Here is a 510197-nt window from a genome sequence, read left to right as displayed (position 1 = left end):
CGATTTTAAGGTACTAAAATGCAACAAAAAAAAGAAAGAAAATGGCCATTATGAACAACCCACGCGAATAAAAACTTTGAACTCAATTTTATCATTTCACAAGTAAAAAAATATGGGTTCATATATACCTTTAGAATCAGAAAAATATTACGAATCCATTGTAAGCAAAATTGAAAAAAAAAGTTTACAATATAGTATATAAACTACAATAAAAGGAATTATATGAAAATATCATATTATATTGTACAGGCAACGTCTTAACTTTTGAATTGAGTATAAAAATGGGAAGGGGGTATAGAGGGGGTAAAGAGGGTGTAAAAAAGGGAAGACGATAGTGTTGCCAGAACAAAAAATACAATTGGCCATTTTTTAATTTTTTTATTTTTTTACTTTTTTTCAATTTTGCTTACAATGGATTCGTAATTTTTTTCTGATTCTAAAGGTATATATGAACCCATGTTTTTTATGTCTGTTTGAGAAAATATTTAAGTCTAAAGTTTTTATTAAACCGAGGTTAAAAAAATAGATTTTTTCAATAATTACTCAACAGAATTTTAAAAGTAAGGTGTCAAATTAAAGATCTTACTATTTTTGTTCTTACTGGCCATTTTCTTCTTTTATTTTGTTGCGTTTTAGTACCTTAAAACCGACTTATTTTTTTTAAAAACTTAAATTACTTAAAAAATAAGAGGTCTACAAAAAAACCGATTGCATATCTGAATTCTATGAAAAATTTTACATCTACTACTTACTAAAAGAACCGGCTAGCTATAAAAAAAAAGTTGATACACCTTCTTTATAATATAATAAATTTAAGAAAACTCTGTTTTCAAAGAATTCGATTGTGGCGACATTTTGTGTGTTCAAATATTAAACTAAAATTGTAATCATCATCATTAACCCTTTGGTGATGGTAATGTAAAGAAAAAAATATAATTTAAAAAATCTTTTTAAAATCATTTAAATTATTAAATATTTACTAGGAAAATAGATTTATTGAGAAATAGATATGCATATAGAAAACCAATAGGGAGATAGTTATATCGAGCCAACTCTAGTATTTAGATATTTAAGACCTTTTATTAACTAATTTTGCACATAATATTAACACTATGCTATTGTTCAAACTGCCTTAGGATTAAAACCATAACAAATTTGCTTAAATGAATAGCGTTGTTGCATAAAAAAAATCTATTGAAAATTGTCATTAAGTGGTATCCTTGCATTATATTATGGTTACGTTTAAATTATTTACTTTGTCATAAAATACAATACCATTAAAATCAACTTTTGCAATGAAAATTTTTCAATAATTGGTGATATATTTTATATAGGTTTTATTTGCAATTCAACACAATAGAATCATCCTCTATAAATGAATTCTCTATTTTATATAGGTTTTATTTACAATTCAACATAATAGAATGATCCTCTATAAATGAATTCTCTATTTTATATAGGTTTTATTTACAATTCAACATAATAGAATGATCCTCCATAAATGAATTCTTTATTGCTAAAATCATATAAGTATTACAAATCCTCTATTAATAGCTTCTCTATTGTAATACTATTATTTGATTTAAAAAATAGCTGTACTCTAAAAGTGGGGCTTTGTGGTACTCCAATCTATTAAACAATAATTGATTCTCTATAAGAGATTCCTCTATTGTTATAATCATAAATCTCATAGAGATCCTCTATTAACAGATTCTCTATTGTAATACTATTATTTGATTTTAAAAATAGCTGTACTCTAAAAGTGGGACCTTGTGGTGCTCCAATCTATTAAACAATAATTGATTCTCTATAAGAGATTTCTCTATTGTTATAATCATATATCTCATAGAGATCCTCTATTTACAGATTCTCTATTGTAATACTATTAGTTGATTTTAAAAATTGCTGTACTCCAAAAGTGGGACCTTGTGGTGCTCCAATTTATTTGAACCATAATTTTTCGTGCAGAAATTGGTCACACCAGATTACCTGTGACCAATTTGTAATAATTATGGCGGCAAAGGCACCATGTTCAGGCTTTTCATGAGTTGTAGAGTTAGCAAATATGTTATTTTAAAATGATTTTAACAATTAAAAAATACTAGATTTCCTTAAATTACCCTAAAATTATAAAAATAATACTGCATAAAATAATTATTGGGGGATAACAATTTTTAATCTCAAATATCCTCTTTATTGCTTTCCAGAAATACTCCACGCAAAGAGCATCAAAACTACCCCCCCCCCCCCGCATTATGAAAAATGGACTAAAACCCGCCCAAGAAAACTATGTTCTACCCAGTAGCTCTTTCAAAAATATTGTGCATTGCAAAAAATAAAACAATCTATCATAACTCTAATGGAAAGTAACCCCCATCAATTTTAATCTTTAGCTGCAATAAAAATAAAATTTAACAGATATCATTATGGGAAAATATTGTCATGAAATGATCGAGAAATTTTAAATTTAATGATAGGAATAAAAAGCATTTACCATTAAATAAAAAATTTTGACTTATAAAAATCAGGATGGTTAATGTTGTTTTAATTAAATTTTGAGAGTAATAAAAATAGAGATGCCAAGTCTATAACATTATACTTAATTTGTCCAATGAATCACCTTATTTAAATAAAATAATAGCAAAATTACATAATGTAAAAGCAAAAAATCATCATTATTCTCTTATCTAAAGCACTAAGGTTTTTCTCTGAAGATTTCAATAACTACTACAGGAAAGTTTCACAAAGTTTCTGGTATGGTTTTAGGCTATTTTAATTTTATATTTAATCCTTGGAATAGTTCTAGGCTATTTTTCTGCCCCATATCTACCTCTTTGAATACAGTCGACTAGATGCTAGGGGCGCTGCCGCTAGTTTAATTACAAGTAAATATGAAAGAGTTCCTATACTTTTCATATTATACCTAATCTTTAGAGGAATCATGTAACATATGATAAAACGAAAAAGCATTGAAATTTATTTTTGAATTGGTGGAAGAATCTAACACTGAATTCCTTTTTTAAAGAAATATATCTTTTTTTTAACAAACTTTTACTTACTGATTTAAAGACACTCTTTAAAGGAAGAAATGATTCTCTATTGCAAAAGTTTTATTTTACATTTTATTTATCCATTAGCTATTATTTATCTTACATATTAAAGTGTAATAAAATAGAATAGCATAATAAAATTAATTTGTTATAAATCTTGTGAACGCCATAATGCGGCATAATAACATCAAATTTATTTCTTTAATATATCAATTCCTAAGCTTTTTATATCATAATTTCAAGGTTATCTTTACATGTTTTATTTATAGAATTAATTTGTTCTTTATTGTTATAATAGAGATAATCTAGAGACATACTCTTTAAATCAGCCAATAGGATAACAGTTGAAGAGCAATCCGGCCCTGGAATTGGTTAAAATAGTGTAGTTAGTTTGCTTTCTAGCAATCATATCCAAGAAATATTTCGCCGCTTTGTATTACTTGACTGCAAAAAAAATAAACAAAGATGTTTGTCTTCTGAAATACCTACCTAAGTTTGACGAATTTTAGGGTCAGATGGACCATCTATATATATATATTATGTCTATAATTATTACTAGCGGCTACTCCCCCTAGGTGGCCTCAATGGGCACTTGAGTTAAATTCGTTAACCCAATTTTTTTGGGTGGGGGGGTAGTTTTTTTTCTAGGGGCGATTTATCTAAGCGGGTGGTGGTACCCTTACCAAAAAAAGTTATGAACCTTCCCAGGACCCATGAGAAGCTAACCTGTTAAGGAGAACCATATTGGTTCAGTAGTAAGCGAATCCTTCGTTAAAGACAGACATACATACATACAGACAGACAGAGATCCTGTTACTTTATTATAAGAATTTACATATTATTATTTAAAGCCATGTAGTATCTTCGCCCCCTGATAGAAAAACAATAATATACTTCCTTGAATTCCTATACCATATTAAAGATATCAAAATCAATCAAATACTTATGATAAAAATCTAAGGAATTTTCTTAAAACTCAAATTATAGGTTTTATAATGTTATCAAATCCTAAATAACACAGCAAAGCCTAAATTCAAAACATTTTATATAGAAATAGAATAAACTGTTATGTATTTACCATCCCATATAGATTTACTCTAAAAACAGAACCCAGGAGGGAGGGGACATTATGCTTTAAATTATACTAGTACACAGAGTTTTACGTACACGTTTACTCATTTATTTGCTTAAAACTTCCGGTTCTTTAATATTAGCTCTTGATTGCTTGATTTAAGCTAGCAGTGTCCTAACCTAATAATTAATCATTTTAATCTACAGTAGGGGATTTTTGTCATAATCATTGGGGATGTACATCAATTTATCGTTCATTGTCTTATCACTGACAAAATTCAGCTCTACTAAAACCAGACAACATTTTTACTAAGGCTTTTATTTCTTTAAAAAATGATTTTAAGGTCAAAGTTTTAAAAAGAATTTAAATCAATCAATCTTCCTTTTATTAATAACTTGGGTGATCAATAGTGTTTTAAATTATCAGTGTATAATGTACAGTTTTTAGAATGTAGAGTATTTTTGTTAATTTTATTATATATTAAGCTTTTTTGTCTGTAGCGAAGGATATTGTGAACCACTGAACCGATATGGTCCTTCTTTACAATGAAGCTTCTTATAGGTCACTTCGAACATAGAGCCCCTACACGCTCTGAATTATCTAATTAATTGTCTATAGAATTAACAAAATGTCTCTACATACATCAAATATGTTAATTTATGTCAAAAAATGATCGAATAATCATGCTTTTTCAAGATGTCAAGTTTCTTAAAAATTGTCTTTTTCTTTTTATGTCTTTACAAAACCACTAGGAATAAGAACAGCAATTTTTTACTTATAGAATTCACTTCTTAATTAAGAGGAGATGGTTCAAACAGTATTTCTAAAAACACAAACTAACCCATAATAAAACCTACCTATAAAATGAAAGAGTCGGACAAGAATATATTGAAACTTTGATATTTTCAAAAAACTTATATGTATAGGTCGGGTTAAAGGCAGGCATAAAATGTGTTACATTAATCCCCCATATAAATCTACATATTTACAGCAAGTTTCAAAGTTTAAAATATTTCAGTATTATGAAAACATAAATATTTGTCTTCTTCACACGATATTCATTTTTAAATTAACCACACTTCATAAAAATACAAATTAAAGTCAACAAGAAGGATGATATCCAATGTCATGTTAAATGTTTTTTTTAACAGTTTAAGTCTGAGATCTTAATGAAAAAACAATGACCAATAAATTTATTTACATCCCCAATGATAATACAAAAATACACATTCTGTTGATTACAATTAACGGTTGAAACGTTTGAACACTTAACTTAATTAACCAACCAATCAAAATTATATATAAGTCCCCAAAGTTAATAGGCCAACGATTAGGAAAACGGTATCATAAAACTTTGAGGACTAGTGTTGTAAGCTCAATATCTCCTCTCACCCTGAGTCTAAGTACATGTGTGAAAATTGTTAAAATATCTTTCTTTTAAATGTTATTTCTTACTTAATAAATACAAAATTTGGCTTTAATGTTATTTGTTGTTTTTTGTTATTGCTGCGTTACTTGTGAACAAAATTTTCCTTGTAAAAATAATTTATTTTAAACATTAAAAGTTAAAACATATTTTTGACCAAAAACAAAACCAAAGTATAATAGTCTAGTGCATGTGAGAATTTTTAAATATTGGTAATTTTTTAATTTTATCTATCGGTTGCGCCCCAAGCATTAAGGGGCTCTTTGTCAAAGAGGCAAAGAATACAAAATAGCTTAAAACCATCCCGAGTCTTATAAATAAAAATAGCCTAAAACCATCACAAAACCTGTACTAAGCTTTGTCAAACTAGAGAACACGTTCGGTTCAGTTGTAATTGAGATCTTTAGCCGCAGACAGAAAAAAGCAATATAAATCAGGATGTCTCTCTTTACTGAAGGATCTCGCTAACCGCTGAACCGATCGGGGGAAAAGCTACCCTTTACAGGGTAGCTTTTCATAGGTCCTTGGATGGTTTATAACTATTTTAGGGGAGGGTACCAACAACTCCCCCAAAAAAATTAAACTTATTCAAAACTAAAATTAAAAATAATAAAAAAAATTGTTTTACTTTTTCTTTTTAAATCTAAAATAAAAATTGGGGTATGGAATTCAACATCACCCCTCCTCAAGTGCCCATAGAGGCCTCTATGGGCGTAGCCGCTAGTCCTTTTATAAAGTAACTGGATATTTATAAGTCAGTCTATATATGTGCCTGTCCGTGTGTCTTGCTAACCACAGAACCGATATTGTTCTCCTTTTCAATATAGCTTCTCATTGGTCCTGGGAAGGATTACAACTAATTTGGATGGGGGGTATTACTACTTTTTAAAGATAAATCGCCACTAGAAAATAATTAAACACCCCTCGCCCCCCCCCCCCCCAAAAAAAAAATATCTACTTTTTCAAGCTAAAAAATAAGCCTCTAGGGGCGTAGCCAGTAGTATTTAATAAATAATTCAAGATGTATAAAGTTTATATGAGCTACTTTTTCTGATTATGTCTGATATTATCTACATCAGTTATGTTTAACAGTTTATTCCTCTTTTTTCTCTGCTCTTCGCTGCTCCTCATGGACTTAATTATCCGTATAGTTTTTTTTATTATTAAATATCTTGATATAAAGCTTTCTCGCCCCAAAAAGATTTCTAAAATTGGCAATACAAATGATTAATGATATTAAGAACTGTGTTTTTGTAAAGCAACTATATAATTCAAAAATTGTTTGTATGATCTTAGAAACCTCTAAAACAATTTGTTCTTTTGACCGATTAATATCCGCTAAATAAGAATCGGTTCTCAGGCATTCTGAAAAACCATGTAAAGTATTGTTTTACAGACAATTTTCCACGAATATTAAAATAACCATCATGAAGTTAATACCAGTTTTGTTAGACCGGGCCTTTAAATATCCGCGGAAAGCTGTCTATAATACAGTATAGTCAAAAAAATAATATTTTCCAGTATTGCTTAGAAACCGATTAATATCCGTATTACAGACAATTTTCCATGGATATTAAAATAACAATCATGAAGTTAATACCAGTTTTGTTAGACCGGACCTTTTAATATCCGCGGAAAGCTGTCTATAATACAATGCGATAAATATCTCTAGTCCATTTTTAACTGTTTTGTGACTAATATGTTTTTTTTGTGTGTATTTCTCTTGGTTATTTTGTATACACGCTCTAAATGAAGCTTATGTGTTATCAAGGCTCAAAAACTAAGTATTTTACAGTAATACAATATTGGTTTAAATTAAAACTTTTTAGAAATTGTTCTAAAATAATTTTTTTTAAATACACGTCCCTAATATATTTTTTTAACTTTCTTTCTAGATATTACTCTTTCTTCATTTCAATACCCCTTTGTATTACTATTGTATGGTATTACTATGTGCGCCCTTATTGGCACTGGGCCATTACTGAAGAGGTGATAAATAAATATACAACTCCAAAACAGCAAAAAAATTATATCTGCATGCAATTGGGTTGCACGAAGCGCACGAAATAATTTACATGAACGTAAAGGCGATTATATGTCAACTATGATACCTTTTTTTAAATGTCATTTAGTCGACATAACAATCAAAATTTAAATTAAATTTAAAATAAGTAATTTTAAGAAAATAGTCAAATACGTTTGGAAGAATATTTTTTATTTTGCTAATTTCTTTTTCTAGCTACATTACAAAAACATAGATAAATAAATGTATGGTATAGGAGATAATCTTTTTGATATATTTGGACAAACACGTCCTAAAATTAGAAAGTTTTTAAAATACGCAGCTTACTAATTAATGTGTCCGTCTGCAAGTTTCTTTAATAATGATTTTACAATCAATGATCAACTTTTAATACAAATAAATCCTTTTCCAGTATAAACCGGTTCTAAGTCATACGGATAATCATGTATTGTATCATACTATGTAAAGTTTATTACAAATCATAATTTTAATACCAGTTTGGTTAGACCAGATATTTTAATAACCGCGGAAAGCATCTTTAAATAAATGCCTAGTTTTTCTGTAAAGACTTGTAAAACCAATAAGCATCTATTCTAAAACTAACTTTTATTGTCTATCATTTTCTCAGCTGCTATTAAATATAAATGCATAGAAACTATTTTAAAAAGCCATGTGTGAGCTTTGCTACTTATGGATATTATCTTACTTGTTTTTTTTATTCATGTTGTAAATTATAATTCTTATTTATGATGCTTACTGGTATAAATAAAAGATTAGAAACATATGTTTTGATAACGAAGCAGATTTAAACCGATAATCATAAGTTAAAGAATATAATTTCAATATAAACAAGGCAAACTAAAATAATCTATAATAAATAGTAGAACGAAATCTGCCCGTCTGTCTGAAGCTTAAGATCTCGGTAACCGCTGAAACAATAGGGCTCTACTCTTCAGAGAATACAGCTACTGCTCCTGCGATAGTTTTTGGTATATATCTTTAGCTTTAAGAAAGATTCTGTATAGAAGGGGGACTTCCTATTAATAGGTAGGGGCGAAGCCGATAGCTTCAAATAAGGACGTAAGACCTTCAGTTAGAAACTGGCTAATAACTTAGTAAAAACTATTATTATAAATGTCATTAGATAATCAAAATCACAAGTATAACACCAATAGACCGATTCTTTCATTACAAAAGTTTTGATCCAAACAAACGTATTGATCTTTTGATATATATTTTACTGCCTACAGCAACCTTTTAAAAGCTAAGCATTTCTGTAATTTGGGTCGGTCCATCTGTCCGTCCGTAAAGGTGAGCCCATTTCGTTGATTAAGACATGTTAGAATTGTCCTGTACAGTTTAAACTTTTTATGATGATTCCTATAACAGTTATCTATTTTATTATTTTAAACTCCTAAAAACAACCTAAAAGTTACCACGTACAAACATACGGACGAAATATCCTTCAATGTAGAAAAGCTTCACTTGTAATTACATCACTTTGCAATATGACATTTTAAAATAAATATTGGTACTTGTCCTTATTTTTTTAGCATCATATATTTATCAAACTTGTTGTCATTATAAATTAAATAGTAATTTTTGTTCCCACAAATCAATGATTTGGTAAAAATGTTTAAGCATAATTGAAGATATTTTTATTTTTAAAAAAGCAAAAATGATAAGTGAGAGAAAATTTAGAATCTATAATATAAATAAGTAAGCGTTTTTTGTCTGTCCCGCAGGATCTCGCTAACTGCTGAACCGATATTGTTCTCCTTTACAGTGAAGCTTCTCATAGGTCCTGGGAAGGTTTTAAACTATTTTTGGGGAGGATGTCTTCACCCCCACCCCCCCCAAAAAAATGTTATTTACTCTTTTGAAACTCAAATTTAAGTGTCCCTAGAGGCTTTTAGGGGGCGTATCCGCTTGTATTAATTATAGTGTTAACAAAGTTGTAAATAATCAAAATTTAAGGTTGTTCCAAATTGTTTAAATACGGGACATTTTAGGCCTTGATTTTGATTGTACCTTGTTGTTCTATGAATAATTATTTCAGATATCAGATTAATAGTATTAATATACAAAAGTTGTTGTAAAAAAGTTATTTTACATGTTTAAAAAGAACATAAGGACTTTCTTCAAACGATTTTAGAATTGCTACACTTTCTAAATCGTACCTATATTGTGGAATCAAAATATGCTGAAATAAATTAACACCCCACATCAATGATTTATTTGCTATTAATCATTTTCATATCTTGGCGAGTTCCAAAAATAATATAAACTAATTTAAAACAATAGAATATTAAGCAGTGACTTCCTGCCACTGTAATGTCATCCTAATGTGATAGTATTAATGATTTTAAGAGTGGTTTCTTAAAGTAAAGAAGTTGAAATATGTTTTATCTCTTAAGAAATACCTAAGTATAGCTTATTTATCTCATTGGCCTCAGCAAATTTTCAGATTTCTCAAATTTATAGAAAATTTAAGTATGGTTAGTTTTTTAAGAATGTTCAATTATGAACAAAAAAGTTATAACAACTTCAAGAAACCCGTAATAATTTTCCTATAATAACCCCTTTTGACACATAATACTTTTTTTTCTATCGAACAACAGTGCAATGTTGGCACCTTTTCATCTCCCATATACGCTCTATATGAAATCCTTCTATCGTGTAACGTATGGACAAACAGCCATGCCTAATAATAGAGTAGCTACGCTACTAACATTTAAGTAAGGAGCAATCATCTAAACCGCGCAACTTTTGATCTTGATCTTTAATTTGTGGTTGAGGAATCAATATCAATAATTGCAATTAATTTCCTTCATTCTCAGGCATTTACGGATAAGACAATGGAATATAAATTAATTTGATTATGAAAGGATGGGAGGGGGTGGGGTTTTGTGGTGGAATGAATAAATCTAAACTTATCTAAAAACAAAATTAAAATTGGTTCAGTTTGCATTGGCCTATCAATATACGTGCATATGTCAATAGGGGAAAATTTTGCTGGCTAATATGGACTTCATTAATTGGTCAGTAGGTTTATACAGTAGGAGGAGAGGGATAGAACATTGTAATTTAATCTTGAGTGATGGAGTTTATTGGGGAGTTGCAAAGACAGAAATTAGTAATGTTTCAGTTTGCATTTGCCTATCCATATTCCCTGGGTACTTCTTAATATCATGATTTTCCTTCATTGAATCAATAAATTCTATGTCTAACAACATAAAATGGAAATAGGAAATACGTGATATATTTTGCTTGCTAATATAGACCTCATTTATTGGTTAGTTCTTTCATCCAGTGGATGATGTAAAGTGGGTGAACGGAGGGTTTTTGTTTTAGCCAGTTGTCAGCATCACATTATCAGAGAGTACATGAAAATCTGATGCAACATCCAAGCAATAATATATGGATTCAGCATAGTCAATATTGGCGAGGGAGTGGGGACAAAACACCTAATTTAAAAATGCCTAACTAAAAATGCCTAACTAAAAACACCTAAGTTTAAAAATACCTAATGTTAAAAACACCTACGTTAAAAACACCTAATTTAAAAATGCCTAATTTATAAATGCCTAATTTAAAAACACCTAACTAAAAATGCCTAACTAAAAATACCTAATTTTAAAAATGTCTAATTTTAAAAACGCCTAATTTAGAAATACCTAATTCTAAACTATCAAAACGCCTAATTTAACAATGCCTAATTCTAAAATATCTATTTTTTTCACTAAAATACTTAAAATTTTGATAACATTAATCCAATTGGCTGATTGTTCTTGCTGAAGGATCCAATATGGTTCATATTTACAATGAAGCTTCCCGTAGGTCATGGGAAGGTTTATAACGCTTTTAGGGAGGTTACCAACACCTTCCAATGAGAAATCGCCCTTTGAAAAAATCTCCCCCCCCCCCTACCCCCGTTTTTTTTTATATTTCTTCAATCTTTCTTTATAAAACTAGAACTAAAATGGGGGATGGTCAACTATCACCCCCCAAGAAAGCGACACTAAGGCTACTTAGGTTAGGGAAGAAACCAATAAAAAATAAAATTCATTTTCTTTGTCCTTCAACCTTTGATTTTACTAATTAATTTTTTTCTCATGTGAGGTGCCACAAATTAATCATAAAATTTTATTTTTAAAAGGGAAGCTTTTCTATAATTAGGGTCGGTCCGTTCGTACATCCGTCCAGTTTTCTATTTCAAACTATATTTTGATATTTCGGAGGGGGTCATAACCCGCCCTTCCCCCCCAGACTAATTGAATTCCCCTCCACACTGCAATCGCCCTAGAGGGCTCTAGGGGGCGTAGCCGCCGGTTTTATATATTCAACAACAGTTTTAAGATACGCTTAAAATTAGGTTTTTTTAAATTAGGTATTTTAAAATTAGGTATTTTTAAACTTAGGTATTTATAGTTAGGTGTTTATAAAATTAGGCATTTTTAAAATTAGGTGTTTTGTCACATTAGGCATTTTTAAAATTAGGTATTTTTAAATTAGACATTTTTAAATTAGGTATTTATAAATTAGGTGTTTTGTCACATTAGACATTTATAAAATTAGGCCTTTTTAAATTAGGTATTTTTAAATTAGGTGTTTTGTCCCCACTCCATTGGCGAGTAGTGCTGGGTTGTCAACAACATCTCCCTTAAAATTTTGCCGAAACACTTACCTAAAAGACAAAATAAATATATTAAACATTTTATTCATCAAACTATAATCATCTGAAAACTCAAAATAAAGGTTTTTTCTTGGGAAGAAATAGTTTAATATAAAATAGATTAATTAACACGTATTGGACACATCCTATTATGCAGTTTTAAAAAGAAAAAAAAACTTTTTTTATTATATTAAAACAAGGATAACAATATCCATAGGTAGTAAAACACAAAATAAATATGAATGGACAAACGAAAAAGTAATACAGCAGGTATTCAGTGCTCATAAAAATGAGGGAAAGAAAAAAAGCGAGATAAGAATTTCAAAAATAATAGAAAATTATGAAACCTTCAGACCGACGGACCAAGCAATATAATACTGGATGATCTTTGGTAAATGGTAATTAGCTCTGTAATTGAATGGAAGCCGAGAAAATTACATTTCCCCCATAGCATTACGGACTGACAGACGAACAGACAAACGGACAAAGTGAATTATATGCTAGAAATCACTTAATGTGATTGGAATTCTTTCTCACTTCTTTTTATGAATTTTAGTTAATCTAAAATGATAAAATGAGTGAGGAGGGAACATTTGTAAAATCAGCGTGATACAATATTCATCAAAAACTATTAGCTAACACATCATTTATTTTAAGTAGCGATACAAAATAACAATATTGTTTAAGGAGATACTTTTTTGTATATGGCTGTATCTCATATATAGGTTGTTATACCCCTCGAAATAACTTATAGCATGATAAGGATCAATATAAAGCTTTCATGATATTGTGTAGAGATGTCTTAAGAGGATAAATTTAAAAACTTTGGCCGAAGTATCCCGAATGACGACATATTAACATAATGGATTTTACAATATGACGGCATTCGGCCAAAATGTTTTAAATTCATCCCCTTTTTTATTGGCACTATAAAGAGCTTTAAATTTTGTACTTATTTTTTGTGGAACTATCTTCTTTTCAAACAAAACTGAAACGATCATACATGATATATCATTTGAATCTATCTATTAACTTCAACCTAATTTTATAGTTATTTTAATTGCAATATCACATAAGATTTACACTCAAAACAAGTCTAGTATTCTGAAGTGATTTAAAAAATGTATCGTCTTTAGAATTCGACTTTCTTACATTTTCGGCTTATGTAAATTCGTGATTCTTAGGTTTTACTATTATTGTGTTTGATTATGTGCGTGTTAGGAAACGTGTGCGTGTGTGTGTATGAATATGTGTATGTGTGTGTGTGTGTGTATATGAATATGTGTATGTGTGTGTGTGTGTGTATGTGTGTGTGTGTATGTGTGTGTATGTATGTGCGTGTCTCTGTGTATGTCTTTACTAACACTGGGACAAAGTGTCTCAAAGATCAGCCATGTGACGTCATAAAAATGAGTGAATATCCATCCTTTTTTAGGGGTTTTCTTTCCCACTTCTCCTCTCATCTCCCTCAATGCTAAGAACCGGTTCTAATCCAGAGGATATTAATCGGTTTCGAACTTCGAATCTATTAATTTTTTAATTTTTAATTTTAAAAAAATTGTAAAAAATTCACTTAAAAAAAAACTGCAATTAATTTTTAGATTATTTCAACAGTGTAGCATATGCCAGAAATTTTGATGATTCCTATAGTCACGAATATAAAAAGCAAAACATTTCTACGATTTATCGTATACGCCAGAACGTCTTAAAAGGCCATTAATATATGTAAACATGATAAATCTTTGATTATTGAATGAAGGGAGAGTTAGTTTTTAATTATGCTTAACCCCTTCGGAGGCTCTAACATGACCTAACCCTGCGGAGCTAACCTGTACTCAATAAAACCTAACATGATCTAAAGTAATTAACAAAACAGAAACTACCAACCATATTTTCAAATTATTTAAAAAGGGGATGGAGTTTCCCTTGCTCGACATGGCACTTTGAGGGTAATATCCGTTTTATTTGTTACCTCATCCCACAATATATATTTTTAAGTTTTCCTAGAAAGGTGATCCCGATCGGTCAAGCATTTCGTGAGATCTTTAATTACAGACAGATTTAAAATAGTATTTACAGCATGAAACCGATTAATATCAGCTGGATTAGAATCAGTTTTCATCCATAATGAAAAATCATATATAGAATCATATTAAAGACAAATTTCCAAATCTTCTTTACAAATATGAATTTTGTTTAACAATAAGACATAATAGGAAGTTACGATCTTCGCATGTATACATACATGCAAACACAAACATACACAAACACACACACAAAAGATTATGAAAAGGATAAGTTCTGTATTCCAAAATATCTTAAGGGATAAAACAATTTATATCCCCAATAGTATGACTACATCTGTAGACTAAATTATTGGTTGAAAAGTTTGGATACTGCTAATCTGTACCAACCAATCGAATTACAAAAGTTTTTAAGCAAACGAATGAGAGAAAACGTTTATAAAACTTATTGTACCAGTTTAATTAACAGTCTAATGTCTCCTTCTTGGCCTAATATGCTATAATCTCTTACTGCTTTTCATGTGGGGGTGTTATTGGAAATATCTAAAACATGGGACAACTGCATTTACTTACAGAAACATCGACACACATTAAAAAGATTTAAAGAGTAGCTGTGCAACTTTGAATTATGGCTTATGATTTAGTGACACTTTTGACGTAATTTGTTAATGGATTTATTATTAATTGGATCGTACGCCAGATTATCATGTACTCTAATAAAGTGAAACTTGTAGCTGTCAAAAATAACGTTCCCCCTATCCAGCCTTTTAACCTCATGCCCTCCCATACTATTGGATGAACGAACTGACCTATAAGTGATATCCAAATTGACGACAATTTTTCCCCTGTCATAATATCCATATATATTCTATATCCATTAATTTGTTGTTATGTTATTATTGAGAAACAACTCTTTTTTCACGGAGTCATAAATTGATAATTTCACCGCAGACTATAAATTTTATTTTTTTTTTAAAACGTTTTCTTTGTTTTGTGTTTGTAAGTTCGTCCGTAATATTAAGCATATTGGATTAGAATCAAATCCTAAACCTTAAATGATGATTCCTCAATCAATAAGGTATCATTCTGTGAGCGAAGCACCTCCATTACAATAATCATTAATAGGAAGTTTTTACGTCCTATTCAAAATGTTTTAGCACTTTTAATACTTCTGTTTAATTATAGACTTACATTTTTGCTTTTATGGAAGTCAACATTCTCGTTTTTATATCTATTTTGATGTAAAAACAAGAATGTCATTGTTTGTCGTGTCACTTATTATAGACTATAGTAGCTCATACAATTGAAGCACCTGTATTTTTATCAAGGTATTTCTTTAAATCTTTTTATTAACCCAATGAAAACGTTGGTTTTTTTTATGAAGTTAACTTGCATAACATGTTCTTAGAGTAAAAACCTAATTAATAACTCTACATTCAAAGATGTCACCTGATCCTTTGTACCCCACCCAGCCCCAACCCCCTCTCCCGCTGCTAAGTATCCCACCCAGGTCTCCTACAGATGTCAACAACAATCTACCGTATCAACTTTCATATTTATATTCATCTACTCAAGTGAAAAAGTGTAAACATTTGGGGTCCCAGAATCTCCCCAATTGCTCTTTCCTTTTTATGCTAACTCTCCATTTGTTTTATACATTTGGATTCTGAAGGCTTTATAGCTGGGCCTTTTTCATGCAATTGTATGAAGCTTTATAAATCTGCTACAAGATTCTTGCAGCTGACTGGCGGCTGCCTTAAAAAATGAAGTTTCATCATTTTTTTAAGTCCTCAACAATCCACAGAGACCTTGGACTGTGGCCCTCCAACACCCAACATTCTCAATCCTCCCCCCTGCTTACTATCTACTTATCAACTCATTAAAGCTTGCTTATAATAATATCATACAGTGAAAAGTGAAAAATATAAACCACCAAACAAGCTACCCAACTCTAACAAATGAACGTGCTTATAACTAAATACGGATATAACAAGCTATGTAATACTATCTTTAACTATTAATAATGTATTAATTTAAAATGTACTAACATAACCTAAACACTAACATTTTAACAAACAATAATCATAACCTTTTTACTTTGTATATTGTTTCATTTAATGAAATAAATATTTTAAATGTAAATGTAACTTGCATAAATATGTAATTAGACCTAATGTGACTAGACTATATCCATATTATGTCATCCTAGGATGTACAAGGGGGGGGGGGTAAAAGGATTAACCCCCCCCCCCACAAAAAAAAAATTTCGGAAGTTTGTTAGATCCCTTTGAAAGCCTTAATTTTACCCCACAAAACAAAACAAAATAATCAAAAGCTTTGACAAAAAACATTGAACTTCTACTGAATGTATTAATTTTCTTATCAACGTACTCATAGACGTAAATTGGTACTGTCACCCTTCTGACAACCAGTGGAGATATATGAACACATATTATAGAGAAGCTTTACTCCTTTTTAATAGGTGAAACTTTGTAAATGCTTATATTAATCATTTTTTATGGTAAAGGCGTAAAATTGAAAAGTTATTTTCTCAGTTTTCTCTAATTGATATGACATATAATTCAATTAAAGGACGTTCATACATTAACAAACGGATTATAGGGTTGAAACATAGCCAAATTAAATAATTTGTGACTTTAAAGTATTAAAAGAATCTGTGCATTGATAAAAAAAATTGAAGGGTATATGTTGACCACTGCATTAAATAAAATTGGTAATAACTCACAATTTTATTTTATTTTAGATGCAATTTCTCTTGAAAGGTTGGAGTAACGCTCGACTAAATAGTTAAAAACCATCCTGGAAATATAGCAAACTATACTGGAGATACCACGACATCGGTTAGAGAGATCCTTTGCTACAAAAACACAGAAAATCCTGTTATTTTTATATATTATGTTGATATCAATAACAGCAGAACAGCAGTATATGTTTTAACAAACTACCCTGTATAAAAATGTTACAGATTGCAAAAACATATGACACAATATTGATGTGAACTGTGTAATTGTATTTCACACATTTAGACATAAAGAAATATGTTAGGTGTGCATTCTCTGCCGCAGAAAATTCAAAATCCAATAAATGTATAATAGATAGATAACCCAGACAACTAACTGAATCTAGTGTTGGGTTGAGGACCTTTTTCGTCTACTAGCAAATTGCTTTCTGATCTTTTGTGGCGACTTGACTCAACTGTGTTAATATTTCCAATGATATTAGCTAAAAATTCAAAGACCCAATTGAAAGTCGGCATAGGGTCCCCATAGAGTTACATATAGCTTGTGCCCCCTCTATTATTTTACTTTAATCCACATCTGCACTATGTTTAATAATTGCAATTAGACATTATAATAAGGGACTAAAGAGAAAAGATAATAGCCTATAGATTCATGTATAAACCCAATGATTATATACAAAATTGCCCTTCTGTAAATTACAATTAGTAGTTGAAACGTTTGAACACTCAATAATTATATACAAAATTACCCCTCCTGTAGATTAAAATTAGAGTTTGAAAGTTTAAACACTAAAATTAATTAACCAACCAATTAAAATTCATAGAAGTCCTCAGTGTTGTTGAGCTAACGAATAAGAAAACGTTAGCAAAATACTTTGGGGACTTGTGTAATAAACAGCCCATTGTCCCCTTTCTTTCCGCATTAGAACAAATTAATAAAAGGGTCAATTAATGAGAGTAAAGCTTTGGGATGTTTGTCCTGTTGTAATAATATGCAAATCTGAGCTGGATCTTTAAATCATTTTAGTGGTGAGCCAGATCGGGGTGAGCCAACTTTCCACCAATGAGAGCACAGCATTTTATGAAATGATGCGCTGTGATTGGCTAAAATTCGGCTCACTCCGATCTGGCTCACCCTTAAAATGATTTAAAGATCCAGCTCAGATGATTTTCTACAGTTATAAATATGCGGAATTTAATGTACACCAACACATTGATTACATTATCACGTGTGCCAAATTTCTTTCTTCAATTATTTAAACAACAATTTAATATTTATTTAGATATTCAAATTTTTTGGTCAATATAGCTTTCTATTTGTTTTGGCCGCATCTAAACTCAAACAATAATGATCAACAGCGCTCTTTATATTGTAGAAAAGGAATGGGGTATTCCTGTCCAGTTTTTTGTTTAGGAATGAATATTTCTTACCCGAGGGAATAAATGATGGACCGATAGGTCATCATTTATTCACGAGGGTAAGAAATATTCATTCCTAAACAAAAAACTGGACAGGAATATCATTCTCATTTAAACAAAAAACTCATTTTTTATGCTAAAATGTGGTTTAATTTTGGTTTTTAATTTTCATTTATTTTATATAAATATGAAAAAAGGAGATTATTTTCTTTCTTTTAGTAATTAATAAAAATTATAAAATCTTCCAAAAAAAATTAAAAATCTTCTAAAATCATACCAGGGATATAAATGAGATACCAGGGAAATAAATGAATATTTACATCCACTATTTAAGGGGTTGTTTATATGGGAATGTTAATTTTTAGAAGACTTTTTACATATATATGAATTCTAAATTTAGAGATATGCTTTATTTTTTTACAAGGAAGAATTAAAAGTTATTAAAAATTAAAATGAATGAAAATATTTGTTGACCACGAGACATAGAGAGTTAGGGGGAATAGGGAGGGAGAAAGAGAGAGACAGAGAGAGAGAGAGAGAGAGAGAGAGAGAGATAGACAGAAGACAAAGCAAACTGCAGATTTAGATATAACAAGATAAAACTACCAACAGTTGAAAGGAAAGTCCTACTTTATGTTTTACTTGCGGGTACGCGCCCCTAGAGCTCTAATTTATACATTCATCGCGTGATTTGGTTGGATCAAAATAGTAAGGTTTACTATATGTCCTTTAAGATATCCCTAACACCGCTGAACAAATTGAGTTGTTCTATATAGGGAAGCTTAAATTTTTCAGCTAATTAATATAGAATACAGAGCTCCTAATTACTAGGGGCGAAGTAGTTTTTACAAAAGGTAATACTAATAGGGATTTAGTTTATAACACAACTTAGTTAACCTATTAAGGGAAGCTTTTGTGCCAATCTTTTATAAAAGATAAAGTACCTTATCATGAAAAGTTATAAATGATTGGAACCTAAAATAATTGTAATATTTAATTTTTTGTCCTTATTTGGACTTTTATATGAAATCATTTGAAATATAAAACAACTTTAAACTTTGAAGATGTCTCTTGTAAGGAAAAAGGGGGGATGAAAGGGAAGTGGAAGAGTTAGAATGTTTGGACCGTGATTAGAATAGTTTCAACGAACAGACGTGATCAGAAAATTTATCCGTTTAACAATAGAGCTAAGAAAATATTAGAGTGTTCATAAACTTCAAAACAACTCAAGTGATAATCTAATGATAGTTTGAGAGTTTGTGAAAATACTAGAAGATATTGGTCATAGATTTAATGCAAAACAAAACTGAAAGAAATCCCTTTTTAAAAAATCAATAGACTTAGAAAATAATTGAGCATTAGTTAACTTTCAAATCACAACCAAATTTCAGTCAATCTATCAAAGAATCTTATTTTACGAACATTTTTAAACGTAATTCAAACAATCTATTACATAAAGTGGTAAGCTTAAGATTCCAATAACTACTGTGCTGATTGCGTTCTCCATTTCGTGAAAGCTTTCCCTATGTGGTTAAAGGCTGTTTTATTTAAAAATTAAAGTCTTTTAATGCTTTGTTAAATATACTAAAAAAATTTTTTTTTAAGTTTTTCTTTTCCTAAAACAGGTCATAACATTTTTTCTGTAGATAATTTTTTCTGAATTGTTTGCGGTCAAAAATCTGCCAAAATTAGGTTTTCCTTCCTGAATTCTGTTGTATTATAATTGGCTATTTGTACATGCAGTTTGTTTATTCCTAAACATTAGTTAAATATCACTTTAACAATGTGAGTCTAAATAGTTTGTAAATCTGGCATCTAATTGAAATTTAACAAGAATGACAAAATCCATAAAAGCAAAGCTCTGAAATCAGAAGGAAGGACAAACGAACAATAACTTTTGTAGAGCATCAAAACTTAATAAGTTAACCTTTTTAACACTAAACAAAATTGTACATAAATTTGTTGCAAAATTGCAAAATGCAGAAAACAGTAAAAGGACATACTTTCATTTTTAGGATTTGACTATAGAGATGCTTCGCTTATAATATTGTATAATATTCGTTGGCTTCAATCCTAGTTTTTAAAGGCCCTTGTTTTGAAAGAAACAGGGGGGAGGGGGGAAAAAGGTAAAATGGTAAACAAAGCAATTAGCGAGATCTTAACAGACAAACTAAAAAAATACACATTTTTAAGATATGATGCCGAAGGCTTTATGTTTGATTAATGCTCTAATGATTCTCTAATCTCTATTATTTGTCTTGTCATCAAAAATATTTGTAACAATATGTCTAAAGATTGAGCTTAAACTGGAGGACATCAGAACAATAAAGTTATAAAATAGATGCACAAAACTGGATATAGGATACCTGGATATTGTGAGAGATTCACGCATTCCATTATGAATGTTTCCCCCAGCTGGCTAATACAACGACCCCCTCCCCAATTTTTTACGAATTTTCCCATTACCCGACCTACCGTGACCATTGGGAACGTATTGATCAATATCTGAGGACTATATTAGCAACCTAAATTGACCACAATAATTCCCCATTCACAATATCCACGTAATTTATATCAATTCTCAATATACATTAATCTGTAAGTTCTAACTGAATATTGTTATGTTAAAACATGCAAAAGGTCAAGGGATTCTTGAAATTTTTACTGTTGATGACCAATTAAATGTTGGTTCATCTAGTACCGTACATCTATTGGAAGCATAAGTGTGCAGAAGGGGGGTGTCAACACACCTCTTGAAATTGAAATTGGAAAGACCTGCCTTCCTATTTTTTACCTAATCAAAAAACAATCTCCTGTTAAAACTTTGTGCCCACCACTGATTATAAGGACATTATTTGATACACAGTTCCATTATTTATACATGTAGTTCCATACATCTATTGGAAAGGCCATTATTTATTACACAATTTCCATTAAATATACATCTAGTTTATTAAATCTATTGGAAGGGACATTATTTTATACCCACAGATAAAGTAGAAGGAAAATTGTCTTATTTATCAAATCTTATTTGGAACAAAATTACACAATTTAATATTTCAGGTCAAATAGGTGTTACCTCATTTCTGCATGCACAGTAATTAAATTGAAAGAAAAGTTATTTAGGGTTATTAAATGATTAAATGTTTTTATATTGATTTTACTGGATTGACTTTCTAGTAATTATAGTATGCAAAGTTATTATATTTCATAGAAAGAATTGATAAATCTAGATTTGTAATCATAGCTAATGTACTTAAAAAACATAAAAGATATTCACAAAGATGTCAAAACCCGAAACCTACTGTTCTTATTTTATCTTAAATTGATGGCTAATATTTCTACCCCGTTAATTTAATGATAAGCACGCCCTTGTTAATGATTAGCCAATGTCAAGAGTGCAGTCGTCGAAATATTGGAAAGCGAGCAATGTAACAAAGTAATGTCTTCATTTTCAAGGGAGTTGCAAAGAAGGTGTTAACACAAGATTTATTGTTCACAATAATAAAAAAATTAATGGGAAGGGGGAAGAAAATACGACCATTTTCATTAATTTAAAAGAAATCAAGAAATAAAATTCAACGCATTTTATTAAGTTCTTCTATCTTTTAAACATCTTCCATGCTGGTTCTTGTAACAAAGAGGTTTAATCTTGAAAGCATAGCAACTGTTAAAATATAATACTTATTCGACTGGTAAAAGATGGTTAAGCACATTTGTTTAAGCTTGGCCTATTCGCTAATATTCGCTGAAATATTCACACAAAAAAAGTTGGTTATATTGCCGAAACAGCATGAAACAATGTGAATACCGTATAGTAGGTGCCAAATTTTCGAGAGTGTGCTCAAAATATCTAATTAACCCAACGTCATTATTTAAGCCGTGCCAGGCCTGTAATATCACAACATTTTTTTGGCTCTTATTGACTTGAATTCTACTGTAACACACTCAAAAATAATTTCTATGTATATTCATGAAAAAAGGGTAATGTAAATAAGCAATTATATGATTTTGAAAGAAAAGTTGAATGCTACAAAAAAAAAATTTGGTTAGTCATTCAATCGGTTAATAATGGACTTATTAGTAGTGTTACTTTATGAATTACTAGCTGCTACGCCCCCAAAGGCCTCTGGGGGTACTTGTGGCCTTTTTATAGAAAAAATTCTAGTGGCGATTTATCTCAGGGGTGTGGTGATACCCTCCCCCCAGTAGTTATAAACCTTCCCAGGATCTACATTGTAAATTAAAACCATATCGGTTCTGCGGTTACCTAGATGCTTCGGTAGAGACCAATAGACACAGTTCCTGGTACTTTATTATAAGGATAAATTCACAAACTTACGTATGAAAACAAGGGCAAATGAGAAAGACAAGAAAGAAAATAAAGACTATTAATGGAGGGTCAAAAATGCTTTCAATTCTTAAATTATAATAATATATTCAATATACTTTGCTTTTTTGGCGTGGGGGAGGCGACACACCCTTACCCAAAGTATATAGAAACATAAATTTTAACATTGAAAACAAAAACACAAAGTTCCATATTATTAGCCCATTTCACTTTTACTTTATCCTTATAAATGAACCACTACGCCAAAAAATGTATGGAACGCCAAAAAATGCATAAAATAGATAATTTAATGACCTTAAAAATGGTCAACTTAACTTAACTACCCATTGTAAACCTAATTTTCTTTGCTTGTTTAGAACCATTATCATAATTTGATAATTATGGTGCAATATTTTTTTTTATTTTTCATAAACTTAAAATCAGTTTTAAACTCTATAATTAACGTTGTCTGTTTGTCAGTGAGTCCGTAACGCTATTATGGGAAAATGTGATTTTCTTAGCTGCTATTAAATATAGACAAACTAAATTTTAAGTAAAGATTCCTATGACATATGCGCATTATATTGTCGGTCTGTGTATATAGTTTTCAGCATATTTTCTCTCTCTCTCTCTCTCTTTTTTTTTGTTATGCCAACTGAACATCTGCTTTATAACTAACTTTGTTCATTTGTCTATCCATGATTTTCTGTGCGTTGCTACGTTATTTGTTTCAGTAAACAGGAATATAACAATGAAAAATTTATTGATTTGCAAAATGGGGCCAGTAAAATCCTAACAGGATAACTTAAGGGATAAGACAGTTGTAGAAAAGTTTATGTCTCAACGAATCAAAATTTACTAAAAGTACTCTTTCTGCATCCTATGGTTATTTTATCATTGCTTATTATTTCAGTTATTAATGTTAACAATCACCTTTCATACATCATCTCAGTTAACAAGGTGCAAATTAACAAATTAATCTTTAGGCTTATTATCAATCAAAATTATTGTAAGTAAGGTAGAATATTTAGAATCGAATATTTAGAATGAACGCATAAATCTAATGTAACTTTTTTAATTACAGTAATTGTAATTAACAGAGAGAGGGGACAATTGGCTATTTATTACACTAGTCCCCAAAGTTTCAAAATAAAGTTTTCTTGTTCGTTGACTTCACAACTTTAGGGATTTTCATTTTATTTAGATTGGTTGGTTCATTAAATTGAGTGTCTACTAAATATTATCTAAAGAAGGCTTAATTTTTTGTATCATCATTTGCACTGTGCATCCTTTTATAATTCCTTCTACTGACTATTTTTTTGTGATGACATGAGTTGCACAAATGTCCAAGGCTTTATTATCAAACTGAAACCTCAGCAACAGAACAACACATACTGTATATAAGCTGTTTAAGCCTTCATTTCAATTATTCTATTTTCAATTATTTTCAATTATGTACACAGGAATTTGACAAATACCACTTTGGTCAGTGAGGCACTTTATTCTTCCAATATTTTGCTTTAAACAGATGGATGCATGTATAAGGCTCAAAAACTTTCACAATTTTGTGGAAAAAAAAACAACACTTTTCTCTTTTAAATGTTGCAAATGTAAAAGCAACATTAAACACTTTTACTGGATAAGATTTTCCAATTTTAATAATATTAGATCAGGGATCGAGGGAGGGGACATCGGACTGAAAATTACACTTATACATAAAGTTTAATAAACATGTTTTTTCATTTGTTGGCTTAAAAACTTTGGGGACTTTCAATAAATCTTGATTTGGTGAACCAAAGTGCTCAAACTATTCCACCAATAAATCGAAGATACTTTTGTATTACATATCTAGGGGAGTACATGAATTTATCATTCATTGTCTTATCCCTTAAGATTGGATAAAAAAGTAACAATAAAAGAGGGGGATAACTTTTTACTTAACTGGTAAAATAATGGATTGAGCAAAGGATTTAAAACATGATGATTTTGGCTTAACCATACTGTTGTAGGAAACAACGCTGAACACAATGAAATATTCGCTAAGAAGTATGACTGGTACTTTTTACATTCAAATTAACTTCAAGACATACATTTAATGCATGTTTAATTTTTTGATGATAATTATCTTTATTTGGAAAACATCTATAGTAATTATAATTCCAAATTATGATAGTTTGTTTATAAGTTACTTTTAAGGCAGGGATCTAAAGGGATAAGATAAAGTCGATAAATTTATGTACATATAAACTCATCTGTAGATTACAATTAGTTGTTAAAACGTTTGGACCATTGGTTAATGAACCAACCAATCAAAATTCAATAAAAGTCCCCAAAGTTTTTAGGCCAACGAACAAGAAAACATTAATATTAAACTTTGGGGACTAGTTTAATAAACAACCCAATGTCCCCTCCCTCTCTGCTTTAAAGGACACACATGATTTTTCGGCTATAGAATGATACAGAAATTTGTCAGGGTCAATGAGCATTTACTTTATATTTAACTTTGTCTGCCCATTCTCATAAGCTGCATTAATCATCTAATACTTGAAACATGAAATATTATCTTATGAAATTTTGAGGAAAAGCAATTATTTGAGTATAATTTTATTCATGTAGTGTATATGGAAAATATTACCTAGTCCAAGAAACAAGGGTGAAAGCATCCATGAGTATAAACAATTGACTGAACAAAAAGAACATCCAAATAGATGAATAGATATCTTTCAGCAGACTACTTTCTACAGAATATTATACAGACAAAGAAAATCATCAAGTAGTTTCACTGCTAACAAGGATAACAAATTCCATAAAAGCAAAGCTCTAAAAAGGACAGTAGTTCAAATGGACATTACCACCTAATTTTAAAGTGTCAAAACTTAATAAGCAGAATACCTATTTATACGTCTAAACAAAAGTTTATATGAATTTGTACCTAACGGTTACAGGAATCAAAATGCAAAGTTTAAAATCAATAGGACAATTCTAACATGCCCAAATTAACAATAAAAGCTATCAATTACGTACGGATCTATCCTCATCATAGAAAAGCTTCGCTTTTAAAAAAGAAATATAGCAGAGAGAGAGTCCACAAATCTTCTAGATCTGGGACACTCAGTTTCTCAAATGAATCAAATAAAAATAATTCTCTCATATCTTTTTCATTTTTTTTTTTGCTTGAAACAGACAATATTTCAGTGATATGACAGCAGCAATAAATAAGGTGGAGACATTTCTCTGATAAGATGCACTTTGTCTAAATTGTCTTTGGAATTTGTAATAGTGAAGAAACTCTACATTTCTTATTATTGGTTTGTTTGTCATTTAGTTAACTACTCAACCCTTCAGACAGTTAAACAAACTTTATTTTTTTTATAATTATGATGTTATTCTAAACTCATAATAAGTGCCCGTTTTTACAAATTTTGAAAAAGTTTAAGGGAAGTTCCATAGCTTTCGAGCTAGGGAGTTTAATCTTATCCTACTTAATGTTAATAGATTTATTTATAAATTATACTTTTAAAGAATATCTTTTTGTAAAACATAAGCCAAATTTAATACAATTTCCTTGGATAGCCTACAAGTAAGGGTTTTCTATGGCAAACATAGTCTTTTATCTATATCTAAGGTTTTTATTCCTAACTTCTGTGCTAGCTTAGGGTTTGGTATAATACTATGATAATGTTAACATTGTATTAGTATTGTCTATAGTTTTACTTAAAAAGCTAATGTAAAGAAAAAGCAATTCAGTTGATAAATATTATGCCTATGCATTAGCAGTACTAGCTTCCAAATGCAATTCAGATAAGCCATAAACCACTACTTGTGCTTTATTAACTAGGGTAGCTTGGTGCTATATGAGGTACTAAATTGACAATAAAAAGCCAATGAGAATAGAGCTATATGTAACTGGCCAAAGGGAGGGGTCTTTGTAATCAGCTAATAGCGTCAGAAATATAAACACAGATGATTCCCATAAAAGTAATTTGCTAACATACAAAAAGGGTCTCCAATACTTGGGGAAGGTAGTTGTCTGAATTATACATCTATACTTATAGATTTATTAATGGAAAGAGTTTTTGTTTACCCCTTGTGGAAAATTTAACTAATTGTATTTTTATTTTTCTTAATATAAAAGTTTTTTTTACCTTTGAAAGGCTTTAAGACATAGCAACAATTAAATATTGATAAAATGGTTTTAAATTGAAAAGGAATCTTTCTTTCCGTATGATTATTTCTTACCCCCATTTACCCTTTCTCCTGTGGGTGTAATAATAATGATAATAGCCTTCTCTATAATCCACAGTAACTTACAAAAGTATTTGTGTACTTTTTTTATGATTTTTATCCTGAATATTGCATCCTATGGCTTATTATGTTTAATATAAAATACAGACTTCTTTAAGCATTTTACATAATGATAAGGCTAAAAAGGATTATATGAGACATTTAAGATTTTAAATATGTTCTTTTATTTAATATTTGTTTTATAGATAATACAGTAGTATTTTTTTGTTTTTCAGTTAATATCTAGCTTACTATCTAACCACTGAATCAATTGAGTTGTCCATTTTATTTACAAATCAAATAAAATAGTCGACTCAAAATTGCCTATTTTTTACTAGATACTTATTAAAGTAACTTTGGTTTGGTGTGACCAAGGAATAAAATTGCAATTTCTGGGATGCCAAACTTGTAGGTAAAAATAATGCTTTTTTATATTTTAATTCTTTTTTAAAAAGGGGACTGAACAACAAGAACAGATGCTACACATTTTTAGTTGAAAATATTAAATTTCTGTTAAATTGAATGTACAAAGAAAATTTAAGGTCAATCACAGTTTTACATTTTTTATTGAACTTGTTTTAAATTCAAGTGTATAAAAGTGTATATCAAAATTAAAATTCATAAAATATTTCCAGCTTAAATATAATCAAATGCTATAAATTGCAGAAGAAATTTTATTTTCAATATTTTTCACTAGACAAAGGTAAAGCTTTTAACTTAATTTATTTCAACTATATATTTTTAAAACTAGTATATCACCAAATTCTTCTCTTATATCTTCCTCCTCATTCTCAATTGTTGGTTGAATTCCAAAGGGGTCATTGAAAATAATATTGTTCCTTCCAAGCAGATTAGCATCTTCCCCAGCATGAACTTCAGATTAAACTTCAGCCTGTTGAGCAAATCTATACTGATGTTTGTGGCATTTCTAGTGTTTTTGCTCCTTCTTCAGCGCTTGATATATGTCTGATGGAGTTTTTGAATTTCAGAATAAAGTTTTGAAACACCAACTTCTTCCAATTATTTGTCCTTGGCATACTATTCACTCTCATTCTAGGGCCACCATGCCTCAACCTTTGAAGTACCATACTTGGTGTCCCATCTTTGTTCAGTGCTACAAGTCTAGTACAGTTTTCATTGTGTGATAGAATAGCCATAGCAACTTTGGCCCTCATTGTCAGCTTTCCAAAGAATATACGCTTTGGTGCATATTTGGCAATTGTTGAGTTGATAGGTCCTATATGTTTAAAATTAATACCTTTATTGATGTCCTTTTCAATACTAGATTTTCTAGCTCATACCTCAACTTTCTCAAACCTTATCATCAACATTTTGATAACTTTTGTCTTCAGGAGTATAATTTGGAGGATGAGGACACCTCTTCAGATGTTTGTTGGCGGGAAAACTGTGATAGTTTGACATGTGGAAGGGTGTTGAATCTAGATATTCTGTAAGGGTTTCCTTAGAACCTTTGGCTTTCTTGAAAAAAAAACCATAGAATATTCTGGATGGTTTCATCGCCAGTCACGGAGGGATTTTATTTCGCGTATTCTGATCATAAAACTTTGTAATGTCAAATTCATATTGGATTGGTATCCCACCAAGCTCTTTGTTCAATGCAGCAATCATACTTCTAATAGCTGTACTCCTTTTAGTTACAAACATTGAGGGTCTTTTTCCATTGTTTTAAAGATCCATCAGACATCTCTTTGCTGCTATTGGCTCCATTGACAAAGATCCTTTAGAAACCTGGTCATAATATCAAAGCAAATGACACGGGTAACATTAGGGTAACAACAATGAAATACACTAAAGCCAATGCTGTCAGAACGCCCATCTCCAGCCACCTCAATGGGTCTATTTGATGACTTGTCTTGTCTCTTATTTTTTTCTAATTCTCCATAAGAATCAATTACAGAGTTATAGAAGACGCGATTTTCAAAAGAACAGAAAGTGGTCCCATTTACATCTACTGGTGGTAATCATTCAACTGCAGTGTGGGTAGTCCATTTGTATTGGCTGCTAAAATGGACATCAAATCTTTTTCTGATACTCAACCTATAACTGGCTCCCTACTTTCCCAAACAAATGGTGGAGTTGGACAGGTACATTCAAGTAACCTTAAAGTAAAAACCATACTTAAATGGTAAAATAAGAATTTAAGAATTTAGTCTATAGTAATTATTGCTAAAATTTTTAATACCTTAAAAGTCTTTCTGTATACTTTAAATAATAAAAAAAAATGCAAAAGTCAAAATGTGTTGACACTCCTTATTTTTGGCTAAATGCACTTTTTTATCATAATTTACTAGCAGCATAGTAAAAAGTGTGTGCCAACAAAGCAGGAAAAATCCTTTATGATGTGTCTCATTGGGTAAAGTTTGGTAAGGGTTAGGTGAGTCGGCCGCGGGAATAGAGCCTTTCAAGATTGAAACTACCCAAAGCGGCTATAATGACGTTTTTTAAAGAGTTTACAATAAGGAGAGGGAGAAGCTTTAAGAGTTGGCTTGTGTTGCTACTATCAATTATTTGCAGTTTTGTATTACTTACTGGGTAGATAGTAAAAATAATAATAATAATAATAGCAGCACCAATAACAGAATAATAAATAGTATCAACAATGATTTTTTCAAAGATTTTATTCAATTCATAAAACACCAACTAAATTTATCAACATGAGCCAAACTTAGACAGGTAAAGTGAAAGTAGAAATTAAATCCTTTAATTTTGACAGGTTTTACCTCTACTTAATTCTAATAGAGAGGGGTAGGGTATTACAAGCCAGCAAATTTATCGTTGCTTTTCCTCAAAATCCCCCCCCCCCCCTCTTAAAATAAATGGAAAAAGATGAACATCGAGGCTACCCAGCAAGATATATAAGTTTTCCGGAATTTTAATGTTAGGGGGAGATTTGAAATCTGCATCAAATTTTAAGGATTTTTTATAAATGTCGTTTTTTGTATAATTCTTTATCTAAAAGCGGAAATGCATTTTAAGTTAATTAATTTTGACCAATAGGATAGGTGGATTTTAAACTACCTGTGCTCTAATTGGTTGAATGATGTACGCCATCCAAACAGAGCACAGATTTTTTAAATCCACCAATCACAGATGCCAAAATTAATTAACTTAAATTGCATTTCCGCTTTTAGATAAAGAATTATACAAAAAACGAATTTTATAAAAAATCCTCAAAATTTGAAGCAGATTTCAAATCTCCCCCTAACTTTAAAATTCCGGAAAACTTATATATCTTACTACCCAGTACCTAATATAATGTAACCTGTTCTAAATAATAATAAAACAAACAAAAAAAATGCCAGCCTCCCCCCCCCCCCCCCTCTTATTTACTAATAAAGGTACGGGATCCTATCCAAGACTAGAAACCACCCCGTGATCTACTCTGTAAAAATTGCTTTGAACTTTAACATTCTTGTTTTGAAATTGAATAGACGCTAATGCAATGAAATCTAATCAGACCAATCTTCAATTAAAATCTTGATATCAAATTCAATTAACTCATTAAGATAAAAAGATAACGTTTTGCCATCTTGTTTTCTGTCAGCCTGTCAGTCTAAAGCAAGGCTTTGCTGCCACATTAGCAGCTGCCTGTTTATTTTTTTCTATAATCTGCAGTCACAATCATTTTTTTTAGCAAGAGCTCATAATTGATAGATTTAGAATATACATATAAACCCCAAACAAACATATTATGCAAATCTGAATTTTCAAAATAGCAGCTTGATTATTCATTTAGGATGATTTTACAATAAATATGAAATGTAGATGCCTCTTTAGGTTACAAAATTCCACCGTTATTTTTTAATTAATCAGCACCAATAAAGCACAAGATCTCAAAAACAGCATTTGGGGGAAATACTGGTGAACAAACATATTATGCAAATCCAAAACAAAGCAACAAAAAAAAGGTTTTTTGGCACTTTTCTCCTCTTTTAAAGATTGATTATGATAAAATAATATTTTTTTAAGGGATTTATGCATTAATTATTATGAAATAATAATCGAGTACGCGCATCATTTGCCGTTTAACCCCAAGAGGAAGGAAGTCCCACAGGCCATCTTCAGGTTTCATTCCCGCGTCCACCTCCAAGCGGTAATGATATCCAAGCGCCCTGTCCTCGAGGAATACACAGCTAAGTTGAACCAGTACAAGACTGCCAGCCAGAGTGTGTCCCCTGCACCCTATTTTCCAGGTAGAATGATAAAAATGCAATACGACACAACACGTTTGAATAAAAACGTCCAGACATTTTTACATTCAACAAAGCTGATCTCCCGTACCAAAATAATGGGGGAAACTGTGGGTTTTCAGATCAAGACAGGAACCAGATGGCAAAAAGTTCTGAATCCATTTGCCGACACTTTAATCGGCATGACAAGACCAATACCTGGCACCGAGAACCTGTTCAGCACATCAATGGAGCCCCCCCTGATCAAATACAACAGCGTGCCCTATGCAGACAGAGGATCATTCTTCCCTAACTCCAAGTTCTGCAATCCCCTCATCACAGAGGATGATTTTGAGGATAACTTTGAACCTCCTCCCAACGCTGCCAACATGGACGAGTTCCCTCCCTTGGAGTCCGCAACCACCTCTGACACGGCAGCCGCCGATGTCCCTGAGGCCGAGGATGAGAACGCAGCCGAGCAGATGCCAGCTCCAACAACTGCACCCAGCGTAGCAGCAGCTCCAGCCCCTGCCACAACAGCAGCCCGCCCAGCAGCCAGAGAGCCAGAAGCGGATCCACCTAAACAGCAGCCGCTACCACAGCTGAAATCTATGCCTGCAAGAACTGCAAAGAAAACCAACGACAGTAAGATAAAATGATTAGATAGTACTTTCTTGCAGTTAACAAATACTTACTGTCCTTATTATGAATGATTATTGATTAATTACTAAAATTAATCCGTTTATTTTTCTTGTCATATTATGTCATGTCATCGTCTGTCAAAGATTAAAAAACGAAAACTAAAAACGAAAAGAATTTAACTCTATTTTACCTACCTACCCCCTATGCCAACTTTTAGATAAAAATATTGATTAAAAGATTTTTTTTATCTAGCTAATACCACGGGGGGGGGGGGGGAAAGAGTAAAGAGCGGAGGCACATCACCTCCTAACTAAATGTTTTATCTATCTCACTATTATTACTATTGTAAATATATTCATGTTTTATGTATGCTGATATATATTGTTTTTCAGTCGTTCCCACTGGTTGATATACGTGCTAATCCTCCTGCGATAAACTTAGACTCCACACCAGTACCCTACAAGCCTCCCTAATGGATTAAATGAACAGGTACCTGCTAATTTAAATCTTAACCCTACACTAGACCTCCTAAACCCTATATATGGCCAACATTTTGATGGACTTAACGAAGAATTTGGTATTAATTGTCAATACATGTCAGAAAATGAAGCAATAACAAAATTGAAATCTTTTAGAGAACAACTGATAATTTTATTTTCTTTAAACTGTCAATCGATAAATTCTAAATTTGATGAATTGGTGGCGTGTATAGATAAATTTAATTGCAAAGGAATACGGCCCAGCGTTCTTGCGTGTCAAGAACTCTGGGCAAATTCCAATGCAAATTTTGACGTGTATAATATTGAAGGCTACAACTGGCATGTCAACCTTAGGAAAACACAAAGGGGGGGAGGGGTGGGATTACTAGTGCAAAAACATTATAAAGTAGTAAGAATGTTTGACAATATCTCCTTCAAAGAACGTATATGTGAATCTATCTGTCTCAAATGTTCATTTAATGGATTTAAATTCTTAGTGTTGAATACCTATAGACCCCCTAATCAAAGTAGTGCTGAACTTGATGAATTTTTTGAAATGTACCTTGAATTATTGGATAGGATTATGTCACTCAACCTACCGTTCTTTATTGTTGGAGACATTAATCTTGACTTGTTCAGGATTAATGAAAACAACAGCCCTAGTATGCGTCTGCTAGATTCGCTAAATTTCAACGGCATTTTGAATACAATTACCAAAGCCACCAGGATCACAAAAAACACTTCAACATTGATTGACATTTTCGGCGTTGGTAATTTTATTCCAAATCTTATGTTGTCTTGTGTCTTAACATCACAAATAAGTGATCACTTGTTGCTGATAAATGCGTATAGAATTAATGCTAACAAAAAACCAAAAAAACCTGATACTTATGAAAAAAGATTGCTAGGCGATGATAACATTAATTCACTAAATGACGCACTTTTCAGTACCGATTGGTCAAATGTACTTAACCAAAATGACGTCAACGTTGCCTATAGTAATTTCATAGCTAAGTTTCTTGAGTTATATAACATCTCATGCCCCATTGTAAAAGTCAAAAAAAATTCTAGGGTCCAGCCCCAGCAGCCCTTCATGAACGAGTACCTCTTGAGAATGAGGGAACACAAACACACCCTCCACGACAATTTTCTTAGGGAAAGAACAAGGGAAAGTGAGCTGTTGTATAACTCTTATAGAAACTCTTATAATAGGAATGTACGTCGTGCAAAACTAGAATACTATAGGTCAAGTATAAGAAATTGCGGCAGAGATAGTAAAAAGTTATGGCGTTGTTTAAAAGATATGCTAGGATTTGATCAAAAGAGTGCTGAGTGTTCATATTTAGAGGTCGGGGATAGGAAAGTTGAGGGTGACCAAGCTATCGCTAACGAATTCAATTCCTATTTTAGTCAGATTGGAACCTCCCTTAAACCTGAGATCCCAACAACAGAAAAAAACTTTGCAGAATTTTTACCCCCCCCCCATTCAAGACTCAATCTTTTTTGAACCCCTTTACCCTTTTAAAGTAATAAATTTGATTAGGAACATCAGGCCCAAAAGGTCCACAGACATCAATGATGTCAGCATGTTTTTAATTTCTTGTTGTGCGGATGTTATCGCACACCCCCTTTGCCACGTCTATAACCTTTCCCTCCAATCTGGCGTCTTTCCTGACGGTATGAAAGTAAGCAAAATTCTTGTCCTCCACAAATCAGGTTCACTCAATCAAATGGATAACCACCGTGGTATTTCATTGATTGATAACCTAAGCAAGCCCCTGGAAAAGTACGTATGCGATAGCTTGGTAAATTTTTTGGATGAAAAAAACTTTTTTAACTGCAGACAGTTTGGATTTAGGAAAAACATCTCAACTTACCATAATGTCCTTGACCTCTCAAATATGATCACTCAGTGTCTAGGTCGAAACAATTCCTGTATGTCCATATTTTTGGACATACGGAAGTGTTTCGACATGATCCCTAGGAATTTGTTGTTTGAAAAGTTAAGGAATGCAGGGATAAGGGGATTACCATTACAATGGTTCCGTTCTTATTATAGCAATAGACGTCAAAAGGTGTATTTTAAGGGGTTGTTTTCATCTACGTTGGAAGAGATTATCATAGGCGTATTACAGGGGTCAGTCCTTGGCCCAATATTGTTTTTGATTTTCATAAATGACCTTGCAAATTGCAGCCCAGAAGTTTTTATTAATCTTTTTGCTGATGATGCCCTAACCTTCATGGAAAGGAACTCATTAGCAGAATTGATTGAACTCGCAAAAGTAACCATCCCCAAACTGACCGCCTGGTATAACGCAAATGAACTCTTAATCCATCCCCTCAAGACCAAAGTTATGGTCTTTACTTCCCCCAGAGAAAATCTTACCCCTGAAGAAATTCAATTAAAAACGGAATTTAATGTCTTCATAGACATGAACAACGTAGGTGAAAGCATCCCTGAAAAGATCACAAAATTAAACCTTGTAGATGATAATAATGAGGGTTTTGTAAAGCACTTAGGAATCAGCTTGGATACAAAATTAAAGTTTTCTTATCACCTTAAAAAAGTACATGCAAAAATTTCAAAGATTATTTACTCTATGCGTGTCATGCGCCATTTGCTTGATAAGAAACACTTAAAGATTTTATATACAAGCTATATTAAATCTAGTGTGGAATACTGCTGCCTTCTGTTCACAGCCTGTCCAGCCTATCTTTTAGATCCCATTTTGAAGATACAGAAGGCGGCAGTAAGAATAATAGAAAACTTACCTAGCAGAGCACACACAGCAGAATATTTTAAAAGTAATGGGATATTGCCCATTAATCTATTAATAAAATTTAACGTCTGTAAATTTATGTATAGGTACCTACATGGCTTACAGCCAGAAATTTTTAATAATACCTGGGAAATCTCCCGTGATCGCCACAGGTATAATACAAGAAATGTAAACAACTTTGCATATGCAAATGGAGTAAATAGAACTTTTTTACTAAATTCACCCCTTCATTCTTTTCCCACAATTTTTAACAGTCTTCCCAATAATATAAAGCAAATAGTAAATGAAAAAGAATTCAATAGAAAATGTTTTACTCACTTTCTTAACCAAATAGATTTTACATAGGTACCTATAACCAAACAAATTTAAAAATGGTAAGTGTTCTATCAATATTTTTTATTCATCCATGTCCTATACTCAAAAATCCAAAAATAGGATCTGTAAGATCCGAACTCTCACCCGGGTAGTTAAGGAGGGGGGGGAGGGGGGTATATAGTGCTTTCTACAAAACTTCACCAAATTCTTGCATTCTAACATTCTAACTTCAAATTTAATTATATTTTTCATACTCATTATATTCATCATACATCATTAATTTTCACCAAAATCTTTTTTTTCCATCATCCATAATTTCACCAATTTCATTGTCATCCATTTATAGTTTTTTGTTGAGGCCGGAAAGTCTTATATTTGAACGCACGGACACATCCTATTATAGAGCAGCGTTGGCGTTATTAGATTGTTAAGTCATTGAGTATTAAGCTTATGCGTGGGGTTGGGACACAGCTATACATGTTACTGACAACTGCAACAACAGTAAGGTTGTTGACATAAAAATTAATCCATTAAATTGGAGAGAATGTTTATTTCAACAATTATTACAAACAAATATAACTCAAGCACTTTTTATTTATTTATTTTATATGTTGCGGCAGTTACAGGTTAATAAGCGTTGAAGCCGGGTGGCTCTAGCAGACTCATCTAAATATATAAACGATAGGTTGATACATATTCTTCACGTGTACATTCATTCACTACAAAATTAGGCATCAATATCATAGGGTTCAACCAAAATTAAATCCATCACTCAGTCTTATAGTCTTTAGTCTGTTGCCCACTCTTCTCTTCTCACACTCCTCTCTATCTCTATTCACAATCAGCCATACCGTCGGTCAGTTCCTCCCCAAATCAGATCACTCAGTCATTCAATCCTCATTAGCGTCAACAATCTCTGGCAGGTAAGGTGACCGACGCCGCCCACTAAGAGTCTGAGCGCATCTTTCCGCGCACGCCATGAGCCGTTCCTCGATGATAGGAACGGCGGCTTGTGTGCGCCGCAAAGAGCGCAACCCGGACAGGCAGCCTGTCAAGCTACGGGGTTGTCTGACAAAGATAAATGAGCGCAGCTCATTAATCTCGTCATAAATCCTAAGCATTTCGAGGTAAACAACATCCTCAATTGAAATCTCCCAGAGGTAGAACTCTGCCAACAAGGAAGCGTTTGTTAAACGCTCAGATAAGTTATTCCAGGGACCGACTGCCGCGGTCAGAACTCTGGTGCGCAGCCACTCGGACACCAAACCTGCCATCTCTCTCTTTCTCTAATTCTTTTTACCTCTAGTCCAGTCCCTGTCGCCAAATCCTCACCTCAGTCAAAATCTTTCTCCTTAAGTCTTAACGTCTTAGCGTCTTAACGTCTTAACGTCTCATAAATCTTTACAAAAAAGAACCTTCACTTGAAGAACAATGCTAGTAAACTGATGTGTTTCTAAAAATGATTTTTAGCCTTTTTAAATTGAATCTAGCAAAAACAATTTCTTAATATCAAACTTAACAAGATTTTAACTTCAAAGCTGCAAAGCCACTCTACAACTAGCTTAGCCAATATTGAATACACGATCAACCTAGGATACCTAAGTACATCGCCACCTGTAACGTCTGACAAAAATTCAAATAAAATCAGTTTTTCTCTAAAATACTCATAAAATCTTAAATTTTTATATTTTGTTTAGTTTTTACCTTGGTTTTATTTAAGTTTTACCTAACGTACTAGGTACATATGCGCGCCTACCGCGCATATGTATTCCTTGTTATTGCAATGTTCAATGTTAAATGTTTAAATGTGGCTAAAATCCATCAAGCCCTCTAGTTTTTACCCAACAAAAAACTCAAATATGTAAATTTATTCTTATTTAATAAACGCCATCAGGGATGTAGGAATATGGTGACGGGTTGGGAAATAAATTACAGGTATCAAAGAAGTGTGGGATTGGAATCCCACAGGATTTTAAATTACTCAGTTCTTATAATCTTTTAATCCGGGAACGTTAGGGCGGTGGGAGTCGCGGTCTATAACGGGAAAAAAAACATGGCTAACTTCCATGGCACCGATAACATAATTGTATTGGTCTTATTTTTGGAAACCCCGTATGGATTCTAGTGGAATGATTGTTAGATGGTATATTCAGCATACCGTAGTATAGTAGTCTTATATATGTTTTATATATGTCAATATGTAACTAAAACAGTTTGTTACAACTATTTTCTAAAAGCTATGAAACGATTTGGTAAGCGCCGCGAAGAACTGCGGTTCAACAACCCCGGCCGGGGTTAAGCCATCCACTCGCTTCACAGCTTGCTCAGTGTTCAATTATATAATAAAATTGTATAGTAAAATGTAAAATGTAGGTGAACGGGGAAGGAGAAGTTCACTACAACCCTGAGCTAGGTACATAAATAGTAAATGTACTACAGGATCTTAAAATTGCTAATAAATACAATTTAATGGATTATTATTTGTATAATGTAATAATTTATTTATTATCTTGCCTGCAATCTCTTTCAGGAAGAAATCTAGTATCTTAATTAACATGCAATCTTTTTCAGGAAGAAACCTATAGTTAAAAAATTGTAAACTTTATTAGTAACTCGCCCTAATTATATGCACCTTAGAGGAAATAAAATCTTATCTTATCTTATCTTAAATATAGTATAAAGTAGAAATTAATGATTTTTCTAAATAAGAAATGTTTGAAAAAAATAAATTCGATCCCTATCACTTTAGAGGACAGCTGCTGACCCCCAGTCTTATGAATGAACCTAAATACATGTTAAAGATAAAAATTACCCTGAAAATTATACAAAAATATTTTTTGGTGTGTTGAAAAAATCTATTTTAAAATCTTGATTTTGAGGATGATGATCTTTAAGATGCCCCTATTGGTGGTGATGGTGAGCCAAATGTTATCAAAGTGCGTGTCCATGATGACAACTTATATATTAAACTATGATCCAATTTTTGTAGTTATAGCATCCTCCAGCCCAGCATTATTAAAAAAGAAAAGAATTGCAATTTTATTTACTTCAATTCATAAGGTGAATACTGTAGTTTTTAGAAGATGGTTATATTTCTTGTCGGAAGGCTCCATTGGAGGCTGCTATGACTACAAAAAATGGTACATAGCTTAATAGACAAGTTGTTGTAATGGGCATGTACTTAGATAACATTTGGCTCACCATCACCACCATCAGGAGCATCTGAAAGGTCATCATCCTCTAAATCAAGATTTTAAAATGAATTTTTTAACACATAAAAAAAAACATTTTTGTATACTTTTAGGGTAATTTTTATCTTTAACATGTATTTAGGTTCATCCATAAGACTGGGGGTCAGCAGCTGTCCTCTAAAGTGATAGGGATCAAATTTATTTTTTTCAGTCATTTCTTATTTAGAAAAATCATTAATTTCTACCTTATACTATATTTCATAATAATTAATGCATAAATCCCTTAAAAAAATATTATTTTATCATAATCAATCTTTAAAAGAGGAGAAAAGTACCAAAAAACCTTTTTTTTGTTGCTTTGTTTTGGATTTGCATAATATGTTTGTTCACTAGTATTTCCCCCAAATGCTGTTTTTAAGATCTTGTGCTTTATTGGTGCTGATTAATTAAAAAATAACAGTGGAATTTTGTAACCAAAAGAGGCATCTTCATTTCATATTTATTGTAAAATCATCCTAAATGAATAATAAAGCTGCTATTTTGAAAATTCAGATTTGCATAATATGTTTGTTTGGGGTTTAATTATATATGTATGTGTATATTATGACAGGGAAAAATATTCGCTAATTAAGGTGGATAACATGGATATCATTTATTGGATAGTTCGTTCGTACTGTAGGAGGGGAAGGGATGAGGTAAAGGGGTTGGATGAAGGTTATCATTATTTAAGCCAGCTACAAGTTTTATTTTATTAGAGTACATGATAATATTCCAAGTAGTAGCAAATCCATTGATAAACAATCCACCAAAGCAGCTAAGCAAAACTATTTTTAACTATCTACATCTATGCCGTATTTTCTTCTTAATCCGCAGCCTGCCCATTCCAAAAGGCTGAGACTTTATTTAATGTTCTATTTGCAGTGCCCCGAACATCTGGGGTATATGTAAGGTTAAGATGAGGCAGCAAAAGTAGGTTAAAACCACCTTAAAATTGTTTTAAAATTGAAATAGACTAAAACAATCTTAGGATCTATATGAAGCTTCTCTACAATGTAGAACTCAATTGGTTCAGTGGTTATTAAGATCGTAACAGAAAAACTTTTTTTTAACAAATACGTGATTCTTCAATTAACATACCTAAAATAAACAGAAAATTATAAAACTTTTCATAAAATCTTACAGTTATTAAAACACTTGTAACATATAATCCAGACAAAATTTTTAAGTGTTGGATTTTAATGTCCTTATTCCTGGACGCACTTTACATGATTAACTTCTCTTAATATCCTTGGAGTGAGGGGACATTGGACTGCTAATTATACAGGTACCAAAAGTTTTAAAATAATGTTTTCCTATTCCTTGGCTCAAAAATTGTAGGTACTTATATTTAATTGTGATTAGTTGGTTCCAATCAATAACTTTACTCTACATAAGGGGTAATTTTGTTTATCATCATTGGGGATGTTTATCAATTTATTGTTTATTGTCTTATCCCTTAAAATTGAATATCTATCTCTGTCATTTAAAGTTAGGCACATGTCTTGATGCAATGACGCAAAAATGCAGAAAATTGACGTCCACACAAAACGTTGTAATTTTTAGTTCCTTACAAATAGCAAAAAATAAGTATTTTGGTACTTTAGAATGTTTTTTTTCTAGTTATTGGAGACTACAAGATGCTTTGACTTTATTTTTGTCTTCTATATTTGTATGCTAAAATGTTTTTAAACATTCTTTTTTGTCCATTTTATAGTAAAAAGTTAATGAAAATTGGTGAGAAATAAATAATCTTGTAAATATTAAAGCTTCTAGAACAAATAATTGACACTAGTTTATATTTGTGTGTGTGGAATGGTGTGTGTGTGTCCATAAATATCAGGTGTGTTGATGTTTCTTTCTATTCTCTCGCTCTATGCAATGGTGTATGTGAGTGTGTTTGTTTACACTTACGTACTCTTGCTGATTGATATATATGCCCAATAAAAAATGAGTCAAACATTTGTTTAAAGTTGTTTTTAAAAAGAACATCCCAATTAATGTAGTAGCATTGATTTAAGATTTGCTATTTTGTAACATCATAAAATTTGCTAGAATACAGAAACATCCCTCCTTTTGATATTCAAATATAACTCTTATCATTTCCTGGTCTCTGATGGTCAAATAATGGTTGCCAACTCTCAACTATTAACTCTGATGGTCAAATAACTGATGCCAACTATCAACATTTAACTCATATGGTCAAATAACGGCTGCCAACCATTAACATTTAGCTCTAATGGTAAAATAATAGTTGCCAACTCTCAACTGTTGACTCATAAGGTCAAATAACAGTTGCCAACTCTCAGATGTTAACTTTGATGATTGAATAACAGGTGCCAAATTATAACATTTAACACTGATGTTCAAATATTGATTGCCAACCTTCAATAATTACGTACTTAACCTAACCTAAATTGAAGTTAAAAGGACACTGCATATTTTTATGCAAAAACGTGCATTTGGCAACCTATTGTTGTTTACAAGAGATTGGGCAGCAAGATTTTTATATATTTATACATGTATGACTGTTTATACAATAATGTAAAAAAATATTCCAATGAAAAGATAATCCTATTTTAAAAAGTGATAAAGTTTTTTTTCTGTAGATTAAGATTTCAATAACTGCTGGACCGATTGAGTTCTCCATTTTAGGGAAGCTTTACATAGGTCCCTTGATGGTTTTAGGCTATTTAGACAATGACAATGGCTAATAAATTGATACACATCCTTAATGATGATACACTAAATTACCCCTATTGTTGATTATATTAGTGACAGAAACGTTTAACACTTACCTTAATGAAAAGACAAATTAAAATTTTTAAAGATTCCCTAAAATTGTAAAGCCGACGAATAAGATAATGTTTTAATAAAAATTTGGGGACTGGCTTAATAAACAGTCCAATATCACCTCCCTCCTTGCTATAGACGCAACACAAACATTGATTTTACAATGTGGCGGTTTTTCAAAAACACCATTATACGTGCAAATACCGAATTTGAATACTTATTTGCAATACGTGGCGTTTTTGTAAAATAACCAATTTTCAAAATATTTTTAATAGAGTCGCTTTACTACAAGTTTTATGCGTTAAACGCTCTGCAACGTATTAACCAGTTACAAAACTTCATTATAAAATCTTTGGGGACGACTAATTTATTATTGATTTTATTTAAAATTTGTAATAATGTATATTAACTGCTTGGATGTAATAAAACATGATTATAATATATTTGTGAGTTAGGATTTTAAATTTGGGAATAATTTCTTGCTTGCAATATATCAGCTTCCAACCCCCCCCCCCCCCACCCCCATTCCTTTCTTCTAGAGGAACACCGTGCAGGAACAAACCGACCACATTATCGGTTAGAAAGTGTTTATAATTTCACATTAGCGAGGGGCTCTCACCCTGCGGGGCAATCAATAACATTTACCTAACCTTAAATAACCTATCAAAAGCTACTGTGAAAAAACTACGAAATCCGCTACTTCGTTTTCTTTCCAAGATCTGAAATTCCTATCTAATTGGACGTTAATTATTGTGTCGTATTGAACATCCAGATTAATAGATCTATTACTGCATTATACTGTGTACAGATAAACTTTTGTTTTAAAGTAGCTGTGCTATCGATAAAGTATTTTTTTATGGGGGGGGGGGGTTGGATTTGACAATATGAAACATAAAAATATTGCATAAATCTTTTTAGTCAACAATATTTTAGAAGATTTTTTATGTACTTTTTGAATATTACATTTTGACAATATTAGCAACTCATTTGAAGCGAAAATTTGATTAAGTAAAAATCAATTCTGGTATCCTAGAAATTAAGAAGTAAGGTTTTAAGTTTGTACAATATAATCTCGCTGACCACAAAACTATGTTATGGAAAGCTTTATCTCTAAAATTAAACTTAATAAAACACTTTTTGCGCGTATAAAAAAAGCAACTGGCTTTTACTTTAAATCTTGTTTTAAATCAATTAAAATAAAAATAAAACTTTATTTTCAATGAAACAAGAATTAACAAAAGAGATTTTTTTTCGGCAGTTTCCTAAATTCTGAAATTGGACCACTGTTTTTTTCTGCTATATTGTCACATGATTGGTTAGGTTAATAAGGTTTAGGGGAGCCAAATCGGAAAAGTACCCAGTAGGGTTAGAGCCCACAGGGTTTAAGCTAATTACTGGGATTAAAGAACAAAGAGGGGAATTTCTGAGAACCAGTATTCATTTGGAGGTATTATACTGATTTTTCCAATGCATTTTACCGAAAGGGTAAAGTCATTTCTTTCATGTTAAATGAATATATAATAACAAGTACAGTTATGATCAAAATTACCAAATAAAAATATTTATTTGAATATAACATTATAAGTATATAAAAATGTTTGATTTCAATACTTTGAACCATTACAACCAGGGATCTTAGCGGATAAGACAAAGAATGATAAATTGATAAACATTACCATTGATAAACAAATTATCCTTTCTGTAGATTAATTAGTTGAAAAGTTTGGACACTACTATTTTGGAACCAACCAATAAAAAAACCAAAGTTTTTAACCTAGCAAATTAAAACTTTGGGTACCAGGTTAATAAATTAAACTGTTTATATCTCTAAAATAAGTGTCTTTTATAGAAGACAGTAAGACCGATTGAATTTTAAAAAGCTACAAGCCTAACAATAAAGCATAGAAACAAGTTTGCTTTATTCACAAATAGCATTCAAGTGTTTATATTATAAATACAGTTTTGCAAATCCTACAGGTTTTAAATTCAATAAAACAATTGTAAATCGGTAGGTAGGTAAAGCATCTGAAAAGCACTGAATTGCTCGTCTTTAAGAATTATTAGGATGGGGATGGATGCTATTAGTGGCAAGTAAATATCAAGGAGGAAAAAAGGTTGTAGAATGTGGGACATTTTAAGAAAACATTACAACATTCTATAATTTAGGAATGTCCTAAAAACCAACCATTTTTAAAATGCGCGAGATCCAGCTCCTATGCTACCTAGCCTTTATAGGAATGCAAGGCTTAAGAAATCTTAACACCCTGGCAAGTCTAAGAAGTTTTCAACTAAATGGATATATTATTCGTCGCAGGTATGGTGGCTAAAACGTATTTTATTCAAGGTTTTGTATTCACATAAAAAATTGAATGTATTTATGTTTTGAAAGACATTCATGGGCGTTTTATTGCATATTTACATGCGCTATTGCCGAGCATAGTTGCTCTACAATTAGTATCTGTCCGTATGCACCTCCGTCCAAGTAAGTTTTAAGTTTTGAAAAGCTATTCCAAGTTGTAAGGTCTTTTGTTTAAAATTAAAGATCTCAAAAATTGCTGCTCCGACTATGAAAGACTTTTCATGGGAGCTTAACAATGTATTAGAAAGGTTTTAGATTTTTTTTCTGAACTTCCCTGGATGCTAGGGGCGTAGCAACTAGTATTATATAAGAAAATAAATTGTATGTATGTCCAAAAATATCTCATTAACGGCTGGACCGATTGCTCCCAAATTTGGGCCAAAGCTGGTTTTACAGTATTTCGTGAGGGTTTTTTTGTCAATCACCGTAAGAAAAATTACCCAAACCCCCCCAAGTAGGACAAGTCCAAGAAAATTTAACTATTTTCTAAAGGACCTTTACAGGACAACCAAGGGGAGGGGGAAGGGTGATTACCTCCCCCCCCCCCACTTAATTAAATTTTTCAAATTTTTATCCCCCAGAAATAAAAAAAGCTTAGACTTCCTTGTCTATATGAAATACAGATTATCCCCCCCCCCCGAAATAAAAAAGCTTGGACGTCCCTGGACCTTTACTATATATACCTAGCCTTTTATCCCCAAGTAAAATGTCAAAGTTTGCAAATTAATATTTCTTCAACATAACGTACACAATAAAATTAAAATTTTGACGTTCATACACGGAAACAAAAAAAAATACACTTTGAAGATAGAAACTCTCCTTAACTAAGAGAATAAAAAACAAGGATGACAACGTCATAAGTTCATAAAGAAAACAAATATCCTATGAAATAAAGTAGTACGGTTTTTTGTCTGAAGCTAAAGGTCCAAATTGGTTGTGCTTTCCAGAAAAGCTGCATAAACATCTTAGGGTGGTTTTAATCTATTTTTATGACCTAGCTAGCCCCAACTTCCTTGCTAGGCTAGGTGAGAAGCAACTAGTTTATATGAAGAAGAGCCAAAAATACGGACAGACAAAGTAAGAAAGTAGATTCCAAAGAAGATGTGCAATATTCACAAGAAATCAATGATATAATAGCGGCTCTGAAAATTAAAATGGTAGATAGACAAATTGAGTTTAGACTAGATGAAATGACCCTACTAAAGATTTAATCTAAAAAATCTACTTTAAGAATTAAAATGTTTAGGTATTTTTTTTTGAATTTACTTTTGTTAAATCCTTAATGCTTGTATTTGTGAGTATGCAAAATGCAAATGTACTTTATGCAGAGTAAGCATGTGTGTGTGTGTGTGTGGTGTGTGTGTGTTTCAGCAAAGGGGTGTGTTAAATTGCAAATAAGGGTCTATACAGTAAAGTTACTAAAATGGTTTATGTACATTTTCTTTCTCCCTGCAATAATTATAAGCTACTAAAAGCAGAATTTTACATTAAAATTAATTTATATTTCATTTTGCTTAAAAACTGGCTAATAATTTGATTTTTACCTAAGATTTTTTTCTTTTTGTTATTTGAACTTTAAAATTCTTATAATGAAAAATAAAAAGCTTCCCTAATAAGTGTAGGTCTGTTTGACATATCTTACTGGACAAACAAGATACAGATATATAAAAAATATGATTCTTGTGCTTTAAAAATATTCTTTAAAAGCAATTTTGTTGTGCAATATTTTCCACCGAAGTTTCTTAATCGCAGAGTTTTATATCAGCAAAAAGACATAAAAGCATATAAATTAGATGATGGATTTACTAATTTTGAGCTCTAGTAACATCTTGCGATTTCGATGATTTTGAAGGAATGAATTGATGTACATCCCAAATGTTAATACACCAAACTACCTCTTCTGTATATTAAGATTAGTGGTTGAAACGTTTGGACACTCAACTTATTGAATCAACCAATCAAACTTCACTAAAGTCCCCAAGGTTGTTAAGCCGACGAATAAGAAAACCTTATTATACAAATTTTGGGACTAGTGTAATAAAAAGCACTCTCTCTCTCTCTGATTTTTTTTATAGATTTTTTGTTAGTGATAGCACAGCATACATATAAAATATATCCTTAGGACATCTTCATATACCATCAAAATTAAATATATCATTTTCTTCAGATAATAAATCATTACTACTTGATTTATATTGCTTTTAAACCATCAATTTTATACAATATTATTGTTTTAGGATAAAAAACAAGAACGATAACGTTTATTAGTAATAAAAACAAAAAGGAAAAACTAAAATTGAAAATCATACCTCATCCAATACCCTGACACTTTAAGGTCAGATCCTTGCACGACCTTTGTCTGGAAGTCCTGACTGTTAATGGTAATGAGTTGCGCCTGTTTTGGGCCTAGACATTCCCCCTACTCTAACTATCACTGTTGCGCATCTGACATAGGAGCAGTAGGTACCACTTTTAACGCCATTAGTTATAACGTGGAATTGACCCATGATTCGAACTCCACGACGACTAGCGAATGCGTTACCCGTTAAGCGGCGGTCTAGGGTTCAATCGAGAAACATTTTATGGGGGGAAAAAACAAAAAACTTGATATGCATGTAATTAAAAACTTTTTTTAGAGGATGGTTTAATTAAATTCGTGAAAGGAGAAGTTAACAATTAAAAGATAAAACAACACACCCTTAAAAAAGGTGTCATAGAAATTAAGCAAAGCTACTTTTTGATTTATTAATATGTCTTATTTTAATACTTTGAGGAAGATTATTAATTGTCCACTGTCTCCTGTTTGTCTGACTTTAATTGCATGGATTTAACTGCTATATTGCAAAATATTCACTGCGCTCTTATTTATTTTTATTTTATCCTTGTTTTACGTACAACTAGCAAAATTCGTCTTCACAAAAACTATTAAACAATAGACTACGTAGTAGATTGATAATTTAAATGACATAACATAAATGTACCAATCATTAAGCTATTATGATTAAGATACAACAAGTCTAGACAGGTCAGAAAATGCGGTTTCTAGACTTTGTAAGGAATGTTAAGTCTAGATAAAGTTAATACTATATAGCCAAGCGTTAGTTAAAACTTCAAGTCTAGATTGCATTAAGAAGTTGATTTCTAGACAATAATAAGTAAATAGCTAGACTCTTAACAGTGGTAATAAAACTACAACAATAATTAAAAATGCTCTATCTTATTCTCTCTTAATATTGTTAAACAATAAACAAGGAAATGATTAAAGACGACTTCTAAAAACATAACACTACAATTGTATAACAGTACAGAAACAGGCTATTAAAGCTGATATTCTAATGTTACTCAATGGCTTGAAAAAATCCGGAAACTGACTTAAATGTTAAAAGAAATGCATGACACGATTTGTTTTTGCGATTCAACCAATGAAAATTTTTAACTAACCAAGAATAATTTTGTTCATGTTGAAGTGTCATTTTTCACCTAGCAAAGTTGGGAAAAAATATTTTTGGTAGTCAATAAAACGTTTATTAATATTCTGTTGTTTCTGTTAAGATAGTTTTGAAATGTAGATTCCTAGGACGATTAAGCTCAATTGCTTAATAAAAACATATTTATAATTAAGTCCTAAACTGTAAGCATTTTTAGCAACCTGTATGGATGCAATACACAAATTCTAATCGAATTTTTGTTCAGATCTAAGTAATATTGCGATTCTCAAATTTTGAAAGCGCGATTACTCTATTGATAATGTTCGTTTGTCCCAATTTCTGCTTTTGATGATGTTGTCATTCTTGTTTTTCTGATTTGCTGACATGTATGATAACCATATGACATGACACTTAAAAGAAAACACATTGGTTCCTTCATACGATCAATTGCTTATCATGTTGTGCAAAAAAATTCAACCTAAATTTCTTAAAGCAGGGACAGTTTTGGTAAAAATAGCACAGCAATAAAAAATAGAAAGCACCTATCAATTACCTCAAGCGGGTGAGGCTGCTGTCCATGACACACTAACAACCAAGGATAACCAAGGGGTATAAGTTTAAGTTAGGTTTAAAAGGGCTAAATAGAAAACACAATACATAATAGCAAACTAAATTAAAGAGAGTGTGTAATGACATGAGTGAAGCAAAGGATAAATTTACAGTGTGTGCTGTTATTCTATTATATAAGTAGTAAGGTTCTTATGTCTGTAGGTTAATATTTCAATAACTACTGAACCGATTGGGCTCTCTATTTTAGTGAAGCTTCAGATAGATCTTGGAATGGTTTTTATCTTCTTTATTTTTCAGATTAATGTCATAGGGTGGTTTTAGACTATTTTTCTCCCCTTTCTCTATCCCTTCTTATAAAATTCACTTAGAAGCTAGGGACGTATTCGCTAGTAATAATATAAAGCACTGATAAACTGTTATTATGTTAAATTTGCTTAAATTATTAAACACCCAAGACAACAAAAACAATAAAAGTAAGGAAATCAAGCTCGCAACCCACTTGACTTAAATGTAACACTAATTAACAACATACAAGTAATTACAACAGCTTTTTGGATTCTGTTAAACAACTTAAACTCTTCCTTATTCTTATATTGAAATGTTAAACGATGTTTTTTTGTAGAAAATGAGAATAGATGAATAAATATAGAATTGTTATTAATCGCATCGTATTATAGACAGCTTTCCGTGGATATTAAAATGAAACATTTTAAGATTAAAACCAGTTTTGTTAACCCCGAGGAGCCGAAGGCCAAGCTGACAAAACTGGTATTAATTTCATGATATTTATTATAATATTCGTGGAAAATTGATTGTAATATTGTTGCTACACACGATTTTTCAGTATGGCTGAGTACCGGTTCCAATCCATTAGATATTAATAACTGAAAAAGAAAATGTTGGCAGCGAAATAGTTTATCTTCAGTTACTACATCCCTAACTTGTTTCCCAGGAACTTGTTCACCTATTCATCACCTTTTCCCAGGGAGGGAGGGGACAATGTTAGTTTAATCAATTTACAACCCCTCTTTCCCCGATACTGTACTAGTTAACAAAGGCATAATATAGCCAAGAAGACTTTAGTGGGAGAATCCTTATACTAAAGTAACAGGATGTTTGTTTGTCTGTGTGTCTGTGTATCTGTGTATCTGTGTCTGTGTGTGCTGTACCGAACGATCTCGCTAACCGCTGAACCGATCAGGTTATCCTTAGCAGGGTAGCTTCTCATAGGTCCCGGGAAGGTTTATAACTATTTTCTTGGGGGTGGGACACCTCTAACCCCCCCAAAAAATGAAAAATCCCCCCCCAAAAAAAAATTTTAACTAAAATTAAAAATCTAAAATAAGAAATTGGGTTATTAAATTCGACTCTCTCCTCCTCAAGTGCCCCTAGAGGCCTCTAGGGGCGTAGCCGCTAGTATTTATATATAGCATTGTATTATGCACAGCTTTACGCGAATATTAAAATAAAATATAATGAGGTTAAAACGAGTTTTGACAGCCCCAAGGTGCTGAAGGTCCTGGCTAACAAAACTGGTATTAATTTTAGGACTTTTTATTATTTAATATTCGTGGAAAATTGTTTTTTTTCGATATTACTGAGAACCTGTTCTAAATCACCGGATGTAAATCATTTTCGCTGGAATATTTATCATATATTGTCATACACCTTAATCCCTGAAATTTTCATTATATACAATTAGCTAATGTTTATTTTTAAAATCATTTCCTTTAATTTGTCCCCTAACCTAGGGATGGGGAGTACAATGGATAATAAATTAATCATGACAATCAAGACTTAATAAAAGTCCTCAACATTTTTGAGCCAACACAATAAAACTTTGGGGACCATTCCAATCTATCCCCGGTTTCCAAAAGTCAAATAGACATACTTAACTTTTGGGTAAAATTATAGAGTATATGTATAATTGAGATACTGTAGAGTGGAAAAGATTCTCTGTTTTTAAAAGCAAAATTATCATTTACATCTAATATTCTAAAGAATTACGGATCAAATGCAGTTTAGAATAAATATGTAATAAAAATTACCCAGGGATCTAAAGGGATATGACAATGACTGATAAATTAATGTACATCCCCAATGATGATACACAAAATTATCTCTTCTGTAGATTAAAATTAGTGGTTGAAACGTTTGAACACTTATCTTAATCAATCAATCAAAGTCCCCAAAGTTGTTGAGCAAAAAAATAAGAAAATTATATTTTAGGACTTGGGGACTTGTGTAATAAACATCCCATTGTCCCCTTTTATCTGAATTGTACCTCATTATGACAGGAATCTACACACAAGGATGAAATCAATCAGACTTTTCTAACATTACTAGAAAAGTTACGGTTTGAAATACAATAAAAAATGAAGAAAGACTTCGCTTTTAAAAAAGTATTCATTAAGAATTAGTTTGAAAAAAAAACCGCCAAACCCCATAAACCGCACTTTTCCCGAAAGCATTGGGAAAAATGAAATGAGAATTTATTTTTGAATTTTCTACTTTTTAAGATTTTAAGGAAACATTAAAGGATCATTTAGATTTGTAATGGTTCGTTATTTATGTTAATACAAAAATGAAAAAAAAGTAAATTAATGATAAAACATTTTTAAAAGCGAAGCTTTTCTATAATTAGGGTCGGTCCGTATGTCCGTCTTGAACGGATAGCTTTTTTAGTTAATTAAGGCATATTAGAATTGTATTATCGATTTCAAACTTTACATGGTGATTCCTGTAGTAGTAAGGTAAGATTTAGAAAGTGTAGCAACTCTATACCAGAATGTTCTTACGTCTATTTTAAACATGTTGATTTTAACTATTTTAACAACAAATTTTTATGTGATATATTAATGCTAATTCCTAGGACAACAGGGTACAATATTATAAGCGAAGCGTCTCTATAAGCGATTCCCAAAAATGTAAGTATGTATTTAATCATTATCCTCCATTTAAGCAGTTATTAAGTTCTGACACTTCACAAGTGTTAATGTTCGCTTGCCCTACAGTTTCATAGTTTGCTTTTAAAACTTCCCTAGAACAATGTTAAACTTCCCTGGAAATTGTGTAACAACATATTAGCAGACACACACAAAGACATTTGTATAGGTTTCTATTATAATAAATAAGGATGGGTAGCCAAGCCAGTACACCCCCCCCCCCCCAAAAAAAAAAAGTACTTAGAGTAAAAAACTAAACATTTAAATCTATACTATTTTGATTTTTCAATCATCAGCAAGATTGTTAAGTCGTTGATTCAGACCCTAAAAAAACTATCATATGAAAGTAAACTTAATTGTGCTATTTTTTATTTCTATTCACAATGTATGTGCACTTGGTTATGGTTTTAACATAAATTCTTTACCACAATGAGAGCTAAATGCAAAATATTTTGGGAACATTCCTGGATTTTACATTTGTAGTTTCACCCACATACTTGCTTATAAGACCATTTTAAGTCATGCATTTTAAATATATGAAACTTAGAGGATTTCATGATTAATTAATTTGATTTTTATGGGCTTTTATAGAAGCTGATTATTTTTTTCAAACTAGCGATTTATCGTTTATTTTCATATCTCCTAAGATACCGGGATAATTGATGTATTCAAAATCTTCTCTTTTGTGGATTTAGTCAACCTTGTGCTAATTTTCTTTAGAGTAGGTTATTCCTCAGGAAGGAATGCGACAATGGGGTGTTTATTACATTAGTTCCCAAAGTTTTAATAACGTTTTATTATTCGTTGGCTTAACAACTTTGGGGACATTTAATGAATCTTAATCGGTTGAATCATTAAGTTGAGTGTTCAAACGTTCCAACCAATAATTGTAATCTACAGAAGAGGGAATTTTGTGAATCATCATTAGGGATGTACATCAATTTATCAGCCATTTCTTATTTTCCTGGTTATTCCTTGCAGTTCAAAGTTTAGGTTTACTAGGTTGGGATGGGGGTGTATTAATTCCCTATCATATAAATAAAGGATTTTGCCAATATTTTACTTTTTCATTATCTTTGAATGTCTATGGGAAAAAAGGGTTATTTCAGTCAGTTTAGGACATTATGAAAGTTTTTTATGCTTATTAGAACCGGCATGTAGATCAACCAGGACCACTTTTATCTATATAATCTATATTTATTCAATACCATTTGAGTATTTGAAAAAAGCCATGTCAATTATATGCAAGTCGTAGCCAATTTTACTCAATTGAAATTACATTGATTCAGGGCTAAGACAATGGACAATAAATAATCTTCCCCAAGATGTCCATTGGTAGTCGATAAAGTTTAGGAAAAAGAACAAATTAATTTTGTATTGTCCCCTCCCTCCTTGCATGGGAATCCTATACAAAATGGTGCTTTTAAATCAGAAAGTATTAGCATAGTCCGAAATATTGTAAACCCTTTATTATGAGAGACCAAATGCTGCCCTAATTCCGGTCACTGCACTGCACTTCTTGCCAATATACCATCACTGTTTCTGTGTGTGATTGTGTTGGTGTGTATGTTAGCGTGTGTGTGTGTGTGTGTGTGTGAGTGTGTGTGTGTATGTGCATGTTTGTGTATTTCTATTTAGATATTTGAAAGCTAATTCTTATTAATAATTTATTTTTTTTTAAATTGTATGTTTTGAAGAAGAAATATAAGTGTTCTTATTGTCTGGTGGTAATGAGAAGTGCCTGTTTACATTCCGAGGCATTCCTCTGTAACAAGTATCTACATATGATAATAGGTTTTATTTTTAATGTCTTAAGTTATGTTGAGATTTCTGCGGAGATTCGAACTAATAATCTCCCCGACTTTAAGTAAAGATGTATCTAATCTGGCCAATTTATTCAGCCATTTTGGGTATCTTAATGTAGCAATATATCAAGAATTTAAATAAACAAGTTTACAATTACAATAAAAAGAAAATACTTTCATATCAATTGACAATATCAAAACAAAAATAGGTGAAAAAGTGCAAAAGAAAAAATATTTCCTAAAAAATTAGGATAAATATTATATAATATAAAATATAGTGTTCCATATTAGCTAAGATTTTTTTGCACTTTTTGACACACATAAAAATGAGCAAGGGATGGGTATTATGACAAACAAACCAAATACATTGACAATTAAATTAAAAAAGGGAATATTTCCAAAAGAGTAAGCATAACAATAACAAGCTAACACGTTTCAGACTAAGAAAAATTAACAAGAATATATAGAAAAAAGGACCAACCATAATTGTAGTAAGCTTTGCTTTAAAAAAGAACAATTTAGTAAAATCTACGTGTCTGTGGACAACTGTGTGACTGCAAATTTCTTGATATGCAAAAAAAAACATGCCCTATACAAACAACTCGGAACTTTCCTAGTAGCTAAAAAATAACTTTTGATTTATTTATCATTCTATTTTTCATAAAACTTAATTGGTATTGCTATCTTAGAATGCTTAAATATATTTTGCCAAGAAAAATAAAATAAAAAGCGAGACAAAAAAAACTGACAATCTAATGATAATTGCATCTCCCCACACACACATACAGAATATTTATTTCAAGAGGAAAATATCTTTGCAATGTCCAAGGAAAACAAGATGCTGAAAATTGTAACATGATTGAAATGATAATAAACATTATATTAAGATATGAAAAAACATTATAGAAAAGGGTTAAACAATTTAAGTAACATTTATCATAATAGATGTATAATCCAGACAACTACCTGGCCCGGGTGGTGAAGACCCTTTTCGTATGCTAGCAAATTGCTTCGTGTTCTTTTGTAGGGACTCGGCTGTGTTTATATTTCCGACACTATTAGCTGATTTTTAAGATCCAATACAATAAGGGGACAGGTGTCTTAACCTCTTTTCGAGGAAGCTTTGTGTTTATCAAGTACGAAATTAATTCCTTATCATTAATCCTAAATTAAGCGCAAATGTCGTCTTTTTTGACTTTCCTTCAGTAATAGACGCGGCATGGATTGTTTATATGCGCCCACGTTTTTCACTTTTGAATGAGATATGAGAGTGTGAAGATTTCGGAGAACAAAATTGGGCCTATCATTGGTCTCATTGTGTGTGAACGACCCTAGTATATCAGGGATTTGAAACCATAAGAGCTTCAGGTAGAATTTGTTAATTTGATTAAGAAGAATGGTGTATAGGACGATTATATGTAGTTTTAAAAGGGCTTTAGCCAGCTAAGCATGAAACTTAATTATGATTAATATATGTTTTAGTAATTTTTATGTGCATTATTGTTGCATTTAACAATGATTTATTAAACCAAATAATTTTCCTTTAAAGCCAAAGTTTCCAAAGATTTTTTACCGTAGAGAAAAATGATTTTTAAAAAAGCAAATAAGATTACGTGGTTATAAATAACTGGAATTATGAACTAATTGATATTGTAATTTCAGGTCTTTGAAATAATTTCATCAATAAATCTATATTCAAACCTGCTGTTGAAACTTGATGGTTCCTGGTATTGGGGGTTTGTATGTTCGCCAACTGATCTCGTGAACTTCCCGCTAATTCGGAAGTCAAGCTCAACCAAAGTGTCATGGTTGAGACAATTTCAAACCTGCTGTTGAAACTTGATGGTTCCTGGTATTGGGGGTTTGTATGTTCGCCAACTGATCTCGTGAACTTCCCGCTAATTCGGAAGTCAAGCTCAACCAAAGTGTCATGGTTGAGACAATTTCAAACCTGCTGTTGAAACTTGATGGTTCCTGGTATTGGGGGTTTGTATGTTCGCCAACTGATCTCGTGAACTTCCCGCTAATTCGGAAGTCAAGCTCAACCAAAGTGTCATGGTTGAGACAATTTCAAAGGAATGGAGTTTGAAGGAGCTGCACAAGCGAATTTCAAATAACCTGATGGTTGAAGGCGCTGCACAAGCAATTTCAAATGGTTCTGAGGAATAGGCATTAGCATTCTTCAAAGAATCTGAAGAATAGGCGTTAGCATTCTTCAATAAATCAATAGCATATAGTGTATTGATGAAAAAAAAACATTGACAATTTTTCTGTGAAATAATTACCTAGTGAATCAATATGGTGCTCACTAAAAAGCAGAAAATTGAGCGAGCTATCGCTATTGGCAATGAAAGGCTAGAGGTGTTTGACGAACAGATAAAAGTGTTTTATGAAAATCTAAAAGCCTGCCAAAGTTTTAATTCATGTGAAAATGTGAATTTAAAATCAATTCGTGACATTTTTAGTGAGGTCAAGGACCAATCTGACCTAATAAAAAGTCTAAAACCTGCCGTGGATACTAGTGAGCTGCGCGAATTCAAGCGTGATTTGGATGAAGCTAGTGAGCAGAAAACTGTTGCAGATAAAGTTTATGCGTCGTTGGAGCAGTGTACAAAAATTCTGTACTGGCTTGACAATGATTCAGACGACGCGAGGTCAAGCACTGTCGCCAGGAACCTCGACGTCATTGAGAAGGTGAAGATGGACATGGGAGTGCTTAAAATTTCCATGGAGTTGCGCCAAGAAGTACGTGATATGTACCGAAGGCTTAGAGAGATGGAACGTCGTTCATCTAATTTGGATGAGAGTGGGACACCTGCCATTCTCTCCAGAAGTATGTCTGCCGTGGATATTCGGAGTTCCAACCCGCAGTATGGGCGCTGGGACAACAGTTTGTTGCCGTCGTTCGACGGTACTGACACGGATTACCCAAACTTTAAACAGGTCTTTAAGGATCTATGCTCTGGTTATGGATTTGCTGACCAGAGGTTAAGTCTGATGTTGTGTATGGAGAAGGTGATAACCAACCCGGAACTACGCAAGCAAGTGTCAGCGATTAGAGATCATAATGAACAATGGGCGTTTCTTGATCAGATGTTTTTATCAAACACTCGCCGGTTCATGAGGATTTTAACTAAGTTGAACAAGATGAAACCTGTGGATAAACCTGTGGACGTGGTTAGCGCAATTGCTACCTTCAAGAGCATGATGCAGGAGGTAGAAACCATCGTAGGTTCTGCAGCTAAGGATTACAATCACCTAACTCTTATTCATATTTTTAAAGACAAGTGCCCTGAAAATTTGAAAGACAAAATTATGATGGAGCTAGGTAGCATGAACCAACCAAACATCCAGAAGATTGTAGAACTGCTGGAGAGGACCAGGGGTGCCATGTTGGCCGGTGATATGTCCTATGACAATGGCGCCGGCAAGAGAAATCGTGATAGAGCTGCCGCCGCGCAAGTGTCTGGCCGCAGTGACAATGAGAATGGAAAGGCTGGAAAGGACAAGGCTTCCAAGTGGAACAGTGCATGTCCTGTTGAAAATTGCGAGGATAAACATCCTATTTTCCGTTGTCCCACATTTAAGAAGATGGATGTTGTTGACCGAAAAAAAGTTGTCCAGCAGAATAAGTTGTGTGAACTCTGCTTGTGTGATGGTCATGCTGCTGACAATTGTAATAAATCGGATAAGCTTGGTGTCTGTGGCACCAATAATTGCGACGGTTATCATAGTCGTATGTTGCATGAGGCTAGTGCTAGTGTGAATACAGTCTACAAATCAAGTTCTGCGCCTAGCACCTGTACCTTCCTGCTGCAAATAGTTCCAGTTGTAGCACCTGGCGGCGGCGCCTGCCATGCCGCCGTCATGTTTGATTCTGGTGCGAGTCTACCACTTATATCTGAGAAGATGTCCCACAAGTTGAAGCTGAAATCTACCGGCAGATATACAAACATTTCTGTTGCTGACGGTAGTGAATCATCCTGCCGCAATGTGGTGTTCTATCTGAAGGACAGGGATGGTAATCTGAGAGAATTTGAGGCAGCTGTTATGCCTAACCTCGGAGGTGGCAACGAGTTGCGCTCAGTCCATCCGGAAACCGCCGCCGAAATATTTAAGATGCCCCCAGAAAGATTTACATATATTAGTGGAGGCTTAGATATCATCATTGGAAATACACATCCTGACGTGTTTCCATCAACCTACCAGAAAGTGGGCCAGTCTATGTTGTGGCGAACCATTTTTGGTAGTGGTTTTATCTGTACAAGTGCTGACTATGGAGCTGGTCAGCAGAAATCTGCATATAAATCTGCCGTAGCTGTTGATGAGAGTGCGTGGCCGGTGGGTTCTGCCGTAGCTGTTGATAATGAGCCGGTTGGGTCTGCCGTAGCTGCTATTATTGAACCTGTTGGTTCTGCTTGTAACGCTGCTGATGAACCTTTTGGTTCTGCTAGTGCCGCAGCCGTTGACAACATGGCTACGGTGGGTGTTGCCGTGGCTAATATTGATAATGATGTTAGTTGTGCTGCAGTTATTCCTGATGATATTGGTAACGATACTGTAGCCGTTGAGAATATTGTTACGGCGGGTATTGAGCCGCTGAATGATTCGGTTCCAGCCGGACAAGAGCCGACGGGAGTTTCGGTTCCGGCTGGACAAGAGCCGATCAGAGTTTTGGTTCCAGCTGGACAAGAGCCGACGGGAGTTTCGGTTCCAGCTGGGCAAGAGCCAATAAGAAATTCGGTTCTGGCCGGACAAGAGCCGACGGGAGTTTCGGTTCCGGCCGGACAAAAGCCGGTAGATGATTCTAAATTTTATGACAGTCACACTTTTATTACTTGCCCTGGTGCTGTCATGAATCAAGAATCGACTTGGCTGCTGCCAACCTTGCCGCCCGACACAGGGTAAGAGGCCTGCAAATGGCGGGTGGAAATATGGCGGGTGTTGCCGCCAGAAAGTCATTGAAAAATTTCAAACCACACATATCTAATCTACAACATGAACTATTTATGTGAAAATGATCTTTAAAGAAAAAATATTACAAGTTATATATTAAGCTTGTGAAGGGAACCTAAAAAGGTTCTGCAAAGAATAAGTATTCATTATTCAACTAATTTTATTGTTCATATTTAAGCACAAAAATTCTACAAAATTGTTTAGACTTTTAAAGCAGATTTTAAAAGATTTTGTTTCTTTAAGTATGATTTTGAAAAGCAAAAGTCTGTGTGTATTAACTACAAAGTGATTTTTGCAGATTTTTTTAGATTGAGAAAAATAGATTTTTATAAGTATTTTTCGAGGTATTTTTTTCATGGTTCACGGTTGCTTAAATATGTTATTCTCAGAGTCTCATATGAGATAATGCATTAAAGTAAAGAACACAACATGTAAAATTATTATGATAATGTTTAAAATAATTTCTTATTATTATTTTTAAAAGATTATCGCGAAAAATCAAGATATTTGTTTTAAATTGTAAGCAAATAAAGGTTTTTCTTTCACTCCGGAGGCAAGGATTCCTAATAATCCACGCGTAAAGATTTTTTCTTCATTCCGAGAGCAGAGATTCGTAGTAGATATGTACCTAGCGACTTCGGACAATTTTAAACCTTGAGAAGTATTTATAGCAATTATTTTCCTAGGTACATATATTTTCGTTCATGTTTAAATATAAACTCTATTTTCTATGAGATAAGCATTTATAATAATGAACACGATGTATGATATTATTAAATTATTGATTATTATTTATATGAATATCACAGAATTAATTTAAGATAAACTATGCATATTTAAATTAACCTTTCCTTCATTTTTATCGCAGATATTAAAATAAAAGCGGTTATTAAAAATTATGATTAATAATTGATTCTTATTTTATGAAAACTAAGAACATTTTTTTTTTAGTAAAAAGCTACATTTTCATATGCCTATTTTTATGCCTAAAATAAGAATCAAATGAAATGCGATAAAATTTTATTCTATTTCATATGCTCAAATTTAATTTTATTGAGTTTAATTTCTTTTCAAAAGTACAATTCATTATAAAACTTACCTGAAAAGTTTAACAAAAAGGAATAAATGTGTCGAGGTTGCGTGATTCGATATTTATTCTAAGAAAAAATCAAGTATTTTTTTAGCAGATTTTTTTAAAATTATATATGAATTTCAATCAAGTAAAACATTTTTTATTCAGATCAAGGAATGATTGAAAATTCATATTTAAAGTCTCATATTTTTACAAAGAAAAAGTGGTATTTTTTCATAATTTCAATGAAAATTCTAACGAAGATATTATTATTTGCTATTCTTTAAGTATTAAAAAGTTTTATTGTTGATTAAGATATTACAGTTCTTATTCATTAGGTTTGAAAAACTTTCTGCCCAAGGATTTTGAAAAATTTTTTCTTACTACTCTTTTTGATGCTTAACAAATTTAGTTTTAAGTACCTATAAATCTTAATTTTCTTGTCTAAGATTTATTTCGTTTTATTTTACCATTATTTGTTTACATTTACATTTCAACCTGATTTCGTAGGTACTTATTGATTTATTAATAATGATTTATTACCTATTGATTATGAAATGATTATTATTTAGTATAGTTGTTATATTTACAACATCATGATTAATAGGATTGTCTATTTTAGGATTTGTGTATGTGATCTTGTGATTGTCATGTGCATGGAATGTTGTATGGTACAAACCAATCCCCATCCTTCTATCCTAAAATGTGAGGTATTATGAGTCCTAGTGAGGAGTATAATATTGTGTATGCATTTCACGGGGTTTCATTTAGTTAGGAGCTAAATTGTCACGTTTTCGGGATGTGGCCATTCTCATGTGATTATGGTGAGTTGAGTTTAGTGAGAAATGTTGCTAGTGCTCAGCGCAAAAAAAACCTTGAATCTCGTTAAGGAAGTTAATTTGACTTTCAAACGGGGGGTGTGTCTTAACCTCTTTTCGAGGAAGCTTTGTGTTTATCAAGTACGAAATTAATTCCTTATCATTAATCCTAAATTAAGCGCAAATGTCGTCTTTTTTGACTTTCCTTCAGTAATAGACGCGGCATGGATTGTTTATATGCGCCCACGTTTTTCACTTTTGAATGAGATATGAGAGTGTGAAGATTTCGGAGAACAAAATTGGGCCTATCATTGGTCTCATTGTGTGTGAACGACCCTAGTATATCAGGGATTTGAAACCATAAGAGCTTCAGGTAGAATTTGTTAATTTGATTAAGAAGAATGGTGTATAGGACGATTATATGTAGTTTTAAAAGGGCTTTAGCCAGCTAAGCATGAAACTTAATTATGATTAATATATGTTTTAGTAATTTTTATGTGCATTATTGTTGCATTTAACAATGATTTATTAAACCAAATAATTTTCCTTTAAAGCCAAAGTTTCCAAAGATTTTTTACCGTAGAGAAAAATGATTTTTAAAAAAGCAAATAAGATTACGTGGTTATAAATAACTGGAATTATGAACTAATTGATATTGTAATTTCAGGTCTTTGAAATAATTTCATCAATAAATCTATATTCAAACCTGCTGTTGAAACTTGATGGTTCCTGGTATTGGGGGTTTGTATGTTCGCCAACTGATCTCGTGAACTTCCCGCTAATTCGGAAGTCAAGCTCAACCAAAGTGTCATGGTTGAGACAACAGGGTCAACGCGCTGTAGGCATAGTTACATGTAGGTCATGTCCCCTGTATTCTATTACATAATGTTATCATTTTTAATCCAATTATTTTTAATCAATAATACCTTAGAGTATACTAGCGGCTGTGCTTCTAGCATCTAAGAGCTATTTAATTAAAAAGAAAGGGAAATCTTAACGGTCAAAAAAAAATTATATCCAGAAGTTTTGCAGCAATAAAAAGCTTATATATCTTTTTAAAGAAAAAAAATGCAATTTTCAGCATTTTTTAATAAATCACTGAATATGGACATAGAATCCTATTTCATGAATCAAGTTTTTTTTGTTTGACCGTTAAAATCTCGAGAACCACGAAACTGATCAAATTTTCGATTTTAAAGAAGCTTTATATAAGTTCTGGGATGATTTAGAATAAAGAACCTCTAGAAACTAGGGGTACAGCCTCTAGAAACTAGGGGCACAGCCTCTAGAAAGAACCCAAATTACGTATAAAATCAAAATCTTTATCCTTCATTAATCAATTCATTAAAAATTTAAATGTCTTATTTGAATGACTTAAAAAATGCTAAGAATACATTTTACATTCCAAAATGTTTTTATGTTTCGCATAAAATCCTTAATTAATGAACGTATTTAAATCCTATAAAAATTCCAAATATATAAATTAGCAAAAAAATACTATATCTTTTTTTAAAAATTTAAAATATATTCAAAGCATTAAAGTAAAAGAATAGAGGGGCTATATGATATGAGCTATATGTAACTCTGTCCACAAGGCGGGGATCCTGTCCCAATTTTGCATTGGGTCTTTGAAATCAGCTAATAGCGTCCAAATTATAAGCACAACCGAGTTCCTATAACAGAACAGAAAGCAGACGTAAAGGGTCTCCATCACTTGGGCCAGATAGTTGTCTGGATTATACATTTGCTAAAATATTATATTGCCTATTTTGTTTTAACAACATAGAGCTATAAAAGGGCGTCAATACTAGATGAAATCTTAGTTAAATTAGATAAAACTGTTTTCAAGCCAAATTCAACCTATTTCTTAATTATAATACTTCATACATTAGGGTTCTAAATTTATGTTAATTTGTTTTTAAATAATTAAATATTTTAATTAGGCTTTTCTGTAACTGAAGTTAATTTAATAGATTATGTACAGTTTAGTTTGCTTATACTTTTATGTTATTTTAATAAAATCAAGGATGACAAAAATGAAGACGTAGAAAGTCGCTCAATATGACCTCATAAAAATGAGGAATTATCCACCTATTTTTTAGGGATTTTCTTTCCCACTCCTTGTCCCTCCTTTTTATGACTTCAAAATTTTTTTTCGAGGGACTTTCTTCATCTTCACAACAATATTAAGTGGCAAAGCACAAAAAATACATGGTTGAACAAAAGTGAGTTATAGAGAAGATGTTTAGTTGTCATAAAAAAAATAGGAGATGAGAAAAATTATAGAAGATTACAAAACCTTTATATAAACATATGTTTATGGCTTTTGTAGCATGACCGACAGACCAAGTAAACTATATGTATACTGGATGCTCATTGGTACAGGGAATCTTCACAAAAAAAAACTTTCTGCGAACACACTAAATAAGAATACCGCTTCATAGCGCGGTGTTTTTTTTGCGGATTATCTTCCGATGATATTAATTTGGATTGAAATCCCTAATACAACTTATAGAGCTATATATTTATGAAAGCATATTTTTCTGGAATATTTATTTTTTATGTCTAATAAGAGATCAATACAATAACACCCTAACCTTTTTCTCAGGGGCTGTGATTCAGCCAATTAATTTCATTTGAAATTGCCGAAAATTAAATATTTTGTTGTTATAGAGTTAGCGTAAAACTTGTTTTTATGTAGCTGAAGGGGAGTGGGTAAGAAGGGGAGAAATTAGGGAAAAGGGTCTTAAGACATTTTCATTTAGAATTGTTTGTTTGAATCACATTCCCTCGTCTCTGCCATTTTATACAGTTAAATAAATTGGATCAAACTTTTATCTTTAAATATAAATTGAAGATTTAAGTTTATTTATAGCATACTTAAAAATTTTCCCTCAAAAATCGTTGAAACGCTTTGGGGCAATTTTACAGATTTTTTTCGTGAGCTTAGGTCAATTTTTGGATTAAAAAGATAGAGAGACATGCACATGTATGTTGATAAACAAAAATTTGAAATCATTTTTCAAAATCTGCACTTAGTAGATGCTTTTTTGGATTATTTATTTCAAGAGGACAAGCATAAAAAAATCCATGATGTAAAGCAGTCATTTTTTGGTCTGAAGATGATGATCTTGGAAAGAAGTAAGTCCGAATTAATTTTACTTCATAAATATCTTGTGGTGGTATTAAGCTATTGTCCTGACCTCCCTTGTCCAGCCTTAGAGGCTAGGGCCGAAGCACCTTCAAACAAAAAGTTGTAAAAATGATATTTTTACATAAAAAAAACATCTTCCTCCCCAATGAAGAGGATTTATTTTATGGGCGAGACTTTTCATGAACTCTACATTTTTTCTTATTTAGTAGCGCAGCTACTCTATAAATAACAATTTGTCCGTCTATAAAAGTAGCGTATCTAAATTAAAAGTGTATTACTGGCTTGTCAATAAATTGTAGTGGAAGTAAATGAGATATTTCCTTATTTTAAAACTTAAAACTATCTTTCATACATTTGCTTGTTCAATTCAATTAAAAAATAGTGTGAGCCGCCTTTTTATTGCTTTGATACTTCTGGACAAATGTGTACTTATTTTTACTTTGATTTAGGTATTTTTGTTTATTGCCTTATTTTAGTAATAGCAAATAAAGATATTTAGCAATTTTAATTGATTTGGATTGTACGGTATTTGTGTGAAATAAGTCAGGGATAAGACAAGAGACTATAAATGAAGCACAACAGCAACTATGATTAACAAAATTACCACTTTTGTATACAATTTTCAACTGAAAAATTTTAAACTAAAAGTCCGAACTAACAAATCAAGATATATATAAAGCACCCAAAGTTTTAATTAAAATGATAATTCCTTGGACATTAAGACATGTTTCCTTCGAATATCATAACTATGACTTAAATAGTACGTGTTGGGATTAAAGCAATTTAGTATAATATATTAAAAGCTGTTTCATCTTATAAGTTGAATATTCGTATGTCTGAACGTCTGATTTGATGAATTTCGCTTTTAGGGATGTTGTCATCCTTTATATACATTTATTTAAATATGACATCAATATTAAATGAAAACATATGTATGAAGTTTTATGTTTTAACTAAGCCATTACAAAATTAATACATATGTCATATTTTCCCCTAAATATAAATTCTTACCTTAAATTTAACGTTAGAAAGATAACCAAAATAACTTGTTTAAAATCACTTTGTATTTATATAATCACTTTTTTGTTTTGCTCAATATATTATTTTTGAGTCATAATTGAAAATAAACACAACCAGCCGCTCAACAAATAAACATGTTTTATAATTCAATTCATGACATTTTCACTATTTTATGCTTATTCTCAAGGAAATAAAAAAAAATTATATTATTTTTTTTAATATTTATAAATAATATCACAAATTAGTTAACGCTAAAGCTACATTCTAGCGTTAAAATCACTAGTTAAGAAAATCTGAAAAATTTTGACAGATGTTCTCTTGATGAACACCACTTGAATACTGAGCTGTAGTGGTTTGAGTTTTTCTTGTGTGTGCGTGTGTGTGTGTGTGAGTGAATAATAGACAAAATAACTAATAGACTGCCATCATTCGGACAATACATTGCACAATAAATTATACTGGTACCCAAGATTTTGATAAGCTGTGCTTAAAACTTTGGGTACTTTTATTAAATCTTTATTGAGTGAAAGAAACTAGCAATGTACAAAGTTTCCAATCAATAAACTTAATTTTAGAATTATTTTATGTATCATAATTGGGGATGCATGTTAATTTACGTCAATTGTCTTATCCCTTTAGATCCCTGGTAAAATTGTAACTCTAATCAAAAGTTTAAATGTTTTTTAAAGCAAAAGATAAAAAGTCAATAAGTCAAACTAAGGACAATTATGTTCAAATGCAGAATAAAGTGTTATCTTATTTTATTAAAAGGTTAGACAGCTTTGCTCAAAGGGTAGAAAATAATTCAAATTCATCACAAGTCATATAGCAAGTTTTTTAAAAATAATAAACAGCATTTTCTGAGATATCTTGATTTAAGAGAACTAATCTCTTCTTTCATCTTACATCTCTTCTTACACATTGAAGACTGGTTTGTTCTTCTAACATTACCTAATTAAAGAGTAGCCACTCTATAACTATGATATTCTTTATTGTATGTCTATTATTAAAGATAGCCAACTATATAAACCATATTCTTATTCTATAAAGTTGGATGTTTATACACTTTTACAAATTTAATTCAATAACATCTTAGCAAAGAAAAATCTCTTACTAGTTTTGATTAAAACGTCCATATGAGAGTTTATTAATATGTGCGATTTCTAAGCATTTGACAACCATAATAATAAAAAAAAAACTTTTTATATCTTTGCCTATAAAAGAAATATTAAGCAATTTGTTTATTGGTTTTGTACGAATACTTACGCTCTTCACTATTTGTGTGTGTGGGTATGTGTGTGTGCGTGCGTGTATTTATGTGTGTCTGTGTGCGTGCATCTTTCGCCGTGTCCTGAGGCTGCGCGCTCAACACCGTACGATGGTACATCCACACACACTAACCACTCCAATTCTACCTGCCTATTTTACCCCCAGGGTAAGTTACATCTTCAGGGATGCTTCCAATTAGTCAACCCCCCTTCTAAAATTTGTTTAATCACCCCAAAAATGAGAAATTTTTAAAATTTGAAAATTAGTATTTTTCAAAAGTTGTAAAAAAAATTGTCCCTTGAAAATTTTTGGGCACACGTTACTTGCCCTGTTTAAGGTCCAAAGCACTAAAAAATGCAAGATAAGGGTTCATTTAGGTCTACAATCAAAGGGGCCGGGGGGCTTTGAAAGGGGGGAGGGTGGGGGGGGGTGTATAATTTAGTGCAGGGGTAGGGGGATGACATTAAAAGGGGAATTGGAAAGGGCTTTGGGGTTAACAATTGGGTTTTCACCATCAATACCTCACGCAGGCAGGGAGATGACACTGGCGGATAAATTAATCCACAACCCTTTTATCCCCCTATCATCTATGAGTAATGTATCTAATGCACAAAAATTGGGAGAGGATTAATAAACTATCCATTGTTATATTCCTGTATTCTAGATTTTTTATTTAGCGACCCTTCCTCTCGCCGTATATAGAGTAATTATTCATAGAGCTGCTCACCTCCTTTATTTATAAAAGCAAGCAAAAGTAATCTAATCTAGTCTGTGTTCTACATATTTCTCAGTAGATTTATAATATCCTTTAGTTTAGAAAAATTATGTCTAACTGTCTGTGTATAGCAAAGAATCTTGCTAACCACGCTGAACCAATATGGTTCCCTTTTACTTCTTATACGTCCATGGAAGGTTTATAACTATTTTGGGGAAGGGGACCCCTGATCACCCAAATCGCCCCTACATTTTTTTTCTAACAGTAACTTAATTACATAAAAATGTTTTTTAACCTTTTTCCTTACATCCATCTGTAAAAATTACAAATGACAGAAAAATAATCATAAAAAATCATGGATCATTAATTGTTTAAAATACTTTTCTTTGCAGATATCAATGTCTTAAAGTTAACTGTATTTTTATTTATTTAAAATATAAGTAGCTAGTTATAGCTGCGCCTTTGATTGACGTATTTGTCCTTGTACATCTTTTATAATCTTTGCCCAGTAATATTTATTTATCGCATTGTTTTATAGACAGCTTTCTGCGGAGATTAAAACGGAAAAGATAAAAAGATTTAAAACAGTTTTAATTTCATTATTAATTTCATGTTTATTATTTTAATATTTGTGGAAAATAATCTGCAATAAGATGCTATACACGATTTTTTAGTAAGGCTGAGAAACGGTTCTAATCCAACGGATATTAATTGGTTTCGAAGCCATACTGGAATAGAGTTTCTCTATCTTATATTGTATGTTTTATAATAATGTCCTACATGGTTATTTCAGCGTAATTTAGAAGCATTTTTACACCCAGGGCATTTTTAGGTCCATACTCTTCTTTCAAAACAAGGAAAATTTAGATCATAACTAGCGCAGCAATAATAGCCTTAAATTTACCACGTTATTTGATTTTAATTATCTGCTTGTAATGGAACCATTAGAACGGTAAACTGTTGAACAGTAAGAATATCGAAATATGAAGATGATTAAAGTCCTTTAACAGATTATGACGTCATTAGATAAAATTACCAATGAGAGGCCAGCATAAATTTTACCATTGGTCAATTACAGTGTATACTGGCCTCTCATTGGCTATTCAATCGTATGACGTCATCTAATTAATTTCCGCTCGAAGAAAACTGGTTCTGAGCCGTTCATAAAAAATCATCTATAACGAATTTTCTATTAAAATGATAAATTATTGTTTTTTTTCCCGGGCCCTTGGTCCTTAAGAGCCAACAAAAAAATCCTATATTTCTTTCATTATTAACAAACTGACGGACGGCCCTAATCATAGAAAAGCCGATTTTTCTATAATTATAGGGTTTTAACTACGTACGTATTGTTCATTTTTTGGTTCTGGGTGTGCCATAACTTCAACCAAATCTTTTGCGTTTTCAAATACAAGAACTTCAAGTTATTACGGAAGCCAGGGAGGAAGTGGACAACTGGCTGTTTATTACACTAGACCCCAAAGTTTATATTAATTGATTATAGAGTTGCTTGAAAAAAGCTATCCGTTACAGACGAACGGACGGACCGACCCCCTAATTATAGAAAAATGATTCTTTTCCAATGTGGCCGGCCAATTTTAAAAGCGAAGCTTTTCTATAATTAGGGTCGGTCCGTCCGTCCGTCTGTCACAAACTCGTTAATTAAAACAGGTTTGAATTGTCCTATCGATGTCAAACTTTGCATGGTGATTCCTTAAGTAGTTGGGTACGATTTAGAAAGCGTAGCAACTCTGTAATCATTACCAAAATGTCCTAAGTCCATTTAAAACATGTTGATTTTTTTACTATTTTAACAACAAATTTTTAAGTGATCTAATCATCCGATAGATCTGAATTTTAGTATACTGATTCCTGTGACAACAAAGTATAATGTTATAAGCGAAGCAACTCCATAATCAAGTCCTAAAAATGTAAGTATGCCCATAAACATTATCCCATATCCAGCAGTTTTTCATCAAATTTACATACAATTTTGCTTTGACTCTTATACATTTATATGCTGATTATTCAGTTCTGACACTATACAAGTGTCAATGTCCGTTTGTCCTACTGTTTCAGTGCTTCGCTTTTATGGATGTTGTCATTCTTGTTAAATTAATAATTGTGTATTTAAATTAAGTATGGTGTAAAATAAAACAGGATTCTTCAATTTAAGTGAAAATGCAGTAAAATTAAAAATGACATTAAATTTTCAGATAGGTGTATTCTTGTTTCCCATATAAAGCAATATATAGTGTAAATGATTGATAATAAAGCAGTGTCTACTCTAGTCATGTATATTATATAACAGACTATAGAGACACTACCTTATCTTTAATTATATAGAATATATATAGTGTAGATGGTTGATAATAAAGCAGCGTCTACTCTAGTCATGTATATTATATAACCATGACTAAAGAGACACTACTTTATCTTTATTTATATAGAATATATAGTGTAGATGTATGATAATAAAGCAGTTTCTACTCTAGTCATGTATATTATATAACCATGACTATAGAGACACTACCTTATCTAAAGTTATATAGAATATATATAGTGTAGATGTATGATAATAAAGCAGTTTCTACTCTAGTCATGTATATTATAAAACCATGACTATAGAGACACTACCTTATCTAAAGTTATATAGAATATATATAGTGTAGATGTATGATAATAAAGCAGTTTCTACTCTAGTCATGTATATTATATAACCATGACTATAGAGACACTACCTTATCTAAAGTTATATAGAATATATATAGTGTAGATGTATGATAATAAAGCAGTTTCTACTCTAGTCATGTATATTATATAACCATGACTATAGAGACACTACCTTATCTAAAGTTATATAGAATATATATAGTGTAGATGTATGATAATAAAGCAGTTTCTACTCTAGTCATGTATATTATATAACCATGACTATAGAGACACTACCTTATCTAAAGTTATATAGAATATATATAGTGTAGATGTATGATAATAAAGCAGTTTCTACTCTAGTCATGTATATTATATAACCATGACTATAGAGACACTACCTTATCCATAGTTATATAGAATATATAGTGTAGATGTATGATAATAAAGCAGTTTCTACTCTAGTCATGTATATTATATATAACAAAGACTATAGAGAGACTACCTTATCTATAGTCATATAGAATATACTAGAGTTGGCTCGATATAACTATCTCCCTATTGGCTAGTTTTCTATATGCATATATATTTCTCAATAAATCTATTTTCCTCACCCGGCATTACTATTTAAACGGAAGTAAATATTTAATAATTTAAATGATCTTAAAAAGATCTTTTAAATTATATTTTTTTCTTTACATTACCATCACCAAAGGGTTTATTATATGATTACAATTTTAGTTCAATATTTGAACACACAAAGTGTCGCCGCAATCGAATTCTTTTAAAACAGAGTTTTCTTAAATTTATTATATCATAAATTTAAATTTTCTTTTTTATGATTAGAAATTAAATACTTCATTATAATGTAAATAGCAACATGAAATGAAAAAAATGAATTTGTTTTTAATAAAGTAAAATAATGGGTCTTATCGTTCTGGGCAATGAGAGTTTATTATGGATTATTGGAGCACTATGAGTTTTCAACGAATAGTCCTTGGAAAACTTGAGCTCGTTTATAGACATTTATTTCCTATATAGATCTGTCATGGATCTTGAAGCAATTAAGCAGGCCGTTTTGTACAGGTTAAAAATTGGAAGATTTCATTAAATAATAGTTATCGCAAATATACTTAGTAAATAATATAGATGGTTGATAATAAAGCAGTGTAGATGGTTGATAATAAAAATCTCTAATTTTTGTTCCATGTGACAAGATATATAACAATGCATTGATTTTCATTTTTGGCAATGTGGGGATTTCTTGTAAGATTTGACACGGTCACAATCGGTTAATTTTTTTAAGGGTTGATGAAGGTTCATCCCAATAGGTTATAAAACTATAATATGAAATTTGAAACACATCAGCAGTTGATATAAACCAAATGGAAATACCATTTCCAAACACCAGTAAACATAGGGAAAAATTTAAAGAGAAATTATTAATAATTCACAGGTATATACCAAAAATAAAATGTTTAAGATCAAAATGCGCTTATCAAAAAAAGCTTTTCCTTTTCAATAAATCTTCTTAAAGGTCCAGTGTAGAATACTGGAAGACAGTAATGGAAGATACTAATTTAAATAAACAAATAACATATTCATTATTTATATTTGATTTTTATTAATTTTTCTACTCGAAGATATTTTTATCAAGTTCCCCACCAAATGACCAGAAGTATAAATTAATATAAACCTTCTATGGTCACTTAGTGAAAAACTAAAGGTTTGGGTTTGATTGTTTGATTCAAAGTTAAGGTTTCATTTTATTTTTAGAAGATATTTGAATTAAGTTCTCCACCAAATGACTAGAAGTATAAATTAATATAAACCTTCTATCATCAATTAGTGAAAAACTCAAGGTTAGGGTTTGATTTGTTTGATTTAAAGTTGAGGTTTGAGTTTGTAACATTCATATGATTTTTTGAAGATATTTGTATCAAGTTTCCCACCAAATGACCAGAAGTATAAATTAATATAAACCCTCCATGGTCACTTTTCAATAAATCTTCTTAAAGGTCCAGGACAGAATACTGAAAGATAGTAAGGGAAGATATTAATTTAATTAACAAATAACAAATATTTATATTTATATTTTTAACAATATTAAGTTAAAAATATATTACAATACTAAAGAAAAATTAATCAATTATATTACACTAGCAGCTTTGCCCCATGAGGTATAATTACATCTTCTATTACTTACCCAGCAGAACGGATCGCAAATTTTTGCACCTACCCAGCAGGAAAACATTTTCGCAAAAAAAAATAGTCTAATGTGTTCTCAAGAAAATTACTACTGGTGCTGCTCATAGTCTCAAGAAAATTATTTTTTTTGAGGGGGGTTAATTTTCATTTTTAGAGGGGTTTGGGGTGTCCCACCCCCATAGAAAATAGCTTAAAACCACCACAGGACTGATAGGTAGATACCCTGAAGAGTAGAATCTGATCGGTTCAGTGGTTACCAAGATCTTAAGGGATGGACAGACAGACAGACGGACAGACAGACAGACGGACGGACGGACAGACAGACAGACATCGTTCTACTTTGTATTATAGATAAGGTTTATAAAAGTAAAAGCTAATTTTACGCTTTTACTGTATAAAGTTTGAAATTTGTTTGATTATTGAGTTTGTTTAATTAATTTTACTACTCGAAGATATGTATATTAAGTTCCCCACCAAATGACCAGAAGTATAATTAATATAAACCTTCTATCGTCACTTAGTGAAAAACTCAAGGTTTGGGTTTGATTTGTTTGATTTAAAGTTGAGGTTTGAGTTTGTAACATTCAGTTTATTTGTTGAAGATGATTGTTTCAAGTTCCCCACCAAATGACCAGAAGTATAAATTAATTTAAACCCTCCATGGTCAGTCAGTGAAAAACCTGCTCGGGTTTAGGTTTTGATTTAGCAGGTAACCTGTAGCCAGGCACAACGGAGTGCCATAGGGACAAGGGAGAGGGACAGACGCACACACACACTTAAACCTAGAGAGTCTTCATGAGGGTCTTCATGAGGGTTTAGGAGATTGGTCGGGTGACCAATTGATGGTTCATCGTGGTGCTGGGACACAACAACCAAGGAAACATGTTCCTCAATTGGTATGTCAGTGAGTCTGTCTGTCAGTCTATGTCAACCGGTCCGTCAACAGCTCCTGCCACAGCTGGCAGCAACTCAGGATCCTAGAATACACACGTCATCAGTGGTTAAAGAGTTAAGAACACTGGTCATGACTCAACGTACTTTCCTCACCACCTCATGTAATGTACGGGGTAATTTGCACTAGGAACGGACAGAACCTCCCCCTAAATTATGAATAAAAAGCAAAGCAGGATAACTGACTAACCAATTCAAACCAACCAATACTAAACAACCACTGACCAACCAATACTAAACATCCACTACGGACCAATATTAACCAACTACCAATAAACCAATATTAACCAACCACCACTGACCAACCAATATTAACCAACCATCAATAAACCAATATTAACCAACAACCACTGACCAATCAATTTACCAAGATCCAAACATTTAAAACATCCCAAGATACTAAAAAAGCAGAACAACAACAAAAAATTCCAAAATATGTCTTTTAAACAGTGTCATAACATCATTGTGTATTAATTAATATTTTGTCTGCACCTGTATATAGCTGACAAAAATAATAATTTATAAAATATAAAACCTATAAAATTCCAAACCAAAATAAAGTTCAAGTTAGCTATAAAACTGTCATGTTATATTACATCATTAAATAATCAATATTTTGTCCGCACCTGTATAATAGCAGACAAAAATAAAAATGTTAAATCTTGAATTATCATATATAATTACATACAGAAGAGTATTACTTATAACCTTATATATGTTTCAGTAGTAGAGTTGTGGACAAATACTACTTTAGTTTACTTGCGGTTATGCCCCTAGAAGCCTCTATAGCACTTGCGTTGAAGTTTCAATACCTAAAAAAAATTCGATTTTTATGATTTCTCTTTATGATGAGGGTAGTGGTAACCTTCCCCAAAATAGGTTTAAACCTTCCAGGGACCTATGAGAAGCTACCCTGTTAAGAAGAACCCGATCGGTTCAGCGGTTAATGAAAACAAATAGACAGACATACAGACAAACAAATACACATCATGTTACTTTATTATAAGAATATATAAAAATATAGTCCATAATATAATGAAAATGGCAATGCATACGGATTTCCTTATTGATATGCTTAATTACAAAATTAATAGGACAAACCATAAGTCATATACAAATGCATTTTCTTACAATTCAAATAAAAAGTTACAGACAGACGTATTAATTATAGAGAAGCTATTTAGTTTACCTGTAAATACACACTAGATAAGGCTGCAAGGTAGCCAGGAGTAGAATAGAACCTAAAAGAAAATAATTACTTTTTATTTGATAAAATTTATCCAAATATAAGTAGGGGGAGAGGGATATGCAACCATAACTTACTTCATCTAATAAATTTGAAGCTTCAATAAATTTTCAAATGTTAATCAGGGAAGCTTAGTTTATAATTCTTATTTGTGCAAAGCTTCAGACAGAATTTAGACAAGCCCAAATTAAAGAAAAACTTTTCAATAACAAATTGGATAAATGAAGAATTTCAACAAAACAAATAAACGATTGCACAATGCACGATTGAACACCTAAAATAAGGAATATAACGTTGAAAAGTAATTTAAACAAATATTTCAACATCCATAAAAGAAAAATAATATTTTTTTATTTTAAAAGAAAAACATACTTTGAATGAATAATTAAGCTCAAATAGTTGTATAAGAAGTGTACATACCATTCAGAAGTAAAAAATAAATACCTTTATACAAGCATGGTTAAAGTTAAATACAATCAAATAGCACTACTAGTTGAACCATTAAAGACCTTACAATTGGGCCAATAACGTCGGACCAGATAGTTGTGTGTACAATACATATATTTTTATTGTTAACGCAGATAGACTCAATTTAATAAATAAATTTTAGAGCTTCGTCTTAAAGAACAGGGTTGAATTATTTAGCCTTACCTTATTCTGATCTGTAGAGTTATTCAGGAAGAATCTTGAAAGCAGGATAGACCTGAAATAAATATAATACAAGGATGACAACAAAGAGAAGGACAAACAAATAAACTGAATAAACTTAATATTAAGTCTATACAAAATTGCAAGTAATTTAAATACAGAATACTGTTTAAGGACATACTGACGTTTTTAGGATAATTCGCTTATAACAATGTACCACAAAGTAAAAAAATCTGCTTGTTTTAAATGGACATACGTACTTTCTGGCAATAACGATTTAAGAGTGGATACGCTTTCTAAGTCATACCTAACTGTTATAGGAATCAACATGCAAAGTTTTAAATGGTTAAGACACTTTTAAAAATATGTTATATTTATAAGTTTCGCTCCTAAAATATACAAGACCGTAAGAGATCATAAGATGCAAAGATCAGAGAGAGATGGAACAAAAAGCTGTTTATTATACTAGTCCATTATTATACTAGTTGGTGAATTGTGATAGGTTGGCTCATTAAGTTGAGTGTTACAACCACTAGTTTTAATCTACATATTTTGTGTGTCATCATAGGAGATGTACATAAATTTAACGGAAATTGTCTTATCACTTTAGATCCCTGTGCAGTGCAAAGATGCGTTAGTTATTAACGAATTGATATTATGTTGAGAAAGAGAGGTTCAAAACAGTGGTAAATTGAGGAAAGTTTCTTTAATAGCAACATGAATATTAATTTGAACCTATATCTTACTCCTAATATTCATAAATTTTGAGTATCATAAGTACTTGTCCTAACTTAAATTATGTTGAGTAATCATTGATAAAATCTATTTTGTTGAACCCCATTATATACCTTTGAACTCGAATGGATTTTTAAAAATAACTAACGTTAGGACACATTCTTTAGATTTAAGCTAGTAGAAATAATATTATACCTTATTGGCCTAACAATTTTCAATGAAGTCCACAGTCTTGGGAAGCCTAAATGAAATAGAATGGTAGAGTATTTTATAATAATAAAATGATGAAATCGAAAAAAAAATCATATAAGTGTATATAATAATATCACATCAAAATTCAAAAAACCTAGATTGGCTGTATAATTCTATATTCTATTTCATATTATATATTCTATATGTAAATCAATCTCTCTTTCTTATAAATAATAATTTTAGGACTCAAAAATGCTAAAACAAATAAAGAAACAGTAACGCACCTGTAAAAAAAATCCCCATACAGATGGAAAATATAGAGATAGGCCAAAGAAAAGTAGGTCATAAGCCGCAGCAACAAACCTGCAAAAAAATATATCTTTTAATTTTTAGGACAAGTTCTAAATTTAGATGACAACATACGTAAAAGCGAAGCATTGAAACGGTAGGACATGTGTATGAGTCGAAGCTAAATTGTAAGTAAATTTGTTAACTGCTTAATACAGGATAATACCTAACACAGGACGTTTTTAAAGCTTCGCTTATAATACTGTACTTTGTTGTCAGTTCCGGACCGGCCCTAATTATTGAAAAACTTCGCTTTTAAACAGATGCTAGGATATAAGAAATTATTGCAATGCTGATAGAGACTAGATCGAATTTTAAATAAATTTTTCACATTAATTAAAATCAATTTAAGATAAATGCTAGGAAATAAGAAATATGAAATAATATCATAGCAATACTGACAGATTGAATCATAACTAATGGTCAAAGTCAGCTTATATCAACAATGAAATTAATTTGAAAAAAAGCATGAAACCTATACATGTTTTTTCAGCTGTCGATGTTATACCTTATTCCTGGGTCAAAGCAACAACGTTTTGTAGTTAATTATGCTCCATTATAATAATATTGACATGAAGTTCCAGCCTTCTATTATAAATAGCAGCAGAAAATAACAAACAGATATAGTAAATTATAGAGTAGCATAGCTAAAACAAAAGCATTACTGTTGTAAATGTGAAGTAATCTTACCCAACGGCAGAGGATATCTACATAAAGCATCCAAAAAAGCCATTATTAACGAGATCAAAATAAAGCATCCAAAAAGCCATTATTAATCTGAAAACAGAAGAAAAACAACACAAGCAAGTAACATATCAAAGCTATGAAATAAAATAAAATACCAATCAGGCTAAGTAGAATCAACAATCTAAAATTATTTAAAATGTAATACAAAGCAAAAACATTTAATAACAGGGAATGTAAAATAATGAAGGCAAATAATAAAACTGTATTAAAAGAGCAAGTATAGAAAACAAAAATCCTAAAAATAATCAATTAATATACAAGTTATAAAAAATCAAAGGGTATGAAGATAATTCATAACATGCATAAAATAATGAACACATAAACCAACAAATAAAGTTAGTTAAAATATAAAATTAGATTAAGAAGGCTATATAGTTAAAAATGAAGTCTTGACAATGACATACTAAAAAAATAAATTAAAACCATGCTAAATTAAAACAAGAAATATAACATGCAAAAGCACAAAATATAACCATAAAGAAAACAAATTACAAGGCAAATTTTAAAAAACATACAAGTAAAGCACATAATATTAACCATAATGAAAAACAAATTAGAAGACAAACTTTAAAAAACATACAAGTAAAGCACATAATATTAACCATAATGAAAAACAAATTAGAAGACAAACTTTAAAAAACATACAAGTAAAGCACATAATATTAACCATAATGAAAAACAAATTAGAAGGCAAATTTTAAAAAACATACAAGTAAAGCACAAAATAACAACCATAATGAAAAACAAATTAGAAGGCAAATTTAAAAAAAAAACATAAAAGTAAAGCACAAAATAACAACCATAATGAAAAACAAATTAGAAGGCAAATTTAAAAAAAAAACATAAAAGTAAAGCACAAAATAACAACCATAATGAAAAACAAATTAGAAGGCAAATTTTAAAAAAAACATACAAGTAAAGCACAAAAAAACCATAATGAAAAACAAATTAGAAGGCAAATTTAAAAAAGAACATAAAAGTAAACCATAATGAAAAAATTAGAAGGCAAATTATAAAAAATAAAAGTAAAGCACAAAATACTAAACATAATGAAAAAAATTAGAAGGCAAATTTTAAAAAAACATAGAAAACACGGAAACAAAATTTTCAAATACTACCCAGAAATTCATGAACGTTAAAAAATATAAGATTTAAAAATGAAATTATTTTAAACATACATTATAAAAAGTGCCCAGGCAAAGTTTAATATAAATGATAATATAATACTAACATACAAACAAAGTTAGAATTATTTAATAATCAAACATTAACTGTTTGTGCACTACTGAAATATATAATAAAAAACCTCCCTATTTATATACAAATTTCAAACTGGAGAATGGTTGTGAGTTTGAATAATCCAGAAATAATCAGGCGGTCAATTTAATTAGGAAAAAATAGATTTATCAATGTAGATGCTCAATTAGACACAATAATTCGTCCAACTTAGAAAGTAATTATGACTTCAAACCGATTAATATCCGCTGGATTAGATCCCGGTTATAAGCCATACTGAAAAATCATAAATCATAAGTTGTATCGTTTTATATCCAGTTTTCTACGAAAATAAAAATGTACAATCATAATACTAAAAACTGATTTTAATCTTATAATTGTACATTTGTATATCCGCGGAAAGCTGTTTTTAATACAATACAATAAATAACTATTCAAGCAAACGAATATTGTTATTTAATCTAAAATACAAGCAACAGAATTTTTGAAGGTTAAAATATCAAAGCAAAGTTTATTTTATGAAACTATTTGTAGACTTTTTTAGCAATGAAATAAAGACTGCCATTTTGTACAAATTTATGTTTATTTTAAAACAATAATGTAGTCAGACAGTTCATTCATTGTGATCCTATTAGCCCAATAATGATTGAGGATCTAAACTTATTGCAGGACGCAACGTCCATTAAAACCCGCGAAACTGTCGCATTTAGTAAAAGTTACCAATCCTATTATATCGATTAGGAAGGCTCTTTTGTCTGAATCTTAAGCTCCCAATAAACAATGAACTGATTGAGTTCTCCTATTTTAGGGAAGATTCACCTAAGTCTCAGGAAGGTTTTAAGCTATTTCATTTTTAGATTCAAGCCTTGTTACCCGTTTTAGCCTAGTTTTATCACCCTTCTTTGCCACTTCAGTGCTAGGGCCCACCCACTTAGACATAGAAAATGTTTGCTAATACTACAGAACACCAAGCGTGGCGTGCAGGTAGCAACAATATTAGCAGCTACTCTATAAGTGTGCGTGTCTGTCTTACATTTTGTTCTTCGGTAATGTGTGAATAAGATTTTTACGGACAAAACTAAATTTCAGTTTTTCTTTTTCTCATGAATCTATCATACAAAGTAGAATGATGTTTGTCCGTCTGTCCGTCCGACCCTTAAGATCTCGGTAACCACTTAACCGATTGGATTCTACTCTTAAGGGAATATGCCTACTGGTCCTTTGGTGGTTTTAGGCTATTTCCTTGGGGGGTGGGACACCCCCAACCATTCAAAAAACAAAAATCCCCCCCAATTTTTTTTTTAATTTTGCGAATTCGCAATTTATTCCAGAAAATTTACGACCCATTTACAATTTTTCGGCTGGGTAGGTTATAGAAGATGCAATTATTTCGATACTCATATCATTTTTTTAGGCACGTTTTTTTTAATTACCTCTAGGGACAAAGACCCTATAAACTAGGGGCAAAACCGCTAGTATACATGAAATCATTACTACAAAACAAAATTTTTCATGTAACTTTTGTTAATCTTTGCAATAAGCATTCTAAAAGATTTTGTTGCCACGAAAGAAACTATACTCAAAAAATTTTATGTTTCATAATTATCCGATTAATCTGATTTTTAGAATACTGATTCCTAGGACAACAATGTACAATGTTATAAGCCAATCATCTCTATAATCAAGGCATAAAAATGTAAGTATGTCTTTAAACATTATCCTGCCTCTAAGCAGTTCTTAAAATTTACTTACAATTTTGTTTCCAATTTATACATTTATATTCTGTTTATTCAGTTCTGACACTCTACAAGTGTTAATGTTCTTTCGTTTGAACTACCGTTTCAGAGCTTTGCTTTTATGGATGTTGTCATCCTTGTTAGATAAAATCCTACTTGTTTGTCAGAATAATTGTCTTAACCCTTACATTTACACATAAGAAATGAAGAATTATAATTACAACTTTTATCTTACAGCGCCAGATTAATAGCAAAGCTACTCTTATAAAAAGAATTTCCAGCCACACTGATTTATAATTAGAGTTTGCTTTTCTGTCCATTTGTACATTAATTAGACAAAGTATATATGGTCAACACTGTACTACACTTACACATACTTACAAGTACACCGTTATTCTCTGCGCAATTCCCTAACATTTAAAAATCCATATTAAGCTTTATTTGTATTTTAAGCTATTGTACGATAAGTTGTTATTTATTCAAACTTGTAAATAATATTATGTTTGCCTTACTGCCAGCTTTTTATTTTGAGGGGGGTACAATAAGGGGTGTCAAAGGTTTGAGGAGGTTTTTATAATGTGTTTTTTTAATATTTTGAGGGGATAAAATGAGAATTTACAAAGTTTGAAGAGTATTCACCTCTTTGCACTAACCCTTGGACAATGACATCTATGTTTACAACTGTTTGACTTTTGTTGGGCTTCGCATTTATTGATGCTGTCATCTTTGTTAAAATCAAAACAGTATAAATACCTAAAAGAAATTATAGTGTGAAAGTTTTGTATAACAAGAATGACAACATTTATAAAGCGAAGCTCTGAAACGGTAGGACAGGCGAACATTAACTCTTGTAAAGTGTCACAAGTAATGAGCATAAAATGTAAACAAAATTTAAAATAAATATGTTGCAAAACTGCTTTAATACAGGATACTGCTTAGAGACATACTTACGTTTTTTACTTGATCATTGAGATACTACGCGTATAACAATATTATATCTTGATGTAAAAGTAATCAGTATTCCAAAAATCAGATGATAAGATAATTTTATCACACACAAAAAAAATTGTCAAAAATGTTAAAAATGTTTTAAATGGATGGACGGTAACTATTATAAAATTGCTGTGTCTTTGAAATCGTACCTTACTGGCATGTTGATAGGACAATTCTAACGTGTCTAAATAATTATAAAAAAAAGCAAGCCGTTCCGTACGAACGGTCGGACTGACCCTAATGTTAGAAAAGCTTAGCTTTTGAAAATTACTGTTGATTATAGAAAGACAAGGATATCTACATACATTTGAAGGAAATAATTTAAGAATCAAGGGCTTTACTTGTAAATTGATCCAAACATTTATTGGGAAATTGATAGATTGAAACACTAGATGGGCTGTAAGCAGGGAGGAAGGGGGACATTGGGCTGTTTATTACACTAGTCCCCAAAGTTTGTAATAATCTTTTGTTGTTCGTTGGTTTAACAACTTTGGGAACTTTTTTTATTATGGTTGAGAGTCTAAACGTTTCAACCACAAATTGTAATCTACATAAGGGGTAATTTTGTGTATCGTCATTGGGGATATCTATCAATTTATCGGCCTTTATCTTATCCATTTAGATCCCTAGGTTTTTAGGCATGATAATAAGTTTGTTTATATTTAGTCACATATGAATAATTCAAATAATACGAGCAACGAACGACAATATAATTTCCCGAAAACTCACAAATTCAACTATTTGTCTTATATATTGATAAAATGAAACAAAACTTTTGTTTACTACCAAAATGTGTACACGTTTTATCCACTAGTGTGACCGGATTGTTCCTTCATTACGTTCTTATTGGTATAATTTACTGACAAGGGATCTAGATCTACTGTATTTATTAGGAGACCTAGAATCCCCTGGAAACAACCTTTGCACGCACGTTTTTGATTATATAATCGCTTTTAGTATGGATTCGAGACTAATTCTTAAAATTAATACCTACCCTAGCCTGGGCCTTCGGCAACTCGTGGCTAACAAAAATGGTTTTAATATCAATTTTGTTCATTTTAATATCCCAGGAAAGCTGCCTATAATACGATGCGATAGATAACTAATTTAATTCTAGATAATGGTCTTATTGTCATAGGAATCTTGTACCATTTGATATTGATTTATAGAGCAGCTATAAACTATTAAGTGCAAATCTGTTGTGAAAATGTTTTAGACAGGGTGGCATCACTTCCGCATATTGTAACAAACGGAAAATGTTTTATAATCGCAAAAGTAAAAGAATTTAAAAATAAGAGGATTGGTGTAGTTTTTATTGTGTTACCTTAGGTTAGGTTATATTTGGTTCAGGTTATCCAGGCAGGGTTGGGACACAGCAAGTTTAGGACCCACAGGTTTAGGGGATTGGAAAAACTAAGCTCTCCCTTAATTTTAATTTATATAATGAAAGGGGGTTTTCTGAGCTCGCTGGGTACTTTGGGTGAAATCAAAAATAAATTAAAAGTTGTGAAAAAAATGAATTGATAAAAGTAAATTAAAATGTGATGTGAAAATAATTTGCAAAATTGTTTATTTTAAAATCCTGTATCTAAAATTAGCTTGATGTGTGAGATATTGAGTCTGGTCAGGTTTTAGGGTATTTGGCGGAGGTTGAGGAGAGCATGGGTTTATAAAATTACCCCAAATTTAAAAAGAAGGCAAAGGCGCGAACTAATATGAAAAAGATTTTATACGGATGTGATTGGACACTTTTTTGACTTGTGCCCATATGTCAGGAACAGCTAAGCTTAATTAAGTACAGGATCAATACGTACTCAGGAATAGGTAACTGGCGATCATTAAAAGCCCCCCTCCCCACAATTTTTTCACATTTAGTGAAACATTACTTTTTACTGTTTAATAGTTATTTATTGCATCGTTTTATAGACAGCTTTCCATAGATAAGAATTAAATACTTGTATAATAATAAGATTAATTTTAGTTTTGCTGGACCGAAGGGCACGAGCCAATAAAACATTTATCTAGTAACGGAGAGACAAAAGGTCACTTATTGAGTAAGTTCGCTGTATTTTTAAAAAAAAAATTTGGTTGTTTTGTGGGAGGTTTCTAAGAGGTAAATAGTTAATTTTGTATGGTCATGGCACTTCTACATTAATTGCTAAAAGACCTTAACAAAAACGAAATCTAAAGAGTTGTAAAACCTTCCCTTTACCTTCAAGCTTCAATGTAAAAGAAAACCACATCGGTTCAGCGAGATTCTTAAATAGCAACCGAAAAAAATCACATTTCCCCCCTAGGGTTACGAACTAAATGAAGGATTGACTGACGGAATTACTGACAAGGAAAAGCATAGCTGTTAATATATTAAAGTTTAGCTTCGCTTCTAACAAGTTGCAACTATTTGCTAATTGCAAGAGTTTGTCAAAAACATTATTAATTAAAAAGTGATTTTCTATATTAAAAATAGAAAATAAAAACATTTGTACCGGTATACTTTCAAATTTATCCATTTATTAATTAGAAATAAACGTTTTTTTTTTTAAATTGGAATGAAAACAGTAAAAGTGTCTGACTATGACGTCAGAAAAAATTAACAACTATCCAATGAGAGGCCGCTATATATTTTACCATTGTGAATAATGGCTTCTCATTGGTTAATTGTTATTTTTTTCTGACGTCATAGTCAGACACTTTTACTGTGGCCAATTGGAATATCAATTATTTCAATATTTGTTATACAGTCTATAAAATTTTTAAAAATAAAACTCCCAAAAAGAAAACCAATTGTCTTTTCTTTTCAGAGAAGCTGCAATATGTATTCAAGTTGATTATCTGATTCACCCCAACCTGCAAAATCCCTTAAAGCTAGGGGAAAAGTTACTAGAAATTATGTATTGATATAAGGTCAATGAACTTATGAAAACTTATAACATTTTTTTGTCAATGATAAATAATTGCATAAATTCCATTCATACTATTATGTATTTTTAGACACTCATCTACTTTATATTCAGGGTTCGTCAGTATGTCCGTTAAAAAAAATTTAAATTTACTCAACTAAGTTAATTTTTCCTACTGACTTTAAACCTTTTTGTAAATTCTTTTTCTTAAATGCTGATAGTTTTTATTTTTTTATAATGAATACATTGGAGCTTTCTTTCAGGAAAAAAAAGCTTAAAAGCAGCTCATAAGCAGTCCGACCAACATAGATATTTTATACTTAATTATGCTCAATAATTATGGGAATATTACCACGAAGTTTCAGCTGTCTATCTTTTATAGTAGTCGAGAAAATCTATGCTAGATCAAAATGTTTTTAGCAAAAAAAAACTCATTTTAATGCCTATCTTATAATAGATTTGTTCAACACAGGTACATTGTAGAATTGAAAATATTTATATATATGAAATAGGGTATCTTAAATACCAATAAAAAAGTATGGCTGGTATAAATATAAGATCTGAAAATAAGGATTATAGATTTATTATTACTTGGATCCTACACCAGATTATCATGTAGTCTAATAAAGTGATACTTGTAGCTGGCTAAAATTACGACCCCTACATCCACCCCCTTTACCCAATTCAATCCCCTCATAATGGATGAACAAACTTACCAATAAATGATGTACATGTTAGCAACCTATATTGACGACAATTTTCTCCTGTCATAATATCCATGTATATTCTACATCCATTTAAGGATCCATGTTTATCGGAATTTGTCCATCTACTATGGAATTTATTAATATATTTTGCAAATATATTTCATCACCACGACACAGGGATATGTTAACCAAAGAAAATTTATATACCACCCAATATTTATGTTACTCATGAAAATAGAATATATTCTTTTTTTTTAATTTTATTCTGTTCACTAGCAGGGAGGAAGGGGATGCTTGGCTGCTTTTACACTAGTCCCCAAACTTTTATAATAACGTTTTCTTATTCATTGGTTTAAAAACTTTGGGAACTTTTAGTGAATTTAGATTGATTGATTAATGAAGTTGATAGTCCAAATGTTTAAACCATTAATTGTAATCTATAGTAAGGAGGGTACTTTTGATTATCATCATTGGAAATGTACAATGTACATCAATTCATAGGTATTCTCTTATCCCTTTAGATCTTTTCGCCCATAATATCTAGGGGCTATCTCTTATCAGTAAAAAAAACATTTTAAGTCTTTAATGTGTTAAATAGTCTACTAAAACAATTTAAATAGATCTGCAAGTATACATGAATATGGATGTCATTGTGTTACATTATTCTCTTCAAACCTTTCCCCAATAAGCTTGCAAAGGCAGAAAGTAAAATATGATGTTTTGGAAATTATTAATTTTTAGTTCATTTTCCTAAAGTAGTTAGTTGTGAGTTAATGGATTTAAAAAGAGTTAAGACTGTGCATGGTAGCGAGTTGCGCCTGTTTTGGGCCAAGGCATTCCCCCCACTCTAACTATTTACGTCGCGCATCTGACATAGTAGCAGTGGGAACCATTTTTAACGTCTTTAGTTATGACGCGGTGTCGGGCCGAGATTCGAAAATAGTTAGAGTGGGGGGAATGTCTTGGCCCAAAACAGGCGCAACTCGTTACCATGCACAGTTAGGACTTCTCAGAAAAAGGTCGTGCATCACAGAGAGTTGGTTGTCTGATGGATGTTACTTCACCTAATATCCTTGGGTGTTTGGACATGGTTCGTATCAGTCACCCTTTGTCTTCCTGGATTGCTGAACCAGGACCTGGACAGTACATCAAGTCGAAAAGTTCTGGACTGCAATCCCGCCCGTACGAGGTAATCCGAGGTAATGGATTTATTATTACTTGGATGTTACACATGATTATCATGTACTCTAATAAAGTGAAACTTGTAGCTGGGTAAAATAACGACCCTCCATCCACCTCCTTTACTCCATCCCCTCCCTCCCCACTGCACTGGATGAACGAAATGACCAATAAGTGATGTCCATGTTAGCAACCTACATTAATTGACGACAATTTTTCCCTTGTCATAATATCCACGTATATACTACATTCATTTTTGTGTTTCTGTCTGTGTGTGATTTTATTCTAATAACTGTACCGTTAAGGGAAGCCTTTTCTTTGTCATGGACAGTTTCATAACCTTTTCGAAAAAGCAATTAGGCATTGTAAGCTGACAGATGAAAATTAAATGATTTTATAGTAGCTTCGCATTTGTAACTAACTGTTTTTATACAAGAATATATGTAAATGGAATCTAATAAGGATCATTTCTTTTTATATGATTTGCATACCAAACAAGGATGACAACATCCAGTAAAGCAATTTAAAAGAGAGTTTGACAAACAATCATATTAATTATTAGTAGTAGAGATGTGGAAAAGGATGGAGTATCCACCCCCCTTGCAAAATTTGGGGGATGGATACAACCTATTTGAGTAGGGTCTTACACCCCTCTGGTAAACCTACCTAATACAGCTAAGTGGGGTGTCAAGGTAAAAAAACAGAAAGAAAAATTTAAGAGGGTTTCGCGCGTCAATTTACTAATTCAAGGACTCAATGAGACAGTGCAGTGGTTGGACACTTAGGGGACACCCGTCTAACATTAAAAATACACCCCTCTTGTTGTATATAATACAGCCCACCGTTATAAAGCCCTTGGAAAAACCCTCTGCACGCAACTGATTATGAGTGAAAGTGCTTTAGATATCCAAGAAACATAATATTTTAACTAAACTCATGAAAATGTCCTCAATATAGAAAAGTTTTAATTTTAAAAATTGCAAATTTTTTGGCATGATTCTATCAATATTGCAGGATTTGTGAGCTCAGCAAAATTTTCCAAAAAAAAACAGGATAGGAAATTATATTCTAAAAAACAATTATATGAATAGAAAATCCGGAAAAATGTTCCTATATCCAATAAAAGGGCTTAAAAAAACAAAATAAAAATATATGCAAGTAATTCCACTCAAAATAAGCTAATATTTTTAATTTTTCCCTTACTTATTTATTATCTTTTCATGAAGAACTGTTTCGAGACTTAAATAAAAAAGTATGTCTAAAAATCGCCAAATACTCTTTTTGGTCTGTCAATTGTAGGTAATGCTGAAGCCATGAAAAAAAATTTTGAATCAGCTGTAATATTATATGTAAAAAAAAAAGATTTTTTAGTAGCTACTTATAGAATAATTTTCTTTTCCCTGTGAGGAAATTGAAAGTTAACGATTATTGATCCACGATCTTTTTATGCATAACATGGACGATTCCCTACAATAGTTGCGAAGCATTTTGAAATCTTAGGCGGTCAACCATTAGTGTGTTAGGGAAAGAATAAAGGGGAAAAATAATGAAAACAAGAATTACAATATCCATAAGTAAATAGCATAGCTAAGAAAAATAATGGATGGGAAAGCGGACAAGGAAATTTAAAGAGCATTTGTTAAATTAAAGATTAACTATAGGATAGATTCTGTAGATGTAGTTCTTAAATAAAGTATTCTTGTATAGGTTTCGTGTTTTTTTAATGGCTGAGGAAACCTTATTTCAGGTAAAACAATTAATTTTTCTTATATAAGCTGAAGCTACTCTATAGACTAGTGTCGACAGTAGCCAAGCTTTGAGCCCAAAGAACTAAAAATTATAATATTATAATTATTATATGTCGAATAAACAACACTACTTGTTAATAAGTCACATCTTATCTGTAAAAACAAAGATATCTAGAGATGGTTATTTATCGCATCGTATTATAGACAGCTTTCCGCGGGTATTAAAGTGAAAAATGATAAAGGGCCGGGCTAAAAAAACTGGTATATTTATTTTTATTCTTATATTTATATTCTTGGAAAATATACATGATTTTTCAGTATAGCAGGGAACCGGTTCTATTCCACCGGATATTCGAAGCAAAACTGGAAAAATAATTCTGAGATAACCATTCTAAGTATCTGGAAACACATTATGAAAATTAAAACTATTTTACTATCCAAAATATTCATTATTCATACACATAAAAAAAACTATTTGTACGTTTTTAACATTTAAAAGAAAGAGAGAAAAAATAAATGTGAAACAAAATTATTAAGTAACTTTTCCGTAGATATTTATCGGTCTGTCCGTCTGTCAGGCTCTCAGTCAGAAACTGTATGATTTTATAATTTTGCAGCCCATAGAACATCAACTCTATATTTGTTTAGTCCGTCGGTCTTTCTGTAAAAAACTAATGGGGCATGTATCTTCTTCAGCAAAATTATTTTTTTTACAACTAAAAAAATTTTTTTTTGTGAAATTTAGATTTTTATGTTTTTATCTTCGTTTAAAATTCCAACGAAACAAGGAAAACTTAATCCAAGAGAAGCTTTGCAAAGAAATACAGGTTAAAGGGACAGAAAAACAAACATAGCAAAAAAGATAGGACATATAAAATGTAAATGCCTTGCGTACTGAAAATATTGACAGACCAATTCAAGGTATTTGAAGAGTAACTTCGCTCCAAAAAAATAAATCCTTATAATAAAGTAACAGGATGTTTGTTTGTCTTTTTGTAAACAGCTGATCTTGACATAGATTGAAAAGAAAACATTTTACGTGCTCCTAGAGACCTCTAAGGGCGTAGCCATTTATATCATAAATCAGTTTAGATACTGTAGAAAAATATATATAAAATCATATTAAACTGTAATAACATAAATCTTAAAATATACAGAAAAAAACAATAAAAAAACTTTATATTTAAAAACTTGTATCATTAAATATACAAAATTTCAACGATTTATTATTTGATAATTTGAAAAGTTTTTTGCTTTCTGAAATTTAACATTAATAATGTTTTTAGCCCCAAGATGCCGAAAGTACGGTTTTAATCTTTTGATTGTACATTTTTATATTCGTAGAAAACTGGACATTAGAGTTTAATGATAAAAAAAGAGCATTGCAGAGAGGCAGGTGATATATTTTTTATATTTTTCTTCATGCGCTCTAAAATTATCAATTACTTACAAATATTGCACTGCGGATATATAGACAGACCAACGAGTAGTACATTTCATCTTTTGTCTGTCTGACAAAAATGCTTATTTAATCATTCAATCTTGTAAGAACTACTCTGAAATGATAGTATGTCCGTCTGTCTTTCAATCCGTCAAATACGGTAAAGTCATGTCACTTACGACACTACATAGCCGTTTCTTTCCCTCTCTCTTTCTTAATCTTCTTGTTTACGCACTAGCGGATTAGGCCCTAGCCTCTAGGGGTTTTGCCCCAAGAGGTATAATTACATCTACTATTACCTAACCAGCAGAAAAAAATACGAATGGATCGCAAATTTTCGCGAATAAATAGCGAAAAAGTAGCAAAATTCGTAAAAATTAGTAACAAAATTTAAAATTGGGGGGGGGATTCTTTGTTTTTTTGGGGGGTTGGTTGTGTCCCACCCCCCAACAAAAAATAGCTTAAAACCACCACAGGACCAGTAGGTATGTTCCCTGAAGAGTAGAATCGGATCGGTTCAGTGGTTACCAAGATCTTAAGGGACAGACGGACGGACGGAAAGACACCACTCTACTTTGTATTATAGATTACACATAACATTAACCTAAAGTCAAATGTAAAAGAAGAATCTAGCTATCTGCTGAACCGATATGGTTCTCATTAACAATAAAGCTTCTCATAGGCCCAGGAAAGGTTTATAGCTATTTTGGGGAAGGTAGCACCATCTTACTTAGAGAAATCGCCCTTAGAAAAAAATGATCCCCCTCAAAAAAATTTTCTTCAAAATTTTAATTAAAAGTGGAGGGTCGTCCCTCGTCCTTCCTTCTTTCAAGTGCCCCTAGAGGTCTCTGGGGGGCACACATTAGTAGAAAATATCCTTGTTTAGTAAAGGTTATCTAAGGCTAAGCTAAAATTTTAATAATTAGTAATTTGATCATATTGGAGCTTCAAAGCAGGTAACAAAAGTTTTCATGCTCTTTAAAAAAATTTTTTTAAATGTGAAAAACATCCTTGGCTGACGTAAATCACATCAAAAGATAGAATTGGTCATGCAGTAATGCAGTATAGGAAAATAAATAGATTCATTTTAAACAAAGATGATAGTGTAACTTGTCTTTGCTTAAGAAATGTAAAAGTATTGATGTATAACCCAGACATCTACCTGGTTCCAGTGTTGGGGATCTTTTTCGTCTGCCAGCAAATTGCTTTCTGCTCTTTTTTAGCTACTTTGTTGTCTTCATATATTTCCGACGCTATTGGTTTGTATTTAAAGACTAAATTAAAAGGTCCTTATACCCGTGAACATTCAATTATCTAACCTCTGCCTCCTCTATTCTTTTATTTTAGTCTTTACCTTACAGTACTCTAACATTCGATTCCAACAACCAACACTATGATTGTACTATTTATGTATGAAAGTTCCAATAGTGCCACATTTCTGTAGATGAAATTTTTAGTGGAAAAGTTTGAACACTGAAACAGTCAAGATTTAATAAAATCCAAGAACTTATATACAGAACTTGTCATTCCTCTTCGAACCTCGTAAAAGTGTCGAACTATGGCGTCAGAAAAAAATAACAATTAACCAATGAGAAGCCAGTATTCACTGTAATTAACCAATGGTAAAATATATAGCGGTCTCTCATTGGTTAATTGTTAATTTTTTCTTAAGTCATAGTCAGACACTTTTACTGGGTTCTTCCTCTTCTAACAGAAAAACTCACATAAACATTCAACTACTTTATTATCTGAGGATATGAATTATTGAAATCTTTACAATAAGTATAAAGATTTTTTTGTTAAAGTGCACTATTCATGATATGTCAAAAAAGTGCATAAAAGCCCTTTTCACTTTCTTATTCTCTATAAAATAATCTTTTTTGTCCTAGTCTACAAAAACGTGATTAATCTTTCTTTTTTAAAGTGAAGCTTCTCCGAAAGTTAGATTGTATTGTTTATGGGTCGGTTATTTACTTTTTCTGTCAAGCACTTGTCTTGTAATTCTATTTATCCGTTTGATTCACACATACATTGTCATCCCGTAGCGCATCCGGGAGATGATATGTTCGAATGTCAGCTTAATATCGCGTCATAAAAAAGACGTTAAAAATGGTTCCTACTGCTGTTATTTGAGGTGCGCATTACTTTACATCATGACATATCCTAATTGTTGAAAATGCTTCGCTATTATTGGATGTATATGCCCCTCTGTATTCTATCTATTCTTTCTGTCTTTGAATAGATAATAATGTGTATAATACATTAATGATATATACACAGATAGTTATTCTGAAACATAGATTGTAGGAATGAGGGCTCGGCAGCCTTGCATCAGCCGCGTGTAATCCATAATATGCATAACTTTAAAATTCAGCTGGATGTCTAAACCTGCTCTAAAACGGACAATTCATATTTTCGAGATAAAAAATTATGTCACAATATATATTATATAGCGGGTTTAAAATTGTGGCTTATGCGCTGCTGCCCTGCCATATACATATATGCATCTAGTGTCATTTTAAGGGGAGGAGAGATTGACCCCTTACTTTCAATTTAGTCTTACCAATAAAAAAATTATTTTGAGGGGTGACACTTTTTCTAGGGGCAATTTATCTCTGGTCTCCTCCCTCCCCCGAAATAGATAAAGCCTTGAAGGATCATCAATGCAAAGGAGAACCAAATCGGTCCTGTACAGCAGCTGGTAAAATCATTCAGTACACACAGACAAGCATAAAACATCCTAATACCTTTTTATAAGGATTACTATTTAGTTCCTCTACTTCTAACTTGAATTTAAATAATGGAGGGGTTCCCATAACCTGATCAGGACCTATAGTAGGCTTTCCTTACGAAATTTTCATTATATTATGAATCCAGAAAATTTACTTTTTGTTTTTGTTAAAAGAAATCCTCTATCAGTGTATTTGGTAGAAGGCTATGAAAATACAAGGATAAAAAAATCAACAAAAATAAATTATTTCCTTAATGATGGTCACAGCTAAATTAATTGACGAAGCCCAATCTGTCCCACTTTTGAGCAAGACGATTCCTATATGACATCATATAAAGGGAAAAGAAAAAGGGAAGGGGGGAAGAAAATCTTTTCAAAGGAGATGGGAGAAAGGGGAATCGTCTTGCTCAAAAGTGGGACAGATTGGGCTTCGTCAATTAATTCGTTTCTAATACTTTCAAACTGATGATTACTTTAATATATCGTATTATATCCTATCATATTGTATCAAGTAATAAGCTCTTGTGTCTAAGGCGAAGGATATCGCTTAACGCTAAATCGATATTAATCTCCTTTACAGTGAAGCTTCTTGTAGGTCCAGAAAAGGTTTTAACTATTTTGGGGGAGAGTTCTCCACCCTCCCAATAAAATGAGCCTACCCCCCCCCCCCCAAAAAAAAAAAATTAGAAATGTGGGGGGGCGACTTTCTCCTACCCCCTTACCATAAGTGGGCCTAGCATCTTGTGAAGAATACTAAATTAGCTTTTAACGTGGAATAATGTTAATAATATGTGTAGTTGCTACGCTATAAAAGATATATAAGAATATTATATTGTGTAAAATCATTGATTCATATAATATTATCATGAATACAAAAGAATAGATCAAAAATAAAGTTATACATATAGAAAATATGTAGAAAATCATATTATATTAATTCTATCTTAATAACTAATGGATGTGCCCTTAACATATATGGAGAATAGTAAAATAGCCTAAAACTATCCCTGTTCAGAAGTTCTTCAATCTACTACTACTACTACTTTTGTTTTCACCCAAAACGTATTATTTAAAAAAAGATTGGGGGGGGGGGGGGGAAGGGGCCTAGGAAATTTTTCAGGACATGCTTAGATCCAGGTAATTCAAATGAAGAAAGGAAAACACATTTTTTTAGTGGGGTGGGGGGAAGGAGGGGGGCTCGGTCGTCTACTTTGTATTTTTTAAAAATCTAAATTAAGCCATTGAACACAGTAATAGCGTCTGACTGATTATTACGTAACAAAAAAAATAGCCAATGAGATGCCGTTGTTGACCAATGGTAAAATTTATAGTGGCCTCTCATTGGCTAATTTTTTTGTTACGTCATAATCAGTAAGACACTATTACTGTGTTCCAAGCCATTTAGTTCATAAAATTATGGAAAGTTAATGTTTATCAAATGCTTTTCTAAAATCAAACTGTTGGTAATTCTGTGTTAGTTATAATATTTCCCAAACCATAAAATAAGCTAAAAATAACTAATCTAAGCATTATGAAGCTTTTTTCCTCCTACAAATCTAAAAAAATTTATTCTCTGAGCATTGGGAATCATTTAAAAAAAAAATAGGTACAATTAAAGGAAAACTTATTATATATGCCAAAAATACGCATACGAAGCGAAGCTCAATAAATCAGAAAATCAAACAAGCTTTAATTTTGCGTTAAGGATAACATCGCTTTAATATTAAGGAAACCAAAAATTATTCTCACACGTGCAAAACTGCTTAAATACAAGATAAGATAATTGAAAAAAAATTATTTAATTATAACAAGTAGCTTGCTGTTTAATTTGTACCTGATTAACACAGGAATCATCATGCTCAGTTTGAAATCAATAAGAAGAGTATAAATACATTAATTAAAGATTCGGGCTGTAAATATGGAGGTTTGAACGGATATAAGAGTCACAGACTGATACTGAATATAGAATAGTCTTGCTTTAAACATTAAAAAAATCGAAATTAAAAACAAAATGAGAGAGGTTAATATATTTTAAAGTTATAAGAACGGGGTAGACAAAGATTCAATTATAGATAGAATAGTAAAAAGTTTACCCGAAATTAAACAAAACTAAGCTTAAATAGAATACAATGTGTGTCTATTTAGCTAAAGAACCACTGAACTAATTGGTCTAAATTTTCTTTTATTAAATACCCAAAAATGTCCAAGAAACAATCATAGTCTAAAATATCTATTTTATTAATAAAAAAATAATTTCTTGTTAACCTTTAAACATATTATATCAATGTAAAGAATGCATAAAAAAATTTATTTATCTGCAAAATGTTGCTTTAAAAGAAACTAGCGGCTACGCCCCTAGAAGCCTCTAGGGGCACTGGTAGGAGGGGGAAAAGTAGACCTTATCCCATTTTAAATTTGAGTTTCAAAGGGGTTCTAAAATATATTTTTTGGTGGGAGGGTGGTGAAGACACCCTCTCCAAAAATAATTTAAAACCTTCCCAGGACCTATAAGAAGCTTCACTGTAAAGGAGAACAATATCGGTTAAGGGGTTAGCGAGATCCTTCGGGACAGACAAAAAAATTACTACTTTATATAATAGGATGTCTGATTTAATCTTAATTCATCTTTGTTATACAGAAGAAAATGAATAAGATAATTAGCTTAAAAATTAATTCTATACTTTACTACTTTATCAAGGTGTACCTTTATGTAATTTGAGATTATTAATGACCTTAAAGTATAAATAAAATAAATTTGAAAATATAATTTTTTGTGGTCTTAGAAAAATTTATTTCAACCTATTTTGGTAAAAATCACATTTAGAATAGTTGTTTTCGCATCGTATAATAGACAGCTTTCTGCGGATATTAAAATGAAAAAATATAAGATCAAAACCAGTTTTGTTGCTTATAAACCGAATTCTTAAACCTTCTCTGCGGATTCTCTGCCCTATTTAGTATTTGTATACTCTCCAAAACAGAGAAGGGGAGATATATTCACTAATTTAATCAATTCAAATTTATTTATTATAATTTTTATCAACCGAAGCTTTTTATAATGCCTATAAATAATGACGTCAACTGGCCTACCATTTGTCAATTAAAATGTATACTTGCCAACCGTTGGTAATTTAGTCTGTGAATTGGTCAGTATTGTATGACGTAATTTTTTTTATAGGCACTATTCCACGTTTTCATTAAGGGATAATAATCTACAATACAAAGTAGCTTGATGTCTGTCCGTCTGAAGCTTAAGAACTCAGTAACCACTGAACCGATCGGATTCTACTCTTCAGGAAATATATACCTACTGGTCCTGTGGTGGTTTTAGGCTATTTTCCCCTAACCCCCCCAAAAACAACCCCCCCCCCATTTTTTTGAAGGCTAAAAACAAAAAAATCGCCCCCCATTTTTTTTTTGTAGGAGATATCCTTGGTCCTTTTTTTTGTAGGAGATATCCTTATTTTAGATATTCTTATTTTTTTTTACGAATTTTACCTTAACTTTTTTTATCATCTCTGAAGCCAATGAACTTTGGGACACAATAAAAACTGTCCCGAATTTGTATTAATTTTGAGGAACACGACTCCAGTGACGTCATATTTTTCTTTCCCGAAAAAGGGAAGGGGGGAAGAAAATCTCTTCAAAAGAGATGGGGAAAACCCCCTTTTATCCCATCTCTTTTTTCTTCCCCCCTTCCCTTTTTTTTCTTTCCCCTTCCCTTTTTCGGAAAAGAAAAATATGACGTAACTGGAGTCGTGTTCCTCAAAATTAATACAAATTCGGGACAGTTTTTATTGTGTCAACTTTGTGGACTAGTGAAATAAACAGCCAATTGTCCCCTTCCTCCCTGTTAAGGAATGCTAAAGATACTGCTAAAAATATTGTACCATAGTAAAAATTTCTTAGTTAGGTTGATTTTCCTAAACTTTTTAGTAGCTTAGTTAATCTAGAACCATAGCATGTCTATAATTGTCTCCACGTTCAAGAAATTAGAGTAAATTAATAATGTGCCAGATGTTATACATTTTTTAAAGACTGGCCTTGGAGTTAGGGTATTCTAAGTTTTACTATACCTTTATATCTATGTAAAGCAGGGGTTACCCTAACTACTATACTAGCTTAGGATTTTTTTTTTGGGGGGGGGGGGGATTTTACCTATCATTATCATTAACCTTGAAATTAAAACAGTTTAAATTTTAAAGACAATAAAAAGACACTAGAAAAATGGAGCTCATTGAATATTATTTTTTTCTTTTGGAATTTAAGGCATATATTTATTACATATGTAAAGTTTTAGTGCTCTTACTATACTTTTCTTAAACTGCGATGCTCTCAAAACCTTTACCTTACCTAACCTATAGACTTCAAATAATAAAAAAAATAATTTTAATGCGTCCATATGCAATATTAGGAAAACAGCCATAGGATTTTAAGAAAGAAAAAGTAAATCTTTTTAGAGTATCTATGTACAAGAATAGACCTCATTATTACAAGAAACCATTTCGTCTAGCTTTTTGTACCGTATCTGTCTAGAGAAATAGAGTTAAGCAGGGCTGGCCAGCAGCCAACGACGTCCAAGGATGAAGGGTGTTTATCCCCCTCAAACATTAAAACACTTCATTTTATTCTCCTCGAAATTTAAAGATAAAAAAATAGATTACCACCCCCCTCAATCCAGGGATAAGGGATAGGAAACCTGGCCATAAATTAGGTCTCGGCCTGGTTTTAAAAGGGATCATGCAACTTTTACCATTTGCCTAATTTAATGACCTTACTGGCGGACGGCTCATATTGGCTAACGCTCTAAACCAATAGTGTTCTGTGATTTGGGCTTGTTTTGTATCAACCAATCACCAATTGGCGGAGCCAATTGGTGATTGGTTGATACAAAACAAGCCCAAATCACAGATGGCGGAAATTTTAGAAGCAGACAATTCTGGAAAAAATAATGATTTCGTCTGCTACGAAAAAATAAATATAAATGGTGTTAGATCACATTAGTTTAATTATTAAATCTGCTTAGAGTTAAACATTAAAAAAGGGCCACATAGAAAAAACAAAAATAACGGGATTATTTTTTTGGAAAGAAGGTAGCTACGAATTTTCATTTGGTAGTTTATAAATTAGATGTTGTATTTTGAATTTTAAAAATTTAGTACGGAGTTGATACAACACCTTCACCCTAATTTTTGTACAATACAACACAGTACAGATATATCATTACATTATATCCAGTATAGTATCCAAAGAACTTGATAGAATGTTACCCAAGTGCATATTTATTTATTTATTTTGAATTTTAATTAGCAATGAAATTTTCAAATAAAATTTTTACTCATTAATAAAAATGCAAATAATACAAACTAAAATCTGTCTGAGAGAAACCCAACGATAGCTTACTGACAGTTCAAATTACCAAAGTAAAAGAAAAAAAATTTTGGGAGAGAAAAAACTTCATTTTAACAAAAGCCATTAATATATAGGTTTATAAAAAGTTATGTTTTTTACTTTAAACTAGCTACCTGAATTTGATTCTATACTTTATCTACACACACACACACAGCTTTTTCATTAGCATTTTATACGAACCACTGCGCTATCCCAAAACTGGTTTATTAGGCTAGAAATAGGCCTAGGCTTGAAATAGGCCTGAAATAATATTTTCCTACGTTTCCCATCCCTTATCCCTGCCTCAATCCTTTAAAACCCCTATTTTACCCAACTCATAAAAATAAAAAGCTTGAAGTTCCCTGGCAGCAGCCGCGCAATTTAAGTTGAAAATATAAATAATGAGAGCTGCCGAGCCCTGGAGTATTTTTGCAATAGATGCTAAAGCAGAGCAGATTTAGATTTACATTTTTAATCATGAAAACTACATGTTAAAGCTTTTTTTCTATTTGGTATGGAGGGAATATTGGCCAACTCTGTAACATTTCTACTTTTTCTAACTATAATTTAACCTTTTTTCCTTATAGCCTCAATGTCTAATATTTTATACTGCTTCTTTTTTATTATTATTCTGTTGTGCATATCTGTGCTTATGTACATTATTGTCCTTGTTAAAAAAACATAATAAAATCCGGGTTTATTATGAAAATATCTAAATTAACTAATAACTTTATGAGTTTATTTCATGTTTAGAAAACACATTTTAATAAGGAGATTAGCCCATATAATTACCTAAAAACGTGTAATTCTATTTCAAGACAAACAAGGATGACAATATTCATAAGCAGCATAGCACAAAAAATCATGGATGAACAAAGAAAGTTATAAAGCAGATATTCAGTTGTTATAAAACAAGAAACCTTTAGAAAAATAAAAACAGCGAATTTCCCCTAAAAAGTCACAGAGGGACTGACGGACGAGTAGTTTTGTTCTTAAAAATCCCATAAAAGAAAGAATCAAAGAATGATGTCGGTCCAACGGTTAGTAAGATCCTATGCTAGACCAAAAATAAGATAAAAAAAGAGCAAAAGACCTGCCTAAATGCAGTCCGACTGCCCTGGATGTTTTATACTTAATATTAAAATATAAAAATAGCTAAAAACCTGCCTATAAGCCGTCCGACTTCCATAGATGTGGTTTACTTAATTATGCTCGAAATTTTAAGGAATGTTGACAAGAGTTTCAGACCTCTTTCTTTTATTGGAGCTGAAAAAATCACGTTTCCTTCATAACATTTCTTACGGACAGACGGACATTTCAAATTATAGAGTAGCTTCGCTACTAAAATTTCCCCTATTTCTCTATGGTATTTAAATTTAAAATAGTGGATTTTGAAAGCTAATATATTTTAAGTATTCAAATACTACGTCTTTATTTCTCTTCAAACATTTCATTTCACCCAATAACGTTAAACATTGATTTGCGAACCATCATCCATATAAAAAGTAACAGGATGTTTATTGTCTGTGTTGCTATAGCTTAATCGAACCGCTGGACCACTATGGTTCTCTTTTACAGTGAAGATTTTGGTAGGCCTAGGGATATTACTTTGTCCATCTTCCAATGAAAATAGCCCCTTGAAAAAAATAACCCCCCATCAAAAAGAGGTATCATAAAAAAATCAATTAATACAAAAAAGCACCTTAGAATTTCAATGGTTTTTGTCGACTGTATAGCTGACATATTAACGCTATGACATAAAGTTTCAAATGAAGTATATTAAGCAAGAGTGACGGAACACTTGGAATTCGATTTTGAGTTTTATTATTCAAATTGGTTCATGTTTGTCTATATGACAACTGAAAACGATATCATTATTTTATATTTGTTTTGTCTTGAAAGAAGCTATCTGAATTCAAAGATAATCCATTTAAAATAGGAAAACTACACAATTCAAAATTTAGGTTGCTGTTAATATCAAATAGTTTTTGTTTATTTATTTCGTCAAACGCTTAACTATAGTCTAATCAAATAAAATTTTGGCATTTTAAATTGTTTAAAACATTAGTTAATTTAACTTTACAAAGTGTCTCAAAAATAAGCCATGTGACGTCATAAAAATAAGGGAGATGAGAGATTAAGGGGGAAAGAAAACCCCTAAAAAAGAGATGGATAATCCCTCATTTTTATGACGTTACATGGCTAATTTTTGAGGCACTTTGTAAAGTTACTAGCTTCTACTGCAATTTCGTAATCAATTAAAAATCGAGATGTTGATCTACTTCATTAATTTGGTTTTCCAAATGGAGGTTTTCTACAATAAAACATTTAAAAATTTAAATTTAAAACATGTTACATGGATGTAATATATTTTATAAATAAGTAAGTATGGTCATTACGTTTAATCAATACCTATATAAAATATTCGCTTTTAAAAAGAAGTTATCTTTTAAAAATGTTGACTGGACTTCCAGACTTTATGATGATTATTGTTGCTAATGGGTGTACAATGTACACTAATGGTTTTTCCCATTATGGTTGTCCTTTGTTTTTACATTAATATACAGGGACAATTATTCAGAAGTAGCGCAGCAATAACAAGCTTATAACATTATAAGATATAATTTAATTTTTGATAGGAAATTTATATATATCACGTACTAGGATTTTAATTATGTACATTTTAGATTTTTTGAAATCTGTCAATGCATAAAATATTATCTATCATATATGCACATTAACTAGTTATATTGGAGCTTCATCCCTTGGAAAAGATTATACAAAAAAATTCACCTTGGCCCATATACAAGTGCAACACATTGACATGAACTGTACATTAAGGTCTTAATATAAATTAAATTAAATTGATGGTTGTCCATAGGATTTTAATTATACGATCATACCCTTCAATAAGAAACATTTTGTATAGCCACGAAAAACCTTTAAAATTTACGATTTAAGAGAAGGGGAGAGGGGGACGTGTCGACCCTCCACTTTCTATTAATGTAAATTTTAAAAAGAAAAAATATAACCCTTTTCTTGACCTCTAGGAGAACCATATCGGTTAAGCGGTTAGCTTGATCCTTTGCTACACACACACAAACACACATAGACAGATAGACATGCTGATGTTATTGTAAGGATTGTTTTACATAATGCCTGTCACTCCAAATAACAAAAAGTCTGTCTGTCTGTCTGTCTGAGACAATAGGTTTTGTTATCATGTCATGTTTCAATGTCATTATCATTACAAGAAGATATTTATCCTCATATTAATAATAGTTATTTCTCGCATCGTATTAAAAACGGCTTTCCACGGATATAGAATGTACAAGTATAGGATTAAAACTAGTTTTTTCAGCCCCGAGGTGCTGAAGGCACCGGCTAAAAAAACTGGTTTTAATCTTATTATTGTACATTTTTATATTTGTAGAAAGCTGGATATAATACGATACTAGACAGGGGCGTCCAAGCTTTTTATTTTGGGGGGGGTAAAATTTTTTTAAGGGGGGGGTAATTCGGTTTTTTGGGGGGGGAGGTAAAATGGCGCGCGAAGCGCGCCGCAAATTTTTTTTACCCCCCCCCCCAAAATTTTTACCCCGGGGGTAAAATTTGCTTGGGGGGGTAATTACCCCCCCTCAAATCTGTTGGCAGGGGTAAAATTTGTTTACCCCCCCCAAAATTTACCCCCGGGGTAAAATTTATGGGGGGGGTAATTTAAATTTTATCAAAAATTTAATATTAAAAATGCGCGCGAAGCGCGCAAAAATTTTTTTTGTTAGAGATTTTCTATTTTGGGGGGAGTATTTACCCCCCCAAAATTGTTTGGGGGGGGTAATCGCCCCATTACCCCCCCCCCCTTGGACGCCTATGATACTAGACATAGTTTTTTTCGTATGGATGAGAACCGGTTCCTATCCACCGGATTCGAATGAATACGAGAAATTTACACTATACACGGTTGGACCCTCAGATGTCAAAACTTTATTTTAGTGTTTGGCCAAAATGACTTTGCAATTGTATCTGTAAGTACGTCTAATAACACCCTTTGCTATTTTTAAAATCCTAGAAAATTTTTTTTGCAAGAAAATTGCATAAATTCGCAACCTTTTTAGAACCACTACATAACTCGAGTTTTAAAACTTTATATAAAATCCTTTTTACAAAAAATATCAATAATTACTTAAAATTAAACCTGAAAGAAAAAAAATCTCATTACACGTGTTAATTTGCATGTTTTAGGTCTTTTTTTGAGGAAAGTATAACTTCCACATTTTTGACAATAATTATATTTTTTTAACATTTCAAAGTAAAATATAATAAAACTTAAACGATTTTTCTTGAATTATCAGTTGAAAATTTCATCAAACATGCAATTTAAGTGATGAAAATTTAATAAAATCATTTTTTGAATGTTTAGAATTACCAATTTTCTACATTTAACCCATTAGTGCCGAACTTCCCCCCTGTCGTCAGAATCACTTGAAATTTTAAACACAGCTTCCTTAAGGGATTGTAAGACATTTGTATTTTTAGATTTTTTGATTTGTGGCATACCAAAGAAGTTTTTTTTTTGCGTCGTTTCCGACGCATTCGGACTAATCATTTTTCCCATGCGTCTATTATGTACCATATCGGACTAATCATCTTAGGCTTTTACTGTATAATCTATTAGTTGCTTCGCCCCTAACCTCCAGGTTGGGTGGGGAATGTCAGAAAAATAGCATAAAACCATCCCAAGATATTTATAAAGCTTTCCTGATAAGTAAAACCAGTTCAGACCCGAAATTTCTATAATCTTTAGCTTCAGACAAAAACCTTACTACTTTATAGTATGGAACACTATACTAGCAGCTGCTTCGCCCCTAGAGGCATCCAGGGACCCTTGGGTTTGGGGGGAGTCAAACCCCCTCTTTCAATTACAGTTTTTAAAGAAAAATTTTTAAATAATAATGAGAGGGGTTTATTATTTTCTAGGGGTGATTTCTCCTAGAGCGGTTGTGGTACTCTCCCCCAAAATAGTTATAAACCTTACCAGGTCCTATGAGAAGCTAAAATGTAAAGGAGAACCATATCGGTTCAGTGGTTAGTGAGATCCCTTAGTACACACAGACACATGTATGTAGAATGTATTTAGATCCTGTTAATTTATTAAAAGGATACATAACACAGATACTCTACAATCAGTGTCTGTCTGTACGTCCATTCGTCTGTATAAAACAATTCAGAATATAATTATTTGGTACTAGTGGCTACGCCCCTAGAGGCCTGTAGGGGCACTTGAGATGGGGAGAGGTCATTGAATTCTACAACAATATTTTTTATTTTAGATTTAAAAAGAATTAATTTCATTAAGTTCATTCTATTTTTTCTTGTGTTGGGGGTCTTTTTTAAGTGGCGATTTCTCTTTGGAGGGTGGTGGTACTCTCCCCCAAAATATTTATAAACCTTACCAGGTTCTATGAGAAGCTACCGTGTAAAGGAGAACCATATCGGTTCAGTGGTTAGTGAGTTCCCTTGGTACACAACACACAGACACATGTAGAAAGTATATCCTGTTACTTTATTAAAAGGATACATAACACAGATACTCTACAATCAGTGTCTGTCTGTACGTCCATTCGTCTGTATGAAACAATTCAGAACATAATTATTTAGTACTAGTGGCTACGCCCCTAGAGGCCTTTAGGAGCACTTGAGATGGGGAGAGGTCATTGAATTCAACAGCAATATTTTTTATTTAAAAAGAATTAATTTCATTAAGTTAATTCTATTTTTTCTTGTGTTGGGGGGTCTTTTTCAAGGGGCGATTTCTCTTTGGAGGGTGGAGGTAACCTCCCCAAAAATAGTTGTAAACCTTCTTAGGACCTATGAGAAGCTACAAAGAAAAAAAAGAAGCATATCAGTTAAGCAGATACACAGATAGATACCCTTTCACTTTATTACAATGTTTAGCAAAGAAATATGATTTTGTCGACAATTATATTGAACAACCCAATACATGACAACCCACCCCCCCCCCCCCGCCCCTGTTAATCCTTAAAGTTTTATAATAACTTTTTCTTATTTGTTGTCTTACCAACTGTGGGGAATTGTATTTGTATTTTGATTGGTTGGTTTTTTAAGTGTCCAAATGTTTCAACCACTAAATGTAATCTACAGAAAGATTTTATGGTATAATATCCCTGAGAAAGTACATCAATTTATCGGCCATTGACTTACTATTTTAGATCCCTAACCAATACATTTCTTAGTTGTAGCGTAGTTGTTAATTATTTGGATGCAATTATATATGTACAGACGGACGGATGTACAGACAGACCATAATTGTAGAGTATTTGCGCTATTTTTATGAATATATTAACAGCTAGGCTGCAATAAAAATTACGGAGGTATAAACATATTTACAGTCTTTAATTGGCTGTAATTATGGATATATAGACAGACATACATACATTCCCTAGTTGTAAGGTAGCTATTATTTATTTGGATGCAATTATGGAAATACAGACAGGTGGACGTACAGACAGACCCTAGTTGTAGATTATCTGCGCTACTACTTTTATATTCTTAAAATAAAGTAACATGTTATTGTATGTCTTTGTGTGTGTACCAAAGGACCTTGCTAACCACTGAACCTATATGGTGCTCCGTTACATGGTAGCTTCTACTAGGTCCTGGTAAGGTTTATAACTATTTTGAAGGAGGGTACCACCACCATCCCTTAAGAGAAATCATCCCTAGAAAATAAAAAAACCCAAAATTAAAAAAAAAACTTTTTCTTTTAAAAATTGTAATTGAAAGAGGGGATTTGACTCCCCCTGCAATCTAAGGGGCCCTAGATGCCTTTAGGGGCGTAGCCGCTGCTTGTTTGTATTCCATACTATAAAGTAGTAAGGTTTTTTGGCTCAAGCCAAAGATTACAGAAATTGAAGGTCTGAATTGGTTTTACTTATCAGGGAAGCTTTATAAATACCTTGGGATGGTTTTAAGCTATTTTCCTGACATCCCCCACACGTCCTAGAGGTTAGGGGCGTAGCAACTAGTAGATTATAGGAGATTATACAGTAAAATCCTAAAATGATTAGTCCTATAAGGTCAAAAAGGACGCAATGGCTAAAATGATTAGTCCGAATGCGTCGAATACGACGCACAACAATTTATCCAAAAAAAGTATGTAAACTAACTAAAATTAAAGAAAACTTAGCAGAAACTAAAAATATATAACAAATGCTATAATTAATTATAAAAAAGTATGTTTTAATTCTTTAAAAGAAAAAAGTTAGACCTGGTGTGGAAATTTTTTCCTATTTTTTCCACCTCTGCCATGAAAATATGATTTCATCTGGCCATCGAATTAAGTGAGAGGCCAAGCAATGTAGAGGACAAAACTTGAAGCTCTATTCAGTTATTTACACACATTTAAAAAGGACAGCATAAAAAAATAGAGTGATAGTATAGGTTTGAATTTGTGCGTCGTTTAAGACCCTATTGTCATTAATGGGTTAAAACAAAATGTTAACAAAATTTAAAAACATTTTAACATATAACTTCAAAAATCAATAACATTTTATAAAAAGATGTTTCAAAAAATAAATCATTAAAAGGTATTAAAATGCATTTCAAATTACTTAAAATTAAAACGAGAACATCTTTTTACACTGTATTCTGTGGAATAGAGTTTAAATGACATGATTAGTAAATGAAATATTTCCTAAACTCATTAAGCCTTTTTGTGACTATATTAAAAATAATTTATTTTGTTTCATATTGTTTTTTTATTCAAATATTTGACAAAATTTTCCCTACGTCAATAAAATAAAGTCAGTTTTTTACTGTTTCCAGGTTTTTCTTTATAATTATAACAATTAAATATAATATAAATCTTCATTATCTTTTATTTGAATTATCATACACATTAAAATGTAAAGTATAAGCTAGAATAGCACTTTTTTTAACGAATATTTTAATGACATTATATCAAAATAATTCCTCTTAAATATCACACAACATATGATTGGGAAGTATAGCCATTTCTTGGAGGTATAATATTTACAAAAATACCATTAATTCTGTTTTTATCAGAAGTTAAAAAAATTGAACAATTCTAAAACAATGGTTGGCTGTCTAGATATTGAGTACACTAAGACTACGGCTCTGTTCTATTGAAATAACGTTGCAAAAAGAGGGGTTCTGAAAGTAATCTACCTAATTATTTTTAAAGAACCAACAAGTACTGTCAGTATCTTTTTTCTTGTAATCTAGCAGACAATCAAATCATAACACAATTTTCATGATAAAATATTCAGGTTTCTACTTCACATTTTAAAAAATATACTGATCAATAAAATGTTCAAAATTTTACTTTGTACTAATTGAAAAAATATGTTGTAATTCTTATTTTAAAGTTACATTTTTATCCCTGACAAAATCATAGACGACTTTTAAAGGCATCTTATCTAAACTTTTTGAAGAAAAACTTAAAAACGTTAATTAAGTATTAAAACTATTTTCTTCGATTTTTCTGAAGTTATTATCGCATTCTATGGGTTTTTTATTATCATTTACTTATATCGAAAGTGCCAAACATTGTACCCTAACTTATTCATTTAATAAAAAACCAAGCGTGTATACTAAGATATATAAGTTTTCCGGAATTTTAAAGTTAGGGGGAGATTTGAAATCTGCATCAAATTTTAAGGATTTTTTATAAAATTCGTTTTTTCTATAATTCTTTATCTAAAAGCGGAAATGCATTTTAATTTAATTAATTTTGGCATCTGTGATTGGTGGATTTAAAAAATCTGCGCTCTGATTGGATGTCGTACATCATTCAACCAATTAGAGCGCAGGTAGTTTAAAATCCACCTATCCTATTGGTCAAAATTAATTAACTTAAAATGCATTTCCGCTCTTAGATAAAGAATTATAGAAAAAACGAATTTTATAAATAATCCTTAAAATTTGACGAAGATTTAAAATCTCCCCCTAACTTTAAAATTCCGGAAAACTTATATATCTTAGTGTATACTAAGAAAGCCATCTCTTAACCGTGTCCGTATTTTTTTTCTTCTGGTGGGGTGGGGGGATGGTAAGGTGCTGAGAAAACTTTTTTCGGTAGCTGATTTACACCGAATATTCTATGTACTAGCAACACACTTAAATTTTAAAGAAACGACATTAACATCTAAAAAAAAGATACTGTAAGGGTAAAAAGGCGATTGTTTGAGCTTTCCAAAATGGTTATTATATCGTTTGAATTTTTAAGAGTCATTTGGTTTATTAAACTTTTGATAATTGTGGTGCAGTAACCCAGTATTTGTGCATCATTGTTATCATTTAATTAATATCCTTACATAACTATTATAATAATCAAATATGAGATTATAGTAAACTCGAATTTCAATGCATTCAATATAATTTTGGGAACTAACGGCTGCGCCTTAGCATCTAGGGGCTCTCTATTTGTAGTAGATGAAGTAAAATAACATAAATCCACCACATAATTAGATTAAGAAATAAAGTAACCTAAAACAGTTCTATGTCCAGTATCTTAATTAATATGTTCTGCGGTTTGAGAGATCTCAATGGACAAAAATAGTCACAGCTCTTAATCCTGCTAAATTAAAAAAAAACCTTAAACAAACTTTACATTATACAAGCGACTGCGCCCCTAGCATCTAAAGGTTCCGTATTTAAAAGGGTTTATTAGTGGCAGAAAATAGTCTGAAACCATCCAATTCCAAAGGCTTAAATCTAAAAATCAAATTGGTTAATTCATTTGGGGGCCTATGTGAAGTTCGCTAAACAGTTTAGTAGTTATTGAGATCCTAAGCTTCAGACAAAATATCCTTAATTTCATAAAATCTATAAATTGAGTAACATCCCTTAATTAATTTCTAATAGGAAGATTATTAGTTCAAATATCAGATTTACCTAAATTACGGAATGATAGGTCTATGATATGATCTAGATATGTGTAAGAGATATTATGATTAGAATATTAAGATTCTTTCATTTATTCCCATTAATTTAAGAACTTGAGATAAAATCAACCTTATTCGACAAACACTCAAAGCCCAAAAATAATGGACTTAAAAGTGTATTAAACTGTATATAAGACATTTGCGAATATATTGATACCATTAATTTGCCTCTTAGATAGAAAAAAGTATGTTTTTTTAATATTTTTCTCTTGCTACAAATCAAATTTCAAATTTAAGTCACCAAAAATGCTAAACTAATTTTTGCTCTAGAAGAATCAATTTTTGGAGTTAGAAAGTGCTTAATACCTCATTTTAATCGCCTGGCATTGCTTTATAATATACAGGTAATGACTTGGTTTTTTATGGAACAGCTGACTAATAAATCGAGGTTTTGTGATAAACCCACTTTTGTTGTTGCTCCATAAATGATATTTTTTTCCCCAATTTTTTTGGCTGTAAAGAAGCTTTATATATTCATATAACATCCACCTAAATTTGACTTTTGATATTTTATTTATAACATCACCAGAGGGAATTGAATTTTGGAAAAAAATATCAATTTATATTTTACACTGCTATGCATTGTTCTTGTTCTTGTTTCTAAAAAAAATTTATATTATAAAAAAGAGAATTAATTAACGCTTCTATAGGTATGTTTATCATTTTTCTAGGCTAAATATAACTATAATTAGACCATTTTAAAGTTAGACATCATAACATATTAACACAATTATTGAATCGGTCTGTATTATTAAGCTGGCAACTCTTAAAACAGCTGCATTTCATTATCCTATTATATAAAGTAGTATCTTTTTTGTCTTCAGCTTAAGATTTTGACAATTACAGTACCTATTGAGTTCTGTGTTTTATTGATGCTTCTTATAGGACCCTGGATAGTTTTGGAATTTTGAAAAAAATATCAATTTATATTTTACACTGCTATGCATTGTTCTCATTCTTGTTTCTCAAAAATATTTTTATAATTAAAAAGAGAATTATTTAATGCTTCTATAGGTATGTTAATCATTTTTCTAGTCTAAATATAACTATAATTTCAGCATTTTTTAAACATCATTATATTCAAGTTATTGTAATTTTTAAATAAAATATCAATATCAAGAACTATTGGAACAATTTTTACCATGCAAAACAAGGTGTTATAAAGTGTAGGATCCCTCACAATATCTATCTGTCTGTTTATAATGCATTACACATGTAATGCTAATAGAGAGGATGCTATAAGAGTGCTCTTATAATGTGAACTTCTCATAATTGAATGGGCTTCCTGAAACCAGAGACCATAAAGTTGGCCTAGTCACTACAAGGGGGAGTGCAGGAGTATCTAGGGGGAGGTGCTTGTAAAAGGGTAATTTTTTTAGAGATGGGGGTAATCACCCCCCTTAATATATTATGGGGGGTATAAACCCAGCCTTTTAAATTTTTTTTAATAGGAGTAAAGAAAATCCTTAAAACTTACAAATCTAGGAATCAAACTAGCACCCCAACCAATAATCGGTTCCATGCCAAATGTAGGAGTGGAAAAACATTGGAGGGACAAATGCATGAGTCCCAAACATCAGAGTGGAACAAATGCAGGAGTGGGACAAAAGTTGGAGTGGACAAACGCAGGATTTTTGGGACAAACGTCGGAGTGTACAAACACAGGAGTCCCAAACTTTTATTTCAATTTTGAATTTTTTTTATACAAACACAGCCCCCCCTACCTTCGTCCTGTTACTTTTCTTAGTTAGGTTAGGTTAGGATATAGGCTAGGGGGCTGAGCGCTGCAGCCATAGTCATTATTTTGTAGACAGGGGTATAAAAAATTTCAAAATTGTAATATTATTAAAATAGTAGACACTCCTAGGTTTTATTTAAGCAATGTCCACTCCAATGTTTTCCACTCCGATGTTTGTCCACCTTGATGTTTGTCCATTCTGACGTTTGTCCCATTCTTACGTTTGTCCACTCCGATGTTTGGGACTCCTGCATTTGTCCACTCCGACATTTAGGACTCTTATGTTTGAGGTAGAACCCCAATAAGTAAATCTCAATAAAACTTCATAAAATTATGCAAAATATCAAAGTATTCAATCCCTGAATTTCAACCATCTATCTTGAATAGGAGTAGAGAAAATCATGAAAACTTGAAATGTAGGAATCGATATAGCCCACCCCAGTTTTTTGGCAAATCCTAATGAAACTTGATGAAAATATGGAGTATTGATAGAGAGAGAGAATATTCAATCCATGAAAATTTCAGCCTTCTTTCTTTTATAGAAGCCGAGAAAATCTCGTTTTCCCCTTTCTGTCTCAGACAGACAGACATACCAATGGACAGACATACAGATGAATGGACAGACAATGGACGGACAAATATTTTGAATTATAGAGTAGCTTCACTACTAAAAAACTAAATAGGATAATTGTTGTACACAAATTGATTTCAGTATGTTTTAAATGAGCTTACATAATCAAGGACGTCCAAGCTTTTTGATTTGGGGGGGAAGGGGGGGGGGGAATTGAAATATCTAAATTTGGGCATCCCCATGTTTATTTTGTGGGGTAATCTTTATATAATAGAGGCAAGGACATCAAAACTTTTTATATTTTTTTTTTTTTTTTGGGGGGGGGGGGGGGAGAGGGGAAGATTAAAAATTAAAAATTTAAAAATTATGGGGTTGCCCCAAATTAATTAATAACCCTTAACCCACTAACCCCCCACCGGGACATCCCTTTACATAAAGTAATGATTATAAAGTTGCTAAGTACCTTACTGCTACAAAAATCATCTTCCAACATTTAAGATTAATTCTAACACGCCTGAATTAACAATAAGAGCTAACCATGGCGTGGATATACACATCCTAATTGTAAAAATGTTTTGCTTTTTAAAATTGTAAATCAATTATTCAGGAATCGTTTTACTTTGTTTGTTTACTAGCAGCTGCGCTCCAAGCATCTAGGAGCTCTGTAATTAAAGGAGTAAGGAAATTAGTAAAATAGCCTTATACTTTACCGAAATCTTAAGCTACAGACAAAAAAGCTTTATATAATATGTATTAATTTGTAAAACTGCAAATGATAAAATATGACTAATTTTTTTCTCTTTAAAAATTCTCTTTAAACACCTCCCCCTTTTTATATAAAGATGCTAATTCCCCCCCAACCCCAAGAGGATATAAGCAGTAAACAACCCTGCAGGGGGCACAATTTTCTAAAACTTCTTTCTTATTTAGTCTTTTAAAATGATTCAAAATGCATTGACATATATGTATATTTTTTTTAACTCTTATTTTATACATCTTAATTGGAACTGATGATCTATTTTTATAGAGAAACATATGTATTTCATCAATAAAAATTTAAAAAATTAAGTGTGTTTATACATATAATAATTACTATATATAATAGGATAATGAAATGCAGCTGTTTTAAGAGTTGCCAGCTTAATAATACAGACCGATTCAATAATTGTGTTAATATGTTATGATGTCTAACTTTAAAATGGTCTAATTATAGTTATATTTAGCCTAGAAAAATGATAAACATACCTATAGAAGCGTTAATTAATTCTCTTTTTTATAATATAATTTTTTTTTAGAAACAAGAACAAGAACAATGCATAGCAGTGTAAAATATAAATTGATATTTTTTTCCAAAATTCAATTCCCTCTGGTGATGTTATAAATAAAATATCAAAAGTCAAATTTAGGTGGATGTTATATGAATATATAAAGCTTCTTTACAGCCAAAAAAATTGGGAAAAAAAATATCATTTATGGAGCAACAACAAAAGTGGGTTTATCACAAAACCTCGATTTATTAGTCAGCTGTTCCATAAAAAACCAAGTCATTACCTGTATATTATAAAGCAATGCCAGGCGATTAAAATGAGGTATTAAGCACTTTCTAACTCCAAAAATTGATTCTTCTAGAGCAAAAATTAGTTTAGCATTTTTGGTGACTTAAATTTGAAATTTGATTTGTAGCAAGAGAAAAATATTAAAAAAACATACTTTTTTCTATCTAAGAGGCAAATTAATGGTATCAATATATTCGCAAATGTCTTATATACAGTTTAATACACTTTTAAGTCCATTATTTTTGGGCTTTGAGTGTTTGTCGAATAAGGTTGATTTTATCTCACTTACTAGTGGCTAAGCCCCCTGGAGGCCTCTAGGGAGTTTTGAGGAAAATGGAGAGAGAGGGATTAAGTTGAGTCTAAAGTTTCCATTTTAGATTAAAAAAGAAATGTTTCAGTTTTTTTGTGTGGGGAATTGGGGCGATTTCTCATATGTATTTGGACGAGGTTCCCTCACCAAAAAAGTTTTAATAACCTGTAAGAAGCTTCAATGTAAAGAAGAACTATATCGGTTCAGTGGTTAGTGAGATGATATTGAAAGTAAAAGGGGGGGGGGAGCCTTCCGTTTTTTGATAACTTTAGGTCAGGTTAGGTTAGGTTAAATAAGGTACTGGGTAGCCTTGTGGGGGTAGGACACCTCAGTTATAGTCCTCGCAGGGTTAGGGCTCCCCGCTAGATTCAGGCATGAAGAAAAAGCCAAACATTTTTTTTAAATATGGGAGTGGACGATGGTATTATTGTGAAAGTACCCAGTTTGCTCACTCTACATATAAAACTCTTGGGTTGAAATTAAACTAGAATTTGTGCTGGTTCATCAGAGATCAATTACTGCTGGGATTATTACCAGAGAGGTAGGGGACATTGCAGGTTAAATTAATCTCCACACATTTTCTCTCCTAATGTTAGGGAGGGAGAGGATATATATATGTATATAAAATTTAGAAACCGCCTAATACATACATTTTCTAAAGTATCCCTGCCCTAAAAATTAAAAGTATGCCTTTAATTCCCGGAAAATTGGAGAGATTATAAATTTGTAGGGCACAGGATGGTTTAATATCAGCTGTGATAGATTGGTACACAATCATTTAATACCTATATTTGAGACAACTTTTACTACACAGAAACTCCCAATTTTGAACAACTACAAAATCCCTGCCCCTCTCGGAGAGCCTCGAACCCACAACATACGGATAAGGAAACCAACGTTCTATATACAAGCTACGGAGGAGACCAATTATCTCACGTGAAAATAGACAATGTACTCAAAAATTTAATTCTTATAGTATACTTTAAAATTTTACGTGTTTCCATATCGGTTGTCTTGGCTCAGGGGTAGAGATGAAGGTTCAGTTTTTAATCAGTTCAAGTCAGTTCGAAACTACCCAAACACCAAATATTATTTTCACTCTCTGAGATATTAAGTAATATTTGGTAAAAGTTAAAAATATTTACATTTACATTGTATTAATAGTCACTTAAAATATCAAAAAGCTATTTTTTTAAATTTGTTTTTTGGTAAGACTTGAACTTGCATCCAAGGTAGACAAGGAAATGAACAGAAAAAGATAATTATTGCCAAGATTTAAACGCTCGATCATTATGACCTTTGGCTAGCACCTTAATAACTACCCCACAAGAGAACATTATTATTAATAAAATTAATAAGGATAGGATACAGAGAGGGAGACAAAGAAATAATAAACTGAAAAAATTAATCATGATGAACATCGCCGGGATTAGAACACACTATCATCACATCTGAGAGATAGGACTCTGACCACTATACCATAAGTGATAGTAATTTACCCCAAAATTAATAATAAGAGAGAGAGAGAGAGAGAGAGAGAGAGAGAGAGAGAGAGAGAGAGAGAGAGAGAGAGAGAGAGAGAGAGAGAGAGAGAGAGAGAGAGAGAGAGAGAGAGAGAGAGAGAGAGAGAGAGAGGATCACCAAACCTCGAAGATACAAAAGGGGGATGCGTGTTTTGTAGATTTGAATTTCTAGATCGTTTTTTGCAGAAAAAGCAAAGAGTGACTTAAATGATCGAATTAGAAAAAAAAATTTAAAACAATAAATCTACAAAATACATGAAAAAAATTTGGAAGTTGGGTGATTGTTTTACTATCACTCCCACTCCCTCACGCACCCCCCCCCCCTCAAATTTGGTTTGGTATTGTTATGAATAGGGTTTTCCAAAATACTTTTTCTAAAATTTCAAATATTCAATAAATTAAAACAAAAGAGCATTTTAATATCGGCGGAACGTTTTTTATTTATTTTAACAATATTTTTAGAAATTAAAAAATTTAGTATAATTCAATATCGGCGGAACGTTTTTTATTTATTATAACAATATTTTTAGAAATTAAAAAATTTGGTGTAATTCAATATCGGCGTAATATTTTTAGCTATTACAATAATATTTATAAAAGAAATTTGGTAACCCCTATTTTGTATATGATATTGTATATGTATGGGGAATTAATTAATGGGTGGAGGGGGGGGGGAGTTGTCTTCATAATTTGTCGCGGCAAAATATTACACATGTTGTGGTATTAATTTAACATGTTTAAAATATATATTTAATGTCGTCTTTTTAAAAAATTTTAGATTGTAAAAATTATTAGATTAATTTTAAATTGATTATTAAATAATGCCACTAAGAAACGTAAAGTATTTTCTGAGATATTTATCTTATCTTTAAAAAATTTTTCTTTATTTTAATTTCCGTGGATATAAAATGTAAAATCATAATATTAAGTAAATAATGAATATTTGGCTGTAACAAATTAATCTCCTAAAAGCTGAATTTATTCTCGAAATTTACCAATGAGAAACAAGCAATTAGAAATTGTCTAATGAGAGGCGACTACCCAACGTGGGGTAGGATCTTAATTCATAGACTAGAACGGAGTCCATATTTCAACGGCGACTAGAAAAAGATGAGGGTGGAATAATAACAAACAATTTATTGTCTGCTACAAATCCAAAACAAAGACGATATACATATTTTTCGCGCAACTTATTTTTCAAGAAAGTTTTGTTAGTACTTTTTCCTTTTTTTAATTAGTTTTAAATTTAATGACTTATTTTTTAATCAAATATTCTAATCGAGATAATTACATAGAGCCCATCAATACGAGTCATGGCGTAAAACTATTAGCACTATTCTTCCATTGTCCTATCCCTGATATCTGTCATGCATTAGGTTGGAAGGGTGACGCCAGATCTCAGTTTTTGCTATTTGATGTACTATTGTTCTATAGGATAAAGGCAATGCTTGCAAGACGTATAATTGTTATGTCAAATAAAGTAAAATAAAATACTTGATAAATCTAGCCAATCGCGTGATAATTTTAGTACGCGGCCTCGGGGATAGGACAATGGAAGTAAAAAAAAAATAAATATTTAGAGATAGGACAATGGAAGAAAAAAGGTTAATAGTAGGGGAAAAGACAAAGGGAGTAAAAAACTAATATTCAGAGAAAGGACAAAGGAAATAAAAAATAATATTCAGGTAAAAGACAATGGAAGTAAAAAATTAGTATTCAGGGAAAGGAGAATGTAAGAAAAAAATAATATTCAAGGAAAGGTCAATAGAAGAAAAAGGTTGATATTCAGAGATTGGACAATGGAAGAAAAAGGTTAATATTCAAGGATAGGACAATGAGAGGAAAAGGTTAATATTCAGGGATTGGACAATGGAAGAAATAGTTTAATATTCAGGGATAGGACAATGAAAGAAAATGATTAATATTCAATCTAGCCAATAGCGGTCTAACTTTAGAACGCTGCCTCTAGTACAATCAATATTAGGAACTAACCACTTGATGTCGGGTTAGGTGGTTAGTTTCAATTACAACAAAAAACTTTAAAAATTGTTCTTACTGCTGCAATATCAGGAGGGAATGCCTTGATCTTAAATAGGAGCAACTCAGCTCATTATCAGGCACAGTTTAGACTTTCAGACAAAGGTAGTGCAATCAAAGATTTCTTTGTCTATAGGGTGTTAGGCTGCGTAATTATTCACTTCCTTACTTAGATTTGGTTCAGAGATACACCAAATAGTGTGTTATCCAGGTAAATCTATTAAAAAATTCATGGAATTGGGATCCGTAAGTCATACTAAAGAAGTTAAGAATCATACTTTTTGCTTTTTTGTCTTGAAAACTATTCTAGGCATAAAAAAATCTATCCCTCTCATTTATTCTTAATTTTAAGGAATTTCCACTGTCAAGTTAAAATAACACAATTGCACTACCAATACACTGAAGGTATTTCATGCATCCGACTACAATATTCTCCCTTAAGATTTCAATTACATGAAATAATTATCTATTGAAGGGAGGTTGTTGAACTAGCCCATAACATTTGACTATTTACATTTGATAAACTGGGTCTGTGAGTGTGAGGAAGTTGACAAGAACACCCCTTGAAGCAAAATAAATGGGTTAGCACGTCTGGAACGAATAGCATTTTTCGTTAATTTAGTCATGTTAGAATTGTCCATTCGATTTTAAACTTTGCATGGTGATTCTTGTAGTAGTTTAGAAAGCATAGCAACTCTATAATCGTCACCAGAAAGTCCGTATGTCCATTTAAAAAGCATGTTGATTTTTAACTTTTTTGACAACAACATTTTTATGATATAATTATCCTATTCATCTGATTTTTGAAATGATATTCCTAGGACAAAAAGGCCCAATGTTATAAACGAAGCATCTCTATAAATAATTCCCTAAAATGAAAGTATGTCCTTTCACTGCATCCTGTATTTATCCAATAAATGTACAATTTTGCTTAGACTCATAAATTGATGCTCATCTTGTTAAGTTTTGAAACTATACAAGAGTTATTGTTCGTTTGCTTTTATGGATGTTGTCATCCTTGTTTATTTTCATTTAAAAGGACTGTCTCTGGACAATCGATCTTTTTTTTGTTGTTCTTGATAATTAACGGTTAGTTTTCTACATGTTTGGTCGAAAAGAACACAATTAATCATGTTTAGATCAGACACTTCGTTTAGGCCTAAAACCGCAATAGACATGAATACCTAAAATAGACCATATTTTTAAAAGTATTAGAAACACTTTGACATTACAAACACGTTTGATAATTAAATACTAAAGTACATTCAGTTTAAAAAGTATCCAATTTGATAATTAATTAAAATGGCTTTGATTCTCTATAAATTATAGAATAGAGTTGCTACTAAAAATGTTGACGTAAAAATTCGACTCTAAAATATGTTTTATGTTTGAAAATTGTTTAAAAATTAAACATGTTTGAGTTATCCATAATTTTTGTTTGTTCCAATCAGAGAGCAAGTTGAAAATTTTATCCAATGAAAGAAGGGTAACTGTGTTTGTTGACCAATAAGATTTCGTGTGAAGAATTCAACCCAATAATTAACCAATAAGAGTTAAGAATTTAGGTTGACCTGATTCAATGTTTCAACCAATAAGAGTGCGAAGCTAGTATAACAGTCATCAGTCAGACAAATTCACTTAGAATAGTTTTGAAATTAAAATATACGTGTAATGTTTTAAATATTGTTGAAAGTTTTATAAACTCGTTACAATCATCATCAAAGAGAAAGTGAATTTCTCAGTGTTCAAACAATGATATTCGGTGCTTGGGAGTCAAAATATAGAATACTAGCTAATGCGCCCTTAGCATCTAGGGGCTCTGTATTGCATTGGAAAAATCCAGTGCACGCCACTGATCTACACAGACATCCCGTTTCTTTTATATGAACTTAAGATTAACCGTAATCATTTTTGTTTTGTGTTCATACTGAATTGGATTAAAATTAGTTTGAAATTATATTTGCAGGAAAAGTTTTGTAAAGATGTCTCATCACTTCCTCACCAAAACTTATTCAATAAAATCGCATATAAAGAGTAATAGTTATCAAACATACACTTTTTAATTTCATATTCGTGGAAAGTTGTCTGTAATTCATGATTTTTCAGTATAGCTGTAACCCAGTCTAATCCACAGGATCTTAATCGGTTTCGAAGCTATAGTGGAAATTATATTACTGGGTCCCTATAAAAAGTTGCTCTCATTAGTTGAAACTTTTCTACTTAAATCTTATTCAACAGAATGTGTAATTTTGTTTATTGTAATTGGGGTTGTATTTCAATTTATCGTCTGTTGTCTTTTTACCTAAGATCAATTAAAATAATCTAAAATTGGTCGAATATTATAATGGGACAAAATTGCAATTCTAATGTGAAAAAATTCATCTTTTTATTTGATTTTTGGTAATATAAATTTACACAGTTATATTAAATCTATGCGGAAATGATAGTACCCCAAAGTTTGAAACCTAATTGTTGAACAGAGCACTTTACAATTAATTTATATATGCATATTATCAGGGCTACAGAGATAGAACAATGGTAGATAAAAAAAAACTCCCTCCAAAACCGTTTTATTGTTAAATTTGCATTTAGTACCTTAAAAAAATTTGAATTAGTATTGTAGGTAAAAGAAATATTTTTCCTAAAATCATATTTTTAAACTATGAAGATAAAATTTTGCATTACGTGGATTCGGGGAGGATTAATTTATAAGCTGATGTGCTCTCCCTCCCTGGCATATTATGCATTGAGAACTAGGATTATTGTATGCATATTGTACATAGGTAATATTATAATTTTAAACATGGATTATTAAGTATACATAATTGTATAAGTAGATTGCAGTAGTTTTAGGGAGATTTTTGAGCGCAAACTAGCTACTAGAACTTTCATCTATAGTTATATAAAATATAAATAACTTGGGCACATAGCAGATAGTTTGTTCAGGCTTTTAAGTTCAGAATAAGATACAAAACTCTCATCTATAGATAACAATACAAAATTAGCTACTTTATCAATCATCTATAGTTATATAACTAACTCAAACATAAAGAATAACCTTACCTAACCTAATAAGAAATACGTTTTGTTCAGGCTTACAAGTTTAGAATAAGATACAAAACCTTCATCTATAGTTAAAAAAACAAAATTAGCTACTGCATCAATCATCTATAGTTATATAACTCAAACATAAAGCATAACCTTACCTAAACTAATATGAAATTGGTTTTGTTCAGGCTTACAAGTTTAGAATTAGCTAACAAAACTCTAATCTATGCAATGGTTACCAATACAAAATTAGCTACTGCATCAATCATCTATAGTTACATAACTAACCCAAACATAAAGCATAACCTTACCTAACCTAATATGAAATTGGTTTTGTTGAGGCTTATTAGTGCAGAATTAGCTACAAAACTCTAATCTATAGTTACCAATATAAAATTAGCTGCTGCATCAATCATCTATAATTATATAACTAACTCAAACAGAAAGCATAACCTTACCTAACCTAATATGAAATTGGTTTTGTTGAGGCTTATTAGTGCAGAATTAGCTACCAAATCTCTCATCTATAGATAACAATATAAAATTAGCTACTGCACCAATCATCTATAGTTATATAACTAACCCAAACATAAAGCATAAGCTTACCTAACCTAATATGAAATTGGTTTTATTCAGGCTTACATAAGTTTAGAATTAGCTACAAAAACCCTAATCTATAGTTACCAATATAAAATTAGCTACTGCACAAATCATCTATAGTTATATAACTAACTCAAACATAACCTTGCCCAACCTAATATGAATTTAGAGGCATATAGAGGGAACCTTGAAAAAGTTTTGTTTAAATTAGATGCGTTCCAAAGTCAATCATAATTTAGGTATCACAGTATGAAATGTTTTACCATGGATCTTAAGGGATAAGGCAATGGTCAAGATATTTAACGATCATACCAAATATTGTAAAACAAAAAAAATATTGTACATTAAAATAATTCGCTGGAAAATTTGAAAACTTCAAATTTAAGCCTTCAAACTAATATTTAATTCTCAAAGATTTTAAGCCAAAGAATGAGAGACGGTTATTATAAAAATTGGGTCCTTTGTTTACATTTATAGCCGATTTGCAGACGATTCAATATTTTATTTTGATGTTCTTTAGTTAGGCTTTTCTTGATATTACAATTTTGGTATTTCTGCGCATCGCCACTTATTGAGTACTAGAGGCTTCGCCCCAAGAGGTATAATTACATCTTTTATTACCTGGAATGCCCCCACTCCACCACTATTCTAAATTATTTTCAAAAAATGGTGGGGGGATTGGGGTTGTCCCACCCTCCAAGAAAATAGCCTAAAACCACCACAGAGCCAGTAGGTATATTCCCTGAACCTGAAGAGTAGAATCCGATCGGTTCAGCGGTTACCGAGATCTTCAGGGACAGATGGACATACATCATTCTACTTTGTATTATAGATTTCAAGAAGCATTTATCATATGAATCTACTAGCGGCAACGCCCCTAGAAGCCTCTAGGGGCACTTAATGTAGGAGGGGAAAATTTTAGTTTAAAAAGAGTAAAAAAAATATTTTTGGGGGGGAGAGGGGGTGAAGACACCCTCCTCAAAAATGGTTTAAAACCTTCCCAGGACATATAAGAAGCTTCACTGTAAAGGAGAACAATATCGGTTCAGCGGTTAGCGAGATCCTTCGGGACAGACAAAAAACGCTTACTACTTTATGTAATAGGATTGGCATAAAAATAACAAAGGGGACAGTACCAAATTTAAGGTTTTAATATGCTTTTGAGTAATTGTGAATTCTGTCACTGTTATACTCTAAAAATCCTTAAAACCGGCCATTATTTGCTTGTGTTAAACAGCCTAGAACCTCTAATTTAATTATCACTTGTTTTGCTAGTTATAACTCATATGCACTACACACAGAACATTGTAGAATACAAATTCCAGTATGGCTTCGAAACCGATGGATTAGAACCGGTTCTCAGCCATTATGAATAGAATCTTGTTAAGAATCGTATTACAGACAATTTTCCGCGAATATTAAAAAACCCATAAGATTAAGACAAGTTTTGTTAGCCAGATTTAGTATGGCAGAGGGGTGAACATAACCCTTCATGACATAATGAAGAGATAATGTAAATCTCTATTTTTACCAGACATCTTGAGGTACAAGACATGGGACGATAAATATATATACATCCCAAATAATGATATTCAAAATAACCATGTAGATTAAATTTATTGGTTGAAATGTTTATATATTACTAATTTGAAACCTATCAATCAAATTTTATTAAAAGTACCACCAATGAGCCATTGTATGAAATTGCTAGGTTATAAAACTTAGGGTTCTAGTTTATTTTATATGCCAATGTCCCATCCCTGTCTGATTCTTGGGAAGAAAGTAAATTGTTATCAAGATCTTACGGTGCTTACTTGAAACATTGAATATAATAGTCACATTTGTTTCGCTTTCGGCCAGGGGCCGTGATTCAGCAAATTAATTCCGTTTGAAATTTCTGAAGTTTATAGCGTTAAACTTGTTTTGTTCTGTAACTAAAGGGAATTGGGTAAATTTTCACTTTGAAATGTGTCAGATTCCTGGATCCCTGTATTCGGCAGGGGGATGTGGATATTTCGTCAATTACCTCATACGGGCGGAGATGCTGTCCATGACATGAAACGACATGGTCCAACAACCCAGGATAACCAAGGAGAGCCAAATGTCTCCTTTTCTGTCCAAACACCCGGGGTATTAGGTTAAGTAACACCCATCAGACAAGTTTGGAAGTCCTAACTGTGCATATTTTGGCCAAGACATTTCCACTACTCAAACTGACATAGTAGCAGTAGGAACCATTTTAACGTCTTCAGATATGACGCGGTGTAAACCGAGATTCGAACCTATCACCTCCCCGACGACGAGCGAGTGCATTACGTGTTGAGCCACGGTCGCAATTTTTTTTACAAGTCATCTTTTCATCTGAAATAAAACAGAATATCACGCATAAAGCTCATGAGGGGGGGGGGGGGATTTAGCATCTCCACTGTCCTATCCCTGACTCTAAGTAACACTGCATTGAACAACTGCAATGCTAATTCTAGTTATTTCCTACAAATTACTATAGGCGTACACACGATTTAGTTTGACCGAGGTTTAAATCTTTCCATGCTTTTTACACATCTTCGTCTTTTAATTTTTCTCAATCTCATATCCCCTTATGTATGATGTAAGCTGAACATTTATATCGACATATCTTTTTACTAGTTGCTTTGTCTCTAGCATTTAGGGGATGGCCAGAATATAGCCTAAAACCACACTAAGACGTTAAAGCTACCCTAAAAGGTTACTAATTTGGTTCAGACAAAAAACCTTACTACTTTATGGGATAGGATGGATAGCCCTCCTTTTTATCTAAGTGTCAATTTACGCTGTTTAATATCTTACTTTGTGAAAAAATATAATTTTGTATCACTGTAAAAGTCGTCTTAACCCTTTACAGTCGGGCCCCTTGCCGCACCTTAATCAGTCGGGGGGGGGGCGTTCAACGCCCCCCCTTATTATCTCAGTTCCTATTAGAGCTAGAGGGCTAATTTTTTTTTTGCAAGTCCTCTGTTTGATAATGAATTTCCGACCTTTTATAAGTCTAAGTCAATTTTCGCTTCCTTCACCCTTTTATTTAACAACCTTTGTTTTTAGGTCCTTTTTTACTCAAAAATTTCAAACGGCTGTAATTTTCTTATTTTTGAAGCTAGAAGAAAAATTTTTTTCTAGAAAATTTTTATCTTTATGTAAATTTTACATTTGAAATATCAAAATATAAATTTCAGCGGCCGCAGCTGTACTTGGCAGCTGCCAGCCGCCGCAGTCGGCGGTCGGCGGGAAAACGGCGGCGGATCTTCATGAAATTTTAATACGTTATGTAGACATGTAAGAAAAGCTTAAGTTTAAAATTTGAGGTCTCTAAGTCAAAAATTGCGGCCACAGGAGCCTTTTAAAGATTTCTGGAGACCTGGAGGATCAGGACCTGCAGGATCATACCTGGAACCTGAAAGTGACTTGAACACCTGTATTTTATATAAGGATGTACTACTAGAGGATTTTTTAGTATTTTGGTATGATAAAATGCTTTGTTTTAGTCAAAAAAATATTTTTGCTCTTTACCTGGATGACCCTGCCAGGTTTGCTGGCATCCTGTGCCCGCCAGGATGGAGATATTCAAAAAATTCCAACTCTCAGTTATGTGTCATACCCATACTTAAAAAGTCAAGCAGTTTAGGCTCTTCATCTCTCACACACAGAAAATGAGATAGAAAAAACCGGAGGGGGGGGCGTTCAACGCCCCCCCCCCCGACCGTTAAGGGTTAAAGGATTAAATTAAGCAAACAAAAATTTATTTTACTCTCATGTTATTATCAAAGTAAGGGGGGGGTATTACGATTGAAAGGGGAGGGCCCTTTGCAAACTTCATAAGTAACCTAACACAATACCCTGAATCAGAATTTTTAACATAGGGTACAAACTCCATATATCTCCCAACTCCAATATATAAAAAAAAACAAAGATGTCCACGGATAGACCTAGGAGACGAAACCATAACTTTTAGGATTGTTCCCTGGAACCGCTTAAACTACAAAAAAAACTTTGGGTATAGTCCCTTTCGTAACAACTCCTCTTCAGGGGCGTTTCGTCGTATTTCCACTGATTTTTTCCCTCATATTTCTAGCCCCTGTTGGGCAAACACCTAACCTAACTTATCAAAAGCTAATGGATAAAAAAATACGACGAAACGCTCCAACCTTTCAGACCAAAAATCTCGGCAACAAAAAGTTGCCTGAAAGATTACGAAGAACAAGCATTAATAGCTTTTAACAAATTTCATAAAATTTCTTTAATCTATAATACAAAGTAGCTTGATGTCTGTCCGTCTGTCTGTCCATTAAGATCTCGGTAACCGCTGAACCGATTGGATTCTACCCTTCAGGGTATATACCTATTGGTCCTGTGGTGGTTTTAAGCTATTTTCTTCGGGGGTGGGACACCCCCAACCACCCCAAAAACAAAAAAAAATACCTCCCATTTTTTTTTTTTTTTTTTTTGTAGAGGAATTCTTTTGTAGAAATATTCTTTTGTAGAAGAATTCTTTTGTAGAAGATTTCTTTTGTAGAAAATTTCTTTTGTAGAAGATTTCTTTAGTTCTTCTAATTTTTTTTTTTGAATTTTTTTTGTTGTCATCTCTTGGGGTAAAGCCCCTAGAGGCTAGGGGCGAAGCCGCTAGTGGCCATTATAAAACAATACCAAAATTTACAAACAGACAAAATGAGATGTAGAGTAGACACAGTAATAACGAATGAAATTAGCATAAATACATTTATTGTTTTGATTATTTGAGCTGTCATTTAACATTAATTTAAAATTTATTTTTACCTAATTCTTAGATATTTTTGTATAAACTTTTTATTCTTTATGTGTATTGATGTTTTAGAATATAATATTTTAATGGGTATTAGAATCAATATTTTTCTTATTAATGGATAGATATAGTAAATAAGTTTTTAAAGTTTCCTTTTATATATTAGAGCCAAAGAATCAATATTTCATTGCTTATCTATTTGTGGTTAAAATGATACCTATAGTGATAAATCTATTGTATTTTAATATTTGATTTCTTGTTAAGTTCTGCTATATCTTATAAGCATTTATGTATGTATGGACCATTCAAAATAATCTGACAGCATTTAGAACAAAATGTACAATTACATTTTTAAACAACTTATGTGGACAATGTACAGAAAAAAATCTTATAAATTCATATTAGAAGCAACATAGTAAAGAATTTTGACTCAAATATTCACATCTGTCTTGATATGAATCAAGAATATGTTATTTTATAATTTTTAAACTCATTTAAAAAAGACCCGATCTGAATGACAAGTGTTTAAAATGAAGTAAAAAAGTGTGTTGACCAAAAAAATTGTCATGATTTATTTCAAGACAGGTTTATATCATTATTAAAGGAAGCCTGCAAGAAATCCACCGCTCTATCTGCTGAAAGGCTGCCACAAGTAGATCCAATACCTCAAATTTAAATCCTGCAGCATCAATAACAAAAGATATAGGCATTTTAAATCGAATTTTTTTTGGAGAAAATTTGACAATGAAACTGGGTATTTTTATTGTAAAAATGTATTAGTTTCTGGCATCATATCTTTATTTATAATTTTGCTTCTAGCTAACGTAATTCAATAATGAAATTTCTATCATGAGTTTTTGGAGAACTTAAAAACTTGTCATCTACCCAAAATGTCATTTTTAAATGCATATTACTTTTTTTATTGAAGCTGAAGGCTATAAATTGGGTCTACATGTGGCAGTTTTTCAGCAGTTTCAACGGTGTATTACTTGCAGGCTTCCTTTAATTCAGATGTAAAAGTTTTCAATCATTCTGCTTTAAATAAAAATAACAGGTATCTTAGACTTTTTTTTATCATTTTCACAATTCTACTAACAGCATTAAATATATATTTACTTATGTGTAACAAAATATATAGTTTTCAAACATAAAACTCCAAGTATAATAATAATAATAACGTATCATGAAATTTCAAACTGGCTTTGGTTTATTGTAAAATCAACTGAATGAAAAGTTTTGCAGTATCACATAAACCTTTTTTTACATTGCTATTATTTTTCTTAACAATTCTTGTATTGCTGAAATGAGCATTAGATGTTAAAGTATTTCAAACAAGTGAGGTTTTGGTGATACTCAATATCAGGGGGTAAAATCAATTAAATTATATCTTTAAGCACAGCGACTTACCAAATGAGAAAAAATTTGAAATCACTTAGCTGTGGCAATTTATAAGTGGTTTTTTTTGTAAACAAATTAAAAGTCAGTGCAATACAGAATTAATTTTAATAAGGAAGGACATAAGATTGCAATTTTTGTTTTATGTGACTTAAACTAAAAATCAATTTTTGTAGTGCTTATTTTTCTACAGCACATTAATTTCAAGTAGATTTTGAGGTCAATAAATTTTAAAAATCGGTGTTAGGTGCTTTTCAGGTGAACAATCAATCAATTAAATGCTTGTTGCAAATTTTGTTTTTACATAGAAATTTTTAAGCTTTAAAAAGCAATGCAAATTTTAATGGAAAAATACATTGAAATATATATTCTTTTAATTTACAATTTTGTTTAATTTTGGACACAATTTTGTTTGTTTCAACTACCTACAAAAGAAGAAAAAAAAAGAAAGTTTGTGACTATTTACATGACTATAGAAATTTATATTCAAACATAACCAACTTTTTCTTATCATATCACAGAAAACTTTAGAATATAACATCAACAAAATTAAAACTCTTTCAAATCTACATGTCATATTTTTAATGTTGGATGATTTAAGTTTACAAGACTCAGATTAAAATCAGTTCAGGACAAATTAAAAATGTTGGTCTTTCTGTATTTGATATTGATCAATGCTCTTCTAAAAAATAGCAATTCTTGAACTTCAAATTGTTGGAATAAAGAGAAATTGGGTCCTAGTAGCTTTCAAAAAATGCCAAAAGTTGCAACTGTTCTACACTAAGGCAACTGAAGTTACCTTGGCTCAGCCAATTTTCATTTGTTTGTGTAAATTTAAATCTTTTTATTGTATCTTAACATAACAAACATACCAAGATATGCAAGTTTTTAATTTAAAAGTAGTTTTTTACCCAAAAAGATAAAATTTTAAACATTAGCAATAAAACTACTGACTAACTTGAAAAATAAGCTTCTTAAATCAAATCTAAAGTTAGAATAACCTGAGGTTTTAATTTTACAAAAATAGGATATTTAATTTCAACCCGAAGCTAATTGAAATTAAAGAATTACCCACAAAATTCTAACATTGACATCAATATCAAGACAGAAAAGTTTTCCCTATTTAAAAATATTATTTTTTTAACAACACAAAACATTCTAATATACAAATAGCTGTACAAGAAACACAAAATAAACTTTTGAGGATTTGAATATATTAGTTTTTAAATTTGACATGCATTAAATTGCTAATACACAGCTAAATTTCCTATTATAGCAGCAGATTAAAGAAACCATTTCTATGTGTGATGTTTAAGTAGATTTTAACCAGAGTTTTAACCGTATCTAACAAATCAGATCATAAAAATATCTTTTGAAATCATAACATAATATTTTCTCTTAACCTCAGTCTTAAGCTAACAATAACAATATTTGAAACATAAATTTCAACTGGGCAACGTTAAAACCAAAGGTAAATATGGTACTTAATAATTGTGAGGGAGGAGGGTAGGAAAATCAAAATAATTGGCTACAAACGGTTTGAGAACGATTCATAAGAGGGGCTTTCACATTGCCCCAAATGATAAGAGGGACTTTCACATCGCCCCATATGACAAGAGGCCTATAACATCGCCCCTCGAAGAGGCGAAAGGGGGTGGTGTCATGTAACCTTCTATAACCAAATAATTAATTGAATAAACACAAAATCGTTGAGTCATTCCCAAAATTGAGATTCATCCACTCAATAACAGAAAATTTTTTAAAGTTGGTCATACAAAATCAATGGAGAAACACTAAGTCTATGCTCTCATATTTCAACAATGATTCTACAGGTCATTGCATTGTCATTATATTTAATGCTTCATTCTTTAACTAAACTTCTTCAACAGAAGTTTTATCTCTGTTCACCAAGGATTTAATGGACAGAAGATTTTGTTCAAGTTCAATCTGTATTGATTGAGACGATGCAGCAGCTGATTGGGCAGTGCCACCCACTATAGAATTATCATTGGCAAGATTTGAAGCAGCTCCTTGCTGATGAGGATTCATCTGAGCACCACCTGATTGTAGCTGCTGCTCGGAAGAACCATCGTCCTGCCCACCCCCTGCTGACATTGAAGAAGCTGTGCGTGACTGTCCACCAGGAGATGTAAGAAGTGTGTGGCCGCCTGGTGAGGTCATCAGACTAGCAGAACCTGTAGTGGAGTGAAGACCTGGGCCCTCTTTCTGCTCAACATATCGCTTTAGCGTTGTCTGGATAGTTTGACCATTCAAGTCAGCCACCATCTCTACTCTTTTTAACTTTTCCTCCTTCTCGTCCTAAGAAAAATACAAAAAAGTTTCAATATGTGACATAATCTAACAATTGGAAAATAAAAACTGATTCTCCACCAACCCCTTCTCTTAATTTCTGTAGAACATAAGAAGTTCACAGTGCAAACCCTACTGGCTTAGCTCTTCTAAACCTTGATTAACCTATTATATAAAAATTGGCATCTAAAATATTTGTTTCTCTCAAGAGCAGGGATCGGAAGCCTCACGTAAGCCGCGCACAAGCCACAGTTTTAAACCTGCTTGTGAGCAGAAAAAAAATTTCAGAAAGAAGGATTGTCTGCTAAAGAGCCGTTTTATACATCCAGCTGAATTTTATTGTGATAAAATCACGATTTCACTGAGGCTTACACGCGGCTTACGTGAGGCTTCCGATCCCTGCTCAAGAGTCAAAAGATTGTTGTCAATGTTGTGAAAAAATGTTCTTAATTTACACTTTTTCCTAATAATTTGTAAGTTTAGGCTATTTCAAAATTTTTATGAGATTATGAATCAAGTTCTTTTATTATATTTTCTTTTGCTTATGTTAAAATGAGACTTTACTAACAACAAAAACTTCGGTTCTTAGGTTGGATGTTAGAATTTTAGTAATCTACACAAAGGAGAATTTTTGCCCTGCTTTACCTGTAAAAGTTTGTCAGTTTCAGTGGATATGATAGCTGGAGATGATTTGGACAGATTGTTTGCTCCGCCTGGTACACCTGGATTTCCACCACGACGTCTGTTTCTCTTCACTTCTCTCTTTAGTATTCTAGATATAAAAAATCATAAGCTAAGTGAATGTAATTGTATTCAGAGACAAAGAACTATAATTATGGCAAGGAATTCTTAAACTTTACACTGACAAATTATATGAATTATCGGCAGGTTTAGTTAGCCCCTGATTGAAATAAGTGGTTTACTTATATTGTTTCTGTGACCAAATTAATGAACAATATTAAAAAATTATCATATTGTTATTTAAATCATAATTTGATGACTATGTAAAGATAACACAAAAATGATAATTTGCATCATAGAAACATGTCAACCGAATTTGCAGTTCATTGTTATATATTACTTTTCATTTACGAAACAAGTGTTTGAACAGTAATGTATGTATACATTACATATAATATTAAGAAATTAAACAAAAAAAAGTAAATTACCTGTGAATGAAACAGTTTGGAGTTTTGACTGCAGTGATTGGCTTATCATCTCCTGTTTTCTCAATCTTAAATATTTATAAGATCAGATTTTAACACTGGATATAGAATAGACGTGGATATTATGACAGTGGAAAATTGTTGTCAATTTAGGTGCTAACAAGAACTCATTCATTGCTCAGTTTGTTTTTACACTAGGAAGGGTGGGGATGGGGTAATGTGGGTGGATAGGGAGTATCGTTAGTTTAGCCCGCTACGAGTTTAACTTTATTAGACAACAAGAAAATCTGGTGTAACATCTAAATAATAACATATCTATTTTTTTTAACAGAACCTAAAATATCTTTAGTACCTTTGCAGTAAGTCTATTAATTTTATCCAGCAAGGTAACTCCAGCACTTCTGGAAGCCAGGTTAGCTGGCAGGATCTCTGGTTCTACGCACACTCTTCCAACACAGCTACATCCCATACCCTCAACCTGTAAGGCAAATTTTATTGTAGAAGGATATAAAACATGATGATTTATCAAAAATACTTCATTAGGAACCTGATAAAATTTATTACAAAAAACGATTTACAAATTTTACCTTTAGTATCTGCTGCAGTATCGAGTTCATGTCCCTGGGAATGTGTTTGGTATCTTTGACTACATGTTCTGGCAATGACTGGGGCAGGGTGGTCACGTCAGAGTAGGGAAAGCTTATGCACATCAAACGACCCTGAAAGCAATTTGGATGTGTAGGTAGATACAACAACTTTATTTTAATTTATAAACAAGATTTAAATGAATTAGGTATTTAAAATGAAGAATAAAAGGCATTAATAATAATGTTTAGGCCGCTTTAGCTGCGGACTACCAAAAAAGACAAAATGGTAATAAAATTTAGCAGCTATAAAGGGGGAGGTCATTTTCTAGTAAATTCCGTAAAGGTGTGTAAAGGTGTGTGTGTTATAAGGCCTAAAAATAGTAGTAGAACGATAAGGTGCTCCCTATTGTTCTATTCAATAGGGAATACAAATATATAGAGCACCTTATCGTTCTACTACTATTTTTAGGCCTTATAACACACACACCTTTACGGAATTTACTAGAAAATGACCTCCCCCTTTTTAAGTGTACCACCGTGAAAATTGCTATCGCAAACTCTTCCAAAAATGCCGGCTGTAAATTGTAGCTTTGCCTTCGGACTGCTAATAAGGCTACATATGACAAAAAAATACAAAGAATAATGACCAATGTTTTCTAAATTTTGAAACAAGATTTACCTCTCTGTATAAGGAAATCAGATCTGGTTCTACAAGAAATATTTGACTGTCCTGATAAAAAAAATAACCACATTAGAGACTATAATAGTCATAATAGTCGCATCTAATTATAGACTAGACAGCTTTCCGTGGATATTAAAATGAAAAATAATAAGATTAAAACCAGTCATGTTTGTTAGCCCCGAAGGGCCGATATTTTAATTATATGATTTTTATTTTAATTTTCGTGAAAAATTTATGTAATAAATTCGATGCTTTATATGATTTTTCAGTAAGGCTGAGATCCAGTTCTTATCCACCGGATATTAATCGTTTTCGAATCCTTACTGTAAAAGAAATTCTTCTGGCAAAAAAAAATTATTAAATTATTTTATTTGTAGGTACATTTGTACTATAATTTTATGAAAAATAATACCTGTATTCCTGGCCATAGTGAGGAGCCATTGGCATAGGCTTTGTCTGGTCCTGCTATGCAAATAACTGTACCACTCTCCTTCACTTTCTCATAACTTTTCTAAACAGTTTATACCACATTAATACCCTTATTTAATAATCTTATGAAACAAGCAATATGAAATTTTAGTTCAACCTTAAGATCGAAAGACATTGTGTTACTTGAAAGAAAAACCAACGAATAAGAAAAAAATGTCTTAAAACTTTGGGGACTAGTGTAATAAACAGTCCGATGATACTCTTTCCCTGGCTGACGCTTGTTATCTTGGAAGGTAAAATGCACTTATTAACTTTTTTAGTATCTTTTTTGAAGTAGATAAAATTAGCTAAACAGACACTCCAGTGGCGTGCGAAGCACTTTGTCTAGGGGGGGGCATTTTGAAGATTTTGTAAAATTTTGCCCCCCCCTAAATCAAAGTGCCCCGGGGGGGCACTTTGCTTTAGGGGGGGGCATTTTAATTATATATAAAAATTTTAAATAAGGGCGTTTTAAGGGGTGGGATTATTTGATTATGGGCCTCCTAGTCCTTATCCCTTCTTCCCCATCCCTTCCCCCATCCCTATTTCCCATCAGTATCCCCCACCTCTTCTCCCCCATCTCTTCCCCCCCCATCTCTTCTCCCCCATCCCTTCTCCCCACCCTGCAATGACCGAAGGGAAGGGAGCTAGAAAGCATCTTCGAAAAAATAGTACAGAATATAAATTAACCTTCCCCCCCCCCCCCCCTCCACCACAAAACATTTTTAATGGGTGGAAGGGGATGTTATAAAATCTCAGCAGGAAGGATGAATAACCCCAATAAAAAAAAAATTGGGGGAGGGGGGAGATAAAAACACTCATTTTGGAAATAATTTACCAAAAATTAACCTAATATGAAAAAATGATATGTAATATTTCTTTATTGTATGACAACAAAGATGACAACATCTTTAAGTAGCAAAGCACAAAAAATCATGAATACAGACAAGTAGATTTAAAGAGCATCTGTTGAAATAAATATATATTTTAGGTAGAAAAAGTCACCAATCCTTTTTCCTGTATGTTGTGTGATGACAGTCAAAGTAAATTACATACTGGATGCTCGAAACAGCAAGAAATTTTATTTTTTTTAATATTATAATCCACAAAAAAATTTATCATACCATAAAAACCAAAGATATAATGAACTATGTAAAAAAAAAAAAAGGGGGGGGGTTTTAATGCAACCATCTCGTAATCAATGTATAAATGGCACTTAGAATTCGAATTTCGATCTCAAATTTTGCATGAGCAATCCTTGGTAGGTCTATTTTCCCTAAATCGAACAAAAAGTTGGAAAAGTAACGGCTGGCAGCTGGCGGCTCAGCCGTTTAGCCGTTTTTTGCCTATTTTCAGGGCAAATTCATCATTAATTACGTAGGAATCAACTTTTTAAAACATATTTTTGGTTTAATTCATGTTAAATGATAGCAATAACCATTTTTTAAATTTCTTGTACCAGCTGCTAAACGGCTAGAACCGGCTGAAAACAGCTGGGAGCTGCCAAGAGTATGAATAGTTGAAAGGGCATGTGACATGTCTAGGGTTAGGTTTTTATGGTTGCTGAGCTCAAAAATGCTACCAAAAATAGTGGCAGCCCATCCATATGGCAGCTGGGTAACAGCTGCAGCTCAGCTGGTAGCGGCCAAGAGTAGAATGGGTAGATAGGGCTTGTGACATGTCTAGGGGTAGGTTTTTATGGGTGCTGAGCTCAAAAATGCTATCAAAAATAGTGGCAGCTCATCCATATGGCAGCTGGGTAACGGCCGTTGCTCAGCTTGGAGCAGCCAAGAGTAGAAATAGTAGATAGGGCTTGTGACGTGTCTAGGGGTAGGTTTTTAGGGGTGCTGAGCTCATAAATACTATAAAAAATAGTGGCGGCCCATCCACTCCACATGGCAGCTGGGTAAAAGCTACAGCTCAGCTGGGAGCGGCCAAGAGTAGAATGAGTACATAGCGCTTGTGAGGATAGGTTTTGTTGGGTGCTGAGCTCAAAAATACTACCAAAAATAGTGGCCGCCTATCAATATGGCAGCTGGGTAACAGCTGCATCTAAGCTGGGAGCGGCCAAGAGTAGAATGAGTTCATAGGGCTTGTGACATGTTTAGGGGTAGGTTTTCATGGGTGCTGAGCTCAAAAATACTACCAAAAAAAGTGGCCGCCCATCCATATTGCAGCTGAGCTGTGGCCATTACCCAGCTGCCATATAGAATGGACGGCACTAATTTTTGTAGTATTTTTGTACTTAGCACCCATTAAAACCTACCACTAGACACATCAGAAGCCCTATCTACTCATCTACTTTTGGCCGCTCCCAGCTGAGCTGCAGCTGTTACCCAGCTGCCATATGGATGGGCGGCCACTATTTTTGGTATTATTTTTGAGCTAAGCAACCATAAAAGCCTACCCCTAGACACGTCACAAGCCCCATCTACTCATTGTACTATTGGCCCCTCCTAGCTGAGCTGTAGCTGTTACCCAGCTGCCATGTGGATGGGCCGCCACTATTTTTGGTAGTATTTTTGAGCTCAGCACTCCGAAAAACCTACCCCTAGACACGTCACAAGTGCTATCTACTTTTTCTACTCTTGGCCGCTCCAAGGTGAGCTTCGGCCGTTACCCAGCTGTCATATGGATGGGCGGCCACTATTTTTGGTAGCATTTTTGATCTCAGCACCCCTAAAAACCTATCCCTAGACACGTCAAAAGCCCTATCTACTCATTCTACTCTTGGCCGCTCCCAGCTGAGCTGCGGCCATTACCCAGCTGCCATATGGTTGGGCGGCTACTATTTTTGTAGTAGTATTGAGCTCAGCACCCATACAAACCTACCCCTAGACACGTCACAAGCCCTTTCTACTCAACTCATTCTACTCTTGTCTGCTCCCAGCTGAGCTGCAGCTGTTACCCAGCTGCCATATGGATGGGCCGCCACTATTTTTGGTAGCATTTTCGAGCTCAGCGCCCCTAAAAACCTACCCCTAGAAATGTCACAAGCCCTATCTACTCATTCTACTCTTGGCCGCTCCAAGGTGAGCTGCAGCTGTTACCCAGCTGCCATATGGATGGGCGGCCACTATTTTTGGTAGTATTTTTGAGCTTAGCACCCCTAAAAACCTACCCCTAGACACGTCACAAGCCCTATCTACATATTCTACTCTTGGCCGCTCCAAGCTCAGCAGCGGCCGTTACCCAGCTGTCAAATGGATGAGCTGCCACTATTTTTGGTAGTATTTTTGAGCTCAGCACCCATAAAAACCTACCCCTAGACACGTTACAAGCCCTATCTACTCATTCTACTCTTGGCCGCTACCAGCTGAGCTGCAGCTGTTACCCAGCTGCCATATGGATGGGCTGCCACTATTTTTGGTAGCAATTTTGAGCTCAGCAACCATAAAAACCTACCCCTAGACATGTCACATGCCCTATCAACTCTTCATACTCTTGGCAGCTCCCAGCCGTTTTCAGCCGGTTCTAACCGTTTAGCAGCTGGTACTAGAAATTTAAGAAATGGTTATTGCTATCATTTAACATGAATTAAACCAAAAATATGTTTTAAAAAGTTGATTCCTACGTAATTAATGATGAATTTGCCCTGAAAATAGGCAAAAAACGGCTAAACGGCTGAGCTGCCAGCTGCCAGCCGTTACTTTTCCAACTTTTTGTTCGATTTAGGGAAAATAGACCTACCAAGGATTACTCATGCAAAATTTGAGATCGAAATTCGAATTCTAAGTGCCATTTATACATGGATTACGAGATGGTTGCATTAAAAACCCCCCCCTTACTTGTCCTTTCATTGTGATAAAAAGCAGAAACCATTTGGAAGGGCGCGAAGCGCAAATTTTTTTCTTCAAATATGCAGGGAGGGAGGGGTTTTTGGGCTATTTATTACACTAGTCCCCAATATTTCATAGCAGAAACCATTTGGAAGGGCGCGAAGCGCAAATTTTTTTCTTTAAATATGCAGGGAGGAAGGGGTTTTTGGGCTATTTATTACACTAGTCCCCAAAATTTCATAGCAGAAACCATTTGGAAGGGCGCAAAGCGCAAATTTTTTTCTTCAAATATGCAGGGAGGGAGGGGTTTTTGGGCTATTTATTATACTAGTCCCCAATATTTCATATAAAATTTTCTTATTCGTTGGCTCAACAACTTTGGGGACTTTAATGGAATTTTGATTGGTTGGTTAATTAAGTCAAGTTTTCATACATTTCATCCACTAATTGTAATCTATATCAGGGGTAATTTTGTTTATCATCATTGGGGATGTACAAAATTTCTTTGGTAAAAAGTTTATATTATACAAAATAAAATACTTCCTATAACCTGGTTTGTTATGTTCAGTGAAAAAAAGATTATAACCTAATTTCTACACTAATTTAAAAATTTGGTAAGGTTAAATGAATAGTAACTGTCTGTTTGGCGCGAAGCGCCAAAATTTTTTTTTTGGAGTATTTCTTGATCTTTTTTTTGAAAACTGGGATAGTTTTGCTTTTTGTAGGGTAGGGGGCAAAAAGGGGCATTTTTGTTGACCAGGGGGGGACAAAATGGGGCATTTTTCAACATTTAGGGGGTGCAGGGGGGGCGGTTACTAGGGGGGGGCAGGGGGGGGGGCGTTTTGGTCGCTAGGGGGGGGCGATTGCCCCAAATGCCCCCTTCGGTTCGCACGCCACTGACACTACCTGTGCCCACTTCCATGGGTCTCCAGAGCCGCTGCCGGCCGAGTGGACACCCCCCTCCTCATCCAGAGGGAAGTATGTCTCTGCTATACCACACTGAGTGCGCAGGTATGAGCATAACTCTTTCACAACCTAAATATGAATGAGATTAAAGTAAACTCCTTAAAGATGAAGGATGAAGAAGCTTTACCATTTCCAGAATGGCTTCGAATGGCTTGGGGTATGGTCGGACCTCCACGTGGTCCAAGCCGGGAACATCCATCCGGATGGCTAACCGACCAGGAGGCCAGAGGAGACAAAACTGTAATGCACAGGGCAACCTGGAACCTGCAGCCGTCCTTTTTTGGCAACGGAGGGGGAGATCAGTAGCCGAGTTCTCTCTCTCCTTAAAAACATGTAGGCCAGACACTGTTAGTGCAAACGCACGAGCAGTAGGCAGTGTACTATCGGTACAGAACGCCCTAGAAGAAGAAGAATGGCTTCGAAACCGATTGATATCCGCTGGATTAAAACCGTTTCGCAAACCATACTGAAAAATCATGTATAGCATCGTATTATATCCAGTTTTTTAAGAAAATAAAAATGTACAATCATAAGATTAAAACCAGTTCTTAGCCCGTGCCTTCGGCATCTCGGAGCTAAAAAAAAAACAGGTTTTAATCTTATAATTGTACATTTTTTATCAGCGGAAAGCTGTTTATAATACAATTGCGATAAATAACTATTAAGGGATATTTCCATAGGTTGTTGCAATAAATTAAAGAGAGATTGCATAAAAAAACCAACAAAACTCCAAACATGAATATTATATTATAAAAGGAAGTCCAACATTGTCGATTTAAATGTCATTATCCATTATTTTACATGACATTATTTAAACTTATAATTTTCACCTTCTATCCTTTTTATACCTGGTTATGCTCCGAATTTTCCAGTTGTGTGATTATAAATACAGATCTGGATTGTAGGAGACCAGCCTTCACCTGAATATTCGGCTCTATGCAGGATTCTTCTATAATCTGAAATCAAAATTACATTTTATTTATTACTATTCATTGATTTAAGATATGCCTTTGTAAAAAATGATAACTGAAAAAAAAAGATTACGTGTAAAGACATACAAACCTTATAGGTACACATGGAAATTTTATTGCCCTATCACCTCAATAGGTATCAATAAAAACCAAAAAAAGAAAAAAATGACCATTCTTCTAGCCCTACGAATGACAGAATGTGGACACCATAGTGTCCTGTCCAAACGTTTGGCTGATTTAGAGAGTGTGTCTAGTTTTTTTCTTATGCTTTTTTAAAAAAAAGGCATAGGTAATAAATTAAGTCATTACAAAAATTTTAAAGTTTAATGAGTAACTTACCCTTTGTCTTCGTTTATATCCTGCAAGGATGATACCAACAACAATAATGGTGAGAAGGATAATAATGATGATGAGAAGGGCGTGCTGACCGTAATCTGGACGCTCTAGTTGCGCTGAATAGCTGGGAAGTGCAGTTCTGTTACCTCCTCGTAATGGTATGACGGCCACCTGATACCTAAAGTTGTGTAATATTAACAAAAAAGATTTGGTAAATATTTAAATATCAGACTATTAAATAAAAAAAGAAAAAAATTTATTTCTTTATAATAAAAAAAATCAAAGTGTTTTGATTGCTTTCTCCACAGTGACATTAAATACCGTGAATACTAACCTGCCACTAGGAATATTATAATCTAGTTGTATCCTCATAGGATTGTGTGCAGCATGTGGTACAGCAACTATCTGGGTGAATACTAACCTGCCACTAGGAATATTATAATCTAGTTGTATCCTCATAGGATTATGTGCAGCATGTGGTACAGCAACTATCTGGGTGAAAATTGTGCTCTTGTTATCCTCATTCAACAACAGGACACTAAATAAAAATGTCTTAATTAAAAAAAGTGGCAAGATGTCTGTGTCTGTCTTCAAAAGTAATTTATGAAAACTAAAGTCACAGCTTCAAACTATTGCGTTGTAGGTACTTATAGCTTACAAAAAAAGAATGGTGGGTGGTAGATTCCCCCCTCCCCTCAAAAAAAGGTATAAACGGGGTGAAATTTGAATATGAGTGTAACGAAATATGTAATATTTTACCAAGTTAGCCGCATGAAGTTCAAGGAAAAAAAAAAAATTTGTAAGGGGGGTCAAAATGGGGGGTCCGCAGTCTCACCACCCCCCGCAGGGGGGCGGCCGGAGGCCGATTTTGAAAAGGAAAATTGCTATGGATTCTTGAATGCCGTGCGGAGGTGAGGCAATTGGAATTTTGAAAATCAGAGCAAAAACGCGCGCGCAGCACGCGCGCAAAGTTGAAAATTGCGGAAAAAAAGGTCAAAATGTCCATTTTACACAAAATATCCTCTCGTTTTTTAATCATTAATAACGCGCAAGTTTTTAAAGTTACATACAAATCCTTGGAAACCCTGAAAATATGGCCGGATGGCCTCACAAAAAATCATGACCCAACATTTTCCCCCCAATGGCGGAAAAGTTAGAGCACTTCAAAAATTTTTTTACAAGGCCTGGTGTATTGGCCCCTGTGGGCCTCCCAGAGGAGCTAGGAAAAATCCAAAGGTACCTACAGAACCACAATGGCCGGCTCTAACTATCATTTAGTGTTGCCGAAGGCAATTGCCGGCCTCCTTCCGGCCTTTAATTGGCGGCAAAGTTAGCGCACCCAAAAAATGGCCCTTTTTTGACGTGTTTTTCGCGCGTAGCGCGGCGTGTGTTTGTGGCGCAGCCACGTGTATTTCAACTTTTTTGTAGTCCATTCCAAGCCGGTTCAGCAGATGTGCGGCCGGAGGCGGTCGGCCCAGCCGTTTGGCCGGCAGCGGCCGTCAAAGGTCGCGAAAATCGTCAAAAAACGCTGTTTTTGCGGATTTTCGGCGGGCCGGTGCGGCCAGACCGTGCGGCCGACCGGCTTGGGACACATATCCCTGGATTTTATGGGCCATTGGCCTTCATTGCTATTTTGCACAATTTTTTTCCCCCAATTACCCTGGCCGGGACAGCCGTCCAAAGTGGCCTGGGTCAAAATCGGCAAAAACCCGTCAAAAAACACCGTTTTTGCCGTACTTTTGGCGGCCGACCACGGCCGAACCAGCTGGCCGACAGGCCTGACCGGGATATCTCTGAAACCGGCTGGCAATGCCGGTTTTGGGGATGTAAAAAAATTGCTCCCCTCTGATGTGATTTTTTTCGGCAACAGCCCCTTAAAGTGGGGTTGGGTTCTAAGAAATTATAAATTTTTTCTGTAAATTATAACAACTACTATTATTACACCACCCCCTGAAATATATTTACCCCCCGCAAGAAACAAATTTGGATGAAATATTTTTTTAAGCCGAAGGCTCCAAAAAAATTATTTCATCCAAACTTGTTTCTTGCAGGGGGGTATTTAGGATCAGAGGTAACTTCAGTTTTAGTACACTCTCTCTGTAAATATAACAACTACTATTATTACACCACCCCCCGAAATGTATTTACCCCCCGAAAGAAACAAGTTTGGATGAAATAATTTTTTAAGCCGCAGGCTCCAAAAAAATTATTTCATCCAAACTTGTTTCTTGCAGGGGGGTATTTAGGATCAGAGGTAACTTCAGTTTTAGTACACTCTCTACCTTTCCATCTCTGGTAACAGGTATAATAACTACAGTTATCAATTATTTTATCTAACCAATTAGTAATCCACCAACTACAACTCAAAATCAATTGCTAATTATTACCATTATCTGTTTATTAATTTAATTAAATAACCAAATACTTATTATTACCTAATTATCATTATATAGTCATCACTATCATTTGTAATTTACAATATTAAAATTATCCATCATTTTATCTTACCTGTTACAAATCAATTACTAAATATTATTACATTTTAATTATTATTATAATACCTAACTTTTATAGTTTGATTATAATTATCTTATTTTTTTGCAATACAATAGATATCAATGATACATTTCAATCATAATGCTATAATCAACAATCACATTATATTACCCTTTACAAATCAATCGATTATCTTATAAGTTTCTATAATTAGCAATTATAATATTATTATAGTTATCTATGATATTATTTTGATTATTTTATTATTTAATAATTATATTATTAATATATTTAGCAATTTTATATCATAATTATGATACTATACTATAATTTACAGTTATAATATATAATAAATAATAATAATTATTTTAATATGATATTTTAATAATTTTATATTTTATTGATTACATTAATTATATAATTAGCACTAATAATATTATTATAATTATTCTATAATCTAATTATCATACAATATTATAATAAATATTTATAATGGTATTTCAATTATTCCAATTATTTTATAACTTAATATTCATATAAATAATAATATTTATATTATAAATTATCATATCATTTACAATATTAGATTACAAAAACAATTATCTTATTACTTTCAATATCATAATTAGCAATTATTATGTTAATAGTAATGTTTGTAATATAATTATCATACAATAACATAATTTTCATAATAATATTATAATTGTAATTACATTTCATTCAATTAAAGGTAGGTTCTTTTTAAACTATTTTCCTCTGATATACCTGTTATTATATTTAACTTTAATTAGCAATTATAATATTATTAAAATTATTAATAATGTTATTTTAATTATTTTCTATTTTAATATTCATAAAAATAATATTATTAATTTTTTGAATTACCATATCATTTACAATATTAATATGAGATTACAAAAATAGTTATCTTTTTACTTTCAATATTATAAATAGCAATTTTAATATTATTATAATTATTTATAATGTTGTTTCATTTATTTTATGATTATATTAATAATATAATTAGCAATTATAATGTTACATTAATTATTTTATAATATAAATATTATACAATATTATGATTTGCAATCATATTATTATAATAATTATTTAATAATATAAATATCATACAATATCATAATTACCTTATTTTATTCAATATTAGAATTAGCAAACATATTATTATAATTGTTTTGTAATATAATTAGTACTCAATAACTTTAATATTATAATAATTATTAAACAATAACATATTTATTAAAATAATATTATATTTATTATTTTAATTATTTGATTAATTACCTTATTATTATTAGATTGAAATAATCATTATCTTATTATATTTAATATTATTATTATGGCATAATAAAATTATTATCTTAATTATAATAATAATTTGTTAATGCTTTCTAATACTCATATATTTTTACAATTCGCTGACGCTTGCTTCACGCGGTCCCATACCAAATTTCACCGTGGGGGTCCCAATTGAAAGGGACCGCGTCAGCCTGTTCTAGAGATTGGTAATCGTGGATGAAATAAAAATAACTTTATATTTTTGGATTTTTTAAAAATATCATTTATTTAATGTGATCAATGAAAATAGAATATTATGATTATCCAAAGAATCTTTTGACTGAAAAATTCTTGTGACAGCCTTACATATCAAATTAAAGCACACTGATTTCATAAACCCTTTCTAAAGGCATAAAGATTTCCAGGTTACCTGACATGGAAAGAGTCTGGATTCTGAGTGGTTGGTACGTGGATAACTATCTTGTCTCGTCGCTCAAACTCCTATAAAACAAAATTAGAATATCTACACATACATACAAAAAAAAAATATTTTAATCAGTCTTCTACAGGGGTGTATATTCAGCACAAGATTTATTTTTTTTCTCCGGCTACCATTTTCTTTATTTTTTTCCCACCCTAGTTTTTTCTCACCAAATAGGGGGGAAAATGGAAAAATATTTAAAGAACTCTATATTTTATTTATGTTATCCCTCCTACCACACATTCTTTTAGTTTTTTTACCAAGAAGGGGGGGGGGGGGGAAATGGAAAAAATGTTTTCAGTTTTCTTAATTTTTACATTTTTTTCCTCTCCAACCACTAATTTTTTATTTCCCCCCCCCCCCCCCCCTGAGCCGGGGATCCCATGTAGAATATACACCCCTGGTCTTCTAATAAAACAACCATTTAGGTTTTAGTTATTGCGACCGTGGCTCAACACACTCGTCGTCGGAAAGGTAATAGGTTCGAATCTCGGCTTAACACTTCATTATAACTAAAGACGTTAGAAATCCGCAACTAATTACCATGCACAGTTGGGACTTCCAGACAAAGAGTTGTTGTTCTGTTGGGGGTTACTTAACATGATACTAGGGGTGTTTGGACAGAAAAGGAGAGGTACTGCCAAGGAATTCCCAACTACTAAACTATCACTGGTATTTGTCCTACATAGCAATTGGTCCAGTGAATTATGAACAATACCTGTCTATCAAGAAGAACTAGTACACGGTCTTCATTCAAGTCTGTTATGGACGGCATCTAAACAATCATATGGTAAGCATTTTGTTAACGTTTGATTTGCAACAATTTGATCTACATGCGGGAATATTTTTAAAGGTACAGCAATTTACCACAAAGTATTTTTTACTTACATAGGTCAGTAAATCTACCTGAATAACCTGTCAAAATGGATATGGAATATATTGACAAGGGAAAATTTGTCGCCGCTTTGGCTTGCTAATATGGACCACATGTATATAGTGGTCATTCGTCCCCATCCCCTCCCATCCAGTCAGGGACAAGGGAAGGCTATTCTGGCAAACAATGCTTTAGAGCTGATTTCATAGATTTCCAGTTAAAACTAGATGATGAGATTATGCAACTTTTGGCAGAATTTGATAAGAATCTCAAGCATTATTTTATTAGTTTTTGCTCACTTTACTACAAGCCATGCAAAAATGATAGTCAGAGATTAGTTCCATGTTCAGTTTTGAGATGAACGAGTTGAATAATGCTTTTTACATATTTTATATATTTTATCTAAATAATAGACTAATCGTAAATTTTATGTTTAATAAAGAATAAAATTTATTGAAAATCCCAAAGAGTGGATAGCTGTAATATTTTCAAAAATATTTAAGATTGTTTAGATATTTATCTCATCAAAAAATTTTACATAAAAAAAGTTTTTACGACACCTATCAATAAAATTCTGAACTACATAACTATTCTTTTCCAAATCCTAAATTTTATAATATATGTTGTGATTTAATTTGGTATTTCTTGACAACATCTTGCCTCTAATTGCGAAACAAGTTGGAGGGAAGTGTCGAAATAGGAAATGTAAATAAGGAGCTTTCCTGAAATCATAAAATGATTTATCATGTCCTGCAATATTGAACATAAAAACAACTAATCTTCTCGAATATTAACAATTTACAAACTTATTACCTACAGAATTTAAAAATGGGTAATTTTCCCCAAAGTGCCTAGTAGAGCACAGAATCCCCCCTTTCCCCACCATTAACTTAAAACAAATTGTAAACGATCAAAGGGGCGGGGGTCCTTTTGGTATAGCATTAAGGAAACCAAAAGATATAATCTTAATAAGGAGGGGGATCAGTGCTTAATAGGCAACTTTGTGGTAAGGCACCAATATATATACTTTTTATGCTTATTTGTTATTAAGGTGTTCGTCAAATAGAATTTAGTATTTTATGTTTATTTATTTTTTAAAAGCGAAGCTTTTCTATAATTATGGTTGGTCCGTAAGTCCGTACGTCTTTCCATTACAGTTAGCTGTTTCCGTTAATTTAAAAAAGGTTAGAATTGTCCTATCAATTCAAACTTTACATGCTAATTCCTATAGCTGTTAGGTACCACTTAGAAAGCGCAGCAACTCTATAATCGTTACCAGAAAGTTCATTCGTTCATTTAAAACAGGCTTATTTTTTACTTTTTTTACAACAAATTTTTGTATGTTAAAATTATCCTAGTCATCAGATTTTTTGAATACTGATTCCTATTACAACAAGGTAAAGTGTTATAAGCGAAGCATCTCTATAATAAAGTCCTAAAAACGTCATTATGTCCTTAAACAGTAACATGTATTTAATCAGTTTTGCAACAAATTTACTCACAATTTTGTAGACATATGCAATAATATTCAGTTTATTCAGTTCTGACACTCTACTAGAGTTAATGTATGTTTGTCCTTCAATTTCAGCGCTTCGCTTATGAATGTTGTCATCCTTGTTTTAATAAGTAATGAACAATGAATTTTATTTTTGAGCTTTAAAGTAAGATGTATTTTAATCATTGAATCAATATGAAACTTTTGTCTTAACTTGCTTTAAGGGGTTAATAAAAGTGTTTGAAAATGCATCAAAGTAAAAATTTATTAAAATATTTTGTTTTTTGTCTTTAATCAGTTACAAATATTATGGAAAAGAAAAAAAATTAAAGATTTAAATTTTACGAAGTGATTAAAAATATTTTTTTAATCTCCCTACTTTTGAATTGTTTGGTAAGAATTCTTTTGTTTGTTTTGAAAAACGGTCTGCTAATTTCTTATCTAATAGTGAGGTTTAGTGATGAGATTTAGCGAATTTAAACCCTTATCTACTTTACTATAAACCCTTTTTTATAATAGTTGAATCATCCCAAACATTCAAAACTTTTAAAGGTTTCGTGAATTAGTTGCGTGATTTTAATAGAATTGTTGATCAGAAAGAACTTCCCTTGTCCCTGCCATCCAGTAGGAGGGGAAGGGATGGAGTAAAAGGGGTGGATGCGGTGTTTCGTATTTTTAGTAAGCTGCGAATATTACCAGAGTAAATTGAAATCTTGTGCAACATCAAAGTAATAAAATATCGATTCCTGTGTAACTATCCAAGTGTCCATAATTCATATACCTGAAAACTAAACTCTCCACATCTGTTGAGGCCCTGATAGGTGGAACAAATGCTGAGCCTGTACTCATCTCTACTTGATATCACATACTTCTCCTCTTGGATGTAGAAGCCAACCTAAACAAGTATTCACAATAATCATAATGTTTGGTAACCCTTTTATGGGTGGCTGGGATGCATCTTAATCAAAAGGAAGGAGAAAAATAAATAGAAAATCATTTAAAAATTACACGTTAAAACGGTAGCGGATTTTTTATAAATTCTTACTCAGCTGTGCATTGATGAATTACCTGCCCCATTAATATTTAATTTTTAGTTGGGGGGTAAAAGCCCGTGCTATTTAGAAACCTGGTAATATTTATTCAAATTTCATACCCAAAACGTGGTTTTTACCCTACCACATGCTCATAATGAAAATTGAAATATCCTTCCCCCTTTATAGATTTTGAATCCTCTAAATATAAAAAGTTTGGACTACCTTTTTGTAACTAGGCTAAAAAAGAATATCTAATATAGTAGAAAGCTTTCATTTGGTCCTGGGAAGATTTGAAGCAAAATTTTTAGTTGGCTTAGATGTGTATGTAAGTAAAGTATTATAGAAATCTACTGGATGGAACCTAAATATTTGGAAAATACTATTAGGTAGCTAAGCTATTGTAACCAGTACCTCACAATCATAGCTGAAAATGTTCATATTTTGTTGAAGACCATAAGCAGGCTTACTCATACTTTTATCAATCTCCACACATCTATACAAAAATAATTTTAATTTGATTTTTATTTCAATTTGACATAAGTGTATTTAACTGGAACAGGTAAGGATTTCAAAATAATCAGAGCCAAAGTAAAAGATTATTACAAAAATATTAAAATTTTTTTATGCCCAATCCTTGAGAAAGGCTCTAACCCCGTGGGGCTCTTTTAGTACCACACATAACATAAACTAACCCCGTATTTTAAGTTTATTTCAAAATGAGGGATAGGGAGGAAATCTGTGCTCGACAAGGCACTTTAAGGGAAATTTCCATAAAATATTTACCTTGGATTACATGGAGACTTGTCATCCAATGAATTATTATCTGGGCAAACATTCTGATTCATGTTCTTAAACCGAAACCTTTAATTAAAAATTCATATGAATTGAAATGAATAATCCTACACAAAAAAGGCACTTAGAATTAGCTAAAGTGGCCTGTTTATTACACTAGTCCTCAAAGTTTTATAACGTTTCATTAATTGCTGGTATAACAACTTTGGGGACTTTGATTGGTTGAATCATTAAGTTGAGTGTTAAAAATTTTCAAATGCTAATTTTAATATACAGAGGGGGTAATTTTGAATACCGTCATTGAGGATGTACATCAATTTATCTCCCATTGTCTTATCCCTTTAGATCCCTGCAAAGAAGCACTAAAAATCAAAATGAGTGAATCAATAATTTTCAATCATTTAATGGTAACATCTTCTTTTAACTAACCTACGTCTTTAAATAAAAAATGTTTTTGATAAGATAAACCTCATTCATAAGAAATCTTTTTAATTTGCAAATGGAAATTAACCAGATTGTTTTAAAGTCCTATTCAAATAATTTATCTTAAATTAAAAAGAAATGTACAACTTTAGTAAGAATTTGTTGAATAAGTCACATTTATAATGCTTCTTATTGAAAAGATGTATTTATGGGATTATTTTATGTATCAAAAACAAACTCATTAAATATGTAGTAGAACAGACATATAAAGACTAATATAGAATAATTATGTAGGTTTATTTTGATGTTTTTTTCTTACAACATTGTGTATAGTTTCTATTAAGCTTACGTTTATTCCAATCTCCTACGTATTTAAATGAAACATTATAATCAAGACAAAATCTAACATCTTAACTCCCTCCCAAAAAAAACACCTCTAAATATAGAGATATTTCTATCTTTCTACTTTAATTAACCATCTAAATATTACTTGACTAGCCCCAATGACAATATTTAAATAAATTAGATTTCTATCTTCATAACTTAAGGTATTTTAAGATTTTTTAAAATAAAATTTTAGCTACCTAGATATCTTTCTAACTACCTTCAAACATAATATATATACCTGTCTATCTAAATACCTTAATTTTTGGAACATATTGTATCTATATTTGAGATCCAGCCCAATAAAAGGAGAATGGGCTCTTGAAGATGATTTAAAAACATAAGGGTCCACGTAGAAGGGTAGCTCTTCAAAACTTTTTCTGAAAAAAAAAACAATTTTGAAGATCAATATTGTCGCATCAAGCTAGAGATATTTAATAAATGAGAAACATTAGGTAACTGTAACAGGACATAAATACAAGATACTTTGAAAACCGCTTTGTGATTGGACGGCCGTTTTAAAATTTACTCTCATTTAATTTATTTTCAACGCCTGCCCAACCCATATGCATTAGAATAGTAGGTATAAACTCATTTAACTTTAATACCAAAAATTTAAATGACACTATATATGTACAAACCTTTTCCACACAATATTTACCTACCCATTTTTGTTAGAGTATTAATATAATTAACCCTTCACAATTCATAATGGCGGATTCATTTTACGTAGGACATCTGCCATACGTATGCTAGAGTTTACAACATAATGTGTAAACAATGCAGGATTTTAAACAAAAAAAACATTCCACTATACTATGGCTGTATCACATACTTATACACGATAATGTTACTGGCAACACAACACTAGAAGCATACAAATACAAACCTGGAATTAAAGTTCTTTTTGAGGCAGTCCTCTTTGGATTTGATTGAGGATTCGTCCACCTTTGTGTCATACATGACAGTGCACCCTACAATTACATTTAGAAAAATCAAATGGATAGAAAAGCCCATAATTTATTGTAAATCATAGAGAAATAAAATTTTTTTAGGAACTTGGATTTAGTAGTCATTATTTTTTTAAAGAGAAAGGACAACAAAGTAAGCAAAGCATCTCTATAATAAAGTCCTAGAAATGTAAGTACTAAGTATGTCCTTAAACAGTATCCTGTATCTAAGCAGTTTTGCAACAAATTTACTTATAATTTCGATTGAACTATTACATTTATTTAGTTCTGACACTCTACAAGTGTTAATATTCATTTGTAATACCATTTCAGAGCTTCACTTTTTTGGATGTTGTCATCCTAGTTTTAAAAGCATTTGCTTGAAACATTACTTTTTAAATCATGTGTTAGACTTTATTAAAAGACTCATTGAATAAAAGTTACAGGTTGTACAATAAAAAGGCAACTAAAGTGCATATTGGTTAAATTGTCAAAATTATTACAAATGATCAAAAAATCTAAGTAATTGGGTCAACTTGCGATATCTTTGCTAAAAGGGAATTTTAAACGGCTTTATCACAATTTAGCTGTAAACACATAAATGTTTCGCTCTTAATAAAAACTATTTCGCAGTTCAGCGGTTATAGATATCCTTTGCTAAACACACCAAAAGAGACAGACATACATCTCGTTACTTTTACATATCCATTTATTTATTATCTTTCCTGCATCTTTGACAAGGGCCGTGTCAGAATTATTCTTTATGATGCATGTATTAGCATCCTCACACCAGGGGGCACACACTCCCTCCTCTGCACATCTATACCTAGATAGATAGATATTATACATATGTTAGCACATCCTCACACCAGGGGGCACACACTCCCTCCTCTGCACATCTATACCTAGATAGATAGATATTATTTGAAAATAACGGCTCCGGCTCAGCATTACTACTTTTTATAAATAAATAAAAACTTGAGATGCTACCCATTTCTATACCTGTAGTTAAGAAACAATAAACTATTTTTTTTATCTTGCTACAAAAGTCATAAAAATTGGGCGGATTGCCATCCCTAATAGGATCATCAACTAATATTTCTTTCTATATTAAATATCTATCTATCTATCTTTCATATCTAGGTATCTATATATCAATCTAACCTGCAACAATTTCTATCTATTGGCTTGAGACACCAGGTAGTTGTTGGTATAAACAAGAATAGCACAAATAATCTGTACTCAAACATTTCCTAAATAATACAAAAATTAAAAAAGGTAGGTAATATTTCAATAATTAAAGGGTGTTTTAAAAAATTCAATCGCTTCACTTTTTTTATTTATTTATCAATTTAAAAGGTTAAAGGATTTCATTCAAAATAACTGCTCCCCCCCACCTCTCCATCCATCACATTCGTTTGCAGAATAGTATTACAAACAGCTTTCCGCGGATATTATTATAAAATGTACATGTAGGTAGCAGTTTTTTTAGTTCCGAGATCCCGAAGGCTAGACATACATAATTTTTTCGTGTGGATGAGAATCGGTTCTAATCCACCGGATATTTATCGGTTTCGAATGAATACGAGAAAATATCTTACCTTAATATATAGGTATCTAACTTTTCCTTTTCAAAACATTTACCATCTTACATCAAATTTTTCCTTATTTAAATATTTATTCAACTGTTCAGTAATAAAATATATATGGCATAACTATCTCAACTCATTTTTATCTGAAAATAGTATAAAATATAATAATATTATCACCTAGAGTTAGTTATACAAAATGAAACAATATTAGGTATAATAGTTATTCATCGCATCGTATAATAAACAGCTTTCCGCGGATATAAAATTGTACAATGATAAGATTTAAACCAGTTTTGCTAGCCCCAAGATGCCGAAATATTATAATTGTATATTTTTATATTCGTAGAAAACTGGATATAATACGATACAATATTTTTCCGTTTGGCTTTGAACTAGTTCTAATCCACCGGATATTAATCGGTTTACTTTAAAACTATGCTTATCTTATTGGTAACAAAATAGTTAAGTCAAAGGTACGTATTAACCAAAAGTTTATTAATGACTGATGGCAAACTTTATGCACATTTATTGTGGACTATAATTAATTTTTAATAAGTACCGTTCGACCCAACTAAACATTTCAAAAATAATTAAGTGGGAGCGGAAATTTCTCGTAACATCTGTTCTTTTTACATATGCCAAAGGATTTGTTTCTATTTCAATCATGTGTTATTATCTGATTACTTGTAAAAAATAAACTAAGATAGTGAGAAAGCCCCTCCTCCTCCTTTTCTTAGAATCAGGTAAAAAGTTATTATTATTGCACATGTTCAGATGTACATTTCATAGTGTGAGGTAGACTATTCATTATTATTACAACATATTTCTATTAGACATTAAAAGTAAGCTAGAAACAAAGAAAAGATAATTCTTTATAGAACATGCATTGCACGTTTAACAGTGAAAATATTTAATAAAATCAATTTTCCTTGTGTATAAATGGTACAAAGTTAATAAAAGAATCAATAAAAAGATTAATAATCAATCACAATAAATCACCCAATAAGGTACCCATTTAGTTCCAAAGATAGAAAGTTATTTTCGTCAATAACCAAAAGGCACAATTTCGCAGTATGTTGAAAAGTATGAAATAATTTATTTTAATTGCAAACTTTATAAAAAAAACATTTTCAGGTGTAAGTTTAGCATTTTTAGCAAAGCCTTACAGATAGTTGTCAATGAAAACGAAAGAAATTTTCTTTTCTTTTGAATGTCACCAAAGATTTAAGCTAAACCACAAGCCGGAAACTCTTTTTAACATCTTTTGTATGACTTGAACTTCACTATAAAGCCATAGTTTTGATTATAATTTTAACTATTACATTAAAAACACACACAAACACACATAAAACAAAAGTTGTTAAATATTTTGACTTATATAAAAGAAGTTGGTTTGTTTAGAACTAAATATAAATGAAATATAAAATACCGCAATCCTTCAACAATTAATAGGATCCCTCACAAACTACCAAAAATTATATTTTTATTTAGTTCTAAACCACAAAAACAAAGAAGAATTTTTGATTTTTATCTTGGAGTTAATACCTAAAGACTTTTTTAGCTTTAAACCTAACCAGAATAATATTACTAGTTTAATCATTGAAGTTGATACAAGTTTCCCGCTGATATGAAAAAAATACGATTTTTCACCTATAGAATTATTGAGGTTACATTGTTTTAATTTATCCTGTTTCAAACTTTTAAATAAAATCATATTAAAAGCGGGTATTTTCCTTAAGAAAACCAAAGCTTCAATTGTTCAAAAGTTTTTCTTTAATATTAATTCTAACTTGTCTTGTGTGCTAAAAGTGTTGCGGCACACTCAAATGAGTGAATTAGGCTTTTTAAATATTTATGTATAACTACAAAAATATTTACCTAACTTTTTAGCAAATATTTTTACTACATATTTTAAAACTGGTTCTGAACTTTGGGGGAAAAAAATCTAGTATTTTAATAAAACCTTTCTGGAAAATTTTCTTCCAAATACAAGCCAGTTCCAACCCGTGATGAAAAAGAATGTAATGTTTTTTTTTTAATTTAAATTTTTTTTTTTTTAATTTGAAGACATTTGGATTTTAAAAGTGTAACTTAGCTTCTAAGTATTCTAAAACACATTAGAATCAAGCTTTCTTTTCAAAAATAAAAAGAACTAAGTATTTGATATTGGCCAATTATGATGTTTTGTAGAAATACCCTCTTTTGGCATTGTTGTATTGATTTTAAACTGTGCCATTTGTATTATTCACATGTATATTTTATATATGTATATTTTATAATGCATATTAGAGTGTTTTAAACTTTTATTAAGTGTCTAGTTAAAACACAAAAAAAAACGAGTCAAACATATGACGTTTTTCCAATTATACCTTTCAAAGAGCACCTCTAGGGAATATATTCCAAAGGAGCAGGGGTGTACAGAAAAAAACAGCTTAAAACCATATGAAGCGTCAATAAAATATGATTTCAATCAGGTCAAGGGTGATCCGAGTTCTTGACGGAAAAACAAAAACACTTTATTGTACAGTATATCTATGAAATTAAAGTATAAATTATACCATGCTCTCTTATTCAACTAAAATATTCTAGGAATTATTTCTCTTATTTAGAAAGAATTATCAAAAATATATATTTAGACTAAAATTTAGGTAAAAATTATTAAATCTTTCAAAGTTAAAGTTTCCTAAATTTTTTCTGGCAATTTCACATTTTCTGAAAGTGGACCACAAACAAACTATACTTTCAATAAAACGCAGGGCTCGGCAGCCGCGCCTCAGTTGTGGAGGGACCGAAGTCCTTACGTTGATTAAGATTACACCAAAATTTACAATAACCAAGTTTTCATTTCAACGTGTATGTGTGTGTATGTCTGTTTTTGTGCATTGTGAATAAATAAATAATATGTGTCAAAATTATTAACAAAATATAAACTTTATAAAATATTAATAGTACTTGATAAAATCACATTTTAAAACAGCCATGTTTAATTAAACCATAAATGTATGCATCAAAATTAATTAGTTTAAAAAAAACCACAAATAAATCTTTTAATGAAAAGCAATCAAGGAAAACTTTTATAAATAGAATTTAAAAAGGTTTTAGGTAATGTTAGACGTTAGACTATGAAAGTTTTAAAGATTTTTAATCAATATAATAGATTTGAAATCTGCATAAAATTTTAAGGATTTTTTATAAAATTCGTTTTTTATATAATTCTTTATTTAAAGGCGCAAATACGATTTAAGTTAATAAATTTTGACCAATAGGATAGCTGGATTGGAAACTACCTACGCTCTAATTGGTTGAATGATGTACGTCACTTAAGCTTCTCCAATCAGAGCGCAGATAGTTTTCAATCCACCAATCACAGATCTCAAAATTATTTAACTTAATTTGTATTTGCGCCTTTAAATAAAGAATTATACAAAAAACTAATTTTATAAAAAATCCTTAAAATTTTATGCAGATTTCAAATCTATTATATTGATTAAAAATCTTTCCAACTTTTATAGTCTATTAGACGTTCCTAAAAAGTACCCCCAAAAAAAAACATAACAAAAATAAATATAATAAAGGGGTATTTAAAATACCAAAGAAGTTATACTGACCATAAAAATCCGTCAAAATCATTTTCTTTTGGCAAATAACCACGAATTGTGATGTTGTAAAGTTGTGATGTTGATATCTAAGCAGTAACCTTACTCCTGCCCTTCTTCTTGAACCACTCGTCACTCTTGTCCTTGTCCATGGCCTCCTCCAGGAGTTGGTCAGCTGCAGGATCTACCTGGGACAGGTCACGGAAACCTTCATCTCCTGAAATTAATGCATGATGATTCCTGTAACATTTAATTACAATCTAGAAAAGGCAACAACTCTATAAATCTTACCAAAAATTCTCAACTATTTCATCGATTTTTTCATTTTTCCCTTTTTGGAGAAAAAACTAGGAGAAAAAAATACTTCTTGTGCAGAATATACACCCCTGGTATATAGTAATTCACAAAAATAAATCTTACCGACAAAGCAAATTTCTTGTCCATCCGGGTCAGCAAGAATCACAACTTGAACCTAAAATCAATTAGGAAATAAAATAACACTTGAGATCATATAAAAAAGCAGTAATTTTTTTCGCGCATTTTCTGTAAAGTTGGATGTAACATTTTAGTCAAATGCTCTTATTAAGTAAAACTATCATTAATTATAACCAAACGAATAAGAGCATTAGACTTAAAGGTCACACCTACTAAACTTTTCGAAAATTACGCGTAAAAATTACCCCCATGGGTTTTTAGTGTGCCAACACTGTTATGTTTTTTAAAACAAAAATGTGAAGCTAACTGTACCTGGGCTTTTCCGGGAGTATCCAATGTGATGTAGGGGGTTAGGATAGTATGCCCAGCTTCTTTAACTTTACTTTCTACACCTTTAAGCTCACCACCTTAAAATGTCATAAATATTTGTATTGTCTACAAGTGCAAATCGAGCAATGAAATTCTCCTCTCAATTATTTTGGAAATGAAAATATGGGGGGAGGGAGGCCACAACCCTTCAGGGTTACCCAGTACCAAATAATGCCTAATCTAAAGTAATTAACAAACAAACTTAAAACAACATTACCGCACCACCATTAATTGCTAATCTATATTATTTTAAAATTATAAGGGGGGGGGATAAACATTAACAAATCAGATAATTCAGCATTGCTTTATGCTAAATTAAATACCAGCCACTGGGAGATATGTGAAGCCAAAAGGGAAAACTTATTTGGTAAAGCTATATCTTAAGTACAAACATAAAAATACTTTAAAGTATTATTGTGTTAAAGTACATTATGACATGAAACTATCATAACCTGTTGGAATTTTTCATACCTGGAATGGCAAAGGCTATCCTGCCAGCGGCCGTAGCATGATCAACAGATCCATCAATCTAAATTGACAAACGTTGCAGTGAGTTTACTCATGAATTTTAGAACTAAAAAAGTTACATTAAACTAAAATATGTAGGTAGGTAAGCAATATTTTTTTAAAATTAAGATAAAGGTAAGTAGGTACAATAATAGGTCTTTTTAAAACCAGGCAAAAAATTGCACCGGATACGCAAATTCACTCCTTCCGCAAAACTTAAATAAATAGGTATGCAACCAACCTTATGCAAAAATAGTTGTGCTTGATTTGAACCAAACTCAAGTATTTGTTCTCTATCATCTGCCTAAATTAAGGAATATCATTAGAAATTGGATACAATAGTTTTATTGTTCTAAAAAATAAATAAAGTAAGGAATAAAATAAATATAGGAATTCTAGAGCCCTAATAAATAAATCGAACCAATAGGAATACAGTAAAGGAGCCATCAAATCATATTATTGGTTATAAAGTGTACACTTTTTTGGCACGAAAGGGCAGTTATTTATACATTCATACAACTTTTGAATAGTTGAATTTCTAATAAATCTTAGCTTGGAGAAATCAAATCATTTCATCCAAATTTATGGTCCCTCGTAAAATGTTATTAAATAACTAAATACAAACAAAGATCTTCATTTGCTTGAAATTACATTTTACGTTGGACGGATTATTGTGTATGAATCATTGTGATAAAACCAGCGTTGCGGAGAAGTTTGATTTTGGTGCGGCTCCGGCTCCGCGGAGCCGCCTGTGAAAATGACGGCTCCGATCTAAAATAAAAAAAACTCAACAAATTTTTTTGGTAAGTCTATTTTTGACTATTGAAGGTTTTAAAAGTTAAATTTTTGATAGAAATGGACTTGAAAAATTAAAAGGGGGATTTACCAAATTAAAATTAATAAAAAAAAAGGCTCCAACTCCGGCAAAACATGGCGGCTCCGGCTCCACAACGCTGGATAAAACAAAAACCCACTACAAATATTATTTCAATGGAATATTCACCTTAACAATATTCATACCCAACAGCCCATTCCAGTATTTGACACTTCTATCCATATCTGAGACAGAGATGCCAACACTCATAACAGGGTCTCTAAATATTTATATTCCTATACTTGATACTTGTATTCATATCTGAGACAGAGATGCCAACACTCATAACTGGATCCCTAAATATTTATATTCCTATACTTGATACTTGTATCCATATCTGAGACAGAGATGCCAACACTCATAACTGGATCCCTAAATATTTATATTCCTATACTTGATATTTGTGTCCATATCTGAGACAGAGATGCCAACACTCAAAACTGGGTCTCTAAATATTTATATTCCTATACTTGATACTTGTATCCATATCCAGGACAGATTACCAACGCTCATAACTGGATCCCTAAATATGTATAGCCTTTTGCCTTAGTAGGAATGATACCAAATACCTTTAAATTGAAAAAGATATCTAATATACCTGTCTTTAGGTTGAGGTTGATCAACAAGGATGAATTTATACCCAGAAGGAGAACACAAACTGTATCTAGAATTACCAATATCCTAAAAATTAGATAATTTTAGGCTTTGGTTAAATTCATAAAAACATAATTTTTGGAACAAATACCTAAATAGTAACACTAATTATTTTTTAAATTTTATCAGAATTTGACTTTTCCCGATTAAGAATAAAGTTTTTACCTGAATTGGCAGGGAAGCTTCTTTGGCTCTAGCAAGAGCCTCACTTGACTGGATAGTTATTCCCTAAAAAATATATATATATCCAATAAGACTTTAATCAATAATTTTGATACGTCCAAAAGTTCTTTTATAAGCACAGCTTCTCTATAATTCACCATGCCTGTTTGTAAATCTGTCAACACTATGGGAAAATTTGATTTTCTAGGTTATCAATTAAGATAGACAGCTAAAATTGTTGGTTAAGATGCCCTGTACCAATGAGCTTCCAATATATAATTTACTTGTTCTATTGGACTATTGGTCACCCTTGAAAGGATATAGGTAGAGACCTACTTTTTACAAACGTTTCGTGATTTGTTGCATATTTTCTCTTTTTTTTTTGTATTTTTGGTAATAGAACATCTGCTCTATAAAACACACTTAGTCTGTTTGTCCATCCATGGAAGTTGAAGTGGGGCACGGACGCCAATAACATGAATATACCTGAAAGTCATTACCCAGCTTGTAGCTGCTGATATTGTAATTGTAGGTCAGTTCTAGAACAAAGTGGTTGTCTTCTGGTCCGTAACCTGACAATAGAGACATTCATTATAGAACAGCTTCGCTACAAGCGCTACATGTCTGTCATAAGAAACACGATGTTCAATAAAAAGATAGCATGTGTGTTTTGTAGAGTATACTATGAATTTTATTTTGTCTCGAATTTTATCAACTATTTTAATGAGGTTTATTTACTTCAATGTGGGTACAAAACAAAGATATTCTTATTTACAAATCACAATAATAATGAACTTTTAAGTTGCATTTTAGGGGTTATTTAACATTTATCCTTGTACTTGTCAAACGTTCGTACAATCTCGGTCTATTAGTTGTCTGCTATCCTTACATATTCATATTTATCTAAACCCCCTTTTTTAGAAAATGAAATCAGAATAAAAAAACATGCTTTTAATATTAAATAGACAGTACATTAGGTAATTTCAAAAAAAAAATTTTTGGTCGCGGTTCAAATACCTGTTCTATACATAAAAATAAGCAATACTATGATTTTTTTTGGTTCTATCTTGATTCTAAGTGGTAGAAGGTAAAATCAAGATTTTTCGAAAATACGCGAAGAATGAATCTTTAAACCTGAACATTAAGGTTATCGGTTACCGGTCTTTAGGCTGTCCTAAGGGCACCGGTTTATCATTTTAGACCATAAGTTCAAACGGTAACTGCCTTTCATTTGCCTTGCCATTTCTAAAAAGATATAGAACGCCTTTCTGGCCCATCTGTGGTCTGAGATCTGAAAAATTTGTCAAACCAAGGATCCCTTTGTACTCTAAAGTCATGTATCAAGAACTGAAAAACATCGAAGTTTCAACCTAGTTTTAAAGACAATAACTCTAAAATTGGCCACAGATGAGCTAGGAAAATGTTCTTTAGCATTTAAGTAATGGCATTGGATTCTACTAGGAGGTACCATTTAAACATATATTCTGAAACGACATGAAAGGTGGCATTAAAGTCAAGAACTGAAAATATTTTAAGATTCTTGGATTTTGGTAATTATTGGGTTAGTATATTGGCCATAGAATCAGTTCTAGGTGTCCAAATCACTTCCAAAGGTGTTTTTGTTGTCAGGGTAATATGCTGGGTCAGATATTTTACCTAAGACCAATAAAACTGACCCTTTAATGACTTGACTTGGCGATATGGTATGACCTCCCTGTAAGAGATAGAGTATGTCAGTTAGTATGTACTAAGACATTTATCCATTAGTATCTGTATTCCTTTTTTAAAGATATTTCAATTTTAAAGCGTTTTACAGCAATTCTTACAAAAAAAAACGAAAATGGCAAATTATTGCAAATTTTCATCAAACAAGGATGACAACAACCATAAAAGCGAAGCTCCAAACTGGTAGGACAAACGAAAATGAACACTTATTGAGTGTCAGAATTGAATAAGCAGAATACAAATGTATAAGTCGAAAAAAATAGTACATTTTTGGAAAACTGCTTAAATACAGGATACTGTTTAAGGACATACTTAAATTTTTAGAGCTTGATTATAGACATGTTTTACTTATATAATTGTACCTTGTTGTAATAGGAATCAGTATTTCAAAAATCAGATGAAAAGGATATTTACTTCATATAAAAATGGATATAAGGACATTTTGTTAACATTTGATTTATATATTTGCTACGCTTCCTAAATCATACTTTACTGTTATATGAATCATTATGTCTAAATTAACTGTCTTGGAAAGATGGACAGTCGGACCGACCCTAATGTTTGCAAGACTTTTGCCCTTCTGGTTTAAGCTGGGTGAGAAATAGACTTTCAGCCCTTAAAGTTTTCTCTTTGTTATGATAATAGCTATCTATAGACACATTAACAACCCGTCTTCAGGGTACAAATTTTAGACTAGGCATCCTTTAATGTTATCTCCTACTCACAATAATACCTTTCTCAAATACCTTAAACACCATTCTAGCCCAACTCTAGCGAGATTAGAGCACCTGTGCCAGCAGGCAGGTTGAAAGATGGACTTTTCGAGCTCCATGGTTTCAATCCTTCAATGGAGCCTTGGTAACACTTTTTTTCAGATCTCAGCTCACAGAAGGGCCAGAAAGACGCTCTTTAGCTTTTTAGAAATGGCAAGGAGAATGAAAGGCAATTGCCATTTGAACTTATAGTCTAAAATTGCTTTAAGTTGCCTTTAAGGCAGCCCAAAGACGGGTAACCAAGAACCTCAATGTTTTAGATAATTCGCATATTGGCAAAAAAATGCAAAATCACCTTCTACCACTAAGAATGCTTCTAGAAAGCTAAAATTGCATATATAAGCTTATATTTATGCATAGAACAGGTATTTGTACCGCGACCTTTGATTTTCTTCATTTGGTTACATTATGAAATTACCTACAGTACATAGCACAGACTTAAAAGTTTTCAATAAACATTTTCTTTATAATATAAGGATAAAAAATATTGTAGTGCAATTAGTATATAAATTTCTATTATCAATTAAAAAAAATAAACAGCGATCGATATTTAATAGGCCAAACAGGAAAATACTGAATAAATTCAGTTAAATTTTCTAAATTAACAAGGTCAAAATAGTTAATAGGAATGTTTTTGTTATAAAGAGAAAAACAAGAATGGAAGAAAAACAGTATCTATAAGTACTTAGCAAAGGAACAAAATAATATATCTTCCAGTATTGCTTTGAAATCGATTAATATCTGCTGGATTAGAACAGCTTCTCAGCCTTACTGCAAAATCATGTACACGGTGTTTCAGAAAAAACTGCGTTTTCCGTTTTTCTGACACAACCAGAAGGAATACAGAAAAACGATTATATGTCCTTATTCTCTGTAAAAAAGTATATCAAATTTATAACAGGTGTTTTTCATTATCTCTAAAAATACGGCCTCTATGATAGGTACATAGTTTCCAAAATGCTTTATGTGAAAAATGTTGTGCAAGAAAAATTAAAATAACTCTTCTTATATGTATAAAAAAATCGTAGAATTTCAATATTAATTTAGAAAAAGGTATAAGAAAAGTACCTTAATGAGTTTTAAAGGTGAAATGCTTTTTAGCTCCTCACAAAAGCATTTTTAAGAAACTGCAATTTGTCATTTTTTCACATTTCTTGATTGTGATGCATTTGCAGTAAAAGAATCTTCTTTAATAACGTAGGTTATAGTAGAAAGAAAAAGCTCCTTTTTATTTGACAAAAAAATCTCTAAAGACAAAAAAGTTATTGAAGTTTGAATTTTTTTTATTGAAGCATTTAATCACAACTTATGGATAAATTATGAGTTTATATCTTAACCTGTCAATCAAATTAAAGGATTATAGGAATAAATGAGGGGTGGGGATTTACGAACATGAGCAATTTTTAAGGTCATGTTTCTTAAGTAGGGTAAAGCGGGGCGATCTCGGTTTTGAGGTGAAGTCGGTATTTTTTTGACCACATTCATTAAATGACATTTTTCTCCATGTTCTAATCGACTGACAGAAAAAAACATAAAATCAAATTTGTTCCTTATTAAATTGCCTTCAAGAAAGTATAAAATGAAATTTTTGTGAGATGAATTTTTAGGTCTTAATTTTGGGACTTTCCCTCTAAGAGTTAGTGGGGCAAAAGACCCCCCCAAACACTAAAATTTTAAGTTATGAGCTTATTTTTAAAGATACCGAACTGATTTTTTAAATGGAACCTATTATTACATAGATGAGTTGATTAGCCACCCCATATTTCATTTTTGCACTTTACTTCTAGGTGCTATTGGAGTAACACAACCCCCCCAAATACAAAATTTATAAGTTTTGAGCTTACAAGCCCCTAGAGGTATAGTGCAAAAATGAAATATGGGATGGCTAATCAACTCATTTATGCAATAAAAGTTTCCATTAAAAAAATCAGCTCGATATCTTAAAAAATAAGCTCATAACTTAAAATTTTAGTGTTTGGGGGGGTCTTTTGCCCCATTAGCTCCTAGAAGGAAAGTCACAAAATTCAATTTTCAAAGTTTTACAGGTAGATCCAATCATATGTGAGAGTTTACAAAAAGAATTAGGTTGATAGCTATAAAAACAAGCCCAAACGGCCGGGCCAAAATTTGATACTGAATTTTCATTTCCTATAACTGTACAAACTTCCCCCCCCCCCTTATTTTTTTGTACTCCTTATGGTTGTTTCCCAAATTTGGAAAACGCAGTTTTTTTTAAACGCCCTGTATAGCATCGGTTTACTGACAATTTTCTATGACTATCGGAGTAGTCAATACAAAAAAAGCCCTCTACTTTTGGAAATAGATAAGAAAATCACTTTAAGCCCAAAACGTTTCAGGCCGTACATTTAGAAATTAACTATAAATTGATTGTAATGAAAGGAGGGAGGGGACAGTCTACTGTAGGTTTAACTAGTACCTAAAGATTTAAAATTACGTCATCTTATTCGTTGGCTCAAAAACTTTCGGTACTTTTATTGAATTTAAATATTCACAAGAGGTATATTATCTAGGGTTGGGCCGGATATCCGGTGTGGCCGGATAACCGGATATTTGCCGGATATCCGGCGTTGACCGGATATCCGGCCGGATACCGGATATCCGGCATTTGAAATCAGCCGGATATCCGGTATCCGGTATCCGGCCAAAAAAGTATCCGGCCCAACCCTAATTATCCATCTTCCATTGTCTTATCCCTGACTGAAGATGCATGCTGTAGTATTAGAAAATCTTACCTATCATAGTTTTAGACCATTTTCCATCATAAGGGCCGTTGCAGGCAGCCTCGCAACCCTTCTCAAATTCTTCATGTCGCAAAACTGTCATACCTAAATTATAGAAAAAAAGGTGCAGATAAATAAGTATAACCACAAGTTTAATCAGTGTTACGGATCCACTTGATTTTTAGTGGCTACGGCTCCGCGGAGCCACCGTTGAGAAAAGTGGATCCGGATCCTAACTAAAATTTAAAAAAAACAATAAAAAAATAGATGTAGAAGATTTTCTATACTGTCTATGACGATAAAAAAAATATTTATATATGTCAACTAAGAAATAAGCTGAAGTAGCAAAGCACAAAAAAATCATTAATAAGAATACAGACAAGTAGATTTAAAGAGCATCTGTTGAAATCAATATATATTTTAGATAGAAAAAGTCATAAAACATCGCAATTAAATCTAGTCCCAGCTTGTTCCAAATCATTACTGCAAAACGTTTAAATATTTTTGTATAACAGTGTGCCCAGATGAAAGTTTTTAAAAATCTTTTTTTCTAAATATTTTACAGCTACCCCCGGATCCACGCTACCAGTAATGGATCCAAATCCAGCCAAATATGGTGGATCCGGCTCCAGCTCCGGATCCGCAACACTGATATTAATACAACACTCACATGTTATCAATCGGGTTTACGAACAAAAAAAAAATTTACCCAAAATATTCTTGTAGAAGTTGATAGAATCTTTTCTGTTGCCAATCTTAAAAACCCAATGTAAGCTTCTTATTGCCATGATCAATAGATTTTGTCAGTCTGAAAAAATCATATTTTGTAAAAAGAGGCAGAAGTATGGAAAAACGGACACACAAATGGTCACAAGAATATTAATATATAATAATTAATTACATTTTCACTTCTCATAAAAATATCAACAACTAATCATTAACATTTAAAAAGAGAAAGAAAAAAATATAAAAAAAACATTAGAAAACGATTTACAAGAAAAAAACGTAAAAGTCAATTTTATATACTTATAGACGTAATTATATAGTGTACATAATAACTTATATGAAATAAAATTTTTGAAAAATTGATTTTTAATGCTTTTCTAGCAAAATATTTTATGATAATTACAGCAGAAACTATTATTAATAATATTCACTAAACAGAGTTTGCATTATTATTATACTAAGGGTAACTTAAATCTAAAATATGTAATTTTTTTAAATAATAAAAATTTTAACTGATTCTTAACATTAAACAAGGATGACAACATCCATAAGTAGCGAAGCACAAAATTTCGTGGATGGGAATGACCGTCATGGTTGTTTTCTTCAAACAACGGGAAATTTAATTTTGATATCTAAAACAGAAAAAATTTTGAAAATCGGATCATAAACACCAAAGATATGGGGAAAAATGTAAAAAATTGAAAATAGCCAAAACCCTGCAAAAAGGCAGTCTGACCATTATTGTTGTTTTCTTCAAACGACGGGGAATTTAATTTTAACATCTTTAACTGAAAAAATTTGAAAATTGGACTAAAAACACCAAAGATATGGGGGAAAATGTAAAAAAATATAAAATAGCCAAAAACCTGCAAAAAAGGCAGTCTGACCTTCATAGTTGTTTTCTTCAAACGACGGGCAATTTGATTTTGATATCTATAACTGAAAATTTTTTGAAAATCGGTTCATAAACACCAAAGATATGGTGGAAAATGTAAAAATAGCTAAAAACCTGCAAAAAGGCAGTCTGACCGTTATTGTTGTTTTCTCCAAACGACGGAAAATTTAATTTTGATATCTTTAACTGAAAGAATTTTGAAAATCGGACCATAAACACCAAAGATATGGGGGAAAATGTGGAAAATCTAAAAATAGCCTAAAACCTGCTAAAAAGCCGTCCGACCGCCAGTGATGTTTTATAGTTAATTGTGCTCCTTAATAATGGGAATGTTGTCAAAAAATTTCAGAATTCTATCTTTTATAGGAGCTGAGTAAATCCCATTTCCCCCATAGCGTTACGGACTGACGGACTGACGGACTGACGGACTGACTGACTGACTGACTGACTGACGGACGGACAAAGTGAATTATAGAGTAGCTTCGCTACTAAAAATAACTTGTTATGTAAGGTTAAGTTTACTAATTTAATTATTGGAGTGCAGAAAAAAATGGAAAAAAGAGCAGAAAATTATTTAATTAGTCGGCAAATTTGCGTGGATTAAACAGGAATATGGATAATGATTCTAATCCACTAGTGGATGGGCGCTGGTCTAATCATATTTCAACATTTTGTCCATTTTACACATGTGGTAATTGGGTTTGGAACAAAGCCTTAGGTATGTAGGCTTTTTTTTATGGATTTCTTTAACTGTAAGAAAACTTTTTAAAAGCTGCATTTAAGAATGTTTAATGGACAAAGATAGAGAAAAGCTAGCATATCAAATTTTTAACCCTATCCTTGTTTTTGATTAATCATTATCCATGTTTCTATAAAGATAAGGAAAAACTTGAACAAATTTTAACACTTACATAACAATATTAGTGTGTAAATAATAACATTATAATTCTATGGAGGACAATAACTGGGAAAAATTCATCATTTTGAAAGTAAACAACCATTCCACCCTCTTTTCTTTCAAGATGATTGGGTAAGATTCTATTTATGTGAGGTATTTTGACATTGAAGTTTAATCAGGGGTGAGGAGGGAGTCGTAATGGTGCTTTACCTACAGTTAATCAGAATTAACCCCATAACTAGTATTAAACAAAAATCACTAAATAACTGAACTTTATTGTTTTTGAACACGAGGCACATCTTTACTATTGCTTATAACTTTGTTTCTTTAAAAAATTAACTTTTTGCATTTTGAAATTATGATATGAAACATAAATTTGAATTGGCACAATAGTATTAAGGCATTTATTTTAAACATGCAAAACCCAAGAAAATTGTTTATTTTTATCTCATTAGAATTCAAATACTTAAGTTGTGTACCAGAAAAAAAAATCTTTCAAATGAAAAGGTATCATATACAATGAAGTTAAAACTCTAACTATGTGCAAAGAAAGAACTGTTTATTATAAAGATAATAATAATTATGAAAACTTAAGTTTCATAATATTGCTTTGCTTGCTTCGCCTTCCACAAGATTTCAAAGATCTTTTTCTTCACATTTTATACGTTGGTATCTTTGATATTGTTGTATTATTAATTCTTAATGACCAAAGCATCAGATGTTTTAGATAAATTAGTCTTTAATATTATCATTTTGGGTTTCTTTAACATTTTTTTCGGTTACAATCAAACCATTCAAATACCTTATATGACCCTATGATTATATCTAGTAAAAGAAATAATATTTCAATTATTATGAAGAAAAAATATTTCTAATCATCAAAAGAATTAAGTCTTTAATAAGAGGTAATACACAAGAACAAAATTCTTGACAAAATATAATATTTAGTAAAAATTTCTTCAAAACCTTGTACTATTAACAGAAATATACATATAATCTGATTTCTTGAAAAGTCTGAGCTTAAAATATAATTCTCCTTCTTTATTTTAGGTAAAACTTAAAGAAAATAAAAAGTTTTATGATATATGCTTCTAACTCAAAGCATATATATATATTTCTACATAAATTTTGGATCTTTCAATTTCAAATCAAAGAGTTTAATATTTTTTAATAACTTAAAGGCAGCTCTTACCCAAAAGGCTAGCTTCGGAGCTTACTTTCAAGCTTTATGAAATCCAGCCCATGAACTTTTTTTTAATATATAAGAAACAAACTCTACACGTACAGGCGTATTTACCCTAGCCGCGTATTTAAAGTTTTGACTATTAAATATCTCTCTAGGCTTTTTTGGGTAGGTTCTCACGGTTTGTGAGTATCGGATGTTTGGTCAGCCGTTTAGTTGTCAGCACCCATAAGTTATTACAAAGATAAAACTACCTATTCTGCTCGAAATTTCAAATCAATGAACTTGATAAAAAAAAATTCAGTAACCTTGCGGTATAAAGGTAATGATTAAACTGGTTAGTTTTACTTTATTCTATTTACATTGTACAATACACCACAAGTTATTGGGCGGAGGTTTTAATTCAGATTATTTTTGTACCCTTCATATGAAAATGTACCTAAAGACAATTTGTTTAAACCAATCGCTTTATATTTTTATTTAAGTATTTTTTAATTTTTTTACTTCTTTTTTAAATAAAAATCTGCTGCAAACGAACGGTGGGCAAAAAATATTAAAACACCCCCAACAAAAAAGGATTAAAAAATAATGAAGTTGAACTTACCGTTTTATACTTTTTGTTTCAGTAAATGAAACAAATTAAGATATTAACTGTATGTTAAGACTTAAGTGTAATTTTAATATAAATACTACAAAATAATAATATTTTATGTACATTTTACTAAATAAGTGTGCATTCTCTTCCGCATATGATTACACAATCAAGTCATCAGAAACGAATGTTATAGAAACTGTGACTTTCCTTCTTCATCCAACTTGTCAACAAACGTACCCTCTTGATTTTTTACTATCGAGTCGTTTATAATAAGAAACTCCGTAATAATGTGATACTATGCGGATTCAAATGCACACCTACTATATACATTTATCCTGTACGAATGTACAGTCTACTTTAGGTGTAATTTTTCTGTACAGATAAACTAAATGTTTTGTTACTGCAGGGTGTGTGTGTGAGAGAAAGTGAGAGATGTAATTTTTTTCTGGTTTTTCATCTTTTATCAGTTCATGCGTTTTTTCTTCCTCATTGGTTCAGACAATAACAGAGACTGTCCTAAAAATTAGTTCAAGTTGTTGTATGCTCTTAAAAAAATCTTGAAGTACGGTAGGATGATACAGTAGGATGTCTGTGTGTCAATCAAATCATCCCCTTTCTCAGTATCTAAATGTCTGTCAATCTATGTGTGGCTGTAAATATGTATCTATCCATCTGTCTGTTACTGTTAATCCATCTACATATCTATCTATAACAAGGGCATTTAAACGTGCCATCCTATGGAAACAAATTTTTCTCTCTTTTTGAATCCTGATATTATTCTGAAGTACAGATTGTCCAATTAAATAGTATTTATATATTTGGTTCTACCTATCTATCTGTCTGTCTGTCTATCTATATATTCCCTACCTCTCTGAATCCTGATATTATTCTGAAGTACAGATTGTCCCGGCTGAATGGTGACAGTCTGTGTGGCAGGGGCCAGAGTAACTGTACTTCCACTCACTGTCAGGCTAAACAAAAATATTTTTCATAGAAACTGCACACAAAAATATAAACATAAATGGGATTATAACCATATGAATCGTTTACAGCATGTGCTTATAAGGGAGGGGGCGGAAGTGACACTTTTTGAAACCAAAACTAAAAGTCAAAGGAACTGAACTGAATAAAGAGTTACAGCTCTAAGATTTTGCATGGCATTTGCCTTAATGATGTACAATATGGAACTGTGAAGAAACGGCGGCGGAACCGCCGTTTCCCGCCGAAATTTCTTCCTTACATTTTCTCTTGACATTTGTAAAATTTTACACTAATTTAACATTGACATGTTTGAAATCTTGAAAATATAAGAGAAATTATTATGAAAAAAAAAGTTTATCTCAGATGATTGACAACTGTCTACTTTGGCAAAAAATACAAAAAAAAATTTTAATGGGAAACAACAATTTTCGGCGGGAGCGATGGTTTCGCCGCCGTTTTTTCACAGTTCCATATTGTACCTCTTTCAAGCAACTGTCATGTCAAACTTCAGAGCTGTAACTCTTTAGTTCAGTTACTTTGACTTTTATTTTTGGTTTAAAAAGTGTCACTTCCGCCCCCTCCCTTTTTAACTCCAATAAGCGAGCCCCAAATGCTCAGTCAAATTACCTGGCATAACTTGACCAAAGTTGTTCATATTTTTACACATTTTTTCACAAAATGACACACTAAATTTCACTACTTGAAATTTTAAAAAGGAAGGGAGAAAACCCTAGCCTCTATGCTAACATTCTTGTAAATTTGACTATCTATCCTAACAATAAGTTAAGAAATATCCAAAGAATTTAAAAACGCAACATCTTAATATTTGCAGCTGAAATTGATTTGTTTCCTTACCTCTTAGTAGCCAAAGAGACACCGTTGCTAGAGTAAGCAGCAGAGTTGGGAGCAAGGGTTACTCCGGAGATTGTCTTTACCACGCTGCGACCTCCGTTACCAACAACTAAACAATGAAAAAGTATTAGATTTATTACCCTAGATGGTCAGTCAGAAATAATAATCCTTCCAACTTAAAAAGGAATTTATAGCAGATGATTGTTTTTGTTTATATTGGCCGGACTAATGCGTTGTAAGTTTAGACTTTCTATGTAATATGTATATTAAATTGAAGGTAATATCCTCTTAGAAATATTTTTTTCAATTTTAATACCCCCTTCCTCCCCTCCCCCCTTCCGACAGAACTATAAACACTGGCCGCGGCGCTCGGCACCCTTGCCTGCCTAGTCGCAGCGCTCGGCCCCCTAGCCTGCCTAGACGCAGCGCTTGGCCCTCTTGTTGAAAAATCTGTATTTTTTTCTTATAGGAAAAAGTGTCTTATTTGAAGAAAATAAGATTATGGGTTTATATTTTAGTATATCGAACTACCCCCTTCCCCTATATACAAAATATAATTTCGTAGTTCAAAACACCCCAATCCTTATACAAAAGTGTCCCCTCATGGCAATTTTGTTTCAAGGGGTGGGAGGTAATGTTCAAAGCCACCCATCCCCTCCCAAAAAAAGAAGCACGACTATGGTGCTTAAATATGTTTTTTTAAAATAAAAAAAAGCTACGACGCATAAAAATTGTACTTACGATTAATCTGATTAAGAGGATTATTGGCCGTGTCCGTGACAAGTGTAGCTGTAGTAGTTCCAATGGTAGAATCGTCATACACTCCTACCTCATCACCATTCTCAAAGATTATGTCCTAAAAAAAAAACAATTTCATAAAAAACAAGGATGGCATTTTAATATATTTGGATTTTAAAAGTCAAACCTTTTTGATTGATGCAACACAATAATATAAGCGGTTTAAGAGTACTTAAAATTATAATATTAATTTTCAGCTATTAACTACCTAACAGGATATAAAAATTTGTTTTTTACTCGTATATTTTTTTCTATTTTGAATAAATGATCGTATGAGCCAAAGGATTTATTTATACCTTAAGTGTCATTTATTACTTTTCAAATTTGTCAACCAATATTTTAATCTGTGTAATTTAGTTTATCATCATTGGGGATGTGCATCAATTTATCGTCAATTGTCTTATCCCTAAAATCTCTGTAATAAACTATCAAAAGAACGAACCTGTGCATTGAGATCCAGATCAGCCGCGATGATATTTTCATTATTTCTGGAGAGCAGCCCTCCCCCGGGAGAACCAAAGGAACTCTTAGTCTTCTCCAAGGCGCGGATTTGCATCTAGAAAATAAATCGATAATTTGTTAGTCACTCGGTTTAAAGTACTGCAAAATTCGTTGGTGTATTGCCTTTAATCTAGCCGCTTACCATCGCCGAATTACTATTCTTATCTAAAGATAGAATAATAATAATCCAAACTTGCAGCTTGGGAAAGTGTGACACACTCACACAGGGAAACTTTAAGGAAACCACTGTTTTAGAAGTTTCTATGTCCATATAAATTACGGGAAAACATTAAACTACTGAATTTGAGGAAAAAAATAAACATTTTTTACCATCATTGGGAGAAAAAAAACTGTGTAGGAGGTATGAAAAAAAGTAAATAAAATAAGGGGTACCTACTAAAAACATTTTTCCATTTTTACTCCTCCTGGAGGGAAAATTATGGGAGGATAAAAAAAAAACATTTTGCAAAAGGGGAAAAAATGAATCTTGTACAGAATATACAACCCTGACCTTGCTTCGGAAAGACATGAAAATAATTTATAAGAAACAAGAATATATTGAATTGTATTGAAAGTAAAACAAAGAATTGTAGATATAAGTTTTATTTAAATGCATTGATAGGTAGTTAGTTCTCTACCTATTACAAACCAACTTTTATTTTAAGTACAAAAATAAAGTCATTTTTTAAAATCTTTAAACTGTCAAAACAAATTTTGGATAGACCATTTGATGTAAATACGAAAATGCCCTAGGTACTTATTGAAGAAAAAACAAAGGAAACTGACCTCAAGCTGTGAATTCTGTTTTTTCAAGTCTTCAATTTCAGTCTGGTGCTTGGCAATCTTATTTTGCATCTGGGATATGTAATCTCCTGTCTTCTTCAGTACCTGCAAGCAATCAATTAATTCATTTAGTTATTGACTTGTGTTGATTTATTCTCGTGTATGTGGATGAATTACAGCAAATAGAAATAATGAATATATATTTAGTTAACTTAAATCTGGCTTACATATCAGAATCGGATATTAGGCCTTTAATTGGAGCTTATACCTTGCCTATATGAAAAAGCAAAATAGAGATAAGTTTTTGCTAAAAAGTAAATATTAAATTTTTCTCACCTGGGCTCTGGAAGTTTTATCTCCCCGCAGGGTTGGGATACACTCTTGAAGGCCACGGAAACTATCCTAAAATAAATTATAAATAAATATGGATTTTTATACCTGCCTTAAAAGGTATAGCTAAACTTTATTTTAAAAGATGATACATTAACTTGACTAAGTCAATTAGGTACAATGTCAACGCGTGACAATGATAGTTAAAACTTTAAAAGTCCGTAGAATACATTGTCCTATTAACTGGTGCAAGCACAACTTACCTACTAATTACCATGTAAAGTTTTTTTTTAAATCTATTAATCTAGTAAGATTTATATACAGGGGTGTATATTCTGCACAAGATTAATTTTTTTTCACCGGCTGCATAATTTAAATTTTTTTTCCCTCCTAGTTTTTCCCAGCAAGGAAGGGGATAAAATGGAAAAATATTTTTAAAACTCTTTATTTTTTTATTTATATTATCACCCCTCCCAAATATTCTTTTAGTTTTTTTTCACTAAAGAGTGGAGAAAAATGGGAAAAAATGCTTTCAATTCTCTTAATTTTTTTTTCTCCAACCACATATTTTTTATTCCCCCCTCCCCCCCCCTCAGCAGGGTCAAATTTGCAGAATATACACCCCTGTTTATATATCAGGAAAATAATAGACTTTGTGGGGCCTAAGCGTATCTCTCATATGTTGGCTAAATAACTTTGGATAATTTTAATAAACCTTGATTGGTTGGTTCAAACAAACATTGTACTAACTTTTCACATATAATGTAATCAACAAGAGGGGTAAATTTGTTGAATGTAACTAAACTCAAAACTAAAAACTTACTTTTATGCTGTCCCTGCGTTTTCTTTCCATAAGATTATGAAGAGCTCTCTTGTTATCAATATTTCCGCCAGATTGCACGGACACCAATCCATCCTGGGGTGACAATTGATTTATTATTCATTGGATGTTACACCAGATTATCATGTACTCTAATAAAGTGAAACTCGCTGCGGGCCAAATGACGAAAACCCCCATCCAACCCATCCCATTCATAATCCCCTGTCATAATATCCGGGTACATTCTATTTTAATTGCATAGATAGATTTATTCTTAAAGTTGTATTGTAAAGATTGAACAAGGAAGGAAATTTGAAATAATGGAAAGAAAACGAAGTAGCGGGTTTCGACTTATTTTCACAGTAGCTTTTTATAGCTTATTTAGGTTAGCACGGTTGGACCCTCAGAGGTCAAAACTTTATTTTAGTGTTTGGCCAAAATGACTTAGCAATTGTATCTGTAAGTACGTCTAATAACACCCTTTGCTATTTTTAAAATCCTAGAAAATTTTTTTTGCAAGAAAATTGCATAAATTCGCAACCTTTTTTAGAACCACTACATAACTCGAGTTTTAAAACTTTTTACATAAAATCCTTTTTACAAAAAATATCAATAATTACTTAAAATTAAACCTGAAAGAAAAAAATTCTCTATTACACGTGTTAATTTTCATGTTTTAGGTCTTTTTTTGAGGAAAACATAACTTCTCCTTTTTTGACAATAATATATTTTTTTAACAATTCAAAGTAAAATATAATAAAACTTAAACGATTTTTCTTGAATTATCAGTTGAAAATTTCATCAAACATGCAATTTAAGTGATGAAAATTTAATAAAATCATTTTTTGAATGTTTAGAATTACCCATTTTCTACATTTAAAACAAAATGTTAACAAAATTTAAAAACATTCTAACATATAACTTCAAAAATCAATAACATTTTATAAAAAGATGTTTCAAAAAATAAATCATTAAAAGGTATTAAAATGCATTTGAAATTACTTAAAATTAAAACGAGAACATCTTTTTACACTGTATTATGTGAAATAGAGTTTAAATGACATGATTAGTGAATGAAATATTTCCTAAACTCATTAAGCCTTTTTGTGACTATATTAGAAATAATTTATTTTGTCTTATATTGTTTTTTTATTCAAATATTTGACAAAATTTTCCCTACGTCAATAAAATAAAGTCAGTTTTTTACTGTTTCCAGGTTTTTCTTTATAATTTTAACAATTAAATATAATATAAATCTTCATTATCTTTTATTTGAATTATCATACACATTAAAATGTGAAGTATAAGCTAGAATAGCACTTTTTTCAACGAATATTTTAATGACATTATATCAAAATAATTCCTCTTAAATATCACACAACATATGATTGGGAAGTATAGCCATTTCTTGGAGGTATAATATTTACAAAAATACCATTAATTCTGTTTTTATCAGAAGTTAAAAAAATTGAACAATTCTAAAACAATGGTTGGCTGTCTAGATATTGAGAACACTAAGACTACGGCTCTGTTCTATTGAAATAACGTTGCAAAAAGAGGGGTTCTGAAAGTAATTTACCTAATTTTATTAAAAGAACCAACAAGTACTGTCAGTATCTTTTTTCTTGTAATCTAGCAGACAATCAAATCATAACACAATTTTCATGATAAAATATTCAGGTTTCTACTTCACATTTTAAAAAATATACTGATCAATAAAATGTTCAAAATTTTATGTTGTACTAATTGAAAAAACATGTTGTAATTCTTATTTTAAAGTTACATTTTTATCCCTGACAAAATCATAGACGACTTTTAAAGGCATCTTATCTAAACTTTTTGAAGAAAAACTTAAAAACGTTAATTAAGTATGAAAACCATTTTTTCGATTTTTCTGAAGTTATTATCGCATTCTATGGGTTTTTTATTATCATTTACTTATATCGAAAGTGCCAAACATTGTACCCCAACTTATTCATTTAATAAAAAACGAAGCGTGTTAGGTAAAAGGTAATGATTGCCCCGCAGACTCAGGCTAGAAATAGTTCTAATTTGAAAATCCCTACTTCGTTTTCTTTCCATTATTTTTAATTCTTAATTTGAATTCTATTACCAAGTAAAATGATGACTGTAAGTAGTTATATGATTTGTCCCACAACGAAAACTTACAAGACATTTAATTTTCCAAGACTTTAAATCTAATTTAAATAAATCTTTGTCTTTACTGTTCTCTTATTTTTATTTTTTGTCTTGTAGTAGTTTTCTATATCCATTATTAAGAAAAATTTGAATATATTTTCATTCAATAAAATTCTAGCTAAACTTATATTTGATTACTTTCAGAAGTGTTAAATTTACGTGTATTTCACTTCAAAAACAGTTCAAAGGAAATATAATTTACGTAGGTTCGTAGAGTACAAACACAGGATTTAAAAGTTAAATAGAAATTTTAAAAAAAGAACAGTATTAATAACAAATCAAACATTTAATAGCACCTTTAACGTAAAGTTTATCGTAAAATAGACCTAACACTTTAAGGAGAATATTTCAATGATATTATTTACGTTTCCATGGGCAATGCCTATCTGTATAACTATGCAAGATACAATTGGTCCGGACCCACAAAACTGAAAACAATCATATGATTTTTAATTTTACCATACGCGGAAAGCTGTCTATAATACGATGCGATTAAAAAATATCCAGGACTATGAAAGTAAATAATTTACTTAGTCAAGTCTAGATTTTCAGACTTTAATATTCACTTCAGCACTATTAGTCGAAAATAGAGCTGAGGTTTAAAATAATCATCCTACCTCTTCAATGCCAATATCTTGATCGTCTTCTGACATTTTGTTGGTGACGGCTTAAAATCACTGAAGTCTGAAAAATAAATACAAAAAATAATAACAAATACGTCTTGCAAGATATTTGAGTAAAGATGACATTTTGTCACATATTTAAACTATAGTAGCACTTTGAATCAATTTAAAATAATGCAATGTTTGTGTGAATTACAAGATGTTTCTGTAAGACCATCAAATACATGGTTTTTGTTCAGGGCCTATAGAAAAGGTTTGGTTGTAATGAAAAAAAGGGCGGATTTTGTAATGTTATGCATCCATACAACTAAACCATATTTAGGGGAGGCAGAAATTTCCTAAAATGTTAGTATTGTTATGTTTCAATAATACCAACAGTACACGATGTGACGATTCATAAAATTAAAAACGTTTTTGTTTTTATAAAATAGCAGGGGTGTATATTCTACATGGGATCCCCGGCTCAGGGGGGGGGGGGGAAATAAAAAATAAGTGGTTGGAGGGAAAAAAAATGTAAAAATTAAGAAAACTGAAAACATTTTTTCCATTCCCCCCCTCCTTTGTGAAAAAAAACAAAAAAAAATGTGTGGTAGGAGGGATAAAATCAATAAAATCTAGAGTTCTTTAAATATTTTTCCATTTTCTCCCCTACTTGGTGAGAAAAAACTAGGGGGGGGGAAAAAATAAAACATTTTGTAGCCGGGGAAAAAAAATAAATCTTGTGCAGAATATACACCCCTGTAAAATAGACATTTATAAATAAATAGATTTTCAGGTACTTTCATATAATCACAGTTCAAGCCATCACTCTCAATTAATCATTTCACATTGTACAAGAATGAGTTACAACCAAAGCCAGGGTGGGCTAAGATTCTTTTTTAAACACTGTTAACATCATGATAACGATATTCTTCAAATTCTCCTTCCTTACTCCCATCAACCTAAACAAAATTGTCAGGTTTTAATTACTATATGTCTAAACCAATAAATATCTGATAGAATGAGCTTTAAAGGAAATTTTAATGATAAAGTGGTTGCGGCCATCTTATGTAAGTAATAGGAACCAATCTACCTGTGTTCGAAGAAACTAATTCTAAACTAAAAAAAGAATTATTTTTTATAGGAGATTATTGAATTACGAAGTTTCCTCATCCATGCTGCTGGTCATTTTTGTGAGAGTCCCATTAAAATGGAACAACTGCTATACTAAATAAGGCCAGGGAAAAGTAATAATTTAGTAGCCTTCACGAGAATTGCGGGTCAGCTTGAAATGTAGCATGAAATACATTAAATTGTGCTTAGTCTTACCAATCTAAGATTGACCCAAGTAATCTGTGCATCTGAATCCTAACTTCAGAGAATCAGGGCTACTACAACAACATCAACAAAAATTGTGATATGCGAAAGTTGGCTTTCCTTGCTATTAATACTTAAAATACTACACATACCTTTAAATTAAAGCTCTTATAACACAAAGTGCAGAAAAAGAATGGATTTTCAGCCACCCGGGAGTTGTTGACAGTTACCCACGTAGCAATCTTTGCAAATACTCTTTTAATTTTTATCTTATGTAGCTATTACTAAATGATTTATTGTTATATAAAAGTAACAGGATGTCTGTCTGTCAGTTTTTACCGAAGGATCTCGCTAACTGATGAACCAATATGGTTCTCCTTTACAATGTTACTTCTTATATGTCAAGGGAAAATTTTAAACTATTTTGAAGGAGAGTACCACCACCGTCACAAAAGAATTTGTTGGGGTCAACTGCCCCAACCCATACCGCTAAATCTGATATGAACTTCAAAATTGTTTTTTAAAGGCAGATATTAAATCTTAAGGAGAGCTTACTGTTGTTAATCTAAATATCAAAAACAAAAGAGTGTTCCTTAATCTGACAAACCATGCACATTCTTGATTGTTGCACACCAACACTTCGGATCAGGGGATACTTGTTCTGAACAAAATTTTATTTATTACATAATTTGCAAAGAGGGGGGGGGGGGTTAATGCAACCATCTCGTAATCAATGATTAAATGGCACTTACAATTCGAATTTTGATCTAAAATTTTGCGTGGATAGTCCTTGGTAGGCCTATTTTCCCTAAATCGAACAAAAATTGGAAAATTAACGGCTAACGGCTGGCAGCTCAGCCGTTTTGCCATTTTTGGGCTATTTTAAGAAAAAATTAGTCACGAAACCTATCACCACATAATATTTATGTCGCTCAAAAACCTTATAAAACGGTTCTAGCCAGTAGCTGTTGGCACTAGAAATTTAAAAAATGGTTATTGCTATCATTTAACATAAATTACACCAAAAATATGTTTTAAAAAGTTGATTAATGATGAATTTGCCCTGAAAATAGGCAAAAAACGGCTAAACGGCTGAGTCGCCAGCAGTTACTTTTCAAACTTTTTGTTCGATTTAGGGAATATAGACCTACCAAGGATTACTCAGGAAAAATTTCAGATCGAAATTCGAATTCTAAGTGCCATTTAATCATTGATTACGAGATGGTTTCATTACCCCCCCCCCCCCCCCCCTCCCTTAAGTCCAATAATAAAGATCCTAAAAAAGCTTGTTTTTTTTTCAGGCCCTTTTCATGGACCTACAATAAAAAAAAATTATATAATTTCTAACTTTGTACAATATATTTTTTACACTAAAAATTCTTACTCTTTTACCTTACCCGATAACTCGCCTTCCATGAATACTATGTCTTAGGTCACGGTGATCCTTTAATATAGCACTCCTATTAAAGCAATAAGAGCTGAGCTAAAAATGTAAGCATCTAGAATAAAATCAATCTATCTTCTTGTTTTGTATCCATAAATTCAAAATATGAATCCACTAGTACCTCACTCTGTGGGTCATCAGGACCAACTAATCTAACATCAGTGATACAAAATAGATGTTCATGGTTTCCTTGATGGGTGAACACATACGGATAACCAACCCTTCATTATTTGCATGATTTTTGTGTCTTAAAATATTAGGATGGTTCCACTTTAGGGGTTTTCCATGATTATAGAAATAAGTAAAAAATGGGAAGCTTATTTTGAGAAATAATCATTACTTAGAAGACCTTAAAAAACAACCACTTTACAATATGTGCAAACATTTTGCTTCAGCAGTCTTTATAAAGGACAAACTAAGTCAATTATAAAGTAAATATTCTTCAAGAAATAACCATATAAAATTCATGCAATGCCTGAATTCAAGATCTTGAAACTTTGTCGTCTCCATTACTCCTTTCTTGAATGGACCAAGATTTCTGTTACTCTTGGAAGCCCAATCAATAATAACTTGACTGTAATCTATATTGTCTTTATGCCTGAAAACATTTTTCAACTTTGAGGATTTCTATTTCCAGTATGCCTTTGAAAATGAGTATGGACTCGGTTCTTAGCTATGCTGAAAAGTCATGTCTCGTATCGAATCATATAAAATTTCTACGAAATAAAAAATGACAAGATTAATACCAGTTTTGTTGCGACAGGGCATTCAACCTCTAGGGCAAAACTAAACTGAAATTAACCTTATAATTTTTAATTTAACTATCCACGGAAAGCTGTCTATAGACTATAATACGATGCGATAGGTAGGTATAAAATTACACTTTTTGTCTACACATCCTGCCTCTTTAAGTTAAATTCATGTTTTATGTAAAAGAAAAATAAATAATAATGGGCCAATGGCATATGTATTTTTTCTTCTTCTCAAAGTACAAATGGATAAAATAATGAAAATTACCTCGTATCCAAATAGAAACAGCTGTTAATGAATAGAAATCCACTCTTGTAAACGTCGCCGGCTCTTGGAGCTAGTTTATTCAACGTATCAACCTATAGGGCGTTGGTTTACATAGTCATTCGTAAATATTATTCTTGTTTAAGCACATCTACTACCTATATACTTTTGTTAGCGGTTCGAGTAGTAGCCGAAATCGTGTTTTAACACAATGCGACTTAATACGATGCGATAACTTTTACTTCACTTTGGGAGGGATTAACAATAACTAAAATTTTGTGGGAATATAATACTAGAAATAATATTCAAGGGGGAGGGGATTTAAACGATTATTTATAAAATTGTAAATTTATAGGGTGTTGAAATTGTGAGAATTGTACAAAGATTTAAAAGAAGAAGGCGGGGAAGGGGGGGGGCGGTTCATTTTTTTAAAATTAAAGAAATGGGTGGAGTTATGGCCACCTGTGTATTAATAAAATTCATGACAATGTTATGATTTAATTATTCTTAAATTGCTAATATCCGTCTTTTTGTCGGTATTATTATAGGGGGGGGGGGGGGGGGGCGGGGGGAGAGGTAAACACTTACAGATATCAATCCGATTATTTTTGTAAAATCTCTTATAAGATGGGATCTACATGTAAAACTGTGAAAATTGTATAGGTTCATACATACTAAAACTTAATATCCTGTAAGTGTACAAACTTCCCCTCTCTTGCTTCATGTGTAAACCAACTGCACCTGTTGTTTGCCGACAAAATTGTTATCAATGGAACAAGTTATCTTGTCTCTAAAACGCAAATGTTCTTACATAATAAATAATAAAATACCTAATGATCGTAAATTGGGCATTTTTCAAAAAAAAAATACAAGGTATCTTAACATAAAAAACTAAATTGTAAATTTTATTTATTTAGGAACAAAAACAAACAACCCCCGGCTCATTCCTCACACTTCCCAAAAAAATCAAGTAATCATTGGTATTTATTTTAAATAAAGTTTTTCTCTGTTATGTAAGAACATGCCTGAAATCCGCCAGAGTATGTTCGCCCAGCACCCAAATTTCTTGAGCAAGTGTCAGATCTTTGTTTGAGAAGGTATCCTTGATGGCAATGTTGGGATGGACAAAAGGACGGTACACCTTAATAATTACCATGAAACAAAACAAGGTAATTTTTCTCAAGAACAATTAAGTTTACATATAAGATATCAGTTTTTTTGGTTAGAATGCTGATCTTTAGTTCTACAGGGACAAACATTTCTAAGCGAAAATTTTTCCACAACTCTCTTCCCTAGTTTCTCTCCATCTTACCCACTTCCCTTTAGTTACACAACAAAAATAAGTTTTGAGCTATATGACAACTATACGCCACAAAAGTAATTTTCAAGCAATTACAAATAGAATTTATTAACTGAATCAAAGCCCCTGATTATCAAAATCATTTAAAGCTTACTTAAATTGAACAAAATACAAATAACAAAGAACGACACCTGACAAAGGGAATAGTAGCTATCACAATATTGCGTAAAGTTGTGAGTAAGATTCCAGTCAAAGGCCTTATTAAGTCAAAATGTTTTTAAATATGCGTTTAATTATAATATGCGTTTCGTCAACATTAAGAACAGTGTCAGTAAGCGTCTTTGACTGGAATCTTACTCTCAACTTTACGCAATATTGCAGGGGTGTATATTCTGCACAAGATTTTTTTTTTTTCCGGCTAATTTTTTTTTATTTCCCCCCACCCCTAGTTTTTTCTCACCAAGTAGAGGGGAAAATGGAAAATATTTGAAGAACTCTATATTTGATTTATTTTATCCCACCTACCACAATTTTTTTAGTTTTTTTTTCACCAAGAAGGGGGAAAAATGGAAAAAATGTTTTGAGTTTTCTTAATTTTTACATTTTTTCCCCCTCCAACCACTTATTTTTTATTCCCCCCCCCCCCCCTGAGCCGGGGATCCCATGTAGAATATACACCCCTGCAATATTGTTAAAGCTACTATTCCCTTTAGAGTAATAACGGTAAAAATAAGAAGCTTGAAGGTATTAGATTGATAAAAAATACTGTTCCTACCTTTATGGTATATAAATGCTTATTATCAGAAAATACACCGCGGTACAGCTGTTTCGGGGGTTGAGATAGGTAAAAATTGTCATTAGGTTCTAATAGCTCCTTCTTCCTGAAAACAAATAAAAACCATCATGTAATTTAGTAGAATTTTGGTTTATTCGTTAAGATCGTGATACCACTGAAGTTATCAAGTTTTCCATTTTTTAGAGGCTTCATATAGGTCACAGTGTTGTCTTAGGCTATTTTATTAATAAATTAAGGTCTTAATAAAGCGTTTCGGTTTTGCCCCCGTCCTCACAGTTTACAATACAGTGTCCCTATTTGCTATGGAGAACACAACAAGTAGTTAGAATTAAATAACATAAACAGCATAAGAAATGCTAAGAATAAGGCAAGCGTCCAAATAAAAAGGTCAGACAGACAGAACTTTATTTCAACCGCAAAATAGCCTGAAACCTTCTTATGTAAAATACTTTTTTCCTCCAAAAACAAATTTAAATGCTGCAAAGGGCATACTTAAATCCAATAAGTTACTATAAAATTGTTAGGTTAAAAAAATATTTTTATTACCTATCGTTCTAGGATTCGCCATTTCAAAACTGTTTCCTCAAAATAAGTTTCATGCCCAAATAAATTTTGAAAATAAATCATTAATGTACCTGGAAGCCACCATAGTTTTGTCTTTATCTTGTGGATTATCTTTCTTTGCTCTTTTATTCCATTCAGCTTGTACGTACAAAGTTCTAAGGGTCAACCGTCCAGCCTAAATTTTATTTCATATATAGATATTAAAATAAAAGAATAGCACAAGCTATATGTAACTCAACCACTGTGTGAGGACCCTATGCCGACTTTAAATTGAGTCATTGAATATCAGCCAAAAGCGTTGGAAATATTTACACAGCAAAGTCTCTACAAAAGAGCAGAAAGCAATTTGCTAGCAGAAAAAAAGGTCCCCATTACTTGGGCCAGGTAGTTGGCTGGGTTATATATCAATGTATATTTATACATTTATTATGTAAATAATATTAGGTTTTAATGCATTACAAATTAGATAATAAGTCAGACAACTGGACAACCAATATTTTAAAATTAAACTAATAGGCAAAATCTCGTCCAAAAAACGTATACATACTACTTATATAACCAACCCGTCCTTCTTAAAAAAAAGCTTTGCGTTTAAAATGCTGAGTTACCTCTGGAATAGGTGTTTCATTGTATCTGGGTATAGCAATTCCATACACCCCGCCATTCCAATTAGGGTTCACCAATTGCATTGGACATGGTTCTCCTAGAAAAAAAGGTATAATATTTAAAATCCTTATATTTCAGTGACATAATCTGAGTCTGTCTATAACAAAGGATCTCCCTAACTGCTAAACCGATATTGATTATCTTTACAATGTAGCTTCTCAAAGGTCCTGGGAAGGTTTATAACTATTCTGGGGAGTACTGTAAAACCAACCTCCAAAGAAAAATTTCCCCTTAAAAAAGTCCCACTTATAAAGGGATCTCAAGGCATTAATGGATAAATTGATATGTAATGTACATTGTACACCTCCAATTAGCATGAACAAAATCATTGTTATGTAGATTAAAATTATTGGTTCAAAAGTTTAAACATAATTTTTAAAGAAAATAAAACATAATATTTACCTTCTGTGGTAAGATTTTCAATATCCATTGCCTCTTCTAAATCTAAAAATAAGATTCTTTTAAAAACTTTTGAATAGTTTTTTTGACTTAATTTAAAAGGGGGGAGGCGGATGTACCACTTTTTGAAACCAAAACTAAAAGTCAACAAAGGAACTCAACTAAAAAAAGAGTTACAGGTCTGAGATTTTGCATTGCAGTTGCTTTATAGAGGTACAATATGGAACTGTGAAGAAACGGCGGCGCAACCGCCGAAAACCGCCGTTTCCCGCCGAATTTTTTTTTGCAATTTCTCGGCGGTTTTCGGCGGATGCGCCGCCGTTTCTTCACTGTTCCATATTGTAACCCTATAAAGCAACTGCCATGCAAAATCTCAGACCTGTAACTCTTTTTTTAGTCGAGTTCCTTTGACTTTTAGTTTTGGTTTCAAAAAGTGGCACATCCGCCTCCCCCCATTAAAATACGTTGATAGTAAGAGTAATAAAAATAATTGCGCCATAACAGATTATAACATGCCTGTTTTAAAACTTACAAACAAAAGAGTAATAAATCAAATGGTTAAGCTTACCTTTAAACATTTCATCATCTACATTTACCATTTGTTGCAAGTGAAATGGTCTAAAATAAGTAAAAAGTTGTATTATAGCAATAAGACAAAGTTAATTTTATCGAACAATTACAAAGAATTTTTTTGGATAAAAACATTTATAAAGTATGGCTCCAAATCCTATTAGGTTCCGCAGGATTAAAACCGATTGTAAGCCACAATGAAAAATCCTGAACCGTATAATAATATAGGCAGTTTTTCACAAAAGATAAATAAAAATTATAAAATAAAATCTAATTTTGATTAAGGCTAACAAAAATGAAATTAATCCTAAATGTTTTAAATTAACTATCCACGGAAAGTTGTCTATAATTCAATGCCACAAATAAACTATGAACAGATTTTATTATTTGTTAATAAAAACAAATTTTCACCATAATGCCATCATGGAAGAAAATTATCAGAGTCCGACCTCTAATTTAGCATCTTTTAGGGTTAACGTAGCTAACACTTAACAGATGTAAAGTAAAATTTATTAAATTGCAATGGTTTGTCATTTTATAGGCTTTGCCATTCCAACACAAAAGACATAAAAAACAAAGTTTTTGTAATGTTTTAACTACCTAACCGTTGGTAAAAACTGTTCTGGCTTTTTTAATGCAATTAATTACCTTACATTTGTTTCGTTGGTTCCTTGATATGGTTTGTAAGCCGCTACTCTTTCCTGTATTAAAAACAAGAATTTAAGTCAGGATAAATCTATTTTAATAGTGGATCAGACAATAGACGATGGATTGTTTTAAAACACCAATCACAGAATGTGTTCAAACCTTTGGGGATTTGTAAAATTGTCAGTCCAATATTCCCTAGCTATCCGATTCCTCAAAAACCAGTTTTCATTTACTAATTTTTATCAAACTATAGTTTCATACCTAGTGGTTACGAGCGGAAGTTTAATTGTAATTTATAAACCTATCAAATTTCACCGTTGTACAATAGCAATTTGTTATCATATTTATATATAATGTATATGTAACAACGCTTTGAAAGGAAAAAAAGTTACAATTGGGACAAACCTCTTAAAACAAACTAAAACAATTTTTATAATTAATTCAACTGTGTCGCCCCAGCACAAGTGTATATAAAGAGAGGGGTAGGTTTCTGGTAGAATCCGTAAAGGTTTGTGTTTTAAGGCTTAAAAATAGTAGTAGAACGATAATATTCACTAAATATGTGTATTTCTTATTGAAAAGAACTATAGCCAATTTTTTTAAAAGTTAACATAAATTTTTATCGTTCTACTACTGTTTTTTACTTATAGCACATAACCTTTACGGATTTTACCAGAAACCTACCCCTCTCTTTCTAATTAAATCTTATCTATATATGTGGTATATTTACAAATAAAGAGAACTAAATAACCATTATGAGTTTATCATATCACCTGATATTTGTCCAGTATCTGTTTTGGTCTAATTTCTTTAGAAATCCAACTACGAGAATCTGGTTCGTGTAAACTATCCATTTTTTATACATCTATTATATTGGCATCTGAAAAAAGTCAAATTAAGAGATTAAGTCATTGTTACACGAAACTAAAGTTTAATTGTGATAACAAAATTACTAACTTATGTATGAATAGGTCCTTAAGGTAGCAAACTAATGTAATCGATCTACATAATTGTTTGGCTTTACTACTTTATAGATGTTTATCATCTTCGTTTTCTAAATTCTAGCAAGAGGTATTCTTCTTAATTCTATAATTCAAGTGCAATTCAATTTATTTAATGTTAATTATAAATAAATGTTCAAAAACACGCTAAACATTTCGATTGAGCTTAAATGTGATATCAAATAACTAATTTTCTTCTTAGATGTATTATTTTTCATCAAAACTTCTTTTCAAAACCATTAAGAGTAACATTTCTATATTCTTGTCTAAAGTTTTTTCAGTATTTAATTATTTTTTAAATTCTTTAACAAACATCACTTATTTTTCTCTTTTTGTAAATACACAGAGATTTGTCTCTAAGCGTAATAAATATCCCCCTCTCCCCCCTAGCCCAGATCAATCTCTTTCCCCTTTTCTTTGCTCTTTCCCTTACCCATCCCCATTTTTTTTTCTCCTCACTTCCCCTTTCCCGAGGATACGACTGCTTCATTAGTGGCATGAAACAGAGGCGCCAACTTTTTATTCACGGATTTTTATTTTTCTCTTTGTTGTCATTTAAAAACTACGCATTATCACGCAACCTCGAATAAGGTTCATCTTGGATATAATATGTTAGTTTAGAGGATCACATTTGGGTCCGAATAACATATGTGTATAAAACTTTAGGCTTTAACCTGGAGCCTCTTTGAAAATAGCCTAAAACTTTACAGAACTTCATTTGAATAAAAGTAACATTAAAGCAACCATTTGATGTATTTGATTGAAACTCAAAATATTAGCTTTTAATTAGCTTGTATTTCATTCATATGCTAAAATATCTATACATAAAATAGAGTAGTGTCGTTCAGGCGAATTTAAGTTATGATTTTTCTATGTTTTATTAAAATTCTATTTTATAATCATGATCTTAGGAAATACCAAAATTAAAAATGGTGACCTTAAATTAAAAATAATTTTCATAAACTTTTACGAAATTAAGAAAAAATAAATAATTTTAACATTGTAATATTAAATATATTCATCAAGGTACTAGGTAATTATAGGTTATAATATAATATCATACACAAAATATCAAAACATATTAATTACAATTTTAATAGGTTAATACAAACTACAATAGGTAGTCAAAGTTATTATAATAATTTTTAATAAAAAAAATTTGTAGGGATATGTTCTCTAAAGTCGATTGCAATTGTCATATTTCATAGAAGGATGCCAAAATTGAAAAAAATCATGTTCACCATCTCCGTCGAATTAGACAATTTTCCAAGATTAAAATAAATATCGTAAAATTAATACCAGCCCTCGGTGCTAACACAACCGGTCTAATCTATTAATTTTTCATTTTAAAATCCGCGGAAAGCTGTTTTAATACAATGTGAAACATATATAATAAAAGAGTCGACTATAGAAAACTAGCCCAAATTTTTATTGTTTATTTCTTATGCATCGCCTGTCCAACGTTTGTTTTGCAATTCAACAGATCTTTCTACAAGTTTGGTGCGTAGATTTTTTATTTTGGCTTGCTCTAACCTAAAAATAATGATAATTTTAAATGAAATATTAGGAAAATCTAAGAGGGGAAATTCGTTTTAAGACACAATATAAAAAATAGACGTATATATCAAACAGCGGCCAAGTAAATGACATTTTCACTCTAGAAATTCTATTTCCACCATAGCATGAGGCGCAGACAGACAAACAAGATTATAGAGTTCATTTGGAATTGCATTTAAGAATGATAAGAGATGACCGACAAAGTAAAAGTTATAAAAATAGATACACTTAGATAAAGGGAACAATAAGTCAATAAGAAATGTTCAGCCGCTTTCCTTAAAGCAGCAAAAAAAATATTTCTGCCCAAGAAAAGATTCATACAGATATTTGGAATTAAAACAGGCGAGCCTAAGTACTGACTTTAAAAGGTTAACAAAGTCAAAAATAAAACTTTCCGCGGAAATTATAATAAAAAAATTCATGATTAAAACCAGTTTGCTAGCCCCAAGGTGCCGAAGAAAGTTGTCTGTAATACGATGTTATACATGATTTTTCAGTATGTTTGATCACGGTTTCTTATCCAGCGGATATTAATCGGTTTCGAAGCCTTATTGGAAGTATGCTTTTAAATAATTTTAAAAAAAAATTAAGTACTTACTTCATTTTCTCTTTGACTGTAATATCTGCTGGATGTTTGTTTAGGTTGATAAAGGCACAGTTGCCACGCGCATGGGATTTATGCTCCTCCCTGAAAACAAGATTATATTAAATGAAAACTACAAGATTAATTTTTACTAAAACTTATGCCTTTTAGAGATGAAAATGTATTTTCATGAATATACTTACACATACAAACTCTAGAGAACATCTACATAGGATTAATTTTCGGATTCTTGAAGCAAAAATATTGTGATAAATTGTTTTATAACTTTATCTACTGTTATCTAATCTTTCTGTTCTCAAAGTCATCAATTAATCTATATTTAAGCGTTTTCTTACAAATTCAAGTTTAATTATACACTTTATTTTGAGATTTACAGCCCCCCCCCCCCCCCTCTCAACCTAAAATTGGTTCCAGGGCAAACGCACGAGTCCCAAACGTCGAAGTGGACAACGCAGGAGTGTTAAAATATTAATTTAATTAAGTATTTCTTAACAGATTAGGTTAGGTTAAGATATGAATGTAAAAATAAGCCCCCCGCAATGGTTGGGCATTTAAAAAAAAACTTTCAGATGGTCCAAAATAGGTTAGGTTAAGTGTCCACTTGGACGTTTAGTAATCCTGCGGTTGTCCTAGGACCCTAAAGATGATAAATGAACCTGGCAAGAAACGACGATGATCCAGGCTGAGCTGAAAGGGCTAAAAGAAGAAAGAAGAAGATGATAAATCTTACCAGGGATCGTCTTCCGGCTCCCAGCCGTCCAATTCTTTTCTGCAGTAATAACATCTGGCGGAATCAGGATCCTGGTTTTATTTTAAGTTTTTATTACATGTTGCATAAACAAGGTTGATTATGTCCAAAGCTTGAAGATAGTTTTTCCATTGAAACGGTGGGACAGCTATAAAATAAAAAAAATCCTAGTAGTTTTAACATAAAGAGGACTGACTGTAAAAGAGCGACATCAAGTTATGTTAAGCACCTTCCAGCAGTGATTTTTTGGTTGATATACTCGGTTTCTGTTAAAAAGGCTAAATGACAGGAAAAATTAAGGTTTACCTTAGTGTTGAAAAAAATTGAATAAGTTTAACGATTTGCACTTACAAATCATCAAATGCTAAGGCACACAAGCATACTTTTACTATATAGGTTAAACATTTAGCAAAATTATTGGTCAATAGTAATAACGTGATTTTTTTGTTTATTGAACTGTATTAAACAGAAACCTAGTATACAAGACCAAAAAATGCTGGAAGGTACTAAACATCCCTTGCTCTCGATGCAGAGTCCCCTTTGAAAAATATAAAAAATATATCTATAATCAATTCCTACTATAAGACGGAAACAAAGCATTATTTTATAGATTTTTCACAATTTTATATATGTAATGAATTCCTTTGTAGTTCCACAGAAATAGAATCCGGCTTTTGACATATTTTCTGCATTACAGCTCATATCATCTATAATAAATTGAAAAAATAATTCCATATAAAAAAAAAACTTTTGACAGTATTACAAATTGGAACTAATGCATTAAGTTTCATTTCATAAAAAATCATAAGATATAGTATGATTAAATCGTTTTCAAATATTCTTATCGCATCGTAATTGTCTGCAGATAAGAAAATGGAAAATTATAGATTTTATCCCCTTTTTATAGCCCGAATGCATCGGCGACAAAAAGGATTAATTCAATGATTTTTATTTTTTAAAATTTTTCGTGTACATTTGTCTATATTACGAGAGTACAATACTTTAAATTTTTTAGTCAACCTCAGAACTAGTATAACAGTAATGATTCAGATTTGCAAAATTTTAACTTCATTGTAAGGCATTTACTTACAGATATATGTAAGTAGAATAAAATTTTGTCGTATTCATTCGAATCCGGTGGATAGGAACCGGTTCTCATCCATACGTAAAAACTATGTCTAGCATCGTATTATATCCGGCTTTCTACGAATATAAAAATGTACAATCATAAGATTAAAACTAGTTTTTTTAGCCCGTGCCTTCGGCACCTCGGGGCTAAAAAACTGGTTTTAATCTTATAATTGTAGATTGTATATCCGCGGAAAGCCGTTTATAATACGATGCGAGAAATAACTATTAGAGTATTATAAAATATTTTACCTGAAAACGGCCAATTTCTGAATGTTTTTAATCTATTCTCTTGAAGATTCATGTATAAATCATCTGCACCCAAAGACTTTAAAATCGGAGTCATCTCTTTCAACCTGTCCATGTTTAATCCGTCTGAAACTTAAAATTATTTTGTTTTTAATAAAAAATGTAATAATTTTCAATTTTTATGATAAAATAATAACTAGGTATAATTTTATATATGTTGGCATTTCATTATTGATCACAATTTTAGTATAAACTTTTTTTTGTTTTTATTTATGTAGCTTTTAATAAAATTTTCAATTGTAAATCATTTTTTAGGGCCGACAATATGTTTTTTTCTCAATTCGCATTGATTAGAACTTGATCTGGGTCGGAAGGCCCTTCTGAGTAGGTCATGCCTGTCCGCAGTCAGATCAATGCAAAAAGAAAAAAATAATTGTTGCCTAAAATTGCTTATGAAAACCTAATAAATTGTATTTTAAGCCTACTAGTATTCATAAAATAAAATGCAGAGCTCGGCAGCCGCGCGTCAGCCGCCTGTTAGCCTTACAGAAATCAACCATTTACAATTTTAAAATCAGCTGGAAGTTTAAACATCTATCTTTACAAAATAAATTTCAAAGTATCCAAATGGGCTTAAATTTGAGTCTTAGTCGCGGCTGCTGAGTCCTGATAAAATGGAAATATATAATACAAAAGTATAAAAGCTATCAAAGAAGATAAAAAATGCATAATAATTAACTTACCTTAAAAAAAAAATAGTTTTTACATACTTAAAAAGTTAATAATTTGCAGTTAATACATATAAATTCATAAATATAATAATGGCATATTCATTAAAGATTGAAATACTGACTTTGATTCATGTTAACAAGGATCGAAATGCGTCAAAGTTGCGGAACTATAATTGACAAAATCATAAGTGAAGTTGCTCCAGTCTATTGTACTTCTAGTGGATTTTGATGGTAGATTGTTTTAGTACTGAAATTAAGAAACAACATTAGTTGTCATGAAAATATACATACTTTTAAATGTAGAAAAGCTAACGGTCCCCTAATTTATATCCGTACAAACAAGATAGAATTACCCGGAATTTTATTGGTCCTAGCTACAAAAAGAAATTCGATAAAAAAAACAACTAAGATAAGCAGTTCCATAATAAAACTGGTATTACTTTTATGATTGTAAAATTGTCTGTAATACAATGCTATACGTGATTTTTCAAAACCTTTTCCAAACTAGCGGATATAAATTAATCGGATTCGAAGCGATATTGGAAAAATGTTCCTACCTTGATATCATATTCTCCAGGTCTGGCTGGCAGGGCCATCTTGTCCAGGTCATCAAAATAGGGGTGCAGCAGAGCCTTGCGGGCGGAAATACGCCTAAAGGAAAGGTAAATAAATAGCTAACAGTTAAGCAAAAAAGAAGCTTATATATTATTCGATAGTATACAACAGTTATCTTTTTGTTAGTCCTCAAAGATCTCTTAAACAACCCATTCGATTGGATCCTCAATTTCAGGGAAGATTTAAATAGGTTCTTAAAGGGTATCCCAATGGGCTAAAGGGGTAAGCTGCTAGTATATATTATATACGCTATTCTATGCTAAGTATATAATAAAGCCAATGAAAGTAGATTTGCTTGTTCATTTAGATTACAGAAACACAACAACACGCTTAATATCTTACTTGGCGGGGTCATAGATGAGCATCTCTTCTAGGAGATCCATACCAGCAGCATCCAGGGGCTTCATGCTTTGCTTCAGGTTAAACTGGGTCCAGTTAGGGAAACTCGGCTACAAAATTAATAAAATTATAATGGAGAACGTCAGAGATGGGACAAAGACAATGAATCAATCTCTCCAACAAAATTCCGTAGATCAAAATCATTTTTTAATACATTTTTTAATGCTTTACCTATACTTTATTTCCATATATCTTTGTGTATTAAGTCCGATTTCAGGGGTGTATATTCTGCATGGGATCCCCGGCTCAGGGGGGGGGGGGGGAATAAAAAATAAGTGGTTGGAGGGGAAAAAATGTAGAAATTAAGAAAACTGAAAACATTTTTTCCATATCGCCCCCCTCCTTGGTTAAAAAACTAAAAAAATGTGTGGTAGGAGGGATAAAATAAATAAAATATAGAGTTCTTTAAATATTTTTCTATTTCCCCCCCTACTTTTTAAGAAAAATCTAGGGGGGAAAAAATAAAAAATTTTGTAGCAGGGAAAAAAAAAATAAATCTTGTGCAGAATATACACCCCTGTCCGATTTGCATAATTTTTCTGTGAATATTAGTATCAAAATTAAATTTTTTATCGTTGCTCTACAAAATCTTTGAATTTTTTACATATATATCCTTTTTGGATCATGGAAAGAAAACTAAGTAGCGGATTTCGTCGTATTTTCACAGTAGCTTTTAAAGAGTTTATTTTAGGTTAGATAGGTAAATGTTAATGATTGCCCCAAAGGGTTGGGAAATTGGCCCCGCTGGGGCTAGAAATAGGAGAAAAGCTACTGTGAAAATAGGACGAAACCCTCTACTTCGTTTACTTTACATGATCCGCCTTTTCCCCCTGATTTAAAAAATGAATCAGACCTTAAAGTCGGGCAGCTTTGTGCAGTCAGGCCAGATTTCTTCCGTAGGTGTGCGTAATACTCGGAAAATTCTAAATGCAATAAATCATTTGAAAAGAAAAGAAGCTTCTTAAGTTTTGGACCTTTATTTGAGAAGTCGAGTGTAGTTGAGAAATTAGGTAAAATGAGGTCCTGAATTGATATAAGACGACAATTATGTCCATTCATCACCGCTAACTTTCCTTTTCATTTGGCAGCATAGAACCTACACTATAAAATTCAGAAAGTTCATCAGGAAAAAGCATATCCAATGTTAACGGATGAAAAAAATGAACATCTAAATCTTTAATCTTTACAATGCAATGGTTGGAAAATACATTAGGAATTTACCACATCTAACATTCATCTCTATATTTTCACACAGCAACAAAATGAAATACTGCTTTATTCTGATGACTTATATTGCTTCAATATTAGTTAAAGAACTATTCAAAGCTCAAATGAAAAACCGGTTTCATTAGCCGTGAGATATTTTACCTGAAAAGCTGATCAATCTCACTGTCACCCTGGAACAGAGGTCTCTTGTTGACCATCTCCGCAAAGATGGTGCCCATTGACCACATGTCGATGGGGCAGGAGTACTTGGGAGAGCCTAACAACACCTCGGGAGCACGATACCACAGGGTTACAACCTAAATGCACAATTATGTACATCTAATACCTTATTGAAATCTAAAAATGGTAAAGGTGACCCATTATCAGTAACAAAAAACTAGGACTATAACATTACAACGATTGGATTGCGTTGCTTTTTTCTGTAAGTTCTATCCTAGCTAATTTACGAGTTGTACCTGTCTAACTTCACCTATCCTTGCGCATCTGACATAGCAGCATGAGGTACAATTTTAACATGTATGGCGCAATTTGGTCTGAGATTGAACCGAACATTTAGTCAGTTCCAAAGAAGTAGGTATGATGAACAAGCTGGCAAAAAAAGCGCCTGATAATTCAGCTTTTTAAGTAGAAACAAACCTCGTGTGTATAAACTCTGATGGGTACTCCAAAAGCTCTGGCCAAACCAAAATCCGCAATTTTGATACAACCGTTCTTGTCAATCAACAAATTCTGGGGCTTCAAATCTCTGAAAATTTTGCATTCTTTTATTAAAAATATTTCGAAATATTTCGATCACAGTAACAACTGGGCCGATAAAATTCTCCTTAATTGGACCTGGAAAATTTATAACTATTATGGGGGTGTGTTCCCCTCTCCCCATCACCAGACAAAACTCCCCCAGAGTAAACCACTACTTTTGGTTTTTTTAATTTTTTTTCTAAATCTAGAATTATAAGTATATAAAGTCTAATAAAAGTAAAACATATTACTACTCAGTTTTTGTATAACCATTCTTTTAGAAATTTGATTTTGAATATTCTTTTTTTTTCGAGAGGGGGGGGGGTCGGCTTTATATCCATAAAAATATACCTGTGCAAAACTCTTCTTTGATGACAGAATAACAATCCCTGAAAAAATATTTTGTATTTTTTGATCTGTTGCAAGTTTTAATATTAAAATATAATAAAATTGGATATTTATTTTTGTAGATATCTTGCATCAATAGGTATGTAAGGAGAACTGTTTAGAAATATTAAAGAGTTAAAATTGAAAAAAAAATATTTATCGAATTCTTGATGGTAAACTGAGCGTTTAATACCTACCAATAAGTTAAAAAGCAGTCTTGCGAAAAAATGGATGAAAGTTAACTATATTTAATAGGTATGAAGTTTAACTTTTTTATGTTTCATTAGTTTAAAAACCTAAAAACTTACCTGTAGAAGCTGATATGTGTAACTTTTAACTAGCTTGGGGTCCATTAATCCATCCTTGGGGATGTTTGAATCCATGTACTGATCAGAGAAGCAACAATATAATATAAAAATATACCAATCAATAACAGATCTTATTAGAGTTGTTATTAGTATGCTACTCATATTTATTAGGTAGTATTAAAAGGATAGTTGGTGCCTTCCCTAAAAGAGCCCAGCGAATACAGAAACACTTTCCCATCTTATTTTTAATTAGAAGGAGAGATTCTTAATTCTTAACCCCAGCGGGGGAAATAGCCCGACGGGGCTAAGCAGTTCCCAATTCACCCCAACCTAACCTTAGTAACATAAAAACACACGAAAAACGAACCCATATCCCTAATTTTATTTTTCAATATATTTCCAAATAAGTGGAAAGTGGGTTTGTTATTTCATATACATAATACAAACATATGATAACATAACGTGTTTTGAGTCAACGTCAGAAGGATAACAAATTATGAGACCAACAACTATATTTGCTTGAATATGGCAGCTGTTCTACTTTATTAATCGAAAATATGAAACATAATTGTAAGGCTTATACCTAACAAGTTAACTTTAGTTAATTTTACAACTTAAGTGATAATTCTCGTTAAAAATATTTGGTAAGTGAAATTCATGTTGTTTTTGTTGCTTTCCTTTTTAAGATCCATAGTGAGAAACTCAAAGATCAGATACAGTTTGGCTTCTTGCATAAGAACATCCTAGAAATAAAATAACCATCATTGAATTAGCTGGATGCGTGTCTGTTTCAAGTATAATACAGTATTAGGTCGACAATGGTTACTTTTCCATCAATAATTTCCCATTAATTCTTTAAATGGCAGCTTTAAACATACTTATTAAAAGTATATTTCCTTAAAAAGTCGACCTCTTTCGAAATAATAAGGCACACCATATGGAGTCATAGTTGAAGTCAATAGACCTAAACTACGCCCCTTAAGGATATAAACAGTTAAGTTTTGGAAAATATAGAGCACTGAAAAACCGGTTTTTGGACTTAAATAAAATAAGTTATTACCTGGAGACAGACAATGTTGGGGTGTTGCAGTTCCTTCAACAGAGAAATCTCACGGATAGCTAAAATTAAAATTAAAAGTTTTTTATTAGCATTATATTCTCTGTTCATTTCCATCTTTATTTTCTATTACATTCTTAATGCAGTTAAATAAGGTTAAATCGTCAAGATAATAGGACTAATCAATTCACTTTTTAGTCTGTACGTCCCTCTGGCTGCAAGTCCGTAACGCTATAGAGATCTTTACAGGATTTTTGTCTAGAAGTCTCAACAGTGCATTGTGTAATACTAATGGGTTGCTTCTGTTGTGTACCAAGGCATTCCCCCCATTAATGTCGCGCATCTGTCATAGCAGTAAGAACCACTTTCAACGTCTTAAGTAATAATGCGGTACTCAGCCGAGGTTTAAACTAATCACCTCCTCGATGGCGAGCCTATAATGTCACCTAAATATTATTATATTGAATCTACCTGTGGATGGAACACCTTCATCTTCACTTTCCAATCTGATCTTTTTCATAGCAACTAATAACAACAAAATCAGTTGTTGAAAATATATAATGTTACACCTTGAAATGTATACGTACAGTACAAGAAGGTTTAATTTGGTGAACTTCTCCGATATCTAGATTAGTATGTTTATAATTGAGTGACTAAAATAAATGTTACACCCTTGCCTGGCCTTTTTATTAAGTCATAAACTAAAAATATCAAGATAAACATTTTAATAAGCCAGCGCATTTCTCTTAATTCTATTTCAATAAACTAGCAGCTGCAGCAGTGGAGCCGTAACTTCAGTTATGTAAATATTTTAGGGAAAACTGTATTGACTATTTTGTCCTATGGTTATAGTCGAATATTTAAAAATCTATTATAGACAACGCTTAGTTATGACAAGCTTATGGCCTGTACTGAAACAGTAAGCTATCTATTTTATTTTCCAGTATGGCTTCGAAACTGATTAATAACCGTTGGATAAGAACCGATTCTCAGGCACACTGAAAATTCAAAAATCGTATAATAGTATATCCAGTTTTCTACGAATATATAAATTTAAACTCATAACATTACAACCAGTTTTGTTAGCCCGTGACTTCGGCATCTCGGGGCTAACAAACCTGGTTGTAATCTTTAAAATGTACATATTTATATCCGCGAAAAGCTGTTAATAATACGATGCGGTAAATAACTATTCAACAACTGTTTGTCCTGCCTATTTCTCCAGTCTTCTTATTTTTGCCCTTGAACACAACACCATAAGTTCCCTCGCCAATCTTTTCAATCTTGATGAAATCCTCCAACTTGGCTGCGCTATTATCATCGTTGGCACTCATTTTGGGTGCCGGAGTTTCTGTCTCTGAAATATATTTTATCAATCGTAAATAAAATCTTAAAGTAAAAAGGTTTTAATTCTAGAAGGAAATAAGATTGTATAAAAATAAACAGACAGACTAAGATTGATCTTATAATTAAAATAATTTTTACGTAATTTAAAAAGTTGTTGTCTATCCCGATTTACGATTAAATAGTAAAATACACAAATAAAATATTTTAGTTATCGTATAAAAATCATTTGGTAATACTTCATAGTTAATTCGTCTTTTATTTGTAAAATGATTGTAATATGGCAGTTTTCACTCGGGTTTGGATTGTTGACATGTTTTATTCTTGGATTATTCAATGCCAAAGTTTTTTAATACTCTTTATACTTCTTAAATTCTTGTTTTCATTACTTTTATATTTGAAAATATTCGAAAAAATGTTAAAGGGGGGGGGGGGGTTTAATGCAACCATCTCGTAATCAATGATTAAATGGTACTTAGAATTCGAATTTCGATCAGAAATTTTGCATGAGTAATCCTTGGTAGGTCTATTTTCCCTAAATCGAACAAAAAGTTGAAAAAGTAACGGCTAACGGCTGGCGGCTCAGCTGTTTCGCCATTTTATTACTATATTAAGAGCAAAAAAGTCACGAAACCTATCTTCACATAATACTTTTTCTCACTCAAAAACCTTATCAAACGATTCTAGCCGGTAGCTTTTAGTACTAGAAATTTTAAAATTGGTTATTGCTATCATTTAACATGAATTAAACCAAATAAATGTTTTTAAAAGTTGATTCCTACGTAATTAATGATGAATTTGCCCTGAAAATAGGCAAAAAACGGCTAAACGGCTGAGCCGCCAGCCGTTACTTTTCCAACTTTTTGTTCGATTTAGGGAAAATAGACCTACCAAGGATTACTCATTAAAAATTTTAGATAGAAATTCGAATTCTAAGTGCCATTTAATCACTGATTACGAGATGGTTGCATTAAACCCCCCCCCCCCCCCCCCTTAGTAAAAGAGTCGGAAAATCATGAGCGTGATAACTAAAACTAAATAGTCATAACATTAAACAGCATGAAATAAAAATGGATTGTGTTAAATGGGTAAGAGTATGAATAATGGGATCACAGATCAGCTTTGTAAGAGACAGCAGTAGACACGGTGTGAACTTTCGTACTGAAGGATTTCAATTTCACCTCCTAAAAAGAAAACATTTAATAAGTAAAATTAAACTTAGTCTAAGTTTAATAAAAGAGAATCACGGCTTTCGACCTATCAGATTTTTATATATTATCTTTTTATTTCCAGCTATGAAGTTTAACACGCTTTTAATCTCTTGTCACATAGCATATCAAAACATAACTAGATGTGACTGCACTGCAGTGTCTCAAACAAGATCAATAAAAAAGTGGACTAAAAAGACTAAAACTTTAATGGAAGATTAATAATATATTTGTCAACTTACAAATAACACTAAAAATAAAATCGAAGAGGAATGTAGTTTCCAGTACCTAGGCTTCTAAACCGATTAGTATCCGCTGAATAAGAACCGGCTCTCGTCCATACTAAAAACTGGTTTTTAATCTTCTAATCTTTCATTTAAATATCCGTGGAAGGCTTACTATAATACGATGCGATAAATAAATATTTTTGTGTAATAAACAAACAAAAAAATGAATACCTCAGAATTTACAATGTAACAAGGATCACTGTCATCCCACTCATTTGGGCATTCTGCGTTTCTAAAATTATGAATCAAATAATAAGATCTGCACAGCTTCTTTAGTTTTCCCGTTAGATCTTTAAACAGTAAGGTGACTTGCGGGAGATTTGACTATTTTAATCCCAAGGTCTTAGTTTTTGTATAATGGAAAGCAAATCTTTTTTTTGTAAGTAGATAAACTGTGGCTAAATGTCATAGACAATGTCTGGTCTGGAAGTGGTAACTTATATATTTATGGCTATACCTTTATCAAATAAAAGGGATACAATGTAATTGTAGAATCAACTATAGAAAAATGCGAGGGATGTTGTAAAATCAACTTACTTGTGTGTGTAAATGAGAATATCAAAAGAACAGAGACAGTCCAAAAGAGGAAGAAAAGTAACACTGGCTGTGATTTGCCTGAAAATAAATTCAATAAGTGATAAGTTTCATCTTTACTAGCAAGCAATATTAACATTTTGTCTTTAATCATGGAGTAGCTACTCTATAAACAATTCAATTTTCCCTACTTTTAAAAATCTAAACTAGAGGACTGTGAAAATTATTAAAAAAGAAAACGAACAGGTAATATCATTATAAATAAAAAGAAAATTCTTGAACGTTAGGACATAAGTCCAAATTTCGACTCTGTTTTTAAAATATTTGCTTCATTATTAGTAGGAAATTTCGTGCATTAAATATTATTTTGTTTTTGTTTTCTAAAATTTATTCCAACCTTATGACGTCGCCAATTTCTTTTTTGATAGTTTTTGTGTCTTTGGTTGATTCTTCAACATAAACTTTGTTACCCTGCTCGTCCAATGTCATCTCATGTTCAATCTAGGAAAAAAAAGATATATATATATATATATAGTATATATACAGATGTATAAAAAGAATAAAAAGTATTAGATATGGCTGCAATGTATTTAAAAACGAAACATTGTCAAACAGTTAAGTTACTTTAGCTTTCCAATATAACCTAGAGTTAAAGATATTACCTTAAATTCCCATCTTTCTAAAACTTCTTTACTTTCGACATTCTTCAAGACCATCACTAAACGTTTAACCTAAAAATAATTATTCCAGGTAATTAACTAAAATCATGAATGAATACAATACCTACATAAATTTTGCTATGTAAGTAAATTATAAGTTTTTAAAATGTATTTTAATTTTAATAATATACGCCGTATATATTAATCTGATCTAGAATAAAATCAAACCTTTCTCTGTTCCAGCCAATCTTTAATCTGTGCAAGAACCGAGTCTAGGTATTTATTTACTTCAGCATCAGTGGACATCAGCAGGGTCAACCCATACTCTTGCTTCCTATACAGAACCAGTATTATTAAGGCAATGAAGCTGTATTCAATAGATAATGTTAATTCTGAAGTCTGGTTCACAAGATCAAACCCCAACAGAGTCTCAACCCGCTCATCTGTACCTAACCCAGATCTGAACTTAAATCTACCCTTCCGCAGAGTAGAGATTGGCAAAAACTCTTTCAGTTCTATGGCTGTAAGATGCTGTAACAATCTCCCATTGTGAAATAAAATCCTCTATCCTATATGTATAAAACTAGCGGCTTCGCCCCTAGAAGCAACTCGAGCAACTTATTTTTTTTGGTGGGGGGGGGGGGGGTTACGTCGATACCTCACTAACTTTCAATATAAGTTTGTATGGGTAAGGAAAAGTAAAACAAAATGGCTGGGGGTAATTTTGTTATAGGGATGATTTTTCTCGGTAGGGTGGAGATACCCTCCTTTAAATTAGTTGTAAACCTTCCCTAGATGTACCTATGAGGAGCTTAACTGTAAATAAGAACTATATCGGTTCAGAGGTTGGTGAGATCCTTCGCCACAGAGTACAGACAATAAAGATTTCTACATAAATTTATATTAGGATAAACAATATTAAGTGGAAAACTTAAAATTACTAATCATCAAAAGAAAACGATAGAAATAGCATTGGTTAATAAAGGTACTTACTAACCTCGTAAAAGTTTCAGGTGCATAAACTCCGCGCTGATATAATATAGAATTGATTCCGTAGTTGAAAAATTCAGCGACCATTTGTGATGAACCTTTCAAGGTCACAGCGTTTGAAGTCTTGGTCTTTTGAGCCACCGCCACCGACATTTTAGTCGTCTGAAAATCATTCGGGTATATATCATAATATTTTAAACTAAATTGTTAAAATCAAACAAGTACAAATTAATCAAGTTATATATGTGGGATGAAATATGGATATATGGTCACGTTAGTCGACACTTATATTATGATAAGGAATCAGATATCATCTTGAATTTAACAATACATTGAACATTTAGAAAGGTAAAAAAGGGATATAAATTGTTTGGAAACTTATCCAAAGAGATGTTGAAACGAAGGATTGTAAGTTTCAAAAGTATTCAATTTTTGCCAGAATCAATAGATATTATAGTTTTTTTTGACAAAAAAAAGAAACATATAAAAATACTTGATAAGGCAATTTCGTCACTGAAATTCGAGCAGGCAACTCTAAGGCCCTAAATCTTTAATTCAAACAGTCACAGAAATGTTTTTCTTTGAATTTGGCGGTTGGAGATAAATCTGAAATCAGCTGTTTATTCCCGCTCTCACAGGGTAATCGCATTTTCTAATTGTTTGTTTTCTAAATTTTCTGGAACTTGATGTATATTATATATTTTCTTGTTAAATGATGAAAATTCGTTGTGCTTATTTTTTAAAAATATTTTAAATTTAATTTGCAACTACAAATACTTTTTAATCATAAATGAAAATTTACATAATCAAAATTTGTTAACCCTGCCTACGCACAGAATGCCGCGTTCTTGACCAACAGAGAAGACAACAACTTTTCCTTCGTAGATTTTTTTCTGTCAAATGGAATAAGGTTAAAATTCCCTTTTTTCTTTTCTAACAAAACTATCAATAACGCATAAAAGTATATTTTTAGGTACGAGGACGAAAATAAATACACAACAGACGGGATTTATGGCTTAATTAAGTTTTAATTAAAAGATAAAAATCTATCTACTTGATCAAATCTACCTGCCTTGCCTAATTACATGAAAAATCTGCCTGGCCTGCTTGAACCACTAACCAACTAGGGCAAGGTGGGCAACATATACTACTTGGTTTACTATCTACCTGTTGTTTACAATTTACAAACAAGTATTAAAAGAAATTATAACTTATTGTGACTTATTTCAAGTCTAGTTTTAAAGGTCTATATGAAAATTATGACTTATTCTTGAAATACAAATCATTGTTGAAATATCTGTGTCAAAATGTACCTGAAAACCTGCTGGTCCCCTTGCTTCTGGCATCCCAAGTAAGAAATAATAAAACTACTACAAAAACAAAAATTTAATTTTAAATCATTCTCTTCAAAATTTTAGTTTATTTAAATTCTCTTCCTTTTTTATAAGATACTATGAAAGATTTAACTGAAATTACTGAATTGGATAAAATAAATGAATTATAGATAGTCTTACAAATTTCTTTTTTTTTAGTGTGAGATCAGGAAGTTTTGCAGTTGCCTTATACACCCTTCTGATGTCAATATGCATGCTCACCTACATGTCCTATGTCATGAATGGAGGGGAATCTTCACAGTTATACCTGCCCATGTTTGAAGCTGTAAGTGTATATTTATTATACATTCATTAAAAATCTAACCTTCACTTTTTCAATGAAAATATGAAAAAAAATTTGGTTTAATTCTGTCAAAGTCAACAATTTGAAACTTATTAGGAAGTTTACATAAGATTTTTTAAGAGCCTTTATTATATAAAATGATTTACCTATTGCATTTTATTTTATTTTAGAATCTATCTTCAACAACACAATCTGGAGGTGCCTTCAGTGTCATATTTTTTATCTACTTCATTATATCATCTGGTAAGTAGACAAATTTTTTAATACCAATGAAGGTAAAAAACAAAAGATAAAATGTTTGAAAGAATTTGAAGTAAAACTTGATAATATATTTCAGTCATTCTGATATGGGGCATCAAGTCTGACATTCGAGGCCTGATGTTGCCCTGGATGGCTGGTATGGGACTGGTCATCCTGTTTCAAGCTACCTTTGGAACCTGGCTCATCTTTGGATACTACATTTACTTGGAAGTGTGAGTAAAATTAAGAATTTGGATATTGATTCCCCCTTTTCCCCAAACTTTCACTATTTTACAAACAGCCCATATCCTACAAATACAAAACTCACCTGAAAATTATTGAACTGTTGCAGTTGGTCCAGCTGATTTCGGGATATTGCTTACCATAAAGATATTCAAGTATTTTACAGATGAAAAACTAACACTGAATTCTTTTTTTTATAGTGTGTTTGCTGCCCTTGTAAATTGGGCTTGGATGGCCTACAATATCTACTGCTTTATTGTAGTCAGGTATACATTAAATACTCAAAAAATGACATAGGTTCATGAAACACAAATATGAAAGAAAAGTAAATACAAAATCAGAAGAGAAGATTTGTAGAAAACACTATGCATGTTGATTATATGTTGGGTTATTTATTAAACTAAAACTAAATTAGGGGGTGATTTTTTCTAGGAATGATTTCCCTGAAAAGGGTGGTGGTATCCTCCCCCCAAATAGTTAAGATCCCTGGGGGTATGAGAAACTGCATTGGAAAGGAGAACCATATCGGTCAAGCGACTGGCGAGATCCTTTGTTACACACAGACAGACACATTGACATCCTATTACTTTTATACATAGATTTAAAAAATCTACCAAAATATTGACTCTAAAATGACCCATTTATGAATGTGTTAGGTAATAAAAACTTGAAACATAAAAATGCAAATACTTGATTCTAATTATTTTTACATTACAGGTCTCATTTCCGCAACGTGAAATGGTTCCAGTCACCAGATGTAGAACTTCTAGACGAATATGCACAAAAATAATTAATATTAAAAAGTACATAAAAAGAGTTTATTATAAAGTAATACAAAATAACTTAATTTTACATTACATATAAGATGATACAAACGTGTACAGTAATAAACTTCAGAAATAGCTAAATAAACACCAATCTTTTTCTCCTTTTTTTTTTAAAAAAAATTCAATATACATATTTTTGACAAAAGTTTCAAAGAAATATTACATGTTCCAAGTACAGTGAAGTCTTGTGATAATTTTTCAACATAAATTAAATGCTTATTGTAAGATTGTACCTCATTCTTATGTAATAATCAATATGTAATTATCACAATGAATTATTTTGTAAATTATAAGTAAATCTGCAATAAAATAATGTTGAAAGTATTTTTATTTTTTTACATTCGAATATAATTTACTAGCGGCTACGCCCCCTAGAGGCCTCTAGTGGCACTTTAAATGTTTTTGTTTGTTAAAGTTAATTTTTATGTACGATACCTCTTTATTTGACGTTGAAGTCTCCCCTAAATTTAAAAAAAAAATTAGATTTTTTTGTCATTTCTCTTGGGAGGGTGGTGGTACCCTCCCCCAAAATAGTTATAAACCTTCCCGGGACTTATGAGAAGCTACCCTGTTAAGGAGAACCCGATCGGTTCAGCGGTTAGCGAGATCCTTCGGTACAAAAACACAGACATCCTGTTACTTTAGTATAAGGATTTCTAGCGTGACCAGCACGAGTGGCGGACGGACGTTATCCTTCGCTTCAATCCCCAATAACGTAGTTTATTTATACACTAACAAAACAACACCAAGTTCAATATATACAGAATTAGGATAGGTTAAATATGATAATAATAGATTCCATCTCTTTATATACAAATAAAAAAGATAATACAAAGTTATACCTATGTTTTACCTAAACAGATTTAATTTAGGACACTATTATTATGGAGCGCACAGCTACTCTTCAAAGAAGTCTGTCTGCTACACATTAATTTGATAAAAACAAGTATTGCTTATTTACTGGGTTACATGCAAATTTAGGTCATAAGTATTAACCACGCTTTACAATATTTGGAGATTTTTAGACACGCCCCACCCCCCCCCCCCCCCCAAAAAAAAGTGGTAATTTTTTTCGTTTGTATATAACTCCTGGTCAGGCAGGTTATATTAGGTACATGAGGATAGCTCCGCAGGGTCAGGGTTTAGTCATAGGGGAAAAAACACCTTATTTGTAAAGTTAGCGATGGGTTATCAGTGCTCAACAGGAACTTTGTGCGAAAGCACCACAATATTTAGTAGTTGTACGGGATTTACAAGAATACTACAGTTAAACTGTTTCAGGGTGTACTTTTTAAAAAATCTAAAAATATAGATGACCAAGATTAAAGGCATTATTTTTTCATTTCAATTACTTCCATATCCAATAAGTTTTCCTCTTAGTTAAAAATGTTTGAGGTGGAGTGAGATAAAAAGAATATTCCCCCCGAAAAAGTAACTTATTTTTTTTTTCTCATTTGTATACAATAAAATTGTACAAATGAGTATATTTATCTAAAGTAATCGAATATTTTATATCCACCCTGTAGTTTGTAAACTGTAGTAGTGTTCATATACACATGAGTAAACTAATTTATAATCTGCAGAGAAGCAACATTATTCCTAATTACATACTCATTACTTACATACAAAGCTAATTTAGAGAGGCTTTCATACAAAATTAAGAAGACTTTATGACGCATTTATTTTCTACTCTAAGCTCTAAAATCAGATGGCAGGACAAACGAACAATACCATGATACTGTGTAAGGACATATTTACATTTTTAGGACTTGATTATAGAAATGTGCTGATTATAATATTACTAGAGTTGGCTCGATATAATTATCTCCCTATTGGCTAGTTTTCTATATGCATATCTATTTCTCATCTATTTTCCTCACCCGGCATTACTATCTAAAAGAAAGTAAATATTTAATAATCTAAATGATTTTAAAAAGATTTTTTAAATTATATTTTTTTCTTTACATTACCATCACCAAAGGGTTAATGATGATGATTACAATTTTAGTTTAATATTTGAACACACAAAGTGTCGCCACAATCGAATTCTTTTAAAACAGAGTTTTCTTAAATTTATTATATTATAAATTTAAATTTTCTTTTTTATGATTAGAAATTAAATACATTGATATAAAGTAAATAGCAACATGAAATTAAAAAAAGGAATTTATTTTTGATAAAGTAAAATAATGGGTCTTATCGTTCTGGGCAATGAGAGTTTATTATGGATTATTGGAGCACTATGAGTTTTAAACAAATATTCCTTGGAAAACTTTAGCTCGTTTATAGACATTTATTTCCTATATTGATCTGACATGGATCTTGAAGCAATTAAGCAGGCCGTTTTGTATATGTTAAAAATTGGAAGATTTCATTAAATAAAAGTTATCGCAAATATACTTAGTAAATAACTGTTCCAAAAATCAAATAAATAGGATAATAATAAGATAAAATAAAATTTCAGCATGCTTTAAATGGACGTAAGGACTCTCTGGTAACGGTTAACTGTTGTATAATACTTTTTTACAAACCTTTGAACCAAACTTGCTTAATGTTGTGTATGATTAAACGTCCTTTAGACAGTAACCCTTTGATGGCCCGACCTTTGTCAGAAAGTCCTAACTGCATGATAATGAGTTGTGCCTGTTTTGAGCCAAAGCATACCCAAACTCTATAACTATTTATGTTGTGAACATAACATAGCAGGAGTTGGGCAATTTTTAACGTCTTTAGTTATTACGCTGTGTCGGGCCAAGATTCGAATAATCGAACCTATCACCTTCCCGACAACGAGCAGTTGCGCTATGATTTAAGCGTCAGTCGCGGGTTCTTTACACTTCGAATACATAGCCCCTGTGTGCTAGGGTCTTATTTGCTTGTTATGCTATTTGTCTATGGATTAGGGTTCAGACAAATGGGGAAATGGAGCTTTGACTACATTATGTTATGTGTTCTGTTATGTAAACATTTGTAGCAGAGCTTAATTTAATTGTATGAAGGAAGGGAAGAGGGACAGATAGAGAGAGGAAGTTAGATAGTAGCTGCCACACAGATTTATTTTATAAAAAAAAATTTAGGATTTTCGTTGTAGTCAATATCCTGTCAAATCTGTTTGTATTCTATTGATATGCAATTTGAAAAGGGGTTGTGGATGACATTTATTAACTAGTATTTTAAGTGAAGAATTCGACCCCTACACTTTAAATTTTAGTTTTGAAAAGGAAAAGTAAACAAACAAACCAATTTCGGGGGGTAGGAGGGATATTTTTCTTGAGGCGATGTCTCTTGAGTTGGTGGTAGTACATTCCTCCAGAATAGTTATAAACCTTCCCCGGCCGAACCTATTAGAAGTAAAGGAGAATCATATCAGTTCAGCGGTTAGCAAGATCAGCTGCTATAGACAGACAACCTTCCTGTTACTTTAATATACAGAAATAAATATCCATGTTTGTGGAAATAAGAGATTAGCAAATTGTAACTTTGTCCGTAGTAGACCAAAACTAAAATTCAGAGAGCGGGAGACAAATTATCAAAGAATATTTTATTTTGAAGTGAAACTAATAAATAAATCTTTTAAACAAGAATGAAAACATCTAAAAAGCCAAAGCTTAATAAACAAGGATGACAACATTCATAAAAGCGAAGCTCTGAAACGATAGGACAAACGCGTATTTACACTTGTAGAGTGTCAGAATTAGAAAAGCAGAGTATAAAAGTCTGATTCAAATTGTAAGTATATTTGATGCAAAAGTGCTTAAATACAGGATATTTTTGAGGATAATACTTACATTTTAGGACTTGATGAAAGGTATGCTTACCTTCTTGTAAAAAAAAACAGTATTCCCAAAATCAGATAAATAGGATATTTATATCACATAAAAAATTGGTGTTAAAATTGTTAAAAAGCTACATTTTTAAATTGACTTAAGGACTTTCTGGTAACGTTTGCAGAGTCGCTGCGCTCGCACGGACCGACCCCAATTATTAACAGAACATTTATAGTAAAATTTTAATTGAAAAATTCCATTGAATAAACTGGACACTGTTTCCTTTTGATTCGCAATTAAAGAGATGTTAGTTCTATAATAATCTTCCTAATTGCACATGTAATAATTATTAAAACAGCACATAGAATATTTTTTCTCGTTAATTCTGAACAGATGAAAATTGACAAATAGATTTTCTTTTAATGATTATGAAGTTACCACGCTTCTTAAATATACCTTATAGTTACTTCATTTTTGTTGAGACCAGCAAGTGCAGAATAAATAACCTGGAATTTATTCATTGTTATACAGAATACTACTTACATTCCTGTAAACTAGAATTACTGAGAAAGTCCTAAACAAATAAATACACATTCAAATACTTCTCTCAGGGTTTCATCAGTTAATTACTTGAAAATCAAGATGTTTAAAAGTTGAAGACTACTAACCTTTTGATTGCACGACCTTATGTAACTGTTCTTAATGTACATGATTATAAGTTACATTTATTAATACACAAAAACATATACAATGCCCAGAAAAGTATAAAAATTCAGTTAGTTACTTGCGTTGACATATATTAAAAAAATTTAAATTTATAATGAGCTTCGCTACTTATGGATATTGTCATCCTAATCTTCTGTAACTTTGCAAAGTGTCTTAAAAATCAGCCATATGACGTCATAAAAATGAGGGAGATGATAGTAGAATTGAGAAAGAAAACCCCTAAAAAAGATGGATAATTCCACATTTTATTACGTCACGTGGCTGATTCTTGAGACACTTTGTAAAGTTACTTATCTTCTTTTTATATAAGTAGAAAGAATTTTTGTTTATAGCGAAGGATCTCGCTTATCGCTAGACCAATATGGATTTCCTTTACAATGTAGCTTCCCATATGTCCTGGGAAGATTTTTAACTTTTTTGGGGGTAGGTACCACCAGCTTTGCAGGAAAAATCGGCCAAACAAATTTTGTTTTTCTTTTTCCTTTAAAAACTAAAATTAAATACAGTATTTCGAATTACCCCTCCCTTTTACTAAAGCACCACTAGAGGCCTCTAGGGGCGTAGCCGCTATTATTATATGATTTGAGTCTTGCAGTAACTTTTATAGTTTAGTTATTTAACAACTGTTAATATGAAATCCATGAGATGAGCCAACTAGAGCTTGTTAACTTATTGTTTAAATTAGTCTCTACCATATCTACATACGTTTACATAGCTATGTTAAAAATTTATAATACTTACTAGTGGCTAGGCCCCTAGAGGCCTCTAGTGGCGCTTAAAATGTTTTTGTTTCTTTTTATCTAATATGAGAAATAATTTGTTCATGTTAAGATCAGCAGTTTCTTATTCATGTTCATTCTCTGGACCTAAGAGAACCTACCATGTAAAGGAGAACCATATCGGTTCAGTGGATTAGCTGCAATTTGCGGCTGGTGCCTTTGGCGGTAAAAGTTTCAAAATTGATTTCGTATTGTCCAAAACCCTAACTATGGTTGCGTGACTAAAATCATAAATAGCATCACTGTCAATAGCTTTGCAAAAGTCAAAACTACACAAATTAAAATTATTGGCAAAATTTAAAAGTTTTCTGGAAACGATTTCTTGTCAAATGCGCTACTTTTCGACTTCATATTCGGTTTGTCTGTCCGTAATTAATACTACTGATTGTTTTTTTATACATGGTAGATTCGTCCTATAGATTTTAAACTTGATGATGATAATTGTAGCAGTTGGGTAGAATTTATAATGCGTAGCATCTCTAAATATAACCATCACAGAAATGTCCATTTTAAAACATATATTTACATAAATTTTTAAGTTTTGAGTAGACACTATGTAATAAGCAAAGTATCTCTAAGATGTAATCTAAAAACATGAGTATTCTGATATCAAATATCAGTTATTTAAGCTATCTAACGAGATATTCATTAAATTTTTTTCGTCTTCAGATTTTAAAGTAAAATTCTGTTTCTTTAACTTCCAAAGCAGCACTTTTTTGTTGGACTTCTCTGATATGTATGTTTCCATCCTTGTTTGTTTAGAATTCCTTTCCAAATATAAAAGTTCTCAATAATCAAAATTTAAAAGTTGTGCCTATGAAATGTTGATTTCATTAGAATTTTGACCATTTCATGCGTTTGTATTGAAAATCGGTATGAAGTCGAAGCTATTCTATAATTAGAGTCCGTCCGTAAAAGTATTCTTTAACTTTGCATGATGATTCCAATATTAGTTAGGTAGGATTTAGGAAGCGTAGTAACTCTACAATCGTTACTGCAAAGTCCGTACGTTCATTTAAATTATTGCTAAGTTTAACTTTTTACAACTACTTTTTGTTAGATATGATTATCCTATTTGTCGGATTTTTTAAATATGATTTCTAGTACAACAAAGTACAATATTATGAGCGAGGAATATCTATAATCAAATCCTAAAAATAAAAGTATGTCCTTTTACTGTATTCTGTATTTTAGCAACTTTGCAAGAAATTAATGTTCTGTTTATTAAGTTCTAATACTCACCCAAGTCATTGTTCGTTTGTTCTTACTTCTTATTTTAAAGCTTCAATTTTGTTCAATAATTTACTTATTATTTTGAATTGTCATTAAGAATTATATAAAGTAGTAAGGTTAAAACTTAAAAAAGAAGACTTTTTCGACAACAATTTTTCATGTGATGTATTTATCCTATTCATCTGATTTTTGGAATACTGATTTCTAGGACAACAAAGTACAATCTTATAAGCGAAGCATCTCTATAATCAAGTTCTAAAATGTAACTATGTCCTTAACTATATCCTGTATTTGAATAATTTTGCAACACATTTACTTACAATTTTGTTTCAACTTATACATTTATGTTCTACTTATTCAGTTCTGGCAATCTACAAGTGAAATGTTCTTTATTTTTATTTTTATTTTATTTTAGAGCTTCGCTTTTATGGAGATTGTCATCCTTGTATTGAATATGGCTATAGGAACAACTTGTATTAGTTGAGTACGCATATATGTATATACATATAAATGGATATAGAATATGTGGACATATTGACAGAGGAAAATTTATTTATTTTCAATTTAGTTTGCTACAATTGTACTCTTTTTTTTTCAGTTCGTTCATCCAGTAGGAGGGGAGATGATTGTGTAAAGGGTGTGGATCGTAATTTTAGCCAGCTGCGAGTATTACCTTATTAGAGTACTGAAAGAGTTAAGGTTCGGTTGTTATACCGTTTCAAAGCTTCGCTTTTATGGATGTTGTCATCCTTGTTTTTATCCAAAATTTTGGCAAATTCAAGTTTACCTTCTAGCCCTTCGGCAACCGAATTAAATATGGCGCAACATCCAAGTAATGATAAATCTATTTATCTATAATACAAAGTAGCTTGATGTCTGTCTGTCTGTCCGTCTGTCCGTCTGTCTGTCCGTCTGTCTGTCCGTCTGTCTGTCCCTTAAGATCTCGGTAACCACTGAACCGATTGGATTCTACTCTTCAGGGTATATACCTATTGGTCCTGTGGTGGTTTTAAGCTATTTTCATGGGGGGGTGGGACACCCCCAACCCCCCCAAAAACAAAAAAATCCCCCCCATTTTTTTTTTTTTTTTTTTTTTTTTTTTTCTTTTTTTTTTGTAAGAAATATCCTTGGTCCTTTGTAGAAGATTTCCTTTGTGGAAGATTTCCTTTGTGGAATATTTTTTTTTCAAATTACACCTTACACTTTTTTACCATCTCTTGGGGCAAAGCCCCTAGAGGCTAGGGGCGAAGCCGCTAGTTATATTATAACTGACCAGTACATTTGTGTACATATGAATATATTCATACAGAATATGAAAGTTAAAGCAAATAGTTGTGTAGAAAAATCCTTTATTTTCAAAAAGGACCATCAATAATCCACCACACCAAATTTATTTTTTCGCGCATTTTCTGTAGCCGTTTTATTAGTGATTTATTTTGGCTATTCTAAATCATTCTTAGATTAGGTTTTTTTTAGTTCGAATTATGAACGAACACACTGTCGTCTGTCAGTTAGCAGCTTATACCAACAACGAAATTAATTTTGGAAAAAATCACAAAACCTATACGTATTTTCAGCTGTTGTTTGGGGGGCAACACATAGTATTTATGAATGTATTTATGACATATCATTGAAAAAGTTTGGAAGTAAATGCCAGTATCAGATGTATTTATGGCATGAGAAAAAAGAAGAAAACATTTTGCTATAAATACATCAACTGTAAATTTGCTGGATGTGTAAGTGCTATAGCCCTAGTAAAAGTGAAGATTTTTCCATCTACCCCCCCCCCCCCAATTTTCATTTCAGATTTATTTCGCTTGTTGGTTATACCTTATTCCTGGTCAGTTAGTCCAAAACGACTTGGTGATTTTCTTAACTAATATAAAAGATTGGCTGCTGGTTTTATTTGACAATTTTCCCCTTTTAATATAGAAAACAATAAAAAGCCTTCTAGGTCCGTCTGTATGTCGGCCAAGCATGTCCTAAAGTATAAGCATAGGCCATTATATTTATGAAAAGTGTTCTAATTGTGAATAAATCCTAAAAGTAAACTGTATGCAGTATCAGTAGTATACAACTCTGCTAAAGTCGGTTCCAAAGTTACGCTGCATAGTAATATTACAGAAACTAAGGGAGAGAGATGACATTGAACTGTATAGTGCACTTGTACAAAAAAAAGTTTTATAGCCACGTTATTTTATCAGTTGGCCCAAAAACATTGTGTTCAATAATCTTAAATTTAAATTTTAAATCAATTGGTTTCAAACTGGCAGTATGCAATTTTTCAATTAGTAATTTTAATGTATTAAAGGGTTAATTTTGTTTATCATTATTGGAGATTTCACTTCAACCCATAGTGGACAATAAACACTTTTTTAGAACACTGTTCTGATTCTTTGAAATTTATCTTGTATTTGTTGCGCGAATCATGGAAATAACAATCATTTTAAAATCACGTTACTGTAATGTTATTGTGATGATACAAAAATATCTATAGAACCGGCCACTAAAGTTGTGTATACCATTTAGAAAATTAGATTCATCGGGCATGTATGTTGTACTCAGGGTTATAGGGATGTAATTTTCAATTAACAAGGATTACAACATCTAAAAAAGCGAAATTTGTTCCAAAATAGCATAAAAATAGGATACTGTTTAAGGACATACTTACATTTTAGGACTTGATTACATATAGAACCTACTTTTAAAATAATATATCCTGTTGTCAGATGAATAGGATAATTATATCTTCAAAAAAAAATTTACAAAAAAGTTTTAAAACAGCATGTTTTTATAGACATACGGACTTTCTAATAACGATTAGAGAGTTGCTATGCTTTCTAAGTTGTACCTAACTGAATCAAGAATCATCATGCCAAGTTTTTAATCATTGGGTCTATTCTGATATGCCTTAATTAAGTTTTCTGTTAAGTACTGACGAACGCACAGATCCTGATGGTAGAAAAGCTTCTTTTAGAAATTGCACCATCATAAATTATTAGATTTTATAAATCTATCTAGTGCTTTATCCCTTTAGATTTAGACTTAGAAAATTTAAATAATTTCCCTTTGTCTTGTCCCTGTATCCCTGGTTGTACCTGAACTTTTCAATAGAATACAGCAAATTTTACATTTTACATTTTAGCAACTAGAACGTTTATGTCCACCAATAAGTAGCATAAAAAGACAACGTAAGTTATATGTTTGGTTGTCTTAAAAAGGAGAAAAAAATGGTATGCGCGTTTATTTTGTTTTTTAAATTACATTGATATAAGATTATTATCTTTATCTGTTAAAGCTTGACTGACAGACATTAAGTAAATTATATGCTGGATACACAATAGTACAATAAAAATCTCAGCTATCTATTTTAAATAACAGGCGAGAAAATAACATTTCCCCCATAGTAGTTTTTATAGAGAAAGAGAAGATAGTTAGAAAAAAAGGTTAATTCAGGGACTGTGATTCAGCCAATTAATTCCATTTGAAATTACCGAAAATTAATATTTTGTTGGCAAAGGGTTGGCGTAAAACTTGTTTTTTGGTGTATTTGAAGGAAAGTGGGTAAGAGAAGAGAAATACGAGAAGAGGGTTGTAGAAAAATTTTTATTTAGAGTTATTTGTCTGAATCATATTCCCTAGTTCCTGGATTAATTTTAAAAAGATCTAAAAGTGATTTTGGTTGTTAAAGTGCTTATAAATATGAAAGAAAAGTGTATACAAATGAAATTGTTGAAATGTTGTCACACCTGACACCCGGATGTTGCAAAGTGGGAGAGAATACATTAGTTAGATTTACAAATAAATTAAGAATGACTACATCCAATATAAGGAGCGAAGCACATTTCCAATCAGAAATCAAATCCCTATTATTGACATACATATGGATAATGTGAGTTATAGAGTAAATGGTCCTAGGACAAACGCAGGAGTCCTAAACGTCGGAGTGGACCAAGGTATGGAGTGGAAACTTTACCTAACCTAACCTATGATAAAATATCCTACTATAGTATTACCGACAGACGTACTGACATCATAATGTATAGACAGGATGCGCCTAAAAAATAGAAACCTTTACCAAAAATATTATATATTAAATAGTAGCCAACATTTTTGTGCTTCCCCTTCGTCATACAGAAAGACGGACACAGTGAGTTATAGAGTAGCCAAACTGGATTCAAATTCAAAATCAAAAGTTTAAATAAAATATAATTCTGTGTTTGTACCATTCTTTATTTATGTTGTTAAGAGTGATTCTACAATTAGGGTCGGTAAGTCCGTCCGTTCGGAACGGTTAGCTCTTTTCATTAATTTAGACATGTTAAAATTATCCTATCAATTTAAAACTTTGCATGATGATTCCTACAACAATTAGGTACGATTTAGGAAGCGTAGGAACTCTCTAATTGTTACCAGAAATTCCATACGTCCATTTAAGATATGTTGCTTTTTAACCTTTTAATAGCAACTTTTTATGTGATATAATTATCCTATTCATCTGATTTATCTCTATAACAAAGTCATAAAAATGTAAAATGCCCTACTGTTTCAAAGCTTTGCTTGTTGAATTATACATTTTGTTGTTAGTTCTAATGTATGTTATAAAGAATAAGAAAATAAAGATATATACAGATAAAAAGTATTTTACTAACTTTTACATAGGAAAACTAACTTAGGAAATAAATAAAGTAAGAAGGGAAAAATAGACGAATATATATTTTATTTATTTTCCATCATAGCCTGCATAATCTGTAGTACTTCCTAATATCTAATATAACCTAACCTAACCTGATTAATTAACAAGCAAACGAAATACTAATCTTGCAGGACTACATATTGCCCAGCATAACCTAATTTAACCTAACCTAAAGTTATAAACAACCAAACAAAATACTAATCTTGCAGTACTACTAAATATCTAATGTAACCTTACCTATCCTGATCTAAAATAACAAATAAACAAACAATTAGACGAAAAAATACCCTTTCCCTTATTCTTAATTCGTTAGTGGACAAAATAATGCCACGTTCGTAGCGGTCATGCGTCATGCGTCAGGTTGGAAGGGTGCCGCAAATTTCAGACCCAAGATTTGGCGATTTGAGAAAAATTTATCTTTCTTTCTTTATATTATAGCTAATTAGATAATCTAGCAAGCATTGCTTTTATCCAGCTCATACCAATAACGAAATTAATTCGGAAGAAAATCACGAAACCTTTACGTGTTTTTCAGCTGTCGTTGGGGGGCAACACATCGTAAAATTGACGACCTCTCCATTTGCCCCCCAAATATTATTTTAGATTTATTTTGCTTGTTGGTTATACCTTATTCCTGGCTTTTATCTCATGGAGAAAAATATTAATTCAAATAGCGAAAGCTGAGATCTGATTTTTGCGTCACCCTTCCAAATAACGCATGACCGCTACGACCGTGGCATTATTTTGTCCACTTTCTCTTAAGTTAAGGTGCTCATCAGGGTACTTTGAGTGAAAGCGCCATTTGTTTGATTTCATTAATTAAGGAAGGATGTTATAATTATGTTTGTTTGTTTAAAATGTATTGCTTACCACTGCACTGGACCGATATCACTTTCCTTTACATTGAAGCTTTTTATATGTCCTTGGAAAATTTTATCTTTTAATTCTCCTAAGAGAATTCATCCCTAAAATGGATGTAGAATGAACGTGGCGTCAATTTAGGTTCCAATTTCCACCCGCATTTATTGGTCGGGCCGCTTATCCAGTAGGAGGAAAGAGGACAGGGTAAAGGGGGGGACGTGGGAGATCGTTAGTTTAGCCCTAAAAAATAACCCCTATTATACTAAAATTTTAGAAGGTGGTTCGACCCCCACCCTTCTATTTCTGCGTAGTTGCCAATTAAATAAAAAACAATAAAAGAATTTTATTTCATAAACAAAAGTTTTTTGTAAATTAAAATTTTATATTTTACAAATTAAAACATGTATTAAATTACATAGAACATATAGAATAAAGTTTGTTTAAATTAGATATTATTAGGATATCTTATTGGAACTTTCCCTCAAAGTGCCTAGTCGAGCACAGAACCCCCCAACCCCATATTTGTTATTGAATTGAAAATAAGAGGAGTGGTAGTTTTTCGTATGAATGATTATTACTTTAGATAAGGTCAGGTTATATTAGGTATTTGGTAGTCCACCAGGTTTAGGACTCAGTAAGAATGAACCCCACAGGGTTAAGGCCACCGCATGGGTTAGACCCAGGGGAAAAAAACATGTTTTATTAAATATATAATTTCTTCGCTTTTTATGTCTTTTAAAATATTGTTGCCAAAAGATTTTTAATCTTTAATGTTGTTGTCATAAATTTATTTAAGGAATGATGTTAATAGAAATTTTATGGTCCCTAGAATGATCCAATTTGTTAATTTTTGTAATTTTTAATGGTACGTACACTGCGAACCAAAAAAATAGGTAAATCTGAATTTTCAGAATAGCAGCTTTATTATTCATTTAGGATGATTTTACTGTAAATATGAAATGTAGATTGTAGATACATATTGAAAAATCCTTTTTTAGCCTCGTATTACAGACAATTTTTTACGGCCCCTTAGGGATTAACAAAACTAATTTTAATCATATAATTATTAATTTTAATATATGCGGAAAGCTGACTATCACACGATACGATTAATAACTTTTTTACATTTAGCAAAAACGTATATTACACAAAAACACTGCGAAACAAGGATAACAACATCCACAAAAGCAAAGCTCTGAAACGGTAGGACAAAGGGCATTAACACTTGTAGAGTGTCAGAACTGAATAATCAGAAAATGAATTTATAAGAGTAGAAGCAAAATTGTAAGTAAATTTGTTGAAAAATTGCTTGATGCAGGATAATATTTAAGGACATACTTACATTTTTAGGACTTTATTATAGAGTTGCTTCGCTTATAATATTGTACTTTGTTGTCCCAGGAATCAATATACCAAAAATCAGATCAATCGTATAATTATATCATATAAAAATTTGTTGCTACGCTTTATAAATTGTACCTAACTACTACAGGGTTCACCATGCAAAATTTGAAATCAATAGGACAATTCTAACGTGCCTAAATTAACGAAAAAAGTTACCCGTCACGGACGGACGGACCGACCCTAATTATAGAAAAGCTTTGCTTTTAGTTAGATATATGATTTTGTATGATATATTATGACTATTACGAGGGGAAAAGCTGAGTTTGTGAATAGCTGAATACAAGCCATCAATTATAAACCTTTTTGTCTGTAAATTTGCAAAACATGAACATACATTCCTTTTTAGAACAAATTATCTCTCTATATCTACCATTATTATTACTTTCTGTTATTCGCTATGTTAGAAAAGTATTTATAACATAGTTTTCCGCAGATAATATATTGTATAATTATAAGAATAAAACAAGTTTTGTTACCTATGAACCAACAAACCAGGACTTAAACATATATATTTTTATTTTATTTTCTTTGGAATGCTGTTAATAAAACTATGCGACAAATTTATATTACACGGCTGGCGCCATGTGGCTCAGTGGTAACACACTGAGCTACGGTGGTGAGAGTTCGAGTTCAATTCTCCGTGTGTTGATTCGAATTTCTCATTCGCAATAATAATCACGCAACTTCCCCTGGTTGTGTAAGAAGGGGATTATTGAGCAAGTTTGGATACTCAATAGTCACGTACATAATATCAGTACAACCCTTATCCCAAGCTCCTCTGCGGAGAGCGTCATTCATTACGGTGACTTAATTTGGGACACCTGCCATGCTCGGCGAGGGTGAGGTAATACTGAGTAGCTCTCATGAGCGGGTCAAGTCATAATGTGCTTGAACGTGGAGCTTGTGGCTAAACAAAAGTGTCTCAGCCTACTCCATGACTAATTAGGCCCAAACCCTAAGAATCTATGGCCAATCAATCAAAAAAAAAAAAAAAAAAATGTTAAATGAAACAGCATATTCGCTATAATAAAATTAATAAGGCCATAAAATTACATTTAAATAAGTTTATTTTAAATAATTTCAAATAATAAATTATTAAATATTTTTATATATTATTATATAATCGTAAAGTAATGACTAAATGATTATTCTTAAATATTTATATCTAAAAACTAAAAAAAAACACAATAAGTTATATTTATTTCTAAAAAAAATATCACGTGTTTAAGTTTTAGTTATAAATGAAATAAAGTTCTGTATTTAAATTTTCAACGATTTAAAAGTTATTAGATAACATTTAAAAATAGTTATTAATTATAAAAATATTAGAAATGACTAAAATTTTTTTTTTACAAAAATGAAAAAATGAGATAAACATATAGATTCAGAAATATAAAAAGAATTTTATTAGGATCCTGAATAGATGTAGCATGGTTGAAGCTGTGTTTGGCCAGGATGTAACCTCTTTCGTACCCTGCGGGAATCCCCAATTCAAGTACGCTGGAATCAACTAAAAAAAGGGGGCATTAGAGAGATTGAAAATAGCTTTTTGCGGATATAAAAATGTATATGTGGTATGCGGCAACTCTGGGCCATGCAGAAACCAAGACATTATAGTGATGCTACGCACCCAGCTAAATCCTGTTATTCTACAATTGTAAAGCCACCTGAAAATATGTCAGATAACGGTATTGATTTCATCTCTCAGTTGTCCTGCAAATGGAGGGAGGGGTGTTACCCCTCCCTCTCCCTTCTTAAGCACCGGAACCTTCCCCTTCAACCACCAAGTTATCAGCACCACCTCAGCCCTGAGGATAAAGGATCTAAGCCTTCCCTCACCTGATAGAATCACCCCCACACAGACTGTTGTTGTCACAGTAATCATCAAACCTCCCCTTTTAGTACCCAGACCTACCACTCAACCCCTCTATGCTTATCTACCTATTGTGCTGTTCTATGGGCTATCCTGCCTCCCCCGGACAGGGATAGCCATCTACCTAACCATTGCAACTATCTATGTTTTACTTGTTTGATTTACCTTTAACTATCTTTATTCCTAATCCATATGTATTTATATTATGTTGTACAACTTTAGTAATCCTTAGACCTTCAATAAAGAAACAACTGAATAGACTCTGTTTATTATTTAGTGATTGCTAGAGAAGCGTAGCTTCTCTATAGTATAGGTGTCCACGTCTGTTCACACTGCCGTAGTCATTTGAACTCTGGTGTCTGCCATTTATCCTAGGCGGATACCACATATAATTATTAATTATAAGATTTTTTGTCCATCAGATATCAAAGGCACAGGTTAAAAAAAATGGTTTCAATCTTAGGATTTGACATTTTTATATTCATAGAAAACTGGATATAATACGATGGTATATGTACATAATTTTTCAGTATGGCTGAGAACCGGTTCTAATCCATCGGATATTAGTCGGTTTCGAAGCCATACTGGAAAATAAATTTTGTAGATAAATTAATGTTTTAAATAGGTATAGTATTCATTTAAAGATGCAAAATTTTCTGAGTCATTTAGTTTTTTGATTTATTCCACAATCACTGCACAAAAATAGCCTAAAGTCTGTTTAGGACCAGAAATCTTGGAGGAAAACTCATTCGTCTACTTACACAACCACCACTTAAGTAAGATTAGTAGAGCCAAAACTGAAAATTCACTGACAAAATCAGAAGCAGCTTATCGTGCCAAAATAAAAAAATTACGTCATACAATACAAATGACCAATGATAGGCCAGTGTACATTGTAATTTACCAACGGTAAATTTGTATACTCATTGGTCAATTGTATGACGTCATTTTTTATTAGGTACTATAAGCTGCTTCGCAAAATCAAATCGCAAGTATGTCCTGATTCTATTATAAGATTTTCAAAATGGTGTGAATTGATTTCCGCATATTTTCACATCCTCATAGAATCATAATTGATTGAATTAGCAAAATATAAAAAGGAGTATTAAATTAAACGAGACAAGTATGCAATTTAAAGGAATTTAAAGACATTTTTACCTGTATCTTTATCAAAAACAGGCTCCAAGATACCAACGCTTGATTCTTCAGTTACACTAAAATTTATTGAATCTTCAGAAGTATCTTCAGCTATTGCTATCGTTGTAATAGTAATTTCTTCATTGATTTCAGTGGTATATATTTCAATGGAGTCAATTAGTTTTTCATTTAATGAGTCTAAAGTTGTAAATTCTTCTTCTTCAATTGTTGTACTAACTATATCATCAATTATTGCTTTAGTTGTTTCCATTGTTTCAGTAGCTTCACCTAGGGTAGTATCTTCAATAGAAACAGGAGTTGTTATCTTTCTGATATATGTTTCTTCGGTTGTTGTAGGAGTTGTTATCTTTCTGATATATGTTTCTTCGGTTGTTGTATGAGTTGTTATCTTTCTAAAATGTGGTTCTTCGGTTGATAAAGAAGTTGTTGTTTTCGTTGTAGTGGTGGTTTCTTTTATCGGTAATAAATATTCTTCAACTTTAGTAGTTGATGTAGTTGTAGTTGTAGTTGATGTAGTTGATGTAGTTATACTTGTAGAGGTAGTTGTTGTTGTTTGACTGTAAGTTACAGGATATTGACTGTAAGTGAAATAACTTTGAGTGTATGACAAAGGACTCTGAGTGTAAGTTTTCTGATAATTAATCTGAGGACTCCCAAAAGTATTGTAAAGAATCCATCCATAGGGAGACATGTATCCAGTATTTAGATAGTTGTCATCTAATATTTGTTGATCATAATCTGTTTCACTGCCTCCCCATACTTCATAATAACTAGGTTCTTCAACCTTAAACATAAATATATAATTATTATTGGTTTGAACTGTTTTCAGTATTAGATCAAAAAGTTTAACAGATATCATTCGGTACAATATATATATATTCAGCGCATAACCCAATAGTACATCTTTTAAAATTAAGAAAACAAGTAAATATGTAGATCTTGTTAAATAATAATAGTTTAAAAAATAGTGTACTAAAATTTCCTTAAATGAATAAGAAATACAGGAGGGAGAAATGAAACAAAGTAGCAAATTTTATTAATGCAAATAATTGTAAGACAAACAGCTAAGTAGATGAATTAGTGGATTTTTATAGTAGACATAGAAACAGACTGATGGATCAAGTAAATTATATGCTGGATGTTCATTAGGAATCTCAAGTAGGGGGACAAAGTGTCTCAAAAATCAGCCATGTGACGTCATAAGGATGAGGCAGATGAGAGGAGAAGTAGAAAAGAAAACCCCTAAGAAAGAGATGGATAATCCCTCATTTTTATGACGTCACATGGCTGTTTTTTTCTCGACAATTTGTCCCCCTACGAACTTTAATATAAGAATAATTAAAGCTTACCTGATAAGGATAACCACCAGATGTTATCATAGGTGTGACAGTTGTAGTCGTTGATTTTGTAGTGCTTGATACAGTAGATGTTGATACTGTACTTGATTTTGTTGTTTCTAAAACAGAAAAAATACATATTTATTACATTTACTAGAGGCCTTTAGAGGCACTTCAGGTTAAGGGGGAGAGTGGTTGAATTCGAACACCAATTTTTCATTTAGTATCAAAAAGAGAAAAAAATCAGGGGAGGTGGTACCCTACCTCAAAGTTGCAATAAACCTTACCCAGGACCAATGAAAGGCTAAACTGTAAAGAAGACCTGTATCGTTTCAGCGGTTAGAGATATCCTTCATTACAGACAGAAACAGAACCTGTTGTTTTTATATAAGGATACTTTTAAAAGGTGGGGTATACAATGCTCTCCTTCCTCCCCCCTTCCCCCTTCTACTTGCCATAAATCAGAAAAAGAAAATGGTGTTAAAAAACTTTGAGGACTAATGTAATATACAGATCAGTGTCCCCTCTCTATCTCATACAAAATACATTCTCAAAAATTTTGTGCTGGAAAATAATCCACATTATATGCATAAAATGTTAAATTTCTCCTGATTTCATTAAAAACAAGGATGACAACATCCATAAAAGCGAAGCTCTGTAACGGTATGACAAGACAAACATTAATTCTTGTAGAGTGTCAGAACTGAATAATAATATACAAAAGATGAATATAAAAGTTAACAAAATTATCTGTAAATTTGTTGCAAAGCTTATTAAATACAGGATTCTGTTTAAGGACATACTGACATTTTTAGGACTTGATTATAGAGATGCTTCGCTCAAAATATTGTACCTTATTGTAATAGGAATCAGTAATCTAAAAATCAGACCAATCGGATGATTTTATCACTTAAAAACTTGTTGTTAAAAAAATTAAAAAATCATCATGTTAAAAACGGACGTAAGGACATTCTGGTAACGATTATAGAGTTGCTAAGCTTTTTAAATCGTACATAACTACTACAGGAATCACCATGCACAGTTTGAAATCGATAGGACAATTCTAACATGCCTAAATCAACGATAAAAGCTATCCGTAACGGACTGACGGACCGACACTAATTATAGAAAAGCTTCGCTTTTAAAAAGCATTTAGAATAATATACATAAAAGTATACATTTTCGCAAGGTCGCTCATACCATATCTATAATACAAAGTAGAATGATGTCTGTCCGTCTGTCTGTCTGTCTGTCTGTCCGTCTGTCTGTCCGTCTGTCTGTCCGTCTGTCTGTCCGTCCCTTAAGATCTCGGTAACCACTGAACCGATCGGATTCTACTCTTCAGGGAATATACCTACTGGTCCTGTGGTGGTTTTAGGCTATTTTCTTGGGGGGTGGGACACCCCCAACCCCCCTAAAAATGAAAAAAATCCCCCCTCATTATTTTTTTTAATTGTTTAAAATTTGTGGGGGCATCTCCAGAGGTAATTATTTTTTTTTTCTTTAATTACCCCTTGAGGCACAGCCCCTAGAGGCTAGGGGCGAAGCCGCTAGTATGGTTATAAAGTAGCTGCGCCAATTAGAATCTATCCACCTGTATTTTCATTGCCATTATCCGGATTCGGATCAGTAATATTTGACATAAAATCACTTCACATAAATTCATTTCACATAAAACATTTCACATAAAGTATCATTTGACATAAACTCATTTCACATAAAGGTACACTTCACATAAAAACGTTTCACATAAACTCATTTCACATAAAGGTACACTTCACATAAAGGTACATTTGGCATAAAGGTACATTTGGCATAAAGGTACATTTGACATAAAGGTACATTTGACATAAAGGTACATTTGGCATACAGGTACATTTGGCATAAAGGTACACTTGGCATAAAGGTACACTTCACATAATGGTACATTTCACATAAAGGTACGTTTGACATAAATGTACATTTCACATAAAGGTACACTTGGCATAAGGGTACATTTAACAGAAAGTTACATTTCACATAAAAGTACACTTCACATAAAGATACATTTCAGATAAGATACATTTCACATTAAAACATTTCACATAAAGGTATATTTGGCATAAAGATACACTTGACATAAAAAAAATTTTTTAACAAAAATGTATGTATATTTTACATATGGGTAAACTACACAAAAAAAACCGTTTCACACAAAGGTACATTTTACATAAAGGTACATTTGGCATAAAGGTACATTTCTCATAAAGGTACATTTGACATAAAGGTACATTTGCCATAAAGGTACATTTGACATAAAGGTACATTTCCCATAAAAACATTTGACATATATTTTACAAAAAACAAAATTTCATATAAAGGTATATTTAACATAAATGTACATTTCACATAAAGGTACATTTCCCAAAAAAAACATTTCACATAAAGATACATTTCCCAAAAAAAACATTTCACATAAAGGTATACTTAACACAAAGGTACATTTAAAATAAAGGTACACTTGACATAAAGATACATTTAACATAAAGGTACTCTTCAAATAAAAGTACACTTGACATAAAGGTACTCTTCAAATAAAAGTAAACTTGACATAAAGGTACATTTCATATAAAACTACACTTCGCATAAAATCATGTTTTTTATAATTTTATTTTGGTACCCAAAGTTTTATACTGGTACCAAAAGTTTTATACTGGTATCTAAAGTTTTATACTAGTACCCAAACTTTTTTACTGGTACCAAAACTTTTATACTGGTACCCAAAGTTTTTTACTGGTACCCAAAGTTTTACACTGGTACCCAAAGTTTTTTACTGGTACCCATAAATTTATACTTGTACCCAAAGTTTTATACTGGTACCCAAGTTTTATACTAGTACCCGAAGTTTTATACTGGTACCCAAAGTTTTATACTGGTACCCAAAATTTCTTTTGGTACTCAAAGTTTTATACTGGTACCCATGACAAATATAATTAATGACAAATTTATGAGAAATGTATCTTTATGTGAAACGTTTTTATGTGAAAAATTATTTAATGAGGAAATTTTTTATGTGAAATGTATCTTTATGTGAAACGTTTTTATATGAAATGTACCTTTATGTGAAATGTACCTTTATGTGAAATGTACCTTTATGTGAAATGTACCTTTATGTGAAATGTACCTTTATGTGAAATGTACCTTTATGCCAAATGTACCTTTATGTCAAATGTACCTTTATGTCAAATGTACCTTTATGTCAAATGTACCTTTATGTCAAATGTACCTTTATGCCAAATGTACCTTTATGTCAAATGTACCTTTATGTGAAACGTTTTTATGTGAAGTGTACCTTTATGGCAAATGTACCTTTATGTCAAATGTTTTTATGTCAAATGTACCTTTATGTGAAGTGATTTTATGTCAAGTGTTTTATGTGAAATGAATTTATGGCAAATGATATTATGTCAAATATTACTGATCCTTGGATTCTGATATAACAACAAGACCAGCCACTTCACAATGCAAATTATACCCTTCGTCTTCCTACATAAAACAAGGATGACAGCATCCATAAAAGCGAAGCACTGAAACGGTAGGACAAACGGACATTAACACTTGTATAGTGTCAGAACTGAATAATCAGAACATAGATGTATGTATAAGAGTCAAAGCAAAATTGTATGTAAATTTGTTTAAAAACAGCTTGATGCAGGATAAATTTTATGGACATACTTACATTTTTAGGACTTGATTATAGAGTTGCTTCGCTTATAACATTATACTTTGTTGTCCCAGGAATCAATATACAAAAAATCAGATCAATCGGATAATTAGATCACATAAAAATTCGTTGTTAAAAAGTAAAAAATCAACATGTTTAAAATGAAAGGACATTCTGATAATGATTATAGAGTTGCTACGCTTTCTAAATCGTACCTAACTACTAAAGGAATCACCATGCAAAGTTTGAAATCGATATTGAAATTCTAACATGCCAAAATTAACGAAAAAAGCTATCCGTTACGGACGGACGGACGGACCGACCCTAATTATAGATAAGCTTCGCTTTTAAAAAGATTTGAGTGGATGCGGAATTTTTAATTTTAGTGTCTGAATAATCAGAATATAAATCTTTAATTTTTAAGTAAATTTGTTGAAAAAGCTTAAATACAGAATAATGTTACAGGACATAATTACATTTTTAGAACTTGATTATAGAGATGCTTCGCTCATAACATTGTACTTTGTTGTCTTAGGAAAGAGTATTCCAAAAATCAGATTAATCGTATAATTATAGCAAATAAAAATTAGCTGTTAAAAAAGTTAAAAAAACAACATGTTTAAAATGGACGTACGAACATTCTGGTAACAATTATAGAGATGCAACGCTTTCTAAATTGTACCTAAATACTAGAGGAATTATCATGCAAAGTTTGAAATCGATATGACAATTTTAACATGCTTAAATTATCAAAAAGAGCTAACCGTTAAGGACTGACAGACGGACTGACAGACGGTTAGGCCGACCCTAATTATAGAAAAGCTAAACAGATAAGGTAATTTAAGGTAACATTTCCACTATTATCATGAAATCAATAGATTGTTAAAAATGAGATTTAAACTTTGAAAAATGTAAATCGATCCGTTTTTAAAAACCTTTTATTATTACCGTGTAAATAAGAAAAGCTGCCCCATCACATGAACATCCAATTTTACATCCTACTAAAGAAAAGAAAAAGATATAATAAGTAATTATCAATAAAAAGTTAAATCTACTAAGCTATTAAGCTTTTAAAGGGACCCGCGACCATGGCTCAACACGTAGCGCATCCGCTCGTCGTCGGGAAGGCGATAGGTTCAAATCTCGGTCCGACACCGCGTCATAACTAAAGATGTAAAAATGGTACCTAATGCTACTATGTAAGGTGTTCAACATTAATATCAAGAGTTTGCAGAATGCTTTGACCCAAAACACGCGCAACTCATTTCCATGCACACTGCACAGTTAGGACTTCTCAGGCAAAGTTGGTGTAATCAAAGATTAGGTTGTCTGATGAGTGTTGCTTAACTAATACCCCAGGTGTTTGGACAGAAAAGGATACATTTGGCTCCTTTTAGTTTTCCTGGGTTGTTGGACCTAGCGTTTGAGTGTTAAGGACTGCATCCCCGCCCGTATGAGGTAGCTTTTAAAAAGATGATAGGCATGGTTTTATTGAAAACAGTGATAAATAGGTAGGGTCAGGTTACTAACAAATATTTACTTACCTAAGTATAAGGCATACTGGTTGGATTTTTCAGGATCTAAACATCAATTCTATTATACCATTGATTTTATTAGAAAAACATGATATACTTATAGCCTATTTTCAAGATAAATTCAACAGAATATGCTAAAACTAGCAAAGAAAATGCCATAAAAATCTTTCTAAATTATAAGTTCAACGTTTTCTAAAAATAAAAACTGTAAAATAAAATAAAATTTTAATTCAATTTAAAGACTGAACATTAAAGACAGCTTTTTAAAAAAAAATTAAAGAAAAGTTAATTTTAGAGAAGATTGTGTCTTTTATCTTTCTAAAAAGTTTAAAAATTAGTTACTTTAATAACAAAAAATTGCTTTATACAACGTTAAATTAGTTTTTTTTCTCCAAATATTATGCACTTCCCATGAATAGAATTGTACTTCGTTTAGGACCAAGAAAAAAATTACCATTAAATCTGAATAGTTGAACTTTGTTTGGAATATAATCTTTAATGTCGTAGAAAGACCTCCAATACTGAAAAAATAAGAATATTTTAAATATATAAATGTACAAGATTGACAAAATTACTAAGTAGTGGAGCATAGAAATTTAGAAATTATAAAAATTTAAAAGCTATACAGTAGATACTAAATAGTTAGGTGAATCACCAATATTTCTCCTTCTGTAGATTAAGGTTATTAGTGGAACAGTTTTGATACTTACGGAGTGTACTATCCAAACAAGATGTAATAAATGTCCGCAAAGATTAATCCTACGAATGAGAGATCGTGTTTATTATATCTATGCCAATAAATTAGTATACTATGAACAAAAGATGAACAAGAAAGCAGTAAGATATTCCGAATGCCAATATTGTTTGATAATTGACTGACAGACAGACAGACCAACACGATTAAAATGTAGAGAATCAAAAACGATTTTTCTATAAACTTACCAATTTATTTCTGGCTGAATTTTTTAAAAACTTGTAAACCGTGCTTATTTTGTTTTCATTTTGTGGTGAAATTTTAAGCAATTGGAGCAGTAAAAGGAAAATTATTTGAGCTAATTGCATTTTATTTTTCTGAAATTTAAACAAATATTAAAGTGTAAATGACGTAACAACATCTAAGCAACTTTTTCTTAGAGTATTACAGAGAGACCAAAAGAACAAAAGTTAAAGAGTAGATGCTCAATGGCCACCAAAATGTGTGTGTGTGTGTAGCCATAGCTTCTTAGTGTTTGGACCTAAGTAGTCATGGAGTAGGACAAGACACTTTTGTATGCTAGCACCAGGGCCAGCCCAAGGTCCACGCTCAAGTACAAGTACTTGACCCGCTGTCTTAAGGGACCTACTCTTTATTACCTCACCCTCGCCGAGTATGGCAGGTGTCCCAAATTAAGTCACCGTAATGAATGACGCTCTCCACAGAGGAGCTTGGGTTAAGGGTTTCACTGATATTATGTAATCGATTATTGAGTATCCAAACTACCCAATTATCACCCTTCTTACACAACAAAGGGGAAGTTGGGTGAATTCTCGAACTCGAACTCTCACCACCGTAACTAAGTGCGTTACCACTGAGCTACGACGCCACCAAAATAACTTGAACTTTGTATGCGTGTCAAAATGCTTTGCTTAAAATTCATTTCATAACTAGATAGAGCAAGTGTAGACGAATAGGGATAATCTAGAGATATACTATCTAAATCAGCCAATAGGAGATCATCGTAAAAAACGAATCTAAGTGAAGGTATATTCCAGACATATCATTGGTTTAAATTGTGTACAGATTTAGGTAGAAAAGGCATATTTTGTCACATGACATGACAAAACCTATATTAAGTTAGCGATGAAAAGTTGATTTTCATAGGATAAACTTAACTATCTCCTCGAAAAATTTATTTGCTTGATTATTTAAATGCAAAAAATAAACAAACGTGTTTGTCTGCTATAGAAATCCCTTTTTAAGTTGTACGAATTTTGGGGTCAGATGGACCATCTAGATATATTATTTATATTGGTAAAGGTTACAATGAAAAAAAAGGAATGAATGAAAAGTTAAGCTGGTATAGAAAATGGTGAGAAATTATAGACTAAGCGGTGCATTTGTCATTTTGAACTATTAGGATGTTTTTCTTAATAATCTTATTTTTACTAAACTACAGAATCTAAGTGCCATTTTGGTTGAGCATAGAAAGGCCCCCCCCCCTCACTACCTTATGTTTGAAATAATTTTAAAAAAATGTTTGGATTGAGTAGTTTTTCGTTTGTTTTATTTATTACTTTAGGTCAAGGAATTAGACTTAGAAAAACAAAGTTATAACTTTCATATTTTTAATTTATTTTTAAAAATAGGGAGGTAGGTTTCATTGCTTGGCATGCACTTTGAAGGAAAACGCCACAATTAGTCTTTAATGTTATCATGTCATTTGTATAGTAAAAGAATATCATTGCAATAAAATTAAACACATCCATAAAATTGACTTTAGTACACCAAATAGGCTAATGCCAGTTGAACATTTGTCATATATCCCCCCCCCCCCACCCAAAAAAAAAGATAGGGGGGCGTTTGCTCAAGTACAAGTAAGGTTGAAAAACCTTAAAGGTTCAATTAATAAAATCATGTATGAAACAGAATCATAGGTTGTGATGCATGATTTTCATTTTTTAAGAACATATTTTTGTCATCCATTACATACCTACAGACACATAAGCTTTGTATTTATAGAGCACGAAGCTGTTTATAGTGACTGTAAATAAACGACGTCGTACAGTACAAATGACCAGTGATAGGCCAATACACAGACTAAATACCAATGGCAGACCAGTATAAATTTTTATTGACCAATGGTAGGCCAGTATGACGTCAATTTTTAATAGGCACTTAAATAAGCTTCATAGATCACGGTTTGCTAATTAAAACTTCTTTTTTTCTAATGTTCACAAAAAGTCAAAATATTCAGATCACTGTTTTTATAAAATATTCTTATTGTTGATGTAAAATTCACTACTACAATACATTTCACAGGTATGCAATATACTAAAGTTCAAGATAATACAAATTTTTATTTGTTTACTTACAATTATTAAATCTGGGTTCTATAATTTTTCTCACTCATTTGTTACTGAATTTTATAAAGGCTGTTCAGGCAACATGCCTCTGTTGTCAGTAACCTACCAACTTAACCGTAGAACCTGTCGGGCCATCCCTTGTTAAAAGCCCAAGGATTTTATGGTTAAAAGATACAACATGAAAAGAATTGCATGGAAAATGAAATATGTAAATGAAATAAAATATCATAATTAAAAAATACGGCATAGGGTGGGTGTGTTATTTTTCATTTGCCCGGAGTGGCCTTTATTTTCGTTGCCCTAACCCTGCAGGGATACCCAGTACCCAATATTACCTAACCTAAACTAAAGTAAACAAAATATGAAAGAATAAATCCCCTCTCCTTATTTTCAAATTTATTTTAAACTAATAATGGGAAGGGGGGGGGGGGGGGTGGTTGCTGAACTATACATTTGAGGAAAACCCCTAACTCTTTTTAAAAAAATTCTATGTGAAAAAATGAAAATTATTTCCTTTTACATATCCTTTTACTACAAAGCTTATGTATAACTCCAAATATCCATCTTAAACAAGACTACTCTAGTTAATTGTAGTAAACCGTAATTTAGTGTACTATGTTATATGCCATGTTTTGTACTGTCTCACACTTTAATCTCACCCCCCCCCCCCCCCTCCAAAAGATAATTATTTTCTTTTAACCTTTTTAAAAGCGAAGCTTTTCTATAATTAGGGTCGGTCCGTACGTCCGTCCGTCCGAGATAGATAGCTTTTATTCGTTAATTTAGGCATGTTAGAATTGTCCTATCGATTTCAAACTTTGCATGATGATTCCTGTAGTAGTAAGGTACGATTTAGAAAGCGTAGCAACTCTATAATCATTACCAGAATGTCCGTACGTCCATTTTAAACATGTTGATTTTTTTACTTTTTTAACAACAAATTTTTATGTGATCTTTTTATCCGTTTGATCTTATTTTTGGTATATTGATTCCTGGGACAACAAAGAACAATATTTAAGCGAAGCAACTCTATAATCAAGTCCTAAAAATGTAAGTATGTCCATAAACATTATCCTGTATCCTTATCCAGGATTTTTTGCTCTTGGTTACTTATGGATGTTGTCATCTTTCTTTTTATACTGGTTAGATTTTTATATCCCACAAAATATAAAGCTTGGATGTCCTTAGCTTGAAACACATATTTTATTTCACTAAAATATTGAAATATTTTTTTAGTAGCGAAGCTACCTTATACCTCTCTTTATCCGTATGTCTATATTACTATGGGGAAATTACTTGATTTTCTTGGCTTCAATTCAAGATATTCAGCTAAACAATGACGTATAAGCAGGAGTGCCTAGTATTACATTGTTTTGTCGGAAATGCAACTTAAGCGAGGGGTGGAAGCATTTTTTTGTATTGTTTGATAGTTTAAAATCATTATTTTAGCTTAATGCTTAAAATCTATTATATTATCAGCTTTTAATGCTTGGTGTTAAAGAAAATAATCGTCCTTGTTTAAAAATAATCATTCCAGTACCCTGAGAGTTTTAAAAATAATCATTCCAGTACCCTGAGTGTTTTAAAATTCAGAACATGGTATTTGTGTTCCATTGCAGTTTTGCACTTTCCTGCATTTTTCAAGGATTTAGATGAAAAAGCTGAAAATACAAATGTATAACAGAAAGGAAAAATAAAAAAAAATATTATTAATATCATTGAAATCAATGCCCCTAGAGACTCTAGAGGGAAGGAAGGGAGGAGATAAGTGGATTTAATTTATTAAGCCTTGACTTGAGAATTGAAATGGATTAAATAAGATTCACACTACCTTTTAGCTTATTTTTCTATGATATTTGCAAAGGCTATCTAATATCACCTCGAGAGAGATTATTTAGTCCTTTGACACGTATATTAACTTTTTTGTCTTATGTGGATATTATTAACCTTGTTATTATACTGTAATTAATTAATCATGATCAATTTTACTGCTTGTTTATGATTATTTATGTCATGTATATATGTATGCCTATTTTACTATGTGTCATAAAATAAATATTTCATTTCATTTCATTTCAAATAATTTTTCCGGATTTTTTTGTTAATTATGTATTCTGAAAATTATTTAACAATATTGTCTTGGACACTTTTTTGGTTGCGAAGCTACTGTAAATTTCTAAATGTCAGTCCGTACGTCTGTATGTTACGGAATGGGGGAAATGTGAATTTCTTGGCTGCTTTTCAAGATAGATGTCTAGGTTATTGATGTAGATTACCTGTGCCATAGAGGATGAAGTAATAATTAACTTGGTCGATCGGTCTGTCGGACCAATAATTTTTCTTATGCAAAGGTTTCGTGATTTTTGTATTTTACACACTGAACATCTGATGTACAACTGACACTGTCTGTTGGTCATCCATATTTTTTGGGCTTCACTACTTATGAATGTTGTCATCCTTTTTTTGTTTTCTTAAAGATAAGAACAATACAAAAACTTATTTTTATTTAAATGAAAACAGTATATTTCTAAACTGAAGATGATAATGTTATCATTATCATTGTTAAAAGTTTTCCTGGTAATTTCTCTACCAAACATAGGTACATCATATAACTAGTTACGATTTATAGGAATTGCTATAATATCTGTTTTTATTTCTATCCTTTTAAATAAAGTATTAAGGTTTTTGGTTGGGCCATTGAGGTCTCTCTAACCGCTCAAAAGATTGTGTTCTCCATTTAATAAAGCTTTGCAGAGTTCCTTGGTTTGCTTTCTTGATTTTAAATCTAAGGGATGGTTTGAGGCTATTCTCTGCCACCTCCCTTCCCCTGAAATACTTAGTATCTAGATGCTGTCACTAGTTATTAATTATTAGTTATTATTTGTTTAAATTAAGTATTTGGAGATGGTTTAAATTGGAAACATATTGTTTCTCCATTGAATGGTATGGCTCTTGAAAATAAGGTAATGTTATTATATTACATGCAGGGATAAATTTATAAACATCCCAATCATGATAAACAAAATTACCCAATATGCAGATTGAAATTATTTGTAGAATAGTATAAAAATGAGAGCAATTAAAGTAGGCATAGTTTATGAGCCAACAAAAAAAAGGTGGCTATAAAGTTTAGGGTACCAGTGTGTATGTCCAATGTAAAATATTTAAAAAAACGATGTCTATAGTTATAGAGAAGATGCACTACTAACATATATATTTTTTAGCCACGTGAGCCTCCAAGTTTGACCGCTAACATCCAAAATATCCCGTCTCAATTGTGGGCATTTGAGGTGAAATTTTTTTGGAGTATCTTGAAAATTGCTATCAAAGAAAAAAGACAATCTGTAATCTATCTTGAAATAATATACTTTTTTGCTTGAAATTTTTTTAGGATGATGGTGTATTAAGAAACAAAGATAGGTAAAATGCTTGTTTATAAATAAAATCTCTATTAATATCTGTAAAAAAAACTAAACCTTTGTAGTTTTCTTATCTTTTAAACATTGTGTAGCCACTGCATTGGAACAATTTCAGGATGTTAAAAAGAACTGAATGGACTTTTAAAATTTTGATTTATGGCCCCATTTATGTCTCACAAAGCATCGGCTATTTTACAATAGGGGTTTAGCTACTGTTAATTTAGTTTGCATTGCCTTGAAGCAGATGGATTCATGTTTTCTGAAGTAAGATTGAAACCTTGTGATGCTACAGATATTAGGTAATGTTTGTTCTCGTATTTATTCGAATCCGGTAAATAGGAACCGGTTCTCATCCATACGAAAAAACTATGTCTAGCATCGTATTATATCCAGCTTTCTACGAATATAGAAATGTACAATCATAAGATTAAAACTAGTTTTTTTAGCCGGTGACTTTGTCACCTCGGGGCTAAAAAAACTAGTTTTAATCTCATAATTGTACATTCTATATCCACGGAAAGCCGTTTATAATACGATGCGAGAAATAACTATTCTCGTATTCATTCCAATCCGGTGGATAGGAACCGGTTCTCATCCATACGAAAAAACTATGTCTAGCATCGTATTACATCCAGCTTTCTACGAATAAAAAAATGTACAATCATAAGAATAAAACCAGTTTTTTTAGTTGGAGCCTTCGGCCCCTCGGGGCTAAAAAAACTAGTTTTAATCCATAATTGTACATTCTATATCCGCGAAAAGCCGTTTATAATACGATGCGAGAAATAACTATTAATGATTTTACATTCAAGAAGATCTTTCATTTATTATTCTTCTATGCAACTATGTCAGTTTTTATTGGTCAGAAATCAGATTTACAAGGCCACTACTTTTGATGTGATAATGATATTTTCTCTGATGAGTCTTTGAAATATTTTGTATCTACTTATCCCATTAATCACATTTAAGGGAGAAAATATTTTCATGTAAAATGTAATCTTTAAAATAACACATTCTTTCTATACTTGTTTTTAATTCACTTTTCAGCAATGTCATAATTTTTCAATTTCTTGATTTTTAGACAACAGTGGTACATAACTAAAGCTGATGGATTAGACAATTTCATTATTGTCAGCAAAGAATGGAATTTGGTTCTCACTGTTAAAGAAAGTAAGTACTAAATTTGAAATAAGGTTAATTGTTGTATTTATGAAACAGTAACCTAATCATTTAAGTTCATATATAAAAAAGGAGCCGTTGTTGAATTTGTGGGCTTGTTTGTTTGCATCTTTGTGAGAAATTATCCCTAGCTAAATTTTACTAAATTGATCAATCACTAAGATAGAAGAATCTTAATTATTCAACCAAAGAAAACATAAGACAGAACAAGAGATATAGATTAATTGGACATCAGTAAGGATACTTGAAATAAAAATTTTAATTAAAAGTGTAAACAGTCATTCCAAATAAAGAAGGTATGGAGGAAGGCACAGGAGTTTGGCTAGAAGAATATGAAATTGCTGATCATAAATTGTGGAACATCTTAGATCAAGAGCCAGAAACAAAAGTTGCTGATAAGGTATCAGTATTAAAAAATAAATCATGATTGAAAGTTGTAAGAATTTGACTTTTGAAATCTAGTTCAATATTAAATCTAAGAATTATTTCCCCCATAAAAGCATCAACATTCAGGGAGTAAAGAAAGGGGACAATGGGCAATTAATTCAATATAAGAGTTATCAAAAAAAGGCCATGAAATCCAGATTAATCCAATAAATTTGGGGGAAATTATAAAGGGATTGTTAATTAAATAATAGATTTCCATAGCGTCATGTAAAGTGAAATCACAACTTGTTTTTGATGAAACATATTGAGGTTTTATGGTGTGATTTTTATATTACAAGATTATTGGACACGGCCAGCTGCTAGCTGGATGGGCAAGAAAATGACTGCCCCTTTTTATTCTGTTTATTTCCCTTGCCCCTAGCCCCCACCTCCCTTCTCCCCATCTGCTACATTCAAAAATAACACAGCAAGTAGTTATTTCTCTTGCCCCCACTTCCCTTCTCCTCGTCTGCAATATTCAAAACAAACACAACGAGTAGCAGCATTTCATGCGCTAGTACCCAAACTCAGTCAGAAACTGCTAAATTCTTGCACATTCCCTTTAAGCCAGTACCCAAAGTCTGAGACTTCTAAAAATTGAATATTCGATCCATTGTCCCCTCCCTTACTCCCTGAACAACATTTATCTTTTCTGTTATTTGATCTTATTTGTTATTTCTGTTCTAAATTAATATTTTGTTAAGAATATGTTGTTAAGAGTTTCATTAGAAGCATATCCTGGAGCTGTGGCAAATGATGGAAAATCAGCTGTTTATTATGTACAAACAGACATTACTCATGAGAGTAAAGTTCTGATTTATCTTGAAGGTGGTGGCCTCTGTGTTCCTAGGTAACTTTTTGTTTTACATGACAAGAAAAAGGTAAGATTAATTAAGTAAAGATTTAAAGAAGTTAAGACACTGCTTTGCAATAATAATTTAAAAGGCAGTAGTATGAAGCGCATCTGCTTTTTGTTGGGGAGGTGATAGGTTCAAATTTTGGCCTGACACCACATCATAACTAAAGATGTTAAAAATGGTTCCTATTGCTGCTATGTCAGGTGCACAACATAAATAGTTAGAGTAGGAGGAATGCCTTTGCCATAAACAGGCGCATTTTATTACCAAGTACAGTTAGGACTTCTCAGACAGAAGTTGTGCAATCACTGGATTGGTTGGATGTAACTTAACCTATTATCCACCAGTGGGCATTAGAGTATTGCATTCTTTAACAAGCAGATGGTGCCCTTGGGTTCTCTAGATAATCACTAGATGTGTGGTCATCTAAATTGACAATAATTATCATAAGTGTCTAAATTTAATAAAGATTTTAATAGAATTATGGAACTTATTTGATATGAGGCTAGTTTATGCAAACCAATCCATGTGATCAAGTAATTATTTCATCAGAGATAGGTTTTTGATTTGTGTTAATTTCTCAACCAATGACAAGTTAATAAGAATCAAAAATTCATCTCAGTCATCTGCCAACAGTAATTTTCCAACTTTATATGTACAAATTTTGAAGTTATATAGATGTACCATAATTTACTCCTAATTTTACTTTATGCTGATGTTGGTTAAACATTTTCTTATTTGATTTAGTGAAGGCCAGCAAACATGTGAGAAAAGATGCACTAATACACCTTATTATTGTACACCCCCTGAAGACCTTTTCAAGGACATTAGGTATTGATAGTATTAGCATTTACCATTGTTTAATTTGTAAATTTAAAAAATATATAGTTAGCTTACTGATATAGATCATAATTTAAATCCATATAATGTTGTACTGTAAAATATATAGGGACAGTAAGAAATACCACACTATATGGAATCCTGATCCTATCATTAATCCAGCATTTCATGATTTTGCCAAGGTATAATAGTTTTGGAAATAATAATAGGTTTCATACCCAAGTATGTTTCTTGCAAAATTAAAGAATTATTTGATTTGTTTTAACTGTTTTTCTACAATAAAGCTAGATATTTATTTGTTTAATGAAACTAGTAAATAAAAGATTTTTTTACCCGCAATTGTGGCTTAACATGTAGCTCATCCGTTCGTCACCAGGGAGGTGATAAGTTCAAATCTTGGTGCTGACACTGTGTCATAACTAAAGACGTTAAAAATGGTTCCTATTACTGCTATGTCAGGTGTGCAACATAAATAGTAAGAGGAGGGGTAATGCCTAGGCCCATAATTAGGCACAACTCATTACCATGCACAGCTAGGACTTCTCAGACAAAGGTCAAGCAATCAAAGGGTTGGTTGTCTAATGGATGTTACTTCATCTATTATCTTTGGGTGTTAGAGTATTGCATCCAATTACATGCGGTTGCTGTTCTGGATTCTTTAGATGACTACTTAAATCAAAGGAGAACTCCACCCTTATGAGGTAATGGTAAAAAAATAAATGATTTTTCTCTTCTAGGTAGAGGTGCCCTATATTAGCAGTGATGTTTACTCAGGTATTTGGGTATTTATAATTTTTGAAAAAAAATTTGCTATACCACTAGCCTCTCAGGGCTTTATTCAAGAAGTGGGTCTCTAATTTTTGATAAAAATAAAAATCTTTAAGATTAAGGAAGTGATGATCTCTGCTCTCTTTAAATATAAATTCATTGGAACTAAATGAAGATTCCATTTTGAATACAGTTCAATAAAAGAACTGGAAATCCTAATGGTTTAAAGTGAATATATTGATTAGGTATAAAATATTTCTTTGTATTTCAATTTAAGGCACTCAAGATGCAAATCCTCAATCTGAAAACTATTGCTTTCATGGTAAATATATAGTTTCTGCTATCTTTGAGGATCTTATAACCAACACCAATATTACTAAAGCTAAACAGGTATTTTTCCTCATTAAATATTCACCCTTATCATTAATATATAATTAATTTTTCTTAAGACAAAAACAATTAAAGATAAGTAATGAAATAAGAAATAAACACTCTTTATCTTGAGTTATTTGTCTTTCAAAAAATATAAATCACAAGAATTTTCCCTTATTTGTAAAGAAATAAATGTTAAGGTTGTGTTAATGGGAGGATCTGCAGGGGCTTTTGGTACAGAATCAAATTGTGACCTTTTAGCAGGTTAAAATATTTTAAAACATAGTTTCAAATTCAAATCTGCAGATTAACTACTCAAGATACTACTTAAAATTGTTTAAAATTAGCACTATTCTAAACATTTCTAAACAAAGTATAATAATTCTTCTTAAATGCTTTTTTTGTATGTACAGACATGTTACATGCTGCTTCCCCTACCATTGATGTCCGTTGTATATCTGATAGTGGAACAATGTACCCTTGGAATGTACACACTGATGGCTGTGACCCATATGCTCTAATGAAAAATGCTAACAAGGTAGAGCAAATGAAATAACAATGACTGTTGAAGCTATAAATAGCTTAGTACAATCAAGCTAATCAAGCTGTTTTAAAAAAAAATTGCGAACAGTACACTTTAATATATATAAAATTTTATTTTTAGCAATTGTATAGTTGGTACCCTAATGGTTTCTAGCCATCAAACTTCCCCTCTCCCCCCCTTTCTATTTTCATGTTATTTTTTTTAATTAATTAAATTTATACTAGGTTAGGTTAGGGAAATTGGTTTTAAAGGATAGCCCCTAACATGTTCAACTCTTGATTGGCTTATCTTTAAAGAAGGTATTCAACATCCCTTTTTCATTAGTTTTCTAGTTTCCCTTTCCCCTTAATTGCCCGAAACATTAATAGTTATTTCTCGCATCATAGTATAAACAGCTTTCCGCGGATATAGAATGTACTATTATACAATTAAAACCAGTTTTGCCTCCGGCAACTTAGAGCTAAAAAAACTGGTTTTAATCTTATGATTGTACATTTTTATATTCGTAGAAAGCTGGATATAATACGATGCAAAACATAGTTTTTTCATATGGATGAGAACCGGTTCCTATCCACCGGATTTGAATGAATACTAGAAAAGTGTTTATGATGCGCATTCCATCTGGTAACCATTTAAAATTATTAAAAGTTTTCTACAAGGTCTGAAAGTCAATAGAAGTACATTTTGAAATTCTAGGCATGGGCTGCTGTAGGTGATGCGAGTTGCGAGTTGGATAATCCAGAAGATCACGATCCTTGCCTTTCCATCAATACAGGTAACAGCCCTGTTAGGATTTACAGATAGAGGTTCAAGTAATTGTATAATGATATTGGGTTATTGTCAATTATATAAAATGTTATGATTAAAGTTATCAGGGATATTAGGTTAGGTAACGGCCAACAGACAACCAACTGATTCCACTCTACTCTTGCTATTAGCATCAGGTGCAATTTGTCTGCACCATTTGGTTACATTTATGTACTTCTTTTTATCATGTCAGACCAATAAATTAAAATAAAACTACTCAATTCTAATTTAAAGCGATTTCGGCTTTGTAGTGAAACAAAAATACAAAATAAAATAGATTAACTAACAAAGAATCATTTAAGCTAGAATATAAAGGGACTTTTTTATTTTGACCAAGTTTTGAGATACACTCCATTTACTCATCAACAGATCTGTAGTATAGTACATATGTATATACAAATAACTACCTGCCACTCATTTTATGACATCTTTTTCGTCTGCTAGCAAATTGTTTCTACTTGTCTGTGTTAATATTCCCGACATAATTGGTTAATTTTCAAAGACCCAATTGAGAGTCGGTAAGAGGTCATTGGGATGGGGACATACAGTTATATAATTTCGTCCCCCTCTAGCGTTTTACTCTAATTACTCATCTTATTTTCAGCTTTCAGATATATTGACACTCCCATGCTGATTCTAATGAGCGCAGAGGACACAACGATTAGGTAAACTATATTTGATTTGTTTTTTATAGGTAGAAATTTTATGAACTTAATATTAGAATTCTCTTCTACATCAATAGATCTATTTTGTCTAGACGGTGCACAAACAATGAAGCTAGTTTCTGGACAAGATGGAGGGAGGAGCTAGCTGCTATTGGACGACTTGTTGTTGAGGTAAATATATCTTGATTAGGAATTTGATTATCTATATACTAGCATCTATGCCACCTAGAGGCCTCTAGTGGCACATAAAGGGGAGAGGGGATTTTTTTTTATGTGCGATTTTTCTAGGGAGTTTGGTTATAAATTAGTTATAAACCTTTCCAGGACACATGAGAAGCTGCATTGTAAAGTAAAACCATATCAATCAGCAAGATCCTTCGGTACAAACACACAAATCCAGTTACTTTATTATAAGAACTAGAGGCTACGCCCTCTAGAAGCCTCTAGGGGCACTTAAGGTATAGGGAGAAAAGTCGACCTCATCCTATTTTAAATTTGAGTTTCAAAAGAGTAAAAAAATATTATTTTGGGGTGAGGGGGTGAAGACACCCTCCCCAAAAATAGTTTAAAACCTTCCCAGGGAAATATAAGAAGATTCACTATAAAGAAGAACAATATCATTTTAGCGGTTAGGCAGATCCTTTCGGACAGACATAAAACGCTTACTACTTTATATAATAGGATTATTTTGTATTTAGGAGAGACCAGATATTGGGCTATATATAGCAAATTGTCCCTATCATGTAGCTACTGGAAACAGTGTAGTATGGTCCCAATTGCAGGTAAAAACACAAAATGTTAAAAAACTACCCTGTAATATATTAGAATTTAAAGTAAACAGGGATGACAACATCCATAAAAGCGAAGCTCTGAAACGATATGACAGACGAACATTAACTTTTGTTGAGTGTCAGAACTAAATATACAAAATATGAAAATATAAGGTTTGACAAAATTATACGCAAATTTGTTGCAAAACTTCTTAAATACAGAATTCTGTTTAAGGACATTTTTAATACTTGATTATAGAGATGCTTTGCTCATAATATTGTACCTTATTACAATAGGAATCAGTAATAAACAAAACAGATCAATCGGATGTTTTTATCACATAAAAAATTGTTATTAAAAAATTAAAAAAAATTAACATGTTTAAAATTGACGTACGGACATTCTGGTAACGATTATAGAGTTGCTACGCTTTCTAAATCGTACCTAACTACTACAGGAATCACCATGCAAAGTTTGAAATCAATAGGAAAATTCTAACATGCCTAAATTAACGAATAAAAGCTAACTATCTCGGACGGACGGACGGACGTACGTACGGACGGACCGACCATAATTATAAAAAAGCTTCGCTTTTAAAAATTCATCCTTTTATTATTCCAGATTTCAGTAGAAGGAGGACATGAAGGGGAGACAATTCTTCTGAAAGATTTAATCTACAATTTTGTCAATGATATTGGACCTATACATGCTATTGATAATATGGACAGTTATAATCAAAATTGTTATCACCTGTAAAATTATAAAAATATGCATAACATAATCAAATATAAGTCAAGGGTAAGGGTATAAGACAATTGTGAGTTGTTACAGTACATCCCCAATGATGATACACAAAATTACATAAAGACAGATGGTGTGAGGGATTTAGAGAACTCGTGTTAAAAAAGAATCCTATAATTTCCCAGATGTTGCTTAACCAATAACAGTTTCAGGTTTTCCCCCCACCATGGTGCACCACCCGCAGTAAATGGAAAGTGGTCTTTATCATTTTAAAAAATCATTTGATATGTTTGGGAAGGATAAACAGAAAAGTCATCTGTGTTTTTCTTTAGATATCAACTTACCCCAATTTTAATAATATTGGTTTTTAGGGGAATTTTATGTAAATTTTCTCACAGTGAAGCTATTTTTAAATGAAAAAAATCACGAAACCTTTATTTTATTTTATTATTTTTTAAACATTTAAAAAAAGAAGGATGACATTGACAGAATCCGTTAACGGATGAACAAACAAGCATTTACACCTTGTTGTTAAAGGAATAATTGTTCAAACTTTTAGAATAATAGGATATTATAAGAGCTATACATTACATAAAGGTTATCCTTTGTATGTGAGATGTTAGATAACAAAGTTTCCTGTATCCAGGATTACTCTTTAGTTTACAGGATAACTCTAACCTTAGACCGTGGGAGACAAGGATTTTAAGGGATAAGACAATGGATTATAAATTAATAACCATCCCCATACTGAAATATAAATTTATCTTGTATGCAGATTGGAATTATTTACTAGAAGATGTGGACAATACATTAGAATAAAACACTAGAGGGTAAAAGGGTTAACTAACTGTATCTTCCCATAGCACTCCCCTTGTGCCACCTTTCAATTGGGTCATTAAAAATCAACCAATGGTGTGGTGTGTATTAACACAGCCAAGTAACGGGAAATAATTTAGTAGCAGAAGAAAAAGGAAGTGTGGTATTTATCTGTTTATACATCTATAAATAGATCTGTTGACACTTCTGGCTTAGAAATAACCAATCAAAATTAAATAAAAAAGCCCAAAGTGATGGAGCTTGCCAACAAGAAAATGTAGTTAAAAAACTTTGGGTACCAGTGTAACTTAAGTCTAATGTCCATTCCCTCAACAAACCATATGTCAAAACATAACAAAACTAAATCTATTTTAAAGTTTAGGTTGTTTATAATATTATGAAACTAAAAAGCTTGGTAAACCTAATTTAGAAAGGTTTCAAGTAACTAAAAAAAAACTAAAAAAGTGTTTCTACAAAAACTCAAATAACTGTAATATAAATCCACTAATAATTCTACTCTATAATTTTAAATGCGCGCCAGTCATTACAGATTTTATAAAAGATAAATGTTTCAAATTAGTTTGGTGTTGTTTTTCTTAAATTGCCCAGCGAGCACAAAACCTTTTTTTTTGTTAATTTAGACATGTTAAATTTGTCGATTCAAATTTTTAGAAACGATTTAGAAAGCTTAACAACTCCAAGTTAGAATGTTTGTACGTCCATTTTAAACATGCTAACTTTTATGTGATTTAATTATCCGATTGATCCGCTTTTTGGAATGATTTCTAGGACAACAAAATACAATGTCATAAGCGAAGCATCTCTTTAATCAAGTTCTAAAAATGTAAGTATGTCCTAAAACATTATCCTGCATTTAAGCAGTTTTTCAACAATTTTACTTACATTTTTTTCGTTTTTTTACATTTATATTCTAATTATCAGTTATGACACTCTACAAGTGTTAATGTTCGTTTGTCCTACCGTTTCAGAGCTTCGCTTTTACAGATGTGGTCATCCTTATTTTTAAAGAATCCACCCAGTTTTGTATGGATACTGCCTATAATTAGTTTCACTGCGCTCAAATTTCTAGGATTCCAGGTATTGGATAATGGACGATAAAATTCTTCTTCACAAAAGCCTTCAGTTTATAATTCTACCTTTGGTATTTTGTAAACTTGTGGCCAAAGAAATCAATAATAGTTCCAACCACTGCTTTGTCAAACGCCAAACATAGACATAGAATGCATAGAATTACGTGGCCCGAAACAGTAAGGAATATCAGACAAGGGTAAAAGGGTTTTTAAAAGCGAAGCTTTTCTATAATTAGGGTCGGTCCGTCCGTACGTCTGTAACGGATAGCTTTTTTCGTTAATTTAGGCATGTTAGAATTGTTCTATCGATTTCAAACTTTGCATGGTGATTCCTGTAGTAGTTAGGTACGATTTAGAAAGCGTAGCAACTCTATAATCGTTACTAGAATGTCCGTACGTCCACTTTAAACATGTTGATTTTCATATGAAATTTGTATCAGATAAAATTATCCGATTGATCTAATTTTTGAATAAAGATTCCTAGGACAACAAAGTACAATATTATAAGCGAAGCATCTCTATAATCAAGTCCTAAAAATGTAAGTATGTCCATAAATATTATCCTGTATCTAGCATTTTTTCAACAAATTTACTTATAATTTTTCTTTGACTCTTATATAATTATATTTCTCGTATTTATTTGAATCCGGTGGATAGAAACCGGTTCTCATCCATACGAAAAAACTATGTCTAGCATCGTATTATACACAGCTTTCTACGAATATAAAAATGTACAATTATAAGATTAAAACTAGTTTTAATCTTATAATTGTACATTCTATATCCGCGGAAAGCCGTTTATAATACGATGCGAGAAATAACTATTTGATTATTCAGTTCTGACACTATACAAGTGTTAATGTCCGTTTGTCCTACCGTTAGAGTGCTTCGCTTTTATGGATGTTGTCATCCTTGTTGATACACAAAACAAGACCTGTTGCAAATCCGACACTGTATTTTTATTCGTTTGGTAACAGTAACAGTAACAAGCCCTTTTCACTCCACAGGGGGAGCATAGGCCGCTGTAAATTTGTCAGTTTTTCTGTAACAATGTGGCTTTTTATGGATATGGGATAGGATTGTCAGTCCTATGATTGCGGTGTAAAGCATCCAATTGCCCATCAGACAACCAACCCTTTGATTGCACGACCTTTGTCTGAGAAGTCCTAACTGTGCATGGTAGTGAGTTGCGGCTGTTTGGGGCCAAGGCATTCCCCCTACTCTAACTATTTATGTCGCGCACCTGACATAGCAGCATTAGGAACCATTTTTAACGTCTTTAGTCATGAAGCGGTGTCGGACCGAGATTCGAACCTATCACCTTCCCGACGACGATTGGATGCGCTACGTGTTAAGCCACGGTTGCGGGCTTATCCGCTTGGTAGATGATACATTTTGGTGGAAGAAAGGGATGCAAATTTATCAAACTAGCAATGTTCCCTCCATCCCTTACAATTTTTGTTTTGTTTGTTAAGAATCAACTTACAAAAAAATAACAAACTTTTACAGTTTTTTGTTTCACTTTTTACTTTAATTTGGTAGTATCGCTACTACTTATTAAAGAACGGTCCATATGTCTTTCAATCATGGTTAACTTGGATTTTTTAAGGGAAGCAGCGTCTATTTTTCTCTCCAAACACCCCAAATTTTAGGCAAATAATACTCAATAGACAACCAACTCATTGAATGCACGAAGTTTGTCTTAAATTTCTACCTTTGCATTTATTATGGGCCAATACATTCCCCCTAAATATTAATCGTACCTGACAACTCCTTGTGGGCATGCCAACACGTCACTTCATATTTTTGATGTTTCACTGCTTATAGATGTTGCCATCCTTGTTTTTATGCATCTATCTAATGAGGAATTGATTGGACACCAAGTAGTACTTGTGCAAAAGCAGATAGTTGCTGCACCATTAGAATTAACAAATATAAGGAGGTAAAAATTAAAAGTTAATAAATTTACAAGCAAAGCAACTCTTTCATTGATTTTATTAGGCCCTATGTCTGTTTTATTTGTAAAGCATTAGTAAGAGATTGAATTAAAATACAGCTAATGTACAAACAAACATAATCGCTATAAATAAGGACTTTGTCCTTTAATAAATAGAACAAAACATTTGAAATAAATCTTTACTTTAGTAATAAAACATATTACGACTAGAAATTAGAACACAGTGCAGTAACAATTCGAACACATTATTGACCTGGTTGACATTCAAGGGTAGTAAATCTATTTTTAGTAAACAAATATCAAAACATCTTATCAAACTAAACAATTTATCCATCATCCATCATCCAGAATTAAGGGAGAATGAATTTTCCAATTTAGGTAAAATGTGCATAGCTGTTTGCACACAAATATACACCCTCACACACATACTTACACGCACACATACACACACACACACACACACAAACACACACACATATTTGCACACATTCTTAAACATACCCATCCATAAATGATGGTAACAAAAAAGCTTTATTATTCAACCAATCTACTTTACTGAATTGCAAATATTTATAAGCAAAGCCATTTCTTCTTAATATACTAAAAGAAGCCAAATCAAATCTTTCCTGTAATTTTTAACCAATCCAGAATGCTAGTTGTTTCGTCCCTAGTCTTTAGAGCAAAATAGCCTAAAACAACCCCGAGACATTTATAAAGCTTCACTAAAAAGTACCACCAATTAAGATCAGCAATTTCAGAGAAGCTTTAGTTTATATTATAGGATAGAAATGAAATAAAAGTTTAGCTATCACCCTTTTTTGCACCCTACTCATAAATTTATGATGTACATGTTTTAAAACATCATATATAGAGCTACAATATAACCCCTTAACATCCAGGGACTAGGGAGATATAATAAAGATATTCCTAAACATAAAACATTATATAGAGCTACAATATAACCCCTTAGCATCCAGGGACTAGGGAGATATAATAAAGATATTCCTAAACATGAAACATCATATATAGAGCTACAATATAACCCCTTAGCATCCAGGGACTAGGGAGATATAATAAAGATATTCCTAAACATAAAACATCATATAGAGCTACAATATAACCCCTTAGCATCCAGGGACTACACATAAATTTATGATGTACATGTTTTAAAACATCATATAGAGCTACAATATAACCCCTTAACATCCAGGGACTACACATAAATTTATGATGTACATGTTTTAAAACATCATATAGAGCTACAATATAACCCCTTAACATCCAGGGACTAGGGAGATATAATAAAGATATTCCTAAACATAAAACATCATATAGAGCTACAATATAACCCCTTAGCATCCAGGGACTAGGGAGATATAATAAAGATATTCCTAAACATAAAACATCATATAGAGCTACAATATAACCCCTTAACATCCAGGGACTACACATAAATTTATGATGTACATGTTTTAAAACATCATATAGAGCTACAATATAACCCCTTAACATCCAGGGACTAGGGAGATATAATAAAGATATTCCTAAACATAAAACATCATATAGAGCTACAATATAACCCCTTAGCATCCAGGGACTAGGGAGATATAATAAAGATATTCCTAAACATAAAACTTCATATAGAGCTACAATATAACCCCTTAGCATCCAGGGACTAGGGAGATATAATAAAGATATCCCTAAACATAAAACGTCATATAGAGCTACAATATAACCCCTTAGCATCCAGGTACTAGGGAGATATAATAAAGATATTCCTAATCATAAAACATCATATAGAGCTACAATATAACCCCTTAGCATCCAGGGACTAGGGAGATATAATAAAGATATTCCTAAACATAAAACATCATATAGAGCTACAATATAACCCCTTAGCATCCAGGGACTTGGGAGATATAATAAAGATATTCCTAAACATAAATCATTATATATAGAGCTACAATATAACCCCTTAACATCCAGGGACTAGGGAGATATAATAAAGATATTCCTAATCATAAAACATCATATAGAGCTACAATATAACCCCTTAGCATCCATAGTATAATAAAGATTTTCCTCAACATAAAACATAATACAGAGCTTTTCTTATCATCTTTAAAAAAAACTAAGATGTTCCTAAAGTCAACTTTTACTGCTGCTCATGCACATTTGTCCTTTTACCTCAATTTTGTTTGCATTTCATTTCATAAAGTTTCGCTATTATTTGTAAAGACCCTTGCTGTTCTTCATTATCAATCCCTTATTCCTGATAACCATCAAATTCATATGTTATATTGATCGAGCAACAATGGGCGGATTCTAGGGTGGTTTTATTCAAATATAATAACACCACTGTGACTGAAACAAGGATAACCACATTCATGATAAACACAACTCATATTGCATATGGACCACATCTTAACCATTTTAAAATGAGGGAGGTTATGTAAATTAAGGGTTAGGTATTCTCAGAATATCTACAAACTGTAGAAAACTTTTGATATTTCCTATATTTTAAAATTTTCATAAATGCAACGAGGGATAAGGCAATGGATGGTAGATTTTTTTTCTCCCCAGGCCACAATAGTTTGTCCTTCATTCTTCACTTGATATTTTATAAATATTCCAGTTACATCGCCCCTAGCCTCTAAGGCAGGGCAAATAAAAGTCAGGAAATTGCCTAAAACCATCCTAAGATATTTATAAAGCTTCCCTAAAAAATAATCAATTTGAACTACTAGTTTCCGTGCTATTTAGCTTCAGACAGAAAAAATCTTAATACTTTAAATTATAGAATATGGAATATAAGCTTATCCTTATATTTCTATTCTGCAATAAAGAGGACTATTCACGAACAAGAGCAAGTGATTCTAATCACCTTCCAGCATTGACCCATAGTATTTTTTTAGTAAATATACTAGGTTTATGTTTAATATTTATTTATGCTTTATCGAATAAAAAATTAGGTTTCACCATTGTTTTACATGAAAAAAACTTTGAAATGTTAAGCATTGTTTGGTGCAATATCATCGAATGTTTTGATGAGTTCAAACTGTTGTTTAAAAGCTTTGACACAAAAGTATATTATTGTGATTAAAAATGTATATTCAAAAAAAGGGTTGGTAACTTGTAAACATTTTAATTAATGTACTTTTGCAATTTACAACATTTAATGCTTTTCTGCAATGTTATTTTGTTTTGTCCTTTGAACTCAACAAAGCATTTGATGATATTGCTTTAAAAATTGCTTTACATTTCAAAGTTTTTTCATATAAAACCATGGGGAAACCTAACTTTTTAGTCGATAAAGCAAATATTAAACATAAACCTAGTATATTAACTAAAAAAATACTATGGGTCAATGCTGGAAGATGCTTAGAATCACTTGCACTGGTTCGTGGATAGTCCTCTTTGATTTACATTTATCAGCAAGGATAATAAGGTGTATGTTCAGTAATATCTTGAAAACCACAAAAACGATCTATTCACGAATTTGAAAAAAAATCTAGCATTGTTTCTGATGAGGTTTTAATTAATATGGAGGGGGAAGCTCCCAACTAAATTTCAGTAAATAAAAAGGTCCACCCCTTCCGTTGTAAAAAATCAAGTATATGAGTTTTTTTCTTCTTAATAATTTAAATTATTTTATTAATATTTTATGATTTTATCAAATTAATAAAATAGATTCGAATTAATTCTTTTGTACAATTTCATTAAAATTGGATTTTGTTTTCTTCTTGAAAAAATCTCATTGTAACTTTAAATTGTTCAAGTTTTAATCCTCCTCCCTATTGAACCTAAAAACATTTTATTATGTCAACAATTCATACAAATTGTTAGGTTAGCGGTTACAATCATATATAAGCTTTTAGGGCAGAGAAAAGGGTCAGTGGAAGTCGACCATTCATTACAAATCTTAATCTTAAAAAGTATAATTTTTGGATTGTGGATTTAACAAAAATAGTTACAAACTTTACTGGACCTTTAGGAAGCTTCACTGTAAAGGGGATCCAAATTGGTTCAGCGGTTATCAAGATCCCTCGCTACGCATAGACGGACAAACATCATCTTACTTTGATAAAAGGATAATATAGATAAAGAAACATATATCTACGATGTAATGTTATTCTCCTTATTCAGATTCTTAATGTCGATACAATGGTAGCATCAAAATTAACAGGTCTCCTTTGAATTGCTTTTGATATTTGAAATAGTTTGTATTTAGATTTTTTCATATATTCTATGAAGACCAATGACAACAGATTTTTTTAGGGAATATTCACATATGTCCTTGGGGGTGGTTTTAGGGTATGTTTCTGCCATATTCCTACCTATTTAAAGCTACTAGATGCTAGGAGTAAAATCGCTATTAATCATTAAACAAGGATGACAACATCCATAAAAGCGAAGCTCTGAAACGGTATGACAGATGAACATTAACTCTTATAGATTGTCAGAACTGAATTTACAAAAAATATATATAAAAGTTTTGACAAAATTATACGTATATTTGTTGCAAAACTTCTTAAATACAGAATTCTGCTTAAAGGCATACTGACATTTTTTGGACTTGATTATAGAGATGCTTCGCTTGTAATTTTGTACCTAATTGTAATAGGAATCAGTACTCCAAAAATCAGATCAATCGGATGATTATATCACATAGAAAATTGTTGTTAAAAAAGTTAAAAATCAACATGTTTAAAATGAACGTCTGGACATTCTGGTAACACTTATAGAGTTCCTTCGCTTTCTATACCTAAATACTGCAGGAATCATCATGTAAATTTTGAAATCGCTAGAAAAATTCTAACTTGCCTGAATTAACGAAAAAAGCTATCCGTTACGTACGGACGGGCGTACAGACCGACCCTAATTATAGAAAAGCTTCGCTTTTAATAATTTTGTTTCTAGTAAGGATTTGAAACTACTTATTACCCACTGGATTAAAAATGGTTTTAAGGCAACGGAAAAAATCATGTATCGTATTATATTACCAAGGCCAACTTAATTGGAATCAATCTTATAAAAATTTATTTTACTATCCACAGAAAGCTGTATATAATACATTGTTATAATAAGTTTGCATCCTTCGGTCTCTAGGGGCTAACACAACTGATTGTAGCCTTTTTATCTTAATATCCAAGGAAAGCTGTCTTTAATACGGTGCAATACATGATTTTTCTGTTTAATCGAAGCAATACTGGCAATAACTATTATTAAAATTATTTTTATATGTTTTGTGTAATTTGGACTTGACCTTCTCTAGAAATGGTAAAAACTACTCTTATAGAATAAGTGTTATACAAAACAAGCTAATTTTTAAATTTTTAAAAATAGCATAAATCTTGGATAAGAAGAGGGATGGGACAATGAGTCTAAATTAATGTGTTCTTGGACTCTGAGTACTAAAACCAATGCAACATTTTTTATTTTGACTCTTTTCTAAAACTTTGGGTAATAGAGCAAGAATGCCGCTGAATAATTGCTCTTCTAGCTAACAAAGCATACTTAAAAAATCACAAACACTACCAGACAATATAAATTAGGTCAAAATCAAGATTTAAGATTTTTTCTTCTTAGTAACAGTCTTTTAAGAGATTAAAAAACAGACAAAAAGATATTTATACATATTATAGGGAATTTACTGCTTTGTATGACAGTTTTCTCTTTTTACTTAACTTTTTTTCAACTTTTAAAATGCACTTTGCGCCATGTAATACCATTATATGTTTATATAGTTAAACATATTACAACATTCAATAGCGGTCTACATAAATGTTCTTTGTCTTTTGGTGGATTTTTTACCTATAGACGGAATTGAGGCTTTATAGTCTAATACCACTACACTAAATTTATTTTGATAAGAGCATCTTTGTATGTAATGGTGATTAAGCTAGGCTAACTGGGGTTTCAAATCATTTAATAAAATAGAAGATTGTACAAATTGACAAATTCCAAAATTAAGCTATCTTTTCTGCGAAAAAAAAATTGCTTTTAATTTTATTTTTTATTGAAGTTACTCTGATAAAAATTAACAACAAATAGACCAATCTTTAGGTTACACCATTTTGTCTTTTAAAACTTTTTATGTGTTGTTTTAGAAGAATACACTACCAAAGTAATTGAGAATGCACTATAGCTTGAGTAAGTTTGCATGTGTTTGCAAGAGTGTTGCATCAATATTGCTTAAAATAATAGAGAATTTACTATAGTTTGAGTAAGTTTGCATGTGTTTGCAAGGCTGTTCCATCAATACTGCCTAAGCAAGAGTGTAACATCAATACTGCCCAAAGCAAGGGAGTTCCATAGATACTGCTAAAACAAGGGTGTTACTACCAAAGTAATTGAGAATGCAATATACCTTGAGTAAGTTTACTTGTATTTGCTATGGTGTTCCATCCATACTGCCAAAAGTAAATGCATCGTGCCCTGAGTAAATTTGCATGTGTTTGCAATGATGTTCCATCAATACTACTCAAAGTAATTACATCATACTTTGAGTAAGTTTACATGTGTTTGCAATGGTGTTCTATCAATACTACTCAAAGTAAATGCATCATAAATTGAGTAAGTTTACATGTGTTTGCAATGGTGTTCCATCGATACTACTCAAAGTAAATGCATCATGCCTTGAGTAGGTTTACATTAGTTTGCAATGGTGTTCTATCAATGCTGCCAAATCACTTCGTTTCAAAAGTAATTTCATCATACCTTGAGTATGTTTGCATGTGTTTGCAAGGGTGTTCAATCAATACTGCCAAAAGTAATTGAGTTTGCACTATACCTTGAGTAAGTTTGCATTTATGTCCACACATTTTTAAATCAGTATAGTGTTTCAAATTCGTGAAAAGACAGAACAAAAAACAACTTTAAAATCATAGTTTCTGATGTCGAATTGATTTTAACTGCTCATGTTGACTTCAAAATGTTCTCTATGTATAGAGTAGTTGCTTACTCTTTCAACATTGTTGGTTCATAATCTTAAGCCTGAGACGGACGGATGTAACAGAATGAAAATGAAAAATGACAAACTTTGATCCTATTTTATTTCTATGTGAGTATTTTGTTGGTCTCACACAAGAAAGTTGGCGAATAGTCCCTTTCGTAACATCGCCCCATATAGGGCGATTCGTCGTATTTTTAAAATGGCTTTTTATAGGTTATTTTAGGTTAGGTTAGGTTATATTGGATCAGGTGATTAACCCACAGGGTTAGATAATTGGCCCCGCAGGGTTAGAGCCCCCCAGCATGAAAAGCTACTGTGATAAATACGAAGAATCGCCCCATAAGGTGCGATGTTACGAAAGGGACTATACCCGAAAGTTGTAATACGTAGGGTCTATGGTTATAGAGAATCTGAGCTAATAAAAAACTATGTAGAATGTTTTCAGGTCTAAACTGTAATTAATTAATTTTAGAAAAATTATCCATGTTTCTAACAGAGGGGAGGGAAAAGATATCATTTTGTTATTTCCTTCTTTTCAATAAATATATGTATTATTTTATTAAAAACCAATTTTCTTTTCATTTAAGGTCTGTCCGTACGTCCATCGCGGATAGCAAATATAAAAACTTTGTAATGTTAGAATCGTCCTTTATTTTTGAAACCCTGTATGCAAATTCCTTTAAGAAATTCTATTAAAAAATAAGCAATTCTTCAAGTCTGACATAAACCCGTACATTAATTTAAACATGTTGATTTTATTTTAGCTTTTTTACTATATTTATTTTTTTGTTGCTCGGCCTATTGTTTGATTATTGAGCTTTTGTGGATATTGTTATCCTTGTTAATTCCTCACAGAGATCAAATATTATGATAAGAACCTAAATATTGTAGATTTCTTTTTTATTTATCTGTCTACTTATCTATTGATAAATCTCAATGATTTTTATTGAAATGTTGAAAAAGATTCAATGTTTTGATATGAAATTAGTTTATTCAAGTCAATAAAAAGATTGATTTCCTTAATGTATTATTTATTTTTGCTACCTCTCTATAGCTATGGTCTGTTCGTTCATCTGATATAAAAGGCATTTTTGGTCTTATTCCTCTTAAAACAAGCTTCCTTATGGACAGTTTTGTGTCTGTATAATTTACCAACTCCTTAAGATTTTACAAGTTTTTAGCAGACAAACATATATATATTTAGATAAACCTTCTGTTACTTCAGTTTTTAAACTGCTAGCTACATTTGGTTTTTGACATTATCCTAAACATTAGAAGTGCAATGCTCTGTGATAATCTAATATAACTTTTTTCTCTCAGCCACAATACAATTTGACTTTATTTTAACATTTTCTAAAACAAGTATGTTTGTATGTCTCTCACGAATGATCAGGGGTTTATTCAAATTTACATAGAGCCAATAGGAGCACATGAGAGAGGGGGAATTAAATCCCAAAACCCATTTTTTATAAAAAAAAATATTAAAAAATTTGGTTGAGGTTGAGACTCCACCCTAACTTCATTTTTTATTTCACTTCAAAAATAAATTTGTTTTTTTTTTCGGGGAGGGGGGGGGGAATTTTTTTCGGGGAGCGATTTATCTTGAGAGGGTGGTGTTATCCTCTCCCAAAATAGTTATAAACCTTCCCAGGACCTATGAGAAGCTACCCTGTTAAGGAGAATCCGATCGGTTCAGCGATTAGCGAGGTCCTTCGAACAAACATCCTTTTACTTTATTTTAAGGATTAGCGACATAATGAATCCGTTACGAACAAATGGATCCTTCTTAAATAGAAAATCTTCACCTTAAAATATGTATGACAATTTATGAATTCATCTATTTAGAAAAAAACAAAATTTAATTTTTATGAATTGTCATTTTCAGCCATTTTCCACAAATCTGACCTACATAGGGAGTGATTTTGTTCATCGTAATCGGAGATGTTCAACAATTTGTCGTCTTTTGTGTATACCTCTAGATTCATGGAGAGTACAAAACGTAAGTCTTTCACAAATAAGATAGAAAGCAAAAATTACATGAAAACTATAAGATAAAAACAATATACTATTTGAAAACTACATGATAAAAAATTCTTTCTTACTCATACTTATATTCCTCCTCATCAAAAGCAATATTTTAATCCCTTTTTTCAAATTTCTCCAGTTTTCATTTGTACTTCCTATTGATAAGTTTCAAAATAATTTGTGACTTTTTTGGTATAAATTTATGTTTAATATCTTTGATCATACCTGCGGACTTTTTTTTTAGCCAATTGAATTGAAAATGATTGCTAAAATCGAAATATATCTTCAAGTCTTAGAATAGTGTATTTAAAAAAAATAGTTTGGAAAACATACAAACTTTAAAGATAAATTTTAGGTTTCTTATCACTGAATAGTGTAATCCCTCTCTAAAAAGACTTTTTGAGCATTGCTTCTATGATTGTTGTTATGCTTGTTTTTATATTACAGTTTTCCAGCCACAGTAGATTTAGACTTGCCAGAAGCGCGGCTACTCTATTATTAGGGTAAGTCTGTACTTTAAAATAAAGTAACAGGATCTGCGTGTACCACTGAACCGATTTGGTTCAGTTTAGTAAAAACATAAATAAAAAATTATTTCTCAAATTAGACATTAAAAAAACATATTAAGTGCCACTAGAGACCTCTAGAAACGTAGCCGCTAGTACATAATATTTAAAGACATATTGCCGAAAGATTTTCTTATCTTTCTATTTGTAGTTTTAAAAATAATAATGTTGGTTTATATATTGCTGCGATACTTTTGAGAATAATTCTACTTGTTTCAATATATAATTTGCAAAATATAAATGGCAAAGACAAAAATAATAAAAAGTCTGTCTGGTGTGATTACATTTTTCTACCTCACATTATCATTTGCTTAAGTCAATGTATGTGGGTGTATCCTGTAAATTTTACCAGCGACCGTCATCGGGAGGGTGATTGGATCGAGTCTCGGCTCAACACCACGTCAAGATAAAGATGTTAAAAATGGTTCCTACTGCTGCTGTGTCAGATGCACAATAATAATAGTTAGAGTAGGGCGGAATGCATTGGTCCAAAGGCTGGTGCAAATCATTACCATGCACAGTAGGATTCTAGATAAAGGTTGTGCAATCAAAACGTTGGTTGTCTTTTGTGTGTGTTACACTGCAATTTACATGCAAAGTATGTTCTAGGTGGCGTGAAAAGGACTTGTACCCGAAGCGCCACCTAGCCCCCATGAGGTCATAATTATTCTATACATTCTAAACAACAATTATGGTTCCATAATTCTTACATTTTCCTTTGCATACACCTAGCAAGGCTAAGGACACCCTAGATATAGTCTAGCACATTTTATAAGATTGGAAGTAGTATTGACCAAACCAAAAAGGTTAGATTTAGACAAAATGAACGTAGTAATAGTGTCTAACTTTTTATCTTTGTGACGTAACAAAAATCCTTTTCTGTTTTAGGGGTTTCCTTTCCCACCTCCCCTCTCATCCTTCGATTTTTGTTACGTCACAAAGATAAAAAGTTAGACACTATTACTAGGTTCGACAAAATATTCGAGAAAGGTGATGAGGATTTGTGACATATTCACAAAACGAGTGTATTGTTCACCATCAAACATAATTTTAGAAAATTTTGTATCTGTTGTTGATAGTCCTCATGTAGTTGGGCAAGCTTAGACAAAATATCCGGGGTAGTGTCACACGGATTAAAGGATAGATAAATAACAAGGAAGAAGCTCTGGAAAGTGTCATGCGTGACGTCAAATGCGTCTATAAAGAAGGGACAAAGGAGATGTGGGAAAGGAAAACCCTAAAAAAGATGGATTTAGACGTATTTTTATGACGTCACACATGACACTTTCCAGCGCTTCAACAAGAAAACCAATATCAATTTAAGAATTAATTAATAAACGTTTCGGCGACTATGATATTATGACTGACTATTATTAAAATTTTTTTCACCCTTATGTGTATTGTGCCTAAAAAAATGATAGGCTAATACACAGACTAAATTACCAATGGCAGGCCAGTATACATCTTAATTGACCAATGGTAGGCCAGTATGATGTAATTTATAACAGGCATTCTCAAAAGCATCCGTCTATCGTCATATCCCGAATCCCTGAGATAAAATATAAAGATAATGTGACATCTAGGATTTAAGACTTATCAATCTAAATTTCCTTCAAACCTAATTCAATAAGTTACATCAAATGGTAAATACAAGTAGCGGCGCCCCTAGCATATATGGGCTTTATTTACTACCTTCATCATAAATGAAGATTAAACAAGAAAAATTAAGTAGCTCAGCATTGAAAGGGGAAGTTTGAACAATATCACAAATTAAAAAGTAAAATATTAAAAGTTAAAGATATTTTTAAAATCCTTGTTAGCTAAATTAATTATACTGACGAAAAAAACAGCCTTATGCTCAATGGTCTAACTGGACATACCGTCTTCTTTTGTATTTATCCACCCTTCTGCAAAACAGCCTAAAACCTTTTTAATGACAAACAATGCTAGCATACTGTTTTATCTATAATACAAAGTAGCTTGATGTCTTTCCGTCTGTCCGTCCGTCTAAAGCTTAATATCTCGATAACCACTGAATCGATTGGATTCTACTCTTCAGGGAATATATCTACTGGTCCTGTGGTGGTTTTAAGCTATTTTCTTGGGGGGTACCTATTTCTTTTTTTTAGGTAGGTACCTATTTTTTTTCTTCTTTTCATTTCCTCTTGGGGCAACGCCTCTAGAGGCTAGGGGCGAATCCTCTAGTTAGTCAATAAAGCATTCTCATTCATTAGTTGCATTTTCGTCATACTTCTTCGGTAGAATAACTCAAAAAATATCATTAACATATATTTAAATGATATTAAATTAAAGACAATTTGACTTTAGCACTGCATTTTATAATTTCAAATCATAACCAAGCATTAAAAGTTGCTAAAAGTTGATAATCATCTAAAGAAACCCCGTAATAGTTATTCCCCGCATTGTATTATTGACAGCTTTCCGCGGATATTAAAATGAAAAATTATAATATGATGCAATATAATAATATTGAAAAAATAAGCTTTTTATGAACAATGTAATTGAAGAAAAGCCTGAACCCGCTGTGTGAATGGGTAAAATTACAAATATTATGCATGTGTATGTGTTTACTGGATTTTACTGGAACGACAAACAGACATCATTGTTATATAGAGTAGCTGTATTATTGATAAAAAAAAAACAAATTTATGGATTTTAAATTTTCACCGCAAAATCTACAAAAATAAAATTCAAACAACTTTATTTTATTTTCCAATATTTTTCAAATAATTGGTAAATATCATTTTTCAATATTGACCAGAAAGTTTTTTTAAAAACAAAAACGAGTTTTTGTAAAAACAAGGATGACAACATCCATAAAAGCGAAGCTCTAAAATCAAAACGAACAGAATCTCTTGTAGAGCGTCAGAACTTCACAATCAGAATAATAATTTGTGAGTCTAAACAAAATTGTACATAATTTTTTTGTTGCAAAATTGATTAAATACAGTATGCAGTAAAAGAACAAAACTTAATTTTTGGAAATTTTAGGAGTGACCGAAACTAATTACCCAGAAGTAGCGAATATTTATGAAATTTAGAGAAAGATGTAAGGAGAGTAAGAAAATGAAAATGAGCAAATGGGAGAAGAAAAAAAGGGATTGAAGGAAAAAAGAGAAAGTGAGAGAAGACGGACTCAGGCAGTTGTAGACTATCTTTGGTCCTAGAAATGCAAATAGAACATGATAGCCTAAGATCTTAGAACAGAATCGAAAATATTTTTGCCATATATGACGGACAAACAAAACGACGGTTAAAAGTGTAACTGTGCTTCTAAAAAGTAAGTAATATAAATTGTATGTGAAAATAATGTTTTCTTATGATTTGTAAGATTTTATTATTGTTATAACCCAATTTCATTGTTTTATCATCTCTCGATGTAAGATACACAAATACAAAGGATAAACTTTTCATAGAAAATTTCTTAAAAGCTATTTTCAACGAACAAATTCCTACCCCTCCCCCCACCCTAAGTTGTTGCCTAAATCTTTGATGAAAAATATTTTACAAAAAACGTAATCATTTGTTCAATTGCTAGAAGAAATTTGTTTGCGATAAATCTTGGGTAGAAATATCCCTGATATCCCTGCTAGAAGATAATATTTTTACTATAAATCTTGTGTAGAAATATCCCTGATATCCCTGCTTGAAGATAATATTTATACTATAAATCTTGGGTAGAAATATCCCTGATATCCCTGCTAGAAGATAATATTTTTACTATAAATCTTGTGTAGAAATATCCCTGATATCCCTGCTAGAAGATAATATTTTTGCTATAAATCTTGTGTAGAAATGATATTTATTGCTCTATATGTGTAATAAATTCTTCAACGATGAAAGAGAAAGAGATAATTTTTATTTGTTCTAATATAAAATTGTGATATTATAATTATAAAATTTTTCTTTTGTTGTAGCGGAGCTACTCTATAATCTCAACTGTCCAACTGTTTGGGTGGAGCTAAATTTTTACTGTTCCTATTTGAAATTTTCAAAATTCTTTGTGTGTCAGAAAATCAATACAAAAAATGGTAGAATTTATCAAACTAGTGGTTGCACCCCTTGCATCAAGAGGCTCTGTATTCAAAGGGGTAAAATAAAGGAGAAAAGTAATCTTAAAACATCCCAAGACTTAATTATAAAAAATAAAATAACCTTAATCCATCACAGGACCTTTAGGAAGGTTTCCTAAAAAGAAGAACTCAATCAGTTCAGTAGTTATCTAAATCTTATGTTACAGATATAAAAAAAACTTGCTATTGCATCTGATGTTTATTCTCATTTCTTTACTTCGATAACTAGGGATGTTGTCATTCTTGTTTTATTTTTAATTATATGGAATTTAAAATTAAAAATCACGGAACCTCTACACCTACAAATTTCCCCCTTTCTACCGGAAGTGCTAATTGCCTAAAAATATATTTCGTGGGTTTCAAATTAGCAATATAAGAAATACTTAGACACTAAAATAATCACAGCACCTCTAAAATTCATTTTCTTCTTTAATTTTTTCTGAAATGACCAATTTAGATGTTGAAACTTTTTACAGTTTTAGACCACTATGTAATTCACGTAGTCTCTATAAATATAAAATACTTCTTAATATGATGAATGGCTACGCCCCTAGAAGCCTCTAAGGTTAATTAAATCCGGAGAATCTGCCATCCCCCCCGCCTATTAAAAATATTAAAAGTATAAGAAATTCTTTTTGAGGGGAAAGGGGGGTGTGGTTATTTTTTCTATGGAAGATGGAGATACCTAAAAAAGTAGTTATACCTTCCCTGGACCTATAAAAAGCATACTGTTCAGGAGACAAATTGATAGAGATAGGGAGAAAAGGATAAAGAAATGGACAAAGAGGTGTAGATAGAAAGGATAGAGAAAGAGAGAGAGAGAGAGAGAGAGAGAGAGAGAGAGAGAGAGAGAGAGAGAGAATGAGAGATTTAATAAATAAATGTATAATACAATACAATACAAACCGACTGCCCTTAAATGCCTTAAAAATAGTTCTTCACTTAATGCATAAGCACAAACATGATTTTTTTCTTCTTAATTTTACTAATAATTATGGACAAAGTCAACCTTGTTAAAAATGTGTGTGTGTAAAAATGAGCAATGAGTGTGTGTGTGTGTGTGAGTGTGTGTGTATGGGTAAGGTGGGAGAAATCTAATTTGACAAGTAAACGCAAACACATTACAATCGAGTTTTAGTAGACTATTCAACAACATGTCTTTCATGTAACTTCAAATTCTTCCATTGAAACTTTAGCTTCTCATTGATTATCAATTAAGTTGATATACCTACATCAAGAAATATTCAGTTTTTCACTTTTTGTACTTTTATCAAACCTTGATTGGGTTGTACAAACATTCGGTGTCTAAACCTTTTCACCAATAATCTTATCCCTTAAAGCCATGAGGTTTAAATAATAAATATGGAAATTGAAACTTTTTATACCTTTATAAACCTAAAATCAGAAAAAGAGCAGGGAATGTAAAAAATCCTAAGACTTAAATCTAAAAATTAAATAGCCGAAAACCATCGAAGGACCTATGTAGAGCTTCCCTAAAATGGAGAACTCAATCGGTTCAGTAGTTATAGATATCTTAATTACCATTTGATTACTCTACATTAAAAATCTAATACTAGACATAACAACATATGAGAAATATTTATTGAGTAAAACACACAGATGTAGGAATAGGACTCTGTAAGATAAATAGATATTACCCAATACAAAAAAATCACAATTCTTCCCCCAATATCATTGGGTTAAAAATGACATATGATGTGCATTAACTTCTGCACATGTATTACGTTTTGAAGTTGAAAAAAATCGCAAATTATAAAAACAGCACTAAGTGCCTGTTTTCCTCTCTTCTCTCTGATCACCAAATACCTTCTCTAATTAAGTTGCATTTGTGTCTTCTTGCGAATATAAAACACTATGTGGATTATTAATTTTGCGGAAGTGAAAAAAAATTATTACTTGAATCTTACACCAGATTTTCATGTTCTCTAATAAAGTGGAACTCACAACAGGCTAAAATAACAATACCCCTGTCACCCCATCCCCTCCCCTTCTACTGGATAAGCGAAATCACAAATAAATTAGTTCCATATTAGCAATCTAAATTGACAACATTTTTTAGCCCTTTCACAGCATTCACGTATATTCTACATCCATTCATTTGTCACTGCAATTTACCTATCCATTCATCCTTTATAAAACAGGAAGTTTGAGCAAGGGTTGAAATAATAAAAAATGTCTGTTTACCCTAAAAGTGTGCCACAAAATATGGGACCCAAAAAGACACTCTCAATGTTTATTTTTTCAAGTAAGGTTTATTTTACTTTGTATCCTTCATAATAACGTAGCTGTAGGGAAGTTTTGGGTATAGGCCCTTTTGTGACAACTCCTTCTAAAGGGCATTTCGTTGTATTTTACAGTAGATTTTCCCCTATTTTTAACCTTCTTCGGATCCAATTGCTAAGCCCTGCGGGTCAATCACCTAACCTAATATTTTTTTCAAACAAGCTTTCTAAGATAGTGTCTCTTTAATTGCTAAAAATAGCTCTTATTGGGTGTAAAGGTGAATGAAAGGTAAAGGATGAAACAAATTAACTGCTAATTATATTAGAGTTAAAAAAGAAATGAATGTACCTTTTTTTCATGGATGGAGGGGGACAATGCCATTTTAAGAATTTGCAACCTTTCCCTCTTGAAACTAACCGATCATAATTCAAAAAAAGCATCAAAAGTTTTTGAGACATCGATAAAGAAAATGTGTTTATAAAACTTTGGGTACCAGTGCAGTAACAATGTCCCTCCCCTCTGCTACCAATTACACAATCATTTGGGTGGGGGATGATATTTTATCTTCTATTGTACCATCCCTGCATTCATGGCCTTTAATGGCTAAAATTAGGGGTTGTTTTAGGGTAGAGAAAGTTGTCTAGGGCAAAGGTGTAAATAAATGGGCTTGGTGGATTTTGGGGTACACCTTTTCTTATGTTCCTACAAACATGCAATCAATATCTTTTAGATTTCTTCTAATTTGAAAATAAAAGATTCGTCTCAAAACTGGATTTTGTGATACCTAAAATCATTTTAAATCAGTTTGTGGAACCTCCCCTTCTCCCTCCAAAAAATAAAATTATCTGCTATATAAATGTGAATTGCAGTTAACTGTAATCTGTAATAATAAGAATTTTTTTCCAGATTCTTGTGACGTTATAAAATAAGGAAGATGAGAGTAGAAGTGGGAAAGAAAACCCACAAAAAAGAGATGGATAATCCCTCATTTTTATGACGTCACATGGCTGATTTTTAAGACACTTTGTAAAGTTACTTGCCAAAGTATTAAAATTTTATTTTGGATGTATATGGCTTATTTTTTTATAATTTTTGTAATGAAAAAAAACTTTTCGCATCAACTTATTGTCCTGTTTTTAAAAGCGAAGCTTTTCTATAATTAGGGTCAGTCCGTACGTCCGTCACAGAGGGATATATTTTTTCGTTAATTTAGGCATGTTAGAATTGTCCTATCGATTTCAAACTTTGCATGGTGATTCCTTTAGTAGTTAGGTACGATTTAGAAAGTACTCTATAATCATTACAAGAATGTCCATATTAAACATGTTGATTTTTTACTTTTTTAACAACAAATTTTTATGTGATCTAATCATCCGATTGATCTGATTTTTAATATGTTGATTCCTGGGACAACAAAGCATAATGTTATAAGCGAAGCAACTCTATAATCAAGTCCTAAAAATGTAAGTATGTCCATAAACAATAAAACCTAAAAGCAGTTTTTCAACAAATTTACTTACAATTTTGCTTTGACTCTAATACATTTATATTCTGATTATTCAGTTCTGACACTTTATAAGTGTTAACCCTTAACGGTCGGGGGGGGGGGCGTTGAACGCCCCCCCATCCGGTTTTTTCTATCTCATTTTCTGTGTGTGAAAGATAAAGAGCCCAAACTGCTTGACTTTTTAAGTATGGGTATGACACATAACTGAGAGTTGGAATCTCCATCCTGGCGGGCACAGGATGCCAGCAAACCTGGCAGGGTCATCCAGGTAAAGAACAAAAATTTGTTTTTGATTTAAACAAAGCATTTTATCTTACCAAAATACTAAAATATCCTCTAGTAGTACATCCTCATATTAAATACAGGTGTTCAAGTCAATTTCAGGTTCAAGGTATGATCCTGCAGGTCCTGATCCTCCAGGTCTCCAGAAATCTTTAAAATGCTCCTGTGGCCGCAATTTTTGACTTAGAGACTTCAAATTTAAACTTAAGCTTTTCTTACATGTCTACATAATGTATTAAAATTTCATAAAGATCCGCCACCGTTTTCCCGCCGACCGCCGACTGCGGCGGCTGGCAGCTGCCAAGTACAGCTGCGGCCGCTGAAACTTATGTTTTGATATTTCAAATATAAAATTTAAATAAAATAAACATTTTCTGCAAAAAAAATTTTCTTCTAGCTTTAAAAATAAAAAAATTACAGCCGTTTGAAATTTTTAAGTAAAAAAGGACCTAAAAACAAAGGTTGTTAAATAAAAGGGTGAAGGAAGCGGAAATTGACCTTGAATTACTTAAGGTCGGAAATTCACCATAACACAGGGGACTTGCACAAAAATTTTTAGCCCTCTAGCTCTAATAGGAACTGAGATAATGAGGGGGGGCCCCCCCCCCCCCCGACTGATTAAGGTGCGGCAAGGGGCCCGACTGTTAAGGGTTAATGGCCGTTTGTCCTACTGTTTCAGTGCTTCGCTTATATGAATGCTGTCATCCTTGTTTTCCCAATTTTTAGGGATAGCGCAATGAAATAAAATCATGTTTTTGCTCCTAAAGTTTATGCGTGAACTTCTGCCTTTTGTGTCTGGTAAATTATAGAGAGAAAAAAAGACAAATTGTAAATATTTCACTAACATTACGCCTATTTATTATTGTTCAATATTGAATTATATTCGCTATTATTTTAAACTAGCTTTATTACGTTTTAGATGAACATAAAATTCTTCTTAAATAAGCTTTGCATAAATTTAAGTCATTCAATATTTAATTCATATAAATATTAAATACACAAGAAATATGACTTTTATTTTATTGTTAGCCACTTCCCTGAAAAGTTATTATTAAAAGAAATTAATTATTCTCATATTCATTCAAAACCTATTAAAATCCAGTGGATTAGAACCGGTTCTCATCCATTCGAAAAAATGATGTCTAGCATCCTATCATATCCAGTTTTATAAGAATATAAAAATATACAATCTTGGGGTTAAAGAACTGGTTTTAATCTTATAATTGTACATTTTATATCCGCGGAAAGCTGTATATAATACAATGCGAGAAATAACTATTATCCATTGCTTTGCCTTAAGACTATAAATATACAAGCTTCCCTGATATATTGTATTTTCTCGTATTCATTCCAATAAGATGAATAGGAACCGGTTCTCGTCCATTCGTCTAGCATCGTATTATATTAAGCTTTCTACGAATTTGAAAATGTACAATCATAAGATTAAAACCAGTTTTTTTAGCCCGTGCCTTCGGCACCTCGGGGCTAAAAAATCTGGTTTTAATCTTATAACTGTTCATTCTATATCCGCGGAAAGCTGTTGATAATACGATGCGAGAAATAACTATTTTTAATTAACATTTCATTATAGCATATTCAATTTTGTACTAAAAAAACATTTTGTCTCAATAGAAATCATTAAAGAAATTAAGACTAGTAGGACAAAATATATTCTTTTACTTTTTGTAAAAGTTTTCTGATAATTTTTTAGTAGTGAAGCTACTTTAAAGTTCACTTTGTGTGTCCGTTCGCCAGTCCGTAATCTTTTTGGGGGAAGTATGATTTTTCGACTGCTACTTAAGATACAGAATGATGATTTTATTGAATGACGATTTTCTTATGTAAAAAGCATCTACTTTACAACTACCATGGTCCGTCGGTCTAATGATTATGCTACAATTGTCATTTTATTTACTTTTATAAATTATTGGGGTTTGTGATTTTCTACTTTGCATTATATCATTATTAAGTTCTTATTTTTTCATTTTCCCTTTTTTCAATAACCACTGAGCATCTGCTTTTATTTACTTTTTATTTTCAACCATGATTTTATGGGCTTCTCATCCTATTGATGTTGTCATCCTTGTTTATCTCTGTATAATCTAAAGATATAAATGTTTCACAGAGATTTAAAGGGATAAGACAATGATGATACACAAATTACTGATAAAAACGTTTGGACACTCGACTTAATAAACTAACCAATCAAAACTCAATAAAAGTCTCCAAAGTTTTTAATCCAACGAAAAAGAAAACGTTGTAATAAAACTTTGGGGAAAAGTTTAATACCAGCCCAATGTTCCCTTACTCCCTGAATGTTTCATATTGTCTTCTTATTTAATAATTTATTCCTTTAAGAACAAACTATACATAATTAAATCACATAGTCTTGGATTATTAACATATACAGTTTATAAAATAGCACATAAATTGATAATAACAAGCGATATTATAATATATTGTAAAAAATTATCTAGTTATATTTGGAGACAGTTTAAAAATCAAATACTAAAATATTTTGTGTTGTCTTTATATTTCAAAACAAAATTAATAAATTTTTCAATGAGATATGTTGATATACCACCTTTATCTAATAATTTTGAACAGAATTGAGCTAAAAGCAATGTTTGAGAAAAATAATTGTTTTCATTCCATCTTGATAGACAAGGTTCTTTACTAATTTTTAGCGCCCTGTCTTTAGCTGCTAAAATGAGCATCGAAATTTGAGCAAAATCGTCACCTTTAAAGCATTCATAATAGATGTTAAAAAGAAAGAAATTTTCTTTAAGGAAAATGAATTTATGCAAATTTTGTACTTAAGAAATTTATGTCAAGTTTGATAAATTCCTCAGTTATTAAATTTAATCTTTATAAAGAAGAAAGAATAGGTAAAAAAGTTTATAATTAAGAACAAATTATTTTTAGGAACGTCCAAGTGGGTGGGGTAAAAAGTTATTAAACCCCTCTCAAACGACAAAGCCCAAATTGTGTCAAAATTGTGTCAAAAAACACCCATGTGACGTCATAAAAATGAGGGATTATCCATATCTTTTTTAGGGGATTTCTTTCCCACTTCTCCTCTCATCTCCCTCATTCTATGACGTCACATGGATCATTTTTGACACAAATTTAACACAATTTGGGCTTTGTCCTCTCAAACGATTCGGGGGTTTTGTAAAGCAATTTTACCAACAAACTTTTGGTTACATGGCTTTGGTTTATTATGTTATTATTTTACATAGACAACTGATTTTTAGTAGATTTCATTTTTACTGACATAGCCTGTGGTCTATTAAATTTAATTTTTATTGGAAAAATATCTGTTATAAGGTGTGTCGTAATCTCCCCCATTAAATTATCTAAAACCTGCCCGTGACTTTCTTTAAAATTGTGTAACGACATACAGACGGACAGACGGAAATTCAGTTATTTCTGATCTAATATACTAGAGGCTACGCCCCTAGGGCGCTTTAAAGGGATGGCAGGGGGGGGGAGGGGGGTGAGGTGCTGTCTCATTATAAGGCGTGATTTTGATTGGAAGGAAAACCTTTAAAGTATAGGGGTAAGTCTGGTAACTTAGCAAAGACATACAGATGAAGAGACGCCCCACTACTTTTAAAAAAAGGAGGATATTTCGTGTTTCTATTTCCACAAATTCTATTTAATATTTAAATTTAAAGTATTCTAGACGAAACCACTTAACAAATTTAAACATTTTTACAAAAATTAACTATTGGGCATTTTTTTTTTGCTTGATTCTTTTTCAATTACAAGCAAGCAGTTACGCCTCTAGAGGCCTCTAGGGGTATTTGAGGGAAGGGAGGAGCATTTTTTTCTTGGGGGTTTCTTCTTTGAAGGTTGCAGGTACTTTCCTAGACTTATTTTAAGCTACACTAAAAAGGGAAACCAAATTTTTTTAGAGGTTAGCGAGATTCTTTGTTACAAAAAGACAGAGGCAGACTTCCTGTCACTTTAAAAAAAAAATAATATTTAAAAATTTCCCCTCAACCCTCTTCCCTTTTTTCTCCCCCTTCTTACCCACTTCCATTTCAGTTACACCAAAAAAACAAGTTTTACTCCAACTTTACTCCCAACAAAATATTTAATTTTCGGCAATTTCAAATGGAATTAATTGGCTGAATCAGAATAGCAGCCCCTGCGTCAAAAGATTAATTAACATAGGAGGAATGATTTGAATTTGTTCCGGAAAGCTATTTTCTGGTGATATAGGAGGTAAGGCTATTTACCTAGCTTAGGGTACATTACTCATTTTAAATCACCCACCCCCCTCCCCTCTCTTTTCAAGATTAAATACATCTCCTTAAGGCTGTTTATAACCAATAAGTTCAATAAATGCAATCTAGAAAAAAACTTTTCAACCACTAATTTAAAGTACACAAAATTTTATGTTTATAATTAGGGAAGTATATTAATTCATCCATTGTCCTAGCCCTTAAAAATCCTTGATTAAATCCGCCAAAATTTTTGTCAGCTGCTAAATACGAATAAATTCAAATTTTAGCATATACTCTTATGTATACTGTACAAGTAAATATAAATACATATTTTTACACGTTTTTTTGCAATCATATTTGCAAAAATATCTACTGCTTGTTTGCCAAACATGTCAAGAGGTCCTTGCCAATTTAACCACTTGTGAAATTCACTCTGTATCTAACCGCGTAATCGTGTTCGTTGACTTATACAATTTTGGTACCTAAATTGCATTTTTTATTGGTTGGTATCCAAGCTTTTCAAGCAATAATTTCAATCTATTGGGGATTTATTGTTTATCCATTGTCTTATCCCTTAAGATCCCTAAAGGTAAAATATTTTTTTTTGTATTTTTGTGTTAGCCAACTAAAATATATTTCTGCTTTTTATTGCATTTAGAGCATGTTTTATTTAATCTTCTTGAATCTGATTTAAATAATTAAAATATGCCTTTGTCATTATGGGTTACTAATGAACAGTAATGTATTAGTTGTTTTAAGATTTTTAAAGAACTGGCAAATTTGCCACATATTGCATTTTGTTGGTGGGTAAAGTAGCCCTATCCCTGTACATAAAAAGTGATGTTGAAAATGAAAGGCGTATGGTTGGTTGCTATGATCCATCTTTACACAAGGATAGCTATTTACATAAGTAGCGCAACAATAAGATGCGAGTAACATTTTGATAAATAACAATTTATTAAATGAAGTCAGAACAGTGAGTATGTTCAAAAATAGTACAGAAAATGGAGGTAACAATTCATGTTTTTTTATGTTAGTTATTACATTATAAAGTTAGAATCACTTGTCCATTAAGATCTTATTTGTGTAATGTATATCACCCATTAATGTATTTTTTTTTGTTTTTCAAATTTTAATTACTGACATACATTGACATAGAGTAGGTGCACTACTTACAAGGCAAGCAAAAAAGCCAGAGCGTGTCAAAAGTTCATCAGAAATAAATAAATTTTGGGGGTGCAAAAGCGTATATGAGGTGCTAAAATATTTGCTTTTTATATAATTTTAAATAAACAAAGTAAAGATCATTCTAAGATAAAATTTAGAAAAATTTAAATAAAAAAACTATTTAAGAAGGATATTATTTTGAATTCAGAAAGTAGAATTTAATATAGAAATATCAAATAATATAAAAGATTTTTAAATATTATCTTGAAAGGGTAATTAATATATTAGAATAATTAATGTTCACTCCTAGATTCTATTTTGATGTAATTTATCCAAAAATTTTTCTTTGGGCCTATTTATGATAAGAAAACAAACTTCCACCACCTTTATAAAGCAGTCTCTAAGATTTTACAAAACAACAAACAGACAAACATGCATATGTTCGTGGGTTATGTTTTCATGGCAAAACTGCCAATAATTTATCGACATTCATAACGAGTATTAAGTATTAAATAGAAGTGGTCATGGCTGACAAAATGATATTTTAATTAAATAAGAAATGTAAACGTATAATCTAGACAACTACCTGGTTCAAGTGAATGGGGACTTTTTTCGTCTGCTAGCAAATTGCTTTTGGCTCTTTTGTAGTGACTTGGCTGTATTAATATTTCCAATGCTATTGGCAGATATTCAAAGACCCATTTGAAAGTCGGCATATGGCCCTTTTTACTTTAATAACAAGATAATGACTACATTACATCTTATGTTCATTTAATTTTTTTATGTTTAATATATATGTTTGTATGTTTTTTATTTTTAATTGTTTAATAAGCTTCGCTTTGTAAATATATTTCCTTGTAAAAAATGTTTTGAAGGTGTAAATGAATGATCTTTCATAACCTAATTTCTAGAGGTGCAACAGGTCAAAATATTGGGTGTCGTATCCACAAAAGTCTGAGATCTTACTGGACAAGACAATGGACAGTAAATTGATTTATAGCTCCATTTACCCCTTCAGTAGAATATAATTATGAGTTGATTAATTTGGACACAGCTAGTTTGTACTTATTCTTCAAGTTGATTAATTTGGACACAGCTAGTTTCTACTTATTCTTCAAATCCTCTACATTTCTAATTTAGACACAGCTAGTTTGTACTTATTCTTCAAGTTGATTAATTTGGACACAGCTAGTTTGTACTTATTCTTCAAATCCTCTACATTTCTAATTTGGACACAGCTAGTTTGTACTTATTCTTCAAGTTGATTAATTTGGACTCAGCTAGTTTGTACTTATTCTTCAAGTTGATTAATTTGGACTCAGCTAGTTTGTACTTATTCTTCAAGTTGATTAATTTGGACACAGCTAGTTTGTACTTATTCTTCAAATCCTCTACATTTCTAATTTGGACACAGCTAGTTTGTACTTATTCTTCAAGTTGATTAATTTGGACACAGCTAGTTTCTACTTATTCTTCAAGTTGATTAACCCATTAGTGCCGAACTTCCCCCCTGTCGTCAGAATCGCTTCAAATTTTAAACACAGCTTCCTTAAGGGATTGTAAGACATTTGTATTTTTAGATTTTTTGATTTGTGGCATACCAAAGAAGTTTTTTTTTTGCGTCGTTTCCGACGCATTCGGACCAATCATTTTACCCATGCGTCTATTATGTACCATATCGGATTAATCATCTTAGGCTTTTACTGTATAATCTATTAGTTGCTTCGCCCCTAACCTCTAGGGTGGGTGGGGAATGTCAGAAAAATAGCATAAAGCCATCCCAAGATATTTATAAAGCTTTCCTGATAAGTAAAACCAATTCAGACCCGAAATTTCTATAATCTTTAGCTTCAGACAAAAACCTTACTACTTTATAGTATGGAACACTATACTAGCAGCGGTTACGCCCCTAGAGGCATTAAGGGACCCTTGGGTTGGGGGGGAGTCAAACACCCTCTTTTAATTACAGTTTTTAGAGAAAAATTGATAAAAAATTTTGAGAGGGGTTTATTATTTTCTAGGGGTGATTTCTCCTAGGGCGGTTGTGGTACTCTCCCCGAAAATAGTTATAAACCTTGCCAGGTCCTATGAGAAGCTACCATGTAAAGGAGAACAATATCGGTTCAGTGGTTAGTGAGATCCCTTTGTACACACAGACACATATATATAGAATGTATATCCTGTTACTTTATTTTAAGGATGTACATAACACAGATACTTTACAATCAGTGTCTGTCTGTACGTCCATTCGTCTGCATAAAACAATTCAGAATATAATTATTTGGTACTAGTAGCTACGCCCCTAGAGGCCTTTAGATGCACTTGAGATGGAGAGAGGTCATTGAATTCAACAACAATATTTTTTTTTAGATTTAAAAAGAATTAATTTAATTAAGTTAATTCTATTTTTTTTGTGTTGGGGATTTCTCTTTGGGTTTTTTTTAAGGGGCGATTTCTCTTTGGAGGGTGGTGATACTCTCCCCCAAAATAATTATAAACCTTACCAGGTTCTATGAGAAGCTACCATGTAAAGGAGAACCTTATCGGTTCAGTGGTTAGTGAGATCCCTTAGTACACACAGACACATGTAGAATATATATCCTGTTACTTTATTATAAGGATACATCACACAGATACTCTACAATCAGTGTCTGTCTGTACGTCCATTGGTCTGTATAAAACAATTCAGAATATAATTATTTGGTACCAATGGCTACGCCTCTAGAGGCCTTTAGGGGCACTTGAGATGGGGAGAGGTCATTGAATTCAACATCAATGTTTTTTTATTTTAGATTTAAAAAGAATTAATTTCATGTAGTTTATTCTATTTTTTCTTGTGTTGGGTTTTTTTTAAGGGGCGATTTCTCTTTGGAGGGTGGAGGTAACCTCCCAAAAAATAGTTAGTTATAAACCTTCCCAGGACCTATGAGAAGCTACAAAGTAAAAAAAGAAGCATATCAGTTAAGCAGATACACAGAGAGATATCCTTTCACTCTATTACAATGCTTTAGCTAAGAAATATGATTTTGTCGACAATTATATTGAACAACCCAATACATGACAAACCCTCGCCCCCCCAACCAGCCCCTGTTAGTCCCCAAAGTTTTATAATAACTTTTTCTTATTTGTTGTCTTGCTAACTTTGGGGAATTGTATTTGTATTTTGATTGGTTGGTTTATTAAGTTAAGTGTCTAAATGTTTTAACCACTAAATGTAATCTACAGAAAGATTTTATGGTATAATAGCCCTGAGTAAGTACATCAATTTATCGGCCATTGACTTATTACTTTAGATCCCTAACAAATACATTTCTTAGTTGTAGTGTAGTTGTTAATTAATTGGATGCAATTGTGTATATACAGACGGACGTATATACAGACAGACCATAATTGTAGAGTATCTGCGCTATTTTCATGAATCCCTTAACAGCTAGGCTGCAATAAAAATTACAGAAGTATAAACATATTTACAGTCTTTAATTGGCTGTAATTTTGATATATAGACAGACACACATACATTCCCTAGTTGTAAGGTAGCTATTATTTATTTGGATGCAATTATGGAAATACAGACAGGTGGACGTACAGACAGACCCTAGTTGTAGATTATCTGCGCTACTATTTTTATATCCTTAAAATAAAGTAACAGGTTATTGTATGTCTTTGTGTGTGTACCAAAGGACCTTGCTAACCACTGAACCTAAATGGTGCTCCATTACATGGTAGCTTCTACTAGGTCCTGGTAAGGTTTATAGCTATTTTGAAAGAGGGTACCACCACCATCCCGAGAGAAATCACCCTTAGAAAATAAAAAAAACAAAATTTAAAAAAAAACTTGTTCTTTAAAAAATTGTAATTGAAAAAGGGGATTTGACTCCCCATGCAACCTAAGGGCCCCTAGATGCCTCTAGGGGCGTAGCCGCTGCTTGTATTGTATTCCATACTAAAAAGTAGTAAGGTTTTTTGTCTCAAGCCAAAGATTACAGAAATTGCGGGTCTGAATTGGTTTTACTTATCAGAGAAGCTTTATAAACACCTTAGGATGGTTTTGTGCTATTTTCCTGACATCCCCCACCCACCCTAGAGGTTAGGGGCGAAGCAACTAGCAGATTATAGGAGATTATAAAGTAAAAATCTAAAATGAATAGTCCTATAAGGTCAAAAAGGACGCAATGGCTAAAATGATTAGTCCGAATGCGTCCAATACGACGCACAACAAATTATCAAAAAAAAGTATGTAAACTAACTAAAATTAAAGAAAACTTAGCAGAAACTAAAAATATATAATAAATGCTATAATTAATTATAAATAAGTATGTTTTAATTCATTAATAGAAAAAAGTTAGACCTGGTGTGGAAATTTTTTCCTATTTTTTCCACCTCTGCCATGAAAATATGATTTCATCTGGTCATCGAATTAAGTGAGAGCCCAAGCAATGTAGAGGACAAAACTTGAAGCTCTATTCAGTTATTTACAAACATTTAGAAAGGACAGCACAAAAAAATAGAGTGATAGTATAGGTTTGAATTTGTGCGTCGTTTAAGACCCTATTGTCATTAATGGGTTAATTTGGACTCAGCTAGTTTGTACTTATTCTTCAAGTTGATTAATTTGGACACAGCTAGTTTGTACTTATTCTTTAAATCCTCTACATTTCTAATTTGGACACAGCTAGTTTGTACTTATTCTTCAAGTTGATTAATTTGGACTCAGCTAGTTTGTACTTATTCTTCAAGTTGATTAATTTGGACTCAGCTAGTTTGTACTTATTCTTCAAGTTGATTAATTTGGACACAGCTAGTTTGTACTTATTCTTCAAATCCTCTACATTTCTAATTTGGACACAGCTAGTTTGTACTTATTCTTCAAGTTGATTAATTTGGACACAGCTAGTTTCTACTTATTCTTTATGTCCTCTACATTTCTAACATAAAAGTATGAGCGATGGCGGAGACATTTGACTGTACATTACAATGGTACCATTGGTAAATGATCCAACAACGACATTAATTCGAAACAATCACGAACTTTTACGTTATTTTCAGCTGTCGTTAGGGGGACAACACTTAGTAGAATTGACGACCTTATTATCTGCCCCCCACATATTATTCTAGATTTATTTGGCTTGTTGGCTATACCTCATTCCTGTTTATATATGATGACGCAATCTGATTTGTTAGCCCAAAAACTTTTAATACTTATTAGTAAATTTTACTGTATTTAAAAAAAAATGCTTTAAATGTTTACTTACTTTTTTTGTGAATACATTCCCAGATATTCCTATAACAAGTAAAGCCTCCCAAACCTTTTTTAATTACCATGCCAAATTTTTGCGAAATCAAAGTCATGAATATATATAACAAGCTAAATTATGTTCTAAATAAGCGCAGCAATAACAAGCTAATATAAAATCTTAAATAAAAATTTAAACTTAGTATTTTCTGCGATTATATTTTTGGGAGATTAAGTCCATGAAATACAATATTGGTGTATTCTTGTTTAATTAAGATACTCAAGTAAAAAGTTGCAGAGTGTAACTCTTTTAACCTTAGCCTCTCTCATTCAGTAACTCAGTAACTTATTAACGCGTTTATCTCTCTCTCAAAAAATTAAACTCTATTCCAGTATGGCTATGAAACCGATTAAAATCCACAGCCATACACACAATTTTCCACGAAAACAAAAAACATAAGACTGATTTTTTAAAATTCCCGGAAAGCTGTATATGATACGATGCGATATAAAACTATTAAGACAAATAAAATACATAATTCTATTCGTTTTTACTTTATGTCATAACATAATAATAAACTTACTTTTTAAAATTTTACTAGGTAATTGTTATCTGTTATAAATTGATGAACATGTATTGATTTTGAGAAGCTTTGCTGTCATACATGACAAATGTGAAATAAGTTCAGTTCTAAGCTGATTTTTAAAAAAAGTTCTGAACTTTGGAAGCTTAACATAGATTATTATAGATGAATAGTCAGGTAGTTAATTCTATAATATGTTCTAAATCCCTTATTCAAAAAACTTTTTAGAAAAAAACGTCTTTAACTTTAATATAAGTCCCAAATTTAAGCTAACGAATGAGACAACGTGTTATTATTAGGAATTACCAGTATATTTTACAGTCCAATGTCTCCTCCCTCCTTGTTTGATTCTGAAATAAATAGTTACCAACACAATGTTCTATAATTTTCTATGAAGCTAAACTTTAAACTTGGTTTATACAATTTTTTTCTACTCTGTCTGATACTATGCTATATTAGACCGATTATTTCCTCAAATTATTGGTTGCTATCCAATGTTATGAAGTCGTAAGGCTTTTATATCTGAATATTTATTTATCTCATGAGAAAATTTTAGTCAATTTTTTTGACATCCCCCACTCTCACCTTTAGGCTTGTAGTGTTTTATAAAGTTTAGCTTCACGTACTTTGTCTTGTAGATTCTGTAATTTCGTTATATTTTTTTGCAATTCTGGTAGTACACCTAGTAATCCATTCAAATTATATTTTGACTTTATACTACACTGGTTCTCATAATTTCTAATATATTAAATTTTGATTAGTTGGTTCTTGGGGTCTTTTCCTTTGCATGACTGCATGTTAATTGTTAATATTTTTTGTTAATTATTAAATGTAAATCTTTATATTTAAAATGACACTCTATTCTAACTCTAGAGTTAGTGTTGAAGCTACCCCAACTCAGGGAGGAAGGGGACATGGGCTGTTTATTACATTAGTCCCCAACGTTTTAGAATAACGTTTTCTTATTTGTTGGTGCGACAACTTTGGAGACTTTTTTTTGATTGGTTGGTTCATTAGGTTGATTATCAAAACTTTTAAACCATTGATTGTAATCTACAGAATTGGTTATATTGTTTACCATCATTAGCGATGTACATCTAGTCATTGGCCATTGCTCATCCCTCTAGATCCCTGACCCCAACTACCTAACAAACCAAATGTATCCCCCTCTCTTCCTCTCATAGTTTTGTTTACATGTCTCATCTTCTTATAAAAGTTTAACAAAATGAAAATGATATTTTTTTCTTTTATATATTCCATGTTTCCATCTATCAATCTATCATTTAGTCCAGGGGCTGCTATTCAGCCAATGAACTTCATTTGAAATTGCCAAAGATTAAATATTTTGTTGGAGTAAAGTTGGAGTAAAACTTTTTTTTAGGGATAACTGAAAGGGAAGTTGGTAAGAAGGGAGAAAAAAGGGAAAAGGTTGAGGGGAAATTTTCATTTAGAATTGTTTGTCAGAATCACATTCCCTTTTCCCTGATTTAATCTAAATCTATCATATAAACTATCTATTAAATAATCGGTTAAATATATATTTTTCAATCAATCCATCTATCAATGGATCAATTAACTTTAAGACAATCTATCAATTGATCTATTTATCTATCTATCTTACTCTCTTTCTCTTCTATTTTTCTCTTTCTTTGCAAAGTTTCTAGAAGTTTCCAAATAGGAATTTAATTGTTTGTATGTATAGATCTATATAAAAATAATCTCACATGAGTATGATTTAGAGAGTAAGTCAATTTGTTATTGATTATGATACTTTTCATAGTAAATATCCCTAAGAAGAAGGGAAGAATTGTTCTACTCTTCATCATAATTCCTCTATGTCTATTATAAATAAAATCCTCATATGCTTCATATTCTCTAAATTTGCCTGGGAAAGGGGTGAGGGGTCTACTTTTTAGGGTACTATAAGAGGATGTGTAGCGGGACATACCGACTTTTAAGTAGCTATGCTCCCACATCATTGTTCTTGTATATGATTTGTTTGAATTAATTATGCCTATCTTATGAAATATATTTTGTATTTGCCCTTCCTTTCCCCAAAATATATTAAGGGAAGGAATCATGATTATCCTATTTAACCTGTCCAAATTTGTAAATTTTTAAATAAATATTTTTTTTTGTGATTGGTGATTGAAGCAAAGCTTCTCTTCAATCTAGACATTAGTGAATAAGTCCGCTCTGTACACTAGAGTTGCATTGACTTGAATATACTCTTAACGGGAAGGAAAAGTGTAAAGCTATTCTACACTTAATGCCATTTTCTCTATGGTTGTTGTTGCAGAAATGAATCCCTCATGGGCAAAAAGTGGTTTCCTCTTTATTGAAAATTGCAAAAACCAAATTCTTTTGTATGTACAATGTAAATTGTTGACTATATATATTGGATAATTTAACATGGATATATATTCTCTAATGTATATGCTACTTATGATCTCATGAACAGTTAATAAGGTTGATTATTAGTATAGAATGAAGACAGTTAGCTGAATTTAGCTTCAGGGCCAACTGAAAGAAAAAGTACTAAACCGTGATTAATACGCAATAGTTTATAAAAATTGCATTTAAAAAAAAGAAAACAAACTCCCTTTGTCTTTTTTATTGGTTTAACCTAACCTAAAAAGTAATAAACCAACACATATCCACCCTTACCTACCCCACCAACTATTTTTGATTTGATTGACATAGTAGTGGTGGGGGTTGTGTGCTTAACAAGGTACTTTGAGAAAAACCACTCATTCATTTAATGAATCAAAATGTGTATCCATATTCCATATCTTTATAATATCTTAGTAAAGCACACAAAGCAGAAAAGTTTTAGGTCAAGTCTGGGCAAAGCAGGGATATAACAATGGACAATAGATCAATATTCCTTCTAATTTCTTTTAAAACTTAAGTTGAAAGCAGAGTGTTGACTCCCCTTTTTAACTCGAGTACTCGGCTCTAGAGTCCTTTGGGGGCAAAGCGAGTAACCAGTTCAAAATAAGCTAAATGACCGTTTGTATACAGTCTATTTTTTTCCCTTTTTTATAATTTCAGAAGGGAGGGGACATTGTGCTGTTCATTCATAGAGAAAAAAAAAAGAGAGGAATCGATTCGAAGCAACTAGAAGACGAAAATAGGCAGTGGGCCAAGGGGCCTAATGAGCGCTGTTGCCGCGCTAAATTTTATTGCTATTCCACCACTTTTCAAATGGGAGGATTACAAAATTAATATGTAAAGTTTTAATAATTAGAATATAATATTTAAATTAAAAATAAAAAGAAAATTTTGTTATTAAATATAAAAAATACTAAAATAACAACATCTAAAAAAATATTTTTTTTTACTTTTTACTTTTAGATATTGTCGTTTTAATGTTTTAATTAAAAATTACAAAGAATTTATTTTTATTTAAAAGAATTTGTGCATGAAAGATGACTCCTTTCATTTCTAAAAAGGGGGAAATTTTTTTTATAATAAACATTCAGCTGATTCTGACCGCCCGCGGCTGTTTGCTAAATATCGCTTTTCTTTTTATTCACATTATTATTTATGATTGACATACAAAAAGCCCTGGGCGGCTTTTGATTTTTGTCTGCTAAATTTTCTTTAAAAATTTAGGGATGGGGAAGTAGTATTTTACCATGAAAAGGGGGTGAGTATTCATCCTTGGAGATGCGATCCCCAAATTTCAAAATTCTTTGAACGTACAAACAAGACTTTCACAGAAATGCTTCGCATCTAGTCCACTTACCTATGTCTACTATAAATTTTACACCATATAAAAGTTGGATCTGAATATTTGATTGACATGCCATGGTAATTATCGCGCGTAACTCAGGCACGAGATACAATTACTCTAGCTAGCCCTAAGGCACTTTTTATATGTTTTTACGAATTTATTAGCCTATCCTTACCAATATAATACCTTATATGGGTAACGCTAGCCTAATCATGGTAAACTGTATGTGATTGAATATTGTTATGTGCTTATTAAAACATTATGTTTATTGTTACAGTAACCATGTAACCATTTTGTACTAGTATGTATGCCTACAACCATAGTTTGATTTACGTCACAAGTTTAACATACAAACACTTTATTAAACAGACAAGGGCTTAGATCCTTATTAATAGTTGTTGTTATAACTTGCACTTCTTAAAATATCTCAGTTATTCATTGACTCTCAAACCATCAAGTTCTTCTGGCTTTAAAGGTAATGACTTAGTTGTTTGGCATGCATTGTAGTTTAAATTTAGGACCCTCAGTACTTAGCATGAATTGAGCTTGGGTCTTATGTTAGAGATCTAACACTTAGCACAATTCAATGCTTTGGACTTAGGGCATTTTCTGTCCTACACTACTTATGATTATTATCACTTATCCTGTAAATACTTTCATACTTAACTTATTCACTTGTAATGTAAATACACTTTATAAAACCATCTTCCTTCTTGAGTGCTTAATATACTTATATGATAAAGATCGAACACCATTACCAGCCATTTATTCTTAGTTTAAAGCAATATAATACCTCGCGTGGGTCTTTGTTGAGCTACCACGGGCTCAACCAAATTCGTATTATACTTGTGGGAGTAAAGGGAAAAGCATTCTAAATTGACGAACCGACGATGAGAATGTCTATGTGTATTGCAGTAAAAGTAGGATTTTTAGTAGTACTCATAGAAGAGCGATCTCCATACCATAATATTGGACAAGCCCCCCATTCGCACTACCATCCTCTTATCCTTTTTCCTTATGTGTTCATTCATGTTCATTACACAAAGTTTTATAACGATGCTTTCTTATTTGTTGGTTGAACAACTTTGAAGACTTTTATTGAATGTTAGTTGGATGGTTCAATAAGTAAAGCGTCTAAACGTTTCAACTACTAATTGTAATCTACAGGAAGGAATATTTTGTTCATTGTCATTGGGGAAGTACATCGATTAATCGGCCATTATCTTATCCCTTTAGATCCCTGTCATACTTTTGTAAAAGATTTTTTTGAGCGAAACTTTTCATAAGTTCGTGTCTATTTGTATTCATTGATTTCGTTTTAAAATCGTCCCATCAATGTAAAATCTTGCATGATTATTCCCGTAACATTCAGGTATAATTTGAAAGCGAAGCAGTGCCATTATTATTACCAGAAAGTTTTATATTTCTATTTTTAATTAATTTTTTTATTTATTTTGATGCCAAATTTATTTCCTATTGATGAAATAGGAACCCCTATATTTTTCATACCTTTCCACATAGTGTAGTAAGACGTCTGAAGTTATAAATTAAATTATCTACTAGAAAAGCTTTTATTTCGTTGAGTAGATATCACAAGCATAGCAATTATATAAGTATAGGTATGCTTGTCTGAAACAAAATCATATTGTTTTCTTGCAAAAACTTTTATTCATTTGATAGATATTTATCTCTTTATCACTAGATATGTTTGTCTGAATTGTGATAATTATACTGGAGCTTTTATTTAGTACATTAGATAGTATCGGCAATTATATGTATTTAAGCCCTCACCTTAAGTTTATTTAGGCATTTAATTAGTTCTGTAAAAAGTAGAATTTGATTTTTTGACTTTTTAAATGAAACTAAAAAGCATTAAAAAAATTATTTTGATTAACTTATCTTATCGTCCACAAGAGCCATGCAAAATTTAGGGAAATCAAATTATCTTTTTGAAGGTGACTAAATTACATTTTTCCTTTTCTCTGAGATTTTTTTTGAAAAGGTAGTTTTGTTCCCGCCGATATTCTACTATTTTATAAATATACAATTACCGATATTATCGTTCTTAATGGAAAATAACGGCAACACGGTGTAACATCAATTTCATTATTCCGAATTTTTATATTAAGCGACTTTGCGTTTAACTTTGTGATGACATATCTTACATTTTCAAGATAGCATGAAGAAGGAATTTAGGAGATTGACAAAGTTACTACGCGACTCTTTAACAAAATTGTTCTTGTAAAGCTTAAAATGATATGATATAGATTTTAGTTTGAGTGTAAATAATTTTCTCAAATCTAAAGATCAAATAAAATACAAAAAATAGGGGGGAGAAACGTATGAGTCTTTTATACAATTCTGATAGAATTGTCATGGGATGTATAGCAAACATAAAAAAGTCCACACGACATATTTGGAAAATAAGAGAACAAAAATTGCTCAAAATTAACAAAAGCTACCAATTTTTTTTTAATATTTAAATTTTTTATTTTCTTCGCCTTCAGCTTATAGGGGATGAGGGCAAGGAAGGTCTTGAAATCCTAAAACCACTCAAACACTTTTGTAAAGCTTCCCTGACAAGTGCAACCAATTTTAACCAGTAATTTATAAATCTTAAGCGGCAGACAAAAAAACCCGTACTACTTTAAAGGATGGTGTACTTGTAGTTGACACCCTTTAAATGATGAAAGTATTAAGGAAGTAAAATATATTTCTCTAATCCTTTCCTTTAGATCTATAATTCAGCATTATGATAGACATAGGATTTACGTGGATATATTGAAAGGGGAAAATTTGTCATTGTTGTTAACATGGAACTCCTTTATTTGTCGGTTCCTACATGCATTAGGAGGGTAGGGGTTGAAGTAAACAGGTATGAATGGGGGGGGGGGTTGTTTTAGCCAGTTGCGAATGTTTCTTTATCAGAGTACATAAAAATCTGGTATAACATCCAAAAAATATTATATCGATTTGCAATATATACTGTAGAATTTAGAATTTGATAGGGGGAAGACTGTTTTGTCAAACATTAGACTGAGTTTCAAAAAAGAAAGATTTTTATTGCATCAAAATATAATATTGGATTAAAATAAAATTACCATTTTCGATTTTGGATAGATTTCGTAATTAAAATGATTTAAAACACTGTGATTTTAACTACTTAAAATTTAACAATGACTAAACTATCCTTGTAAAGGCAAGCAATAACCAGGCTACAAAAGTTTACATTTAAAAGAACAAGGATGGCAACATGCATAAAAGCGAAGCTGTGAAATGTTTGAACAAAGTCAAACGGACATTAACACTTAGTGATAATGTTTAAGGACATACTTATATTTTTAGACCTGATTATAAAGATGCTTCGCTTATAACATTGTACTTTGTTGTCATAGGAATCAGTATTTAAAAATTCAGATCAATTATTACATCACATAAATATTTGTTATTAAAGATAATAAAAATCAACATCTTTAGAATGGACGTACGGACATTCTGGTAACGATTATAGAGTTGCTACGCTTTCTAAATCGTACCTAACTACTAAGGAATCACCATGCAAAGTTTGAAATCGAAAGGACAATGCTAATATGCCTAAATTAATGGAAATGGCTATCCGTTCCGGACGGACGGACACACCCTTATTATAGAAAAGCTTCGCTTCTAAAAAAGAACAATGTTATATATGTGTTTGAAAATTTTTAGGGCAATTATTTGGAAAGAATTGTTATTTAATTCTAAAAAGAGGAGTTTAAAATCCACCAATTATACCAAAAAGATGCGGACATCGGACGTATGGACCGACCCAAGTTATAAAGTGACTGCGGTAAAAAAAATGCTAATTTTCTCAGCTCAAAATGACATTTAAATTATAATTGAAGCAAAACGAGTTTCTTTAAAATGTCAAATGGCAAAAATTAAATTAAACATGAATAGAAAAGGATTTAGGAAGTTGAAAGTCTTTCTAACCCCCAACTAAAAAGGTGATCTAAAACTGACATCTTCTCCCCGTTCCCGTAACTTTTAAATAAGCTTATATTAATCTCATAAAAAAGGGTATTGTCCCGAAATATCGCAGCATTAATAAGCTAACAACATTTTAGATCTTAACTCACGGTATGGCTTTGAAACCGATTTATATCCGCTGGATTAGAACCGAATCTAAGCCAAACTGTTAGCCTGGGCCTTCGGTTCCTCGGGATTAACAAAACTGGTTTTAATCTTAAAATAGCCGTGGAAAGCTGTCTTTAATACGTTGCGATAAATAACTATTTAAGTAAGGACAAATGTTTCATTCTCCGAACTGGGACAAAAGCAAAAAAAGATTGAAAAACGTCATTTTTAATTTGTAACCTTTTTGAAGTGTTCTTGAAAAGAAAAATATGACTTATAGTGAATAATGTTAAATGTAAAATAATTGCAATAATTTGCATATCCTTTTTAGAAGTCTTATGTTTTGATTGATTAATCAGTTGGTTGGTCATATGGCCTATAAGTTACTTACTGCATATGTATGAGAAGTTAACATTAGCAGGAATCTTAAAGATAATACAATAAACGATAAATCAATAAATCATCAAATAACGATAAACTAAATTTGCATTTTTGTATATTAAAATCAAGAGTTTGCCCGATCCCATCCAGATTTAATAAATGTCCCCAAAGTGTTTAAGCTAACCAATGAGAGATTATATTTATAAAACTTTGGGTGCCAATATAATTTACAGGCAAATGTATCCAACCTCAATGGCTATTAAATAATAAAGGGCAAGAAAGTTTGAAACAAAAAGGTTCACATCGCGTTACAATTCATTATTGGCTTATTTCATTTAATGGTTGAAATTAAAACCAAAAATTTTACATTTCTAAACGAACAACAAAATTTGCTAAAACTTATTTTACTGCAATTTGAAATGTTTGCAATGAATTTGCACATTTTTTTTCATTTTAATAATCGAAAGATTCATTTTTAATATTGGGTTTCAATCTTCTGTTTTAGAGGTAAAACTACTCTTCAATCTTATAAAGAAAATCAAATTAATATCACTTTAAAATACGATCATATTAAGATTAATTTAATTCGTTAATCTGGCAAAGCTTTAAAATAACTTCAAACGGGGTTTCTTTAATTGGTTTAAGCAGAAGATTTACAAGCTTTGATGTATTACTTGAATCTAACGGCAATGACCCTTTTCCAGCAGACAAAAGCAAATTTAATTCTTTAAATTATGATACATGTTGAACGTTTGTAAAAAGACCCTAAAAAATAAAACCTTGATTGAGAAGGAAAATTTGCAAATTCAGCAGGTAATCAAGTTTAGGGGGTGCACACAAAATAGCAAGGCTATCCTCGTTTTTTTTTGCAAACTGACACAAAATACACCCTATATTTTTTTGACCGTTTCATAATTTTCTTTTAGCCAGAATAAATACTAAAAATGGCATATTTCGTCAAAAGTAAATAGGAAAAAACTGAAATTTATAAAAGTCAAATGACTTACTATTCCTCCCTCAAAATAACAAAATAATTATTAATTTCTAATTATTATTTGTAACATTCTATGACTATCAAATTGAATTCTAGTAATTTTGTAAAGAATAGAATTTAGAAGATTTTCTATTCTGTCTATTCTCTACAATAATCATTTATTGGAAATTCTGTTTTATTCATAAATTTTGAAAAGATGAAAGTTCAGGTAGTTTTTAAGAAAAAAATATAAGAACATTACGCACTGGCGAAAACACATCCACTGTAAATTTGCTGGATGTGTAAATGGCAGTCCCCCCATTATACGTCTTGATGTAATTGTTGTATATTTTTCAAACTTATTCCCCTCGCCTTCCTGTAAGTGCCTCTAGAGGCCTCTAGGACGTAATCGCTTCAGGTGCATAAATGAAAAGCAACTTTTTTAGTAGCGAAGCTACTCTATAATTCACTTTGTTTAGTAGCGAAGCTACTCTATAATTTACTTTGTCTGTCCGTCAGTCCGTAACGCTATGGGGGAAACGTGTTTTTCTAAGCTCCTATTCAAGATAGACAGCTGAAATTTTTAGTGCAGATTCCCATTATATATGCCAATCTTATATATACATTGTTTGGACCTACTGCAGTTCACGGTAAGATATTGCTGGTAAGCAATATTTCCAATAATCTATGAATTTTAAAGGCTGCTAACTGCCAAACGGCTGAACGTACAGATCATACCCGCACACCATTTTATGCGACATAAGAAAGCTTACAAATAATCTGGAATAGCCAAGATCCAATTATGCACAGGGAAAGCTTCACGGAAGAAAAAACGCGTAAAATAGGTCTTTTTCACGCATTTATCTGTACTTCGAGATAATTATGCATTATTGATTTATGTCTATACCAGATTATTTGTAGTCCTTCTTATGCCGCTTAAAACAGTGTGCGGGCATGATCTGTACGTTCAGCCGTTTGGCAGCTAGCAGCCTTTAAAATTCATAGATTTTTTGGAAATTTAGCTTACCAGCAATATCCCATTGTTTTGTCCATCTGTCTGTTATTTGTGGTGCTAGATCGATTCCTAGATTTTTACGTTTTTGTGATTTTCTCAACTCCTTTTTAAGACAGAGGGCTGAAAGTTTTAGGGATTATTTGATTTTACATTCTAAATATTTTCACAAAGTTTTATTAGGATTTGTCCATAAATTGGGGGGTGCTAGATCGATTCCTAGATTTTTTAGTTTTTCGTGATTTTCTCTTTTCCTATTCAGGATTGATGGCTGAAATTATCAGGGATTGAATATGCCGGTATCTTACATTTTTCCATCAAGTTTCATTAAGATTTGTTTATTAATTGGGGTGCTAGATCGATTTCTAGATTTCCTAGATTTTAAGTTTTCATGATTTTAAAGGTTGCGTGATTTTAAGGGTTTCGTGATTTCCCAATTTTATAAACTTTAATGTTTATTGTATGACACTGATCTATATCAAATTTTTTCTTAATATCCCTTCATAATATTTGAGCTTCGCTACTTATGGATGTTGTAATCCTTGTTAATTATTCGTTTAACCCTGAATTTTATTTATGATAATTTATTCTTCTATTTTATTCTATTCTATTCATCGTTCATCAGGTTTATTCAATTTTATATCATGAAAGAATAGTAATATTTCTTATTATGAACTCAATTTCTTTTTTAGCGTGAAAATTATTTCATTTTAGTTCAAACAATAGTTCAAACCTTGTATATCTGGAACAATTAGGTGGAAACATTGAATTCACTATCAAAAAGACCTTGCAGGCATGGTTTTATAAATGTAACACCGAATTTTTATTTCTTTTTTTAAAAAAGGTGATATCTAGGACGATTAAGAAAGATTTATATCAGGTAGCAAGATGGAGATACTGAAATTAGATAGGTATATAATTTACTCTAAAGTTGGACAGACACTGTGACACACAAATAACAGACAAAAATCACCTAAAGAGTAGAGTAGATTTGCTACAAAAAAAATATATTCCCTTTATCCCCATTATAAAAAAAGTTTTGTTTTTGTGTATGTTTTAATTTGATGTAAGCTCATATTGCTGTAATACAAGCTTTTTAACTGCATTAGTGTGGTCTCAAAACAACGAAAGAAGTATACACAATAGCTAATAAAAAAAAGGTATAATGTGTGTTTCTACTCATTAGGTCCTTGTTAGTTTTTTTTTATTTTAAGGGAAGGGTAGTTAACCATCCAAAATAAAAATGTAAATCTTGAGAAGTATATATTTCAATAATCGAAAAAAATGTATCTATAATACAAAATAGCTTGATGTCTGTCCGTCCGTCTTCTGTCCCTTAAGATCTCGGAAACCACAGATCCGATTGGATTCTACTCTTCCGGGAATATATCTACTGGTCCTGTGGTGATTTTAAGCTATTTTCTTTTAGGGTTGGCAACCACAACCACCAAAAAAAATCCCCCCTAATTTTTTATAGGCGGGTAATTAAAAATTTGGTTGTAGCACCACCACAGGTACTTAATTTTTTTAAAAATAACCTTTTGGTACACAGCCCCTAGAGGCTAGGGGCAAAACCGCTAGTGTATAAAATAGTAAAGCTACTTTACAAGTTTTGTTGTTTGTTAATTTATCTATGAAGAAGATCACTTGTTGCGTAATTCACTTTAGTACTCACACCACACTATAGTAAAAGCAAAACAAAAGAAAAAAATTACCATGTTAATATGAAGCTTTCAGTTGGACATCCTATCACCTTGATTAAAACGTTTGATTATTCGCTACTTTGGTTATTAATATTACCGGTATTGAAGGAATACCCCGGCCTTAGTCTGACCACATTAAGCTAACATTAAGCGATTTTTAAATACAGATTAAAAGGCAAGTCAAAAAATTAAACTATCCTTTTCTAATCACTCTTTAATTCAAAATGTCCGTTCGTCCGTCTACAAAAAGGTAAGAAAGTCTAAACTGCTATCAAAGATAGACGGCTGAATTATTGTCAAGATTTTCATTAGCAATAAGCATCTGGTATATAATTTACTTCGTTTTATGACCACTAAGCATCTTCTCTATAGCTAAATTGATTTTTTTTCTACTTTTGAATGTTGTCATTCAAGTTTAATTAATTTTTATTCCGTTTTTATTTTTTAAATTTCCTATAGGTATTTAAACATAGCAAGAAGAATATTTCATTTTTTAGCTGGCCTTACCACTAACAGATTAAAATGTTATACATTTTTAGGAATTCGTAACGCTCCTTTTACCAAATGTAAAATTTGATCTCGTGTAATATGGGGTTCACTCACCCTTTAACTAGTCCTATAAACTAAATTTGTAACAGTTAATTTTTAGCCAGAAATGTGGTGTTATTTTGAAATGATTTAATGCGAGTTTTGACTTTAGAATTTAGCCTTTTTTATGTTTTATGCAATGTTAATTTGTACAATACTACTAAAATTCAAGAAAATCAGAAATTAATTTTAAGTATTCTAATGAAATGCGTGTTTCATAGTTATTAGTCTGTAAAATAAATTGAAGATATGAGTTTTAGAAAAGTGTGGCAAATCAGTGAGCAAGTGTAGAAATTCATCAAATAAGAGTGTCTGTTTGTTTAGATGTAACTCTACCCATGGGGCCGGGTGGGGACCTTTGCCTACTCTAATTGGATCATCTTAGAATATCAGCCAAGAGCGTAGTAATATCAACAAAACCAAGTAGCTACAAATAAGCAGAAAGCAATTTGCTAGGACTAAAGTTGACGGATAAAAAAAGCGATCAATCAGTGAGCAAGTGCAGAAATTCATAAGTTTGTTTAAAAATTAGAGTATAACAATAGAGAGGAAGAGGTTAAATAATTGTATTTATCCACCAAGAAGACATTGTGCCTACTCTCAATTGGGTCTTAGCCAATAGCGTCGAAAATATTAAAACAGCCAAGTCGTCACAAAAGAGCAGAAAGCAATTTGCTAGCAGACGAAAAAGGTCCTAAACACCTGTTTCAGGTAGTTGTCTAAGTTATACATCTATACTTATACATTTATTGTTGGTTAATTGGTTTAGAATTAAAGCCACTAAAAAAACGAACCTTTAGCTGTTGCGCATCAACATTTGATATGCAAAAATGTCTGATATCATCCAGGACAGAGGGATGTGACACTTGTGCTTCAATTAAATATACAACCCTTCCTTTTCCTAAAAAGTATATGGATAATGGAAATAATACGAAATAGTGTGTTTCGTCGTATTTTCACAGTAACTTTTGATAGGTAAATTTAGGTTAGGTTAGACAAATGTTAAGGATTGCCCCGCAGTGTTAGAAAATTGGCCCGCAGGATGAGAGCTTCCTGCAGGGGCTAGAAAAAGGAGAAAAGTTACTTTGAAAAAACGACGAAAACGCTAAACCGTTTTCTTTCCATGATCCAAATATTTCAGCTTCAAAGTATAAAGTTTACAAATAAATTATGAGGAATTATCCCTGAATTACTGGATATCATCTCATCACATCATTCAAAATAAGATTTAAGTTTTTTTCTTCAGAATTTTAAATCAGACTATAAAAAGTCTTACTAAGATACTTCTGTTGAGAAAATTTAAACTTGAAGAATTTTTTATCTTTATTCAAGAATGGGACAATAAAAAATATATTGAATAAACCCGCGGCGGAAGGGGACAATGGACTGTAAAATAAACAGGTACCCAAAGTTTTATCTTACTTGTTGGCTCAAAAACTTTGGGTACTTTTTTGAATTATAATTGGTTAGTTACTAACTAGTATCCTAACTTTTCAAACTATACTTTTGACAGTACCTACGGACATGGCCTAATTATTGAGCAGAGGAGCTACTATGAAATATAGAACCAAATCCATAAAATTGTATAATGACATGAAATGACCCACCCCCCACCCACTCATTTAATTTTATGTATACTTAACATGTACTTAAAGATTTAATGTATGTTAATGCCATGCAACAAAACTTATTTTAGTTTTAAGCATTAATAATTGCAAGTTATTATTATTGTGATTGTACAATTTAATGAAAATAACAGAAAACTGTTGTTCAGAAATGGACTAAAAATTATAGTATACAAAAATACGTATTCGTATGCAATGTTATCGAAGGCGGGGGCATGAACAAAGTTCAGGGGTGCAGTATAGGGTAAAAATCCATTTTGCTATTTTTTTTCTGGGGGGGGGGGGAAGAACTAGTAGCTGCTTGAAATTGTTAAACTGTATTAAAGAAACATGGAAACTTGTTACACGCGCCCCTAACCCATTATAATCTATGTTCCAAAGAATAGAAATTAATCTAACGCTCAACCCTCCCCCCCCCCCTCCCCCAGAAAAATAATTTTCTTTTTCATTGCAAAACATGAATTGATTATCATTACCCCTATGCCCCCCCCCTGCCTTGATGAAAATCTCATAGAGTCTAGGGAAAAATTTAATAATATTAAAAAATCTAATCTAACACACGTAGGTATTTTAATTAGCTTGCCTATTACTGAAATTTCTATGTATATAAAAATCTGTTAATTTCAACATTTTGATTTAAACATATATTACGCACAACCAGGGGTTTGGACAATTTTTTTGTGGATTGGACCCTAGTCTCTAAAGGCTTCGTTTTGGGAGGGTTGGCCTCACAATCTATTGTCTTAACCTCTTTTCGAGGAAGCTTTGTGTTTATCAAGTTCGAAATTAATTCCTTATCATTATCCAAAAACTAAGCGCAAATGTCGTCTTTTTATGGCTTTCCTTTCATAATGTGGCGCGGCATGGATTGTTTGTTTATTTTGATGCGCACGTTCTTTACTTTTGAATGAGATATGAGAGTGTGAAGAGTTCGGAGAACAAAATTGGGCCTATCATTGGTCTCATAGTGTGTGAACGACCCTAGTATATCAGGGATTTGAAACCATAAGAACCTCAGGTAGAATTTGTTAATTTTATTAGGAAGAATGGTGTATAGGACGATTATATGTAGTTTTAAAAAGGCTTTAGCCAGCTAAGCATGAAACTTAATTATGATTAACATATGTTTTAGTAATTTTTATGTGCCTTTATTTTTGCATTTAACAATGATATATTAAACCAAATAATTTTCCTTTAAAGCCAAAGTTTCCAAAGATTTTTTACCATAGAGAAAAATGATTTTTAAAAAGCAAATAAGATTACGTGGTTATAAATATCTGGAATTATGAACTAATTGATATTGTAATTTCAGGTCTTTGAAATAATTTCATCAATAAATCTATATTCAAACCTGCTGTTGAAACTTGATGGTTCCTGGTATTGGGGGTTTGTATGTTCGCCAACTGATCTCGTGAACTTCCCGCTAATTCGGAAGTCAAGCTCAACCAAAGTGTCATGGTTGAGACAATTTCAAAGTATCTGATGAATAGGCGTTAGCATTCATCAAGAGATCAATAGCATCCAGTGAATTATTGATGCAATAAACTGTGACAATTTTTCTGTGAAATAAGTACCTAGTGAATCAATATGCCACTAACCAAAAAGCAGAAAATTGAGCGAGCTATCGCTATTGGCAGTGAAAGGCTAGAAGTGTTTGACGAACAGTTAAAAGTGTTTTATGACAATCTAAAAGCCTGCCAAAGTTTTAGTTCATGTGAAAATGTGAATGTAAAATCAATTCGTGACATTTTTAGTGAGGTCAAGGACCAATCTGACCTAATAAAAAGTCTAAAACCTGCCGTGGAGTCTAGTGAGCTGCGCGAGTTCAAGCGTGATTTGGATGAAGCTAGTGAGCAGAAAACTGTTGCAGATAAAGTCTATGCGTCGTTGGAGCAGTGTACAAAAATTCTGTACTGGCTTGACAATGATTCAGACGACGCGAGGTCAAGCACTGTCGCCAGGAACCTCGACGTCATTGAGAAGGTGAAGATGGACATGGGAGTGCTTAAAATTTCCGTGGAGTTGCGCCAAGAAGTACGTGATATGTACCGAAGGCTTAGAGAGATGGAACGTCGTTCATCTAACCTGGATGAGAGTGGGACACCTGCCATGCTCTCCAGAAGTATGTCTGCCGTGGATATTCGGAGTTCCAACCCGCAGTATGGGCGCTGGGACAACAGTTTGTTGCCGTCGTTCGATGGTACTGACACGGATTACCCAAACTTTAAACAGGTCTTTAAAGATCTATGCTCTGGTTATGGATTTGCTGACCAGAGGTTAAGTCTGATGTTGTGTATGGAGAAGGTGATAACCAACCCGGAACTACGCAAGCAAGTGTCAGCGATTAGAGATCATAATGAACAATGGTCGTTTCTTGATCAGATGTTTTTATCAAACACCCGCCGGTTCATGAGGATTTTAACTAAGCTGAACAAGATGAAACCTGTGGATAAACCTGTGGACGTGGTTAACGCAATTGCTACCTTCAAGAGCATGATGCAGGAGGTAGAAACCATCGTTGGTTCTGCAGCTAAGGATTACAATCACCTAACTCTTATTCATATTTTTAAAGACAAGTGTCCTGAAAATTTGAGAGACAAAATTATGATGGAGCTAGGTAGCATGAACCAACCAGACATCCCGAAGATTGTAGAACTGCTGGAGAGGACCAGGGGTGCCATGTTGGCCGGTGATATGTCCTATGACACTGGCGCCGGCAAGAGAAATCGTGACAGAGCTGCCGCCGCGCAAGTATCTGGCCGCAACGACAATAAGAATGGAAAGGCTGGAAAGGACAAGGCTTCCAAGTGGAACAGTGCATGTCCTGTGGAGAGCTGCAAGGAGAAGCACCCGATTTTCCGTTGCCTCACGTTTAAGAAGATGGATGTGGTTGACCGAAAGAAAGTTGTCCAGCAGAAGAAGTTATGTGAACTCTGCCTATGTGACGGCCATACTGCTGACAAATGTAATAAATCGGATAAGCTTGGTGTTTGTGGTACCAATAATTGCGACAGATACCATTCCAGGTTACTCCATGAGGCTAGTGCTGGTGTGAATACAGTTTACAAGTCAAGTTCTGCACCCAGCCCCTGTACCTTCATACTTCAGTTAGTTCCTGTTGTAGCACCTGGCGGCGGCACCTGCCACGCCACGGTAATGTTTGACTCCGGGGCAAATTTGCCACTTGTGTCTGAGAAGTTATCCAACAAGTTGAAGCTGAAATCTACCGGCAGATATACAACTATTTCTGTAGCTGACGGCAGTGAGTCTTCCTGCCGCAATGTTGTGTTTTATCTGAAGGATAGGGACGGCAATTTGAGGGAGTTTGAGGCAGCTGTCATGCCTACCCTCGGCGGGGCCAACGAGATGCGCTCGGTCCACCCCGAAACTGCCGCCGAGATATTTAAAATGCCACCAGAAAGGTTTACATATATTAGTGGAGGCTTAGATATCATCATTGGAAATACACATCCTGACGTGTTTCCTTCAACCTACCAGAAAGTGGGCCAGTCTATGTTGTGGCGAACCATTTTTGGTAGTGGTTTTATCTGTACGAGTGCTGACGGTGGAGCTGGAGATCAAAAGTCGGCTTATAAGGCTGTCAGTGTCAGTGGAGGCACCTTGCCAGACTTTTTGACGTCTGAATCGTTAGTTTTTCCTTCAAACAAGTCATTTATTCTGGAGATGATTGCCAGCCTACCAAGGTTCTCGGGCTGATATGGAAGCCAGCCACCGATGTGTTGTCCATCGCCACACGAGTAAACCAAGATGGTAAAGTCAAGGGAAAGAAGGTAAAAGAGGATGCTGATTTGTACAACCTCCAGGACGCCTTGGACGAGAATCTGACAAAGAAGATGGTCCACAGGTTCGCCGCCCAAACCTTCGACCCGATCGGGCTTTGCAGCCCTATTCTGTTGAGAATTAAACTTGTCCTGCGGAAAACATGTTTGCTGAATTTGGGCTGGCAAGATTTCATTCCAAAAAGTCTACGGGATGAACTTGTTAAGTCGCTGGAGGACAGAGCTGAGGTCGCTAAATTGGAGTTTGACCGTTGTGTGGTCCCGGATGAACCAACTGGCCTTCCATCCTTGATGATGTTTTCGGATGGGTCATCAGAGGCTTATGCAAGTAATGCATATTTGAGGTGGCCAACTAGACAAGGATTTGAAACGTTTCTGCTAGCCACCAAGTCAAGAGTTGCGCCGGTCAAGTGTGAATCAATTCCACGCCTTGAGTTGATGGGGTGCCAGATGTCCACAAGGTTGGCAAAGTCCGTCAGAGATGCCCTGCCATTTGATGTTATCAGAGTGATGTACTTTACTGATTCATCGTGTGTTTTATCACAAATAGTTTCCAATAGTGCTATGTTGAACACATTTAATTCTCATCGTATTGGAGAAATTCAATCTGCAACCAACAAGGATGACTGGAGGTGGGTCCCGGGGACGCACAATGTTGCAGATTTGGGCACCAGAAGCACCTGCAAGGTATCAGATTTGGGACCAGGTTCCAGGTACAGATTGGGCCCAGAATGGTTGCGCCAGGATGAAAGTGCGTGGCCGGTGAAAACTGCCGAAGAAGTCAAGCAGGTTTTACCCCCAGAGGAGTTGAATACCAAAATGGTTAAGTTATGTTCAATGAAAGTTGCCGGAGAAGCCGCTGAAGATGTCTTTAGGTTTAAGCACAGGAGATCATTTGGACAGGCCAAACGTATTATGGCAGCTGTCCTGCAAGTTGCGAACACCTGGTTGAAGAAGCTAAAGAGCAGACAAGAAGGTAAGACTACAGCCGCTGGTAGTCATGTAGCAGCTGCAGATTCTGTGTACAAGCCGTCTTTGTACAATTTTATGGCGGCGGCGGAACTTTTCATTGTGTCACGAAGCCAAGAGGATGAGTGGATAAATGACGCTAAAGGCAATTATGCGTCATTAAATCCATTAGTGCATGAAGTATCATTGACCTGGCCTGTCGTTGGTCCCGGAGGAATTTATGTGACCAGGGAGATGAGAATACTTAAAATGGTTGGTCGTGGAGAGCCAGTCATTGACGCCATTACTGGTGGCCGTAAAATGATATTTGAAGACATGCCAGGTTTAATAATTTTGGAGCCTGGCAATTGGTTAGCTGCTGTTTTTATGAGAAAAGCACATGTTGAGCTTCACTCTGGTGTCCGTGGAACTTTAGCTGAGAGCCGCCGTTGGTGCTGGATTGTTAAGGCAAGGAGGTTGTCCATCATGGAAGTGAAGAAGTGTTGGCCTTGCAGTGTTGAGAGGGCTAAGGAATGTCGTACTACCATGAAGGATGTGTTACCTGACAAGTTGGTCCCGAGCAGGCCTTTTGAAGCTGTGCAAGTCGACCTGATGGGTCCGCTGGTTACGAGGAGAGCCGCCGCCCAAAACGAGGAGTCAGACAGCAACGAAGAAGGTGTGGGTGTTCATGGTGGTCTGCAGGTTCTCAGGGGCGTTATGGTTAGATGCCTTGGAAAAGTATGATACCAGCAGTATCCTGTTGTCCCTGCGCAAGTTGGAAGCTGTTCATTGTCTGCCGAAGATCGTAGTAAGCGACATGGGCACACAATTATCCGGTGCTCGCAAGGTTTTAGAGCAGAAGTTGGGCAGCCAGGTAGAGTTTTCTTGGTCTCAGATCCCGGCCCGAGCCCACCATTTCATTGGGCAAGCTGAGAAAATGGTGGGATTAACCAAGAGATTGCTGTCCAAGAAGTTGGTGAATAGTTCTGTTAATTTCAACGAGCTCCTGGTGCTGTTGGCGGAGGTTAGCAAGTTGATGAATAGCAGACCATTGACGATTGAAGCTGCGAACGACGTGGAGAATTGGCGGCTGATTACCCCTGGCCAGCTGCTGGGAAATGTTGACCGCCAGCCGTTGTGCAATGTGGCGATGAAACCGGAGGACCAAATTTCCTCCAGGTTGAAGTTGTTGGAAGATTTGTCTGCCCAGTTTTGGACTGCCTACCGCCAGGAGATCCTACCGAAGATATTACGGATGTCCAAGTGGAAGGATGAGATGGCGGAGCCACTAGCTGACGGAGATATAGTTCTGGTTACGAGTACCAATCCGCTGATGAGATGTTTGAGGATGGGCCGAGTGACGAGAATTGAGGATGGAAGAAAGACTGCAAGAGTCTTGTTCAGACTGACAGATAAATCTCCCCTAGAAGAACATGCTGTATCAGTCAGGCAGTTGTTAAAAATTATGATTAATAATTGATTCTTATTTTATGGAAATTGAGATTTTTTTAGTAAAAAGCCACATTTTTCATATGCCTATTTTTATGCCTAAAATAAGAATCAAATGAAATGCGATTAAATTTTATTCTATTTCATATGCTCAAATTTAATTTTATTGAGTTTAAATTCTTTTCAAAAGTACAATTCATTATAAAACTTACCTGAAAAGTTTAACAAAAAGGAATAAATGTGTCGAGGTTGCGTGATTCGATATTTATTCTAAGAAAAAAAATCAATGTTTTTTTTTTAGCAGATTTTTTTTTAAATTATATATGAATTTCAATCAAGTAAAACATTTTTATTCAGATCAAGGAATGATTGAAAATTCATATTTAAAGTCTCATATTTTTTTACAAAGAAAAATTGGTATTTTTTTTTCATAATTTCCATGAAAATTCTAACGAAGATATTATTATTTTGCTATTCTTTAAGTATTAAAAAGTTTTATTGTTGATTAAGATATTACAGTTCTTATTCATGAGGTTGAAAAACTTTCTGCCCAAGGATTTTGAAAAATTTTTTCTTACTACTCTTTTTGATGCTTGACAAATTTAGTTTTAAGTACCTATAAATCTTAATTTTCTTGTCTGAGATTTATTTCGTTTTATTTTACCATTATTGTTTACATTTCAACCTGATTTCGTAGGTACTTATTGATTTATTAATAATGATTTATTACCTATTGATTATGAAATGATTATTATTTAGTATAGTTGTTATATTTACAACATCATAATTAATAGGATTATCTATTTTAGGATTTGTGTATGTGATCTTGTGATTGTCATGTGCATGGAATGTTGTATGGTACAAACCAATCCCCATCCTTCTATCCTAAAATGTGAGGTATTATGAGTCCTAGTGAGGAGTATAATATTGTGTATGCATTTCACGGGGTTTCATTTAGTTAGGAGCAAAATTGTCACGTTTTCGGGATGTGGCCATTCTCATGTGATTATGGTGAGTTGAGTTTAGTGAGAAATGTTGCTAGTGCTCAGCGCAAAAAAAAAAAAACCTTGAATCTCGTTAAGGAAGTTAATTTGACTTTCAAACGGGGGGTGTGTCTTAACCTCTTTTCGAGGAAGCTTTGTGTTTATCAAGTTCGAAATTAATTCCTTATCATTATCCAAAAACTAAGCGCAAATGTCGTCTTTTTATGGCTTTCCTTTCATAATGTGGCGCGGCATGGATTGTTTGTTTATTTTGATGCGCACGTTCTTTACTTTTGAATGAGATATGAGAGTGTGAAGAGTTCGGAGAACAAAATTGGGCCTATCATTGGTCTCATAGTGTGTGAACGACCCTAGTATATCAGGGATTTGAAACCATAAGAACCTCAGGTAGAATTTGTTAATTTTATTAGGAAGAATGGTGTATAGGACGATTATATGTAGTTTTAAAAAGGCTTTAGCCAGCTAAGCATGAAACTTAATTATGATTAACATATGTTTTAGTAATTTTTATGTGCCTTTATTTTTGCATTTAACAATGATATATTAAACCAAATAATTTTCCTTTAAAGCCAAAGTTTCCAAAGATTTTTTACCGTAGAGAAAAATGATTTTTAAAAAGCAAATAAGATTACGTGGTTATAAATATCTGGAATTATGAACTAATTGATATTGTAATTTCAGGTCTTTGAAATAATTTCATCAATAAATCTATATTCAAACCTGCTGTTGAAACTTGATGGTTCCTGGTATTGGGGGTTTGTATGTTCGCCAACTGATCTCGTGAACTTCCCGCTAATTCGGAAGTCAAGCTCAACCAAAGTGTCATGGTTGAGACATCTATATCTAAAAAAAAAATTATTAACTTATATGATTTTGAATTTTTCTTTTTTGTTTTATCAATGAGGGGTGTTGTTGACCTACTTCCCTGCCAAGCAGCCTAAAACCTGCTAGTTTCACTCTATATTGTATTTGCTATTTTGAGATCTTTCTAGTCAGACATACTCAACCCAACATTAATACATATATTACACATACATCCAACTGCTATACTTTAAATGTAAGATATATGAACATATAATTTTTCCAACTAGTTACCCCTAGTTGTGACCTCATAAGATGCCATGCTGTTTTATATGCATAATAATAAATTTATAAATTCATAAATTTATAGAAAGTTTTGGGTCAGTTTTATGCAGTGGTCAGGAGGGATAAGACAATGGACGATACATTGATGTAAATCCCCAATTACAATAAACATAATTACTCCTTTTGTGCATTTTTGGTTAAAGCATTAGCGTATTACCAAATGTTTCATCTGACCCAATTAAAACTGCCTGTCTAACTTAAAATAAGCTTTCGATAGAAGAAAAATTGCAATTTGTTTCTTACAATTTCTGTTTAAAAGTAATTTTAAGACTAAATTTAAAATGACTCGCTAATCACTTTTTACCGCTTTTTTATAGCTCACATTCTATTTCATAAAGCTGTAAGGTTTCTTTTTTGTCTGTAGCTTAAGATTTTCATTACTACTGATCCGATTGAGTTCTCCATTTAAGGCAGGCTTCACGTAGGTCCTGGGATGGTTTTGGGCTATGATACATATTTGGGTTATTCAAAAGTTGTATTGTTATTCGAACTATTTAGATCAATAATGAATAATTAATTAATATAATTTTCTAGGTGTAAAACTTATGAATGAAGGCAATAGAAAAGTGGTATCATGTCGGAAATATGAAACAAGGTCTTCCTTCGAAAAAATTATGTAATGGCTAAACGCAGGTATCTTAAGAAATAAGACAATGGGTGTTAAAATTATATGTTGGACTCGGAATGTTTAAGCACTGAGAGTTTGTACTAGCTAATCAATATTTTATAAAAGTCCCCAAAGTTTTTAGGCCAACAAACAAGAGAGTAAGTGACCGAGTTTATAGAACATTTGTTCCAAGTCTAATTTTAGTCCAATGTACTCTCCCTCCATAGATAATTGACTAGTTAATATAAACTATACAAGATTATTTAATAAAAGTGAATCCAAATCTAAACGCACTTTCACCAGCCGTGCGTTCAAGTACATTGTTGTCAAGTAGTTGTCAGACAATATAAAAGTGTTAAGGCATTTAATAGGTGTAGCAGCCACTTGTTACTATAGTAAGCAGTCCATGAATCAATTAAAAAGACATATTTGTGTTTTTTTACTTGATCCTAAAAGTGTTTTATCTCAAACTTTCAGACAAAAGATTTCAAAGGAGGATAGAAAACAAGGATAAACATAGTAATAGATGGACATTTTTCCTTTATATGTAAACAAGCGGCTACGCCCATAGAGATCTTTAAGGGTACTTTAGTAACGGTGGTGGAAGAGGTGGGGGGGGGGGGGGCGTGGACCCCCAACTTTGAAGGTTACACACCTTCACTGGATATATAAGAAGATAGAAAGTTAGATATATAGAGAATGAGAGAGAGAGAGAGTGAGAGAGAGAGAGAGAGAGAGAGAGAGAGAGAGAGAGAGAGAGAGAGAGAGAGAGAGAGAGAGAGAGAGAGAGAGAGAGAGAGAGAGAGAGAGAAGAGAGAGAGTGTGAAAGAGAGATAGAGAGAGAGAGAGAGAGTGTGTAAGAGAGAGAGAGAGAGAGAGAGGTATATGGTGTGAGAGAAAGAGAAAATGACAAGAAGGAGAGAGAGACAGTGGTGATTATGAAAAAATTAAGAAATTAAAACTTATGATAAAAAAGAGAAAATTTAAGTGTCTAGTGTTAGTGAGGGAACTTATTTATTGTATACGCCATTTGATTAAAAAGATGCATTTCAAACTTTTCACAATAAATTTGAGAATAGTTTTATAAAGAAATTAGATCAAATTTGCTTACAAACAATGAATATATCATTACATTCAGATTTTCATATTCTCTAATAAAGTGAAAGAAGCAGCGGTCTAAATAAAGATTCTCCACTTACTCACCCCTTCCATTCCCTTTAACACATTCCCTCCCCTCCTACTGGATGAACGAAGAAACCAATGAATGAATACGATATGAGGCTAAATTGACAACAATTTTTCACCTTTCATAATATCTCCGTATATTTTACATCCACTATCCAAACATACATAATGCAAATGTACAAGATATTTCTAAAAATTAAAGTAATACGTTTTAATTATGTCTGTCTTTATAGTATTTTAGACACTTATGATTGCGGTTACATTATATGTTACACTGGTATCTACAGTTTAAAAACTCTTTCTCTTATTTGTTGTTTAAAAACTTTTATTGTTTTTTTATTAGTTTGACTTCTCTGCCTAGTACACTAGAGGAATATGAAAAAATAATTTTATTTTTGTTCTAAATGTCAAAAGAGCAACTTTTTTATTTTTTGCTGGTTGTTAATTAGCCAGTATGGTTTATTTGGCAAGAATACATCACATCATTGTAAAGCCACTTTTTGTCCAATGGCTTAATGTCAAGATGAATAAATTTTCCTTAGTTTATTGTTGATCTTTCATATTTCATACATTAAGCACAGTGTTCATACAGAATGGTAAATTTTCTTTTATATTAAAATTAGCGGCTACGCTCCTGGCATCTAGGAGCTCTGTAAAAGAGGCTGAAAGTTTTAAAACCAAACTAAGACACAATAAAATTAAAATAACCTAAAACTATCCATGGACCTGGGAGAAGATTTCATAAAATTGAGAAATCATTCAGTTCAGTAATCATAGAGATATTAAGCTTCAGACAAAAAACCCTTACAACTTTATACATAAGGATAATACAATTAACAAATCTCTTACTCATATTTTAGTCATTTTATGATTTTTTTTGATTTTTAATGCTAAATTTCTTTTACATTTTTGTTCTCTTAACATTACATTTTTAATTTTTGTTTTCTTTTTATTATGTATTTTAAACATTGAATAAACATCTTTAAGCACGAGTTAAGCCATTATTCCGCTTTACAAAGAGTAACTCAAATAAGAGCTTAACCCTAAAAGTTCAGGTACTCAAGAGGGGGGAGGAAAGAAGGGGGGGCTATAAATATGAGTTTTTCTTCATAAAAAATTTAAAATAAACAAAAGGAAAATTTTATAGTACATCTATTATAGTTTGAAGAAGTTATATATTCATCTACATAGCCCTCTATTAAATTTTAAAACTCAATTTTTCCCCAATAATTTAATTGATTGTCAACATATTTATTTCTGCTTCAATATCTAACTGATGACAATATTCAGATCATGCAATATCTATGTTAAACAGTTGTCTAACTCATTAAGCAGATTTATCCAGCTTTAATCAAATTCAAACATAAAAAAAATAATGGCAAAATCAGTTTAGACATGAAATGATGAAGGTTTTTCAACAAGGGAGATTTGATGTAAAAAGAAGTTACATTTTGGGCAACTATCTATGTCTAAATCATGTTAATTTGTGGGTAGCTCAAACTATTGCTCTTAGTGTTTTATGTAAGATGCTAAATACATTTTTTTTAATCACTTTTTAAAATTGCATTCCATTGCAAAAAACGCGATATTCAGTTTGTTTAAATATTCAATTAATTCGTTTTTTTCAAGAATTTCATGTGTGTGAAAATTTTTTGAGCGTGGGAACCATTTAATTTTCATTTAAATGATACATATGTTTTTCATTTAATTTCATTTTTAGGACCCGTGGGAACTTTTTTTTAGTGTGGGAACCATTTAATTTTCATTGAAAGAATACGTGGGAAAAAAAGTATTGGATGAGAAAATAATCTTTATTTAGTTCTTCATATAAAGAGTGTTGAAATTTTATCTTGGTTTATATACTAAAATGGGTCATATTTTATTGTTATTGCTGCACTACTTATGCACATAAGGTATTTATTTATAACTAATAATTTATTATGTTTACATAATGTGACCAAATAAGAAAAATTACATAAAATCATTTTCAAATTCTTTAGACAAATCAGGATCCAGTATTTCAATTGTCTCCATTTTGAATTTTTTGGATGGTTGTGTGTGTGTATGCATTGGTTGTAAATTCCCATTGTAGTTGTTGATTATAGTTATTGGTTGGCCGATCAAAGGGTGTGGATAAAAACCCGGAGATAATATTTGACCGCTAGGCCCTGCTGATATAGGTAAATGTTGGAATCCATAAGGGTTTAGCTGGTACCCATAATTGGTTGGTACAACGTAGCCAAAACCCTGGTTGCCATAATGAGGCATCTGGTGGAAGCCCTGTGCCTGTGTGGCAGGATTGAACCCGTAGCTGGTAGGAGGTACACCTTGGCCCATATTACCATAGTGGGTAGTTGGAGGTATAACCTGGCATTGATTCATATGATGGTTGCCACAACTTGTTGGAGGGAAGCCATTATAGGTTTGAGGGATAGACTCTGATATCTGCTGGGCACCATTTGAACATTGATTTAGGTTATCTGTAGTTTTAGCAGTCTGGCTATTACTAGGCTGGTTTGTTGTATCTAAGAAAAAAAATTTCTTTGTTTAAAGTAATATAATATTTATTAAAATTGTTGAACATTAGCGATATTTTGAAAAATTATAGTTGGATTTACAATTTATTGAATTTATTAGTTTTCTTTGAGTAGGCTTAATCAAAGTAGTAATGTATAAGCAATTATTTTAAGTTACCTTTAACTCTAACCATTTCTGAAGGATCCAATGTTTTTTTATCCCCAGATGACTTGTGCTGTAAAAATGTTGATACTTTTGGTGCTTTAAAGCCTCGTCTAAACATTAGTTTACTAATTAAAATACTAACTATTTTATTTCACTGTGAAATGAAAGAATTTCTATTACTCTATAAGCATGGAATTTATGTTAAATTTGAGATTAAAGATTGAATTACCTTTGGTCACTTGCAGATGCAATAGCAACAGCTATGTCAGCTTTTTCAGTCTCTCTCAGGGCAGGATCATATGAGCGGGATATTGAGCTAAATTAATTATATTTTATTTGAAGTTATTATTATATTTTAAAGTTAAATTATCTTTATCGGCAATAATTAAATGGTCTATATATTTAAGTTTAAGAGTAAATTACCTTGGGTTTTTGTGACCTGTGACTTTAGCAATGTCATCTAAACAAAACCCAGCCATTTTCAAAGCCTAAAAATTTATAAATACAAGCACTGTTAAATTGTTGTATTTACTATTTACTTATATTTTGAAACAAAAAAATGCCCTATGTGAAGAAAAAAAATTACCTGAATACTAGTTGCACGCAACCTGTGGTTGGTGTAGGATTCAGAATCTAAACCAATAGCATCAGCAACACTGTAAGAATTCATTTAATTAGATATTAGTTTTGTTATTCTTTATTGCTTAAAGCTTGTATTTAAAATAAAAAAAAACATATCTAACCTTTTGCACATTGTTTTAATTTGATTTGCTCCAATTTTTCTGTTGGGTTCAAAGAGAACAAAATTTGGGTCTTTTAATTTGTTTTGATTTCTGTGGGATATAAACTTTGGACAAAGAAAAAGAAATTCTGATGAATTTTCTGGTCTCAAGCTGAGAAACTTTTCAATGAGAGCTCCAGGATTATATCTCGGGCTTAGATTTAAAAATGGAATGGCTCCTCCTACAAAGAAAAGGTGTATTACTTATTAATCTTTCTTAACTTACAATAGGAATAAATGTTTTCCTTTTTACAAAATCTTACCTCCTTCACATATCTCAATATCATCTTGATGATTCTTGGTGGATCCTTTTTTTAGCCTAAAATACTCCAACTGTAAATCATCGGAAACTACTTTTTCCAGATTGGAGACTTTCAGATTCTCAATTGTCTCCTCACCTCTCATAACAAAGAACAGTTGAATCATGAATTGAACAACATTGCAAAGTGTTCTGTGCCATTGGTTTTGATGATTTGGAGGTAGCTTCGCTACCAGTTCCTAAATAGAAATTTTAACAAAAGTAGGCTACTTCTTAAAGTTCCAGACATTTTTATACAAATAAAAACAAACAAAAATTTACCTCATACTTAGCTTCATCTCCTCTACTGTCAACAATATCAAATACTAAAACCGATAGGTCATAGAATTTATCAAGATAAATTGCAGGCAAAGGTTTATGGTGATCTACAACCATCTTGCCTATTAAATATTTAGTTAAACAACTATATACAAATATATATTTTATCCAGTAATGTTAGTTTTATTAGCAAATATACTTTAAAATTTTTAAAATTTAGTATGTCCATTAATCTGTCTGATATTTGAGCATCTTTAATATACAAGTTAGAAAATTCAATGTCTTAAGAAAATGTAAGAATTTTGTAAAGTACCTTCATTTTTTAACAATTTCTTGTAATTACCCCACCATGTTTTATGTTGTGGAAAAATCTTTGCACATGTTAGATCCACTTGATGCTTTTCTAAAATATATTTGATTGTTTGGATTTAAAAAAAAATGTGTCATGATAAATTAAACGTCATTATTATTCAGTATAATCAAATCTAAAACAAAAGTATATTACCAAGAACTCGCATCTTTATATGTGATTTTATATTTTCCACATATAAAATTTTCGGGTATTCATCCTTGGCCCCAACACGCAACCCAAGAATATATCTAAAAAGCCTTTCTATATTAAACAGAAAATATAAAAAGTTCATTAGAAAATGAAATAATATAAAAATGTGAATCTTCATAAATTTTATAATAAAAGTATCCAAACCTTTTAAAATAGTCGTCCAGTAATACATATTGGCCTGATTCAAGTAAACTTTCAACGTCATTAGTTTGTCCTAAAATGTTTTAAAAGTTCAAGGTTCAGGAATACAGGGATATGATTTCAATACAACAGAAAATAACTTACTATAGATAGAGACTAACATTAAAATTGTAATTTTCTTACTTAAGTATGATTAATTTTACCTAGTATGTAGTTCATAATAAATATCAAATAGAAATAGAAAACGAAATCAAAATACCTTTTGAGCATTCACTTTCTTTAACATAATTGTTAAATGATATATAATAATATTCTTTTCGCTTCTTGGTATTTTCGGAAGTAGATCCCTTCTGGTCGAATTCATCTTAAATAGGCATAATTGTTAATAAGTATTTTTACCAGTTGACCATTAGTTATATTAAATAAATAAAAACAATTGAAAAATATTACCTAAGTCACTTTCTTTAACTTCAATAATCTTTGGCATTTTTCAGTTGTACATCTGTCGGTAGTTTTAGAAGGAATAAATTTTATATCTTTAAATTGGAACATTTTCTTGAAAAATTTAAAAGATTTTTAAAATTTTCTTTGGAAGATTTTTTTTCATTTAAAATTTTAATTTTAAACAAAAACACAACAGTAAAATAAATGAAAATTAAATGAAAAAACGTTTTATCATTTATTTCAATAATTTATTCGCTAACATCACCTTTTTGTTGCAATAGAATGTTATTTAAGCAAACAAAATTTAGCATAAATGGATATTTAAATCCCAAGGTATTAAATGATCGAGCGATATTGTTTGCTTAAATAACTCATAAAAAAATTTCTAGTTCCTTATTTCTTATAAATAGAGCTAAACATATACTGAATTTAGATAGCAAAAAAATGCTTTTTCATTCCCTTATAAATAGTCATTTACTTTACTGTTTACCTGCCTGGAGTTGTGGTCTTAAATCTACTATGGAACCATTAATTAAATTGCAAAAAAAGGCAATAAGAATTGTTTTTAGTAAGAAACACATCTCACACACAATGCCTTTATTTAAAAAAATGAATGTCCTTCCTTTACATGAATCAGCTAATTATTTGAAATTATTATTTATGTATGATTTTATAAACAGTAAGCTACCAAGTTCCTTTCAAGGTACATGGCTTCGCCGTAACCAATTACATACCAGAAATCTTAGAAACTCAAATATGTTTGATGTTAAAAAGCCGAAGTTTAAATCTATTGAAAGATTTCCTAAGTATCATTTTCAAGAATTATGGAATAACCATTGTAATAATGATTTATTAATCCACAATCAACCAAGAAAAAAATTTATTAAAAATCTAAAAGAATCTTTGTTATTAAGCTTAATTCTAGTGTGTAACAACCCATTATGTCAAGAATGTAGATAAATTTATATTTCTTTTCAATATTGTTTGAAATCTGATAAATTAATCAAAATTTATTTGTTTAAAATTTTTAAAATTTCTATTATTGCAATAATGGTGTGAGACTTGTATGCCCTAATCAATCCTTCCTATTATCATTCCTTCCTCTCCAATATGATTTCATTTATTGCTTATTATCTTTTTTTTTTGTCTTATTTATATGGCCTGTATGAAAACAATGTGTGAATACACATTACTGCATACTCCTATTTTTTAGGAAACTGCCATTTGGGAAGAAAATATTTTTATAAATTAACCATATCAATAAAATTTTTCTGTATATATAAATGTATATAATATTCATTTAATTCATTTATTATTGTAGTTTTTTTTTCTATGTATGTACACCCAAGAATAATAAATCTAATCTAAACTCATTGATAATCTTTTAAATATCATTTGATCACCTTGGTAGAAGCTGTGAAAAATGTGTCTAAAGAGCTGCCAACTAAATGATGCCAAAATAAGATTCTAAAAAAAACTGTCACCAATTAGCTACGCACAATCAAACAATAAGCTACCATAAATAAGCTTCTAATATAAGCTTTCAAACAGTAAGCTTCCAACAACAGGCTGCCAACTAAATTCTGCCAAAAATAAGGTTCCAAAAAAGACTGCCATTAATAAGCTGCCTAAAAAAAGGATGCCACAAATTAGCTGCTAAATGAATGCTACCAAAAATAGGAAGTCAACCATAAGCTGCCAACAATATGCTGTTATTACAATAAAAATTTTACTACTAAAATATCTAGTAGCGAATATCCAGTTTACCTGTTTTATTTTCATTTTTCTAGTCATAAGCTAGTTAGTTTTAAGAGTAAAGAACAGCAGTTTGGCTCAAAACTCCTTTTCTTTTTTTAGTTACTCTATGATTAACTATTTGTTGTATGTTGTTATAAACTAAGAAAAATTTTACAAAGAAAAGTAATAAGAAACGTGAACATCTTTATAATAAACTATTATGCACAGACCACTCCTTGTTAAAAGGAAAGCTTTTCTACAATAAGGGTAGGTCTAACTGTCTGTAACGGTTAGCTTAGGTCAATAAATAGGCTTGAAAGAATCGTCGTAATAATTTAAAACCTTTTAAGTGGATCGGGATAAGACAATAGAGATAAATTGATGAATATGATGTACATTGTACAATGTTCATTCCAAAAATTCTTCTGTAGATTATAATTATTAGTTTAAACCAACAAATCATTATTTAATGTTTTTAAACAAACAAATGAGAAAACGTGTTTATGAAACTTTAGGAGGCCGCATAATTTACACTTTATTGTACCTTGCTCCCTCCCTGACTAATATGACATAAATAGGTAAATTAATTTTTATAATTATGGTGAATTATAAAGTTAATGGGGGTAATTTACAATAATGAGTTAAAAACAGTGTTTCTTTACATAATATAAAGTTATAGAATACGTACGATATAAGTTACAGGATCTCTGTCATACAAAAAAACTTCCCCGCATTTTTTACTTTTTCATTTTTAGACAAAATGACACCTTCGTAAGTACCCCTAGATGCTTCTGGGGGCGTAGCCGCTAGTTATCTATATACTAGAAAATGATTTGCAGTTAGGAAGAGGATATTCGACTGTAAATTATACTGGTACCAAAAGTTTTAAAAAAACTTAAGTAATCTGTCCTGCACACCAATAGAAAGCTGTACTTTAATCGAGAAACAAATCATTTGGAAGATCTATCGGTGCAATGTACTTGAATATTAACAAAATGGTTCCTGATTCAAATCATGCAACTATTAAAAAGTTTTATAGTAGCTTTGCTTACAATAAAATGAAAAAAAACCCTAGTATTTAGTCTGCTAAACTGATTTCGTGTAAAAAACAATACTTAAAAACAATGTAAATAGCATGTAACCTAAATTTTGAATCCTTTTTATGCAATATCCAGTAAGTTTTACATTTGACCCCTTTTTCAAACAATAACGACAATCAGGGATGTAGGGGATATTGGACTACAATTTAAACTGGCTCCAAACGTTTGATAAAATCTTTCGTTGTTTTAAAAACTTTGGGGCTTTTATTAAATCTTGATTGGGCTGTAGTACACCATTTTTAGTGTTCAAACTTTATGACCAATAATTTAAATCTTCAAACAGGGTAGTTTTTAAATATAAATACAGAATGTACATCAACTTATTGTTCATTATCTTATCCCCTAAGATCCCTGCATAAAGCGAAGGAACACAAAATGAATGTAGATATGTATTTTTTAGGCCTAATTATTGAAATGCCTCACTTAATTTAGCATGCTTAATCGTGCAAGGAATCAGAAATTCATAAATCCAGTAAATGGTTTAATTCAAAATATTCATTGTATAGGACATGCTTACTTTTTTCATTTATGATAGAGTTGCTACACTTTAAAACTTTAGTAAGCTTAAATAGATTTTTAAGGTTTAGTCAAATGGTTAAGATTACTAATTCTTCTTAGGGGGATTTAACTAAGGTCAATATAAAGATTCACGAAATTGCTAAACATCTTCTTCCAGCGAAACTGTTTAGGTCATCAAGGAAGAATTTGTCATCATTTTGGGTGTGAATATGATTTAGCAACGACACAAATCGATAATTCGGCCCCACTTTTATACAATAAAATATACTTGATATTTATGAATTGGAGAAAAGAGAATTTTGTAAATTTTTCTTAGCTTTTTAGTTGTGAAACTACAATAATATACTTTGTATGTCCGTCCGGCCGTAACTATATAAGAGAAATATTAATTTCTTGACTGCTATTTAGGATAGACAACTGAATTTTTGGTGATGATTCCCTTTACAAATAAGCTTTAAGTAAATAATTTACTTGTTCGGTCGACCTGTAGATCAAGCTTCAAATGACCGTCTTGTGGTGATATATATTAGGAAGGGGAAAACTTTGTAGATATGATAGGCCGTTATTGTCCTATCTTTCTCTAAGGAACGGACTACCCGATAATTTTTTACAAAGAATAAATTGTGATGCTTTCATCAATAATTTCAATATTTTTATGTTTTCAATGAACATTATTCATCTTAATATCACGTTTTTGTAAAATATAATTATGTAATGCTTTAAGACAAATGCAATTACGTAAAGAATTTTTCTTAAAATTTAGGTTTATAAGACTAGGTTCCTTGATAAAGGGCAATATTTGGTAAAACCTATTTAAGAAAATGATTATAGGGATACTTGAAAATGGATATAAGATTTAAATGGATATATTGACAAGAGAGATAACTTATTTATTGGTAAGTTCGTTCATACAGTATGACGGGAGGGGACGAGGTAAAGGGTGTGGAGGGGGGGGGGGTTTCATTACTTTAGCCAGCTGCGAGCTTCCCTTTTTCAGAGTACATGAAAATCATCCAAATAATAAAATTTCGATTTATTCATATGGCATATACATATACAGTGTGTTTTCTTTTATGAGAACTTTTTTGAAAGCAATTTTACCCCACTTATAGTTATCAGAATTTAAAGGGCGAATATAGGTTGAATATGATATGGGCTCAAAAAAAACCGTGCCATTCCATAGATTATATATAACTTAAAGATATTGACATATCTAATTGTATAAGTCTGTTTATAGCTTATAACCTGTCAAACTCAAGATAATATTATGTAATTAGTGTGGTTCCCTAAGAACTCAAACACCCTAGCATCACACAAGGCTTCGTGGCAAGGTTGAATTAAAAAGCTTTCGTTAAAGGATAGTCGTAATAACGTGGAAACCAATAAATCAGGGGTAAATATACCCATCTTCTACCTTCATACAAATTATATAAAGTAAAATATTTAAAAGTTTAAAAAAACATCAAATAATGTAAAAAGTAAAAAAAAAATAATCGATAAAATTTTCTTGGAGGAAGAATGATTTCAAATCCCTGTTTTTTTAAGGTTCGTGTGTGTGTGTGTTGAAAATGCGTACTTGAGGATATTTATATTTTCCAGAATTAACCAATGATCTTTGTACAGAAAATAAACTTTAAGACGTATTATTTACCCTAGTCAATACTATTGGCGCACTTTTACGCAAATTTATTTTTACGCTTTTTAAAAATTGAATTAAAGAGTATATAATCTAAAATAATAAACATTTAAATTATCATTTAAGATGCGTGCCATTGTAATAGTCAATCAAACTTAAGCAAAATAGTCAAAAAAAAAGTCTTGTAAAGGGCTAAAATAAACGGTTTGTCGTCAATCTGATTTATCATATGTTCAATTGAAACAGAAAATTGCAAAATCTACTAAAGGATTTTTTTGAATTTTTAAATTTGGCATAGATGTTCTAAAAGTATAAAATAGCACCTTTTATATAAGCTCATATCATATTGTACCTATATTCGCCCTTTAATGATTAATGGCTTATTTCATAATTGCATCATTAAATTCTGATAACTATAAATGGGGTAAAATTGCTTTTTAAAAAGTTCTCATAAAAAAAACACACTGTATATTGGCTGTTTCTAGTTTATCTAAGTTTAAATAATTAAAAAGTGAGATAACAATTATTTAATTATTAATCAGTCAATTTTTACTATTTACTTTATTTATCCAATTTGGACAATCAGGGAACTTAAGGGATAAGACAAATGAAGATTAATTGATGTATATTCCCATTGATTATAGACAAAGTTACCACTTTACTAATTTAAATTATTAGTTAAAAGTATGAACAGAAAAATAAGATTAGTAAACTGTAACACAATAATGATATTGATTTCTGTGTGTGTCTATGAAACACATGTAAGTTAGTTTTCTGTTTGTTTAAAGAAATGTATATTTATTTAAGTTATCAATGTAAATTAATCTTGCAATGCAAAAAAAACGACGGTTGGATGTACAGACTTTATTATGCAGTGGCTTTGCTACTAAATTATGTAATGATATATTAGACTTTAAAAATTGAAAGAACTTAAAACTTTACTACTTCAGAAAAGGAAAATACTAAAATTTTTAAAACTGATTATTTATTTTTCTTGACAATATTGAACAAGGAGGGAGAGAACTTTGGGCTGTTTATTACTCTAGTCCCCAAAGTTTTACAATAAAGTTTTTTATTCGTTGGCTTCACAACTTTGGGGTCTTTTATTGAATGCCGATTGGTTGGTTTGTTGAGTTAAGCACTCAACGTTGCAACCAATAATTGTAGTCTTCATATGGGGTAATATTGTGCAACATCAATGGGGATGTACATAAATTTATCAGCAATTGTCTTACCCCTTTTTATCTCTGAATATTGACAGAATTCCTGGAGTTAATTGGATAATTGTTGACACTTTCTTTGCAATTCTAACAAAAGAGGATGTTGGATTATCTTGGCTAAATATTTTTTGGCTATCCCTTAATTGAAGTTAAGTAGTGGCTGCTCCCCTAGAGGCTTATATGGGCACTTTAAAGTGGGAGGGGGGGGGGGGGGGAGGAGGTTAAATAACCATTTCATTTAAAAAAAATTAAAAGTAATTCTTTTTTGGGGTGGGGTGGGGGGAGGTGGGTTTAACAGAAGCTATTTCTCTGGGAAGAGTGGATGTACAATTCTCCATAATACACTAAACCTTTATTTGCTCTATATGAATCTTTACTGTATTATAGAGCCTTTTCCAGTAGTCTGACTATGTACGTAGGTTTAAAAATCAAAAGAGCTATTAAACCACAAAATTATGTTTCTATAAGTTGAATTACTGATTAGTTTAAATTTTTTTTTACTTTTGTATGTACAGAATATGGACTACACGGTGTTCATAGTTGGAACCTGAATTTGATATGGAGTATCAAGACAATCAGTATGTAGCAATAGTAATTCATCAAAACTACCCTCGGCATTAGCGTAAATGATATCGTGCCTGCTTGCTGACGGGTTCAAGTATGAACCACACCGCCTCATACTAGAGACCTACTGTCGCTATGCCCGGCGCGTTTCATTAATAGTGAGATTAAGGGGAATGCCTTGGCCCATGAACAGGAGCAACATCTTATCATGTACAGTTATGACTTCCAGAGGTTAGTTGTCTGTTATATGTTACTTAACCTAATATCCTTGGGCTATCCAAATACAAGATTATATACATTTAAATTTTGCATTTTAGAATTTGCCAACAAATTCCCTATCCATAAGAATTGTAATAGGTTTTAAAACGTTGACACAGTATTATAATTCCATAGAAACAGTTCATTTACGTTTTTTTCCTAAACACAAATGCATTTCATTTTTTCTAAAGAGTTCAGTTCAAGCTCTTAGTTAACTCAATAGTCTCTTTTAAGAGACACTTATTAGGGTTGACCTACCATCTCTAAAAAAGAAGACACTTTTATTTAGATTCCATGTTAAAGATCATAATCGTCCAGATGATGCCGAGATCTTTTAGCACAAACAAATACACATCTATCTACAAATATTATAAAGTAGTAAGAGTTTGTTGTCTAAAGCTAAAGATCTCAGAAAATGCTAGTCCGAATTGGTTGTAGGTTATGTCTTGTAGTAGTTTTAGGCTATTTTTGGGCCTCCATTGCCCTCTTATTATAACTGTTAAAATATTTTCAAAATTTACGGCATTTTATATGTGGAAATTTTCATTTGTGCCCTTGTATTATTTGTTGAGTTTTGCTTTTGTAGATGTTGTCATCCTTGTTTTTAAAATAATGCAAACTGTGGCACACGCATATATTAAACAAGTGTTTCTATAAAAATCACAATTTTATTACAACTTAAATTAAGAAGGTATTTGTCTTCTAATTATATAAAGTAGTAAGCTTTTTTCTGTCAGTAGCGAAGGATCTCGCTAACCACTGAACTGATATTGTTCTCCTTTACAGTGAAGCTTCTTAAAGGTCCTAAGGATGGTTTTAGATTTTTTGCCCTTTGAATATAAATCCCCAGGATGCTAGGGGCGCAGCCGCTAGTATATTAATAAAGCTATACAAGAAGAAGCCTTTTTTTGTCATGAACAACCAAATCTGTAAACAGAATTCGAACAGACAGACACACAATAAATATATTAATAAGTAGCCAATTCTGAACTAGTTATCATGGACAACATATATATTTTTTTCAACAGTTTTATTTTAACATTTGCTTTACATCCACGCATTTTCCCCTGAAATAGCTCCCATACAGCAAGGGTAGGTATAGATATTAAATACAATTGTAGATATAGTTATTATACAGTAAAAGAGTAGAGATACTTATAATAAAGTTTAAGGATATCTGTCTGTTTGTTTGAAAGTCTGTCTGTACCAAAGGATTTCTGTAACCGCTGAACCGATATGATTCTCCTTTAGAGTGTAGCTCCTCCTGGAAAGGTTTAAAATATTTTGGGGGATTACCACCACCTCTACAAGATAAATCATCCCAAGAAAAAATTAACCCCCTCCCCCCTCAAATAGGAAATTTTAAACTTTTTCTTTTTAAAACTATAATTAAAAATGAAGGAGTCGACCTCCCCCCTCCCCTCAAACTCAAGGGCCCCTAGAGGTCTCGAGGGGCGTAGCCGCTAGTAAATATTATTTAGTAAAAATAAAAATAAAACTAGTATTGTAATAAAATGAATGCAAATGAAATTTCAAGTCAGATAGATTTTTCTAAATTATGTACTTAAATTAAGGACTCATAAAGTAACTTTGCTTTTGATAATAAAAACATTTTTGGTTAGCTAAAACATTTATCTGTCCGATTAAATCATATATTCTACTAAATACTTTTCTCTTATTTAAAAAAAATTCATGACATTCAATAAAGATTCACTACATAAAACAAGAGTATGATTTATTTACACCAGCAATTTTGATTTGATAAATATTAATATCTTTGAATACTTTTATCTTTGCCAATTATATGATCTAAAGATTAAACAGAAAGAACAACGCACATCTTAATTCGTTATTTTAAAAATTACTTGTAAATGTTAAATAAGCTTATAAACTTGTCAAAAACAATTAAATCATATTTTTAATGTGAGGTCTTACAATCCCGTAAAAATGATTTATATCTGTAGGACACTAGATTTAAAATAAACAGTAGTTCCTAGGACAAATGCAGGAGTGACAAATGTCGGAGTGGACACTTAACCTAAACTAACATATTTTAAAACATCTTATAGGTTTTTTTTTAAATGCATAATTCTTGCGGGGGTCTTATCTGTATATTCATATCTTAATCTAATCTAACCTGTATAGAAATACTTAATATTTTATACTCCTGCGTTTGTCAACTCCGACGATTGTCACTCCTGCGTTTGTCTACTCAAACGAATGTCACTCCTACGTTTGTCTTGGAACCAAAGAAGGTACAAAGGCACTATTAATGCCATCTGTAGCAGACAACCAGCCTTTTGTTTATAAGTTATAACTATTCAAGTAATTAAATTGTGCCTAATTTTGGCCATTGCACACCGTCAACACTAGCTTTCTGTCATGCATTTGATATTACAGCAGATGTTGTCTTTTTTTCGCTTTTCTCTGCTGCATTGAAAGAATATTTTGTGTATAATTTTTGCATAAGAAACCTAAATGATTACTGACAACATAAAATCATAATTTCTTAGATAAAGAAATTGTAAAATAAAACAGAGGCACTCTAAGATATTTGGGACGGTGTTGGTAACCTCCACCAAAATAATTATAAATCTTCCCAGAAGCTACATTGTAAAGGACAGTTCAGTGGATAGTGAGATTCTTCGGTACAGATTATTTAAGCATAAAAGTACTAGATGTCCTTACAAGCCGACAAACGAACAAACCAGAAAAGTACTAAGAAGGTTTTAACATATATATAATGAGAATAACGCAAGTTCAACAAAATCGTTTATAAAATCCACAGGAAATCACAACTTTTTCAGCATGTTTTGAAAACCCTTAATCTATGATTATTAAAATGGACTACTCAAGATAAGATTAGAGTTAATTTTAGTTCAGCGATAACATCTTCAAATATGAAATCTTAATTACAACATAATTTTCTATCAGTTTTTGGTTCACATTATCCTGCCACCCACCTTCTGCTATAAAGTAATACAATGTTCTTTTGTATGTTATTGTCAAATTTAAAGCATTTTTCACAAAAGCGACTGAACTATTAAGTTTCCCGTCCATGTTTCAGGCTATTTCTCATGGTAGGGGGGGGGGGGGGGGTGAGATGGACCAAATAAAAATAAAAGGACATTACAATTTTGCAAAAAAATAAATGGCAAAAACACATTATTATTAGTCCATCTGTCTGTCAAGCCTTATTTCTTATACAAAATTAAAATCAATCAAAAGGTCAGTTCGGAAAGGGTAAAAAGAACAAGGATAACAACATTCATAAAATCGTAGGGCAAAACATATTATATAGCAGATTTTTTTAACAAAATAGAAATATAACAAAAGATTGGTAGTTGGATGATAAAATAGTCGTCATAGGCCTTGCAAGTGATTCTTCCATTTAGTAAGATTTCTCTATAAAGTCAGAATTCTGTATCTAAATAGTTTTAAAATAGAGTTTTATTTTGTTAGACATTATAGAGTTGCACTTATCATTATTAGTTTTAAATCGATAAAACATTTCTAATGTCTCAAAACCCTAAAAATACGCAGTATAAAATATGGAAAAACTTCGCCTTAATAAAATTTGATACATGATAGAAGGATAAAGGTCGTGTTTACATTGAGATGTATAAGGAAATAAGGCAAAAATGTAATTATACAGGGTGAGTCAAAATAAAATACGCTAGATGATAAATCTTTATCGATTTAATATCCTCATATAAAAGTAAAAGGATCTCTGTTTTTACCGAAGAATCGCGCACCGCTTTACCGATTTAGTTCTCCTTTGCAATGTAGGTTCTAGGAGGGTTTTAAAAACTTCCTTCTTAAAACTAAAATAAAAAAACGGAAGGGTTGTCAAATTCAACCGTCCACCACCGCAATTGCATTGCCACTAGAGGCCTCTAGGGGCGTAACTGCTAGCATAGTTAATAGAATAATGGCCGTCTAAAGTTTAAGATCTCGGTAACCATTGAACCGATAGCAAATTCGAGAAAAAAAGCACACATTTGCTTCTATATTTGTAGCATTGTATTGTGGTAGGCGGGTGTGAACGCCCCATATTAAATTAAAAGAGCTGTCTTCCCATTTTTTCATCTACCTAATGGTTTTAAACACCCTTTCTGGACGTAATTGTCATCATTTTTAAAACAAGATACAAGTCTAAAGTTTTTCCCTCTGTAATAACTGTTACAGTGCAGTTTATACAGGTTAATTAGTAAGCAAATTATAGAGCAGCTGTGCAACATATGATTATGAACCCTATCATATTCCTTGTTAATTGGACATATTATACATGGTGCACTATGTTCCAGAGAGTGACAAATAATCGTTTTTTACATTTTGGAAAATACACTTTTAAACAATTGTTTAGTAATATACACAAGTTTTTGGAAATAAAGCCGAAAGAATTAGCTCTTTACTATGAAAAATAAAACTTTTATGTGTAATTATACCAGAGGTATGGAATTAAGTTCCTTTTCATCATTGTTAACAACTATTTTTAAGGTCAACTAAACTACATTTCAAATCAGTGTGGACCCTTTATTTTCAAAGCTATTTTTAAGAATTATATATTTTTGGAATCAGTATGTAATAATTTATACGTTTAGCCTTTAAAAGAAGTCAAATCTCCATTTTTTGTTGTAATTGTAGATGGTTTTCTTAGCCTACCCGATTTCTGTAAAATAGACAATTTTCTTCTAATGAAAATTTTACGTTTGGTTCCAGATCTCTTAAGCGCAAAAGAGCGCAAGCAAATCCTTTTACATGGTGATATTAGATGTATGTATAATATCAGAGAACTTTACCCTGTGTATGCGAAAGTATGCGAAGTTTGTTTTTTTAAGCCCTAAAGATTCTGGGTCTATAAAAAAATAACAATTTTTTAAGATATAAAAGTAATTTTTTTTTTCTTATTTAAAACACATATTCATTTAAACTAAAAGTAAAGAAAAGTTTTAAATAAAGATTATCCCTAAATGTCTAGGCTCTTATCTGAACCATTTTACCTTTTTATTGGGGGGGGGGGGGGGTGCCCTACTTATATCCACATCTGAACCCATTAAAGCTAGAAGTTTAAAAATTTTAATGTCGTTTCCTAGTTCAAATATATATTCTTATTTGATTCGTTAGCATTATTTACTCCCTTCACCCTTTTATAAAGCAACCTTTTTCCAAAGGTGCTTTCATACTTATTTTTAAAAAAACAAGTAGAATTTGTATTGTTTAAGATAGAAAATGCTTCCTTTCAAGTAAATTGAAAATAAAATGAAAGTCTTACATATCAGAGATTTTTAGGGATTAAACAATGGCCGGGAAATTAATGTACATTCCCAATGCTAATACACAAAATTACCCCTTCTATAAATTACAATTAGTGATTTAAACATTTGGACACTCAACTAATAAACCAACCAATCAAAATTCAATAAAAGTCCAGCAAATTGTTATGCCTACAAATAAGAAAACGCTATTTGGTGAATTTGGGGACAATTATAATAAAAAGCCTATTGTCCCCTCCCTCCCTACATATACACACGGAAAATAAATAAGAAATATGCTCATCTGTATGTTAACTTTAAATTAGAAATATAAATTTTGGCGGCGGCGGTCGGCGGGAAAACGGCGGCAGATTTTCATATGATTTCAGTAAGTCATACATACTTGTTAGAAAAGCTTATGTTTAAAATTTGAAGTCTACAGGCCAAAAATTGCGGTCTCAAGAGCTGTTTTAAGATTTCTGAGGGATCAGGACCTGCAGGATCATACCTGGACCCTGAAATTGACTTAAACACTTAAATTTGATATTGGTATGTACTAGTATAGGATATTTTAGTATTTGGTAACTTAAAATGCTTAGTTTAAGGCAAACAAAATATTTTTGCTCTTTACCTGTATGACCATGCCAGGTTTGCTGGCATCTGTGCCAGCCAGGATGGAGATATTTAAAATTTCGCCATTATATTAATAGATATATGGATACTTATTGCTATTTAAATAAAAATTTCATCAAAATTTTAAAATATACACTCTCTATGATTTTTTGTCATTTTTTGGCTTTTCTGGAACACGGTGTGGTGTGTTCTATAATTTCTGTCTAAATATCAATAGCGCATAACTGATTTTACCACCATATTCAGAAAAGTATTGAGGTTATCTGAAGTGTCAGAAGTAAGGTTGTCCCGAAACATATTTATCATTTCAATTTAGCAAGTATGGTGTCTATTTTGTGCCACAATAAAGTCTCGCAATTACGATTTTAACAGCTGTATTAAACTGAGGTGGATTCTAATGTTAATAACCCTTTAATGATTTTATTTAATTTCTGTAGATTTTTTATGCGATTTTGGAGGATTTTTCACAAATTTTTTTAGCGAGCGTCACTGATTTTAGTGAGCTAAAAAGTTTTGAAAGAATCCACCTCTGGTCTCTATGCGGAAGAGAATGCACACCTGTTAGACATGTGTCGACACAAATTAACAATTTTTTAGTCGACATATTTAAAATTTGAGTTGATACGATGGGGTTTTAATTACATAGACAAATCTAGCATTGACTTATCTTAAAACGGATTAAAATATGAAAATGTTAGAAAAACAAGGATATACTAAACCTCAAATATAACAAATGAAAAATGACAGGACATTATTAAGAAGTGTTTTTGATTTTCAACATTGCTAATGTCAAAAAGTTTGACCAACATTTAGGAAAAACCAAAACAAATCTTTCACTAATTTTACTTTAAGTTTAAAGAAAGGTAGAATTATGAGAATTTTGATCTTTATCAAAGTTAACTCTTTTATATCCAAAGTTTCGGCATAGCTCCGGCATTAAATATAGAAAAAGGCTGAAAAATAGCCTAAACCATCATAGGATAATTCTCTTAAAAGCTGAACTCGATCAGTCCAACAATTGTTGATATAATGTTGATTTACAGACAGATCATTGACCTACAGGGATAAGAAAATGGAAGATAAATTAACTTTTTTATATAGATTAATAGTACCCAAAGTCTTTATATGAGATAATACAAGCCTTTGGGTACTAGTATAAAGTTACATTATAATGTTCCCTCCCTCCCTGAGACAGATGGATAGATGGGATGACCTCCGAATTAGTTGCCGAATGTGTACGCAGTTTCCTGAGTGTTTCCCCATCCTAGCTCAATATTTACTACTAGCTAAAAAAGCTTCAAACTTTAAAAAAAATATCAAAATTTGAAAAATTCAAATTTATAATGTATAAATCGTTTATACATTCAAATTTAGATTTTTTGAGGGAAGTTTGAAGATTTTTAGCTAGTAGTAAATATTGAGCTAGGATGAGGAAACACTCAGGAAACTGCGTACACATTCGGCAACTAATTCGGAGGTCATCATAGATGGACATCCTTAAACAGTTAGGGAGTTGAATCCATTTTTATAGAAGCAGAAATATAATCTATGATTATGGTTTGGACCCTCTAAAACTGTAATCTACCCTTCCACTTTCCCCTCTCTTGGTGAAGATATCTTCAACGCCGATACGATTTTTGAAATATAAGATCCACTTTTGTCTCTCTTGTTGAAGATATCTTCACCAAGAGAGGCAAACGTGGAATCTTAAATTTCAAAAATCGTATCGTTGTTGAAGATATCTTCACCAAGAGAGGGGAAAGTGGAATCTTACATTTCAAAAATCGTATCGGCGTTGAAGATATCTTCACCAAGAGAAGGGAAAGTAGAATCTTACATTTCAAAAATCGTATCGGCGTTGAAGATATCTTCACCAAGAGAGGGGAAAGTGGAAAGGTAGATTACAGTTTTAGAGGGTCCAAACTATAATCATAGATTATATTTCTGCTTCTATAAAAATGGATTCAACTCCCTAACTGTTAAACTTTGTATTGAAATTAATTAGAAAGACTCCCAAATTGGAGAATAATAGATAAGGAACAGGGTATTATACTTAGCATTTTTAAATGTGTGGTATTTTAGTTTGGGAGAATTCTTAAGGGACTAAAAGTTAATATACATTGCCAATGATGATGAACAAAATACCCTAAAAATTCACATTATTGGTTGAAAGTTTTGGACACTACAGTTGATCCAATAAATAAAGTACCAAAAGTTTTTAGCAGACTAATAAGAGAGACTGAATATAAAACTTTGGATACCATAATAATTTATCGTCTATTTCGACCCCCCACCCTTTAGTTAAAATCTTTATTAAGATCTGGTGAGTATAAAATTATGAAAAATTGATCATTAAAATACACGCAAGTTTTACACGATTAAAATATTTGAATAATTTTCCAAATCCTGGAAGGAAGAAAAAACACGAAAAGCAGGAGTTTTGGGGAAGATAATAGCAAAAAAAGCTACTGGTATATTTTTGGAGTTCAGGTTTAAAAAAAAACAACTAAAAATAAGAATGCAAGACTGACTCTGTAAACAAATCATGTCAACTTTTAGATAGCTATGTATTTGGGGAATGGGTGGAGGGGGGGGGGGGCGTATAAAATTATCAAACTGGGGGATGTAAACCCTTTATTCCACAAACAAGACCAACCTAGAGATGCCCTGAAAATAAATCCGTTTCTATACTTACCTTCAGCTACTTCAGATCCTAGAAAATGTGCACATTGTATGGACATATATACAAAGCCACCTGTCATTAAATTACACATTAAAGACCCATTTTAGCCAGAAAAGGAACATACAAAAAAGCACAACAAAAAGTTTTTAAAATGAGGTCCTTTAAGCATACATTTAAAACAAGGACGTTTCTATAATTTTTTTTGCTATTAGGCTTGTGGTTTGCTTATAAGCGAAAGGAATGAAAAAATTTATTCTATAAGCTGCAGCCCTGATTGCGGCTGTAGCTGAAGCTGCCGAGCCATGTTTTAATAACCTTTATGTTGTTAATTGATTCTTGTAATTTACCAAAATGGGTGCCTTCCCTAAAAGCTCCTTTTTGAGCTCAGAAAACCCCCCTCTCTATTATTTTTGAAAAAAAAAGGAAAAAGATGAGGAAGTTTGGGGTTAATTTTTTGTTTTTCTTTATTTCTTTAGGTCAGATTAAGTTAAGTTATTTATAGGTACTGGGTAGCCCAGCAGGGTGAGACCACTCCATGTGTTGGCCCTTATTTTCAATTTATTAATGCAATATGCATAAAGAATTATTGCAAGGTATTGTTGATGGAACTTGATGCAGGCTGGATGGTGGCTGCAGCTTTATAAATTGTTGACTGCATATAATTTTAACGTTCTCAGCAAAATATAGATTAGTTTTGTTAGAAGAAGTATTAGGTACAAATTGATTTAATGGAAGATTTTAAAAAATAAGCAGGTTGTAGTATGCAGCAGAAATATAAAATTCCAAAAGTATCTGTAACTTACTTTGTCTGTCTGTCCAATATTTAGATATAGCTAATTAGAAATTCTAAAAAAAGGTAAATATGCTTTTATGTTATGAATTCATTTTTCAATAATCATATACTCTTTAAATCACTTTGTGCGTCTGTCCAATTCATTTCTATGATCCCATAACTTACTTTATTCGTCCGTCTGTTGGGGGTTCTTGTTGTCTCAACCATGACACTTTGGTTGAGCTTGACTTCCGAATTAGCGGGAAGTTCACGAGATCAGTTGGCGAACATACAAACCCCCAATACCAGGAACCATCAAGTTTCAACAGCAGGTTTGAATATAGATTTATTGATGAAATTATTTCAAAGACCTGAAATTACAATATCAATTAGTTCATAATTCCAGTTATTTATAACCACGTAATCTTATTTGCTTTTTAAAAATCATTTTTCTCTACGGTAAAAATCTTTGGAAACTTTGGTTTTAAAGGAAAATTATTTGGTTTAATAAATCATTGTTAAATGCAAAAATAAAGGCACATAAAAATTACTAAAACATATATTAATCATAATTAAGTTTCATGCTTAGCTGGCTAAAGCCTTTTTTAAAACTACATATAATCGTCCTATACACCATACTTCCCAATAAAATTAACAAATTCTACCTGAAGCTCTTATGGTTTCAAATCCCTGATATACTAGGGTCGTTCACACACTACGAGACCAATGATAGGCCCAATTCTGTTCTCCGAAATCTTCACACTCTCATATCTCATTCAAAAGTAAAGAACGTGCGCTTCAAAATAAACAAAACAATCTATGCCGCGCCACATTATGAAAGGAAAGCCCTAAAAGACGACATTTGCGCTTAGTTTTCGGTTAATGATAAGGAATTTAATTTCGAACTTGATAAACACAAAGCTTCCTCGAAAAGAGGTTAAGACACACCCCCCGTTTGAAAGTCAAATTAACTTCCTTAACGAGATTCAAGGTTTTTTTGCGCTGAGCACTAGCAACATTTCTCACTAAACTCAACTCACCATAATCACATGAGAATGGCCACATCCCGAAAACGTGACAATTTTGCTCCTAACTAATGAAACCCCGTGAAATGCATACACAATATTATACTCCTCACTAGGACTCATAATACCTCACATTTTAGGATAGAAGGATGGGGATTGGTTTGTACCATACAACATTCCATGCACATGACAATCACAAGATCACATACACAATCCTAAAATAGATAATCCTATTAATCATGATGTTGTAATATAACAACTATACTAAATAATAATCATTTCATAATCAATAGGTAATAAATCATTATTATAAATCAATAAGTACCTACGAAATCAGGTTGAAATGTAAATGTAAACAATAATGGTAAAAATAAAACGAAATAAATCTTAGACAAGAAAATTAAGATTTATAGGTACTTAAAACTAAATTGGTAAGCATCAAAAAGAGTAGTAAGAAAAAATTTTTCAAAATCCTTGGGCAGAAAGTTTTTCAAACCTAATGAATAAGAACTGTAATATCTTAATCAACAATAAAACTTTTTAATACTTAAGGAATAGCAAAATAATAATATCTTCGTTAGAATTTTCATCGGAATTATAAAAAAAAATACCAATTTTTCTTTGTAAAAAATATGAGACTTTAAATATGAATTTTCAATCATTCCTTGATCTGAATAAAAATGTTTTACTTGATTGAAATTCATATATAATTTTTAAAAAAATCTGCTAAAAATACTTGATTTTTTTTTCTTAGAATAAATATCGAATCACGCAACCTCGACACATTTATTCCTTTTTGTTAAACTTTTCAGGTAAGTTTTAAAATGAATTGTACTTTTGAAAAGAAATTAAACTCAATAAAATTAAATTTGAGCATATGAAATAGAAGAATATTTAATCGCATTTCATTTGATTCTTATTTTAGGCATAAAAATAGGCATATGAAAAATGTGGCTTTTTACTAAAAAAAATCTCAATTTCCATAAAATAAGAATCAATTATTAATCATAATTTTTAACAACTGCCTGACTGATACAGCATGTTCTTCTAGGGGAGATTTATCTGTCAGTCTGAACAAGACTCTTGCAGTCTTTCTTCCATCCTCAATTCTCGTCACTCGGCCCATCCTCAAACATCTCATCAGCGGATTGGTACTCGTAACCAGAACTATATCTCCGTCAGCTAGTGGCTCCGCCATCTCATCCTTCCACTTGGACATCCGTAATATCTTCGGTAGGATCTCCTGGCGGTAGGCAGTCCAAAACTGGGCAGATAAATCTTCTAACAACTTCAACCTGGAGGAAATTTGGTCCTCCGGTTTCATCGCCACATTGCACAACGGCTGGCGGTCAACATTTCCCAGCAGCTGGCCGGGGGTAATCAGCCGCCAATTCTCCACGTCGTTCGCAGCTTCAATCGTCAATGGTCTGCTATTCATCAATTTGCTGACCTCCGCCAACAGCACCAGGAGCTCGTTGAAATTAACAGAACTATTCACCAACTTCTTGGACAGCAATCTCTTGGTTAATCCCACCATTTTCTCAGCTTGCCCAATGTAATGGTGGGCTCGGGCCGGGATCTGAGACCAAGAAAACTCAACCTGGCTGCCCAACTTCTGCTCTAAAACTTTGCGAGCACCGGATAATTGTGTGCCCATGTCGCTTACTATGATCTTCGGCAGACAATGAACAGCTTCCAACTTGCGCAGGGACAACAGGATACTGCTGGTATCATACTTTTCCAAGGCATCTAACCATAACGCCCCTGAGAACCTGCAGACCACCACGAACACCCACACCTTCTTCGTTGCTGTCTGACTCCTCGTTTTGGCGGCAGCTCTCCTCGTAACCAGCGGACCCATCAGGTCGACTTGCACAGCTTCAAAAGGCCTGCTCGGGACCAACTTGTCAGGTAACACGTCCTTCATGGTAGCACGACATTCCTTAGCCCTCTCAACACTGCAGGGCCAACACTTCTTCACTTCCATGATGGCCAACCTCCTTGCCTTCACAATCCAGCACCAACGGCGGCTCTCAGCTAAAGTTCCACGGACACCAGAGTGAAGCTCAACATGCGCTTCTCTCATAAAAACAGCAGCTAACCAATTACCAGGCTCCAAAATTATTAAACCTGGCATGTCTTCAAATATCATTTTACGGCCACCAGTAATGGCGTCAATGACTGGCTCTCCACGACCAACCATTTTAAGTATTCTCATCTCCCTGGTCACATAATTTCCTCCGGGACCAACGACAGGCCAGGTCAATGATACTTCATGCACTAATGGATTTAATGACGCATAATTGCCTTTAGCGTCATTTATCCACTCATCCTCTTGGCTTTGTGACACAATGAAAAGTTCCGCCGCCGCCATAAAATTGTACAAAGACGGCTTGTACACAGAATCTGCGGCTGCTACATGACTACCAGCGGCTGTAGTCTTACCTTCTTGTCTGCTCTTTAGCTTCTTCAACCAGGTGTTCGCAACTTGCAGGACAGCTGCCATAATACGTTTGGCCTGTCCAAATGATCTCCTGTGCTCAAACCTAAAGACATCTTCAGCGGCTTCTCCGGCAACTTTCATTGAACATAACTTAACCATTTTGGTATTCAACTCCTCTGGGGGTAAAACCTGCTTGACTTCTTCGGCAGTTTTCACCGGCCACGCACTTTCATCCTGGCGCAACCATTCTGGGCCCAATCTGTACCTGGAACCTGGTCCCAAATCTGATACCTTGCAGGTGCTTCTGGTGCCCAAATCTGCAACGTTGTGCGTCCCCGGGACCCACCTCCAGTCATCCTTGTTGGTTGCAGATTGAATTTCTCCAATACGATGAGAATTAAATGTGTTCAGCATAGCACTGTTGGAAACTATTTGTGATAAAACACACGATGAATCAGTAAAGTACATCACTCTGATAATATCAAAGGGCAGGGCATCTCTGACGGACTTTGCCAACCTTGTGGACATTTGGCATCCCATCAACTCAAGGCGTGGAATTGACTCACACTTGACCGGCGCAACTCTTGACTTGGTGGCTAGCAGAAACGTTTCAAATCCTTGTCTAGTTGGCCACCTCAAATATGCATTAGATGCATAAGCCTCTGATGACCCATCCGAAAACATCATCAAGGATGGAAGGCCAGTTGGTTCATCCGGGACCACACAACGGTCAAACTCCAATTTAGCGACCTCAGCTCTGTCCTCCAGCGACTGAACAAGTTCATCCCGTAGACTTTTTGGAATGAAATCTTGCCAGCCCAAATTCAGCAAACATGTTTTCCGCAGGACAAGTTTAATTCTCAACAGAATAGGGCTGCAAAGCCCGATCGGGTCGAAGGTTTGGGCGGCGAACCTGTGGACCATCTTCTTTGTCAGATTCTCGTCCAAGGCGTCCTGGAGGTTGTACAAATCAGCATCCTCTTTCACCTTCCTTCCCTTGACTTTACCATCTTGGTTGACTCTTGTGGCGATGGACAACACATCGGTGGCTGGCTTCCATATCAGCCCGAGAACCTTGGTAGGCTGGCAATCATCTCCAGAATAAATGACTTGTTTGAAGGAAAAACTACCTTTGCCGATAATCCTGTCGGCCTCTTTCATCATCTCCTTGGCTTCTGGCTTCGATCCTGCTCCCGAAATAACGTCATCTATGAAGCTGTGCTTCTCAAGCTTGACTGCAACTGGAATCTGAGGTAACTTGAATTCCTCATCAGGGTAGGTAGGTATTTGTGGCTCCTTCCATAACTCAGGTTTAGCAACAATTTCACTACCGTTTATCTGTCCCTCTCCATACATCTCCTTGACCTCTGCTTCACTCTTTCCGCCGAACAGGCGGGACGTCAACTTCAGGGCTGTAACTGCCAAGTTTCCCGCAGCCAACTCGCCGAAATTCACAACTTTGGTCAGGTAAATTTCAAGTGGACCATCTGGCGTCGGGGAAAATAAAACTCTCTTCATCTGGCTGTCAAACTCTGTGGCCAGGATGGAGTTATAAAACTTGGAGATATCCGCGGTTATACCAACCTTGTAACCGCGGAAAAGCATCAAATGATAAAAAATCTTCTGCATTGGCGGCGGGCCTCCCAGCATTATGTTATTAAAACTGGTACCCTTGAACGTCAGAGAACTATTTGCACACAATCGCATGGGTGTGGAACTTGAATCCTCCTTGAAAGCAACCACTATTGATGAACAAGACTTAGGTCCTTCATACTGCAATTCTTCAGGCGTGGCTTTTTGAAAAACGCCTCTTCTTATGGCGTCGTTGAATACCTCCACATACATTCCATAGGTACCTTCCTTGACCATCCTGGCACGATCCTTTTCAGCAATTTTGCGGGCTAAACTCTCATTGTAGGGTAAAGTGTGAGGATCTTCAATATAAGCATATTGACCTGTCCACTTGTTGGACTGCAAGTCTAGTGTTAAACCTGCCTCAATTATCCTCTGCCTCTCACGCTGGTCCCAGGTAGTGCCGTCGGCCATAGCCTTGCACTCTTGACAAGCAGTGCATCCTGGACAAAGTGCCTGCGGCTGTACGCCAAACGATTCAGACGTCAGAAAGTCTGGCAAAGTGCCTCCACTGACACTGACAGCCTTATAAGCCGACTTTTGATCTCCAGCTCCACCATCAGCACTCGTACAGATAAAACCACTACCAAAAATGGTTCGCCACAACATAGACTGGCCCACTTTCTGGTAGGTTGAAGGAAACACGTCAGGATGTGTATTTCCAATGATGATATCTAAGCCTCCACTAATGTATGTAAACCTTTCTGGCGGCATTTTAAATATCTCGGCGGCAGTTTCGGGGTGGACCGAGCGCATCTCGTTGGCCCCGCCGAGGGTGGGCATGACAGCTGCCTCAAACTCCCTCAAATTGCCGTCCCTATCCTTCAGATAAAACACAACATTGCGGCAGGAAGACTCACTGCCATCAGCTACAGAAATAGTTGTATATCTGCCGGTAGATTTCAGCTTCAACTTGTTGGATAACTTCTCAGACACAAGTGGCAAATTTGCCCCGGAGTCAAACATTACTGTGGCGTGGCAGGTGCCGCCGCCAGGTGCTATGACAGGAACTAACTGAAGTAAGAAGGTACAGGGGCTGGGTGCAGAACTTGACTTGTAGACTGTATTCACACCAGCACTAGCCTCATGAAGTAACCTTGAATGGTATCTGTCACAATTATTGGTACCACAAACACCAAGCTTATCCGATTTATTACACTTGTCAGCAGTATGGCCGTCACACAAGCAGAGTTCACATAACTTCTTCTGCTGGACAACTTTCTTTCGGTCAACCACATCCATCTTCTTAAACGTGAGGCAACGGAAAATCGGGTGTTTCTCCTTGCAGCTCTCCACAGGACATGCACTGTTCCACTTGGAAGCCTTGCCCTTTCCAGCCTTTCCATTCTTATCGTCGCTGCGGCCAGATACTTGCGCGGCGGCAGCTCTGTCACGATTTCTCTTGCCGGCGCCATTGTCATAGGACATATCACCAGCCAACATGGCACCCCTGGTCCTCTCCAGCAGCTCTACAATCTTCGGGATGTTTGGTTGGTTCATGCTACCTAGCTCCATCATAATTTTGTCTCTCAAATTTTCAGGGCACTTGTCTTTAAAAATATGAATAAGAGTTAGGTGGTTGTAATCCTTAGCTGCAGAACCAACGATGGCTTCTACCTCCTGCATCATGCTCTTGAAGGTAGCAATTGCGCTTACCACGTCCACAGGTTTATCCACAGGTTTCATCTTGTTCAACTTAGTTAAAATCCTCATGAACCGGCGAGTGTTTGATAAAAACATCTGATCAAGAAACGCCCATTGTTCATTATGATCTCTAATCGCTGACACTTGCTTGCGTAGTTCCGGGTTGGTTATCACCTTCTCCATACACAACATCAGACTTAACCTCTGGTCAGCAAATCCATAACCAGAGCATAGGTCCTTAAAGACCTGTTTAAAGTTTGGGTAATCCGTGTCAGTACCGTCGAACGACGGCAACAAACTGTTGTCCCAGCGCCCATACTGTGGGTTGGAACTCCGAATATCCACGGCAGACATACTTCTGGAGAGCATGGCAGGTGTCCCACTCTCATCCAGATTAGATGAACGACGTTCCATCTCTCTAAGCCTTCGGTACATATCACGTACTTCTTGGCGCAACTCCACGGAAATTTTAAGCACTCCCATGTCCATCTTCACCTTCTCAATGACGTCGAGGTTCCTGGCGACAGTGCTTGACCTCGCGTCGTCTGAATCATTGTCAAGCCAGTACAGAATTTTTGTACACTGCTCCAACGACGCATAAACTTTATCTGCAACAGTTTTCTGCTCACTAGCTTCATCCAAATCACGCTTGAACTCGCGCAGCTCACTAGTCTCCACGGCAGGTTTTAGACTTTTTATTAGGTCAGATTGGTCCTTGACCTCACTAAAAATGTCACGAATTGATTTTACATTCACATTTTCACATGAACTAAAACTTTGGCAGGCTTTTAGATTGTCATAAAACACTTTTAACTGTTCATCAAAAACTTCTAGCCTTTCACTACCAATAGCGATAGCTCGCTCAATTTTCTGCTTTTTGGTTAGTGGCATATTGATTCACTAGGTACTTATTTCACAGAAAAATTGTCACAGTTTATTGCATCAATAATTCACTGGATGCTATTGATCTCTTGATGAATGCTAACGCCTATTCATCAGATACTTTGAAATTGTCTCAACCATGACACTTTGGTTGAGCTTGACTTCCGAATTAGCGGGAAGTTCACGAGATCAGTTGGCGAACATACAAACCCCCAATACCAGGAACCATCAAGTTTCAACAGCAGGTTTGAATATAGATTTATTGATGAAATTATTTCAAAGACCTGAAATTACAATATCAATTAGTTCATAATTCCAGTTATTTATAACCACGTAATCTTATTTGCTTTTTAAAAATCATTTTTCTCTACGGTAAAAATCTTTGGAAACTTTGGTTTTAAAGGAAAATTATTTGGTTTAATAAATCATTGTTAAATGCAAAAATAAAGGCACATAAAAATTACTAAAACATATATTAATCATAATTAAGTTTCATGCTTAGCTGGCTAAAGCCTTTTTTAAAACTACATATAATCGTCCTATACACCATACTTCCCAATAAAATTAACAAATTCTACCTGAAGCTCTTATGGTTTCAAATCCCTGATATACTAGGGTCGTTCACACACTACGAGACCAATGATAGGCCCAATTCTGTTCTCCGAAATCTTCACACTCTCATATCTCATTCAAAAGTAAAGAACGTGCGCTTCAAAATAAACAAAACAATCTATGCCGCGCCACATTATGAAAGGAAAGCCCTAAAAGACGACATTTGCGCTTAGTTTTCGGTTAATGATAAGGAATTTAATTTCGAACTTGATAAACACAAAGCTTCCTCGAAAAGAGGTTAAGACACTTGTAAATTGTCTATGGGACATGTACTGCAAACATGGTGTGATGCAATTTTTAGGTATAAGGAATAGGTACATACTTCATTCAATTCAAATTATAAGTTGTTTTTCCCGGAGATTTGCCACCTACAACTTTGTAGAGATTTGATTCGATTTTTACTGATTATACATATAAAATTTTTTTTTTTGGTTTTTCCTTTAAAATCTTCTTTACCACTTTGAGTTTTTCAGTTCATGTAGCCTTATAAGTCCTGATATGGTTTTAAGCTATATTATTTAAAGTTTTAAGTCTATGTATAGTTTTAGACCAGTTTTCAGCACCCTACCTCCTAATCGAATAAAGAGCGCCTAGATGCTAGATGCGTGGCCGCTAGTAAATAAAATTACATAATCAGCACTTGCTGAATGTTTATCCCTAATCCCTTTGAGTGATGCAATATGGTTGAATTCAACAGTCTTACAGCATTGGCCAAAATCCAGGTATAGTTGGAAATTCTGAATTTTACAAAAAGTTTTTTTCTTCTAAATTTTTGCGAATTCCTGAAAACATATTGATATTGTAGTGCTATTTTTAGACATAAATGTCCTTTTCGTTTGAAGGTAAAGATCTTGTTAACCTCTGAACCGGTTAATTCTGAATTTAGGTAAAATTAACAAAGGTCCCATTGAGTTTTAAGGTTTTTTATTTTGGGCTATTTGAATACCCTTTCTCCCCTAGATGTCAAGGGTACCACTGCTATCTTTAACATAACATTGATGTATTCTTATTTGTAATCCATGGCCATATTCCAGACTCTTACATACAGGAGCTAAGAAGAAGAGAGAGATGAATATTTGACATATATTTGGTGTGCTTAGAATAATACAGGGTGTCTAGAGAATAAGATATAATACAGGGAGTCCAGAGAATAGAATATATAATACACGGTGTCCAGCTAATAAAATATATAATTCAGTTGTTCAGAGAATATAATGTATAATACAGGGTGTCCAGAGAATAGAATGTTTGATACAGGTGTCCATGGAATACAATATTTAAATCATTGTGTCTACCTAATATTTGTGTGTGTACATAATATAATATATACTACAGGGTGTCCAACTAATATTTGGTGTTTATATAATAAAATATATAATACAAGGCGTTCAATTTATATTATGTATTTATGTGAAACAGGATGTCCAGACTGGTGTTTAATTTTAACCTTTGTGTTATGGACCCTGTAAATATTATGTGTACAAGGTTAGATTATAAAATCTTGTGGACCCTGTAAATATTATGTGTGCAAGGATAGATTATAAAATCTTGTGGACGCTGTAAATATTATGTGTGCAAGGATAGATTATAAAATCTTGTGGACCCTGTAAATATTATGTGTGCAAGGATAGATTATAAAATCTTGTGGACGCTGTAAATATTATGTGTGCAAGGATAGATTATAAAACTTTGTGGACCCTGTAAATATTATGTGTGCAAGGATAGATTATAAAATCTTGTGGACGCTATAAATATTATGTGTGCAAGGAAAGATTATAAAATCTTGTGGACCCTGTAAATATTATGTGTGCAAGGATAGATTATAAAATCTTGTGGACCCTGTAAATATTATGTGTGCAAGGATAGATTATAAAATCTTGTGGACGCTGTAAATATTATGTGTGCAAGGATAGATTATAAAATCTTGTGGACCCTGTAAATATTATGTGTGCAAGGATAGATTATAAAATCTTGTGGACCCTGTAAATATTATGTGTGCAAGGATAGATTATAAAATCTAGTGGACCCTGTAAATATTATGTGTGCAAGGATAGATTATAAAATCTTGTGGACGCTATAGATATTATGTGTGCAAGGATAGATTATAAAATCTTGTGGACCCTGTAAATATTATGTGTGCAAGGATAGAATATAAAATCTTGTGGACCCTGTAAATATTATGTGTGCAAGGATAGATTATAAAATCTTGTGGACGCTATAGATATTATGTGTGCAAGGATAGATTATAAAATCTTGTGGACCCTGTAAATATTATGTGTGCAAGGATAGACTATAAAATCTTGTGGACCCTGTAAATATTATGTGTGCAAGGGTAGAATATAAAATGCATTAACCTAACCGCATCACACTTCTGTATGGACACAGAAGGAGAAAGTTTTCTGGAATATAACAAATTATAATGAGATACAGGGGAAAGACAATACACAATTTATTATTGTACCTCTAATGATGATAAAAAAATTAACCCTCAAGTAAAAAAATATTTGAATTTTTCTTTTTTTTCCTGCAATATATATTCCCATGCATAGACCGACCTTAACAAACAAAAGAACTATGAATTTAGTCCAAGGGCTTTCTTAATATCAATAAAGATTCTAAACTTAAAAGTCTGAAAAGTTTATAGAGAAGTGGGAAGAGATTCCAGAAGAAAAAAAAACAATTAATCCAGAGGTTTGAGAGATCTATTTCTTCAACCGGAAACGTAAACGGACGTATAGGAAACACAAACATTGTTCTACTTTACATTAAACTAGCAACAGAGCTCCTAGCATCTAGGAGCTCTGTATTCGAAGGAGTAAGGAAAGTAGGAAAATAGCCTATAACCAAACTTAAATATAAAAACTAAACAGCCTAAAAACAATCCGGGACCTATTAGAATCTTCCTTAAAATGCAGAATTCTACTAGTTACTGAAATTTAATGCTACAGACAAAAAAAAACCTTACTACTTTATATAATAGGATATATCCTTATTGTTATGTAAATATTGACTAACAAAATATTTCAAGATAATAATACTGATCAAATACTGAATAATATTTTTACAAGTCACCTAATTCTTGCAAATCAACACAATTATTAGTGGCGAAGCTGCTCTATAATTAGGGTAATTTAAAAATAATTTATTTTAATATACTGTGGAAGTAGGGTGCACAGTGTTTGACCTGGGGGTGTGCAATACACAAAAATTGGGGGAAGTGTAGGGGGTGTAATACAGACATCAAAGGGAATGCTGTATTTTTTCATGGGGGTGTTGTGCATTAGGGACAGACATAAAGTGGTAATAGCCAATATGCTAACGATTTTCTTTTTTAGGGGAGCATGGTATTGGTATGTTTAAGACTATTGTTAGGTCGGAGGTGGGAAGAGGTTTGATCAAAGTGACAAAATCAACTCTTTAAATTAAAAAAATTGTGAATCATAGAAAATTAAGTCTTTTATTTAAAATTGTAAAAACATGAATTTTAATTCAGATTTCATATTTCATGACTATGATATTTAGACAAACAATTTTACCTCAACAAATTTCCTAGAAAAATATTAAATTAAATTTTGTATTGTGTGACCCCCCTTTGTAGGACAGCAGTTACTCTATAATTGATATGGTTGTCACGCTGTCATCAGAAGTTTTAAAAGTGATTTCAAGAGGGATTTCTTTATTTTGGTCAGGTTTAGAATTTCGGCTGATTTTTAATATTGTAAAAGGTTGATTTTCCAGAGGCTTACAGGCAGCTGACGCTTGACTGACAAGCCATGCAAATATTTGACCTGGCATTAAGAAGAAAACGTGTCTATCTTTTGGTTTTATAGCTGACTTGAACAGAGGGATATTTAAGTCTATACAGCATCATAAAAGAGACAATAAAAATTAGTACCAACCGCTGCAATGCCAGGCTTCTTATTTAATTGTTAAGATTTAAGGGATGACTTAAACCAAGCATAGTTAGAATCTTTAAAAAACTTTTTAGATTTAATGAAAATTAAGCCATCAATCCGTGACAGCCCAAATCTTTGGATTTACACTTTCTTGTTTAAATTTTAAATGATTCCCTTTTAAAATGATTCTATTTGTTTTTATTCAATACTTACATGATATTAGACTTTAAATTGAAATTTTTTTTTTGATAGGTAAATATACTAATTGCTTTAACTTTCTTCGTGCAGTTTAAAAGAATAGACAACTTAAAACTTTTTCTATGTCTATGTAAGGCTAACAAAACCTAAACTCATTGTCTAGACTTTGAAAAATGGATATTCAATACGAGGATATGTTAACAGGGAAAATTGGTCAGTTCGTTCCTCCATCAGGAGGGGAGGGGATTCAGAAAAGGGAACACAGTAATAGTGTCTGACTGAATATGACGTAACAAAAAAATTAGCCAATGAGAGGCCACTATAAATTTTACCATTGGTCAATAACGGCCTCTCATTGGCTAATTTTTTTTTGGTTACGTCATAATCAGTCATACACTATTACTGTGTTCCAGAAAAGGGGGTGGATGGGAGGATATCGTTATTTTATCCAGCTGGAAGTATCACTTTATTAGAGTACATGAAAATCTCTTTCAACATTCCAGCAATGAAATATTGATTCTTTGAAATTCTAAGGATTTGGCCTCATGAAACTAAGAAAAAAATCTTCAATTAGAAAATTAACAGACGTAGTTTTAGTTCTGTTATGGTTTATTTTACACTTTTTAATTGAACTAAAAAGAGGTTAAGAATTGAGAGGTCTATAATTTTTCCTCTATTGAATTGTAAAATTCTAAGAATTGAGGCTTTACTGTTTCAGCTTAGAGTTGCATGCTCAATTTAACTAAATTCTATTAGTCTATATTGAAATGTTAAATTAAAATTCGAAGGAGGTTCTTTTCAGAAGCGTGACTTTTCTATCATCAGAGTATGTTAGGAAAAAATAAATTTTGTCATTTTAGCTTTAAACAAACTGCATATTAGAGAAATAACCATACTAGTTGTATAAACTAAAATATTCTATGATAATTTAAGCTGTAAAATTTATCAAAAAATCCGTCAAGAACAATACATACATTCAAAGAAAACAAGTCTTTACTTACATTCAGACATATATAAAGAGTGAGGGAACCTATGCTTTAAAACATTCCTAGCATATTAAGATTAGCTACATAATACAGGGTAATACATAGATTGACTAATTTTAATAAATATGCTTTGCATTTTTAGATAGAATTATTCTTGTTTCAACTGCAGTGCATCATATATAACTTCATCTAAAACTTGCAGAGATATAGGGACAGAACAAAGGAAGATAATTATATTTTATGATCAATTCTATATTACGAAAAAAAAATTATTTTCAAAGGCTGCTTACAACCGAACAGAACGAGAACAAGAACAACGAGGCATAAATACGCGTGAATGGCAAAGCATACAACGAACACGCGTAAAATAGATCTTTTTTTGCCCTCTCTCTGCATAATCCAATAAATATTCCAGATTATTGGTATTCTATTAACCTAAAATGCTTCGTTGAATTCATAAAAGTAAAAATATTATCTCATCTAATAGGTAATTAACGTATGGCTTTTCATCTTTAAAACAGAAAAGCTAAGTGACCTCTAAAATATTAGAGAAAATTAAAGAATTTAATTATTTTTCTCGTATTCATTTGAATCCGGTGGATAGGAACCGGTTCTCATGAATACGAAAAAACTATGTCTAGCATCGTATTATATCCAGTTTTCTACGAATATAAAACTAGTTTTAATCTTATAATTGCCTTCGGCACCACGGGGCTAAAAAAAACTAGTTTTAATCTTATAATTGTACATTCTATATCCGCGGAAAGCCGTTTATAATACGATACGAGAAATAACTATTATTAACCCATCCCCTAAAACCCTGAAATATCTTGCAACTTGATAAACAGTTTGTGTGCATTCATTATACTTTATAGCACTTGCATCGCATTATCAAATCATCAGAACCGCATATTTCTTAAAAAGTCGTAACTACCCTTTTCCTATTACTTATCTTTAATTAATAAACATAAAATCTTATTTTTTGCTATTTTGTAATTTTGCGATTTTTGAACACTTTAGATATGTGGTAGTATGCGGAAATACATGCACACCTAAACAGTTTAATACTTGATGCAACAATATTATGTACAGTTAAACAAGGAGGATTGTATCCATAAGTAGCACAATACAATGACAAGCCAATACATTTAGCCATTGACAGTATGTAGAATTTTTAGGAGTTAGGGTAATCTTAGTCTTACATAGATATAAAAGAATATGTAATACCTAGTAAATCCTAACTCCTTTAGTTGCGGCCAGCGGTGCTTTCCCAAAACTTCACTGCAGTTGCTGCTTGCTTACACACTTATTAGATCTAGTATAGAGTAGCTACAGTCATGATAAAATTGCAGAACTTTCAATTTAAAATATATATTTTTTACTCACATCTGCAGTGTAGTAACTACAGAATAGAAGGTATAAGATTATCATACATAGTAGGAATGCTTTTTGAAAAAATTAAGCTAAATATCATCCTAAAAATAACAGGATGTCTAATTGTTTATTGTAGGGTCTTGCTGACTGCAAAACTGTAACGGTTCTTCTTTATAGTGAAGCGTCTTCTAGTTCCAGGTAAGGTTTTTATCTATTTTGGCGGTGGTTACTTCCACCATCCAGGAAAAAAGGCGTTATGAAAAATATCCTTTCACCCCACCCCCCCAAATTTTTTTCCTACCATATCTATATAAGTCAGGGAAGGGGGCGGGGGGGAATTAGTCTGTTTATTACACTAGCCCAGAAAGTTTTATAGTAACGTGTTCTTATTCACTGGCTCATTAACTTTGGGGACTTTTATTAAATTTTGATTGGTTGGTTCAATAAGTTGAGTATCCCAATGTTTCAACCTGTAATTGTAATCTATAGAAGTGGAAATTTTGTGTATCCTCATTTGGGATGTACATAAGTTTATCGGCCATAATCTTTTCCCTTTAAATCTCTGGTAATTAGGAGCAAAGATTAGTATATTTAAATGTCTCTAGAGGTTAGGGGTGAAACCATTGGGACTATACAATTAATTTTGTTCTTCATTCTTTTAACCTATTGTGTATAAATAATTTTGGTCTGTTCTTTACTATTTTTTTTATTGAAAGACAGACACGCAAACATCCATGTACTTTAAAGAAGGGTTCAAAATAAACAATTTATATTAATGAAATTTATTTTATAAATAATTTGGCAAGATTATATTATATTCAATTTGAATCATGTTCGTGAATTATTATAATCATTTGATAAAAATTTGTTCAAACAGTCATCACAGTAACTAAAACCTCACTCCCTGTTGTCCCCTCCTTGCTTGGGGAGCTCAAATTGTCTTTCACGTCCCCAACCTTTTCTCCATTAACTTCATTCTCCTCTTCAAAGTCGTTTTCACCGTTCACATCCTCAATTAGAACATTATCACCATCCACACTTGTTGTCATTTTCCCGCTCTTTTCAAGTTTCCCGCCTTTTTTGTTGTTGTTGTCACTAATTTTGGCGCGGTTTTTGGTTGAGCCGCCACTTTGGACAGTTTTGCGCTCGGATTTTGACGGTGGTAAAAACCGGTTTTGACTGCTGAGTCTGTGTGGCGGAAGGGAACCGAAGGCAGCATCGTCGTCTGTTGTACAGTCGCCGCCGCCTGACCGTTGGATTGTAAGTTGGCGGGCCCGTTCGGCGAGTAGCTTGTTGCGCGCTGGTCGGCGGGTCACATATCTGAAAATAAAAATCATATTATTTTTCTAGTTACTAAGTCCTATTTTGTTTAATGTATGTTTATATTGTATAAGGTCTCGGAATAGAACTAATTATAGTCTTCATATTATTTAAAATGTTTGAAACTAGACAATTATGAAAAATGCAAAAACCACATATTTAGAAATTGAAACTTTTATATGGCTCATAAATGAAATTTGTTGTAACAGGTAAATCTGCAAAACCAGGCAGGAATATGTCACTGGGAGAAATAGGTTATTGCTTCCAACTTAATGTTGCATTTGAGTCAAAATACATTGTTTTTCTGCATCATATTGGACAGCAATAACTAAAAAATCAATAATATGTGGCAAAAATTATGGAAAAAATATTTGTTTTCAGTGTTTGCCATATCCCTGCCCCAACCTGGCAACAGCTAGCTCCAAATGCTCTCTGTTTATGACAATTTCAAAAGTAGGTGATGGCTTCAAGATGTATACAGTTGGGAAAATGAATACTGTCTCTTTTCTTTAAAAATTCAAAATTTTAGTTTCAAAACCAGTAAATTTAAAACAAGGATCAAAACATCTATTAGTAGCTATGCACTTATGATTATTTATGGGGATTGTAAAGTAAATTTCAGGAGTAAAAGTAGTCAAGTAAATTGTTTTATTTTTAGAGTGCGATAGACGGTCGAACAAACAGAAACAGAAAGCTGTGGTCAGACGATCAATATTTGATTTATCTGTCTGTCTTGAATAGTAGCCAAGAAAATTTTGTTAAATGTTAAAAATTAGGAATATTTTTGTAATTTGCCTTACTTTTATATAATATATATATATAAAGGGATGAGGTGTATTGGCATATCAATAAAATACATTCAGGTAACCCAGGGATCTAAAGGGATACGATTGGGCGATAAACCTATGTACAATACCAATGATAAAACAAAAAATTATCTCTTCTGTACATTACAATTACAGGTTGAAACATTTGAACACTTAATTAACCAACCAATCAAAATTCGATAAAAGTTCCCAAAGTTGTTAGGCCAACGAATAAGAAAACGTTATAATTAAACGTTGGGGGCAGTGTAATAAGCAGCCCAAGGTCCCCTTCCTCCCTCATTTTACTTCTAAGCCACACAAACTCATGCAAACTTAAGAAATCTCACACAAATTTATCACAAGTAATAAATACACTCACATATATAAACTCATTTTGGCACCCACAGATACACCCACTTATGAAATACACACCCACATATAAAATACACACACACACCCACACAAGAACTCACTAATACATAATACATATCTTTATGTTTATACAATAATAAAAATTAGCAACCATGAACTTCAAACAAAAAACTGGCAGATTGAAATTTATTATTTATGGATATTTTTGTCTTATTTTATCTGTGTTTTAGTCAAAATACTTAATATTTCCATTTGATTTTAAAACACATGACAGAAATGTTATGTTTATGTATTGTCAACCATACTCTAGTTAAAGAGTTGCAGAGCTATTAAAAATTATGTTTTTTTGGAGTTTTAGGTGAACTACTATAAGATCAGAGACAGGATGTATTTTATAGGAATTTATATTACAACAACATTCAAAGGATCTAGAAGCAAAGTTAAGAAAACTAGAAAGGTTAAAAATGGTATCTACTACAGCTTTGTTAATTTGCTTAAGATTAATAATAAAAGTAGATTTAACAAAATAAAGTTTATGTAAAAAATACTATGTGATATATTAAACTGTAATAAAATGGAAGCATTAAATTTTTTTAAGTTATAGTTCAGAAACTTTTATCTTAATTAATAAAAACAAGTAAATTTTCATCCAAATTTGATACTACACACTATCAAAAGCCTTTGCAAAATCTAAAAAAAATCTCTACTTTGCCAAAACTAACTTGAACAGAAAATATCATTTCCAGAAAAGTTTTCTAACTTTTCACAATTTTGGCAGAATTTAAAATTTTGATAAAACCTGGGAAGACAAATTGACAGGGAAGGTAAATTTATCATTTTTCTTTCTTTCACAATATTTGACTTTACATTAGATTATAAATTAAATTGAATTCAAATAAATGTTACTTTTTGAATTTTAATTTTATTGTGCATAATAAAATATGACGTCTTGAATACAAATGACCAATGATAGGATAGTATACATTTTACAATTGGTCAATTAAAATATAGACTGGCCTATCATTGGTCATTTATATAGTTTGACGTCATTTTTAATGAGGCACTATAAGCTGCTTAAAAGTATAAAAGTGTAATTACCGTGAGCCATCTGAACGCACTTTCAGCTTCCACTCAAACTCCGGACTTCCAGGCTGTTCCTCGCCAGCTCTTTCATCACCACAACCTTTCTCATTCACTTCAGCAGCTGCCTTTTGGTCATCAGTGATAGCATTGTCTTTATTAAGGCTAGACAGCAGCAGCTTTTGCTGTTTCTGGATTATATACTGCAAGTTATTGAGGTCTGTGTACACAATATCACTGGGTTTAGCTGCAACCCCGTTGGAATTTCCGTTCGGGGGTAGGGTAGAGGAGGGGTCTATGTAGTAATCACTGGATTTATTCCCGGATTTATCATCGTCACTCTGAGCACCTCTCATTGGTTGGTGGGTAGAATTGGAGTTATGTGGTTGGTTCATGTGTGGAGAATTTGGATGTTGTGATTGGTTCAAGTGGGAAGAATGTGGGTGATGTGATTGGCTAGAAAAGGTTTGGTTTGGCAGAATGGAGAAATAGGATTGATTGGATGAATCCTGCTTGAAAGTTACAATATTTTGGCAAATTGGCTCAAGTGATTCAAATCTAAAATTAAATACATAAGTTATTCACTAAACATAATACTTTTTATTATAGAAAGCTTATTTAAAAGTTACAATGTCAAGCAGTAGAAAAAAGTTTTTTATAATCTAATCTTTAAAATTATTTTCCCATCCCTCCAACGCTACAAAGTAGATTTAATTGTTGGTTATAAAATGAAAGCATTTTAAATTCTGTCACAACAAAAATTATAATCATACCTGGAATTCAGCGTGACTCTGGCTCCAGAGTGATTCTGGCAAAAGTCAGGTATAGGCTGCACCGGTAGGGACTGCAGGATTTGGGCAGGCTTCCCTTGTCTATGGGGATGGCTGGATCCTATAAAAAATAGTCATTGTGAATGTGTATAACAAAAACTGTTCTATAAAACTTAGGCTTACTAATTTTGTAGAATTCTGTACTTATGCAATATGGTGAATACTCTGTTCAATATAAATATTGTTTTCTTTTAAATCAATATTTAGGCATTTAAAAGGTTTCTTTTTTGTATCATCTTTAAACTGTCTTTATGCTCATCATATTGTTCGACAATTTATATTTTATAAAGCTTCTTTCTTTCTATTTCCTTTTTTGGATTAATTAATAACCCTTTTGTAAACTATTTTAATTATCATTTTTTGACCATTTTGAAAATGTATATATGTATTATTAAATTCAAATTTAGACTTAGAAAGACAAACAAAAGCTTATTATTAAAATAAATTCTTTCTAAATCTGTATTTATTTAAACATAAACTTTACTTTATTAGCCATAAAACAATGTCATAAAAGTCACAATATCGCCATAAAAGAAACATAATTTATAATTTTTACAACAAAATAGTTTTACTATCATATTATTCTTAAAATATAAAGCTAATAAATCAAATATTTGTATTTTTAAAAATGTTTATTGTTAGATTAAGAAAATTATATGATACTGTGACGTCAGGTTTAACAGGTTTTTTTGTCCAAATTCTAAGTTTGTTAGGTAAAATATCAACAAAAAGACAACCTTCCCTTTAATTTCATGACCATTATTTTTCCTTGAATACAAACTAGCTATGGGTTGTATTAAGTTGCGCCTGTTTGTAAGCCAAGACATTTATCCTTATATTAAATTCGTAATTAATTTCACGCACCGGACATTGCAACATTAGGTAAAAATGAATACTAGAATGAATTCGGGAAGGACGACATTGGTCCCCAAAGTTGTATAAACACGATATCTAATTCGCTTGTTTAAAAACTTTTGGGACTTTAATAAAAAAAATCTTGATTGTATGTAACGAATAAAGCTGCAAGATTATAAACTTTTTAACTAATAATTTTTATCCGCAGAGAGGGTTCATACTCGAACTCGACACGTCGTCCCATTGTTTACCTGAATACTGATGTAAGCTGACTGATCTTGGTAGCCGGTAGCTGTCAGTGTTGCTGGGCTTACCTTCTGAAATACAAAAAAAAACTGTTTTATTTTTAGTAGGTAAGCTACAGAATAACTACTACAGTCCTTCCGTAAATCTGTGGGTGAAATGTGATTTTCTCGGCTGCTATTAAAAATAGATAACTGAAATTGTTGATGAAAATTCAAAATACCAATGTGCATTTAGTATATAATGTAGTTTGTCCGTCGGTTATGCTTCAAAAGACATGAATACTTTATAAAGTTTCAAGATTTTTTTCTGTCATTTATAGTAAATTACTTTTTATTTTTTTTTATGACAAATGAAAATCTGCTCTATAACTCATGTGTCTGTTTGTTCATCCATAATTTCTTTGCTACTTATGTCCTTGTTAAATAGTCAATTCTATATATAAAGTAGTTGTTTTCAGGAAATATTTGTATTGGTCCTAACCAGATTTATTTTACTTTATCATAACAAATTCATAGGCTGTTAAAAAAAGATAAGTCGGAAATTAATTGTGAAGATTTTCAATGTTTACCTTTTATAGATTTAGTAAGATCTTTTATCTTCTCCGAAGATTTTGATCTTGTCTTCTTTATTTTTCTTCTGTCTTTATTGTTTGTGTCTGGCGAGGCGGTAACTGCGGCTTGACCACTAGTGGCTGTTGCCTATTTTTATATAAATATAAGATTTATGTAAATAGATAATTTTACTATTTAAAACATTAAATGATTAGAATTTGAAAGTGCTGTCTAAAACTTCACAGCGACAACTTTATTATAAAATTATAAGTAAAGTTAAATACAGTAAGAATAGGTCAGGTTTGACAATAAATCATTAAATAAAACTGGTTTTTCTACATATGTTTTTTGTTTTTAAGTCTTTAGAATCTATTATCAAACTGAAAAAAACTATAATTTTAGAGTAGCTTCCCTATTTTTTTTAGGTTAAGGCGGGGCGAAGGCGGTATCGCGCCGAAGCCGGTAACGTTCGGACATTTTTTTATAGCATGCTGTCAAAAAATCAATATTTCATAGGTTTATTAAGATTTAAAATCACTTTTCACCTTCGCTCCACTGCAGAACAATTTTCCCAAGGTCCTAGGTTAACGCCATCTTAAGGCCTGGTAGACATTTCCAATAGCTTTCTAATGGTCTTAGTTTCATTTAAAAATATTAAAAAATTTTAACACCTTTTTAAAAAAAAAAAAACTCGAAATTACCGCCTTCAAACCGCCTTGCGTCCTTACCCTATAAAATTAATTCTTATATGTTTTCCTGTATTTGTCTGGCAGCATTTAAGCTTCTAGGACCATCGGTCATGCTGACAGGAACATTATCCAGGGGCAGGCAGTATAGCTCATCTGTGTCACTCTAAATATATAGTTCAGGGATTAAAAGGGATAAGACAGTGGCAGATAAATTGATGTACATCCCTAATGATACACGCAAAATTATTCCTAAGAAATTTCAGCATTAAATCTCTAATATCTTAATCTAAAATTAAAACAATTTCAAATTTTAAGTTTTGTGAAACACAAAAAAAATAAGTTTTAATAAAATATTTATAACTGTTTTGACAGGAGCATAAAAGAATTTTACTACATTTTATTATACTTAATTTATAAGATAAAGAATTCATGAAAAAATGTTGTAAGGTCAAAATATTAAAAAGCTATTTAACCATACATCATTTTTTATTATCTTTATAAATAACTAAAGAAAATAACAGGATGTCTGTCAGTGTGTGTACTGAAGAATCTTATCAACCGCTGGATCAACATGGTTCTCTTTTTCAGTAAAGCTTCTCAAAGGTTAACGAAAGAATTGATACTATTTTTGGGGATGATAATTAATCCCTAAGAGAATTCAACTCTAAAAAAGATTTCACCCTCCAAATAATTCTTTTAAAAACTAAAACCCTCCTCACCTTCCCTCGAGTGCCCCTAGAGACAATACTAAGATGAAAAGGTTTACTCTAGTTATCCCCTTAGTGCTTAATAATATACATTTTATAATGATTCTATATAAAGAGTTGACCACCGTTACGGTTAGGGAAATGAAAGAAAAGTTTCTATAAAAAATATCAGCTAGAAGTTTAATTTTTACCTGTTCTGGAATTATTTCATAGATCGGATCGATCCTGAGCCTGGCAGGATGAATTTCTGGCGGGCTGCTGACTTCTCCAGGTTTCTGGGACTGTGACTGGGACCTGTGGCCGCCTGATTTTGTGGTTGGTGGTGGGGGAGAACGTTGCAGTAGTTTTTGTCCGTCTTTGATTCCTTCAACATAAAAAATTAATTAAACCATGAAAAAATATCATCTTTAAGTCCTTAGTAGATTTTTAATATTAGGTTCTTCCAATTTCTTTTATATTTTTTTCTTTATCTTTTTCTATATTTGAATTTCTCTTGTATTATTTTTTCTGTCTTTTTTTACAGTGGCTAGTATTCCCTTGATACAGACAGACATACACACTGTAGACATCCTGTTACTTTTAGGATATTAGGTTTTACATATATAATATATATTTTTGTATTTCCGATTTTTTACCTGTTATATATCACCTAGTAATTATTTTACAGCAAAACGAAAGTCTTACCTGGATTGATAAAGACAAACTCATCATCAATAGTATAAAATGAATACTGCGTCTGTTGAGAATGATTTGAGAAGCTGGACTGCATCAAATGCCTTCCCCACATCAAACTTCCGCTTCCACTGCCGTTCGGCGTGCTGCTGCTACAGAAGACTGGTGAAAATTGGTCGATTGGCAGCAGATGGGGGTTTGTTCCGCTGCCACTGGACGGTGGGGAACTTATACCAACTGCAATCGAGTCACTCTCTTTTGACAACTGAAAAGAACAATAAAATAAAATGCTAATTCTGTGTGTGTGTCCATTTATATTTAGTACAAACCCCATTGTTCAACTTGACTTCCCCCCTTCATTTATAAGAATTTGGCTAGTTTTTCCTTTTATAATAATAATTAATTGACTTTTTAAAAACTTAATCCGAAATAATAAAACAACTTTGAACTATATATACCTGTGAAGAAGTTGATCTTGAAGAGTTGGATGTACTTCTATCAATTGAATCACTCTTGTTCCCGCTATCCCTGTACAGGTCATGGTTACCAACTTTATTTTTCAGTTTTTAATTTTATTTAATAATTTTAGCACAGTAGTTTTACCAAAATAGTTTACATCAAAATAATATCTATTAGAAGTGTACAAAATGAAAATTTGGGAAAGAAAAGTTGGTTCCCATGCCTTGAGCTTGCAGTGGACAGCCTATTCAGTTGTTTCTCATCTTTGCTCGGCGTCAACATGGTGCCCAAATCGCCAGAGTTGACAACATTTATATACACGGGCTGCTCATTTTGCTTCATTCTTGGTGATTGATTTTTGTTTGAGCCATTTGTGCTTGTGTCTTGGGGTGTTGAAGAGGCGTGAGTGAAGCTCTTCTGAAGGTCAAAAGACTGATCCCTGTAGTACAATTCATTATATTTAAAGTAAGATAATTTGAAACTTTTTATATATCAAAGGAGTTATATAATTTTAAAGTTCAATATTCAACCGGTTTCTCAAATTAGATTAGGACAAAAAATTGTATAAAAATATATTAAAAATAATGAATATTTTCTTTCCTGCTTTCAAGTGAAGCATTGCCACTGTCGTGGAAGCACAGTTTCTCCTCCAGTGAGTGTTCCAGATCATCATCAAAATTTATACCATTATTATTATTGTTGATGTTGGTAGTGTTGGAGGCGTGATGCTGGTTCATGTTATACTAAAGATATTAACAGTTTTTGTGTGTTTGCTTTTTTTAGGATTTTCTTATTTTAATGTTCCTTTAGTTTTACTAGTTAAAGTCCTTTTTCATCTATATTTATTTAGTTGTATTGCAGTTGGTTGTTTAAGTCTAGGTCCAAACCCCATTATAACGAAAGATTTAAAATTGTTCCTAGAGCACTTTACTAATGCACAGTTAAGACCTTGAGGCAAAGGTCGTACATTTAAAGTGTTGTTATTTTCAAAACTTTTCAAAACAATAACCTTTAACAGTAAGTAAAGACAGAAAATCATCCTAGGTTTTTGGACCTAACGGAATAAAATTATCTATCCCTAACTGACAAAGAAATCAATATGCTTACACGCGCAACTGTTAATAACCTGTTGAGGAACTTGAAAGCTTGGAGGCGGATAAGTATGTTTCACAACGAGCACCATTGTTCCACGACTAAAAATATAATAAATTTCTTAACTTAATTTTCTATCATAACAAGGCCTAGCCTTTTGATTTATGTTTCAATTTAATTTTGTCACTGTGCAGTGTGCATCAATATTTATGGATGCTGTAATATTTTGAATGATTTGAATGTCTGCCTACCTTGAAATAAACTTGTGTTGCATTTCAGACTTGGATGTTACGGGTTCTCCATTTATCTAAAATAAAAGATTTTGTAGTAAGAAGTAGGGTGTCTATCTGTTTGTAAGTAAGATCTACCCCTTGTTTTTGTTTTGGCTTACTTTTCAGGAAAGCTTTTTACGACCCTGTTCATATTATGTAATTTCTTATGAAGGTTAGACATGACTTTTTCTTATGTGTGACCAAGTAACCTGAAACCGGCTCTGGTCTGGTCATTCTTTAATAAAATTGTTGAAAATATGGTACAGTAGTTTCCTAGATTCTAATGGATACATGGACATAAAGATGATTAATTTAGGATACTGATCATTTCATTTACAGGTTTATTAGATAAATTGTAAATCTCTTCTCCAAGTCAGAGCATATTTCCTTCTGTCTGTCTATACGTAATGCCCTAATCAACACTTTGCCGTAGGCACCCCAAATTTTTTTGATTTTTATTATTACCACCACCCCCCCAAAAAATAAAAAAAACCTTGCATGTCCTTGCATCTATAATATTATCCACAAAAAAATTTAATTTTCAATGTTTACCCCCTCGAAATAAAAAAAGCTTGGACATCCTTGTTTCCCCCACTCACTTTTTCTTTTTTTCCCTTTCTCTCTCCCTCTTTTAAATTAGTTTCTTTCCCTTTTCTCTCTCCCTCTTCTAAAATAGTTTCGAACAGCTTTACCATTGAATGTAATCATCCCTGTTTTTTTTCAAGCAATATAAATATATTTATGTGGCTTTTTCACAGTAGGATAGAAAAAAGTACATTTGGTGTGACTTAAAAATAGCACAAGTAAAATGTATCTGGTTAAATTAATTTCTCATCTGCATGATTTAAAATATTACTTTACATAACCTTATTCAATTGCTAAATATTTCTTTTAACAGTTATAAATCTATCTCAATCATAACATTTATAAATTAGTAACTACTGCTGCTCCATAAAGAAATATATTTCAAAGAAAAAAATCTTCATTATAAATCGCATCTCTTGTAGAAGTGAATCAAGCAATATTAGCTTGGTCGTTTTAGATATATATTTCTCGTATTCATTCGAATCCGGTGGATAGGAACCGGTTCTCATCCATGCGAAAAAACTATGTCTATCATCGTATTATCCAGCTTTCTACGAATATAGAAATGTACAATCATAAGATAAAAACTAGTTTTTTTAGCCCGTGCCTTCGGCAACTCAGGGCTAAAAAAAACTAGTTTTAATCTTATAATTGTGCATTCTATATCCGCGGAAAGCGGTTTATAATACGATGAAAGAAATAACTATTCTTGTATTTATAAAATATTCATGTTAGTGTTTAAGTAATATTGCTAAAAAAATTTCGTAACGCAGCTACTATATAATTAGGCTCTGCACTACTACTGCTGGATATTATGAGATCACCAATACTCATATCTATTAATATTTTAAGAATAATAAAAAGCAGTAAACTATAATACAAGCACATTTTTAATTATATGACGTCATTTGTTTGATAGGCACTATAAGCTGCTTCATTAGGAGTAAGACTCATTTTTACTTCATTGTGTCTTTTTGCGAATATTACATTAAACGCGTATGTGATAATATGTGGAAGTGAACGCCCTCTTTGGATGCAGGGATCTTAAGGGATAAGACAATGGCCGATAAATTAATGTACATCCGAAATGATGATGCACAAATTTCCCCTTCTGTAGATTACAATTAATGGTTGAAGTTTCGGACACTTAACCTAATAAACCAATTTATCAAAATTCAATAAAGTCCCTAAAGTTATTAGGCCAACGAATAAGAAAACAGTATTATAAACTTTGGGGACTAAACAGCGCAATGTCCCCCATCCCTGGCTTGTATGTATATTATGCATAAATAAACAAGCTTCTGACTGTTTATGTTTCTAATACAAATTCTAGGCACATGAGATAGGACATATATTCGGAAATTTAAATCCAATTATGCTCATGTAATTTTTGTACGGTGTAGTTTTTAATACGGTTCCTTTAAAGGAAACCTGAAGGAAATATACCGCTCTAAATACTAAAGATTTGCAATAAGTATACCAAATACCCAAAATTTGAAGCCTTCAGCTTCAATAACAAAAATTTATAGTCATCTTAAAATTATATTTCAGTTTAGGCTTTATATTTTGGGTCTACTTGTTGCAGTCTTTCAGCAGTTACAGTGGTGTATTTCCTGCAGGCTTCCTTTAACTACTTTATGTCCCCCTCAAATTGTTCTTTTTTTGCGTTTCGTTTGTGTTTTAATCGCACAGCACATACTAGAGACGTTAAAAATTGCTCATTTGCTGTTCATTATTAAAGATAGTTGGAATTACTTTTAATACAAACAGGTGCAACCTATTTTAATAATTAAGGCTTCCAGAAAAGGTTGTCCAGTAAATAAGTTTGTTGTTTGATGAGCGTTACTTAAGTTTATACCCATGGGGTATATCACAGAAATTTTTAAGATTGTTTTCAAGGCTTTAGGGAGGGGATAATGGCATACAAATATTATTAAATAAATACGGAATATATGCCCCTGTCCTTGGCTCTGCGAAGGTAACTCAAATAAACTGTTTGCCAGTTGACAGACAATGTAGCACAAATAGCAAATTTCAGATGTTTGGTCATTAATTAGACTGCAATTTTTGACATCACATATTATTAAAGAAATATATAAAATATGGTTCTAGGAAATATGCATTAATAATCGCATAAAATTTAGGCCTATTTAATAATTGATCAGATGGCAGACAGACTTACAAACTTATAGAATAGTAATTAGAACAGATATTTGTCATGGGAATCATTACAAAAATAAAGGTACTAATTCTTTACAAAAAATCCACCATCATTTTGATTTTTGTAAAATTTAATATTTTAGCGATTTATTTTCTCCGTTTTAATTGCTTTCTCCATTTTTTCTCCCCAGAAAAATCTTCTAAATAAACGTTGTAAACTAAATCGCACTCAATTTTAACACTTTATAAAACTTTATTACTGATTAATATTTCAAATTATTAATGATTTAATATCATAACATTTACTTTCATTTGATTATATAAATAAACTTTAAATGTACAATTCAATAGCAAAATAACAAACTAACATATTCGATAGATGAATCGTTATTGCTGCACTACTCAGGATATAATCTTATGTTTATAATACTTTTTGTTCAATAGAAATGTTACTCCTTAATTCACTTTGTACGTCCGTCCGTAACTCTGTAGTAAAGTGTAATTCTCTCGGGTGCTATTTATAATAAGCTACAAATTTTATAGAAGTTACCAATTACCTAAGATTATTTATCATTTTTATCTATCTCTCTTTTTTTATGACAACTGAAAACCTACTCTATAACTTTGTCCGTCTGTCTATCCATTGCCCATTATTGATTGTCATCCTTGTTTTTTTATAGAATGTGAATGAGAATCAAATTATATGTAAATGATATTATGAATGTTATTTACCCGAATGAAAACATAAATATTATGTTAATTAGGTGGAAGTAATAATATTTGTATTAGTTTTGTGTATGTGCGTGTGTTGGGGTATGTACTTTTCATATAAAAACATAAGAGTAAGGTTTAATACAGATTTATGCATATTCTCCCATAGAGTAGTACTATGGATGCCTATAGAGTAGTACAATAGATGCCCATGGAGTAGTACCATGGATGATGTCTGATCAATGGAGCAGTACCATAGCTGGATGAAACAATTTTACAACAACCTGATGCTTCCTGAAGACAATATTATGTTGTTTATGGAGTAGTACCATAAATTCTTCTTATTAGATGAATCATAAATAAGTTAAACATGATAATAATAACATTAATTTTATCAAAATGTAGCTATTATAACAAAAACATTATTTTATTTTGTATTGTGCATGTACAATTTTAGTTATTTATGTATGGTATTTTCCTCAAGATGAAATATATCATTTAAAACACAACACACAAATTGATAGATTGCTGATAGTTAATCACCCCCACTTTTTAATAGAGAAGCTACTTTATAATTAACTTTGTATGTCCGTCCTTCCGTCAGTCAGTCCATAACGTTATGAGGGAAATTAAATTTTTCTTGGCTGCTATTGAAGAAAAATTCTGAAATTTTTAGTAAAGGTTCCTCTGAACTATGGACATCTAATCTATACTTTGTTTTGTCCGTCTGTCTGGCGATCATGCATCAAAAGACATAAACCTTACTTTTTTGAAGGTTTTGAACTGAACCTCTGCTCTTAACTCCGTTTTTTTTAATTCCATAATTTTTTTGTGCTTTGCTACTTATGGATGCTGTTTTAGGGGCGTAAAATATAAAAGGTACATAAGAATTATTTTCAAAAACGGCACAAATATATAACTTTCATTAATTTTATGATCCATGCATCCTGCCAGCTACAGGATATCCAGGTATACTGATTAAAATCTCTATACCTGTATTATTTGATCACCAATCTGTAACTGGCCTTGCTGATCTGCTAAACCACCTAAATAAGCAAAAATATGTTTATTTAAGCTTTGATTTTACGTTTGTTGTCCTGTCTCTGTTCCTGCTTGTCTGGATGTCTTTCTGACGTTTGTATGCCAGTCAATCTGTCTACCTTTATTTGGTTTATCATATATCTAGCCAACCTTTTCTAAAATCTTATTTTGCTAACCATCCATCCATCCAACCTTTCATTATTTTATCTATCTATCTGTCTGTATTTTTGTCTGTCTATCTGTTCATTTGTCTGTCTGTATTTCTGTCAGTCTATCTGTTCGTTTGTCAGTCTGTCTGTTTCTCTATCTGTCTAGCTATCTCTGTTTTCTATCAATCTAGCTATCTCTGTTTTCTATCTATCTAGCTGTCCATTTCTATCTAACTAGCTACCTTTCTTAAAATTTATATTACTGCAGCTTCTATCTATCTATCTTTCTACCTGGATGTATATCCTCAATGAATATCTGTGTCCTGCCTAGCTCGTCCTCAGTTTCATAGGAGAGTGTTAGGCCCAGTCTCTCGTCCCCACTTCTTTCCAGAATCACCTCCTAAAAAAATTTAAAAATATCATGCAAAGCGGAGCCTTTTAAAAATGACGTCATACAATATAAATGACCAATGATAGGCCGATACACAGACTAAATTACTAATGACATGCTAGTACCCATTGTAGGCCAGTATGACGTCATTTTTTATGAACACTAAGAAAACTTCTTATATGCAAAGCTTTTATACTTTTAGGTTTATTTCGTCCGACTGAATTGCATAATAACTTCTACAATAATTTATTTACAATTCAGAAAGGTTAGCAACTCTTTTATAATTAACAGAATATGAAATTGTTTTTAAATGGCGATTCCTAGGACAATTGTCTTGCTTACATTTGGTAATTCATTTTTGTCTGAAGCTAAAGATCTCGGACAATGCTAGTCCAAATTGATGGAACTTTTCCAGAAGATTCAAAAAATTATTGGGGTGGTTTGAGGATATTTAACAGCAACCCCCCCTTCCCCCCACAGCCATCTAGAGGCTACGGGCGAAGCAACTAGAATAATTATAATGTATAAATAAGGTTGATTTGATTAAAATTGACTTAAGCACTTAAAAGGGCGTGAACGGTTTACTTAATGTTTTTATCTAAAAGTTGTCAACCCTATCTAATGGTAGTAATTTCAATTTACTTTGTAACAAACTAACAGCTGCGCATCTAGCATCACAGGGCTATGTATTCGAAGGAGGAATGGGAAAAGTAGAAAACAGCCAAAAACCATCCCAGGATTTACATGAAACCTTCCTGATATGGAGTATAATTAGTTTAGTGGTTGGCGAGATACTAACAGACAAACAAAAAAACCTTACTACTTTATATAAAAGAATAGAAGAGGCACAGTGCGGGTGGCACACAAATTGTAGAGTAGTTTTGCTTATGAAAAAAAAGTATTTTTAAAGAAAACGTTTAGTTTAGCTCATTTTGAATAAACATTACAAATCTAAGCAATTCATTATCAAAATAAACAAATAGTATGAAGATTAGTTTTTAAAATAGCTACTATCGCAGCTACTTTACAATTATGTTCGTGAGTATGTCACTCAATAAAGTATTTATTATAAGCACAGGCATCACAAGATGTGAAGCTTTCATGAACTGGAGAACTCAATCGGTTCACTGGTTAGCGAGATCTCAACGGACAAATAAAATGTATCTCAAGATTTTCTTTACTTTTACTGTTTAAATGTATGGCATTTAATTTAGTAAACTTCTAAAAATACGAATTTTAGGGGGAAATAAATTTAAAAACACGAGTTATACAGAAATACATTTTATGCTAGAGCTGATCTAAAATTCGGTATAAAAAATATTCATTTATGTTAAGGAATAGAAAAAAATAAAGAATTTATTCTCATTATTTCTAAAATTCTGAGAATATAATAACTTTATGGGACTTTTAAAATCTATAAAATACAGTTTTAGTAACAAGTTTCCCTAAAAATTTTGTTGAACGAACGTTGAAGCCGTCCAATAGTTCTTACTGGACTAACATCCAGACAGTTAGACATACATCCAGTTACTTGAAATGATTTATCCACTTTTTGTTTTTCATAAAAGTTGGCTATGTCATTGTGAAAAATATGAGAAAATTTTTCCTTATATTTTGGTTTCCAAATCGGATTAAGATTGCTTCAATTAGCCTAGAAAAAAACACCGACACAAATCTTTATGGAAACTTTTTATGTAAAAGGATATTAAAAAATTAAAGTTTAAGATTTTAAAATGATTATAGGATTAAGATAAACGAAAAAGACAAAAGTATAGAATTAATAGTGAGAAATATAAAGAGATAAATTGATAGAAACTGTAGTAATTAGCTACCTTATCAATATAAAAATCAAGAAAGTTAGCTAGATAGATAGAAAAGATATAAAAAGACGTCCAAGCTTTTTTTTATGGGGGTACAAAATCTCGATAGGGGAAATATTTCCTATTTAGGAGGGGTAAAATCTAGATAGATAGATAGAAAGTGTAAGTAGTGTAAAGAAAAATCAGCTAGAAAGATAGAAAATAGATAGCTAGATAGATAGATAGAGGAAAAGATAGATAGATAGATGGAAAGTGTAGTAATTAGCTTCCTTGTCAATATAAATTTCAACTGTGGCCAAAATTAATTACACATGGTGCGTACACATATTATTTTTAATCAGGCAAATAGGGAAAGCTAAGTAATCTAGAAAAAAGGATGCAACATCCATGAGTAGCGAAGCAATAAAATGTGGATAGACCAACAGATAATACAATTAGTTATTGAGCAGTTATTAAGTTTTAAAAAAATACCTAGATTGAAAAAGGTATTTGTATTTTGAGCTTGACCGACAGACTGATCATGTAAAATATATTCTGGATGCTAATTGCTACAGAGAATCTTCACGAAAATTTCCAGCCGTCTATCTTGAAAAAAGGGAAAACCTATTTTTAATTCATATTTCTTTGAGAGAGATGGGGTAAACATCAAAAAATAGCACAAAACCTTCAAAAGAAACTGCAAACCTTTACTTTAGGTCTTAGTAGTTTCTAAAATCTTAAAGCCCACATACAAGTAAAGCTTTTTAAAAATATTTTCTCGTATTCATTCGAAACCGATTGATATCCGGTGGATTAGAACCGGTTCTCGGGAATACGAAAAAAATATGTCTGGCATCGTATTATATCCAGTTTTCTATGAATATAAAAATGTACAATAATTGTACATTTTATATACGCGGAGAGCTGTTTATAATACTGCAGGATTTAACATTATTGTTTTTATAAATTTGCATATCCTTTCCCATCTGAAAATTTGCACAGACACGCTTAAAAGTAAAGTCAAAATTGGGCATTTTTATAATACAAAATAAGTATTCTTTAAACTGATAAAAAATTAAATTACATATATAAATACTAATAATATAAAGCACATCTTTAATGCAGATAAATTCATCAGAAGTTAAAGGTTGGACTGTCCCTTTAGAACATTAAACAATTAAACTCTTTTTAACACGCGTTTACTCTAATTACTTTTTAAATGGAGGGCTTTGTAAAAGAAATATAAAGTTTTAATCTACGCATATTAGGATACTTAGGATACAAAGTTGTTTAATTTTACTATGGGAAAATTTAACCTATATTCTGAAAAATATTAAAACATTTTTGGAATAACCTTTTTGATCTCTGGAAAAGTCGTTTTCTTTAAAAGTATTCCTTGCAATGAAGTAAAAATAGCACAGAAAAAGTTATTAATGGAGAAATGGAATCAATATATCAATCCTTATATAATAGGAAGTCTGCGTGCGAGTATGTCTGTCTTTCTGACATAATAAAATAACATAAATAAATCATCACAAACAGACCAACAAATTCAATCAATCATCTTTTTTTGCTAAATCGTTTATTTTTTCCTGCTAAGTTTAAAAATAGCCCAATCGTTTTGTAACTGCTTTCTGTCAATCCTTTGAAATGAAATACTAATTCAAAAAGAAAAACTCACCACCCGTGAAATTAGCTTTCATCAAAACATACAACTTTTTTTAAATTTTGAAGATGTTTTCCAGCATAATAATTGAAACATTTAGTTATTTGCCAAGTTTTTTGTTTGTTTAAATTTTCAAAAAAAAAATAATTACATAAACTAACTTCTAAGCTTTTCCCAATCCCTAGGAAAATAGCTTAAAACGATCATATGTCCACTAGGTATATTCTATGAGAATCAGAGCCCTCGGTCCAGTGGTATTAGCTACATCTAGATAGACAAATATTGTTCTACTTGGATAGTTTAACATTGTTTAAATGTTATAATATTCTAAAATAAAAAAATGATAAATGGAATAAAACTGAATAATAAATAAAAATCAATATTCAGTTTTTCAATTTCGGAAATTAAAACTTGCCAAAAAGTGTTAATTTATCATTTTTTCCTATACGGGGGAACCTTTTTAGAAAATTGATTACAAATAGCGAAGCAATAAAATAATATTTTTTTAATTTTTAAATTTGTTTTTCATCTAAGATCTCGCTAAGCACTTAATCAATTTGAGTGAATCTTCAAAGAGGTTCCGCGATGGTTTTAGGCTACATAATTACAAAAATCTTCAGAAAGATAGTTAGAATTCCCTTTCTAATTATTTTACAAGATGAAACTTAACTTCTTATAGTGGAAATTATTAGTTATAGAGAAGCTACACAATGAACAATAGATTTTACACCCCATATCTTGTGTTTTTTCATCATAGACTTTATAGAATAGACAGCTAATTATTCAAAAGAAGCTTTGAATAAGTTATTTTGTCCCTATCTTTGCGAACAACCCTTTCTACAATTAGAGAGTGAACGTACGTCCGTCCGTACGTCCTAATCTTTCATATTGGCATGTTAGAATTATCCTATTGATTCCAAAAAGTACTTTTAACATGTAAATTTTAAGCTTTTCTAGTGTGGTTTCTAAGATAATTATAAATAATGACATAAGCGTAAAATATGATTGGTCAATGGCATTTTGTAAAACTGATATATTTATGTAATTTACTCAAGCAAAAAGCTAAATAAGCTACCCTGACATTCGTCTATTATTATCTATTCTAAAAAATGTATTTTATTGTTTGTTAAAAAGTGAAAGCTCATCAGAAAAGTTTATCTACAAATTGTTTAAGCATTGAATACAAATATCCCCTTATTCTAAAGAAAAAATAGAGGGAACATTTTTTGGAAACAGCTGACCACACATCAGGGGCGTCCAAGCTTTTTATTTTGGGGGGGGTAAAATTTTTTTAAGGGGGGGGTAATTTGGTTTTGGGGGGGGTAAAATGGCGCGCGAAGCGCGCCGCAAATTTTTTTTACCCCCCCCAAAATTTTTACCCCGGGGGTAAAATTTGCTTGGGGGGGGTAATTACCCCCCCCGAAATCTGTTGGCAGGGGTAAAATTTGTTTACCCCCCCCAAAATTTACCCCCGGGGTAAAATTTTTGGGGTGGGTAATTTAAATTTTATAAAAAAATTTGGTATTAAAAATGCGCGCGAAGCGCGCAAAAATTTTTTTTGTTAAAGATTTTCTATTTTGGGGGGAGTATTTACCCCCCCAAAATGGTTTGGGGGGGGTAAATACCCCCCCCAAAATCGTTGGGGGTGCCTACGGCACCCACAAGGTAGGGGTAATTTTTTTTTGGGGGGGTATTGTTCACAAAATTTTGGGGGTGCCTACGGCACCCCCAAAATCGTTTGGGGGTGCCAAATGGCCCATTACCCCCCCCCTTGGACGCCTATGCCACACATCCTAGGTTATATTACTCTCTCGATCAGTCCTTCCAATCTAAAGGCGCTTCCAAGCACATTATAAGACCCAGGAGCACAGAAAGGTTCATGTTTTTTTCATATTCCAGATTATTTGTTGCTGTTGATATTTTGGCAGTACTATTTCAAACTTAGGCTGTGAGACAATCTTATGATTATTGCTTTCGACTTGGTCCCTGGATATGTTTTTGTGTCTTTACATGATGGTTTTAAGCTATTTCTTTAAGTTTGTATATCATTTTGCTTTGTTTTATCCGTATGTTAGCAAATTGTCTATATTTACGAGCTAGGTTGCATACATTTTTGGCTATCCTTGTAAGATGAACTTATTTATATAACTATTCTATAATTTAATGATATAAACAAACATATAATTACTCAATCAATCTAAAAGTAATAAAAATGTAAATAGACTTGGCAATAACATAGAAGTCTCTCTAACAATGTCATTTAGATTAAAAAAAGTGTAATAGCTGTTTTTTTAGCAAAGCTTTTCTATCACTTGGAGATTGTACAAATATTTTATTATATAATATAAAGTTGTACGGTTTCTCCAGCTAAACATATCTGCTGGTGGTTTAATATTTTTTCTGGGTGCTTGTTATCCCCTAGAGGCTAGGGGTGAGGTAACTAGTATAAATATATAAATGCAAAGGGGATAAGACACTGGAAGATACATTTTTGTGCGTTATAATTGAGAAAAAACAAAATTTCCCTTTCTATAGATCAAAATTAATGAGATAACTTTTTGATAAAACTCTGGATACCCTTATAATTTACAGTCCAATGTCCCCTCTCTCCTTGGATAAATGAGTAAGCCCTTCCCATGCAGTATAATACAGAAACTTCAATAAAAGAATAGTTATTTCTCGCATCGTATTATAAACATCTTTCCGCGGATATAAAAATATAATTATAAGATTAAAACTATTTTTTTTGGCCCCGAGATGCCGAAGGCACAGGCTAATTGTATATTTTTATATTCGTAGAAAACTGGATATAATACGATGCTAGTCATAGGTTTTTTCGTATGGACGAGAACTGGTCCTAATCCACCGGATATTAATCGGTTTCGAATAAATACGAGAAATGAAATTCTTTGAGTGCCCTATCCCTCCTTGCCGTTTCTACATTCTTATCTATTCGGAGTGAAGCACTCCCTCGAGACAAGTTAATGTTTATGAGCAAATAAAATGAGTTTCACAAATAGTTATTATGGTGTCAAATCATTACCGCATATTATGATACTTACAAAGTGTTTCATGATCGCAAAAAGACAAAATGTAACACAAATAAAGGTCCATTAGTTATAACTAGAAGCTCTAAAATAGCCTGAAGCCATCCAAAAACACATACAATAAACATATCTTTAATAATAGCCTAAAACTACTCCCTTGGACCTTTTTAAATCTTGCGTAAAATGATAGGGAGGACTTACTGGACAAACAAAAAACATTACTACTTAACATATTAGAAGACCAAGATGGGAAGGTGAAAAAATAAAATCATCATTGTACATTTTTCAACATTGGAGGCTGGGGGCTAAATAAATTGTTATATATAGAGGGCGGTTGTAAAAAAAAGTTACAAAAAGACTGTTTTTTCTTTGTATTTTTTTTCATATATTTTTTATTTTATTTTGGTAAATTGAATTAAAGTCAAAATAATCTTTAAAAAATCATGACAACTTATAATCAAAAGAACCCTCATTTATTACAAGGGGTTTAATTTCATTTTACATGATTTAGGCGAAAAAAAAAGATCATTGTCATGATTTTCATAGAATTTAATCAGTTAAAAACAAGGATGGCAACGTTCAAAGCTTTTTTATTTTATTTTATTTCTTTACTGATGCAATAAAATCAGTGGCATTTTGTCAAAGCTAACCGTCACTGCGTCAGAGAATAACAAAATATTCAAAACAGACCAAATGTATATATATAGAAAATCTTTGAATAAAAAATAATTATCATGATACGCAAAAATAAAATTCATTTTAACTAATTTTGGCTCGCTTTAAAACTTATGTATTTTAGGTCATATGTTTAAAGTGATTTCATTCAATGTTAGAAAAATTTAAAATTAGCAAAATTTGTCTATTTAGGGTATGTTTGAAGCTCTTTCTATTTATCAAACATGGTGTGCAGGGAGGGAGGGAGGGGACATTATTACACTAGTCCACAAAGTCTTATAATAACGTTTTCTTATTAGTTGGCTTAACAATCTTGGGGACTTTTATTGAAATTTGATTGGTTTGTTCATATCGTTGAATATCCAAACGTTTCAACCACTAATGACTAGTTTTAAAGATTGTTAGTTGTTACACATAAACGTCAGTGTTTAATAATTTTTGGGGAAATTAAAAGATAACATCGCATGATAAAAATGATTATGAGAAATATAAAAGTCATTAGAAACATTTGTTTTAAATTATATCCTCCTATAAATAATGATAAGGCCTTTATGTTTAAAGGGCGGAGAGCTATTCTATCAAAGTAAAGTAAACTAGCGGCTACACTCCCTAGAAACCTCTAGGGGCACCTACGTTATGGGTGAGAAGTCAAAAAAAGGAAAAATTTTTTTTTTTTTGGGGGGGGGGGATTATTCTTTATAGAGACGCCATCCCCAATAATTGTGAAATACCTTCCCTAGAACTATAAGAAGCTTCATTGCAAAGAAGAACCAAATCGGTTCAGCGATTAGCGAGATCTTGACAAAAAAGCTTTATATGATAGGATGACCCAAATGGTAACATTGTGATATCCTTCGATTTATTTTTTTTGTGTGTCGACTAAATGAGAAGATGTTATTATTGCGATTTACAAGTTTTTATTCTAATGTCATAATTATAGTAACTATATGATATAAAAGTGGCCATTACTGATATTTTAACAACATACCCTTGTTCTAATTATACTATTATTATCAACTCTAAAGCAATAAATAAAAGTGGTCTACGCTAAAAATCGACAAGAAACTTTTATTGTCGACTACACGAATCTTAATTAAAGTTGTCATAGCTGAAAAATAATTGAGATACATTATACCTATACTAATGTTTTACTCTTGTTTTCAGTATACCTATCCCTTCCCGTGTTAATTTTCCAATTTTCACTTTATTTGGTAGTTTTTAATATTTTCCCTTATCAATTTATCAAAAATTGATTATTTTTATATAACAAGGAACATGATATCCAAAACTTTACTTCTCCATAAATTACAGGGATATAAAGGGATAAGACAATGGCCGATGAATTGATGTACATCCCCAATAATGACACACAAAATAATCCTTTGGTTGAAACGTTTGGACGTTTAACTTAATAAATCAACCAATCAATATTCGATGAAAGTCCCAGAGTTGTTGAGCCAACGAATAAGAATACTTTTCATAAAACTTTGGGGACTAGTGTAATAAACAGCCCAATGTTCCCGCTCCCCTTGAAAAACTCTAATACTAATCGCTTATTGACTGTCTTTTTATCTTATTTTAATATTTATTATATACAATTTTACATTAAACCTATTAAAGCATTAAGAGCACAAGCCTTTTTCACATAAAGAATAGAAATTTAATAAAGGACCTTTTTTGTTTGGTTAGTTAAAGCGCCTTTTTTCTTTATTTTAAGGCAAAATGACTTTTTTTACTTAGGGTTGTTATACCAAACAAATTTGCTAAATTTTTATATTAGCAAAAGGTATACTGTAACTAACTTTTATTATAAACTAGAAAACTGTTTGCAAGTATCTCTGTATACTAGCGGCTACTCCCAGAAAACTAGGAGGGAGAAAAGTCGACCCCTCCTATATTCAATTTTAATTTTTATTGGGAGATTGGAGATACCCTACCAAAAATATTCAAAATACCTTCCCTAGACCTATGGAAAGCTCCACTGTGAAGGAAAACCATATCGGTTTATCGCTACGGACAAAAAAACTTACTTTTTTATTATCGTAGACGGCTGGAATCTTAAATATTTTTAGAAAAGTTTTCTAGTGTTTAAGTGCAGGTTTTGTGCTATTGAGAGTGGAGGTCCTTAACCTCACACCCCCCCCCCCTCAAAAAAAAGTTCAAACCAAATGAAATATTTACGCTGAGGAAAATTTAAAAATGAAATAAAATGTAGAAACTCTATTTAACTCATAAAGGAAGTGATTTGGCATTATAAAGGGTGGGTTGAGGTTAAATTCATGTTGAGGTTATGTGTTTTTAGGAATAAACTTTAGTAAAGCTCTTATATAAATTAATTTAAATATTTTGCTTTCTCTCAAAGTGCCTATCGAGCAATGATCAAATTTATGAAATATATTTAATATAAATATTACAATAAAATAGATTTAAAATAAGAAAATAAGAGATGGAAATTATTTGTTCTTCCTCTGTCTAGCCCTTTTGTGGCCTATACCTACGGGGCTACCCATTACCAAATATAACCTAACCTAACATGACCTAAAATAATAAACGATGTACTACCTCTCCCACCTTTTTTTAAAATCTATTTTAAAATCAATTTAATAAGAATAAATGCTAGAGACAAATTTCTAAGATATTGAGATGTTTTAATGCTCTTTAAAAAACTGGCAGCTGCGCCCCAAGCATCTACTTGCTTAGAATTTGAAAGGTTAGATTAAGACAGAAAAATAGCTTAATACCATCCTTAACAATAAAATGAAACATAAAATAGCCTAAAACCATCAAGGGACATTTGTAAAGCTCCCCTATACTGGAATAATCAATCGGTTCATTAGTTAACGAAATCTTACGCTACAGACAAAAACCTTACTACTTTATATTATAGAATTAAATGAACGATAAGAAAAATAATCAAAAAACAGAAGGGGTTCTGGTTGGTTAAAAATTCATTAAAAATAGCTGGAAATTAAATAAAATAATGAAGAGAAAGAATATGAAAAACTCAGCATATTTTTTAAAAACAATTGAGGATTTTTAAATATTTACCAAAATAAAACTTATAAAAAGAATAAGTTTGACTTCTAATCTATATTGTTTTTTTTTCTTCAGATTTATTTAGCATTTGTATGGTCTTTTATAACCATTATAAATATACACGGGGGTAGAATGATGTTTTGTTTTTTTAAAACATATTACAAAGTATTTAAAGAAAGTTATGCTGTTAAGAAATACACAAATTTATTTATGTTACTTGGAACTATTTAATAAAAATTTCTCTGACCATAAAATAAAAAGTGCATTAACAACACTGCCTTTATAAGAAATACTCAAATAATGAAAGAAGATTTTATAACTTTATTATATTCATATTGAAAAGTTAAAGGCTATGAATTTATTCCCAACAAAAATAGAGCTAATTAGAAAGCAAAGAAAATGGTTTAAAATCCCCACATCCGAGTTCATTGTATTGTTATGAAATAAAGGCGGGAGGACATTTTAAATATTAGAGAGGATATAAATTGGCCAAGAAAATCTTCACAGAATATTTAAGATACCCTATCTCACATATCAGCTGAGTAAGTAAAAAATTTGCATGTATTCTAAACTAAACTATATGCTAGGGCTAACAACATTTTAAAAAGCTACATGACACTTTTTCTGCAGTATTTTTTAAAAGTTCCATGGATTTTTGAAATTTATTTTCTACAGCCTTCTATGAATATTCTTCTATTACCAAAACACAGAATTATAGCTTGAAAAGTGACGAACCACTTTTTTGTGTTGTTTTTAGCTTTATGTTTGTCATAATGTATTTTTAACGCGTTAAAAATTAATTTTACAAGTTTAAAATTGATAAATTTCATGGGAAAAGTTTTTAAATTAAAATGAAACTATTGAATTTTGTAACAAAAGATTATTTTAATGAATAGAAGGAAAAGATTTATTAAAAATAGATTTAAATTTTAATACAAACAATATTAGTTTTCTAAAAAAATGTTTTTGAGGTATTTAGGACCAAATTAAATTTGATTGTTAATGAGATTGTCAATTGCAAAAATAGGACATAGATGCCTTACTGTGATGCCTACTATATGCCATGTCACTTACCTCACAATTAAGATTAAGAACATGAAGTTGCAGCTCTGGATTATGCTGATGTTGTAACATGACACTGCTGGGCCGAGACTTGCGCACTTTGTGAGAACCTGTTTGTACGACAATAATGTTTATACAAAAGAATCAATATTTCGATTAGCAAAGCATTTTCTATAGCTTAACAAATTCATTCCCCTCCAACCCCATTTCTATGTCTGGACATCAAGAAAAAGGAAAAGTGAAGGGAAAGGCAAAGACATAGTGCTGCTTGAGGCCTACTTACCGGTTTATACGACAATGATGTTTATACGAAATAATAATGCTTGAAATAGCATAAAGTATTTAACTTGAGCTTGATTAGTGTGTCCAGTTATTATAAGGAATGGGAGGGGGGGGGGGGATAAAAGGAATAGCGAAAATAATCTAAACTGCCAATATTTTACAAGTTATGTAAAAACATTCCTGATTGCACAGCTTGTACGGCGGCTAAATTATAAACGCCGCCATTATACACACTACCAGTCATATTATTCAGTGTATAGTGCTGATGGTTACCGCCATTTGTGGCAGTTTGTGAGCGGCGCTTCAGCTCAACAATGATCGGCTGTTTGGCAGTGTTAAGCATGGAGGCCGCGTCCTGCCCACTCCCTGACACCTCCACTCCATTTACCTGAAAAAAATATATGAATTAAATAAACTTGCATGGAATATTTGATTTTAAATCCTATCCGTCCATCCTGTAATATTAAGTACTAAGTAGTTAGGTTTTTCTCTCTTAATCCATATATAAATAGCTAGTCTTAATAGGTTGTAATATTCAGGAAATCTTTATAAATGTCTTAGGGCTATTTACCCTTCGTTCCCTAGAATCTTGGGGCGCAGAAACTATTCTTTTAATAAAGCAATACATTCACTTGTGCGTTTTTTTTGTATGCTTTTCTTATTTTTCTTTTATTGTAAAAATGCTATTAACTTGTGTACAATGAGACAAAAAGTCCATTAATATTTCCATCTATTGCGGCTATAATATTTATCATAATAGTTTCTATTTATTGATCTAGTAAACGCAATAGCTTTAGAGTAAGCATAAATATACCATGTCGTCTTGGCAAAGTCATGAAATAGATTTACAATAAGAATAAGATAGAAAGAGAGGAAGAAATAAATATATAGAAAAATCCAATAGACGAAAGTTAAGATAGGACATCCAAGTTTTTTAAGGGATTGACGGGTCTTAATTGCCTTTAAAATAACTGATTTATAAAAAAAATCGTATACCCTTCTAATAGAACAATAAAGTAATTTAAATATTTTGGGGTATTTTTAACAACCTCTCTCTTTTTTTTGTTATGGAGGGTGTCTGTCTAAAATGCATAAATTATATATTGTTTGTTTAAAAACAAGACTGCACACTCTAATAAACAATTACACTCTATTATATATCATCTCATTCAAAAAGATATTGTGCCCAGGGAGGAACAGAACAGTGACGCTTACATCAATCTACATCTATTATTCCCTCCAATATTTAAGGCTACTTAAGGCAGAATTCCATACAAAAGTAGTTTTTTTCACATTGTATTATAGACAACTTTCCTCAGACATAAAATTATTAGATTAAAACCTGCTTATTAACCTCAAAGGACCAAAGGCCCATTCTAACCAAACAGGTCTTAATTTTATGATTTTATTTTAATATTCGTGTAAAATTGTCTCTAATAATATGCTATACATGATTTTTCAGTATGGCTGAAAACCGGTTCTAATACAGCGGTTATTAATCGGTTTCGAAGCCATACAGGAAATTGATTTATCATTTATGGCTCTACCCTGAATTTCTGACTGCTTAAGAATTCAGGTGAATAATAGATTTATTTTCCTATAAAGTTGTTGAGCTTCAAATATTAAATAAGAAAATAAGTGTTTGTGGAGGTTATATTAAGTTTTGTAATTTTTTTTATGGGTAGCCTCACATGATTAGGGCCCTTCAACTTTAAAGTTTAAAATAAATAAAGATAAACTCTCTCTCTTTCTTCGTTTCTTCAGTTAAGTATGGCGATTTCCGTTGTAGGCTCTGGTCATGAACAGAAAACCCCTTACTTTCAAACAAATTTAAGTGAGGAAGGGGGTGTAATTTTTCTGGTGTTTGTGTTTTACTCTAGGTTAGGTTGGATTAGGTTATAGTGGGTCTTGGTTAGCCCCACAGGGTTAGATCAGCCTAGGTATAGGCAACGCAGGATTAGGATTTGACCCATCCGAACTGGGTGGGGGGCTGCGCGGCCCTGTCTTTCTCTGCTCGCTAGGTACTTTAAGGGCAAGCACCATTTCCTATATATTATCAATATATATCAATTTACTATTCTAATTTTGTCAAAGAAAATGTTAATATAATGTACATATAACTGTGTTATTAATGGACATATTTATCCTTGTAAATTTCTTAAGCAGAATATTGATCGCAACCTATACTTGAATTACGGTATAATGTAAATATTTAGGAACTAAGTAGCATTGAAAACGACTCTATCAATTCTTACAATAAACTAACTTTATTGGATTTAATCTCTTAAAGAAATTTCTATGGAGAAAATAAATAGATATGTGGATAGAAAGATAGATAGATAGATAGATAGATATATAGATAAGAGACAAAGAGAAAGATAGAAAGAGATTTCTAAAAATATTAAAAACTTTTACAGGGTGGGGCAAGTAAGACCGGACAAATTCTAACTTCTAAAGAAATGAACATAAAATCGTCAATTTAAAAGATTTTATTGAATTTTAAAAACTGGCAAGCAAAATAGGTATATGACTATTAGATTATTCAATAAATCGCCGCCAGCCTTAATTACCGCCTCTACCCGCCTCCTCAACCGCCGGCATGTCCAGGTCAAAATGTACCTGTCCAAGCTGGCGTAGTTCTCCTTGATAGTTCTCTATTGGTGCATGATTCAAAGTAGCCCCAGGCCCAAAAGTCCATTGAATTAAGATCGGGCTGCTGGGAGGCCACATTTCCTTAGGAACGTGAGTAACCGCAGGATCCAAATTCGCCCAACTTTCAAGCTACTCTTATACACGGAGGCTCTTATTTTGACCACAGTTGAGCTAGAACGACGTTCTTTACCTTTTTGAAAATGGCATGAAGTTTCAGCTAGGGTTGTCAGCGCAACCCATAGTCTAAAATGAGGTTTAAAGTTCAATATGGGTCCCTGGATCAAGAACCGAGAAATATTCACGATTTTTCACGGTTTTTGACATTTTTTACATCTAAAAATCTGCACCGTTTCTCTTTGCTGGAGTACTACGGCCAAGCAATTTCAGATAGAGAGCTCTAGTCTTTTCTAGTGTCTTACTTATGTATCTAACAGTATCCCCAGCAAGTTGCATAACTCTACCTCACCTACAGATAGGCTTAGGTCAGATTTAGTTAGCCCTATTCGAGAATCCGGATTAAACCACCGGCGCATTTGGAATCTGCCTTGTTGAACATATGCGCGGCCAGCTCGTTGTACACGTCCATCTTCGTCCAAAGATTATTTTGTGCTAAAAGGTCATTACCTAAGCTTTTTATAGTGTGGTCAAACGTCTTGATTGGTCAAGTAGTTTTGGCGCTATGGCTGTTTAAAGTTTGTCCGGTCTTATTTGCCCCACCCTGTATATTCTAATGCCACCTAAATGGAAATAAATTACATACACCAAAAGAATGTAAAACAGTCAGACAGACAGACAGACAAAGAAAGAAAGAGATTTCTAAAAATATTAGAAGATTTTAATATTCTAATTCCACCTAAATAGAAATTAATTACATACACCAAAAGAAAGTAAAACAAGGATGAAAATCACCGAAGATCAAATAAATAATGATTTATTAAAACGTCCAAAAATTTGATGACTTTTGACGGTTTATCTCACATAGAAGATAGTAAATCACATTTTCTAAAACCTATTACATTATTTACAGACAAACGGACAAACAACTTAAATATGTAGAGTGGATGCAAAAGAATCTTAAATTTATCTTAAATAGCAACAAATAAAATCCATTTCTTCCATTGTAATCTAGTTTACAACGTAGCATGAAAGACAGAAAGACAAAGATAATTTTAAAAAGATCATCAAAGTCTTCCTAAAAGCCGAGTACATCAAATATCAGGCGAGAAAGTCACAATACTATATATACACAGATAATAATTGGAAGGACAGGCATTTATAATAATAATAGAGTAGCAACGCAACTTGAAATACATATATGGCATAAAATTCGCCATATATGGGTAAAAAACATAAAAAAAACAATCCACATTGTTAGGGGGGGGGGGGGGGAGGAAACATTAATATATTCTTGTCGCGATGTCATTCCTAATAGTCTATTATTCAATATCTTTCAATTTCCCGTAAAACTTCAGTTAAACGTATCAACCCCCCCCCCCCCTCTTTTTTTTTCTTCTTCCCTAACAGTGAACTAAATGGATGTAGAATATACATGGATATTTTGACAAGGGAAAAATTGTGATCAACATGAAATTTTGTGAGTTTGTTCACTCAGTAGGAGGGGAGAGTATGGGGTAAAGGGGTGGGAATCCTTATTTAGCCCGCTACAAGTTTCACTTTATTAGAGAACATAAAAATCTGGGTTGAGATCCAAGTAATAATAAATCTATTGCCAAAAATAACTAATAAAAGGACAAAAATAGCTGTGTTCCTTTTTAAGAATATCTTGTTTTTCTGGAGGGTTCAATTTAAGCTAAAGGAATTTTTCATGTTATATCTTATCTTGACCATAATATATGTATTATGCGATCATTAAAAGAAATAAATGACATAAAAAATCTACAAAAAAATACTAAATAGTCGAAATGATACAACTTCCGCAAAAAAAAAACAAGTAAATACGACAAATAGTGAAATCAAAAGCCATTTTTAGCCCCATACCTCCTTAAGGGGGGGGGGGAGGAAGGTTGTGCTAAAATTCCGTATAGGTTGATTTTTAAGGCCTAAAAACAGAAGTAGACTGTAGAACGATAATTTTCACTAAATATGTGTATTCCTAATTGAAAACTATAGACAAACATTTTTTTTTAAAGTTAACATAAATTTTATCGTTTTACTTGTTTTTAAGCCTTAAAACTCACTCCTTTACGGAATTTTAGCCAACCTACCTCCCTCCCCCTTTGTTTTTATTTTAAATTCTATTTTATTTACAAAACTAAACTTATTGTAGTGTAACCCCCCCCCCTCTTCAAAGAAATGCCCCTAGATGCCTATAGGGACACAGCCGCTGGGATAAATTAAAGTGGCTTAGTTAAACCTACAAAACAACATAGTTAACTTTCTGATGAGCTTTATAACTGAAATGTCTAAAATAATTCTATTTGGACTGTTGATTTCAAAAACATATTATTAACAAAAAGTTTTAAGAACTATTTTTATTAGCAAAACTACTCTATAGCTTGAAAGATTCCTTGTTAAGTAGCGCATTTAAAACTATTGAAAATAATTGAATTAAAATAAAAATTGTGTTTATGCTGGGATGAACAAAATTTCCCTTGTTATTTTATTTGAGATAGCCTTGAAACAATATACCATTAAACCAATTTAGTTGCCTAATTAGAAGAATCAAATATGTATCCATGTATCCATTTTAGGGCTTTTTTGTTGCTAGAATCGCAACTTTATAAACCACAAAAAAATCCTAATTTTACAAAACATAAAAAAAATAATTCAGTTGAAATTGTAGAATATTTTTCTATTATTCTGCTTTATAGGGAAAAAAGAGATATAAAGCTTCAGACAGACGGACAGACATCGTTCTACTTTGTAATATAGATAAAGATAAAAGCAGGGAGTAAGGAACATGTAAAAAAAAAAAAAAAGAAAATGATTCACTTTGCGTAATTTTTCTGTTATCCCTTTTAAATATCATTAAATCAACATATCATTAGAATAACGTCATGAGCACTTTTTAATCTAATGCCATATACTCAACACTTACAAATAATATACAATGCGAAAAATAACTATTTTACCTATTCTTTAATTCATAATTTTGGGCAAGCCCTTAATTATGAAATTTGAAAATTAGGGCTTGGATTCAATACTATTATTTTATATTTGTTTGTATTTAGAAAATTTTGTATTAACAAGAATATTGTATTATAAACAGCGAAGCATAGCTTTAATAATGTTCTTATCATCAGAAAAAGCAACCAATTTATTTGCTCTTTCGGCTGTGTCCCTAGTGGCTCTGCATTAGAAGGGTCTTATTAAAAATCTAAATAGCAGAAAACAATTCAAGACCTCTATGTAATGCTTCCATAAAATGGAGAACCCAATCTGTTCAGCGGTAACTAGATCTGAACCGACTCTTTGATTAACAATAAAAACCATTCAAAAAGATAAAATTTAATTTTAAAAGCTGAACGGGAAGAATTTGCAAAAGTCTACATAAACCTTTTATGTGTAAACATAAAAACGTACGGAATGTGTTAATAATAAAGTAGATGTGATGTTGTAAATTAAGGGAGCGGTTTGTAAAGTTGATAATTACCTCCATAATAATGAAATATTTTGATTCATTAAGGATTGAGTTTCTACTTATTCAAGTTGCTGTACAATGTAGACTAAATATTTTTTTAACAGTGCATAAATGCATACCCGTCATAAAATTAAACTTTAAAATTGTAAAATTATGTTTTAATATTTATGGACAATACCTACCTAAAGCTATTTTTAGGTTAATTTTATTTCCGACAAACTCAAGGATCTTAAGGGATCTTAAAGACTAAAAATTGCTGTAAACCACCAATGAGGGTAAACAAAATACTTGGACTTTAGAAATGATACATTGCAGGAAAAAAAATGAATTCTGAATGGTTTGTACAACTGTATTTAAATTTAATACAAAAGTAATAAAAGTTTCTAAGTTAATTAACAACAAATCAAATATATAAAGGTTTAAAAACAGTATTATTTACATTTCAATGTCCACTCCCTCCTTATACATATCAATAATAGCTAAAAAGACTTCATCGATTTACAGTTTGGGAATAACACCTGAATGATATGAAAATCGAACCACCCAAATAGTAATAATAATCTTATTCAACTAATGATTAATTGCTAACAGAGCGTAACTTCTCTATAATAATATAACAGACAAACAGCCGATAAAAACAATTCTTGAAAACAGTTACAGAATAGCTTTGTCACAAAAGACACCGAATAGACATCCATTTTAAATATTCCAAATGTCCAAAATTAGTATTCCAAAACAATCCTTCATTGTTTTGGAAGGTTTTAGGCATTAATTTTTATATTTTTATGCATGTTTGTTTTTATGCCTCATATTAGATCTATTTTAGAGCGCCTTTTGTGGCAAAAATGGACTGTTACTATAAATTTATTTTAAATTTAAAAAATGATAATCGGAGTCATTGTTCTCTGATAATGGTACCTACAGCAGTTTCATCAGGCGCCTGACATTAAAAGCCAGACATTGGATTTAAAATTCTAATGGTACCCAAAGTTTGATCGTTCATTCTCTGATTCATTGGCTTAAAAACGTTGGTTACTTTTATTATTTCTTGATAGGTTGGTCCCCCGTTTCAACCAATTATTTTAATCTACACAAGAGATAATTTTGTTTATCAACAGTGGTTTTGTACAGTAGGTTATCGTCCATTGTCTTGTCACTTGAGATCCCTGGTTAATACATATGAATAAAAATGGCTATGATTATTTAAAATAAAATGTCTAATATTGAGATACGTATAAGAAATGTTTATACACAACTTGCATTAATGCACACACTAATATTTTTGCAGGGACAACAAGTAAGGTTAGTAATTGGAAAAAATAAAATCGTCCTATCGTTTTTAATTTTTAAAACTTATTTAATTTATATCCTACTAGCAACTGTGCCCTAGCATAAAAGTATAAAACTACCCCAACACTTAAATTTTAAACATAAATAGCCTAAACCCATCTTGGGACCTATGTGAAGCTTCCATAGAATGGAGAACTCAATCGGTTCAGTGGTTTTCGAAATCTTAAGCTACAGACCAAAAAACATACTACCTTTATAAGATATTACTATCACTAAACCGATTAATATTTCCATTCTAAGAAAGATTCCCATGTGATGGTTTTAGGCTATTTAACTTTAGCCTTTAGATTATATTTTTTGATCTTTCCTTCCACTTTCAGTACATGCTATAATATAATCGTACTAGATATGTTCTTGAATAAGTTTTGTCATGTGTTACAGACCCTTACTCCCTGAAGATTATGTTTGGTGTTTGCCCCTTATGAATATTCACTTTTGAGCATATACATGGTTTTTATTTATGCGTAGCTGCGTTAGAATTATTTAGATAAATCTTTAATTTAACAGTATAGTAGATGGACAATCTATATGAATTATTTTATTATTGCTCGAATCTTAGACCAGATTATCATAAAATGAAACTTGTAGCTGGATAAAATAACGATCACCACCATCCACCCCCTTTACCCAATCTCACATCCTACTGAATGATCGAACTGACCAATAAATAATGTTCATGTTATTAACCCAAATTGACAACAATTTTTTCCTTGTCATAATATCCATGTATATTCCATATTAATTTCTATATGCAATTGATCTACCCTGTATCACGTATATTAATGAAACATTATTGCGTTGTTGGTTACGAAGTAGGTAGGGGGTCTGTCTGTGTATCCTTTTATTTATCTATTTTCTCATCTTTCTATCTTTTCTTTTAAAGCCAGTCATTCTTGAGATCTTTAGTCACATTTATCCTTATAATAAAGTAACAGAATGTGTATTTGTCTGTCTGTTTGTCTGTACCGAAGGATGTCGCTAACCGCAGAACGGATCGGGTTATCCTTAACAGGGTAGCTTCTCATAGGTACCACCACACTCCCCAGAGAAATCAATAAAAATAAAAAAAAATATAAAAACGCCGCCCTGCGGACATTTTTGCATTTAGCTAAAAGATAACTAACACCGTCTAGCGACGAAAAAAATATTGTTCGTAACTTCCTTTATAAAAATAAAGACAATCTTTTTTATTTCTTTTTACTTTCTCTTCCTTTCTTTTTCTCATTCATTCTCTCTTTTTTTCCATTTTTCACTTTTTTTCTTGTTGTATCTCTCTATCTAGCCTCTGTATTGTCAAATTTGTTGACAATTGTTTATTGTTTTTCATATCCTATGCGACATACAGGGAAAGAACAATATGTGTTAAATTATTCTTCCCCCCACTTCAGTTGAAAAACACTTTCTCCTTAATTAGATTCAAATTATAGGGTGAAATGTTTGAAGAAAATTATTTTCTGTTATATTATTGGATTTGGGCTACAAAAGGCACAAACTAAAAAGAGGTATGATTAAAAGATTTTTATTGGGGGAAAAGAAAAGAACAGCCATCCTCAAAATAATATAAAAAGATAGATTAATTTACCCATAAATATTTATTGGTGTGAGGGTTATGACCCAAAGACAATTATAATAATTGAGAAAGTAATCCCATGATCATTTGGAGTAGCAAAGCTATGACTACAGTTTGTCTGTATATCCGTCATAGAGCTGAATACTTAATAAGGTTTTTTTCTTATTTGTCCTTCAAGATGTTGCTACCCAATTGGCATATTAAGTTCTCAATTTGATGGAAGCTTTACTTAGGTATCATGATTGATTTTTTATTTTTAATTAAAATCCTAGGATATTTTATTCTTTTCTATGGTCTTTCCTTCCCACTTTAAAGACAAAGCCCCTCGATGCTAGAAGCGCATCCGCTAATGAAGTAAAAAGTTTCATAGTGAATTTTTCTAGTCTATGTTTTATTGTGTTTTTTATAAAGAGGAAGTGGACGAAAAACAGAGAAAATTTGGTGTGAATATTACAAACTACGAAAAAGTAAAGAAAGTCGAGTTCTTTAAGCTGCTGATATTTGAAAAAAACATCAAAAGGAATTTAAATATTAAAATGATGCTTAGATTTTTGCTTTTATAAAAATTTTATATCTGTGACGATTACAATTAAAGAAGAAAAAAAAGAAAAAGATACAACAGATAAAGATATATATCTTACCATTTCAAAATCATAAATAAAATTTTGTCTAAATATACCTTTACCAGATAATGTGTTGAAATGTTTGTATGGACTCTTGTTTGCTACAGCTTATATTTTTACTTTGAATTTTGCTTATTTATGGCAAATTTATTTTGCCTATAATTGTAACCAAAAAAATCTGTTCGGACGGATACACTATAAATGCAGTAAAGCTTTGCTTTACAAAAAAAGATTTAATTCTAACAGAGAGAGAAAGGGAAGAGTTGGATGTTTATTGCACTAGTCCCCAAAGTGTTATATAAAGTTTTCATTTTCGTTGGCTTAAAAGCAATGGGGACATTTAATGAATTTTGATTGGTTGGTTTATTAAGTTTTTTTATTTTAAAGTTAGTATGTTTTTCAACCTATTTTTAAAAAAATTACACTATTCTAAGACATGAAGATATATTTCGATTTTAGCAATCATTTTCAATTCATTTTGTCTAAAAAATATAGGCATGAGACATTAGATAACAGCAAATATGATCAAAGATATTAAACATACATTTATATAGAACAATGTCACAAATTATTTTGAATCTTAGGTATCACCATAAAATACAGATGACTACTGAAAAAGTTTGAAATAAAAGATTAAAACATTAGTTTTTTTAAAAAGGAGGAGTAGGGAATAATTCTTGGCCTTGTTTGAGTTATAGGGCGGGGCATAGTTTTTATTAGAGGAACTTTTTTGATGGTTAGGAAATAGGCGGAGTTTTGGATGGTGAGTTTGGTTGAAGGCGGAGACAGAAAAAAACCTGGGAGGAGACAAAAAAGTGGGAGGAGTGGGGGGGTTATGAAAAGGTTGTGGATTTACCTTTGTCCTTGGTTGTTTATGGGTGGAGATTTGGATTTTGAAATCTGTTAAAAAAATGGGTGGAGTTATTCCTGAGATGGGAAAAATTTTAATCTTTATGATATCCTGCTTTGTTTAGGTTTTAGGATGGAGGAAGAATTGGTGTTCTTTTGAATTAACCAAAAAAGTGAAAAAATGTGTACATTTTTTTGATAAAACATGAAATGAAAACTACATGGTATAAAATGTTGACTTATTTGAGAATTTTGGAAGTATAATTTGATGATGCAAACAATTGATTTGAGTTAAAAGATAACCTGAATATCAAAGAAGCTTAATCCTTTGAAATGTTAACTGTGTTTTAAAAGTTTTTTTTATAAAAATTTGCAAATGCACACAGTTAATTTGAGTTTAAAGAAATGTTCAGAAATAAAATATTTTTTACAAACTAAATGATGAGGATTTTTTTAGTAGATCTCTGAAACTGCAAACAAATGTTATGTGTTGAAAAAGAAATTTGTTGGAAAGATGTGTCTTGTTTGAAAACAGGATTTTTTTGTTTGATTGATGATTGAATGTTTGTTGGGTGAAGCAAATTACACAATTTTATTGAGAGCAGAATCAAAAGACCTAATCAAAAGTTTTTCCCTAGCTAGGCGTATCCAGGGGTCTGTGCTTCTTATTTTCTCTATTGGGACAATTTCCAAGTCCTGTAGATTGTGTCCTTGGGCCTTGAAATGACTTCCAACTGTAGTTGATCCAGTGCTGATTGTGTGGCTGTGCTCGTTAAAACGGCTGGAGATCATTCTACTTGTTTGGCCCACATACTGAGGTCTCCTAACTGCACAGGATCCACTGTTTTTCCTACAAGTAATAAGATATATAACGTTTTTACTAGTACAGTCTAGAGTGCTTAAAATAGGGAAGATTTCATTGGTTTTAGTGTTTATGACACTTTTACAAAACCGGGGGGAATTGTGACACATTTTACAATTTCTACCACAGTGGGAAAATCCATTTTTAACCCTGCTTGACCTTCTCTCTGTAATTACTGGTGGGAGTTGTGCCTTAATTAAAAAATCCCGTAGATTTTTAGGTCTGGACCAGCAAATCATTGGTGGATCTGGAAAGGTTCTTTTGAGGTGTGGATTCTGTATCATGACTTTCCAAAACCTAAACAAGATATTAGAAATATTGGGTAGTCTGGGATCAAATTGAAGTGAGAGTACAACTCTCTTTACCGGATTTTTTTCGGTTTTTATCAATGCTGTTGCTCTGGGTAGATTACTGACCTTTTCAAAAGCTTTAACTATGAAGTTTTGTTTGTAACCTCTTCCTAACAGTTTTTCTTGTAATATGTCCAGGTGTGCTAAAAAGTCTAAATTGTCAGAGCAGATTCGTTTGAGTCTTAGAGCTAAAGAGTAGGGAATGTTTTGGGTGATGTGACCAGGGTGACAGCTTGATGGCAAGAGATATGTACATTTCTTGCCAGGTTTTGTAAAAAGGGATGTCTTATTAAGTTAAGTGTCGAAACTTTCAACCACTTATTGTAATATGCAAAAGAGGTAATTTTGTTTATTAACATTGGGGATGTACATCAATTTATCAGACATTGTCTTATTTCTCAAGATTCCTGGTTTATTCATGTTCCTAAAGAACTTGACTAAAATCTTGTTTTGATATTTGTATTGAAATGAACCAGATTAATATCAGAGGTCTTCAAAATAAAAGAAAAACTTTATTGTTTTTACCATTATTCAATATCTTATTTTTAATCAGGGAAAAGAGGATACGTTATTGCATAAAAAAGTAAGTTATATTGTTAGTAACTTCTATATAATTGACAAATTTAAAAATTTCAAAACACAAATAGCTTTAAAATGCGTTTTTCTTAATATTTTAAATTTGTTTTTTTGTTGCTTTCTGTTTAAAAAAAGAATTTCTACCATTTACCTATACCGCAATTCCTGATTGTTTTGCAAACAAAAAGTTGTTATTAAAAATCAGTGCTGTATGAAATTATTTATCTGGAAGTCTTTAAGTAAAGTCAATCACTCATCGCCAGACAATATGGTACATGGGAAAGTCTTTTTCTTTGATTTCTTTGATTTTTTATGGATTGTAGCTACTCTACAACTAGGGCATTAATAGTCTTTACTATACATCTGATTTATTTATTTATGTAGAGTTAAGGAAATGCCCTAGCTTAGTACGGGTAAATTTACTGGTTAAAAATTCCAGGTCGTGCATTTTTTTATATCTTGATTTACATGTAGACATAATTGTCACTGATTTTAAGGCCTAGGTATTTTATAAATTTTGGAAAAGCTCCTTAGAAAATAGCCTAAAACCATTGCTTGATCAATGTAAAGCTTACCTGAAAATCAAGAATAAATTAATATAGCTGTTTCGGAGATTTAAAGTAACATGCACAATAACTATGAATTTAGAATCTAAATATCTTTTTTTCAGAATTTAATATAAATTTTAAATATTCCCAAGGACTTTCAAAACCAAAATACTGACCTTATATGTGTCAAAATAAGTTTAGACAATAGTAAAAGAATTTAATAATAGTGACGAGCAAACAAAGGATTTAGAGACAGTTTGTGGAAGCAAAAGGGTCTTGCTTGCTTAAGTAAAAATATATTTTGTTTTAGTATGTAAGTAGAAATAATTTCAAGTTTTTATTACATAATGTGTAATTTAAACTATGAATACATACTTCTATAATCTTCTTAACTTACTTTTACATAGATTTTTAACAGATTTGAAGCCACTCTTAAACTTTATAAAATAATACATACCAAGGACAATTCTAAACAAAGAATGTAACTGTCCAAAATTAGTATTTTTTGTGAAACATTCAATATGTTGGAAAAATCTCCTAAAATATTTTGACCTATTCATCCAATTTATTTTGTAAGAATTATTATTATGTACTTTACTACAGATTGAAAAAGCATGAAAATTTTAGTAAACGATAAATTAAAAAAAGAATTTTTAATAAAAATTAATTAGGGACAATTGTGTATTAGGTAGGCAGCAGACTAAATAAAATCAGCAAGTAAATTGTAAGAAGGGAAATTCTGTAAATATAGGGTAAAAATCAACGTATTATTGAAAAATTTATACAAAATTCATGATTTAGCTGTTAAGCTTTGCTATCCATATGTGATGTTATCCTTGTTTTTTTCTATCCTTTTGTTCGTCTTGATTCTATAGTTTGCGCCCTTTTTGGCCTTTAGACACCAAGCTACTCGTTTTTAGTGTTCTTGCTTTTTAGCTCAAATGATAATTGATAAACAAGGGCAATTACGTTCAATGGTTTCCGAATAGATTATCAACCTTTTATATACAACAAGGGTGGGGACAATGGGCGGCTTATTACATTAGCCCCCACAGTTCTACATTAACGTTTTCTAATTCGTTGACTCAACAATTAAAGATAGTATTATTGAATAATTCATAATTATGATAATAATGTGTCGCTAATTTTATGAAATTCTAAACATGAGTTTTTTTTATAGTTACTAATCCCCTTTAAGTCAAAATTGTATAGGTGGTATACTCACATTGTTTATGTTTTCACAATAATGTAAAGATTCATTAACAGGATGTCTATGTGTATCTAGCTGTCTGTATGTTAATACCGAAGGATTTTGCTAACCCCTAAACTGATATGGTTCTCCTTAAGCTTTATATAGGTTCTGGGAAGGGTGATACCTATTTCGGTGAAGGGTATCACCACCAACCTCAAGAGGATTGGCCCCAGAAAAAATGACCCCCTTAACATTTTTTTTTTAACTTTTTCTTTTGAAAATGGGGGAAATCAACTTTCCCCCTCCTCAACCTCAAAATGCCTCTAAGAAGCCTCTAGGTGCATAGCCGCTAATATAATTCTAATAACTAAAAGTTTCATGTTTAACCATTAAGATCTCGCTGAACAGATTGAAATTTCTTTTTTAGGGAAGCTTCACATAAGTCCTGGATTTATTTAAGGCTAATTTAATTCTTAAAGAAAGTGTCTTAACTTTTATTTTTTATAGCTAGTCGGTGTTTTTAGTAAGTAGTAAATGTCAAATTTTCCATAGAATTTAGATATGCAATCGGTTTTTTGTAGACCTCTTATTTTTAAGTAATTGAATTTTTTTTAATTAAGTCTGTTTTAAGGTACTAAAATGCAACAAAAAAAAGAAGAAAATTGCCATTATGAACAAAAATAGTAAGATCTTTTATTTGACACCTTATTTTTTAAATTCTGTTGAGTAATTATTGAAAAAATCTATTTTTTTGAACCCATGTGAATAAAAACTTTGAACTAAAATATATAATTACACAGGCATAAGAAATAGGTGTTTATATAGACTTTTAGAATGAGAAAAATATTACAAGTCGATTCTAAGCAAAATTGAAATAGAAAGTTTACAAAATAGTAAATAAACTGCAATAAAAGAAATTATACAAAAATATTATATTACATTATATTATACAGGCAACCATCTTAAATCCATGTTTGAGAGTAAACATGGGAAGTGGGTAAATAGGGTGTGAAAAAAGTGTTGCCTCTACAATATAATATGTTAGGCCATTTTTTTTTTTTTACTTTTTTTCAATTTTGCTTACAATTAATTCATAATATTTTTTTGATTCTAAAAGTATATATGAACCCATATTTTTTATGCCTGTGTTAGAATATATTTATGTTTAAAGTTTTGATTAAACCGAGGTTTAAAAAAATTTATTTTTTCAATAATTACCTGACAGAATTAAAAAAGTAAGGTGTCAAACTAAAGATCTTACTATTTTTGTACATAATGGCAATTTTCTTCTTTTTTTTTGTTGCGTTTTAGTACCTTAAAACCGACTTAATTAAAAAAAAAAACTTAAATTACTTTAAAAATAAGAGGTCTACAAAAAAAACCGATTGCATATCTAAATTCTATGGAAAATTTGACATTTACTACTTACTAAAAACACCGACTAGCTATAAAAATAAATGTTAAGACACATTCTTTAAGGCTTATGAAAACTTTAGCTAATTATTGGTAGTATGACGATAGTAAAAAAAAATTAAATATATCAACTGTAAGTCGGTTAATCTTAAATTAAAATTTTAAACTTACATTCATTGTAAATTTGAAGAAACATTTAAAATGACTGCATGTATAATATATAGGATTTCAAGTAATCCCTTAACAAAGTTGTGCCCCGTAATATAATCCTATACAAATATGCGCTAAATCCTATATCTAAAGAACAAGGAATTTATATCAAAGTATCAAAAATAAACAAAAGTAAATATCATTCATAGTTTTATTAGGGGATCATAATTGAACAAACTGTTTGTGATGAAACATTGATCTAATTTCTAACAAATATGAACTAAATTATAAATCCTTCATAGCTGTTTACAAGGCCTCTATGCATAGACGTCCAAGGGGGGGGGGGTAATGGGGCGATTACCCCCCCCAAACGAATTTGGGGGTGCCGTAGGCACCCCCAAATTTTTTTTCATTTTATCCCCCATATTTTAAATTTACCCCTACATTTCAGCCATTCAGGAGGGGGTATTTACCCCTCCCACACAATATTGGGGGGGGGGGGGTAAATACCCCACCAATATAAAAAATCTGTAACAAAAGAAATTTATGCGCGATTCGCGCGCAATTTTAATACTAAATTTTTAATAAAACTTCAACTACCCCCCCAAAAAATTTTACCCCGGGGGTAAATTTTGGGGGGGATAAACAAATTTTACCCCTGCCAACAGATTTCAGGGGGGTAATTACCCCCCCCCAAAGCAAATTTTACCCCCGGGGTAAAAATTTTTTTTGGGGTGGGGGTAAAAAAAATTTGCGGCGCGCTTCGCGCGCAATTTTACCCCCCCCCTTAAAAAAATGTTACCCCCCTCAAAATAAAAAGCTTGGACGCCCCTGCCTCTATGGGCACTTAAGGAATCTCCAATTTCAAATTTAGTTTAGAAAAGAAAAAGTAAAAAAAAATTGGTGGAACATTTTTTACTAGGGCGATTTCTCTTGGGAGAGTAGTGGTACCCTCCCCACAAATAGTTATAAACCGTCTCATGACAAATGAGAAGCAAGATCATACAGACCAACAGACAAACAGACAGACAATCAGCATGTTACTTTTCTATAAGGATTGTTATAATTGTGTTGACCCTGACTCTTGCCCAATCTATTTATTTTACAACCTCTAAATAAATAGACTTTGATGCATACATTCAAACATTCTTGGACATAGGTTTTGTAATACACCTTGGAAGAGAGGAATATATTTTCTAAAAAACAAATTTCTTGTTCATTTAAATTAGAAAATGGAACCCTTAAAATTTCACCCAAGAAATGTATCTAAGTTGGGTCCCAGTGAAGACCTAACAATTTTGTGAGGTTAATTTAACATAGCATGTGTATACCTAATTTAACCAAACTTAACCTAACATTCTTAATGCAATCACGTTTAGTTACAATTCTATAAATGTTTAGTCTTAAGGTTAGGCATAGCAAATGTTGTTTCCATTTATATATAATTTTCTTTCCCTAGTATGAAAGACTCAGATACTTCACAAAAACAAGTACTCAATGCAAAGTCTAATCTTTTTTTGTTTTTTTTTTTCTCAGACATTTGACTGTTAATTACACTTGTACACAAAGTTTTGAAACCACGTTATCTTATTCGTTTGCTCAAAAACCTTAGAAACTTATATGGAACTTTGATTGTTCGATTTCAAACTTCATATAACTGTTCTTATTCTAGTCTTCAAGGCCATTAATTTAAATCAAGTTAATTTTGACTGAATTAATTTTTATAATATTTGTACCTGACACTGCTAACCTTGGGATTTGCAACCTTTAGAAATTTGAAATATATATATGTACTATGTAGTATATGAAGATTTGTCAAGGGCCAATGAGAGTGTTAGTTATATAATAGATTTGGAGAATTTTTCTATAGCTTGTAGCTAATCCATAATTTATGTTACAGACTATACAATTCATAAAGAGTTTTAACATGGATGACAATAGCAATAAGAAGTTAGAATTAAAAGCAGTTAGGCTTTATAATCTAAAGAAATTTTAGAAACCAATTTTATACAACAGACGGGCAAACTAAGTTATAGAGAAGATTCTTTGAAAGAGAAATCATCACAGAAAAAAAAGTTAGATAAATATGTTAAATAACAGACAAGTAAACGCTATTTTTCCTAAAGAAGTAGAAACAGCGTATAGTGATTAATATAAAATGTCGTCATACAATATAAATGACCAATGATTGGCCAGTATATATTGTAATTGAACACAGTAATAGTGTCTGACTGATTATGACGTAACAAAAAAAAATTAGCCAATGAGAGCCGTTATTGACCAATGGTAAAATTTATAGTGGCCTCTCATTGGCTAATTTTTTTTGTTACGTCATAATCAGTCAGACACTATTACTGTGTTCATTGTAATTGACTATGGTAAATTGTATACTAGCCTATCATTGGTTATTTGTATTGTATGACGACACTTTTTATTGGATACTATACTCTCTGTTTCAAAGAAATCTAATGTCCTGCAGAATATCACTTTTTAAATAGCATCCAAGAACATTACTTATTTACAAATAAACTTTAAATAGAACACATAGTCTGCTTTAGGATGCGGAGAGAGCAACACGCATGTGTGGCGCTCTATCCCCTACGCGCGCTAATTGTGTCAATATTCTTTGTTATGTTCGCAGTTTTCCGATAGGTGCTATGAAGAAAATGTTGGTAATTGGGCACAGACGATTCCTGCCATCACTGGAGAAGATTAGAAAAAACATTTTTCTGTCTGCCTGCTTTTTTTCCTGCTTCATCAATTCAAGCTTTTTCGAGTCATTTAATTTCCTTTGTCTGCTTTATTGTTTGGAAATTTGACTCCAACCTATTCTGCCCGCCAAAATGCCCCCCCACCCTCATCACCAATATGACAGTCTCACCACCTCTCTCCCCTACAAACTTCTGCCTGCCTTCAACCCCATCCCTCACCTTCCCACATATACGCCTGAGGTTTGAATTCCCGCTTAAAATCATTGTGCTTAATTATATCTAGTTGGTGTGTGTGAAAAGGGAATAAGTTTCCCTTTTATTCTGTTGCAGCCTCCCCCATTTTTTATGGGGTAAACTTCACCCGCCTGGCTTTGGAGCGGTACACGTCAAGTGAAATTTAGAAATCCATGGCAAGAACTTTTGTAGCCTTTTTTGTAGGCTACCTTACAATTTTGACCTTTCCTCAATTTTGTAAGTCCCGAAAAATGCCCAGTAAGCTTAAACTGGAAACCTCCAACTCCACAGTCTACTCCTGCCCAAAATGCTTGCTATCAATGAAACCAATCAACTCTTAACAAACTGAAACACGAACACCAAACCAATTCAAACATTATCATTTTAATTGTGTAGTTAGTTTTTTTATGTTAGTTATAAATATTTCATAACCCTTAACTTACTAACACATATCTAATTTATCATTTATTTCTTATTTACTTATTATATGATGTATGATTATTTCTGTAAAACGAATAAATCATTTCAACAACAACAACAAACAAATAGAACACATACAAATAAAAAGATACTGCAAGGCAGTAGCACGGATAGAAAAGCAGAAAATATAAATAAATAAAGATAAAATAAATAGATATGTATGTATATTGTATATATAAGGAGACAGAAGCAATATTTTAGTGTAAAAGTATTATACTGCAAAACTTGGAAACTTTTTCAGAAAACTACCAAAAATCATATAAAAACAAATTTGGGTATAAGGTTCAATTAAACCAATGGTATTTGGTATTGGTAATTCTTATTTTGAAGTCATAACACTGATGAAACTAGAAAGGAATTATTCGCTATTTAAAAATTTTGTATACACCATATGAAAGTCCTATAAATATATAAAACTTCTAGGATCAGTAGAGAAGACACTTATTTGATAAATAAATAATGGATAAAGCATATTTATTAGCAGAGCTTCTTTTAACTGGTTGAGAATTAAGTCTCTACAGCAATTACGCAGTCTAATCTGCATATATATTCTTCTTATTATAGAATATACTACAGTTTCTACGCTTTTTATTTATTATTCTTGAACAACGAAGAACTACTTTTAAATAAGGTTCTAGGACAAACGCAGGACTAACAAACGTCGTAGTGGACAAGCACAAGAGTATATAAAATATGAAGTTCTATACCAAGTATTTCTATAAGGGTAGGTTAGGTTAGGTTAGGTTAGGTTAAGATATGTATATACAAATAAGCCCCTCGAATAGTGTTAGGCATTTTAAATTTAAAAACCTATAAGATGGTTTAAAATAGGTGAGGTTTGTCACTTCAGCGTTTTTTCCTGAAATAAATCTGTTTTATTAAATTATCTCTGACTTTTTTCTAACATATTTGTCTTTTTGTTTAAAGCATTTATCCATATTTCATTATATTGAAGATTCATACAAGACAAACTTAAGCACACACAAACATACATACATAATATGGTTCCTAGAGCTTTAAAAACATTAAATAACATCATACTATCTTCTAAAATAATCCACTATAGTACTGTGACACTGCTCTAAAAACACGTCTTCGAGATCTAACTTTAATCTCGGGGGACAAACTATAAAATACAGATGAGCACAGTTTCAACACACAAAATATAGGAAGACCCATAGATAGATAGGTAGATAAAAAGAAAGATTCATAGATAGATTGGTAGATTAATAGGAAGATTCGTAGATAGATGGGTAGACAAATAGGAAGATTCATAGATAGATAGGTAGATAAATAGGAAGAGCCATAGATAGATAGGTAGATAAATAGGAAGATTCATAGATAGATAGGTAGATAAATAGGAAGATTCATAGATAGATAGGTATATAAATAGGAAGATTCATAGATAGATTGATAGATAAATAGGAAGATTCATAGATAGATAGGTAGATAAATAGGAAGAGCCATAGATAGATAGGTAGATAAATAGGAAGATTCATAGATAGATAGGTAGATAAATAGGAAGAGCCATAGATAGATAGATAGCTACATAGGAAGATTCTTAGATAGATAGGTAGATAAATAGGAAGATTCATAGATAGATAGGTAGATAAATAGGAAGAGCCATAGATAGATAGATAGCTACATAGGAAGATTCATAGATAGATAGGTAGATAAATAGGAAGATTCATAGATAGATAAGTAGATAAATAGGACGAGCCATAGATAGATAGGTAGATAAATAGGAAGATTCATAGATAGATAGATAGCTACATGGAAGATTCTTAGATAGATAGGTAGATAAATAGGAAGATTCATAGATAGATTGATAGATAAATAGAGATATAGAATGATAGTTAAAAGAAAAAGAATAAGAAAGACAGATAGAGAGAAAGTGAGAAAGAAAGAATAAAAGAAAAAACGAAGATGAAAATCAAGATAAAATACTAAAAAAAAGATTGAAGAATTTATAAAAAATAAAGAAAAACTATAGATTGATAGAAAGATAGAAAAATGGTTATTTAGTAGTCTAGTAATTAAACATGTGTCAAAGAAACTCTATTATTTTTCTTTCATTTGGTTTGACTTTAACCTTAAAAGAAAAGTTACAAGGTTACAATGGTCAGGGACACAGGAATTGGACTATGGAGGAGAAAGTAATCTCTCCCTCCTCGTTTCGTAAGTTTGGTGGATAGAAGGGTTGTAAATTGCCATGCTAATCCCTGTGTTTGGGATACATTTCTAGATAAATCAAGAAGCTTTTTAAGTGCCTATAAAAAATGACGTTATACTGTCCTACCATTGGTCAATTAAGATGTAAACTGGCCTTTCATTGGTAATTTAGTCTGTGTATTGGCCTTTAATTGGTATTTTCTATTTATGACGTCGATTTTTATAGGCACTAAAACTATAAAGAGCTTTATAAATCAAACCTCATTTAGACAAAAAAAAAAAGAGAAAGAGAGAGTTAAAGAGTTGACTATTAGTTGCCTATGAAAGTCTTTCTCAGTATAGATATTCAAAACTGCTTGACTATATTCATATACTTCATATTCTGCTTATTTTTGGGTTTGGGTTAGAGATGTAAATCTCTATATTTTTACTTCTGATTTCATATTATACTTTAGGCTACAGGCGAAGCTACAAGATAATTAGTATGAGGGGAGATATTATAGATAAAAAATTCAAATTAAATGCAACATGTTTATTTGATAGTATAATTCATAATAAAATGCTACATATAATAGAAAATACAGGAAACAGTTAAGGTTGTAAATAAAGATTTAAACGACAGAAGCATATGCTAAACATATTTTTATTTTAGATAATGCAAAATTCTATTATATTACCTACTTATAGTATGCAATTAAATTATTACATAAAAAGGTAATGATATAATTATAAATACAAAAAAAATATAAAAAAAACAACTGGTTTTTTTTCCAAAATTGGCAGAAAATATCGAACTGCCTGTTTTAACAATATTCAATTTGCAACCGACCGCCATTAACTTATTGTTGACATGAAATATATTTTATGACTGCCACCCAGTAGACCAAGAATGTACATAAAGAAGGTGTATCAACTTTTGTAAAATTTTTCATAGAATTCAGATATGCAATCGGTTTTTTTGTAGACCTCTTATTTTTAAAGTAATTTAAGTTTTTTAAAAAAAGATTAAGTCGATTTTAAGGTACTAAAATGCAACAAAAAAAAGAAAGCAAATGGCCATTATGAACAAAAATAGTAAGATCTTTAATTTGACACCTTACTTTTTGAATTTTGTCAGGTAATTATTGAAAAAATTGATTTTTTTAAACCCACGAGAATAAAAGCTTTGAACTTAATTTTATCATTTCACAGGTAAAAAAATATGGGTTCATATATACCTTTAGAATCAGAAAAATATTACGAATCCATTGTAAGCAAAATTGAAAAAAAGTAAAAAAATAAACAAATGGCCAATTATATTTTTTGTTCAGGCAACACTTTCATCTTCCATTTTTTACCCCCTTCCCATTTTTATACTCAATTCAAGAATTAAGATGTTGCCTGTATAATATAATATGATATTTTCATATAATTCCTTTTATTGTAGTTTATATACTATATTGTAAACTTTTTATTTCAATTTTGCTTAGAATGGATTTGTAATACTTTTCTCATTCTAACATTATATATAATGCCTATTTCTTATGCCTGGGGAATGAAAAAAATAAGTTCAAAGTTTTTATTCTCATGGGTTTAAAAAAATCGATTTTTTTCAATAATTACCTGACAGAATTGAAAAAGTAAGGTGTCAAATTAAAGATCTTACTATTTTTGTTCATAATGGCCATTTTCTTTCTTTTTTTTTTGTTGCATTTTAGTACCTTAAAATCGACTTAATTTTTTTTTAAAAACTTAAATTACTTAAAAAATAAGAGGTCTACAAAAAAAACCGATTGCATATCTGAATTCTATGAAAAATTTTACATCTACTACTTACTAAAAGAACCGGCTAGCTATAAAAAAATAAAGTTGATACACCTTCTTTAAAAAGAAAAGACCATTGAGATGCTTCTTAAAGAAATTAATATTTAATTTTAAGAATCTCTTTTTTTTAATACAATTTTGCATTTAAACAGCAATAAATCTTTTTTTGTAAATATCATGAAAAACCAATATGTACAATTATATATTGTACCAAATAGGATCATAATTAAGATGAAGTTATATTTTTTGAAGTTACTTATTTCTAAAAAGAGCTTTAATCTTTTCTTAATATAAAAAGTTAAATATTAAAAACAGTAGGGTATGAAACTGAACAAAATCTTTTCTCATATATGATAGATATAAAAATATTAATATCATTGAAAGAAAAATGACATTTTAAAACAATATTAAAAACGAAAAGGAAACTTCGCGATTATTTTTTTAGATAACACTATTCTTTCAGTCTTTTGGGTGAAATTTTTGAGATTTAAAAAAAAATATTTTGCATGTAGCTATGCCTACAATATTATTAATCAGCAAATGAAAGGTTCGAAGCCAAGCAAAATATGCAAAGAAAGTTGTGGAGTTTCTCTTTAAAATGAGAATGACATGTAAAAAATAATATTAATGTTATAGAAGTTAGGTTTTATTGAGAGACATTTGTTTTAAAAAACAAACAAGGGTAAATTATCCATCAATAGAAACGTATGTAGAAATAATAGGAGGATTCCCTTTTATTGGGCACTGGCCTTTCATCCGCTGGTTTCAAAAGGAAAGAATTTAACCATTGAACCGTTTGAGTTGCCTATTCAAGGGATACGTACCAGGATGGTTTAAAGCTATTTTATTTTGAATTAAAGACTTTGGGTTGTTTTAGGTTATTTACTTCCAATTCCTATTTAGATACAGAGCCTTTAGATGGTATAATTTACTTTTTATAATACACATCTATCCGCCTGTAAGAAAATTAATGTTAAAGAAGCTGTATTGTAACAATATCAGCTAAAACAATCTTAAATTTCTCTCCCCGCCATTTTAAAATATTAGACTGTATAGGTTCTAGACTAAATTTTATTCGACTTAAATTCAAAAATAAAATAGCTTAAAACCATCCTAAAACTAATATAAGTCATATGATCCTTACTTAGTCTCGCTCGCGGACAGACATATTATGAAAAACAAAATTAACCCTTCTGATTGAACGCTACCAAATTCAACCATTCATCCAAGATTGTTTAAAAAGTTTTAAAGCCAACAAATGAATAATAATGATGACTCTATCAGTAACTCTATTGTGGATAAAACTGATTTTGCCCTATCACCATGATAAAGTAATTTTATCAAATTGAAATGGGTCTTATCTCAACCTAAGCACATATTGTTACTGGAATAGAGATAAAGGGGTGGGTAAAAAACCAAAACAAGAAAAAAACAAAAATAGCTATATATCGCATCGTATCATAGACAGCTTTCCATGGATATTAAAATTGAAAATAATATGATTAAAACCATTTTTTTAAAGCTGGTTTTAATTTTATGATTTTTTAATATAAATGGAAAATTGTTTGTAATACGATACTATACATGATTTTTCAGTATGGCTGAGAACCGGTTTTAATGCAGCGGATGAAATTCGGTTCCGAAGCCATAATGAAAATTGATTAACAAATATTTCAATGTTTCATAGTACTGTCTTGTCTGAGGTCTTGATTTTTATTAAGAAACCTATATAAAGTTAACCCCCCCCCAAAAAAAAAAAAAAAAAATTTTAACTAAATCTGGCCTTTGAATTTTTAAAAGATTATTTTTGCTCGGGCAATCTAGTGTAAAATTAATTACCTATTCATTCATGTACAGCAATGCTCATCTTTCAAAAAGGTTTTTATATTTATTTTTATATTAACATCGTGATTTCAGACTTCAGCTTGTTTGTACATTAGACTTAAGATTTCTAGATCTGTCAAAGCCAGTGTTTAGACAATAAGAAAATCAGACAAATTTATCATTCTATGGGAATAACAGAAAAAAAACTGTAAAATATTTATTTATCGCATCGCCTTATGGACAACTGTCCACGGATATTGAAATTTAAAAATTTTAAAATTAAAACCATTAGTTAGCCCGGGCCTACGGCTTGTATTATTTTTATTTTAATATTTCCTAAGGGTTATTTTCAACTCTTTTGTTTTTATATATATCATAAAACAAGCTTGTAATAAAACCTTCCAAGAGAGGTTTTAGGGGGTGGGAAGGCTCTTACTCCCCCCCCCCCCTATTTTTCTGTGCATACCCCCCTTATTACTTGTAATACGCCACCAAACAAGGCATTACATATTAGCATTTTTTCACAACAAACCCATTTTAGTCCAGGAGCATTTTAAGTAAAGTATCTTGTAGTTACAGGAAATAGCGTGCATGTCCCTTAAGATCTGACTAGCGACTGCTATGGAATTTGCTTTTCAAGGAACCTTTAAGAATGTTCCAGATAATTTAAAGTTTAGGACTGTTTTTGAGGTGTAGAGGAGAGGATATGACAAACTTTTACTTGATATTCCATTCATTGAGAGATGTAGGATATGTGTGTTCGTCAGTACGTCTGATTCGTATTATCATTGTTACAGCTGCACCTTTTTAACAGGGCTCGGCAGCCGCATGTCAGCCGCTTGAAAGCTGACAAACCAGTTTTAAAATCTATAACAAGATGGACCTATCTCCCAAGCCCTAATTCTTATTTTTAAAGAAAGTTTTTTTATCCGAATTTTGTTTTATTCTAAAATGGCTCCTTCAATAAATATTATAAAGTTCTGTTTTATCTACTTAGTATCCAAGTATCGTTGTGTTGTCTAACGAGTCATGCCATTTTGATTTCTCTGTAGGCCTTATCTTATAACAAGAACATTATAAACATTATAAAACTTAGGTAGTGAAGCTTTTAAAGGCTTAACATCAAATATGAAATAGCCCTTTCTTTCATTGAAATAAAAGTTCTTTTAGAAATAGGGATATTAAGTAAAAAGGAAATTGTTATTTGAAGGTATAATTCAATAATGAACACCAATTATGAAAAACAAAATTACCCCATCTGTTGAATGAGATTATTAGTTTAAAAACTTGGACACTGCTGGTTTGTATTACCTAATCATGAAAACAAGTTTATAGAATTTTGTGGACCAGTATAATTTCCAGTTAAATGTCCCCTCCCCTCAATGGAAGGCAAAGGTTTAATTATTTAAAGTAAGTTATATAGTAGCTGCGCTACTAAATAGATATAGGCTGGCTTATGCATATAAAAGCCATTACAATTTCTTATTAAGTGTACGCCACAAGAACACATAAAGACATAATGGAACTTGCGCGTTTTACATACACAATATTTAGTTTCGTTGGTAGCGGAGCATTTCTATATATGAAAAAGGAAAACTGTCCAGGGGTCTAAGGGGAAAAGGCAATGGTCGATAAATTAATGCACATTCCAAATAATGATACACAAAATTACCAATCCTATAGATTAAAATTAGTGATTGTAACGTGTTTACATCCTACATGAAATCAAAATTCAATAAAAGTCCCCAAAGTTGTTAAGCCAATGAATAAGAAAACGCTGTTTTTAAACTTTAGAAACTAATGTAAAAACAGCCAAATGTCTCCTTCCTCCCTGCCAATAACCTAACTAAAGTGGTTTTAATATATTTTGAGGGAAGGTAGTAAATCTTTCTAAGAAAAAATGACCCCAACAAATTTTGAAACAAAAATCAAATGATTGGGTACCTCCCACCACTAGTATTTGGTTAAAATATTTTGTTATTTTACAAATACAGAGTAGCTACGCTTTTAAAAAGACGAACAGCTTTGGAATAAATCCTCAATTTGCATACTATAGTGACATTTATAAATTATATACAACCGTTCTTTCAAAAAAGTCTTCCAAAACATACTATGGTGAAGCTAGACTTTGATGGTAAAAATAGAGAGAAGGATTCAAGTTTAGATTAATCTTCAACCCTTTCTTCTCCCCAAAAAATAGAATAAAAACCTGGATCAATAAGAAACTTTTTAAAAATATGACTGATGATTGTCTTTGCCGTTTTAGAGAACCCATAAGACATATAAACACACTTTTACATAAATAACTTACTACTGTTTTGTTTCCTTTGATTTGAGATACTCTCAAATAAAATTGTCTAGCTTACCTAAAATTAAAACGGATAAATTAGAAAATGAAAACAATTTTCAAAATGGGTTAAGTCATTTAAAACAAAATAAAACAGAGATTTTTGAAAACAGGGTTGCTATGCTTTAAATTATACTACAATGTTACTGACATCTCTTTGCAAGGTTTGAAATTAATAGGACGATTCCTACAGGTCTAATTAGAATTCAACGCCATTCTATAAGGACTGACTCACTTAATTGAAATTTAGAAAAACTGTTCTGTTTTTTTTTGTTCATTTACATGTAAAATGTTAAGCTAAATGCAAATATAATTGTTAACATAAATATGTCAATACTTAAAATTGCATGTTCTTTATTTTTAAAAGATATGCAGCTACTCTAAAGTTTGCTAAAATTTGACCTATCTTTTCAATAGGCGCTGGCATTAATAGCCGTTTTATTAAACAACTATTATATTTATAGCCGTGAAACTTAGAGGCTAACCGCTTTATCAAAGAAAAAGTCTTTTACCCCATGCAGGAAAATAAATCCACAATTAAACTGCCTAATTTCAGTGATTTAATAATGTATCCTTGGTCCGCTACTATGGCATATAATCGAATGTTTACTTTTTAAAATATTTATTTGTGTGTCTTCTTAGGTTCCGTTATCTTATTTAATGTTGAATCTATTGAAGTAGACTAAGAAACTGTGTTAACAAAGTGTTTTTCGGGGATTTTTTTACTTTTTGAAATTATTTCTTTTGGTTGAGAGCAATAATGATCAAAACATGATCACATTAACAAAATAAGAACATAAACGAATCAATAAACTAATTTTTATGTTTTTGCATTTTAGATAGAGACTGTATAAACGTTGTTTGATTATAGATAATCAGGGAAAAGTCAATAAATAAATCTGACCACAAATTTTTATATTTACAATATTTAAATCTTTAACATCTGCTTTAACATAATTTGATCTTAAACCAGATTTTCAAGTTCTCTAAAAAGTGAAACTTGCAGCGGGCTAAGATTACGATACCTCCTTTCCAAAAAGTTAAATCCTTCCAAACTAAAACAAGACTATATTAGAATCCTACATAATTTTTTTAAAAAAATTTAGCTATCCCTTGTAACCCTGTGAATGATATTTGCTTTGAAACAAAATACCAAGGACTAATATGCAGGCTACAGCGAGGCAACGAAGCTACACTAAACTAAAATTAATCTGACAGATATGAAAATAAAAGGATGTAAAATTAATAATTTAGCGTATCTGGAGCGCATAATACATATAACTAGGGACATCCGTCCGCTCTAACATGCTAATGCCTAATTTTATCTTTCAAGGCACGCAAACTCCCTCCTTTTATATTTTTACTATAGAACAATTTACTGATCTTGCCTTGAGATTTTTCACATCATTATTGTATGTTTATCTAATTTTTGTTAGCTTTGTACTGTTGAGCTGCATATGGACATATTTACCATTGTAAGATACTTTATATATATACCAGCGGCTGCGCTCCTAGAATCTAGGAGCTATGCATTTGAACCCTCAAGGGACCTATAAGAAGCTTCCATAAATTGGAGAACTTAATAGGTTCATTAGTTATCGAAATCTTTAGCTACAGCCAAAAAAACATAATACTTTATATTATAGGATATATATATTTTAATTCTCGAATAAGAGTCACAAGCCTACTATGACTAGATCAAAGGAATAAAGTTCGGGCAGACATCAATTCCGCATAAACTATTTAAAAATAAGTAAAGCAATCTGTTCCTAAGATTAACACTACAGTACAAACTGTCCTACTGCATTACCGTAGATGCTAGCTTGCCGCTTGCTATTGGAGAGGTCTCTGGTTCGAATCTGGACAACACCGCGTTACACTAGAGACTTAAAACTGTTCCTATGTCTACCGCGTGAAATTATTGATAAGGGAGGAGGGGAATGTCTTGGCCCACAAAAAGGCGAATTTATCAACATGCACAGTTGGGACTTTTAGGAAGGTTGTGCAATCAATGGGTTGTCTCTTACGAGGTAATTAACTAGATAATTCTATATATAAACTTAATTCTCCCAAACCAGTTATTTGTTTAATGTGTATTTTTGCTAAATTGCAAATTATTGTATTTAAGAGGAAACTATAGCTCACCCTAAAGTTCACCCTTGAAAGTATCTACAAATAAAAGAGCTGAAGCCATAATTTTCAAATATTCAAAATTTTGTGGCATTTTAAAACTGAAATGTGTTACACAGCATTTTCAATTAATTCAACCTTTACATCAAATATTTGCATTGAAAGTTCTCAAAAGAATTTAAATGATAAAATTATATGTTTTTACAACATTAGCTTCCAAAATTATTGACATAGATCTCCTTGCTTTTAATGAGAGAAATAAAAAATAATATTTACACAAATGATGACTTAATTTAACCTAAAAAAGATAAGAATTTTTATGAATAGAAAAAATAACTTAAACATGTCAATTTGGAAGAAACGCAACCGCAGTTTTGGAATAGTCTTTTTGTCAGCTGAATATTTGTTACATTTTTTAATTTAGATTTTTTGCCAAAAAGTTTATATTTTCTAGTAGTTTTACAAAAAATGGACAAAAGTAAAAAAAAGAATAAAAGTTTTTTTTATATATTTATTGGTATCTATATTATGATTTTCATTTTATCATACATAGAAAATCATCCAGGGGATATTAATCGGTTTCTAAGCCATACTGGAAATGAAATCACGAAATTTGAAAATCAGTTTGTTGTTTATTTGTCAGAATCATTTTTGAGAATTTCTTTTCTTTCAATAATTTCCAATAAATATGACAAAAGAACAAAAAGAAAAAAAAAGCTGGTTGCTATTTAGAAAGATACTTGTATTGATATTTTCTATTTATGACAAATGTACAAAATATTTTGCCAGTTGCTTTGTTGCCAGTGACATTGATATGTCGGCATTTATTGACATTCTTTCTATCAGTAGTTAACACAAACACATAGCTTTTACAAAGAAAAAATCTTAATCAACGAAATTTTTAAACAGATTCATACAATACAACAAGAACACTCAGGTTCATAAGTATCTCGGCTACAATTATTTGAAAATTGATAAGTTTTAGATGTTACCATTATGCAAATGCTGCTGTTTGATTGTGTATGTGTCATGGTCTGTACAGGTAGTTGTGTAGGGTATAAAGCGGATGTTGGTATTTATTTATTGCAGGAATTTTAACATTGTCAATAAATCCCAAAACATGATATTTGGCGAACAAATTAATTAACTATAGGAATAGATACAACAAAGAAAAGTCTGACAGGCGGGCATAAAGTTGTCTAGTTATAGAGAAGTTGCGCTACTGAAAGTTATTTGAGATATTTTGTATAAAGTCTACTAACATATTTTTCTTTGTAGAAATTATTTCTTTTTTTCTCGTATTCCTTCGAAACCGATTAATATCCGGTGGATTATAACCGGTTTTCGTCCATACGAAAAAGCTATGTCTAGCATCGTATTATATCCAGTTTTTTTGTATAAAAATGTACAACAACCATAAGATTAAAACCAATTTTTTTTAGTTCGTTTTATGTTTGAAATCATTTTTTATGAAATGCACTTCATGCAACTATCCTTTTCAAATGTTTTTGTAAAAAAAATTGACTCAAAATCCCTTATTTCTAGAAGTTCTAGTCTGATGACAATTTTAATTATTTTGCGTATGTGACGAAACACCATAATCCAAATTATATTGAAAGATTAGATTATCAGATTGGGGACGATTGTGTAACTTTCTTGTTACATTTATCTTTCTTTGGATTTCTTTCAAATATATTTTTTTTATACTTCAACTTTTCGATAACAAACTAAAACTAGCATTTGAGACAAACGTGAAAATTGTTTAGAGCTGTCAAGGGACAGCTAGACACTTAACCAAAATAGCAGTAAGTAAGATCTTAAAGAACAAACGGACTGCTAGAAAGAGAGACATTATTCAACTTTATATTTTTTTATAAACTATTGGTTGCATAACATTACTTGTGTATGTGGATCATGGAAAGAAAACAAAGTCATTCCTAAATTAGGACAGAAGTCACCTTCCTAGGAAGGACATAAGTAGCCTTCCTCAAGTGAGAATTTGTTAGATGAAGGGCATAACATGCCTCCCTTAACAAAGATTTTGCAAGATTGAGGACATAAGTAGCCTCCCTTCACCTCACAAAACCTAGCTTTTTGATCCTTCACATCGCAAAATCTTGCATAAAATTGGTTTTTGGTCCATCACATAGCAAAATCTTGCATAAAATTGGTTTTTGGTCCATCACATAGCAAAATATTAGAAAACTTAGCTTTTCTGTCCTTCACATAGCTAATTCTTGCAAAACATAGCAAATTCTCGAAAACATAGCAAATTCTTACAAAACATAGCAAATTCTTGCAAAACATAGCAAATTCTTGCAAAACATAGCAAATTCTTGCAAAACATAGCAAATTCTTGCAAAACATAGCAAATTCTTGGAAAACTTAGCTTTTCTGTCCTTCACATAGCTAATTCTTGCAAAACATAGCAAATTCTTACAAAACATAGCAAATTCTTGCAAAACATAGCAAATTCTTAAAAAACATAGCAAATTCTTGCAAAACATAGCAAATTCTTACAAAACATAGCAAATTCTTGCAAAACATAGCAAATTCTTACAAAACATAGCAAATTCTTAGAAAATTTAGCTTTTCTGTCCTTCACATAGCAAATTCTTGCAAAACATAGCAAATTCTTGCAAAACATAGCAAATTCTTACAAAACATAGCAAATTCTTGCAAAACATAGCAAATTCTTACAAAACATGGCAAATTCTTAGAAAACTTAGCTTTTCTGTCCTTCACATAGCAAATTCTTGCAAAACATAGCAAATTCTTGCAAAACATAGCAAATTCTTGCAAAACATAGCAAATTCTTGCAAAACATAGCAAATTCTTGCAAAACATAGCAAATTCTTGCAAAACATAGCAAATTCTTGCAAAACATAGCAAATTCTTGCAAAACATAGCAAATTCTTGCAAAACATAGCAAATTCTTGCAAAACATAGCAAATTCTTGGAAAACTTAGCTTTTTTGTCCTTCACATAGCAAATTCTTGCAAAACATAGCAAATTCTTGGAAAACTTAGCTTTTTTGTCCTTCACATAGCTAATTCTTGCAAAACATAGCAAATTCTTACAAAACATAGCAAATTCTTGCAAAACATAGCAAATTCTTACAAAACATAGCAAATTCTTGCAAAGCATAGCAAATTCTTGCAAAACATGGCAAATTCTTAGAAAACTTAGCTTTTCTGTCCTTCACATAGCTAATTCTTGCAAAACATAGCAAATTCTTACAAAACATAGCAAATTCTTGCAAAACATAGCAAATTCTTACAAAACATAGCAAATTCTTGCAAAACATAGCAAATTCTTGCAAAACATGGCAAATTCTTAGAAAACTTAGCTTTTCTGTCCTTCACATAGCTAATTCTTGCAAAACATAGCAAATTCTTACAAAACATAGCAAATTCTTGCAAAACATAGCAAATTCTTACAAAACATAGCAAATTCTTGGAAAACTTAGCTTTTCTGTTCTTCACATAGCAAATTCTTGCAAAACATAGCAAATTCTTGCAAAACATAGCAAATTCTTACAAAACATAGCAAATTCTTGCAAAACATAGCAAATTCTTGCAAAACATAGCAAATTCTTGCAAAACATAGCAAATTCTTGGAAAACTTAGCTTTTCTGTCCTTCACATAGCTAATTCTTGCAAAACATAGCAAATTCTTACAAAACATAGCAAATTCTTACAAAACATAGCAAATTCTTGCAAAACATAGCAAATTCTTGCAAAACATAGCAAATTCTTACAATGAGGGTCCCAAACTCATAAACAAATTTTCAGCGCGATCCAACCACCGGTTCTTAAGATACGGTGACCTGGTGTCCTTGGTACCGACGGTAAGATTTGGGAAATGGTTCGAATCCTTAGTAAATTTTTTTGACACTTAGAATATTTTCGACCTGGTTTTCTTCTCAGTAGGTACGCTTGGTGTCACCTGGGTATTTTTTCTTCAAAAATTTGACTAAGTGTCAAAATATTTTTGGACTTTACTAAGGATTCGAACCATTTCCCAAATCTTACAGTCGGTACCAAGGACACCAGGTCACCGTATCTCAAGAACCGGTGGTCGGATCGCGCTGAAAATTTGTTTTTGAGTTTGGGACCCCAATTGCAAGAATTTGCTATGTTTTGCAAGAATTTGCTACGTTTAGTAAGAATTTGCTATGTTTTGTAAGAATTTGCTATGTTTTGCAAGAATTTGCTACGTTTTGTAAGAATTTGCTATGTTTTGTAAGAATTAGCTATGTGAAGGACAGAAAAGCTAAGTTTTCCAAGAATTTGCTATGTTTTGTAAGAATTTGCAATGTTTTGCAAGAATTTGCTATGTTTTGTAAGAATTTGCTATGTTTTGCAAGAATTAGCTATGTGAAGGACAGAAAAGCTAAGTTTTCCAAGAATTTGCTATGTTTTGCAAGAATTTGCTATGTTTTGTAAGAATTTGCAATGTTTTGTAAGAAATTGCAATGTTTTGCAAGAATTTGCTATGTTTTGTAAGAATTTGCTATGTTTTGCAAGAATTAGCTATGTGAAGGACAGAAAAGCTAAGTTTTCCAAGAATTTGCTATGTTTTGCAAGAATTTGCTATGTTTTGCAAGAATTTGCTATGTTTTGCAAGAATTTGCTATGTTTTGCAAGAATTTGCTATGTTTTGTAAGAATTTGCTATGATTTGCAAGAATTTGCTATGTTTTGTAAGAATTTGCAAGAATTTGCTATGTTTTGTAAGAATTTGCTATGTTTTGCAAGAATTAGCTATGTGAAGGACAGAAAAGCTAAGTTTTCCAATAATTTGCTATGTTTTGTAAGAATTTGCTATGTTTTGCAAGAATTTGCTATGTTTTGTAAGAATTTGCAATGTTTTGCAAGAATTTGCTATGTTTTGTAAGAATTTGCTATGTTTTGCAAGAATAAGCTATGTGAAGGACAGAAAAGCTAAGTTTTTCAATAATTTGCTATGTTTTGTAAGAATTTGCTATGTTTTGCAAGAATTTGCTATGTTTTGTAAGAATATGCTATGTTTTGCAAGAATTTGCTATGTGAAGGACAGAAAAGCTAAGTTTTCCAAGAATTTGCTATGTTTTGCAAGAATTTGCTATGTTTTGCAAGAATTTGCTATGTTTTGCAAGAATTTGCTATGTTTTGTAAGAATTTGCTATGTTTTGCAAGAATTTGCTATGTTTTGTAAGAATTTGCAATGTTTTGCAAGAATTTGCTATGTTTTGCAAGAATTTGCTATGTTTTGTAAGAATTTGCAATGTTTTGCAAGAATTTGCTATGTTTTGTAAGAATTTGCTATGTTTTGCAAGAATTAGCTATGTGAAGGACAGAAAAGCTAAGTTTTCCAAGAATTTGCTATGTTTTGTAAGAATTTGCTATGTTTTGCAAGAATTTGCTATGTTTTGTAAGAATTTGCTATGTTTTGCAAGAATTTGCTATGTTTTGTAAGAATTTGCAATGTTTTGCAAGAATTTGCTATGTTTTGCAAGAATTAGCTATGTGAAGGACAGAAAAGCTAAGTTTTCCAAGAATTTGCTATGTTTTGCAAGATGAAGGACATAAGCAGCCTTCCTAATGTAAGAATTTGTCAGACAAAGGACATAAGTCACCTCCCTTAAGTTAGATTTTGTTAGATGAAGGACATAAGTAGCCTTCCTTAGATCAATTTCCAGTGACTTCTGTCCTAATTAGGAATGACTTTGTTTTCTTTCCATGATCCGTGTATGTTATTGAAAAAAAATAATTAGATGAAAAAACTTAAACTAATTAACAAGACCATACCCAGAGAAAACATTTTCATTTTAAATATAAATATTTCTAGCCCCTGCGGGGAGCTCTAAATCTGAAGGTACTATCCCTGCGATTTTAGGTTTAGATTTTGATCCATAAACGATATGAGGAAAATCAACGACATAGTAAATTATATAGTAGCTATTTTGTAGTAGCTAAATATTATGTTAATAAAAAAGTGTCCTGCATATTTTCCCTGAAGGGTGCAAAATACATGTGAATTAGGCTAATTCATGTGTGCTTGCAAAACAGTTAATATATTTATATCAAGATATGTAAACCTCTATGATGATATTTTGTGGTGATACATAATTTAAAAACTATTGTATACTCAACCAGTACACCTACTGTTAAGCCATCTGTTATGCAAATTGGTTCGTTTGTGATTTAATCTATTAGTTGTTTTACTTAAACATCATTATAGTTAATTAATCTTAATATTTTTATCCATATTTTTCATGTATGTATGACAATGTTAATCAATGTCTTTTCATAAAGAAATTTTTTATGATAAAAAATTGGAATTATTAGCAAGGATATTAAAAAATTCCTACAATATCTTTAGTTGCGTAGCTTCTCTATTACTGCAAAATGTCCGTACTAAACTTATTTGATCTCTTACTGCTGCATAACGTATGGACATTAAAAAATTAGTAAACTAGTCTCAATGCTCTATTAAAGTGAAACTGGAAATACAAAAGAATCAATAAAAGAGGTCTATATTAGCAACCTAAATAAACAATAAATTTTCCCTTGTCAATATATCCATGTATTCTGTATCCATTATTAACTACCACATTCTTTATCCATGGATATTTAAAGTAATGAAACGTAATTTTTGATGATTTGAAATTATAAACAATTAATTTTGTAGTGTGTTTTCACTTCATCAAAAGAATCACATAATAAAATCATCAAAATGATATAAAAATAATTGTATCTCTGTCTATCTGTACCGAAGGATCTCGCTAACCGCTGAACCGATTTGGTTCTCATTAACCTGTAGCTTCTCTTGTCCTGGGAAGGTTTATAATTATTTTGAATTTTTTAGGGGGTGGTTCAAGCTTCCAACCACCTCTAAAGCCACTAAAGGCCTCTATGGACGTAACGAACAATATAAAACAGCACCATCCACTACGCTCTCATTTTACCATTACACAACTAATCTTATATTTTAAGCTATTCTGTGTTTTGCGAATAAGAAACACTTCATGAGGACATGGTATCATGCGGAAACTAGTGCACACCCAAGTTTTGTTTATAAGCAGTAGAGTATTATTTTCAATTGTAAAAGGTGTTAAACAATAAATCATTTTTTATGCTTATGTAACAAAAATCAAGAGAGAAACAACAATAATTTTAACATAAACATAAGAATGAAATATTTCCCCTCCCACCCCCACCTCTGTGCGAGAGGGGGCTTGAACGAAACCCCCCCAAACACCCTTTACAAAATAGACCTAAACCTAACTAGGACAAATACAATTTACAAAGATGCTAATTTTCAACTAATCGGCCCAGCGGTTTCTAAGATCTTACTAAACATAAACAGAAACATGGAGCTACTTTAGTATTTACTAAAGCGGAAGGCGGAGCGATATCTATTTGGAAGGATGTAGGTACTTCCACCAAAAATATTTATAAACCTGCCCTATAGACCTAAAAGAAGATTCAATGTAAAGGAGAACCATATCTTTATGGTAAGCGGTTTTCAAGATTCTCAGATAAACACAAACAGGCATCGTGTTACTTTTATTTAAAGATGATAGATACAAAACTAACAAAAAAGAGCCTAAACCAATCTTCTAAAATTACATAGACAAAAATGCCTATATAGTAGCTTCGCTCCAAAAAAAAACACAAGAAACTAGAAGAAATGTAACTGTCACGAAATAAAATCAGTTAACCAAAATTATTACAATAATAATACTCTTTCTAAATATGTTTACATAAAACAGCAGAATTATTTGTTTTAAAAATGTTTAGCAAAGTTTTGGGTCGATCATAATAAAGATTTTAAAAATGGTACCTACTGAAGTGCGTCCAAGCTTTTTCATTTGGGGGGGGGGGGAGGTTAATCTTTATTTCATTGAGGCAAATACGTCCAAGCTTTTTTCATTTTTAAAGGGGGTAAAAATTCAAACTTAATTTTTTTTGGAGGAGGGGGGTATTCACGACTTTACCCCCCCATCACCTGGACGTCCTTATAGTTATGTAAAATGATTTCATATTTTATATCATTTGAAATTTTAGCTGTTTTAGACAACTATTTTTTCGTAAAATTTTGTGTCAAACCGACTCAAGCCAATTAGACATGCCAAATAGAAAAGTGTTTTTATACATTTCATTTTTTTACTTCTTTTTTAGCTGAGATAAGAAATTTAAATAATAATATAGATGACAACATCCATTAAAGCGAACCTCAACCAGTAGACAATAAGACAAACATAAACAAAAATAATAAGTAAGTTAGGCTAATTTTAAATAAGATTTTTTTATGAATAAAATTCGATAGATATAAGATATAAAAAAAAATAAAAAACATTAATTTTCACAAAATAGACAACAAATTTAGGTGTTACGGAAAAAAAATGGTTACGGACATACGGACAGACAAACTTTTTGGAGATTATCTTTTTAGATGTCCCAAGATACATACAAATTATAAAAGGCGTAATAAATCTTCTTTCAACCATTAAAGAATTCATACAAAATAAAAATTTTACTACATTCGTTACAGAATAATTGAAGCTTTAACGCCATAAGGAACACACTTACAGAAAAGTTATGGAGGGACAGACGAACATCCCAAATGCATAACAGCTTTGCTTTCAATAATGTAAAGTAGCTGGGCTAAAAAAAGGATGTACGCCAGTTTATAAAAACAGTGATGATAAAGTATATAATGATATGCTCCCAAATTTGAAGGTAATATTCCACACCTCGCTGATTTTTTATGTTTTAATTGGTCAATATATTAGACAAATTAGAAGGAAGACAATCCAGGTTTTTTAGATTACTGGTTGCTTCGCCCGTTGTAAAAAAAATGACAATACACGGTATTACAGCTTAAAATCGTATTAGGACCACTAGGTAAATTTGCTAAAAAGAAGAACCTGATCGGCCATGTGATCTCCTAATCTTAACTGAACGTAAATCTTAACATGAAATTGTAATTATGTGAATAAGTAGCGCAGCAATGTAAACTAAAAACATTTATACAGGAAGCATAAAAAAGTATGATATTTTTGTTGACTAAATCAAAATTTTTACTTATACAAACTATCTTTTTTGAATTTTTCTAACTTGCAAATAATGATGGTTGATTAGAATAGGCTAAAACAAACATACATACAATAAAAACAGTCTAAATTACTTCAATTGAATAGATGAAGGATTGTTCAGCCATTTTGATTTATAGACGATAATTAAAAGAAAGTTAAGTGTATTTAACTAGCTTTGATTTAGTACAATTAGTACTAGCATATGTCCGTTCGTTTGTCTGTTTTTCCAGTTAAAGCTTATGCTCTTGCTTTATTAATCAAGTTCTGTGGGAAGTAAGGATGTAGATTATTACACCAGCCCTAATTTTTTTAAAATTAAAGTCAATACGGTCAGACAAAAAATAATAGAAATATTTTTTTTTAATTTTTAAAAGGCCAAACGGCTAACAATCATAATCGTAGTATGAAGGATAGAAACTAATTGTACAATGGAAGTGCTTCGTAATATAATCCAATATTTTTTAATCTGATAATTTTTGCATGAATGGCATTGAAAACGATGGAGAGAAAAAAATATTTATAAACAGTTTCACAATTCACAATTTTGCATCTTTCATCAGCGAAGCTACTATATATATAGGTACGTCTTATAGGTCGCTTCTAATCGTTTAGGGTAAATTAAGATAATGAGATTCAGTGCTGCAAACAATCCGCAGATAAAAACGGGGCAGTCGTAAAAAAAATGCAACATGAAACAATTACTCTGGGGCTTTGGAAAATCAAACATTTTTTAAACAAGTGAATATAAAAACTACCTAACATTATAATAATCTTTTCTAATCTTTCAAGAGCTTCATCTCTTCTCAGCATCTGTATGTTCTTGTTTTGGGGTTGTTCAGGGTTGCAAAAAAAGATTTTTGCAATAAATTAAAATTGAGAAAGGGTGAAAAGATTGAGAAAGAAGGGAAGGATAATAGAGAGAAAAAAGCGTGAAAGAAAATAAAGATAGATTGATAATTACATAGAAGAAATAGATGGATAAATTGATACATCGATGGACAGATGGGAAGTATGAGATTGATAAACTGCCAAATGGATGGATGGACATATTTAGAAAAATAAGAAGATAGATAGTTAGATAGAAAAATTAGATAGATGGATATGAAACAGGATTAAACAAGGATGACAACATCCATAAAAGCGAAGCACTGAAACGGTAGGACAAACGGACATTAACACTTGTATAGTATCTGAACTGAAAAATCGGAACATAAATGTATAAATGTCGAATCAAAATTGTAGGTAAATTTGTTGAAAAACTACTTAAAAACAGGATAATGTTTATGGACATACTTACATTTTGGGACTTGATTATAGAGTTGCTTCGCTTATAATATTGTTCTTTGTTGTCCCAGGAATCAATATACCAAAAATCAGATCAAACGGATAATTAAAACACTTAAAAATTTGTTGTTAAAAAAGTAGAAAAATCAACATGTTTAAAATGGACGTACGGACATTCTGGTAATGATTATAGAGTTGCTACGCTTTCTAAATCGTACCCAACTACTACAGGAATCATCATGCAAAGTTTGAAATCGATAGGACAATTCTAACATGCCTAAATTAACGAATAAAATCTATCTATCTCGGACGGACGTACGGACGGACCGACCCTAATTATAGAAAAGCTTCGCTTTTAAAAAGGGATGGGGTTAATTGTTTTGCAAGGATGCAACAAAATAACACTTCTCAAGAGAGAGAGAGAAAAAAAAACAAGGAATAAAATTTCCATCGTGAACTAAAAATGATTGAATTAAGAATTTAGTTTTTACTTTAATTATCTGTAATCTAGTCAAATGTTACAGTACATTTTTTATTATTATTCATTTATTGTTAATTAGCAATCCTATTTCATAAAGTAGTAAAATTTATTTTGTCTGAAGCTCAGGATTTCAATAACTACTGAACTGAAAAAGTTCGGGTAAAGTCCCTTTCGTAACATCGCTCCTTATGGGGCGATTCTTCGTATTTTTCACAGTAGCTTTTCTCCTATTTCTAGCCCTTGCGGGGGGCTCTAACCCTGCGGGGCCAATTACCTAAAAACCCTGTTGGGCAATCACCTAACTCAATATAACCTAACCTAACCTAAAATAACCTACAAAAAGCCATTTTAAAAATACGACGAATCGCTTCTTATGGGGCGATGTTACGTAAGGGACTATTCCCAAAAGTTCTCCTATTTAAGGAAACTTTAAATAAGATCAGTGCTGGTTTTGGTCTTTTTTATTTTAATATTTAAGTTTTGGGATGATTTCAGGCTATTTTTCATCAAGAAAAGATAAGAAAATTTATATTTATACAGAGGCTACGCATCTTTAAAAAAAAAGAAGGAAAAACAAGAATAAACGTTGTAAATTAGGCAACTCTAATAATAAAATAAACATTAACAAATCCCAGATGCGTGCACAGAAATTTGCTTGTAGCTCTCCCATTACTCCTTAAAGAAAGCAAAAATTTGAAACTATAATATGCTGATTTAATTTATGAGATTGCCATTATAAAAAGAAAGATACACAATGTTAGTAAATCGGTAAAAAAATTGATCAGATTATGTAAAAGTACCTATTTGACTTTTTAAATTTCTTCCCATGTATGTGTTGACTTTTAAGGACAATTATCAAACTTCTTAAAAAAGTAAAGCCCAATATATCAAACTATAGCTTGTAACTAACAGTTTTGGGTATATTGTTTAATGTCTTTAGAACGCCTTTTTCGGTAATACCGGACAATAAGTAAAAATATTCTTATTAAAATTTGATTCATTTGGGCATCAGCTTGAAACTTTAAAATAAAACCTTCCTATTATAAAAAACAAAACATTTCCGCTACTCCTTACAAATTCATATTCTTGTTGAAATAAATTTTAATTTTATCCCTTTTTGCTAAATTAAGCAGGGCCGCCTAATTAAATGAAAACATTTCAATTTCTCGGATTTGCACAAAATATTTTGCCCATGTTTTCAGGATGGATCTTTAAAAATTTATAAATTCTGGATAATTAACATAATCTAAAACAGACATGTAGTGGCTCAAAGTGTTTTCTTCTTCTTTGCTAAAAAACTACTTTTTTTCAAACCGATTTAAATAAAATTTAAATATTGTTATATTTATATATGTAAATGTTTATGAAAAAACTTTTTTATCATTTTCATAGCTACAGACAACTTCCATTATGCGATACTATACTTTATTATGCTTAAACAGCAAATAATTATATTATAAAGAAGCTTTGCACTTTATATTTTTAAGGGTCCAACCACTAGAAATATATCAATCTACACCTAATTCATACACTACATCTTAAACTTTATATACATACACATACACACACACAGACACACACACACACACACACACAAACTCACATACATACAATTACATATACTCTAACTTCTATAGCTAGGGACATATATAAAAGATTTTAAAATATTAAAAGGAACAGGACGTGTGTCTTTATTTTTGTCTCTCTTTCTGTGTGTATCCTAGGATCTCGCAAACCGCTGGACCGTTATGGTTAACCTTCCCAATTAAGCTTTATGTGTTTCCAGTGAAGGTTTATAACTATTTTGGGAAGGGTAACTCCATCCTTCCAAGATAAATCAATTCTTAAGATGGTTTAAGGCTATTTTACTGCCCTCTCCTCTCTCCCTCAGATGCTATGAAAGTTTCCGCTGGTCTAATTTTAGAAATGCGCCAAAAAAAACCATAATAACTGCTCTTAAATTAAACTTCTAAAAAGCCTGCGAATTTGAAAAGTAATTCTTTATATGTAAAACATGACTTTTGCTAAATTAAATTACTCGCAGCCCAAACATTTACTCTTGAGTGATGGTAAAAACTGACAGACAACTAATAGCTTAGTTTCTCATATTGCTTCGGAAGAGGGACAAAAATAATGCTAAACAAACATTTTAACAGGGATGATTCAATTTATATATTGTAGCTAATAATAATATTGATTTTGTTATATTCATAGGCATGCAGTAAAGGTGGAATAAAATGTTTTTTTTCTCCCTTTCTTACTTATCTTGCTTATTCAATTGCTAAATGCAACACCTTTGATTGCAAGCATTTACCTGACGGTTCTAACTGTCCATTCTTATAGATTACATTTTTAAAGGGTCATGGCATTCCTTCTTTTTTTATATCCCAATACTGATTTATAAGTATTAAAAATATGTTTAAACAGGTATTATTTAGAATATATTTCTGTCCTGTTCTTTAGTTTTTCTTATAGTTTTTTCTTTCCTACGTAATATTTGCAAAATTAAGCTATTTCTGAAATTTGTTTAAGTTTCATTTTAATTTTTCTTCGTTATATTGATAATTTCTTTAATGATCTAAAGGGATAAGACAATGACCGAATAATTGATGAACATCCTCAATGATGAAACACAAAATGAGATTAAACTTTTTGGTTAAAAAAGCTTTGGACACTCAACTTAATGAACCAGCCAATCAAAATTCAATAACAGTTTCTAAAGTTGTTAAGCCAACGAATAAGAAAATGATATTATAAAACTTTGGAGACTGGTATAATAAACAGCCCAATGTCCCCTCTCTGTCTGTGTGTGAGCATGTTAAGTTGTCCTATAGCGTTCAAATCTTCCAGCATATAATGATCCTTATAATAATTTTAAATGCGTAGCAACCCTAGAACTGCTATTTAATGGTATCATCCTTAATTTAGAATTTCAGGGCTTTAGTAAAATAAAATTTAAAGTTATTATTTATCTATAGAAGGACAAGGATGACAATGTCCAAACATTATGGTCAGAAGAATTTTTAAATAATTTCAGCTGTCTATCTTTAATAGCAGCCGAGAAAATCATATTTCCCTCTAAACTTCTATCTGACTGACGGACAGACGGGCATTTCGAATTATAGGTCAGCTTTGCTTTTAATAAAACTATTACAATAATAATAATGTAGATATAAACAAATGTTTTATTTTGATTTTATATATTAATTGATTGCGAGGCTACTCTAAAGCTTACCTCGTCTTTAATAGATAAATAAAGAGTTTGTGGGTCCTTATGGCTTATTTTCTCCTAAAAAAATACTTTTTGCTCTGACCTTTCCAAGACTAATGCTAAGTTTACGAAACATAATGATCGGTGTCGCCGTTTACGAGATCTCAATAAATAAAAAACCACATCCAGCTAATTTACTCTAGGATAAATGAAACTATTCTACGCTGTTCTATTCATAAATATAATCGATCTTGTTTTATGTATATAATGAACATAGATGTAAAAGGCTTATGACTGATATGATAAATGTAATGTTTCACTTGTGCAAAAAAATAAATTGCAGAAAAAAAACATATGATATCTTTTTATGTTCTACTACAGGGTGATCAAACGTCTCCTCCTCTTATAATAAAATACCAGAATATCTCATAACCGCTGAACCGATATGGTTTCCATTTACAATGTAGCCTCTAATTAGTCTTGGAAAGGTTCGTAGCTTTTTTTTTTTTGGGGGGGGGGGTTACTCTCTCCCTTCTAAGATAAATTGCCAAAGTTTAAAGTGTCGCTAGGCAGCGCCACTGTATGACTTACTGGACTTACCTTATTACAAGGGTGCTGAAACTTTTTCTTTTAAAACTACAATTGAAGTGGTCGGTCGTCTTTTCTCTCTAGGCCTCTAGGGAAGTAGCCGCTAGTTTGAATTAGGGGGTTGGTTAGTTTTTTTTTGCAATCGATCTTTTAATAAAAATCAATAGACATACTTATTTAACAAAATCACCCTGTTTAAATGTATAAAAAATGCTAATGTATATTATTTAAATTATTTGAAAGAATTAATTATATCTTGTCTAAATTATGAAAAGTGTCAATTGATTGTTCCAAAATTTATACAACAAAAAATGACCTTATTAGGTTATAAAACTTTTGTTTTATTGGATTTTTCATTTCAGTAAAAAATTATCGTTAATTGATTATTAAGAGTTACACAATTAAAAAAGAATTAACGACTATGTTAGAAGTAGTAAATTTATTTAAAAGTAAAAAAAGGTTTCAATAGAAAAAAATCGATATTTAAAAGGTTACGTGTCTAAAAGCACAATTGCTTATCGACCGAAAAACCTCAAAGATATCCACCCCCTTATCCTTTTTAGCTATTGCAAAAGCGTTGGGATACAAGGCCAATTTTGTCCATAAGAAGCCAGAATCAGCTAACTTTAGAACTGCAGTATATAGTTGACGGTATATTTGGTGATATATTTAGTAAATGTAAATGTTAATGATATTAGTATTATTTCAAACTAGGGTTGGGCCGGATATCCGGTGTGGCCGGATATCCGGCCATTTTCAATATCCGGCCGGATACCGGATATTGAAACTATCCGGCCGGATATCCGGCTCTATAATTTTTTATACTTTACACCAAAAATCTCTGCTTTTTAAAATCTTAAATGGCTATAATTTTCTTATTATTGAAGCTAGAAGAACATTTTTTCTGAATAAGTTTAACTTTGTGTAAATTTCTATAAGATTTCTGAAGAAATTTCTTTAACTACTTTAATATCTGGTAATTTGGCCGGTTATCCGGCCGGATATCCGGCATTTTAAATCAGCCGGATATCCGGTATCCGGCCAAAAAAGTATCCGGCCCAACCCTATTTCAAACGTAGGGTTAAATAAAAATTCGAAAATAAGATCACTAAAGGAAGAGCATTTACAATACTTTTAATGCAAAACTAAATTTGTATGGACGTAAGGACATACCATAACTATATAATAGCTGTGATATACTAGTAATAATTGCAGTTTTTACAACAAAAGGTTTTAAATTTAAACGCTTTGATAAGGGCTGTAAATTGCTTCTTTTCATACACGGAATCAAATCAATAAAAACAAGATCCTATCAGGAGTAATTGTATTCAGGGTTCTAAAGGGATAAGACAATGTCCGTTTAATTGATGTGCATCCCGAATGATGATCCTCAAAATTTACCCTTCTATAGATTACAACTAGTGGTTGAAACGTTTAGTAACTTAACTTAATGAACCAATCAATCAAAATTCAATAAAAGTCCCAAAAGTGGTTAAGCAAACGAGTAAGAAAACGTTATTACAAAACTGGGGACAAGTGTAATGAACTGCCAAATGTCCCATCCCTCCTTGACTTGCATTACTTAATTGTGTTAAGATAGGGACAATTGTTCTAAAAATAATGTTGAATGAAGACTTTGAAAACCATATCCTTTTAGGGGCGAAGATATGTGAGAAAAATTCATAAAAAAATATCTTTGAATAATCTTTTTCTATTTTTATTATTCCAATGTAACATAACATTTGTTTCTAATAGTACATTATGATAAATCAATATATAAAAATTATTTTGCACAATTTATTTTTACATTAATAGAAAATTTAAGAGAAAAAGTAATTTTTGGTTGCTTTACAATGATTTCTTAAATAGCAGCTGAGTAAATGCTATCGAGCAAGGACGTCATTTAGGAAGGGTTATTCCCCCCACCCCGGGGGATTCCTGGGGGGTAATTACCACCCCTCAAGCAAAATTTTTTTTGGGGTGGGAGGTTAAAAAAATTTGCTTCGTGCTTCACGTGCCATTTTACTCCCCATCCCCCCCCCCCACAAACACAAATTACCCCCGATTCTGTGAGTATTGGTGCAAAAAATATGACGTAACAAAAAAAATTAGCCAATGAGTGGCCGTTATTGACCAATGGTAAAACTTATAGTGGCCTCTCATTGGCTAATTTTTTTTGTTACGTCATATTTTTTGCACCAATACTCACAGCATCATTACCCCCTCTTAAAAATGCCCCCCCCCCCCCAAAATAAAAAAGCTTGGACGCCCCTGCTATCGAGACTTCGTGTCTTCCAGGAGCATTTAAGACAGACAGACAGACGGACAGACGGGAGAAAAGACAAAGCGAGTTTTAGATTAGCTTTGCCATTACAAAGATGGATAAGAAAAGGAACAAAAAAAACAAGCTTACAAAAAGTTAATAACTTTTATCCTGTATAGAATCTAATCAGAGCCATGACTAATAACATTTACAAAAGTCTACCTCATCAATAAATAATAAAAACAAGGACACATTTTCTTAACTTTAAAAGTTTTTTTAAAAAGATTCAATGATGTTAAATTCTTTCGATAGATTCACGGTTATAGGAGTAAATTAAAAATTTTAGCACATATAAATCACTTACACCTTAGACTAAAAATGAAAATAATAAAAAATTAAAACAAAATATTTTCTAAAACAAAAATGGCTAAAAATGAAAATGTCAATCTTTTACATAGTCCTTTAGATTAACTTTTTTAATAAAGAAAAGCCTAGTTCTCAAACAGGAAATAAGCTTAAATCCATCCTTTGCTTTTGTCTTAAGCATTTTAAAATGACTAGAAGCTTTTAAAGAAAGTAAGTCTTCTATTGTTTGATTTTTTTAGTTTGTTTGGTATTTTTGGTTTTGTTTTAATCATAGGATGACTTTAGGTATATATTTATGTCTTTCAAAATTTCCTTTGAAAAGTAGGATTTTTTTGTATTAACATAATGGGCTTCGATTCTAGCCTCTAAGGGCTTTAAAAGGCTAACTATCCGGTTGACAGATTGAAGGCAAATGGCCGTGTACTGCATAAAAAAAATTATTCAGCTATTTAAAAGGTGTATAATGTATTTAAAGTTAGATGTAGAAACTACAATTTTGATTAATTCCTCTATAATTTTTTTTTTTATTTTACATTATTATTTGAACTGCAGCTAACCGCGTAATTGGCTAAATTGACTTGAAAAAATGTGTAAAGTATAGACTGGCATTCAAATAATAATTGCACCTTAAATGGTGTGACATCACTTTCACCTAACTTCCTTTTATACATAACTAGAAGCTGTGTCCCTATCGCTTTAAATCAAGGGGTTGTAAGGAAAGGCAGAAAACATAATAGCCTAAAACCATCCAGGGACCTGTACAATTATCCCTTAATTGATTTAGCAGTTATGAAGTCTAAGATACAGACAATAAAACCTTACTACTTTATTTTATAGGATATCAAAAGTTATCAAAAAAATGCCCGAAATCTCTTTCTCAACTTTCCTCATAAATTATTTTACTATTGCTTCTGTTCGCTAAAATTAAACAATTTGCAATTAGAACACTTTGGTGGAACCAATGGTACACCAACTTTAATAAGATGTGGTCAAGAATTTAAAGATTTAAATGCTGCTTAAACGTTCTTAATGTTTTAAAGGATTTTAAAAGTTAAATTCTCAAATTTCTTTTTAAAATCAATAATTCTCAACAGATTCTACAATTTGCAGGAAAGCTTTTATAGGTTCAGATCAGCTTAAAAAATTCTTTGGAATATATAAAACTTATAGAGTGTCCCCTTCTACCCATTGTATATACCTTTGTCCTTTTAAGCCCTTGTCTAACAAGAATAAAAACAACAATATGAGCGAAGCTCTACAAACCAAAAAGTATATCAACGAAACGTGACTACACTTTTGATATTAAAGAAAAAAAGTACTTTTAGCGGGTTTTTAAAGCGTATTATGAATGCTTTAAAAATCCAAATTTTTAAAATCATAAAAAAAAACATTTTTAGAACGAACGAACGGACTTTTTGATAATTAATTCTAGGATTTCAAAATTATTTCTTCGTGTTATATTAAGGTTTCAAATTGATAGGATAATTCTAATAAGTATAAATTTACAATAATGGCTATCCGTTATGGACGTAAGGATATGTACCTAAAGTAAAATAGCCTCGCTTTGATAATATGCCCTAAAAACCATCTCAAACTTCTTGAAATTCCTCATGACAAACAAAAATGTTAAAAGTCCTATTATGGGGGACCCTATTATTTCTAAAAGATGCCATGTTTGGTCTCAGACATTTGTTTAGGAATTTAAAACATTAAGGACGTATAAAAGGACCCAACAAAATAAAAATGGTATTTTTAATAAATAGTTAATATTAACATTATGAAGTTGATTAATGAATAAATTCATATTGTAAATCTTTATAGAAAATTTCAGGGCATTTTTACTTTAGGAAGTTTCTACTAATTTATTAATGAACAACTGGTTAATAAAGCTTCTCTGAAAAGAAGAATTTTTTTACATAGGGACTGATTATCTTTTTTTGTGTTCATTTAAATGGTAAAAATTAATGACTAATCTTAATAAATTAAGATCACCTTAATAAATTCTTTAATGCTTATCATACAGGTAATTTACTTAACAAATGGAGAATGACAAAAAGATCAAAAGTAATAGTAATATTCACATGACATTTTGGATATCTTTCTTTAAAAGCAGCCGAGAAAACCGATAACTTTCCAAAAAGTTGTCTTTAATACGATGCGATAAATAACAATTAAATAGCATAGACAAAGTGATTTAAAAAATATATTATTGATAAAAATTATAGTTAATTGTAAATATAATGATCACAAATAAATTTTGCCGAAGGTTAAAATTATTGGCCATAAAATTAAACTTATTTTGTAATTAGATAAAATCTAAAGATGATTTATTGCAAAATGAAAACAGGGACATTAATATTCATTAGTAACGCGGCAATAATTATAATTAAATTAAAATTATTTATTATTACAGCTGTAACAAGTATTGGCAGAAAAACATATAATTTGTAAAATACTGATTAAAAGCTTTAAAAGTATTATTAATAGAAATTTATCGCATCGTATTATTGAAGTTTATCGCGGATATTAAAATAAAAAATTATAAGATTAAAACCATTTTTGTTAGCCCTGAGGGCCCGAGGGGCCGAGGGCCCGGGCTATAAAACTGGTATTGATTTTTAAATTTTGATTTTCCTGGAATATTGTCTTTCATTCTATGTTATAAATGATTTTTCAGTATGGCTGAGAACTGGTTCTAATCCGCCGGATATTAATCGGTTTCGAAGCCATACTGGAAAATTATGTAGTCCCCCCTCTGTTTATTTCTAATATGGTTTGTTATAGAGTTGACCGCTGATACGAAAAACAACAAAAAGTTTAATTCTATAATTTTTATTTATGTTTTACAGTATAATTTCTTATAAATTGATCTAAATATGATTTTTCTAAGTAGTTAAAGACAGGTTTGTCGTGTAAATCGATGTATATATTACCAATTAGATTATAGAGCAGCTTTGACTCTAATAAATGATTGGTTGATTTATAAAAAAAACTCTCCCTTTCCGCAAATATCCTTGAAATCAGCGGATAAAAAAACGCAAAAATTACCGCAAAAATCATCATTTTTAATAGACACATTAATATAACTTTTTTTCTTACCTTTAAAATTTCAAAATCCATCCTTTTTTAGTGGTTTTTGGTTAAATGGTGGAAAATTTAACTGTTTGTTAACTTTTACTGTTAATTAAAATTAATCACAAACATTATTTATAAAATTTATGTCACAAATAGTAATTTTAAATTATATTCATTATGTTTTAAAATTTAGTTTAAAAACACTTTTTTTCACAAATTTAATATTATTTCTCCCTTACTCGCTCAGGGCAATTTATTTACTAAAGAGAGAGAGGAGAAGAATATAAGATAAATATTCTTCATATCGCCCTCTGTCTCTCTCTCTCTCTCATTCGCATCCCGGAAGATAAAAATGAAACAACCCCCTCTCTCTTTCTGCCAATTTATCTGTCCGTCCGTCCGTCCATCTATAACATCCCCCCAACCCCAGTTTTTTTTCTTCGTGTGTATTTAAGTTTCAACCCCTTTGATTACAATTTATATCGCCCGTCCCATTTGTAGTTTCCCCCGTTTCTTCGAATAAAGAGAGGCGGATGGGAAGTTAATAGCATCTGCAGTCAAATATTTTGGCGCGGCACGACGGCTACTGGAAAATATTTTTGTCACGACACGACCATTATATAAAAATTATCTTTGAACAAGTATAAAACATTCATAAAGCGAAGCTATAAATTAACCAACAATCGATCATGTATGTTCATTTAATTTTAGAGTGACTGAACACAACCAGAACACATTTTGGAATCTGAAGTTTAGATAGTAAAATACTTAAATATGGGGACATTTAAATTGTATATTGTACCATGCTTAATCATCTTAATTATAAAAAAAAAATAAAATACCTATGGCTAGAATAAAAGTTGTTATGTTACTTTATTGTACATACTTGTTTCCGGAATCATAATGCCACTAAGTTTAAAGTTGATAGGGCAATTCTAACATGCCTAAATTAACCATCAGAGCTATCCACCAATAATAGACGTATAGACCTTTATAATATGTGCATTAAAGGAATCCAATTTAGAAAAAAAAGGCTATAGATAGATTTAAAAAAACATTTTTTGTCCTTGCTATGCAATTGCGGACAAATTTGTCCTTGTAACTACATCAAAATTGCTCAGAATTATTCATTCAAAAAAAAAATGAAAAAGTGCACAAATTGAAATTATCTCAAATGAAATCAGTTTTAGCGAAGTAAGGAAAAGTATTCTGAAATAGAATAATCTACAAATAAATAAAAACAGGCCTTAAGATCGGCTCCCGTTGTTTTAATAGAATTAAATATATGCTTTAAATTTTGTATCACACTCTTATTTTTTTGTATTCTTTCATATCTCATTGTTTTACTGCTTGCTAATAAGCATTAAAAATGGCAACTGCGGATTATTACTTTTTAAAAATATCAGCATTGTTAGAATTTAAAAAATATGTAATAATTTTTCCTGTTCCTTTTTATATAGTTTATTCACTTTTTTTCAAATTCACAAATGGATGAAAGATTTTAATTTTTACATTTCATCTTTTTATATGTTATTCTCTTCTACTTATACAGTAGTAAGTTTTTTTTTCTGAATCTTAAGATTTCAATAACTACTGAACTAATTGTGTTCTCTATTTAGGTAAACTTCACATAGGTCATGTTTTAGTTTTAAGGCCTTTTCATTATCATATTTAAGTCTTGGGATGGTTTTAAGCCATTTTTATAGTCCCTTTTTGGATACTTAGCCCATAGATGCAAGAGGCAAAGCCTCTAGTCCTATTATATTAAGAAGTAAGCCTTTTTTTGCCTATGGATCTCACTAACCGCTGATCCTGCATGGTTCTCCTTTACAGTAAAGCTTCTTAAATAGCCCATAGATGTCTTTTTTTGCCTATGGATCTCACTAACCGCTTGTCCTGCATGCAGTAAAGCTTCATATATATGCAAGGAAGAAAGGTTTATAACTATTTTTTGGTAGGTCACCTCCACTCTCAAGATAAATCATCCCTAAAAAACTTCTTTTTGTCAAATCAGATTAAGTAAATCAATACCAAACTCACATCCAAAAAACTTATACAATAAAAAGAAACAATAAAGTTAAAGAAAATATTTTTTTCTTGTCCTTTAATTTTTTTGAATAGATTTTTGCTGATTTTTCAATGATTTTGGCCTATTGTGTTTTATGGATGCATTTATAGAAATTCCTTCAATTGACACTATTCAAATTATGTCGACGGACCGTAAATTGTTCACATTATGAAGACAACAGCTAGTTAGAGAATAGTTTTATACAAAACAAATATTAGATTTTTTAGTTGAGGGGCGTGTAGGAGGGGAGGGACACAACTAGGTCTAAAATAGAGGATTACCTGCCCAAACCTCTAGGTTTAAAATATTTCAGGTACTAGGTAGAACCAACAAGTGAAAAAAAATTTAAATTATATTTTTAAATTATGAGGGCATATGGAGAGGTCTTCAATTTTACTATGTAGATGTTGCCCCTTCCTCCGCCACAGTTGAAAACCATGTATAGGTTTCGTGATTTTTTTCTCTCGAATTAATTTCGTTATTAGTATAAGCTGAAAAGATTTAAGCACTGTCTTACAACCCTTTTTTATCTCACCGTTGGCTTAAAATATTTTGGTTGGTTTATTAAGATGAGTCTCCAAATGTTTTAACCACTAATTTTAATCTACATAAGGGGTAATTTTGTGTATCATCATTAGATATGTACTTTAATTTATCGGTCACTGTCTTATCCCTGAAGGTCAGCAGCAACGTTCTACACTCACCGGATAAGTAAAGATGAAATAAAAAGTAGTTTTGCTATTAGAAAGCTTGAAATGATTGGAATTCATGTTATATTCTTCATCGGGTGTGTGTTCTCTTCCACATTTAGTGTTGTTTTATATCTACAACAAGAATGACAACATAACATAAAAAAAATGAGAGTATTTAATGATAATAATGAAACAAAGAGGAAGGCATCAGGACTCAGGTATAGCCACCAAGCCAAATAAATCTAAAATATTTGGGGGGGCAGTTAAAAAGATCGTCTTTACTACTAAGAGTTGCCTTAAAATTGGCAAAAAAATATTCGCAAATATTTTTTTTCAAATTAATTAATTCAGTTGTTGACGTTGGTTACAGCTGGGAAGGCATAATTTTTTTGTGCTCTTTGTGCATAATAAATATGCTTATGTAATGATTTTTTATCTGAAATAAATGATATTTATGCGGAGATGATGGAACACTTCTTGGAATCAATCTATCTCAAGAATTTTCTTAGTAGCAACACTGAGTAGTGTTTATTCAAAATAATATCTGAAATATAAGTGAAGCAGCTCATAGTGCCAATAAAATATGACATCATACAATACAAATGACCAATGATAGGTAAGTAGGTATATATTTTACCATGGGTCAATTAAAATGTATACTAGCCTATTGTATCGGCGTGACTGGACTCGAGATCTTTTTCTCTCAGTCAAATTGCTGATAGACAATCAATCCAATACTTGCTGTCCGACGAGGATATATAACGCAGATAGTTTACAAATCTTTATTTGAAGATGAAAACCGTGCATCTAAAAAAATATAAAATACATTAGAAAAATAATACATATAAATGCTATAGTCAGATCGATTAAGCATAATAAGGTCATAGATTGTTTTAAATGAATACAAAATATTATTTAAAGCGTAATACATCATAATTAACATGTTACATAAGTACGATTGGTCTTTTTATCAAACAAAACAAAGAAAATAACTGCTTTTTCATTTACCAAAAGAAACTACTTTAAGATTTGGCCTTATATTCAACACGCATGCAAATGTCGTGCAATCAATGAGCTGGTTTTTTGTTAGATGAAAGGATGCTGGGTCAATAAAAAAAGATTTCTATAGCCCAGATCATTTTCTTCTACAAGAGTCAAAATGAATTGAAAATGATTGCTAAAATCGAAAAATATTCTACGTTTCAAAATGGCGTATTTTTATTAAAAATAGGATGAAAAACATTCTAACTTTAAACATGATTATCATAGATAATTACCTACTTGCTGCGCTTGATATAGGAAATATCATTCTTGTTTTAATAGTAACTAGCAGCTGCGCTCCTAGCATCTAGGAGCTCTGTATTCGACGAAAGCCGGAAAATAGCCTAAAACCAAACCTAGATATAAAAGTTGAACTTCCTAAAACCAATTATGGACCTATAAGAAGCTTTCATAAAATTAAGAACTCAATCGGTTAAGTAGTTATCGAAATCTTAAGCTACAGACAAAAAAAACTAATTACTTTTATATAATAGGATTACTAAAAAAATAATTGGTAGCATCGTAAAAACATAGAACATCAGTAAAATTTAGAATTGGATGGAAATTTAAGTGTGCATTTATTTTAGCATATTTGCATATCTACATTTTATTTCATATTCCCAAAAAGACAAGAGCTTATACATAAAAGCTAATACTTGATACTGAGATAGGATTAATTAGAAATAATAGCTTCTGCTAATGTAATTTCATATGCAGAAGTGTATGCACACCATGAATTATTCAAATAGGATAATTCTATCATTCACAGCAAATTCATAAATTTTGAGGAAATAAAGATTACTACATTTACATTACTTGTACGTGCTTACAAAACAAGGATGATAACACACATAAAAATGAAGCTTAACAAGTTAGACATGTCTTTTACTTAGCAGAGAGAGAAAGATAGAGGGGACAATGAGCTGTTTATTACACTAGTCCCTAAAACGGTTTTTTTATTTGTTGGCTTAATAACTTTGGTGACTTAAGTGGATTTTGATTGGTTGATTTATTAAATAGAGTGTTCAAACGTTTCAACAACTATTTTTAATCTACAGAAGGGGTAATTTTGTGTATCTTCATTGAGGATGTACATTAATTTATCGGCCGTTGTCTTATCCCTTTAGATCCCTGGGAATATAGAGATACTACTCTTACTACATTGTGCCTTTCTATTATGGAATCAACATTTCAAGAAAGTTAAATAATAAATAAAGAAATTTTGAAATGGTTAAGAGTTGGTACGCAATCCATTTTATTCTAACTTAATCGTATTCTAATGATAATAGCCGTAAGTTACAGATATACAGACTCATACTAGCTCTATGTATAAGAAAGAAAGGATAACTAACTACTATGCATCCATAAAATCGAAGCTCTTAAATCAGACGGTAGAACAAACGAACAAATAATGGTGTACCTTGTTGTTCTAGGAATCATTGACCCTTAAATCAGATTATTAGAATACTTATATTTTATAAAAATTGTTGTCAAAAGGGTTAAAAAAACAGCATGTTTTAAATTACTTTTTTGTAACAATTACAGAATTGCTACGCTTTCTAAATCTACTTGACAAAAATCATCATGCTAAGTTTAAAACCAATAACAAATTGTTATATGCCTCAATTATTAATAGCAGCTATACGTTATGTAGAAAGTACCGACGGACCGACCCTAATTATAGAAAAGCTTAGCTTTTAAAATGTGGAATTTTTAAGATTAAGTCCAATATTTTATGCCAATTTAGAAATACTATATGCCAATTATACAACTAATATTGAAATTGACAAAAATACACCAATTTATAGACAGAAAACCAGTGATTATTATTTGCTAGTTGTAGAAATGGCAGCAGCCCAAAGTCCAATTGTAAGATTAGTCCATTTCAATATATGCATTCTACAAATATTTCAAAGTAATTCTATAAAGTTATAAGAAATAAGTAACGTCAAAAAATAAGTAGAAAAGTTAAGAATTCGCCCCTGGAATAGTTATTTATCGCATCGTGTCATAAACAGCTTTCCGCGGTAAAACCAGTTTTGTTAGCCTCGAGTGGCCGTAGGCCCAGGGTAACAAAACTGGTATTAATTTTATGATTTTTATTTTAATATTCGTGGAAAACTGTCTGTAATACGATGCTATATATGATTTTTTAGTGTGATTGTGAACTGGTTCTAATCCAGCGGATATTAAACGGTTTCGAACAAAACTTAATAAATATACTTTGTTACAGACCTGAGAAAAAGGGTTCTAAGATAAGAAGAATACTTCTGTTTTAAAAGGTGTCCATTCGTTGTAGTTAAGAAAAGGCATTTCATACAGAATAAGGACTTTACTGACCATAAGAAGCGAAAAGAAACTCTTAAGGACAAAACTAATTAACTTAAAACCTAAATTTAAAGGCTCGGCAGCTGCCTGTAAACCTGAGGGATATAATCCTCTTACAAATTACAATTAACTGGAAGTCTAAACCTAACCGAAATATGGATCAATGCCGTCCAGAGGAGGGGGAAGGGGTGATTACCTCCCCCCCCCCCCAGATAAAATTACCCCCCCCCCCCCATTCAAAAATTTTACCTCCTTACCCCTCCAAAAAAATACTTGGACGATCTTGATATGGATATCCCTCTTTTTAAAAAATTTTTAAGAATCCAAACGGGTTTAAATTTGAGATATAGTCGCGGCTGATGCACTCTGCCAAGCCGTGCTATAAATGTTCAATGTCTATTCTGTGATTAAGTATGATAAAGTATGTTACTTTAGCTAGACTGTGTGTCATATAAATTTTCTATTTTCTGAATATGTTAGAAGAATGATCATAACAAATATTCGATAGTTTTATCATCTATTCTTATTGTTACTGCGCTACTTTTGCTGTTACTATTTTGTTGAAACACCTAATGTTTCAAAAGAAAACAAAAATTCTTGTGAAGAGCCATCGACATTCTTCTGAATTAAAACCCCATAAATATTCGGATAAGATTGTCCGGTTCTTGCAAATAATTCCAATTGTAATTGGTAGTTTAACATCACTTACAAAGTACATGGACATTGAAAAAAAAGATGGGCTTGCATAAAAAATGTACAACGGTTCGGCTCCCAAATTAAGGTTTTTCCTTGATTTTTATAGAGGGGGGGGGGGGGATACATTTTTGTGTAGGGTTTATAAATTTAATATGCATACTCCCCCCCCCCCCTCTACTTTGATGTTCATGTGTATGTAATAGTACAAGCCTATATTTTGTACTGTGACTTTTTTACTTCAACCTGAACTTTAGGGATGACAGCTACTTACATTTCTAATAATGGATGTTGAATATACGTGAATATTATGACAGGGGAGAAAATTGTCGTCAATTTAGGTTGCTAACATGGACATTAGTTCGATTGTCTATTAGGAGGGGAGAGGATAGAGTAGTAAAAGGGTTGGATGAGGGGAGGGATCGTTATTTTAGCCAGCTACTAGTTTCACTTTATTAGAGTACATGATAATGTCGTGTAAGATCCATATAATAAGATATCCATTTTTGTTATGGGTATTATAAATCTAGATTTGGTTTTCCTTGTTAATATTGCTTGTATTAGAAAGAAAAAAGTAGCTACTCTATTATTCTGAATTAAGATGGCTTAGTTTTCAAATGAGTGTTTGAGAGAACCTTTAGACACCATGCCATAAGCTTATGACTTCTATGAGCATCCCATATTTAAGCGAATTTGCGATGGATATATATTGTATTGGAAATCACTATTAGTTTATGTTTATTTGTTCGCTATTCACGTTTTGACATTCTTGTTTAAGTTTTGAGCGTAGAACAAAAATAAGTCTTTTCTCTCTTTCTATCTCTCCCTCCCCCTTTCTTCTCCAAACCCCTCTCTATTAGTTCCTTTTTTTTCTCATTATTTACTAAGTATATTTGCGATTACTTTTATTTAATGAAATCTTCCAATTTTTAACATTTACAAAACGGCCTGCTTTATTGCATCAAGATCCATGACAGATCTATATAGGAAATAAACGTCTATAAATGAGCTCGAGTCTTCCAATGGTAAAGTGTTTAAAACTCATAGTACTCCAATAATCCTCATTAAACTCTCATTGACCAAAGCGATAAGACCTTTATTCTATTTGTTTATGGAATGAATTAAGTTTTTCACTTCATGTAGATATTTGAATTACATTGAAGTATTTAATCCTTTTTTCATTAATAAAAAATATACGTTCATTATAGAGTAAATCTAAGAAAACTGTATTTTAAAAGAATTCGATTGAGGCGACACTTTCTTTGTGTTAAAATATTAAAACTAAAATTTTAATCATATTAACCCTTTAGTGATGGTAATGTGAAAAAAATTTAATTGAAAAATTTTTTTTTTAAATCATTTAATTAATAAATATTTACTTCTTTCTTTTAGATAGTAATGGCGGGGGGGGGGGGGAATTGATTTATTGAGAAATAGATATGTACTTATAGGAAATTGTTTTATTGAGCCAACTCTAGTTTTTCCATATAATTATATTTTTTGTATCGTGAGAGTTATATTACAAGATAAACATCTAAATTTTCATCATTTCAACAGTCGTTCTCTTGGTGTTCTTACTAAAATGTAAATACAAACATTATGGAGTTGTCCTATTAGTTTAAAACTTTGTCAATACAAAAGCATAATCAACATCAAATATTTTTTTTTTTAAATATTCACTTGAAATTTAATAAGTCTACCCAACCATATATAGCCGTAGAGTGTGGGAAAAAAACATTTCCTCAATGGTCCTTATAGCGTAATGAACAACGGATAAATAAAACAGATGCGTATTTCTCACAGAACTTCAGTAAAATCATATATATATCTTAAATAGAAGTTGAGAAAATTAGGCTGTAGGTGTAAAGACCATAGTTAGACTTTAACATTCTGATTTACTAAGTATCTTCGTCAATAGAAAAGCTATAATATTTTATTTGTGATAATGTAAAAACCCTTGCTAAATAGCTAGTTAACAGTTTCTTTGTCTAAAAATTAAGCAAAATATTAGAATAATAATTTCTTGACTTATCATAATTATATTTTTTGTAAGATATCTTTGTTATTTTCATTGTCATTAAAAAATTTTGATTTTCCTAAAAATTAATATTTCCTTATGTTTGTTTTAAGCTTTTTCCCATTATAAGCTTAATGAATTATCTATTTATGTTAGAATAGATTTTTCAGATCAAGTAAGCAATCTTTAATTGTACCTCTATTTATCCATCCATTTTCCTATGCATAGAGATCCAAGAATTGAGATAGCTATTCTTAAATTCTAATTTTCCTTATGTAAAAGTAACAGTACCTCTGTTTGTCTTTTCCGAATGATCTCACTTACTGCTAAACCGATATGGTTCTCCTATACAATTTAGGTCCTGGGAAGGGTATATATATTTTATCCATAATATAAAAAAAAACAAAGGACAACCAACCCTCTGATAACACAATCCAAGCTTATAAATCTTAAATATGTTTTGCCTGCTAATAGGTCAAGACATCACTCCTACTCTAACATTTATCGTCTAAATATTAACGTCTCTATTATGACCCAATCGCAGTATGGTCCCAGTAGCAATAGCAACGTTCCTAGATAAGCCAATGTCGTATTTTAACTTGGTTTTCGTATTTATCGTTTTGAAACTATCTAACCCACTGTGACATTGTTACTAACTTACTGGAATAATTATTTGCTATCTATGTTAGCATTTTGTTTAATTGTTTGTATTTTTATTATTTTATTAGGTATGCTTTTTTCCATACGATGAATAAATCATTTAAACAACAACCCTTAAAGTTTTAAAACACTAATAGACAAAATTATAATTAGAATAAAATTATTAAATTAAAGATCAATTTGTTGAATATCAGTCTCTATTCCTCTATTTCAATCTTAAAGAAGGCATTATGTAAATGTTTATATTTTTGAGAAGAAAAAAAAAACAAGGAATGTAGGTAACCTCCAAAAATGCAAAGCTCAACAAATCAAATATAAAAATAGCGGGTTTCGTCGTATTTTCACAATTGATTTTTCCTATTTCTAGCCCCTGCGGGGCTAATTTCTCTAACCCAGCAGGACAAACATTTACCTAACCTATCAAAAGCAACTCTGAAAATATGACGAAACCCGCTATTTTTATATTTGATTTGTTGAGCTTTGTGTTTTTGGAGGTTACCATCCTTTTTTTTTCTTCACAAAAATATAAACATCTGAATCCTAACTTCAGAGAATCAGGGCTATAACAACAGCAACGTACCCGCAATTTTAGACTCAATTATAGAGAAGCTTACATTGTTTATATAATTTATGGAATTAACATCTAAAATATCCTGTTAATATGGTAAAAGTACATCATGAAAAAATATATGTCAAAATTTCCTTAAAATCAACATGATTTTAATTGTATTTTTTCTGTTTTTACAAAAAGTTACAGCAATTGTTATCTACCAAAAGTGCAAAAAAAAGAAGATTCTCTTTGTTTTAATTTTTTTATATAATGTTGAAATGTTATAATTCTGTGAAATTAAATAATCATATTCTCATTCTAATAGCCTACTTTAGATAAACAATGGTAAAGTCAGGCAGGGAGAGATCATTGGAGGATATCATTGGAGAATTATAAATTATTGTTAACGCTAAATACTAAAATCTAAATTATGCCTTAGGTAACCTATTATTGACGTGAAAATGTTACGATGGCTAGTCACCATGGATAGATATTTAGGATCTACTGCAGTTCGCGGTAAAATATTGCTGATAATGAATATTGCCAAAAATCTATGAATTTTAAAGGCTGCTAGCTGCCAAACGGCTAAACGTACAGATCATGCCCGCACACTGTTTTAAGCAGCATAAGGAGGCCTACAAATAATCTGAAATAGCCATAAATCAATAATGCAAAATTATCTCGCAGTGCAAAGAAATGCGCGAAAAAGGCCTATTTTACGCGTTTTTTCTTCAGTGAATCTTTCCCTGTGTATCATTGAATCTTGGCTATTCCAGATTATTTGTAGGCCTTCTTATGCCGCTTAAAATGGTGTGCGGGCATGATCTGTACGTTCAGCCATTTGGCAGCTAGCAGCCTTTAAAATTCATAAATTTTTGGCAATATTCGTTACCGGTAATATTTTACCGTGAACTGCAGTAGATCCGATATTTCTAGTATGGCTTTGAAAACGATTAATATCCACTGGATTCGAACTGGTTCATAGCCATATTGAAAAATCATTTATGGCATCATGTTACAGACAGTTTTCCACTAATAGTAAAAAAAATCATATGATTACTATCAGATTTGATAGCCCCAACGGTAAAATCTTAAAAAAATATTTTAATATCTTTGGAAAGTTGTCAATAATAAGATGCAGTATTCAACAATATTAAATGGTAAATTAATTAGGTTACCTGTAACCAACAATTTTTGATGCGAAGATACTCTAGAGTCCACTATCATAGATGTTTCTTTCTATCAGTTTCCACTTTTTTATAAGAAACAAGGATGACAACATCCATAAGTAGCGAAGCACAAAAAATCGTGGATGGAAATACGTAAAAGTAGATTTAAAGTGTATTTATTAAAAACAAGAATAGATTTATTGGAGAAAATAAACACGAAACCTTGTTTTATTTTTAATGATGAAAACGGTCAAAGTAGATTACATAAAAGATTCTCATAACAATGGGAAAAATTATTTTGATACTGATGTCCCAAAAAAGTTTGAAAATTGGACCAAAAACACCAAATATATGGGAAAATGTGTAAAACATATAAAAATAGCCAAAAACCTGATAAAAGGCAGTCTGACCGCCATGGTTGTTTTCTTTCAACGACGGGAAATTTAATTTTGATATCTATAACTGAAAAAAATTTGAAAATCGGACCATAAACACTGAAGATATGGAGAATAATGTGAAAAAATACAAAAATAGCCTAAAACCTGCAAAAAGGCAGTCTGGCCGTCATTGTTGTTTTCTTTAAACGACGGGAAATTTAATTCTTATATCTATAACTGAAAAAATTTTGAAAATTGGACCATAAACACTGAAGATATGGTGGAAATGTGAAAAATACAAAAATAGCCTAAAACCTGCAAAATGGCAGTTTGACCGTCATGATTGTTTACTGTAAACGACAGGAAATTTAATTTTGATATCAATAACTAAAAAATTTTTTAAAATCGGACCATAAACACTGAAGATATGGAGAAAAATGTGAAAAATACAAAAATAGCCTAAAACCTGCCAAAAAGCGGTCCGACCGCCCTTGATGTTTTATAGTTAATTGTGCTCCTTAATAATGGGAATGTTGTCAAAAAATTTCAGCTGTCTATCTTTAATAGGAGCCGAGAAAATCACGTTTCCCCTATTCTGTCTCATGACGGACGGACGGACAGACGGACGGACGGACAGACGGACGGACGGACAGACGGATGGACGGACAGACGGACGGACATTGTGAATTATAGGGTAGCTTCGCTACTAAAAACTAGCTTGGCTAATAAATATGTTCAAGTTAAAAAGTAAGCTGTACAGCTAAGATAAAATTAATAACCTTGATCCATTAAATTACTGAAATTATAAAAACAAAAGGTAACTGAATAATAATCTTTCATAAGCCCAGATTATTAAATCAATTAGCTGAACAAAACAGCAAAATTATTCGTAGCGAAGCTCTTCTTAAGTAAGGTCTGTAAGTCGGTAATTAAAAATAAAGGATAGTTAAGGGAGCCATAGTTTTTTAAACAAGTTATCCCATTCGTTGGCTCATATTATTTTGGGACTAAATATTGATTGATTGTTACAGCAGCGCTCAAACTTTTGCACCAATTATTTTAATCTACAGAAGGGATAATTTTGTTTATCATTATTGGAAGTTTCTTTCACTTTATAGCCAATTGTATGAGCTGTTGCTAAATTTATAATTAGTCATTTTAAAAATCTAAAATGAAGATGAAGAAAATTCTGACGTCATAAAAATGAGGGATGAGGAAAGGATGAGTAGGAAAGAAAACTCCTAAAAATATATATAGATAATCCCTCATTTTTTATTACGTCACATGCTGATTGTTTGAGGCACTTTCTTCGTCTTCATCGAAAATACATAAACCACACGGTTTAAAATAGCATAAAATTACCATTTTTACGATTTCTGAAATCTGCAGGCCTTTAGTAAAACATATCGTAAAATGTGGGGGAAAGGGGGAGAGTCGACTTCCTAAAAATTAACGTTAGAACTCAAATTTGACAATGTTATCCAATTTGCAAAAAAAAATTCGCAATAACAGTTGTTTTGATTAATAATTGACTATTAAGCTCCTAAACTAAGGATATAAGGATAGGAAAATACAGTGATCTAAAGGCATAAGAAAATAGGAGATACATTAATGTACAACCTTAATGATGATACACTAAATTACTCCTTCTGTAGATTACAATTAGTGGTAGAAATGTTTGGACACTCAACTTCATAAACCAACCAATCAAAATTCAATAATAGTCCCCATAGTTTTTGAGCCATCAAATAAGAAAACGTTAATTTAAAATTTTGAGGACTAGTGTAATAAAGAGCCCAATGTCTTAAAGTGTTTGTTATAGTCAGGTTAGTATTGGATATTTAATTCAATATTCGTGAAAAATTGTCTGTAATGCGATGCTATACATGTTTTTTTGCAGTATGGCTGAGAACCAATTTTAATCCAGTGGATATTAATTGGTTTCGAAGCCATACTGGAAATATATCCCCAACGGAATTTTATAAATTGAACAATCCTTAAATCCCATAGTTTGTCTGAATTCTTGAAAAGGAAGCAAACATTACAGATTTTATTTAATGTCTGATTTTAATGACGTAGGCTTTAAACAGCAAAAATCTATAAGAACAATTGTTTTCAGTTTTAGCAAAGCATTTTAAAAATATAAGTTAATTTTTTGGATATACATAGAATGGCTGTCTGTCTGTCTCTCTGTGTAGAGCTAACTATCTGGACCGACACGGTGAAGCTTCTTATAACCCTATGTTATTTTTAAACTTTGTTGGGGTTGGGTACCAGATCCTCCAAAGAAAAATCGCCCCCAGAAAAAATATCCCCCCAATATTTTTACTTTAGAATTGTTGACAGTCGACGTTTGCCGCCCTCTTATCCGCTAGTTAAACATAAAAAAGGATAAGTAAAAATAACACTAGAAATAAGACAACAATGAAATAGAGACTAAGACAGAGTAAATTGAAAATAGTTTAAACGGTTATATGCAGTCTTCATTTTGATTTTTTATCTCGCTTTTCTGAACCCATTTCAAAAGAATTATATCATGCCTCTTGTGTAAAAAAAAAACATGAAAATAAGAAATTAAAATATCCATGTACCAAAAGAAATTTCTCTCCATTTTTATGATTTATTTTTTAGCGCAAAGTTAAATAAAAGATTACTAATTTAGGCTAATCTATTTCATAAAGTAGTAAGATTTTTTTGTCAAAAGCTTAATTAGAATTACTAATTAGATTTCAACAACTACTGAACTCTATTTATAGAAGATTCACAAAGGTCTTTGGAGTGTTTTAGGATATTTTACTTTTAGATTTAACCTTGGGATGGTATCAGGCCATTTTTATCTTATACTATTCCCCCTAAAGGCTAGTAGCGCAGTCGCTATTAGAAAGATACACTTCAAATTTGGCCTAAATTCGCAAAATTCTTGAGAACTCTATGTTACGATTTTTATTTCTTGACAGAAATGACATAAGACATTTTACAGGATTTAAATATTTTAATTATTAGTGTGTGAATCTGTCTAACCCAAAACCCAATGGGCCATTGAAGGATAGAAATTTGTATTCTATATTTTAGGGAAGCTTCACATGAATACCGGGATAACCAAATTCTAGTCTTGGGATGGTTTTCATTGCCCCTTCCCTCATCCATCGAATTCCGAGACCCTAGATGCTAGGGGGCAGCCATTGAAGGACAGCGTTTTGGGCTCTCCATTTAAGGGAAGCTTCACATGGGCCCCGGGGTGGTTTTATTCAATATGATTTGTAAATTCAGATCATGTGTTGGTTTTAGGCTATTTTTCTAAATTCTGCCCTTTCGCTCACCCATCAAATTCAGAACCCCTTGATGCTAGGGTGGCATTCGCTATTATTATACATCCCAAAACCATTTAACAGGTTAAGTGTCGTCAATCAGACAACCAACTCTTTGTTTGTAAAATGTAAGTCTTGCAGGTAGCTATTGTACCCGCTTTGGAGACGAGGTATTCCTCCTACTTTGACATTTTAACATCTTTGGTTAGATTCGTATTTTTTCGAGATTCGAACTTATCCCCTTTCCAACAACAACGAGTAGATATATTTTGGTTTAACATTCCAGATTTTATCTAGGGTGGACATTGGGCTGTTTATTACACAAGTCCCCAACGTTTTCTTATTTGGGGACCTTTATGAAATTTTGATTTTTGGTTTATTAATTTGAGTGTCCAAACGTTTCAACTACTATTGCAATCTACAGCAGGGGTAATTTTGTGTATGATCATTAAGGATGTACATCAATTTATAGGTCATTGTCTTATTCCTTTAGATCTCTGGGTTTTATCCTCTTACACCCCAAAGTGTTTGCTTGGCTTAATCATAGTCTATTGAAAAAAAGTTAGGATGCTTTGTGGATAAATCACGAAATATTCTGTGAACAAGAATTAGGAAAAAACAAAATAAAACTGGGTAGACTAAATGAATTTATTATTACTAGGATATTACACCATATTTTCTTATTATCTGATAAAGTGAAAGTTGTAGCAGGCTAAATGACGACCCTTCTCCCTATTTACCCTATCACCTCCTCTTCTAAACAAACTGGTCAATAAATGACTGGGAAAATAGCAATATAAATTGAATTGACGACAGAGCTTGATCTTTAAATCGTTTTTATGGTGCGCTGAATCGGGGCGATTCAGAGGTGAACCGTAGGTGCGCTGATGATGAGCCACAGCGCACCTATAAAACATTGATTTTTAAAAGATTTTCGGCGCGGTGTTTTTAGATCGCTTGCGCACTCACTAAAATATCGCAATCGCAATCGCGCCAAATCGCCCATGCAAATTCGATTTAAAGATTGGTATTAATAATTTGATGGTGCGCTAAATCGCCCATGCAAATTCGATTTAAAGATTGGTATTAATAATTTGATGGTGCGCTGAATGAATCGCCCCGGTTTAGATCACCTATAAACGATTTAAAGATCAAGCTCAGGTTTACCTCTGTCATAATATCAACCTATGTAGACAAAGATTAATTGTTTAACATTTTAAGGCTTTTGTATAGTCACTGGATGATATGTGCGAAGCTTGTATAATTGTATCAAGTGTGAAAGTGATAGAAAATATTTATTTACTTAGTAAATACTAAAATATTTAAAGGATTAACATCATTTTCCAGGAAAGAAGGGGACATTGGACTGTAAATGAAACTGGTACCCAAAGTATTATAAACACGTTTTCATAAACTTTGGGTTCTTTTAAATTTGGATTGGTTGGATTTCTTCACTATACAACCAGTAATTTCACTTTAGAGAAGGGGTAATTTTGTTTGTCATCATTGGCAATGTATATCATTCTATCGTCCATTATCCCTGATGATTTATATGTATGATAAGGTTTCCTAATATGTATTAAGTAGATTATATTAAGAATTATTAGCATTTAGATTTATAAACTAGCATTTAAGATGAGTGAGATAAGTGACAGTGAGAGCTAACCGTTTTGGACGGACGGACGTGCGGACGGACCGAACCTTACTATAGAAAAAGCTTCAATTAAAAAAACGAAAATAAGGAGTGATTGAAGAGAGAGAGAGAGAGAGAGAGAGAGAGAGAGAGAGAATGTGATATCTATAATGCAAAGTAGAACGATGTCTGCATGTTTGTTTGTCTGTTTGTCTGACTGTTTGTAGCAAAGGATCTCGCTAACTGCTAAACCGATCGGGTTCTCCTTTACAGAGTAGCTTCTCATAGGTCCCGGGAAGTTTTATAACTATTTTCTTTTGGGGTGGGACACCCCCAACCCCCACAAAAAATGAAAATTACCCCTCCAAAAAAAAAAATTCTTTTTAAAAATAAAATTAAAATAGTTGGGTCGACTAATCCCACCCCAAAAAGAAAAAAAAATTTCCCCTCCAAAAAATTTTTTAAAAATATTTCTTTTAAATCTAAAATACGAAAAATTGGTTTGATTAATCTCTTGGAGCAAAGCCCCTAGAGGCTAGGGGCAAAGCCGCTAGTAATGTTATATAATAAGGGGTGTGCATAATGGTTAAATACCATTCAAAATTAAAAGTAAACACAATCACAACTTTTTTTCTAAAGAGGTATTAATGCAAAGCTGCATGAAAAATAAATAAATAGCAAAATACTAATGTAAGTACATCCACAAAAACAGAATTGTATTGTAAGATAATTAAATCAAGTTTAAAATATCAATAAACAAGAGATCCGATGCTTTAAAAATTATGTTTCATTGTTATAGAAATCATTATTTAAGGTTTAAAATGTACTAGGCAATTCTAACATGCCTAAATTAGCGATAACTATCCGTCGAACAAAGAAAACTTTCTTTATTTAAAAATGTAAGAAATTTTAGTTGGATTGAAAAAACACCCCCATTGAGAATCGGATTTAAGTTTTTGTGTGAATTTATCTTTTGCCATAAGAGATGGCATCCATAATGTATGTGTGTGTGTGTGTGTGGCTGATTCTTTATTCTATAGGGAGAAAACTCGTGGCTACGCCCCTAATGGATAATAGTGGCCTATGAGAAGGGGGGGGGGGGGAGGGAGTCGAACCTCCCAACTTTTAATTGTAGTTTAAAAAAGAAAAACAAAAAAAATAAGTGGGATGGTATCCTCCTCCACAATCGTTATAAACCTTCTGAGTACATAAGAGAAGCAACCCTGTAAAGGAGAACTATATTTTGATTTACATAACCAATGATGATACACAAAAGTACCCCTTCTGTAGATTACAATAGGTAATTGAAATGTTTGAACACTCAACTTAACTCAAATTGATTAACAGTCCCCAAAGCTGTTAATCCAACGAATATGAAAGCGTTATCTTAAAACTTTAATACAATCCCATGTTTATGAAATTCAATGTCACCTTCCCAATGCACCCAGCTGTCTCTTTGTGTAATTGTATGTATAATGCAGACTCATTACAATCAATTAACTTTTTGTATTTTTCTTTCTTTTTGTACATTTAGAATTTTGCTACGTAAATATGATTAAAATTAACTTTTTACTTTGAGTTTTTGTGATTTTTTTTATTGAATACATCTGTATGAAAAGCACTTCTAGATTATATTAATAGTAGCTAGGGAAGGAGGGGACATTGGGCTGTTTATTACACTGGTCCCTAAAGTTCTATAACAACGTTTTCTTATTAGTTGGCGTAAAAACTTTTGGGACATTTATTGAATTTTGTTTATTTTGTTCATTAAGGTGAATGTTAAAACGTTTCAACCACTAATTGTATTCTACAGAAGGCGTCATTTCGTTTTCAATCATTGAGGGTGTACATTAATTTATCGGTCATTGTCTTATCTCTCTAGATCTCTGAATAGTAGCGCAGCTACTCCACTATTAACCGTGCCCAGATCCTTAAATAAATATATTAAAAATGGTAAATATTTTAGGATAAAGTATGCCTTTTAGAATATCACTCATTTTGTCTGTATGTCTTACTTTTAGAAGAGGAAATTTCACTGACTATTAGGAATCTATTCTTTAACTATCCGACGTACTCATCAGCCCACTTAATGTACTAAGCTGGTAAGTGAGTCAGGGGCGTCCAAGCTTTTTATTTTTTTTTTGGGGGGGGGGGGCCGGGGGTAATTTAATAATGTAAAAAGGTACCTACCTAATAATAAAATACTATTAAATATTTAGGAGTAAAAATGCGCGCGAAGTGCGCCAAAAATATTTTTGTTAGAGATTTTTATTTTGGGAGGGGGGATTCTCCCCAAAAAAATCGTTAAGGGGGGTTAAATACCCCCTCCTAAATGGTAAGGGGGTGCCTATGGCACCTCCAAGGTAAGGGTAAATTTTAAATGGGGGGGGGGGGGTAATCACCCCCTTACACCCCCCCCCCCCTCTTAAACGTCCTTGAGGTTAGTTAAGCTTTTAAATCTTTGAATAAGCAACTACTTATTAAGACCATCTTGCTTTTTGTTCTTTTTTCATATTTTAATGATATTTGTAATTATCTATTTGATTCTTTACTTCATGAATGTTGTCATCCTTGTTTTAATAGACATGTGTAATGTATATGAAATATTCCCTCATCCAATAATTTTTTTTTAATAATTGGAGACCACATATTTGTATGGACCATAGCATATATAATTTTTGGCATGAAACTATTGATTTCTACATTTTATTTTTTTTTCAGAGCTTTTATACAAGAAAAAAGCGTAGCATTTCTATTGGCGTTAAATCGTTTGATTTGTACAAAATTGAGATTCTTTTATATTTATCCATATTTATATAAAATTAACAGGAAGTTTCTCTGTATTGTGAATCAAAAGATCTCGTTATCTGCTAAAACAATAAAACTTGCCTTTATAGGGAAGCTTCTGTACAAGTTTTTTTTATATATTTAAAAGGGAAAGTAACCACACCATCCCAGTAAAAAAAGCACCTGAATTTAAGGGTGATGGGTTAATCTCCCCCACCCTTCTTTAAACTTCCATTAAAAGCCTCTAGGGATAAAAAGCAAGAGGCCTACAAGCCTAACGTTGAAATATTATAATTTGCTGTCCCAAATTATATAAATGGATATATTATTACTTGATGTTACACCACCTTTTAAGGTTCTCTAACAAAGTGAAACCTGCAGCGGGCCAAAATATGGATTCCTCACATTTACTGCCTTTACTCACTCCCCTCCTCCTATACTGGATGAACGAACTGACCAATAAACGAGTTCCATTTTAGGAAGCTATATAAAAACTTTTTCCCTGTCATAATATAGATATATATTTTACATCTATATTTATAAACAATCTTCTCTTTTGATTAATTGTTAATATTGAAAATAGCCTAATTTTTCAAGTGTGCATGATTACTATTTATAGTCCCACCTTTCCTAATGTAATCTGTTTATTTTATAATTCAAGGATGTAATGGATATATGAATTTTGTCATCCTTGTTATTTAGAGCGACCGAACATTATTCTAAATAAAATTTTAGAGTCGGAGCCTAAAATAGGAAATAACTATATGATTTTCAATATAATACATAGTAAATTACAAAAATTTATTATTTAGAAAAAAAAAGCATTATATACAGTTGATCATATAAGGATAGGAAAGTTTTAGATAATATTTTTCTAAAAAAAAACAAGGATGACAACATTTATAAAAGCGATGCTCTGAAACGTTAGGTCAGAACTGAATAAGCAATAATAATGCATAAGTTTAAACAAAATTAATCCCTAATTAAAGAAAAACTTCGCTTTTAAAAACATTGTAAGTCATATCCCTTTATTATAAATCTCTGAAAATAAGCTTTAGATAGGATAAGAAAGAAAGTTAAAGAGCCGTTTCTAGTAACATTTTAATATAATGTATTGACAGTAAAATTTTAATTCAACTATGATAAGTATTAAGATGTGATTTTATTAAACTTATGGACTATGGAAATTTTAAAATTTAGAAAATGATGGGTGGGTGGGCGTGAGATACTTAGATTGGGCTGTTTTTACAAAGTAACATATAACCAGATATCTAAAGGGATAAGACAATGGCCAATACATTTATGTACATCCCCAATGTTAAAATTACCCATTCTGTAGTTTACAGTTAGTGGTTTAAACGTTTGAACACTCAACTTAATAAACCAACCAATCAAATTCATCATAAGTCCCCAAAGTTGTTATGTCAACGAATAAGAAAACGTTATTATGAAACTTTAGGGACTAGTGTAATAAACAGCCCATTGTATTACTCTCTCTAACATATACTTTAGCAATTTTTTAAAAAATTACGTAAAATGTCTATATTACTGACACAGTTAGTTTAGTATTTCTGTCGACTATTAGTAATCAAAATAGTGGTTATATTAGACATGTTATCGAATTTTCATTGTTTTAAAATATTTTGATAACAAAAATAGGCCTTGGAATAAATATTATTGTTATCACAATGGATTTATTATTGCTTGGATGTTTTACCAGATTTCATGTTCTCTAGTAAAGTGAAACTCGCAGCCCCCCCTTTAACCTATCCCCTCCATCTTACTGGATTTTAATAGTTTTTTATGTTATCTATAATGTTTGAACACTGTAAAGGAGGTGTCTATCCTAATCAAAGCTATTTGTATAACTGCACTATGGGTTAAAGAAGGTCAAATTTAACTTACATGCTGGACGTTTTATGATTGTATATATTTTATTTTTGTTAGCTGATTGATAGTAAAGTTTAATTAAATTTGATCAATAAATTCTTTCGCTCTTAGCAAATAGGAGCATGAAGCATCTAGAACCCAGCATAAAACCATCCCAAGACTTAAGTCTGAAAATAAATTAGCCTAAAAACATCACAGGACCTGTAAGAAGCCATACTTAAAGTAGAAAATTAGTTCAGTAGTTATTGGGATCTTAAACGTCAGACAAGGTCCTTACTACTTTATAGGATAGGATAAAATCTAAATATGCCAAACTATAAAAACTTTTCTAATTTCAAGATATTGTATATTTTGTTCTAGAACATGCCACTGTGACTTACAAGCCATTCTTCAAATTTTTACCCCTTCCTTCCTGGCATCACATCTTTGACACAGAGAACGGGATATAAGTTATGTTAGTTCAGTGTAATTATTTTTTTTTCACTCTTATAAAATACTAATCTACAGTAAACGGCAGAATTATGTATGACTGTATAGTTGTCTGTCTATCAGTCCGTCGGTCTGTTCGGATAAATGAAGCTAAAGATATCGCCAACTGTTGGACCGATTAACCATGGGGCTAACAGATTAAACAGGTTTTAATCTTATATTTCTTATTTTAATATCCGCGGAAGCTGCCTATAATACGAAGCGATGATTAACTATTTCAGGTTTATTTTGTTTAAGCATTATGCTTTTTAAATTCATTATTTTATACAAGATTTTTTTTGTATTTTTTCACTAGACTGATGCAAGAAGCTTAATTTAGGTCCTGGGCTTGCTTTTTTTATCTATTTTTATGGAGGATAACTGAAACCTCCCAAGAAAAATAGTCTCTAAAATTATTATACTTAATAATGTTTTAGAATGAATTGAAATGAACAAATACAAATAAATTTTAATGGCAATTAACTGATATATTTCAACCAGAACAAAAAATTAAATTCAAAATTTTAAAATAATACAGTTAAGCTTTAAATCATTGAAAAATATATGTTATATAAATGAAAGATAGTTTTTAAAAATATTTTTATTACAGAGATTACAGATCAAATCTGTTTTATTTCTACCCCTTTTCCATATATGTCCTGAAATCTTATTATATTCTGTTTACTACATAAAACTCTTAATTTCTTTGCTTTCTAAAACCTCGGATGTAGAGGGTTAATCTTGAAGTTAACCCTAATCAGAAATTCTTCCGTCGTGTGAATAAATAATCCTCTGAAATATTTGCCTACTTGGCACAAAGTGGTGTGGCACAGAAAAAGCAAGATTATATGTCTTACTAGTTGTGTGGCTTTTAAAATCTAGAATTTCTATTTATAAATAATCTGTTGAAAACGAGCACAATTATAATTATTCTTAAAAACGTGGCTACTTTATAACTCATTTTGTCTCGCTGTCCTTCCGGTAAAAGGTAAAATATGATTTATTTGGCTGCCTTTAGAGATAGGCGGCCTAATTTCTTTACAAGAGAATATCTTCTTTTCAACTCTTATTTTCGCCCTTTATTGGGAAATGTGATTTTGCTTGTATTTATAAGCAATTTAATTAAAAGTAAATAAAATACTTGAATGTTTTGGTTTTATTGATTTCTCATTGATCATATTGCTCTTCTTAGATTTGCTCTTCATAGGTTTGTTGTTATCCTTGTTTTTCTTTATAAATTTTGTAATTTCTACCAAAAAAGAAAGTACATGTTTTTATGTTGTAATATTATGGTATGATAATATCATCTTGTGGTTTAGTTCAGAACAGGGATTTAAGGGAAACACTGACAACGCCTGCTTTTCCCCCTGTCAAAGCTGTTGGTTCTACATCGATATGTAAATTTTCGGGAACTGTAGGAAGCTTCACTGTAAGGGAGAACCATATATGTCAGCACTTACCGAGAGCCTTATCTACGCTTAATCACACATCCTGTTACTTAGGTATATGGATCAGCTGTTTTATTCCAAGACCTGTTCCAGTTTTTAATTTTACTTTTTTTTTTATGTAACAATTTAATTCCTCTACATTCTTCAATTAAAGTAAATCTGATTTAATAACTTAACCTTATCACTTATTTTAAAAAATTGTCGGACACCCTAAACTTCTATAATTTCTTAGCCGTAAATGATAAATTCAACCCTTTTTTTTCTCACATGTATATATTATTTCCTTCCTCCCTCCTTCTCCCGCCCCTTTTCCCTTTTGATTACTCTTTCCCCCTTCATTTTACCTGTATACTTTACCACGTATGTGTGTGTGTGGGATTATTATTCTCTCCTACTATTAGATCTAATATAAATGAATGAAACATTCCATAGGCTTGGAACAGACAATTTAAGTAACAACAATTTTCATAGATTGTTATATGATGACAACGAAGATTTTGATATTTATAAAGAAATTGACTTAGATAGTTCATATTATTCTCCTGATCAATTTTGTGAAAAATTTAATAACTCTAAAAACATTTCTATTTTAAGTATAAATTTACAATCCATAAATGCTAAATTTTCTAGCCTTTCTGATCTAATTTATTTTTGGAAAGAAAAAGGGGTTATTTTTGACATCATTTGTATACAAGAATGTTACTCCATTGTCATTCCATCTATTTTTGAAATATCTTTGTATCATCCGATTGTATTTAAAACAAGATCAACTTTCGTTGGTGGAGGGGTAGCATATTATATTAACAAATCCTTAAATTTCTCTGTTCTAAATGAGTACTCCATTTTTCATGAAAAAATTATTGAAAGCTTATTTATTGAATTAGAATTTAACAACAAGAAAAAACTTGTTATTGGTAATTTTTACAGATCTCCTAGCACTGGTGTAAACAATCTCACACCTAATATGCAAATTGAGCTTTTTTTGGAACATTTTCAAGGTATTTTAGATTCTATTAATGAGAGAAAATGTAAAGCTATTCTCTGTGGAGATTTTAATCTAGATTTATTATCTTACAATGTACATAACTATACAGCTGATTTCGTCAGCATGCTCTTCAGCGCTGGCTTCCTGCAGCTGATCTCTAATCCTACTAGAGTGTCAGCCCATAATAATACAGCTACACTCATTGACCACATATGGACAAATGATATTAAGGATCAAATGGTTGCTGGAATAATAACCACTTATTTGAGTGATCACTTTTCAACTTTTCATTTTATTAGCACTAATAAACACAAGCCAAGCCCAAAAGTAATTTCCTCCAGAGTCTTTTCTGACAATAATATTGAAAGCTTTAAAGATGACTTAAGTAATTTGTCTTTTAATGAAGTCTTTGAAAAAAATAACCCTACAGAAAGCTATGCTATTTTCCAAAACTTATTTCAATCTTCTTTTGAGAAAAACTTTCCTGTTAAAGAAATCAGATTTAATAAAAATTACCACTTCATTCAAAAATGGATGACCAACGGTATATTAAGGTCTAGGAATAAGAAATTTGAATTACAATCTAGATTAGCAAAAGTTCCAACAACTGAGAATAAGGAATTGTATACTAAATATAAAAATATTTATAACAAAGTTTTAAAAACTGCAAAAAAGTTATATTACAGTAATCTTCTTGTCTCCAACCAAAACAATCTTAAAAAGAGTTGGCAAATTATTAAAGATGCAGCTGGTTTGAACTCAAAAAGAAAATTTACAACTGATAAAATTATTGTTGAAGGTAATGACGTTCTTGGTGAAAAGAACATAGGACAGGCATTTAATAGGCATTTCTCTAGTATTGCTCTTAATATTCGACAGACTATACCACCTACTGACAGACCACCTGATTCTTATCTTGAAGAATCTGGCAATCTTTTTAATATTCCCCCAATCACACCTGCAAATATAACCGAAATTGTTAATAACTTTGAGATAAAAAAATCTTGTGACAACCTTGGAATCTCATCATTCTTATTAAAAAAAGTTGTCCATTATATTTTAGATCCTTTATGCCATATTTTCAATAAATCAATTGAACTTGGTTCGGTACCTGACCAATTTAAAATTGCAAAAGTAACTGCTGTCTTCAAAAAGGGCGGAGACCCTTTTAATCTTAATGATTACAGGCCAATTTCTCTACTTCTTATATTTTCAAAAATTCTAGAAAAGTTTATTGCTATTAACTTGCAAGCATATCTTTCTGAAAATAATCTTATTGATGAACTACAATTTGGATTTCAGCCAAATAACTCAACATTTCATCCCATGATTCACCTACTTAATCACGTTAGTAAAGCTATGAATAACAAGGAGTATACAATTGGAATCTTTTGTGACATTCGTAAAGCCTTTGACTGTGTTCCCAAAAATACTCTTCTGATGAAATTACGTAAATTTGGCATCCATGGCAATATGCTCAATTGGTTTGAATCATATTTAACAGGTAGAAATCAATTTGTTAAATTTGGCCTTTTTGATTCTGATCCATTTGAGATAGATAGTGGAGTGCCCCAAGGTAGCATATTAGGTCCTATTTTGTTTCTTATATTTTTTAATGACTTGCCTAAAACAACACTTTTAAAAGTCCTTCTCTTTTGTGATGACACCACTATATTAGCATCTGGTAAAAACCTGAATGAGCTTGTTGAATTTGTTAATGCAGAACTCAAAAATATTTCCCAGTGGTTTAGGGCTAATCAAATGTCATTACATCCCAACAAAACAAAATTCACTATATTTTATCCTACCCCCTCTCTTATTCCTTGGAATGAAATCAATCTCTATTTTGATGATAATGAACCAAATACCCTTTACCCTAACCCTTTACTTAGACATAGAATTGACTTTGTCAACCATGAAAGTGATATTCCAGCTATAAAATTTTTAGGTATTTTTCTGGACCCAGCCTTGAATTTCAAAGTTCATATAAATGAGTTGAACAAAAAACTCTCTAAATCATTATTTTGTCTACGAAAATGCCAAAGTCTACTTACTGAAAAAGCCCTCAAGGCTCTGTATTTCTCTATTTTTCATTGTCATTTGGTTTATGGAATCCTTATTTATTCGTGTGCATCACATTCAAATCTTACTGGTATCATAACAAAACAAAAAATGGCTGTAAGATGTATTAAGCAAGCAACTTATTATAGTCATTCTCGACCTTTATTTAAAGAGCTCAATATTTTACCCTTTGAATCTTTATCACTTTATTTTAAATTAAAATTTATTTATGAGTACATAAATAACTTGTTGCCCAGGTCTTTTAATAATATGTGGCCAAGAAGGGGGGAATTAAATGGTAACTATAATTTGAGGAACAATAATAATCTCACTGTTCCTTTTTCCAGAATCAACTTAGTAGAGAGGCTTCCTCTTTGTTCTCTACCTAATACATGGAATAGTTTTAATGACCGTGACAATATAAAAAATGCCTTAAACCTAAATCAATTTAAGAAGCAGCTTAAAAAATGTATTCTCTCAAGAATAGATATAACATGTAATAGACTACTTTGTCGTTCTTGCCACCTAAGAATGTAAAACCTCTATGTTGTCTGTTTTACAAGCCTTAGATTAATCAATTCTCCATTCTTTACTTAATTATAAGTATTTTAATCATTAATATGAACTCACACACACTCACACAATCATCCTACCATTTCCGTCTGCAAATCCTTTCTCTATTCATATCCCTGTAATATACCCTTATAAAATGTTTACTTTCTCGTTTTAATAAAAAGATTCACACTACCTTTTAGCTTATTTTTCTATGATATTTGCAAAGGCTATCTAATATCACCTCGAGAGAGATTATTTAGTCCTTTGACACGTATATAAATTCCTGGATTTTGAAGATTACACCAATTTCCTACACCAAACAATAAAAATAAATAAACATAAAACCTAAGAGATAAATTTACTTCCAGGAGATAAAAATTAAAATAATCTACAGACTTTCTTCCACCAAATATTATTAAGTTACCAAATGGAGAACTTAACAATTAAGGAATAGGGGGCAGTTTGATTTATCGTATATTGTCCAATCTAATGTTATTAGAAGACTCTTTTTCTTTCATTATTATTATTGCACCCTATATTATTCCCTAATGGTTTCACCCCTAGCATCTAGAGGAAGGAGGCCAATTCAAGCTTTAAATTTAACAATTAACTAGACTTAAACCTTCCTTGAGGCCAGGGCGAACATCTAGCTTTCCCCAAATGAATAAATTAAACGATTCCTCATTTAATCTTGTTTTCCAATGGCATTTGAAAGCATTGAAAAGCAATTTTAGGCAGAATATTTTAAAAGAACTTTTTTCTAAATTACTTATTCATCCAATAAAACAAATCGAGGGGGGGAGGGGGTTTGGGGGGTTATTCATTCGTGTAAAACAAACAAAAAGGATAATGCTAAATAAATTTGCTCATTCTCATGTAAGATGAGCACTTTTCTGTTTATTTAGAGGGATAGAGAGGGATCTGGTCGCATATACAAAGAAAAGTACAAATTCTCACATTTGTATATAAAAAGTAAAACTATTCCTTCCAATGATATAGATCGATCGCGCAAATGCGCGAAATAAACCTAAATTCCATTTGTCACTTATGAATTATTGATTCTTAGCTATTTCAGATTAGCCTCTGACTGAAGTTACCTAAAAAATCAGGAGAGGCAATGGATGATAAATTGATGTACATACCCAATGATGATAGGCATAAGATCATCCCTTCTGTAGATAATATTTATTGATTAACCAATCATGATTTTATAAAAGCACCTGAAAGTTTATGAGGCAAAGTTTATGTTTATAAAACTTTGGGTACCAAACAGAATGATTTACAGCCAAATTTCTCTTCCCTCCCCGATCCAGAAATTTTATACACCCACCATAATTATCAAACTTTATGGGAAAATTTTTTTATAATTTCTCAGCATAAAAGATTTATTGGATTATTTAAGAACTGTGTGTTATTTTAAGTATTTTAATGACTACAAAGGATAATTTATATTATTATTTTGGGGACAACTTTAAAATAGTAATTCATCGTACTTGTCAAAAGTGATACAAAAGTGGGAAAGATTGGGCTTTCTTTAATTTGTAAGAATTAATTACTTTTGTTAGAAATATTTGCAGAAAATGAATTAAAAGAGTTAGAAATAATACGGTTATGATATAAACGAAGAACGTGAAATAAAGACAAACCGTCAAAAAGAGAGGTAGGAATATTTGTAAATCGCAACGTATTATAGACAGCTTTCCGCAGATATCGTTGATATGAAAAATTGTAAGATTGAAACATTTTTTTGTTAGCCCCGAGTGCCGAGTGTCGTTACAAAGCTGGTATTATGATTTTATGATTTTATGATTTTTATTTTAATATTCTTGGAAAATTGTCTGTAGTTCGTCTCTATACATGTTTCTTTAGTATGACCGAGAACCGGTTCTAATCCACCGGATATTTATCGGTTTCAAAGGCATAAGGGAAAAAACATGAACGCCACAGTCCGCAGAACCAAGTTCTATACTAGATTTTCTTTGCTAAGTTGTATCACAAACATTTCCCCCCATGGCGTTACGATTGACCAACAGATGGACAAAGTGAATTATTGAGTAGCCCCGATACTAAAAAGGTCATCTCAAAAAATGCTTTTCTCATAAATGCATATCTTATAAAATGCCTTGTTCATTTGTCTTTTTCTAGCATCCAATAGAAAAATAAGAATATACTAAACATGTTGTATACCATTCTTCTTTATCCCACTTTCGGTGTAACCATCCCCCCTCCCCCTCCCTAACTCCTCACCTCAATTGCACAGGAAGTGGGGGGCACGTGCCTCCTGTGTGGGCAAAAGAAATAAAGTTATTAGGCTTATAAAAAGACACTAAACTACTTGGATTTTAAAAACTTTTTTCAATTTTTCAACCACCAATTGAAATCTACAGAAGGGTTAATTTTGTGTACTACCAATGGGGATGTACATCAATTTATCGGCCATTGTCTTACTCCTTGAGATCTCTACTATTATTGCATTTATGTGAGAATTTCTACACCATTTGTAACTGGTTTGATTACAGTGGTAACGAAGAAAATAAAGTTACAATTTAATATTTGGTATCCAAGAGTTTCCCTTTATTTATATGTGGTAACGTATTATTAGTATCTCAGACTATTTTTAAAAGTCAAGAATAAGGATAGGACAATGAAAGGAAAATAAACATTCCCTCCATTTGTCGACGAACATTATAGTTGTTACTTTCCTTATCTTTACCCTAATGTTTTAAGGTACAAAAGACAGAAATATGTCTATGATATTTTGGGGAAGATTAGTTTATCGTTCATTATCCCATCCCTCCCTTTATATTAGTTAGGTCCGTATAAACAGGGATCTAAAGGGACAAGACAATGGACGATAAATTGATGTACGATAAACAAAATGTTCCCTTCTGAAGATTAAAATAATTGATGGAAAAGTTTATATTCTGAATGTTTGTACAACCCAAACAATTTTCCAAAAGCTTACAGCATTTCAAAACTTTGAATACGATCAAAATTTACAGTCAAATATCCCCTTACTCCCTGGTAATTAATGGTAAGCTTTTTGTGTTATAATAATAGGGTCTGTAATTAATGGTTAGGTAGACATTAGGCATATCCTATACTAGCAGCTGTACCATTTTATTAGTAGCGCAGCTACTATATAACTCACTTTTACTGGTTGTCTTATTTGGGACGGAACATACGATTGAATTTATGTAAAGACCCCAAAATGGGCAATGAACACCTTCTCAATAATTCACTTTGTTCTTTCATCAGTTTAACTTCCATAAGTTTTTGTATATTTTTGTATTATTACGAGCTTCCACATTCATGGATGCTGTATTTCTTGTTAGAAAAATAATGCATCATTCATTTAATAACATGCCTAAATGTTTATTTATAATTATTTAAATTAAATTTTTTAAAGCAAGCATCTCTACATTACATGGGGTTTCTTCAGGGATAAGATAATGGACAAAAAATGTATGTAAATCACCAATGATGATACACAAAATTACACCTTCTGTGGAATTAAATTTTTTGTTGTTGAAATGTTTGGATACTCTACTTAATGAACTAACCAATAAAATTAAATAGAGGTACCAAAGTTGTTAAGCCAACAAATAAGAAAACGTTACTATAAAACTTTGGGGACTAGTATAATAAACAGCCCAATGTCTCCTCCCTCCATGGGATCATTGCTTTATACTTTACTTTCGAATTGCGTAGATACTCTAAAAATATTGTATGTCTGCTTATCATAATGTCCAGCTATTGTTTTAAGAAAATTTCTCAAATTGTTTACGTGAATATTTCGTTATAAGCAGGCAGTAAGTTAACGTTCTATTGTAAACTATATTGGTAATCAAAGTTTCATAAATGAATGCTCTGAGGCTACCGAGCCCCGACGAAAAGTCTATTTTATCACTATGGAAAATTTATATCTTTAATGTTCATAAATTCACATAGACCAAAAAATGTACCAAAATTACTTTATTGCTGTTTATGTTTATAACTTGGATATGCTACTTCCTTATTGAACAAGAAACATAATATTTTTTAGCAGCTAAAATACTATATAAGTTTTTCTGTCTGTCTGTCTGTTTTGGCGTTAGATGTTGGTAAAGTTAGGATTAACCGATTTATATTCTTTTCGCTATATATCCCCTGGACTTTTCCCTCTCCTTCCCAAAATATGCGAAGTCCTGTGATAGGGGCGCAGGCCTTAGTAAAGTAATAACATCTCTAAAAATCAGAATTCGCCAGATGCGCGTCAGTCACCTTTTAGCCTCAACCGGGAAATCAACCTTTTTCAATTTTTTTTTAAATAGATGAAAGTCTAAACCTGACCCAAATATGGCAATCCATATTTTTAAAAAATTGAGCTTCCAAACGGATTAAAATTTGAGGCTAACTAATACTATCCCCTCTAAAAACTACCCCAAGTGAAAGTGCTAAAAAGTTAAAGATTAATTATACTAAAGTATGAAGATAGAACATTCCATATATTCAATGATTAATAGTGCAACCTTTTTACAGAATGTTTATATGTAGGCTTTTTTTACTATATTGGCCAATTTGGTTAACTTTTAAGATCTAAAAAGGTAAAAAATCTTACCTTTTATAATTAGAAAATAATAAGAGATTGTAAAACAAGGATAATTGTGTTCACAAGTAGCGAAATGAAATCAAAATAGCATCATTTTTATTATTGATGAAAGACAAGACTTAAAGCCAAAATATTGTTGACAGATCTATTAGATTTAGCCCCCCTTCTCCCCCTATAACAAAGGGAGGAGTTGGTTGCGCTAAAAATCCGTAAAGGTTGTGAGTTTTAAGTTAAAAGCAGTAGTAGAACGATAAAAATTTAAGTTAGCTTTAAAAAAATTGTCTATAGTTCTTTTCAATAGGAAATACACATATTTAGTGAATGTTACCATTCTACTACTATTTTTAAGCCTTAAAACTCACACCTTTACGGATTTTTAACGCAACATACTCCTCCATTTGTTCTAAAGTTGGGAGGGTACAACCTCCCAAGAGAACCTCTGAAACCCACCAACAATTGTTTTACTCTTTTCTCCATTGTTCAAAGCCTTCATTTTTTAAATCTGGTAAATTTTGACTTATCATACATTACAATTAAAATGAGGGTTTCTACCCAAACCAAAGAATTCCAATGTAAACTGTTTGCCGAGTAGTAAATTTGAATATCAAACCCCCTTTTTGAGATTTTTTTATCCCCTTCAAGAACAAAAAAAGGACGTCAATAATTTAACTTTTGATTAAGCAAAGTGTATTTTAAAATTTTGTATTTTATTAAATTGTCATTTGTAAATACTACATATGTATGTACAGTCTTACATACATACAATAACTATGGAGTAGCTTCGCTACTAAAAGATGAGAAAGGTGATGTTTTTGCGAATGCCACGTGCTGAATATTTGATTGGGTAATCAAGAAAAAGCTTTTTACAAAGTCCACAAATTTTTCCTCCAACTCAATCGTGGATCTTTTTTCAAAGATTATCGTCTTTTTTTGCTTTAATCCTTGGTTCAAATATGTCGTCAATATTAGATGCATTTTAATAGTTTATATCGACTACATAGTATTCAATCAAAGTGGTTATGGCTGACATATTACCGACAAACCATTTTTCTTCAAAGATAAATTTAAATAATTAAATAGAAGTGGTTAAAGCTGAAATTTATCATTTATGAACACATCGCTTTCCTAATAAGATCATTTGTCGACTGTATGGTGTTATATAACAGTTATTTCTGCATCGTATTATAAACAGCTTTCCGCGGGTATAGAATGTACAATTATAATGCTCTGGATTCACTAGATGATTACTTAAATCGAAGGAGAATCTCGCCCTTACGAGGTAATGGTAATAGTATTGCAGCCTAAAAAATACAGGATTCACTAAAGAAAATATTTTAGATGACTTTTATGTTTGAATTATTGTTGCTGTCAATAAGAGTTAAAGAAATTATGTAACTTGTTAGTAAAAAGAATTTTTTTTTGAGAAAAATTTAATCAAACCCGAACCTCTACCCTATCAATACTATTAGTATTCTGTCGATTAAATCAATTTAATTTGTCTTATAAAAGTGTTCATTGCTAAAATTGAATCAAAGATTTTTTTATTCTTTTTTCTTCGACTATATGGCTAAAATAAATAAGAATTGTTAATGTCTGACATAATATCGACGTATAGTATAACCCAAGAAGGAAACTAAAATCATCTCCCTCAATATTACATCTTTAAAACAAATAAGAAAAATTCAATTTTTGTAGGTAGAGAGAGTTTAAATTCTTTCAATAACCATTTCTCGGGAGGTGAGAGGGGGGGGTTGATTATTCTCCCTCAAATAGTCAGATGTAACTGTTTCCTCTACAAATGAATTAAAATGTCCCAATGGTTTATTGGTAAAGAGAGACGTGAACAATAAATAACACACATCCTAACCCTCTACCAAAATGTTTTATGAAAGGTCCAATTAATATTTACAGGATGCTGCCAATTTCATTTTACGAAATTGAAAAATTCTCAAAATATTTGCTTTGGGTTAAAATTCTGTGTTCAGATGTTAAAATTCCCAGTCAGGAAATGTGGATAGATTTTTATATGCCATCAATTCTTTCAATACAGCAACCTGAAACAGAAAAAAAGATTTAACATAATTTTTATGGCCCTAGGACAAACGCAGGAGTCCCAAATGTCGAAGTGGACTAACCTAACCTATTTTAGACCATCTTATAGGTTATTTAAATGTCTAACCCCTGCGGGAGGCTTATTTGTACATTCATATTTTAAGCTAACCTAATCGGTATAGAAATACTTAATTAAATTAATATTTTAACTCTCCTGCGTTTTTCCACTCCGACGTTTGGGACTCCTGCGTTTGTCCTGGAACCATTATCTTATATTAGCATTTAGGGGCTCTGAAATTGGGTGACAGGGAGCATCTTTAGATTAATTAAACCATCCAAGGACCTATTTGAAGCTTTCCTACAATAGAATTTAGGGGCTCTGAAATTGGGTGGCAGGGAGCATCTTTAGATTAATTAAACCATCCAAGGACCTATTTGAAGCTTTCCTACAATAGAATACTCAATCAATTGAGTAGTTAGCGAGATCTAACTACCTTTAAATTGGATGTAAAAATCCATCAATATGCAATTTCAAGAGTTTATGTAGATTTTTTGACCAATCAGGATTTTATAAGGTTCTTAAAGTCTCTAAGCTAACGAATGAGAAACCGTATCAATAAAACATTTGATATCAGTATAATTTAAAATACTATGTCCCCTTCCTCCATGAAAATTTTATATTTTTATAATATCATTTTACTTATAGTTTTTTTCAGAAATTCTTACTTCTTTCTTTAAAAGGATCCAGTGAAAATGGTAATTTTTACATATAAATTGTGATAAATTTCATATGAAATAGTTCTAACAAACACCCATGGTGGGAGGTGACATTTGACTGAAGATTATACTGGTACCTATTTTTTTCGAACCACAATATTTTACTCCTTTTTCAAAAACTGTAGGCACTTTTATGAAATTTGATTTATTGGATTAAACTTAGTGTCCAAACATTTCAACAAATAATTCAATCTAAATACACAATTTATCTTCAATTATATTATCCCTTAAAATTCCTGACAACGACCAGACAATTTCATATCTAAAAGATACCCTTATTGTGAGAAAGTTTTCCTTTTATAATAAAAATGGAAAAATTTTGAAAAAAGATTACAATTTTTGGCGATTTTATTAGATTTGTTGGTTTTGATTTTGTTGCCTAAAGATGCATGAGAGGTTTAGTGTTTTTAATGTATAGAAATAAATTAATATTTAAACCAGGATGACAACATCCAAAAATCGAAGATAAAAAAAGGTTCAAAAGAAAATAATACTTATAGAGTATTATCCAGCAATTTCGAGCGGATGTATTTAGGTTCCAGTCATAACTCCAATCGGAGCAATCTTAAAGTAACGGCGGCTCGAATTTTGTTTTTTTAATGTGCCTTAAGCGCGCTTCCTAAACAATGGCGGCTTCAAAACGCAGAAATAGAACTTTGAATAAATTGTGCAAGTATATGATTGAACGGACGAACAAACAAACTATTATTGTAATGTAAAAACGCTTCTTTCTATATCTGTTTCTCTAAAAGGTTAATAGCTTGGCCCTGCCAAAAAAGAATGGTCCAGTTTGAATAAAACAAAGAAGAGAAAATAGATTGAATACATTTTATGTGTAAAAGTTAGATAGAAGTGATAGGGAGAAAACTTTTAGAATAAATGAAGAAGACAAGGAGGAAAAAATCCAGTAGTTTCTAAGCTTAATTAAAATGGAAGTTGGTTCACGTAAAGCGCTAGCCCCATAGGCGTCCAAGGGGGGGGGTAATGGGCCATTTGGCACCCCCAAACGATTTTGAGGGTGCCGTAGGCACCCCCAAAATTTTTTGAACAATACCCCCCCCAAAAAAAAATTACCCCTACCTTGGGGGTGCCGTAGGCACCCTCAACGATATTGGGGGGGGGTATTTACCCCCCCCCAAACCATTTGGGGGGGGGTAATTACCCCCCCAAAATAAATGTTCTTTAAAAAAAATTTTTTGGGGGGGGTATTTACCCCCCCCAAATTGAATGTTTTTAAAAAAAATTTTACTGAAAATTTTTTTTTTTGGGGGGGATCTATGATGTAATTGTAAAGCACTGAAGATTCCATAAAAAAGATACCTAACTAAATTAAATATTTCATTCAATAATGAAAAAGAATTTCTATAGGCGATTTCTTTTGAAAGGATGTCAGGGTGTCTCAAAACTAGTTATAAAACTTACCAGGACCTATAAGACGCTTCACTTTAAAGTATAATCATATTGGTTCATTGGTTAGTGAGTTAATTATTGTATTTTTATGTTCTAAAGAATGAGATACTACTATAGATTTGAAAAGTAGTGGCGCCCTTAGCATCTAAGAACTCGTGTTTTCTAAAGGGTAAAAAGGGAGGAGAAAAATAGCCTAAAACCACTCAAAGGATTGACCTATAATAGTGTGGAACCATCATGGGATCTATGTGAAGCTTTCCTAAAAAGGAGAACTCAGTATTAAAAGTAATGAAATCTGAAGCTATAGTCAAATAAACCTTACTTACTACTTTATGTTATAGGATAGTACTTATTAACTTAATAGATTAGGTAGGTGCTTTTTTTACATAATTAAATTACCCCCCCCAAAAATTTTACCCCCGGGGTAAATTAGTTTGGGGGGGCTAATTACCCCCCCCAACAGATTTGGGGGGAGTATTTACCCCCCCCCAACAGACTTTAGGGGGGGTAATTACCCCCCCCAATCAAATTTTACCCCCGGGGTAAAAATTTTGGGGGGGGTAAAAATAAATTTCGGCGCGCTTCGCGCGCCATTTTACCCCCCCCAAACACGAATTACCCCCCCCCCCTAAAATTTTTACCCCCCCCCAAAAAAAAAGCTTGGACACCCCTGGCTAGCCCAGAGGAGTTTTGTATAGATCCAGGGCAGTTTTCAGGGGAATATGTCAAAAGTCCTACGAAATATGGTCACTGGAAAAAAAACTCATGGAGGGAGAGGACTTTGGGCTGTTTATTACACTAGTCTCCAAAGTTTAAAATAATGTTTTTCAACAACTTTGGGGGCTTTTACAGAATTTCATTAATGGTTCAAGTTTCAAATCGTTTCAATTACTAATTGTAATATACAGAAGGTGTAATTTCGAGTATAATCATCGGAGAAGTACATCAATTTGTCAGCCATTGACTTATCCCTTTAGATCCATGAATAAAACTAATACAAAAACACATAAAGTCTATCTAAAGTCAAACCATAATAAAATAGTCAGCTTTCCTCGGATATTAAAATGAAAAATTATAAGATTAAAAGATTAAAGCCAGTTTTGTTCGCCCCTAAGAGCCGGAGACCCGGCATAACAAAACTGGTATTATATTAAGATTTTTATTTTAATATTCGTGGAAAATTGTCTGTTATTCGATGCTATACATGATTTTTCAGTATGGCTGAGAAGTGGTTCATTTCTACCGGATATTAATCGGTTACGAAGCCATACTGGAAAAATGGAGACAAAACTATGGATAAAGCTAGGTATACTGAAACATATGGATGCAATATAAGATTGATTATTTAGTTAATTTTATATTTGGCAACTGAATAACAACTTTTCTTAATAAACACAAAGAAACAAGGAAGACAAAATCCATAAATGCGGTATGACAGACGAACTACTCTTGTAGAGTGTCAGAACTAAATATACAAAATATAAATATATAAGTTTTGACAAAATATATGTAAATTTGTTTCAAAACTTCTGAAATACAGAATACTATTTAAGGACATACTGACATTTTTTGTACTTGCTTAAAAAGTAGCTTCGCTTATAATATTGAACCTTATTGGAATAGGAATCAGTACTCCAAAAATCAGATCAATATTACATAAAAAAGTTAAAAATTGACAAGTTTAAATGGACGTAAGGACGTTCTGGTAACGGTTATAGAGTTGCTACGCTTTATAAATCGTACCTTACAACTACAAGAATCATCATGCATAGTTTGAAATCGATAGGACAATTCTAACATGCCGATTTTAACAAAAAAAATCTATCCGTTACGGACGGACGTACGCACCGACCCTTATTATAGAAAAGCTTCGCTTTAAAAAACTATTTGGATATCACCTAGATGTTAACACGAACGACTAAGGCGGCCTACAGTAATTCTTATATCAATACATTTTTTCATCCCCGTATCGTAATTTGACATGAATAGAAGGATAATTAATTTCTATGTATAAAAAGTCTTGTCATAATTTGATTTCTAGTTTAATACATGTTTTACGTAGTACGCCTATTCCAAATTTAGTGTATGTCCGTACGTGCGACCGACAGACCGAGCGTGATTTATTGTGATCAAAAAAGTAAATCTACAAGTAAAAGGAAGCTTTTTAACGTTTGAGTATGGTGATTATGAAGGGGTGTTGACATCTAGGGATTGACACCCCCAACCCCTGACAAAAAATAACATCCAGCTCGTTGTCTGTATTACACATTTAAACCTACCCCCCCCCCCCCTACACACCCATAGATTTTGGCTTAAGGGGGGTATCAAAAATCGTAATGAAGTGTAAAAATTTTCTTGAAAAACTCTGTACAAGCCACTGCATAAATATATATCATAAAGATAATATTTTTAGTAAAAAGTTATATGTTCATGTTGTTTATTTCACTACATTCGTTTTGGGTTTATTTAATAATGTATATATTAATTTATTTTGATTTATAAAAAACGTTTGACTGAATACAATTTTGAAAGTTTTGAAACATTACAGCATTCCAGAGCTGGATCTTTAAAAGCGTAGCTGTTGCCGTAGTCGTGGTCAGAGTTACAGCCACCAACCTAATAGCGATCTTTAAATCATATTAACCACGCGTTGCCGTGGCCACAAAAAAAATGCGATCTTTAAATCATATTGGCAACGCGTGGTCGTAGTCGTAGCGTGGTTAACCACGCTAAAAGTGACCACAGTCCGTTGGTGTGGCTAAAGCGTTGCTAAAGCCACAGCCATGACTACGGCCACGGCTACAGCCACGCCAACGGCTACACATTTAAAGATCCAGCTCAGAATTCGCAAGTCCGTAAAGATCTCGCTAACCACTGAGTAGATTGAGAACTTTGGGGAAAGGGGGGGGGGTAGGGGTTAAAATGAAAAATTCATAATTTTGGGGTAAACTAAGGCACCCTCAAATCACCCCTTTACCCCGCGCCCTCCTTGGATGTCCCTGCAGCCTCTAGTAAGAAATATAAACAAATAATGTAATAATATTTATAATATCCGATCAGGAAGGTAGAAAATATATTTCCTTTCAGCCCAATTAACAATATACACAATTATCATATATTATACATTAGTCAAAGCAAACATTTTCTTTAGAGTTTAGAGTCTGTAGGTCTGTAACATATATGTACTTAGGAAATTAGCCATAAGAGTAATAACGACTTCAAAACTCCATAATCCTTACCATAAAGTTTGTACGTCCCTTTTAAACATGTTGGTGTTTAAGTGCTTTTGACATCAAATCTCTTTATGCGTCTTAAAGTTGATTCATCAAATGGAGATTCTTAGGACAAATAAACACAATGATACTCTTTATAATTATGTTGGTTTGTAAAATTATCTTATTTGTAGGGCTTTGCTTTTATGGGTGTTTTCATCTTTGTATATTTGTTAATAGGTAGGATGGAGGGAGATTAATTTTTGGGGGATATTAAATTGACTTAAAGATAGATATAATCCTTATACAAATATAATATGTGTGTGTTTGTACCAAAAGATCTCGTAACTGCGTTTCTCTTATACAATGATGCATAATGTAGGTTCAGGGGTAGGTTTTTAACTACTTTGGGGTAAGGTACCACCACCCTCCATGGAGAAATTACCCCATATCTATCTCTCCAACTGTCTATCTATACTATTACTTAAATGATTGAAATAAATAATAATCCTATTACACTGAATATCATTCTATTCGTCCTTCTTCAATCTATCTATTCATCTTTTTATCTATCTATCTATTTTATTACTTAAATGATTGATATAAATAATAATCCTATTACACTGAGTAGTGACTCATACTGTTTATAATAGACCTACAGATGTAAACCTCAAATATTATAGGGGAATAACTGCAGATCTAATCACTAGAACCAACGTGTAAACCATAAAAGAACTCCATCCTTATATTTCTAATTTAAAGATATATTTTGCCAGACCCAACAAGAAACTTTAACCCTGTGAAGCCCAATAATTTCAGTAACACTATCCTTACGGGGCTCTCCTAACTTAATCTAACCCAGATTCATCTGAATTGGTATCCAACGTGCATACCAATTCAGGGGAAAAAATACAAAAGTAGTAAGAATATCAGAAAAAATAAAATGGTTATAAGATCTATTTTTAGCCTTTTCTCTTAAGAAGTGTTGTCATTTTTAATTAGGACCCACTTTGGCGAGTGAGTGTTTTCAGTTTAGCCTCCAAGCTTAATTGCCATGCAATACAACTCCCCCATGAAAAGTTTTTTATACACCACTTATATAAGTTCTTGAGTTGGGTTACCGTATAAAAAAAGTAGAGTATTTTTTCTCTTAAACAAAGATCTCGGATGTTGCAGGTCCAAATTGATTGCAATATTCAGGGAAGCTACGTAAATGTATTGGGATGGTTTCAGGCTATTTTCCTGGGTTGAACTAGTAATTTATATATATCAATAATCAATAAGTCTATTATTAACTACCCATTTTCTATGTCCATGTGTGTTGAATACGATAAAGTTTAGCCATTAGAGGTACAACTGTCATTTTAGACTGCTCAAGCTATATTTTTAGTAATGCATCTACGCTTTAAGTTGAAAGCTCCAATAGAAAGAAGCTTAACCATTATGCAGTTTATTTATACAACTATAAGCTGTTATTAAGAATTTAACGTTATGATATTAGGATTGCTATAGAATATATTTTCTCGTATTTATTCGAATCCGGTGGATAGGAACCGGTTCTCATGAATACGAAAAAACTATGTCTAGCATCGTATTATATCCAGTTTTCTACGAATATAGAAATGTACAATCATAAGATTAAAACTAGTTTTTTTAGCCGGTGCCTTCGGCACCACGGGGCTAAAAAAAACTAGTTTTAATCTTATAATTGTACATTCTATATCCGCGGAAAGCCGTTTATAATACGATACGAGAAATAACTATTCTCGTATTCATTCGTAATCGATTAATATCCAGTGGATTAAAAGCTGTTTATAATACGATGCGAGAAACAACTATTCTACTGTACTCTGAAAAAAAGTAGGATAGGTCTATAATAGTAGATTGTATAAAAAGATGTTCATTCTTCTATAAACTTTTTGAAAAGAAAATTTTATCATTTAAACACGGTTTAACGGATTAAAGCTGAATATACTATATACTAAAGTGTCTGTGTGTAAGCAAGTAAGCTAAACAATTTTCATATAATCTTTGCATTGGTACAGGTTTAAGGCTGTTTGGGAGACAGTAATGAAATTATCATCCGCCAATGAACAAAAATCTAATGTTAAGGTTGACGGAAACCCTTAGAGGCTAGAGAGAAGCCATCTTCAACACAAAGATATTAGATAAACTATTGATTTCTGAATAGTATACCTCAATATGTATTTAATATTTCCATTATATATGGTAACACATTTTACCATTATGAGCCAAAATTCCCCAATAAAAAGTTATTGTACATTGTAGAAAATATTGTAGAATAGCTAATTATTCCTTATTTTTTTTAATGGAAACATTACACTATAAATGCCTTTGGTAGTTAATTTTTTTTATGTGAAAAAAAGCGATAAAGCACATTTTGAAACTCATATAGAAATTTCAAGAAAATTGAGCCTTAATAAAACCTATAAAGTACAAAAATAAAATTTTTAAAATCGTTAGCATTTTAAATGTATTTTATAGAATTTTTGTATTTTTTTGTTATTTCGAGAGAACACTTTTAGTGGTATAAATAACCAGTTGGTGGAATTTTTAAACCAACCAGTTTTGTTTTATGTCTATACACTACTGTCAAAATTTTGTTTTTGGATTAGGGAGACATTACATGCTTTTTTAATAATTAGGATCATGCCGTAGATGAAAAAACAAAGTACTGACCTTCTTTCTTTAGTGAAAATATAATTTGGTTATTTTACTACTATATAGTATAAACTAGTGAATACGCCCTAAAATGCCCCTTTTCAATCTATGTTAAGATCAGCTGTTTACTAAAAAATATCAGATAGGCGGCGCTTTGTTTTTTTTCATTTGGAAGAGTCGTGGTACCCTACCCTCAAATAGGTATAAACCTTTCCAGAACCTAAGAGAAGCTACACTGTAAAGGAAAACCATATCAGTTCAGCAGTTATCGAGATCCTTCAAAATAAGAAAAGCAATGATTAATATATAATGTTAACTACAGCAATTCTATCTTTGGTTACATGGTAAAAACAACTTTTGCTATTTATAAACCAGATTTCTAACTTACACAAGAATAGGTATTATATATTGTACCTTTAAACCTACCAAATTTGTATCAACTAAGCAAGAGTTTAAGTGTAAAAGAAAAAACATTTAGAATTAAAGAAAGAAAGTTAGTATGAGAAAGAGAGAGAAAGAGAGAGAGAGAGAGAGATAAAGAGAGAGAGTTTGAATAAAGATCATAGTGAGAAATAACAACGATTCTCATAAATACTGCAAAAATACAATGTAAGAAAAGTTAAAGGTTATTTTAAAATGAATTTTAAAACGACAGTTTGACTTTATAAAGGCATTTGACTGTAATACTTAAGTTTTAGTTTTTGGGACCTTTTCATTCATACAAAAAGGGTTTAAGCTCTGTAGTCATAATATTTTGTTTCTAAGCTCAGCTATTATATACATAATAATGACCGTTTGTCTATCTGTACAGTAATTGAATTTACTCAGCTGTCAGCTTTGAGAAATTTTATCGGTTTTCATGTTTTAACCCTTACAGATCGGGCCCCAATTCCCACCTTAATAGATCGGGGGGGGGGGGGGTCATATTGACCCCCCCCCTCTATCTCAGCTTCTGTTACAGATAAAGACGTAAAATTTTTTTCTGGTGGTTCATGTGTATTTTTAGAGAAAATTACTTTTTCTAGTCATAGCGGCCAGCCGCTAAATTTTAAAACAGCTGTAGAGCGGCCAATTTTGCAGCTAGGATGACCAAATTTTAGGACGAACTTTTATTTTTCATAACAAAAAAAATTACTTTTTCTGATCATCGCCGAAAAACGGCAAATAACGGAAACCGCCATTTTCGGCGGTTACGGCGGTAAAACGGCGGTTGGCGGCGCCAATTAATATTTTTATCTGTTTATAGTTGCTCAAGAATTTACCAAAAAAAATTTCAGGTCTCTAGCTGTAATAGAAGCCACGATATTCAGGATATATGTCTGTAGTAAAAGCCGGACAAAAATCGGTCATAAAGTCGGTCAGGGTGCGGTCAAACGGTCATAACACCACTTTTCTCATAAGGTCATTGATATCTTAGTATTCACCAAAAAATTATAGGTTTCTACCTTATACACAACACTATTTAGAATTTTTTTTTAATTTTGGTGCTACCCAACCGACTTTGACCGGACACCACGACCGACACAGACCAGATATCCTAATAAAATCAACTCTTGCTGACGCATAATTACTAAACTTAAAAAGTCATTAAGTCACAGCTCTCCATCTTACCTACAAAAAAAATGACATTGAAAAAACTAGAGGGGGGGGTCAATATGACCCCCCCCCCCCCGATCTGTAAGGGTTAATGGAATTCAGATATTAAATGCTGCGTAGAATTTATTATGAATCTGTATGGGGGCATGTATTCCTGTTAGTGTGTGAGTGTGGGTGTGTTTTGTCTCCACTGCGCTAATTATGGATATTATTGTCCTGTTATAGATTAGTAGACATATTAAAACACTGTTTTATAACCACATATATATACAAAATGGGATAGAATCAGAGAATAAAGTTGATTTTATGGATTTATAACCTTTCTTTTCAAAGCCAGAAATCAATGTAATTGAAAGCAATTATTCCCCTAATATTGAAAGCTGCCAAAAGGTTAGAATTTCAAACAAAAGAATAATTTTAACTTTCATTGTTTTGACCATGTGTCCTAGAATATAAATATATTCATATTAGGCTGGATCAATATGCTATTTATATTCTTATATCTATAATACAAAGTAGAACGATGTCTGTCCGTCTGTCTGTCCGTCTGTCCGTCTGTCTGTCCGTCTGAAGCTTAAGATCTCAGTAACCACTGAACCGATTGGGCTCTACTCTTCAGGGAATATACCTACTGGTCCTGTGATGGTTTTAAGCTATTTTCTTGGGGGGTGGGACACCCCCAACCCGCCCAAAAAATGAAAAATACCCCCCCCAAAAAAAATTTTTTTTTTTACTTTTTCTTTTTAAATCTAAAAAACGAAAAATTAGGTTGATCAAACCTCTTGGGGCAAAGCCCCTAGAGGCTAGGGGCGAAGCCGCTAGTATTCTTATATTACAGTGGAATAGCACATCTATATTGTAAAACCTCAAAGTTACAATGGCCCTAGAAACTATCCTATATAGGGGGAATAATTTTCTACCTTACAGATTATGATTTATAAAGCGACATAATATGATATCCTGAAAAAAACAAAAATAGGCAAAGTAATAAAAGAAATTTTTGAGTAAAATGTTTTTTACAGAAAAAATAATTAAAATCAAAAAGGAATTGTAAGCATAGTCTTGAAATACTACTAAGAATTTTTAAGAAACCTTGAAAAAAAAATCAAAATTTAAATATTGTTTTTTTTAGTCATTTCTTCACAAGAACTTGAAGACTAAGAAAAGAAAAATGCGTTTAGGAACAATGAGGACATACAAACCAACGTTAACAAATATAAAGGCTTGAAAATTAGTATTCAATATTAGTTAGAAGTTTAAACATTATTTTAATGAAAATTTGCCGTAAAAATACTTAACCCAGAATACTTAAATAGTTACATTAATTATAGAGATGACTAACCCCAAACTGTCCCAGTTTTGAGCAAGACGATTCCGGTGACGTCATATAAAAAGGGAAGGGGGGAAGAAAATCTCTTCCCTTTTCTCCCATCTCTTTTGAAGAGATTTTCTTCCCCCTCCCCTTTTTCTTTCCCGAAACGTATTTGACGTAACTGGAATCGTCTTGCTCAAAACTGGGACAGTTTGGGGTTTGTCTATAGAGATGTTTCGCTTATAAGATTTTACTAGTTGTACTAGGAATATATTAAGTAAATGGAATATTTTTTCTTTAAAAGATACTTGACAAATAACATTACAAACAGTTACAGGTATCATCAAATTTTTAAATCGGTAAGACAATTCTAACATGCTTAAATAACCATCAGAGCTACTACAGTCGGAACTAACCTATACAGGGGCGTCCAAGCTTTTTTTGGTGGGGGGGGGGTAAAATTTTTTTAAGGGGGGGTAATTTGGTTTTGGGGGGGGGGGTAAAATGGCGCGCGAAACGCGAATCGCCCCATTACCCCCCCCCCCCCCCCCCCCTTGGACGTCTATGAACCTATACCCAGAAAGATTTGCTTTTAAAAATATATTATTTAACAAGGATGACAACATCCATAAAAGCGAAGCTCTGAAACGGTAGGACAAACAAACATTAAAACTTGTATTGTGTCAGAAATGAATAATCAGAATATAAATGTATAAGAGTCAAAGCAAAATTGTAAGTAAATTTGTTGAAAAACTGCTTGATACAGGATAATGTTTATGGACATACTCACATTTTTAGGACTTGATTATAGAGTTGTTTCGCTTATAACATTATTCTTTGTTGTCCCAGGAAGCAATACATCAAAGATCAGATCAATCTGATAATTAGATCACAAAAAAATTTGTTGTTAAAAAAGTAAAAAAATTAACATGTTTAAAATGGACGTACGGACATTCTGGTAATGATTATAGAGTTGCTACGCTTTCTAAACCGTACCTAACTGAATCACCATGCAAAGTTTGAAATCGATAGGACAATTCTAACATGCCTAAATTAACGAAAAAAGCTATCCATCTGTGACGGACGGACGGACGGACGGACGGAAGTACGGACCGACCCTAATTATAGAAAAGCTTCGCTTTTAAAAACTAATAAAGGGGAATAGATGCACAGATTGATTAATATCTGCAGTTAATGATGGCAATTAACTTATTAACCAACCACAGTAATTAACTAGGGGTATACAAAATCTAGAGTAATTAACCAGTATTAATTTATATTGATTATACAGTTATTAATCCATATAATCAAGATGAATATATGAATTGATTAGATTTATATGAAATTACCTAAAGCTATATTATATAGATTTTACATACAAAAAGATATATAAGGAAAAATTGCTTAAAAACAAGGATGAAAATATTCATGGTAATACAAACGGATAAAGTGAATCATATAGAAAATATTTCATTGATAGATTTGCAATAATTAATTAAGCATTAAAACCTTTATGAAAATATAATAAAAGCATGATTTCAATTGTTACTGGGAATCTTAACCGAAATTATCCAGACGTCTATTATAAATAGTAGCCGAGAAATTCGTATTCCCACAAAGCATTAAGTAACAAAGTATAATGATTAAGAAACAAATAAATAAGACAACATACGTAGATAAAGTTTATTTTATGTCAAAAAGCAAATAATATAAAACTTTCAACTTATATGTCATTATTCTAAAGATTTTGAATAAAATGAAAATCTAAAACAAGAGACTATAAAGTGTAGGAAGGGATATTAAGGGATAAGACAATGGACGATAAATTGATGTACGGTTAATAGACAATATTACCCCTTTTGTGGAATAAGATTATTGGTTTAAAAGTTTGGACATTGAAAGTTTAAACCAACTAACCAGATTAAAATATATAATAATTTTTAAAGTTATTAGGAAATAAGATAACTTTTGTATAAAGCTTTGGGTTATCAGTCCAGTGTCCCCTCCCTCCCTGGGAGTAGGTAAATCTCCTTGAAATTACTTTTCTAAGGAAAATTCTATTGTAACACAGACAGGGAACTAATATTCATAAAAACAAATATCATGAAGGGAAAAAAATCCCAACACCGCCTAATTTTGAACTTTTGAAGGAGTAGTTTTACTTTTAAGAGTGTAGCTTGACCCTTGTGAAGAGCCCTATTCATACAGGGCTATTACTTTTTCTAGCCCAAAATAAGCATTAAAATTATTAATTATTTTTTAAAGAATTTAAATATAAAGAATTTAGTATGGGAAAGGGGAATATAGGTTATTTCGTTTCCTTTTTTGATTTTGATATCAAAACTGCTTTCTCATTAGCTTAAACTTTTCTATAAATAAGCCTTCTCTATCTCTCCAATGATTAAAGTATTCATTTAAAAAGGTAAATTCTATTTTTCTTGATAATATTGTATGAATATAATGAAAGACAGATTGTAGAAATACAGATAGACAGACAGACAGAAAAATGTTAGTTTGATAAAGTAACCATGTGTTGAGATGGATAATAGCTTTTAAAACTAGACAGACAGAAAAAAAGACATAAATATATTTTCGTCAATAAAATACTGTTTGCCTTGCTTATTATTTTATGCAGTTTTGATATAACATAAACACCACCATCAGTTTAAAAAGAAATCCTTTTCATAATGTTTAAATATTGGAGAAAAGAAATTGAAAGATTTTTCAAAAAAGAAATATTGAAAAAAGTATACCTTGTTCCATTACCAATAGACTAAAACAAGTTCAATATTAACTATTATGTTAAAAAGAATTTCACTGCTTCACTGACGCTTGAAGATGTATAATTTTTTACAATTTTTACTAACAACAAAAACAATTCTATGAAGAAAACAATGTATACTAGGTTTAATTTAGGAAAAGCTGGATTTTATTACCAGCTATTAAGTCAAGTACCATTCTTTTTAGTGTTCGCTTTACTTCCCTGTTTTGGTGTTTATTCACATCCACCAGCAAAATATTAGAACCGCAAATAACTGTCCCTCTACATTTGCTTTACCTAAACACTAGCGGCTACGCCCCTAAAAGCTTCTAGGGGCCATGTGAGTTGAAAAAGTTTCCATCCCCCATTTTAAATTTGAGTTTTAAAAAGAATAAGTAAATAATATTTATTGTTTATTGTGTGGGAATATTGGAGTGGTGGAGATACCTTCCCCCAAAATAGTTAAAGCGCTTCCTTTGACCTATAAAAAGCTTCCATTTAAAAGAGAACCATATTGGTTCATCGATTGGTGAAATCCTTCGCTACAGACAAAAAAAATTTACTACTTTATATAATAGGATTAATGATCAAAATTTAATTGCTTATGTTTCTTTTTGCAAATATGAAATAAAAATATTGATATGCAAATGAATGCACACCCACAGTTAGTATTTTTAGAGATTTTAAGGGATAAGACAATGGATATAATTTCATGCTGAGCTCTATAAATATGACCACTACAAAATTGTAGATAAAAATGTCGATGGAAATGTTTAAATACTACTAGTATGTTCCAACCAATCACTAGAAAAAGTTACTCGTAGTTTTGCGTGCTCCTAAAACATTGGGTACCTGTATAATTATAATGTACAGTCCAACCTCCATCTCTTCTTCTTGTATTTGTTTAAAATATTCAAAATAATAGTTTCTTTTGAATATTAGACTCTTGTAAAAAGTAAAGCTTTTCTATAATTTGAGTAGGTCCGTCTGTCCGTCCGAATAGCTCTTATCGTTGATTTAGACATTTAAATTATACTTATTTAGTTCTGACACTCTACATGTGTTAATGTTCGTTTGTTCTTCTGTTTCAGAGCTTCACTGGTCATCCTTGTTTTAAGATTAATTCTTAAAGCTACATAAAATACATTTTAAAGTACACTGTTAAAAATAATTTTTTTTTTTAGCATCAGGTAATACTATATATTCTTCACATTAATGTATAGTATCAATCCGTACGTACTAGGAAAAAAACCTCATTACGAAACAAGGAAGTTTTCAATGCTGTATTGAGTATTAGGTAATGTTCTGTGAAGTAACATGTAGTACTAAATAATGTATTTGTCTGTAGAGTATTATCCAATACGCTCTTGGGAATAAAATTCAGTACGGTAGAAGTAATTTTTCATTACCCTCCTTCGCAATTGTTGTTACCCTCTATCATAATTTTTGATACTTTGTAGAGTATGAAACTGTTTTACTTTGTATGAAAGATCAGTTTATAATATATGATTATTATATGTACATATACATTTTGTTTTATCAACAAACATACCAAGCAGAGCCATAAAACATTAATTTAAATGTAAATTTAGTAAAAAAATTACTTTAAAGATGTTTAGGACTAAACATGATCCTTAAAAATAAAAACTATGGCCAGTCATAATTACAAAAAACAAAATTATAAATCTGAGCATAAATAGTAACATTTCATCTTTGTCTAAAATGACCAAGCAGAAACACTTCCATGAGAGGTGTGCACGAATGGTGTCTGTTTCAATTATTCTTTACAGTACAGATTCGTACCCTAGAACGTATGAATAGTTACTATTTTAATAAACCATTCTCTTGCGTATTGTCTGATACGCTACAGCGTATGAAATAGTACTAAATCAAGAAACATTTCTACAGCGTATTTTCCGATATCCTACAACGTATAAAATATTACTATTTTTATAAACTTTTCTACAGCATATTCTATAGTACCCTAGAGCGTATCAATCGATACTAAAAAAATGTATAGGTTCTGTATAGTAATAATTATTGTGTTATATAGTATTACATAGTGTTATATATTAATTATATAGTTGTAGCGTACTTACGGGTCCAATACTCTCCAGAGTATCAATTGATACTAAATAAAAAAATTATTTTTAACAGTGTAGATGATTTAAAAAACAATCGTTGATTATATTGACTGTAGCTAAATCCATTTTCCTGATTTAAAGTACACAATTAACCCCTAACAAGAAAACACGATAAAAGTCATAGAAAATGGAAAAATGAACATAAAATTTTCTAGTTACATGTATAATTTTGTCTTCTTTGAAATTCACCTTCTCTGTTTACCTTCTTGTCAGGGAGGAAGGGGACATTGGGCTGTTTATTACACTAGTTCCCAAAGTTTTATAATTATTCCTTAGCTTAACAACTTTAGGGACTTTTATTGACTTTTGATTGATTAGTATAAAAAGTTGAGTGTTCATACGTTTCATCCTTTAATTGTAATCTACAGATGTGGTAATTTTGTGAATCATTATCGGGAATGTAAATCAATTTATCGTCTATTGTCTTATACCTTTAGATCCTTACATTCGTGTAAACGTATATTAATATATCATATTTCAGTTAGGGAGTTGAATCCATTTTTATAAAAGCAGAAACATAATCTATGATTATGGTTTTGACCCTGTAAAACTGTAATCTACCCTTCCACTTTCCCCTCTCTTGGTGAAGATATCTTCAACGCCGATACGATTTTTGAAATGTAAGATTCCACTTTCAATAGAGGCGAAACTGAAATCATACATTCATGTTTACATATCAGCGTATTCATAAACATTGATTTCCTTATTTATATCGACATAATAGTAATGTATCATTCTACTTTCAATAGAGACAAAACTGGAATGATACATTCAAGATAACATATTATATATTTAAATCGACATAGTAGAAATGGTACATATTAAATAGTTTTTTTTTATATTTTTATTAGTTTAAAGTTTTTAAGAAAAAAAGGACCTAAAAATAAAGGTTGCTAACACTTAACAATCAGGCCCATTTCCAGACCTTAATCGTTCAATGCTCCCCCCCTCCACATATCATCTCAGCTCCTATTAGAGTTAGATGGCAAAAAAATTGTGCATGTTCCCTGTTAAATAATAAATTTCCGACTTTAAGTGAGACAAAGTCATTTTTCCTTTACTTTACCCTTTCATTTAACAACTTTATTTTTTAAGGTTAATTAGAATGTTAAATGAATGTAATTTCCTTATTTTTGAAGCTAGAACAATTTTTTCAGAAAATGTTTATCTTAAAGTAAATTTTGTATTAGAAATCTCAAAACATAAATTTTATTATTCGTTGGCTTAACAACTTTGGGGACTTTTACTGAATTTTGATTGGTTGGTTTAACCACTACTATCTATAATACAAAGTAAAACGATGTCTTTCTGTCTGTCTGTACGACAATTCGTCTGTCCCTTAAGATCTCGGTAACAACTGAACCGATCGGATTCTACTCTTCAGGGTATATACCTATTGGTCCTGTTGTGGTTTTAAGCTATTTTCTTGGGGGGTGGGACAACCCCAACCCCCCTAAAAATGAAAATCCCCCCCCCAAAAAAAAATTATGGTGATGCCCAGAAATTATGGGCGCAGCACCAGAATTTTTTATTTTTTTTTATTTTTTAAAAATTTTTTTAAAAATTTCCACATGGGGCAAAGCTCCTCGAGGCTAGGGGCGAAGCCGCTAGTACTTAATAACATAACCATTCAATAAAAGTCCCCAAAGTTGTTAAGCCAGCCAATAAGAAAACGTTATCGTAAACCTTTGGGGACTAGTGTAATAAACAGTCCTTTGTCCACCTCTCTCTCTGCTAGTTCCCAAAGTTTTACAATAACGTTTTCATTTTTGTTTGCTTAACATCTTTCGGGACTTTTACTAAATTTTAATTGGTTAGTTTATTCAGTATAGTGTCAAAACTTTTCAACCACTGATGGCAAATTACAGTAGGGGTATTTTTGGGAATGTACATCCATTTATCGGCTATTGTCTTAAACCCATTAGATCCCTGGTGGCGATAAACTTGAATTAAAGTACCTAGAGGTTTTGAACCAGCTAAGAAGGTAATTTCAGTCCAATGTTCCCTACCTCCCTGGGTACAATAAAAGTTGTCTACAGAGAGGGAAAAAAGGACGAAAAATTAAATAAATTCTGTCTATAATAACATGAGAAAACAGAATGAGAAGGACAGTAGCACCCTGTAATCGTTATCAGAAAGTCCTGAATGTTCATTTAAAACATTTGACGAAGCTTTTTATATTAAGAGTTATAATGTGGTATCCGCCGAGGATAAATGGCAGACACCGGAGTTCAATTAGATTACGGCAGAGTGAACAGACGTGGACACCTTACTATAGAGAAGCTACGCTTCTCTAGCATTCACTAAATAATAATCAACATCTATTTCAGTTGTCACTTTATTGAAGGTCTAAAGAGTACTAAAGCTATATACAACAAACAATAGTTACACAGATAGGAATAAATAATCATAACATAAAAGCATTATAATACATACACAATAGTCAGTTTGGGCAATAATGATCCCCCATCCCTGGAAAGGGTGGGGGGAATTAACAATGCAGCTTAACCATAATAAAGCTTGTCAGATTCAATCATTAATTTAAGGCATAGGGAGGGGGTCGGCAGACCCCTTCCCCAGGACTCGGAGGAGGGCCTGTGGCCCTTCCCCGAACCCCGGAATTTTTTGAATATCTTCATCCTGGCGGGCATAGGATGCCAGCAAACCTGGCAGGGTGATCCAGGTAAAGAGCAAAAATATTATAGTTTGATAATGAATTTCCGACCTTTTATAAGTCTAAGTCAATTTTCACTTCCTTCACCCTTTTATTTAACAACCTTTGTTTTTAGGTCTTTTTTTATTTAAAAATTTCAAACGGCTGTAATTTTCTTATTTTTGAAGCTAGAAGAAAAATTTTTTCCCAGAAAATGTTTATTTTTATGTAAATTTTACATTATGTAAATTTTACATTAATATCAAAATATAAATTTCAGCGGCCGCAGCTGTACTTGGCAGCTGCCAGCCGCCGCAGTCGGCGGTCGGCGGGAAAACGGCGGCGGATCTTCATGAAATTTTAATATGTTATGTAGACATGTAAGAAAAGCTTAAGTTTAAAATTTAAAGTCTCTAAGTCGAAAATTGCGGCCACAGGAACCTTTTAAAGATTTCTGGAAACCTGGAGGATCAGGACCTGCAGGATCATACCTGGAACCTGAAAGTGGCTTGAACACCTGTATTTCATATAAGGATGTACTACTAGAGGATTTTTTAGTATTTTGGTATGATAAAATGCTTTGTTTTAGTCAAAAAAATATTTTTGCTCTTTACCTGGATGACCCTGCCAGGTTTGCTGGCATCCTGTGCCCGCCAGGATGAAGATATTCAAAAAATTCCAACTCTCAGTTATGTGTCATACCTATACTTAAAAAGTCAAGCAGTTTGGGCTCTTTATCTTTCACACACAGAAAATGAGATAGAAAAAACCGGATGGGGGGGCGTTCAACGCGTTCAAGGCCCCCCCCCCCCCCGACCGTTAAGGGTTAAACAAAGCATTTTATCTTATTAAAATACTAAAATATCCTCTAGTAATACATTCTCATATGAAATACAGGTGTTAAAGTCAATTTCAGGTTCCAGGTATGATCCTGCAGGTCCTGATCCTCCAGGTCTCCAGAAATCTTTAAAAGGCTCCTGTGACCGCAATTTTTGACTTAGAGACTTCAAATTTTAAACTTAAGCTTTCCCTACATGTTTACATAACCTATTAAAATTTCATAAAGATCCGCCGCCGTTTTCCCGCCGTCGCCGACTGCGGCGGCTGGCAGCTGCCAAGTACAGCTGCGGCCGCTGAAATTTATGTTTTGATATTTCTAATATAAAATTTACATAAAGATAAACATTTTCTGTAAAAACATTGTTCTTCTAACTTCACAAATAAGAAAATTACAGCCGTTTGAAATTTTTCAGTAAAAAAGGACCTAAAAAAACAAAGGTTGTTAAATAAAGGGGTGAAGGAAGCGAAAATTGACTTTGAATCACTTAAGGTCGGAAATTCATTATCAAACAAGGGACTTGCACAAATTTTTTTAGCCCTCTAGCTCTAATAGGAACTGAGATAATAAGGGGGGGCGTTGAACGCCCCCCCCCCCCCCGACTGATTAAGGTGCGGCAAGGGGCCCGACTGTAAGAGGTTAAGTTTTAAGTCTTAAGCATGTGTTATAACATATATAACATAGGCCGAAGTTAAACTTTAGCTGAGAGTGATAGGACAATGGCAGATTGGTTATCATACCTTTTTACATAAAAATGAAATGGTTTGGCAAGGATAATTAATATTCCATCGTCCTTTACCATTATCCCAAAGTTAATTAAATCTATGAGGCCTTTGAATCTAATTTATTAAGTTATTTGAAATATATTTAAATCTATTTTTACAGTTTTAAAGAATCCTTAGATAAGAATTACCTTTACATAAATTCAATCCACCTACAATGAAAGCCAAAATAGACAGGCAAAATTTCTGCATTCTATTTTGTACTTCATTTTGAATTTTCATTGGTTTGAAATAAATGCACATTTAAAATAATCTTTGTCTAAGAAAAGATAAATATACCATACGTGATTTTATTTTACTTTTTGGGCTAATTGTTATCGCTAAGAGAAAAGAAAAATAAGTATTAATTTTAAAAGCTATTGATCCATCTCAACCCAAGAATGCTTTATCAAACTAACATCTTTGTACAGGCCATATATATTTCAATAACTAAGGTTATCATTCTTAATTGTCCTGTAAAGGAAAAAAACACAAATCAGTAAATAATACATACAAAAAGTCTATTTTTGACAAATTTGAATAAGATATATAACATTTTTTTTTTTTTTTTGATTTAATGAATTGTAGAGATGCATCGCATTTTTTTAAAAGGTTATGTAATTAACAATGCTGTTAAAATTAAATTTTCATAATTTATATTAATAAAAACACATACCTATAAACTTTTTTGACATTTTAAACATATTTACACTCCCGCTACATATCAATTTATGGTCTAACAGCAGACCACAGTGAAAACAAATTTTCAAATTTAAACAAACAAATAAGTATTTTTTCTGTTGATTTTTTGGTATCTGTGCATATAAAAGGAAACGGCATTATCCTCTTAGGAATTGTTTATCAATTTTGAAAATTTGGGTACCCTCCCCCTAGATATACCACACTTTTCTGGGATCTTGCTGTGTCAAGTATCAACTGTGAGGAATACCAAAGGATGACTCCATGCAAAATTTGAGCCGGATCCGGTCTAAACTGGCCGGGATTTTTATAAAAAAACATTTTTTTCCCGGTTTTTATGGGGTATCTGTAAATCAAGCCCCCTCCTGGGTACGCCCCAATATTGATTTTTGCTTGAAGGTCTGATCTGAATTCCTCAACACTGGATATGACCCCTAGAGTTGAGAAAATGGTTAAAATCCGGTCTTTTGACCGGTTTCCGGTCATTTACGGCCCAAAAAAGAATTAAAAAATCAAAATTTCATCTAAAATTAAAAATAATATGCTTTTAATTCCATTTTTCATTAATAATTTTTCAAAAATCAAAAAGCTTAGGTAATGAAGATAGTTTTAACAACTTAAAATGTGAAAAAAGGTTGAAAATTGACAAACTTATGTTAATTTGAAAAATGTTGGTAAATCCTAAAAATTTGACGGATTTATATATACATGTTTTGCTTTAGCAAAAATTAATAACAGAAAACAAATTTTTCCTTTTATACTTACATATATATTTCAGGAAATAAAGTAGGGGAAAAAATGTCGCTTACTAAGAATGCTGCACATTCTTGTTCTAAGTAAGGAAATAAAGTAATAGATAAATTAATTCTATTTTTATAAATAAAATACAGATTTTTAGCCAACAAATATACTTAAACTTTATTCAGAAAAAAACACTTGTTCTTTTTAATCCTTAATATTGCACCCAAATAAAACTGTAATAGTGACTTGAGAGGAACAAAATATCTGCAAGCAGCAATAATATGGGAATGTTAAAAGTTAAAAAGGCCTGTACACAATGACCTTGACAAAACACTTGTGTTAAAAAAAATAGGTCATTTAGAAGTCCTTCATATCACACCCAATGAAATTTAATTAGAAAAAAACTAATTCTAAACCTATTTCAGGCAGCAATCTTGACGGAACCCAAAAAGAACATTATATGTAATGTATATGAATATTTTTTTTATTATGTAACTTGTTAGTATAAAAGCAAGAATAATTTCACAAAAAGGCAGTCCACAAAAAGGCTCAAAGCATCTTATATCTCTCTCTTATTCTCAGGTTAAAATCTTAGTTACTTTTATAGTTGCACTTAGAATAACTTTTCTTGCTTTTATACTTATGATACTTATAGTATTTGCTATATGATAGTTTGTTAAGTTCTCTTTTAGCTATTACCTGGCTAAAGACTTAGCAAATTTTGTATATTTGATTTTTCTTATGCTAAAGCTCTAATTCTGATACTTATAATATTTTTACATTTTCCTTTCATTTTGAAAAAAAATCACAAGTGTTTTAATTTTCCACACTTGGAGAAAAATTAAGATCATACATTTGAAATTATGCTGAGAGCTTAAAAGTTTCAATACTTGTAAAAATTTTTGATTTTATTTTTGATAAAAAAATCACAAGTGTTGATTGTCTATACTTAGAAAATTTTTTAGATTACATATTTAAACTTATGCTAAGAGCTTGATTTGCTATACTTGTAATATTTTTGGCATATTCAAATCTTTAAGAGGAAAATTGCAAGTGTTTAACTTTTCAACACTTGAATACATTTCAAATTATAAATTTGAATTTTAAGACTAACAGTCTGATTTTCCTGATACTGTTTTTTTTAAAACTAATTCATTTAGGCCTACTTAAGGAGTCTTTGATTATTGATCTATAAACTTATTTAGGATATAAAAGAACTTATAATCATTTAAAAAAAACATTAAAAGAACAAAAATCCAAAAAAAAAATAATATTGTATGTGTATTTAATCCCAATCATTATAAATTGAAAAAAAAAGAAGTTTTTTGGTTGTCTAAATATTGCACTACATTTATTGCCATACTTAACCTTAAAATAAATTAAAAGAAAAAAGAAAACAAACAAAAAAAACTTAAAATAATAAAACAAGGATGACAACATCCATAAGTAGCGAAGCACAAAAAAATCGTCGATGGGAATACGTACAGGTAGATTTAAAAGGTTTTTACTAAAATCAAGAATAGATTTATTGGATAAAATAAACATGAAACCTTGTTTTATTTTGCATGAAGACGATGGTCAAAGTAAATTAATTAAAGATGCTCATAAAAATGGGAAAAATTATTTTGATACAGATATCCCATAAAAGTTTGAAAATTGCATCAAAATAAACAAAGATATGGGGAGATATGTAAAACATACAAAAATAGCCAAAAACCTGATAAAAGGCAGTCTGGCCGTCATGGTTGTTTTATTAAAACGACTAAAAATTTAATTTTCAAATCCTTAACTTAAAAAATTTGGACCATATACACTGAAGATATGGAAAAAAGTGTTAAATATATAAAAATAGCCTAAAACCTGCTAAAAAGGCAGTCTGGCCGTCATGGTTATTTTGTTTATAAGACGGGAAATTTAATTTTCTTATCTATAACTGAAAATTTTTGAAAATCGGACTATAAACACTGAAGATATGGAGAAAAATGTTAAATATATAAAAAAAACAGCCTAAAACCTGCTAAAAAGGCAGTCTGGCCGTCATGGTTGTTTTCTTTAAAAGACGGGAAATTTAATTTTGATATCTATAACTGAAAAAATTTTTAAAATCGGACCATAAACACTGAAGATATGGAGAAAAATGTGAAAAATATAAAAATAGCCTAAAACCTGCTGAAAAGGCAGTCTGGCCTTCATGGTTGTTTCTTTAAACGACGGGAAATTTAATTTTGATATCTGTAACTGAAAAAATTTTTAAAATCGGACCATAAACACTGAAGATATGGAGAAAAATGTGAAAAATATAAAAATAGCCTAAAACCTGCTAAAAATCGGTCCGAATGCCAATGATGTTTTATAGTCAATTGTGCTCCTTAATGATGGGAATGTTGTCAAAAAATTTCAGCATTCTATCTTTTATAGGAGCTGAGTAAATCCCATTTCCCCCATAGCGTTACGGACTGACTGACGGACTGACGGACTGACGGACGGACAAAGTGAATTATAGAGTAGCTTCGCTACTAAAAAAGAGATTTCTATATATTTGATCATTATATTATATGTGCCTTATTACTAGTTTGTAAGTTTTATTTGATTGCATTTTAAGATATTTAATCGCATCACTATATTGTATCATACACCTGTTTGAGCAAGAAATAAAAAGCAAAAAAAATCTTTGAAGTTTTTTTTTGGTAGTTACCTAAGTGCAATAAAGTAAGTTTATTGTAAGGAACATTGGAAGGTTTCGAACCCGAGCAAATATTATCCAGCTCCTCTTTTCTAATCGAAGTGGCATGTTCTATGTTTCATCATCCTAAAAAAATAGAATAGGTTAGCAAAAGATAAGTCCAAGAAAATAAGTTTTTTATAGGTGGAAAGTCTTAGGAGAGGCTTGGAAAATTATTTACTATTTTCTTTGGTTGCAAACAAAGAATTGGTGATCTTTTTCTTGGTTTTCTTTTGGGAATTTTTGACTTATACTTTTTAAAAGGAATAAATCTTTCTTGGCTTTTGTCTTAGAAAAAAAATACTGAACCAACTTTATCATAATATCTACCTAAGACAGAAATAAACACCATATCACAACATACATTTCAGAATATAGGTTGACTATGGTCTTTAAGACATGCCATATCCAACAAAATTACAATCAAAGGGTCTAAATGTTTTTCTTAACCAAAATTCTACATACCCTGGCGGTTCCAGGGATATGTCAGTAAGGCTTGTCGGCTGGCCAGAAAGCTTTTAACAGGCGGCTGACTAAAGGCCGGATTTGATGGTTATCAACAGTTAAACGTAGCGATTTTCGGTTTTTCTGATTAAATTGTGTTTGAAAGCGTTAAATCCTAAAGGCTGGTATTCTCACACAACATTACTCTCAATACAATGCAAATTAAACTGAATGTTTTTTAAACTGTTTTTAACCTCTTTTTGAATGGGGGGTCAAAAATATACTAGGACACCTATAGAATCAGACTGCAGAGCCCAAATTTGAATTAAGTCCCCAATAAACTTTTTTTGAGGGATTTAAAAATAAATTTTTAGTGTTGCTGTAGTCATTTTGACCGGAGCAAAAGCTCTTTCTTTTACTTTGGGTAATATTGTGGCTTACAGAACATTTTTATATAATTCACTTTATATTGATACAATAAAAAAAACATTACTCTGTTCATTGGAAATAATTTTTTTTTTCAAAACAATTAATTTCACTGAAAAATCTAACATTTACAATAAAACAAATAAGTCTGAAGTCTAACCAATAAGAAGTCTTGTTTTATTTCAATTCTTTACAATTCAAAAAAAGAGTGTTTTCACAAAGTGACTCATTTCCAATGTAGTTAAATAATTTTTATTCAATTAAAATAAAAAGAATGAAAACCATACACATAAAAGTTACATACTTTTTAAATTCTTTTTAAAAATAAGTTTGAATAATCTTATTTTATATCACTTTTGTATATGTGACAAAAATAAATTTGTTGTCATTTAACCCTTTACAGCCATTTTTTATGTTTTTAAAATAAGTGATAGAACACAAACATGTTAATGTTAATTCATTGATATATTATAAAGAATAAATTTTTTAATTAATTAATTTAGATGAAATCAAATGGCCTAATTTTATTCTATACCAGAATACAAGATTTATGAAGCAAAACACTCTAAAAGCTATGAATTTTACCCCAATAAAAAACGACCTTTTGCTCTGGTCAAAAATGACCAGAGCATCAGTAAAAATTAATTTTTAAATCCCCAAAAAAAGTTTATTGGGGACTTAATTCAAATTTAGGCTCTGCAGTCCGATTCTACTGTTGTCATAGTATATTTTTTATATATGTTTTAAAAATAGGTTAAAAACAGTTTAATGATTTTGACTATAAAAAAAAGATGTTTTTATTGTAAAAATGTTATCAGATACTGGCATCCTAAGTTTCTGCCAAAAATAAGCTTATAATTTTCAAGGCGACATATTTTAATAATGAAATTTTTATTAGCAATGAAAAACTTTCAAAATTTTCATTGTACTTAAAATATGATTTTGAAATGTCTATAACTTTTTGTTTTTGAAGCTGGAGGCTTCAAATTTTTTGTATTGGGTCTACTTGTGGCAGTCTTTCAGCAGTTAAAGCGTGGTATTTCTTGCTGGCTTCCTTTAAAATTAAACTCACAAAATTTTCATTAATTTAATAACAAACAAATTTGCTTCTATGTTTTTTTCTGTTATTCAAAAGGAGCCCCCCCCCCCCCCTCCTCCCGACAGAGTCCGAATTCAATCTAAGGCAAAGTCTTGGTGAACTAGACTTTCCTTTAATTAACCTATCCTCCCTAGCCCCATCCAGATATACAGTGGCAAGGGTAATAGTAGGGGGGGAATGAGTGTAAAGGGGGAGGCAGAAAAGATAATAAAAAAAATCTCCATGTTCCTTTCGAATGACAGAAAAAAACATATAAGCATATTTGTTTGTTATTAAATTAATGAAAATTTTGTGAGTTTAATTTTGAAGGAAGCCTGCAAGACTGTCACAAGTAGACCCAGTACAAAAAATTTGAAGCCTCCAGCTTCAAAAAGAAAAAAGTTATAGACATTTCAAAATATTATATTAAGTACAATGAAAATTTTGAAAGTTTTTTATTGCTAATAATAAAATTTTCATTATTAAAATAATTCACCTAGAAAATTATAAGCTTATCTTTGGCAGAAACTTAGGATGCCAGTAACTGATAACATTTTTACAATAAAAACACCTTTTTTTATAGTCAAAATCATTAAAAAACATTCAGTTTAATTTGCATTGTATTGAGAGTAATGTAGTGTGAGAATGCCAGCCTTTAGGATTTCTAGCCAATCAGAAGTCTGAGTCCATGCTAAGTCCGCTGAACAACCAATCACAGCTGAGTATCTGTATTACTTACATTAGTTTCATTTTTTCCCGCTATGATTTTATGCTTTCAAACGCAATTTAAACAGAATTTTTTAAAAGACATTTTGACTATAAAAAAGGGTGTTTTTATTGTAAAATATTATCAGTTACTGGCAGTCTAAGTTTTTGACAAAGATAAGCTAATAATTTTGCTTCCAGATGACGTATTCTAATAATTAAAATTTTATTATTAGCAATGAAAAACTTTCAAAATTTTTATTGTACTAAAATAATCATTTTGAAATTTCTTTAACTTTTTTGTTTTTGAAGCTGGAGGCTTCAAATTTTTTGTATTGGGTCTACTTATGGCAGGCTTTCAGCAGTTAAAGAGAGGTATTTCTTGCAGGGTTCCTTTAATAGTTGGTCTTCCATTAATTAATGAATTTAATTCAAAAATTCTAATAGAAATAGATTATATATAGAAAATTATAGAAATATTTATCCTACAGTCAAGAATCAGATAACCTGTAGAGTCATATATTAGCACAATTGAAAAAGGATATTGATTTGGTCAAACTGGTCCTATAATCCATCAACTGAAAAGAGAAATTCTAGCAGATAAACACCTTTGTTTATTTTTTGTTATTTATGAATCATTCCAGTAATACAGCAAAGGAATTTTTCAACCATATGATTTTTAAAAGCTACCTTTGTCTTAAGAAATGCAAATTTTATCTTTTTCCTGTCAAAATTTTTTTACCAATAACTTAGCCTTATTATTCTTCTGCAGTTATTCTATTGGCTGATTTAGAGATAATGTCTCTAAATTTTCTCAATTCTTAATAAGTAAAGAATTCTATACCTTAAAGGGCAAATATAGGTTGAATATGATATGGGCTTACAATTTAGGTGCAATTCTATACTTTTAGAATATCTATGCCAAATTTTAATAATAATAAAAAATTAAGTAGATATTGCAATTTTTGTGTTCACTTCAACATATAAAAATGAACAACAAAATTGGCTTTTTTATCTTTTATAAGACTTTTTTTTTGACTATTTTGCTTATGTTTGATGGACTATTACATTGGCACACATCTTAAATGACAATTTAAATGTTTAATTTTTAGATAACATACTATTTTATTCAATTTTTTAAAAACCGTAAAAATATTTTGCATATTTGTGCGTCAGGAGTATTGACTAGGGTAAATAATATGTTTTAAAGTTTCTTTTCTGTACAAAGATCATTGATTAATTCTGGATGATATAAATACCCTAAAGTACGCATTTTTCAACACAAACGAAGACACACAAATCGGTTGCACAATTTCTCCAGAAAAAAATATAAGAAAAAAGAATCAATGTTCACCTATCATTTTTGTCCCCTTTAAATTAATTATAACAATTACAATATAATTTTCATACTGACATGAAATAAAATTTTTCTGTTAAAGGTTTTTTTTATATAAAAATCATATACTTTATACTTTGGTGGGGAATATTGTTAAGGAAGTAAAATCCAAGTTACAAAAAAATACATTGATAACTTGTTTCCACATTTCATTTAACGAAAGCTTTTTAATTCAACCTTCCTAAGAATCCTTTTGTGATGCTAGGGTGTTTGGAGTTCTTAGGGAACCATACTAATTAGATAAAATTGCATGTCCAGGTTTTAAGCTATAACAGACTTATACAATTAAATATGTAAATATCTTTAAGTTAATTATAATCTATGGAATGGCACGGTTTTTTTGAGCCCATATCATATTCAACCTATATTTGCCCTTTAAACTGTTTTTAACCTATTTTTAAAACATATATAAAAGTATACTATGACAACAGTAGAATCGGACTGCAGAGCCTTAATTTGAATTAAGTCCCCAATAAACTTTTTTTGGGGGATTTAAAAATTAATTTTTACTGATGCTCTGGTCATTTTTGACCAGAGCAAAAGGTCTTTTTTTTATTGGGGTAAAATTCGTAGCTTTTAGAGTGTTTTGCTTCATAAATCTTGTATTCTGGTATATAGTAAAATTAGGCCTTTTGATTTCATCTAAATTAATTAATTAAAAAAATAATTCTTTATAATATATCAATGATTTAACATTAATATGTTTGTGTTCTATCACTTATATTAAAAACATAAAAAATGGCTGTAAAGGGTTAAATGACAACAAATGTTTATGCAATACAACAAATTTATTTTTGTCACATATACAAATGTGATATAAAATAAGATTATTCAAACTTATTTTTAAAAATAATTTTAAAAAGTATGTAACTTTTATGTGTATGGTTTTCATTCTTTTCATTTTAATTTAAAAAAATTATTTGAATACATTAGAAATGAGTCCCTTTGTGAAAACACTCTTTTTTTGAATTGTAAAGAATTGAAATAAAACAAGACTTCTTATTGGTTAGACTTCAGAATTATTTGTTTTATTGTAAATGTTAGATTTTTCAGTGAAATTAATTGTTTTGGAAAAAAAAAATATTTCCAATGAACAGAGTAATGTTTTTTTATTGTATTAACATAAAGTGAATTATATAAAAATGTTCTGTAAGCCACAATATTACCCGAAGTAAAAATGACTACAGCAACACTAAAAATTAATTTTTAAATCCCCCAAAAAAAGTTTATTGGGGACTTAATTCAAATTTGGGCTCTGCAGTCTGCGATTCTATAGGTGTCCTAGTATATTTTTGACCTCCCATTCAAAACTAGGTTAAAAACAGTTTAATGTTTAAGATCAAAAGGAAAACAATTAAAACACAAAGACAAGTTAACCAAATTCAATTCAAATCACAACTGCTGCATTGATTTCACATTAATAAGATTTTATCTTTGTTACAAAAGTATCTAAAACTATACTGAGCACAATTTACAGAAACACATCTTATCTTCCTGTATTCAAAATAGAATTGCCTTGTAAATACGTTGAATTTGGTGTTTACACCTCAAATCTTAAAAATGAAAGAAGTGCCAAGGAGCTGCTATTATTTCGAACTCAATGGATTCTAAATGTCTCTTGGTCCTATTTGAACGCTGCATAGTCTGTTTTGATAGAAATTTTTTTTTTACTTCAAATGAGTAAGGCAGGATATGAATGATCCTCCCCCTCTCTCTTATTCAATATCTACATTTGATCCATTTCAAGGTTTTTGATTTACAGTGAATTGTTGTAGAACAAAGCAATATTTATAACTTTTCTTAACCCCCTTCCCTCCCCCAATTAGAACAGAGAAACCAGTACAGTACAAACTATCCAAAAATGATCCATTTGCATAAAGTAGGGTGAGGGGGGCATAGACCAGTAAGGGGTTAATCCAGTAATTATCGACCTACCTTCATAAAATGACCTTTATCTCCATGTTCCTTTCGTAGAAGCAAATTTGTTTGTTATTAAATTAATGAAAATTTTGTGAGTTTAATTTTATAGGAAGCCTGCAAGAAATACCACGCTTTAACTGTTGAAAGACTGCCACAAGTACACCCAATACCCCAAATTTTAAGCCTTCAGCTTCTATAACAAAAAAGTTCTAGGCATTTTAAAATGACATTTTATGTACTATGAAAATTTTGAAAGAATTTCAGTGCTAATGTAGATATTTTGAAATTGAACTATGTGGCCTAGAAACAAAATTATAAGCTTATTTTTGTCATAAATTTAGATTGCCAGTAACTAATTATATTTTTACAATAAAATACCCATTTTTATAGTCAAAATCATTAAAAAAATAAGTTTAACTTGGGTTGTACCGAGTGTACTGTAGCCAATCAGAAGGCTGAATCAGCTAAGCAACCAATCACAGCTGAGCTTGTAGTAGTTTACCCCTTTGTTTCTGCTATGATTTTTGTTTACAAATGCAATTTAAATCGAATTTTTTTCATAGATTTTGACTATGAAATTTGGTGTTTTTATTTTAAAAATGTAATCAGTTACCGGCAATCTAAGTTTCTGACAAAGATAAAGTTATAATTTTATGTCTAGGCGACATAATTTAATATTGTTTTTTTTCTTTTATGAGCATTGGAAATCTTTCAAAATTTTCATTGTACATAATATGCTATTTTGAAATGCCTAGAACTTTTTTGTTATTGAAGCTAAAGACTTTAAATTTGGGGTATTGGGTCTACTTAATTGTGGCAGTCTTTTAGCAAATAAAGCGTGGTATTTCTTGCAGGCCTCCTTTAAGGGTAGTTTTAGGGTCTCAACGTTTAACAAAAAAAATTTTTTTAATCCATAAAAATCTTTTTAACTAAGAATTCTCCATACTTTTCAAATCGGTTGAGAGCTTTAAAAAAGAGTTAATATTTTTTTCAAAAATAACCAGAGTTTGTGGCAGGGCATTATCATTTTTGAAAAAAAAATTTGAATTTGATTTTTAAGGTTAATTTTTAGGTTTTCCAAAATTCAATATGGGCTTTTTAAGAATCAGGCCTAAAAGTGGGTAGGACAGTGTTTTTTTATGAAAAAATTAAAATTTTATTTTTAAATAAAATGTATTTAAAAAAATGTTTTTTGTCATAGAAGGAATAGTCTAATCCTTATGACAATTTTTGTGGATAATCCCTCTAACCAAACCTAAATACATTTGATTGGCCATTTGGCCGTTTTTCATTGATTTCTTTTAGGTTGAAAAAAACGTTATTTGTTTAGCCCCCCTGTGGGGTATTAATCTGTCGACTTTGAGTCCAATTATATCAAACTTCTAAAAGTCCTAGGATAACCTGATAGTCTTTTCCATAAGCTTTGTAATGATCTTGGTTTTATTAGAAAATATTAATATTTTCCCTATTTATTTTCTTCAAAAAACTGAAAAAATTACTGGTTTGGTTAGAGGGATTATCCCAGATTTAAGATTTTTTGGATAGGCCTCCAGGTTCTGGAGCTCCAGGCCTCCAGGTGGTCTCTCTACAAGTAAAAATGAAAAAAAAATTTTTTAAAGAGTTAGATGTCAGCTTATGAGACAAAATATGTGAATAACAATCAAAAAGAAGCATATTTTGTTTTATAAGTTAACCTCTAACTCTTCAAAAAAAAATCTTATTTTTAATCTTTACCTGTACAGAGACCACCTGGAGGCCTGGAGCTCCGGAACCTGGAGGCCTATCCAAAAAATTTTAAATCTGGGGTAATTCATCATATAATAATGATTTTATCTCTAATAACCTATCCTCTCAGTCCAAAGATAAAGCCTATACACCAGGTTTATGCAAATGTGTCAGAACTCCCCCCCCCCCCCCATAATCCCTTCTTTCCTGTAAGCAGTTTATGACGAAAGTTGAAGATTTGGCCGATATAATCCAAATAAGCAAAAATTTTCATCAATTGCTTATAAGAAATTTAACATAAAATCTAATAACCTATTCTCTCAGTCCAAAGATAAAGCCTATACACCAGGATTACGCAAATGTGTCAGAACTTCCCCCCCCCCCCTCCCTTATTACTCCTCCTTCTTTTTCTTCAATTCAACTGATACAAGCAACTTTAACTATAAATGTCTAAGGATTTATTTACTCCATCCACTTTTAACTCACAAATCAGACCAAATTGTTCAGTAATTGATCAGTAATTTACCACAAAAATGCACAATTAGATAAGCAAATAACCTCTTTGTGCTTACTTACACGGTGAGAGATTACTAGGGAAATATTAAGATTAAAAAAATGAACAAAAAAATTACAAATATATACAATTGAATTAATTAATAAACAACTTTCTTAAAATAATTTTGAATACTCATTTGATATGATTTTTAAAGTACTTTTTTAAAATAAACAAAACATCTTTTATATACGCTCTTTGTATGTTTCATTTATTTAATTAAGAATATACAACAATGTTTAAATTATATATAAAATCTATGCTTTTTTCACAATTGACATAATTTTAAAATAGTATGGTACATTTCTATTATGTCGATGTTAAACAAGTAATTGAAGATTACAGAAACATAGATATTAAAAATGTAAACCATGATTCCAGTTTCGCCCCTATTGAAAGTGGAATCTTACATTTCAAATATCGTATCGGCGTTGAAGATATCTTCACCAAGAGAGGCAAAATTGGAATCTTACATTTCAAAAATCGTATAGGCGTTGAAGATATCTTCACCAAGAGAGGGGAAAGTGGAAGGGTAGATTACAGTTTTACAGGGTCAAAACCATAATCATAGATTATGTTTCTGCTTTTATAAAAATGGATTCAACTCCCTAACTGTATTTGGTACTGAATGTCAGACTAAAGTTACTTACTTAGTTGGCTCAAACAAATAAAGTATAAGGGATAGGGACATTTAGATCAAAATAAAATAATTTTTTTGTTTAAAGGCATACTGTAATTTCAACTAGAGATACTTAGATTAATTAAGTAATTTCAAAGTTTTAAACAAAGTTTTACGTTATAAATCCAATAAAGAATAAAAAAAGAATGATAATTAAAAACATAGATGTAAAATTGTTACTTGAACTATAAGTCAATTCTTTTTGATTGAGAGAGATAGGGTGGAGTAGATTCTTTCAAACAAGCCCCTCTATGCTAATCTTCAGTAAATTCAGAAAGGCCTTGGAGATTTTTAAAATTAGATAGAATCAAGTAGCTGGGATTGCTTAGAACAAGGATGAATGGCAATGTTTATGATTAAGTAGCGAAGTACAATAAAATCATGGATGTAAAATGAACAAATTGAGTTAAAATTGAATATGTATTTTTGTAGCATGACTGTCAGACCGACTGACCAAGTGAGCTGCATACTTGAAACCCTTGGAAACTTGCAATGCAGCCAAGAAAATCGCATTTCTTCTAAAGCTTTTCGGATGGACAATCTGACGTTGGAAATGGCATACAGTTTGACTGACAGACTAAACTAATTATTAAAAACTGATATTTCTCTTTTAATTTTGAATAAAATTATCCTTTAACTTGTGGTGCAAAATATAAATCCTGAACTACATGAAATCTTGACAGATTAATCAAAATTTCAAGTGTGGGGAGTTGGGGATGGATAAAACCAACTAGCAACTCATAATCATATTACACATTTATTCCACCAGACAATTTGGGAGATTCCCTCAAATAATAATTAGAGCATAGAAACCACCCTCCATTATTTTTCATTAAATTAAAAATATGGTGAATTTGTTTGTCTAATACTTAAAGTAATGTTAGGTTAGGTTATATTCGGTACTATAAGTTTAGAGCACTGCATGTATAAGCCCCCGAAAGTAAGGCACCCTGCAGGAGTTAGGAATACGAAAAAATACTCCTCCTCCTATATTTTCAATTTAATTAAAAATATTAGAGGGAGGGGATCAGTGCTTTAATAGTCACTTTGAGGAAAAGCACCAACGATTTCATTTTAACTCTCAACTAGGGGAGATAATTCAACTTTATTTGAAACCCTTATAACAGACATTTAATTCATACTTTATACTTTCCTTTAGTTTTCATATAAACACCGAATAATCAACTGTAATTTTAAATTTTGTAATAATTACACTATATTTAAACAAGCGGCTACGCCCCTAGAAGCTTCTAGGGGCACTTCAGGTCGGGAGAAGGAACGTGACTTACCTCCCCCCCCCCCAAAAAAAAAATGATTTGGGCGGAGGGTTAATTTTTTTTCTAGGGGTGATTACTATTGGGAGGGTGGTGTTGTAACTTTATCGCGAAGTAAAGGAAGTAATTTGAGGAAATCAAATGTCGTCTTCAATTTATGTTTTTTTGGACACGTCGTCTTCTATTAAAAAATAATTCAAATATTTTAAAAAAAGGACACTCCTCTTTATATTTTTATTTCAACAAGGATAACAACATCCATAGAAGCAAAGCTCTACAATCAGAAGGAAGGACAAACAAACAATAACTCTTATAGTGTGACAGAATGAAATATGTACTTAATTCTTTTTGCAAAATTAATTCAAATAGCAATCAATAAAAGGATAGCAATCAATCAATAACGAATTATTCACATTATATGTATATATGAATGATATATATTAAGGATTAAAAACTAATAGGGAAATTTTGCGGGCATGGAGGGGATAATTACTTTAGTCCCCAAAGTTTTATAATAAGGTTTTTCTTAAAAATTTGCATTAATATATCAAATTGATATAATAAAGTATCTTATTTATTGGCTTAAATGTCCTATTTTACTAAGCAGGTTTTTTTTGTATATTAAGATCTCAAAACTACTTAACTATGTTTTCTCTTTTAGGTAAGCTTATAAACTTCGTTTTAATCGATTTTTCTAGCCCCTTGATTATACAGAGCTCCATTATGCTTGGGGTATAACCGCTAGTATAAAATACAGCATGATTAAATTTGCATTAATGTTGTGGGAATGTCATTAGGATTACGACATAGTTGAATACTTAATAAAAAATAAGGTAAAACTAAATGTTCATTTATGTTGTAACTTAATTATCAACAGCCTCTATAACCTATCAAACTAAATAAAAACATAGCTTTAGCATTTTTCCTCTTTCATTTTTTATCTGCAACAAAAAAATACAAGAAATAAAAAAGAAACTCCATTTTATTTAAATTATATTTATTGAATAAAAAATACAAAAATGACAACATCAATAAAAGCAAAATCCGTATAAATCTGTCCAATATTAATATCCATGAATTAATTATTATATCCATTCTTTACAGATTGGATAACTTTAAAAAAATCTGTGTGTTATCCTATCTATTGCAAGATTTAATAAACCACAAACTACCTAAATCTTCCTTGAAATTTTGGCATGGCAATTGCCTTAACGGGGTACTAAATAGAATTATCTATCTGTCTATATATCTATCTATATGTCTATCTATATGTCTATCTAACTGTCTATCTATATATCTATTTGTCTATCTATCTATATACCTATCTGTCTATCTATCTGTCTATCTATCTGACTATCAATCTAACTGTATGTATCTCCGTGTGCTTTCTCAGGTTACCTGACCTAGTATACTTTTTTTCACATAGGTCACAAGACAATATGTTTTATTTAAATACGATAAAACAGGAGTATAATGATAAAAAGTTTTGCATAATAATTGCCTTAACGTTGTACTAAATAGAATTATCTATCTATATGTCTATATATATCTATCTATCTAACTGTCTATCTATATGTCTATCTATCTGTCTATTTATCTGTATATCTATCTGTCCATCTATCTGTCTGTCTATCTATCTGACTATTAATCTAACTGTTTGTCTATCTAACTGTCTATCTAACTGACTATCTAACTGACTATCTAACTGACTATCTAACTGACTATCTAACTGACTATCTATCTGTCTATCTATATGTCTATCTATCTAACTGTCTATCTATATGTCTATCTATCTGTATATCTATCTGTCTATCTATCTGCCTGTCTTTCTATCTATCTGACTATCAATCTATCTGTCTATCTAACTGTCTATCAAACTGACTATCTATCTGTCTGTCTATCTATCTATCTACTAAATAGAATTATCTATCTATCTGTCTATCTATATGTCTATCTATCTAACTGTCTATCTATATGTCTATCTAACTGTCTATCTATATATCTATTTGTCTATCTATCTATATACCTATCTGTCTATCTATCTGTCTATCTATCTGACTATCAATCTAACTGTATGTATCTCCGTGTGCTTTCTCAGGTTACCTGACCTAGTATACTTTTTAGTAGCGAAGCTACTCTATAATTCGAAATGTCCGTCCGTCCGTCCGTCCGTCCGTCCGTCCGTCCGTCCGTCCGTCCGTCCGTCTGTCCGTCCGTCTGTCCGTCCGTGTAAGACAGAATAGGGGAAACGTGATTTTCTCGGCTCCTATTAAAGATAGACAGCTGAAATTTTTTGACAACATTCCTATTATTAAGCAGCACAATTAACTATAAAACATCAAGGGCGGTCAGACCCCTTTTTAGCAGGTTTTAGGCTATTTTTGTATGTTTCATATTTTTATCCATAACTTCAGTGTTTATGGTCCGATTTTCAAAATTTTTTCAGTTATTGATATCAAAATTAAATTTCCTGTCGTTTACAGAAAACAACCATGACAGCCACACTGCCATCTTGCAGGTTTTAGGCTATTTTTGTATTTTTCACATTTCCACCATATCTTCAGTGTTTATGGTCCAATTTTCAAAATTTTTTCAGTTATAGATATAAGAATTAAATTTCCCGTCGTTTAAAGAAAACATCCATGACGGCCAGACTGCCTTTTTGCAGGTTTTAGGCTATTTTTGTATTTTTCACATTATTCTCCATATCTTCAGTGTTTATGGTCCGATTTTAAAAATTTTTTCAGTTATAGATATCAAAATTAAATTTCCCGTCGTTTAAAGAAAAACCATGGCGGTCAGACTGCCTTTTATCAGGTTTTTGGCTATTTTTATATGTTTTACATATTTACCCATATATTTGGTGTTTTTGGTCCAATTTTCAAACTTTTTTGGGATAAATCCACTTTAAATCTACTTTTACGTATTTCCATCCACGATTTTTTGTGCTTCGCTACTTATGGATGTTGTCATCCTTGTTTTCACATACATCAAAAGATAATATGTTTTATTTAAATACGATAAAACAGGAGTATAATGATAAAAAGTTTTGCATAATAATTGCCTTAACGGTGTACTAAATAGAATTATCTATCTATCTGTCTATCTATCTATCTGTCTATCTATCTATCTATCTATATGTCTATCTATCTAACTGTCTATCTATATGTCTATCTATCTGTATATCTATCTGTCTATCTATCTGTCTGTCTATCTGTCTGTCTATCTATCTATCTGACTATCAATCTAACTGTTTGTCTATCTAACTGTCTATCTAACTGTCTATCTAACTGTCTATCTAATTGTCTATCTAACTGACTATCTAACTGACTATCTAACTGATAAGAGTATAATGATAAAAATTTTTGCATAAAAATTGCCTTAACGGTGTACTAAATAGAATTATCTATCTATCTGTCTATCTATATGTCTATCCATCTAACTGTCAATCTATTATTCTATGTATTTAACTGTACATCTATCTGTCTATCTATTATCTGTCTATCTATATTATATGAATAAAAGCTATCTATCTCGGACGGACGTAGGGACCGACCCTAATTATAGAAAAGCTTTGCTTTTAGAAATGTGTTCACAAAATTTAATATGTAATACATACATACTGTATACCTAGGTATGAAATGATCTTAATTTTTACATGCATATTTTTCCTGCAGGTATGTTTATTAGAAAATCAATACAGCAAATCCTTTGACTTTTACCTTAGTTTTTCAACATATATCTCATCATTGTTAGAAGATTGGGAACTGAAAATATATATAAATGATTAATATATGCCATGAGGGAAGGGGCGTAACCGCTAGTAGAGTTTATAGGAATTAATATGCAAAGGAAGATATCGAAAGGACAATTCTAATCTAATTAAACTAACAACAAGGATGACAACATCCATAAAAGTGAAGCACTGAAAAGGTAGAACAAACGGACATTAACACTATTATAGTGTCTGAACTGAATAATCAGAATATAAAACTTTAAGAGTCCAAGCAATTGTAAGTAAATTTGTTGAAAAACTGCTTGATACAGGATAATGTTTATGGACATACTTACATTTTTAGGACTTGATTATAGAAATGCTTCGCTTATAATATTGTTCTTTGTTGTCCTAGGAATCAATATACCAAAAATCAGAGCAAACGGATGATTAGATCACATAAAAATTTGTTGTTAACGTAGAAAAATCAACATGTTTAAAATGAACGTACGGACGGACGGACGTACGGACCGACCCTAATAATAGAAAAGCTTCGCTTTTAAAAAGAGCTACATTACGGACGTACGGTCTAAAACTAATCATAGAAAAGCTTTAAGTTTTTTTATTCTTATTACCTATCTTTAGATAAATCATATGTCTTACCAGCGTCTGTAGAGGATTGGAAACTAAATTATAAATAAAACATATATATATATATATTCAGCAATGTTTCATGAAAGTTTATTTTAATTCGAAGACTATAATTTTTAGCGGCAGTGGCAGAAAGGAAACAATCGTTTTATAAACTTTATTTGTCGCAGGAAGTACTGATTGATTTTGGCCACAAAATTATAATTAATGAAAGCCTCAATTTAACTAATCAGCGTAATTACCTATCTAAATGAGGTTCATCCATTTCAAATATGATTTTATCTCATATCATTATCTAAAGATAAAAAGAAGTGTATATATTTAATAAATCAATTTTATCATATATAATGAAAAAACTTTAAAATAAAATTCAAAACAACATACACATTTTATACTGGCATGTTGCTCACATTTATCGTTTAATAGATAATACACATTTTTATTTATAAATTCACTCTTATTAACAGGTTCTATTACTTTGTCAGTTAATCAATTTGTATTTATTTTTCAAAATGAGAAGGAAAGCGTGAATGCCATGCAATATTACTTACTTATAAATTATTTAAATTATTTAATAAATTATTTAACAGAAATTGAAAGAAATTGTACTCTATCCCTTTCAATATGAATTTTTATTGAAATTGTATGATTTAAAACATATTAAGAATTTAAATTCTGGGTATGTATTAAGTAATAAAAACTAATTTATGATAAGAAACTAAGAGTAGTAAATATTTGGAGTGTCCTTTCAATCTCCTTTCTTTTAGGAATTTTTATGTCTGTTTTTATGATTATTAACCAAAACAAAACTAAAAAAAAGACAATAATGTCGTCTTCAACTTGGGAATTGAAGACGACATTTGATTTCCTCAAAATAATTCCTTTACTTCGCGATAAAGTTACAACAGTGGATATACCCTCCCTTAAAATAGTTATAAACCTTCCCTTGACCTATGAAGAGCTTCATTGTAAAATTAATTAAAAGTTTTCCGAAAAAGTACTAAATTCATTTTATTTATACAGATTTTTTTTATTTTCAAAAAAATCTCTTATTTTACTCAAATGAAGGTTTAATTGATCTTATTGAAGATCTTAATGTTTTTTTTATTATATTCTTTTCTATGAGCAATAAAATGTAAGATGACATTAAAAAAGTATATATATGTACATATTTAAGGGAAAGGATTGCTAGAATGGGATAAGTTAAATCCCTAGAAACACAAAATAGACCCAAACATCACGGATAGAGGGGACATTGGACGGTTTATTACACTAGTCCCCAAAGTTTTCTTATTTGTTGGCTTGACAACTTTGGGAGATTTTAAAAATTTGGTTCATTATTTTGAGTGTTTAATTTTGTGTATTAACATTGGGGATGTACATCAATTTATCAGCCAATGTTTTATCCCTTTAGATCCCTGCCCACACACACATATAAATGAGGTTGGTTTCGGTTTTTATGACGGAAAATAAAATGGTATGGGTTATTAACGTTTGCAAAATATATATTTAGAGCAAAACTTACATTTTAGTCTGATACTGTTCTACTCTTATACAAATAGTTTTGTTACTTTGCGGTATTTTGCACAATGTAATTTATTGTATAATTTACAAACAAGAAATAAATGACATAATTTAATGTAAATTCACCAAAATAAAAGTTCAAAACATTTCAAAGAACTTTTTATATACAAAAAGAATCTTCTGTATATTCCAAAAGAATCTGCTGTCCCTTAGTCAAAGGTAAAGACACACAGGAGAATAAAGCAAATTATAGAGTAGCTTCACTTTTTAAAGTAGGTACAACGACAAACGTACTATTGTGACAAATGGACTAGAAGACAAATGTAATATGGAGACAAACATACTAGGACGACATCACTTCAGTAAAACACTCAAGGAGTTGAGAAAATCACGAAAACATGAAAATCTAGGAATCAATCTAGCACCCCAAACAACAGACAGATGGACAAAATAACGTATAGATTAGATGGGCATATATTATAAGAATCTTCACTAAAAATTTCAGCTGTCTATCTTTTCTAGGAGCCGAGAAAATCATGTTTCCCCCACTTTGTCTTAGACGAACAGACGGACAGGCGGAAAGACGGACGGACATTTCGAATTATAGAGTAGCTTCGCTACTAAAAATAGTCAATTAAAGAAATTTTATAAAATTCTCCGAAATTAATTTAACAATCAAATCGAATATGGTGATAAAACAAGTGATAGAACTCAAATTTTATTTCTTAAATAACTTGAGTCGATGTTTATAATAAGGCCGAATTTTGACTTGTAGAAAGACAGACAGACATTGTCACTTATAGAGCAACTTAGCTTTACAAATTTTTTCGCAATAATTATTTTAGTTTGTTTTCAATAGTCTTCAATAATTGAGGAAGATTTGAGGGAGGGAGGGAAACATGGGCTGGTTTATACAACTAGTCCCCAAAGTGTTATTATAACGTTTTCTTATTCGTTGGCTTAACAACTTTGGGGACTTTATTGAGTTTTGATTAGTTGGTTTATTAAATTGAGTGTCAACAGGTTTCAACCACAAAATGTTTTCTATAGAAGGGTTATTTTTGTATAATACCATGGGGATTTTACATCAATTTATCGGCCATTGTGTTATCCCTTTAAATCGCTGGGAAGATTTACAGATAAAGTTTTGGTTACAAAAACTGATTTCTTTCAAATAAGTTTTTGAGGTAGATGAAAGATATAGATATTCTACATCAAATAGTAGAACTGAGTTTAAAGTAAAAGAATAGAAGGGTCAGGGGTTGATTAACTGTATGTTCACGGGGTGGGGACCCTGTTCCGACTCTCAATTAGGTCTTTGAATGTCATCCAATAGCGTTTATTGAACAGAGTATTCACTGCACTGATTTATCATTTAATTTTGTAAAGATTCTAATTTATGGGATTTTTTGGTATTAACAAATAACACTTTTATATCCAATATTAACGCTCATTTTCGACAAATACATAATACTATGATAATTGATTCTTAATATTAAGTTACTAATTTCATTTCAATAGCCTTATGTTATTTATATTATGTGTTGTTGAATTAAAAATTACTGTGCCTCAGACGTCAAAATAATAGCTTAATCTACCCAAAAACATATACAATAAAGCTTTTTCCCGAATGATTATAAATAAAGTGACCTCTTCTGCAATAAATGTCCTCAAAGTTGTTAAGCCAACAAATAAGAAAACATTGTAAAAAAAACTTTGGGGACTAGTGTAATAAACATCCCATTGTCTCCACTATCTCTCTTTAATTACATTATTGAAACTTCATTATAAACAATCGTTGACCAAGGTGACCAAACAGACGATCGTAAAAAACTATTTATAATTATAGAGTAGAGTAGAGACATACATACATTATTGTAAATAAGCTTTGCTTTCAATATTAATCCTAATTATACCAGGGAATAAGGGAAACTATATTGGAAATTTTTGTATAAAATTTTTTATTATCATGTTCTGTCATTTGTTGACTTAAAAAACTTGATTTTTTGCTATTAAAACTTCTCCGCCAATAATTTTAATCTACAGAAGGCATAATTTTGTTTATAATAATTGGAGGTGTTATCAATTTCTCGTCTATTGTCTTATCCCTTAAGATTCCTGTAATTATACTAATAGGTTTACCAATCTATTATTACTCACATCTGGCGTCAGAGTGTGTGTGTGTGTGTGTTTGTGTGTGTGTGTTTGTGTGTGTGTGTGTGTATGATTGTTAATGGGTGTAAAGAATAAAATAAGGATTAATCCATTAAGTTCTAGGGGATAGAAGTAATTATTAATCACTTCGTATTAAACACAGTTTTCTGCTAATATTAAAATCAAAATTTATAGGATAAATTCCAGTTTTGCTGTCCACGAATAATTAAAGGCCCTGGCGAACAAAACAGGAAAGAATCCTAAATTTATTCGTTAAAAATCATCTATAATACGATAAATTATTTTTTATTATGGCTTAGTACCGGTCTTATTCCAGTCACACTAGAAAGATTATTCTGTCGCGGCATCCATTTTGTTGTCCCTATTTTAGCGGACAATTTTAAGATTCTAGCTTTGACGAAAAATTAATGTTAATAAAATTACCCCTTCTGCAGATTAAATTCGTTGGTTGAAAGGTTTGGACAATACTAGTTTGGAACCAACCAATCAAAATTCAAAAGGAGTACCCAAAGATTTTAAGCCAAAGGATAAGATAACGAGACTATAAAACTTTGGGTACCAGTGTAAATTACCGTCCGATTTCACCTCCCTCCCTGAGTCCCTGGTAATCTTTCATCAATCAGTTACACTTAAAATAATTGTATTTTGTATGATTTTTTCATATAGTGTAGCCTTGATCCAAATATTTTACTCAAGTGACAAAAGTTGTAAAAAAGTGTTTGATAATATTTCCATTTTGCAAGGTTTATATCTAATCTAATCAGCGTCCATAAAAGTCAAGCTCTTAAACGGTAGGACAAATGAACATTAACACTTGTAGAGTGTCAGAACTGAATGAGCAGAAAATAAATGTAGTGGTCTAAAAATATAAGTAAATTTGTTGCAAAACTGTTAAATACAGGTTACTGTTTAAGGGCATGCTTACATTTTCAGAACTAAATTATAGAGATGATTCGATTATAACTTTTAAGCTAAATTTTGTTTCTATTTCATTACTTTCAAAACATATTCTTTAGGATATTAGACTAAAATTATTGAAAACCAATATATCTCTCCGTGTGGCAGCTTGTATACATAATTTTCTTCTTGTAATGGATATATGAAAAACGAACACTATTTCAATTTCGTCAAGTTTAACTGAACCGAAGCTCTATAAACAATGACGTTGTACAATACCAATGACCAATGACAGGCAAATAAACAGACTAAATTACCAATTGCAGGGCAGTACACATTTTATTTGACCAATGATAGGCCAGTATGACGTCATTTTTATAGGCACTATATGAAGCTGAAACTTAAACTTAATTTCAGGGGCTTACACACGACATTTGCAAGGGGGTGGGGGGGTTAAAAATAGCTTAAATTTAAACAAAAACTTTTATATTAAAATATTGGAAATAAATGAAAGTAAAAGTAAAATGTCAAGGTTAAGTTTAGGCTATTATCAAGGAAGTATTATATTTATTGAAAGTGCACACATTCCATTATTTCAAAATATATCACATCTCCCTGGGTAACTAGTTTGAAAACTGTGGAAGGTTCTAAGTTAGAATTTGCACATGGTATTGTTTCTAAAAGTTAGGTACTAGGTTTTTTAATCTATAAAATTAAAAAGCTTGGATAAAAAGGAAAGTTTAACTTGTTTTTTTTTTAAATTATCATAAGAAGTAAAATAAAAGTAGCAAAATAGTATGTCTATTTTCATAAATACAGGGTGTTTTTTTTAATAAGACAAAAATATTACTTAATTTAACCCACTTGCCATTGACAAAATTAAAGATCTATATCTTAATTTCTTCATTGGGTTGGGGAGTTTTGTATAAGAAAAAAAATACTTAGCAATTTTCAACAAATTATGCCTTAAAGACCGGTTTTTCCAAAGTACCTATGTTTGGAAGATTTTTGGATCATGACAAATTTAAAGGGTGTGCAAAAATGCATACATTTTTTAGATTTAAATTGCGCATCTTGTGTTAATAGTAGAAAAATGTTATGCACACCGTTAGAATTGTCTTAAACTCATGTTTTTAGATATTAAAGATTTTCCTGTGCTACGCATAGTTTAGGAGATACGTGGTAAAATGTCCCAACTGACTTAAAACTTTTCAACCTTTCTCACATTTTCCAACGTAGCTTCTATACTAAAATAGCATAAGTATGAAACATATATTTCCAAAAAGTAGAGTATATGACGATTCTAACGGTATGCATAGCATTTTTCTACTATTAACACAAGCTGCGCAATTAGAATTATAAAAATGTATGCATTTTTGTTCACCCTTTAAATTTGTCATGATTCAAAAATCTTCCAAACATAGGTACTTTGGAAAAACCGGTTTTTAAGGCATAATTTGTTGAAAATCGCTAAGTATTTTTTTCTTATACAAAACTCCCCAGCCCAATGAAGAAATTAAGATATAGATCATTAACTTCTGTCAATGGCAAATGGGTTAAATTAAGTAATATTTTTGTCTTATTAAAAAAAACACCCTGTATGTTACCTAGTAGTTTTTGTAAAATTGACTTGCTATCACCTGACTCAAAGTACCTTAAGTTCTTGTCTCGACCCAGGTGTTTTCTTTTTTCAAACTCTTATTCCAGTGAAGAGTGATATTTTCATTGCTTTGTTAATTTTCATATTTAGTTATTATGTGTTTCTTGATCAAATAAAAACAAAAATGGCGTGGAATACGGCTTTACAAATTCTTAGAGTAATATTTGATTTTCTGAAAGGTTAAGCTTTTCTATAATAAAACAAGGTCTGTACGTCCATTTTTAAATCGCAATTTAGACAAAAGGGAAAATCTTTCTTAATGTTGTTATTATTAAATTTTGAGTCTTAATATTCAGATTGTACGATTGTCTGAATCTTAAGATCTCAATAACTACTGAACTGATTGGGTTCTTTAAATTAGGTAAGATTCACATAGGCCTAGTGATGGTTTTAGCCACTTAATTTTCATAATTAAGTTATTGGTGGTTTAATGATAATTTTCTAGCCCTTTTCTGATCCTTCTAATTGATGTACATCCCCAATGATGATACACAAAATTACCCCTTCTGCAGATTACAATTAGTGGATGAAACGTAAAAACACTCAACTTATTGAACTAACCAATCAAAATTCAAAAAGTCCCCTAAGTTGTTGAGCCAACGAATAAGAAAACGTTATCATGAAACTTTGGGGACCATGTAATAAAAAGTCCATTTTCCTCTCTCTCTCTCTACCTCTGCATGGCTATCCTTATAAATAAATTAAAAATGTGTTGAAAATAAATGTGGTTGAAAACTAAATCCTATAATCCAATTTGTACTTGAAACTCAAATCTTGAGTAAAAATGCATTTTTATGTGTTGTACTGTTTGTATTTAAAACAAACTATATTTCTAATATTTTAGAAAGTTTATAAAACTTTTAAGTAATACATAAAACTTAAGACAGGTGGAAACATATAAAAAATAATCTAAAGAATAGTTCTTAAAATTTTTTTAAAATGTTGTGAAAAAAAACATGACATTCATGTAAATTAAATAAGAATTTAATTCTTGAAGCAAGTCGAATACTTCATATTTTTAACTATTAATGGTCTTCTTTATTAACGGGGGACATACACAATATATTTTAGCCCTCTAGCTCTAATAGGAGCTGAGATAATAGATAAAAAGTAACTGCTTGATTTTAAAAAATTTAAGAATGTTGTAGAAAAAACATGACATTCCTGTATATGATATAAGAATAAATTTTTTAAACAAATCGAATACTTCATATATTTAACTATTAACGGTCTTCTTTATCCAACGGGGGACATGCACAATATCTTTTAGCCCTCTAGCTCTAATAGGAGATGAGATAATAATTAAAAAGTAACTGTTTTATTTAAAAAAATCAAAATCTTTAGATACTGGTTGTTGATATTGGACTTTACCTGTTGGATATTTTATCTGATATTCTTGTCATCTACACAATGTATGTGGAGGAAAGGCAGTATCTCTTCTTGGTAAGAATCATTTATAGAGAAGCTCCTCCAGTGTTATTTTGGTCAGATTTCCGCAGATATTAACATGAAAAATTAAACAATTAAAACTAGTTTTGTTAGCTCCATGGGGCAGAAGTCCCAAACTAATAAAAGTTTATGATTTTCTTAATGTTCGCGGAAAATTGTTTGCAATACGTTGCTGTTCATGGTTTTTCAGTATGGCTGAAAACCGGTTCTAATCAAGCGGATATAAAACGGTTTTCAAGCCATGCTGGGAGAAAATATTTTCTCGCTTGACATTTAAAGTTCTTATTGAGTATTTAATTGTCTAGTCTACAACTAACTTTGTTCACTTGTCTGATACAGGATTAAAGGTGCTTTTCACAACACTTAACTCACCTCCCCTGTCCTTATTTTTTTTTTATTTGAAAATTAGAGGAGGGGGTCTAGTTTTTTTTCCTATACCTACCTCCTGCAAGGGGACCATAGCACAGCGGGGCCTACACCAGCTGCAGTGCCCCGAGGATACTAAGTATCCAATGTAACTAAAAAAAAACTGACCTAGTAAAAAATAAACAAACAAAAAAATATCTACCTTTATTCTCATTTTATTTCAAATAAGGTGGAGGGTTCTGTGCTCGACTAGGCACTTTGAGGGAAATTACCTGCATGAAATTAAATTGTCATACTGTATATTCGATATACTAAAATATTTTTTTCTTTTTTTATCCTTATTTTTTAGGGAATTATGTGCTTTATACTTCTTCTTCCAAACTTTTTGGCATTCGCAAATTATTTCTTTGGTAATATACCTGGAATAAACAGACAGGTTGTTTAAACTTTTTAAAACTTTTGTTTTTTTATGAGTTTATATTTATATTTTTAGTAGCATGACCTTTATACCGACAATTTGTTCATTGGTACTGGGAAGTTTTAGTTGTCTATCTAGAATAGCATCCGAGAAATTGAAAATACTAATAATGTAAAGAATTATTCCTACATAATAGAAATTGCCCCATTAATTTTTCTTTTTCTATCAGGATGGAATAGGAAGCATATCTACTGAAAATATTACTCTGCCTATGGTTATATTTCTACCCTTCTACACACTTTATGCTGGATTTAGGCACTTGAATTGATTTTTTTTATTAGACTTTCTTATATTAAAGTACAGGATCTGTGTGTGTTTGTGTGTGTGTGTGTGTCAAAGGATCTCGCTATATACAGTGTAGCTTCTCATAGGTCCTGTTTATAAATATTTTTCGGGTAGAGAACTACCAGCCTCTCAGGAAAAATAGACCCTTGAAAAAAATGTGCTGCTCTGTATTCAAGGTGGTCAGAAAGGTCCCAGAAAAATAGCCAAAAACCATTCTGGGTCCTATGGGAAGAAAGCCTAAAAAAAAGAACTCAATCAGATCCGTAGATAATGAAATCTTAATCTTTAAACAAAACAAAATCCTTACTACTTTATATGATAGGACAGTAGTTTTTTTTGTATGTAGCTTAGAATAAAAAATATGAGGCTTTATAATAAGTTTTAGTGATGTAAAATAAACATTTATTTGTCAGAAATCTGTTTGAACCATCAGTGCTGTTTGGAACAGCCATTGGCAATAGGAAAATAAAGTTATATGAAGTCATTGGAGAATCTGCAACTCAATTCATTTTTCAGGTAAGTTTATAAAATTTATTCTATGCCAGATTTATTCTCTTTTGTAAACGTTAAAAAATGGTTCCTAATGCTGCTATGTCAGGTGCACGACATTAATAGTTACAGTAGGGAGAATGCCATGGCCCAAAACAGGCGCAACTCATTACCATGCACAGTTAGGACTTCCAGTCAAAGGTTGTTAGGTTAAGAGTTGGTTGGCTGATGGGTGTTACTTAACCTACATAGTAACCCGGGTGTATCGACTTAAAAGGAGAGATTTGGCTCCCCTTAGCTATCCAGGATTGTTGGACCTGATGTCAAAGTGTCATTGATCGCAGCCTCGCCTGTATGAGGTAATTGATAAGTAATCTCTTTTGAATTTTTGTAGCATGATTATTTCAAAAAGAATTTGTTTTAAAACCTGTTACTTTTTTAGGTGTACCTAATATGTGCCACTGGTTTAGATTCAGATGATTCAAACCCTATATTTTTAGGTATAGAGAGAAACATGATTTTTTTTACATTTTATTCATGGAATACAATTGTTTCACTAATTAATAGATCATCAGTTCCAATTAAGAGTTAAGAAATAGGAATTTAAAAATATGTCTGTCCATTTTGGATCTATTAATACACATTTTAAGGTAGATATAAAGTAGATTGGGAAAGAAAACTTAAAATTGCACTCACAAAGGATTGCATCCAGCTAACAAAATACCTTTTGAGAGGTTCGTTTTAGGTTCTAAACGTAAATTTTTTTTATTTTTTTGTGATTTCTCTTGGGTGGGTGGTGGTAACCTCCCAAAAAATAGTTATAAACCTTCCCAGGACCTATGAGAAGCTACCCTGTTAAGGAGAGCCCGATCAGTTCAGCGGTTAGCGAGATTCCTCGGTACACTAAAACAGACAGACAAACAGACATCCTGTGACTTTATTATAAGGATAAATAGTTAATAATAAAATTAACCAACCTAATAATTTTGATAGGGTTGGAAAGCTGTTCAGTGAAAATCCTAAGCCTAATACTTTCTTTTATGTCAATTCTGTATGGGCTCAGTAATGATTACATCTTACAGGTAAACTTGCAGTAATTTTCCACAATTATGAGATCTATCATTATTTTAAACATTTTAAATGTATTGTTGAAATTTAAAAAAAAACTTTTTACCTGGATGACCTTAGCAGGTTTTCTGGCATCTTGTACATGTGTCTCAACAACATGAAAAGTCCTTTCTTTTTTTTAAGCAGAAAATTATATTGAAAAACTAGATTGGTGGGGGAGGGGGGGACATTCAACACCCAACTATTAAGTGTTAAATGTTTATTTAGATCAATGGATACACAGAGAAAGCCCACTTTTTTGATGTAGCTAGGAAAGCTTAGTAATAATTTAAGAGTTAATTTAGAGTCCTCTGATATCTAATATTTAAAACATTTTAAAAAGTATTTTCCTAAAAAAATTACAGAATTGCATTTTCAAAGCTGTTAAAGTGCAGGGTGATGCTGGCTAATTGTTTTGACCAAACTTTGAGATTGTTCAGCATAGCTCTTATTGTTACAATTATTAGGTCAGTTTTTTTGGCACAATAACATTTTTACTGTGTTCAAAATCTAAGCTCTTTATAACGCCATAATGATGTAATAAATACTTGAAGAAAGTTGTTCAAAAATCAGCGTGCGACGTCATAAAAAGGAGCTTATTAAAAAAAATTTATTAGTCCAAGTATCTGTTTGGCGAATTTAAATTTTTTAAAATGATAATTGAAATAAAAGCTAAGACCTGTAAATGTAGAGTAATGTCAGCTAATTGTATTGATCAATCTATCAGACTTCTCTTTCTTGCCTTGCTTATTGTTGTTTTAAGGTATACTGTCATTTATTACTAATTTACTAGTGATGTGATAGGAGTAAGTTGAACTTTTTCCCCAAGGATATTCTCCATATGTAAGCTTTACTTATTCCATGTGAAAAAAAGCAAAGAAACTGCATAGTAATAGATTTAGTATTACCTAGATCTTACACCAGATTTTCATATTCTCTAAAAAAAGTTAACCATGTAGCGGACTAAAATAACAATCAACTCCATCCCTCCCCTCTTTGTGAAACAGCAAGCTAAATTGAGGACAATTTTTCCCCTTTTATAATATCCACATATATTCTACATACATTTGTAAAGTACGACGAGAAGGAAACTGTCCCAATTTTGTATAATATTTGCGGCACAAGTTTTAGTTACGTCACATACGTTTCGGGAAAGAGAAAGGGAAGGGGTGAAGAAAATCTCTTCAAAAGAGATGGGAGAAAAGGGGGCTTTCTTACTATAATAGGCTGAGTTGATTAGACAAAAAAAATCATATATAAAGATGCAACGAGTGCAAACTGCAATGTTTGCTATGCTCTTTGTAAATCTACTTTATGTTGCCTTTCCATAGATAAATTAATTTGTATTTTCTAGAAAATAATTAACTTTTAAATTCATCCAGCTTGGATAGGATATAGGTAGAATTTTGTATTTTGCTTGTTTATTGCCCCTACAGGGCCATATCCTAACATAGAGAAAATAGACAACATAAAGAGAAATCAACGAAGTACAAAAAGAACTTTCTTCTTACTCGAACTAATTTATATTTAAAAACAGAACTGAAATATATGACTGCTAGCGGCTACGCACCTAGATGCCTTTAGTGGCACTTAATTTTTTTTTTATATTTAAAATATGTCTATGTATTTCGATTTTTTGTGATTTCTCTTGGGAGGGTGGTGGTACCCTCCCCCAAAATAGTTAAAAACTTTCACGGGACATATGGTACTTTAGTATAAGGATTATGCGTTATATTTTATTCGTGTTCAGAAAAGCATGGAAACAGTATTGAAATAAAAACTGCGTCCCATGGCTATGACGGCATCTTAAATTTTTAGAGGATATTATCTGCACTAGACTTTCTGGATCTAGTTGATTTAATTACATTTCCCCGAATGCCCATTAATTTGACATTTTTCACCTATTTATAGCCACCCATAGGTGGCTAACTCTCCAAGGCACTTCTACCCCTTTAATTACCTAATCGAGGAGCTTAACTCTGCGGGTCAATTATAACCTTTATAAACTAACGTTACCTAAAAGCCTAAACTGTCTAAATATTCTTAGTTATGGGCAATGTGTATCGGTCGACCGGGTCTACCAAATAGTTTTTCAAAAGTCTTAAAACAGAAAAAAAATAACAGTTTTAATTTTTATTAAACATAAATAATTGTATATACATAACAACTACAAACTTTAAAAAAGGCTATATAATTTCACAAATCATGGTGAAAACAAGGATGACAACATCCATAAAATCGAAGCTCTAAACGGCAGGTATAACAAAACTGATTTTAAGCTTTTAATTTTCATTATCTACAGAAAGCTGACTATAATACGATGCAATATATGACTATTAATATACAAAAAATACAACATTTTATACTTTATCACAATAAAAAAAAACAATTATAAACAACATTAACTAGATTTTGAAAATTAAATAAAAAAGGGATAAAAAAGTAAAGCTTTTGATTATGTAAGGTATATTTTTTGTTTTCATCTTTGGGAACTTTTCTTTAGTTTTTTAAAATGAAAAGTTTGATTTGTCCATGTTTTCTAATTAGTTTTTATGTAAAAAAGTAAATGCAATGTTTACATACCCTGAGACAAATAGTAAAAAAGGTTTGACTGTTTTTTTAACATTTATATAAACAACTATTTCATTATGTAAAACATCAAAAATTAACTCTTTTCATATGAAAATAAGGGTAAAAAATGATGACATTCCACTTTTTTAAACAAACAATTGAAATTGTACAAAAAAACCAAAAAGATATGCATAATTTATATTTTTAGACTAGCAATTATTTCAAACAAACTGGTATATAATCTAAAAGTTCTAAAATTAATTTTATCAAATAAGGTTACTCTTTTTTGTTTTTTTGATAATTAATCATTTATATAGTTGATATTCTATACATGAGTTTTGTGGTGTGACTTTAACGGATTGGACCAGGTTCATTAAAATTTCACTAAGGGGGGGGGGAGGGGTTAATGCAACCATCTCGTAATCAGTGAGCAAATGGCACTTAGAATTCGAATTTCGATCTGAACTTTTGCATGAGTAATCCTTGGTAGGTAAAGTTTTTCCTAAATCGAACAAAAAGTTGGAAAAGTAACGGCTGGCGGCTCAGCCGTTCAGTCGTTTTTTTGCGTATTTTCAGGGTAAATCCATCATCAATTATGTAGGAATCAACTTTTTAAACATATTTTTGGTTTAATTCATGTTAAATGATAGCAATAACCATTTTTAAAACTTCTAGTACTACAGCTACCGTCTAGAACCGTTTAATAGCGTTTTGGAGTGGAAAAGAGTATTATGTGGAGATAGGTTTCACGACAAATTTGCAATATAGATATCCAAAAAATGGCAAAACGGCTATCCGCAAGCTGTTAGCCGTTACTTTTCCAACTTTTTGTTCGATTTAGGGAAAATAGACCTATCAAGGATTTACTCATACAAAAGTTGAGATTGAAATTCGAATTCTAAGTACCATTTGCTCACTGATTACGAGATTGTTGCATTAACCCCCCTCCCCCTTATCGACGGCGGTGTTTTTAACTGTTGTCCGGTTACTAAACACTTCCGCATTTTTTCCAGCGTACTGCATGTCACAAAAACGGCTATTAAATGCGGCGTTGAATGTTACACTGCCGCCTCCGCCGTTACCACCATGACCGCTACAACATGCGCAGTTGTAGGACACTCCCACGGCCTCTGGTTGGCTTTTCTGAAAAAATATATTAACTATTAATGAATTTTGATTGGTTGGTTCATTAAGTAGAGTTTTTAAACGTTTCAACCAATAATTGTATTCTATAAAAGTGTTAATTTTGTGTCTTAGCATTTGGGATGTACATCAATTTATCCGTCATTGTCTTATCCCTTTTAGATCCCTAAGTTTTATATATTATTTATATCAACGTATTATAGACAGCTTTCATCGGATATTATGCAGATAGTATGACTGAAAACTGGTTCTAATCCAGCGGATATACCATCTCCTTCCTCAACCTTAAATCATATCCTTATAATAAAGTAACAAGATGTCTGTCTGATCATACCAAAGGATCTCGCTAACCCCTGAACTGATATGGTTCTCTTTTACAGGATAGCATCTAAGGACCTAAGGTTCTTTTTTTAGGGGAGGGAAAAGAAAGTAGAAAGGAAAGAGAAAGCGCCCCTAGGACCCACCCCCCCCCCCAAAAAAAAAAAATATTAGGTCATTAGGCTGTTTATTACACTAGTCCCCAATATTTTATAATTACGTTTTCTTATTTCATGGTATAACAAAGGGGGGAGAGAGAAAGAATATTTACCCCCATCCACTTACAGTTTTAATTTCTTTTAAACTTTCGACGGAAATTTTTGTAGAGTGAATTAACAGGTATCTAGAGGGATGAGACAATGGAAGAAAAATTGATGTACAACCCCAATAATATTATAATGATACTCAAAATTTCCCCTTCTTTAGATTAAAATTACTTGTTAAAATGTTTGATCACTCAACTTAATGAATCAATGAATCAAATTGACTAACATCCTCAAAGTTTTTAAGTCAACGAATAATTATGTATAGGTGCCGCCGTTTTCGGTTAAAAAAGCCCATTTCGAGGAAGTTTTAAAACTTTTGCTAATATTTGTATTGATAATAATGGGAGGGATATTGATAATGTAATTTTTGAACGTCCAAAGTGAATTATAGAGTAGCAACTATTCTAGTAGTATCAGTAATTGACATATATATAATAAAATATAATTTTTATTGATAAAGGAAAGACTAGAAAAGACTTATTACATATCTTTGGCCTAAAGTATTTAAAAAATATCACAAACAAAAGAATAGAATAATACAGTAATATCAAGATAACAAAAATGGCCTAAAACCATCAAATTTGCATAGAATACTGGTTAGTTACGCCCCCATCCTGTGGGGAAATGTCAAGATAAGCAAAATGGCCTGAAACCATCAAATTTACATAGAATACTGGTTAGTTACGCCACCATCCTGAAGGCGATGACAAGATAATGAAAATGGCCTAAAACCATCATATTTACAAGTAATAATAATTGAATTTTCGTGTGTTATGCCCCCATCCTGTAGGGCTATGAAAAGATAATCAAAATTTAAAATAGTATTGTTTTTTTTGAGAGAAAAAAACATATCCCCCCCCCCCCCCCCACCCCTTAATAGTTATTTATCATATTTTCGTAATATTGTGAATGCTAGAAAGGATATTAAAATTATTTCAACAATTTTGGTCATGTGATCAAAATTTGAATTTTCCTTCTACTATTGCCCCCTCTGGGGGCGAAGTAGGTGGAAATTTAAATTTTTGTCACTTGACCTTAATATTGGTGAAATAATTTTGAATGACCTTTCTTGTATAAGCAATATTAATAAAATACGATACTTGGTTTTGTCTCATTCTCTATCTTTTTCTTAAATTCAAAAAAGTCTATCAAAAAATTTACATCATCTAAGGGTGAACAATAAATATCTCTGTCTATTTTTCTTTATATTTCTTCCCCCTCCCCCCTCCCTCACTTTTCTGTCTATTTCCTTCTCTCTCTCCTCCTCTTTTGTACGTTCATTTTTACAATAGAGATAACCTAGAGACAGCACAAGGGAATTTTGTTTACATTATGTATCAGCTATAAATTGTTGAATATCTTAGGTTAAAGCTTTCCTTGGGTGAAATATTTGAAGAAAATATTTCTTCCATCATATAATGTGAAGCGTATGACACAACATATAATAAGTTAGTTATAAATAATTTAATTTCTTATAATAAAGTTATCTTTCTAAAAATTATTTCATTGCAAAATTTAGTTGCAAATAATGTTGCCTATAGGGCTGTATTTCATATACAACAAAAAGTGAACAAAGGTTTCTATTTAAGAAAAAAATGGGGTCAGATTAACCATCTATGTCTAATGTTTATACCCACATCAAATATTAAATTATAACAATGTACAGTAGAGTGGATCAATTTTGGACATTGAATTTGTAATCAACATCTACAGTTTAAACGTCATATAAGAAACCTAAATATAAAAAATTGATTTTGTCCTTGAGGGGAAATGGGGGGAAGGTGTTTCAATGCATTAAAAATTTTAGAAGTTTATTCTGGAGGTGCAACTTTTTTTCTTTCAAAGTATTGCTTTATGCATCTTTTTGAATTTGTCTTGTTGATTAATATAAGAATATCAAATTGGTTTTAAAAAATATTCATCCAAGCATGAAAAATCTTAAATTAAATGTAAAATCTCTTGGCTTTTAAATTTATCTATGGATTTTTCTTGCTAGGATCAATAGTTTTAAAAACAGATCTTTTATTCTTATTCTACTCTTCAAGACAAAATTGGGAAGGTGCATAAAGCTATACTTTGAAAGAAAAATAATTGCCCCCCCCCCAAAAAAAAAAAAAAAAAAAAATTCTCCCCACAAGTGTCTTTCTAAAAGTTTACATGCATCAGTGAGCCTCCCCATTATTCAAAATATTTTCTTTTCATTTTTTGGTCTTTTATATGATGTTCAGACAGAAAGTGTATGTAGCACATTTTAAATTAGAAAATCATTGAAAATCAAGCCACTCTAATGTACAGCATTTATTTCTTCTATTCCACAGTACAAAATTATTCCTGTATTTAAATTTAACATATCATATAGGAAAAAATATTCTTGTATTTAAAATTTAAAGATCATGTTGGAATTTTTTTTACAATTTTTAAATTTTTTAATAATGTACAGCAAATTATTTCCTTTTTATCTCATGTTTTGAAATTTATAAGATAGTTAGAATAAATTACAGAAATAATGAAAGATTTAAAGAAGAGAGCGTCAGGGGGGGGTTGAGGGGGGTTTCCCCCCTCAGGAGAGGGGGGGTTGAGGGGGGTCTCCCCCCTCAGAAAAAGCTTGGGCTTAAATCTTCAACAAATGAAGAAAACAAAATTATTTTAAAAATTTCTTTTTTATGTTAAATATTATTATTTTTGTGACACTTGATTTTGAATGACAAAAAAAGTTGAAATAAATATTACCCACTGTATGAAATGTTAAATTAGAAATCAATAATGATGTTGGAAAATTTATTCTCATTTTATACTTTGAAAAAAGGAATTGACAAAAAATAATAATTTTTATTCCAAACTTTTAAAACAGCATGCCTATTTCTTATTGGTTGACACTCGAATTAAAATAAAATAATGAATATTATTTCAAGACCAGAAATAAATTTGAAATAGATAATTTTCTTTCCCCTATATTTTTTATTCCAAAATGCCAAGAATTAATTTTGAAATAAAATAATTTTCTTTCCAATATTTTTATTCCTTTTTCTTATTGGACGTCATTTTGTGTCCAATGAGAGACTAGTGTTTAAATATTTTAAAGCTTATTACAGCATTTATTTTGAATATGATAATATCAACATTCTCACATTAAATGTGATAAAAATATTTATGTAATAAAGTCTAAACCAAGATATATCTATCTATCTGTCCATCCATCCTTTTATTTATCTATCTAACAATTGTTGATTATCATTGGGAATCTACATAAATTTATCGGCCATTGTCTTATCCCTATATATCAGTCTATCTATCTATCCATCCATCCTTTTATTTATCTATCTAACAATTGTTGATTATCATTGGGAATCTACATAAATTTATCGGCCATTGTCTTATCCCTATATATCAGTCTATCTATCTATCCATCCATCCTTTTATTTATCTATCTAACAATTGTTGATTATCATTGGGAATCTACATAAATTTATCGGCCATTGTCTTATCCCTATATATCAGTCTATCTATCTATCCATCCATCCTTTTATTTATCTATCTAACAATTGTTGATTATCATTGGGAATCTACATAAATTTATCGGCCATTGTCTTATCCCTATATATCAGTCTATCTATCTATCTATTGATCCTTTTATTTATCTATCTATCAATTATATTTATCATTGGGAAATAAAGAAATTTTTACATTTGAAGAGAATAATAATTGATAAAAAATATCTAATATATCTAATGGTTGAAAAGTTAAAACCGGGTATTTTTACTCACGCCGAGCCGGGCAATAAAACTTTCGGGTATTTTTACTCACGCCGAACCGGATTTACATAGAACATAATTAAACGATAAAAAAATCATATAAAAAATAATAATTTGAATAAAACGATTTCACAAATGAATGTAGTTGCCAATAAACTTTAAATTTCACGAAAAAAATCACTAACTTTACTTCATAAACAAAAAAGTTAGAAGGGGTATTTTAAATCACCTTGTTTTTTTTGGTTCACCCATTTTCGATGAAAGATTGTGGCCGACCTAATAGATAGAAACGCTTCTCTCTGGGGGGAATTGAAAAACAGCGCAGTAAAGGGTAGGCTCATGCGAGCATGATTCAATCCTGAAACTGAAAACCAGTTTTTTTTGGCATTTTCTGGAACCGGGCGTTAAAAGCCGGTTCGTCACTAATGGGTTAATTGATATACGCCTTTTATTTATTGATTTACAGCTTGCACACGCTGCTATTTTGTACTACCCTATCAAGAATTATTTAAACGAGATGGTTCCATTAAACCCCCCCCCCCCTTACTTCAGATTTTTTTACGTTTTTTATGTAAAATTTGCTTTAAAATATTATTAGATCCTTGTCTTGGAGTAAATAGAGGTTTAATTTGTAAAGGGGTAGTTTCACGAAAGGCATATGAAATTAATTTAGTGAACCGCATATTTTTTCCTGGTTAATTAGTTAAACTACATTTATATGGCATATATTTGAAAGAATTTCAATTTTCTACCACGTAGTTTTTAAGATATCAAGACTTGAAAATCGTCTTTTTAAATATTATGAAAAGAAGATTTTTAAGTTTTAATATTTTCAAAACTACGTGGTACAAAATTGAAATTCTTTCAAATATATGCCATACAAATAAAGTTTAACAAATTAACTAGTAAAAAATATGCTGTTAGCTAAATTAAATTCAAATGTTTAGACACCCCCCCCTCCTCAGGAAGGTTTATAACTGACCTAACCTGAAACTGGATCCCTAACTGGCTTCTCAGGGAACCAATGGTCTCTGTACCTCTGGCGCAACACATCGATCAGGGCATCGTGGAACCTGTAAGTTAAACACAATTTTTTCATGGGAAACGGAATAAATAACAATTAAATAACATTAACAAATGAATGGTGTCTTAATCTAAGAAATATACTTGAAATAGAATGCATATGATGTTACGGAGGAACAACGGAATATTAATGAAGTTTGTGCACTAGGTACTATAAAAGCTTCTTCCATACCTGTGTCCATTTGTTGTGGTTGTGATGTCAACATGGTGGGTTGTGGTAGGCCAACAAAATTGCCAGCTTCGGGGGTTTTTGATAAGGCTGTGGCAGCGTTGTTTAGGGATTCCATAATGGCCGCACTTAACCCATCCTAAAATTGAATAAAAAGATTTTTAAGAATACATACAAGTTTAATTGTCATTTTTTGGCATTAATGTCAATTTGACATTTACTTAAGTATAGCTTTGAAATTTATCCGGTGGATTAGAACCGGTTCTAAGCAATACTAAAATTTATGTAGACAATTTTCTATAAATAATGAAATAAAATCATAATTGGAATTAATCTTATAAATTTTCATTTTAGTATCCGCGGAAAGATGTCTCAAATACTAGACCAATATGCTCGCAATTTATTTTTCGGCTATATTAATCAATATTCTATGAATAATAAAATAAAATCATAATTGGAAATAATCTTACAAATTTTCATTTTATTATCCGTGGAAAGATGTCTCAAATAACTAGACCAATATTCTTCGCCAAATATTTTTACGCAAATGTGTCAAAACTTCCTCCCCCCCCCCCTTGACCCAAAGTGTTTTATTTTATGTTTTTATACTATACAATTGTTAGCAATTCAAATTTTTTCAGGGGTATAAAGAACCCTAATAGTTTATCAGACCTGTATAAGATCATCCCTGGGGCGAGGGGAAACAGAGAGCCCCGCAATATTGTCTCCAGGGGCCAGGGAGGAGTCAAATTGTTCTCCAATGGCGGCCAATAGAAGCTCCTTCCAGACATGAACCTAAAAATGCAACAGGGTGATTTTTTCTGTAAAACGTATCTATTTCTTTTATTTGGATTCCTTGATAACACATAGAATGACTATTTGTTTTAACAACAACTTGATGAAAATCACGTGAAAAGCGCTTAATTTTGGCAGATTAATGCAAAAAAAAAGAAAAAGATCCAAAAAGTAGGTATGTATAACGTTGATCTAAAATATTAAAATTTGTCCTTGTCTATTATGTTCTCCAACAATTTACAGGAGGCCTACATCGTTATTTGTCCCCGGCCAAAATTACTCAGCTTGTCAAAAATTCGCCAACATCACCCTATTCATAATGACAAACATCTAACTTACAGTGTCCTTCTTGTAGCACTTGAGCCTCCAGGTGCCACCCTTGGAGATGACGGGGTCCTCCCACAGGGGCTGTCTCTCCTCCCTCATCAGGTGATAATAACTTCTGATTGGAAGATCATGACATGCGGGGATATGATTAAACACAGACCTAAAGTAAAGAAAAGTCTAATTTAGAATAAACTAAAATGCTAGTATGTATAATAATCCCCCTTCGTCTGGTCGATTTAGTTTTAAAAATTAGTTTGTACAGACCAATCTTTTTTTCATTAAACTATTATAAAGCCCATGTAAAATATCCTTGTAAAGGACAATTATTATACTATAGACGCTTAGTATACTGATTGAAAAAAAAATATTAAAAATCAACATTCAACCAAAAAAATAAAAAAATATGAGAATGAATAAAACTCTCGGTTTTTCTTTTGACTTCAAAATCAAATAACCTAACTTATTTGTCTTCAAATATTTTTATTTGGCCCAAAAAATTATTATGTTGCAATGCTTAACAAATACTTACCAAAAACCCTGTACAGTAGAGAATGTATAAATTTTCTTGAGACTAGCAGTATACTCGGCAGCCGTAGACCCCTTGTTTGCTCTAAATATTATATAATAATATAATATAGGAATAAAAATAATGTTTTTTCTTGATGTAAACACAATAATTGGCATAAAATCTATCATCCTAAATGTAAAAATCAGATATAGACTCCTTTTTAGAGCAAATATAGAGCAAAAAGTAACCAAGACATTTTTGCAAAGTTTGAAAATCTAAAGAAAATAGTTCTTTTTGCTTTTGATATACATATCAGATAAATGTATAAAAAATTAGTGATCAAAAACTATAAAACAAGTTATAACTTTTTTCAACCCTATCATTGATTAAAATGCACTTTTAGGTTTACTCATTACCAAAGTTGCACATAAAAACTCTTTTTTAAAAAGTTATTAAACAAAATAAATTCAAATCAACAATAAGGCGTTTTTTATAATGCAGTAGGCCATTTTGTAGTTGTTTTTTTGGCATTTATTTTGTTTAATTACTACATAAAAAGAGTTTTTATGCAATACTTTGGCAATTCTTAAACTGTTTTTAACCTATTTTTTTATCATATATCAAAAATATACTATGACACCAGTAGAATCAGACTGCAGAGCCCAAATTTGAATTAAGTCCCCAATAAACTTTTTTGGGGGGATTTAAAAATCAATTTTATATGTTGCTGTGATCATTTTGATGGAAGCAAAAGCATTTTTTAGTTTGGGGTTAAATTGTTTCTTACAGAACAATTTGATGTGATCCAGATTATATCAATACAATAATAAAAACTCTACTCTGTTCGATGCAAATAATTTTTTTCTAAAACAATAATTTATATAGAAGAAATTTAACATTAAAATAAAACATATTATTCTGAAGTCTGAACCAATTAGAAGTCTCGTTTCATTTCAGTTTTTTACAATTCAAAAAAGAGTGTTTTCACAAAGTGACTTATTTCCAATGTAGTTAAATAATTTTTATTTAATTAAAATGAAAAGAATGAAAACTATACACATAAAAGATACATGCTTTTTAAAAATATTTAAAAAAATAAGTTTGAATAATCTTATATTTTATCATATTTGTATATGTGACAAAAAAAATTTGTTGTATTGCGTAAACGTTTGTTGTCATCTTTCACTATTTAACCCTTTACAGCCAATTTTTTTGTGTTTTAAATAAGTGATGGAAAACAAGCACGATAAAGTTAATTCATTGATATATTGTAAAAAATTAAGTTTTTAATGAATTAATTTAGATGAAATCTAAAGGCCTAATTTTACTCTATACCAGAATACTATATATATGAAGCAAAACACTCTAAAAGCTACGAATTTTACCCAAATAAAAAAAGACCTTTTGCTCTGATCAAAAAAGACCACAGCAACAGTAAAATTAATTTTTAAATCCCCTCAATAAAGTTTATCGGGGACTTAATTCAAATTTAGGCTCTGCAGTTTAATTCTACTGGTGTCATAGTATATTTTTGATATATGTTTTAAAAATAGGTTAAAAACAGTTTAAACCTAAAAGTGCAATTTAATCAATGACAGTGTTGAAAAAACTTATAACATGTTTTATAGTTTTTGATCACTAATTTTATATACATTTATCTGATATGTATATCAAAAGCAAAAAGAACTATTTTCTTTAGATTTTCATATTATGCAAAAATGTCTTGGTTACTTTTTGCACTATATTGACTATAAAAATGATTCTATATCTGATTTTTACATTTAGGATAATATATTTTATGCTAATTATTGTGTTTACATAAAAAAAACATATTTTTGTACCTATAATTTTTTTTATCATAAATTGTGAGAAACTGCTTTTTTCCTATATAAGGTGAAAAAAGTAACACTAAAGAAATTTTTTTGCCTTAATTATGTTCTAAACTTAAAGATAAACATGTTTCATAAAAAGATTTTATTCTAAATCTGTCATTTAAGGCATGAAATAAATTTTGCAAATTAACATTGCAGATTTTTGCAAATAACTTGCAAATGTGATTTCTGCGGATTTTCTAATTTACATAGGCGTTTTCTATGTATATTCCTCTTTCCAAAAATACCTCACTTGTCAAGATTGGATAAAAAAATCTTTGTGGTCGAGATTCCATAACTGTGAAGGTGTATCTATCTATGCAAACCTAGAGTATTGATAGGTTCTTAGAGGCAGGGGCTATCAAGTCTACTAGGAAAATCTATCTATATAGACAACTAGGAGTATCTATCTAAATATCTAGACTATAAGTACAAAGAGTATCTATCTACCTGGAGTATTGATAGGTTCTTGGAGGCAGGGACAATCTAGTCTACTAGGAGTTTCTATTTATCTATCTAGACAACTAGGAGTATAATCTATCTGACTACCTGGAGTAAATATCTACCTGGAGTATTGATAGGTTCTTGGAGGCATGGGCAATAGGAACAGGTACTGGAGCGGACATTGTCTATGAAAAACAAACAAAACAATTACATAAAACAAGCTCAAACAAATCTGCAGACGACAATCAAATAAAATCAGTGAAAGATGTGATCAATAACAAATACCTACAAATATTACAATTATAAAAGGAAAAATAAATAAAATCACACGCTTCTGAACAATCACAGTTAACAAAAGGGGAGGGGGAAATAAAAATGCTAAAACAATCAAGTCATGTATAACGTACAAAAGATATCATTGTTTAATTACTTGCTGTTAATAATTGGAAATCCAAATTTTTTATTTCGTAAATTATTGGGGATATTATTAGGTAAGGATTTTATTGCCCAGTTTATTCAGTTTTCTTAGTTTCATCGCTATGGTAAAGGAACACGAAGGAGAACACGAACACTTTAAACATCATGCTGAAGGCGGACGCGTAGTAGGGGTAGGCGGATGGTATGAATCGCTCATATTGGTTGTGGCGCAGTGGGCGGACTGACACTTGAGGTTGAGGTTGAGGTGGCGATAAGGGTCAGACCAAGGCGATGGTAATTAACCTAAAATTAAAATTTTGAAATTAGGAAACGATGTTCTACAGAAAAATTAGATGCAATAAAAATAATTATTCAAAGATTTCCATGTACTCTATGAGCAAAACTCCCATCTATATGATAATGACTCTAATAAGAGTTAGCAAAAGCGTAATGTAACCATACGTGAATTTTAAAATATTCCAACATGTAAAAGGATACTTTTCTATATCAATTGTAAGAGTTAATTAGTGACACACAAAATTTGGAAAGAGCTACTCCCTCCCTTATTTCAGTTATCGTTACCTTAAACTGGTAGACACCGTATACATCTGGGATCTTAAACTTGGCACTGATGAGACCTCCCTTGCTCACTTGCATGTTAGCGCGAACAAAGGGGTCAATCCTAACAAACTCAACCTGAAATTAAGAGTATGATCACAATTCTGGGATCTTCAAGGAAAAGATAATGGAAAATAAATTATTGATGTGCATCCTCAATCATGATGAACAATATAAAATTATCCTTCAAAAGTTGGTTGAAAAGTTATGACAATACTATTTGTACAAACCAATTAAGATGTAGGTGTTTAAGCAAACGAACTTGGAAAGTACCTAGGTAGGTACTTAAGCTCAATTTGTAAATTTAGTTTAAGATTATAAACACTAAAAAAATTCGGAAGTATGAAAAATAAAATATTGACCTGCATATCCGTGGCCTGGTAGGGTACCCATTCTCCATTCACCTTCTCTTTCACGTCAATATAGAACTGAACCATCTCCCTAAGGAAATAAAAATTTTGTGGGTGTGTAGATATGTTTCTCCTTTACAGTGTGGCTTCTTATATGTTCTGGGAAAGCTTATAAAAATGGAAAAATTGTCATCAAATTAGTTTGCTAAAGGAATCGGTTATTGGTCAGTTCGTCTATTCAATAGGATGGGAGGGGAAGAAAAAAGGAAGAGGAAGGTCGGAATCGTTAATTAGCCCGCTACAAGTTTCACTCAATTGGAGAACATTAAAATCTGGTGTAAGATCCAAGTAATTAAGTATCCATTACGTAGAGGTAGGTAACAAATTGTTAAAATGTGCTTATAAATAAGTGACAAACCTGATAGTATAGAACTCAGGGGCACTTCCTTCACCAAGCTTAGAATGTTGGATTCCATCCACATGGAGAACTCCATGCTCCTGAATAAGAAAAAAACATTAATTTCATTATTATACCGTTTTATCGAAAGAGTAAGGGAAAGGGGGGTTCAATGATAAAAACACTTTAGATTAAAAGTATACTTAAGACCTTAAAAGAATTAAACTTTTGGTCGCCTACATGTTTAAAATTCAATAAATGATGGTTAAAAAATTAGGTTGAAAATTACTTTACCCACATTTTAGGTATCTATTTATCTTTCAGTCCACTTTATTTGTAGTCATATAATACATCTTTCTTTATTTTCACTTATACTTAAAAACATAAACCTATCAAAACTTGTGAATGTTGATTTTAACTTCTTATACCTTGAAGCACCACACTAGGCACGTAATGGGAATCCCCCTTCCCTTTAATACTTTAAACTAGGGGGAAAGGTCATCCCCTCTCATCCAATACCCCACCATTTATTTTTGGCCGCAGAAAACACATTAAGAGATAAAGGCTTTCAGTAACCCCCTTCCCCGACGCTCTGCTCACTTGACCTTCCCCCGTACACTGGAGAGAGTACCTCTTGTGTCCAATTTATGGGTTCTTTCCCTTATTTCCGCTGTCAAAAACTAATCGTTACAAACAGACAGACGGCAAGACCATATGATTAAATAATTATGAGAACAATCACTTTTCTTAAAACTAGCGTTTGCGCCCCTAGCATCTAGGGCCTAGGAAGGGGAGAAAAATAGCTTAAAACCATACCCAGGCTTATTTATAAAAATAAAATAGTCAAAAACCATCTCAGGGCCTATAAGAAGCTTCCCTCTAAAGGAGAACCATATCGGTTCAGTGTTAAGCGAGATCCTTCGCTACAAACAAAAAAGCTTAGTACTTTATATTATAGGACTAGCGGCTACGCCCCTAGAGGCCTCTAGTGGCACTTTAAATGTTTTTGTTTGTTAAAGGTAATTTTTTATGTATGATACCACCTTATTTGACGCTGAAGTCTCCCAGATTTTAAAAAAATTTTAAATTTTTTTGTCATTTCTTTTGGGAGGTTGGTAGTACCCTCCCCCAAAATAGTTAAAAACCTTCCAAGGACATATGAGAATCTACCCTGTTAAGGAGAACCCGATCGGTTTAGCGGTTAGCGAGATCCTTCGGTACACACAGACAGACACACAGACAGACAAACATCCTGTTACTTTAGTATTAAAACTAGCGGCTACGCCCCTAGAGGCCTCTAGTGGCACTTTAAATGTTTTTGTTTGATAAAGTCTCTACTATAATTTTTTTCCGTACGATACCTCTTCATTTGACGTTGAAGTCTCCTAAACGTTTTTTTAAATTTCGATTTTTTTGTCATTTCTCTTGGGAGGGTGGTGGTACCCTCCCCCAAAATAGTTAAAAACCTTCCCGGGACTTATGAGAAGCTACCCTGTTAAGGAGAACCCGATCGGTTCAGCGGTTAGCGAGATCCTTCGGTACACACAGACAGACACACAGACAGACACACAGACAGACAGACAGACACACAGACAGACAGACAAACATCCTGTTACTTTAGTATAAGGATATTTAAATAATGCATTTCTAAAATAATTTTAATATTTACAACAAATTTTAAAATTGTTATGAAAATTATAACACGCCCCTTTAACTATAAAAACAAAAATAAAAATAAAGATCAGCTGTTGATCTTTGATCAGCAATGAAAATTGAAGATTTAATTTATTTAAAAAGTAGCAAAAAAAATAATTTTGTTACAAACGAAGGAAGCAAATACGTTTTTTTTAAATTATTGATTGTTTTTATGATTTTTAATATTTTTTTAAAGCATTAAAATTGGTAATTTTAAAATAAGTTGTTAATTTTATTACTATCAACTCTTACTATTTATATGACGTAATTAGAACTTGTGCCGCAAAAATTATACAAAATTGGGACAGTTTCCTTCTCGTCGTAAAGTACTAACTAACATGAGGCTAGTAAAATAATGTAGGAAGACTTAAAAATAATCAGTAATACAATATAACAAAGAAATGTTGAGGCAAATTTTATAATTTCAGATATTTAGTATTTCCTGTGTTTGCCCTGATAACAATCCTCTATGTTTTTGCTGTTGGAAGACAAGGAATCATAATCATTAAAACTTTTATAAGCAGGGATGTTAAGGGATAAGACAATTGAAGATAACTTGATGTACACCCCCAATTATGATGTATATGCATACTATAATTGTTGGTGGAAATGTTTGCACTAATCAAGATTTCACATGTGTCCCCAAAGTTTTCAAGCCAACAAATGAGATAATGTGTTTCTTAAACTTTGGGGACCAGTATATTCTTTATAATTGTTTTGAATTAAACAGGCCAATGAAAGTTCAATTTTGAAAGTATTAAAGCAAATGATAAAATTATGATTTTCTCAGGAATTTCGTTGGGTTTCTGGCTTTGTCCAAAATATGACAAGGTAAATGTTAATTACAATTTTAATTTTAGAAATAAGTCTCTTTCATTATCAATGGATTTAAACATATTTCAATTAGTGAAGAAATACTTAGTCTAGCATTGATTTATTTATAACAATGATGACAACATCCATAAAAGCGAAGCTCTGAAATGGTATGACAAATAGACTATAAAAGTTTTAAAGATTTTTAATCAATATAATAGATTTGAAATCTGCATAAAATTTTAAGGATTTTTTATAAAATTAGTTTTTTATATAATTCTTTAATTAAAGGTGCAAATACAAATTAAGTTAAATAATTTTGAGATCTGTGATTGGTGGATTGAAAACTATCTGCGCTCTGATTGGAGAAGCTTAAGTGACGTACATCATTCAACCAATTAGAGCGTAGGTAGTTTCCAATCCAGCTATCCTATTGGTAAAAATTTATTAACTTAAATCGTATTTGCGCCTTTAAATAAAGAATTATATAAAAAACGAATTTTATAAAAAATCCTTAAAATTTTATGCAGATTTCAAATCTATTATATTGATTAAAAATCTTTAAAACTTTTATAGTCTAATGACAAACGAACATTAACACGTGTAGAGTGTCAGAACTGAATAAATGTATAAAAATCAAAATAAATTGTAAGTAAATCTGTTGAAAAACTGCTTTAAAACAGGATATTGTTTAAGGACATACTTACATTTTTATAACTTAATTAAAGAGAAGCTACGCTTATAACATTGTACTTCGTTGTCCTAGGAATCAGTATTTCAAAAATAAGATAAATCGGATAATTTTATCATTTAAAAAATTCTTGTTAAAAAGGTTAAAAACAATCATTCCCATATAAACAACCCCTTAAATAGTGGATGTAAATATTCATTTATTTCCCTGGTATCTCATTTATATCCCTGGTATGATTTTAGAAGATTTTAAATTTTTTTTGGAAGATTTTATAATTTTTATTACTTACTAAAAGAAAGAAAAATTATACCAGGGAAATAAATGAAATTTAAAAACCAAAATTAAACCACATTTTACTAGCATAAAAATGAGCTTTTGTTTAAATGAGAATGATATTCCTGTCCAGTTTTTTGTTTAGGAATGAATATTTCTTACCCTCGTGAATAAATGATGACCTATCGGTCCATCATTTATTCCCTCGGGTAAGAAATATTCATTCCTAAACAAAAAACTGGACAGGAATACCCCATTTTTAAAATGGACATACGGACATTCTGGTAACGATTATAGAGTTGCTACGCTTTCTAAATCGTACCTAGCTACTACAGAAATCACCATGCAAATTTTGGAATCGATAGGACAATTCAAAAATAACGAACAGAGCTAACTGTCTGTGACGTACGGACGGACCAACCCTAATCATAGAAAAGCTTCGCTTTTAAAAATTTTGAACTGAAAAGTGTTTAATGATTTTAATGTTTTAATGTTAAGTGTTTATAAGATTACTAACAAAGAAAAGTTAGATCATTTTACTATTGCTGTGCTGTGCTATAATTCAGAAGCGCTTTATAGTGCCCATAAAAAAGAGGCAAAGTATTCAGAATGACGTCATATTAGAATAATTCATTACTCTAATATCATAATATGACGTCATTTGGAAAACTTTGGCTAATAAAGGCTATATAAAGAGCTTATATAATTTATGAAAATAAAAAATCTTGTTTTTTTAGAAAGATCCAGCAAGATATAGAATAAGAAACAAGGCAGCTTCTAACGGTCTCATTTTGACTATTCTCATTCTTATTTACATTCTTCTTATTCTACCAAAGGAGTACTGTTTCATTGGACATAGGAATTAGTTTAAATTATTTTGATTTCAAATGTCGCAGTAAAGTAATTTTTACTTTCTTTAAAAAGTTCGGTTATAGTCCCTTTCGTGGCAACGCTTCTTAAGGGGTGTTTCGTCGTATTTTCACTGTTGCCTTTGATAGGTTATTTTAGGTTAGGTGATTGCCCTGCAAGATTAGACCCCCCGCAAGGGCTAGAAATATAGGAAAAGCTACTGTGAAAATACGTCGAAACGCCCCTTAAGAGGCGTTGTCACGAAAGGGACTTTACCAAAGTTCTTTACACTGAAGATCAAACATTTTGATTAAGTCAAGCTACTTTAAATTATAAATTAACTTCTATATTTTTTGTTTTTATGAGAATGATTTAAAAAGAAATAGTTGCATGTAATCATAATTTATTATAATCCTTATAATAAAGTAAAAGGATGTCTGTGTGTGTACCGAAGGATCTCGCAAACCGCTGAACCGATCGGGCTCTCCTTTACAGAGTAGCTTCTCATAGATCCCGGGAAGGTTTATAACATATTTTTAAACAGGACCTATGAGAAGCTACACTGTAAAGGAGAACCATATTGGCTCAGCAGATAACGAGATCCTTTGACACACATAACACAGATCCTATACTTTTATATTAGAAAGTATAATCATTTTTATTTACTTTTTCTTTAAAAATCTGAAATAAGAAATTAGGTTATCAAATATTCGACTCTCCCCTCCTCAAGTGCTCCTAGAGGCCTATATATTATGGCAATAAAGTAATCAAACTTAATTCTGATTAAATTAGATACTGTTACATCGATCATATTCTTACTGAAAAAGAAATAGAAGAGGTAAGCATATTTAATTTTTTAATACATTAGGATCCTCGTACAGTGGAATCGGCCATTGCATCGGAGGGATGAGGGAACAGAAAAATTGAATAAAATAACTAGAATTAGCAAATATTTTAGAACATGACGTGAGCAACATAAAGCTTCCCAAAAATAGAGAGCACAATTGGTTCAGTAGTTAGATCTAAACAGACATACAAAAATCCTTGCTACCTTACACCCTAGCATTCAGGGAAGATTTAGTGTAGTAAAATAGCTTAGATTTTTAAATTAGGTAAAGCTTACCTAAAATGGAAAAATTTATTGAAACATTGATTAGCACATTATGAAACTATTAATGTCTTATAGACAGGCACAAAAAAAATGAGTACAATAAGAAAAAAATATCGAAATTGTATGATTTTGAAATATTTTTAACTGAAATTTTTTGGTAGGAGAAATGTATGCACTTTGCAACTCCTGATATGTATGATAAGGGAATTAAAATGTGTCAAACACTTTTTATTTCAACAGGTACATATAAATTACAAGAATAAAATGTTCTGTATTTGTAGAGCTAATTAGAAGCAAAGCTCCTCTATAGGGCCTGTCAGTAGATGTTCATTGGCCAAGGAAATATTAATAACAAAATTTATAGGAAAAGCTAACAATCTAACTTTTTTCTCCCGTTAAAATTCCATTTCTGGCAATATGTAATTACAAAAGTAAAAGTGTGGACAGGCAGAAATAGCGTAAAGTGCCTCCAAAAAAATGATGTCATAAAATTAAATGACCAATGATAGGCCAGTATACATTTTATTTGTTAAAATTCATTCTGGCCTCCCATTGGTCATTTTATTGTTTGACGTCATTTTTTGTAGCACTTTACGTTGTTTCGTACAAACAAAGTGGGCTAAAGAGTAGATGAAAAATGGTTGAAAAAATATTTTTATAAATCAGTCGTCTACCTTTAATATTTACCTGGTTGGAACAGTCGGACTGAATGAACGCAAAAATTAGCTCAATCCCGGGAATGCTATGAAAATCATTACACAAAGCCCAAAGTGACTCAAAAATCAGCCATATGGCGTTATAAAGATGAGGGAGATGAGAGGAGAAGTGGGAAAGAAAAAAGAGATGAATGATCCCTCATTTTTATGACGTCATATGGCTGATTTTTTAGTCAATTTGGGCTTTGTCAAATCATTATTACGATGAAGGGGGGGGGGGAGGGGTGGATGCTTAAATGACCCCATCCCCCTGCCATATTAGAACCCATAATTGTAAATAATGTACATGAATATAAGGATTGGCCAATGGCAAATTGTTTAATTCTTTCAGAAACAATTGTAATATTTTGGTTACCAAGTCTCTTTCTACTCACAATTATTTCAAGGTTATAAAAATAAAACAAGAATGTCAACATCCATAAAAGCGAAGTTGAATTAATCAGACAATAGGACAAACGAACATGAACAAACGCCTTTAAAAAGATATTAACCTTGCATGAAGTTGCCAACAATTAAATAATTTTAAATGATTTAATTTTACATTGCTACAACCATAATTTTATGACCAAGGAATCATAATTGAAAAATTTATTTGTCCTTGTTATTGTTTTAGTTTTGAGTTGATTGGATATTTGTGTGCTGGCAGAACCTGGCTTGATAATATCTATTAATTCTTATATCATTGGTAATTATCTGGTAAGCCGAGCGTTCTCGGCCCACGGGGTAACGAGTTCGGATTCAACGAGCCCTAGCCTTTAAGTATTCTACCAAACAAACAAGCAGGATTCAATCATACAGAAATTATATATTTAAACTGAATAATATTTATGTTTTCTATATATATACAACAAAATATAACAATGGTTAGGTTTGAAGGGGGTGTGGGGCGCTAGGGCTTAGCGCCCGACGGTAGACAGGCTGTGGGGGCAACGGTGGTAAAAGGGGAGGCAGTGCCTCCCGATTATATAAGCGCATGAGGGACTCGTGATAGTTGCATGTTCAAGTCCCCTCCCCACATTTAGGCAGGCTAGTTTGACCGCTGGGTGCGGGGTTAACAGCGGTCATGAGATGGATAGTGATATAATAGGATTAGTGCGGGGGGTTTGTTATCATAAGTCACAGCGAAGCAACTCTGTAAACGGCCTGTCCGTCTGGGTGTCGTATTACCACAACCTCCCCTTCAAGGGTTGCGTGGCTCCTGAGCCACCAGGCCTTGAACCTGGGGATACGACAGCCGGCTCATGCGCCGGACAGGCAGTTCTTGGGGCACAGCTCGATGGAGGACAGCTCGGGCTACACAGGCTCCCTGGGACACTCGTTGCTCGGTCTGACTGTGGTTGGTGATCAGCATTGTCAGCTCCTGGTTGGCTTCTAGGCGTGGGTTGGCAACGGCCAGGCCTCGCCGCTGGAAATTTTGCCTCGTCTGCAGGATCAGTTCTGTCGCGGCTGGTAGCTGGACACGGAGGCCTAGGCAGACTCTGGTGGTTCCTAAGGGTGGAATGGTGATGGCAAAGGGCGCATAGAATTCCATGGGGGCGCCTGCTTGATTCAGGTTGCTTGGCCTCCTAGCTCCTACCCGGATGGGGATGGCTGTCATCAGCAGGGGGCACATGGCTTCTTCTTCTTCTTCTGGGGCGGCCTCTTCCATCGCAGTGGCTGGCTCTTCTCCTACAGGCTCGCTTCTGGC

The 510197-nt window shown here is 31.7% G+C and overlaps 14 protein-coding genes and 3 long non-coding RNA genes across 42 annotated transcripts; 6 read left to right on the top strand and 11 right to left on the bottom strand.

Annotated features, from left to right (window-relative positions):
• Nucleotides 1-54717: 54717 nt before the first annotated feature.
• LOC145326507 (uncharacterized) lies at nucleotides 54718-57959 on the top strand. Its single transcript, XM_080169879.1, has 3 exons — nucleotides 54718-54752; nucleotides 54786-56663; nucleotides 57943-57959. Exons 2-3 carry the CDS (start codon nucleotides 54896-54898, stop codon nucleotides 57957-57959), a joined length of 1785 nt encoding a protein of 594 aa, XP_080026005.1. The 5' UTR covers nucleotides 54718-54752; nucleotides 54786-54895.
• A 63535-nt stretch (nucleotides 57960-121494) lies between these two features.
• On the bottom strand, nucleotides 121495-146173 carry LOC145326149 (uncharacterized). 2 transcript variants are annotated; one of them, XR_013881777.1, is made up of 22 exons: nucleotides 146038-146173; nucleotides 145601-145689; nucleotides 145164-145262; nucleotides 144376-144462; nucleotides 143744-143866; nucleotides 142671-142748; nucleotides 142299-142380; nucleotides 141635-141748; nucleotides 139203-139259; nucleotides 138434-138504; nucleotides 134633-134749; nucleotides 134215-134389; nucleotides 133753-133860; nucleotides 132845-132973; nucleotides 128104-128202; nucleotides 127689-127739; nucleotides 127010-127141; nucleotides 126775-126900; nucleotides 126426-126490; nucleotides 125902-126028; nucleotides 122905-125265; nucleotides 121495-122773 (listed from the first exon to the last, which is right to left on the bottom strand). XR_013881777.1 is itself a non-coding variant. In XM_080169278.1 (21 exons), exons 2-21 carry the CDS (start codon nucleotides 145684-145686, stop codon nucleotides 124819-124821), a joined length of 2373 nt encoding a protein of 790 aa, XP_080025404.1. In that variant the 5' UTR covers nucleotides 145687-145689; nucleotides 146038-146173; the 3' UTR covers nucleotides 121495-124818. The 2 variants fall into 2 exon arrangements, 1 of the variants encoding a protein (XP_080025404.1); XM_080169278.1 differs by having other exon boundaries at nucleotides 121495-125265.
• Nucleotides 146165-170110, bottom strand: LOC145326152 (glyoxalase domain-containing protein 4). Of its 17 annotated transcripts, none has more exons than XM_080169287.1 (15): nucleotides 162479-162622; nucleotides 160598-162287; nucleotides 160397-160449; nucleotides 158574-159108; nucleotides 157877-157969; nucleotides 153112-153197; nucleotides 152629-152691; nucleotides 152408-152490; nucleotides 151939-152029; nucleotides 151177-151239; nucleotides 150900-150957; nucleotides 150372-150466; nucleotides 150045-150096; nucleotides 149533-149841; nucleotides 146165-149148 (listed from the first exon to the last, which is right to left on the bottom strand). In XM_080169287.1, the coding sequence occupies exons 4-14, from the start codon at nucleotides 158650-158652 to the stop codon at nucleotides 149714-149716; spliced, it is 891 nt and encodes a 296-aa protein (XP_080025413.1). In that variant the 5' UTR covers nucleotides 158653-159108; nucleotides 160397-160449; nucleotides 160598-162287; nucleotides 162479-162622; the 3' UTR covers nucleotides 146165-149148; nucleotides 149533-149713. The 17 variants fall into 17 exon arrangements, with proteins under 17 accessions (XP_080025413.1, XP_080025408.1, XP_080025412.1 ...); XM_080169282.1 differs by having other exon boundaries at nucleotides 160397-161120; nucleotides 162171-162287; XM_080169286.1 differs by having other exon boundaries at nucleotides 160397-161056; nucleotides 162171-162287.
• A 679-nt stretch (nucleotides 170111-170789) lies between these two features.
• Nucleotides 170790-339301, bottom strand: Pbp49 (proximal sequence element A Pbp49). Its single transcript, XM_080169279.1, has 16 exons — nucleotides 339264-339301; nucleotides 179519-179627; nucleotides 178746-178798; nucleotides 178096-178145; nucleotides 177531-177572; nucleotides 177071-177165; nucleotides 176534-176637; nucleotides 175878-175983; nucleotides 174828-174943; nucleotides 174544-174592; nucleotides 173806-173897; nucleotides 173264-173386; nucleotides 172910-173009; nucleotides 171940-172005; nucleotides 171497-171589; nucleotides 170790-170989 (listed from the first exon to the last, which is right to left on the bottom strand). The coding sequence occupies exons 2-16, from the start codon at nucleotides 179597-179599 to the stop codon at nucleotides 170927-170929; spliced, it is 1233 nt and encodes a 410-aa protein (XP_080025405.1). The 5' UTR covers nucleotides 179600-179627; nucleotides 339264-339301; the 3' UTR covers nucleotides 170790-170926.
• Nucleotides 184165-191273, bottom strand: Cdk1 (Cyclin-dependent kinase 1). 3 transcript variants are annotated; one of them, XR_013881778.1, is made up of 13 exons: nucleotides 190708-191273; nucleotides 189966-190019; nucleotides 189498-189556; nucleotides 189117-189180; nucleotides 188438-188517; nucleotides 188094-188131; nucleotides 187641-187749; nucleotides 187146-187300; nucleotides 186631-186700; nucleotides 185721-185827; nucleotides 185321-185414; nucleotides 184776-185010; nucleotides 184165-184310 (listed from the first exon to the last, which is right to left on the bottom strand). XR_013881778.1 is itself a non-coding variant. In XM_080169280.1 (12 exons), exons 1-12 carry the CDS (start codon nucleotides 190826-190828, stop codon nucleotides 185005-185007), a joined length of 957 nt encoding a protein of 318 aa, XP_080025406.1. In that variant the 5' UTR covers nucleotides 190829-191273; the 3' UTR covers nucleotides 184165-185004. The 3 variants fall into 3 exon arrangements, 1 of the variants encoding a protein (XP_080025406.1); XR_013881779.1 differs by having other exon boundaries at nucleotides 184803-185010; XM_080169280.1 differs by having other exon boundaries at nucleotides 184165-185010.
• Nucleotides 191948-194669, bottom strand: mad2 (mitotic arrest deficient 2). The gene is made up of 7 exons (XM_080169878.1): nucleotides 194524-194669; nucleotides 193755-194067; nucleotides 193530-193598; nucleotides 193265-193368; nucleotides 192871-192948; nucleotides 192505-192565; nucleotides 191948-192022 (listed from the first exon to the last, which is right to left on the bottom strand). Exons 1-7 carry the CDS (start codon nucleotides 194667-194669, stop codon nucleotides 191948-191950), a joined length of 846 nt encoding a protein of 281 aa, XP_080026004.1.
• Nucleotides 195337-197611, top strand: LOC145326147 (uncharacterized). The gene is made up of 6 exons (XM_080169275.1): nucleotides 195337-195867; nucleotides 196049-196175; nucleotides 196364-196436; nucleotides 196531-196666; nucleotides 196877-196942; nucleotides 197394-197611. Exons 1-6 carry the CDS (start codon nucleotides 195824-195826, stop codon nucleotides 197464-197466), a joined length of 519 nt encoding a protein of 172 aa, XP_080025401.1. The 5' UTR covers nucleotides 195337-195823; the 3' UTR covers nucleotides 197467-197611.
• Nucleotides 212022-215795, bottom strand: LOC145326505 (uncharacterized). Its single transcript, XM_080169876.1, has 4 exons — nucleotides 215789-215795; nucleotides 215350-215456; nucleotides 214001-214784; nucleotides 212022-212479 (listed from the first exon to the last, which is right to left on the bottom strand). Exons 1-4 carry the CDS (start codon nucleotides 215793-215795, stop codon nucleotides 212319-212321), a joined length of 1059 nt encoding a protein of 352 aa, XP_080026002.1. The 3' UTR covers nucleotides 212022-212318.
• On the top strand, nucleotides 226163-235102 carry LOC145325439 (uncharacterized). Its single transcript, XM_080168418.1, has 19 exons — nucleotides 226163-226237; nucleotides 226534-226601; nucleotides 226863-226928; nucleotides 227030-227058; nucleotides 227282-227356; nucleotides 228139-228227; nucleotides 228530-228636; nucleotides 229367-229512; nucleotides 230267-230350; nucleotides 230469-230541; nucleotides 231097-231133; nucleotides 231405-231517; nucleotides 231700-231763; nucleotides 231913-232037; nucleotides 232740-232818; nucleotides 233455-233515; nucleotides 233608-233686; nucleotides 234214-234297; nucleotides 234908-235102. Exons 1-19 carry the CDS (start codon nucleotides 226177-226179, stop codon nucleotides 235040-235042), a joined length of 1575 nt encoding a protein of 524 aa, XP_080024544.1. The 5' UTR covers nucleotides 226163-226176; the 3' UTR covers nucleotides 235043-235102.
• LOC145325438 (uncharacterized) lies at nucleotides 293973-296214 on the bottom strand. The gene is made up of 8 exons (XM_080168417.1): nucleotides 296100-296214; nucleotides 295783-296017; nucleotides 295482-295701; nucleotides 295325-295394; nucleotides 295162-295226; nucleotides 294968-295054; nucleotides 294751-294848; nucleotides 293973-294581 (listed from the first exon to the last, which is right to left on the bottom strand). The coding sequence occupies exons 1-8, from the start codon at nucleotides 296211-296213 to the stop codon at nucleotides 294028-294030; spliced, it is 1443 nt and encodes a 480-aa protein (XP_080024543.1). The 5' UTR covers nucleotide 296214; the 3' UTR covers nucleotides 293973-294027.
• On the bottom strand, nucleotides 296409-297165 carry LOC145325436 (uncharacterized). Its single transcript, XR_013881482.1, has 4 exons — nucleotides 297059-297165; nucleotides 296803-296872; nucleotides 296602-296696; nucleotides 296409-296499 (listed from the first exon to the last, which is right to left on the bottom strand). It is a non-coding gene; the product is annotated as an uncharacterized LOC145325436 (long non-coding RNA).
• Nucleotides 329079-404913, bottom strand: LOC145326148 (uncharacterized). The gene is made up of 17 exons (XM_080169277.1): nucleotides 404681-404913; nucleotides 354598-355255; nucleotides 343201-343309; nucleotides 342713-342765; nucleotides 338243-338298; nucleotides 338026-338092; nucleotides 337503-337642; nucleotides 337123-337341; nucleotides 336899-336968; nucleotides 336453-336705; nucleotides 335960-336132; nucleotides 335131-335224; nucleotides 334390-334521; nucleotides 333827-333892; nucleotides 332664-332781; nucleotides 331909-332448; nucleotides 329079-329632 (listed from the first exon to the last, which is right to left on the bottom strand). The coding sequence occupies exons 2-17, from the start codon at nucleotides 354655-354657 to the stop codon at nucleotides 329182-329184; spliced, it is 2601 nt and encodes an 866-aa protein (XP_080025403.1). The 5' UTR covers nucleotides 354658-355255; nucleotides 404681-404913; the 3' UTR covers nucleotides 329079-329181.
• A 70756-nt stretch (nucleotides 404914-475669) lies between these two features.
• On the bottom strand, nucleotides 475670-477314 carry LOC145326146 (uncharacterized). The gene is made up of 3 exons (XR_013881776.1): nucleotides 477146-477314; nucleotides 476888-476938; nucleotides 475670-476304 (listed from the first exon to the last, which is right to left on the bottom strand). It is a non-coding gene; the product is annotated as an uncharacterized LOC145326146 (long non-coding RNA).
• A 5939-nt stretch (nucleotides 477315-483253) lies between these two features.
• LOC145325434 (uncharacterized) lies at nucleotides 483254-487723 on the top strand. The gene is made up of 8 exons (XM_080168414.1): nucleotides 483254-483316; nucleotides 484504-484602; nucleotides 485324-485410; nucleotides 485622-485707; nucleotides 486151-486253; nucleotides 486669-486726; nucleotides 487220-487308; nucleotides 487562-487723. Exons 1-8 carry the CDS (start codon nucleotides 483284-483286, stop codon nucleotides 487613-487615), a joined length of 609 nt encoding a protein of 202 aa, XP_080024540.1. The 5' UTR covers nucleotides 483254-483283; the 3' UTR covers nucleotides 487616-487723.
• A 4-nt stretch (nucleotides 487724-487727) lies between these two features.
• On the top strand, nucleotides 487728-506967 carry LOC145325435 (uncharacterized). 2 transcript variants are annotated; one of them, XM_080168415.1, is made up of 4 exons: nucleotides 487728-487800; nucleotides 504486-504554; nucleotides 504852-504888; nucleotides 506572-506967. In XM_080168415.1, exons 1-4 carry the CDS (start codon nucleotides 487733-487735, stop codon nucleotides 506698-506700), a joined length of 303 nt encoding a protein of 100 aa, XP_080024541.1. In that variant the 5' UTR covers nucleotides 487728-487732; the 3' UTR covers nucleotides 506701-506967. The 2 variants fall into 2 exon arrangements, with proteins under 2 accessions (XP_080024541.1, XP_080024542.1); XM_080168416.1 differs by lacking the exon at nucleotides 487728-487800 and adding an exon at nucleotides 488028-488096.
• LOC145326144 (dolichyl-diphosphooligosaccharide--protein glycosyltransferase 48 kDa subunit-like) lies at nucleotides 489452-502799 on the bottom strand. 6 transcript variants are annotated; one of them, XR_013881774.1, is made up of 8 exons: nucleotides 500703-500785; nucleotides 498287-498367; nucleotides 497770-497917; nucleotides 497308-497430; nucleotides 496639-496774; nucleotides 496371-496456; nucleotides 490846-491047; nucleotides 489452-490288 (listed from the first exon to the last, which is right to left on the bottom strand). XR_013881774.1 is itself a non-coding variant. In XM_080169271.1 (6 exons), exons 1-6 carry the CDS (start codon nucleotides 502660-502662, stop codon nucleotides 490278-490280), a joined length of 492 nt encoding a protein of 163 aa, XP_080025397.1. In that variant the 5' UTR covers nucleotides 502663-502799; the 3' UTR covers nucleotides 489452-490277. The 6 variants fall into 6 exon arrangements, 4 of the variants coding, with proteins under 4 accessions (XP_080025397.1, XP_080025399.1, XP_080025398.1 ...); XR_013881775.1 differs by lacking the exon at nucleotides 489452-490288 and having other exon boundaries at nucleotides 490857-491047; nucleotides 496366-496456; nucleotides 500703-500786; XM_080169271.1 differs by lacking the exons at nucleotides 496371-496456; nucleotides 496639-496774; nucleotides 497308-497430; ... (1 more) ...; nucleotides 498287-498367; nucleotides 500703-500785 and adding exons at nucleotides 501580-501693; nucleotides 501978-502056; nucleotides 502384-502463; nucleotides 502657-502799.
• Nucleotides 506968-507251: 284 nt separating the features above from the next.
• LOC145325432 (uncharacterized) lies at nucleotides 507252-509202 on the top strand. Its single transcript, XR_013881480.1, has 4 exons — nucleotides 507252-507521; nucleotides 507956-508034; nucleotides 508842-508896; nucleotides 509124-509202. It is a non-coding gene; the product is annotated as an uncharacterized LOC145325432 (long non-coding RNA).
• Nucleotides 509203-510197: the final 995 nt, after the last annotated feature.

Source organism: Acartia tonsa, chromosome 8 (assembly GCF_053477335.1).
Source record: "Acartia tonsa isolate MP-2025a chromosome 8, ASM5347733v1, whole genome shotgun sequence".
Taxonomy (NCBI): domain Eukaryota; kingdom Metazoa; phylum Arthropoda; class Copepoda; order Calanoida; family Acartiidae; genus Acartia; species Acartia tonsa.
This window is presented reverse-complemented; position numbering and strand designations above follow the sequence as displayed.

What these genes read in the sequence shown, in the direction of transcription:
- LOC145326144 (XM_080169271.1), bottom strand. An exon ending in CCTGAGTTCTATACTATCAG is followed by an intron (nt 502,057 to 502,383) that starts GTTTGTCACTTA and finishes TTATTTCCTTAG; the next exon opens with GGAGATGGTTCAGTTCTATA. An exon ending in ACCAGGCCACGGATATGCAG is followed by an intron (nt 501,694 to 501,977) that starts GTCAATATTTTA and finishes TCTTAATTTCAG; the next exon opens with GTTGAGTTTGTTAGGATTGA.
- LOC145326507 (XM_080169879.1), top strand. Translation starts at nt 54,896, where the DNA reads ATGGTGCTCACTAAAAAGCAGAAAATTGAGCGAGCTATCGCTATTGGC.
- LOC145326148 (XM_080169277.1), bottom strand. Translation starts at nt 354,657, where the DNA reads ATGTTACAACATCAGCATAATCCAGAGCTGCAACTTCATGTTCTTAAT. An exon ending in CATTGAGGATATACATCCAG is followed by an intron (nt 342,766 to 343,200) that starts GTAGAAAGATAG and finishes TTGCTTATTTAG; the next exon opens with GTGGTTTAGCAGATCAGCAA. An exon ending in TTGGTGATCAAATAATACAG is followed by an intron (nt 338,299 to 342,712) that starts GTATAGAGATTT and finishes CTTTTATTTTAG; the next exon opens with ATAAATGGAGAACCCGTAAC.
- LOC145325438 (XM_080168417.1), bottom strand. Translation starts at nt 296,213, where the DNA reads ATGGTTGTAGATCACCATAAACCTTTGCCTGCAATTTATCTTGATAAA. An exon ending in TATTGAGATATGTGAAGGAG is followed by an intron (nt 295,702 to 295,782) that starts GTAAGATTTTGT and finishes TTTTCTTTGTAG; the next exon opens with GAGGAGCCATTCCATTTTTA. An exon ending in ATTAAAACAATGTGCAAAAG is followed by an intron (nt 295,395 to 295,481) that starts GTTAGATATGTT and finishes GAATTCTTACAG; the next exon opens with TGTTGCTGATGCTATTGGTT.
- LOC145326147 (XM_080169275.1), top strand. Translation starts at nt 195,824, where the DNA reads ATGTACCTGAAAACCTGCTGGTCCCCTTGCTTCTGGCATCCCAA. An exon ending in CCTTGCTTCTGGCATCCCAA is followed by an intron (nt 195,868 to 196,048) that starts GTAAGAAATAAT and finishes CTTTTTTTTTAG; the next exon opens with TGTGAGATCAGGAAGTTTTG. An exon ending in TACTGCTTTATTGTAGTCAG is followed by an intron (nt 196,943 to 197,393) that starts GTATACATTAAA and finishes TTTACATTACAG; the next exon opens with GTCTCATTTCCGCAACGTGA.
- LOC145325435 (XM_080168415.1), top strand. Translation starts at nt 487,733, where the DNA reads ATGCTGGCTAATTGTTTTGACCAAACTTTGAGATTGTTCAGCATAGCT. An exon ending in GCTGTTGGAAGACAAGGAAT is followed by an intron (nt 504,555 to 504,851) that starts CATAATCATTAA and finishes TTTCTCAGGAAT; the next exon opens with TTCGTTGGGTTTCTGGCTTT. An exon ending in TTTGTCCAAAATATGACAAG is followed by an intron (nt 504,889 to 506,571) that starts GTAAATGTTAAT and finishes TTGTTTTTTTAG; the next exon opens with AAAGATCCAGCAAGATATAG.
- LOC145325434 (XM_080168414.1), top strand. Translation starts at nt 483,284, where the DNA reads ATGGCGTGGAATACGGCTTTACAAATTCTTAGA. An exon ending in AAAGGCAGTATCTCTTCTTG is followed by an intron (nt 484,603 to 485,323) that starts GTAAGAATCATT and finishes CTTATTTTTTAG; the next exon opens with GGAATTATGTGCTTTATACT. An exon ending in CAACTCAATTCATTTTTCAG is followed by an intron (nt 486,254 to 486,668) that starts GTAAGTTTATAA and finishes TTACTTTTTTAG; the next exon opens with GTGTACCTAATATGTGCCAC.
- LOC145326505 (XM_080169876.1), bottom strand. An exon ending in CTGGTGGTTATCCTTATCAG is followed by an intron (nt 214,785 to 215,349) that starts GTAAGCTTTAAT and finishes TTTATGTTTAAG; the next exon opens with GTTGAAGAACCTAGTTATTA. An exon ending in TGTTTTTGATAAAGATACAG is followed by an intron (nt 212,480 to 214,000) that starts GTAAAAATGTCT and finishes CCCTTTTTTTAG; the next exon opens with TTGATTCCAGCGTACTTGAA.
- LOC145326152 (XM_080169281.1), bottom strand. Translation starts at nt 158,652, where the DNA reads ATGGCAATAAGAAGCTTACATTGGGTTTTTAAGATTGGCAACAGAAAA. An exon ending in ATGGTCTAAAACTATGATAG is followed by an intron (nt 153,198 to 157,876) that starts GTAAGATTTTCT and finishes CTCTATTGTCAG; the next exon opens with GTTACGGACCAGAAGACAAC. An exon ending in CAACCTCAACCTAAAGACAG is followed by an intron (nt 152,030 to 152,407) that starts GTATATTAGATA and finishes ATAAATATTTAG; the next exon opens with AGACCCTGTTATGAGTGTTG.
- mad2 (XM_080169878.1), bottom strand. Translation starts at nt 194,669, where the DNA reads ATGTCGGTGGCGGTGGCTCAAAAGACCAAGACTTCAAACGCTGTGACC. An exon ending in GCACCTGAAACTTTTACGAG is followed by an intron (nt 194,068 to 194,523) that starts GTTAGTAAGTAC and finishes TCACAATGGGAG; the next exon opens with ATTGTTACAGCATCTTACAG. An exon ending in GTTACATTGTAAATTCTGAG is followed by an intron (nt 192,023 to 192,504) that starts GTATTCATTTTT and finishes TTTTCTTTTTAG; the next exon opens with GAGGTGAAATTGAAATCCTT.
- LOC145326149 (XM_080169278.1), bottom strand. Translation starts at nt 145,686, where the DNA reads ATGTTTGAGTACAGATTATTTGTGCTATTCTTGTTTATACCAACAACT. An exon ending in ATAGATAGAAATTGTTGCAG is followed by an intron (nt 145,263 to 145,600) that starts GTTAGATTGATA and finishes CTATCTATCTAG; the next exon opens with GTATAGATGTGCAGAGGAGG. An exon ending in TGATTTCCTTATACAGAGAG is followed by an intron (nt 127,142 to 127,688) that starts GTAAATCTTGTT and finishes AATTGCTTTCAG; the next exon opens with GGTCGTTTGATGTGCATAAG.
- Pbp49 (XM_080169279.1), bottom strand. Translation starts at nt 179,599, where the DNA reads ATGGATAGTTTACACGAACCAGATTCTCGTAGTTGGATTTCTAAAGAA. An exon ending in TGAAAATCTTACCACAGAAG is followed by an intron (nt 177,166 to 177,530) that starts GTAAATATTATG and finishes CTTTTTTTCTAG; the next exon opens with GAGAACCATGTCCAATGCAA. An exon ending in ATGAAACACCTATTCCAGAG is followed by an intron (nt 176,638 to 177,070) that starts GTAACTCAGCAT and finishes AATAAAATTTAG; the next exon opens with GCTGGACGGTTGACCCTTAG.
- LOC145325439 (XM_080168418.1), top strand. Translation starts at nt 226,177, where the DNA reads ATGATAATGTTATCATTATCATTGTTAAAAGTTTTCCTGGTAATTTCT. An exon ending in CATTTCATGATTTTGCCAAG is followed by an intron (nt 230,542 to 231,096) that starts GTATAATAGTTT and finishes TTTCTCTTCTAG; the next exon opens with GTAGAGGTGCCCTATATTAG. An exon ending in TAGTATGGTCCCAATTGCAG is followed by an intron (nt 234,298 to 234,907) that starts GTAAAAACACAA and finishes TTATTATTCCAG; the next exon opens with ATTTCAGTAGAAGGAGGACA.
- Cdk1 (XM_080169280.1), bottom strand. Translation starts at nt 190,828, where the DNA reads ATGAGTGCCAACGATGATAATAGCGCAGCCAAGTTGGAGGATTTCATC. An exon ending in CCAACATTGTCTGTCTCCAG is followed by an intron (nt 189,181 to 189,497) that starts GTAATAACTTAT and finishes TTTTATTTCTAG; the next exon opens with GATGTTCTTATGCAAGAAGC. An exon ending in ACACATATCAGCTTCTACAG is followed by an intron (nt 188,132 to 188,437) that starts GTAAGTTTTTAG and finishes ATATTTTTTCAG; the next exon opens with GGATTGTTATTCTGTCATCA.